At 42.2% G+C, this 576,716-nt stretch overlaps 1 protein-coding gene and 1 non-coding gene across 2 annotated transcripts; one reads left to right on the forward strand and one right to left on the reverse strand.

Moving 5' to 3' along the window:
* Positions 1–117,850: 117,850 nt before the first annotated feature.
* LOC126092734 (cell adhesion molecule 2-like) lies at positions 117,851–393,213 on the forward strand. The gene is made up of 6 exons (XM_049908460.1): positions 117,851–117,934; positions 181,451–181,572; positions 315,615–315,814; positions 376,464–376,599; positions 382,911–383,047; positions 392,914–393,213. Exons 2-6 carry the CDS (start codon positions 181,512–181,514, stop codon positions 393,211–393,213), a joined length of 834 nt encoding a protein of 277 aa, XP_049764417.1. The 5' UTR covers positions 117,851–117,934; positions 181,451–181,511.
* Trnat-ugu (transfer RNA threonine (anticodon UGU)) lies at positions 211,726–211,799 on the reverse strand. Its single transcript has one exon. It is a non-coding gene; the product is annotated as a tRNA-Thr (tRNA).
* Positions 393,214–576,716: the final 183,503 nt, after the last annotated feature.

Below are 576,716 nucleotides of genomic sequence, written 5' to 3' on the forward strand. Positions count from 1 at the left end.
GATAAGAAAAAGAATCATGTAAATTCCCCTAATACTAACAGCAGACTATTTGGACAGAGTAATATTTACGGTGACATACCTATTGGTAGAAAGATAAGTAGCAGGGTAACATATACATGTTGTCAATAAAAACATGTTACTGGAACAGGCTGTCTCCTAATAACATGAAGTAATAGGTCTGAGTCCATCCCAACTGTCCTGAGGATGTAACTTTAAAGTCAAGAAACTAGTTCTGAACCAACAGCCAATCAGTAAATCTTCTCACAGCAGCTGTTGCAGTTATTTACCATTTAAATGGATTTCAACAAATTGTAAACGTAATTTGAAACTTTTCTAGTTTTAGGGTTTTACATGCTTAAAAGCAAATATTTAACACATTAATTATTTTTAAAGAAACTAGATGTCTAAAACTGTTTCTATATATAGGAGTTTGATCCTTTGAAGAATGATGGGTGGTACAGGGTCAGGGCAGAGAGGGCATATTGGTGGTATGGTACTACCTGTTAGCAGCTTTCAGTTTCTACATTCAGTATTTATGTGTCTGTTGTCTTTGATATCAATCAAAGGAATGGAATACTGAGGTCCTTCTTGGCTCTCCATCCAGCACTGGTAGCTCCACATGGCACCTGCCTATCAAACTGCTTTCAGTGGCAACAAAATTTTGATTTTAATTTAAAAACATAAAATGCTCTCATAATCTACTTGTTAAGAGGTACAGTGTTTGTTTGTTTGTTTGTGTGTGTGTGCACATGTGTGCTTGTGTGCTGCGACAGTATAACTGATGGCTTGCAAATACTTGGATTTTACTAATCTAGCATTTGAGAAAGAGACCACTTAGCAACTTCCTATAAACTTTTCACATAGTTTCAAAACAGTACAAAACTTTTCTCTCTGACACCTCCACAATATGGAGAGAGGAAAAAACTTTATCACTTACTACATTTTTGCTGTTCATGCCAGCAAACTTCAGCAGCAGACAAGATGATTTAATTTATTACTTCTTTACTACCAATTGCATTAGCAGTACAGTTTGCAGGCAATATCTGCATATACCCCTTAATGTACCTGCAAAATTGTGTCATTGTGCAACATCATAGTTCAGGAGATATGACTTCATCTACATTTGAATGTGTGGAAACTACATTTTGCTTAAAATGGGCGGGGAGGCACAGTAAAACTTCGATATCATTTTAATTTATTAATTTTTTTACTACCAGCTCTATTCATAGCACAGTTTGCCAACAGTTTCTGCAGTCAGGAGATACGGTGTCATAAACATTAGGAAGCCTAAAAAATTTGCTTTTGCTTAAAATGGAGCACATATTACCCATACTATATTCATAAAGTGTTTCGTAATGAGAGGTTATAGTGACTTCCAATCAACTTTAAACATTATTTCAAACATTTGCTAAACCTTTTTCACTCTTACATGCTTAATGTCAGATACTTAACACATAATTCATTTATAAAGTAATCAGACATTTGAAGCTATTTTATGCAAGCAAGTTTGCTCTTTAAAGACTCAGAAGTTTAGTAACTAAAACAGAAAACAAGTAATAGAATATATAAAATAATATTATCTATGTATAAATAAAAGCACTTCACTGACTACTTGAACATTTTTGTCCCTTTCAGTTACTAGTAAATTAGACAATATAGTTCGTTTAACACATAATTGATCATTTATAAATGGCCAGGGACAAGGAAGTTTTGCACCTCTAATGCATATGTGAAACTTCCAAAAATTCAATTCTGCTTGATGCTCTCTCTCTCTCTCTCTCTCTCTCTCTGAAAAGGGTTCATAATACTGGGAAGCAGTTCTGTCTTATAATGTATCAACAATTTAATTTTACACCAAAATGTTTTATTGCTGTATTTTTTGGTTGTGGCAGCTGGTAACGCTTGTGCAGCTGCCATCCATGGATGGTAGTGTTTGTCTGCAAGGCAGGCTGGGATGGCTTGAAGTGTTCACAGCCACGCCCATTCCTCATGTATGGGAAGGGCTGTAGGCAACAGTGTGACTACCACAACGATGCCCTGTGCTCCCACATTGAAGGGACATGCATATGTGCCCCAGGTCTGTACGGGTGGCGGCTGGCTGTCAGAGCACATTTCAGTCAGCTTTCTCTCATCTTCTATGCTTACATAGACATATTGACTGTCATGCATGTTTGTAAAAGCTATTGTTGGGGTTGTCAGTCAAATGACTGGCTTGATATAGCTCTTTGTGCTAGTCTATGTTGTGCAAACTTCTTTATCTGCACATAAGTACATCCACTAGAAGCTAATTACTGTACTTTGCCTTGATTACTTTCTAGCATTATAAATCCCCCACCTCATCCCTCAGCTGTGCCTCTTCAGTACCAAATTAATGATTTCTTGATGCATCAGGTTGTGTTCTATCACTTGATTCCATCTTTTAGTCCAACTATGTTATAAATTTCTTTTCTCATTGATTTCATTCAGTGCCTCTTCATTAACTGCCTGATCTACCCACTAGTTTTTAGCTTTCTTCTCTACATGACATTTTGAAATCTTCTATTATCGTCTTGTCTGTACTCTTTATTGTCTACCCATATAAGGGAACTTAGCATTCTGTACTGTGACCTGTAGAACACCAATTTAGATTTTCCTGATGACAACATCCTTCTGAGCAGACTCCACCTGTAGATCCAAATGAGGAATTACCTTTACTTCAGAACATTTTAATGAAGAGGATGCATTATCATAAAATTATATAGCGTTTATTTATTTATTTATTTTTTTCATTTATTTATTTATTTATTTTTTTTTTCTTGGAGACACCAACTGGTGTCTTTTGCAAATTATATGTCCTAATATAAAGGTGAATTAGAGTCTTTGATCCTATTTTTGATGTTGTTGTTGTTGTCTTCAGTCCTGATACTGGTTTGATACAGCTCTCCATGCTACTCTATCCTGTGCAAGCTTCTTCTAACCTGCCTGCCCGATTAAGGCATCTGACATTCCACGCTCCGATCCGTAGAACACCAGTTTCCTTTCTCCTGATAACAACATCCTCTTGAGTAGTCCCCACCCAGAGATGGGGAACTATTTTACCTCTGGAATGTTTTACCCAAGAGGACGCCATCATCATTTAACCATACAGTAAAGCTAAGTCAAAATAAATTACATACAGATAATTACAAATACATGTACTGTTCTACATACCTTATGCTAATTTTCCACATAGGAGCTATACTGTTTCAGACATTTAACCCAGTGAAACATTAAATTTGAGATGTCCCTGTGGTAGAATTTGTGTGGCTAACTGTGGAACCACTGTTGGACTGCTGTCTTGGCTTCATCATTGCACCTGAATCATTCTCCTGCCAGGAACTTCTTCAGCAGACTGAGAACATGGAAATAGCCAAGGGCAAAGTTCAGATTGTATAGTGGGTGGTCCACACTATCCCTGTGAAATGAATGGAGCTTGTTGGCAGTTCTAATTGCCACATGTGGCCTCACATTGTCTTGGAGAATAATCACACTGTAAACATCGAGAATCTTTCAGCACGTCTTCCTGATGGCAGTCTGGAAATATGACAGTGTGGAATAAACCTTTTCATCACTGATGTTTGCACATAGTGGCATGAAATCCAGCAGGAGTTAACCTCAATGCTTCCAGAAGAACATTAACATCACTTTCCCAACAGATGGTACTGAACAGAATTTTTTTGTTACAGGCAATCCTGAACTTTACCATGTCATGCTCTGCTGCCTGTGAAATGCAGTGTCCACATTTCATCACCATAAACTGTCACTCTTCTCAACATACCATTGCAGATGATTCAGTGAATCAGTCACTCAATTACTTTTCATCATGTCATACAACTGCTTAGGCACCCACTGACAGTAAACTTTCCAATGACCCATGAACAATGTCGTAAACACTCCCATATGAAATGGCAAGATTCCAGAAACATCCTTGAGGTGTATATGCTGATCCAATTTCACCATTCCATTCACAGGGAAAATGTCATCAGTCAGTCACAAACACAGCCATGTCAAATACTCACTGTCATGCAAGTCTTCATCGACTTTCATGAACTCCCACCACCACCACCACCACCACCACCACCACTGCCACCACCACACCTCCTACTCCTCCTCCTTCTCACACTTCTTAAAGCAAGACACCTTTCCCCATACATAGGCTGCATCTCCCTGTTGATTTCAGTGTCATCCCTTGCTCCAAAGAAAATGAATTGGAGCTCAACTGTGCCTGCTATATGGACGTCTGAGTCACAGCTCTCGTACAAGATAAGTAATTTAAGTAGTTATAAACTGTTTTTAACACTTTAAACTAATTTATTACGTTAATTATAGTGCTCTTCAAGTGTACCATTAAAGGTTTTTGTCTTACTCACATATTTTCACAGTAATCACGTAAAGTTCGTTTTGTTTACATATCGCGGCCAGGCCGAACTTCTGAGCTTTCAGATTAAACTCCATACCACAATTTTAAGTGCATTTACTGATAGTTTAGTGTGCTAAATACATTTGCTGCCCCTTTATATCTGTAGAGTATTGTCATCTCTTAAGTAATTTCCAGTAATAAACTTCTGAACCACTGTTTACATTGTCGCGAGTAGGCCTAATTTTTCGTACATGTATTTTCATTGTTTTCCGGTAACTTAATTGTCTTTCTGTCACTAAAATCGATTTGTACCATGAGTGTAAAGTGCCTGACGTGCCATAGAATCGTTAGCTCTGGGGTCTGGTGTGATGGATGTAGTAACTTTTTTCATTGGGGCGATTGTAGTGGCGTGGGAATTGGGAAAATGAGCGAGACTCATTAGTGGTTCTGTAGGCTATGCAGTAGAGATAGAAAGATTGTGGAACAGGAGGGGAAAATTGCTGCCCTTCAGGCTAAGTTAGATGAGGCTAGGTGAGAACTGGGCAGGTTAAGGGGGGAGAAGGGTAAACAGGGGTGGGAAGTGGCAACAGGCATAAGGAACAGGCCAAGAAATTCTTCTGACAGCTTTGTTATTAATGTACAAAATAGGTTTGACCTGTTGCCTCAGTCAGAAACTGATGAGCATCTCACAGAAGTAGATGTAGACAGGGCTCAACAAGCTTTCAGCAGCAAATCGAATAAGAATGTAGGGAAGTCTGCAAAGAGAAAGAAAGTCTTGTTGCTGGGAAGTTCGCATGCTAGGGGTGTGGGCCAACTTCTGCAGGATGAATTAGGGTCAGAATACCAGGTCACAAGTTTTTTCAAACCTAGTGCTGGACTGGGGCAGGTTACAGAGGATTTAGGTTCACTATGTAGAGGCTTTACTAAAGAAGATACCGTGGTTATTGTGGGTGGGCCAGGTAACAGTATTGACAGAGATCCGGGGTACAGCATAGAGTGTGACCTGGCAAAGATTGCATCAACATCGAGTCATACCAGTGTTAAAACCAAATTAACATCAAGATGCAACGGCCTTTATCAAGACCACCCCTTGTGACGATCTCGATAAATATTGAGGGATTCTCTAGTCATAAGAGTGTTTTATTAGCAGACATGTGCTATAAGCATAAATGTGATGTATTGTTGGTGCAGAAACACACCGGGGAGCCACCAGCCACAGACCTAAAATAGCAGGAATGGATTTGGCCATTGAAAGACCTCATGACAAGTATGGGAGTGCGATTTTCATCAGACCCGGGCTCAACGTAACATCAGCCGCGATGACAGAAGTAAATAACATTGAAGTACTTACCATTCGCGCCCAGAAGTTCTCTGTGACGTCTGTGTACAAACCACCAGATGTGGACTTTGTTTTCCATGAACCAAACAATTTTATTCAACTGCCATGGTGAAGCATGGGGATACAATGAGACTGATGAGAATGGTGTACAGCTTGAATCCTGGGCTGACACTAATGACCTACAACTCATTCATGACCCAAAACAGCCAGCATCATTCAACAGCAGAAGATGGAGAAGGGGGATATAATCCTGACAACATCTTTGTGAGTAGGAAGTTGGCAGCACAGTGCATGAAGCTTGTTGAAGAACCTATCCCAAGTACACAACACAGACCCGTCGTTTGTGTTGCGAATGCCATGGTTAAACCAGGGGAGGTGCCTTTCCGAAGATGGTTTAATTTCAAAAAGGCAGACTGGCAGAAATTTAAAGAGCGTTTGGACAAAGAGATAGAGAAAATCCCTCCTTGACCAGATGAGTTTGGTAGATTTATCGATCTTGTGAAAGGGATCTCAAGGAAAAACATCCCAAGGGGTTGCCGTACCCAGTACATCCAGGGTCTGACCGGCAGCAGCAAGGTCTTACTTGACAGGTACCAAAACCTGTTCACTCAGGACCCCTTCAGCAAAGATATGATGGAGGCTGGGGAGGAACTAATGCAGGCTATTGCTGAGGATAAGAGATCACAGTGGTGCAAGCTAGTCGAGAATCTTGACACGAAACAAAACAGCAGACGTGCATGGAAATTACTGAAAAACTTAAGTGGGGGCCCAACTGACCACCAGCAGAAGAACAACGGGGTAACAGCAAATCAGATTGCTAGCCAACTTCTGAAGAATGGGAAAACCAAAGGGAAAAGAGAAAGGGAAAGAGTTATACCCCAAGAACAAAAAGATTACGGACTCCTCAATGCTTCATTCACAGCAACCGAACTGGAAGACGCCATTCAGAGTATGAAACTGAATAAAGCTGCTGGAACTGATGACCTTAGAATGGAGCAGATAAAACAGTTTGGCCCCAAAGCTCGAAACTGGTTACTACAGATGATGAACACCTGTATTAAAGAGCTGAATATTCCAAAACTATGGTGGCAGGCGAGAGTGGTGGCTTTACTAAAACCTGGCAAGGAGATAAAGGACCCAAAAAGTTACAGACCAGTGTCACTTCTATGCCATCTCTATAAGATACTGGAGCAGATGATTCACAACCGGGTGGCAGAAACTATAGATGGAAAGCTCATAAATGAACAAGCCGGTTTCATACCAGGAACATCTTGTTGTGGGCAAATACTTAATCTGACACAACATATAGAAGACGGGTTTGAAAAAAAATTAATTACTGGAGCAGCTTTCATAGATCTTACTGCTGCATATGACATGGTAAACCACAGAAAGCTATTGCGCAAATTATATCACCTCACAGGGGACTGTAGGTTGATGATGGTTATTGGTAGTCTTCTGCAGAATCAAAGATTTTGTGTCTCCCTAAATGGAAAGAACAGTAGATGGCGACTGCAGAAGAATGGCTTACCACAAGGAAGTGTACTTTCTCCCAGCCTTTATAATGTGTACACTAATGACCAACCTATACCTCAAGATGCAAGACTCTTCGTATATGCTGATGACACAGCTGTAGTGGTCCAGGGGTCCAATTTTGATGCAACATCTGGAAATCTCTCTAGAGTGCTTGAAGAACTGGCTCAATACTATGATGCCAATCACCTCAAGCCAAACCCTGACAAAACCCAAGTATGTGCTTTCCACCTGCGCAATAGAGATGCTGGAGTTGAGCTCGACGTTACATGGCAAGGTAAGAAGCTAAAGCACTGTCCAACACCTAAATACCATGGGGTTGTACTTGACAGAACGCTTTCCTTCAAGCAGCATTGCCAAAACACCAAGGCTAAAGTCTGCTCCAGGAATAACATCATCTGCAGGCTGACAAACTATGAATTGGGAGCTCAACCATCAGTACTGAGAACATCAGCACTTGCTCTGTGTGTTTCTGCAGCAGACTATGCAGCGCCAGTATGGGAAGCATCTGCACATGCTAAAAAGGTTGATGTAAGTGTAAATGAGACAATGCGAATTGTTACAGACTGTCTCAGACCCACACCAATGGGTAATTTGTACCTACTTGCTGGAATTGCCCCATCCAAGATCAGAAGGCAGGTGGCAGCAGACGCTGAGAAAACAAAGAAAGAAACAGATTCTCGACACCCACTGAATGGGCACATCACTCAGGCTCAGAGGCTTGTCTAGAAAGAGCTTTATTGCAAGAACCAAGATCCTTGATGGTTCACAGGAAGATAATAGAGTCCGTAGATGGGAGAATGAACAAGCCGCACTGCAGATAGTACCAAAAGAGCAAATGGCACCTGGAAACAAACTTCCTTACACAGTGTGGAGAACACTAAATAGGCTGAGGGCTGGTGTACCCAGATGCAAAACTAATCTGTGTAAGTGGGGACTGCTGACTAACGATGGCGACGTTCTTTGTGGATGCGAGAGGTACAAGACGAGGCACATCTGCTCATGTGCTGACTACTGCCGGAGCCCTGCAGTTTTAGTGACCTGCTACAAGCCAACGACAAAGCCGTTGTCGTGGCTAACTATTGGAAAAGTAAAATTTGATCTGGACATGGAAAAGTAAAGTAAGTAATACCAGTGTTGGGTTTGCGTCGGTTCTGGAGCACCACAACCGAACTCATTTGAGCTCTTCTGTCAGGAGAGTTAATTTGGAGTTGGAACAGCTACTTGGATCTAGTGCAGGGTCACACATTGGTGTGGTTCCTGTTGATTCACTCTGTAGGTGGGACTATACTAGACATGGCCTACACCTCAACAAGAAAGGGAAGGGTAAACTGGCTGGGCTGATAGCAGGAAATATAAAGGGGGGAGGAACTACATCTCATGGTGGAAACTCTTTTTTAGTGTAAGATCAGTGTCCAGTGGGAAACTCAGCCAGGCAAGTACTAAAGATGTTAAAAAAGTTCAAGATACTCACAAAAGTAAATAATGTTAGTATATTTCATCAAAATATTGGGGGATTGAAGAATAAAATTGATGAGCTTCTGCTTTGTTTAGAAGATATAGAAACTGAGAATGTAATAGATGTACTATGCCTGTCTGAGCCTCACATTGTCACTGATATGGAAAAGGTTAGCATCAATGGGTACAAATTAGCTGCACATGTAAGTAGAGATAATATGATGAGAGGGGGAGTTGCCATATATGTCAAAAGCTTTCACAGTGTAAAAAATTTAGAAACTAAAAAATTTTGTGTAGAGCAACATATGGAAGCATGTGCCACTGAACTAAAACTAAATGATGGCACTTTCATAATTGTAACAGTGTGTAGGTCCCCCTCAGGGAATTTCCAGCTATTTCTAGAAAACTTGGATGCTTTGTTGTTCTATCTGTCAGACAGGGGGAAGCAAATTATCAATTGTGGGGATTTCAGTGTTGATTCCCTGAAAGACTGTAATAGGAAGAATGACCTTGTAGTATTACTCAGTTCTTTCAAATTGAGCTCCGTCATTGATTTTCCTACTCGGATAACAAAGAACAGCAGGACATTGATAGATAACTTTTTTATACACCAAGATAAGTTGAAGGACATAAATGCTTATCCTGTTGAGAATGGTCTTTCAGATCATGGTGCACAGCTAGTTCAGTACATGACATAGCTCCATGCAATATATCAAATCAGAATTTCAAAGCAGTGCGTTCAATAAACAATATAAATATTGCAAACTTTATGGAAAGCCTAAAGCAGCTAGGATAAGCTGGGATAAAGCGTATAAGGAACCCGATGCAAACTTGAAATATAACTTATTTCATGATACATTTTTAAGGGTATTTGAAAATTGTTTTCCTAAGAAAATAGTTAAATATAATTCCAAGAAAACATATAAAAAACCCTGGCTAACTAAAGGAATAAGAATATCTTGCAACCATAAAAGAGAACTGTGTCTAACAGCAAGACGGAGTACTGACCCCGAAATTGTTCAATATTATAAAAACTATTGTGCGGTACTAAGAAAATTATTAAAAAGTCCAGAAGCATGTGTATCATGTCTGAGATCAGTAACTCTGATAATAAAATTAAAGCAATTTGGAATATTATTGAAAGGGAAACAGGGCAACCAAGAGCACAGGAAGACTTTGGTGCCATAAAACTGAATGACAAGTGTACTAACAAAGAATCAGAAATTGAAAATATTTTCAATAATCATTTTTTAAATGTTGTGGTGAAAATAGGATCCAGATCTTCACTAGAAGAGGCAAGGCTTCTAATAGAAGAGGCCATACCTGTGCAGTTTGAAACAACTGTATTTCCACCAACCTCTTCCTCTGAAATCAGTAAAATAGTAAACTCACTGAAAAGTAAAAGCTCTTTGGAGCAGGGTGTTTTCCCCGATAGACTGAAATATGCCATTGTAAAACCATTGCATAAAAAGGGGGATACGTCAGATGTCAAAAACTATCGCCCAATCTCTTTTCTGACAGCTCTATCAAAAATTTTTGAGAAAGTAATGTATTCAAGAGTATCCTCCAATATTTGTAAAAATAAAGTACTAACAAAATGTCAGTTTGGTTTTCAGAAAGGCTTTTCAACAGAAAATGCTATATATGCTTTCACTGATCAAATATTAAATGCTCTGAATAACCGGACATCACCCATTGGTATTTTTTGTGATATCTCGAAGGCCTTTGATTGTGTAAATCATGGAATTCTTTTAGATAAGCTAAATCATTATGGTTTGAGGATGGCAGTGCACAAATGGTTTAATTCATACTTAACTGGAAGAATGCAGAAAGTTGAAATAAGTGGTTCATGTAATGTTAAAACAACAGCTGATTCCTCAAACTGGGGGGCTATCAAGTACAGGGTCCCCAGGGTTCGGTCTTAGGTCATTTACTGTTCTTGATATACATTAATGACTTACCATTCCCCATTGATGAAGATGCAAAGTTAGTTCTTTTTGCTGATGATACAAGTATAGTAATAACATCCAAAAACTAAGAACTAAGTGATGTAATTGTAAATGATGTTTTTCACAAAATTATTAAGTGGTTCTCAGCAAACGGACTCTCTTTAAATTTTGATAAAACACAGTATACACAGTTCCGTACAGTAAATGGCACAACTACAGTAATAAATATAGACTTTGAACAGAAGTCTGTAGCTAAGGTAGAATTTTCAAAATTTTTAGGTGTGTCCATTGATGAGAGGTTAAACTGGAAGCAACACATTGATGGTCTGCTGAAATGTCTGAGTTCAGCTACGTATGCTATTAGGGTTATTGGAAATTTTGGTGATAAGAATCTCAGTAAATTAGCTTACTATGCCTACTTTCATTCACTGCTTTCATATGGCATCATATTCTGGGGTAATTCATCGTTGAGTAGAAAAGTATTCATTGCTCAAAAACGTGTAATCAGAATAATTGCTGGAGCCCACCCACACTCATCCTGCAGACATCTATTTAAGGATCTAGGGATCCTCACAGTAACCTCACAGTATATATATTCACTTATGAAATTTGTTGTTAATAATCCAACCCAGTTCAAAAGTAATAGCAGTGTGCATAGCTATAACACCAGGAGAAAGGATGATCTTCACTATGCAGGGTTAAATCTGACTTTGGCACAGAAAGGGGTAAATTATGCTGCCACAAAAGTCTTTGGTCACCTACCAAACAGCATGAAAAGCCTGACAGATAGCCAACCAACATTTCAAAATAAATTAAAAGAATTTCTAGATAACAACTCCTTTTACTCATTGGCTGAATTTTTAGATATAAATTAAGGGAGGGGGGGGGGGGGGGGGGGGGGGAAGAATAAAACCAACTTAAACATTAGTGCCATGCAATATTTTGTGTAATGTAATATCTTGTACAGACATCTTTTATTAACCTGACACATTCCACATCATTACGAAGTGTCGTATTCATGATCTATGGAACAAGTATTAATCTAATCTAATCTAATCTAATCTCTATTGCTCATATGCCATGGAGGTGTGAAGCTCAACTGCCTCCTTCAGTAACTGACAGGAGCACTGTACCATGGAGCTTCCTGCAGTCAAGGGCGATTTGGTCCAGGAAAGGTCCACCACTGGGAATGGTTAAGTTGACTTCACATTGAGAGAGCTGTGTGTGTAAAAAGAAAAAAGAAAAAAAAGAAAGAAAACAGTGCTGTAGTTTCCATGCCTTTTAAGCTGTTAGCATTACCAACATAGCAGACCCCTGTTGGGTGATGTTACAAGGCCTGATAAGTCAATTACCCAGACCCTTGCCCCTGCACTTGCTGAAAGCAGGTGCTTTTCCTCAAGAACTTCAGATTAGTCTGGGTTCTCTAAAGATAACCCTCCGTTGTGGTTGTCAACAGCACTTCTTAAATCAGTTAGTCTTGCTACATCAAATATCATTTCCTAACTATTAACCAAGAAATCAAAACTGTATGTATTTAATGTGTTATATGTAGTTCTGTGTTTTTTTAAGTGGCACTCTTTTCTGGTATTGGAAGTTACTCTCAAGCTTTCTGCAGCTTGGTGAGTCTTCTGCTACTGATAATCTCACTCCTAAGTTCATCATAGGCAATAATAGAAAGTAGATGACACTGTTTGTAACAGACCATTTGAATATTGTCCATTCAATTACAAGACTCTTGACTATATTATGGTAATATTCATCCATCTTAGGGAAAATTTTTTTAAAAAAAAGAAAGAAAGAAAGAGGAAAACACTTTTGTGGTGAATTATATTAGTCCAGATAAGTTCTTATGTTGCTTAGGCTCTTGGATTGCTTTAAAAGTCCATATGTCAAACGGTCTATACTGATGAGCAACACATTGGGATTCATGTATATTGTATCATTTGAAATAAAAATCATAGTTGCTTTTTTACATTATGAAATTGTTTTCTTATACAACAACACCCCCCCCCCCCCCCCCCCCCCCCCCCATGAACCATGGACCTTGCCGTTGGTGGGGAGGCTTGCATGCCTCAGCGATACAGATGGCCGTACTGTAGGTACAACCACAATGGAGGGGTATCTGTTGAGAGGCCAGACAAACGTGTGGTTCCTGAAGAGGGGCAGCAGTCTTTTCAGTAGTTGCAAGGACAACAGTCTGGATGATTGACTGATCTGGCCTTGTAACAATAACCAAAACAGCATTGCTGTGCTGGTACTGCGAACGGCTGAAAGCAAGGGGAAACTACGGCCGTAATTTTTCCCGAGGGCATGCAGCTTTACTGTATGATTAAATGATGATGGCGTCCTCTTGGGTAAAATATTCTGGAGGTAAAATAGTCCCCCATTCGGATCTCCGGGCGGGGACTACTCAAGAGGATGTCGTTATCAGGAGAAAGAAAACTGGCGTCCTATGGATCGGAGCGTGGAATGTCAGATCCCTTAATCGGGCAGGTAGGTTAGAAAATTTAAAAAGGGAAATGGATAGGTTAAAGTTAGATATAGTGGGAATTAGTGAAGTTCGGTGGCAGGAGGAACAAGACTTCTGGTCAGGTGACTACAGGGTTATAAACACAAAGTCAAATAGGGGTAATGCAGGAGTAGGTTTAATAATGAATAGGAAAATAGGAATGCGGGTAAGCTACTACAGACAGCATAGTTAATGCATTATTGTGGCCAAGATAGACACGAAGCCCATGCCTACTACAGTAGTAAAAGTTTATATGCCAACTAGCTCTGCATATGACAAAGAAATTGAAGAAATGTATGATGATATACAAGAAATTATTCAGATAGTGAAGGGAGATGAAAATTTAATAGTCATGGGTGACTGGAATTCGAGTGTAGGAAAAGGGAGAGAAGGAAACGTAGTAGGTGAATATGGATTGGGGCTAAGAAATGAAAGAGGAAGCCGCCTGGTAGAATTTTGCACAGAGCACAACTTAATTATAGCTAACACTTGGTTTAAGAATGATGATAGAAGGCTGTATACATGGAAGAACCCTGGAGATACTAAAAGGTATCAGATAGATTATATAATGGTAACACAGAGATTTAGGAACCAGGTTTTAAATTGTAAGACATTTCCAGGGGCAGATGTGGACTCTGACCACAATCTAATGGTTATGACCTGTAGATTAAAACTGAAGAAACTGCAAAAAGGTGGGAATTTAAGGAGATGGGACCTGGATAAACTGAAAGAACCAGAGGTTGTACAGAGTTTTAGGGAGAGCATAAGGGAACAATTGACAGGAATGGGGGAAAGAAATACAGTAGAAGAAGAATGGGTAGCTTTGAGGGATGAAGTAGTGAAGGCAGCAGAGGATCAAGTAGGTAAAAAGACCAGGGCTCTTAGAAATCCTTGGGTAACAGAAGAAATATTGAATTTAATTGATGAAAGGAGAAAATATAAAAATGCAGTTAATGAAGCAGGCAAAAAGGAATAAAACGTCTCAAAAATGAGATCGACAGGAAGTGCAAAATGGCTAAGCAGGGATGGCTAGAGGACAAATGTAAGGATGTAGAGGCTTATTTCACTAGGGGTAAGATAGATACTGCATACAGGAAAATTAAAGAGACCTTTGGAGTTAAGAGAACCACTTGTATGAACATCAAGAGCTCAGATGGAAACCCAGTTCTAAGCAAAGAAGGGAAAGCAGAAAGGTGGAAGGAGTATATAGAGGGTCTATACAAGGGCGATGTACTTGAGAACAATATTATGGAAATGGAAGAGGATGTAGATGAAGATGAAATGGGAGATACGATACTGCGTGAAGAGTTTGACAGAGCACTGAAAGACCTGAGTCGAAACAAGGCCCCCGGAGTAGACAACATTCCATTGGAACTATTGACAGCCTTGGGAGAGCCAGTCCTGACAAAACTTTACTATCTAGTGAGCAAGATGTATGAAACAGGCGAAATACCCTCAGACTTCAAGAAGAATATAATAATTCCAATCCCAAAGAAAGCAGGTGTTGACAGATGTGAAAATTACCGAACAATCAGTTTAATAAGCCACAGCTGCAAAATACTAACACGAATTCTTTACAGACAAATGGAAAAACTAGTAGAAGCCGACCTCGGGGAAGATCAGTTTGGATTCCGTACAAATACTGGAACACGTGAGGCAGTACTGACCTTACGACTTATCTTAGAAGAAAGATTAAGGAAAGGCAAACCTACATTTCTAGCATTTGTAGACTTAGAGAAAGCTTTTGACAATGTTGACTGGAATACTCTCTTTCAAATTCTAAAGGTGTCAGGGGTAAAATACAGGGAGCGAAAGGCTATTTACAATTTGTACAGAAAGCAGATGGCAGTTATAAGTGTCGAGGGACATGAAAGGGAAGCAGTGGTTGGGAAGGGAGTAAGACAGGGTTGTAGCCTCTCCCCAATGTTATTCAATCTGTATATTGAGCAAGCAGTAAAGGAAACAAAAGAAAAATTCCGAGTAGGTATTAAAATCCATGGAGAGGAAATAAAAACTATGAGGTTTGCCGATGACATTGTAATTCTGTCAGAGACAGCAAAGGACCTGGAAGAGCAGTTGAATGGAATGGGAAATGTCTTGAAAGGAGGATATAAGATGAACATCAACAAAAGCAAAACGAGGATCTGAATTCCAAGTTTAACAAGACTGCTGACTTTCAACAAAGCATCTAATTAACTTCAGACAAGAACTCATTACATGTCTAGTCAATCAATGAAATAACGCTAGAGTGTCACTATAATTTATTAATTGCTTGTTAGCAAAGTCCAGACAGAAGCTCAGCATGCCACAATCAGAAATCAAAGATTGTGTGTTAGAAATTTTAGTTAATGTTTGCACAACTTGCGTATCACCATGCTCATCTCACCTTGTTTAAAAAATGGCATTGTCTCATTGGAATGTCATTCACATAAACGTGAACTCTGACACTTTAAACACTTTAAAGGGGGTAAATATTTGTTAATTATTACAGTTCTGCCCCCCCCCCCCTCCACCACACACTGGTTCTTTCAGTTTCTCTACATTATCCATGCCTTACTGACTGATGTGTTTTTCACTGTTAACTCATCAAGTTTTTCATACCACAACTGTCAGCATTTTGATTTACTTCTCACAAAAATCCTTTTGCCTTTCCTTTTCTGAGTGGTAAGGCAATTTTCATTTTCTGTTAATGTATATGGCTGTGAGAACTGGGTAAGGATAAGTTTTTTCTATTGTAGGTTTTGTTTAAAGATCCTTTTCTAAAGAGTGAATGAATGATTGATTCAGTCTTAGAGTAGTAACTTGTTGGTCTGTTGTTGTCAACTTTTAAAAAATTGTAAGTAAATTTCAAACAAAGAAAGATGTTAAACTTCAGCAACTATTAAGATACAAAGTTTTAAATTGTACTATGTGGTTTAATTGGACGTGTTCTTTATCCAGCTACTGCAATGAAAAGTAAAGCAGTAAACGTTAAAGTCTACAGAAATAAAATTTTGTGACAGTGTGGCAAGGTAAGATGTTTATTTCACATAATATTTACTTTTTAATGCATAGTTTGCTTTGTATTTCACAAACTTTCATCTTTACTGTATTGAAAATAAAGTGTGTCAAGTGCTATAATTTAAATAAACTCTTCCTGTTCAGCCTGTTTGAAGGCTGGTGAGGTATGTCAGCTCTCTCTGATATTATGTGAAGTGTCACAAAAAATTTCCATTTACAGCCCATACTTTCCAGCCAACAAGGCAGAATCACTGTGAACATTGAGGATATCTTCCCACTGACATACCAGGCTGAAGATATCTGTTCAGTAAAACATGTCCTGGTGCATGAAGAAATCCGTAACTGCCTTCTGTATGTTGTCATTTGATTGAATTCATTGACCCTTCAAGTCATTTTCAAGGGATTGAAGGTATAATGAGGATTGCATTGCGAGAGATCAGGACTGTAGGGCAGATGCTCAAATGCCTCCCATCTGAGTTGGCTTAACTTCCATGTTACATTATTTGTGACCAGTGTCTTGTGTCAAATCAAGACCTACATAACTTGGTTCACCATTCCACAACAGTGGTTTTCAATGGACATGTTGCCCTATACAAATTATTCATTCTCCAGTGGATATCAACTGGTGTTTGTCCTTTGACAGCCAATAAAGGAATAACAGCACATTGGTCCTATTTGGACATGGACACATATGGTAATAACAGCACCACACTAATCTCTTGCCTACATATGGGTGCTTATATACTCACATTGGAGTCACACTATGTTGCATATATGCTGCAATAATACACTCAAATGTAGAATTTTTGTTTGTCACTTATATGTTTTGTACACATATTAGCTGTTACACTAGAGTTTATTAAAACAGAGTACTTCTTAGATGTTTCTGACGTTTTTGAGGATTGAGAATAGTTGAAAATTTACTGAACAGAAAGGAACATAAATTGGATATGTTTTCTGTTTGGCTGAGTCTTCTAATTTTGAATCTCATCTTTCATGCTTCATTTTAATGAAAACCATATCCTGATGTTTCAAAGACTGAAATAAAATCCTTACAGGAATTAATCAGGCATACTGTAGAAATCTGTAGAATATTTTTAGGCATAGAAATGTACTCTTAATACTGACTGCAGAGACTGCAAATGCTTTAGAAAAGCTATTTATAAATTTTCTTCAGGAAATATGCTAACTGTATCTTCTTAACGTGAAGTACCAGAACATTGCAAATGTATTAAGACACTAGTAGGCTGTTTCTCACATAGCAGTTTTGGCTTTTAAGCTTTCTTCTTATCATTTGTATGACGATTCAGATAATTTTGATAAATGATTTTAAAATATTTTCTCATTGCTGCTGTATTGCAAATGACAACTTCACTGAAAGTGCAAGCTTAGTGTCCTGTCTCTTAAAAGTGTGCAACATTAAACTTGGGCACTGATAAAATTAAGACTTTTCGGGCTCATTGGTAATTTATGTTTATATTCAAAGCTTTGTGGAAAGGAATGGTATATTATAACTTGCATTGTTTGAAAATCAGTAATTAAGCTGCCACAGATAACTGCATAGGAGTGAGAGTGATAAATGCTTATTCTGCTGGCAACTGCTGCAATTTTGTGATAGGAAGGTGATGTTGCAGTTATATAACTGCTTATTGTACAGCTATCAGAGGAGACAAGCATAGGTCTGTTTCACATAGACTAGGTTAGTGGGTTTAAATTTCAAAAATTAAATGAAACTCAAAGAAACATGGCTAATGATACATTATGAGAAAAACAAATAAGACTTCATACATATACATGTGAGGGCATGCTGAAATGTAATGTCTCCAAATTTTTTATGGGAAAAATTCTTAACCTTTTTTTTACACAAAACAAATGCTGTTATCAATCTGCATCTTTATTTTTTGTGTTATTGTATTTTCTTTCTCAATGAAGTCACCTTGCTAATGAACACATTTCTCCCAACAAGAGACCAGGTTGTTGATAGCATCACTGTAGAATGTTTGATTTTGTTGGCAGAGGCACAACCTGATCTCTTTTTGCACCAGTTAATCACTATCAAGCTGAAGTCCTCAAAGGTATTCTTAAAGTTTTGGAAACTGATGAAATTTAGATGGAGCTAAGTCAGAACTGTATGGGGTATGAAATAAATGGTTGTAGTTTCATCATAAGTTGCACTGAGTATATATTTTTTATTTCTTTATGGTAGCTAATTTCAGTCACCTGTGTCCATTTTCAAATCATCCATGCTGTAAGTGTGACAGATACGGGAAATTGCCCATGTATAGAAACTGCCCCTGCAGTTATCAAAGTGGTTTATGGCCGATGTTAGAGAACTCTAATGTCCATCTTGTGTGGTGGAACTTGCCGTTGTTAAGACAGCCATATACCACTGCAGGGGCAGTTTCTGTACATGGGCTATTGTCTGTGTTTGCCACACTTACAGTGAAAATGGTCTGAAAATGGACACAGCTATCCGAAACTAGTCACCATCAAGAAACAAAAAATAGATACTTCTTAATGCAACACATGATGAAGCTAGTACCATTTATTTCAATTACAAGATAAGTTTCAGACCTATTTTTCACCTGCAGCATGCTGAAAGTTTGTATGTATGGCGGACAACTGATGACAGTGAACCCAAAGTGTTGGATTCTTGTAGCTGTTGCAGTGCTCGTGTGTGGTCTGGCATAGTCATGCTGAAGGAGAGGGTGCTCCAGGTGTGAATGACATTGAATTTGAATCTATACTACACTACACTGTTCCTGACAGACTGACATATTTCCATTAGACAGCACTACATTACATGCTAATTCAGAGCCCTCTAGTGGCAGAGGACTAAGTCCAGGTTGGAATAACAATAATATGAAAAGGATAGATTGGTTGCCAATTACCATATAGAGTTGATGTTGAGTCACAGACAGGCACAGTGAAGAAAACTGCTAAAATATTCAAGGGGATCTCGAAAGCCATATCTTCCCAATGTTAAAATAGTGCTCATAAATTGTGTGTTTTCTCAGAAAGTATTTGAGCTAGGAAGTTGAAAATTTTACAGGTTAATTATTGGAGTATTGGCTGCAATTTAACATGGGGTTTTCAAAAATTTGAATTTATTTGTTAGAGATCAATTTTTTTCTGTTGTATTGAAAATTCATTACTTTTTTGTGTCATTTTTTGTTTGTAAATTCAGCAATACATATGTTTTTGGACAAATGCTCTGTTAAGTTATGCAGAAGGGAATGTGTAACATTTCCTGAAAATCTGAAGCAAATTGGGACCCCAAGAAAACATACAATTTGTATTAAAAATAAAACTTTTGGGAATTGAGCAACAAAGTTTGGATTACCTTTTTAGTGCATTCCAGGTCAATAGGATGGATTACCTTCATTTTCTGCAAACTCCTCCTCCAGCTTCCTCTTTCTCCTCCTCCTGTTTACTCTGGCTTGTCTTTCTAGGCTATTAACAGCCCTATCAGCAGCACAAAGTCTAAAGCAAGCATTGTTTGTACCATGTTGAAACCTCTCTTCATTCTCATATTTCAAAATACTTTGCAGTTTACAGCATGGCCATCATTGAAAGTAACAATAACATCATACACACTGAAGTGAAGTGTTTCCATTCTGGCAAACACAGTCTTGGGGCTTCTTGTCCATACAACACTATTTACACTTTCATTGGCATTTTGAGTTTTTCAGGGAACACACTTTTTCAATGGTCAGGTGCTGCTAAGTCCCTGAAAATAGATTTTATCACCTCTGTTACCACATCAGGCAGACTATGTGTATGACTGAACACTTCACCAGTTAGCAGTCTGTAGCTGTACTTACACCAACTGTTTTCTCCTTTGGGAGACAAGAATTGATGGGGATTTTCATTGGTTAAAAAAGTGAGAAAAGAAGGACTCCATACAGCCTTTTTCATTTCATTGACACTGTGTGTGTATTTCCTAATAGCCATTCCATAATTGTTCTGAATTTTGTCAATTACGTTGTCATTTAATGTTCCCTTCCCATCCAACCATTTACCATCACTGAGTTTGTTTTCTTTTGTATGAGGCTTTAAGTCGTTGAAGTCTTGACCCCATTCATTTCCGTCTGCGTCCAGTACACTACACTACATTATCATCATCATCATCACTGTAGGTCTTCAGTTCTTGAATATGTTTGAAACTTTTAGAATCACCATCATCAACATAATTCACATAATGCACTTTACCACATGCAAAAGAACGTTGAAATATACTAGCAATACCAGCCACTTCCACTCCTCCAAACTGCCATTATAGTTAGTTGAGAAATTATATTTATGTCTACCTTTATTTTTTTTTTTTCACCTACAATATTTAGATGTTGTTGTTGCTGTTGTTGTGGTCTTCAGTCCTGAGATTGGTTTGATGCAGCTCTCCATGTTACTCTATTCTGTGCAAGGTTCTTCATCTCCCAGTACTACTGCAGCCTACATCCTTCTGAGCCTGCTTAGAGTATTCATCTCTTGGTCTCCCTCTATGATTTTTACCCTCCATGCTGCCCTCCAATACTAGATTGGTGATCCCTCGATGTCTCAGAACATGTCCTACCTACCGATCCCTTCTCCTAGTCAAGTTGTGCCACAAGCTCCTCTTCTCCCCAATTCTATTCAATACCTCCTCATTAGTTATGTGATCTACCAATCTAATCTTCAGCATTCTTCTGTAGCACCACATTTTGAATGCTTCTATTCTCTTCTTGTCTAAACTATTTATTGTCCACGTTTCACTTCCATACATGGCTACACTCCATACAAATACTTTCAGAAATGACTCCCTGACATTTAAATCTGTACTCAATGTTAACAAATTTTTCTTCTTTAGAAATGCTTTCATTGCCATTGCCAGTCTACATTTTATATCCTCTCTACTTCGACCATCATCAGTTATTTTGCTCCGCAAATAGCAAAACTCCTTTACTACTTGAAGTGTCTCATTTCTTAATCTAATTCCCTCAGCGTCACCCGACTTAATTTGACTACATTCCATTATCCTCGTTTTGCTTTTGTTGATGTTCATCTAATATCCTAATAACAAAACTCTACCATCTGGTGAGCAAGATGTATGAGACAGGCAAAATACCCTCAGACCTCAAGAAGAATATAATAATTCCAATCCCAAAGAAAGCAGGTGTTGACAGATGTGAAAATTACTGAACTATCAGTTTAATAAGTCACAGCTGCATAATACGAACACAAGTTCTTTACAGATGAATGAAAAAACAGATAGAAGCTGACCTCTGGGAAGATCAGTTTGGATTCCATAGAAATGTTGGAACACGTGAGACAATACTGAACCTACGACTTACCTTAGAAGAAAGATTAAGGAAAGGCAAACCTAAGTTTCTAGCATTTGTAGACTTAGAGAAAGCTTTCAACAATGTTGATTGGAATACTCTCTTTCAAATTCTGAAGGTGGCAGGGGTAAAATATAGAGAGTGAAAGGCTATTTACAATTTGTACAGAATGCAGATGGCAGTCATACAAGTCGAGGGGTATGAAAAGGAAGCAGTGGTTGGGAAGGGAATGAGACAAGGTTGTAGCCTATCCCCAATGTTATTCAATCTGTATATCGAGCAAGCAATAAAGGAAACAAAAGAAAAGTTCGGACAAATCCATGGAGAAGAAATAAAAACTTTGAGGTTCGCCGATGGCATTGTAATTCTGTCAGAGACAGCAAATGATTTGCAAGAGCAGTTGAATGGAATGGACAGTGTCTTGAAAGGAATGTATAAGATGAACATCAACAAAAGCAAAATGAGGACAATGGAATGAAGTCTAAATAAATCAGGTTTTGTCAGGACTGGCTCTCCCAAGGTTGTCAGTAGTTCTAACGAAATGTTGTCTACTCTGGGGGCCTTGTTTCGACTCAGGTCTTTCAGTGTTCTGTCAAACTCTTCACGCAAACCCTATACATCTAGTGTAGTTCATAAACTTGGTTGGGGGATTTGGAAGGTTCATCATGCCACGGAAAACTGCACCTGCAGTAGCACCCTTACCAATTGCATGCAAGTCATAAACAAATCTAATGTTGTGTTCATAGATTTTGCTGCCATTTTCTTCATTTGGAGTTGCTACAACACTATTTCAAAAGCTGGTCATTTACAAGCATTTACCACACTTTACTTCCACTTCACTGGAAAGTCCTACATGATATTTTATAGAAAGTTCCAGACCAACATCACTATACTGAGTGCACCTCACACAGTTTGAAAAAAATATCTACTGAGAACTGACATATCAAATATTTCATTCACATCTGATTTGCCCATAAAACATTCATACTTTTCACTAGCTGAATCAGGCCTCCTCTGGAAAAGTACTTCCTTTCTCACTTTCATTGCAAGGTTAAGTTCACATACTTGGTTATCATCTTTATTGTTTATGGTAATTACACTTACCTTTGGCTTTCCAACACTTCTCCTTTTCTTAAAAGCCTTCAGAGAATTTCTAGTCACTTTACATCCACCCAGAGGCTTCAATGAACAGAATCCACTATGAATATTTTCAGGATTGAAAAAATAGTAAATAAACATGAAACACATGACAATTGAGCAAGTGATATATATCAAACTGTCACAGGTTAGCCACAACATTTATTTTGTAACACTTATTTTCTCTCTCATCACTAAAAGGTACATGATGAGCATGTAGATTCATGAACACAACATTTGACAGCAGTTGAACAGCAGCACAGTGGATCGCACCCATGCAGAACATAAATCAAAAATATTTTAAAAATAGTTGTAGTCTTTTGAACTGAATAAATTATATACTGTTTGAAAGGGGAAATTCTGTAGATTTTTAAAATGCAAAAAAAGTAAAAACTGAACATTTCGTGATTTTGAACCTTTAGGAGCCCCTTAAGCTTTCAGACAAAGTCCTTTCAACCATCAATTTGTCCCAGAACACTATGCATTTGCTACAGGAAATGCAGAACCCAGGAGTCTGCTTGGCTTCCATTAATTTAAACAAAAATTCTGAAAATGAAAGCTGAGTCTGTGAGTCTTTACATAGATTTGTAATATTTTAGTAATCATTATAACTTACTCTTGAGTCAGAATTATAGTTTTGCATGTTTTGATAGTCAATCAATTTCAGTAATGTGCTCTATATGATATCAACATGAGTGCTGTACATATGAAGGACAGATGACTGATTTTATTTTCCTGCATGACACTAGAAAGACTGAAACTTGAGAAAGGAGTAAAAATTAGGGGAAGGGCAGGTGTTTGAACTTCTGCATGTGCTAAAGCAAAGTGGCTTCTTGTGGTCTCAATTATCAAGAAAATATTTGTGGTTATCTTGTGATATGTGCTTGTTTTGAATTTCCTTTCTTGTTTTTGCTGTTTCTTTCCTTTGATTTGTGGCTTGGCTTTTTGTGTTATTTTGTGTCACATTCAGCATGAGGTTTCTATCAATTTAGAACCTGCTGGTCTTATGGGTATTGTTTACATGACATAATGAGTCTAATGAGGCAACATTACAGACTAGACCTCTTTGATTTTCTTGTAGGATTTGAAGGTCAGTGCCTACACATAAATTTCCTGCAGTGGTATAATAGAACAGAAGCCTCAAGTATCAGCTTTGAAGATTTCAGTGTTATAAATACAAAATAATTTTGAGCTTGATAACAAAGTTGCTCAAGGTTTTGTGTGCAACGTTCTTTTCTTTTAATTATGAGATTACTTGTTTCATACTGATGAGCCACAATATTTTTCTCTTTTATTTGAATTCAATATTTATCATTAAACTCAGGTAACTAAAAATTAAGTACTCGGATGGAAATGAACTCCAGGTACACCTTTCAGAACCATGTGGACTAAGTCATGGTGTTCCACAGGGCTCCATTTTAGGTCCATTTCTTATTTAAGTCTACATTGATTTCTCATCACACATTAGGGATTCTGAACCAGTACTGTTTGCAGATGACACCAGTCTGTTGATTGAAGGGAATATAGAAGAAAATCTTACTGCATCTGCAAAAGATACTACAAAAGGAGTATATGAATGGTTTTCCAGAAACAGGCTGATAGTTAATTCCCAAAAAATATGGTACTCATGAATTTCCACACTGATCAAAATAAAAATCCAGCACAACCTGTAATCCATATAGATAACCAAAACATTAGTGATGTCAATGAAACTAAATTTCTTGGGATTCATATCCAGGAATATCTTAAATGGAGCACTCATGTCACATCCCTAAATTAAAAACTAGCAAAAATGAGCTATGTAGTAAGAATTCTTTGCAACAGTACTAGTGAAGAAACAGTTAGGGCTGTATACTTTGCTTGTGTACATTCAATACTGAAGTACAGTATTATTTTCTGGGGAAATGTACACCAGGCCATAACAGTTTTCAGGAAACAAAAGGCAATTATAGGAACAATGAAACAAGTGAGCAGCAGAAAATCATGCAGACCCTTCATTGCATTTATGTACTGGAAGTAGTCATGCATGTCAAAAAAGCATACTTAGAAAAGAAAACCCTTTACCTCAAAACAAAAGTGTCCATGATTACAGTATCAGGTCAGACAGTGACATACATGTTAATCATTGTAATACAACATTATGCCAAAAAGGTTTATACCATGCAGGAACAAAACTTTACAACAGATTACCAAGACATATAAAATCTCTACCTTAACTACAAAGCTTTAAAAAGCCTGTGATAGTGTACCTTCTGAAAAACTGCTACTATTCAATCTCATGCAAGAAAAAATGTAATTTAAATGATTAATGGAAAATCTCATATAAAGATGTGAAACAAATACTAACAAAGAGATAGAGGGGCTGGCCAGTACTTACCTCAGCTCAGTACAGCTGATAGATACACATAAAACAGAACCGAAAATTACGTTCCTAGCTTTCGGAACAGATGTTCCTTCATCAGGGAGGAGAGAGGGGAAAGGGGAAAGGGGGGAAGAGAGAGGGGAAAGAAAGGAAAGAAGGGAAAGGAGATTCAGTTACTCCAGGCTATGAAGCAACAGGGAAAGGAAAATAGGGATGGTAGCAAGGATGGAGGCATGGTTGTCAGAGGGAAGCCAAAGATATTCTACTGTAAGTACTGTGCCAGCTTCAAACCAAAGAGGATGCATACAGAAGTAAAGAGGTATGTAGTATAAAGATAAACACAACTATGTAGGATGAAAAGATGCGTGAATGGCTAAAGAGGAAAGGGAAAGAGGAGAAGACTGAAGAGTAAATGGGAGTGAGGTTGTTTAACGTAGGTTCAGTCCAGGGGGATGGCGGGATGAAAGGATGTGTTGGAGTGCAAGTTCCCATCTCCGCAGTTCAGAGGGACTGGTGTTGGGTGGGAGAAGCCAAATGGCACATACGGTGTAGCAGGTTCCTAGGTCCCTAGAATTATGCTGGAGGGCATGCTCCGCTACTGGGTATTGGGCATCTCCTAGGCGGACAGTTCGTCTGTGTCCGTTCATGCGCTCAGCCAGTTTAGTTGTTGTCATGCCGATGTAAAAGGCTGTGCAGTGCAGGCATGTCAGCTGATAAATGACATGTGTAGTTTCACATGTGGCCCTGCCTTGAATTGTGTATGTTTTACCAGTAGCGGGGCTGGAGTAGGTGGTTGTGGGGGGATGCATGGGGCAGGTTTTGCAGCGGGGTCGGTTACAGGGGTAGGAACCGCTGGGTAGAGAAGGTGGTCTGGGAATATTGTAGGGTTTAACAAGGATGTTACAGAGGTTAGGGGGGCGACGAAAGGCAACTCTGGGTGGTGTGGGGAGAATTTTGTCAAGGGATGATCTCATTTCAGGGGTTGACTTGAGAAAGTCATATCCCTGGCGGAGTAATTTGTTGATGTTTTTTTGATGTTTTTTGTTTTTTGTTTATGTTTTGTTGATGTTTTTGTTTATGTTTTCGTTTTTGTTTTTTGTTTTTTTGATGTTTTCTTGTTTCTTTCTTTCCCCTCTCTCCTCCCTGATGAAGGAACATCTGTTCCGAAAGCTAGGAATGTAATTTTCGGTTCTGTTTTATGTGTATCTATCGGCTGTACTGAGCTGAGGTAAGTACTGGCCAGCCCCTCTATCTCTTTGTTAAAAAATGTAATTTGTATCTTTAATTGTAGAAATAAGTTATAAATATACATAATTTCAAAAAATTTGTAATTATTAACTGTATACATCCAATTTGTTAAAAAAATTTAAATGATGTATGTTTGGTGTTTAAAAACCAATAGCTAAATAGGTTTTCTGTCCAATATCCTGTGTACCATATATGTACTGAAAAAGAGATTTATATGGACAAATAAAGAAATAAATAAAATAAATAAACTGACATGTTAATTAACAAATACTGAATCATATTTCTTAAATAAAATAATATCTCTGTTGTTAATCACTAATTGCATGAAATTACAAGTACTTACACTAAATCAAAATGTAGTAAAAATATGAACTGTCTTATTGCTAAAAGAAAATAAAACTGTATGTATTATTAATACAGTTTTTAATATTGTGTTTGTATTTATTTGTAATCCCTACAAATTGAATGTATTTCATATTTCTTTTACCAAATTTTAATTTACAATCGATACTGACCTTTTAATTTGATTAGCAATTGAAAAGAAGACATCATTTTTATTACAAAGTAATCGTCCAGTATTTATTAATTAACATCTCAGATTGATAATAAATAGTCACTGGTGTGCAAAACTTAAGGATGAAAGTAACTTTTGCATAATGGTCACTAACAAGTAATATACCTTGATGAAACTTATGCCATACATAGGAAGAACTACTACAGTTTAGTACAGAAGGTAATTGAAAGAAATGCACAATTAGATGAACAGAAATGACACTTTTATTCAAAGAAAATAATAACACTGACAAGACTGTAATTGATGATGGCCTCCTGCACATTGAAAAAGGCAGGATGTGGTTCTTTAACAGGGTACCTGTTCACCACGGATGGCAGTGCAAGCTCTGCACTGTGCTCCCATGCTGGCCACAAGGTCAGTGAGGAATTCTCCTAGTACAGTACACCATTCCTCCACCAGCACAGTATACAACTGCCGGATGGTCATTGATCTGTGTGGATGTGCTGCAATAGGTAGTCTATTTGCCAAATATCCTCTTGTTTTGAGAGCTCCTTCACTTGTGCTGTTCAAAGTGGTCACATATTGTCGTGGGTAGAGATGAAGTCAGGGCCAGTTGCACCCAAGACAAGATACAGATGAGAAAGGACAATGTAACAATAACATGGACTGGTGAGAGTACTGTGTTTGACAGTCTGAATATCAGAACACCCATGCAACATTATGCAACACCTCGACCATCAAAAGATCATGCTTGACAAAGTCCCTGAGTGCATTAATTGTTCTCATCTCTCAGCATATACATTTAGAATCACCACTGAGACTGAATCCACTCTCATCTGACAGCAGGCAACCCACTCCTCGTAGGTCCAGCCCCTACACCTGTTTCGCAATATTGAGGTCATCTGTTGCTGTGGTTGAGCTTGGTCAGCCATCTCCTCTCTTTGTACAGAAGTACCTGTGCTTTAGAATGCTCCCCATGCATGTGAAACAGTGCTGTGACCAATATCAAACTCATGGGTTACACTTGTTGCACTTCATCCTCATCCAGTTTCCCATTGATCTTCCCCATGTGAAGTCATCTATATCGGGCCATACTGTAATGAAGACCACCACCACCATAACTGCTCTGATTGACAAATACTGTTTTTCCCATTCCTCCAACTGCCTCGTATTGTGAGGCCAGCCCCATTTGTCACTATAGTTATGCCGATCTCATGCCATATTATGCCAAACTTCCCATACATTATTGGAAGACCTCTGGTAACATGCTGCCACACTTTTTCATTTCCTCCAAGCAGATTATGTTACTTACTCCAGATTGTCCTTTAGTTTTGCAGAGCAGTGTATAAGTAAAAAAAAATTTTCTTAAAAATGTGTCTAGATACATACTTCACATGTCCCACTACAGTGTGTGGTACCCCACTTTCCCGTTCCATTTGTGAGTTGTGTATGGGAGAAATGAGTTTTGGTAAGCCTATTTTCGAGCTCAAATCTGTCTAATTTTATATCTATGAATTTTTCAGAAGTGAGAATCGAACCCACAATGTCATGATTACAAGACAACAATGCTACGCGCACAACTGCCTATTGCTTTGTGTACAAATTAAAATTTTTGTACTTGACAATGCTTGGAAATCTTTAAAAACTAATTTTCTGAGTGCTTTTGAGAAGTGTGCTCTGCTTGAACTTGATATACGGGCAAATTCTATAAGTACAAAATAGGTGGAGAACTGTCCTAAGTCTAATAACTTTACTAGCATAAACTGTGTTCTGTTAGTTCAATTAAAGACACTGAACATATATAGCCACCTACAAAGATGACATACTTTCCCCAGTCAATTTAATTTTATTTTGTTTTAAAAATCATGTCATATGACTCATTCAAAGACACCTCTTTGCTCTTGTGGCTGCAAGCTGTCTTTAATAACCAATAGTGATTGGCATCATTATTATTGTTACTACTATTATTATTATTTTATTTATTTTCTTTGTTTTGGGGTTTAGGAGGACCAGTTGTGGTGAACACTGTCCTGTTAACACTTTTGGTGAGGACTGTGCATGTCACTGAAACTGCAAGAATGGTGTCCCGTGTTTACCAGAAAATGGTCATTGCATCAGCATGCTGGGCAAGTTCGTTGCTAGAAGCTGTCTCTTCAAGCTTTGGCAACCAACGGTAGCTTCATCGGGAAAGAGGGAAGGAGAGGGAAAGACAAAAGGATGTGGGTTTTAAGGGAGAGGGTAAGGAGTCATTCCAATCCCGGGACCGGAAAGATTTACCTTAGGGGGAAAAAAGGACAGGTATATGCTTGCACACACACACATATCCATCCGCACATACACAGACACAAGCAGACATTTGTAAAGGCAAAGAGTTTGGGCAGAGATGTCAGTCGAGGCGGAAGTACAGAGGCAAAGATGTTGTTGAAAGACAGGTGAGGTATGAGCGCCAGCAACTTGAAATTAGCGGAGATTGAGGCCTGACAGATAACGAGAAGAGAGGATATACTGAAGGGCAATTTCCCATCTCTGGAGTTCTGACAGGTTGGCGTTAGTGGGAAGTATCCAGATAACCCGGACAGTGTAACACTGTGCCAAGATGTGCTGGCTGTGCACCAAGGCATGTTTAGACACAGGGTGATCCTCATTACCAACAAACACTGTCTGCCTGCGTCCATTCATGTGAATGGACAGTTTGTTGCTGGTCATTCCCACATAGAAAGCTTCACAGTGTAGGCAGGTCAGTTGGTAAATCACGTGGGTGCTTTCACACGTGGCTCTGCCTTTGATCGTGTACACCTTCCGGGTTACAGGACTGGAGTAGGTGGTGGTGGGAGGGTGCATGGGACAGGTTTTACACTGTGGGCGGTTACAAGGGTAGGAGCCAGAGGGTAGGGAAGGTGGTTTGGGGATTTCATAGGGTTGAACTAAGAGGTTACGAAGGTTAGGTGGACGGTGGAAAGACACTCTTGGTGGAGTGGGGAGGATTTCATGAAGGATGGATCTCATTTCAGGGCAGGATTTGAGGAAGTCGTATCCCTGCTGGAGAGCCACATTCAGAATCTGATCCAGTCCCGGAATGTATCCTGTCACAAGTGGGGCACTTTTGGGGTTCTTCTGTGGAAGGTTCCGGGTTTGAGGAGAAGAGGAAGTGGCTCTGGTTATTTGCTTCTGTACCTGGTCGGAAGGGTAGTTATGGGATGCAAAAGCTGTTTTCAGGTTGTTGGTGTAATGGTTCAAGGATTCCAGACTGGAGCAGATTCGTTTGCCACGAAGACCTAGGCTGTAGGGAAGGGACCGTTTGATGTGGAATGGGTGGCAGCTGTCATAATGGAGGTACTGTTGCTTGTTGGTGGGTTTGATGTGGACGGGCATGTGAAGCTGGCCGTTGGACAGGTGGAGGTCAACGTCAAGGAAAGTGGCATGGGATTTAGAGTAGGACCAGGTGAATCTGATGGAACCAAAGGAGTTGAGGTTGGAGAGGAAATTGTGGAGTTCTTCTTCACTGTGAGTCCAGATCATGAAAATGTCATCAATAAATCTGTACCAAACTTTGGGTTGGCAGGCCTGGGTAACCAAGAAGGCTTCCTCTAAGCGACCCATGAATAGGTTGGCATACGAGGGGGCCATCCTGGTACCCATGGCTGTTCCCTTTAATTGTTGGTACGTCTGGCCTTCAAAAGTGAAGAAGTTGTGGGTCAGGATGAAGCTGGCTAAGGTAATGAGGAAAGAGGTTTTAGGTAGGGCAGCAGGTGATCGGCCTGAAAGGAAGTGCTCCTTTCGCAGTGAGGCCCTGGACTTGCAGAATATTTGTGTATAAGGAAGTCGCATCAATGGTTACAAGGATGGTTTCCGGGGGTAACAGACTGGGTAGGGATTCCAGGCGTTCGAGAAAGTGGTTGGTGTCTTTGATGAAGGATGGGAGACTGCATGTAATGGGTTGAAGGTGTTGATCTACGTAGGCAGAGATGCGTTCTGTGGGGGCTTGGTAACCAGCTACAATGGGACGGCCGGGATGATTGGGTTTCTGAATTTTGGGAAGAAGGTAGAAGGTAGGGGTGTGGGGTGTTGGTGGGGTCAGGAGGTTGATGGAGTCAGGTGAAAGGTTTTGTAGGGGGCCTAAGGTTCTGAGGATTCCTTGAAGCTCCACCTGGACATCAGGAATGGGATTACCTTGGCAAACTTTGTAAGTAGTGTTGTCTGAAAACTGACGCAGTCCCTCAGCCACATACTCCCGACGATCAAGTACCACAGTCGTGGAACCCTTGTCTGCCGGAAGAATGACGATGGATTGGTTAGCCTTCAGATCACGGATAGCCTGGGCTTCAGCAGTGGTGATGTTGGGAGTAGGATTAAGGTTTTTTAAGAAGGATTGAGAGGCAAGGCTGGAAGTCAGAAATTCCTGGAAGGTTAGGAGAGGGTGATTTTGAGGAAGAGGAGGTGGGTCCCGCTGTGACGGAGGATGGAACTGTTCCAGGCATGGTTCAATTTGGATAGTGTCTTGGGGAGTTGGATCATTAGGAGTAGGATTAGGATCATTTTTCTTCGTGGCAAGTGATATTTCCAGCAGAGATTACGGGTGTAGGACAGTAAATCTTTGACGAGGGCTGTTTGGTTAAATCTGAAATAATAATAATAATAATAATAATAATAATAATAAAAGTCCTCAATCTTTCCTCTCCCACATCCACACCGATTGTTGAGAGCATCCTCCTACAGGCCAACTGCAAATTAGAACAGCATGCCACCCTCCACCTTAAAAAACTATCCAATCTCCTGGTTTCCCACCTCCGGAAAGGCAACTCACTCACCCTTCACAACCTTTCCAGCAAACCTCAACCTCCTCTCATTGAACACAAACCCAGTCTCTCCCATCCACCCAATTTCCCACTTCCAGCTCCACTCCCTCCAAAACCTCAAAATTCCAATCAACACAATCTGGAACCACAACACCCCAATTCAGTAGTTAACCTTTCCTCGAAACCTCTCTCCCAATCCGAAACCTCTGTCCTATCCAAAGGCCTCACCTTCAGCCCCACTCCCAGATTTAACCAAACAGCCCTCATCAAAGATTTACTGTCCTACACCCGTACTCTCTGCTGGAAATATCACTTTGCCACGAAGAAAAATGATCCTAATCCTACTCCTAATGATCCAACTCCCCAAGACACTATCCAAATTGAACCATGCCTGGAACAGTTCCGTCCTCCATCACAGCGGGACCCACCTCCTCTTCCTCAAAATCACCCTCTCCTAACCTTCCAGGAATTTCTGACTTCCAGCCTTGCCTCTCAATCCTTCTTAAAAAACCTTAATCCTACTCCCAACATCACCACTGCTGAATCCCAGGCTATTCGTGATCTGTAGGCTGACCAATCCATCGTCATTCTTCCGGCGGACAAGGGTTCCACGACTGTGGTACTTGATCGTCGGGAGTATGTGGCTGAGGGACTGCGTCAGCTTTCAGACAACACTACTTACAAAGTTTGCCAAGGTAATCCCATTCCTGATGTCCAGGCGGAGCTTCAAGGAATCCTCAGAACCTTAGGCCCCCTACATAACCTTTCACCTGACTCCATCAACCTCCTGACCCCACCAACACCCCACACCCCTACCTTCTACCTTCTTCCCAAAATTCACAAACCCAATCATCCCAGCCGTCCCATTATAGCTGGTTACCAAGCCCCCACAGAACGCATCTCTGCCTACGTAGATCAACACCTTCAACCCATTACATGCAGTCTCCATCCTTCATCAAAGACACCAACCACTTTCTCGAACGCCTGGAATCCCTATCCAGTCTGTTACCCCCAGAAATCATCCTTGTAACCATTGATGCGACTTCCTTATACACAAATATTCCGCATGTCCAGGGCCTCGCTGCGATGGAGCACTTCCTTTCACGCCAATCACCTGCCGCCCTACCTAAAACCTCTTTCCTCATTACCTTAGCCAACTTCATCCTGACCCACAACTTCTTCACTTTTGAAGGCCAGACATACCAACAATTAAAGGGAACAGCCATGGGTACCAGGATGGCCCCCTTGTATGCCAACCTATTCATGGGTCGCTTAGAGGAAGCCTTCTTGGTTACCCAGGCCTGCCAACCCAAAGTTTGGTACATATTTATTGATGACACTTTCATGATCTGGACTCACAGTGAAGAAGAACTCCAGAATTTCCTCTCCAACCTCAACTCCTTTGGTTCCATCAGATTCACCTGGTCCTACTCTAAATCCCATGCCACTTTCCTTGATGTTGACCTTGTAATGGTCGCCTGGTTGTAGATATTGCTAATTGCTATAATCGCACTATTTCACTCCCATTTACGGAGCTTGTTAGCACTTGATGTTAGGTTGGCGCCATTAAAATTCATTGTGTTGTGGTAATCGCTGCTACTTGCTGGATCGCTGCTGTCTCTCGATGCTGATGTTGGCTCTACATCTGGTTGTCTAGGGTTAAAAACATGAGGTCCCATGTTTTTTATATGCTTTTGATGATAAAGAACGAGCGAAACCAACAAATATGTAAACTTCAAATATTTATCACTCTGGTGGCCATCTTAATTCCACTGTCCACCAAAGACCATGACACAACACAAAGTAGTATTTCCGTTACATGTTCTTTGCATTGTTTATCCACCTCAAACAATAACACACAAACACACTTTACCACAGTGACATTCCGACTGCCTTTTTGACCCTTCTTGCTGCTCGTATTTATAATCTTGTCAAAGAACTACTAAAAAGAGATATAGTTTACAAGTCACATGTACATCTGTTATCATAATTTGTGCAGAAAAGTTATTAATTTGCATCGAGTGACATAATTTAACATGTTATTAAAATTACAGACAGATTTGTTGACTTGACAGAATAATTATTTGTTACAAAAAGGCCGTTTTTTAGAAGTTTGTCAATTGACTTCTCTAATTTGCATAAATAAGTAAATAACATGAATTATTAAGAATTACATTGGTTTTCATCTAAAATAGGATTGATTACGTGAATACTGAGTGAAAACTCTCCTAGTGAACAAATAGGTTTCACTGGGTGATTTTTATTTAAGGAGATCCAAAATACCTAAGTTGGCCACTATTTATTGTACTTCATATTAGTTACTTAAGATGAACTTAGTGTTTTTACATGATGACATTTGCTGTATCAGTGATCAAGTGATATAAACTTTTGTGTGGGTCAGTTATTCAGTATAATTTAATGGGTTGACTGTTCATGCAGACATGTTATGCAATCATTGTTAACATACACAATAACTTTTCTATAATCATAAATACTCGTTTAACTGGTTGAATTTGGAGGGTATCGCATACTTCGGTAAAGTAAAGCCTATACTATGTTCCGTTACAATACCCCCCTTGGGTAATATCATTTACAGAATGTTAATGATATTAGCCGACTAGGACAAATGTGTCAAATGGTTAAAATTTGGAAAAGTACTACTTTAATAATTTTTTTGTTTTACTATGCATAATGTGTATGTATGCAATGACCGTTACACCGTTTCAAAATGACTTTTTCCTGCACATATTTTAGTTGTGTTGTTTCAAATGCACTTTGTGTTATGCCTCTCAGTATGACAGGATAATAAAAATATTTAGTAATATATGAAAGTAAAAAAAAATGTTAATCTTTGCTCCCAGTGAGCCACATGGAAAATGATCAAAAACAGACACAAATATTTCACATGCGATTTTAAGATATATAAAAAATATATGTAAATTATTTCAAAGTCAGTTCTCATTGAGTCACAGATTAATCAAGATAATAGAAGGAATATAAATATATTACATAGATGGGCAGGTCATATGTCCATAGGAAAATATTGCAACTGTCTGCTCTTTTTGAGCCACATAAAAGAAATGAAAACAAAGAACATAATTATAAGTATGGACATGATATATAAACACAAACACTAGAGAAGTCACATGTATGAGTATAATATGCATTTGCAAAAAAAAAGAAGAGTTTTTTAAATATTGTCTCCCATTGCGACACATAGTCAAGACAGTACAAGAACATATTAATACTAAGCTTGGACACTTAAATTGGTCACAACATAACACAAACATCAAACTTGGTGAACACCTGATTAGCTGTAGAAAATTGCACACAAATCTTATGCCTAAGAAAAGAATAGTAACAAAATGATGGGTCTTGCACAACAATTTTTACATTGTCTTTTATTTGGTGCAAGTATGTCCCATATTCAACAGTACAAAAGGAAAATAATAAATGTGTCACCTTCTTGCCCGTTGCAAGTAAAGAAGATGTCTCAAAATTTAATATTCAATAGTGACAATAAAAATATAAAAACATTCTCTCAGAGATCTGGAACTTGTCCATGGTCTGTAGGATGACTGGTAGTTGCTATTTGACACACCCAGTAAAAATCTTTGCTGATAACATGCTTTATGGAAAATGGGTAAGTAACTGTATTCAAACAGGGAAATGGGCTTAATCATGTTTATATGGTTTCAATTCAGTGATGTTTCTTAATACAAATAACCTTCTTGATCTGGGAAAGATAAGTCTATACGCATTTGGATGTGGGCTTTCTTTTATTTCAAATGGACAAATGTCAATGTTTACTTTAACATATGGACAACCTAGCTCAACATCTATGTCTATTTCAGTATTTTCAAACAATAGATCATTTTCAATTTCTTTAGTTCCTAAGTTTAATGTCTCTTTCCTACACTTAGACACATCCCTCTCTGTTTGCAAAGCATTGACGTTTAAACATAAATCTTTGTTTTCATCTGTTCCTTGTAACACTGTGTTGTCACTTAACCAACTACTGTTTTCACCCCCTTTCTTATAAAGTCCACTACGGATTCTTGTCCACCATGTAGGATACAAGGTTGCACTTACCTTTGCTAATTCTTTCCAAAAGGCATCTTTGTTTATACAGTGTCCATAGTTGTTCCACAAAACTTCTAAAAACTTTTCCCCTTTTTCTTGAAAACACACATTTACATTCCATCCCTTTATATTTTCTTTAATATTATTATTATTACCATTCTCATAGATTAGTGTTTCATAGTTCCCAATAGGCAATAGCTTGTCCTCAGATACACATTCCCTAGTCTGCATTTCACTTAAATTAACCTCATTATTACCCATGTTTGTCACATCACTTACCTTTACCACATAATCACTTTTCAGTTCTACAAATACTTTTATTTCTTCCTCCACACTCTCATCAATGACATCACTTGATTTAGGATCATTATTTAAATGTCCCTCTATTACTTCTTCCTCCTCCTTGACAACAACCCCATCTTCAGTTTCCCCCCTATGTATCTGAATCTCAGCAATTGAGTCTTTGGCTCCATTAAACACTTCGTCATCCCCCTTCTTATCAAATAAACCCCCCAAAATAGATTATATTTGTGGTGTGTCTGACTTGTTATTAACACCAGTATCTTTTTCAGCCCAACTATGGAACTCTGCAATACCTTCAACTTCTGCACTTTCACTAACTACCTGTGCTTGAACACTGTTTTCATTAACTGTATCACTCATAGTATCCCAAAACCTTTTATTAAATTCTAATTTATTCATTCTAACAACATCAGTATTTTCAGGGTACTTACTCTTTACATTGTATCTTCTCCTTCTCCAGTTTTGGTTATGTGTTGTCCTGTCATAATATTGTCTAGCCCCAAAACTATGGGACTGTCCACCGTTTCCCGGCTGGTTCCCTCGGTCTGTCCGTTTGTAGTTGTCATTTTGTACACTAGTTTCAACAAATCCCCTTCTGTCTTGTTCTCTTCCCCAATACCTATTTCTATCATTCCTGTTATCTCTCCTCCATCCTCCCTCCTGTGTATTGTTTCTGAAATCATTTTCATATCTCCTATCTCCCCTATTTGGAGCATTATTTCCAGAATTTTCAAAGTCTCTCCTCCCATAATAATCTCTATTTACATTCCTGTTCCACCCCCCATACTGGTTGTTGCCAGAGCCAAAACTTTGGTTATTTTCTCTTTCCAAGGCCCTATCTAATCTATCTACAAATTTCAGGAACTCTTCCATTGAATCGTCTGGTCCATGGACCAATTCCCACTGCAGTCTCTCTGGTAAACTTCTTTTTAAAACATCAATTTGTGTCATAATATTAAAAGAGTTATTCAAGTGAGCAAGTTTTTTCAATTGATCTCTGCAAAATTTTTGCATTCCCCCTACTTTCCCTCTATACACTGGTCCATTTAGAAATTCTGACTTTACTCTGGCTTGTATGGATTGTGACCAAAATTTGCAAATAAATTTAGCTTCAAACTCTTCAAAAGTATTCCAAGAATCATTATTCTCATTTGCCCAGGACAGGGCCTCCCCTTCTAGAAACCGTTTTACTACCTTAATTTTTATGTTATCTGACATTCCTACAATAAACATATCCTTACATTGGTGAATAAAGTCAATAGGGTGCAGATTTTCACCAGGAAAGCATTTCACTTCATGTGCCCATACATTGTATTTTGATTGTAAATCGTTTGTTTGGACATCAATGCGTCCTCCAATTGTGTATATTTAGTGTGTATATTTTCTACTTTTGTATCTACATTAGTGGTATACAGGTTGTATTCTTGTTTAAGGTTTTCTGATGTTTTGTCTATTTTCTGATCTAATCTTTCAACTTCAGTATCTACTCTGTTGTAGATGACAGCAATGCTGTCTGTGTTAGCTTGTATGTTTTCATTTAAACTTCCAACTTTAACTTGAAATTCTTTTCTGAAGTGTATCAACTGTTCTCTAGTGTTCTTACTGAGGGTAGTTTTAATTTCCTCACACTTATCCAGTCTATCTGTGTTTTCTTTAAGTTTCAAACTTACTTTTTCACTTGATTGTGTAAAATCCAAACGTACTTGTTCCCTTGATTGTTTAAAATCCAAACTTACTTGTTCACTGGATTGTTTAAGTTGCGAGCTTATTTGAGTTGCAAACCCTGCTAGCCACTCTGTTAAGTTTAAGTGTTCACCATCCCCTGGGTCAATTTTTACATTTCCTACGATCTCATCACTCTCAGGTAGAGACATGTTAACTATTAATTATTTTAAATGACAACAACAAAATACCTTGCTTTATGCAGCTATACTATGATGTCGTGATCGGTGTTCTTGCTGGCTTTCTTCACTTATATTCGGTTTTATCGAAGCTGAAGTCTTGATTGATGAATTCCATTGACAACTCAAACAGCCAACTAATCTTTATCCTGGTAAAGGAAGCCTCTGACCTGTCAAATTATTTAAGTGGCGCTGTGATATACTAATAATGCCAAAGTCAACATTTGTAAGCAGTTCACTAATTTCATCTCTAATACCTCTTTTATTTTCATGAAATATGCTATTCCTTCTCCACTTTGAAACATGACATCCTCTGAAGGTGAGTCCTTTTTTAGAGGGACTTTATTTTAAGCAGGAATACATACCAGATGACTACTTATCTACTACTGCTTCTATTTGCAACACATTTTGCAAACAGTGTCAACATATCAGTTGAAAGCAATGGACACCTCTTAACTCCACCCATGTGTGAAAACTCTCAATGGCAGTAATTAGTAACTCCTTTATCAAAGAGAGACTTGAAAGTGCCTGAATTTCTCTAATCTGTAATAGCTAGGCATCTGCTATATGGTTCACATGTAGCAGCTTTCTCTGTATCACTCTATTTATTTACTAAAAAACAGTTTTTGCTTCGCATGTTAAATTTAGGAAAATGAGGTTAAAAGGTTTTCTTTATCTACCATCAATATACCATTGAATGTAGCTGAAATAGTATATCTTTTGATGATACACAGTTCAGGAGCTATTGTGTCACAAACATTATTCAGGAGGTACTGACTTCATAAACACAAAAATCAGCTTTCATACAATTGGAGCACAAATTATCCAGAGTATAGTCTTTCAGTGTTCAATAATGAGAGCACTTAGTGACTTCCAACAAACTAAATATAATTCAAATCCTTACTCACTTTAATCCTTTCCATTCCAATTTTTCTACTCACTGCATTCTCCCCAAGTCTTATTCATTTTATGCAGGTAAGGATGTAAGGGATTAGATGCTATTGCACTATGGTTTAAAAATGCAGTATGAGGTTAAATGGCAACTTTATTTCCGTTTACATTAGTTTTTGAAACTACAGTGGTGTTTGTTTATGATTGTTAATAATTCTTTGTTATATAGCATTTCTTAAAACATTATTCCATTTCAAGCTCAAGCTTCTGGAAAATTGTCTCTCTTTCCTTCCTTCTTTCTCCTCTTGCTTGCTGCAGTCAAGCAGTCCTTTGTCGAGTTTTTCATTTTGCATTATAAAATGCATCTTTTGATGTAGTATTTCCTAGGCATCAAACTTTGATGGTCATCCTCCTTTCTTTGAATTTGCATTCTCACCTAGCCAACTAGCTGTGTGATTAGATTTCTTCTGTAGGAAGGTGAGTCTGCAGTTCTTCATGTTCATTTTTGTCTGTTGAGTAAAGCATGCAACTGTTCACTGTAGAAACTTCAGTGATTTGGGAGAACAATTTCTTCCTCCATTTGTATGAATGTGACACATAAAGGAAACTTCATGAGATCAGTCACAGCACAGTAAAATTTCCAGGTATTTGCAACAGATTTTTCTCGTCATTGCTTTCCATTCCATTAGGTGATTCTGATGCACTAGAACTTACATCACTGCACATGGTGGAAGTTTCTTCCCAATCACTTTCATCACTGAATTCCCCTTTGTTCTTAGTGCTTCAGATACCCACCTGGTAATATGATCATGATTTACATGTTTTCTATTAGCCATAAAGTTACTAGAACCATATGAATGCAACACTCTTAAGGTTGTTAGACCTTCATATTAAGTTCTGCCATGGACTTAGTGAATTCCAATAATGGAGCAGATGAGAAGCACAGTAATGGAAACGTGTCAGATATTGACAGACATTGGAGCTGTAGCAAAAAATCATAATGTTGGACGTAGTCTGGCAGTGGATCAGAAAGGGTTAAAGGTTTTACATGCTTAATATGAAATATTTAACACATTAATGCTTTGGTAAAGTAATCAGATGTTCGAAGCTTTTTATACAAGCAAATCTGATTAATTAACCCTCCTGTCGTCCTTCGGCAATGTAATTTCCAGTGATTGTATTTCTTTACTGTGTTTATGGGAATACATGATACCTCTTCTGTATGCTTTTGGCATCTAAAGGTAATCCTCTGCACCAGCTGCAATTTCTATTTGACGTGAGATATGGTTCTCAGCATCATGGGAAGTATACATCCCAGCAAGTAACATTGCTTTAAAGGCACTTCTGAAGTATACTTACCACCAAAGTAGTTTCTCCAAGACACTTGGGAAATGTGCTTACAAGACTTACTGGTTTTACAGAGATTTTGGTAGTATGTTTTACCACCTCAGATGTGCCTCACATGTTGTGGTAGAACACAGTACCAGGTATATAAAAACTGTTACAACAATGAGATCAATAAGCTTTTCACTTGTGAAGTGAGAAAAAATTGCTATATTTTAGGTGGGAAATACGTTTACTATCAAATAAGTCACAAAGTAGCTATGAGAGATATGTGTACTACCACAGGTTTCGGTCATAAATCACTAAAATGAAATTATAAAAAGAAAATTGACTATTCATTACAATTGTAATAAAATAAAAAAGAAATTGGTTTTTCTGAGTCACTACAGAAATGCACCCATAAAAGGGTTAGAGGATCTGTAGTGGGGAGTTTACTGGCAAGAGGAAAGCAATTTTAAAAACTTGGCTTGTATAGTGAGACATGATGGAGTAAATATAACTAAACAGACTGATTTCCAGGGAAAGGAAAAAATCATTTTATAGCCAAATCCAGTGTTATATTTTGCCACATTCAGTGTTACTTTTTGTCAGAATATATATTATCTTTTCTCAAATTTGGTCTTATTTTTGTACATTAGATAATACTCCTAGCAAATTCGCTGTTTTCTTCTCTTTTTCTGCCAAATTTCGTGTCCCTTTTGCCACAAAAGGCATCATTTTCTGTCAATATCAGTGTTGGTTTTGGCAAATAAGTGTAATTATTTTCCTCAACTTCATTGTCTTTAGCAAAATTTTGTTTTCTCTTGCAAAATTCGGTGCTATTTTACTGGTGACATTTTATTGATGAATCTGGTGTTCTTTTGCCACGAAATTTGGTATTATATTTTGGGAACTTCTGTGCTATGGTATTTTTTGCACAATTTATTGTTATATTCTGCCTAATTAGGTGTTACTTCCTGCCACATTTAGTATTTTTTCCCAAATTTTGCTACTTTTTAGACAATTTTATGCAATTTTTACCAAATTCTGGATTTTTGTAAATTTGCTGTTCTTCCCCAAATTCCTTGCTATTTTTGCTGATTTTGGGGGTATTTTTGTCATCACATCAATGTTTGTTCATGGGGAACAAAACATCAGTTTAAATTTTATGCACTTATCTCAGCCTTCAGGAGATCAGAAGACAGAACACAGTTTCAACATTGCATAATTGTCAGTCACAAATATTAGTAAACTACTATCCTCAGATTTATAACATTTTTGTAAAGCAAAATTACAAATTTCACAATATCTCTTAATATCCATGATTTCACATTAAAATGCTAAAAAATGATAATTTTGCATTACTTTTCACGTTACCATTTACTTAAAATTTTTCTGACCCTCTGATCTGAAAAAGAGGTGGGTAATTTCAAGCAATTTTATCTTGCAGCTGAATGTTTTTTTTAATTTTAAATCAGAACTGACTTTAACTATAGGAAAAGTTAGGTTACAATGGACGAAAGGTCTTCCTTCTGAAGAAGTTGAGAGGCTGAGAACCATAAGGGTCCAAAGAACAGATGCAAAATATAGGGAAAAAACAGATGTTCATGAAAATCAAATTTGTGGGCATACCACCAGTCTCATGGGTTTCACTTGGTTTTAATCAAGCCTCAGTGCCCCATGTTTCTCATACAAAAATTGTGTAGCCACTTTATGTTAACAAATTTTAATTAATTGACCATGGACTTCTTAGCACCTCATATTATTATTATTATTATTATTATTATTATTATTATTATTATTATCTTTGACTTTTATTTTCTCAGACTTAAGTCTGGTTAAAAATGGAACGTGACGCGGACCTCGGTCAAGCGTGACTTCCTTGTAACTGTATGGTATATGTTATATTGCATGTAGGAACTTTCGGGTAATTGAACATGTATCAATAATTACAGATTTTTTTTGTTGTATATATATATGTTTGGATGTAGCTGTATTGCATTGATGTACTGGTGGATATTGTGAGGTATGACTCCTGTAGTTGATAGTATAATTGGGATAATGTCGACTTTATCCTGATGCCACATGTCCTTGACTTCCTCAGCCAGTTGGATGTATTTTTCAATTTTTTCTCCTGTTTTCTTCTGTATATTTGTTGTGTTGGGTATGGATATTTCAATTAGTTGTGTTAATTTCTTCTTTTTATTGGTGAGTATGATGTCAGGCTTGTTATGTGGTGTTGTTTTATCTGTTATAATCGTTCTGTTCCAGTATAATTTGTATTCATCATTCTCCAGTACATTTTGTGGTGTGTACTTGTATGTGGGAACGTGTTGTTTTATTAGTTTATGTTTTATGGCAAGTTGTTGATGTATTATTTTTGCTACATTGTCATGTCTTCTGGGGTATTCTGTATTTGCTAGTATTGTACATCTGCTTGTGATGTGATCTACTGTTTCTATTTGTTGTTTGCAAAGTCTGCATTTATCTGTTGTGGTATTGGGATCTTTAATAATATGCTTGCTGTAATATCTGGTGTTTATTGTTCGATCCTGTATTGTGATCATGAATCCTTCCGTCTCACTGTATATATTGCCGTTTCTTAGCCATGTGTTGGATGCGTCTTGATCTATGTGTGGCTGTGTTAGATGATACGGGTGCTTGCCGTGTAGTGTTTTCTTTTTCCAATTTACTTTCTTTGTATCTGTTGATGTTATGTGATCTAAAGGGTTGTAGAAGTGGTTATGAAATTGCAATGGTGTAGCTGATGTATTTATATGAGTGATTGCTTTGTGTATTTTGCTAGTTTCTGCTCGTTCTAGAAAGAATTTTCTTAAATTGTCTACCTGTCCATAATGTAGGTTTTTTATATCTATAAATCCCCTTCCACCTTCCTTTCTGCTTAATGTGAATCTTTCTGTTGCTGAATGTATGTGATGTATTCTATATTTGTGGCATTGTGATCGTGTAAGTGTATTGAGTGCTTCTAGGTCTGTGTCACTCCATTTCACTACTCCAAATGAGTAGGTCAATACTGGTATAGCATAAGTATTTATAGCTTTTGTCTTGTTTATTGCTGTCAATTCTGTTTTCAGTATTTTTGTTAGTCTTTGTCTATATTTTTCTTTTAGTTCTTCTTTAATATTTGTATGATCTATTCCTATTTTTTGTCTGTATCCTAGGTATTTATAGGCATCTGTTTTTTCCATCGCTTCTATGCAGTCGCTGTGGTTATCCAATATGTAATCTTCTTGTTTAGTGTGTTTGCCCTTGACTATGCTATTTTTCTTACATTTGTCTGTTCCAAAAGCCATATTTATATCATTGCTGAATACTTCTGTTATCTTTAGTAATTGGTTGAGTTGTTGATTTGTTGCTGCCAGTAGTTTTAGATCATCCATGTATAGCAAATGTGTGATTTTGTGTGGGTATGTTCCAGTAATATTGTATCCATAATTTGTATTATTTAGCATGTTGGATAGTGGGTTCAGAGCAAGACAGAACCAGAAAGGACTTAATGAGTCTCCTTGGTATATTCCACGCTTAATCTGTATTGGCTGTGATGTGATGTTATCTGAATTTGTTTGGATATTAAGTGTGGTTTTCCAGTTTTTCATTACTGTGTTTAGAAAGTGTATCAATTTAGGATCTACTTTGTATATTTCCAATATCTGTAGTAACCATGAGTGGGGTACACTATCAAAGGCTTTTTGGTAATCAATGTATGCATAGTGTATGGACCTTTGTTTAGTTTTCGCTTGATATGTCACCTCTGTATCTATTATCAGTTGCTCTTTACATCCTCGTGCTCCTTTGCAGCAGCCTTTTTGTTCTTCATTTATAATTTTGTTCTGTGTTGTATGTGTCATTAATTTCTGTGTGATGACTGAAGTTAATATTTTGTATATTGTTGGTAGGCATGTTATGGGGCGATATTTAGCTGGGTTTGCTGTGTCTGCTTGATCTTTAGGTTTCAGATAGGTTATTCCATGTGCAAGTGTATCAGGGAATGTGTATGGGTCTGCAATGCAACTGTTAAATAATTTAGTTAGATGTGAATGTGTTGAGGTGAACTTCTTTAGCCAGTAATTTGCTATTTTATCATTTCCAGGGGCTTTCCAATTGTGTGTAGAATTAATTGCTCAGGTGACTTCATGTTGCAAAATTATCACTTCAGGCATTTGTGGTATCATCTTGTATGTGTCTGTTTCTGCTTGTATCCACCGTGCATGCCTGTTATGTTGTACCGGGTTTGACCATATTATTATTATTATTATCGACTTTTTTTTTCTCAGACTTAAGTCTGGTTAAAAATGGAACGTGACGCGGACCTCGGTCAAGCGTGACTTCCCTGTAACTGTATGGTATATGTTATATTGCATTTAGGAACTTTCGGGTAATTGAACAAGTATCAATAATTACAGATTTTTGTAATTGTATATATATGTTTGGATGTAGCTGTATTGCATTGATGTACTGGTGAATATTGTGAGGTATGACTCCTGTAGTTGATAGTATAATTGGGATAATGTCGACTTTATCCTGATGCCACATGTCCTTGACTTCCTCAGCCAGTTGGATGTATTTTTCAATTTTTTCTCCTGTTTTCTTCTGTATATTTGTTGTGTTGGGTATGGATATTTCAATTAGTTGTGTTAATTTCTTCTTTTTATTGGTGAGTATGATGTCAGGCTTGTTATGTGGTGTTGTTTTATCTGTTATAATCGTTCTGTTCCAGTATAATTTGTATTCATCATTCTCCAGTACATTTTGTGGTGTGTACTTGTATGTGGGAACGTGTTGTTTTATTAGTTTATGTTTTATGGCAAGTTGTTGATGTATTATTTTTGCTACATTGTCATGTCTTCTGGGGTATTCTGTATTTGCTAGTATTGTACATCTGCTTGTGATGTGATCTACTGTTTCTATTTGTTGTTTGCAAAGTCTGCATTTATCTGTTGTGGTATTGGGATCTTTAATAATATGCTTGCTGTAATATCTGGTGTTTATTGTTCGATCCTGTATTGTGATCATGAATCCTTCCGTCTCACTGTATATATTGCCGTTTCTTAGCCATGTGTTGGATGCGTCTTGATCTATGTGTGGCTGTGTTAGATGATACGGGTGCTTGCCGTGTAGTGTTTTCTTTTTCCAATTTACTTTCTTTGTATCTGTTGATGTTATGTGATCTAAAGGGTTGTAGAAGTGGTTATGAAATTGCAATGGTGTAGCTGATGTATTTATATGAGTGATTGCTTTGTGTATTTTGCTAGTTTCTGCTCGTTCTAGAAAGAATTTTCTTAAATTGTCTACCTGTCCATAATGTAGGTTTTTTATATCTATAAATCCCCTTCCACCTTCCTTTCTGCTTAATGTGAATCTTTCTGTTGCTGAATGTATGTGATGTATTCTATATTTGTGGCATTGTGATCGTGTAAGTGTATTGAGTGCTTCTAGGTCTGTGTCACTCCATTTCACTACTCCAAATGAGTAGGTCAATACTGGTATAGCATAAGTATTTATAGCTTTTGTCTTGTTTATTGCTGTCAATTCTGTTTTCAGTATTTTTGTTAGTCTTTGTCTATATTTTTCTTTTAGTTCTTCTTTAATATTTGTATGATCTATTCCTATTTTTTGTCTGTATCCTAGGTATTTATAGGCATCTGTTTTTTCCATCGCTTCTATGCAGTCGCTGTGGTTATCCAATATGTAATCTTCTTGTTTAGTGTGTTTGCCCTTGACTATGCTATTTTTCTTACATTTGTCTGTTCCAAAAGCCATATTTATATCATTGCTGAATACTTCTGTTATCTTTAGTAATTGGTTGAGTTGTTGATTTGTTGCTGCCAGTAGTTTTAGATCATCCATGTATAGCAAATGTGTGATTTTGTGTGGGTATGTTCCAGTAATATTGTATCCATAATTTGTATTATTTAGCATGTTGGATAGTGGGTTCAGAGCAAGACAGAACCAGAAAGGACTTAATGAGTCTCCTTGGTATATTCCACGCTTAATCTGTATTGGCTGTGATGTGATGTTATCTGAATTTGTTTGGATATTAAGTGTGGTTTTCCAGTTTTTCATTACTGTGTTTAGAAAGTGTATCAATTTAGGATCTACTTTGTATATTTCCAATATCTGTAGTAACCATGAGTGGGGTACACTATCAAAGGCTTTTTGGTAATCAATGTATGCATAGTGTATGGACCTTTGTTTAGTTTTCGCTTGATATGTCACCTCTGTATCTATTATCAGTTGCTCTTTACATCCTCGTGCTCCTTTGCAGCAGCCTTTTTGTTCTTCATTTATAATTTTGTTCTGTGTTGTATGTGTCATTAATTTCTGTGTGATGACTGAAGTTAATATTTTGTATATTGTTGGTAGGCATGTTATGGGGCGATATTTAGCTGGGTTTGCTGTGTCTGCTTGATCTTTAGGTTTCAGATAGGTTATTCCATGTGCAAGTGTATCAGGGAATGTGTATGGGTCTGCAATGCAACTGTTAAATAATTTAGTTAGATGTGAATGTGTTGAGGTGAACTTCTTTAGCCAGTAATTTGCTATTTTATCATTTCCAGGGGCTTTCCAATTGTGTGTAGAATTAATTGCTCAGGTGACTTCATGTTGCAAAATTATCACTTCAGGCATTTGTGGTATCATCTTGTATGTGTCTGTTTCTGCTTGTATCCACCGTGCATGCCTGTTATGTTGTACCGGGTTTGACCATATTATTATTATTATTATCGACTTTTTTTTTCTCAGACTTAAGTCTGGTTAAAAATGGAACGTGACGCGGACCTCGGTCAAGCGTGACTTCCCTGTAACTGTATGGTATATGTTATATTGCATTTAGGAACTTTCGGGTAATTGAACAAGTATCAATAATTACAGATTTTTGTAATTGTATATATATGTTTGGATGTAGCTGTATTGCATTGATGTACTGGTGAATATTGTGAGGTATGACTCCTGTAGTTGATAGTATAATTGGGATAATGTCGACTTTATCCTGATGCCACATGTCCTTGACTTCCTCAGCCAGTTGGATGTATTTTTCAATTTTTTCCCCTGTTTTCTTCTGTATATTTGTTGTGTTGGGTATGGATATTTCAATTAGTTGTGTTAATTTCTTCTTTTTATTGGTGAGTATGATGTCAGGTTTGTTATGTGGTGTTGTTTTATCTGTTATAATCGTTCTGTTCCAGTATAATTTGTATTCATCATTCTCCAGTACATTTTGTGGTGTGTACCTGTATGTGGGAACGTGTTGTTTTATTAGTTTATGTTTTATGGCAAGTTGTTGATGTATTATTTTTGCTACATTGTCATGTCTTCTGGGGTATTCTGTATTTGCTAGTATTGTACATCCGCTTGTGATGTGATCTACTGTTTCTATTTGTTGTTTGCAAAGTCTGCATTTATCTGTTGTGGTGTTGGGATCTTTAATAATATGCTTGCTGTAATATCTGGTGTTTATTGTTTGATCCTGTATTGCGATCATGAATCCTTCCGTCTCACTGTATATATTGCCTTTCCTTAGCCATGTGTTGGATGCGTCTTGATCGATGTGTGGCTGTGTCAGATGATACGGGTGCTTGCCGTGTAGTGTTTTCTTTTTCCAATTTACTTTCTTTGTATCTGTTGATATTATGTGATCTAAAGGGTTGTAGAAGTGGTTATGAAATTGCAATGGTGTAGCTGATGTATTTATATGAGTGATTGCTTTGTGTATTTTGCTAGTTTCTGCTCGTTCTAGAAAGAATTTTCTTAAATTGTCTACCTGTCCATAATGTAGGTTTTTTATATCTATAAATCCCCTTCCACCTTCCTTTCTGCTTAATGTGAATCTTTCTGTTGCTGAATGTATGTGATGTATTCTATATTTGTGGCATTGTGATCGTGTAAGTGTATTGAGTGCTTCTAGGTCTGTGTCACTCCATTTCACTACTCCAAATGAGTAGGTCAATACTGGTATAGCATAAGTATTTATAGCTTTTGTCTTGTTTCTTGCTGTCAATTCTGTTTTCAGTATTTTTGTTAGTCTTTGTCTATATTTTTCTTTTAGTTCTTCTTTAATATTTGTATGATCTATTCCTATTTTTTGTCTGTATCCTAGGTATTTATAGGCATCTGTTTTTTCCATCGCTTCTATGCAGTCGCTGTGGTTATCCAATATGTAATCTTCTTGTTTAGTGTGTTTGCCCTTGACTATGCTATTTTTCTTACATTTGTCTGTTCCAAAAGCCATATTTATATCATTGCTGAATACTTCTGTTATCTTTAGTAATTGGTTGAGTTGTTGATTTGTTGCTGCCAGTAGTTTTAGATCATCCATGTATAGCAAATGTGTGATTTTGTGTGGATATGTTCCAGTAATATTGTATCCATAATTTGTATTATTTAGCATGTTGGATAGTGGGTTCAGAGCAAGACAGAACCAGAAAGGACTTAATGAGTCTCCTTGGTATATTCCACGCTTAATCTGTATTGGCTGTGATGTGATGCTATCTGAATTTGTTTGGATATTAAGTGTGGTTTTCCAGTTTTTCATTACTGTGTTTAGAAAGTGTATCAATTTAGGATCTACTTTGTATATTTCCAAAATCTGTAGTAACCATGAGTGGGGTACACTATCAAAGGCTTTTTGGTAATCAATGTATGCGTAGTGTAGGGACCTTTGTTTAGTTTTAGCTTGATATGTCACCTCTGTATCAATTATCAGTTGCTCTTTACATCCTCGTGCTCCTTTGCAGCAGCCTTTTTGTTCTTCATTTATAATTTTGTTCTGTGTTGTATGTGTCATTAATTTCTGTGTGATGACTGAAGTTAATATTTTGTATATTGTTGGTAGGCATGTTATGGGGCGATGTTTAGCTGGGTTTGCTGTGTCTGCTTGATCTTTAGGTTTCAGATAGGTTATTCCATGTGCAAGTGTATCAGGGAATGTGTATGGGTCTGCAATGTAACTGTTAAATAATTTAGTTAGATGTGAATGCGTTGAGGTGAACTTCTTTAGCCAGTAATTTGCTATTTTATCATTTCCAGGGGCTTTCCAATTGTGTGTAGAATTAATTGCTCGGGTGACTTCATGTTGCAAAATTATCACTTCAGGCATTTGTGGTATCATCTTGTATGTGTCTGTTTCTGCTTGTATCCACCGTGCATGCCTGTTATGTTGTACCGGGTTTGACCATATGCTGCTCCAGAAGTGTTCCATGTCTGTTATGTTTGGTGGATTGTCTATTTTAATGTGTGTGTTATCCATTGTTTGGTAAAATCTCTTTTGGTTTGTGTTGAATGTTTGGTTTTGTTTCCTTCTATTTTCACTTTTTTTGTATCTTCTAAGTCGTTTGGCCAATGCTTGCAATTTCTGCTTTTTTTCATCTAATTGCTCTATTGCTTCTTGTTGTGAGATTTTACCTAACCTTTTTCGTTTTTTGTCTGATATTTCATTTCTTATAAATTGTGTTAGCTGTCCGATGTCTTTTCTCAGTTTTTCTATTCTGATCTGTAACCTGTGTTGCCATGCTGGTTTTGTGCGTTTCTTCTGTGTGTTGGTTTGTTCTGATCTCTGCCTAGTGTGTATATTTAGTGTAGTGAGTGCTCCTATATAAACCAGTAGTTGTAACTCTTCCATAGTTGTGTTTTCATTTATTTTGTTGTGTATGATTGTGTTGATAGTTTTTATTGTTGTTTCGACTTGTGGGTTATTTGGCGGTCTATGCAAGAATGGTCTAATGTCTGTATTTGTGTCTTTGTATTCTATATATGTCAGCTGAAATTTCTCTTCTATATCTAACACGTGTGTCTCTTCGTGTTCTATTTGTGCTTGTTCTGGTGGCTGTCTTAAGATTTCGTTTTCCTCTGATTGTTTAATTGATGCGTGTTGGTCTTTGTTTGTTTGCTCTGGGATGTTTGAGTCCATTACTGTGTTTTCTTCTTCTTCTGATTGCACATTATTTTGTTCCAGTATTTGATGTACTTGTTGTTTGATGTTTTCTAATTCTGACTGGGGTATCCTGTTATTTTTGATTATTACACGGATCTGATCAGCTAGTCGTTGTTCTGTTAAAAATTTTAATTCCGGGTATCTGGTAATAAATGTTGTGTATACTTGTGATCTGTATCCAGTTGTGTTGGTTCCTAGGTTTGTTGCTTGGTAATAACAGAACATGAGGTGTCGATTTACTTCATCTGACCATCTCATCCTCTGTCTTTGTTTTCCTTCTAGGGTGGTTGCAGGAAGCATATCCTGCAAAACACCTCTATTCGGATTTAAATCATTTTCCATGTGGCTAGCAGTGTCGTTACCATTGTGGGCGGGCATAGGGTTCAAGCGTCGTCCCCGACCATGACGGCGCTTGTCCGAGGCTTCTTTAGTTCTGTCCTGAACCAAGTAATCACACTAAAAGGGGGGTTAGCCCTATTAGTGGTTTGTTCTTTTCGTCGCCTTTTACGACTGGCAGAACATACCGGAGGCCTATTCTTATTATTATTATTATCCAGCACAGTGGCCAGTCTACTGTGGTGGGGCTGCCATGTACCCTGTTGGTTGCAGCCCCCTGACAACACAGGGATCGCTCTGCTGATGCCTGTGCTGTTAACTCCCCATGTATGCCATGGAGTAGATGCCCATATCCCTGGGGCATCAGGACTCCCGGCAATGGACATCCTGCCAGGTGGCCCTTGCTGAGACTGGGTGGTGGGAGGGCCCCTGGTCGGAATGGGTGGTATCAGGGCAGATGACTTGCTATGAAGTGTAGTATGTCATCTCTTGCTGGTGGTCCACCATCAGCAGTCTCTAAGTGGGCAAAATCTAACTTCAATGGTAAGAAATATGACCCCAAATTGTTCCTCTCCCTGGCCACACCATGGCAGGAATGACAGGCAAAAGATGGCAGTGAAATATTGAAGTTTATTTATCCCAGTACATTGCATGTACGAGAGTTGATGGGCAATCCTTTATCTCAATGAAGCCTGTTTTTTGGTGAACATTTGGAGGACAAGTTTGGGGAGGTGGAGGGCTTGTCCAAAATGCGCTCTGGGTGTCTTGATAAAAGCAGCTTCCTCTGCCCAGTCATGGGCATCACTCGCTTGTGACAAGTCAGGGGATGTTTCTGCTATCATATGGTCCAGAGTATTATATTGCACAGGGAACTTCTGGTTACGAGCTGCACACCAATTTAGAGTGGCGAGGTGTTCATTTTTTCTGGCGAATCCATCGGGGTCTGAGGGATAATCAGGTTGCCACTGGTGCCTTCATCTTGGCCTTCGAGGGTGACACATTGCCCAAGAAGGTCAAGGTGATGGTCTACTGCTGTGACATCAATCCATATATCCCTCCACCTATGGGGTGCTTTAAGTGCTGGAAGTTTGGCCATATGTCTTCCTGATGCACTTCCAGCATCACATGTTAAGATTGTGGACGTCCATCACATCCCAATACTTCATGTGCCTCGCCTCCCATCTGTGTCAACTGCAGAGAGCATCATTCACATTGCTCGCCAGACTGCAGGATTTTACAGAAGGAGAGGAAAATCATGGAATATAAGACCCGGGACCACCAGACCTACACTGAGGCTAAGAGGAAATCTGAGTGCCTACATCCTGTGGCCATGAGTTCCTCTTATGCTGCCGCTACGAGAACAGCTGTCACCCCATCAGTTCCTCACAGTCCTCTTGCCTCTCAGAACCAGAAGACTACACCTGCCCCCTTGATGGTAGGGGGAACTTCCTTCCCTGTTGCTCCTTAACACCTACTTTGGGAGCAACACGCCCACAACCATGGGGGATATCATTCCCCACTTCTGAGCTGGAGAAGAGTAAGTCTTTTTCGGCTCCTCTCGCTAGGAAGAGGTCTCTTGGGTCACTTCCTTCCCAGGTTTCTGCTAGTGGGAAGAAAGACACCTGCCAGTGGCTGAAGAGCCCAAAAGCAGCTGGTCCTAGGGCTTCACACTCATCCTCAGTGCCGGAGAGTGAATCAGTGAAGTCCTTCCATCCAGGGAAATCCAAGGAGCAACGAGAGAAATCAAAAAAGAAGGTTCCCATGACCAAGGGAATTGCGGTGGCACCCACACCACCGCTACCTACAAGCTCTGCATCTGCAGATGAGGTGGAGATTCTTGCATCCGCTGAGGACCTAGATCTCGCCAGACCCTCAGACACAATGGATGTACATTGCTCTGGCAAAAAGTCGGTGGCAACAGTTGACCCTAAGGCATAAATTGCCTCATTGAATGTTCCATGTTTTCCCAGTCTCACGATGACGTCATCCTTCAGTGGAATTGCGGCGGTTTTTTTCCACCACCTGGCTGAGCTACGGCAACTGTTAATTTTTACACCTCCTTTCTGCATTGCCCTCCAGAAAATCCCTCTTGAAGCTGTGGCTGTCAGAATAAGCACGACGCAGGAAATAACTGTCTGCAATATACATCTTCCTCCAGATGGTGCAGTATACCTGAATGTGTTAACTGCACTGATTGACCCACTCCCTAAACCTTTCCTACTTTTGGGAGATTTTAACGCCCATAATCCCTTGTGGGGTGGCACTGTGCTTACTGGCCGATGCACAGGTGTCGAAAATTTAATATCAAAACTCGACCTCTGCCTCTTAAATACCAGGGCCGCCACACATTTCAGTGTGGCATGTGGCACATATTCGCCCATTGATCTCTCGGTTTCCATTCCTGGCCTTCTCTCATTTATCCACTGGGGAGCACATGACGACCTGTGTGGTAGTGACCACTTCCCCATCTTCCTGTCACTGCCCCGACGTTAGGCCCACAGACGCCTGCCTAGATGGGCTTTAAACAAGGCGGACTGGAAGCCTTCACCTCTGCTGTCACCGTTGAATCTCCCACACATGGTAACATCGATGTGGTGGTTGAGCAGGTAACTACAACCATCTTTTCTGCGGCAGAAAACGTGATCCTTTATTCTTTAGGGTATCCACGGCGAAAGGCAGTCCCCTGGTGGTCGCCGGAAGTAGTTGCAGCAATTAAGGAACGTCGGCGAGCTCTACAGCTGCGTAAGTGGCACCATTCCCAGGAGCACCTCATAGCCTTTAAATGGCTCCGTGCCCGCGTTTGCCAACTTATCAACCAACTAAAGCAGGAGAGTCGGGAGAGATATGTCACGACCATTGGGCGTCATAGTCACCTTCTCAAGTCTGGACAAAGATCAAATGTGGTTTCGGATACCAGACCCCAACAGGTGTTCCCAGTGTTAACAAAAATGGTGTGTTATTTACCGACGCAAAGCTGATTGCCAAGCACATTGCTGAGCACTATGCTGGAGTCTCTGTGTCGGAGAATTACCCCCCAGCCTTTTGCACTCTCAAACGGTGGCTGGAAGGTAAAGTCCTCTCGTTCACTACACGCCCAGTGAATCCTATAACGCTCCATTTACAGAATGGGAGCTCCTCAGTGCCCATGCACATTGCCCCGACACACTCCTGGGCCTGATCGCATCCACAGCCAGATGATTAAACATCTCTCATCTGACTACAAGCGACATCTTCTCATCATCTTCCACCGGATCTGGTGCGATGGCGTCTTTCTATCGCAATGGCGGGAAGTACCATTATACCGGTGTTCAAACCCGCTAGAAACCTGCTTGATGTGGATAGGTATCGGCCCACCAGCCTCACCAACGTTCTTTGTAAGCTGCTGGAACGTATGGTGTGTCGGCAGTTGGGTTGGGTCCTGGCGTCACGTGGCCTAGTGGCTCCATGTGAGGGCGGCTTATGCCAGGGTCGCTCTACCACTGATAATCTTGCGTGCCTCAAGTCTTCCTTCCGAACAGCCTTTTCCAGAAGCCAGCACTTGGTTGCGATCTTTTTTGATTTACGAGAAGCGTATGACACGATCTGGCGACATTATATCCTTGCCACATTATACAAGTGGGGTCTCAGAGGCCCACTCCCCGATTTTTATTCAAAATTTCCTGTCGTTTCGTACTTTCCATGTCAAAGTTGGTGCCGGTCCCGCAGGGCTCTGTATTGTCTCTCTTTTTTTAGTGGCCATTAAATGTCTTGCAGCAGCTGTGGGGCCGTCCGCCTCGCCTTCTCTGTATGCAGACGACTTCTGTATTTCGTACTGCTCCACCAATACTGGTGTTGCTGAGCGGCGCCTTACACTGTCGCACTTCGAACATGTTAATCATAGAAATATGATAAAGGAGATTAGGTCATGTTTCGGGGTATATATATAGACAGGCATCGAATTGCAGGTGTTATGCTTCTCAATTACTTTGTGCAGTCTATGCATACTCTGCGTGGCTGTGAATTTCCTCCTGTATGTTAGAGTGCTATTCTTCACGTTGTGATGCCTCTCTACGTCGTCAGGGACGGGTGTAGGGCTAGACGGTCGTCTAACTAATGGAACAGTGGTGTCTAAACGTGATGGGATTTCGAGAAGATTAGCAGGTGTCTGTAAATTGGCGAGGAACATCAATTACTCATCGACGTCAGGTGTATTCAAATACTATATATCAAGACTAGAGAATACGGCAGGTAAGCGATACCCTGGGACCTAAGAGGTGAGCTCTATACCGTTTCTTCTAAGTATTGTGGGGAAACATATTACTCCTTCTCACATACATCTTCCTACGACAGATAAGACCAGCAGAATGATACTCATCGAAGTCAGGTGTATTCAAATGCTATATATCGAAGACGGAGAATACGGCAGTTAAGCGATATCCCTGGACTTGAAAGGTGAGCTCTATACAGTTTTTTCGAAGTATTGTGGGGAAACATATTACAACCTCTCACATACATGTTCCTACGACAGATAAGACCGGCAGCATGATACTTAGGACAAAGAAACTGGCAGCCGAAATTGTAAGATCTGCAAGATGCGCAATAAGACGTGAAGGTTTAAACATAAATAAGGCTTATAAGGACTTCGTCAGGGCGCATGGTCACGTTTATTACAACCCTAAGGAGGCAACACCAAAGTGCTATATTTTTACTAGATATCCCCCCCCCCCCCCCCTTGCTGTGAAGATCTTACAACTAAACTGCAATGGGAGCTCTTTGGTTGGAGTGACTGGAACTGGGTGTACTTCTGAACGAAGTACGTGCAGATATAATCCGTCTTCAAGAGCCATATTAGAGTGGTGGGAGACTTCCAAGCTTTCTCAAACATCTCATAACGATTACCGTGATCCAAAATGCCAAGGCTGCAATTGTAATAGCGAACAGAAGTTACACAGTCATAAAAATAACACAACTTTTTTCTGAACATGTAGCCACAGCTGAAATTACGGATGAACGAGAATCTTGGATTATCACATCCATATACGCACAGTGTTCATATGACACAGAGCCTTTTGCTTACCAAATAAAATATATAGCACAATTTTCTAGAGACAAAAGATCACTCATAGTTGTGACGGCAATGCACGGTCGACTCTGTGGCACACAGACAGAATAGACAATAGGGGACAAAACATAGTTGACACAACAAATGAATGAAGAATTTCTGTTCTGAAAATAGCTGGACAAACTCCTACATACTTCAGCAACGCAGGAGTATCCGGCAATATTGACATCTCACTAGCAAATGCGAAGTCCATAATATGTCATCAAATGGGAAGTACTAGAAAGAGCCACGCACCGTGACCACAAGGCTATACTCCTCCACACAAACACGAACATACGAACTTCTCATCAACAAAAACGACGCCTTCTTCTGACTGGCCAAAAATTAAGGGACGTGGTAGAACAATTTTCCTCCGTGCAGTCAATGGTAGCATAGGCTATAAAGCTCACATTCTGACTAATCTGCTTCATAAAGCAGAGCACTTAGCTATCCCAAAGACCGACTGTGCACCGAAACAGCAACTCCCCTGGCGCACTGAAAAAACTAAGGAAAAAATACAATTAAGTGCGTGCTGGAAATAATACAGGACACACAAGAAAAATACGCAGCAGCAATATCCACAGAGATAAAAGGAAACATTACCAGAAAGCAAAAACAGGACAAGAGAGGGTGATAGGATTGGAACTATACCGTGGTGCAAAGCAAAAATACGAAAGCAAATTATACAAGACTAGACAGGATCACTGGAATAATTTTGTCAAAATTCAGCTAGAAAACATTACATGGGGAAAACCATTTAAACTTCTAACACGTAAGGTAAAGACGCCGACAATATTGTCAACATTTAGGCGCATAGACGGCACTGTTACAGGGGGCTGGAGATGTTCAGTCCAGTACCTCCTGAACAAGCTTCTCCCTGGTGAGGAAAAGACCAATGACCAGCAACGTCACACAGAATTAAGAAGACAAATGGAGGATACTTACACAAATGGCCTCCTTACTGCCATTTTGCCCAAGAAGAGGCAGCGTTAGCAATAAAACAATTGAAGAATAAGAAGGCTCCCCGACCAGATGGCATACACTTAGTAACACCAAAGAATACTGTTGCACAGTTCACCCCGTTTCTAACAGGGGTATTGAATTAAGCACAGTTGCAAGGTAAGGTCTCTGCCATGTTGGAAACATCGAACACAGTAAACATAAAAGAAACCAGAGGATCGGTACTCAACAGACCGAAAGAGCTACAGTCTCATTTGCCTCTTGAACACTTTGGCTAAGGTGCAGGAAAGGAACCTGTGTAGTCCACTACAGTCACACAGGGCGCTCTTCGGCCTTAGTCTGTACCAGTATGGTTTTAGACTTAAAAGCTCAATACACAATGCAATTAACTGCGTGCTGGAAACAATAAAGAACACACAAGAAAAATACGCGTTAGCAATAGCAATAGATATAGCAGGCGCCTTTGACAATCTCTGGTGGCCTGCCTTGTTTGCAAGGCTATGAGAGATGCTGACACCAACAGTCTCAACAATAGCTTAATAGACTACTGCAAAGATACGATGGTGCAGTGGCAAGCAGAAACACAAAAGACTATCAAGAAAATAACAAAAGGATGCCTACAAGACTCAGTCTGTGGGCCAATTTTCTGGGATATTGCCACAGAACTGCTCCTAAGCAATCTGCACAAAGATGATAGGGTCAAGGATATTGTAGCCTATACTGACGACTTGCTAGCAGTAGTAACTCGAACTTGAGAATGCAACTCGAGAAGCAAGGTTACATTACTCCTTACAGAAAAAAGTGACTGGTGCATCCATAACAAGCTCACAACTGCGGCAAACAAGACAGTATGATTACTGATCAAAGGGGCCTTGCAGAGAATCCCCACTATGAGGCAGAACAACATTAGCATACGAAGGAAAATAACAACAAGGTAGCCAGGGATACACCTCGACAAACAGCTGACTTTAAACGAGCACGTAAGACTTACAACAGAAAAAGCGAGAAGACTAATGAACAAACTCACCACACTAAACTCAACTCACTACAGACTACCACTGCAGACACTGCGAATGTATCCTATAGCCCTCTTTGAATCTATAATGTATTTTGCAACAAGTGGCTGGCCACATCGACTGTCACTCACTACCCAAAAAGCCATTATGAGGCTTGGAGAAGGAGATGTATTGCTCAGAATGTCAGTGACAGTTGGCACCATGCTCCTGTGCATTGTACTTGCAACATTACCTATTGACGTAACCATTAGACACAGAGCAGCAGTATTCTGGCACAAAAAAGGAAGACTGAGTAATGTATATGAGAGAAAAGGGGAGCATATTACAGAGAAACGCCAATTAAATCTTTGGAAGGTTGAAACATGGCAAAAAGAATGGGAAACGTGAACAGGGCTGTTGGGCTTTCTCTTCTTCCTGACCATCTGGGAATGGTTGAGGTTCAGACACGTTGACCCAAGTTGCAGTATGGTACACTTCCTGATGGGCCATGGTGCCTACCCTACACACCTGCACCACTTCGGCCATAGTGAAAGTGACATGTGTGAATGTGGGCAACATGGATCCACCAAATACATAACACTAAAACGTGGCACACTCACACATAATAGGCTGACGTCAGAAATCGAAGACAGAGGGCAGGCTTTAAGAGACCCAGATAATTGGAGCATGCTTAACCGAATAACTGATGAAATCTCAACAGCGCTACACAAGACTTACAAGCAGCAACAACCATATACAGGATCACATCTCGAGACACACCCTAGAACACAGCATGATGCATGGGACAACAGAGATTAAACACTATCATGGAAACAGATGAGCAGATAGACACAGATGATGACATGAACACTTCAGAATCACCAGATGCTTACACAGCATAGAGGCAAACAGATGACTGCATCAATACTAAATGTAATACAAACATGGCATTTAGAAATAAGTTAGTGATAGAAATAAAAAAAAACGAGTTTTCATGTCTGTACAAGTAAAACAAGTAATTATGTAGTTCTTTGGATCATTATTTTCCAATATGTAAGTGCGTAAATTGTGAAACGAGTGAGAAGGAAACTGTAATACATGCGGTCTTCATAAAATTGTGCATAAACGTACATATGCAGTATAATAAGGCGTAAACACACAAACACAGGCACATAACACAGATAAGAAGCGCCCTTTCGAGAGACGAGGCTCGAGGTCACCTACAGAGGCTCATCTCCCACTTAAGGCGCGGTTAATTGGAGGAAGCAACTGTAGTAACACGTAGTACTCTCATTCCTGTACCACAAATCACGTTAAGTTAATATCACAACATACATACATATAGTAATGGCTATTGTAGGACAATATATACTAATTCAGGTGAGACGGGTGAAGTGATTTCTTTTGCTGTTTAAATGTTTCCATTCGTGTATTTTTTTCTCTTAAGAAAGTAATTTTTCCAAATTGTACTTTATATATCTTGTGTTTTGTCTGTTTTTTTCCTTCCTAAGTTAACAGTTTAATGTATCATAAAACAACAAAAGTACTAACATTCAGAAAATTGTCTAGTTTGTAGCAGTAAACGAGCCACTACAGTTACCAAGGTGGTACATCACTCTGTAATCTTAATCAATAAATAAATAAAATAAAAATACATCTCGCAAAGTGTCTGCTATGAGAAAATTAGGGGCTGATACAAAGGTTTCTACGGAGAGACAATCAGCAGCAGAAGTTCCCTCTTTTTTTTTCTTGTCAAAATAAGAGACTGTATTCTTCCACGAGTTTTGTGTGCCTATAAATGTATGGAGTGACATCTTACATTTTCATCTGCATCTATAAACGTACCTCCCAGGTCATCGTACGGTGTGTGGCAGAGGGTACTCTGTATCAACACTACTCATTTCCTTTCGCATTCGACTTCCAAATGGAGTGAGGGAGGAAAAGACTTCTATATGTCTCTGTGTCAGTGAGCATCAATTTCTCGTATCTTCATGGCTTGTACGGAATACGTATGTAGGCAGCAGTAGAATCCTCCTTTAGTCAGCTTCATATGTCGGTTCTCAAAAGTGTTACTTGAAAAGAAAATCACATTCCCTCCAGGGACTCCCATCTGAGTTCTTCAAGCATCCAACAACAAATGGGACAGGAGGCAAAGAAACGCCTGTATAGCTCTGTGTTCTGAGGAGAACTAGGTATTCAGACTTACACATGATTGTGATGTGACGGTCAGTAGACAAATATTTTGTTACTGCTCACTGTGTCATCCTGTCTAGGATGTTTCGGAAACACATCTCAGAACACTCAGTTTGCAAGGGGGATGAAGGGAAGCATTTTGTTCAACATCTTGGTATTTACCCCAGGAATGTGTAAGTGACAAAGGAAGGGGAGAGGGCGGAGGGGAGGGGAGGGGAGGGAAGGAGGGGAGAGGGGGTAGAGGGGAGGGGTGAAGTGTCCTCTGATGTTGGTGTTGTGAACTACAGTAGTTCAGCTAGTCTTTGAACCTCAAGTTGAACACACAAAATTTGATATTGCCACCAACAAAATCTGAATTTCCTAAAATTTCCAGGAATAGGGGTGTTTGGAGGGAGGGGTAGATATTTCCCAGAGGGGTTGAGGGGGCAAGGGACCCATGTGCTGGCTGGGAAAATCTCAACTTGTCATCAGGGGCTGGCCGCAGTGGCCAAGTGTTTCTAGGCACTTCAGTCTGGAACCGCGCGACTGCTATAGTTGCAGGTTCGAATTCTGCCTAGGGGATGGATGTGTGTGATGTCCTTAGGTTAGTTAGGCTTAAGTAGTTCTAAGTTCTAGGGGACTGATGACCTCAGATGTTAAGTCCCATAGTGTTCAGAGTCATTTGAACCATTTTGTCATCAGGGGGAGAGGCTAATGAATTGATTAATTAATTAATTTGATATGAAAAGTGTCCCAGAACCCGCTTTGTTCTACTACTGATTTGATTCTTCTCAGCTGCTACATTTTTTGTGCACAAGCTTTTCCTTTCTTCTTTCCTTGACTGATTTTCTTTCTTTTCATTGCTACAAACTCGTCGCATGTTCGATTCATTGCTGACTATTTTGTTTTGTGTTTACTTCTCTGAGGTAGTGCAGCAACAGGCGAGATCTCTTCTCTTCAGAGAAGTCACTGAGTCGTCATTATCACTGTAATTGCTGTGTGCATTTGGTCAACAGCAGCAAAATTTCTGCAATCTTTACAAGTAGAAGGGTGTCCTGTTAACAAATTTGTTTCAGAAATTGGAGTTGATGGCTGATTTGGAGTCAAATCATTAGAGACATCTTCAACAGTTGCGAGTTCAATCTAAGTATTATTAATATCTGAACCAAAGGCATTGTTAGGAATTACTGCTCTATCAAGTGGGGTAATTCCAGTAGATCTAAATCTGGTTATACCAATATGGACAGTTGCAGCATGAATCCGTGCTTTGAAGAGCAACTCTGCAAACTGCTGCTTCATAGTTCTTCTGTCTTTACTTACATTAGCTACGAACTATGAATGACAAGCCTCTTTAAAGTAAGATTTTAATGGCTTGAAAAATAATCAATCTATGGGCTGTATAAAGTGCGTCTAGGCAAACAAAATATCGACCCTTCGTTTGCAACAGCTAGATCCAAAATGGTGACAGAATTCATATGAGAGGCACGACCAGCTAGCGAGGCAGAGCAGGGCCAGGTGACTTTCTAGGAAGGAAATGGTCTTTGAACCAATCCATGAAAGCATCATTGTTGATACAAGCGGATTTTCTTCTCAGAACAACACTGATCCTGGAGGCATGTTGTCTTCAGCGTCTTGTATTTTATTTACCCCTTTGTAAATACAGTAAGGTGGTAAGAAATTTCCCTCACGGCAGGTGAAAACTGTTATTGTGTCTCCTTTTTTAACTGTAGTAAAAATATGGCAATATCTGCTTTCTTTTGCCGCCACAGGAGTTCCAAGCTCATTGTTTAGCTGTAGACTAATTTCGTCTACCTTGTATATACTGACTGGTTTATCCAAAAGCCCGTTTTCTGTCAACGTTTTTTTCAATCGATCAAAGTAAGAATTGAATTCGTCTCTGTTCATTCCAATCGCTCTGGCGAGAGGAAGTCCTTGCGCTTTTCTGACGCTTAAAGGTGCATTGCGTTCCAAAAATGCACCGGTAATCATGATAAATGACATAGTGCCTTACAGAGTGGGTACACCTCAGTGGAAGTCAGTCAGAATTATTAATGACTTCAGGGCAAATGTTTTTAAGAGTAGTTTACAAGAATTAAGCTAATCATAAGGGATATTAAACAGCCATTTAAAACACCATGGATCACTGAGGGGATTAAAATATCTTGTGAAAGGAAAAGGGAAATGTATCTTTTGGCAAGAACATGTAGAGACCCTGCAGTAGTTGCACACTACAAAAACTACTGTAAATTACTAAGAAAGGTTGTTAAAAAGTCAAGAGTCATTGCACATAATCTCAGAAATCAGTACATCTGACAACAGAGTTAAGGCAATTTGGAATATAATGAAGCAAAAGATAGGACAACCAACTACAGAAGAGGACAACATAGTATTGAATTGAATGGAAGGGCTATAAATAGTAAGTCACAGGTAGCAAATGTATTTAATAACCATTTCTTAAACATAATAGAAAGCATAGAGACCAACAGTTCGATAAGGATCACAGCAATATGAAGATGAAATAACTCTCATAAAATTACATTATATGAATGCACCGAAAACTTATACTTCTGATATTAAGAGGGTCATAAATCCTTTCAGTAATAAAAGCTCTCCGGGTTTTGATGGAGTTTGCAATACAGTACTAAAGATTTGTTCCCATATAATAAGTCCAGTATTGTCCAAAATATGTAAGCATCATTAACTCAAGACATTTTTACAGAGAGACTAAAATATGTCGTTGTTAAACCCCTCTTTAAGTAAGGTGACAAGAGAGACGTCGTTAACTACCCATCTAATTCACTGCTGAAATCATTTTCAAAAATTTTTGAGAAGATGTATTCTAGAATAATATCTCACCTTGGCAACAATAATCCCCTCAGCAAATCACAGTTTGGGTTTCAGAAGGGTTGCTCTACTGAAAATGCCGTTTACATGTTCACACACCAGATATTACAAACATTAAATAACAAAATTTCACCGGTAGGTATTTTCTGTGACCTATCCAAGGCATTTGATTGTGTGAATCATAGTATACTACTAAACAAATTGAAGTTTTATGGGATTGATTGTATAGCCAACCAATGGATCATGTCATATCTAACCAAAAGAATGTAGAAAGTTTTACTTGGTAGTAATTCAGCCAACATAATCCAGGGACATAATTCTGACTGGGGAGAAGTCACGTATGGGGTTCCCCCACGCTCAATCTTAGGTCCTCTACTGTTTCTGATATAGGTAAATGATCTGCCGTCTAATGTACAACAAGCAGAATTAGTTCTTTTTGCAGGTGACACCAGTATTGTGATCACGCCTAGTATACATACAGAAACAGACGAAATGGTGAACAAAGTTCTCAAAAGGATCATTGACTGGTTTTCTGCAATTGGTCTCACCCTGAATTTACCGAGCGATATAAAATTCTAACAGACAGCAAGGCAACATTTGAAAATAAATTGAAAAATTTTGTCTTTAACAACCCCTTCTATTCTGCAGAAGATTTTCTATGTTTGCAATGTGTAAAAGGTGGTTGGTAGGAATTGGTAACTCAGTCTGTATATCCTGTTTTCATTTCGGGAAAAAATAATAAGTATAATTATATGGTGGTGTTTAGAGTACAGATAGATGTACAAATTAATTTTCAATATGAATGTAAAATGACTCGTTCCACATCATGGCGATTTATCGTGCAACATGATCCATGGAACATGAAAGAAACTAACTAACTAACTTAACTAACTAGAAGCCAGTCTTCCCCTGCAAGTTTTTTTTTTTCTTGACTGAATTTACTTTTCACTCCCATCTGATCAGATACATTGAAAGCTGGTTCAGAGCTGTGGAGTGGGGAGAGAGGCTACAGCTCGTATTTTTTTCGGCGATGGGGGTGGCAAAGAGGAAACGAAGCACAATTTCTTGCAAAACTGACCTCGCATCAGATAAAATTGTCTTTATGAATCACCATACATAGTAGCGCCACCAGTTTTTAATAGGCATCTGCAGCATACAATGGGCTTAACTGTGGTCTGATCTTACGATTTTGCTGTCAGACAGGTAACATTCAGATACGTGCGAATACTTTCCATACCCAAATATGTATTATGGTTTAATATAGGCTGGTGAAGCGAAGAAAAAATTCGCGATCTGACGGTACATCGCCATGCTAACTGATGGTACAATACCACAGAGCCATCCGGTGTTCTGATCTACAATGAGAACGGCGAAATTGTTTTAATATTTCATGAAAAATGGGGCTGGGTACGCATGTTACTTAATTGTGCTCAGTATCCGTTACACGTTCTGGTATTCTTCCGAGTGATACCGAGTTGATAAGTGGGCCTGTGTGGCAGGGGAAGACGTCTGTTCGGTTTGTGAAGACAATCTTTTTTCTTTCTTTCTTGTGGCAATAGGCGGGGGAGGAGAGGATGAGGATGGCGGGGGGGTGGGGAGGGGGGATAAAAGCAGCTATCCTCGCCTGCTCCCCGTCCTCCAGCTGGGCACGCCCTTACGTAGACATAGCCGCTCACACAGATAAAATATTCCGTGTTTGAGACAGGTTGTTTGCTGCTTTTTTTCTCGCCTAACTTATGATTTTCGCCTGATCCTTCGTGAACGGTATTATATTCTGTTGACGCAGATTGCAGTAACTGACGGAGAGGACTGAGCACTAACATCTCTTAACACACAGATTGCCAGAGGAAGAATAGTCAGTAATCAGGAATATGACAGGAGCGATCATTCGAAAAAAAAAGGCTAGTGGACAAGGGCTCTAAAATACATGTCTTAAGAGTTATGAGCACTTGTCTAGTAGAAGAGCGAAGATGAACAAGTGCTTACAGTTCTTAAGGCATGCACATTAGAACTTATGTTTACTGGACTTTTTTCCTTGTTTTGATCCGTGCTACCACCATATGGAAAGCAAAGAGTTTACAGCAGAATGCTTATAGCTTTTAAAGTATGTATGGATTTTACAGTGTTTGCTACACATTTTTGCTTTGAATGACCGAGCCTGTCATATCCCTGAATACTGACCATTCCTTGAAGGACACCGTGTAGATCTGATGCTTCCCATTACAGATAGTGGGAACGGGAGTGATGATATTCTTCACCGGTAGCAGTTGACGTCTAATCCTTTTGGACACGAATGTGAACAGGATTATCATATGTGGGCACTTAATGGGAATCTGAGGCCACAACCGCCTGTCTTATATTTTTAAAGTCCTTTGTAGCATTCCTTCTTATAGTCAACCATAATACGTCTCCAGCTTGTCAATCTCTACTTCCGTTAGTCGCTCTCTCTTTTTCATACCCTCTCCAACAGAACTTTTTTTTCCTGGCTGTTCCTGTCTTAGCTTTGTAAGACAGTTCCATGTCATTCTTGCACATGCTCTACATATCATAACTTCTGCAAATAATATATTTCCACATCGGGCAGATTACTGGACCTCAAGGGTAGCTTTTCTGTTGCCATCTCCAAGGTTCTTTATGTATTGCAGACACAACTGATGTACCAGCTGATATACCAGATATACTAACAACTCCCTTCACTTCCAAACCGTCACTTGAGCATTCACAGTAGAAATTACTTTGGAGGTCTGGAATCCATTTCTTACAAGTGTGACAAACTGCGTTAAAAATTTCAATGTTTAAAACTTCATAGGTGTCAAAAGACGTTACAGTGAAGTGGGTTTGGGTTCTGGCAAGTACCACCAAAAGCGGTCGCTATGTCTCTGTTAGAACTTCTCGTCAGCACTATTTTTCATCCAGGTTTTGGCAACTTCCTCTATATTACCAATCAATAAGTCATAATACCTCCCAAATTTTGCTGGAGGAAGGGGCAGATTCAGCACAGCACAAAATTTATTTTTCTGGCATATGTCTCTCACAAGTACAATGCATGGTATAGGCTATCCTCATATTCATATCGGATCTTCTATTTACGACAGTTGATGTCATGCTAGACCAGCTCTGGATTCCATTTGCTGCATAACACAGACAACGCAACTGCAAGGCCTGTCCTATCATTCACGTCTTCAACCACATTAATACTTGCGCATAAAATTGTCCAGCATTAACTGTGGCAATACACTAACATTGTATGAACCCTCACATTAGTAGCCTCTGGTTTCGTTACTGCCAAAACGAAGTTTTCTCCTCGAAGCACTCGGAAGTGATTCCTTTCCCGAAAATTTCCAATTTCTTGACACTGGTGTAATATTCGTTGATGTATGCTTTGCCGTGTATCTGTTGTCCTGGTGGCGCTGTTTACCATTGAAGCAACGAATTATAGGCATCTTGCGTGATAATACGCCACAAAAATTAGCTCAAAATGACTAAACAAAACTAAACTCGGTTATAAATCAACAAAACACTGAAAAAGCTTCCGAAACAGTCGTAGAATACAGTCAGTGAATGAAACAAAAAAAAAAAAAAAAGGTTCAAATGGCTCTGAGCACTATGGGACTTAACATCGGAGGTCATCAGTCCCCTAGACTTAGAACTATTTAAACCTAACCAACCCAAGGACATCGCACACATCCATGCCCGAGGCAGGACTCGACCCTGCGACCGTAGCAGCTGCGCGGTTCCTGACTAAGCGCTTAGAACCGCTCGTCCACAACGGCCAGCAGTGAATGTAACATCGTAGGTCAAATACTATGGGAAACAGTAGTGATGTAAGCATTTCAGGCATATTAACGTCTGGCGGAAACATCTCACCCGTTCGATTTTCAGAGGGGAAGGACGTTTGGCTGAGGGGCACGGAGCGTTGGGCGTGGGACATGGATATATGTCTTATATGATCTCAGACGTAGATGTGTAGTGTATAAAAGACTTCAAGAAGAAGTCTTTTTAACCCTTTAAGTGAAAAAATGTACAATCACATTAATGTGACCACCTGTCAAAAGGCTGAATATGCATTTTTTATCGCATGGACTGCTGCGAAACGTGGAGGAAGAGGGTCGGTGAGATTCTGGAAGGTACCAACAGGGATGTGGAGCCCAGGCGCCTCCAGTACAGTGGCCAGCTGAACTAAGTTTCAAAGTCGAGAATCTGTGGCATGAACATTTCGATCGAGCTGGTCCCACAGATTCTCGACTAGGTTGAAATCTGAGGAGCTTGGTGGTGGCCAGAGGAGTACAGCAGACATTATGGTGCTCTTATAACCACGGACGTACAGCGTGAGCTATGTGACACACTGCATTGTCCTGCTGGTAGATGCCACTGTGGCGAGGAGAAACAAACTACGTATAGGTGTGAACATGGTCCCAAGCATAGATACATACCTGTGTTGAACCATTGTGCCTTCCAGAACGACGAGATCACCCAGGGAATGCCACGAAAACATTCTGCAGATCATAACGCTCCCTCCTCTGGCCTGGATGCCTATTCTGTATCATTCCGCCATTGTGCTGATCGTTTCGGTACTCAAGAGCACCGAACGGTCTAGTACTCGATTTAGAGCCCGTGCATTATTCAGTATGCATTTCGGTAGCGATACCGTTCGGGTCTAGAGAACCGAAGCGCTGTTGTCGGTTCGTGTCGCGCAAGCCGCAGACCCGCTCATGCGCACTGCAGCGCGCACAGCGCCAAAAACACAAAGTGGCTGGCAGACGACACAGGCACGCTATTCTTCCAAGTACAGAAAATTGCGTTTACGTTGCCATAGCGCATGACGCCGCAATCCATGGCGCTGATGTGCCCGCCTTCATCGCTCTTGCCTCCTCCTTAACAGTATCAGGCGCAGCATATCCATTTCCATGATTATAAGCTGAAACGCATAGAAATTTTTACAGTTTCCCTGACCCCATGTTTCCATGCATGCATAATAACGATAGCTTATTTGAGTGTATTCTGCAGATTTCGTAAATGCCGCATTATGTCATCTTATTCTCATTCACACTGACATCGTGTTTTGGTTTTTGCGTTTCGGAAAATGAGTTAGAAATAGTATGTAGTACCACATTGTACTAATACATCTATAAAAACACCCGAAAAATTGATTCTGAGAGTTTCAAAGAATAAGAAGATAAATAGAATGTGGTTGTAACTCGCTCCTAGAGATCCCAATGATTAAGTAGCCCACTTCCCTATATGATACGTCAACGATTTGGGTCTTGAAAAAACAAAATTCAAAAAACACATTTTCAAGAGCTGCTGCAGCTCGTCGAAGTTTATAACATGCTTCTCATAAATGAAAATGTTTCATATATGGTGCTACAGTCCCGGTGGAGATCTTTCACCTCTGTCTACTGTTGTTGAGCATTCAATCGCAGATAAACAGTTGTGACAAGCAAGATTATGAAGATGACTGCTGCTAGTTACATTCCCAATAATTTAAGTTGTGCTCTTAGATTCATGTCTAACCGCAACTCGGAAATCGCTACATATTCGGAAAAAATGGTGAATTATTTCTGACAAGAAAAAACATGAAGGTCACTGTCGGCTGTTTCACTCACAGCAATTTCATATTTCGTTTTTTAAACACACAGAAATCACGAAATCATTACTGAGGAAGTGCGCTGTTACATGTAAGTAATAACGAATATTACGGAAAAAACTTACACGAATAACAATGTCTCAGAATGTGTTGCATATATGAAGAGGAAAAAAATAATTTTTTGTTACCCATCCGTGCACGAACCTGTGTCCTTTAATTTGATATTACCGCGCGCTAACCACTTAGCCACGGCCAACAACAGGAACAGTGCGCTCAGTTCCCATATTATTCTGGAGAGGAACGTAGGCTGACTTCGTTGCCAGACGGTGCTGTGTAAGTCATCAATGTGTGATAGTTTGGAAGGCTTCACATAATTGCTTTCCATTGTTACTTGAAAGTTGTAAACACTTTTAGATAGTTACTAACTAAACCATTTGTGGGAAAAAGTACACAAAGTCACTAATAACGCCTGTTCACACTCATGTAATATACGAAAGCAGAGCCGATGTCTTGATATTTAATGATCTTTAAACTCTTATTTGCATAAAAATAACACGTATTTTGAGAGAATATTGACAGAAAACTTTTTTTGGATGTGATCATTCACAGTAACAACCTAACCTAACCGTATTTCTAACAAAGGAAAATAGTCTATTATGAACTCACTTTCCAACTGGATGCGTCCTCTGGTGATTCTTTAGCAACACAATCACTAAATCCAAAGCTAAAACCACTATATATGTTTAAAATAACAAATTATAGGAGTACATAAATCACAGCTCACCGATCGACAAGGCCACACCAAAATCCAAAACCTCTCGGTACAATTGTCGTAAAATCGGTGGGAGAATCGTTCGGTAACAGGTCTCAGAAGCTTACTGAATATGATATTTCCATAACGAACCGAAAATGACGTCACCGAGACTAACCTACTACACCGATCGGTATGAACGATACAGAATAGGGCCCCTGAACCCTTCCGATGGTTGTTCCAGGGTGTTTTGTTTCAGACATTTCGCACCGTACACGCCAACGGCCATCTGCATCTGGAAAGGCCATCAGTCGCCACTCAGTGCACGTTCAGTTAAGGTATTGGAGTGCAAGCCCCATCCTTCGTTGCCGATGAACGGCAATCAGCATTGGTGCATGAACCACGCGCCCACTTTCGGTAGGCCCTTTGTTCATCTGGGGCGGTTGGTTGCTCAAAAGTTGCACATCTGTTCGTCCGTACACATTTCCCCAGCCGTCGTTGACCTTTGTCATCTACAGCCCATGGTGCACCCAGTTGCCACAGCTTCAGTTAGTGTCATTTTCCCATGCACGGTGTACTTTAACCATGGTGGCACGCGAACAGTTTACAAACTTACCCGTTTCGGAAATGCTCCCACCGTTGGCGCGAAAGCCAATGATCGTGCAGTTTTCAACGTCAGATGAATCCCCCCGTTTCTGCGTTACAACGATGACTGCACTGTTTTCCGCGTTAACCCGACACTCTTTATGTACCCTCCACTGCTAGTGCTTCCACCTGCCGTCTGTGAGTGGATGTTGCACGCTGACGTCGAACATTAGCAGTGTTCATGTTAATGCGACTGGACCGTATATGACATTATGTAACCTCTGGGAATAGTAATCAACAAAACTGCTCAAATTAGTATGTGGTTTTAAGTCTGAGTTATGGGATAGTAAGTATTCGTACCACTGAATCAGGAGCACAAAATCTGTGCTAAAAAAAGACGGGGAAAGTTTGCCGGAAATTAGTAATGTCGTCTTCTGTTAGTAATCTTATGCCCTCAGAAGGAAAATGATTCCCAGAGGACTAGGGATAACAGTCAACTTAATTCCATGTGAGTAAAACCACACTTGCAGTCACTTCAGTATGAGACTGAGTTCCACTTTCATGAAATACTTTTCAAGTACAGGCACGCAGCCTCCCCACCTGCAGCATCTGTACGAGACGTTTCACCTACTGGTCCACTTGACACTGTATCACCCAGACTACCATCAACTACTCTATTAGTGTTTAAAGCTGTAGAAATATTATCTACATGATCTGCATCAGAGTCTCCTCTAAATTCTGAATCTTCTGCATGCTCTTCTCTTCCCAGTAGCACATTACACCATCAGACAGAATTTCATCTGCCATGTAACTACGCAAACTCCGTAATTTCATTCTCATAGATCTAAAACAAATATTCACGAATGTCAGCAGTACCCCTCTAAGTGTAAAAACCAATCAAAAATGAGTCTATAATACGTCCATTACATTCAAGCGTTTGCATAAACTATTTTCGTTATGTCGTATATTTTCAGTAATCAATGTTAGCAGAAATATTTTGTATTATCTCAGCGGATAACGTTTTGGAGATAATTTGTGAAAGAGTATTATCTGCAATGTTCATTCTTTAAAAGTATCAGCATTTCGCAGCATATAAAAATTGGATGTAGTTGGGCACTGAACTTCCGTCAGTTTTTCGCTTACATGTACTAGCCGTAAATTTGCTTACCATCGGCTCCCGTATGAATTTCATACTTTGTAAAATAGGAAATGTTACTGTGAATTGAATGTATCGTCATTTATCTCAGAAGATATCAAAAGAGTAAATTTATGTTTGAGAAACAATAGCTAAATATAAAACCAGCTCTGACAACGAGTGCCTCTAAGTCCATTGTTATAGATCCATACCGTTACTCACTTGTTCGGTGATGTCTCAAGCTTTTCGATTTAGAAACGTAACAATGGTTTCCAATCTTATCAGAGAAACTATTGTGAGTATTCTAATACCAATGAAATCGAGTGTTCGTTGTAAGAAAATTAATAAAAAGCACTTAAGAGCAGTGCTACATAAAGGATGATTAAAAGAGAAAGCACGGTTTCAGTTCTTTATTACAGACAAACTATGAAAGAGAAAAGCACATTGCGCGTGTCACTGGAAAGAGGAAGGTTCAAAGTATTTGTTCGTATAGACACGATACCCCACACTCAACGCGAACACCACGACTTGCTCGAGAAACATCGGAACGGTAGCCCATTTCATTCCACACAAGAATCAACAGGTCCCTGTTTACTGAAACGACAGCTTTAACAATTTGATCTCTCACCTCTTGAAAAGTAACTGCTATAGGTGGGACAAATGTTATGTCTTTTATGTACCGCCACAGAAAATATCTCAAGGTGTTACATCTGGGGACCTGGGATGCCGGAAACAATGAATAAGACTTCTTGTCCCCCTCTTCCAATCCAACGTTGTGGGAAGATTTTGTTAAGACAATGCCTCACCTCAAGATGAAAGTGAGGTGGTGCGCCGTCATGGGTAAAATTGAAATCACAGGAATCTTCGTGAAGTTGAAGAAACAACCAATTTTGCACCATGTTCAGGTACGAAATTCCTGTCACAGTTTCTTCCACTATTGTGGAACCACAATATGCATGCGAGTTCCATATATGTTACGAGCCACCACCAGCTTTCACAAAGCCTTGTTGTCAAATTGGGTCCATGGATTCGTGGGGTCTGTGCCAAGTCGAACCCTTCCATCAGCTCTTATCAACAGAAATAGGAGTAATCTTACCAGGCCACGTTTTTCCAGTCGTCTAGGGTTCAACCGATATGGCCACATGTTCAGTTTCGGTGAGTCTCTTTCGTGTTCGAAGACGACGCCAGGTTTTTGTGACCCCCAAATTCCTACATTATGACGGTTTGCATTACACAATAGATGAAACTACTATTCACCCGAAAAGATGTGTCGTTCGAATAAAGTATTCTCTGCCACATCCTGGAAGAATTGAAATGTAAAATTCGTGTCTTCTGTTATGGTCGCTGGGACGCTGTTGCTGCAGTAACTGCTTCTTGTAAGGTGTCGTTTCAGAACACGCCGCACTGTTGGTCGAGGAAGCTGGAGTTCTTGGTCTGCCCGTCTCGTGGACTTTTGAGGACTCCGTGTGAACGCATCTCGAATACGCTCGATATTTTCATTAAACATGCACGGCCGACCAGTGCTCCTCCGTTTGCGTATCCAACCCAATACCAATACTTCTCAATACCAGTCATAAATCTGTGTAGAGGCAGCTCCCTGCTGAATCGACGGCGGAATGCACTTTGCATTTGAACAATGGACTGACTTCGGGCAAATTCCAACACACAAAATGATTTCTCTTGTAGTGTAGGCACCATGTTGCTACAAACACTAGCGCAGTTCTGTCAAAAATTTGGATTTTCCTCTATTCAGTGACATACTGAATGTGTTTCTATGTTTTATACACTGAGATGGCAATAGTCATGGGATACTTTCTAATATCGGTTCGGACCTCTTTTTGGCCGGCGTAATGTAGCAACTCGACGTCGCATGGACTCAACAAGTCATTGGAAGTCCCGTGCAGAAATTTTTCACAATGCTACCTCTGTACCCGTTCATAAGTCCGCCCCTGGTAGTGGTCAGTGTGACAGAATGGGTCGGAGGTTTTCTCCGCTCCGGGACTGGGTGTTGTGTTGTCCTAATCATCATCCTTTTATCCTCACCGAGGCGCAAGTCGCCGAGGTACGAGGGGCGTTTGAAAAGTCCAACAAAAGGAAAAAAATACTTACGTGTTTGGGGTAAACCTTTTTTATTTTTCGACATAGTCTCCTTTTAGACTCATGCACTTCGTTCAACGCTGTTCTAATTTGTTGATCCCCTCTGAATAATAGGAATTGTCCAAGTCTGCAAAATAGCTATTAGTTGCTGCAATCACCTTCTCGTTTGAATGAAATCTTTATCCCGCCAGCCATTTCTTCAAATTGGGGAACAAATAGTAGTCTGAGGGAGCCAAGCCTGGAGAATAGTGGGGATGTGAAACGAGTTGGAATCCTATTTCCATTAATTATGCGACTAATACTGCTGAGGCGTGTGATGGTGCATTGTCGTGATGGAAAAGGACGTTTTTCCGGTCCAATCGCCGGCGTTTTTCTCGCAGCTCGGTTTTCAAAGTCCAATAACGATGAATAATATGCACCTGTAATAGTTTTAACCTTTTACGGATAGTCCATGAGGAATATCTCTTGAGAATCCCAAAAGATAGTCGCCATAACCTTTCCGGCCGACGGCCTGCGTGGCCGAGGGGTTCTAGGCGCTACAGTCTGAAACCGCGCTACCACTACGGTCGCAGGTTCGAATCCTGCCTCGGGCATGGATGTGTGTGATGTCCTTAGGTTAGTTAGGTTTAAGTAGTTCTAGTTCTAGGGGACTGATGACCTCAGAAGTTAAGTCCCATAGTGCTCAGAGCCATTTGAACCATTTTCCGGTCGAAGAAATGGTCTTCGACTCTTTTGGTGCAGATTTTCCGTTGGCCACCCATTGTTTAGACTGTTGTTTGGTCTCAGGAGTATAGCAATGTATCCATGTAATGTGTCCACAGTGACGAAACGACGGTTAAAGTCCTGCAGATTCTTCCTGAACAGCTGCAAACCATCCTTGCAACACTTCACACGATTCCATTTTTGGTCAAGCATGAGCAATCGCGGAACCCATCTTGCGGACAGCTTTCTCATGTCAAAATGTTTATGCAAAATATTATGTACCCGCTCATTCGAGATGCCCACAGCACTAGCAATCTCACGCAACTTAACTCTTCTGTCATCCATCACCATATCATGGATTTTATCAATGATTTCTGGAGTCGTAACCTACACAGAGCGTCCAGAACGTTTCGCATCACTTGTTCGCATATGGCCACTCCGAAAATTTTCAAAACACTTGCAAACTGTTCTAATCGAAGGTTCAGAGTCAACGTAATGTTTATTGAGCTTCTCTTCAGTCTCCTGAGGCGTTTTGCCTTTCATAAAGTAATTTTTAATTACCATACGAAACTCTATTTCATCCATTTTTTGACAATAACTCGACTTCCTTGATTCACACGAATGCCCAACACAAAGAAATAGACCAATATGGCTGAAACTTGATGTGCGTTCTTCCCAAAGATACTACTAACTAAACACGACCTCGATACCCGCCGGTGGTGCCATCTCTCGGACTTTGCACTTACTTTTCAAACGCCCCTCGTAGCGTCAAATCGAAAGACTTGCACCCACGAACGGTCTACCCTACGGAGGCCCTAGTCACACCCGTCCAAAGCAGCGAAAGTGTTTCCAGTGCGATATCTTGTGCACGAACAGACCTCTTGTTTATGTTCCATGAATGTTCGATGCGATTCATGTCAAGCGATCTGGGTGGCCAATTGTCCAGAATGTCCTTCAAACCATTCGCGAACAATTATGGCCCAGATGCATGAAATGGTTTTTTGGGATTATAAATGGTTGCAAATGGTCTCCAAGGCGCCGAACATAACCATCTCGTCAACGATCGGTTGCGCTTGACCCTAGGGATCAGTCCATTCCATGTAAACACAGCCTACACTATTGTGGAATCACAATCTGCATGCCAGTTCCTTGTTGACAGCATGGGTCCGTGGCTCCGTCAGGTCTGCGCCACACTCGAAGCTTTCCGTCAGCTCTTAACAACTGAAATCGGGACTCATCTGACCAGGCCACGCTTTTCCAGTCGTCTAGGGTTCAGCCGGTATGGTCACGAGCCCGGGAGAGGCGCTGCAGGTAGTGCTGTGCTGTTAACACAGGCCACAGCGCAATTGGTGCCATATTTCGCCACACTACGTCCCAAATTAATTTTTGCTGTTGGTTCACGCAGTATTGTTTGTCTGTTAGCACTGACAACTCCACGCAAACGCCACTGCTCTCGGTCGTTAAGTGAACGCCGTCGGCCATTGTGTTGCCCATGGTGAGAGGTAAAACTGAAATTTGTGCTGTGGATCTCCAAATATTGAATTCCCTAACGATTTCCGAAACGGAAAGCCCCATGCGTCTAGCTACAACTACCATTCTGCTTTTACAGTCTGTTGATTCCGGTCGTGCGGCCATAATCACGGCGAAAACATTTCCACATGTACCATCTGAGCACAAATGAGAGCTCCACCAATGCACTGCCTTGTGTACACGACTCTAAAGCCATTTGTATATGGGCATATAGCTGTCCCATGACTTGTGCCACTTCAGTGTATTTCGTAATCACGATTGAATTCTGTTCTTTCTTTTTGAATCATCCGGTATATACCAGTGTTACTTAAAAAGTTAAAAATCACTTTTATATGAAATTATACGCCCGTCCCTAAATAACAAACATTAAGGAATACGTAATTGCAGTTTTTGAGTTATGTGTTAAATTTTCGATGAACGGAGTATTCGCGTCTTGTAACTCCTTTTTCAAATGCCGAGCGTGAAGGTCTGGCTGGTGCGCGGCAGATAGGACGGCGCGCGCCCCCTGGGGGAGCGTTCGTCATTTGTTAGCTTCTCGGCCAGCCGCCGTGTTCCCCCTCCCCTTCCCCCTCAAAACCCCTCTCCATGTGGCGAAAATGATGAGCGCCTCGTCGCGGGCCAGTCCCGATGACTCAGAGGTCCTCGGTCGATAGCGGGCCACCTCTTCGACACGCCCTCGCTACAGTCATCTGTGTTCACTACATGTCTTCATTCTGGGTTGCCAAATGAACTAAACACCATATGAAATTTATCAATTGAAACTATCCAAATTATTGGAAATTATCGAAGAGGCAGGAGTCTCATCCCATCTGATAAATGCTGTTAAAAGAGTCTCTAACGAGAAACGGACACTGAAGTGGAAGAAACGGCCAAAATGCAGATAACTGTAATCCAAAGTGTCAGCCAAGGGAGTCGTTTATCACCTGAATAATTTAACGTCTGTAAGTACGAACGACGTCACTCGTAAACGGTGAGAATTTTGACTTTTTAATGCAATAATGAGCTACCAAATGTTTCTGTAGACCACCAAATAATCGTAATAGAATCTGAATATGACTCACAAAAGTTAGGACGGGAACTACATTTAATAACAAAACATATCGTTTTGATACAACTCTACAAAAATCTGAGACACAAGGATTCACTGCGAAAGGCTTGATAAAAGAAAAAAGAAATTGGCTCATGGTTTTAAATACCTATAATTTTATATAACATTGTCGGAGAACAGCGATCTTGTTGCGAAACAATTATTTAAATATCTAATTTATACAGTGCGCTGCCAAATTATTATACTCACTAAATGCATACGGCGGTTTTATTATGGAAGTTTATTCTACCTCTTTTTGCGAACTTAAATTTTATGTATTACTGATAATACACTTTCGTGAACTCATTAAACTATTTTAAAGTAAAAGAAAATATTTTAAGCACAAACTTTCACTGAAAATCACGAAGATGAACAAATTGTTCACTATTTGGTACGTCTTCCTTTAGCAGCGATCGAATCTTTAATTTTGCTTTGGCATATTCGTAATGTATTTTTTCGATAAACGTCGAATTCCAGTGTGTTATGCCACGCGCTGGCAAATTTATCCTGCAGCCCGATCTTATTTGAGGGTATATCTGCCTTTTGCTATTTCCCTCTTCAGTCCTTGTCAGGCATTTCCAATTTGGTTCATGTCTGCGGAGTTCTCTGGTCAGTCCAAAACATGAATACCAGTCTCATTTAAATATTTAGTCGCAGATTTTGCTTTGGGGCATTGTGCAGAATCGTGCATGAAGACGCAACTGTTGTCGGGAAACCATTCCTTCACCTGGGGAAGAAGTTGAGTTTCCAGTACGGACCTGTGCTGATCTTGACGCATCGTCCCTTTCACAATATAAAAGCGCTCATTTTCTTTGCTACTTATTACAGATCAAACCATTACTGATAGAAGATGCTTCATTCGTTGAACTATGCCATCTTCTTGGAATTTTTCATGCCTCCTACGTCTCATAGATTCCGTTTTGTCTTACAGAATTTGGGTACTTGTTTCGTTAGAGAAGCAAACCTGAAATGAAATGACGTCACACTTGGAAGTCTCTATTATCATAAAAGAAGGAGTTGAATGATATATCCAGAATGATATAGTTTATTTACCTTTTTTCAGTCATCCACTGTCAAATTTTTTCACCTCTTGGCCTATTCAAGTCGCTTTAGTTTCATCACTGGGATAAGTTTGTCTTTCTTGGCAGGGCGACGGCATTTCAGCCGTGTTTAATTGAACCTTTGCTGCAGAGTACGGGGCTACACCATTCTTCAGCACGTTCTTAATCACGTGGATCGATTTTCTTCGGCTTTCCTCTACCATTCGCCTTATTTCTCTGCCTGTTCTAGGGATTGTAAAGCGTTTTCGACCGCGTTTACCTTTCCACTGTGTTTCGAGACTTTCATTGTTTTTCTGTTTTTACTTATATTTCTGTACGCTGTGAAATAACGTTCATATGACCAGTGTCTCGCTGACTATATTGACAGCGTGACAAAACAGTCGATATTGTGGCCCTTTACGGTGGAGTAAGGTCAATACATTTACTCATACCTGAAAAATTCACAATTAAACCGTTTTCAGAATTAACGAACTAATTAAGGGGTAAAACATGGAGTACACTGCATAAAATATAGTGAATTATGTAAAGTCGATAATAACTGAAAAACATACCGACCCATAATACGCTCCACTTCACAAAGCAACGGTTGTTCTGACAACAACAGCTATTCAGTATCTCAGCAAATATTGAAATATCAGTGAATACATTATTCAATGGGCATATATTGTCGTCAAACAATATGAGCTTACAGTATTTACTATTCTACAATGCCGAAGAAATGACACAACTCATGAATCACTGTTAAATGCAGACTACTTCCAAACCAAACTTCAAAACTTCCTGAACTACTTAGTGAGTTTATTAATTTGACACACCACTGTAGTTCAAATTTAGACTGTTTTAGAGATATTGTTTAGGTGGTAAAGCCCTTGCTGAGTTTGTGATAAATTTTCGTGGAACTGTGCCAGCCCTTTAGTAGCGGAGCAGAATTTCGAACAATGGCAGAAAACATAAAATATAAAGAATAGAGGCAACTGAAATAAGATTTCTATGTTAGATTTTGTTTTACACCATATCTGAACATATCCGACAATGAGACATAATATTCTGATTAGATGTAATGAATGTGTATGAAGAAGCTGAAGCAATTCCGATACAGTTGCAAGAATGGATGACAATGGTTATGAATATGTACACTACTGGCCATTAAAATTGCTACACCAAGAAGAAATGCAGATGATAAACGGGTATTCATTGGACAAATATATTATACTAGAACTGACATGTGATTATATTTTCACGCAATTTGGGTGCATAGATCCTGAGAAATCAGTACCCAGAACAACCACCTCCGGCCGTAATAACGGCCTTCATACGCCTGGGCATTGAGTCAAACAGAGCTTGGATGGTGTGTACAGGTTCAGCTGTCCATGCAGCTTCAACGTGATACCACAGTTCATCAAGAGTAGTGACTGGCGTATTGTGATGAACCAGTTGCTCGGCCACCAGATCTGGGGAATGTGCTGGCCAGGGCAGCAGTCGAACGTTTTCTGTATCCAGAAAGGCCCTTACAGGACCTGCAACATGCGGTCGTGCATTATCCTGCTGAAACGTAGGGTTTCCCAGGGATCGAATGAAGGGTAGAGCCACGGGTCGTAACACTTCTGAAATGTAATGTCCACTGTCCAAAGTGCCGTCAATGTTAACAAGAGGTGACCGAGAACCAATGGCACCCCATAACATCACGCCGGGTGATACGCCAGTATGGCGATGACGAATACAGGCTTCCAATGTGCGTTACCGCGATGTCGCCAAACACGGATGCGACCATCATGATTCTGTAAACAGAACCTGGATTCATCCGAAAAAATGACGTTTTGCCATTCGTGCACCCAGGTTCGTCGTTGAGTACACCACCGCAGGCTCTCCTGTCTGTGATGCAGCGTCAAGGATAACTGCAGCCATGGTCTCCGAGCTGATAGTCCATACTGCTGCAAACGTCGTCGAACTGTTCGTGCAGATAGTTGTTGTCTTGCAAACGTCCCCATCTGTTGACTTAGGGATCGAGACGTGGCTGCACGGTCCGCTACAGCCATGCTGGTAAGATGCCTGTCATCTCGACTGCTAGTGGTACGAGGCCGTTGGGATCCAGCACGGCGTTCCGTATTACCCTCCAAACCCACCAATTCCATATTCTGCTAACAGTCATTGGATCTCGACCAACTCGAGCTGCAATGTCGCGATACGATAAACCGCAATCGTGATAGGCTACAATCCAACCTTTATCAAAGTCGTAAACATGATGGTACGCAATTTCTCCTCCTTACACGAGGCATCACAACAACGTTTCACCAGGCAACGCCGGTCAACTACTGTTCGTGTATGAGAAATTGGCTGGAAACTGTCCCCATGTCAGCACGTTGTAGGTGTCGCCACCGGCGCCAACCTTGTGGGAATGCTCTGAAAAGCTAATCATTTGCATATCACAGCATCTTCTTCCTGTCGGTTAAATTTCGCGTCTGTATCACGTCATCTTCGTTGGGCAGCAATTAAATGGCCAGTGGTGTATTATTACAAATTCATAGGAAAATTTGGTAGAGGAAAACCGCAGTAAAGATGGTAAGACCAATTATAAGATCCTTTATTATCATTCTGAAGACGGACGTTTATCTAAAGTGTGAAGTGTATAATGAACTAAAAATATCGGCATCTTAATTAAAGAAGTCAAAATCATAAAAAAAACCATAAAACATAACGTAGTAAGAACCAAAATCAAACAAAAAGGAAAATATAAAGTATTAGGAAAATCATAAACCCTAAATAAAACTAACTATAAAGGTAAAGCCGGCCGCGGTGGCCGTGCGGTTCTAGGCGCTGCAGTCCGGAACCGCGGGACTTCTACGGTCGCAGGTTCGAATCCTGCCTCGGGCATGGATGTATGTGATGTCCGTAGGTTAGTTAGGTTTAAGTAGTTCTAAGTTCTTGGGGATTGATGACCTAAGATGTTAAGTCCCATAGTGCTCAGAGCCATTTTTTTTTATAAAGGTAATCTAGCAACTAAAGCATAAAAAATTAAATAAACACCAGGCGATCCAGACTGAAGCTGTTATAAAACTGCTACTGCCTTTGAAATGACAGTCTATGCTTTCGCGAGATAACTGCGATTGTCTTCCCTGTGTTCAGTTAAATACCGCTAGGAATGAGAACGTGCCCAATAGCGTTCCTCAAAGTAATGTTATAGGCCCTTTGCTGTTCCCTATCTATATAAACGTTTTGGGGAACAATCTGAACAGCCATCTTAGGTTGTTTGCAGATGACGCTGTCGTTTATCGACTAATAAAGCCATCAGAAGATGAAAACGATTTAGAAAAGATATCTGAATGGTGTAAAAATTGGCAGTTGACCCTAAATAACGAAAAGTGTGAGGTTATCCACATGAATGCTAAAAGGAATTCGTTAAACTTCGGTTACACGATAAATCAGTCTAGTCTAAAAACCGTAAATTCAATTAAATACCTAGGTCTTACAATTACGAAAAACTTAAATTCGAAGGAACACACAGAAAATGTTGTGGGGAAGGCTAACCAAAGACTGCGTTTTTTGGCGGGACACTTAGAAAATGTGACAAATCTACTAAGGAGACTGCCTACACTACGCTTGTCCGTCCTCTTGTAGAATACTCCTGAACGGTGTGGGATTCTTACAAGATAGGACTGACAGAGTACACTGAAAAAGTTCAAAGAAGGGCAGCACGTTTTGTATTATCACAAAATATGGGAGAGAATGTCACAGAAATGAAACAGGATTTGGGCTGGATATCATTAAAAGAAAGGCGTGTTTCACTGCGACGGAATCTTCTCACGAAATTCCAATCACCACCTTTCTCCTCCGAATGCGAAAATATTTTGTTGACACCGACCTACATAGGGAGGAACGATCACCACGATAAAATAAGGGAAATCAGAGCTCGTACGGAAAGATATAGGTGTTGGTTCTTTCCGTGCTCAATGCGAGACTGGAACAACAGAGAATTGTGAAGGTGGTTCGATGACCCCTCTGCCAGGCAATTAAATATGATTTGCGGAGTATCCATGTAGATGTAGATGTAGATGTAGCTTCTGGCCCCGTCATTGACCCCAGCGCCAGGTTTGATTTTATACTGGCATGGTGAAATTAAAGCTCAGGCTTTCTGCCTAACAAAAGTTGACGTGATTAGCGCTACACTTAGAATTTTAGGACTGGAACTTGTAACACTACTCAGATAAGAGTCGAATAAAACAAATATATTTAGATCTTTAAAGCATGCTCACTGAACAGTTTAACTGTACTGAAATGGACGGGGAAGAGTACCTACAATATAGAAATTGAATATAAGAATAACTCCGGCAGATATTGCTCGGACAATTCAAGCACTAATACAACGGCAGTAGAGTATTTGGCTTTACCTAAGCGCCAGCAAAGATAACCTCATAGCTCAGTGATGGTTGTACATTCGGCTCGTGCTAACATGGTTGGGACAGCCAACGCCTAATGTGGACACAATGATAGTTCATTGGAACAGCAGCGTTCCCATAGCTGCTTAGACTTCAACACTTAGAAAATCCTCTACTGTCATGGCGACTAAACTATTGGGCCACGTGGTTGGTGACTGACTATACTGAGCAAGGAAGAACCTTTTATTCTTTCAAAGGCCAAGTAAAAACTGAGGGCAGTTGTTCTTCTTGTTTTGTATTTAAAACCTCCTGCCCAGAAAAAAACAGTCGACTGAACGGTGTAGCACTACTTTTTACGACCAATCTAACTGTATCTTTCGCAGCAAGGTATGATAGAACCTCTCTGAGATTTTACGTTACCAGGCTCTGGAGATCTTTCTTGATCACTTATTTCACCTTTCTAATGTATTTCTATGTGAAAGCTGGCTCTTAACTACAAAGATTCCATTTTAAAGAACATTGCCATCTTGATGATAGTTTGCAAGTTGTTAGCACCATTAATTATTTAGTTATAAAGTCAGTGGAACATACCGCCATACCTGTGGTACGTCATTATTTCATTTCATCTGTCAATCGTCTCCCAAAACACAAATAAAATAATACGTCTCTCGTAGTAAAAAGCTGCTTGGTTTTTGTAATTAATTTGTTGCTTTCATTAATTCTACTTAAGTCTATATTGTCCTTGATTTTACACTCTGTATCGACAATCCAGGAAGGTGTGCCATCGCGAAGTCCATTGTTCCGTTCATACTTTACTGTGACGACGTTGATGACAGAATTGAGTGGTGATCCTCCTGCTCTACCAGTAATTCTGATTTCTGGCCGCGATGTCGCTAAAGGTAAACCAACAACAGTTAAACTTATGCAGACGGAAACAATTACATGAAGGGAATAACGAGCAGGTTGGATGCCATCAGGAACCCTTGTGTTGAACTATTGTAATTTGTAACCAAATGGTACGAGCTATTGACAGTTAAAAATCGTTTTAACAATATGTGCTTATACAGGCTTTCTGGATTGTATGACTCGCTAGTAAACGGTATGTTTATCTTATACTGTAATCTTAAAGCTATACAATTGCTAAATGTTTCTTGATATAATCAACTGAAGTGTGTGTGTGTGTGTGTGTGTGTGTGTGTGTGTGTGTGTGTGTGTGTGTGTGAAATATCTTATGGGACTTAACTGCTAAGGTCATCAGTCCCTAAGCTTACACACTACTTAACCTAAATTATCCTAAGGACAAACACACACACCCATGCCCAAGGGAGGATTCGAACCTCCGCCGGGATCAGCCACACAGTCCATGACTGCAGCGCCAGAGACCGCTCGGCTAATCCCGCTCGGCAACTGAAGTGTCTGATTCCGTATGTTATTATTATCGTTTTTATTATTGATGGTGGCTCTACTGTAGCTAAAACCTAGCTAGATATGCAATAAAATACGCGACTGACTTCTGTGGTGATCCCTGATTACAAAAAATATAGAACTGCCCGTTGATTCTCAGAGCGACTTTACATGGACACCAAATAAATTCCAGAATGAAATTTTCACTCTGTAGTGGAATATGCCTTGATATGAAAGTTGCTGGCAGACTAAAACTGTGTGCCGGACCAAAAGTCTAACTCAGTATCTTTGACTTTTACGGGCAAGTGCTCTGCCATTTTTTTTCTTTTGTTTTATTATTAGATTGATTCAGTACGTTTATGAACATAAGACGACCGTAGTCAACATCATCCTGTAATATAAGCTGCAAATTAAAAAAACAAATAATTATTAGTATCAAAACAAGAGAAGAAGACTCTAAGTAACCAGGGTACTAACTATTTTTAAAATTTTATGTGTATATACAGGGTGAAGCCAGATTCGCGCACTCAGGCTTCGTAGCACGACTCCTCACATGCCAGCGATAAAAAAATGTCTCTCACAAAATTTCGTCCAGCGAAAACATCCGGCAGAAACAGGACGTGAAAGAGTGGCAATCTGGCAACACTGTAACCACATGTGTGGTAACTATCTCTGTTTGCACATATTGGTTGTGCTGCACAGTTTGTGCAGCAGAGAGAGTTTTGGATTAGCATGCAGGAAGTCGACAGCTCGATCCTAGATTCAGGCATACGTTTTTTATTTGGTATATGTAATCCAGTTGGTATGGTATCTGGCATCTTAATCGTCAACAGCGATTGCAGTCGGTCCTCTACAGAACATTTGCACTTCATACTACAGTTGTAGAAATGAGACATTGGTCAGCTCTGAAAGAAGCCCTTTCAACGTCTTGGGTGTGAATTTATTCACACCACTTCATCTACTAGATGCAAAACCTCGTTTTCTTTGTAACCTCCTCCAATGGTCCCATAGGGTAGTACCAACTATTATTCTTGCCTCATTCGGGTCCATTACATTTCGGGTCTTATGTTACCAGATGGACTACAACGTGCTTTGTCAATAAAGTCCAACCTCTGTTACTACTTGTATGTGTTTTGACCATGGGCCCGCTAATTATGACTTTCGACACTGAGTTTGGAACCGCATGCTATTCAGTACGTATTTCAATGCATTCTTCTTCTTCTTCTTCTTTTTCTTCTTCTTATTACTATTATTATATTGATGGGATTGTGGAAACACCACGTCTATTATCGTTAGGAAACAGTGTAATCCGAAACCAAATATTTCACAATTAGCGGTGTCGGAATGAATAATGAAGAACAGTATCTGTCAGACGGGTAATGCGCATTAGGTAGAACAGTGCACAGGACAGATGATAAGTTTATACTGTATGCGCTGTGCACCGGACAGGGACTAATTGTGAGCGAAGTATCGCACTCGTGACCGACTCCAATATACACTCCTGGAAATGGAAAAAAGAACACATTGACACCGGTGTGTCAGACCCACCATACTTGCTCCGGACACTGCGAGAGGGCTGTACAAGCAATGATCACACGCACGGCACAGCGGACACACCACGAACCGCGGTGTTGGCCGTCGAATGGCGCTAGCTGCGCAGCATTTGTGCACCGCCGCCGTCAGTGTCAGCCAGTTTGCCGTGGCATACGGAGCTCCATCGCAGTCTTTAACACTGGTAGCATGCCGCGACAGCGTGGACGTGAACCGTATGTGCAGTTGACGGACTTTGAGCGAGGGCGTATAGTGGGCATGCGGGAGGCCGGGTGGACGTACCGCCGAATTGCTCAACACGTGGGGCGTGAGGTCTCCACAGTACATCGATGTTGTCGCCAGTGGTCGGCGGAAGGTGCACGTGCTCGTCGACCTGGGACCGGACCGCAGCGACGCACGGATGCACGCCAAGACCGTAGGATCCTACGCAGTGCCGTAGGGGACCGCACCGCCACTTCCCAGCAAATTAGCGACACTGTTGCTCCTGGGGTATCGGCGAGGACCATTCGCAACCGTCTCCATGAAGCTGGGCTACGGTCCCGCACACCGTTAGGCCGTCTTCCGCTCACGCCCCAACATCGTGCAGCCCGCCTCCAGTGGTGTCGCGACAGGCGTGAATGGAGGGACGAATGGAGACGTGTCGTCTTCAGCGATGAGAGTCGCTTCTGCCTTGGTGCCAATGATGGTCGTATGCGTGTTTGGCGCCGTGCAGGTGAGCGCCACAATCAGGACTGCATACGACCGAGGCACACAGGGCCAACAACCGGCATCATGGTGTGGGGAGCGATCTCCTACACTGGCCGTACACCACTGGTGATCGTCGAGGGGACACTGAATAGTGCACGGTACATCCAAACCGTCATCGAACCCATCGTTCTACCATTCCTAGACCGGCAAGGGAACTTGCTGTTCCAGCAGGACAATGCACGTCCGCATGTATTCCGTGCCACCCAACGTGCTCTAGAAGGTGTAAGTCAACTACCCTGGCCAGCAAGATCTCCGGATCTGTCCCCCATTGAGCATGTTTGGGACTGGATGAAGCGTCGTCTCACGCGGTCTGCACGTCCAGCACGAACGCTGGTCCAACTGAGGCGCCAGGTGGAAATGGCATGGCAAGCCGTTCCACAGGACTACATCCAGCATCTCTACGATCGTCTCCATGGGAGAATAGCAGCCTGCATTGCTGCGAAAGGTGGATATACACTGTACTAGTGCCGACATTGTGCATGCTCTGTTGCCTGTGTCTATGTGCCTGTGGTTCTGTCAGTGTGATCATGTGATGTATCTGACCCCAGGAATGTGTCAATAAAGTTTCCGCTTCCTGGGACAATGAATTCACGGTGTTCTTATTTCAATTTCCAGGAGTGTACTTGAATACATGTAGAGAATTTTCTCATTGTAAATCTCTATACCGGTGTGGCAGACGTATGGCATACACAAATGATGAATATGTGGATATGCTTCTGCACCTTGGTCCATCTGAAAACCTGGCTGGTGTCGCCGCTCGTGAAAATGCGCTGCTAGATATCCTCATCAACGCCATCCAGTAAAAAAAGGTGTTTCGTCATCTGGAGCTGCGCCTTCGGCAGTCAGGTTCTCTCCTCTCAACATCGCACGACAGAGGTCATCCACGGACTCGCCGTACACCAGCTACTGAGGAAGCTATTCTGGAAGTCATACACCAAGTACCTCAGTGAAGTAAATGTGGCTTAGCAAGGCAGCTGAGTGTCTTGCAATGCACAGTCGTTAACGTGCTGCACGAGAATGAGAATGAGCCGTAATCCTATCATTATGCTTTCATGCAACACCTGCATCCTGCAGATCGCTATCAGCAGATGCAATTCTGTGAATGGTTCCAACAACAACGGGAAGCCAGTGATGACATCGGGAACATCATAATATGGTCGGATGAAGCAGCATTCACTCGTGAGGGTTTCTTCAAGATGCACAATGCCCACCATTGGTGTGAGGTTAACCCACACGTCAACCGTGATCATAGATATCGAGTTCGCTTTGGTATTAATGTCTGGGCTGGAATATTGGGCGACAGGTGTTTTGGGCCTATATATGTTGCCTGAACGATTGACTGCACGAAGGTATCATGCATTCCTCTCAAACTATCTGCCTGATGTGCTGGAAGATGTTCCACTACATATTTCGCAGCAGATATGGTTCTAATATGATGGTACACCTCCATACTCTGGAATGAATGTGCGACAGTATTTGGACAGAACATTTCCAGGGAAATGGCTCGGACGTGGAGGTCCAGTTATATGGCCACCGCGTTTAACTGACCTAAATCCCCTGGATTTCTTCCTGTGGTGACACCTGAAGGAGTACATGTACTCTATTCCACCAATGAATGTGGAACAATTGGTAGCGCATGTTCATGCTGCTCTTGTTAATGTGGATGTAGCTGATGAAGGGTCCAGAGCTGCATGATCCGGCAAATTGCACAATGTTTCGACGTGCAGGCAGGTCGCTTTGAGCGTCTGTTGTACTGAGAACAACATATTCTTTTGTGAAGATCATGTGGTCATTAACATTGACATTATTATTGACACTGGTTTCTAATGTGCGACATCTGAGCACTCATGTTGCATGTAGTATAAATGACAAGTAGGTGATGTGTTATTGTACTGTTCTGTCGTCTTTAGCATCTCGAAATTGACATTGTTTTTGTAGTTATCCTGTCCTGTGACGGGTCATTTGTTCAACTATCTATTTTTTATTTGGCTAACCACGTATTTTTTATATTCAGCATTACAAAATGTTGTAAATTTAAGATACATGTGAACTTAGAAACGGTGTGTATTGCAGTATGAAATGTTGGAATGAAATTAGCAAATATAAAAAAAAATACAATCTCACCTAGCATCGAACCCTCGACCTAATGCATGCTAACCGAAAACTCTGTCCCCTGTACCAACTGTACTATATGACTAATATATGCTAACAGAGGTAGTTACCATAAATGTGATTACAGTGTTGCCAGATTGCCACTCTTTAACGTTCTTTTTCTGCCGGATGTACTCGTCGGACGAAATTTTGTGAGAGACTTTTTTTATCGCTGACATGTGAGGAGATGAGCTGCGAAGCCCGAGTGGGCGAATTTCGCTTCAGCCTGTACATAATAAAAGTGATAGTTTTATTTTTTATGTGTATTAAAAAGAAAAGGAAGCAAAACAAGGCTTCACGTGACTGGGTACCAGAAATAGGGAGGAATCAAAAACCACAGGGGAACTTAACCAACATCCTGTCGACTCAAAAGGAAAGTAACATATTTGCAAAAAGCGCTCGATAATGTGGGAACCACAGCCATTTCCAGTGCGCGATCTCCAGATAGTGGTGTAAAACACGGGGATCAGGATCGTTCCCTCCTTCAACGACGTCGTTAACGTAGAGACCCAGGAACTAGACGATCGCACTCGGTCTCGTCCATGGAAAAAAGGAAACTTCCGGAAAAATAAGAAATTCATCCAAATAAGTGTATTCAGACCTTCGGTAAAGAAAAACCAATTGTGGACGAATCCAGAGCCAATGACTCTGTCCCTGAGAGACCAGCTTGTGAAGTAAGGTATCAGTGTGATGACATTAGTCACATTGATCAGCCGGGCGAAGGCCTGTGCAGAAAGGGTTGTTGTCAATCGATATCAAACGACAAATGACCCTATACTACGACGAAGATATCTCCATCGATAATATAAGAAAATTAAGATGAGACCAGGCTGTTTTCCAGGATGTTGACGGGAAAGCTATTTCAATAGGAGAGAGGTAAGATGGTTGACTTCAACGGGATAGTAAGCCTCCGGTAGCAAGATGCGTCTTTCAAAGGATATCAGTGCCTAAGAAACTGATAATTATAAAATATTCTCGATGTCGCAATTTAGGGTTAATTCGTCACTCATCAACGGGAAGAGTCATAATGACCGTCTGGAGAGAGGAAAATAAAGGAGATGTAATGGAACACGACTTTTGTGCACATTTTAGGACATTATGTCGTAGAAACAATATGGCCGCCTTCACTTTAATATCGGGAAGACCTAATCCTCCAAGCTTGCGTGGCCTGGCCACCACTTCAAACCGAACTCGAAAGATATTGTAGTGATCTCGAGAGATTATTTTGTGACATCAGATACCATGAAAATTACCAATCAGGTCGCCCCACGTTGGACGCCGAAAATGTGGTGAACTTGCGAGGTGCCGGGGCTAGCAGTGTATTTAACACTAAATTCTTCTAGAATCTTCATTTGGAAATTATGCTCTAAGCCTCCCCCTTTCCTAACTCCGACTTTTGCTGTTGCACATGGATTAACAAGAAACGCAAACTGACTGTAATCGACCCTGCAAGTGGAGTAGAAAAGAGTTTGGCACCTGCAATAATTTAATTTGATAGAAATTAATTTGAGAAACGAAAGTTTCATTAACGTAGTGAGAAATGAAAGAGTTGCGCTACCGATTATGTCCAAAATAACAATTTTATTTATTATGACTAAACTCAAAACAATAAACAAAACACGTGAAACATTCAGAAGACATCAAACTGGATACTCATATAAATGCTGTGATGGTGAAGTTGTCTATAAACTAGCTTGTGACATTTATGACCAAGTGGTATGTGGAGCCAATTCCTTGCAACTCAAATCTTAAGAGAAACACACAGCCAACCCAACATTAATTGCTGCTACAGTAGTGAGAACTCAGACAACGAACGCCGAAGACAGAACCACGTTAGAAAAGATAGAAACAGGCGCGCTCTGCTGAGCTCTGATTATCACATAGCAAAATTCCCTAAACTGCCGGTGCTGTGTAAAATACATTACCAAGCTGTCTTCTTAACTGCAAGGACACGATCTAGTGTACCGGAGGCGATGGCTAGTTGCTTCGACGTCCCATCGTGGTGATGATAATGTCGCGAGTATAGCCTGAAACAAACTATCCTGGTCTGGTTGTTCCAGACTAAAGACTTCCTAGCAACACAAATGCGCCTTTGAGGGAGACAAAGAAGGCTCGCTACACAATCACTGACTGTACAGTGATTGATTTTAACAAGCGAAGTCACACAGTAACTCCGATACAGTCAACTTTAGCCAAAACTGCCCAAGACAGACAACAAAGGCCGTTTGTATGCAGAACCCTCAATTGCCAACTGTACTCGGAAAGTTACGTTGAAGTCGAAACTTCAGCAACTTCGTCAAACAGTTACAATTAAATGAAAGTATATTAGACAGCCAACGGAAGGCAGGCTGTCCAGAGCAGTGAGAGCTCAGCTTTGTAACCTACTCCGACTGAAAGGTGAGAGCCGACTCTCTCAAGAGCACCCGTACAAGCCAAACACAGCACATTCCCGGCCCCACGACAGAGGCCGTGGTTAAATGCTACTATTCCACCTATGGAGATACTTGGCGCCAATTTGTGCACCGATTTTGCTACATGACGGAGCTATCCCCTGAGCAAGCCAATCACATTTATGATTTTGCAGAAAACGCGGGAATTTGCCCGCCAAGACCGCCTGGGAACACAAGTCATTCCCACGCCTCGCTGGTAGCTCGCCAGAAAGTGTTTTCACTAAGCTTCTGCGAAGTAACGGAATTTCTAGCCCAGCCGCTCCATCAGGCCCCCGTGGGCGTGTCACCCCCGCTCTTATGACAATGTCGGTGTCTGGAAAGCAACTCCCTCACACCCGTCGGATTAACCCTTTCAAGATCAGCGGTACCCACCTGTCACCGGACCACCCGGGTGACGAGAGACGCTGCGTGGGAAGTCCACATGTGAAGGAATAGCAACTTTTCGCCACATGCAATGAGGGAGGAAAATCGAGTTACTCAGAGTAAGATAGAAATATGAGAGGGGGCTCATGCCACTTCTCAAACTGTGAATTCTTCTGTCTGCTATCGGATGTAAAATGATGAACAGATGCCTCATGAGATTGCTCCACGTTAGGAGCCAACAATTAATTGATATCAATCATTAAATGAAATAAAAAACAAAGGGTACAAAATTAAGTTGTTCATGTATGTATGTAAAAGATAGTATGATCAAAACATGAAAGAGATGTATTTATTTTCGTGCAGTTTACACAAACCAAAGCAAAATTACAAATCTGAGGGCCAATTCGACTGAGCATGGACACGACTCTGTTATTAAGTGGAAGGAGAAGGGGACGAATCGTCTCGCCATTCTTCGTCATCGCTCGTCGTGTACTGCTGTCGGCGGCAGGCGCTGCGTCGGTTCGGCACGTCTCCTAGGAGCCGTGCGGCGCGAGTCGGCTGCCCTCGTCAGCAATCGCGGCTTTGCGATGGGGCCCAGGTGCGATCTCCGCGTTGTCTGCCCGTTGTCGGTTCCGTGGCCGATGCTGTGCTACCACAGTGTCGGAAGGCGGATGCTGGCGTTGGGTGGAAGAGCACCCATGTCCTCTCGCTTCAGCTGTGTCTCTACGACCCCCCTCTCGCTTCCTCGCTGTCTCCATGACTCCTTCTCGCTTCTCATCCAGTCCTCAGCTCAACTCCTCTTCGAAATATTCTTCCGTTTCTCGTTGTCATTGGCGGACGAAATTTTCATTGCAGCCCAATGACAGATCGCCGTTTCATCGCCACGCCTCTCCGTGCGGCTTGGAAATTTCCTATCTGGCGTGGGCTGGCGTGTGGCTCGTGAAGCGGCATCTTTCTCATGATTTCACATTCTCAATATATTTTCCTGCATTCCGAGGCTGTTGGGAGAGCAGCTACACACCACTTATTTATAACCGCTCTCGCTAAGCGAGGCCTGGACAGACTCATCTTTGGGTTACGTCTCAAAATCTGCCGGCGTCCGTGATTTATAAGGAATGTCCACACTGTCAAGAAAAACATCTACTTAAGAACACTGACTTCTTTCACAAGCCTCCCTACACCAATTCCCCACGCTTTGTGTACTCTCCTCGCTATGCCCGTGAGGTGCTGGAAATATTGGCACATTCCTGCTTTCTAAGGCAGGTAAAATGACTGCCGCCAGGCCAGAAGAACTCGGATGCTTTCGCGCTTATATCCTCAGTATTCCGTCCTAATGGCTTCATGTGTCCATCAGTTCTAGGCATGCTTCTCGTTGTCAGACGGGCCCTTCACAACGTGTCCCTCCTTGAGCGAGGCGAGGGCATCTGTTCGGCTTCCCGCTGGGTCCTTGCAGAATGAATCCAGTGTCCTCTCCTTGGGGCTCGCTCGGGGTGTCTGGCTTCCCGACCGCTACGGTCGCAGGTTCGAATCCTGCCTCAGGCATGGATGTGTGTGATGTCTTTAGGTTAGTTAGGTTTAAGTAGTTCTAAGTTCTAGGGGACTGATGACCTCAGATGTTAAGTCCCATAGTGCTCAGAGCCATTTTGTCTGCCTTCCTCCTCTTCCTCTGCCGCTCTCGGGCGTTGGCGAAAGGGGCCACGGTCGGACGTGTTACAATATGCCTTTGGTACAAGAAGCGACTGAATAGTTGTTTGAATCTGTGGGCCATCATCACAGAAAGGGGGAAGATCTGTGTAGCGTAATACATTTTACTGAAACTATACATGTCTAAGACCCGTACTTGGTGAAGGAAGCTAAGGGAAGGGCGTTAATGTTCACGAATCGCTCCCTGAACACGAACTGTGTAATCTCTAGGCAGATGCGATATACTGTGGTCCCTGAAGACTTCTGGCGATCGACCACTGTCACCCAAGGAATTACCTCGTGTTAAAGCCCCTCAACGGCAGGAATGTGCATTTGAGATCATTAAAGTTAGCACGGGCAATGCGACAAAAAGGAATCTAAGGTATCCTTGAGCCCGGAAATGTTGTCGGCATTTCGTAGTAAAACAATGATGTCATTGGCGTAAGCTCTGACTGAGAATCGTTCTCTCAATATAATCCATCAGGCCAAAGTAAAGGTTGTAAGAACAAAACAAAGAGTGGCATGGGTACGGGGTTTCCCTAGTATAAACCCCGTAGGATCGAAACCCGGACTGTAAAGTGACCGTTCACAACCACTGAGACGTGGACTGGCTAGGATCTGGCACGTGTCGTAATAAAACCCAAAATGGTTAACACACTCGTTAAAAATGACTGATTCGGCTAAATATCTTGTAGAAGTAGAGAGGAAGCAAGGCCCTCGAGATATTAGTGGCCGCAATCATCGAAACGACATCTCGACATTCGATATCAGAAGTCACTATCATTCAGGCATACATCTTTGGTAAACGGCAATGATTTCGTTGAGCAACTTAGAGAGACAGGCGTTTATAGCACGAGCGGCAGTTATAATCGAAGTTTAGGAGAGTAATCGGATGGCCAGCGTGACAGAATGTCAATCCTAAGAGCCCGGGTTCGATTCCCGGCTGGGTCGGAGATTTTCTCCGCTCAGGGACTGGGTGTTGCGTTGTCCTAATCATCATCATTTCATCCCCATCGACGCGCAAGTCGCCGAAGTGGCGTCAAATCGAAAGACTTGCACCCAGCGAACGGTCTACCCGACGGGAGGCCCTAGTCATACGACATCGGATGAAATAAGCCAAGGTTTTGGTGACGAGGATCATTTTATCTTCCTTGAAAGGAGCTGGAAGCCAGACGCCCTGTATCACTTCATTGGCCATCGACGTTATTGTGTCACCTACGAGAGTCCAAAGCTGAACATAAAATTATTTATGAGTACCATCCAATCCAGGTGACTTGTATGATTGAGGTTCGGTAACATCTTATACATTTCCCTGGTGGAAATCACTCGAGAAAACGTCCTTTAATTCAGGGGTGATGACATGCAATGGAAACGCGTTTTCTGCGCGCCCGCATACAGATAAGATGGTGTAGTGGAGTCAGTTCATCTTGCAAAATGGAACGTGGTTGAGATTTTGTTCGGCGTCTTTCTGTCTGAAATTGTTTTTGACTTTAATTCATCGTACATTCGTAATCCGTAGAGGAGCATGCCTAGCGCTATCGTTAAGTTGACGTAATACAGAGTAATATAATTTTTGGGTCCGATGGACCTCTGCCGCCCTTACGGCACCAAAACGTATGAGGGCTTTACCAATTTGTGGCATTGCATGCAGTGTCCACCATCCCACAACAGACGAGTACAATTTTGTTGAACGAGGACAACGAGCCCATCGCTTCTGAATGACAATACCAAGGGAATGGTCTTGCAGATAGGCTATATTGAGCATGCAGGGAAGACGATACGATTTTACCGGCTGCTGCACGTAATTAAATGTGAAGGCTGCAGCACTGTGACCAGTACAATAGGCGGATATCACGTCAACGTCCAAAGCTGCCTGCACAAAGAATTGGAAACGTGAAAGCGATCAAGTCGACTACTAGAGATCGCAGTAAAATAAGTATATCTGACAAGCGCAGATACCGACAAACCTGTGCATCACTTAGGTGCAAGGAGCGTACCATATCATCAAGTTCTTTACTAAAACTAAAAGTAAGAGATTGATCCACCGGCCGACGAATCACCACCCAACGGAATCTTTGGTAGGGAATATGCGAAGAAGGCAAATTATTTACCACTTGTAGAAACGCGAACGTTCCATTGAACAACCGTAGCGAGAACAGGCATAGAGAAGAAGTAAAGTGAGATGCCAAAAGATGTATCTTATGTGCGTATCACTATTGAGTACTTCGAAATCTCGTAATGGAAATACCTTCCATTTAAAACAAGGTAGTGCCCGTAGAAAGTTCGGGAGCCACATTAAAAAAGATAGAGAATCCAGAAATTTAAAATTGGTCAAATAATACTGCCTGTAAAAAATTACGTCTTCACCAGAGTCATATGCAAACTGCAGTAAGGCGACGAGCCGGAGTTTAGAACCAGCACTGTTAATATTCAAAGTGAGGAAGGTATATGCGTGCATAGACAACTGAACTGGATCAAAAACTACAAAAATTACAGTCTTCGAGCAGAGCTATGTACCAGTACGCATGGTATAATCAATGGACTTAACGGACGGAGAAGAAGTGTGAACGTCTCCTCCATCTTCCAACTGTTTTTTCTTCTTCCACGATGCGACTCTCTCAGGCTGGATACGTTGTTTACTGTGGCTCCTCGGAACTGCCGCTACCTCGTGAGGTTGTGTGGATGGGTCACGCAAAAAATCCGTTTCAGACTGAGAGGGAGAGATCTCCGCATCCCACTCGTCGATGGATAGCGGCTCGCGTATGATTTATTTTGTAACCAGAAACGTGTTAAAATGGAAGAAGAAAGTCTTAAAAATATGCTTTGCTTATTTTCCTTCGTATGTAACTATGTCGGGATTGAGATTAAAATTGGATTTTTCGAATCACCTGACATGCTTCCATCGGTCGGTAGTTGAGGATTCGTTCTCCTTGCATCACAGGAACTTCTTTATATTCATCTGATTTACGTTTCTCAATAGCAGGTCTGTCATTACTGTTTTCTTTACGCAGTTTCTCTCCCGTTGTTTCCGTATAGGTTCGTTTCATGTGCACTAGATGACAGTAGTTTTCTGACTAGAGGTTACGCGTTAGTGTCCTTCTGAGTGTTATTTCGTCACTGTTGTGGCTAACGAATGAAGTGTGCTGTCATGAGATTAGGTTCAGCCGCACAATATATTCACTATATAAATGCAGCTTAGACTAAATTTAATATGCAGTTCTTTCCATAGGGCCACAGCGAGATTCACCGTGGAAGTGGAACATGTCAAACCAAATGGAAACATTTTTATTGCATATTTCGGCCACACTCAAGTCAGTACCTTGAGAAAAAATAAAGGAAGACAGTCACCATCATTCCCTAAGACAGCATGATTACTGTGTGTAATTCAAACATACAGGGTTGTTCTAAACGATGGACCCATTTTCAACACTTCGTATTTATTCAAGTACAAACCAAAATGAGCAAGCTTTATACCAATCAAAAGAGGAAGTATTAAAGTTTTTTCGTAATGGTTGATATCAATTTAATAAATTTAATATTCTGTAATAATTCGTGATTAATTTGTGTTTAATAAATATTTAATAATTAAAAATGTGATAAATGCTATAAATGTTCAATGTGGCCACCGTTTGGTGCACGGCAAGCACCGACGCGGTAGTCAAACTCGTCCCACACACGCGAAAGCATATCTGCTTTTACTGAGTGCACGGCAGCAGTGATCCGTTAGCGCAGATCGTTCAGAGTGAGTGGTAGAGGCGGGACGTGAACATCTTCCTTCACATAACCCCGCAGGAAATAGTCGCAGGGTGTGAGACCAGAAGATCTCGGTGGCCAGAAGTGCAGAGCCAGGTCCTCAAGTCCCCTGCGACCGATCCGGCGCTGAGGAAGGCAGTCATTCAAAAATCCTCGTACGGTGCCAGTGGGACGGAGCTCCATCCTGTTGCAAAATGAAGCCCTGTGAATCTTCCACAACTTGAGGGAACAGCCATTGTTCCAATATGTCCAGGTACGTGATTCCCGTTACAGTTCTTTCCGCAAAGAAAGATGGTCCACAAACATTTTTACGGGGTGCGGTCCAGAACACTTTGATCTTCGGTGAGTCTCTTTCGTGTTGCAATGGTGGATGTGGAGTTTCCAAACCCCAAATGCGGACATTGTGTCTGTTGACTTTTCCACTAGTGGAACGTCGCTTCACCGCTAAAATCTACACGCTGTATAAATGTGTCATCCCAATCTTTGCTAGCACATAACCAGAAAATGCGAGACGATCTCGTTTGTCATTGGGATTGAGAGCCTGCACAAGTTGTAATCGGTACGCAAATGCAAACGCCCTCTCAGAACTTTCCATACAGTTGGTTGGGGTTTCCCAAGTTTTCGACTCTCTCTATTGGTAGGCTTACTGGGACTGCGCACAAAAATTTCTTGAATCCGTCGGACATGAACCTCTGACACACGCGATCGGCCTGTGCTTTTTCCTTTGGAGACACAACCAGTATGTTTAAATTGCCTAAACCAACGGCTAATGCTTTTGCTAGTTGGTAGTTGAATAACGAATTTGGTACGAAATGCCTGCTGCACTGCAAATTGCGACTCACTTTTCGCAGAAAACCTTGTGCTCCACAATCGATATCACACAACTGACAGCGAAACGGAAGGACGGCCCTACTGCCGCGCGAACCCTACCGGCCGCTTCTGAAACCATCACCACCGGCCCGCCGCCCCCCGCCAAAAACTTTGAAACTTCTTCTTTTCATTAGAAAAGAGCTGGTTTATTTTCGATTGGTACTTGAATACATACGAATTTTTGAAAATGAATCCATCATTTAGAATAACCTTATAATTTAATAAGAATTAATATGCTGATGGTTGTTGTTCATGCAAAAATCGTTAGCCAAATGGTCCTCAAGCATGTGAAAACACAGAACATTTTTCATTTGCAAAGTAACCATAAGGTGGCTTGCGGAGTATGTACAGAAAAGAAGAGACTAGAATCTTTGGAAATGTGGTGCCACAGAGGCATACTGAAGATTAGCTGAATAGATGGAGTAACTAGTGGAGAGGTATTGATTTGAATTGGGGAGAAAAGAAATTTTCGGCAAACGCGAACGAATGAAGAGCTTCCATTGGTCTCAAGGAGTACTGAATTTGGTCATGTGAGGAGTAAATTACAGAGGGAGAGCAAGGCTTGAATACTGTAAGCAGGTCCAAATAGATGGACGCGTTGGTTGATCGTATACTGAAATGAGGCGACTATTAGGTCAGTTAATGTGCACATTTAAAGTGTGGGGTGAGCAGACGACGAAATTCGGAGGCAAGGACGAATCGGAAACCGCTAGCGGTTTGCTAGAGGTAATCCTATGATTATGACAGTCCACTTCACGTATTAATTGCACTGAGGGATCCTGCACTGCTGTATGAACATGTGCGTAGCTGTCAAACACCACTGGCTGCCCAGAAAGAGTCTCTTCCATCCACCGCCAAAACAAGACTTCTAGCAGCGTAATGGTACCTCAGCTCTGTTCTGCGATCGAACGATCTAAGCGCACGAATTCCGTGTGTATCGACCTTGCAAAGACTGCCACAGAACTAGAGTAGGTATAGGCTACAACAGCTTTACCTTACACAAGAGCGAGAGAACATACACTGAAGTGCCAAAGAAACACGTGTAGGCAAGCGTATTCAAATAGAGATATGTAAACAGGCAGAATAGGACGCTGTAGTCGGCAACGCCTATATAAGACAATAAGTGTTTGGCGCAGTTGTTAGATCGGTTACTGCTGCTACAATGGCAGTTTATCAAGATTTAAGTGCGTCTGAACGTTTCTCTTAGTCGGCGCACGAGCTATAGGACACAGCATCTCCGAGGGAGCGATGAAGTGGGGATTTTCCAGTACGACAATTTCACGAGTGTACCGTGAATATTAGGATTCCGGTAACACATCAAGTCTCCGACATCGCTGCGGGCTCAAAAAAGATCCTGCAAGAACGGGACCAATGACGACTGAAGAGAACATTTCAGCATGACAGAAGCGCAGCCCATCCGCAAATTTCTGCAGATTTCAATGCTGGGCAATCAACAAGTGTCAGCGGGTGAACCGTTCAACGAAACATCATCCATATTGGTGACAGGAGCCGATGGCACACACGTGTACCCTTGATGACTGCACCACACAAAGCTTTACGCCTCGTCTGGGCTCGCCAACACCGGCATTGGACTGTTCATGACTGGGAACATGTTGCCTGGTTGCACGAGTCTCGTTTCAAATTGTATCGAGCGGATGGACGTGTAGGGGTATGAAGACAACCTATGAATCCATGTACCACGCATGTCAGCTGGGGACTGTTCAAGCTGGTGGAGGCTCTGTAATGGTGTGGGGCGCTTGCTGTTGGAGTGATATGGGACCCCTGATAAGTCTAGATACGATTCTGACAGGTGACACGTACGTAAGCATCCTATCTAATCATCTGCATCCATTCATGTCCACTGTGCATTCCGACGGACTTTCGCAATTCCATGAGGACAACGCGATATCCCACACGTCCAGAATTGCTACAGAGTGGCTCCAGGAACTCTTCTGAGTTTAAACACTTCCATTGCACACCAAACTCTCCAGACACGAACGTTATTAAGCATGTCTGGGATGTCTGTTCAGCAGTTCAGCAGAGGTCCCCACCCTCTCGTAATCTTACGGATTTATGGACGGCCCTTTAGGATTCATGGCGTCAGTTCACTCCAGCACTACTTCAAACATTAGTCGAGCCCATGCCACGTGGTGTTGAGGCACTTCTGCGAACTCGTGGGGGCCCTACATAATGTTAGGCAGGTGTACCAGTTTCTTCGGCTCTTCAGTGTAGATCCGCAAGGTAGTTCACTTCATGAAGAACTGTCCAACGAAGGAAATGGTTGTGATGTGTCAGCACAGCATGGAATTCAATCTTTTACACAGCGACACAATAGGCTGTTGGGTGGTAGGACTGGACCAAGTGACACATCAGGCAATCGCCATCGACAGTTGCCCTGAACATTTATTTGGCGCATTTAAGCAAGACAAATTACAAATAAAACCGTCAATACATTTTTAAAATTACCACACATCTTTAAATTTACCATTTAGATGAGAGCAAGTTACTTCAAAATTTAAACATTCATAAATCACGGCACTTATGGCCTATTACACATTTTGTGAAATGAGTTAAAAATTATTTACTCAAAAACTATGATCAACCAGAAGAACAATTTACTAAATGTTCAAATGTGTGTGAAATCTTATGGGACTTAACTGCTAAGGTTATCAGTCCCTAAGCTTACACACTACTTAACCCAAATTATCCTAAGGACAAACACACACACCCATGCCCGAGGGAGGACTCTAACCTCCGCCGGGATCAGCCACACAGTCCATGACTGCAGCGCCCCAGACCGCTCGGCTAATCCCTCGCGGCCAATTTACTAAAATTTAACGATAAAATGTAGTCTTTCGTTACTGCAGTGACCCGTATTACCAAAGTAATCAGAGTACAGGCAACAACAAATCAGATACCATGGCACACGACCACGTTGCTTAAATGGCGGGCATCGTACAATGTAGGATACAAAACATAAAATTTCATGTGACCAAGCAACCTCATGGAATTCAACAAATTACGCCCAGAAGCGGACGCCCGCTCACTCAGCTCTTTCCAATACAGGCTCGGCATGGACCCCCAAACGGGAGCAGCAACGATCACGAATAGGCACGAAAAATCCCAGAACTAGTGGGTATCTACAACAGACTGACATCTGCCTAAAGTAACTAGAAACACAATAATTCATTACAGCACATCATCTGTAGAATTAATCGACCTGTTAATGAACATTAGCTATGCAGTACAAATCTATTATCTTATGGGCGTAAGGCCGATTATACACTCCTGGAAATGGAAAAAAGAACACATTGACACCGGTGTGTCAGACCCACCATACTTGCTCCGGACACTGCGAGAGGGCTGTACAAGCAATGATCACACGCACGGCACAGCGGACACACCAGGAACCGCGGTGTTGGCCGTCGAATGGCGCTAGCTGCGCAGCATTTGTGCACCGCCGCCGTCAGTGTCAGCCAGTTTGCCGTGGCATACGGAGCTCCATCGCAGTCTTTAACACTGGTAGCATGCCGCGACAGCGTGGACGTGAACCGTATGTGCAGTTGACGGACTTTGAGCGAGGGCGTATAGTGGGCATGCGGGAGGCCGGGTGGACGTACCGCCGAATTGCTCAACACGTGGGGCGTGAGGTCTCCACAGTACATCGATGTTGTCGCCAGTGGTCGGCGGAAGGTGCACGTGCCCGTCGACCTGGGACCGGACCGCAGCGACGCACGGATGCACGCCAAGACCGTAGGATCCTACGCAGTGCCGTAGGGGACCGCACCGCCACTTCCCAGCAAATTAGGGACACTGTTGCTCCTGGGGTATCGGCGAGGACCATTCGCAACCGTCTCCATGAAGCTGGGCTACGGTCCCGCACACCGTTAGGCCGTCTTCCGCTCACTCCCCAACATCGTGCAGCCCGCCTCCAGTGGTGTCGCGACAGGCGTGAATGGAGGGACGAATGGAGACGTGTCGTCTTCAGCGATGAGAGTCGCTTCTGCCTTGGTGCCAATGATGGTCGTATGCGTGTTTGGCGCCGTGCAGGTGAGCGCCACAATCAGGACTGCATACGACCGAGGCACACAGGGCCAACACCCGGCATCATGGTGTGGGGAGCGATCTCCTACACTGGCCGTACACCACTGGTGATCGTCGAGGGGACACTGAATAGTGCACGGTACATCCAAACCGTCATCGAACCCATCGTTCTACCATTCCTAGACCGGCAAGGGAACTTGCTGTTCCAACAGGACAATGCACGTCCGCATGTATCCCGTGCCACCCAACGTGCTCTAGAAGGTGTAAGTCAACTACCCTGGCCAGCAAGATCTCCGGATCTGTCCCCCATTGAGCATGTTTGGGACTGGATGAAGCGTCGTCTCACGCGGTCTGCACGTCCAGCACGAACGCTGGTCCAACTGAGGCGCCAGGTGGAAATGGCATGGCAAGCCGTTCCACAGGACTACATCCAGCATCTCTACGATCGTCTCCATGGGAGAATAGCAGCCTGCATTGCTGCGAAAGGTGGATATACACTGTACTAGTGCCGACACTGTGCATGCTCTGTTGCCTGTGTCTATGTGCCTGTGGTTCTGTCAGTGTGATCATGTGATGTATCTGACCCCAGGAATGTGTCAATAAAGTTTCCCCTTCCTGGGACAAGGAATTCACGGTGTTCTTATTTCAGTTTCCAGGAGTGTACTTTAAACCGCGAGCAAACTAGATACACGGCCAGCCGGCACGCGTGGGCAAAGGGGGAGGAAAATACACAACAGCACAAGCAGGACACAACCTAAGACCCCGCACCCGCTACCAAGACAAACAGCAGAAGTCCCGATAAAACGAAATCAAAATGCAAGTAACTGGCTCTGAGCACTATGGGACTTAACATCTATGGTCATCAGTCCCCTAGAACTTAGAACTACTTAAACCTAACTAACCTAAGGACAGCACACAACACCCAGCCATCACGAGGCAGAGAAAATCCCTGACCCCGCCGGGAATCGAACCCGGGAACCCGGGCGTGGGAAGCGAGAACGCTACCGCACGTCCACGAGATGCGGGCTGCAAGTAACTAGCGTGCAGGCTAGCGACTTACAGTAAATAGCCACACTTAAATTTGTGATTAAATGAGAATTAATTATAATATCCACATACTGTCATTGAAGGAATTCTTGTACTTTCTTTAATGGAATCAGTTTCAAACTATTTAAACACACTATAACAACTGGCCTCTTAGTAACTCCTAAGAATTTATGAAACTACTCATTTCAAATTAGACACATGTCTCTCAGATACACTATTACTTCAGATAGAAACGTAACAGTAATGTTATTGCAATTCACGGCACAATATATCCTGGAAAAATTTTATCCATGAATATCTGGAGGAATTGGCCAGCTTAACTCCGTCGTGTGATATAAATACTATAACCAGGCGGCACTTAGACAAGGACCAGCCAAACTGTTTTCAGTGGCAGTTAAATATTGACAGTAGCAACCTACAAACAGAAAGTATCAGCACTCCAGGCCCTAGTAAATGTTAATCATCACATCACATACAATTCTCACTAGAAAATTGCGCACTAAGCAGGTTGAAATTAAACACATTCGAGGACAGTAGGAGTAGCAACGGCCGGCCCAGAAAGTGAAGTCAACTGCATAGAACCCAGAAGTCTACTCCGGCCACAATTTACAGCACAAGCAAGGCCCTTATCCTCTTGCTTGTTCGACGAAGCCACCCGCCGCAGATCCCGGTGCCAGGAGACATGCAGAACGCGAAATACACCAACGGCTTCCCAGTAACGTGACTGCTTCCACGCTGGCGATATTTCCTACAGCGCCGTCACTAAGGTAAACAGCCCCTTTTACATGTGCTCTTCCTGCTACCTCGCACGGCACCTGTACTGTCCTTCAGACTAGGCATGTGACGTTACTGCTAGCCGTCCCGAAGCAAAATTCTCCGATACTTGCTAGAGTTTGCCGCTCGCTCCCCGATCGGCCCGGTAGGTGGCACCACCGTACGCCCTTCGCACACCACCAGAAAGATGACCCATACCGGCGGCGGGAATATCACTGATCGAGCCACACGGCTCAGGTTGGTTGTAGTCATCGGTGCTGTTGTATGTGGTTGGTAAAATGTGGGCCAGGACCGTTGGATAACACAATTCGTTAATGTTGAGTCACTGTGTAAGAACGGACAGTCCCAAAAAAGTAAAGAATAGCCACACAATCTTAGCTAAAATGTATTTATTCAGTAAGACAACTTTTGAGGAGAGTGCTGGCCGAGATTGCGTTGTTACATCGACGCACTGTACAAAATACGTAGTATTCAGGTTGCTGAAAACTGTTCACTAATATACAAAGTCCTTTAGCGTGAAATAGACGGACTATACTGAGTCTCCACTGTAGCGTGTTCACAATGCTGGGCGCACTCGAGAAGCTCCGCCGAATATGGACTAGCCGCCCAGCACTGTGGACGCCGAAGACGGCGTAGTCCGCGCCATGGCTGCTCGATCCGGCAGTGACTTAACGTCGATGGTGATGCCAATTGCGAGACTTGTGTTTAGATTCATCGATGACACCACAGTTAATAGCTCAATGCCTACAGCTAGGACATCTATAATGACGGAATTAATTATTTGTGGATTTAGAATAATTAAACCTCATTTATAATCGAGTGTATTGCATGTTTGCGCGGCGAAAGCCAACCTCCTCATGCCGAGAGAGTAAACGTACAGCTAAAATCATGCATTTGCCATCTGCTTCCTTGATGAGCGCTGTTACCTCATTGATATCTGTTAACACACATACAGACGGAGTCTGGCGACGACTGTGTATAGTTGGCAAGTACTAATGTGTTTGGTTATCGTGCGCTTGCTTCTGGCTCGGTCTCACTGAGGCCGCAACAGATGGATCTACGAGGTAGCAATTGAGGTGGAAGACCCGGAGCCGCCACCGACAACAAACTTACAAGAATTCGTATCCACCCAATATGAAAAGATTTCCACGATACGACAGCGTGGGGTGTTGCTTTAAACCATTAATGGCATTGATGACGACATCCAATATTTAAAGGAAGCTGCCACTTGTTACATTAAGTTGAAAAGTTGTCCAAATGTCACTGCATTTCCTTCAGTGTGATCTTCCTGTTTTTCTACATCTACATCGACATCTACATTCACATTCTGCAAGCTACTGTGAACAGCATGGTTGAGGATACTTCACATTTTACAAAGGTTTTAGGGGCTTATTACAGTTCCATTTACGTATGCTGCGTGGAAGAAGACTGTTTAAATATAACAGTGCATGCAGTAGTTAATCTAATATTGTCTTCACAAAATCCTATGCGAATGATACATAGGGGATCGTAGTATATTCCTACAGTCATAATTTAACGCATTTCCTGAAAATTTGTAAGCTGGATTTCTCAGGATAGTTAGCGTTGATCTTAAAATGTCTGCCTGTTCAGTTTCTTCAGCATCTCCATGACACTCTCCCAAGGGTCAAACAAACCTTTGACCATTTGTGCTGCCCTTCTCTTTTCACATTCAGTATTCCCTGTTAGTCCTATCTGGTATGGGCCAACACACTTCAACAGTTTTCTATGATGTTCAATAAATTGTTCAAATGACTCTGAGCACTATGGGACTTAACTTCTGAGGTCATCAGTCCCTTAGAACTACTTAAACCTAACTAACCTAAGGACATCACACACATCCATGCCCGAGGCAGGATTCGAACCTGCGGCCGTAGCGGTCGCGCGGTTCCAGACTGCAGCGCCTAGAACCGCTCGGCCACTCGCTGGCTCTACGATGTTGATTCCACTCTATTTTGGCTGTTTGGCAAACAAACGGTTACGAAAATTTGGAATAAAACTGTCGCGGTTGCAGAACTGTATGTATTAAGAACAGTTTCGCGTTTCGCCCTTGCAAGGCATCATCAAATTAATTGGAAGCAATAGAAAAAAATTAATTGGAAAAACTGGTAGAGACAATGAGGTATGGCTCTAAGCCGTGCATCCATGTATATAAGAGACAACAATATGTGTATAAACTAGTAACCACCCGTATAAAAATAAACATGATAATTTTTTTTGTTAATATCTTAACTAATGAAAACTGACAAATTTTGACATAAGCAGCGCTACGCCATGGCCCTGTGAAATCAATCTGAATCTGTCTGCGAGAAATAAACTGAAAAATTCTTATCTCATAATGGTGTCGCCAGATAACGCTGTCTATATATCTAGTCTATCTAGTCGGAGATGGCACACGTTAGTGCAATGCTGGCCTATCTACTGTGCTGCATATTTTGAAATTCGGGTGTCTGATTGAAGGAAACTGCTGACGTATCGTCTGATTTCATTTCGTTATTGTTCTCGATAACGTCAACTCTACTGGCTAATTCATCAAATTTTTCAGTTAGTTTACCTGATTGTCATTTCTGGCGTCACAAGCATCAATCTGTTTTTGCATTTTACGCGTGGTTTTATTTAATTTCTTAACGTCTGCTTTAATGGCATCGGTATCCTGTACTAATTCCAGTTGTTCGAGTCTGCTAGTAAATATCTGAAAGTCTTCCGTGTATTTGTTTCCTAAGGGCTGAATACTAGAGTCTGTTTTTGTTTTCAGATCGGTAATTTTATCCTTTAATTCTGTGTTCGATTGTTTGACTGTATTGATTTCATCCGATACTGTAGCAATGTTGGTGTCAACAATTTTTTTGCTTTCGCTAACAACTTACGCTTATCTTCCTGTCTGTGTGTAGTAATTGTTTGCATGACTTGTTTCTTTACTTTGTTCTGTTCTTGTATGAATTTACGGTAAAGCGTTTCGCTGTTTTGCAGGTGGTAATTGAAACGTTCGTCAGTTTGCGTGTTCTGTTGTTCAAATTTCTCGTCAATTTTCGCAAGCAAAGCGCGCTAAAGTTCTCATGACGCTGCTTTAATCTCATCGTGTAACTGTGTCGTGTTTTCTGAAAATTGTTTAGCCATTGCGTTGATTTCATCTCTGAGTAATTTTGTTGTAGCTCCGCGTGTGTTGCGTATCTCTTGTTTAACGGATCTGATTTCTTCACTACTATTCCTGGAACAGGTCTTAATTTCCTCATGTAATTGTTTTTTGTTTCACTGCATTGCACGGCAACGGCTGTAATCTGTTCAGTAAGCTGTTCAATAGAGGTGAAAAGTTTATCAGTAATCTGTTTGAAATTTTCATTGCTCTGTTTGATCGACCTGTCGTGTTTTTCATCCAGCTGTTTTAAATTTCCATCAAGTTATAGCAGTACTGTCATAACTTGATCAACTTAAAAATTAGCTACTCTGTTTTTTATGCTGTGTGATAGTGTATCTGCATTTGATACTTGTTCTGTAACTATTTGGTCATTGACTGATTCATGAAAAGGTCTGTTGATTGGTTGAGCACTGTTGGTCACTACAACGGAACCAAATAAATTTGACGTTTTATGAGTGAACTGCTCATTTTCATTAGTAACATTTAGCTGCTCACTGTGTAAATTCTGCACTTACGATGTGTGAAACTGGGCAGCGTTCGTTGCAGTGGAACGCGCCGCGTCATCAGTTATTGTCACATTTACTGTGGACATAATTAAATCTGTTTGCTCACCGTTGAAATCTGAAATGTTACTGGTTGCTGACACGCACTGATTGTCTACGGTTGAAGAATTACAACTGTGCGACTGAATATCTCTATTATTATCAGTTAAACTACTCAAATCATCGTTTTCATTCATCGCACTTCGCGATATACTATTTGACAAATTAGCTAATGCGTTGCACCAAATTCAAACTACACTTAACACCGGATAAGTAAGAGCAGATATATAGCTGACTACTTCCCAAAAAATCTCAAAATTGCGATACTCGCCGGATATCGCCAAGTGTAAGAATCCCGTATAAAAATAAAAATGATATTTTTTTTTGTTAATATCGTAACTCATGGAAACTGATAAATTTTGACATAAGCAGCGCTACGCCATGGTCCTGTGAAATCAATCTGAATCTGTCCGTGAGAAATAAACTGAAAAATTCTTACCTCGTGATGGTGTCGCTGGATAACGTAAATGGCACAGCTAAGCGCAATGCTGGCCTATCTACTAATACTGGACAACATTTGTTTGAGATCTGAATTATTAGAAAAACTGACTTTGCTTACTGACATAGCTGCACAGCTGGTCTTCTGATAACTAACAGACACAAGACTACGATATGAGAAAATTTCTTAAATATTTAAATGTAAATAAATGACTGGATCGGGACTGGCAATGACTTAAGGCAAAATTATTCCTTCCTTTTTTTGTTGACTGGCAAAAATTATATTCTGAACATCTTTTACGTTATTAATCTTTTACGTTCTTGATAAAGATCTGCAATCCATTATATGAAAAATTGAATATTACAAAATTGGGTCAACTGGTGCTGACGAATCACAAAAAGATTGAAACGAATTCATATTAACATCTCAAACAAGTGACTTAACTACGTGCATGACAGTAAAATTAATAAAATTTACCTTACAGTACATGGCTACGAACTGCGCTTTACCAGCGACAGACTACACCTGCCCTGTAGCGGCGAGCGACTGCAACTACTACCGAGACTGCTCTGACCTGCGACTCTATTGCAGCAAAGATATTTTCTGTCGCAGGCAGCGCGTGAGCAATACATCGAAATTACATTTGCTCCAGCAGGGTGATGAACCGCTTACAAACTCGATTTAAAATGTGGTAGCTTAAGCTTCATCCGTCATGGGTGTCGCCGGCCGTTGTGACCGAGCGGTTCTAGGCGCTTCAGTCTGGAACCGCGTGACCGCTACGGCCGCAGGTTAGAATCCTGCTTCGGGCATGGATGTGTGTGATGTCCTTAGGTTAGTTAGGTTTAAGTAGTTCTAAGTTCTAGGGGACTGATGGCCTCAGATGTTAAGTGCCATAGTGTTCAGAGCCATTTGAACCATTTTTTTTTCATGGGTGTCAAATATCTTATCCGATACGTAAAAGATCTAAATGGAAATTTAAAACAGATAAAATACTAGACCAGTTAGGTATCTTACGCGTACTAAAGCAGGATCAACATGGTGTACACAGCACAGAGCCAGCGAGACGTACAACATATAGATGTAGAGCAGTTCCGCCCAGCATAAGAATATACAGGTTGGTCCATTGATAGTGACCGGGCCAAATATTTCACGAAATAAGCTTCAAACGAAAAAACTACAAAGAACGAAACTTATCTAGCTTGAAGGGGGAAACCAGATGGCGCTACGGTTGGCCCGCTAGATGGCACTGCCATAGGTCAAACGGATAGCAGCAGCGTTTTTTTAAAGATAGGAACCCCCATTTTTTATTATATATTCGTGTGGAACGTAAAGAAACATGAATGTTTTAGTTATACCCACTTTTTTCGCTTTGTGATAGGTGGCGCTGTAATAGTCACAAACGTATAAGTACGTGGTATCACGTAACGTTCCGCCAGTGCGGACGGTATTTGCTTCGTGATACATTACCCGTGTTAAAATGGACCGTTTACCAATTGCGGAAAAGGTCGATATCGTGTTGATGTATGGCTATTGGGATAGCCCAACGGGCGTGTGCTATGTAAGCTGCTCGGTATCCTGGACGATATCATCCAAGTGTCCGGACCGTTCGCCGGATAGTTATGTCAACCACGACCCTGGGCGCAAGAGATATTATGTGACGATGACAGATTTCTTGCACGCGTTCTATTTGGCGACGAAGCGTCATTTACCAACAGCGGTAACGTAAACTGGCATAATATGCACTATTGGGCAACGGAAAAAACGGAAAATCCACGATGGCTGCGACAAGTGGAAGATTAGCGACCTTGGCGGGTTACTGTATGGTGGTCCAACTAAAACATTCATAGCTCTTTGAGTACTACACGAATATGCAATAAAAATGGGGGTTCCTATTTAAAAAAAAAACCGCAGTTGATATCCGTTTGACCTATGGCAGCGCCATCTAGCGGGCCAACCTTAGCGCCATCTGGTTTCCACCTTTAAGCTAGACAAATTTCGTTCTTTGTAGTTTTTTCGTTTGACGCTTATTTCGTGAGATATTTGGCCCGGTCACGATCAATGGAGCACCATGTAAATACGGCGCGGTGCGACTAGACATGCTCGATGACGCAAAGATTCAACTGTAACAGATTATACCAATTGATGCCAACTATAATGCCCCTCCCATGACATTGTTTACTTCCGCATTTGGCTGGCATAATTTTTGTTCATTGTCTCTTCTGTGCTAAGGCATGTTTTTTGTTTTAAAGCATATACTTTTATCTCTTGTATTTTTATGCATATCAAATTTTCTTACAATGTTTTTATTCTTTTGATGATGTTGTAAGCAACCTGCATGCGCAGAGAATATTTATTATGCTAGCTATTCTTTTGGATCCTTTTACAGAGTATTGCAATTTATAAATTAATGGGTTGGCTCTACAGCCCTAGGGCATTTTTGACACATACGTCGTGTAAGTTGTTTCTTTGGCCACGTCATAAGACTCCCTTATGCATTTACAATTATTTTATCAACGCTGCTGTATTTATGTTTATCTTGCTATTATGAGCATTCTTGTATGTGGAATTGATTTACCTTGGGCTGTTACATTTTCTGTGTATGCTCAGCTGTTATTAGCAAGTTTCCGTCAGTTCTTGACAGTTTTGTAACACCAAAGTGATCTGTGCTCTTTTTAATGTGGTACCGTTTATATTTTAGTAAATTTTAGATTGGTGGCATTAAGCAATGCAGTTGGTGCAGTATTCAACGTTTCAGTCTCTGTGCCATCTAGCCCACTCACATGTTACTATCTGGTTGCAAGCGTCATAGTTCTTGTGCTGGGCGAACCTGCTTAGCCGACATTTTCAGCTCTACCATCTACATGTTGTACGCTGGACCCGTGGCGTGTTCACCATTCTGAGCCTGATTCAGTAAACGTAAGCCACCTAATCCGTCTTGTATTTTATCTATTTTAGACTCTCATTACTCCCACCACCTACCATTAGTCGTTGTTAATTTTATTATCTACTTTTACTTCCTGTTTAGTTCTTTTACGTATTTGTTAAGACGTTTGACGACAGGATGTTGTATCCAACACTTCTTATTCTTATTTAATGCCCTTCAGCGGCAAATGATGGATGAAGATTATCCCACTACATTTTTACGTTAGTTAATACAAATTACATCACTGTGCCTTGTACGCAAGGCTGAACAGATTAGAACCATGCCACATTCTTTTTTAACATTTTGTCACATTAATTTTTTGATCTATTAAACCCAGACAATTTGATATGCTGTTCAAGTACGAAAAGCATAATTGTTATAGATAAATAGAATTTTGCAACCGGGACGTTTATTCAAAAATCAAAACTATGCTAGCGAGGGTCGCACGATCGATTTGAAAGAAATCCCCATTGTAGACTGACTGCATTTCTCTAGTTTTCCACCAATAAACGCCGGCCGTTGTAGCCGAGCGGTTCTAGCCGCTTCAATCCGGAACCGCGCTGCTGATACGGTCGCAGGTTCGAATCCTGCCTCGGGCATGGATGTGTGTGATGTCCATAGGTTAGTTAGGTTTAAGTAGTTCTAAGTTCTAGGGGACTGATGACCTCAGACGTTAAGTCCCGTAGTGCTTAGAGCCATTTTTCACACAATCAATAAACGTTGGCCTGCCACCTGCTATGCCTACGACTCAGCCTATGCGATCGTTCCATTTCGTATACCTGGTATTTGTATGGGCCTACCGATTCCAACTGTGACTCGTTTATACTGTAGTCATAGGATACTACGCTTTTCTTTTAATTTTGTGACGTGAACAGTTTTCCAGTTTCAACATTTAAAGAAATTTAGAAATCTTTGCACCACTTCGAAATTTTATTAAGATTTAACTTAATATTTCTGTAGGTTTGTTCAACCAGTACTTCATTACATATAACTCCATCAACTGCGAAAACTCTGAGGTTACTGGTCATATTGTCTGCAAGGTTATTAATGTACAACATGAACAACAAGGTTCCTAACACACTTCTCTGTTTCACGCTCTACATTATTTTCGTATGGCGACGACTCTCCACTCAAGATAACATGCTGCTTCTTCCGTACCAAAATATCCTCAATCCAATCACAAAATTCGCTTGACACCCCCACCATCCTACTTCTGATAATAAGCGTAGGTGTGGTACTTAGTCAAATGCTTTTCGGACATACAGAAATACTGCATCTACCAGACTGCCTTGTTCCATGGTTTTCATGGTGTCATGGCAGAAAAGTGCGAGCTGGGTTTCACATGATCGATTTTTTTCGGAATCCATGCTGGCTGTCATGGTCCAGAGTATTCTGTTCGTGATACCACGTGACGTTTAAACTCAGAATACGTTGTAAGGTTCTACAGCATGTAGGTGGCAAGGATATTGGACATTAGTTCTGTGGATAACTTCTACTACCCTTTTTTGTATATGGATGTAACCTGTACTTTCTTCCAACAATAGGACGCGGTATTTTGTTACAGGTATATACAGTACATTGCAGTAATAGTCGCAGTTTTGCCAAGAGAGATTTGGATTTTTGTTAACTTTTACACGTCGTAGAATTCATACCTTTCGATTAAATCTGTTCGATCACATAGTTTGATGAGGACTGTTACTGGTACTGTTGGTTCTTTTTAAATGCAGGACGAGGAGGCGTCATAGTTGACGGCATGTCATAGGAAACCATCATGTCCGCTTCTTTAATGAATGAAAACACTTTTTTTAAAGGTTTCGTGCCTCAGTCCGTAAAAAAATGAATCCTTATAGGTTTAGACTGGTGTACGTCAGTCTGTCCGTCTGTTAAGACCCCTTTTTTCTCAGGAATTGGTAGACGTATCAAGTTGAAATTTGTGTCACATAGTAAAATCTGCGGTCCTTCTGCGGTGTAAAACATTTAAACTTCTAAATCACTGCAATCAAAACTTGCCGCCATTTACGTCCATATTTTGGTACACGCAATCTCACTCACTAAAACCTACAGATGAACTAGCTACGTATACACGGAATTAAGTTTGTACGCAGCCTGCGAATTCTAATCGCACTTGTCAGGTTTCTGTTGTAAATGAACGCAGGAGTACTAAAATAATGCAAAATAGATGTGCTGATAATTTTACACTTTTTGTCTTATGAAATGTATTATCACACACGAAAAACTACAAGTTGCAAATGACTGTGAGGTTATTTCATACATTTGCATTTTCACTTTTATCTTCTAACGCATCATACAAACTGAAGCGTTTTAGGTTAACATCTTTTTAGACTGAATGTTTCACTCACTTACTGTATGCTGGACCGGGGCTCGAACTTTAGACCTTCGCCGTCGCGGGCAAGTACTCTAATTTATCCAAGCACCACTCAGGGACCGTCCATACAACTTTACTTCGCCGGGCAACCACGATGTGATTTTTAGAGTTTCCCGCAGCTCACTTGATGAATACTGGGTCGGTACCCAGGTACCGCCTCACTTACACAATTCGCACACAGTTAGAAATCATTCGCTCAGTTTACCATGAATAAAAGTACATGCAGATAATTGGGGTACACATAAAATCCTATAAAACTTTGTCTTTTTAGATTCTTTGGGTCGCTGATTAGGAATCCGATGACGAAATTACAAAATTCAAAATGATGGATTCAATTTGGTGGGTCAAACGATCAAAAACTACAAATTTAGCGTATTCGGGTAAAAATTCAGGTGTAAAGTGTCTTGAGGTTTCTGATGGCAAATTAAATGTCGAAATTGCCGTATTGAAATGCGTTCTTCTATATTTTACATTTTTCAGTCGAAATCACAGTCACATTCGTCGCTTGTGTCACTACTGCTTTCAGAAGAGTCCACTGAGAGATGGTTCGAAAAGCAGATCTCTTTTCTGGATTTACGAGGTGAATCGGTCCGATGATGCCCGAGTACAATGCGTCGTTTCCTCATGAGAATATCTGAGTTTAATATATGCTCTGTAACGTCAGGTATACTTATTTCGAACTACTTGCGCATCTCCAGATAACAGAAAAATCACCAACGGAGAAGCTTCGATTATGGCATATTCGTGCACCAAAACTATGTGAGCTGATGTGTGCATCGGTCATTATTGTCAAACACCATGAGTCAGGTGCAGCTGGCACCAGATTTTCGGGAAATACAAATTTTTCTTCAGAGAGTTTTAGAGTTCCCTGTACAAATTTTGAGATTTCTACAACATTTGGAGAAAAAACAATACTACTCGGCCAAATTTTAATCTTATAAAAATTATTTTTGTCAATTTGCGGAAAAAAATATGATCAGAATTCCGAATAGCTATCCGACAATTGTGCAGAAAACCACAATGAAATTTTTTGTGCAGATAACAGTTTGCGAAGTAATTGCAATAACGAGAGATCCATTTTTACGGTCTCACACTGTCGCAAGGTAAGAAAACAGCCGTCCACTAAAAACTTGCAGATACGTGCCCGCAAATACGTTTGAACAGCGCCAAAGAGATTGATATAGAAATGCGTATTCAAATAGAGATATGTAAACACGCAGAATAGGCACTAGGGTCGACAACGCCTGCATAAGACAACAAGTGTCTGGCGCAGTTGTTAGATTGGTTACTGCTGATGCAATGGCAGGTTATCAAGGTTTAAGTGAGTTTGAACGTGGTTTTATAGTCGGCGCACGAGGGATTGCACGCGGCATATCCGAGGTAGCGATGAAGTGGGGATTTTCCAGTATGACCATTTCACGAGAGTACCGTGAATATCAGGAATCCGGTAAAACATCAGATCTCTGACGTCGCTGCGGCCGGAGAAAGATCCTGCAAGAACGGATTCAACGTGGATTGAAGAGAATCGTTCAACATGACAGAAGTTCACGCCTTCCGCATATTTCTGCAGATTTCAATGCTGGGCCATCATCAAGTGTCAACGTGAGAACCATTCAACAAAACATCATCGATATGGGTTTTCGGAGCCGAAAGCACACTCATGTACCCCTGATGACTGCACGACACAGCTTTATGCCTCCCCTGGGACCGTCATCACCGACATTGGACTGTTGATGACTGGAAACATGTTGCCTGGTTGGACGAGTCTCGTTTCAAATTGTATCATTCGGATGGACGTGTACGGGTATGGAAGCAAGCTTAGGACTCCATGGACCCTGCATGTTAGCAGGGACTGTTCAAGGTGGTGGAGGCTCTGTAATGGCGTGTGGCTCGTGCAGTTGGAGTGATATGGGATCCCTGATACGTCTAGATACGACTCTGACAGGTGACACGTACTCAAGCATTCTGTCTGATCATCTGTAGCCATTCATGTGCATTGTGCATTCCGACGGACTTGAGCAATCCCAGCAGAGCAATGAGACACCCCGCACGTCCAGAATTGCTACAGAGTGGCTCCAGGAACATTCTTCTGAGTTTAAACACTTTCGCTGGCCACCAAACTCCTAGACATGAACATTATTGAGCACATCTGGGATTCCTTGCAACGTGCTGTTCAGAAGAGATCTTCACCCCCTCGTACGCTTATGGATTTGTGGAGAGCCCTGCAGGATTCATGGCGACAGTTCCCTCCAGCACTACTTCAGACATTAGTCGAGTCCCTGTCACGTCATGTTGCGACTCTTCTGCGTGCTCGCAGGGGCCCTACATGATATTAGGCTTTCTTTGGTTCTTCAGTGTACTACGGTAGCAGGAGAGTCATTTACAAAAGTGGAGCCACGAGAGGAAATTTTGTAGCCAGCGATTTCGGATAATATCCGTTGTAATTTTATGTCGATATACGTCATTACATTGGTTAAAAATGTTGATAACATACCTCCTGCAGTGTTAGCCGTCTTATTTTGTCCTGACAACTAGACAGGTTCGCTTGGTTGTCCGATTCCTGTTTACTGCCAACTGCCATGGCATGAGTAATATCGTCTTGAGACCGGAATGACCACAGCACTGGATTGATGAGTCAAAACATTATGACCATCTGCTTAATAACTTGTATGTCCGTGTTTGGAACGAAATACATCACTGATTCTGCGTATGAGGGATAGGTTTGTAGGGATATGTGTCATTAGATGTCTATGCACAGATCATGAAATTAGCGTAAATAAAGGGCTGGTGATTTGTGTACGCGGTGATTTTTCCCGAAAGCGACCCAGATGGCTTCCGTTGGATTTACATCAGGCAAAGTTGGTCGCCGAGACATGAACGTATGTTCAGTATAATTCTCCTCAAACAACCGTAGCGCGGTTCTGGTTCCGAGACACGGACAATTATACTGCTCAAAGATGGCATGGCCGTCGGGATGAATCGCGAAGGTATGCAGGTGGATCGCAACTGTCAGCATGTTTTCGATTACTACCACAGGTCTCATGCAAGCGCCAGAGAACGTCTCCTGTAGCATAAACTGTTCCCACCAGCCCGCGTCCGTGGCGCGCTGCACTTTTCGAGCTGCCATTCACCTCCATGACGGCGTTTGTGGAGACAACCATCGACATAGTGTAGCAAAAATGTGATTCAACCGCAGAGCTGTCACGCTCCGCTTGATCGATGTCGAATCTCAGTGGCCCCGTGCCCACAGCGGTTGTAATTGACGATGTCGTTGGGCCATCATGAGAACACTTAGGGGTGGTCTACTGCAGAGCTTTATGTCCACCAGTGTACGATGCACGGTGCGCTCCGAAATACTTGTGCATGCACCAGCATTGTGCTCTTTCGTCAGAATGCCACAGATATGTGACTTTTTTTTTCTCAGAACATACTTATTGTTAAGAGTTAGAGCTTGGTGATATAATACATCAACATGTCTTGTCCATGTCCTATTTTCTACGTAGTCTCCATCACGTTCTAAGGCTGTACGCCAACGTTGTGGAAGAGCTTGTATTCCCTGCTGATAAAAGCTCTTGTCCTGTAGGTGTAGCCATGTTTTCACTGCATGACTGACACTGTCATCTTCAAAGTATGTACCCCGTAGAGAATCTGTAAGCGGCCCAACGAGATGGAAGCCCGTGTGTTCCAGGTCTGGACTATTGGGTGGATGAGGCAGTGATGTCCAATCCAATTTGGCGTTGAGTTCCCGGGTTCCCAAACTTGTGTGTGGGCGTGTATTATCGCGTTGGAGCAAGATTTCTACTGGATTCTTGTCCGATCGAACACGTCGGAAACGGTTCTTGAGTTTATTCAGCGCCTTCATGTATGCCTCTGAATTGATGGTTGACCCTGTTGGCATCACACCCACGAGAGTGACGCCATCATAATCCCAGAAGACTGTCATAATGACTTTTCCGACAGAGGGGTAGTCTTGAATTTCTTCTTTTTTGGTGAATGAGGATGATGCCACTCCATGGACTACCTTTTAGTTTCCGGCGCAAAGTGGTGCACCCAGCTTTCTTCCCCCATAATGATATGTGACAGAAAGGCCCCTAAATCGGTTTAGAACGCTCCAACAATTCAAATGAAATGGCTTTCCTTTGAATCTTGTGATCCGCTATGAGCATTCGAGGAACCCGTTGTGAGCACCTCTTTGAATATCCGAGAGTCTCTTTCATCGCAGACGCAGTTCCAATGCTGACCGACAGTTGTCGAGTTGTGATGCGCACGATTCGGCACGTCTGGAGCAGTGGCCGTGACAGGACGTACCCAGCGTGGCTGATCATGAAAATGGTTCAAATGGCTCTGAGCACTATGGGACTTAACTTCTGAGGTCATCAGTCCCCTAGAACTTAGAACTACTTAAAACTAACTAACCTAAGGACATCACAGACATCCATGCACGAGGCAGGATTCGAACCTGCGACCGTAGCAGTGGCGTGTTTCCAGACTGTAGCGCCTAGAACCGCTCGGCCAGATCATGGAAACCTGTTTCTGCATTTCCTGAGGCTGAACGTTCTTTACCCATCGCGCAACTGTGTCAAATGCAGAATCGCCATACACTGCACACAAACGTTTATGGATGTTCACCACGGTTTCTTTCTCTGCACACAAGAATTCAGTAACAGCACGCTGCTTGTGATGTGAGTCGTATGTAGACATCATTTTGACGCTGTACTACGGTTCTGCCATCTGCCAGAACGGTTCGTGACTTCACCGGCGCACAGAACAAACATCAAATGTGAAGCAGCGAAAAGGATGTTTGTCTATGTTTATTAATGGCTTTTTTAAAAAAATGTGAGGCATTACTTATTGAATGATCCTCGTATTTTACACTACAGACAAGCCTCCGAACCATATTTTCTGTGAAAAGCCGTGGATCTCCAACCATTTAGCGCGCAGTGGTAGTTTCATAGTACGTCTACCTCTTTCGGTAGATGTTCACAAAAGTAGTACGTCCAACCAGATTCGCCGTTTTCTAGATACTCGTTCACAAGCCCTGCGTAATAGTAATCTGCCCTTTTGTCAAAGTCACCTATCTCAATGATTTCAGCAATTGCAGCCGATATCTTTGCTAGGGTGATCCCCCGTCCGTGGCTGCTCCATTTATATATTTTTGTTACCACGTCATGTGCTCGCAACGCCATCTGCGGCATCCAACGTCACGGTGGGCAGGGGTCATAATGTTTTGGTTCATTCCTGTATGCACCAGTGCCATCTACACAAGATTTAGATGGACTACAGACGGAACGTACACCATTTTTTTCTATTCTGTGCTGGTTTTGAAGCGAGTGGAGGCAGGATGGGCATCCGGCTACCCCGCAAATTAACTGTGGTGTCACCGCCAGACACCACACTTGCTAGGTGGTAGCCTCTTAAATCGACCGCGGTCCGTTAGTATACGTCGGACCCGCGTGTCGCCACTATCAGTGATTGCAGACCGAGCGCCGGCACACGGCAGGTCTAGTCTAGAGAGACTCCCTAGCACTCGCCCCAGTTGTACAGTCGACTTTGCTAGCGATGGTTCACTGTCTACATACGCTCTCATTTGCCGAGACGACAGTTTAGAATAGCCTTCAGCTACGTCATTTGCTACGACCTAGCAAGGCACCATATTCAGTTACTTCAAGAATGTATTCTTAACAGATACTATTGTGAATCATGTACCGTCAAGAGCGACGTTCATCATTAATGGATTAAAGTTAAGTATCAAACTAATTACGTCCGCTTTCTGAATTCTAATTCCTTGTCATGTTCCAGACCTCACGTCAGTATAGTTCTTCCCTCCTCACGCCAGCCTGCGTGAGCTAAGACGCGTGCAATTCGGCCTCCTCTCGTAACAAGGTGTTGACTCTTCTGCCAACACAACATTAACCACGCCAAAGCCGTTCAAAACCATCCCGATCATGCACTGCTACGGGATAAACGCACAAGAAAAGGAAGAAGAAGAATACAAAAGGGTGTGTTGACTCTGAATTCCATTCTGCGTCCCGTGTGTCCTGTGACAGATGACTGTGGAATCTGCAGCTGGTCGAGTGCCGCAGCAGAGGATGTCAGCTGAGGCCCTGGAGGCGTGCGGCTCCCCACAACAGGGGGCGACGCTGCTCTGGCGGCGCGCGCACCTCGTGGAGGAGCTGACACCGACGCCGACGCCGACGCCGACGCCGGCTGCGACGTCAGTGGGCGTCGCGACGCCAGCGCGGTAGGACCTGCCAAGCCTCCGCTGCAAGCGTCCGCTCGCCGGGAGCTGTCGCGTGCTTTCGTGTCCGAGGTAAGGGAGGCCAACACTGCGGCTGCATCGACAATCCACGGTCTCGCGCATGCATTTCGCTTATTATAATTATATCCTGCGCACCGTGACAGTCTCCGACTTGTTGAAAAGGCACATGGATACCTCCCATAAGTCGGCGATCATTATTAACTTTACGAATAACGCCGCATTTATTCCTTAATGGTTTCTTTATTTAAGCTCATCTACTCGTATCTGTTCGTAGCAGCTATTAATTACTCCCCTCTGCCACAGTATGCTTTTTCAAAGGCTGTAATTTTTCGAAGACTAAAAGTCCATGTTCATGCATTTCTGCCGCGGCCCACGTAATTGGAGTCTGCTCGCCCATCACATTCCATGTGGCTATAGTTGTTCAGGGTTAACTATCTGAAAATAGAGAATTAATCTTTCGAAACGGACAGTAATGAAGACCATTTAACTCTAAACTCCGCCCGAACAGGCCTTGGAAGGTACAAGGGTACCGACCGGCCGCCGTTTCATCCTCAGCCCACAGGCGTCACTCGATGCGGATATGGAGGGACATGTGGTCTTCACACCGCTCTCCCAGCTTTGTGTCAGTTACCGAGACCGGAGACGCTACTTCTCAGTCAAGTAGCTCCTCAGTTTGCCTCACGAGGGCTGACTGCATCCCGCTTGTCAACAGCGATCGGCAGACCGGATGGTTACCCATTTAAGTGCTAGCTCAGCCCAACAGTAACTAACTTCGGTGATCTGACGGGAACCAGCGTTACCACTGCGGCAAGGCTGTTGGCATTAAAGATCATTGCTAAAAATTGTAATAGTCTTGATCGCGGTGCAGTCGAATAGCAATTATATAATTTGTTTTGGTTGATCATCAGCCACCGTCAGATCATACTGAAAATGGTTGTTGGTCAACAAAGCCAGTTATATAGTGAAACGAAATGATCGTATTTCAATGATTTTCGGGGATCCCCACCTGAGGAAGTCCGGCCGGCGAGTTACAAATTTTTTCGGGTGAAGCCACCCTGGACGACTTCCACGTCGGCGATAATGAGGACAGCACAACATCCTTTCTCCAAGCGGAGAAAATCTCCCAGCCGGCCGAGAATCGAACTCGGCCCGTTGCATGGCAGTCAGACACGTCAACTACTCTCCTTAGGGGGTGGACAGTTATATACTTACTACTGGATTGAACTTCAATCGAGACTATAAAATTATTAACAAAAATATGTTAGTCGCTGTTGTCTCCTTCACAAGACTACGTCGGGTTTTGCAAAGGTCACTGTTGAAAAGAGGAATTCACTTACAGATATATTTTTAAATATTTCATCATTTAACGTGTTATCAGATCCTTTCCGCCGCGTCGTCTGGAGATTGTGAAAAGACCTCATCTATCTTTTTCTCCAATTTCCTTTCTCTAAGCTGTGATCGTCTCCCGAATAATTGTCCGGATCTTCTTAGTTTGTGATTATTAATCAATTCTGTGGCTTGTTTCCGCCTCAGATGTCGAATGCGTAGTCTAAGATTTCTTGGAGTTGGCTCCATTTATACAGTACCTCTCCAACATCGACTGCAGATACATCACTTACTTTCTGAACTATCTATTCCTGCTCACCTTTAACTTTGTAGAACTGGAATTTATTTTCTCTGGCACACATTTCTGTTAATCGGATAACTGTTCTGCCGGCCGAGCGGTTCTAGCCGCTTCAGTCCGGAACCACGCGGCTGCTATGGTCGCAGGTTCGAATCCCGCATCGGGCATGGGTGTGTGATGTCCTTACGTTAGTTGGGTTTACTTAGTTCTAAGTCTAGGCGACTGATGACCTCAGATGTTAAGTTCCATAGTGCTTAGAGCAATTTGAAACATTTTGATAACAGTTTAACCTACACTGATAATATCTGATTTATCTGTTCGATCCAGTCTCTAAACTGCCTAGTTACGGCCGTCGTAAATTAACGAAATCAAAATCGGTGGTACTAAAATTAATATTTTCTAGTCGTAACCCGCCTAAAGTGCTTCTCGTCAAAACCGGTTCTGATAACCGGCTACGACCAGTCCGCGGTATTAAAACAATCTTGCGGCCAACAGTGCATGTGAGCGGTAACCCACACTACACAGTCCCAAATGACATACACTAATTAAAAAAAAATAGAACAATTTTTTCTAACCTCCAGGGTAAAGAAATAAATAATAAAGCCACGAACTATTGTTGGACTTGCGTAATTTCCAACGGTGTACGTCGGGATTTTATTTTTCCTGTATAGTACACAGCTTATCTATTCTGCTACTTTTTCCTTTCTTGTACGATTTCAGATTTGACATTTAGTAAATATTTGACAGAGAAAAATACGTACAACCTTTTTAGAAACATCACACGAAATTGTAACTAGCACATTAGTACATCATGAACCAAAAGACTGCATGGAATCTGTCATTCTACGGCCGTCATTATTCAGATCGATTTCTAGCTAAAAAAGAGATATGATACTATTAACTTCTAACGTTTATACAAACTGTGGGTTCTCTGTATTAATGTGATATTTAAATAGCATGTATAACGCTGATTTAAAACTTTCACATTATAAAAAAATTATATTGTGGTATTTCTTTTTACACCGTTAATTCAATACAGTAGTTCTAGCTACTACTGGTCCGCTTGCAAAGACGACAGTAAATAATGGTTTCTTTACTCTTTGCGAGCTACTTCTGAATTTCGGTGAAAATTGAACAACGGTTCCCCAGCGATCATGGAATTAGAATACTATCAAAAATATTAACACATAATTAACGTGGCCGTCGCAACCCATTGCAAGAAAATTACCGCGAACTAAAAGGATATGTTTCTGCCCACTCGACGGCTGTGTGAATAAGAGCGATGTCGCAACATTTCGATTACTGCCATCATTAGGAGCTTGATTTAGTACTTCCGAAATTCTGTTCACTGTGTAAATGCGTTAAATCACATGCCCGTAACTTGCTTCAGCATGGGATTTGCTTTGTGTTGACAATAGAATGGGATTTGAAAATTCTAAATGGTGTTAGCATTAAAATAGTACATGAACTAATGGCAACAAATCACCTTGCCAAAATATCGCCGACCATCTGCGTACCTGAGTGAACTCAGTATCATCATATGCCGGGAAAGCATACGATTACGCAAGTGATAAAGAAATGATCATTAAACGAATTAGTGGCAGTATTCATAAAATCTCTAACGTAACGCAAATTGTGTTATCTCTATCTCGAATCTCTCCTAAGAGTTTATTCATAGCTATGCCAACGTCGGAAACAACTAACGTGTATGTCACAGGACGTCCACCATCCTCCAGTAACGTAATAAAGCGAAATTGATTTTGCGTTTATACCGTATACTACGACTGAAGGGAAAAATGATTTAATCATGTAATCTGATATTTTCATATTTATTTGCAGCTCATTATTGTACCAAATGTAAGCAAAAATTGTCACTTGTTGGAGCCACACATGTGTCGTGACGATTGCACGCAGTCGAATGTTTTGGAATGGACGCTGGTGCGAAATGTCCAGGGGATCATCATTAATCGCAGTGACTTCAGTGTAATTATTATCTTTGAACAAAAGTGTTATTTTTGTTCGTCTCGATGTGTATTTCCTTCGGTTAACTTCTGTACTGCACTGTACTGCGCTGTAGCAGTTCTTTCTATATTTGGTTAAAGTTTCATCGGGCTATGTTACCTGGCAGTGGTACTTCATGCGAAAGCTGTTCTCTTCCTTAATATTTGCAAACCAGCGTATATGTGAAATTTCTGACTGCATGAATATCTTACGATTAAAATGGAAGGTCAGCACTTACTCATTGCACGGTTAAGTTCTGCGCCATTGAAAGGTACTGTACTGATATGTGGACGATGACATAATATTTTATCAACATCCGTACTTAAAAAAAAAGTATTCAGACTTATTGCCGTTGCTGTCGTACGTAAACTGAAGTAGGAAAGCTCCCCAGCTGCTAAAACTCACATTCTTTTCAAATTTAACGTCTAATCTAGATATTTATTTGGGCTATAAGCTTAGGCCCTAAAACTGGTAGGCATGTAAGTAAGCTGTTCCCAGCCGAAGGCTTGGAACCGAGCTGTTCAGCATTGTTTATGTTAAAAAATCACTACCAGATATGGAAAAGGCGATAAATGATTGGGGATCTTAAGGATCGACCAGAACTGACCTCCAGATCACTGCAGTTGTCCTCTATTATTCAATTAACCACTGAGCCACACGAAAACAGACTTAAAAAGAGAGAGAAACTCTTAAAATTAGTGATAATCCCCATTGCTCTACAATTTAAAATTTAACGCACTGTGTACACTACCAGAATCATAGCATTTCTACACTCTAAGAGGGGAGAGAGGGGAGGGCGGCAGGGGGAGGGGGAGGGGGAGGGGGGGAGAGGAGGGAATACGACGCACCACGAGAAAGCTACGCAAACTGGTCACAAATTGATATGGATGAATATGTGGCGCTGCAGCGCAATTTCGCCGCGCAGCTGGCAAGGACAATAAACTGGACACACCGGGGCATATAGTCTTTGCGCATTTCATTCCGTGTACTTGGCTGGACAGTAACTACGCCTCGCAGAGAGGTGCGTGAACAATATACGCAGAAGTCAGCATTTTGAACAGAACGTGTAGCTGGGCTCAAAGAAGCCGATTGGAGTAATCGGCGAATCGCTAGACCTTTGAATGGAAGTGATGCTACTCTTCGACGATGTTGGCAGGAATGGGTGAACCGTGACCAAACACAGTCAAGAAGGAAGCGGTTTACCGAGAGACGACAGTACGTGATGACCGATCAATCAGAGAGGCACTTAGAACCGTGGATTAATCATTACCATCGATCTGACGTGCAACTGGTGCTTCATTGACCACCAGGACCATCAACAGGCGGCTCACGGAAAGGGGGCTAAGCTCACAACGCCCATTACGCTGACTACAATTGACCTCTGTAAACCAACAGGCCCGTTCGCAGTGGTGTCGGGGACATTCGGCCAGGTCTCCCTTTGACTGGAACAGAATTGTCTTCAGAGATAAGTTCCGCTTCGAATTGAGCCCCAATGACCAATGGAGTCCTGTCTGAGGACGCACCGGACAGCTGTGGGATACCATCCTAACTCTTGCCCGCCATGCGGCCCGACAACCAAGAGTGATGGTCAGGGGTGCTATTTCATTTTATAGGACACCTTTTGTTGTCATCTGCGGCACTCACGGAGCACAGCGGTACGTCGACGATATTCTATGCTCCGCTTTGTTGCCGTTGAAGGCCACCCACCCTACGTTGGCCAGCCAGGTCGTCAGGTATCTCCCCAATTTAAAAAGTCTGGAGCGTTGTGGGAAGTGTCCTCCAGACGGCTCTGGATCTAACGTGCCAATTGGACATATTTTCGCAGGATATTATTAGGAGGACAACGATCCTATCAGTCAGTGCCTAGCCGAATAACTGCTTTCATAAGCTGCCAGAGATGAACCAAAGCGTTATTGCCTTGTTCGATTTGTGAAGCTCTTTCTCTTGAATAGACCATCAAATTTTTCTTAAATCGTAATAATATGTTTGTCTGTTCATATACCTTACATCTACCTCTGTCGGGTAATTGCTTTAGTCTTTGCAATAGCTCCACATATGTGTGAATTGCCGTCGTGCTGTCAAGCTATTTCAGTCAAACTTCTAAAGGATCTTTGTGAGCCTGTTACATTCCAATTTCCAAGAAACACCTCTTGAATTGCAGCGAACTTCCTTGATCAGTGTCAGTAGAAGCTTTCCTAAGAGAGAATCTCCATTCCTTCCGAACTGACTATGCAAATGTAGACGAGATGTGGCTCAAATTCAAAGATATAGTAGCAACAGCAATCGAGAGCTTTATACCTCATAAATTGGTAAGAGATGGAACTGATCCCCCGTGGTACACAAAACAGGTCCGAACGCTGTTGCAGAGGCAACGGAAAAAGCATGCGAAGTTCAGAAGAACGCGATATCCCGAAGACTGGCTAAAATTCACAGACGCGCGAAATTTGGCACGGACTTCAATGCGAGATGCCTTTAATAGGTTCCACAACGAAACATTGTCTCGGAATTTGGTAGAAAATCCGAAGAAATTCTGGTCGTATGTAAAGTACTTAAGCGGCAAGACGCAGTCAATACCTTCGCTGCGCAGTGCCGATGGTACTGTTATCGAAGATTGTGCCGCTAAAGCGGAGTTATTGAACGCAGTTTTCCGAAATTCCTTCACCAGGGAAGACGAATGGAATATTCCAGAATATGAAACACGAACAGCTGCTAGCATGAGTTTCTTAGAAGTAGATACCTTAGGGGTTGCGAAGCAACTCAAATCGCTTGATACGGGCAAGTCTTCAGGTCCAGATTGTATACCGATTAGGTTCCTTTCAGATTACGCTGATACAATAGCTCCCTACTTAGCAATCATATACAACCGCTCGCTCACCTATAGATCTGTACCTACAGATTGGAAAATTGCGCAGGTCGCACCAGTGTTTAAGAAGGGTAGTAGGAGTAATCCATCGAACTACAGACCTATATCATTGACGTCTGTTTGCAGTAGGGTTTTGGAGCATATACTGTATTCAAACAAAATGAATCACCTCGAGGGGAACGATCTATTGATATGTAATCAGCATCGTTTCAGGAAACATCGTTCTTGTGCAACGCAGCTAGCTCTTTATTCGCACGAAGTAATGGCCGTTATCGACAGGGGATCTCAAGTTGATTCCGTATTTCTAGATTTCCGGAAAGCTTTTGACACCGTTCCTCACAAGCGACTTCTAATCAAGCTGCGGGCCTATGGGATATCGTCTCAGTTGTGCGACTGGATTCGTGATTTCCTGTCAGGAAGGTCGCAGTTCGTAGTAATAGACGGCAAATCATCGAGTAAAACTGAAGTGATATCAGGTGTTCCCCAGGGAAGCGTCCTGGGACCTCTGCTGTTCCTGATCTATATAAATGACCTGGGTGACAATCTGAGCAGTTTCCTTAGGTTGTTCGCAGATGATGCTGAAATTTACCGTCTAGTAAGGTCATCCGAAGACCAGTATCAGTCGCAAAGCGATTTAGAAAAGATTGCTGTATGGTGTGGCAGGTAGCAGTTGACGCTAAATAACGAAAAGTGTGAGGTGATCCACATGAGTTCCAAAAGAAATCCGTTGGAATTCGATTACTCGATAAATAGTACAATTCTCAAGGCTGTCAATTCAACTAAGTGCCTGGGTGTAAAAATTACGAACAACTTCAGTTGGAAAGACCACATAGATAATGTTGTGGGGAAGGCGAGCCAAAGGTTGCGTTTCATTGGCAGGACACTTAGAAGATGCACCAAGTCCACTAAAGAGACGGCTTACACTACACTCGTTCGTCCTCTGTTAGAATATTGCTGCGCGGTGTGAGATCCTTACCAGGTGGGATTGACCGAGGACATCGAAAGGGGGCAGAAACGGGCAGAACGTTTTGTATTATCGCGTAATAGGGGAGAGAGTGTGGCAGATATGATACGCGAGTTGGGATGGAAGTCATTAAAGCAAAGACGTTTTTCGTCGCGGCGAGATCTATTAACGAAATTTCAGTCACCAACTTTCTCTTCCGAATGCGAAAATGTTTTGTTGAGCCCAACCTACATAGGTAGGAATGATCATCTAAATAAAATAAGAGAAATCAAAGCTCGAACAGAAAGGTTTAGGTTTTCGTTTTTCCCACGCGCTGTTCGGGAGTGGAATGGTAGGGAGATAGTATGATTGTGGTTCGATGAAGTCTCTGCCAAGCACTTAAATGTGAATTGCAGAGTAATCATGTAGATGTAGATATAGATCACTATTTGCTTGCTCATCAGCATATTCATAAAAGGGATAAGATGAAACTGGTCTCAGAATGTCCGTCTCACTCGGGAAACGATGAGGGGTCATTGTAGACGGAACACAAGCTGCGATTGGGAAAGGAGTAAGGGAGGAGGGGGGGGGGGTGGCGCGGATAGGTCGCCTTCTTACAAACGAACCATCGTGGCATTTGCCTTAAGCAATTTCGGGAAATCGCAGAAAATTTAAATCTTGCTACTGCCACAATCCGTTTGATGCATTGCCCAGAAAATGAAATATCATTGTTAGAGCGCAAAGGTTTTCTTTGGGAAATCTTACAAAGATTTTATTCCGTTGTTGGCATTGCGGCCTCTTCATCTCTGCATGACTGCTGTGACTTACATCCATTTGAACCTGCTTGTTATAGTCAGTCCTTGGTTCCCTCTAAAATTTGTACCCGCCACACTTACCCCAAATGCTAAATCAACGAAGCGTTGATGCCTGAGTAGGTGTACTCTAAATTCGTCTACTGACAAGATTTAACAGGCAGAACAAAAATTGACCGTCAGTGCCGGTGTTAAAGTCCGGTACAGCGGTGAAGTGCAACATGTCAATATTTCTGTTGATCTTAGGAACATGTAGATGGGGAAATAGTACTTAAAAATTACAGGAAACTGATCAGATCAGTATTACAAATCTGTTCTAAGAAGGCACAAAATATTCTCTGTAAACAGAATCTGCTGGTGTTATCTATAGATACAGTGCGTGTTAACTAAATAGGCGATAGAAGTTAAGGGGCGGCGATATGCACATATACATATAGGGGTAGTATCGCGTACACAAGGTATAAAAGCACAGTAGTGGAGCTGTCATTTATACTCAGGTGATTCATGTAAAAAGGTTTCCGGCATGATTACGGCCGCACGATGGGAATTAACAGACGTTGAACGCGGAATAATAGTTGGAGCTAGTCGCATGGACATACCAATTGGGAAATCGTTAGGGGATTCGATATTCACAGCTCCACAATATAAGAGCGTGCCGAGAATACCAGATTTCAGAAATTACCTCTCACCACCGACAACGCAGTGGCCGACGACCTTCGCTTGACGACCGAGAGCAGCGGCGTTTGCACAGAGGTGTCGGCGCGGAAAGATATGCAACACTGCGTGTAATAACCGCAGAAATCAATGTGGGACCTACGATGAACCTATTTGCTAGGAGGACAGTGCGGAAAAATTTGGCGTTAATGGACTATTGCAGATGACGACCGACGCGAGTGCCATTGCTGATAACACGTCATCGCCTGCAGCGCCTCTCCTGGGGTCGTGACCATATCAGTTGGAGCCTAGACGATCTGGAAACCGTTGTCTCATCAAAATGGTTCAAATGGTTTTAAGCACTATGGGACTTAACATGTGAGGTCATCAGTCCCCCAGACTTAGAACTACTTAAACCTAACTAACCTACGGACATCACACACATCCGTGCCCGAGGCAGGACTCGAACCTGCGACCGTAGCAGCAGTACGGTTCCGGACTAAAGCGCCTAGAACCGCTCGGCCACAGCGGCCGGCGCTGTTTCGTCAGATGAGTCTCTAATTCAGTTGGTAAGAGCTGATGGTAGGATTCAAGTGCGTCGCATATCGCACCAAGTCATTGACGCAAGTTGTCAACAAGGCACTGTGCAAGCTCGTGGTGGCTCCACAATGGTGTGGGCTGTGCTTACCTGGAAAGGATTGGGTCCTCTGATCCAGATGAACCGATCATTGACCATTTGCAGACGTTCATGGACTTCGTGTTCCCAAATAGCGATAGAATTTTTATGGATGACATTGCGCCATATCACCGGGCCGCAATTGTTTTGCGATTGATTTGAAGAACATTCTGGACAATTTGAGCGGATGATTTGGGCACACAGATCGCCCGACATGAGTTCCATCGAACGTTTATGGGACATAATCGAGAGATCAGTTCGTGCACGAAATCATGCACCGGCAACACTTAAGCAATTATGGACCGCTGTAGAGGCTGGGATCAATATTTCTGCAGGGGATTCCAACAACGTGCCATATTAAAGTGCTTCACTACACCGGGCAAAAGGGCGTCCGACACGATTACCGGGTAAAAGGAGGTCCTATACGATTGTGGGAGGTATCACATGACTTTTTTCACCTCAGTGTATAAGTTCGTAAACGGTCACTGCACCTGAATAAACAACGTGCAGGCTTTATATGTAAATTGTCTCACGTTCGAAACCTGTAAATTGTTTTCGCCATAACACACATATTCTTATGATTCAAAAATTTGTTGGCTATAAAGCCGTGCATTGTACTACATGAAAAAACATAGTTCTGCAAGCACATCATTCTCTCTATAATGGTGTACATGAACAAGGTCAAAACTTGCACCATATCGCTTTCCACTGGAGCCACATTATTCATGCGCCATTCGTCATCGTCAACAGGCTATTCATGACGCGTCATTGCTATTGTGGAACAATGGAATTCGACTGCGTCTGAGACCGGGGTACGGTATGGTGACCCTGAGCGCACTGCTCGACGATGAATGAAACCGTATCGAGGTACTAGAGAATCCAGTAGGCGTGTGGTCTATTAGACACTGACATGTAACACCTGTGCGGGACAATGAACCTGTTAGCACCTCACGGTGAAATCCTTTTTTAAACGCGGTGCGCTTCCCGGATCGGTGGATACGCCTCGGTGCCGGCTTCGGGAGGCCAGGTTGGGCTAATTTATACCAGCAGTTAGAGAAAAAGGCGAAGAAGATAAATCCCACAAAGAGTACAGGTGCTTTACTGAAGTAGTTGGAGAACAGAAGACGATTAGGATTTCAAGTAACAGCAACTTCGTGAAACACTAGAGCATTTGGACCCCAAAAGACGCTAGGAGAAAATGGAGTTCGTAGTACAATTCCGTTTTAGAGTATTCAATACGTTCCTTCAGATGGTTACAACTATAATCGTTGCTTTCAAACCGGATGCTTCTCAAATCTATGAAAGAGAGTTAAAATAATAGCGATAGTCAAGCCTAGAAAAGAACGCACCATAGAAAATACCAAGGTCTGCCCAATTTCTTCTATACACAGAACCGAAGATTCTAGAAAAACGTTAAATAAGTCGAATAATATATTTCTTATACTTTATAGATCTTCTACATAAAAATCAATACAGGTTAACGCCACATACAGGCACAACTGATTAGTTAATAGCAATCAAAAAATTTTCAGGTGGCCGTCTCACAGTCAAAATATGTGTCATCGTGGTGAGTCTTGATACACAAGGGGCCCTGGACGCGAACTGATGACATATTTGAGAAAATGTACAGCAACCAGTCACTAATAATCAATTTATTGCAGACAGAGTTAATCACTTTGTAGCTATCATCAGTGCTAAAAATAGATAAGAATACATTTCAATAAGACACATGCAGTAATGAAAACATAATATAGTTCTATCAACGTTGTACCAGAGTAGGTGATAAAGTAACGCACTGGTAAGATGCAAGCCAAATCATCGTTATCGTTAGCCTATACAAATAGCCCTGCTACACTACCCACTTCAGTATTTCAGTGCAAACTGAGGTCGCTTTTTACCATTATTACAGAGCTATCGTTTTTAAACAGCAATATGTACAAACTAGTGTTACTTCACACAGTAAACACCGGCAGCTAGATCGGCAAATGGATTAGCGACCACCTTTGGAATAATACATATCTCAACTACTTTTAGAAGTTTTTATCTATTGTCTTTAATGTTTTTCAAATATGAGCCAACATTATATGGGCAAGGCCAGTAAAATCTGTAATCTAACCCACGTATGTATAGAGGGCTCTACACCCCATTATGATGTACATCGAGGTCAGCTGTCTAATAATTGTAAACAGCACCTCTTAGTGTGAACTGAAACATTGGCATGGATAGTCTAGTAGGGGCTATTTGTGTAGGAAAGCGATAACGATGATTTGACCAGCATCTTACCGGTTTGTTACTTTATCAGCTACTCTGGTTCAAAGGTTACACAACTATATTAAGTTTTGATTCGTGCATGCGTCTTACTGTAATCTATGTTTATATGTTTTTAACACAGATGATAGCTGGACAGTGACTGGAATCCAGGTCTGCAGTCATCAGATTATTAGCAACTGGCTGCTCAACTTAAAAAAATAACACAGTCGCTGAGCACACCAATTCTGTATGGAACAGAACGTGGTAAATGACATAGTGTTTTTGAAGCGTTGTATGAACCTGAATGTCCTCGGAATCTGTAAAAGTTGACATGGAGCTACTTTAGCCACATACCGCATTGTTCACTGTCAACAAGCATCGAATAGAGTGAACAGCAACGTAAGGATGACCACAAGGATCTTGTTGCTGTCCAGGCGTATTGAATATATTATATAATTCGTTACTTAGATCTCCCCACTCAAAGCACTCTCTCATAATTGCTTCTGCCGACGATCTGATTCTGCTAAGTAAAGGGAAAAGCGCTCTTGAAACTGAGAACATCTGCAACACAGCCATGCAACAATTCGCAACTTGCGCCGATAGGCCGGCCGGTGTGGCCGTGCGGCTCTAGGCGCTTCAGTCTGGAACCGCGTGACCACTACGGTCGCAGGTTCGAATCCTGCCTCGGGCATGGATGTGTGTGGTGTCTTTAGGTTAGTTAGGTTTAAGTAGTTCTAAGTTCTAGGGGACTGATGACCACAGATGTTAAGTCCCATAGTGCTCAGAGCCATTTGAACCATTTTTTTTTTGAGCCGATAACAACAAACTTCGATTCAACGAATAGAAATCAAAAGCTATGCTCATCACCAGGAAAAGGCAATGTGCATAATCAAAAATTATCATTTACCTTAGGAACAAAGAACTTCAACAGGTGGATCGTCTAACATGCCTAGATGTCGTAATCGACAGCAATTTTACATTTAAAACGCATTCAACACACTACAGATAGATATGCGTCTTTAATTAACGCTCTCTCGTGATCAGCTAAACTCAAATGGGGCCTGCGCACTGAGAATTACGAACTATTTATAAAAGAGCGATGTTACCTATACTATCGTACGCTCCACAGGTATGGGTAGCAGCAGTAGAGCGAGAATACAACTACATCAGAATTAACAGAGCACAACGATTAATTCATTTTAAAGATAGTGCTTACATGAAGACATCCAATGAAGAACTGTATGATTTAGCAGGTCTCACGTCCGTAACTATTAAGATTAGAGAAATAGCCAAATGCTATGACATCGTCTACTCGAAAGATCCAAACAGACTACAGACCTCGCCCTAGAGAACGAAAGCTCACCGCACCCAGCAAACTTTTCCAGAGTAATTGAAAAGGAAGAAAATATGTACTACTCTCTTGAAGTATACACGGATGCAATCAAGTCAGACGACGGAGCACCCTCAAGAGTACCAATATATATCAGCCAGAAGCTTACTCATCAATTACAGCTCAGACGGGATGATGAATTCTCGAACAACCAAGGAAAATAATTTGCCGTTCTAAATGCGATTGAGTCGATAGTCAATCAACGAATATTGACAGTGTTGCGGTAATCCACATCTACAGCAGGATGACATTCGATTAGTTGCGAAATCCGATCGGAACTTAGAAGATTACAGAAGCATAACTCGCAGGCAGAGATCGGATGGGATCGCACTCACACACGGATATGGCGATAAACCAGCTGATAATCCAGCTAAGAAAGCAGCTCGAACACGGAAAACAGTCGGTTTCGGTAAACGGTCTATTAGTGCAATAAGAAAAAAACCAGGAGATTTCAGAAATAAACAGGAGACTGAATGGCAACAAATAAAACACGGGGTAAACACGAAACCGTTCTTTTCTACGAACCACCATCGTCTAACGATTAAGCTACTACTGTCGCCCAATTTTACAGGCCATGGAAAACTGAAAGTCTGTTATAAACGTTTCAGAATAACTGAAGATGCATTATGCACGTGTTATGGAGGAGACCGAACTGCTGACTACCTGGTTACGACTGCTGTATTTTAGCGACAGGGAAAGGCGCTTTCAAGAAGAGTATAAGTGGAAACGGAGGACGAAAGCCCAAATTCGCAACAGATTTTTATAGCTTTTGTAATTCGATGAGATTCTCAGTTCTATGAGAATACTTAGTGTCGACTGTAACTTCACGCATGGCTTGAAACACCTGGATTGTGCTAGAAATTTAACAGATATCTATTCCTAAATCATTCAGTCATTGACTCAGATTTGTAGTGGTCCGGGGACGACAGGTCACTGTGATGTACAAGCCGAGGCGCGACAGGGCGCGACAGGGGACGGTGTTGACTGGTGATGGCTAGGAAGACACAGCTGGATGGTAAAACACTGTTATTCAATTTGCGCTACAACACTGGTAGAACAGTGATGCTGCGGGCACGCCCAGGAGAGCCCACCGACGGCATTGCTGGCTGCAGGGCCGGTGTTAGAGGTGGAGGGGAGGGGGGTGAACTAAGCGAGGTAAAAGTACCACGGGGTTTTAAACCTGAACCCTCGATTTTGGACAAAACGTCTGAGTGCTAGAAGCCATCATTGAATCAGCGGGATTGTTTTGAAAAAAAAAAAATGTTTCTTTTTGGCCGGCACCGGTGGCCGAGCGGTTCTAGGCGCTACAGTCTGGAACCGCGCGACTGCTACGGTCGCAGGTTCGGATCCTGCCTCGGGCATGGATGTGTGTGATGGCCTTAGGTTAGTTAGGTTTAAGTAGTTCTAAGTTCTAGGGGACTGATGACCTCAGAAATTAAGTCCCATAGTGCTCAGAGCCATTTTAACCATTTCACTACATAACCCTACTAAAAATCTTCCTACAGCCCAGCTAACCAAAGCCAATAGACGCTATCACAGCTGATGGGAAAAAATGAGTCACAATTACACTTCGAGATTGCCACGAAAAAAACCAGCACTCGTATTGAACGGGTCATAATGCATGACATGTACTGGGGAAAGCCTTCGTCCTAGAGGACTGCAGCTGAATGTGCGTTCTCCTCCATGTAAATCATAAACTGCAGGATGGAGCTACTCAGCCGACAGCCGACACCCGTGCTGGCCGCCGTCTGCATTGATGCAATCACACTTCGCCAACACAAAAGCAGGTATAGTTAACTAGGAGATAAAAGGCGACTTTCCCCAAATGCATCTAGGTCTTCTAAAGTGGACTAGGAGGCGCTGCTGTCACAGGTTAGACAGGTTCTCAACGCCTGGGATGAACAACACCTTTGTTTAACGCACGGGCAGGGGCAGCGTTCTCGTACAGAACTCACCCGCCGTTCTGCGCTGAACATCAACTCGACTCATAAAGCAAGTATTAAAAAAAATTCCCGACGGTAATAAATCTCCTCTTTCCACGAAAATAGACAAAGTCAATTTTCGTTTAATTTTATGAGCAAAATTGGTATAGTTTTCTACATTGGACTGCACTCGCATCTCATTTTTTTTTGTAACGTCCAGCGAAGTGTTCGGCAGAGAGAAACTTATCCCGTCTGCAAAGACCTTCACGTGGAAACTCGAAAAAAAAAAAAAGAGCAAACTGATGTTTCCGCTCACCAATACTGATGTCAGTGATATAACAGATTCCAAATCACCCGTATAATTTACAAACTCAAATAAGGTGTTTCTCATGCCTAGAGAACCAGCTAGATGCACACACCACAATCGATGTTCTCTCAACTAAATAAAGGCCCGAAATGTGAAGAAGCAGTCAACTGTACAATTTACATGGGAGGGAATAATGGCCCAGCGCAAACAAACATCCATATTGAGTCTTCTAAAATTTCCACTTCACCATGAAAGCTGTCCAACACATACACGTATTAGTTCGCTATTCGGCCGTCTAGAGGACTACACGGTTAAGTCAACTATATTCCTGCATTGCAACAAACTTCTCCATTCGGACGGCTCAGTATTCCACATCAAATCCATACCTTTCTTATGATTGGACATAATTATTTCCTCTACACATATCGGAACACAAACATATACTTTATAAAACTGTTGCTGAAGGCGAACCTATCACACATCCCCTACTACTAAGTGTAATACTTCGTCAATACTGATTGCCGGCGGTACGAAATAATACTGACCGAAAATCAATGATGGGTGGTCATGTCTCATAAGTTTTCTTGCGTGTGGTACCACTGTGTCCTAGAAAGAGAGGTGTAATCGTCTTACAAACAGCGAGATGTTAAAAAACAGAACAATATTACCATCACAAGCGGCCTTGCTTCTACAGCTACACACAAGTAAGTATCCCTCTAGAATCAAATCTTTCCATTCAAGCACATACCGGCGTTAGATCCTATGGAGAAGTCCAATGATTACAGACACTAGTGAATCATATTTCTGACACTTTCATATCTCTAAACGAGTCACCTTTCTCGAACTTATCTGCTACAGTAAAATTCCAACCTCGTTTTAGGTAGTCCCTATGCATCCTGCAACTGCCCCCTCAGACTCTGCACTACCATTCCTGCTGCTTCGCACATATGATCATTCCAACGTATGTCGGAACTTAGTAGAAGTCAGAGAAAACTATATCTACCACCTTCTGAATCCTGTGTAGAAACAGGCTAAGCTGTGTTACTGCGACAGGTCTGTGTTTTGACCATACGATGCAAACAGGAACAGGGAAGAGGACGAGGATTTTTGCTACTGCACTGTGGTGCATCCCCAAAGGTACATACAAGTACTACACATCCGCATCCCTCAGGGCCCATTCACATCTATCACCCAAAAACACCATCTTCATTATTCTGTACTATACAGCAGAGAAACATTATGACCTATAAAAGCTCCACTAACTTCATCCGATAGTGAACCTGATAATATTTTTATCGCATCTCTCTCCTCCCATACACTGAAAACAAATACTGCATGTGTGCCAGCATCGAGCACATGTGACGGTCCTATTAAATATACAGGTATTGATCAAGTGCACAGACCAGTTTAAAGTTTCATCACCTGTATTGTAGGGATGGCCGAGGACTCAGCAAGCCCCATTCATTCACGAGACGTGGAATGTAGTGGTCTATTTCTGGTCGGTTGCACATTAAATCGGTAACGGTGCTGTGGGGTGGGTTGGTAAATGACAGTGTGAGGGGGTCTTTCAGTCTCTAATTTTATCCTAAGACCCGTTCAATACGAGTGCTGTTTTTTTTTTTCACGACAATTTTGATGTGTAATTACAACTGTGATGCATTTTTATCCATTAGCTGTGATTGCTTGTATCGGATTCAGTTAGCTGTGCTGTAGGGTGATTTTTAGCAGGCATGTGTAGTGAACTCTGACGTCAAACAAAGATGCTATATGCTTGCAGGTAATGCACTTTTTTTAAACTCCTCTTTGTCCAACACCATCAATTAGTCAGTTGAATGTATTTCCCACCGAAAAGAATAAAGATTGTACCTTACACCACAGCCTTTTCCCCCCTATCTTATAGGTGTAGGGTAGAGTTTGAGTGACCCTGACGCTGGTTTCGAGTGGTATTGCGAGATATTTTTCCCAGCAGGATAACACCGGTTGTATGGTATTGTCAGATTTTGTGGAGTATTGCTGTTCTTGCGAAGTGCTGTGAATATAGTCGTGTAATTAGGTCCAATTTTTGTGATAAATTACGTAATTAGGATAGATATTTGGGTAAGTTTGGAGTGGTATTGCGAATTTTTTCTCACCAGCAGGATAAGAACAGTTGTATGGTATAGTTAGTTTTTGCGATTTTAAGCGTCCTTGTGCAGCGCTATGCATATAGTTGCGTAATTAGGGCGGATCTTTGTGATTATTTACGCAATTAGGATGGATATTTGCGTAAGTTTCCCGAGCAAAATAAATGAAGTACACCAACCCAACCTTCCTCTCCCGCATCTGGACAGTTTCCATGTGTTAGGGGGTGCACTTAGGCTTTCCATCCAGTATATGGTTCAAATGGCTCTGAGCATTATGGGACTTAACTGCTGAGGTCATCAGTCCCCTATAACGTAGAACTACTTAAACCTAACTAACCTAAGGACGTCACACACATCAATGCCGGAGGCAGGATTCGAACCTGCGACCGTAGCGGTCGCGCAGTTCCAGACTGAAGCGCCTAGAACCGCTCGGCCACTCTGGCTGGCTCTTATGTGCACTGAGTGTTTGTGCACTGAAGTATTTTCAGGTGTTTAAGCGTTATGAGCATGTTTGCATGCGTTATTTCGATGACCTACGAGTTGTTTGCACATCTGTATGCTATGTAATGGATTATTTGGGTAATTTACAAATTGTGTGCGTCGCTGTACATCAGTGTACTGAATTATTTATGAGTAGTTTCCAGGTCTGTAAACTATATATTGTGACCTCAAGAAGTCAGGGTGAATGTTTTGTATCAGCATAATAAATAAACTAGGTGAAATGCGTGTCTAAATAAATTGTTCAAAAAGTAAATAAAGTACACTCCTGCCTCTCTCCAGCAGCCCAGAACTGGCTGATTCCTTTCTCACCAGTTTGGCCCTCCAGACCGCCAGGGGGTGTGGGGTAGGATGTGGAGGCTGGCTCAGATGTGCAGCTGAGAAAAACACATGTTGTCATCATGATGATGTGCTCCTATGGACTGAACTGCACGATCACATGACCCATCGCAGCGGCCTTTAGCAATGAAATCGTGAACTAGGTCAGTTCTTTGGTCTGGTGGATTGGAGGAGGTTATCTCTTGTGTGGTGGGAGCTTATACGTAGGTTTTAGAAATGACGGACAATTCTAGCAGAGACAAATGTTTCCATGCATTGTGTAATGCATATTTAATGCAAAGCATTTGTTTGCAGGACCATATTCTTCCTCTTCATATGTTCAAGAAATAATGCTCGCTTCCATTCTTCATGCAGGGAGCTGTAGATGCACTCCTCAGCTGAATGAGTGCATGTAATACAGCTGTTAAAACTCCCCCTGCCTGGAACCAGTGTCTCACTAATTGAACACCGACAGCTCAACAAGCACTGATATCACAGCCTGTTGTGGCGGTAATACCACACTAAGCCACTAATGCTGTAAATAGATAATAAATTTAAACAAATTTCAACATATTTAAACAAATTTCTACAAATTTAATTCAATTTATACAAATTTAAACAAATTATATTCGATTTGAATGACATCATGGGCAGTCTCAGGAATTTCTCACGTGTCAAGTATGAAAGGGATGCTGCCACCTCATGCTTGCAGGACCCAAACAGACACCTGTGGATCACTTGCCAGCTGATGGTTGTGTCGTCATTTTGCGGGGGCCGCTGGGCACTCGGACTCCTGGGGGAACGTGCGGAGTCCGCGGCTACAGTGTTGGGCGTCGAGTGGCGGGATGTGTTTTTTATTAGCGATCTTTTGGTTAAACTATATTCCATAGACTTCACTGACCAATGGGAAGCTGCAAATTAAAAAAGAAACTACCCCATTCATGTGAAGAATTTCGATTTAATTATTTTCCATAAGTTTTTTATATCACCATGGTGTTGGCAGTACAATAGTTAAGAGGAGGGTGTGCGCGAGTGGATGACATGGAGCTGAACAGCAGGTTAATAGCACAACAATAGGTTAATTTGCATAATTTTTATGTAAAATGCATTACAATAATTCAAGGGGGTGAGTGACAAAGAAGAATGCGGCAGAAATGGCTTTCAAAAGCATGTGAAATACGAAAAGTGTAGCAAAAATGGTGGGAGGACGTAACTAATTACTTAATTTGGCATCAAATGCGCTACAATAGTTTATGGAAATGTGGGTGACGTGGAAAACCACTTAACAGAACAATAGGTTAAATGCTGACAAAAACACTAGGTTAACACACCTAGAGTACAGTGCCAAACTTTGGGTTGTGCAATATGTTTGCCCCACGTAATTAATTCTTATAAGACCTACATGTTTCCAAACGGCAGAGAATGATGAGCAAGAGAAATCCATCCCTCACACACAGATTTCTTTTTTTTTTTTTTTTTTTATAAATAAACAATATACACTTGAATTTCCTGATATGAGATCCTTCCTCTCCACCAATTACCGTATATTCCATACACTGCCTTGAATCCCCTAAATTGTTGAAACAAATAATATTTAACACATTGTTTAAATAGTTTAAACAATACTCCATATACGGCAGTCGATTTCCCTCCAAATGACCAATCAGCTGATTCTTTTTCCCGCCAGTTACTAGGAGGGAGGATGGGAGGGGAAGGGGTTTACCAGAGGTGGAGATTTTAATTACTTGATCAATTTAATTAGGTAGTCAATCAAATTGATAAGAGTGAGAGGGGCTATTCCAATAACTCATACCTGAAACTGTACCTGCAGCAGTGAGGGGGAGGCGGTAGGTTGGAGGTTTCCTGACGCGATGAGGGGAGTGGGAGGGGTTGGGGGAACCAAATGTTAAGTGTCTGTCAATCAAAAGGAAGGGTCCTTTTAGCAGCACAATAGGTTAAGTAGCTGTCAATCAAAGGAGAACAACAGGTTTGACCATGAGTAGATCTGTGCCCCTGATGTCGGCAACCCACACGAACAAAATTTTCTGACGCCACCCTAGCCCCCATACTGCTGAAGTCTCCTACTTAACACTTCGTAGCCTGAAACCCAAGATTCAGAAGCTGTACATGCCTCTACAGTTCTGGCATGCTGGCTTGTTAGCCATCCATAGTCATTCATCTTCCCACACATTATTTCGTAGAACATGCGCTCTCTTTAGTAACTATCAAATATGCAGTAACTCCTTAAAAAGATGTAACCGCTGTTAACATCATGTCTCACTCATGGTGCCATCAAGGCTTGTTTGGGCAAACAACAGGAAACTAACATGAATCGAGACAGAAAAATAGTGCATTGATAATGGCTAGGCACTAGCCGAAATCTGGATTTGCGTAATAAAACCTGCAAGAAAAGGACAACTGATTGCTGTGCTGTATAATTTATAAATTACATAACCGTCGCTGAGTGCACCCACTTTCCTAATGGAAGGTAACTGTAAATTGCTGTTCATTTATTTCACACAATTATAAATATTTGTCATGTATTATTGTTGTTCTGACATGTTCTACATCCTAGAAGACCTCCTCACTATGGATCAACTGGAATGAAAGTAAATCCAATCTAATCTAATCCAATTCCATGCCCCATGCACTCAAACTCCTCCAAAGCAAAACGACGCCATACAGTACATAACGTTAAATGTGCCGCATGAAACCTTTTAAATACCCATCATAACCATTTGTAAATGCTCCATCATATCCTTTACGGAACAATTGTATCACGAGTTTTCAGCACTTTTAGTACCCCATCCAACAACCAGTGAAATGCTGTTGTCACATTTTAAATTTGAATAGCATCTTCGACATTGATAATGGCCCCAGGGGACCAAGAAAACTGCCATTAGTTGGTCCCCAATATATACCCCTAACTGATGTTACTTACTCATTAGATTCATGGTGGATCATATCTGGAATGTTGCCCCTCTAAGTTCAACAATACGTCGCCTAAGGTCAATTTTGGAATGCTGTGTTACTAGAAACTCGAATCCTACAATCATGTTGTTTCAGTGGTACTTCGTGTTGGCTATTCATCTATCACTGTCTTACTTTTAAGATAGCTATGATGACAACAGAACCTATATTTCCTAGACCCATCTGGCGTCTTCTTTGGCACAACCACCATGGCAGTTCCCTATGGATTAGTGCTCTCCTCTATTATTCCATCTGCTAACTGCTGATTAATAAAATCTCCCATAACTCTTTGTAAATACTGAGGTTTCAAATACAGTTTATGACGTACTGGTGCTTCATTCTCCGTATGAATTCGATGCAGTATCGCAGGTATTGCTGGCAAATGGCCTTTAGGGAAAACATATCTGCAGTTTCTCGATTTGCACTAATTCCGCTGCTCTTTGAAGCTCTGGGTTCTTATGTAATGGAGTTTTAGCTGCGGACTGTATCTGATCACAGTGCACACTTACCGTGTCCCAAAGACCTTCATCTAGGATATCCAGGTTAGCTACCACCAATCCCTTCGTCACCTTTACGTTATTTGGTTCCAAAACATCTACATTTATGGGTATTATGTTCCTACCACCTTTCCTCTGTTCACGTAGAATGCTTCTTCTCAGGAAACAATGTGATGGGTCACAACCCAGAGCGACTGCTCAGTGCCTTGCTGCACAGTGTCATGCAAATTAAGCCTTAGTGTTGTTATCTGCTGTTCGATTGCTTAATTGTTTAAGATAGTACCACCATATCTGGAATGTTGCCCCTCAAAGTTCAACAATACGTCGCCTAAAGTCAATTTTGGAATGCTGTGTTATTAGAAACTCGAATCCTACAATCACACAGTAACCACCACTACACACTGCTTAAAATGTTTTGCCTCAACCTCAAAATTCAATATTGTTAAATGCAAAGACTCAACCTTCCTACCTCCAAAACCAATACCAAATTATATCGAGGTGGATTCAATTGCCTCCGACCTGCGAGGTCCACACGTCCGACAGATAAATGCGGAACTAGGCCCAACAAAAAGTGGTTCAAATGGCTCTGAGCATTATGGGACTTACTTCTGATGTCAGCAGTCTCCTAGAACTTAGAACTACTTAAACCTAACTAATCTAAGGAGATCACACACATCCATGCCCGAGGCAGAATTCGAACCTGCGACCGTAGCGGTCGCGCGGTTCCAGACTGTAGCCCCTAGAACCGCTCGGCCACTCTGGCCGGCCTAGGCCCAACAATAGCTTGTATTTCTTGCCCCGCAAAACTCCCACTATACAAATTCTTCCTGGGCATACGTACTTGTATCAGTAAAATTTACCGAGAACGCCGCTCTACGAATTAGGGTTCTCGTTTGTGTGTAACACTTGTCCACTTCCCCCTTGCTTACTCTTTCTGTACCTACAATCGCGTTGATGGTATCCAACGACACCACATCTACTACATTGAGGCTGCCAATTCTTGACGAGCTTTGTTCGCATACGTCTATAGCACTTTATGCTGGCTGAGTATTTCGGCGTAGCAGTCCTTTCTAGACACATATGGTGGCAGGCCCCTCAAAAAGGCATATAATGCCCTAAAAAAATGGCTCTGAGTACTATGGGACTCAACATCTGTGGTCATCAGTCCCCTAGAACGAAGAACTACTTAAACATAACTAACCTAAGGACATCACACACACCCATGCCCGAGGCAGGATTCGAACCTGTGACCGTAGCGGTCACGCGGTTCCAGACTGAAGCGCCTAGAACCGCACGACCATACCGGCCTCTAATGCCCTAAGTTCGGCTTCCTGGAATATTACTTTATTTCCTTCATCATCCTCACCCATCTCGTGCGCCTGCACAGTAACCTTACGTATTCCGTCTGTAAAAGTTTCCGCCAACTCATCATATATCTTCGTAAGAGTACTCAACTGCTCAGGGAAAAGTTTCGCGTTCTTGTTTCTTTTGTGCTTGCGGGAGGCCTTTTTTCAACTCATTAAAGGCCTGTGAGTTTTTTAATCCCTCTACACACTTGACATAGGTTTTACTTCCCGTACCAACCATAATCTTGCTATTTGGAGTAAATGATCCTGTGACCACCCTCCAGTCACAGTTGTTAATTGAAGTTCTGTTGACTTTCAAGAGAAGTGAGTGGTCAAATTTGCGAGGGCTGAATGTATCACAGGACTGGGTTACTCGGCTAGTTAGCTAAAAGCTGCCACAGTAAGTATGTTTCATCCACCTCTAATTGTGCTACCTCATTGAGCAATAACTGCACAGCCTCTGCATAGTAGCACTGTGTGTTTTAGATTCTACCATCGTGGAACCTTGATCTCCAGAACACACTGCTTAAAACAGAACAACAATCAACGATAGCGTATACATTACGATACATCATTTACAACATACTCTGTGCGTCTTCTTGTCACATGGCCGAACCCACGGTGCAAAATGACACAGCAAATGACACTGACGATCTCTCACGGGTTGTAAATTTTGCTCCCTGATATTACTAAGGAACTGAGGAACATCAGCCAGTTCTGATGGCTGCACTGAAGTTACTCTCGAATTCTGGCGAATCTCCCTCGTAAGACACACGTTCCCTACACACGAAAACAGAAAGATCAACAAAAAATAGTCTGTGCACTTAACCCACTGTGTGACAGAACTGCATGCCATGGTTGTGCCTTCGTGCTGCCAGACAGCGAATTGTGGCACCAAACCACAGTAGCGTGTGGGTGTGGGGCGACGACAGTGTGGAGTCCGAAGTGTGGCAGAGAGTGGAGATGGCGGTGCTGGCCAGTAGAAACACGTAGAGAAAGTAAAATACTTTTATTCAACATGTGGTACAATATTCACATTGCCGTAATGCCACGGGCACACCTACCTCAGACGTGCAGCCCCACCGACTGCTTTCACTGCTGCCCAGCGATGCAGACACTCGTTCAGCCCTCTCAGAAACGTGCGCCTCAGCTTGCAAAGTGCGACGCCATGTAGCAAGTGCCAGCGTGCGTACGACTGCCAGAATTCTTGTGGAGGCAATCAGGACCTGGAAGAGGAACTCACCCCTGTAGACAAAGATAACGAAATGAGCATACCAGTGGCACAGCGGCCGTCAGCTGACCATGGCTTACAACAAGGCCATAACAGATCTGTTGTCTCCACAGTAACGGCAAAAATGTAGTGGCCGCACAATGTTTCAAACCAAAAGCTGGCATATCCATACTTCAATGTTCATTTAAACTGTAACAATGAAAAATTGTACTGAAATGCAGGAGGATCTGCAGCGAATTGACGCATGGTGCAGGGAATGGCAATTCAATCTCAATGTAGACAAGTGTAATGTGCTGCAAATACATAGAAAGAAAGATCGTTTATCATTTAGCTACACTATAGCAGGTCAGGAACTGGAAGCAGTTAATTCCATAAATTATCTGGGAGTACGCATTAGGAGTTATTTAAAATGGAATGATCATATGAAGTTGATGTTGGTAAAGCAGATGCCAGACTGAGATTCATTGGAAGAATCTTAGGAAAATGCAATCCGAAAACAAAGGAAGTAGGCTACAGTACACTTGTTCACTCACTGCTTGAATATTGCTCACCAGTGTGGGATCCGTACCAGATAGGGTTGATAGAAGAGATAGAGAAGATTCAACGGAGAGCAGCGCGCTTCGTTACAGGATCATCTAGTAATCGCGGAAGCGTTACGTAGATGGTAGATAAACTCCAGTGGAAGACTCTGCAGGAGAGACGCTCAGTAGCTCGGTATGGGCTTTTGTTGAAGTTTCGAGAACATACCTTCACCGAGAAGTCAAGCAGTATATTGCTCCCTCCTACGTGTATCTCGCGAAGAGACCATGTGGATAAAATCAGAGAGATTAGTTCCCACACAGAGGCATACCGACAATCTTTCTTTCCACGAACAATACGAGACTGGAATAGACGGGAGAACCGATAGAGGTACTCAAGGTACCCTCCGCTTGCGGAGTATGGATGTAGATGTAGATGTAAATGTAGAAGTATCCCGATGAGGCACATCTGTAAATGTAGACATGAATGAGAAACTTAAATTGATTGTTAATTTTGGCACTTTATAATTAAGTATTTGGAATGTGAGACTCCTGAGGTAAACATATGCACTGTATGATACTTGTTGATCTCAAATTTTATGTTAAAATTTTATGTCAACTTGCAGCCACGTTATGTTACATTATACTGGGACATGTTTAGTATGTATACGCTGAGTTGACAAATGTCGTAGGATACCTGCTACGACCGTGTCGAATTCCTTTTGCCCAGCGTCGTGCAGCAACTCGTCGTGGCGTGCACTCAGCAAGTAGTTGGAAGCCCTTGCTCTGCAGGGACTTGAGCCATGTTGCCTCTATAGCCGCCCGTAATTATGAAAGCGTTGCCGGTGCAGGATTTTACACGCGAATTCGCCTCTCGATTACCGCCCATAAATGTTTGATGGGATTCATGTCGGGCGATCATTTGCTCGAATTGACAAAAATATGTTGATGCTTTCCTTTTATCACTCAGAAAAGTGTTTGGTGAATTACGAAAAAATCAACAATTATAAGGTTATTAGCTCCAGGATTTTAAGGAACAGTTATTCTTTAATACGCCATCACAATGTTTTGACAGGTCCTGTTAACAGTATGTTTGCAATTTCGAGAGAGAGAGAGAGAGAGATCTAAGCTGCCAATGTAATGATGTGTTGTTATTGCTGTTGTGGTCTTCAGTCCTGACACTGATTTGATGCAGCTCTCCATGCTACTCTATCCTGTGCAAGCTTCTTCATCTCCCAGTACTTACTGCTACCTACAACCTTCTGAATCTGTTTAGTGTATTCATCTCTTGGTCTCCCTCTACGATTTTTACCCTCCACGCTGCCCTCGAATGCTAAATTTGTGATCCCTTGATGCCTCAGAACATGTCCTACCAACCGGTCCCTTCTTCTTACCACGTTGTGCAACAAACTCCTCTTCTCCCCAGTTCTATTCAATAGCTCCTCATTAGTTATGTGATCTACCCATCTAATCTTCAGCATTCTTCTGTAGCACCACATTTCGAAAGCTTCTATTCTCTTCTTGTCCAAACTATTTATCGTCCTTGTTTCACTTCCATACATGGATATACTGCATACAAATACTTTCAGAAACGACTTCCTGACACTTAAATCTATACTCGATGTTAACAAATTTCTCTTCTTCAGAAACGATTTCCTTGCCATTGCCAGTCTACATTTTATATCCTCTCTACTTCGACCATCATCAGTTATTTTGCTCCCAAAATGGTAAAACTCCTTTACTACTTTAAGTGTCTCATTTCCTAATCTAATTCCCTCAGCATCACCCGACTTAATTCGACTACATTCCATTATCCTAGTTTTTCTTTCGTTGATGTTCATCTTATATTCTCCTTTCAAGACACTGTCCATTCCATTCAATTGCTCTTCCAAGTCCTTTGCTGTCTCTGACAGAATTACAATGTCATCGACGAACCTCAACGTTTTTATTTCTTCTCCATGGATTTTAATACCTACTCCGAATTTTACTTTTGTTTCTTTTACTGATTGCTCAATATACAGATTGAATAACATCGGGGAGAGACTACAACCCTGTCTCACTTCCTTCCCAACCACTGTTTCCCTTTAATGCCCCTCGACTCTTACAACTGCCATCTGGTTTCTGTACAAATTGTAAATAGCTTTTCGCTCCCTGTATTTTACCCCTGCCACCTTTAGAATTTGAAAGATAGTATTCCAGTCAACATTGTCAAAAGCTTTCTCTAAGTCTACAGATGCTAGAAACGTAGGTTTGCCTTTCCTTAATCTATTTTCTAAGATAAGTCGTAGGGCCAGTATTTTCTCACGTGTTCCAACATTTCTACGGTATCTAAACTGATCTTCCCCGAGGTCGGCTTCTACCAGTTTTTCCATTCGTCTGTAAAGGATAATGTAATGTAATAATAGGCAATGAAGAAATTCTGTTCGTTACTTTTCTTAAGGGAGGCTAAATACTGTTGGTATGTCTTCCTCCACGTTACCGCAATTGCTCGTTAATATTCTGTTTCCACACTTTGTGAAACAAATGCGGTGGTGTCGTAGAGATTATATTCAACGATCTCACGCTGCATTGCAATCGCAGGCGATGGAAGCTCTTTGATGTCGTCATGACATGCTGTTATTATGATGATCGCTCTAGCATGGCAAGCTGACAATTACTATCTTGCCAGTACCAAAATTAACTGATAAGAAAGGAGAAACTATGCTGCTGCTCTGACACACCACCCCGTGGCTCAATGCACACTGTAAAATTTTTAAACTATTTCCAAACTGGATACGGGACTGATTATGAAGGACTGAAGTACATAGATATGATCATACAATTTAACAACGTATGACTGCGTAAATATATCTTTAAATGGCAATTTGTCTGTTTTATTAATTTCACTTTAAAAAGCGCTAGCTTTGGGCAGTACAGATATCAAATAAAAAAACAATACCTGTCGCAGTCAATAGAACGGGTAAACTTCGAAATCTCTATTCTGTTTCACACAATACAGAAATAGTATTCTGTCAGGAGAAATCACGATATATTTCCTTTCTTTTGGTGTGATACCACCTGGTTCCACACTGTTCAATGCTATACTAGCTTCTGTCCCGTGATGTCCTCTGTGCTGGGTCTCGGCAAAAAAACTTCCCTCTCCACATTATTCGTACTTTTTCTCTTCTTTTCCTCAGAATAGTTCAGTTCTTGCGAAATCCTCTTCTGCAGTGAATTTTGGATTTCATCTTCTTCTCGAAATAACCTTGAGTTACTGCAACACCAGCATCCCAGTCGTTTTCTAGAAAGTTGTAGAGTCTTCTCGTCTTTTCACATTTGCATATTATTCTCGTACACCGTTATACTGTCACTGTGATCTCCTTAAGCTCCTCCACGTACAAATCCGAATGCGCCATAACCTGACTCTGTCCCATCTGTTATTTTTGGACTGAAAAACTTTTACATAGGTAATACTCGTACGTTCCTTACTGGACCAAAACTTCAGAACACACTGAAGTTACATACAGTCACATTGACAGAATAATGTTACAAATCCACACAACGTTACCCTTATCATTTTTAGTTTACATTGAGATATGAAATGAATGTAGGATTTTTACAAGGGTATCAAAACACAAATTTACAATACGTTTCTGATAGGTACTAAGTCGGTGAGAGGCTGTCGTGTAAGCGCAGGTGGAGCTGAAAGTATGCCTGCTGTAGTTTCTACATAACGCAGTTTCACTGTTGTTGAGGAAAAAGTTTATTATTTCTGTGTTTTACTTATGGGGTATATTTGGAAAGTATGAGCTCTTCGGTTATCAAAGTGCACTGCCAGATAAAAAACGAGAAGTGCCCAGAAGATGTGGTGTCACCGCCAGACACCACACTTGCTAGGTGGTAGCTTTAAATCGGCCGCGGTCCATTAGTACATGTCGGACCCGCGTGTCGCCACTGTCAGTAATTGCAGACCGAGCGCCACCACACGGCAGGTCTAGAGAGACGTACGAGCACTCGCCCCAGTTGTACGACGACTTTGCTAGAGACTACACTGACGAAGCCTTTCTCTCATTTGCCGAGAGACAGTTAGAATAGCCATCGGCTAAGTCCATGGCTACGACCTAGCAAGGCGCCATTAACCATATCTGAGAATTTCACTTGTATTATCAAGAGCGATGTACCACAAGGATGAATTAAAGTTAAGTATTCCTGGAGCTACGTACTTTTCTTTATAGCGTTCATTACGTATCCTGTTCCAGATTTCACGCCCGTCTGCGTTAGATTATAGCGTGCATTTAGGCCTCCTCTATCTACAAGGTGTTGGCACATTTGCCAACACATCAGAAGAACAGGGGGAAATTTCACGGATTGAGAGAGTACGTGATGTTGTATCAGTGACTACAAAATTGAGTGAAATTTACAAAGAACTTGGCAGTATGAACCCACTTATCAGTGCCGCGCGGAGTAGCCGTGCGTTCTGATGCGTCTTGTCACGGTTCGCGCTGCTCCCCCCGTCGGAGGTTCGAGTCTTCCATCGGGCATGGGTGTGTGTGTGTTGTCCTTAGCGTGAGTTAGCTTAAGTTAGATTAAATAGTGCGTAAGCCTAGGGACCGATGACCTCCGCAGTTTGGTGCCATAGTCCTTGCCACAAATTTCGAAATTTTTTCCGCTTATCAGTATGACTTTCCACACCTCTGACCAGGATGGAGCACTGATACGGTCTGGAACTTTGTCATGAAGTTCCTGAACTATCTCCGGAAGAGGTTGGCACATGAAAGAAATTCTGTATTCGTGGTGGGTTGGATCAAACCAGCCTCAAGTCTGCTGATTTTTTTTTTTTTTAAGAAAAATAAAGCTCCCAGTATAGCTGGTCCACAGCTGTTGCAACTGGTCTGTGATACCCTGGACTGCTGCCACTTGGAGTATCCCAACGTCACGCTGAGATTTATAGAGACACATGTCATTTATAAATGAGTGTTGTGTTGAAAAATGGCACGATGGTGTTGTCACGTGAGAGGTAACACATGAGGACGCAGGACGTCGGTGAGTTACAGTTGTGCTGTCAGCTTTCCCTCCGTCACTACCAGCGGTGACCTGAACTCATATCCTGTGTCTTCTCACACCATTACGCCAAGAGTAACACCATTGTGCCTCTCCAAGACATTCGGAAATGGGACATCTCCCCAGGTCACCACCATAGCCGCTGACTATGGTCATCTGCAGTAGAGCAGAATCGCGGTTCATCGCTGAACATAATGCGATGCCATTTATCAGCAATCCAAGCTTGTCGGTCGCGGCACCACTCCAAACTCAGCCGTCTGTGTGATGGTGATAACGTCAGCCTGCGCTTGGGATGGCAATTCTGTAGTCCGGCTGCTGCAAGCCTTCGACTCATGGCGCAGGATGACAGAATGTTTCAGGGACTGCATTAAGTGTTCTCCGATGGCAAGCGTTTATGTGAGGGTATTACATTGTGCTTGGTGCACAGAATGGCGGTACTCCCTAGTAGTAGACGGGCGTGGTTGACCAGAACCTTGACAAGGAGTATGCCAGATGGTACGTTCTCCCTAAATCCAATACCGGGCCTCTGTGACATCCGAATGCCCCGCAGAAGTGGATATTGCGCGTTTCGACCAGATGGCCAATTGGAGACCCATACTGAGGCCCGTTTCAAAGTCTGCCAGATACTGATAACGCTGTCCACACCAATATGTGGCATTTCTGTGTCCTCCACAGTTATCACGCAACATCTGACACTGTTCGCAGCCGTTACATACCTTACCACGCCTGGTCAAACAAGCATAAACGCGAACCAAAATAATGCACTCTTGTGGCCGTTGTGCCTGTCACAGAGGATTGCAATTCTAATCAGTGACATACCTGCCTCTGCGTATTTGTTCCAGTTGCACTGACATTCCGCAAGATTTGTTGGAGGAGAATGTGGAAGGACAGTCTGAAATGAAATGCTGAGAAGAGCAGGAAAGAAAGACGGCCTATTCGGAACACTGTCAATAAGAAAATGGTTACTACCTACCCCGCCATTCACTATAGTTCGCTACTCTGATTAAAGGAATGATGGAGACTGAGGTTGAAATTAAATCTGGCAGAAGACACGCCCGAGCATCAATAGACGAGCGTCTAGAGGCGAGGTGGTGTGAAAGAACCCATCAACTTTTGGGTTAAGTAATAGCCATTCATTTCCAAGCACTTTTCGTAAAGTTGCACCAGCTTCTTCAGCCGCTCAGCATAGGATGCCAGCAACCGGGAATTGAACCAGTTTGCGCCGGTGGTCTTTATTTACTCATCACCTACAAACCGTGGTCAACAAAACCATTGTTTCAAGTGTAAGAAGAGGTTAAAGTTGCCCGCTTCGAGATTAGGATTGCAGGGTGAGTGATAGAAAAGTTACCAACGGAAATGCCGAATCTTTTGCTTGACACGGTCAGCGGTTTGTGGATGTGCATTCTCGTGAAGGAGGAATATCTCGAACGAAAGTTTCCTCAGATGTCGATTTTGGATGGCACGCGTCTGTTTGGTGAGAACTTCACAGTATATATCATACGTAGTGGTAGCCATCATTCTTCGACTATACTAAAGAAATTCCTTGATGTTTTCTGTTTTGGAGAAATTTAATGGTGCCACTGTATGGACTGCTGTTTTTCTTATTCATTCAGGTAATATATCGTTAGTGTGTCAGACGAAAGGCCGAGGACCTGGGTTCGAATAGCTCTGCTGCCAGTGATTTTTTTTTTTTTTACTTACTTTACTTTTACGTACACACTCTACAAATCACCATATGGTGCGTGGCGGAGGGTACCCTGTAACACTACCAGTTATTTCCTTTTCTTGTTCCACTCGCAAACAGGGCGAGGGAAAAATGGCTGTATATATGCCGACATATAAACCCCAATCTCTCTAATTTTATCTTCGGAGTCCTTATGCGGAATGTACATTAGTGGCAGTAGAATCATTCAGCAGTTAGCCTCAAAAGTTGGTTCTCTAAATTTTCTCACTAGTGCTCGTTGATAAGATTGTTGCCTTCCCTCTGCTGACTCCCATTTGTGTTCCCGAAGTATCTCTGTAATACTTGTGTGCTGTTCAAACATACCGGTAGCAAACCTAGCAGCCTGCCTCTCAACTGAAATAACGATTATTGCAATTTTACAGTCTTCTCAAGTAAATTCTCCTTCTGATACAATTAATTTTAAAATTATTAGTTCTATACAATGGTTGTAAAGGAGTGATCAATATTTGCAGTTGTGTGATAATATTCTTTCAGATGGGGGGCTACCATTGCAAAGCTATTACGGTATGTCAGTTTTTGTATGTTCTCTGATCTGAGTGTCGAAATGGCTTCCTGTGTGACCTATTCAAAAATTTCGGGCATCTGATGTACTCAAAATTTTCAGCACCTGCCCCATTCAAAAGTATAAATCACTGATCTGCGGCAACTACAGTCTTTTGAATTTGATATTCTTGACAACTCCGAATATATTTTTATAAACTGCTCGTTGAATTCTGACCAAAAGATGCCATTAAAGCGCAATCTATCGGTGGGGGTTTGTGTGTAAGTGTATCTGTTTGCATTTATTTGGCTTTCAAATAACTAGTGATAGGACTGGAACGGGATGTACTGAGCCTCAAGATGCCAATTGAGGAGTTGCTTGAGTGGAAAGTAGCGGCTCCAAGGTCAGGGAAGCTCACTCCGTGCTTCTCCATACAGGATCCGAATGAAGAAACTGACAAAGGGTGATACGGCGTCCGATAGGTACTGAATTACCCGACAGGGACAGGAAACGGAGCTCTAGCTTGTTATTTAGTGTAAAAAATTAACGTCCCGTTATCTGTAGCAATATGGGAAAATAAATTTTCTCCGTCTTGTCGTTAAGAGTCCAAAGATGCTCGTCCGTGTTCATTTGTAGCACTCCCTGGCCTCACCCTACGCACAGTTTTGACAGTCGTGCGCCCGGCGCAGGGAAATTCATCATTGAGCACCAATCCCCAACAGTCAATCAGATCGCAGTTTTTGATCCGTTTGTCTTACAATGTCATCAGTCTGGGCACTAAAACCGCCACTCTGCTTGTCTACATGCACATTTGTACGCGCCCCTTTAAAGTCTCGACACCATCGTCGAATGCTACCACTTTTCACTTATTTTTTACTAGAGACTTATAAACATGGTCCAGCTCTTGATGATTGCGAGTAGCTGTAGATCCTTTGGCACACAAAATAGATTTACAGCACGCTCTTCGAAAAAGGCGGAAGCAACGATATTCGAAGCCGTTGTTGTCTGCTTTCAAGTGTAGGCTACACTCAATCGACAAACGACAGTCAAAACAATGACTTTTGTGGCTTCATAAACAATCAATTGACGGTGATACATTAGTCCAGAATCTTTCTGATATTTCAACATTTAAATATAAGCAAAGGGCCTTGATTTTCGAATAAAGTTAGACCTGAGTTATTCAGATATTACAACACTTCTTAATCCTAGGGGCTATGTTAATATAGATGTTGACGGACATTACAACAAAGTGAGAAAGAAAAAAATGCACGGTAAAATAACAACTGCTTGTATTATTTTGCAATAGGCAGCTTCTACCTAAAACATTTCCCCCTCCTGTTAGTGTAACGCTCAAAGGCAGTTGAGTGCAGTGAAGTGGGCGAACTACACGTGACGTCATAGTTCCTGGTCACGCCACGGACGATATCTACGGCGCAACGCTCTCACTGTTAACACACCATTTAAACTTTTACACAGCAGGCCACGTTGCTGTTTGTCGGTAAATGAGGGCGCGAGTGTTTCCTCTCTTGGCCGCGAAGCCTAACAGACTTTCAAAGCTCCCTGTTTCGACCACACATGAGAGCTTAGCAAACATTTATTCTGCGGGTCGCCAGGGGCAGTACTTTCGATGCACAAGCTCGGCCGCTATGCTCACACCACTTTACACATTTTTCTGTTTCATGCTGAAGTGTTATTCCTGTCGACTACCGCCGAACTAACCATCAACTCCGTTTATTTCACGTCCATCATTGCTCAGAACAAGTACGGAAATCTAACGTTTGTGTTGCACTGCACTCAATTTTCAACATGTCTCTCTTATGTGACAGCTCAGCCTAAAACAAGGTTAACTAATAACACTCTGAGTCAAACCTACATGTGATTGTCTCATCACTGAGATCCAAATATGTACAAAGCTATGAGTACGTTTAACGTCTAACTAATGTTGTTGTCGTGGCGGTCTGCTGTTCGAAGACTGGTTTGTTGCAGCTCTCCAATTTAGCTCATCCTGATCAATAGACCTATCCAACTACCACTCTCTGAAGAGAAATGTGATCAAGAATTTGAAATAATAAAACAAACAGCTATTGAAAATGGTTAAAACAGCTCCATAGTAGACACCCTAGAACACTCAATAATGGCAAAGCAATCACAACACAAAAAAGAAAATAACATCTTCCATACAATCCCGTTTCTAGGCAACATTTCATACCAGAATGCCAATGTCTTCAAACGAAAAGGCATAATCATATCCTTTACAACAGACAAGAAGATTGGACAGAAGTTACCCCACAACATCGCCACACGAAACCCACTTCATCACACAGGTGTGTACAAAATTTAATGTTTGGACTGTGACTGCTTCTACATAGGCCAGACAGGCAGATCATTTGAGATTAGATTCAAGGAACAAATGGCAGCACTAAAAAACAAAAAATACCACACGTCAGCAACAGCCACCCACCTGCATGAAACAAAACACCATGTTAACAACACAGGTATTAGCATCCTACACATCCAACCAAAAGGCAGAAAACTGGACATCCCTGAAACACTCCCAATATACAAACACCAAACAAAACAACCGGAATCCATCTCAAATGACAAAAATGACAATATTTACAATAGTATCATCTCTGTTTTCAGCAACTGCCTACACCCTTAAAAATACACACACACACACACACACACACACACTCACACACACACACACACACACACACGTACACACACCTTAATACTTACCATAAATGTTGACAGCCGCCAAGATTGTATATCTATCTGCATATTTTAAAGCATTAACTAATGTATTAACCCAACCTTTAGGCAGCTAATATATGTAACATGTCATCTCAAGACCCCTTGCCTTGTAAATGTTTGCTCTCATACAATCACTCTATCCACGCTCTCTCTCTCTTCCTCTCCTTCTGCCTCCAACCTCTCACATCTGTCTATTAATCCCAATCAAATATTGTCATCTATGTATAATTTTACTGCTGTAGCAATATGATTATTGTACTTGAAGTATGTAACATTTCACCTGATTGTTATTAACAAGTATGAAATTCAAGCCCATTTTAACATTTCATCTGATTGTATAAATGAGTAAGAATGTTAAGCTGTTTTAACTTGTCAAAATCGTATTTACGTATATGCCACCTGAAGTACACACACATATATACGACACCTCAAAACAAACACCTTCAAATCCTTTAAATAATTATTCTGTAATAATGTTGTTACGATGTATATTCTATGTTCTTTGCGATTATGTCTTCTCCTCTGCTATTGGAACCTTGCACCCAGCTGTTTCCAGACGCCATATTTGTTTCCACCCCCCATGAACCATGGACCTTGCCGCTGGTGGGGAGGCTTGCGTGCCTCAGCGATACAGATGGCCGTACCGTAGGTGCAACCACAACGGAGGGGTATCTGTTGAGAGGCCAGACAAACATGTGGTTCCTGAAGAGGGGCAGCAGCCTTTTCAGTAGTTGCAGGGGCAACAGTCTGGATGATTGACTGATCTGGCCTTGTAACATTAACCAAAACGGCCTTGCTGTGCTGGTACTGCGAACGGCTGAAAGCAAGGGGAAACTACAGCCGTAATTTTTCCCGAGGACATGCAGCTCTACTGTATGATTAAATGATGATGGCGTCCTCTTGGGTAAAATATTCCGGAGGTAAAATAGTCCCCCATTCGGATCTCCGGGCGGGGACTACTCAGGAGGACGTCGTTATCAGGAGAAAGAAAACTGGCGTTCTACGGATCGGAGCGTGGAATGTCAGATCCCTTAATCGGGCAGGTAGGTTAGAAAATTTAAAAAGGGAAATGGATAGGTTAAAGTTAGATATAGTGGGAATTAGTGAAGTTCGGTGGCAGGAGGAACAAGACTTTTGGTCGGGTGATTACAGGGTTATAAATACAAAATCAAATAGGGGTAATGCAGGAGTAGGTTTAATAATGAATAAAAAAATAGGAGTGCGGGTTAGCTACTACAAACAGCATAGTGAACGCATTATTGTGGCCAAGATAGACACAAAGCCCACGCCTACTACAGTAGTACAAGTTTATATGCCAACTAGCTCTGCAGATGATGAAGAAATAGATGAAATGTATGACGGGATAAAAGAAATTATTCAGGTAGTGAAGGGAGACGAAAATTTAATAGTCATGGGTGACTGGAATTCGTCAGTAGGAAAAGGGAGAGAAGGAAACATAGTAGGTGAATATGGATTGGGGGGAAGGAATGAAAGAGGAAGCCGCCTTGTAGAATTTTGCACAGAGCATAACTTAATCATAGCCAACACTTGGTTCAAGAATCATAAAAGAAGGTTGTATACCTGGAAGAATCCTGGAGATACTAGTAGGTATCAGATAGATTATATAATGGTAAGACAGAGATTTAGGAACCAGGTTTTAAATTGTAAGACATTTCCTGGGGCAGATGTGGATTCTGACCACAATCTATTGGTTATGAACTGCAGATTGAAACTGAAGAAACTGCAAAAAGGTGGGAATTTAAGGAGATGGGACCTGGATAAACTGAAAGAACCAGAAGTTGTAGAGAGTTTCAGGGAGAGCATAAGGGAACAATTGACAGGAATGGGGGAAAGAAATACAGTAGAAGAAGAATGGGTAGCTCTGAGGGATGAAGTAGTGAAGGCAGCAGAGGATCAAGTAGGTAAAAAGACGAGGGCTAATAGAAATCCTTGGGTAACAGAAGAAATATTGAATTTAATTGATGAAAGGAGAAAATATAAAAATGCAGTAAATGAAGCAGGCAAAAAGGAATACAGACGTCTCAAAAATGATATCGACAGGAAGTGCAAAATGGCTAAGCAGGGATGGCTAGAGGACCAATGTAAGGATGTAGAGGCTTGTCTCACTAGGGGTAAGATAGATACTGCCTACAGGAAAATTAAAGAGACCTTTGGAGAGAAGAGAACCACTTGTATGAATATCAAGAGCTCAGATAGCAACCCAGTTCTAAGCAAAGAAGGGAAGGCAGAAAGGTGGAAGGAGTATATAGAGGGTTTATACAAGGGCGATGTACTTGAGGACAATATTATAGAAATGGAAGAGGATGTAGATGAAGACGAAATGGGAGATAAGATACTGCGTGAAGAGTTTGACAGAGCACTGAAAGGCCTGAGTCGAAACAAGGCCCCGGGAGTAGACAACATTCCATTTGAACTACTGATGGCTTCGGGAGAGCAAGTCATGACAAAACTCTACCATCTGGTGAGCACGATGTATGAGACAGGCGAAATACCCTCAGACTTCAAGAAGAATATAATAATTCCAATACCAAAGAAAGCAGGTGTTGACAGATGTGAAAATTACCGAACTATCAGTTTAATAAGTCACAGCTGCAAAATACTAACGCGAATTCTTTACAGACGAATGGAAAAACTGGTAGAAGCCGACCTCGGGGAAGATCAGTTTGGATTCCGTAGAAATGTTGGAACACGTGAGGCAATACTGACCTTACGACTTATCTTAGAAGAAAGATTAAGAAAAGGCAAACCTACGTTTCTAGCATTTGTAGACTTAGAGAAAGCTTTTGACAATGTTAACTGGAATACTCTCTTTCAAATTCTGAAGGTGGCAGGGGTAAAATACAGGGAACGAAAGGCTATTTACAGTTTGTACAGAAACCAGATGGCAGTTATAAGAGTCGAGGGGCATGAAAGGGAAGCAGTGGTTGGGAAAGGAGTAAGACAGGGTTGTAGCCTCTCCCCCATGTTATTCAATCTGTATATTGAGCAAGCAGTAAAGGAAACAAAAGAAAAATTCGGAGTAGGTATTAAAATTCATGGAGAAGAAGTAAAAACTTTGAGGTTCGCCGATGACATTGTAATTCTGTCAGAGACAGCAAAGGACTTGGAAGAGCAGTTGAACGGAATGGACAGTGTCTTGAAAGGAGGATATAAGATGAACATCAACAAAAGCAAAACGAGGATAATGGAATGTAGTCAAATTAAGTCGGGTGATGCTGAGGGAATTAGATTAGGAAATGAGACACTTAAAGTAGTAAAGGAGTTTTGCTATTTAGGGAGTAAAATAACCGATGATGGTCGAAGTAGAGAGGATATAAAATGTAGACTAGCAATGGCAAGGAAAGCGTTTCTGAAGAAGAGAAATTTGTTAACATCAAGTATAGATTTAAGTGTCAGGAAGTCGTTTCTGAAAGTATTTGTATGGAGTGTAGCCATGTATGGAAGTGAAACATGGACGATAACTAGTTTGGACAAGAAGAGAATAGAAGCTTTCGAAATGTGGTGCTACAGAAGAATGCTGAAGATAAGGTGGGTAGATCACGTAACTAATGAGGAGGTATTGAATAGGATTGGGGAGAAGAGAAGTTTGTGGCACAACTTGACTAGAAGAAGGGATCGGTTGGTAGGACATGTTTTGAGGCATCAAGGAATCACAAATTTAGTATTGGAGGGCAGTGTGGAGGGTAAAAATCGTAGAGGGAGACCAAGAGATGAATACACTAAGCAGATTCAGAAGGATGTAGGTTGCAGTAGATACTGGGAGATGAAGAAGCTTGCACAGGATAGAGTAGCATGGAGAGCTGCATCAAACCAGTCTCAGGACTGAAGACCACAACAACAACAACAACATTTGTTTCCAAATGTGAGAGTATACATGTGATGTGTTACGACAGCGGATAGTAACATGTGACCAGTGGAGGTACTCTATTTTACTTATTTTATGGTTACCATTAGATAGCAGTTTAATTTTTTGTCAGAAGAAATCCAAAACCATGTTCTGAAATAGTGTCTTGTTTGTCCACTAGGCAGTGCCACAAGTTCCTCCAAAAATCGTAACACAACACGCACACAAATGTCACACTAAATAATGTAAATCCACCCGATGATGGAGGTTTAAACGTTTGAAACGCGTCGTGGAAATAAATAAAACGGTGACTGGTAACAGTAAACTTGTTGTTTCATTTAATAGTCCATCCTGAGCTAGCCGCTTCATAACTACTGCAACTTTCATCCATTTGAACCTGCTTACTGCTTAGGACTTTGACTTCAATTTTTATCTCAACGCTCCTCCCATCACTTCCTTCCATTAACAAATTATTCTGTTCCTTAATGTCTCAGGGTGTATTCTACTAAATCAAGCATTTAAGTTAAAACAACAGTCGAGATCGTAATAACATTTGTTTGTTATGATACCACGATCGTACACTCTTGCGGAATCAGGTGAAAAACCGAGAAGCCGCCATTACCAGCCATAGCGGGCCCAAAAGAATCTGAGGACGACTTTAACATAAGCAGAAACCGGTCATAATAAACCAATTTTATTGCGATATCGACTGTTGTCTTAACCTTAGTATGCCACAAGATCGCTGCGCTTCAAGGACAATGTTGTCTACATTTACAAATCAAGTTGCGTCAGAAATTTATTTTCTCCCAATCTGAGTCAGTATGTCTCCATTAGTTACTCGATCTACCCAACCAATATTATCATATTTCTGCAGTACCATGTTTTAAAAGTTTTAATTCTCGTCAGGTCTGTTCGTGCGGTAGCGTTCTCGCTTCCCGCGCCCGGGTTCCCGGGTTCGATTCCCGGCGGGGTCAGAGATTTTCTCTGCCTCGGTATGACTGGGTGTTGTGTGATGTCCTTAGGTTAGTTAGGTTTAAGTAGTTCTAAGTTCTAGGGGACTGATGACCATAGCTGTTAAGTCCCATAGTGCTCAGAGCCACTTGAACCATCTCTTCAGGTCTAAAATACTTATCGCCCACTTTTCACTTCCATACAAGACAAATATCCTCAGAAATGATTTCTTAACACTTAAATTTATATACGATGTCAAGAAATTCCTCTCTTCCAGAAACGCTTTTCTCGCTATTGTCAGTATGTGTTGTACATCCTCTCTACTTCGGTCGTAATTAGTTATTTTGCTGCCCAAATGGCCAAACTCATCTATTACTTAATATACCTCCCTCATCATCACCTGATTTAATTCAACTACATTCTATTACCCTTGTTTTACTGTTGTTGATTTTCGTCTTATAATCCGTTCCATTCACCTGCTGTTTCAAGTCCTTTGCTGCCTCTGTAATCAGCAAACCTAAAAGTTTTTATTTGTTCTCCCTGTATTTTAATTCTCTTTCAAATTTGCTCCTTGGCTTCCTTTACTGCTTGCTCAGTGTACAGATTTTTGGGGATAGGCTATAAAACTATTTCTCTCCTCTCTCAGCTGCTCCTTCCCTTTCACGTCTTTTGACCCTTACAGCTGCAATCTGGTTTCTGTACTGGTTGTAAATAACCTTTCTCTCCCTGTACTTTATTTCTGCTGCCTTCAAAATTTCTATCTAGATTTTTAAAATGTGAGGTCGTCTGTGAATTTTAATTGATGTACTCGTGAACGGAACCATTTTAGAGGGCAAAATGGAGAATGTTGATCAGTGTATTAACTTGTCAGCTTCCATTGGAGGCCAGATGATAAAAGGGCCAAGATGACGTTTTTTTTAGGAAGATTTAGCGTGCTTGAGCCAGTATACAAGCCGTGCAGCAAGATGCAGCATGACACTCCCTGGGAAGGTCGAGGCAGCCCCATGTCCAAATATAATGATAACTTCTTACTTGTATGTTACGTGATCCTCTTGGAGCACGAAGTACACTATCCGTTCTAAAGTATCTGGATACCTATTACTGTATATTAATATAAGGTGTGTCCACCTTCGCCTTTATGACAACTTCAGCTGCAGCTGGGGAAACTTTCAGTGCAGTGTCTGAATGTCTGTGGAAGAGGGGGAGACCATTCTTCCTCAAGAACTGAAACCAGAGAAGGTAGTAAATTTGAGCAATGGGATCCGGAGGGAAGTCGATGTTCTAATTCATCCCAGAAGTGTTCCATAAGATTTAGGTCGGGGTCAGGGCAGATCAGTACATTTCAGTAATGTTATTGGCCAAAACCATTACGTCATAGATGCTGCTTTACGACTGTTGCGTACGACTTCGAACACAGTGGCAAGGAGATGTGGACTACAGTGTGGTGTGAAAACCGTCGTCATAGAAAAGATGGACAGGAGCAGCAGTAATTAGAGAATAGGATAACAAAACAAACAGAAGATTTACTTAAATTTTATTTTTCCAAGTGTACGGACCCTCATTACAAATAATGCAGCGAGAAATAAGCCCAGCTATCAACGTGAACAAGGATGAGATTCCAAGTGCGAGAGAGGCATCTGGTTCTTGCCGGCCGTCCTGCATTGTGGCGACAGAGGGCGCCGGTAGACCAGTGCCACAGGAGGCGTGGCTCAGCGGGTGTGCTCCATTGGCTCCTTTGGATCCCTCACTACTGTTATCAGCATCTGATGGAAACTTGCAGTGCCGTTGCCAACTTAAATGCGATGGTATGGTGGTATCGATACGTGATAATAGAATGACATGGTACACTGTCACACTGATATTTCTGAACTTTTCCTCTGTTCTATACAGTACACAATGATGTAAGATGTGTTCATATCCTTCTGCATTTAATGTTAAGTGCAATAATGGGACCACACCCTAACCATGAAAAACATACCCATACCATAACACCACCTCATCTGTACTTCACTGTTGGCACCAAACATGTTGGCAAGTGACGCTCTCCATGCATTCCATGATACTGCCACACGGTACAGCGTGCTTCGTCACTTCAAAATCTCGTTCGCAGTTATCCACTGTTCTGTGGCGTCAGTCCTTCCACAACCTCAAGCGTCTCTTGGCACTGAGTGCAGAAACGTGTGGCTTATGAGGACCTGCTCGACCACTGCACTGCTCACAAGCAGTCGTTGTGTGAAGTGGACCACTGGTAGCACTGACTTCGTCTGCTGATTTCAAGCTGCTTTTTACAACCGCTCTCTGCAAAGCTCTACGGTCCCTGCCTGTCATTAAACGAGGTGCGCCTTGTTTTGGTTTAGTTTGGTCGTTCCTTCGCCTTTCCACTCCACAGTCACATCACCAACTGTAGACTTTGGCAACTTTGGAAGGACTGAAACCTGGAACTTCAACTGCTAAACTGTGAGAACTGATTTTGAACTCACATCACTTACAGATGATGCTTTCCGGAGTACCTTGGTAGCGAGTGTGTAGAACAAAAGAACCTGAACTGCATGTGTAAAAAGGTGCGAAAGTTACCGTCGATTCATTAATTCTTCCCCTAACATTTCTGACGCACAGTTTTCGGCCATCTTCTTAGTGGGCCGACAGACGGTGTGTCGGTTCACTCAGAATGTGGCCGAAAGGTATCCACCCGAAATGTTAGAAGAAGAATTAAGGTTTTTGTAGCTGCAAGCCGAAAGTTTGATAGATCAGTATTGTACAGCGAAAACATGAAGATGCACATTGGAGCTGTCATCATTTACTTTTTTCTTATGAAAATTAGTAGTTACCAGGCCACTGTGATTACTATACGCGAAGGGCCAAATAAGGAGATTTAATAACTTCACGTTTGTGGAAGATGAGTCGTATCAAATAAAAGAGTGTATAATAGTATACCAACTATATTTCTCCATTCTTCGTACTAACTCCTTTGGCTGTCTTTAATTAATAGGAGACGTGAACGACATTACGTTCGTAAGCCGGTGCGTGGCAAACCAAAAAGAGTAAACTGAGAACGGTGTCTACACAGAGTACTTTAGTTTTTGACTGTGATGGAGCATTAGCCTTGCAGGTATCGAAGGCTTACTAGAGCAAAGTAAATGGATGAGTCCGTCGTAACTTTAATGTGTTTAAACCAACACTCATTGTTCAGAACGAAAGAAAACAGATATATACCAGGCCTTTCGTCGGACTAATATACGTGCTTACAAAGAGTATTCGCATGCACCTGTCTGACTAGGTACCTAGTCCCTCATTCTTTTCTACCTATTATGAAAGGGGCTGTTGACCGAAAAGCGTTGTTAAAAAATTGCATCCAACTGAAGAGTCGTGTAAATTCTAGAGACCGCTGGCAAACGAGCAAACTTATTTGTAAACTTCTCCCTTGTCTAGCCGCATATTTCTGGAACAAACTCGTACACGTATAACAAAGTTTATCAGATTAACCTCACTTTGAAGCAGATGCTGTTGGTGTTCATATTTTGACAGTAGTTATAATGGCCAAAAATGCAGTCAAAGAAACTCCGGCACTGATTTAGACACTGTGTTTCAGAAAGAAGAAGAAGATAACAAGACACTGCTTCACGGAATGGCTTAAAGTGAGAGAGAAATTATCCATGAAAATCTGATAAAGGAAGTATTCCTATCAGAACCCGATTATTCCAACAACTTTCTTCGAATAGACAATGAAACCTTTAAGAACTTGTTAAGGTCCTCGTAAGAGAGGAAACTTGTCTTTCAGATCTGCTCCTACCTAGCCACGGGTGTGTCGAATAAGCCCTTACACGTGCGAAGAAAGCTCGTCGCCGGCCGTTGTGGCCGAGCGGTTCTAGGTGCTTTAGTCTGGAACCGCGCAACCTCTACGGTCGCAGGTTCGAATCCTGCCTCGGGCATGGATGTGTGTGATGTCCTTAGGTTAGTTAGGTTTAACTAGTTCTAAGTTCTAGGGGACTGATGACCTGAGATGTTAAGTCCCATAGTGCTCAGAGCCATTTGAACCAAAGCTCGTCAATTTAACCTTACTTTTGCAGCAGACGTTTTTCGTGTGTGCTGCATTTTGGCACTAGTGAGAATGGCTATCAATGCAGCTAAAGCATTTAGAACTCTGATTCTGGCATTGTGGTTAAAGAAGAAGAAAACAAGAAGCTCGTCCAGCCAATGGTTTGAAATCAGAGAGAAATATTTACATGAAAACCTGTAAATGAAAATGTTACACTAACTTCCTGAGGATGGAAAGTGGAATGTTTCGTAACTTGCTTAGAATTACATCGCCCTCACAATGAGAGAAAAAAAAAAACCACGTATCCGACAATTTATTCTCTTCCACTTGTTTCTCAAATGGTAGTTCATTAAAATACCATAACGTAGGAATATATAGCCCACATCACCCATGGAAGAACCGGAGAACTTCGATTTTCTATTTCATTATACTCCTGCTTGTATGTTATGCCTAAAATATTGATTTTGTTCATAACCTCGCGCTGCGTTACATATGGCTGGAAAAGATGTGATACCACTACCATTTTCTTAACTGTCAGTACAGTTATGTTTTATCGTTGATCAGTTTCCATAGTAGAGGAAACTCACGATACAGTGAGATAAATTGTGACAAAACCATTTTTCGCTAAACATATGCGACAAACCAACGTAAACAACGGCCGCCATCTTGTCAAACTTTCTGCCAATAAAAATTTCTCGCAAGATGGATGCTTGACAAACATGTCAAACAGCACCGTACACGGTCAAATGTTTGGCAAACATAGTTCAGTTTGACAAACTGTTTTACGAGGCCTTAACATGACAGCGCACCTCAGTAAATTTAATATTTTTTTCTTCCCTCTGTCCAAGTAATTTAACATTCATTTCTACTCTCTGTACTGTCTGAGACTTCATTGTTTTGGCATGATAATACTTTTAACTTTTAACGAATGTGCGGCGCCGCCGTCTGTTTTCCTACACAAGAAGTAGAACTCACCTTTTGGCGATCTTCTCATGCAGCACATGTCTTCCCTTGTATAGGAAAGCTGTATCTGGAACTAGCTGTTCTGAATGTATCAACAGTGTCCAAAAATTACAGGTATTAGTGTCTAATACATAAGAGAAAGGAAAATTCCGATATATTATCACTCCTTGACGTATTTTGGACTTAAAATTACGATATTCCACGTAATCATATTCACTCTCAATAGCCAGCTTATGCTATACATCTTAATGTATCACCGGAAAAACACATTCGGTGTGCCTGTGGAGTGAATGCACCCTCAATATTCTGCTAATTCTTCGCTTCAAATTACAAGTTCTAGGTTGCGATTTGTACAATATTCCACTAGGATTTAAGTTATTCAAAAATGGCCACAGGTCGCGCAGAAAATCCAGAATTTGCACTTTAGTCTTTACAGCTTGTCCGGTAACACTTCCAGACACTCCTCGATCGCTGAAAATTAAATTATCTTTTCAGAGCTCAATGCTAATACGTCCAACCATCATGATGTACGAACTCCGAATCCTTGATAATCTAGAGAGTAATCCCTCTAGCCGACAAACTGAGCGCGAACGCCCTCACTTCTGATTGGCTGAGATCCATCATAGGCAGTCAGCTTCCAGATCTAGGCTCCATTATCCCGCGTCTTTTACATTGCACCAATGACGTTATCAATATCTCTTTAGAGAAACTTCTTAAATAAACAATTTAGTAATTCCAATCATATCAAAATAATCCCTCTTTAACCTAACAGGATTACTAGAGCATTTTTATCGTTTCTCCAGTACCACAAACTGCCGAACTGCAAACAACACTACCCTATGTACATGGCTCACACAACCGATTGACATGGATGTTCCCACGCTGTTAGATACTCAGTTAATACAAAATGTAAAATCTTCACATATCACGTGCATCACATTTATACCTAATAGTGTTTTACAGAACACGGTTTGCCCTTCATACACACATTTTTAGTCCATTTGGGATACGGCAAACGTTGCATTTAATTTTACAATATCATGTTTGAAACTGTGTCGCCTTTACGATAGTGACAGTTTTCGGAAGCCGTGGCTCACCACCTGCACGATGCTCGTAGCTATCTTTACGATTTCAATAACAGCTGCGCTTGGCGCTATGCCACAAGTACTTTTGAAACGACTACTTTAATTTGGATGTTGTTTTGCCTTTATTTCAAACTACTGTTTTTCTTACTTACACTTGGTTTATTCTTTCATTGTGTTTAAGCAGTTTATATCCCGATCTGTATGAATCAGCCGTATTGTTTAACCCCTACATCTCTGAGTTAATAGCGTAAGATAAAAGAAATTAATTTTATGTCTTACTCCTTGGAAATATTTTGTCATTTAAATATTGCCTTATCCGATTAGGGGATTCAAAGTTACTATGTTCTGTGCAAGAACCAAACTGAACTTGACTACCTAATTTCATCAGTGACGTGCATCTATTAAAGATTTTTTTTTTAAATTTGTTAAAAAAAAGAAGTAACCAGAGAGCCATCTTTGGTGTTATTAATACAGTACTTGTCAGATCTTGGGGCCTACCTGTAGCCTATATTAAGCGCTCCTTGCTTTATACCTCGTGACACTGATGCAGTACAGTGCACATGTGCGAAGAACAAGGATTTCAGTAATATACCAAACTAACATGAATCTCAAGCAAGCTTTTGCTACAGAGGCACACACATCAGTAGTAATTAAATACCAGAAGCACGTGGCACAGCGATCTGAAACATACAGCGCCTTCTCCTTCGAAATCTACGTATAACAAACAGCAGTTACATTAGGGACATGAGCTAAAAGCGCTTACCCCACCATCTCATGTTGATGATGGCAGCGACTCAGCATGACTGTACTCCACGAGCTGGTGACATCCACGGGCACTCCAACAGCTGAGCGCTGTCCTCAGGGAATAGTCGTAGGAGGGGCTATGGCTACACGAGTCTCTCCACAGCAGGGTTAGACGTATGTAATGTATCCCGGTCCAGGGTTCCTTGTTCATCCAGAGTAAACAGTTTCCGTTTGATATTGCCACAGAGAGTGTGAATGGTACTCTGCTGAGTTAGGAGATCCATTGCCTCCCGTGGTTATGACGCGACGCATTTCCGAGCGGTCACCGTCTGGTAGTAACACGCAATGCGCACCAATGCGAATGGCACTGAGATCCGCTGCAATCTTGTTCCAATGAGCGACTATGGCTGGTTGCGTCAGTCGGAAGTCCAATGACAGTGGGTTCAGGTACCAAATGGAAAGCTTATATTCGCCTCAGCTAAAAGGCCACAATATTTCCTGGATAGGAACTGTGTAGTAAGCGTTTATTTGTCAACACGTCGATTTACAATTGCGGCTATTATAGACGCTGAGACAGACGTAACAAGTTACTACTTTCTGAATATATGAAATCCTCGGCCGTAAACAGTGGTGAGGGACAGTCGGCGGGAAACAGAGTTACTGCTCATTAAACATTGTACGTGATGTGCTTCATAGGTGTTAGTTGATTATTCCACGACAAACCTAAAAATAGCCGATCTGTCCCTAATTTCACATTCTGGCTAACGGCCACTTTATTAGGGTGTGCATGTAAACAGTGGAAAGTGCGGAAAACGTGGTTGTCAGGAAACATAATGTGTGCGGTGTTCGCGCAAGGAAATTGCTTTTCAGGGACTGTTTGTGCTAATCTGAGGTTGGTGTGGATAACTACGAGTCAGATAAAGGTCTTTAATATGTTCCAATATCAACAGAAGAATGCTGAAGATAAGGTGGGTAGATCACGTAACTAATGAGGAGGTATTGAATAGGATTGGGGAGAAGAGAAGTTTGTGGCACAACTTGACTAGAAGAAGGGATCGGTTGGTAGGACATGTTCTGAGGCATCGAGGGATCACAAATTTAGCATTGGAGGGCAGCGTGGAAGGTAAAAATCGTAGAGGGAGACCAAGAGATCAATACACTAAGCAGATTCAGGAGGATGTAGGTTGCAGTAGGTACTGGGAGATGAAGAAGCTTGCACAGGATAGAGTAGCATGGAGAGCTGCATCAAACCAGTCTCAGGACTGAAGACCACAACAACAACAATATGTTCCTGGAAGGAGAATGCGCTTCAAATGTTGTTGCTAATCAGGTAAATGTGAATATTTATTTAAGCAAGTACACGGTGTTGTGTACCTTACCAATATTTACATGAATTTACAGAGCAGTGTGATGATAGAAATGTTAAGGGCCATTCTTAACATTGTGTACGTGCTGTAGTAAAGTGCTTGCTGCAACTGATTTTTTGTTGTATTGGAACACAGATTTCTGAGGTTGCTATACTTTATTATTGCAAAAAATGTCAATGCAATTCCTAATATCAAATACTGAAACAATTAGGACCCTTGAAATACACACAATTGAGAGGTTTTGTAGTAACTTCTCATTAATTCGTCCAGGAAGAAACAGCAAGTCAACGTTAAGCCATGTTAAGTGCATTCAGTTTGCAAGAAAACTATGTTAAGTAACCACGGACGAATTTTTAAGTTCTTTTTTAGCTTTGGTAGTACCTGCAAGTACGTGTGGCGAGCCATTAGTGCTTATTTTCTCCTGGGTGAAGGGCATAGTCCATATACTCGTCAGTTACAGCCGTGCAGAAAACATCAGGTAGTAAATTATGTGACGTGTTTGTGGGGAGACTGTTTGGCGCAGGAAAATAACAATCAACACACCGGAGTGTGTACATATTAAGATAGCACGTATAAAAAATATCAGCACCTGTACTCGTTACACCATGTGTATTTGAAAGCACTGAATTACCTGAATAAAAACCAACACATTACTTATACTTGATTATTGAAACTTTACTTCGCCATTTCCCCAACTTGTCCCTTACTATTATTTACAGCTCATGTCTCCACACATCCTGCTGACTATTAAAATCGCAGCGTCATGAAGAGAGCGTGTAACAAACGTCAAATTGACGTTAAGTATTATTACATGTTGGGATATGCAGATGATTAACATTTCAGCACAACTGCACAAGCACAATGTACTTAGGAGTAACACCATGTAAATTCAGTATGTAAGGAAAGATTATGCAGCGAGTTTCTCATTCAGGAATCACATTTTAATGTTAAATCGCATTGTGTCTTGTGCAAGAAAGAGAAACATGTACCAACACATGTCATATTTCAAGTGATAGAATTATGGTCTATGGATATTGTGGTTCATTGTTATGCGATATTGTTGTCCCGTTCATCGAGATACCATGACTGCCATTTAAATATGGAATTGATGGGTTCCGGGAGGCAATACCCAACTCCATGCAGGATCTCGAGGGCTCCACGCAACTAGCGCCAGTGAGGACATACATTTTTGCCATTTTAAGCTGATGGCTGTTCACTATCTTTGAAGTCTGTATAACATCCTTTTTCAACAATACAACAGAAGACGGCACGTTGCTCGTGCTGTCCTGACGTACCTCGCTAAAGACGGTGTTCGGCTCTTGCTCTAGCCAGCAGACTAGATCTTTCACCCATTGAGACCATCTGCTTCATGAGTTTGCGAGAGACTGGTAAGTCACCAGTCACCCGCCACTATGATCGATGAACTCTGGCACAGAGTTGCAACTGCACATAAGAAATAACGTAGCCATGTATATCATTCAAGCTGAGTTACACATGACGTTCAGCCTGGCTGGGATCATTACTGCTACTATAACGGCAGCTGTATCCACGAAATTTAACACCCTTCATATCCCGAAATCATTTGCAAATTTAATTACCTTTGCTTGCTACTACACTGTAAAATCACGTTATTAAATTAAACGTCAAATCTCCCAATCTTTCGTTGTGTCTCAATTTTCACTGCCGGCAGTGTATGTTGCAAAAGGAAACCAATACTCTTAATCGTCTGGAGGGTTCTACTCATGATGTCATTCCGTTGTGTAGGCCTTGTCACCCATGCTACAAACTGTAAACGGGACAGGCTGTGAGTTGTGTTACTACCGCAGATACTCGGAATATAGGGTCTGGAAACACCTGCTATACTTTTAGACGCTGTTATCTGTTTTCTCCCAACTCGTAAGCTGCCGCGTATTGTGATAGTTTGATTACAATAATAATATGTTTCGCAACCCTGTAACCCGTGTACTATATTAGATCATTGTTGATATGATTTTGCCGGCCATGGTGGCCGAGCGGTTCTAGGCGCAACAGTCTGGAACCGCGCGCCTCGGGCATGGGTGTGTGTGGTGTCCTTAGGTTAGTTAGGTTTAAGTAGTTGTAAGTTCTGGGGGACTGACGACCACAGCAGTTAAGTCCCATAGTGCTCAGAGCCATTTGAACCATTTGATATGATTTTGAGCAACTACCATTTACACCACCTCATAGGAGCAAGGCTTTGTGAGACAGGAGTTGAAACATAAGCAGACACAATCGCACCTAGTATTAATAACATGCGGACGTAGCCTTCTACGGCCGTTGTCAGTTTCATATTATATAACAGTGCTGCCACGTAGAGGCACTGACGAATATTTCAGCCGTTCTGATTTAACAGGGAAGATTATTTACTACTGAACCTGTGGGACTACAGCTTTTATACAGGGTGATGAGAAACAGTCTGGAAAACTTGTAAGGCTGTCGCAGGGTAAGTTGTGCTGAGAAATAGTAATTAAGAAAAAAATTCGTTACGTTGCACCGTTTCCGAGTTAGTTAGCAGTGAAGATAATCAGTCAGGCCTTATTATAATAATAGCGATCGTTGTTGTCATAGCGTAGATGATTCCACCCGAAACTGCTCGGGTTCGATCCTCACTTGTACCGCTCGCTTGTTAGGCTTTAGAAAACCAAAGGAAGCATGCGTTTGGCGACAACGTCTCTGGCGTGCCGCTTGAATTTGCGCGCGCAAAGGGCCTGATTGGCTAACTTCAATGTTAATTAACTCGGTAAGGGCGCAACGTAGCGAATTCTTTACCTAACCATTATTTCTTGGCACAACCCACCCTACAACTCACATGCTTTTCACACTGTTTCTGAGCACCCTGTGTACGGTGATGATATTTAATTTTGCCAACAGGTGGTATGGGTCTCTTGGAGTTTCTCGGGTTTTCCGCAAAAAACAGCGGACGCATGCAGTGCTTAGAACAGAACGCAGACATCACTGTTCCATTCGCAAGAACTCAAGGCTTTCTATTTTCGTGATGTTTTATTGTGCAGTGTCATTGGGATAGTACAGGCCATATGAAAGTAGGGCGGTCTGGGCTATACAAGCAACTTTTGTTGTGTTTTTAGGGCACGACACCAATGTTGAAGAAGAAGCGTGCCGATGACTGACGTGGATGGTGGTCTTAGACTCTAATGAAGTAGGGGATTTGAAGTGTTTTGGAAGGCGAAACGATAGAAAGACCTGCTGCCGTTCGTTTTAATGTTCATAGAACGACACTGCAAAGGAGATTAATCTAATTATCAGAGGACATCTGTGACACCTCAAATGGGAGTTTTTCAAATCAACATTTGAAGAAAATTACGAGGAAATTCTTGTAGCACACGTGAGGGATATAGATTTCATGTTAATGCCACCAGCCATGGGTTTAAAAAGTTGGCTTACGATTTAGAGGAAAATTTGAAACTACTTCGCAGATTTAACAGAAAAAAGAAATTGGCAGGAAAAGATTACTGTCGAAACTTTACGAAGAACCACCCAGAGCTGTCTTACAGAAAACGTCAGTCCACAGTTTTAATGCGCTCTGTCTGTTTCAATCGACCACAGGTTTAGATTTTTTTAACCAACTGAGTTTTCATTACCTTATATTTTTGATATACGCCGTAAATATTGAAAATAGCGCACCCGAAGGGAATAAAGATGCAAACGCGAAACCTTGCAAAAAACTACAGTGGGAGCAAATATGCAAATGATCCAAGTTTGGTGTTAATGCTCATGCCCACGGACCTGCAGTGCCGCTGCAGTCGGGCAGGGGGCGAATAGTGGACGAGTCACACACGTGACGATCACATTCCGAGTCGAGGAGGATATTAGTAGGGGCAGAATGCTAGATAGACGCGTTAGGCGACATTTCTCGCAGTTAAGGCATATGACAGGGCCCTAATGATCAGTATGAAAACCACAGGCTGGTCGACACGCCTTGTGGCTCGTCAGGTCGATCGTTCGAACTGTTCCGTCAGAGGACGTTAGCAGCAGTGGGCACGAGGTGGCAGCCACGATCAGGAAGACGACGAGGCGAGAGGATCGACGGATTGTGCGGCAAGTGATGAGGGATCAATCGCTGCACGGTACAAGCTGATGTACGGGTGCCACTTTTTGCACAAACCATTTCCAGACTCCACGAGGACGCGAATTTACAATCCAGGGGCCCTTGTCATGTACTACCTTAACATTAAGACTTTGGCGACTCTGTGTACAGTGGTTCCAAGCCAGAACGACGTGGACTGCCGCAGAGAGGCAAAACGTGATGTTTCGTGATGAATATCCATTACTTTTGGGGACTGGTGCTAACCGCATACGGGTATTGAGTGGTGAACGGTACAGTTCCATCTACGCTGTTGCAAGCCACACCGCCTGCACAGCCGGCTTTAGTCGGGTGGGTCATAGCCTATGATGGCCGGCACCCTCTAATTGAAGAACGTGGAATCTTAGCAGGTCAGCGTTATGTTGACGATATTGTTGAACCCCGTGCAGGATTACCTAAACACGGTCTTCTAAGCGCATTTTTTTCCAGCAAGACAATGCTAGTCCTCAAAGAGCTTGGGTCAATAAAGACCTCTTACATGTTCCGACTCTTCCATGGCCGATTTGCTCCCTGGACTTTGCCCCTGCAGACCACGTGTGCGACCAGCTGAAACGCCAAATGCTGCCGTGTCACTCTGTACATGATTTGGAGATGGCTGTTGAAGATTTGTGGGCCAATCTGCTTCAGGACAAGTTCAGATTAATCACATTGATGCCATATCGTGTTGGGGTATATGTTGTAGCAAAAGGTTGTTCAATGAATTATTGATGTTGCACTGTGTTTGTCTACTTGTACTCACTGTATTTGTTTACTTGCCTTGATTTTGGGATCAACTGAATCGCTTACCTGTGTGATTACGTATAAGAAGTTTCATTTCGATCCGATGCTCCCATCATGGTGCTCTGTTTTCAGTGCTCTTGACTGTATAAACAGATTAAATTCTTTATGAACCACAAAAACCTTTTTTATTCAAAAATCTGTGTTTTGCTGTATGGTCCATACTGTTAGAAAACGTTTTGCTGCTGTGTGACATTTTGATTAGAATATTTTTTTCACGATTTATACCAGAGGAACTGTTGAAGTAAAGGTTTTATGCAGTTATACCTTATTTCAAAACAACAACAAAAGTTTTATATCAGTTTTGAGTTGAGTGGCCTACATTAGTCGCGGCTACCCTGTTAGTGGTCTTTCTATTTCATTTACAACTTGTTAACAACGTTATGTAATTCGTCTTGGATTGGCTAGCGACAGTAAAAATATTGTGTTATGGCAGCACTGGAAATATATTGTTCTGAGAAGAAGTGTCACTGTACGTAGAAAAGGATTCACCTAGAAAGAGAAAGAAAGGCAGAAAACTATAACTTCAAAACCTAGGAAAGTGGCACTACAGTTACGGTTTTTAAATGCAAGTATCCAGTCTGATAAAATATTACAATAAATAATAACATAACAGAAAAATTTACACATTTGATTATTTGAGTTCCCTACTTTATTTTGATTGAGAAGGAAATTAGAATAAATTAACCAAGTTTCACCAGATCCACTGGAGTGTTCATACAAAAGGCTGGGGAACTCAGTTCAGAATTCAGAGGACATACTGCCCTCAATAGGACCATGCATCTCAAAGCACTGTGATGTTTAAACTAACTTTTGGCTTCATGACAGATTTATCAAGAAAGAAAATTACATAGTGGTGACTGCGCCTACTATTTACGGGAGTGAATGCTGGACACTCAACAAAGCGAGAAAATCAAAATTTGAAGCAGCGAAAAGGAGAGTTTTAACGCTTGTCGCGCACTCTTTGGGAGATCACACCCGCAACACAGACGTAAGGCAGCAGTTACCGTTCTATAATTTAGAGACCAGGATAGAAGACTGTAAACGTTACTGGACAAATACATCGCACAACTGGACTCTTCCAGACTGACTAAACGAGTTATGTAACACCGATGTCAATGACATAGTGTGGTATAATACTTCATAGCACTCTTTTGGAAGCTAGTCTTTCAGACGGAACATATTGTCAGTTTACTCCCGATGAAGAAGAACAAGACGAGAAAAGTAAGAGAGAAGTAGGGAGAGATATTGGTAGGGGAAAGAAGGAGATAGAGCCATAGAGGAAAGCTAGCCTGCGAAACGAGAAGAGAGAAATTATATTCAACTCTGACGCAGTGGAACACATGTTACCAATGTTACGATAACTGAGAACGTTACTTGACAGAAGCAGCATCATGGCAGAACGCCAACTTGTCTCACGCAGTTGTTTTGCCAATGTGGGGAGAACATTAATCCTCAGGGACATACAGCCCCAGGCTGGTGAACAAGCACAGACATGTACTACACAGTCGTGGTGTCACGTGACAGAATCGTAAATTGGAACAGCAGCCAGAAAATGGGAGAAAATGCTATACTGCAATGTAAGACGCAGTAGGTGTGGTACGAGGAGCCGAGAAATCCACTCCTACACTCAACAACTCATTATACTGTGTGTGTGGCGAAGGATTCCGTTAACTAACTTGATAAGAGTCCCAGAACATTGAAAAATACGGAAGAATTGGTTGTACTTCGGTTTATATGAGAACTCTTTTGTGCATGGATTTCCTTAGTAGCTTCCAACAAATTTGAGTCTAGCATATGCTTTCTCCACGGCCAGATTAAATCTTCGGATAGAGATACATACGTGAAGGTTGTTGCTAGTTTGGTGATTGGTGGCGGTCATAGAGCATTACGGTACGGGATACTTGCGGGTATTAGTTACATTTACTTATACTAAGTGTCACATGCCGATCTTGCCGCAAGACAGGGATCACCTTTAAGAATCTTCGTATTTCGTAACACGTTTCTTATGGTGTCATTTCGCTAGAACTGAAATACGACGTCTGCGAATATCCTCAAAGATCCTCGAGGTCGTTTATGTACTGTATAACGTAGCGTAAACAACAATAACCCTATTATATTACCTTGAGGTACACCAGATACTACTTTTGCTTGTGGCTTCATCAAAATAAACCAATATTAACTGGAACAGCCAATTAAGAACGTTAAAACCTTCGTTAGGGAACGTCTTACAGTCAGTTTCGACCGATCAATAATAATGGAGTGCTTTTATAAACGGAATGATGTACATAGGAAGTGCAGGGAAGCTCAGACGATATAGCTGCATGAAAAATGTGAAGAAATGATTCTAGAAAGGACTGACTTACAACACAAAAAAATATGTCAATACACCTTTCCGTGAAATGAAAAGCGAGGGTGGTAACATGAGTACAGCGGGATTATCATTGTTACATGCAAAGGAGAGAGTCGACAGGGAAGAGATAGGGGATACAGTATTAGAATCAGAAGTGAAAAGAGCTATGTAAGACTTAAAAGCAAATAATGCTGAAGAGATAGATAATATTCCATTGGAATTTCTAAAATCATTGGGGGAAGTGTCAACAAAACGACTATTCCATTTGTGAGACTTACAATATACCATCAGAATTTCTGGAAAACATCTTCCACACAATTCCGAAGATAACAAGAGCCGACAAGTGCGAGAATTACAGTACAGTCAACTTAAGAGCTCATGCGCCCAAGTTGCTGACAGAGATAATATACAGAAGAAAAGAAAACTGAGGGTCTGTCAGATGACAATCACTTTGGCTTTAGGAAAGGTAAAGGTAATAGAGAGGCAGTTTTTGCCTTCGGTAATAGAAGCAAGACTGAAGAAAAATCAAGACGCGTTCATAGGATTTGTCGACCTGCAAAAAGCTTTCGACAATGTAAAATGGTACAAGATGTTAAAATCCTGTGAAAAATAGGGGGTAAGCTACAGAGAAGGACGCGTAACATCCACTGTGCACAAGAACCAAGAGGGGGCGATAACACTGGAAGACAAAGAACGAGGGGTTCAGATAATGGTGTAAGACAGGAATGTAGTCTTTCGATCTTTGTTTAATCTATACATCGGAGAAGCAATGATGGAAATAAATGAAAGTTTCAAGCGTGGGACTCAGATTCAAGGTGAAACGATATCAGTAATAAGATTTGCTGATGTCATTGTTAACCTCAGTGAAAATGAAGAAAAATTGCATGATCTGTTGAATAAAATGAACAGTGTAACGAGTGCAGATTATGGATTGACAGTAAATCGAAGAAAGATGACAGTAATGAGAAGCAGCAGAGACGAGAACAGCGAGAAACTTAACATTAAAGTTGGTGATCACGAAGCAATGAAGGAATTTTGCTATCTAGGCAGCAAATTGACCCATGATGGACAGAGCAAGGAAGGTATACAAAGCAGAATAGCACAGGAAAAAGAGCTTTCTTAGCCATGAGAAGTCTACTAATATCAAACATAGGTCTTAGTCTGAGGAAGAAATTTCTGAGAATCAACATTTGGAGCACAGCAGTGTACGGTAGTGAAATATGGACTACGGGAAAACCTGAACATAAGAGAATTGAAGCATTTGAGATGTGTTGCTACAAAAGAATGTTGAAAATTAGGTCGACTGATTATGTAAGGAATGAGGACGTTCTCCACAGAGCACTAACAAGAAGAAGGGAGAGAATTATAGAACATCTGCTGAAACATCAGTCGCGCATTGCAGCAGTGACAGCAGCAGCTACCACCACCTGACGATGTCGAGCAGTTGCATCGATGAAATATTGTGCGAGTTACACAATACGATCCGGTCGCAAACCCGTGATGCGTATTTAGATCAGGGAATAACTTCCAAGGTACTGGAGGGAGCTGGAGAGGGTAAAAACTGTAGAGGAAGACAGAGATTGGAATACATCAAGCAAGTGATTGAGGACGTAGGTTGCAAATGCTACTCTGAGGTAAATTCATACTCCTCTCGGAACAACATACTACTTCAGATGGAGATTCGCAGGAAGGTATCCAGGATGAAACGAGAGATTCTGATAGCAAAATGGTAGAGAAAACTGTGTAATTGATTGGCGACGCAAATGATAACGGTAAGTAAGTTAAAACAGTACAAAATCTATCTGCACAGCTCGATCACTTTCAGAAAATGTTGCCAGAATGTCGTTGAAGGCATCATTAACCGTCTTTGGGAAAGCAATAAAATTATGCTGCTGAATATTGAGCCTAATACTGGATTTTTACAGGGCACACAGTCAGTTTTTAAAGTGGGTTGTGCACCGTAAGATGGTCATATGATTCAGGAAAGAGTCTGCCAATGAATCTAGGTTACTATTGATCTGATACTAATAAATATAAATTAAAACATATTCACAATAGCTATATTATACGAAGCTGAAATTTCCATCGAAATACAGATTCTCGGGTTACGTGGGAAAAATACTCAGACAGAGTGAGAATTGTAATTTTTCAACGTATCTCGTCATAGACAACTATGAGTTCAACGAGACCCGCCTTCTTTAATGAGAAAAATCCTTAAGTTCTTAGGTGTAACTACCTTGTGTTGAAAATCCCACCGAAAAATGTCCACCAGATTTATAGTCAAGGCAAATGGTGATCACATCTGGAAATATTTGGAGTTCTAATAATTTGCTCATTTATGTTTTTTGGGATGCTGATTAAGACGTTAGTGCCTTGGATTTTCCCGGAGTATATAAAAATAGTTCAAGCAATAAATAATCCGGTTTTACTGTCCTTTTGCTACAGCTTCTTTCACCAGTCATGTGATTGCTTTGATTTCGCCGGACACGAATTTCTCTTCTGCGTCAATCTCTTCAACTCTTGTACCCTACGTCCTCAGTTATTTGTTGGACATGTTCCAGTCTTTGTCTTTCCCTGTAGTTTTTGCACTCTACAGTTCTCTCTAGTACTGTAAAAGTTATTCCCTAATGTCTTAACGTAAGTCCTATCATCCTCTTCTTCCAGGTTGTCAATACTTTTCACATGTACGTCTTTCGACGATTCTGCGGAGATACTGATTTCTTATTTTGCGAGTCTGCTCTGTTTTCAACATAATGCTAAATCACCCCATTCCAAACACTTCGATTGGCTTTATCTGTTTTTGACATAGTCTATGATTCATTTCCATACTCTGCTGTGCTCCAAAAGAGCATTTTCACATCTTTCTTTTTTAAATTAAGGCTATTATGTGATACTAGTTGACTTGTTTCAGGACTCGGGACTGGGGTTTCGGGTTCCGCTGGATAGGTCAGGAGTCCACTACATGCAACAAGCGGCTACACGGGTAGCAGGGGTTGTGTGGCGTGGGCTGGGCGGTTTTTTAGGTTAGATGGCCTCGGGCAAGTGCAGAAAGGGCAACAGCCTCAACGGGTGCGGGGCAAAGTCAGGACATGCGGGGACCAAGCAGCAATCGGTATTGTAATTGTAAACTGTCGAAGCTGCGTTGGTAAAGTACCGGAACTTCAAGCGCTGATAGAAAGCACCGAAGCTGAAATCGTTATAGGTACAGAAAGCTGGCTGAAGCCAGAGATAAATTCTGCCGAAATTTTTACAAAGGCACAGACGGTGTTTAGAAAGGATAGATTGCATGCAACCGGCGGCGGAGTGTTCGTCGCTGTTAGTAGTAGTTTATCCTGTAGTGAAGTAGAAGTGGATAGTTCCTGTGAATTATTATGGGTGGAGGTTACACTCAACAACCGAGCAAGGTTAATAATTGGCTCCTTTTACCGACCCCCCGACTCAGCAGCATTAGTGGCAGAACAACTGAGAGAAAATTTGGAATACATTTCACATAAATTTTCTCAGCATGTTATGGTCTTAGGTGGAGATTTCAATTTACCAGATATAGACTGGGACACTCAGATGTTTAGGACGGGTGGTAGGGACAGAGCATCGATTGACATTATACTGAGTGCACTATCCGAAAATTACCTCGAGCAATTAAACAGAGAACCGACTCGTGGAGATAACATCTTGGACCTACTGATAACAAACAGACCCGAACTTTTCGACTCTGTAAGTGCAGAACAGGGAATCAGTGATCATAAGGCCGTTGCAGCATCCCTGAATATGGAAGTTAATAGGAATATAAAAAAAGGGAGGAAGGTTTATCTGTTTAGCAAGAGTAATAGAAGGCAGATTTCAGACTACCTAACAGATCAAAACGAAAATTTCTGTTCCGACACTGACAATGTTGAGTGTTTATGGAAAAAGTTCAAGGCAATCGTAAAATGCGTTTTAGACAGGTACGTGCCGAGCAAAACTGTGAGGGACGGGAAAAACCCACCGTGGTACAACAACAAAGTTAGGAAACTACTGCGAAAGCAAAGAGAGCTTCACTCCAAGTTTAAACGCAGCCAAAACCTCTCAGACAAACAGAAGCTAAACGATGTCAAAGTTAGCGTAAGGAGGGCTATGCGTGAAGCGTTCAGTGAATTCGAAAGTAAAATACTAGGTACCGACTTGACAGAAAATCCTAGGAAGTTCTGGTCTTACGTTAAATCAGTAAGTGGTTCGAAACATCATGTCCAGACACTCTGGGATGATGATGGCATTGAAACAGAGGATGACAAGCGTAAAGCTGAAATACTAAACACCTTTTTCCAAAGCTGTTTCACAGAGGAAGACCGCACTGCAGTTCCTTCTCTAAATCCTCGCACCAACGAAAAAATGGCTGACATTGAAATAAGTGTCCAAGGAATAGAAAAGCAACTGGAATCACTCAACAGAGGAAAGTCCACTGGACCTGACGGGATACCAATTCGATTCTACACAGAGTACGCGAAAGAACTTGCCCCCCTTCTAACAGCCGTGTACCGCAAGTCTCTAGAGGAACAGAAGGTTCCAAATGATTGGAAAAGAGCACAGGTAGTCCCAGTCTTCAAGAAGGGTCGTCGAGCAGATGCGCAAAACTATAGACCTATCTCTCTGACGTCGATCTGTTGTAGAATTTTAGTACATGTCTTTTGCTCGAGTATCATGTCGTTTTTGGAAACTCAGAATCTACTATGTAGGAATCAACATGGATTCCGGAAACAGCGATCGTGTGAAACCCAACTCGCATTATTTGTTCATGAAACCCAGAAAATATTAGATACAGGCTCCCAGGTAGATGCCATTTTCCTTGACTTCCGGAAGGCGTTCGATACAGTTCCGCACTGTCGTCTGATAAACAAAGTAAGAGCCTACGGAATATCAGACCAGCTGTGTGGCTGGATTGAAGAGTTTTTAGCAAACAGAACACAGCATGTTGTTCTCAATGGAGAGACATCTACAGACGTTAAAGTAACCTCTGGCGTGCCACAGGGGAGTGTTATGGGACCATTGCTTTTCACAATATATATAAATGACCTAGTAGATAGTGTCGGAAGTTCCATGCGGCTTTTCGCGGATGATGCTGTAGTATACAGAGAAGTTGCAGCATTAGAAAATCGTAGCGAAATGCAGGAAGATCTGCAGCGGATAGGCACTTGGTGCAGGGAGTGGCAACTGACCCTTAACATAGACAAATGTAATGTATTGCGAATACATAGAAAGAAGGATCCTTTATTGTATGATTATATGATAGCGGAACAAACACTGGTAGCAGTTACTTCTGTAAAATATCTGGGAGTATGCGTGCGGAACGATTTGAAGTGGAATGATCATATAAAATTAATTGTTGGTAAGGCGGGTACCAGGTTGAGATTCATTGGGAGAGTCCTTAGAAAATGTAGTCCATCAACAAAGGAGGTGGCTTACAAAACACTCGTTCGACCTATACTTGAGTATTGCTCATCAGTGTGGGATCCGTACCAGATCGGGTTGACGGAGGAGATAGAGAAGATCCAAAGAAGAGCGGCGCGTTTCGTCACAGGGTTATTTGGTAACCGTGATAGCGTTACGGAGATGTTTAACAAACTCAAGTGGCAGACTCTGCAAGAGAGGCGCTCTGCATCGCGGTGTAGCTTGCTCGCCAGGTTTCGAGAGGGTGCGTTTCTGGATGAGGTATCGAATATATTGCTTCCCCCTACTTATACCTCCCGAGGAGATCACGAGTGTAAAATTAGAGAGATTAGAGCGCGCACAGAGGCTTTCAGACAGTCGTTCTTCCCGCGAACCATACGCGACTGGAACAGGAAAGGGAGATAATGACAGTGGCACGTAAAGTGCCCTCCGCCACACACCGTTGGGTGGCTTGCGGAGTATAAATGTAGATGTAGATGTAGACTGCCCTCATTACTTGTGCTGGTTTTTGAGTCCTCGTTGGTTGACCATCAAATACTATTTTGCTTCAAAGACAGTAAAATTCCTCCATGTACTTCCTGGTCCACAATTTTGACAAGTTTATCATTAATTTCACGTCTGCTACTCCTCATCACTTTCGCCTTTCTTGAGTGCTTATTAAACCATTCATTCCATTTAACATTCATGATGATATGAACTTCAATCAAACAGTAAACAGCTGTTATGTGATGATTTATTCACGATCGGTTTCTCTGCGTTAAGGCAGCATCTACAGATGGTTAGTGTGTCACATAAATTAGTACACGGAGAGGTCCCCAGCGGTCTCAGTCACAGAATCTAACCCAATGAAGAGGGAAAGTCGTCAACAAGTAATACCCACCAGAGGATTAGTGCAGACATGAGGCACCTGTAGTTGGTTGCCCCGAGTGTAAGGCACTGGAGGGGATCGTCATACGAGCGGAGGCGATAGTGTGTGATGGAAGACCACAACACGTGATAGTCGCGGCGGCATTTTAACATTTGAAACACCCAGAAGGGAAGGCGGAAAGTAAATGAAACTTCACGGGTTGTGAGGGTATGTGATATTATTGCTGTGATTAAAAAATCGAGTCAAATTTACAAGTAACCGACTTACCAGTATGACGTTGAAGACCATTCCTGATAAACTGACAACTGGTCCTGGCGCGGAATTGATGTCCGAGTTGTTCCCACACACGATCTATCGGTGAGAGATCTGAGGGTGTTACTGATCAGAGGAGTAGCTCAGCATCACGCAGACAGTTCGTAGAAACATGCGATATGTGTGGACGAGCAATGTTATGTTGAAAAATGACTTGACAATACTGTCGTGTGAGAGGTAACACACTAGTCAACAGGATGTCCGTGACATACCGTTGTGCTGCCTGAGTTCCCTGAATCGCTACCAGGTGTGACCTGGTCGTAACCGATGGATCTCGACACCATGGTACCAGGAGTAAAACATCGCTGTGCCTCTCCATAACAACTGAAGAATGGGGTCCCTCCCCAGGTCACCACAACACCTGCCGACGATGGTCATTCGGTGCAGTGCAGAACTGCGATTAATCGATGAACGCAGTGTGTCTTCATTCATTAGCAGTCAGTGCTTTCCATACTGGTCACCAGTCGTCATGTTAACTGGCCCTTACGCATGGGACGGTAATACCCGAGTGTGGCTAGTCCCCGACCAATGGTTCGGGCTAACGTGTGTCACCAAATTCCGTCCCGCGCAAATTTCGGACCTCAGATCGATGGTAAAGATTGGCAGTCTGGCAACACTGTAATCAAATGTACGGTAATTACCTCTGTCAGAATACCACATTCATTGCTCCGCAGTTGGTGCACTGGGTAGTGTTTTGGGTTAGTATACAGGAGGTCGACAGTTCGTTTTCATCGGTCAGCTTTTAAAGAAACCTTTCGCACCTCGTAAACGCGTATTATGTCGCACCACTGCATCTAGTAGATTCCAAACCTTTCTTGTGTGTACCCTCCCCAAGTGGTCCCATCGACTAATACCAACTAATATTATTGTCACGTTCAGGTCCATTAGATTTCGTTAGGGCCTTGCGTCACCAGTAGGGCTAGCAACATGCCTTGCAAATAATTTCACTGAGACCGCTGGGTGAGGGTACACAGAAAACAGGTTTTAAATCTAGTAGATGCAGTGGCGCGAAACAAATCGAGTCCAAGACGCGCAAAAAGCTTCTTTAAAAGCTGACCAATGAAAACGATTGTTTTTCCATTTCTGTGTTCGTAGTACATAACTGCAAATTTTTTGCAGAAGATCCAGTGTAATCACTACATGATCATTAAGACGCCAGACACCGTACCACGCAGACAACTTTTAGCAAATGAAAACAAATAAGCCTTGACCAAGACCGAACCCTCGACGTCCTGCGTGCTAACTCAAAACGCAATCCACTGCACCAACTGCACAGCACTGCTGTGTGTGCTGACAGATTTAGTTACCATGCCTGTGATTACAGTGTTGCCAAATTGCCAGTTTTAACATCTACGAATTTTTCTTCGACCCCCTCCCCCTCTCTCTTCCTATGTATATAAAATGGTTCAAATGGCTCTGAGCAGTATGGGACTTAACATCTGAGGTCATCAGTCCCCTAGAACTTAGAACTAATTAAGCCTAACTAACCTAAGGACATCACACACAACCATGCCCGAGGCAGGACTCGAACCTGGGACGGTAGCGGTCGCGTGGTTCCATACTAAGCGCCTAGAACCATTCGGCCACAGCGGCCGGAGATATATACGTGTGTGTGTATGTGTGTGTTTGCATGTATGTTTTGGTGTTTGCATGTATGTTTTGCTGTATGTTAAAAACCGCACAGTAATTTTCAAATTTCGTTACCAGGCCAAATAGTTTGAGGTACATTTCCCGCAGGTGTTGCCCGAGGAGTCCCCAGTGTGCGACTCTAGATGGCGGCCTGAAGACCGTCGCCGCTATGGGCTTAGCGGCGAACCTTCTGCTGCAGCTGCTGGTGTCTGCCGCGCTCTCCCTTGGAGGTAGGCTACATACATTACGTACGTCAAATTAGTACACTGACAACGCCTAGAAGTTAAACCCGGAGTTTCCTAAGAGCAGGAATTTTGCGCCGAGTAGTACGTAAAGCGCGTGTCGAAGTGCGACGTCCGCTGTATAGTGGCAAAACAGTGAATGTAATTTTCGGTAGAGCACAATGCGTAGTTCGCCGCCGCTTTACTTCAGGCATGATAGTACAACTGGTTCTGTAGAGAATAACGTACTGTACGCTGCGTACTAGTGAAGCAATTGCTGCAAGTCAGGTAAAGTTCGCGTGCAGTATTACTACGACGTGTACTAAAAAGCTACGATTGCGTTTCAGTCCCGAGGAAGATGAAGTGTTAACTGACGCAGTAAAAAAAAGATAAGATAAAGCTGACTGTTCTTCTGCATTTCGAATAAGTCTGGAAAATAAATCTTCTTCTTCATTATGTGTTTCCTCTTATTCATTACATGTTTAGCTATCATCAAACCCAGGAGTTTCATTTTCTCTCATGGCATCCATCAACGGTACACAGTACGTCAACACTTTGTTCGAACATACTTCCCACACAGCACGTGCAGACAGAACAGTTACTGCTCTTGCAACTTGATTTTCTGTAAAAACACAAACGCGCAACGTATTTAAGGTTTATGTCACGTGCGGCGCTAATGTCCTATTCTGTTTACGCGCCCCAAACTTCCTGCTCCTAGGTTCAAAATGGTTCAAATGGCTCTGAGCACTATGGGACTCAACTTCTGAGGTCATTAGTCCCCTAGAACTTAGAACTAGTTAAACCTAACTAACCTAAGGACATCACAAACATCCATGCCCGAGGCAGGATTCGAACCTGCGACCGTAGAGGTCCCTGCTCCTAGGTAAACCCGGTTGCAGAGCACTGATACATATAGAGTGTGCACGCCGCTGTCTTTACTGTGTCAAGGTTTGAAGCCAACATATGAGACGTGATGGAGGGCTAAAAGCCCAGTTTCTGTCATTATGCAGTATGTGAAGTGAAGTCGACATTTATAGGTGAAATAAAGAATTGATTTTATCAACTGAATGACATGTTGTGTTAGTACTGTAGCAGTACGGTAAACTTAATTTCTGCGAAATTCCAAATATTAATGCGACGGTTAGATTGTTTTGACAGTCCTCTTTTTCTTTTATATGCGCCTCACTTAATAGTTCTTGAGTGAAGTCATATATTTGTTGCACTGCGAGTCATTTAATTCACCGCTTCCACAGGAGTAGAAGACAAAGTAGCAGTTTGGGAGGAAGCATCTAGTTTTCTGACAATTTCGGTGAAGTGTTTTATTATACTTCTGTGACAAACACCATCCGTTTCTATCCATAATGGACGAAGATTGCACAAAATAATATGACTTTTACTTAATCCAATACACATATTGAAACAATATCAGGATGCATAGCATACGGGGCCAATTTTTTCCCAAGGCCCGATCGATCGCGAAATGGAAGCCACATCAAAAATCAAAAGTGGTTTATTTGCAACATTTAGCTGCATCTTCCAGCTACCTCTCCACATAGTCGCCACTCCGACAGACATTTATTATAACATGGTACCAACTTTCTAATACCTCGACAGAGAAGGCAACCGCCTGTGTTTTCCACCAATTATTTACGAAACTTTGTAGCTTATTGTCGGATCCAAAGCCTGTCCTCTTAGTCAGCAGGTCACGTGAGCAAAACGTCGAGTGCTTATTAATGACTGACGACTGTTATAGATAGCTACTGTGGCGATATTTGACTGCTTGAGCCACGTCTGTTCTCCACCTATCATTACATGCAGGTACACTGACACCGCCGCCTTTACATTCCCTTATTAGGTTGGTGTAGATATTCAGCCTTGCAACTCTTAATTTACTTCAGGGTCAAGCTACGGTGTGTCATGTTCTTCCTCGGCATCGAACTTCTTTCTTCCGTGCAGATTTGCGTAAGTGAAGTGGCTATAAAACAAAACACTGCTTCTCTACTTAAATAAAGTGTATATTGGTTCAAATGAACTCTGTACATTATCACAGACTTTCACAAAATGTTACGTGGAAATCAACTAACATTACAGTCTTAAGGACTTCTCGTTAACGTTCTGTGAATAGTATATAACAATAATCGTTTATATACATCTTATTCGTGTTCGTTGGTGCCGGAGATCTTTCATGGCACCAGAGCTCTTTCATTACTCCTTCGTCCATTGAGAATAAAAATGTTCTCCAGCAAATGGACTCCTCACTGATAGACTCCGCATCAGTTGAGTAACAGTTAGCCGCAGTACGTGGCCCGATGTTTACCAACTAACTTCGATCACGCACATCTTTAGTCTGAGCTCGATATTTGACGTACGTTATACATGCGCTCCCAGCAATGGCATGGATCACTACAAGATGAAAACCAGAGGGAGCCAGGTTCAGTCTGTATGACGAATAATCAAACACTCCCCATCGAAAACACTCCAGGAGCGTCTTTGTTGAAGAAGCTGAGTGTGTGTCTAGAAGAAGGACAATGCTTGATGGGAAAATTGCTGTTCGCTTTTTCCTAACTGCCCTTTACAGACGATTTTCTCGAATCGATTGATCCATGCGCCGAACAAGATCATTGGTTGGTTGATACTCGTTGCCTTCTGTGACTGCCTGCATGTGGAAAGTCTGTACGTCCTGCTTCAAACTCCGTGCAGCACTGCCGCACTTTTCTGGCGTGCATGACACTTGGGTTATGTGGGCTGCATGAAATCGGGTGGAGCCCCTCAGCATGAAGAAATCGAATGACAGCACACATTTCACACTTGGTGGCAGATACTATTGTTCTAGACGTCTTTATGCGCTCAGTGTGCACCCAGAAATGAAAACTGCGACATGAAGCGATTGATGGGCATACAAGAGAAACTGTGCAGCATATTTACGCAAAGTTTATCGGATTTTGACTGTGGTTTCAATTTCGCGACCAATCAGACTCTGAAAAAGATAGCCGTCGTATTATTAAACGTCGATTTCAGAAAAAAACTCTTGTTGATAGCGGCGGAAAAACTATGTTCAGAACTGGGTGCGCAACTGCAGTTGGTGTAAGTTTCTCGAACGATTGTTATGCGCTAAATTGAAAATATAAAAGAAGATATGCAGGTGACACTGAAAGTAAAAGGCAGCGTTGCATTTTCTTTGCCCTTAAACAAAGCGCTGGAATTCCTATACACATCACAGCTAGCAACGTTTATTAGGATTGAAACTATGAACGTTCGGGACGAGATGTTAAATTTCATCCCATTGAAGGATACACCAACAGGGTAAGATAATTTTGATACCCTTGAGGCAGTTGTGAGGAAGTTTGTCCTGCATGGGATATTATTCTGTGCCAACAGACAGTACTCTACATATGACTCACATAATCAGTTGGTTATCGTAGCGCTTAAAAAAACAAAATGAAAAATTGACGCATTTTTCATTCCTAAACATTTAATGATTGTGTCTTTTAGCCTGAAGTCGTTAAATTACAACCTCCATCGGCTATAGAGTGAGCTTAGAACGTGCCCCGTACAGCGTATTAGAAGAGATACCTGCCGCTACATGGCATGTCTTCTGGCGGTGAACGCTTGTCAGGGCAAGAGCCAAGTCTCGCTGCTCTAGGAAGCACTAGCGTGAGCGACACTGCATCAGATGGATCGCCACCTGCTGAGACGGTACCCTATCGGAAAGTCAGCTTACTAGTACGTCTTTTCCGAAACAGTAGTTCCCGGTCAACGGTTTTTTACTCATCTCTCTACAGTGTCAACAGAGGAACTACAGCCTGTCGACTGTTCCTTAGAGTGAGGAGATGGATCGCTACTGTATATCTCTTTCCATTCAGTTGCCATCCAGTACCGTAAAAAGAGTAACTTTCTGCGCATCTGGCCTTCACACCGGCTGGCTTATGCAAAATTTACTGTTGCTCTTCTGACCGTAGCAGGTGAACTAAGAAATGGTAGTTGTGCGTGACTCAAGTTGTGGTCGGCACATACTTGATGCAGTAACCCATGAAAGAAAAGCCTAGCACGTGTTGAAAAAAGTCGTGGCATAGATTCAGACTGGCGTCAATGTATCGCAGAGGAATGGATATTTTTTTTAACGATTTCAAATTCATTTTTGACGGCTACTGGACAAGTATCACTAGCGTTCCACCCACGAAATCTCAGAGAAAAACAACGGTCAAAATTTTGTTTACTCAATGAAGATGTAGGAGCGGCCCTTCATCTTCCCTTGCAACAATTGGAGTACATCAGTTGAGCAGCTGATGATTGGGAAAGGGCGAGTTAGTCCGCCGGGTCACAGTTTGTATGTGTCCTGGCGTGTGAAAACATGAACGAGTGTAACGACTAACATGTGCGATTTTACATACAACGCCCATGATTTCTATGTAGAATGCAAGCCCTTTGCGACTGATGTGTAATGTGGTGTATGCAAGCTGATTGCCTGTTACTGATCGTAGCAACGCCCAACTGGTTATGTCACGGTAGTATCGCTGCAGACTGGATGAAACTGGTACTGTCGCCATTTCTTTTTCTTTTGATAGCAGCAGCTTGACTGAGGACAACACTGTATCTTCATGTGCGGAAAGGGTTTGAAGAATACAGCGCTTGTGGGGCGGCGGGTAAATAATCAAACGGTCGATACTTTTGCTATGAATTACCTCGGAGAAAACGGTCTATTAACACACAGTCAACATAGATTTAGAAAACTACATTCTTGTGAAACACAACTAGCTCTTTATTCGCATGAAGTGTTGAGTGCTATTGACAACGGATTGATACCGTATTTCTGGATTTCCGGAAGGCTCTTGACACTGCACCACACAAGCAGCTTGTAGTGAAATTGCGTGCTTATGGAATATCGTCTCAGTTACGTGACTGGATTTGTGAATCCCTGTCAGAGAGGTCACAGATCGTAGTAATTGACGGAAATTCATCGAGTAAAACGAAAGTGATTTCTGGCGTTTCCCAAGATAGTGTTATGGGCCCTTTGCTATTCCTTATCTATATAAACAATTTGGGAGACAATCTGAGCAGTCATCTTAGGTTGTTTGCAGATGATGTTGTCGTTTATCGACTAATAAAGTCATCATAAAATCAAAACAAATGGTAAAACGATTTAGAAAATATATCTGAATGGTACGAAAATTGGCAGTTGACCCTCAGTAACGAAAAGTGCGAGGTCATCCACATGAGTGCTGAAAGGAATTCGTTAAATTTCTGTTACACGATAAATCAGACAAATCTAAAGGCCGTAAATTCAACTAAATACCTAGGTATTACAATTACGAACAACTTAAATCGGAAGCTACACTTAGAAAATGTTATGGGGAAGGCTAACCAAAGCCTGCGTTTCATTGGCAGGACACTTAGAAAATGTAACAGATCTACTAAGGAGACTGCCTACACTTCGCTTGTCCGCCCTCTTTTAGAATACTACTGCGCGGTGTGGGATCCTTACCAGATAGGATTGAAGGAGCGCACTATACGAGATTGGAATAAAAGAGATTTGTGAAGGTGCTTCGATGAACCCTCTGCCAGGCACTTAAAAGTGATTTGCAGAATATCCATGCAGATGTAGATGTAGATGTCGTTATGAAAAGACACTTAAATTGTCTGAGCGTGCATTACACCTACCTTTGCCGTTTACAAGAGATTAAAAGCTATTTTTGCGGTCAGCCAGAAAGTGATGGAGAACGTACTGACCATAATTTCCAGTCTACAAGTCCACCTTACTTTTTGAGCTCACTCAAAGAAAATGTTGATATTTGCTGTTTACTCAGCGGGATCAGAAACTACGACTATAAATAAAAGTTCTGAGTTTTAACCGATTAATATATTATGTAAAAGTTCATACGCACAAAATATAATAATATACCTGATAATAATAATATCCCTATCGCAAACAGCACTATTATCTGCTCAGAGGCGACCTTTACAGAAGGTTCCAAGTAAAATGGTCTATCGCATTTATTTGTAATCACCAAAGTTAAATGCTCGCCTTGAGAATGGAATATAGTATCGCCACTTGTCACGCGAATTAGTCAACATTACGGGTGGCACACAAACAAGCACTTCCGTGAAATCCAAACGATCCAGGACGGTGTACAGCTCTCGCGAGTTCAATTCCTACTTTTACCGAAAAAGCCTCTAAATCTGTTCAGCTCTGACATCAGTCGGGGCATTACGCACGCGGGTGTTGACTGACGTGGACAGATTGGTATCTCGGTGCGAAGTGTCTCCTCCACTGCCTCTCTAGCAACCTTTGTATATACACACATCAAAAAAAGTTTTGCATCACCTCGGTTCCGAGAGTTCCGGAACCTGTTACAGAAAATTGGAGTAGAGATCAACATAAACATGCAGCAAGACCTCCAGAGGTGGTGGTCCAGATTGCTGTACACACCGGTACCTCTAATACCAAGTAGCACGTTCTCTTGCATTGATGCATGCCTGTATTTGTCTTTGCATACTATCCATAAGTTCATCAACGCACTGTTGGTCCTGATTGTCCCATTCCTCAACGGCGATTCGGCGTAGAGCCCTCAGAGTGGGTTGGTGGGTCACGTCGTTCATAAACAGGCCTTTTAAATATATCCTAGGCATGTTAGATAGTGTTCATGTCTGGAGAACATGCTGGCCACTCTAGTCGAGCGATGTCGTTATCTTGAAGGAAGTCATTCACAAGATGTACACGATGGGGGTGCGAATTGTCGTCCATGAAGACGAACGTCTCACCAATATGCTGCCGATATGGTTGCACTATCGGTCGGAGGATGGCATTCATGTATCGTACAGCCGTTACGGCGCCTTCAATGACCACCAGCGGCGTATGTCGACCCCACATAATGCCACCCCAAAACAGCAGGGAACCTCCACCTTACTGCACTCGCTGTACAGTGTGTCTAAGGCGTTTAGCCTGACCAGGTTTCCTCCAAACACGTCTCCGACGATTGTCTGGTTAAAGGCATATGCGACATTCGTCGGTGAAGAGAACGTGATGCACATCCTGAGCGGTCCATTATGCATGGTGATGGGCCCAACTGTACCGCGCTGCATGGTGTTGTGGTTGCAAAGATGGACCTCGCCATGGACGTCAGGAGTGAAGTTGCGCACTGTTTGAGTCGTAATACGACGTCTTGTGGCTGCACGAAAAGCTTTATTCAACATGGTTGCGTTGCTGTCAGGGTTCCTCCGAGGCATAGTCCGTAGGTAGCAGTCATCCACGGCAGTAGTAGCCCTTGGGAGGCCTGAGCGAGGCACGTCATCGACAGTTCCTGTCTCTCTGTATCTCCTTCACGTCCGAACAACATCGCTTTTGGTTCACTCTGAGACGCCTGGACACTTCCCTTGTTGAGAGCCCCTTCCTGGCACAAAGTGACACTGTGGATGCGATGTAACCGCGGTATTGACCGTGTAGGCATGGTTGAACTACAGACAACACGAGCCCTGTACCTCCTTCCTGGTGGAACGACTGGAACTGATCTGCTGTCGGACCCCCTCCGTCTAATAGGCGCTGCTCATGCATGGTTGTTTACATCATTGGGCGGGTTTAGTGACATCTCTGAACAGTGAAAGGGACTGTGTCTGTGATACAATATCCACAGTCAACGTCTATCTTCAAGAGTTTTGGGAACCGGGGTGATGCAAAACTTTTTTTTGGTGCGTGTACATGGGCGCAGAGGACTGCGGGGTACCGCCAAACGAAACAACTGCCATCAACCGCCTTAGGCACAAGTAGCAGTATCCAAATAGCCACTTTGTCAGTGACGTTTTAATTAATATCTCTGTCATTTAACAATTTTGAGTCTTCTTAATTTTTTTTTATAAAAAGAGTTAAGTTGGCTTTAGTTACTGAAAAAGTTTTGCATTTAAGCTTTGGCGGCTAGAATCTTTAGAATGGAGCCGATAGTAGAACATGACCTCCAAACTGCATATTTAAGATTCCTTGTAATTAATATTATTAAGAATACAATCTTGAAACTTGGTACAGTTGTAGTTGAAACCCAGGTAACAGGTTCAGGATAGGAAAGGATCAAACATCAACATGTGGAAGGGAGACCCATCAGATAGTTCGTTGTTCTCACCAAGTTAACATTTATTTAAGAAAAACATACTGATCAATTAAATTCCAGGTTAATAGCAACATGAAAACCATCAGAATTATTGTGGCATATGAAGTGAAAAAACTACTGAAATTTACCAATATAAGCAAAAAGAAGCAGTATTCAATAAACTCAAAGCAACTGAGTTTATGGATAGTAATAATGAAATTTGAATCGTTCAGTAAAGGGAAATTACATCTATCGATACAGAGCACATCCGATTTTATGGAGAACAGTTAGTAGAGAATTTGAACACTCTTATTTTATGAACTGTAGGAGGGTCAACAGCTTGATTATAATTTACAAAGGTTCATGAGGTAATCCCTCTAAACGCCACAGTCTACAACCCCGGCGGCAGTCGCTCCCCCAAGCATAGCCCCAAGGAATAAGGCAACTACTCAACTTTTGCTAGGTATGACAGACGACGCGGCAAAGCGCTCCTGCGGCACTAATTTAGACCTCGGGCGTTGGGCAGGATGTCGCCAAGGTCGCGGCCCAGAAGTCACGGCTGCAAACACCAAGGAAGACTTCCGTGTTTTGCAATCAGCTGTAAACATACAGTAGATTACACGCGAGGCAGTACACTCAAACAATAACAGAATATACACTAACAAATGATGAGACTCGCTTTAGCAAGATGAATACAACTCGTAACCTCAGATAAAACAAATAGTTAATTTGCCTTCTCGAGTTTAATCAGGTCAGGGGAAACTCGCTAAGAATGACAGAAGAGAGATAATTAGAATTGATTTTGTCGTATACAATAAATACATACGTTTCTGTCTAGTTAAGATGATAAGCGAGTACATGTAACTGACAAGATACAGGTACAAACAGAGCGGTTGCAGTTAAACCCCCTGAGGGATGAATAAGTATTGCTAAAACGCCTTAGCAAACACTGGTGAAGGTGAGCTTAAGCAAAGCAGAATATTTCACTCAGTAGTAGCTCTACGTAATTCAGTTATGGCTCTGAACACTATGGGACTTAACATCTGAGGTCATCAGTCCCCTAGAACTTAGAACTACTTAAACCTAACTAACCTAAGGACATCAGACACATCCATGCCCGAGGCAGCATTCGAACCTGCGACCGTAGCGGTCGCGCGGTTCCAGACTGTAGCGCCTAGAACCGCTCGGCCACCCCGGCCGGCAATTCAGTTATGACTAAAACACTTCAAGGTAGGTTAGAATAAATACACTTTACTATATCACAATTAATTTCAAATTCGTACCCACTGCCATGATATTACCACATGGTACAGTGCCACTCACCGGTATTACCACTTCAGTTCATACCATTACACCCCAACTGGGTGCAAACAAGCGGTTCGCCAATTAACAGAATCACGTGGCTTTAAAGAAGACGCACTAACAACCATTGGCCACTCTCAAGCCAAGGCGCACTGCAGAAAAGCAAATCCATATTATTTACTGACCAAGGCGCAATAACATTGCGCCAATTTTCCTTTTAAACAATAAAACCACATGGCCAGAACGTCAAAACGCAGTATATTACGGTGCACTCTCCCCACCGTCAATTATCCTTTTAACTCCTTTTCAAATAACAGAAGGAGGCCCCCGTCGCCAGAGTTCCAGAGCACGACCTTCGTCACCTTCTTCAGCGGCTGCCCAACATTCGACAAGTCGCTCGGCGATCCGGCAGGGTACATGCGTCGTCAAAACCAAATCGGTCCAACCAAACCCCTCCGCCAGGCACTGCTGCTCCAGCCCTCCTCCTTCCGTCACATGCCGTTCACAAATCACACCGCCGTGCCGAGCCTCCACACCTCAACCAGGAAAACCAAAGATACGTCACAGCGGAGGTGACCATCGATACCGACGCCAGAGCTAGTTAAGCCAGCCTGTAAAGAAACTGGTTCTCTACTTCCAAAAAAAAAAAAAAGCAAAAACAAAAAAAGAATCCTTTTAAATAATAAAACATGACCTATACAAGGAATCTGATTACCCCTGTTAGTCATAAACGAAAAATAAAAAAAATAAAATAGGTAATTCAGTACAATTATTATATAGATGCGATAAATCACTTTAACGGGGGCCAAATGAACAATTAAAGTCAATATAATTTCAGTAAGCCTGCAAAACTAAAAACAAATTACTGTAGGGGCCTACATAGACATCGCGCATCTGCTAGATGCCCATGAAATACGTAATTTTGTTTTGAAGCTGACAGCCAATGAGAAAATAGGTGCAGTTTTCAAGGCGGACAGCATCAGCTGGTAATATACGTAATTTTATGGTAGCTAATTTTACTACACAAAAAATTAAATATGTACTCCCTCCAAAAGAAGTTACAAACAAACATTAAAATATAATTATAATGAGCAGCAAAATGTCTGAGAAGAATTTTGAAAGGAAATTATTAATTGAACTTTAATTTGGCGGGTTTTCAACACTGTCAACAAGACGAAATAATGGAAAGAATATTTATTGGCACTATACAAAATTGAAATATTGTGACAGTATTTTTAAAATAGTTAATTTAACTGCGATTGTCTTTAATTTTGAAATGAGAGAGAGCGTAATAATTTTCTTTTAATGTCTTAACTGTTGCTGCAAACAGTGCGATGACGTCAGCGGTGGTCCGCGCGGACGATGTGTAAAGTGAATTCTGGTTCGTGGCGTGAAGATAATGATGGATCCTCCTGTTTCATTAATATTCCAGTTACGGCGGTGGTCCACGTCTCCGTTGTAGCCGAATCAGCTGACAGCACTGGCGCGATAATAATAGTTCCAGTCTGTGCGTTGTCGTTACGCGCGCCACGTTTTATTATTAAAAATTTATTAATCACGCTGTGCGGGTAGGTCGGAATTAGGCACTGTCTTTAGTATTTACGATATATATCCAGTTAATGTCAATACTTCGCACAGTTCTTTCACCGTGTTGCCACAGAAAAACAGTCACATGTATTTATCATTATAACAGTCCGTTAAACATCATTTCAATTTACGCCGTCGTCTTTAAGACAGTTTGGACGATGTAATAAATGTTTCTTGATCAAATCACAGCACTGTTCTTTTACTTAACATTTTGGTTTGTTCCACTTTCACGCAGTTCTAACAGTTAGTGTCTCCATACGACAATGGTGTCTGATTCATGGCTAATTGTCACAAGTTCACACATTTCGTAAAATCGTCACCGCAAACACTCGATAAACTTTTCAGGTTTAACTGTTCACTTAATAATGCACGATCTCCTATTAACACAGCGGACTCAATGTAATTAATTGTCCCTCCGCGTATCACCGCCTTTCACGCCGAACTTTAGCACGTTTTTCCACCTGGGAACCGGCCGCGTACCACAACTTGCACGCTCTCTATCGATAGCCGTTCGCTCTCTCTCTGACACAGTACATCTCATCGCCTAACCAAAGATTTACAAAGCATATAGCACCAGAATATTCATATCCGTACTATAAAAAATTAAAACAGTAGCAAAATAAATGAAGAAACAATGTGACGTATTAACAAATAAAGAATAGTTGAAATAAATGATACATACTTACTATGACAAGGTAATGCAAAAAAGAAAAAAAAATACACTCCTGGAAATGGAAAAAAGAACACATTGACACCGGTGTGTCAGACCCACCATACTTGCTTCGGACACTGCGAGAGGGCTGTACAAGCAATGATCACACGCACGGCACAGCGGACACACCAGGAACCGCGGTGTTGGCCGTCGAATGGCGCTAGCTGCGCAGCATTTGTGCACCGCCGCCGTCAGTGTCAGCCAGTTTGCCGTGGCATACGGAGCTCCATCGCAGTCTTTAAATCTGGTAGCATGCCGCGACAGCGTGGACGTGAACCGTATGTGCAGTTGACGGACTTTGAGCGAGGGCGTATAGTGGGCAGTGGGCATGCGGGAGGCCGGGTGGACGTACCGCCGAATTGCTCAACACGTGGGGCGTGAGGTCTCCACAGTACATCGATGTTGTCGCCAGTGGTCGGCGGAAGGTGCACGTGCCCGTCGACCTGGGACCGGACCGCAGCGACGCACGGATGCACGCCAAGACCGTAGGATCCTACGCAGTGCCGTAGGGGACCGCACCGCCACTTCCCAGCAAATTAGGGACACTGTTGCTCCTGGGGTATCGGCGAGGACCATTCGCAACCGTCTCCATGAAGCTGGGCTACGGTCCCGCACACCGTTAGGCCGTCTTCCGCTCACGCCCCAACATCGTGCAGCCCGCCTCCAGTGGTGTCGCGACAGGCGTGAATGGAGGGACGAATGGAGACGTGTCGTCTTCAGCGATGAGAGTCGCTTCTGCCTTGGTGCCAATGATGTTCGTAGGCGTGTTTGGCGCCGTGCAGGTGAGCGCCACAATCAGGACTGCATACGACCGAGGCACACAGGGCCAACACCCGGCATCATGGTGTGGGGAGAGATCTCCTACACTGGCCGTACACCACTGGTGATCGTTGAGGGGACACTGAATAGTGCAGGTACATCCAAACCGTCATCGAACCCATCGTTCTACCATTCCTAGACTGGCAAGGGAACTTGCTGTTCCAACAGGACAATGCACGTCCGCATGTATCCCGTGCCACCCAACGTGCTCTAGAAGGTGTAAGTCAACTACCCTGGCCAGTAAGATCTCCGGATCTGTCCCCCATTGAGCATGTTTGGGACTGGATGAAGCGTCGTCTCACGCGGACTGCATGTCCAGCACGAACGCTGGTCCAACTGAGGCGCCAGGTGGAAATGGCATGGCAAGCCGTTCCACAGGACTACATCCAGCATCTCTACGATCGTCTCAATGGGAGAATAGCAGCCTGCATTGCTGCGAAAGGTGGATATACACTGTACTAGTGCCGACATTGTGCATGCTCTGTTGCCTGTGTCTATGTGCCTGTGGTTCTGTCAGTGTGATCATGTGATGTATCTGACCCCAGGAATGTGTCAATAAAGTTTCCCCTTCCTGGGACAATGAATTCACGGTGTTCTTATTTCAATTTCCAGGAGTGTACTATCGACTTTCGGGGAAAGCAATGTCTTTACAAGCCGCCAGGTCTCAGTATTGTTAGATGAATGTAATCGAGTGCAAGAAGTAGAACTTTTTATTGCAAATACAAGTGATACTTAATCTATTATGAATAAGAACGTTTTCGTTCCTAATTTGGATTTTAGTAAATAACTTTAAAACTAGTAGAGCTAGCTTATTGGTGTCATATAGAGATAAGGTTTATATGTGTAACAGATGTAACATAAGAATTTTTGTCTTTCTGATTCTAATATTTAGCGCCTTCAGGTTTTGTAAAACCACCGATTTTGACCAAAATATTGCTCAGATCAAGTTTAGAGTTGTAAGTTTTAATTGTGACATACATTTGCATATTCTGGCCAGTGTTTAGCTTTGTAGTCTTATTATTCAACCCCACTTATTTATTTCTGAAGGCCATATTGTTTGCCCATTATATTCACTTAATAATTCTGAAACCTTACAGTATTAATATTAATACACTGAAGCTTTATACACTTAATACACTGTCGAAGTTTGGAGAAGTTATTTTAATTTTTGATTTCACTCTTAGATTATGGTGCAGTCCTTTGTATGTTAAGCATCGGCACGTTATGGTGACGTGACGCTGGTAGCAGTGAACTGGGGTAAACCACGGCACACTCGCTCGCCTCTGTACCTCTTACAATGATACAGCGCTTTTTTGCCTCACGCTGACTGCTTATCACATACGTCCCCACACTCATTTCACGTCATGCGGAACGTCACAGACAAGCAAATCCGTTCTGTCGATACGTTCCGCTTCTCAACGTCGAGACTGGAAGACTCATGGAATACAAGGCAGTCGGTGAAACTATAAATCCACTGAGGAAGACCTATGGTTTTTTGGTGGTTGATCTTACTTCAGTAATTTCCAGTAAACCTCCGATTCTTTAAAGACTCGTACCCCCATGCATAAAAGAGCTTCGAGCTTTTGATAACTTTATAAATGAGTTAATGTGTTAAATATTTGACATTAAGCATGTAAGCGAGAAAAATTATTGAGAAGGTTTGAAATTGTATTTGAAATTTCTTGAAAGTAGCTAAGTGCTCTTTTTATGAAACTGTGGATGAATATTGTCTGGGTAATATGCGCACCATTTTATGTAGAAGCTATTTTACTGGCATCTCGATGTTTAAGACGTCATATCTCCTTAACTATGAGACGTACAGTAATATGATTTTGTAGAGTCATGCAGTGTTATAAGTGGATACTCGCTGCCAAGTATATGGCAAATAGAGCTAGCACTAAGGAACTGTGGATGAAGCCCGCCCAACAGGCATTACACGCATTGATCAAAAATGGTAGTGCACTGAGAATGGCTAGCTTCTAGCTGAAATCTATATCTGCCAATAAAATTTTAAAAGGGTGACCGACAGCTGAAATCTATTATTTAGAAGTCAATATAACAGTCGCTGAGTGCAACAGCCTTTTGAATGGAAGGTAACCTGCTGAATAAATTATAACGTCATGCCTCATGCTGAAGTTTTACTGCAAGAAGAGCGAAAGTGTTTTCCCTTTCATCATTTTGTGGGGAGTAGGAAACAAGAAAAAGCTTCGAAAAGATTTGAAAGTATGTGTAAAGGTTGTTGTAAGTCGGTAAGTGCCGTCAGACTCAAATACTCGATGAATATAGTCTGTGTAATTTGCGCTCCGTGAGATACGCTTTCAGACCTTCCATGTTTTTGGGCAGGCAATAAAAGAATTTAGTTTATTGCATTTTGAAATCATTTATGAGCCGCTGACAGCTTTAATAATGGGTAATAAAGGTGATTTTTCGTCTAGTGATATAAATGCGGATATTACTATTTTTCTCAACTGTGATGGATTAGCAAATGTTTGTATTAGATGCCTTACTGTTTGAAGATGTACCTACATGTCGACAGAGGGTGAACATAGCTGAGAATATGCTATAGGGTTCTGTAAAAGACGGACGCGAGCCATGTTGAAATCTGCATATCAGATCTCTTACTCTTTTTGGAACCAGGCATGATCTGTAATTTTTTGCTGTCGCGAGGAACTAATTCCTGTAGAAGAGGCTCTCGATAACAAGGCGTCTGTGTGGGAGTCAAATATTGATACGGCAGTATTATAATGCTTAAATACACTTTTAAAAGCGACATCTAATTTTTCTGCTCTTCGTCTGCATTCTCTATTTCCAACGCTTGGCTAGTACATGGTAGGTTGAAGGTTTGGACTCGTTTATCGACTTTACATACGAGCACAACTTAAAGAAAAACCTCTGATAGATCGAAAGGACATAACTTTCAAAGTAGTTTTTGAAGTGTTGGCAGAAGAGGAGGCCGAAATGCACGCTAAGCTCACGCAGGATGGCGTGAGGTCTGAAACAGGATACGTAATGAATGCTATAAAGAAAAGTACGTAGCTTCTGGAATACTTAACTTTAATCCACATTTGTAGAACATCGCTCTTGATACATTAATAGAATCTCAATATCTATACTGGTAATGGCGCCTTGCTAGGTCGTAGCAAATGTAGCTGAAGGCTATGCTAACTATCGTCTCGGCAAATGAGAGCGTAATTCTCAGTGAACCATAGCTAGTAACGTCGGCTGTACAACTGGGGCGAGTGCTAGTACGTCTCTCTAGACCTGCCGTGTGGTGGCGCTAGGTCTGCAATTACTGACAGTGGCGACACGCGGGTCCGTCGTATACTAGCGGACCGCGGCCGATTTAAAAGCTACCACCTAGAAAGTGTGGTGTCTGGCGGTGACACCACATTCCTCCCCCGCAAATCGGCGAACGGTTGTATTATAAGGCTTCCGCCCGCCGTGGGGAGGACCCCATGTTGACGTATGCGACGAGGTGGGAAGCCTAACAACAGGCGAGGCTGTGCCACCCGCACCCGGCCATTCGGTCCGAGGGGAGCTAGGAAACGCCTGAAAACCTAGTCCAGGGTGCACGCCAACATGAGGTGTATGCGCCCGTAGATAGGAGGGGCCGAAGGGGCGACCTCAATCGAGTCGGAGCACCCGACTGGTGAAGACGACAGATGGTCCGGAGCGAGCAAGAGTTCCATGGCGGAGGACATCTGGTCACGGCAAGCGATCGGCGGCGCGTGACCCAGGGAGGCGCCCGGCGGTTGCAGCGACGCGTCCACTGCGGGCGGCGCCGGCGAGAGAACAGGCGGCGGCGGCGGAGGCGGCGCGTCGCCATGGGGCAAAATGGAAGGCAGCGTCGGTAACACCTGGGGATGAGGCGAGCCAGTAGATGGGTCCCCAGGGCGCTGGCCGGACGGCACCGTAGCTGAAAGCAGACGGGGAGCGGCAGAACCCGTGCGACGACAGAGGCGCAGCTGATTTAGATGCCGACGCACCTCACCAGAGGCCCCCAAAACCAGATACATCGCGCGGCCGAGGCAGCGAAGAATGCGCCCTGCGAGCCAACGCCGTGAACCTCGATAGTTGCGATAGAATACAACGTCGCCAGGAGCAAAAGCAGGTGGCTGCCGCTGCACAGGAACCTGATGCGGCGGATGCAGCAAAGACATCAAAGTTCGATGAGGACGACCATGGGGCAACTCAGCCGGCGAGCGACCATCGCGGGGCTGAGAGCGATACGAGGACAAAAAGAGCAATAACGCGTCCTCCCGAGAATGCGACTCTTTCAATTTCAACATCTGTGACTTGAAAGTCCGGGCCAAACGTTCAGCGGCACCGTTTGACTGTGGCGAAAACGGCGCGGACGTCAGATGTTGAATACCATTGGCCTTGCAGAATGACTGAAATTCTGCGGACATGAATTGTGGGCCATTGTCGGAAACAATAGTCTGTGGTATACCTTCAATGCGAAAGATAGCGGACAACGCTTGGATTGTGGCAGAAGACGTCGTGGAAGACATCCGGACAACAAAAGGAAAAGTACTGAAGGAGTCTACCACAACCAACCATCGAGCATTCTAGAATGGACCAGCAAAATCGATATGTAAGCGTTGCCAAGGGGAAGTGGCTTTTGGCCATGCAAAGAATTTCCGCGGTGGTGCGGACTGTTGTTCGGCACACGCCATGCAAGAAGAGCACATTTTCGTAATCGCAGCATCGATCTCGAACCAAGTACAGTGCCGACGAGCAAGTTGTTTCGTTCGCACTATACCCCAATGTCCTTGGTGGAGAAGCTGTAAGACAGACGACTGTAACGAACGTGGGACCACGACCCTGGACTGATCATTATCAAAACGCAACAACAAAACACCACGTCGTACAAAAAGTCTCCTTGTGAGCAAAAAATCGGCGAACCAACGGATCCTCGATCCGTGACTTTGACAAAGGCCATTGCGTAGCAACAAAACGCAAAACGGTAGCAAGGACAGGGTCGGCAGCTGTGGCTGTAGCTACACGACGAAAATCAATCGGAAACGATTCGACCACGTCATCGGTTTCCGAATCAATGAACATGCAAGCAAGTTCGGAAGAATCGAATGCTCTATCCTCAGCAACAGGCAAACGGGACAACGCATCGGCGTTTCCGTGCTTAGCAGTGAACCGATACAAGATATCGTAGCGGTAATGCGAGAGGAAAATAGACCAGCGAATGAATTTCTGTGCTGTACGTGGAGGTACAGGCTTGGTCGGATGAAAAAGCGATGTCAAATGTTTGTGGTCTGTGATGATGGTAAAGTGACGACCATACAAGAAATCATGGAACTTTGTAACACCAAACGCGAGAGCCAAAGCTTCTTTCTCTATCTGTGAATAATTTCTTTGCGCTGACGAGAGCAATTTGGACGCAAAGGCAACAGGGCGATCATGCGATCCATCTTTGTGCGAAAGCACAGCACCGATCCCGAAATCCGATGCATCTACCATCAACAAAAGGGGTTTCTGGGGATCGAATGGCGTAAGGCAAGTATTAGAAGCAACGCCGATTTCAACTGGCGAAAGGCGCATTCGCATTCCGTCGACCAGACGAACGGAACACCTTTACGGCGTAAGCGATGAAGCGGAGCTGAAATGGAAAAGGCATTAGGGATATAGCGATGGTAGCTCTGTAGCTGCTTCAAATTCTGCGGCGAAGGCAAGTCTTGGATGGCACGAAGTTGCTCTGGACTGGGATGTATGCCCTGGGCATTGAGTACATGTCCCAGATATGGCAAATCACGAGCAAAAAACACACATTTGTCCTTCCGCAAGCGAAGACCATTTTGTCGCAAGACCTGAAATAATGTTCGGAGATTGTCTAAATGTTCTTCTTCCGTCTTTCCGGAGATCACAATATCGTCCAGATAGTTTGCAGCAGTAGGGACCGACGCACAAACAGTTTGTAAATATTGCTGAAACAATGCAGGGGCGGATGCACACCCGAATGGCAGTCTTTTGTAGCGGTACAAACCAATATGCGTTTTAACCACCAATACGCGCTGGGATTCTTCGTCCACCGGTATTTGCAAGTACACATCTGCGAGGTCCAACTTCGAAAAATATTTACCCGGGCACAGTTTGTCAAAAAGATCTTCCGGGCGGGGTAAAGGAAAAGTTGCAGTCACTAGTCGTGGATTCACTGTTGCCTTGAAGTCCACGCAAAGTCTCAATTTGCCGGAAGGTTTTTGCAAAATGACTAAGGGTGAAGCCCAGAGAGAAGCCTGCACACGTTCAATTACACCTTGTGATTCTAAATCATTTAATGTTCTTGCGACCTCATCACGCAATGCGTGGGGAACATTGCGCGCTCTGAAAAATTTCGGTTGCGCGTTTACTTTCAGTTCCAAATGTGCTTCATAGTTCTTAGCGCAACCAAGGCCCGGTGCAAAAATGTCTGCAAACCCGTCACAGAGACGAGAAACACTGGCTGAAGGCACAGTCTGGTTCACTGATAGGACCTGATTGACTATAGACAAGTTAAAGAATTGAAATAAATCTAAACCAAACAAGTTCACTGCAGAAGAAGAACGAAGGGCGTAAAAAGACACAAGTTTTGTTTGTCCCTTGTATGTTGCGAGAAGGCTGCACTGTCCTAACACAGGGATAAGCTGTCCGTAATAAGTATGTAACTTAACATTTGCAGCACGCAACGGAGGTGTGCCCAGTTGTTTGTACGTGTCTTTATTGAGCAATGAACCTGCAGCTCCGGTATCGAGCTGGAATAGTATCACGTTGCCATTAATGACCAAGTCTACAAAAAGTTTATTGTCGTGCTGACGACAAGAGCGACTGTCTCGTGCAACGTGAACTGACACTGGTACAGAGTCACGTGCGACGTGACGGGATTTCCGTCGACGTCGATGCACACTTGTTGTGGGACGAACACAGTCACTGTTAGAGAGCGTGGCACTGGGCGGAGTGGAATTAACTACATGAATTTCCATGTGCGAAGGTTCACGAGCCCGAGTATTCGTGGTTCGATACCCATTCTGGCGCAAAGCAAAGGGCTTGGAATGGTTATGAGCGTCCGATCGAAGCTTTTTCTGGCAAACACTCTGAACATGACCTTCCTTATTACAGAAAAAGCAAATAGCTTGGCGTGACGGGCAATTCTCATGCGAATGTCTAGTAGCACACCGCGGGCATGATTTCACTGCATTTCCGTGCTTGCGGGGCACACGTGGCTCCGCGGACGTGCGCAAGGGCTGTTTACAGTTCCGTGCAGCTCGCCCGGCGGGCCGGTCAATGTGACACACAGCTGGCGAAGTTTCAAATGATTCCTGAGCAAAGTCAAGTGTGTCTTGCCTATCCAATATGTCCATCATTTGTTGAAGGGAGGGATTGACTAGTTTTAAAAATCTGTTCCCTTATGCGAATATCAGAAACGTTCTGTGTAATTGCATCACGCACCATAGTATCTGAATAAGGGAGTCCACATTCACATTCAAATGCACAATCCCAAGTAAGGCCTTGCAAAGTTGCAACGCACTCCCGATTAGTCTGACCGGCCGTACGTTTTGTACGAAAGAACGTATACCTTTTTGCAACTACATTGACTGATTCCTTGAAATAGGCATCTAAAGCAGACAAAATTTCTTCGTAGGACAGAGTTGCTACGTCGCGTCGGGGAAACAATTTCACTATCACACGGTAGGTGGACACACCGACACAAGAAAGGAGATGAGGCTGCCGCTCGTTACCTTGAATTCTGTAGGCGGCGAGATGGAATCCAAATTGGCATGACCACTCCGTCCAGCTTTCCATCGCAGCATCAAATGGCCGAAAATGTGGTGCAACTGCATGTTGTGGCTGCTGTAGCGGTGGAGCGGCGGCGGCCGCATCGTGTTGCAGTGCACGTTGACCCTGGACGAGCTGTCCAAGGGCATCCAATAAGGCCTACGCTGCTGATTCTGCAAGCGATAAAATTCGGACAGTACATCTGGAGAATGTGGCGAATCCATGACAAGTCAGTTAGTGCAGCAAGTATTAAGAAGAAGACCCTTTTTTACTCTGCAAAAACAGACATAATGTCTTATGGGATAACAGCAATCAGTGATTTTATAATGTTGCTTAAAATCCGTCTTGATTGCAAAAAAAATTTTTTATTATTCATATGACCGGTTTCGGTTCATTCAGAACCATCTTCAGATCTGATATTTCAGTTACAGGAGTAACCCGTCCAAATCCAGCAACTTTCACATGCTACATGTGACGTAGCATGTGAAAGTTGCTGGATTTGGACGGGTTACTCCTGTAACTGAAATATCAGATCTGAAGATGGTTCTGAATGAACCGAAACCGGTCATATGAATAATAAAAAAAATTTTTTGCAATCAAGACGGATTTTAAGCAAACTTTTTTACTCGTCGCCATATGAAGTGTTGGCAGAAGTGCCAACAACTTGTAGTTAGAGGAGGCCGAAATGCACGCTAAGCTCACGCAGGATGGCGTGAGGTCTGAAACAGGATACGTAATGAATGCTATAAAGAAAAGTACGTAGCTTCTGGAACACTTAACTTTAATCCACATTTGTAGAACATCGCTCTTGATGATACATTAATAGAATCTCAATATCTATACTGGTAATGGCGCCTTGCTAGGTCGTAGCAAATGTAGCTGAAGGCTATGCTAACTATCGTCTCGGCAAATGAGAGCGTAATTCTCAGTGAACCATGGCTAGCAACGTCGGCTGTACATCTGGGGCGAGTGCTAGTAAGTCTCTCTAGACCTGCCGTGTGGTGGCGCTCGGTCTGCAATTACTGACAGTGGCGACACGCGGGTCCGTCGTATACTAGCGGACCGCGGCCGATTTAAAAGCTACCACCAAGCAAGTGTGGTGTCTGGCGGTGACACCACAGTTTTAGGTTTCACACATAGTCTTTCTACGGGTGCACGAGTTGATATTAAATTTGGTCTACCAATTTTCCTGTGCAGTGAATACGTCCGTATGACAGGAAACGATTGCAGTTCACGTGTCAAAAAGGTAAACGATTGGATGTACGCTATTACTGATCAATATCTCTGACGTCTGTCTATTGCAAGTTCCTAGAGTGTATTCTTAGCTCAAACACTATGACGTTCCTGCACGTTAAGCACACACTTACGAAATCCGTAGTCTCGGGTTGAAAACATCGAAAGTGAAAAATGTATAGCTTCAATGAAGCACGTTCACCTATCAAAAAAGCACGGGCCCTGCTTAGTTTACTTGTGATTTCATCGAGTACGTTGCGTTCCACGAAGCATACAACGTCGACGTTGAGGAAGGGAACGTACTGATTGATCCGATCTGCCGCTTTTGCAGCGACAGTGTAGTAATCTCTATTTACGCAGCGTTCTTCGAATGATATTAGTAAACGGGTCAATTCACGTGGAACAAACTTATCCAGACCACGGTCTATAACGTCTTTCGGCATTAACCGCATCTTTTATGCAACTAAATGTTTTTTTTTATTTCATTATTGAGTGGGATGCTTACTTGAAGTTGCTCTTTTGAGGCCAGAAGATAATGTTTCGGAAAGCTGCTCCTTTTGAGGCCAGGAGATAATGTTTTGGGTTTTCTTAATTTGCGTTTGGTGCGCTGTGGATCAGAGACGAAATACGTACTATGTATTATGATTTGCCATTTGCCCCTTTTTAAGGTTAGATAACTTGATTTAACTTTTCACTGGTCTCTCAGCACCATGAATAATATTAAGGGAAGCTACGACAGAAGCCGGCACTGTCCAGATGTGTTATTAGCAGGAGAAAGGGATGATCAATTAGAATGCCCGCATTCGGATTCTGAGGATGATTGGCTGAAAGGCTTGAATAAATAATTTCAGGAATTGATTCGAGCTCGAAATATCGAGGACGCGGCTGACAGCCTTCCTTAATGCAGGAGGTAAGGAGGGAATTTGTGGAGCGAAGGAGGTGATTAAAAAAAAAGGAACTGCATATTTCATTTGGGACCGTGCGGTAATGTTCTATGAAGCTATTCTGACAGGATGAGAGGCTTATAAAAGTTTGGAAGAGTGTTCCCGCCTGCGGGCGCTTGCTCTGATAATCATTTCTGACTTTGTATGATAATGATGCGATTCGATGTTTGCGCACGTGATTGTACAGAATATTTTTTCAAAAAAATGTCGAGGTTTGGCTGTGGTTGTCCGCTCTACAAAACATGTCCAGAACATGTTTGGTATCAAACGGTGGAGCTATTAACAACTGTAGGTGGTGTTTGACGGAAGATATGAGGATAGTTTAATCAAAACTAATAAACGTCAGCTTCTTCCGTGGAAAATTGAAGTGTTGGAATTTTGGTGTGATCTTCAACATACGTAGCTTTTGAACTGTTACCCTGCTACGTCGTCGTAGCGGTTCCTGCCGAAGTTGCAAGAAAACAATTTCTAAGCTGTGTATTGCCTGTCAGCGCTTTACACTGTCCAGTCCGATGTTTGAAACTCGGAATGTTTTCGAAAGTAATATATTTTGTGCAGGTGGCGCTCCATAGGTCGTAAATATTTGAATATTTACAAATCGCCAGTAGTTCCATTTATAAAATATTTTTATTTCGTTCTGTTTTCTCTCTTCTAATAACTTTTAGGTACCATAAAAGTATAGCAAGAAAGTTTTCTTCCACAGCTCCCATACGTTTCATGAAATATATTTTATACAGTTAGGCTATCAGCTGCCGTCAAGGGCTTTATTCGGTTGGTACTAGTTTCGGTCGCGTATGAGCGATACTCTAAGGGAAAGGTACGAAACAACACTGTGGGTGTAACTGAAATCTTTACCCAGAGGTAATTACCAGAGGTCTGAGCGCAAGTATTCCACAGCTTCCGGAGGATTTCCACTTCCCAGAATTCCTGTGGCTGTGACATGAGCCAGTCCTCCACTGTGTCCTTCAGTTCGTCGTTCCGAATCGAAGCGTTTCCCTATGCGATGGTTTTTTAGAAGGAAAACACGTGGAAGTGGCAGGGCGACATGCCCAGCTGTAGATCAGATGCGCAAGTTGCTCCCAGTTTAAGGTGGCCCTTACATTTTGGAGATGTGTGGACGCGCGTTATCGTGAAGCAAACTCACTGTCTCTGTGAGAAGTCCAGGCCGTTTGTAGTTGGTGGACTAGCGTAGCCAACGGAGTGTCTCACAATACATACCACTGTTAGAGGTGTACATGACATGTCTTCGCAGTTGCGAATACGAACAATCATCAGCTGTATAAGAGAATGGCGACAATTTAAATTTTTGCTGCCGCGCGGGATTAGCCGAGCGGTCTCAGGCGCTGGCTGCAGTCATGGACTGTGCGGCTGGTCCCGGCGGAGGTTCGAGTCCTCCCTCGGGCATGGGTGTGTGTTTGTGTCCTTAGGATAATTTTGGTTAAGTAGTGTGTAAGCTTAGGGACTGATGACCTTAGTAGTTAAGTCCCATAAGATTTCACACACATTCGAACATTTTTTTTTTGAAATTTTTGCTGGACCGGGACACGAACCTGGATTTCCCGTTTCACGAGAGCAGGCGCTTAACTGCTTTGGCTGTCCGAACACGATCCACAACCAGACCCAAACTTCCATATGTCGTCCTTCCTGGTGACAACCTGTACATGTACACACATTATGTAATTCTGGTACAGAAGAGAACATATTTCGGACGTGTCCGAAAGAACAGATGCCATCTTCATATAGTTTAAGGCTAACCGGCTGATGACCTTCAGTGCGGATGCACACGATTTGCCTGAACTCTTACGGGACTCGGTGGATTGTGTGCCGCGAGTAATGGGTATAATGGCAGGGGCACTACGAATGTAGTGTGTGGACTATAAGTTGAGAATGTGGGTCTCACGGGGAGCGCCCCGGCGATAAATCCCTGCAGTCGCACTGTCCTCTGTAGCTCAGCGTGTTCAGTCAGAGGGCTGCTCGCCCTCTGTAATAAAGAAAACTGAGTAAAGAAATCAACGATCAACTTGAACGGATGTCTTGTGAAGTCCACCCAGACCAAACGCAACGAAAAAAAAGGAAGGACAGAGCGTCTGCCATGTAAAAAGATCCCGGGTTCGAGTCCCGGTCGGGACACACATTTTCAACTGTCGGCGTTGATGTGTATCAACGCCCGTCAGCAGCTAATGGAATTGATTTAATTGTAATTTATTTTAACTGAACGTCGCTGCTCGGTATCGGTGGATAAAGAAAATATAGCAGAGAACTCAGTAATCTTTGCTTCCTTGGGTGACACATGGAGAAAACTCTTCTGTCGTGTGCCTTAATAATGGCTGAAGTCGTTGCAGTGTCTGTTCCTCCAGACATGCAAGCAAGTCAATAGGAACACTGCATCGGTTTTTTAGCAATACAGGCACTACAATATCGTACTTTTAATGGTTTTTTCCTTGCTCGAGGGATTCGATCAGTATTTGACCTCGGACATCGAAAAAGACTGTGCTTGCTGAGGGCACAGATTTGATTCTTTTGTGTGTGTGTGTGTGTGTGTGTGTGTGTGTGTGTGTGTGTGTGTGGAGGTACATATGCGAGCAGCCACGCCGGACATTATATTCGCATCCCTTGATGTCTCACTACGCTATCCAAAAGCGACACAGGCAAATTTCAACCAATTTTGTTGTTACGGCGTTTCGTACCTTCCAATTGAACAAATTGACAGCCTTCTGGCACCTGGTAGTTAACAACAATAACAACCATGATTCTTCCGGCCCGCAAATAATTTATTGGGCAAGGCTGAATAAACTGAGAAATCTTCCACGACTAATGCAAGAGGCCACGGAAGCAGGTCAGTTCAGGCCAGACAGGCGAAGATACATCAGGAGGCTGCCTGCTGATACGACAAGGTGGGGAGATGGTTACCACATGATACTACCAGAGGCGAAATAGAATTGACTCAGCACAAAGGCAGAGCCGCTGCAGCCTGGGTGACCTGACTGCTTAATGGGCGAGCCGTTATGGCTTATGTGACGAGAATCGACGCCTTAGCAAAGATGGATGGGCCAATCCCGTATAAATGCTCGTCATTTCTAGTCAGCGAGCTCTGAGGGAGACCTGCAATATACTATAACAAGTTGTACAACAAGCCATCAAGTCCGTACTTTGTAACTGCTACCAGCGGCCCTGCTGTTCGCGTTGAGTCGAATACTGTCGACTTAGAGTCTGTCGGTCGGTGCGCTACCTGTGGGCCAAGCTCAGCCGCTGCCGGCCTCCAGCCCTGGCGGTCATAGTTCGAGCCCAGGTCGGTGCAGCTGCTTAGCCAACTAAGCGTATGCGGACAAACCCCTTGCTGTTCGCCACTCCTCGTGTTGCTGTGAGTCGTCTCATCCACGCTGGTTCCACGGTGTGGTTCTGCGCACCTCATCTTTTGTAGCTGGGCAGACTCTCGTCAGCGTTGTGGATCGGCATCCGGTGCTTCGGTACTGGCCTTGCCGATTTGCTGCCGTCATCACTGCACTGGACATTTGACGCTGTTCGCCACCGGGCCACCTGCTCACGGCTCACCACTTCACAGGCAGCGTACTGCTTGCGCTCAAAGGACATTGGCTTCTCTGAGTATCATCAAGGTGACTGTTGTAATACAGTGGTTCCCAATCTGGGTGTAATTACCACATGAGGGGTAAAATTTAATTTTGAAAGGCGTAAGAACTAACTATTGCCGGCCGGTGTGGCCGAGCGGTTCTAGGCGCTACAGTCTGGAACCGCGCGACCGCTACGGTCGCAGGTTCGAATCCTGCCTCGGGCATGGATGTGTGTGATGTCCTTAGGTTAGTTAGGTTTAAGTAGTTCTAAGTTATATGGGGCTGATGACCTTAGAATTTAAGTCCCATAGTGCTCAGAGCCATTGGAACCATTTGATTAGGCCCCTCTCATACTGCCTAAACTATGAAAAATGTCGCCTAACACTTCGAGCTGGCGTTCTGCCCGACGCAGGATTCGAACCTGCGACCGTAGCGGCTACGGTCGCGCGGTTCCAGACTGTAGCGTCGGACATGGATATGTGTGATGCCCTTAGGTAAGTTATGTTCTAGGGGACTGATGACCTCAGATGTTAAGTCCCATAGTGCTCAGATCTATTTTGTGCATTAACGCCCATTCTTCCAGCAGAGCTGCTCGCTAGTCTTGAAGAGTGGTTGGTGTATGCTGACGTGCTGCAACCTCTCTCCCTAGTCATGCCAGACATGCTTAATGGGGTTCAGATCGGGAGAGCGAGCAGGCCACGCCATGCATGCAACACTTTCTGTTTCCAAGAAAACATCAATCACCCATTCTCTATGAGATCAAGCATTATTGTCTGTAAATACTAAATCTGGGTCCACGCAACCTCGCAACAACCGTACATGACATCCCAAGATCTCGCCACGATATGTGACAGCAGTTGCCGATCCATGCGTGAAATTTCTTGAAGAGATGTTCGAGTGGTCCACAAAATCCCTATCCACACTATAATGATCCGTGCTGTACCAAGGCGGTACCGTGGTGCCATTGCAGCAAAATAACAGTCCTCCCTTTCTGATATCAAATATGGTCGGCCCTGCCCTAGCCTTTGGGATACTGTTTCGGTCTCTATAAATAGTCGCCTCTTACGAGTAACAACAGAAAGATTCACATTAAGTCATCGGACCACATCATTTTACGAATGTATTGCTTCTATTCTTCTTATGGCCCTCCGCCGCAGAGAGTCTGGTAGGCGTCTTTTTTGTGCGTAGGGGACAGACCGGCAACATTGCACAACCTGCGAGTGTTGTAGGTAGTCTAGCCACTCACGAGCAGGCGAGGCATGCGCCATCAAGCGACTGTCTGCATGACACTGCAAGCAATGACAGTGCCCACATCCATCTCGTACCGGTTTCGGTATGATGTATCGTGGCTTCTTGGTATAGGGAAAGGAACGTGAGGAGGGGCTGCACTACTGTACATGCATGTTTTATAATTTGGTTTTTGTGTCCCATACCTAGTTATAAGAAAAGAGGACATAGATTCAGAATACAAAATACAGCTACACAGGTATGTGGCAGTTTATACAAACGAATACAGTACAGCTGTACAAATCGAAACTAACACAGAAACACATGACCAGAAGCTGCAATGACGGTTTATAAGTATTATTATTATTTTGAGCTTTTCATCATTACAGAGGCTTATCTCAAACATAATAATTTACTTGGAAATTACAATACAAACAATAAACGTTCTTAAACTATACTCTCAAAATATTTCTCCAGGTGTTTCGATCTTGTGTGTCCTCTTCCTCTGCGCCCATTCTCCTCATTGTGTGCTGTACATTTTGGAGCCAGGTGGTCACAGGTCGTCCTCTTCTTCTTCTCCCCTCCGGTTCTCACTCCAGTATCAATTTTGGTATTCTGGCTTCCTCCATTAGTCGTACATGCCCGTACCACTGTAATTTCTTCCAATCCATTACGTCATATATTCTTTCTTTTATTTCCATTCTCCTTATTACTTCGGTGTTCCTTATCTCTTCTTTCCTGGAGATTCTTGCCGATCTTCTCCAAAAGTCCATCTCTAGAACTTGTAATTTTTTAATGTGCTTCATGTTAATTGTCCAGGTCTCCGTTCCATACAGAACCACACTCTCTAATATGGATTTGTATATTAATTTTTTAGTTCTGCTCATTACATTCCTGCTCCATAAGACTGAATTAAGCATCCCAATGACCCTCCGTCCACTACTAATTCTTTTGTTGATTTCTGACTCTGATTTTCCCTCTATTTCTAAAATGGATCCCAAATAACAGAAAAAATCTTTTTGATTTTATAAGTACTGTTCGAAATAACGGCCACGATGTGTGTGGCAGAGTTGAACTCTTCGCAGGAAGGATTGCTGAAGACGATCCAACATGTCTGTATCTCTTTGCGTAATATCACACGCATTTTGTTTCTGCGTTGAAGGGTGTTGACATCAACAACCTCTCCTTCATAAATCACAGATTTCAGATGGCCCTACAAAAGGAAATCCAGTGGACTCAGGTCTGGCGATCATACTGGCCATGCTACAGGGCCTCCACGACTGATCTATCTCGAAGGGAAGACATTGTCCAGGTGATGTCCCACTGTGCCGCTGAAATGTGTGGGGCCACCTTCATGCCTGTACCACAGGTTCATACGAGAGGCCAAACTAACGTCTTCCAACAGTTCCGGTAATACAGCATCCAGGAAATACAGATACCGCTCTCCTGTAAGCCTTTGTGGTAGCACATGTGGTCCTATGAGATGGTGATTAATAATACTACACCAGATATTGACATCGCATCGTTGCTGGTACCCTCGTATCACTGTGCTGTGGGGTTTTTCTTCCGCCCATTCGTATCAACTATACGAATTCACTATACCCTCCTTCGTGAAATAGGCTTCGTTCGTGAAAAATGCTGGTCATGGGTCTGACGCCATAGGATAAAGTTGCAAAAGTCCAGCCTCCTCTTGTAGTCTTCCGGCAATAATGCCTGTACCTTCTGAATGCGAAAGGGATGGTAATGGTTTCTAGATTACTCGCATGACAGTAGATTGTGACATTCCGACTGCAGTGGCGAGAGACCTGGTGCTTATTGTTCGGTCCTCCTCAACAGTTTGTAACACTTTTTCTTCGTCATCCGCACTGTACGTCGACGGTCGGCCACGATAACTAAATCCCGGAGGACGCACCATACGCCCTCAAGCGCCTGTTCACAGAGTAAAACGTTTTGGCGGATGGAAGGCGCTGGCTAGGAAACCTCATGTGATACAGTTGCCTTTAACGTCAGCTCTTCCATCTGGAAGCCCGTAGGTGAGGTGGATGTCGGCGTATTCGTCGTTTGTGAAACTTGCCGTGGTACTGTAGTAACACTGCGACGCGACTGTTAGCAGCTGTCGACACGGCGAATATCGGGCAGAGTGAGCAGCGCAGAGGTGTTGTAAACACGTCATGCACGCCACGGTTTACCCATTGACCACTCTTTCTGCTACAGGACACACATTCCCTATCATGGGACTGTACAATCCGTTACCGCCGGCAAACGTGTGATTCACAAGTTCTGATACAACACATCAGCTCATTGGTGTGTCATGTGTTGTATCCATTGGTGAATGACATGTGTTGATTGTAGGGCTCGTTGATATCTCGTTCAATGGTTAACTGGTGTTTTTGTTTTACGTACACAGTACACTGAGGAGAACGAAATTAAAAACAGTGCGTCACGTGTTACGCATAGCAGCATGCGGTCTTCGACGTATTTTTCCTCATTTATGACTCATCCAGTACAAGCATTCCGTCTTCAGGCCACAAGTGGCTCATCGCGACCATCCGACCGCCGTGTCATCCTCAGATGAGGATGCGGATAGGAGGGATGTGTGGTAAGCATACTGCTCACCTGGTCGGTATGATGGTTTTCTTTGACCGTAGCCGCTACTGTTCGGTCGAGTAGCTCCTCCATCGACATCACGAGGTTGAGTGCACCCCGAAATATGACAACAGCGCATGGCGGCCTGGATGGTCATACATCCAAGTGCCGGCCACGACTGACAGCGCTAAACTTCGCTGATCTGACGGGAACCGGTGTATTCTCTGCGGCAAGGCCGTTGCAACACCTGCGTAACTTATTCTAAATCTGAAATTACAACGAAATGAACACCCTTAGCTGCTTACAGGCATTGACATACGTCAACGGGGACAGATGAAAATGTGTGCCCCGACCGGGACTCGAACCCGGGATCTCCTGCTTACATGGCAGACGCCCTATCCATCTGAGCCACCGAGGACACATACAGGGATTTATCTCTGGTACGCCTCCCGTGAAACCCACATTCTCAACGTATTGTCGCGCAGTACATTCGCAGTGCCCCTGCCCATTATACTCGTTACTCACGGCGCGTAGCCGATTCCCGTAAGAGTTCGGGCACTGTTCGTGCATTCGTACAGAAGAAGAAGATGGTCAAGTGGCCGGTGAGCCTTAACTATATATATACTAAGTATATATATATACTTAGTATATATATATTTTATAGTATATTTATTTTTCTAAATCTGCTCACGTCTCGAACCATGCCGAAAACAAGACACCTAAGATAACTTGTAGCAACAGAGATGAAGTTCTTTAGATCTTTCGAATGCTGCAGAATAGAAGACAAAATAAGTAATGAAGAAACAAGGAAAGACCTGGGGTTCAGCCATTAGCAAAAACATAATCCAACGAAAGCAGGATTACAAAGAGCATGTATTGCGTACGTTGCCTTAGAGAATTCCTCGACGAGCGACGGAATGCAATCCCACTGGAGGAAGGAGTGTGAGAAGGCCGAAGACATGGTGAGGCCATGGCCAGAACGGCCATAAAGTCTGATCCAGAATTGGTAGAAGAAAAAGAAGAAGAAGAACCGACGCCCTGACACCATCAGTAGGTTTCAAAGTCGCAGCTTGAATTTTTTGAAGTGGTAATTAAAACTTTACGAGTAACCCTCATGGACAGTTTTTATCCTCATACAACGTAAAACCAGTCCCAAGCTGCAAATTTAATTTTTTTTATTCACTCGATGACTAGTTGTCTGTATGCGCTATAACTGTTCGTTGCACATTTTTGACATGGTTTTCACATCTGCGGAAATACCTTTTTTGACTATGTTATGATGACCTGAAAACGGGTTTCGGCCGGTAACTAGTCATCGAGTGAATAAAAAAGGTAAAATCTGCAACTTCGGATTGGCTTTTTGTTGTACTGATTAACAGAAGTTTCTGACACACAGGTACTACGGCATGCTGGACGTCATAGATGAAAAGCTAATCCCCAATGTCTGCAAGCTGTTGTTTCGCAGATTTACCGTATAACTCCACTTGAAGCGAGCTCAGTGGCCACCGACAACGTGAGAACAGCTATGTCCATCACACACACACACACACACACAAAAATGTTCAAATGGGTGTGAAATCTTATCGGACTTAGCTGCTAAGGTCAACAGTCCCTAAGCTTACACACTACTTAACCTAAATTATCCTAAGGACAAACACACACACCCATGTCCGAGGGAGGAATCGAACCTCCGCCAGGACCAGCCGCACAGTCCATGACTGCAGCGCCTCAGACCGTCCGGATAATCTCGCGCGGCTCCATCACACGGATGGTCGCCAAAGGGACTAGAGTGAGGGATCGATATGTAATTCCTTTGTTCACCTTCCCTGCTACTGATTTTCAAGTGTGGAAGTGATAGGTGACCTCGATCCATTTACAGTGCGTAGCTCCTGGGAAGGCTGAATTCTGCATTGGGAACTAATAATACTTCCATTCCCGTGTGCTTTTGCTGCTCTGCCACCGTGCTGCGCCAGCCAGCAATTAGCAGGGCGAGCGAGTCGCGCGGGGCTGTTGAAACGTTGTCGCGGCTGATCCCTCCTTTGTCTGGGCACCTGCACTCTGGCCGCTCGGCGCCGACCCGTAAATCTCAGCGGCTTTCAGCGTCGTCCGCCCCCCCCCCCCTTCCACCTCCCTGCTGGGCAGCGAGCCGCCCCTGCCGTATATCACCGCTCTCTTTCTTCCGTACGGCCGTCTCTGCGGATCGCCGACGAGACACAACAGGCGCCACTAAATCATAGCGCTGATGGCTCACCGTCCGTCCGTCCGTCTACTCTCACGTCTGCGCCGTATTATTAGAGAAGGCGCGCCATGGCGAAGCGCGCTCTCTGACTTCAAGCCCAATGATTCTGGGTATCTAGCCTTTTCACTACAATCTTGGCATGTCCTGAAACAGAAAATATTTTATCGTAATTATAACGTTTCACCTTGTACTGCACGTGCGTAACATCCACATCGACACCCACGTACAGCCTAAGTCATGTTACTCTACTGGCCATTAAAATTGAACACCACGAAGATGACGTGCTACAGACGCGAAATTTAACCGACAGGAAGAAGATGCTGTATATGCAAATGATTAGCTTTTCAGAGCATTCACACAAGGCAGGCGCCGGTGGCGACAGCTACAACGTGCTGACATGACGAAAGTTTCCAACCGATTTCTCATAAACAAACAGAAGTTGATCGGCGTTGCCTGGTGAAACGTTGCTTTGATGCCTCGTGTAAGGCGGAGAAATGCGTACTATCACGTTTCCGATTTTGATAAAGGTCGGATTGTAGCCAATCGCGATTGCGGTTTATCGTATCGCGACATTGCGTTGGTCGAGATCCAATGACTGTTAGCAGAATATGGAATCGTTGGGTTCAGGAGGGTAATACGGAACGCCGTGCTGGATCCCAACGGCCTCGTATCACTAGCAGTCGAGATGACAGGCATCTTATCGGCATGGCTGCAACGGATCGTGCAGCCACGTCTCGAGACCTGAGTCAGCAGATGGGGACGTTTGCAAGACAACAATCATCTGCACAAACAGTTCGACGACATTTGCAGCAGCATGGACTATCAGCTTGGAGACCGTGGCTGCGGTTACCCTTGACGCTGCATCACAGACAGGAGCGCCTGCGATGATGTACTCAGAGACGAACCTGGGTGCACGAATGGCAAAACGTCATTTTTTCGGATGAATCCAGGTGCTGTTTACAGCATCATGATGGTCGCATCCGTGTTTGGCGACATCGCGGTGAACGCACATTGGAAGCGTGTATTCGTCATCGCCGTACTAGCGTATCATCCGGCGTGATGGTATGAAGTGCCATTGGTTACACGTCTCGGTCACCTCTTGTTCCCACTGACGGCACTTTGAACAGTGGACGTTACATTTCAGATGTGTTACGATCCGTTGCTCTATCCTTCATTCGATCCCTGCGAAACACTACATTTCAGCAGGATAATGCACGACCGCATGTAACAGGTCCTGTACGGGCCTTTCTGGATACAGAAAATGTTCGACTGCTGCTCTGGCCAGCACATTCTCCAGATCTCTCACCAATTGAAAAGTCTGGTCAATGGTGGCCGAGCAACTGGCTCGTCACAATACGCCAGTCACTACTCTTGATTAACTGTGGTATCGTGTTGAAGCTGCATGGGCAGCTGTACCTGTACATGACATCCAAGCTCTGTTTGACTCAATGCCCAGGCGTGTCAAGGCCGTTATTACGGTCAGATGTGGTTGTTCTGGGTACTAATTTCGCAGGATCTATGCCCCCCAATTGCGTGAAAATGTAATCACATGTCAGTTCTAGTACAATATATTTGTCCAATGAATACCGGCTTATCATCTGCATTTCTTCTTGGTGTAGCAAGTTTAATGGTCAGTAGTGTATGACAGATACTGGATATAGCTGTACCCTCTACTATCAAATTTGCATCTGGAATGAGGGAAAAATTTATGAACGTCCAGCACGCCGTAGTAGCTGTCTGTCAGCAACTTCTGTTAATCAGTACAGCAAAAAAAACCAATACGAAGTTGCGAATTTTACCTTTTTGATTCACTCGATGACTAGTTTCGAGCCGAAACCCGTTTTCAGGTCATCATAACATAGTCAAAAAAGGTATTTCCGCAGATGTGAAAACCATGTCAAAAGTCTGCAACCAACCGTTAGAGCGCATACAGACAACTAGTCATCGAGTGAATTAAAAATTAAATTTGCAACTTGGGACTGGTTTTACGTTGTATGGGGCTAAAAACTGTCCATGAGGGTTACTCGTAAAGTTTTAATTACCACTTCAAAAAATTCAAGCTGCGACTTTGAAACCTACTGATGGTGTCAGGATGTCGGTTCTTCTGCTTCTTTTTCTTCTACCAATCGTGGATCAGACACTATGGCCGTTCTGGCCATGGCCTCACCATGTCTTCGGCCTTCTGACACTACTTCCTCCAGTGGGAGTGTATTCCATCGCTCGTCGGGATTTCTCGAAGGCAACGTGCTCAGTACATGCTCTTTCTAATCCTGCTTTCGTTGGATTACTTTTTAGTTAATGGCTGAACCCCCAGGTCTTTCCTTATTTATTCATTACTTATTTTGTCTTCTATTCTGCAGCCTTCGAGAGATCTAAAGAATTTCATTCCTGTTGCTTCAAGTTGTCTTAGGTGTCTTGATCATAATATCCAACTTTCTGCTCCACATAGTGCTATGGCCAGTACCGTGGCTGTATAACATTTCATTTGGGTTTCTCTTCCCGTTGTATCCTTCATTATTTTCCTGCACACACAGGGTGCCTCCTTCCAATCTGGCCTATGTAGAACTGTTTCACTATAAGATAGCGTGAGCATATGGATGCCTTCCGGCTAAATAATTTTGATAAATCCACCTTTGCAATGCACCTAAAAGACCATGGTCACTCAGCCACAGCCATTACAGAAAACCTACAAATACTACACACTGTGAGCAAAAGAAAGAAAATGAATCTGCTTGAAGAGCTAGAAATTTGTATCCACAGCTCTAACTCACCATACCTTGTTCTCAACGAACAAGTGGAACGTACAAACAAATCCTATCTTCACATATTTCATGAAATATTCAAAAACAGAAAATAATTATCCTCTGATAGAATAACAAAGTAATATTCTTTAGAAATTCGATGAAGCAGTCATACAACAGTCCAAGTGTCATTATCGTAATTTGTAAGAGTCATATTGTAAGCACAAGCTGTAATTGGCATTGTATAATGTGTAAAAGCTTTCAAAATTTCATGTGTGTAACATTACTGTACCCCCTAGATCTAATTTCTCTGACAACAGTGTGGCTCAAAACAGTTCTAGCTGTTATTATTTAATTTGTAATAGCTTTGAGTAATTTCATATACATAACAACATTGTACTTCCTAGATCTAAGCTCTCCTAAAAAAAACCTCATAATGTGTATCAACAAACGTCGCACTCTATAATAGCTTTTTAAATTTCTATTTATGCAGCACCCTTACACTTCCTGTCGCTAAGTCCTTTGACAATAACCTATAAGTTTCTGTATGAGCAACATCTTTACATCTTCTACATCTAAGTTCTTTGACCACAGCCCACATGTTTGTATGTAAACATAGTGTATTTCACGAATGCACATCATAATAGTGTAATACAAAGCTATACTTGGTAAAACTGAAATATGGACTTGAAAATGACCATAAGTGTGTAACTAAATGACAAAACTATCACCACAGCATAACTGTAATAATGGTGCTTCATCTTTATGTAAGTACAGACATATTTTCGTCAAATGTTGCCTTACCACTTGCAATTGTCCCACTTGTATTTATGTAGTCACAAGCAAATATTTTTTTTGTATCTATACAGTGATCTCCAAAAGTACAAACATGTACATGAATGTATAAACACCTGAAGATGGGCGCAAGCCCGAAACCGGTCGTGTGACTAATAAATAACCTTTTATTGTGACTGGTAGCGGATACTTTTCTACACTCCATAAAGGAACAGTCACCGAGTTCGAGAGCATCCACTATGGATAAAATTCATTTAATACTTCTTCATCTTCGATACCATGGAACAAATCTCTTCTACTACAGACTTTTGCTTTCCATATTTTAGGAGAAGGTACTATGAAGGAAAGTAAGAAAAAATGTACAATAGAGATTGGCTCTAAAATGCATACCTTAAGAGCTATGAGCACTTGTTCATGTATGCTACTGTGAAACACGTTGTCTACTGAACAAGTGCCAATAGCTCTTAAAGTTTGCATTTTAGAGCCATTGCTTCCTAGACATTTTTTTAATTCTTTTGGTCTAAACTACTTCCTCCCGAAATATGGAAAGTAAAGAGTTTGTAGTAGAAGAGATTTGTTTCACGGTATCGAAGATGAAGAAGTGCTCATAGCTCTTAAGCTATGCGCTTTAGAGCCCATGTTACCAGACTTTTCTTACTTCGAATGATCGTGCCTATCGTATCGCTGAACACTGACCATTCCTCCTGGGTCACCCTGCATCTTGCTGACTGTTACTATTATTATTTATGTATCTATCTTCTTCGAAAGCTATGTCAGTTCCTAGGTATGGGAAATAAGACACATTTCTTCATTACTGTACTACTGATAATTGTCATAGCTCTTTGGGATATTTTCTTAAAAAAAGCATTGTTTTTCCTTTTCTGTTGATGTCTTCAACCTATAATTTAGACTTATGTTGTTTACTCTGTTTATTCCTATCTAAAATTTGTCTTCATTATCTGTACGATTACCTGGTGGCGGCAATAAGCGTCGTATTTAGAAATTCATCTGTCCCAGTACGTATACTTTGAGGTATTGTGTCCTTCATCCATTCCCTGAGCAGTTCGTTGACGTACGTCAGTATCTATTCTTATTTTGGTGTTTTAATATAAACCTTAGCGTGCCTGGGGAAACCTCTTTTTCTCTTTACTGAGCAACGCTTTTTTCTGTGGCTGTGGTCAAGTGTTTTTTCATCATCGATAAATGCCAGAAGTGTTTCCAAATTGAATTCTCGTCTTTTCTGCATAATTTTTTTCCGCGTGAAAACATCGCTGACACAGGATATTCCTTTGCAGAAACCTGCTTGCAGTTTTAATAAAGCTAAACCAGAGATAGTCCTTCTCTACACATTTCGTTTCAAGTGGCACAGATTTTCTCCAGTGATGGATGAATTGGCAGAGACCTTAGCTGTAGATGTCTGCATTTTGGCTCTTTAGGAAACGTTCAACCTCGAAATTCACCCTGTCGTTAGTCTCCAAATACATGCCTCGTAAACGTTTCTGCATCCGAGGAAAGAGGAACAGGTCACTGGTTGACATGTCAGAGGAATACGGGAGGCAGAGGAGGGCGGAGCTGGGGCTAAAAATTTGATAGCACAAAGAACTCCACAGGAGATGTCGGTAATGTACTGTTGTGACGGTGAGTATAATCTGTGAGTATACCAGTCCCTAAAATCACTCAGAATCACATGGCTCAGTGATGATGGGTGCTGCCTTTTCTGGGCACTGGTGAGTGCTATTGTCCATAGTTTTTGCTTGGCTCCTTTGTCGCGGGGCGATAGTCATACACCGAGTTCTCGTCAATGCCGATTACGTGACAGTCATAAACCCAACAGATGGCTACAGAAGTCGTCTGGACTGGCCTAACACAGCTGCCTCTGTTCGTCGGACGGCTTTTTTAATGAAGTAAGCAGTCACGAAGTCCAGCGGGCTCTGTTTTCTTTTTTTTCTTTTTTTTTAGCACTATGGGACTTTTGACTTCTGAGGTCACCAGTCCCCTAGAACTTGCAACTACTTAAACCTAACTAACCTAAGGACATCAGACACATCCATGCCCGAGGCAGGATTCGAACCTGCGACCGTAGCGGTCACGCGGTTCCAGACTGTAGCGCTTAGAACCGCTCGGCCACCCTGGCCGACGGCCTCCATCGGGCTCTTAACGAATTAACACCCGACAACTTAATCAATGGACTACAGAATTCAGTTTTGGTTCATCTAGCGACCTGCTACGTTACTGAGGCACGTGAGTTTCATTATGTATCGTGCACACTAAACTCGGGTTCTCAGTAGTCCAGGGACTCAGTAATCTGACTCGCATCTACACCCTAGTCGCCCAGGCCGAATGAATTCTCGTATGCAACAACGTTGTTAGTTAATTTCAATGTTAAACAATGCTATACGTGTTTAAAATTACGGCTTTCTTTAAGGTTGAGTACCACAGCTTCTAAAATTTATGCTAGACCTCAAGCGAAAACTTGAAGTTAGAGATAAGTTTAACTTTGCAGTAAATTGCTGGGCGAGCAACTAATGACCAAACAGATGAAGAGATAATGAAAAGCGTACCGAAAAGTTATGATGGAAGTGATGGTTCAAATGGCTCTGAGCACTATGCGACTTAACTTCTGAGGTCATCAGTCGCCTAGAACTTAGAACTAATTAAACCTAACTAACCTAAGGACATTACACACATCCTTGCCCGAGGCAGGATTCAAACCTGCGACCGTAGCGGTCACGCGGTTCCAGACTGAAGCGCCTTTAACCGCACGGACACACCGGCCGGCAAGGACATAGGAGGAGAGAACATGAGGATATCTCACGCTGCTGGTACTGAAGCTGCAGACATCTTCCTAGAGTACATTAACCAACAATCAGAAACATGCAGTAGCTATGAAATGTTTATAAAGTCGTTTTGTGATAAAACATATTGCCACCGCATATCATCATCGTGATAACTAAAAATTTTGACAGATTTCATAGTGTGTGATAGTACAGTATATACGAGTATACACACTGATGGACTAAGATTTTTATGAAAATGAATGAATCTTTGGATTTAATAAAGTATTATTTCCATGAGTTGACACTAAATTTAAGACACTCTTAATTATCCGGCATTGCCACTAATCCGTGCAAGGACTGTCCTGCAAGACTAGTATATCTGGAAACCGACGAAAAATTGATTATGCAACTATTTTGCCATCGTCATTATTGAAATTTTATGATAAACCTTCGTGTACACTATCTGATCGGAATTGACGACTAGATACCACGAGAGCCAGACCCCGTCAACATGAAAGAAGGCGGAGAGTATTATGTTGTCAGCAGAGAAGCACTAAAACCGAAATTGGTTGGTCATGAGAGCTCAGTGAACGCGAACTTTCCACGTGACTGAATGAAAAAGCGAAGTAACGACCACGCCTACACCAAGGCTAGGCAGGCCTCAGGGTACCGTCGGTCAGGGGCCATAGAGGATTGCGCAGTGTGATTATAAAAAATCGCGCTAAGTCAGCGGAAGGAATCACTCGTGAGTTTCAAAGTGTTTCCAGTAGTTCAGTTAGCACAGCGACTGTGCGATGAGATTTAAAAGGAATGGGGCACCACGGTACAGCGGTTCGTCATGATCCTCACAGTTCAATAATAAATACTAAGCGACGTTAGCGGAGGTGTAAAGAGCTGTCCACTAGACAGAGGTTATCTGGAAAGAATGATCTGGGGGTGGTGGCTCACTTACGATGCACACAGTGACTTGCCCCCTCTAATATACCGGGTGATCAAAAAGCCAGTATAAATTTGAAAACTGAATAAATCACGGAATAATGTAGATAGAGACGTACAAATTGACACACATGCTTGGAATGACATGGGTTTTATTAGAACCGAAAAAATACAAAAGTTCAAAAAATGTCCGACAGATGGCGTTTCATCTAATCAGAGTATTAATGATTAGCATAACAAAGTAAGACAAAGCAAAGATGATGTTCTTTACAGGAAATGCTCAATATGTCCACCATCATTCCTCAACAATAGCTGAAGTCGAGTAATAATGTTGTGAACAGCACTGTAAAGTATGTCCGGAGTTATGGTGAGGTCGGATGTTGTCTTTCAGCATCCCTAGAGATGTCGGTCGATCACGATACACTTGCGACTTCAGGTAACCCCAAAGCCAATAATCGCACGGACTGAGGTCTGGGGACCTGGGAGGCCAAGCATGACGAAAGTGGCGGCTGAGCACACGATAGTCACCAAACGACGCGCGCATGAGATCTTTCGCGCGTCTAGCAATATGGGGTGGAGCGCCATCCTGCATAAACGTCGTATGTTCCAGCAGATGTTTATCAGCCAGGCTGGGGATGATGCGATTCTGTAACATATCGGCGTACCTCTCACCTGTCACGGTAGCAGTAACAAAACCAGAATCAGGCATTTCCTCGAAGAAAAATGGCCCGATAACGGTAGATGTGTTAATCCAACCCATACCGTGACTTTCTCGTCGTGCAATGGAGTTTCCACGACAGTTCTAGGATTTTCGGCAGCCCAAATTCTGCAGTTGTGGGCGTTGACAGACCCTCGGAGCATGAAATCAGCTTCGTCAGTCCACAACACGTTACTCAAACAATCGTCATCTTCCGCCATCTTTTGAAACGCCCACACTGCAAATGCCCTCCGCTTCACTAAATGGCCAGGTAACAGTTCATGATGCTAATGGATTTTTTACGGATAGCGTCGGAGGGTACTCCTCAGTGCCAACCAAACAGTAGTGTATGGAATGCTGGTGCGACGTGCGACTGCACGAGCGCTGACGTCCCCGTGCATAGACGAACCCGCTACAGCCTCCATTTCTTCCTGAACTGTCTCAGCAGCATTACGCCTTGTGCTCGGTCGGCCGTTACGGGGTATATCGTTCAAACAACTCGCCACAGCTCGCCACAGCTGCATTTGTCACCGGACCTTTACCCGTTCAAATCTCCTTCCTATGGCGATAGAATCGTAACGCTGAACTAGCACATTCCCCATTCTGATAATACAGCATCACTAAAAGTGCCTTTTCAGGTAACGTCAACATGCTGCGACTGCTGGCACGTCTGATTCTCTCTCTCATTACAGCTCCTTTTACACACGATTATCATGCACATTCACTGACGTTTTGCTGTCCAGCGCCATCTGTCGGACATTTTGTGAACTTTTTTTGGTTCTAATAAAACCCCATGTCATTCCAAGCATGTGTGTTAATTTTTACCTCTATATCTACATTATTCCATGGTTTACTAATTTTTCAAATTTATACTGACTTTTTGATCTCCCAGTATATATCTTACTCTTAGTAATTCGATTTGGGGAAGTATAGCCGAGTATGGTCATTACAAGGCTAGTATTGAGAACTCAGAAGATATGAATATTTTCCTCTCTAATTGCATGTGGTGAAAAGTTGCTATTCCTTCACACGCAGACTTCCTACAGAGCATCTCTCGTCACCAGTGACAGGCAGGTTCTGCTGATCTTGAAAGGGTTATGCCGACGGGTGTGAGGGAACCGACTGGATGAGGTCCAGACGCCGACATTTTCATAAGAGTGGGGGGGACACGCCCGCAGGGGCCTGAAGGAGCAGCTGGGGTTAGAGATTCCGTTGCTTCACAGAAACTTAATGAAAATGCTTTCTGATGGGCTACGAGCGAGGCGTGGGAATGACTTGTGTTGCCAGGCAGTCTTGGCGGACAAATTCCCGTGTTTTCTGCTAAATCATTACTGTGATTGGGTTGATCAGGTGATAGCTCCATGACGTAGCAAAATCGACGCAGAAATTGCTGCCAAGTATCTCCATTGGTGGAATAGTAGTACTTTGGCAATAGAGTGGAACTTTCCACCGGTTTTCAAGTTACTGATTGGCACGTTTAGCCACAGCCACTGTAGTGAGGGCAGTAATGTTCTCTGTTCGACCTGTACTGGTGCTCTTGGTAGTGTCGAGTCTCGCCTTTCGGTCGGGGTAGGTTACAAGACTGAGCTCTCGCTGGTCTGGACAACCTGCCTTCCGTTGGCTGTCTAATACACTTTCATTTGATGGTAACTGTTTGACGAAGTTGCTGAAGTTTCGACTTCAACGTAACTTTCCGAGTACAGTTGGCAAATGAGCGTTCTGCGTACAAGCTGCCTTTGTTGTCCGTCTTGAGCAATTTTGGCTGAAGTTCACTGTATCGGAGTTATTGTGTGACTTTGCTTGTTAAAATCAATCACTGTACCGTCAGTGATTGTGTGGCGAGCCTTCTTCGTGTCCCTCAGAGGCGCATTTGTATTGCTAGGAAGTCTTTAGTCTCGAACAACCAGACCAGGATAATTTGTTTTGGGCCATACTTGCGACATTATCATCACCACGACGGGACGTCGAAGCAACCAGCCATCGCCTCCGGTACGCCAGATCGTGTCCTAGCAGTTAAGAAGACAGCTTGGTAATGTATGTCCGCAGCACCGGCAGTTTAGGGAATTTTGCTATGTGATAATCAGAGCTCAGCAGAGCACGCCTGTTTCTATTTTTTCTAACGTGGTTCTGTCTTTGGCGTTCGTTGTCTGAGTTCTCACTACTGTAGCAGCAATTAATGTTGGGTTGGCTGTGTGTTTCTCTTAAGATTTGAGTTGCAAGGAATTGGCTCCACATGCCACTTGGTCATAAATGTCACAAGCTAGTTTATAGACAACTTCACCATCACAGCATTTATTTGAGTATCCAGTTTGACGTATTCTGAATGTTTCACGTGTTTTGTTTATTATTTTCAGTTTAGTCATAATAAATCAAATTGTTATTGTGGACATAATTGGTAGCGCAACTCTTTCATCTCTCACTACGTTAATGAAACTTTCGTTTATCAAATTAATTTCTATCAAATTAAATTATTGCAGGTGCCAAACTCTTTTCTACTCCACTTGCAGGGTCGATTACAGTCAGTTCGCATTTCATCTTAATCCATGTGCAACAGCAAAAGTCGGAGTTAAAAGAGGGTGTGCTTAGAGCATCATTTCCGTATGAAGATGCTAGAAGAATTTAGTGTTAAATACACTGCTTGCCCTGGCCCCTCGCAACTTTATACCTTGGGGCAATCCCATGGAAGCGTTTAAGTTTGGTGAATGTCTGGAGGTCGATATGGCCATCATGTACAGTGCCAACAGGAAAGATGCAAGAGGCGTTACTCATCGTTAGAGTGTGGCCCCTTTATCGCGCTTAAGAAAAAATAAAACGAAGAAGGGTGTGAACACGTTTTACCGTATTTTGTACTGCTTGAAGTAGAGTAAAAATTCGGAGGTCGTGATTGCGTATATTAGCATGATAACACATCCTGTCATAAAGCAACGTTGCGAGGCAATTATCTGTGGCGATGACGTTCCTGAAATTGACTGGTCTGCCCACAATTCCGACCTGAACCCAGTGGGACGTTTCCGGAATCAGTTAGATCGTCGAATTCAGTTCAGACCGCAGCGTGAAAAATCAGTATCTTCCTTGGTTCCCACTCTTGAGATATAATGTGCTATCATTCTTCCACAGACATTCAGACTCTTCACTGGAAGTGTCACTGACAGAGATGAATCCGCCATAAAGACGAAGAGCGGACAAACCTCTTATTAATGTCCACTAATAAATGTCCAGACACTAATGATCATATCTTTGTGTGCACCCTAATCTCTCAATCTTATACTTGTTACGTCAACGTTGGAAATTCGATGAAGGCGACAGTACTGATGATGTTGATGCTTGGTTTGTGAGGCGCCCAACTGCACTGTTAGCAGCGCGCGTACAAATTCCCAACCTTTGCTCAGTCCAATTCCTCCATTTTCGTGAATAATAATGAAATGATGAGGACAACACAAACACCCAGTCATCTCGTGGCAGGTGAAAATCCCACCCCCAGTAAGTGTAGTGTTAGTTTGCATAAAGACGGTAATTACTTTACTATAAGCTGAGGTGACAGAAGTCATGGGATACCGATGTGCGCCGGCCGCGGTGGTCTAGCGGTTCTGGCGCTGCAGTCCGGAACCGCGGGACTGCTACGGTCGCAGGTTCGAATCCTGCCTCGGGCATGGGTGTGTGTGATGTCCTTAGGTTAGTTAGGTTTAAGTAGTTCTAAGTTCTAGGGGACTTATGACCTAAGATGTTGAGTCCCATAGTGCTCAGAGCCATTTGAACCATTTTGAACCATACCGATGTGCACATAAGCAAATGGCTGTAGTATAGCGTTCACAAAGTATACAAGGGCACTGCAATGGCAGAGCTGTCATTTGCACTCAGGTGATTTGTGTGAAAAGATTTTGGACATGATTATGGCCGCATGACAGAAATTAACAGACTCTGAACGGGGAATGGTAGTTGGAGTTAGACTCATGGGACATCCAGTTACGGGAATGGTTAGGGAATTCAGTATTCCTAGATCCACAGTGTCAAGAATGTGACGAGAATGTAATATTTCAGGCATTATTTCTTAACATGGACAATGTAGTGGCCGAGGGCCTTATGCTTTACGACGGGCAGCAGAGGCCTCTGCGTGGCAGCGCTAACAGAAAAGCAGCACTGCGTGAAATAAACGCAGGAATCAAGTGTGACACGTGCAACGAACTTGTCCGTTAGGACAATGCGAGCCGAAATTTGGCATTAACGGGCTATGGAAGCACACGAATCACGCGAGTGCCTTTGCTGACAGCACCTTTCCTGGGTCCGTGACGATATCGGCTGGACCCTGGATGACTGGAAAACGTTGGCCTGTTCAGGTGAGTCCCGATTTCGGTTGATAAGAACTGATGACAGGCCCTACGAAGCTATTTTGTCAACAAGGCACTATGCAAGCTGGTGGTGGCTCCTTAATGATGTGGGCTGTGTTTACATAGAATGGTCTGGGTCCTCTGGTCCAGCAGAACCTGTCATTGGGGAAATGGCTATGTTCGGCTACTTGGAGACCATTTGCAGCCATTGGTAGACTTCATGTTCTCAAAGAACGATGACATGTCATTGGGCCACTGCTGTTCGCAATTTGTTGAAGAACATTCTGGAAGATTCGAGCGAATGGTTTAGCCACCCAGATCGCCCAACATGAATTCCCTTGGAACATTTATGGGCCATATCGAGACCGTCAGTTCGTGCACAAATTCTGCACCAGCAACATTTTCTACATCTACATTTACATCTATATCTACATCTATGTGATTACTCTGCTATTCACAATTAAGTCCCTGGCAGTGGGTTCAATGAACCACCTTCATGCTGTCTCTCTACCGTTCCACTCTCGAACGGCACGCGGGAAAAACGAGCACTTAAATTTTTCTGTGCGAGCACTGATTTCTCTTATTTTATCGTGATGATCATTTATCCCTATGTAGGTGGGTGCCAACAGAATGTTTTCACAATCGGAGGAGAAAACTGGTGATTGAAATTTCATGAGAAGATCCCGCCTCAACGGAAAACGCATTTGTTTTAATGATTGCCACTCCAATTCACGTATCATGTCTGTGACACTATCTCCCCTATTTCGCGATAATACAAAACGAGCTGCCCTTCTTTGTACTTTTTCGATGTCATCCGTCAGTCTCACATGATGCGGATCGCACACTGCACGGCAATACTCCAGAATAGGGCGGACAAGCGTAGTGTAAGCAGACTCTTTGGTAGACCTGTTGCACCTTCTAAGTGTACTGCCAATGAATCGCAGTCTTTGGTTTGCTTTACCCACAGTTTTATCTATGTGATCGTTCCAATTTAGGTTATTTGTAGTTGTAATCCCTAAGTATTTAGTTGAATTTACAGCCCTCAGATTTTTGTGACTTATCGCGTAATCGAAATTTAGCTGATTTCTTTTAGTACTCATGTGAAAAACTTCATACTTTTCTTTATTCAGGATCAATTTCGCACCATACAGATATGTTATCTAAATCATTTTGCAGGTCGTTTTGATCATCTGATGACTTTGCAAGACGGTAAATGACAGCATCATTTGCAAACAATCGAAGACGGTTACTCAGATTGTCTCCTATGTCGTTAACATACAGGGTGGTCAGAAAATGTGTGAAATGCTTGTAGGGATGTTACAGGGCAGGTTGTACTGAGGCATAAATATTAAGAAAAAATTCTATATTTTGCTCCGTTTCCGAGTTATTTAGCATAGATTTTAGCCAATCGGGGCGCCGCGCGCTCACACTCAAGCGGCCTGCCAGGGGACGTGTTGCCCAACGAGTGTTTTGTCTCGTTAGCTGAAACTTGAATTTACGTGCGTGACGATCTGATTGGCTAACTTCAACGCTAAATAAGTCGGAAACGGCGCAACTTATCGAATTTTTTTCGTGCCAATCATATCTCAGTATAACCCGCTCTGCAACATCCCTACAAGCGTTTCAGACATTTTCTGACCACACTGTATATCAGGAACAATAGAGGGCCTATAACACTTCCTTCGGGAACGCCGGATATTACTTCTGTTTTACTCGATGACTTACCGTCTATTACTACGAACTGTGACCTTTCTGACAAGAAATCACGAATCCAGTCTCACAACAGAGGCGATACTCCGTAGGCACGCAGTTTTGTTAGAAGACGCTTATGAGGAACGGTGTCGAAAGCCTTCTGGAAATCAAAAAATATGCACTTATTACTTCATGAGTATAAAGAGCTAGCTGTGTTTCACAAGAACGATATTTTCTGAATCCGTGCTGACTATATGTCAATAAATCATTTTCTTCGAGGTACTTCATAATGTTCGAATACAGTATATGTTCTAAAACCCTACCTGAAATCGACGTTAGTGATATAGGCCTGTAACTCAGCGGATTACTCCTACTTCCCTTTTTGGGTACTGGGTACGGATCTTTCTGTGAGCGAGTGGTTGTACATAACTGATAACATGGAGCTATTTTATCAGCATACTCTGAAAGGAACCTGACTGGTATACAGTCTGGACCGGAGGCCTTGCCTATATTAAATGACTTAAGCTGCTTTGTTACACCGAGTTATGGACGGCTACAGAAGCAGTATGCCTCCATATTTCTGTAGGGGACTTCCAGCGACTTGCTGAGTCTATGCCAGGCCGAGTTGCTGAACTACGCCGGGCAAAATGAGGTACTGTACACCTCAGTGTAATCTACAATAGTTCGCGAAAAACGAGCTCTGTTGAGATTTTATATTACACTGAACATCATCGACGGTAACGGCCATTCCGTAGACGACTCCGCCGCTAAATAGCAGCTCGTGGCAACCGAGGAGTGTGCTGACGCTTGGCCGCGCTCCTCGCACTCTGCCACCCGCCTCGCGCCCACTCCCGCGGCCCTCCTTTGTGCCCTTGGGCGGTGTTTAGCATCCCGCCTGCCACCTGCCGCCGGCCCCTCCGCGGTCACTATCTGTGACTGCCTTTGAAAACGTCTCCCTGCCCCCACTCGCTTTGAACGGTTGCCACTTACTCCCGTCCCCCTCCCAGCAGACATACTCGGCCGCTAATACCTGGCTCGCGTCAATTTGCATCCCTTTTGTGCTCTGCGCCTTCTCTCTCCCCCTGTGTCTCTTCCCTCCTCCCTGTTCACTTTATCCAGACCAACATGTTGCCTCGTTCTGCGGCCCACATTACGAAGCCAGCACTTACCGTCTGCTGCCTTACTGACGTGGCATGTCTGCTCATACATATTCACTCGTTCTGCCACCTTCTGTTACTCACTTAATCCTTCGTCTTTCCCTCTCCGCACTTGGACTCTACGCAGACAATCGGTCCATCTACACCCGTTTATTCGACTGAATTGTAAACATTACCTCCAAAATCCCTCAACTTTCTGAATGAATATTGATGAGACTGAAACGTACAGATCAGTAACAAAATAGAATGGAATGTGTTGTTTGAGGCTTTCCCGACGTAATATATACTTGGTTCAAATCGCTCTGAGCACTATGGGCCTTAACTTCTGAGGTCATCAGTCCCCTAGAACTTATAATTACTTAAACCTAACTAACTTAAGGATATCACACACGTCCATGTCCGAGGCAGGATTCGAACCTGCGACCGTAACTGTCACGCGGTTCCAGACTGTGGCGCCTAGAACCGCTCGGCCACTCCGGCTGGCAATATATATTTAAATTTTTCTCGAGTGTAGGGTCGGGTGTAGTAACTGCTCAACAATGTTGCTATGAGGTGGCTGCTCGCCATCTTTAGGTGCAGATTTGTTATCGAGGTGTCACACAATGTGAGTCTACGTCTCATATGGAAGAGATTCACCTATCCCCCAGTTTTTTTTTTTTTTTTTTTTTTGAAAAAGAACTGGATCCCTTCAGCTGAATCATCTTCAGGTACTATTGTATGGTAACGAGAGTGGAAACTATACGATCAGATCGGAGAATGTATGAGATGAACCTAAACCAGTAACTTAAAAAAAAAGTACAGAAATCTAAACGAACGACATAATATGCCTTGTTACATGCTACTGTACTTGCATTGTCACGTTTAGGGCCAACAGGAATAGATGGAATAGTTTTCGTCCTCCCTCGTCAACACTCCCTCCCCCCTCTCTCGCCGGCCGCGGTGGCCGTGCGGTTCTAGGCGCTTCAGTCCGGAACCGCGGGACTGCTGCGGTCGCAGGTTCGAATCCTGCCTCGGGCATGGATGTGTGTGATGTCCTTAGGTTAGTTAGGTTTAAGTAGTTCTAAGTTCTAGGGGACTGATGACCTAAGATGTTAAGTCCCATAGTGCTCAGAGCCATTTGAACCAGCCCCCTCTCTCACTCCCTTCTCAGCCATTCGCACAACCAGGTATTCAACGAAGCGAAGCCAGAAAAATAGACCGGATCTTTAGGCTTTGATATCCGTGTAATTCTTTTGAATCTATCAAATGACAACAAACAACTGATCAAACACCTATCTTCAAGAAGCACTTCACTACTGAGAGAGGCGAAATCTGTCAGATTGGACATTATCAAACGACACAACAATACTATGACCACCGAGAAAAGTCTTTAAATTTCAGTGGCAGTGTTATCATGAGCAGCAGCATTTGTTATTTTTCCTGTTTTATCTGAATAAATATGTAGAACAGATATTTTCTTGCGTAACTCGGACATTATAAAATGTGGTACCGGTTACTTACTTACGTACCTGTTGTACCGGAGCCAAGATAGCCCCTAGGGGCCGGCAACCCAATATAACACCACAGAGGACGAGGTTGTCTATGCCCAAAAGCACCATGGTAAACACCGGCTATTTACACACAAGATAAAGGAAACAGACATTCCGAGCACTACTTCCTGCAGGGGGAGCTCGAGCCACGGCCTGCAGGACGTATTACTACGCCGAAATCTGATTGGCTGGACACAGCTATTTAGGGGCTATAACGAGGCCCGAACTCCAGTTCACGCCCGATGCCGACCTCGTGTGTTGCAACCGTCGAAGATTACGTCTCCGTCTGAGAATTGGACTGTTACTAGCGTGTGAGTGTGTTACCACGAAACTTCGTAAAAAGTAAGAAGTGAACTTCCATTTGCCTGAATTAGGAGACTTTTTTTCGTTATTGTGACCTTTCCTTTGTATGTTCAGTCATCAACCTTATGGACTCACATCAATAAAAGTTGTTGTGAAAAAATGCGAATTGTCAGTCGCAACACTACCATAAACCATAATTTACTATTTTTTCTAAATATCAGCTTTTCTACAATATATCCTTCAATGATTAATGATTTTTCTTGACTGCTTCACCCCTCCCCCGCTAAAAGTATTCATAAGGGCACCTATCCTTCTAACAGTAGGAAGCTCTTGGAGCATAGACCCACTGACGGAAAAAAATCGCGGTACCAATAAATAAATAATATAGAGTAATGAAATTTTGAGAAAGCATTTGGCTAGGTAACAAGTTTAATATATAGGATGAGTAACTAGCTATTGCCACCAAGAATAACTCCGAAAGTATGATATGGGCTGAAAAGTTTGTGGGACAGATGTTCCATGGGACAACGGAGGCCATAATATGACGTTTGTTTTCTTGTTACTAGTTGTAGCCGCTTCAGAGACATGGTCAACTTTTTTTCATTTTTTTAATTTTTAAATCGGATATGGGATACTGTATTTGGTACTTATTTTCTGATAGCGGCTATCAAGACGAAGTTAATGATGTGTAACAGTAAGGTCTTTGAAGGTCAACGAAGGTCAGAAAGATGGCATAAACGTCTATTCACGGAAGGTGTTCGAAGTGATGACCATTGGTATCAATGCAACGCTGCAATCTTCTTATCATGGATTGAATTGTATTCTTCATCATTTCGGCACTTGTCGAAGCACATGCTCTGATCATTCTCTCTCGATATCTTTAGGTGTAGTTGGAATGTATTTATAATCAATGTCTTTCACGAATCCCCACAAGAAAAATCCAGAGGTGTCAAGTCTGCCGAAGGAGCCGGCCACGACACATCTCCTCCGCGTCCAGTCCAACGATTTGGGAATTGTCTCAGCAACTCATTTCTAGCCATGAACGAAAACTGTACCGTACACCCATCGTGTTGGTACTACATTGTGTTCCTTGTTCCTAAAGGGATTTCTTCCAATAAGAGACCTAATACTTCTTGCAGGAATGTGGTGTACTTCCCACCATTAAGATTTCCTTCGATGAAATAGGGGCCTATAATTCTGTCCTCCAGAATCCCACTCCATACATTCACCGACCACGATTTTTGGTGTGCAACTTTAACATTTCCATGGTTCGTGAATGTAGTCTCGTCAGTAAATAAAATCAAATTAATAAATGTGTCATCCCTTTGAATCTGAAGTTGAGCCCATCGGCAGAATTCAATGAAACGCATACAATCCGTACCAGTTAATTCTTGGTGGAGACTGATATGGTAAGGACGATATTTATGGCGATGCAGAACACGGACAACACTATTATGGCTCACGCCAGATTTCCTTGCGATTTGACGCGAACTAACATGAGGATCTCGAACCACAGTGGCAAGACTACCAATTTCCGTTTCCTCGTTAGTAACTTTCCTTTGCCGGATATCTTACCGATGCAGTTGTTCTCAATTTATCATACACATATTTAAATGTACAACGTGTAGGGTGAGTACGTTGAGGATATCTTTCAGCGTATAAGTCTCTAGTTCTCACTGAATTTCGTTGGCATTCTCCGTAAATGAGAAGCATATCAACTTGCTCTACGAAGGAATAACATTCGATTCAGTCGACAATACTAGTCTTACCGTTCCTATTAGTGTTGTATTGTGAAACCGTCGAATGGTGTTAACATGTCAATGGCCCGTTTGATGGATACGCCGCATTCGGCGAATATTTACTATTTGCACGATATAAGAGAGAGAATTATCAGAGAATGTGCTTCGATAAGTACCAAAGTGATAAGGAATATCACTCAATCCATGAAAAGAAGATTGCAGCACTGCATAGATACCAATGGTCATCACTTCAAACACCTTGCGTAAGTGGACGTTCATGCCACCTTTGTGACCTTCATTGACCTTCAAAGACCTTACTGTTACACATCATTGGATTCGTCTCGATAGCCGCTATTAGTAAATAAATATCAAACTATAGCATCCCATTTAAAAAAAAATGAAGTTGACCGTCATATCTCTGAAGCGACCGCACCTAGAAACAAAAATCCAACATCATATTACGGCCCCCGTTGTCCCATGCAACATTTGTCACACAAACGTTTCAGCTCCTATCATACTTTCGGAGTTATTCGAGGTGGCAATAGTTAGTGACTCACCCCGTATGTAATGATTAACAATGCAAGATCACAGTTTATTTAAGAGCAAGATAAGTCATTGCAAATGAGAAATTCTGGTTTAGTCGCCAGAATGTTAACTGCAAGACTGCAAGCATGCAAACGGGCATGAATTATGTTGTACAAGCGCCGGAAGTCAGCTTGTGGTAGGGAGTTCCATGCGTGTTGCACTTGGTCGGTCCGTACAGGGACGGTCAATGCTGGTTGTGTATGACGTTGGAGTTGTCGTCCGACGATGTGCCATATGTGCTCGATTGGAAACAGATCTGGCGATCGAGCAGGCCAAAGCGTCGACACTCTGAGTTACAACATCATGTGGGCGAGCGTTATCCTATTGGAAAACACCCCCTGTAGCCCTGTTAATTGTTGGCAGCTCAACAAGTCGAATCACCAGACTGACATACAAATTTGTAATCAGGTTGCGTGAGATAACCACGAGGGTGTTCCGGCTGTCATATGAAATCGCACTCCAGACCATAGCTCCAGGTGTCTGTCCAGCGTGTCTCTGACGCAAACAGTTCGGTTCAGTCACTGGCATCGAGCCAGAACCAGCTGTCATTAGAAAACACAACAGTCCTCCACCCTGCCCTCCAATGAGCTCTCGCTTGACACAACTGAAGTCGCAGATGGCAGTGGTTTGGCGTCAGTGGAATGCAAGCTGCGGGGTGTTCGCGTCGGAGCTGTCCCCTAAGTAACCGATTTGTAACAGTTCGTTGTGTCACTGTGGTGCAACTGCTGCTCAGATTGCTGTTGCAGATGCAATTCAATATGCCGAACTCGTGGCCATCCAGAGTCCGGTCTTCTTGTGACGTCCAGCAGTCATATGAAGTAGTCACATTCCTGCCAATTCTTTATGCAATATCGCAGAAGGAAAATCCAGCTTCTTGTAGCCCTATTACATGACCTCGTTCAAACCCAGTGAGGTTTTGATACTGGTGTCTCTGTCGCCTTAAAGGCGTTCTTGACTAACATCAACAAATAATATCCAGTCTCAATGGCAAGTAACTCTCATCATCGTTATAGCGTGTATTTAAACCAAACGTGATTTGCATCCTCATAGTGGTGCTACTAGCGCGACTCTTACGTGACTGTTGCGAAATCTTTCAGATGTAGAAACACGCCTATCAACATTAGTTTATGTCGGACAACTCCTTTTTTGGTGTCAAGATTTTTTCGCGCCAGTATGTTTGGAAAAGAGGGAAACTGTGCCACAGCAAGGGGTGTGAGAAAATCTCTCTGCAATAGTTTGAGTGGGCTATGCTTGCCAACTTTGACAGTTCATCCACAGGAGCAACGACATGTTAGTAACTCAATGATTAGCGCTGTTCCTGATCTCGGCGGGTTTGAGCCTGGCGGAGGTGGTCAGATTGCCCTACGAAATAGTTTGGCCAGTAGTGTTTGCACTTAAGGTTGAGATCATCTTTTGCCAGAGTCAGAACGAACGGGTTACTGAAATGTGTTTTAAGTTTCTTATCAAACTGCGTGCCTATGGAATATCGCCGGCCGTTGTGGCCGAGCGGTTCTAGGCGTTTCAATTTGGAACCGTGCGACCGCTACGGTCGCAGGTTCGAATCCTGCCTCGAGCATGGATGTGTGTGATGTCCTTAGGTTAGTTAGGTTTAAGTAGTTCTAAGTTCTAGAGGACTGATGATTTCAGATGTTAAGTCCCATGGTGCTCAGAGCCATTTGAGGCATTTTATGGAGTATCGTCGCAAGTTGTGCGACTGTTATTATTTCCTTTCAGGAAAGTCGCATTTTCTAATAACTGACACAAAGTCATCGAGTGAAACAAAAGTGTTATCTGGCGTTCCCGAAGGAACTGTAATAAGCCCTCTGCCGTTCCAAATCTACTATTTAGAAGACAATCTGTGCCTTCTTCTTACATTGTTTTCAGATGATACTGTCATTTACCGTCTAGTAAAGTCATCAGACGATCAGAACCAGTTGCAAAATGATTCAGACAAGATATGCATGTGATATGAAAGTGAAAATTGATTATACGCAATAAAAATCGTGAGATTCTCTAAGGAATCCGTTAAATTTATGCTATGCGACAATTCACACAAATTTAAAGGTTGTCAATATAACAAATTAACTAGAGATTATAGTTACGAACAACTTAAACTGAAACCGTCTCATACATAGCAAACAAAAGGCTGGGTTCTACTGGCAGAACACTTACGTTGAAGCAAATCTACTAAAGATATTGCCTGCAATACGCTTGTCCTCCCTCTTCTGAAGCATTGCTTACCAGATCCTGTTGATGAAAACATTAACAAAGTTCAAAGAAAGGAAGCTCATTTTGTAGTGTCATTGACATAATACACGAGTTTGGGTGGGAATCATTATCGTTGCTGCAATATCTCTTCACGAAATTGCAGTTTCTAACTTTCTCTACTGAATAAGAAAATATTTTTTATCGCATTTACATAGGGAGAAAAGACCGTCGCAATAAAATAAGAGAAATGAGTATCGCAATGAAAGATTTATGTGTTCGTTTGTCCTACGAACTATCGGAGAGTTGAATGGTAGAGGAATAGTCTGAAAGATGTTTGATGAACCTTTTTCCAAACACTTAAGTGTGAATTGTGGAGTAATCATGAAGATGTAGACGTAGATGTAGATTCGTGTGGTGAGTTTATTGAGTACTAGCACGGGGACGAGATGTGTAATTTATTGTGCATGATCATGAAGGATATGATCTGTAGACCTTTTTCTGTATGGTCCGCAGGCGGTGCAGATATGATGGAGCGGTCTATACCCAGACTGGAACTGCGTGTGACGTCAGTGGTTTAGGTACAGCTTGGTCATATACCTAGGAACAAATATTGTATTCAAATTTAAAAGTGTTACGGTCGGGAAAATCTTGTTACTATTGCATTTAAAGTCTCCCTGTTGCAACATTATTTTGATACGAACCAATAACCAGTAAGTGCAATCATATTTATCAGAAGTATTACCTACAACTAGTTATCAGTTAAAAACATTTTAACGCTGATAACCACGCCGTTGAGCGCCCCACAAACCAAACCAAAAACATTTTAATGTGGATGCTTTTGGCAGTTAACAAAAATTTCCATTTTAGAGACACGGAGAATTGTTAAGATATTAAAGAAACTCGGTCCATTTGCAAATAACACATTTTCCGCGGTAAACAGACTCTCCGTTTCAAGATAGAAGGTAGAGCACGACTGACGAAATATGGCTTGCCCCTATTTTTCTCAGAATTTCGAACATCTTGCATCATTTTTCATTATCGAACGCTTTTACAGATCGACAGATTTTATGAACGTGTCTTGATTTTTCTTTAGTCTTGTTTCCATTATCAACTGTAGGGAAGCAGCCTACTCACGCTGCGTAAAATTCATATCAGTCTTTCCATTGTGTGCCAGCCTAGTCCGCTGTAACTAGCTCTGACGTCATAAATGTTGCGCAATACTTTAAAAATCAAGTAAATAACCTGAAACGGTTCTACCATGTCAGGAGTAATACTAAATCAATATGTGTTGAATGTCAGTTCAATAACTTTAACCATTTTCGAAATTTGGACGTTTTTCTGTAAAAATCATTGGCGCAACAGAAAAGAGCTAGAGACTTAAAAATTTATATTTAAATTCCTTTTTCATAATAATTTAGTAGAAACAGTCTTCTGGATCTCACAAATTAAGATTTTAGTTGAAATTCTATTTTTTCTGGTTTTTGTCTTAAAAATTAAGGTAGCAAGATAGATTAAGTAGGCTAATAAATAAGGCTAGGATGTTTAAATTTACGTAGAATGGAGATCCGCTATAATCATAAATATGTGAGAAATTTCAACTGAATAACTATAGCGATAGCGTATCTCCAAAGGGCAAGTTCAGAGCTCGTCTACTGCGTGTAGTGTAATTAAATTAATTCTCTCGCACAAAATTATTGACTTAGCCACATCAGACTATTATTATGATTACTTACCTGTGTGCTGAATGCACATTTAAATTAAGAGCTTCATCGGCCATCAGCAAAGGAAGCGATCATTTATTCAATAACTTAAAGTGGTGCATTACTAGCCCAGCGGCTAGTTGGGAGAGCCGATTTGATCAGGCGTTCCCTTAGCCGTCCACACTGCGGCTTTATATGTAAGAACGCTGCGCGAGGAAATAAGGCCCCAGTTCTCTCCAGACGCTGAATAGCACACCATCTGTGTCGGGAGTCGCGTCGCGTCGGTATCATTGCTATAAACAGCCTCGGATGCCGTATTAAGTTACTCGGGATACGTGGAACCTTGCAATCATTTTCGAGTGAAGTGTTAATTCTGGGATGACTTTAATGATCTATCTTCAGTTTGCGTATGTCGTATTTTCACGTGCCGCTGCGGGACAGACATTCTACCATTATTTAGCGTGGCATTTGATGAACATTATCATCAAATTATGGCGAGAATTCACTTAAACATTTAATTTGGACAGTTATAGTTGCGTCAGCGCATTAGATTCTGAACTGCTCTGGTAGGTGGATTGTGTGGATTCCTTTTTTTTTTTTTTTCATCTGTGACTTTCAGAATATAGCGAACGTTTTTACAGGATCGTTTTTTGATTATGAATCCCAGACAATCTCCCAATTCCTCAGAGCTATAAGCTGTAGCTATAAGTGTATTTCTCAGATGAAGTGGGCACTAGGAATTCTAATTACAGGCTTCACGTTTTGCTAATCACTTTCTGGTTGCCAATATTGTAGTTAGAGAGCCAGTGTTGAGAACGGCAAAAGACAGCATAAATAATAGGAACATTTAAATAACAACAATTAATTCCATCCGCCGCCCCACATTTGGTTAAACGGCAGGGAATTGCATCTTTGCTGCATTACATTACATTCTACATTTTAAATAACAATAATTATTCCACCCGCCGCCCCACACAACCGCAAAGTCAGAATTGCCTCTCTTTTGACTTTATCTTTCCTGAAGCCAAACTGATAGTCATGCATCCATTTTGTTTTACTGGGTTTTTATAAAACCAAGTTTGACTGCGTTCTTTTATTGTTTGTAAGGATGGGGTCTCTTAGACTCTGTCATTGGGACTTTATTCTGCGTTCGTTACTACTATCTTATACGCGGTTGTAACGTTATTCAGAAGGTTATGTTCTGTCAGCTGTTAAGTCAAAGGTTCATTACCCAACCGAACGCGTGAGCTTTAGGTTCAGTGCTCCGATCCACGTAGGCGATTACGTGTTTATCCCCCGCCCACGTGGCGCAAATTTGGTACTATTTGTGGTTGGCAGTCGAATTTCGTGCTCGGTAACTGTGTTTAGATTTTGGCCGTCTTACAAGTTTCATTAATTTGATATCGTTAACTGACTGAAAAATTATTTACTTGTTTCTCTTGTTGCTGTAGTTTTGTTCGTTGTGCTGCGGAGTTTGTTTGGCCTGTAGTAGAGGCCTGGTCAAGTTCCTGTAGTAAATTCTGTATCTCTGTTAATTAGGTTACCATTTGTGTTTCTTTTGGTGGGACTTGTGTGAAATTTGCGTGGGGTGACAGAGCAGGCGTAGCGTCCGAAAGTGGAGTCAAGTCTGAGCTCGACCAAACGGCGAGCCGGGTGCAGGCGGTCCTGCACCACTTAATCTTTCCGAGGCCACTACGCCTTGCCAAGACAGGGTTGTGTAGCACTCCGATTGTTTTTTGTGTCTTAATCATTGAGCGCCTACTTCCGCTCTCCTTTCAATTTTTTAAAAATTTCTAGTACATGTAAAATATTGGAGTGTTAACCGGCTAATTTGCTAGTTGAGTAATTACTAGATTTGTTTACTTAAATGTGTTTATGCAAGTGTGGCTCGGCCAACTGAATGGTTATTACTCCTTACATGCACTGTTGGTTGGTGAACTGGCGAAACACGGGGAGATTTAAGATCTGATCATTTCATGTAGGTTCTCACTGACTATTTGTACCATTTACGCAATATTTAACATTAGTTTTGTCTGGTTATTTCTCTTGCGTACCTTGAGCACCTCAGCTATGCGTGGTATAGTGGTTTCTTTATATGGTGCTCATTTGCGGAGTATACTTGTAATTTAGATTGTAAATCCTTAAAGTTTCTTTCGGGAAGGAATTTTTAGCTCTTTTATTGTGCTACTACAGATTTTGTTATTGATTTATGATTGTAAATTATTCTGTTTCTTAGTAGTCAATATCACTGAGGGCGGTTTTTCGATAGATGGTTAATAAACCTAATTTAGTGTTTTGTGTTAAAATAAAGAGAAAGTTCACATCACGAATGATGTTGAATCTCCCTTTGGCCCTGTCCTTCCTACGACAGCCTGACCTGGGTAATGCGTTCCAATAAGAATGTTGCTTATTCATACCCTAATTAGATTTTAAAGTAACCAACAGATACAGATGAACAATTTGTTAATATTGCAATCACTTCTTTATGATTACGACGATACACTGATTTCTAGGAAACAAAATAACCTGCTAATGGCAGTTAATGAACTGATAATACAAGTTACGAATGTAACCTGGAGATACTGGTGGAAAAAACTAAAACCAAGTTTTTACAAGTAATCACCGAACTTAGACTATAATTATCGATGTCAGTAGTGTGGTAGAACAAGTCAAATACTTCAGATATGTTCGCAGATATTACTTATGATCATGATAAATGTATAGAAACTAAAAAGAGTAATTTTAGAAGTATGTGAAAAAAATCAACAGCTATCTGTAAAATAAAGCTCAGAAATATACGAGAATAAAGCTTTAGAGTGTTGTTCTACCAATACTACTGTGTGGAAGTGAACGACTGATGGTAAACAAGATGTAAGAAATACGTACCTGGTGTATTGTGATGAGGCTTCTAGAAAGTATCAGGTGGCATAAAAGAACGGAGGAAATGAGAAATGTTGTAGCAGGAACGAAGTAAACATACGTAGCGTAAAAGGAAAGTCAGGAGTGAAGGAATGGTGAAAATAACATTTACAAGTAATTGATAACGAAACATTGCTAGTACAAGCAAAGTGGCAGAAAACAAAAGAAAAATGAGACCTGGAACGTGAAGAGAAAGTTGGAAATCCTGAGACAATAAAAAGCATAAAACGGGAGTGGACAAGGCGAGTAAAGAAGGGATCTTTCTCGCTCGTGGTGGCTTTAAGACGATATCATCTTTCTCAGAACCCAGTAACGTTTGCACTCGGGCCGCAGGACGGAAGACACACTTAATTCAATTTTTATTGAAAATCTTTTAACGACACACGATCAACGACGGTATGAAAACATCCTATGGCTATCCTTAATGCATTGTGGACGAAACGGATGTTGTATTTGCTCCCAGTGTTGCCATCCTAAACGAACACAGAGTGGTGATGACTGAGATCTGCTGTCAAGCTCTCTGGGTCTTATTATACTAGTACAGCTCGTGCTGTGTGAAGGATTGTCCGTAACACCGCTACGCTGACACGGATGATGGCAGCTAGTAGCTGGTAAGTGCAGGTCAGTATCTGTTAGTTTGCCATATACGATTTGATCTAATGAGCCATATTCAATTTATGAGCCATGACATCCAGAAAGAAGTGACCAATGTTTATATGCTACCATAGCGAAAGAGTCTACCCCTTCCGATAGCTTCGCGCAATGGCCCGCGCTTCTGGAATTCGGGAAGACCCACCGGCCCCAGATCGAATCCACCTGGCAGATTACGACGAGGGAAGGTATTCCGACCAGCTTGGATGTGGTTTTTAGGCGGTTTCCCACATCCAGCTAGGTGAATACCAGACTGGAAACCACGTCACGCCTTAGTTGCACAATTGTTAAGCACTTTGAAAATGTCACAATTTCACGTACGATAACAGTAGAGATTGGCGGATGGTGTACAGAAGTGGGTGGCGAGAGGAGGGCATTTGGTCATCCTCTACTACTAGCATTTAAAAATCCAGATTAACATGCCGACGGAGTGAGGCCAGGGAAAAGAAGAAGATAGTGAAAAAGACAAGATGTTCTAATGATAAATTCAATATTACAGCCACATCCCGCCTCACCACGAAGGTATCATAAAAAACGGGTACCATAACCGATAACTGAATTCTTCCATGGAAAGATTAGCTTCTATGAAAGACATATGGATATCTGGAGCAATATCCTCAACCTGTTCGAAATATTAGTTGATGAATAAAATTAGGGCACTGCGACTGCTGCAGGAGATCTAGATTTGAACGTCCCCTTCGATGACAAAGTTCTGCCTATCATTATTATGTGTGTCCATATTTTTTTTCATAAAGTCATCTAATACTGCCTTTTACAGTGGAGAGTAATATTTCACCAATTGAATAAAAAATAAAACATTAAACTAAAAATATTAATAATATTTATTTCTTTATTCATTTGGCCCTTTTTAGTGGCGTAATTTAGCCATTATAGACTATGTTTAACCATAATTCCCAAGCTTGAGATGGTTTTTATTCGTAGGTTCGTGATAATTACGGCTCACAGAAGAAGAAACTTGATTACAATTAAATTTATTCCACAGTTTAGGGACATGAAAAACACCTATAATAAGAATTACAGAATTGTACACGCACTTTGACTGACAGAATTTGGAATGATACGAAGCATCCACTTGCTACATTGAGAGCCACTAGATACTGAGGCAGGGAATCAACAAGTGCCTGAGTATGCCGCTGAGGAGCACATTGCAAAGTGGTTTGTAGACGAGTCTGTATGTAATTTATCGATAGTGTTTGCAGGAGGACCATATCCCAGACATGTTTGATAGACGGCTTATGAGGTGAACGTCCTCGCTAGGGAAGCAATCATACACGCCATTCTTCGAAGAAGGCTTGCACATTCCTCACCAAATTTGACCAGGATTTGTCCGGTTGAAATATGGCATACGGAGCTACTTGCAAGAGGGGCAATGCCTCATTCTGCAACACTTCCATGATATAGTGATTGCTGTTCAGATTGCCCTCATTATGTAGGAGGGAAAAAATGGAAATGAGCATACGGCATCGTGGGCCGGGAGTCCCCCATTGGGGACGTTCGGCCGACGAGGGCAAGTACTTATTGCATTCGACCCCAAGTTAGGCGATCGGAGACGGGGATGAAATGATGATGAGGACAACACAACACCCTGAGCGGAAAGATCTCCTGCCCCAGCCGGGAAAGATTACTTGTTGTAGATAATGATGCCCTAAAATCATCACACTTGACTGTTGAGTGCTGTGCCGCTCGACAACGCAACCTCCCACTGTGTTCAACTTGTTAGTGTGTAAAACGTATGTGACCATCGTTGCAAGACAAACTGAAGCGGGCCTCTACCAAAAAGGGCTTTCTTCCACTCAGCATACCTGTGACAGTGTTCACGTGCTCATTTCAGTCTATGCTGCGGTATTTCGTGTCACTGGCAGCCGACGCAGTGGCTTGCGTGTCACCAGTCCAGCTCTACAGCATCAAACAGTCGGTGCAGACACGTCCATACACATTTCAGTACTCCTCAACATCGAGCCAACGCCGCAGACAAAGTTGTTCTGCGGTTGAGGCCAGGTGGACAAGATGGTGGTCATCCTACTCTGTGGTCGCGTTGTGTAATCCAATATTCGCTCTTATAGCCACACAGCGTTGCAGGAGGAGCCTTGAGACTGGGGCACTTGCATGAGGCAGTAAGCTGCTAGGGCACGTCGAGCAATGCTGCCACATCGTCGACTGTGAACTGAAAAAAACCTGGATGAGGGTGACGGACTCATAGCAGACTTTGAAGATCGTCCTCTGGCTAACAAAGGAACCCATCGCAGCTATCATGCAGCTAGTCGTGATGTGCAGGACCAGAAGAACTATCGCCACGTGAGGGATCCGTGACGCTATGTAGGTGTTTACATAACCCTTACGTTGTAGGACGTCAAAAGAGCAGAACCTATGTCTAACGAATACAAACCCGATTCCTTGGAGCAGCCGTCCGCAGTTGAGAACTGCAGAGCGCCACAGGTTAGCTTCAGAGTCGATGCCAAAGCAGTTTAATGTATCGGTCACGTTGAGAGCGTCAACGATCCCCTCAGGCAGTCCTGTACTGACATACATGGCTCGTGATTTACATACATTAACGGAGCTGCCCGACGCCTCGCCGTAGATCGCCACCCAAGCAAGCACGGCCAGCATAACGTCGGCCTTTCGAAGGCAGAGGACGCAATTGTCCTCATAAGCAGAGCAGTAATATCGATCTCCACCTAGAAACGGCCCCATCAGTCGCTGTCGTAGTCCACATAACAGTGGTTCTAGGGTGAAGGCGTACAGTATTTCCGAAAAGGGGCACACCTGTTGCACCGGACGCCGGATCAGGTTTGATTCTGTGAGCCTGCCGTTATAAAGCACCCGGGATGTCGTGCTGTGCGGAAGATATGCGACTGCCTCAACAATAGTTGCTGGGTATTGCATGAAGATTTCAATTAGATTACCTCATGGTCAGACAGAGATTCCGAAATCAGATACTGGATTGTAAGGCGTACCCAGGAGCAGATATAGACTCCGATCACAATATAGTAGTGATGAAGAGTAGGCTGAAGCTCAAGACATTAGTCAGGAAGAATCAATACGCAAAGAAGTGGGATACGGAAGTACTAAGGAATGACGAGATACGTTTGAAGTCCTCTAACGCTATAGATACAGCAATAAGGAATAGAGCAGTAGGCAGTTCAGTTGAAGAGGAATGGACATCTCTAAAAAGGGCCCTCACAGAAGTTGGAAAGGAAAACGTTGGTACAAAGAAGGTAGCTGCGAAGAAACCATGGGTAACAGAAGAAATACTTCAGTTGATTGATGAAAGGAGGAAGTACAAACATGTTCCGGGAAAATCAGGAATACAGAAATACAAGTCGCTGAGGAATGAAATAAATAGGAAGTGCAAGGAAGCTAAGGCGAAATGGCTGCAGGAAAAATGTGAAGACATCGAAAAAGATATGATTGTCGGAAGGACAGACTTAGCATACAGGAAAGTCAAAACAACCTTTGGTGACATTAAAAGCAACGGTGGTAACATTAAGAGTGCAACGGGAATTCCACTGTTAAATGCAGAGGAGAGAGCAGATAGGTGGAAAGAATACATTGAAAGCCTCTATGAGAGTGAAGATTTGTCTGATGTGATAGAAGAAGAAACTGGATTCGATTTAGAAGATATAGGGGATCCAGTATTAGAATCGGAATTTAAAAGAGCTTTGGAGGACTTACGGCCAAATAAGGAAGAAGGGATAGATAACATTCCATCGGAATTTCTAAAATCACTGGGGGAAGTGGCAACAAAACGACTATTCACGTTGGTGTGTAGAATATACGAGTCTGGCGATATACCATCTGACTTTCGGAAAAGCATCATCCATACAATTCCGAAGACGGCAAGAGCTGACAAGTGCGAGAATTATCGCACAATCCTCATGCATCGAAGCTGCTTACAAGAATAATATACAGAAGAATGGAAAAGAAAATTGAGAATGCGGTAGGTGACGATCAGTTTGGCTTTAGGAAAAGTAAAGGGACGAGAGAGGCAATTATGACGTTACGGCTAATAATGGCAGCAAGGCTAAAGAAAAATCAAGACACTTTCATAGGATTTGTCGACCTGGAAAAAGCGTTCGACAATATAAAATGGTGCAAGGTGTTCGAGATTCTGAAAAAAGTAGGGGTAAGCTATAGGGAGAGACGGGTCATATACAATATGTACAACAACTAAGAGGGAATAATAAGAGTGGACGATCAAGAACGAAGTGCTCGTATTAAGAAGGGTGTAAGACAAGGCTGTAGCCTTTCGCCACTACTCTTCAATCTGTACATCGAGGAAGCAATGATGGAAATAAAAGAAAGGTTCAGGAGTGGAATTAAAATACAAGGTGAAAGGATATCAATGATACGATTCGCTGAAGACATTGCTATCCTGAGTGAAAGTGAAGAAGAATTAAATATGATCTGCTGACCGGAATGGTCTAATGAGTACACAGTATGGTTTGAGAGTAAATCGGAGAAAGACGAAGGTAATGAGAAGTAGTAGAAATGAGAACAGCGAGAAACTTAACATCAGGATTGATGGTCACGAAGTCAATGAAGTTAAGGAATTCTGCTACCTAGGCAGTAAAATAACCAATGACGGACGGAGCAAGGAGGACCACAAAAGCAGACTCGCTATGGCAAAAAAGGCATTTCTGGCCAAGAGAAGTCTACTAATATCAAATACCGGCCTTAATTTGAGGAAGAAATTTCTGAGGATGTACGTCTGGAGTACAGCATTGTATGGTAGTGAAACACGGACTGTGGGAAAACCGGAACAGAAGAGAATCGAAGCATTTGATATGTGGTGCTATAGACGAATGTTGAAAATTAGGTGGACAGATAAGGTAAGGAATGAGGAGGTTCTACGCAGAATCAGAGAGGAAAGGAATATGTGGAAAACACTGATAAGGAGAAGGGACAGGATGATAGGACACCTGCTAAGACATGAGGGAATGACTTCCATGGTACTAGAGGGAGCTGTAGAGGGCAAAAACTGTAGAGGAAGACAGAGAGCTGTAGAGGGCAAAAACTGTAGAGGAAGACAGAGACTGGAATACGTCAAGCAAATAATTGAGGACGTAGGTTGCAAGTGCTACTCTGAGATGAAGAGGTTAGCACAGGAAAGGAATTAGTGGCGGGCCGCATCAAACAAGTCAGTAGACTGACGACAAATAAAAAAAAAAAAATTGTATGAGACAGAGGACAGCCGTAGGGAAAGAAAAATTGACCCGATCGAACAGCTGGCTCAAGTGTAAGGACGTCAGAGCCACGGAAAAAATGTTGAGTTCGAGCGAGGGCTATCAGATCCTTTTAGAGGCAGAGCGTTGTCCGAAAGTTCGATGCTCCACCTAGCAATGCTTGGTTATAGGACATGACATGACGGGGAGTCTCTTAAATGGCGCTGCCAAAAGGCGAGTAAAGATCTTCATGTTGCTATTGTTTCTGATGTGTGGATCCCCATGAGGTTTTTGAATAGGGATAATGAGACCCTCTGGAGAGACATTGGGGTCCCTCACCGTAAGGGACATCAATTATCCGCACGTAACAGTCCTGTGAACATTAAGAGATGTCGGAAAGTACAAATTCGAGGAGGATACTGTCAAAGCCAAGTGACTTGTTAGCAGCTTGGATAGCATCGAGGACTTTAAATTCTGTTACTGGTGCCTCCAATGACAATGCCGCATCGTCTGGTATCGTACTGAACATGAGCCGAGAGACTTCTTCAATGACAGTTAGTGAATGCGGACGGTTAGCGTACAACCTAGCATAGTGGGGGTGAAGGAATTGTGTGTTATGTTGCCTGGCTTCTTCATCAGTGAAGCTTCGAATCAGTGCCCGGTGCCGTCATCACCTGTCTGCAAGGAGGAGGTACATCGACGGAGCTTCCAAAGCCATATGGTCACAAGTATTGTTTAATATATTGTTATTGGTTTGTTGATTAAAATTATTTTCTATTATAAATAAATATTCTTTATGTGTGATATTATTTTAATTATTGGTTTAGTTGTAGGTTTTAGTTGGTTTAGCATAGTTCCTTATTTCCTTCTATACTCTGCTGAAAACCTGAAGAACATAAATATTTCGTTTTGAATACCACAGGAGAGCCGAAGATGTATTCCGCAGCGGCAATCTCGCGGAAATTCCTCGTCGTTATCTGTTCCACTAGAAATCCCTAAAACCTTTACTCGCTGCGTAGATATTTCGGCACAACTGTATGCTTTGTTGTTTGATGAGTCTGGATGATAGGTTTAACAACTTAACAAGTTAAAGTTTATTAATTCGGAGATCATCTCTCGATGAATTAATCGTGAAAAATGCTGCTTCGCACTAACGTTCCAAACGTCACGTTCGAGCGATCTACGTCTCGTACGGCTCTACCGTGATAATTAACTAGTTTCGGTATGTAGATATACACACCTAGAATCCTTGATGTTAGTTACTGGATTTTATGTTTTGCAAAAAACAATTTGAACATTTACTATATACCGTAATTGTGTCTCACAACAATACGATCTTTCTCTTCCTCTCACACATCCGATCTCTCCATTTCCTTCGCATAGAGTCCATAAAACAAATCTTTGGTTCGGTTAAGACACAGAGATGCGTGCGTAACAAGCAACGTCCGATTCTTGCAGTCTGTACATGCCATTCACCACAATATCAATTCGTCGCATCCTAGTCAGAAGCTTGCGTACACTGGTACACTATTTAAGAGTCACGTCATTGTTTCTACAAGGTGACGGCTTTACTCCATTAGGGTCACATTCAGCTGTCAAACACGCCTTCCACTACACACGCTCTGGCGGTCGAGTGTGACTGTGTACACAAACGCCGCATGGTTGGAAAAAGCGAGAGGCCAAATCTCAATCAGTCGGGTTCCTCCCACCAGTGAAAGATACACTGAAGCTATCAAGGTGACTGGAAGAATGTGTGGTGTAGTGAATGAAACTGGGGTAGTCACTATGAACATGTTCCCTCGAGTTCACAACTGAAGACAGTCAACGGTCAACGATCTAAGCAAGCTCTGCGCAAGGCGACAACTCAGTTTTGGGTTGGAGGGTGGAATTAAAATCACCATCCAGCACCAGTACATCTTGACGCCCCACGAAAAGAGGTAAGACCGCCTCTGCAAAGAGGACAGAGCGTTCCCTGCGCTTCTGGATGGAGCGTAGATGTTAATAATTTGGACGCCAAGGAGTATACGACCATGACCCTTGCATCTGCAAGATACTGGACATCGTCGATGGGTAACCCTTCACGGATGAAGACCGCGACACCGCTACCTATATTTGACACATGGGAGAAGAAAGGGAAGTGCCCAAGTGGGTTAAGAAAACAATAGGTATGCACTTCGTGAAAGAGGGCCGTGTCTACGTCTACCACACAAAGTGTGTAGTGGAGCGCTGCCACTTTATGTGGGACATCGATCATAGCTAGGCGATATGTGTGTTCTGGCATTACTGCCATCGAGACGGTGCCTGCCAGCGGCAGCCAGCCAGGGCAGGCTGCACAAGACCCTCACTGTGATGAGGTGGTTGGGGTACAACCGGCGGAATGCCCTAACCCGCAGAATTCATAGGCCGTTCCGATCCCTACTCTACGTCGTACGCCCAAGAAATAGAAGCAGCAGCAGTGCGTTGCCTAGTCGCATCATCAGGTCGCCATCGCATGTCGGCGATCTCCAGAACCGGTTTGTCAACAGCGGCGGAGAGGAAGGTGTGACAGGCTGCGGACGACAACCTGTTGAGGTAGGTTGGGAAGAAGGCACGCCTCAGCAGGTCTCCCCAGATCGATGCATCTTCTGATGTTGGTTCACGTGAGCAGAAAATGGTCAGATACCGTATGACTGCATTTCTTGCAAAATGGTTCAAATGGCTCTAAGTACTATGGGACTTAATATCTAAGGTCATCAGTCCCTTGACTTAGAACTACTTAAACCTAATAAAACTAAGGACATCACACACATCCATGCCCGAGGCAGGATTCGAACCTGCGGCCGTAGCAGCAGCGCGGTTGCGGACTGAAGTGCCTAGAACCGCTTGGCCACAGCGGACGGCGCATTTCTTGCACTTCCTTGGTGACCTCTGATTACAAACGTGTTGTTCTGTATTGGAGTGGGATCGGCCATCATCGGACACCGCCCCAACTGGGAGGAAAGCAGAGGATCGTTCGATACCCAAGTCGACGTCCATCGAAATTATAACGTCGCTTATCGGGTTCCGACAGGCGTCGTTGCCACCAGAGGTGATGGAGTCTTAAGTCTCTCCGCCCTGTCAGTGTTTAGCAACAATGGCATGTTGGAAGGCATGTGGGCCGGTGTGCGTGACACCTTCGTAACAGGGGTGTATGTGACAGGGAGTACTGTGTGTGACAAGGGTGTGCCACGACATCTCCTACCTACGTCTGAATCAGGCATCTATGAAGGCAATCCGACCGGACGGGGCCCTCCAGGCCACAGTTTATAGAAGCTTACAGCTGACCCTCGTACATTACGATCGCTCGCGCGCCGCAAACATCTGATAAGGAGGCACATGCTTCGTCAGTTCAAGTTCGATCAAACGCACGCCATTTAAGAGGTGGTAGACCTCGAAGGTCTGCCATTTTTCTGCCATGTGACTGCCTGATGAACTGATACAGTTCCGACGTAGTCACCAGAATGCTTGAATTTCAGATCCTGGCTGAAATGTCACACAACATCAGTGCACACTTCTTCGGTCCACAGTTTGATGTACAAGAAGCTGTTCGTGGTGGTGAAATGAATTTTTCCATCTTGAGTTGAGAGATGAAGTTCATAATGTATAGACTATTCTACATCCTGCGCACAAGATCGTTCATGTTCCGCTTGAAAGGTGGTTTTTATAGTGCCGCGGCGATAAGAAAACCATCGCATGTCAGAACTTGAAGGAATATAGCAACGTGCACTATATGATCAAAAGTATCCGATCACATAGCTGAAAATGACTTAAAAGTTCGTGGCGCCCTCCATTGGTAATGTTGGGATTCAGTGTGGTGTTGGCCCACACACAGCCGTGATGACAGCTTCCACTCTTGCAGGCATACTTTCAACCAGGTGCTGGAAGGTTCCTTGGGGAATGGCAAGCTCATTCTTCACGGAGTGCTGCACTGAGGACTCGCACGAAGTCGACGTTCCAAAACATCCTAAATGTGTTCTATAGGATTCAGGTCAGGACTCTGTGCAGGCCAGTCCATTACAGGCATCTTATTGTCGTGTAACCACTCCACCACAGGCCGTAGATTATGAACAGGTGCTCCATCGTGTTGACAGATGCAATCGCCATCCCCAAACTGCTCTTCAACAGTGGGCAGCAAGAAGGTGCTTAAATCATCAATATAGGCCTGTGATGTGATAGTGCCACGCAAAACTACAAGGGGTGCAAGCCCCCTCCATGAAATCACGACGACACCATAACACCGCCGCCTCCGAATTTTACTGTTGACACTACACACTCTGGTCGATGACGTTCACCAGGATTTCGCCATACCCACACCCTGCCGTCGCATCGCCACATTGTGTACCGTGATTCGTCACTCCACACAACGTTTTTCCACTGTTCAATCGTCCAATGTTTATTCTCCTTACACCAAGTGAGGCGTCGCTTGTCATTTACCGGCGTGCTGTGTGGTTTATGAGCAGCCGCTCGACCATGAAATCGAAGTTTCCTCACTGTCATAGTATTTGCAGTGAATCCTAATGCAGCTTGGAATTCCTGTGTGATGGTCTATATAGATGTCTGCCTATGACACATTACGACCCTCTTCAACTGTCGGCGGTCTCTGTCAGTCAACAGACGAGGTCGGACTGTATGCTTTTGTGCTGTACGTGTCCCTTCATGTTTCTACTTCACTATCAAATCCGAAACAGTGGACCCAGGGATGTTTAGGAGTGTGGAAACCTCGCGTAGAGACGTATGACACAAGTGACACCCAGTCACCTGACCGTGTTCGAAGTGCGTGAGTTCCGCGGAACGCCCCATTCTGCTCTATCACGCAGTCCAATGACTACTGAGGTCGCTAATATGGAGTACCTGGCAGTAGGTGGGGGCACAATACACCTAACATGAAAAACGTATGTTTCTGGGGTGTCCGGATACTTTTGATCACATAGTGTAGCACCGCACGCTCAGTGTAGACAAAAACACGCACGCGGTGCACGTCCGCCTCGTTTCACGGCTATGAGTCGACTACTACTGTAAGTAGGCTGTTTGTTTTCTTATTGGCAACGTTACGTAGCGGTCTGTATGAAAATCACTGGCTGTGCTGTGTGCAGTCTGTGGCTAGTTTGCGTTGTTGTCTGCCATTGTAGCGTTGTGCAGCTGGATGTGAACAGCGCGTAGCGTTGCGCAGTTGGAGGTGAGCCGCCAGCAGTGGTGGATGTGGGAAGAGAAATGGCGGAGATTTGAAATTTGTACGAATGTATGTCATGAACTGCTATATATATTATGACTATTAAGGTAAATACAGTGTTTGTTCTCTATTAAAATCTTTCATTTGCTAACTATGCCTATCAGTAGTTAGTGCCTTCAGTAGTTTGAATCTTTTATTTAGCTGGCAGTAGTGGCGCTCGCCGTATTGCAGTAGTTCGAGTAATGAGGATTTTTGTGAGGTAAGTGATTTGTGAAAGGTATAGGTTAATGTTAGTCAGGGCCATTCTTTTGTAGGGATTTCTGAAAGTCAGATTGCGTTGCGCTAAAAATATTGTGTGTCAATTTAAGCACAGTCATATATAATTGTTCTAAGGGGATGTTTCATATGTCGACCCTTAGCCGAGGATACCTCACTGGAATCTTCTGATTTTTTTCTTGTAGTTTGTGTAATTAGTGTAGATTTTGTTTATTGCTAGCGCATAATTGTAGAGAGAATATCCTTTTTAGTTGCAGTCTTTCATTGTTGTACAGTAAAACAGGTGTGGCACGTACGTAAATTTGCACCAAGTATTTCGCAGCTGCGCTTGCAATTAACTAGATATCATCTTCAGTGCTATGTTAATGTGTTTTCTTATTTTGCTCTTCAAATTGTGCTTTTCTGTGTTGTCGTGTGAAATATTGTGACAATAATGGCGTGTGAAAAACGTAACACTAGGCTCCAAAGTAAACTGAGGAATAATAGTGACGACGAGCGTAGCTTATCAGCGCCGCCGAGTAATGAATTAACTAATGTTCAAAGTAGTAATTTGGTAATTGTACATAGGGAAATGGAGCGGGCTGCAAACAATGGTGTAGGCAGTGAAACAATTAGTGAACAGGGAAGCATTATCGATCGATCGGTCGGCAACAGCTCGCCTCAGAATTCCGAAATGACAGGACACAATCTTGCAAATACTGTAGATTCAGGTTTTGCGTCCTCACCGTTTTTTCAAATAAATCAAGACACATTTTCTGCTTTTCAAACTGCGAATATTGCCAGTTCAAATGCACTGCCGAAAAGCACTGAGGAACATGTTTCAGACACCAGTGCACTGTTATTACAGTTAATGCAACAAATGGGAACAAAAACAATTATTATCAAGGGAGACAGAATAACTTCAGACGCAACAGTTCAGCGCGCAGTTACGATTCCGGGAGAAATTCTCCACCACATGACCGTCAGACAAGAAACTACAGGAACTACCGACATGACGACAGACGATATAATCATAACGACGGACCTGAATTTCATCAGAACTGGCGGGATTTAAACAGGGCTGGGCCCTCTGGGCAAGGTGAATTTGTAGAAGTTAGACCTCCAAATCCCAATAACGACGTGCGCCAACAAAGAAACAGACAATGACTCGCACTGCAGGCAGCCACGTGCGCCGGCTGGCTCAGAAAAAAATAACATAGACGCTAACCTTGAGAAAAATTCCAGTATTCCTTACCGACGTATACCACATGATAATTCCGTTAAAGTTGAAATTCTGCGTACTAGGAAGAGCAAAGGGTTACACCACATTTCACATGTAAAACCATTTATTGAGAGATAATCTGCTTTTTAACTTAGTCTTTGCTATAAAATTTTTCACTTCACATTACCAGTACCCTTTGTCACTCTTACAAACTGTTAACATGCAACTATATTTTAAAGCTAACTAACTATCCAGTCAAGAACCAAGAGAACTTATTTCAACAGAAATTAGGAATGCATTGTTATAGTGAACAGACGACACAATGTTGTTATTTGTGTATTCTTGCTTGTTAGTTGCACGATTACGTAACGACTATAAGGCTCACATACTTATAATATTTACCAGTACTGCTAATGAGATTTTAATGCAACATTTTGGTTTACTTGAAAATACATTCTGGATTTAAAGTACTTTCTGTGAAATACCAGATGACACAGTGGTTAGTTTATATGACAGCTACACGATTTTATCACAACACTACTAATGAGTGACAATTTACAATGTTGCTTTTGTGGTGTATCTGTTTTATATCTGCACAGTTTTTCTGAATTATTCTGGAAAGTAAAACATGTTTTAGTAGTAACTTTTGTGGTATAGCTACAATGACACAGCCTTTTCCGTAGCACAACAATACGTTACAGCACAGTACTTTCTTCATCACGGCAATAAGCGTAATAAGTAGGATATCTATACGCAAAGCATTTCACTTTTGTGTATCATGAGGTAAGTACATTGGCTTCTGCAGAACTTAGCTTTCAGAGGATGATAACTACGACACTTCCACAGAGATTATCTTACAACAAGACGCACATTTTGCGCTACAGGACACGTATTTGAGTGATTAATTTTGTACTTAAATAGTTTATTTTTAAAGATATTTGAAGTACAATGATACAAAGGTTTTCCGTAATACATTTCATTCCATTGTTGTAATCTGTAACACCTGAGGGAATAATTACATTAATCCTCAGGGGGGGGTGGTTACACACCTATTTTGTGTACCATGTGTCTGGAAAGCACAAGGAGCCCTAGCTAATATGGCATTTGCTTATACAACTTTACACATCGGTACCATATTCCTCTAAAACAGAATTACACAGCTATCTGATCATTTAACTGAGAGAGACAAACTTTTTTACTACGTCAGTGACACATGTTTACACAATTACAGAGTTGGATTACTTCACACTTACGAAATTGTATTTGGTCTGTACTTTGTGAACTGTTCATATTTTTTTCGGACCAATTGTGATATTATGAGAGCTTTGAATGATATATTTGGTATGGGATAACGATTTTTAAAGTACGTTTGAGGCAGATGACACTTTTGACATGAGCAGAAATTTTTTTTTTTAGGTTTTGAAATTATTGGAGGAAGCTACAACGATTTTGAGAGTTGACTGAGGTGTTATGATATTATTACGATGACTATGTGTATTATGCTGTTGCGGTATGTTTATGGTCAATAAGCTGATGCTATATGTTATTTGATTATGCTACATATTTATTAAGATGAAATATTGAAGAAGTGTCGACGAATATGTATATGTGTAATAAGGTAAGGAATAATGAGTAGTGGTTAGGGACTCTGGTTTGTGAAAAAGGTTGTTGAAAACCAAGAATCGTACTTTAAGAGTTATGAAATGTATGTAAATGCGTGAATGTATCGCAATGCTGGCGAAAATTTTTTGGACACTGTTATATCAATAGGATTTTGTTTCTACAGCTTTTTAATGCAAATTCTTGACCTGTGAAATATTTTTATATGAGACTGTCACTGTATTGCAAACTGGTGTCACAAATATTTCGGTAAGAACGCAAATTGACCTTGACGTAATGCATCTTGAGTGGCCAGCTGTGCGTCGCCTGGAAAAAAGCCATTAGTGTGTGCCTTTCAGAGGCACAGGTAGAAAAAAAAAAAGGAGGCCATTATCCTCGCTATTGACATTCCTTTGTAGAAAGCATCGTAAATACGACACCCTCACACTTGCAAACATGATAACACTGTGGAGCTCTTAATTTATGATATTTACTGCAATGCCTAATGAAATGACGAGAAATATTTTTATGTCTATACACCTGATTATGACTACTGTCTTTCTAGTTGAGAGAAATGCCATATGGCTCGCTTTATGTATTTATTTACTCATTTTGTTTAATATCTAGTTTCTAGCTGCCCTGCAGCATTGGCTAAAATGAAATTTTATAGATGTACAGGAATTGCATACAGAATTTTCTTTTCAAGTACTTGGTAATTCCTTTTTGTGAGGTAAGTGATTTGTGAAAGGTATAGATTAATGTTAGTCAGGGCCATTCTTTTGTAGGGATTTCTGAAAGTCAGATTGCGTTGCGCTAAAAATATTGTGTGTCAGTTTAAGCACAGTCATATATAATTGTTCTAAGGGGATGTTTCACTACTACACCACAAGCTCCACACGACTTACAGCTTAAAGGGCCAACTTCCTCTGTCGGAGTCCCCAAGGAGCTCATTCTTACATGGCGTTCATGTATGGTCCGAAACTTAAGCTCCTGCTTCTCCGGACTGCATTACGTCCACCGACAAAACTATTTTTTTTCTGTGAACAGGTCTCCCTGTCGCTCTCACTAGAGCCTGCACTCACGCTTTTCCTCATTCACAGCTCGTCTCAGAACAGGTCTGAGACCAAGTGTATCTCTGCATATCCAGAGATGGAATGCTAAACAAAAATTTTTTCCCCATAGGTAATCACATTCACTCTAATGACAACTACAGGGTGTTACAAAAAGGTGCGGCCAAACTTTCAGGAGACATTCCTCACACACAAATAAAGAAAAAATGTTATGTGGACATGTGTCCGGAAATGCTTAATTTCCATGTTAGAGCTCATTTTAGTTTCGTATGTACTGTACTTTCTCGATTCACCGCCAGTTGGCCCAATTGAAGGAAGGTAATGTTGACTTCGGTGCTTGTGTTGACATGTGACTCATTGCTAAACAGTACTAGCATCAAGCACATCAGTACATAGCATCAACAGGTTAGTGTTAATCACGAACGTGGTTTTGCAGTCAGTGCAATGTTTACAAATGCGGAGTTGGCAGATGCCCATTTGATGTATGGATTAACACGGGGCAATAGCCGTGGCCCGGTACGTTTGTATCGAGACAGATTTCCAGAACGACAGGAAGACGTTCTAAACAATTGATCGGCGTCTTAGGGAGCACGGAACATTCCAGCCTATGACTCGCGACTGGGGAAGACCTAGAACGACGAGGACACCTGCAATGGACGAGGCAATTCTTCGTGCAGTTCACGATAACCCTAATGTCAGCGTCAGAGAAGTTGCTGCCGTACAAGGTAACGTTGACCACGTCACTGTATGGAGAGTGCTACGGGAGAACCAGTTGTTTCCGTACCATGCACAGCGTGTGCAGGCACTATCAGCAGCTGATTAGCCTCCACAGGTACACTTCTGCGAATGGTTCATCCAACAATGTGTCAATCCTCATTTCAGTGCAAATGTTCTATTTACGGATGAGGCTTCATTCCAACGTGATCAAATTGTAAATTTTCACAATCAACATGTGTGGGCTGACGAGAATCGGCACGCAATTGTGCAATCACGTCATCAGCACAGATTTTCTGTGAACGTTTGGGCAGGCATTGTTGGTGATGTCTTGATTGGGCCCCATGTTCTTCCAGCTACGCTCAATGGAGCACGTTATCATGATTTCATACGGGATACTCTACCTGTGCTGCTAGAACATTTGCCTTTACAAGCACGACACAACATGTGGTTCATGCACGATGGAGCTCCTGCACATTTCAGTCGAAGTGTTCGTACGCTTCTCAACAACAGATTCGGTGACCGATGGATTGGTAGAGGCGGACCAATTCCATGGCCTCCACGCTCTCCTGACCTCAACCCTCTTCACTTTCATTTATGGGGGCATTTGAAAGCTCTTGTCTACGCAACCCCGGTACCAAATGTAGAGACTCTTCGTGCTCGTATTGTGGACGGCTGTGATACAATACGCCATTCTCCAGGGCTGCATCAGCGCATCAGGGATTCCATGCGACGGAGGGTGGATGCATGTAACCTCGCTAACGGAGGACATTTTGAACATTTCCTGTAACAAAGTGTTTGAAGTCACGCTGGTACGTTCTGTTGCTGTGTGTTTCCATTCCATGATTAATGTGATTTGAATAGAAGTAATAAAATGAGTTCTAACATGGAAAGTAAGCGTTGTCGGACACATGTCCACATACCATATTTTCTTTCTTTGTGTGTGAGGAATTTTTCCTGAAAGTTTGGCCGTACGTTTTTGTAACACCCTGTATACTTAACGCTTTTCCCTACATCCACTCACTCATAATTGACCTGCCTAGAAATTCAAACACAGATGAAACGAATTACAACCAACAAAACAAATTCAACATCTCAAAGCTTCTTTACGCAACACACAATTGCGTGATGTCTTGCAAGCGAAATTATACAGATGTGATATTTCACTAAGTTTAACGGCTAATCAAAAGATCCGTGTTATCAGAATAATCCTGGAAAGTGTCACCAGATAGATGTCTCCTGCTTTTTTAATTAGATGTAACCTTGAGTCTGAACTTAATCACTACTCTAAATACAGGATACATATTTCGACATGTCTAACAGACTTGGTGAAGATATTGTCTTCCTATCAAGTGCAGGTAGTGCCTGTCTGTTGGGAGATTCCACTGATTACTGTGTATTCTGAGGTCGGTAAGAGAATATAAGTAGATCTGACCCTTCGATTTATCTAAACCGAAGAATGGAATCAGACTGAATGTCTTCAGTACGACTGATCAGTAAATTAAGTCCTGTGATAATTGAAAAAGACATTTGTCAAGTAGGGGAGCTGTTCTCATCAGTCACAGGAGATGGTAAAAAGATATAGGCAAAGAGATTAGCGAATCGCATTCCATAAAAAAGGGCGTATGTTAACTCGAGGCAGCTCTCCTTGAGTTTGGCGAGCACTGAACAAGAGAAAATCACCTTAGTAGTTTAATTCTGACGATTGATTTCTTAACAAATTCTACAGACGCCACTTTTTCAGCAAAGGATTGTGCCCTTAGAAAGATGGGACGCAGTTGCTTATGAGAACATATTAAAACCCAAGTACTCACTCCGGCAGTGAAGAGAAGACACAACAATTAAATACACCAATAATTCCTACAAACTGCAAGTGGTCGCCGTCAAGCTTGGCTTGTGACCATTCCTTCTGCCCTAGAAAACATGTAGAACAGAATGGAGAGATCCCAGCGTCGATGAATAATTAAAAGCAAGTGAGCTTAAAAAATATAAGATGAAAACCGATAAAATTTACACACGAAAAATTTAGCTCCGTGTCGGATCATTTTACCTAAGTGTGCTCGACTGCAGCATGTGTTTCTTTCTGACCTCAATGCCAGACCGCCGCTTACTGTTACCAAAGCTTTCTAAAACATTTAAAACTTCGCAAACGCTGTGCTCTGGTCCAACCTCCCTGAGTGAGGGTGGCCACCAACTGTACGAAAAACGACTCTATGGCGCTAAATGATTTTGCCAATTGGATAGATGCTAAAACTACCAGCACCTGTTGCTCAGCCTCCCATCAGTTTACTGAACAAAGAATACGAGTTTAATGGAAAATTTCACAGTTCATGCGCTGGTCTAATTGACTTATCACAAGACGAAAATAAAAAAAAAAAGTGGGAGGGGCTGCCGTCATGTCACAAGCCAGCTAAAAATTCAACACACCTCGCGCTTCTAAAACGAGAACCAAAACAGCTATTCTGATTCCACAATGGCACGGCCACTCGCAGTTAACCACACAGCCATACGTTGCAGAGCTAACTCTGCTTAGGTTTTAGGTAACGCCGGCGTGTCATTTCGAACGTCAACGTTGAGCTTGCGGAGTTCAACGTGTTGGCAAACGTTTAGAAACTATGCGACTTTGTACTTCAATGTCGTATACGCGATCGCATCGCGTATACCACATCTGGCTCGCAAATCACACTGTTTACGAAATGGACAGGCATAAAATTCCAACGTCAGTTGTATTAAAAACGCACATTTCCTCCCTTGTTCATGTGCTACTCATGATGCTCTGACTGTAATTTACATAAACAAAAATTTAAATATCCGTGAACATTGTCTATTCAAAGTTACGTTACAAATAGTGTGATGCAAAGGTAAAAAGTATTTCATCAGTCTTACTTTTTAGTAAAACCCTAACGCCATTCTTAATTGATCACTGTTCCTATTCTGTAGAAGAATCTTTATAGAATGTGAAATACAAAACTTCAAACAAAAAGTACAAGATATGTTACTACAAGTAGCGAAAGCTGTTTTGTAGCGTGGTCTGCGACACCTTGCCACGGTTCGCGCGGCTTGCCCCGTCTACATCTACATCTACATGGATGCTCTGCAAATCACATTTAAGTGCCTGGCAGAGGGTTCATCGAACCACCTGCACAATTCTCTATGATTCCAATCTCGTATAGCGCGCGGAAAGAATGAACACCTATATCTTTCCGTACGAGCTCTTATTTCTCTTATTTTATCGTGGTGATCGTTCCTCCCTACCTGGGTCGGTGTCAAAAAAATGTTTTTGCGTTCGGAGGAGAAAGTTGGTGATTGGAATTTCGTGAGAAGATTCCGTCGCAACGAAAAACGCTTTTAATGATTTTCAGCCCAAATACTGTATCATTTCTGTGACACTCTCTTCCATATTTCGCGATAATACAAAACGTGCTGCCTTTCTTTGAACTTTTTCGACGTACTCCGTCAGTCCTCACTGGTAAGGATCCCACACCGCACAGCAGTATTCTAAAAGAGGACGGACAAGCGTTGTGTAGGCAGTCTCCTTAGAAGATCAGTTACATTTTCTAAGTGTCCTGCCAGTAAAACGCAGTCTTTGGTTACCCTTCCCCAAAACATTTTCTATATGTTCCTTCCCATTAAAGTTGTTCGTCTCGGCGGGGTCAGGGATTTTCTCTGCCTCGTGATGGCTGGGTGTTGTGTGCTGTCCTTAGGTTAGTTAGGTTTAAGTAGTTCTAAGTTCTAGGTGACTTATGACCACAGCAGTTGAGTCCCATAGTGCTCAGAGCCGTTTAAAGTTGTTCGTAATTGTAAAACCTAGGTATTTAGTTGAATTTACGGCTCCTAGATTAGATTGATTTATCGTGTAACCGAAGTTTAACAAGTTCCTTTCAGCACTCAAGTGGATGACCTCACACTTTTCGTTATTTAGGGTAAACTGCCACTTTTTGCACCATTGAGATATTTTTTCTAAATCGTTTTGCAGTTTGTTTTGATCTTCTGATGACTTTATTAGTCGATAAGCGACAGCGTCATCTGCAAACAACCGAATACAGCTGCTCAGATTGTCTCCCAAATCGTTTATATAGATAAGAAACAGCAAAGGGCCTATAACATTACCTTGGGGAACGCCTGAAATCACTTCTGTTTTACCCTATGACTTTCCGTCAATTGCTACGAACTATGACCTCTCTGACACTAAATCAGAAATCCAGTCACATAACTGAGACGGTATTCCAGAAGCATACAATTTCACTACGAGCCGCTTGTGTGGTACAGCGTCCAAAGCCTCCAGAAATCCATAATTACGGAATCCATCTGAAATTCCTTGTCAATAGCACTCAACACTTCATGTGAACAAAGAGCTAGTTGTGTTTCACAGGAACGATGTTTTCTAAACCCATGTTGACTGTGTGTCAATAGACCGTTTTCTTTGAGGTAATTCATAATGTTCGAACACAATATATGTTCTAAAATCCTGCTACATATCGACGTTAACGATTTGGGCCTGTAATTTAGTGGATTACTCCTACTACCTTTCTTGAATATTGGTGTGGCCTGTGCGACTATCCAGTCTTTGGGTACAGATCTTTCGTCGAGCGAACGGTTGTATTTGGTTGTTAAGTATGGAGCTAGTGCCTCAGCATACTCCTAAAGGAACCTATCTGGTATACAGTCAGGACCAGAAGACTTGCTTTCATTAAATGATTTAAGTTGCTTCACTACTCCGAGGATATTTACTACTACGTTACTCATGTTCTCGATTCGAATTCTGGAATATTTACTTCGTCTTCTTTTGTGAAGGCACTTTGGAGGTTCGATTTCTCCCTTGGGCATGGGTGTGTGTGTTGTCCTTAGCGTTAAGTTAGATTAAGTAGTGTGTAAGCCTAGGGGCAGATGACCTCAGCAGTTTGGTCCCATACGAACATACCACTTACCACAACCACCACTGTTTTGTAAATAAGGCCAATCAAACAAACTCTGTTTTCGGAAGGATCGCACTTACGTTTACATAACAACGAATACTTTAGTACATTCTTGTATTAAATTAATAAGAAAATGTCAGAACCTATTAGAAAACGCAAAGGTCGGTAAAAAAAAAATCATCGGATTCTATGGGACGCAAACCAGTAACATAGCATGTCTTATATTACTAGTCTGTGTCTCCTCTTTGGGCTACACCGAACATAAATCACTTATGACGGTGCTTTGAATCTTACCATCTTCTGAAAATTTTAATCGTAGATATGTTATTATCTGACAATTATCACAAATGACTTTCATCGGCATTTTATTACAAAAAATCGTAAAATTAACTACAAGATTTCGAGAGATCCGCCATTTGCTGCTGTTTAGAAACGACATACATACACATGGCGTTCCACTGAAAGTCAAAATGGTGTCTCACGGCTCTGTGCTGAAGAGGTATGGAGTCATTTGACGCAGGTGGAGTTTCTCCATCTCCACGGTCTGCGTTCACAAGCACGTTCAGTATATCTGACGTGCTAGATATAGCGCTGCACGTTCGAAAAGACTCCCCGACGTGCTTATTCCACGCTATGAAGTTAGCAACTCGGCACGCTGAACGTTCAACGTTCGCATGCAGGGTCCATCTTCCGACAGCTTTAGGGTAACATTAGATGCTGAAACGAAATAAACGGAAATAAAATCAATGAACCTGGTTTCCCATGCAATCCTTCTCCCAGGCATGGCAGCAGAAAAGCAATCTGCAGGACTACATGAAGCCAAGTTAATCATTAAAAATGATACTTTCTTGGAAGATTGTTCAGTGAGACGCCTGTCAGGCTGCTATCACGAAGAACAACAACGGCTTTAACCAGGTTGGGAATCTTGACGAACTGGTCTTGGATGGCAGATACGGGTTCATCAATCCATGCTGCTTCCCCTGTAGGCCAGGGGTCACAAGTGGTGGTGTCCCAGTGTATGACAGTCCTTGAACAAATGTGCCCAATAAGTGACATATTTCGAAAACATGCTATCCACGGCAACAATCGAACATTCTCTGCAGGACATGACAGCACAGGCAACATCTTTTGTTATCTTACAGAGGAAAACGTCAGAGGGAAATAGAAAATGAGGTGCAACCGTAACACATCAGATATATAATGGCTGCTATCCAAGTTCCCGGCAATGGGAACTATACCCAGTGGCGCCCCATTCAATTACACCAGGTGCTAGGCTGGGCTGACGAAGATAAATGCAACCTGGGGACGTTCAATCTCCTCGGATCACTCACACACGCATACGTCCATCATGGGGCTGCGCACAAAACAGGAACTACTCCGAAAAGACGACAGTGTGACCTACAGTTGACAAGACTTCGTGCACATGTGACGTCATTTTTACGCCACGCGTAGCATCGAAGACCGCAGGAATGTAATTTATGAGAAAATGAATGAGCTGTTACATTTTAAACTTCATGTTTAGAGAAAATTTCAAATTTTATAGTTAATTATCTCAATTTTACCACATATTTTAATAGATTTGAAAAATTCTAGAGTTTCATACAGCTGTAAGTATGATAATATTCTTCTCGGGTATGCAGCTGGATCATAACGTCTTCATGACACAATATTTCCGCGGTCCAACTGGCCGCCATCTTCAGGTGAGAGTGCTGGTGCACGATCTCGCCGGAACTGATTTCCTAGCGCAAGCGGCGGCCCCTATATAGGCCTATATAGGGGCCGCCGCTTCCGCTAGGAAGTCAGTTCCGGCGAGATCGTGTACCAGCACCCTCACCTGAAGATGGCGGCCAGTTGGACCGCTGAAATATTGTGTCATGAAGACGTTATGATCCGGCTGCATACCCGAGAAGAATATTATCAATTATTACGCCGGGAAAGGCTTCGTAGCCACAGCTGTAAGTATGGTTTCTATGCTGTGCTAATTCATCGAAGAATCTTTCTTACTTGTGAAGAAAACTGTACCTATAGCAACATACCTATAGCAACAAATGCAGCCAATAGTAAGTGAAAAATTGTTGAAATTTCACTTGTAAAGAAAATTTAATTCATTATGTTTTTGAACATCCAGTGCTTTGGGTGTGAATCCTGAATCCTTGCTGGTCGTGCTGACAAAGTTTTATGAATTTATTTGTAAAAGTATAGACAGTGGAAATTAAAATGTCCTGTCATGCTTCTCCTGCTCCAAGTCGTCCAGTCTGACGTCCTACTCCCCCTTAAACTTTGATCGTTAGTGATTTTTATGTTACAACTAGAGGTTCCTCCACAGAGTATGGAGGAATAACGCCATTGGATGGGGGTGGGGGAAAGGGGGGGGGAGGGGTGACGAATTTTGTGGGAAACCCTTGCTTACCCTACAATAAGGATTTACAGAAGCTGATTTAACTGAAATCCCAGTTTGGCACAAATTTTTTATTCGGCGTATCAAATTCACAGTTTAAGTACTTCCAGGCCCGAATACCATAGATATGTCACGAAAGAGCGTCTAAATTTCGTACTTGGTATTTTCCCTACAGATTTTCCTTGGTTATTCAGCAATCAAATCATTTAAGTTAGAGTTCTTGTACAAAAGACATGAAAATTACGTTTCTTTACACACAAACTAATTCATCGACAACGTGAAACCCGCAGTTAAGGCTCTTTTTCCGGGAGATTCGTTTATTTTCTGTGATATGCGAGTTGCTCCGTCTCGCTTGTCAATTAAATATTCACAAGAATCGACCCGTACCGCTCTCTTATGCTCCTTTATCTTTCAGTCACTGCGGTATTAACACGGAAAGTATATTCTTATCAAGAGAAGTTTTTACTTAGGGCATACAGAGGGTAACAGTTGGCATGTGTCCCTGCTCTACAGATGTGTACGACGAGGTCAGTGACCACACATCTTGTGTGAACATATTTTTACTGCATCTACGAAGGGCTAACTGAGCTTTCCGACTGCGTTGTTTCCAACCTTTTTGTAGGTGATGCAGGCGGGACTTACAAGCAGTTTTGCATTATGGGTTACCTACCATGGCTCCCCTACAAAGCAGATGTGCAGATTAAGAAACTAATGCGTATCTGTAGAAAATGCGCTCATAAAGGAAAGTTAGTGACTTTTTCTCCAAACTTTTATAGAGTAATTTTAAGATTTAAAATGTGTCAGTTTAGATTTCGTCGTAAATATATCAAGTTTGAAGAACTCCATGATTGCATTGTGTAACGCAAGAAGGGAAGCTATTGGAACGACTCGTAACACTGGTTCGGAGATCCAACTGCGCGAAGACATTTTGAAATAAACCGCACGTAATGGTTGTTTGAAAATTGAGGATGGATCTGTTTCTGTCAAAAGATGCCTGGTGTTTGGTAATGAAGAAGTGGAGAAAGTCCTATGTGAAAATGGATCTGCTCTTATGGACAGGATATTTGATAGTTGTTCGAAACAGTCCAAACAACTGTACATCACACACGTTGAAATCGGGAGCACGGATGAAGAGACAATTGTATTTTTTGTTGTACTGGCTTCGCTCCCAGATTAAAATAAAAAAGCATATGAAAGCCTTTTGTGTATTGAAAAATAAGACACGTGGTTGGTCACTGAAAACTGCGGTGTAGACTTTGCAATGGTTTCAGTTAAATCTATGAAAGCCGTGTGCCCCAAAACATCCCTTCCATGTAGTAATTTTTCACTCCAATCAACGTTTGTGGAAGATGTTACAAGAACTAGTGTTAATGGAGGAATACAGTGAGAGAGAAGAAGTCAAATTGTTTCGTCGCGTATATTTTGCTGTGGTTAATCTTCCACCAAACATTGTTAAGAAGAGTGGATGATAATTACGGAGGAAATACGCAGCGCAGAGATTATGAAATTCGGAGACTACGTGATCAATAAATGAATGGGAAATCCTAGTATACCAATTGAAATGTGAAATGTTTTGAACCAGCTGCAAAGCACCATGAATGCTGTCGAAGATTGACGTAGGAACTCTACTCTTCAATAAATCAAAGATATCCGAACGTATACTCTTTGACAAAAAAACTGAAGCTAAGAAGTAGTAAGTGCTGTATTGGAATTTAAAAATGATTCCATAGGCCTGCCTATTCAAAGAGACAGAAAAAGATATGTAGATATTGACGAAAAGTTAATAGACATTATAAGAACGTATAATGACTCGGGTGATTTAAGATGTTTAAAATCAATGAGTTTCCTACAGAAAATTGGGTGAAAAATTAAAATATCTAAAATAAGACAAGAAATTTAGTCACTTGCTGCAGTGATGTAGTAGAAAGAAAATGGTAAATATAAAATAAAAAACCGTTTGAACATGCCTATGTACTATGAGCATAGACAAGCTTAAGCTTGGATAAAATCTGAAGGGATCTTATTACCAAACGGTCGGCAAAGCCTTTCCCACTGTTGTGGCTTCCTTTAACGGTCGGAAAAAACAGGGGTAAATTATTTGTGGTCTAAAACACCACGTTGACGTCACGGATCGCAAAGCCCAAGGCCGGAAAGCCGACGAGACTTTACGAAGGCAGAAACACTTTAAGAAGACACTATTTGTCTACAAGTTTCACAAGTTCCTGCTTAGTAACATGTTCCGTGAATTTCATCCGCTGCCCTGTTCTAACTGGTCTGCTGGTAACAACATGGAGCTTTGCTGAAATCAATGACCCAGCATCGGTCAGCCATTGTTGACAAACAAGCAACTGTATTCATTTGCACGCCCGCTGTGTTTGTCTGTTAGCATTTGGTGTTATGATACGAGGGTTGCGTCCGACAGCAACCATTTGTCCTGTGCGGACTATTTCCAATGTTCCGCTCTCTGATCAGGGCCGGGATTTACGTGTCCTAAAATGAGTTAGTGTAAACACATCCAGTAAACACACGTTTTTTTTAAAAAAAAAAACACGTTTGTGAAAACATTGGCTGAATGTAATGAAATATGCACAAAAATCCTCGACTGTGAAGAAAGGTTCCAAAAAATCTCCATTTACAATGTATCAAAAACAAAAGAAGTGATAGGCGTACGAAAATCAAACAGTCAGCCTTTAATGGAGTCACAGATGGAAACGTTATATAGTGAGAAGATAGGTATAATCAAGTTAGCATCTATGGAGCGAAAGAATATACATACATAAAATTGTAACACAATGCTTGTGAGTTTCACTGTAATATTATAACAGGAATGGCTGAGGCGATTGTATCAGTTTGGCGTAATTTGGTTACCTGAGAACCAACAAAAAGCAAAAAAGAGACATCTTCGCTGGTAAAGTTACCAGTGAAAATAGATATGGATCTTGTGTTCAGAGCTAAAGGACTTTTTTCCCTAAGTAGGTATTGCAGAATACATAGACAAATTAAGATTCTCGGTCTCGTACGAGCAGCCACCCTTTAAGATGACACACTTTGCACTTCCTTACTTTAAGCAAGCATTTCATTTTAGTTGGAAGAATTATCTAAAATTTTAAGAATTTTAAAAGAGATCTACAATTCTCTTCGGAACCTGTTCCACGATTTACCAAGGTTTCTTCCTCTTCCTTTGAACTTTACTGCCCGATTGTCTCGCTCCGTTCTCTCCATATGTACTGTCCCACTGATTCTAGTTTCTTCTAACATTCCTGGTACATTACCTATCAGTTCTTTCCTGATTTGTGTATCATTTTATATCTTTTAGCGGCTCTTACAAAATCCAGTTCTGTACTTCGTTTGCTTCTTGTTTAAAGCACAAGACTCGATACCACACAAAATGTTGGCAAAGCAATCATATAACATAATCGTCTAAAAACCTAGACATCGAAAAATAGAAACATGACGATACTTTGTACCATGCAAAATATGATCGGTTTAGGTTTTTATGATAATCAGGGACAGAGGGAGAAGACACAACCAAGGTAATTCAAATAGATTACCTGCTAAATCGGTATGCACGTGACAGCATGTGTACCTAATATTTTTCGAAACGCCACGCATAAAAACGGGCTTTTCCGTTCCTCATACATCGGATTCGATTGGCGATAAAAGGGTAGAGTGAAGGGTTCTGGATAACCCTCGGGCTAATGACTACTTGTATACCCAACAGTAGGATCCTCTTAGTGTCACTATCCTGCAGTACAAAGTATGAATTTTTGCTTAGGCACATCCAACAAATCGGTTGGTTCTTTTTGCATTTGTGTGCTCTGCTGTGGGCTTGGTGGGAATTACGGAGGCCCCATTAATTCATGCGCGGTTCCTCGGAAAACAGTTTTTTCTTACTATATTTTCACCGTCACAAGCGGATCAAAACCCCGCCGTGGATTCCACGACGGCTACACACAGCAAATGGCTGAAATTTATACGATGTATTACTAAGATCCCGATCTCGAACAGTCTTGATAATCTGCTTGCTATCTTTATCCTTTTCCAGGATACAGAGGTTCAAAGTTAACAGACTCGTACACGTAAAATCCAGGGTGAGCCAAAAACGTAGTTTATGAAGTGACGCAGCACGGAGAAATATGCTGTAATATGTTTCCGTTAACATTTGAAGACTCCTTTTTGTAAAACTGCAGCACGTGCAAAACTTATTGGGGCTTAACATCTGGTCTCAAATATAAAATTAGCTTTGCGTTATTTCTGTTTCACATAAGTAAACTATCTACATTTTACTGACCAATACGTTTCTTTTCACATGAGTTTTGTGCCCTGTTGCAGCAGGGAAAGGAAGAGGATCAGTGGAAAGACGCTCCTATCGGATAAAAAAAGTTCCTGTTTATTTAAATACTATAGTGAACAGTTGGGGCACCAGCTTGTAAGAGGTCCGAGCAGATGTATATTCGATGTATTGCTCATGCGCTGCCTGCGATATGCAAGGTATAAGAGAATCGCTGACCAGAGAGCAGTGTTGACTGCAGTAGCTACTGTGTAGCTGTGGCAGTAAGTTGTTGCTAGTCTGCGGTAGTCTGGAGTCTGCTCTGGTCTGGTATGGTGTATCGTGTTAGGTGGTCGGTCGCGGTGCAGCGATGCCGGAGCCTGAGTATTATTGTCTAAGGTAAAAAGCAGCCTCGCGCATATCTAATAATGTTATCTGAACTCCCATGTAAATGTTTTAAAAATGTCCTAATAATAATCCTTGTCATATAAAGTAATTTCTAACAAGCATTCATTTCAATTTAAAGAATTTACTAATTTCTCCAATCCATGATCATTCCGATTGTTGCAAAAGAAAAATCAGTTGCTTCCTTTCATAAATGACCAATCTATCGGCCAGCACTGCACAGAGCTGTGGCGGAAAAATTTATTATAAGATCAGATATATTCGACTATTTTATTGAGGTAAGAATTTTTCCTTTTTTATTCAGAATGATCTTACAGGGCCATGACGCAGCACTGCTGTCATCCAAAATTTACCAGGTTACTGAATTTATTTCTTATTACGAGGTTTAGGAATTTTTTCTGTTTCGAGCTTACATTAGATGAGAAAAGAATTTTGTGGGTACATTAAATGGGAAACAAATTTTGTGTGGAAGTTAAATGTGAATGAATTTCTGTAGGGAGGTTATAAATGGGAAGCAATTTTGTTCTGAGGTTACACTAAAAATTAGAATCATTAACCCAATAATATTTATTTTAATTTTGTGGGGAGGTTACAAGCTGGCTCATTCTACCTTCCTCAGCACCTTTAAAAAATTTTCACAAAATTTTTTTAGTGCGAACGTATTAGCATTTTCTTGTGCTGTGAGACAAGAAAGTGGAAGTGGTAAAGAGACGGAAAAGAAATAGATACTGAAAGACAGTCGATAGTCGTCGTGTTATAGAAATAGCGAAGGAGGCTATGACAGTGTGAGAGAAAGAGAAGGATTCAGTGGCCGTGGAACATAGTAGACGTGACAGAACAATGCTAGGAAAAGAGTGAAGGAGACAGTGGCGAAGAGGATAAATAGAAAGTGGAAGTGGATGAGAATCGCTGATAAAGAGAGATGGAGTATATGACAATGACAACGAGGAAGAGATAGTGACAGTCAGAAGAGACAACAGCACTAAGAAGGAAGGAATGAGATATTAGCAATAAGAGAGAGCTGGAGGGAGCAGTAGGACAGAAGGAAAGGAAATTTGGCTACGACACCAGTGACGTGACAGAGAGAGACAAAGTGATAGTGGCAATGAGTTGCGCTGAATGAGTGAGTGAGAAAGACCAACTGGGTGTGGATGAGTATAAGTGACTTAGAGCTACAGTCTAGTGGGTGTGAGTGAGCTACAGTTAGAGGAGCTTGTGGGAGTTTGAGGTGAGTTGCCTGTTAACAAAAGAGCAAATATGTTTGCATGACAAAATTTTTGGGAAAATTTTTAAATATGAAGTTTGGAGAGGGTGTGAATCTCGTGCTGTATGCGTCGTTTAAGAAGGCATAGTTCGAAATTTTGCTCCTAAGAGGATGAAACAGTCGATGAGAAGCTTATTGAAAACATTTCGCTATTAAGGCAACTATGAAATTAGAACTACGAAAATTGTTGTTTGGCTTCTCAGTCAGAAATTAAACAGAAATGTGTTACAGCATTTTTGGAAATTCAACTGCTAGGGAGTAAAACAGTGGGTTAATTGAAATACTACTAAAACATTTTTAAAGCTACGTCTACGAAAACTGGTATTAGATTTCTCGGTAAAAAAAATGTTTAGGCGTTTTATTTGGAAATTCTACTCCTAATGGGGTCAAATAGGAGATGAAAATGTTTGTATTAGGGGATGAAAGTTTCTATGAAAATATCACCACAAGAACGCTACTAGATTCGCTTTTTTGTTAGAAGTACATTCGGAAAAGACCTTGCTTCTATAGCAGTAATTAGGGTGAAAATTTTAGATGGTGCAGCAGTTTGTGAACAATAAAAAAATTCGATCACAGAAAAACAAAAACAAACCTGTGCAGATCGTACAGTCTACGCGAGCGAATCAGCGAGCGCTAAGTTAGTGGTAAATAACTCGGAAACGGCGCACCGTATTGCATTTTTATCTGAACAATTATTTGCCAGCGCAACCTCCGCCACAACATGCTTTTCAGACTGTTTGTGATCAACCTGTCTAAGCGGAGCAGAGTCGAATGGGGAATTATTGTAGCGTCAAAACAGATCGCAATTGTGGAGATTCACTGACATAAGCGCCTTTGACAGAGAACAGATTTCTATGACACAGTGACTGGCAACTATTGTTCTGGAAACTGCGAAAGTGTTCGACTCCTCCCGTCCTACTGTCGTGCGCATCTATGCAACGTAATTGAAAGTCGGTGAAGCCACGTGTGGGCGACTAGGTGTTAGACGTCTGCGTCTCGTTACAGAACGAGGTCGTAGTTTTAGCTGCTCTGTAAAGCAGGATAGACGCCGATCGGTGACAGGTCTGACAATGGAATACAACACTGGTCCAGGCGCAAGCGTTTCGGAGCAGTCCGATCAGCACACGTTGTTTAACATGGGGCCCCGCAGCAGACGATCCGTACGTGTTCACATGTTGACCCGACATCGTCAAGTACTACATAGTTGAGACTTGAAATCTCATAGGACGCAGGGGACCATGGTTGTATTATAATTACGTAGTACTGTATTGGAGCTGAACAGCTTGCTTCAGCAAGATCGTACAGTTGGTGAAAAATGACTTTATTACTCAAATTACTTGCTCGACGCGTTTCGGATTTATTTCCATCATCAGATATCCAAGTGCACAAAGGGTCACAGGATAAGAGCGTTGCTAAAAGTGTCGGTAAAGTAAGCTGACAGACTAGTCTGACGTTGGTAATAAATCTGAAACGCGTCAAGTGAGCTATATGAGTAACAAAGTCATTTTTAACTGGCTGTATGACTTTTTTTAGGCTTAATATCCACATCTACAACTGCTCATAAAATATTTCATGATGAGTAAATCCTCTCCAGTCATACTTAAAAACTCGTACGATTTTATCCGGATGAAGGATTTCTCAAGTACAACTGCAGCTGATTTATTCATCATGAAAATTTTTTTACGGTGACCTACTCAGCTCCAAGACAGTACTACATTATAATCGTCAGCTACGACTGTATTGCTCGCGGGACTATCGAGATTGGACTGTGGATCAACAAAACTTGTCGCCTAGTTGGAAGAATCACGTTACTTATTATACCAGATCGATGTGAAATTTTAGTTACATGAATTCATATTTCTGAAGAAGACGGATTTACGTTTGTCCTGTGTGAAATTTTAGTTAAATGTATTTCTGTAGAGGACAGGTTTACATCATTTGAATCCGTGGACAAAGGTTTAAGAAAACCACCTTTTGTTGCAAATTGTTGGCTGCTGTGCATTCACTGTATGTTCTCTAGCCGCTGGTGAATCGTAGCCGTGTTCGAAATATTATTACGGAAAGGTAACTCACGTTACTCGCCCACACAGGAAAGTAACGACTTTTATGTAGAAAAGTTACATCAGGTTTGGAAAGATGAAAAATTGCTCACTCACATTGTTTTTAGCGACGAATCAGCATTTCATATAAGTTAAAGTGAAAGTGAATGTGTGGCGTGAAACTTGCAGTATTCTGCTGCAAGATGATACCCTACTACCCGTATAAGCATTCGCAATAAAATTCTGTTTGTAAGTGAAGTTGTAAAATGTTGTTGTTGTTGTTGTTGTTGTGGTCTTCAGTCCTGAGACTGGTTTGATGCAGCTCTCCATGCTACTCTATCCTGTGCAAGCTTCTTCATCTCCCAGTATCTACTGCAACCTACATCCTTCTGAATCTGCTTAGTGTATTCATCTCTTGGTCTCCCTCTACGAATTTTACCCTCCACACTGCCCTCCAATGCTAAATTTGTGATCTCTTGATGCCTCAAAACATGTCCTACCAACCGATCCCTTCTTCCAGTCAAGTTGTGCCACAAACTTCTCTTCTCCCCAATCCTATTCAATACCTCCTCATTAGTTACGTGATCTACCCACCTTATCTTCAGCATTCTTCTGTAGCACCACATTTCGAAAGCTTCTATTCTCTTCTTGTCCAAACTAGTTATCGTCCATGTTTCACTTCCATACATGGCTACACTCCATACAAATACTTTCAGAAACGACTTCCTGACACTTAAATCTATACTTGATGTTAACAAATTCCTCTTCTTGAGAAACGCTTTCCTTGCCATTGCCAGTCTACATTTTATATCCTCTCTACTTCGACCATCATCGGTTATTTTACTCCCTAAATAGCAAAACTCCTTTACTACTTTAAGTTTCTCATTTCCAAATCTAATTCCCTCAGCATCACCCGACTTAATTTGACTACATTCCACTATCCTCGTTTTACTTTTGTTGATGTTCATCTTATATCCTCCTTTCAAGACACTGTCCATTCCGTTCAACTACTCTTCCAAGTCCTTTGCTGTCTCTGACAGAATTACAATGTCATCGGCGAACCTCAAAGTTTTTACTTCTTCTCCATGAATTTTAATACCTACTCCGAATTTTTCTTTTGTTTCCTGTACTGCTTGCTCAATATACAGATTGAAAAACATCGGGGAGAGGCTACAACCCTGTCTTACTCCTTTCCCAACCACTGCTTCCCTTTCATACCCCTCGACTCTTATAACTGCCATCTGGTTTCTGTACAAACTGTAAATAGCCTTTCGCTCCCTGTATTTTACCCCTGCCACCTTCAGAAATTGAAAGAGAGTATTCCAGTCAACATTGTCAAAAGCTTTCTCTAAGTCTACAAACGCTAGAAACGTAGGTTTGCCTTTTCTTAATCTTTCTTCTAAGATAAGTCGTAAGGTCAGTATTGCCTCACGTGTTCCAACATTTCTACGGAATCCAAACTGATCTTCCCCGAGATTGGCTTCTACCAGTTTTTCCATTCGTCTGTAAAGAATTCGCGTTATTATTTTGCAGCTGTAACTTATTAAACTGATAGTTCGGTAATTTTCACATCGGTCAACACCTGCTTTCTTTGGGATTGGAATTATTATATTCTTCTTGAAGTCTGAGGGTATTTCGCCTGTCTCATACATCGTGCTCACCAGATGGTAGAGTTTTGTCATGACTGTCTCTCCCGAGGCCATCAGTAGTTCAAATGGAATGTTGTCTACTCCCGGGGCCTTGTTTCGACACAGGTCTTTCAGTGCTCTGTCAAACTCTTCACGCAGTATCTTATCTCCCATTTCGTCTTCATCTACATCCTCTTCCATTTCCATAATATTGTCCTCAAGTACATCGCCCTTGTATAAACCCTCTATATACTCCTTCCACCTTTCTACCTTCCCTTCTTTGCTTAGAACTGGGTTGCCATCTGAGCTCTTGATATTCATACAAGTGGTTCTCTTCACTCCAAAGGTCTCTTTAATTTTCCTGTAGGCAGTATCTATCTTACCCCTAGTGAGACAAGCCTCTACATCCTTACATTTGTCCTCTAGCCATCCCTGCTTAGCCATTTTGCACTTCCTGTCGATATCAGTTTTGAGACGTTTGTATTCCTTTTTGCCTGCTTCATTTACTGCATTTTTATATTTTCTCCTTTCATCAATTAAATTCAATATTTCTTCTGTTACCCAAGGATTTCTATTAGCTCTCGTCTTTTTACCTACTTGATCCTCTGCTGCCTTCACTACTTCATCCCTCAGAGCTACCCATTCTTCTTCTACTGTATTTCTTTCCCCCATTCCTGTCAATTGTTCCCTTATGCTCTCCCTGAAACTCTCTACAACCTCTGGTACTTTCAGTTTATCCAGGTCCCATCTCCTTAAATTCCCACCTTTTTGCAGTTTCTTCAGTTTCAATCTGCAGTTGATAACCAATAGATTGTGGTCAGAATCCACATCTGCCCCAGGAAATGTCTTACAATTTAAAACCTGGTTCCTAAATCTCTGTCTTACCATTATATAATCAATCTGATACCTTTTAGTATCTCCAGGATTCTTCCAGGTATACAACCTTCTTTTATGATTCTTGAACCAAGTGTTGGCTATGATTAAGTTATGCTCTGTGCAAAATTCTACAAGGCGGCTTCCTCTTTCATTCCTTCCCCCCAATCCATATTCACCTACTATGTTTCCTTCTCTCCCTTTTCCTACTGACGAATTCCAGTCACCCATAACTATTAAATTTTCGTCCCCCTTCACTACCTGAATAATTTCTTTTATCTCGTCATACATTTCATCTATTTCTTCATCATCTGCAGAGGTAGTTGGCATATAAACTTGTACTACTGTAGTAGGCATGGGCTTTGTGTCTATCTTGGCCACAATATGCTGTTTGTAGTAGCTAACCCGCACTCCTATTTTTTTATTCATTATTAAACCTACTCCTGCATTACCCCTATCTGATTTTGTATTTATAACCCTGTAATCACCTGAGCAAAAGTCTTGTTCCTCCTGCCACCGAACTTCACTAATTCCCACTATATCTAACTTTAACCTATCCATTTCCCTTTTTAAATTTTCTAACCTACCTGCCCTATTAAGGGATCTGACATTCCACTCTCCGATCCGTAGAACGCCAGTTTTCTTTCTCCTGATAACGACGTCCTCCTGAGTAGTCCCCGCCCGGAGATCCGAATGGGGGACTATTTTACTTCCGGAATATTTTACCCAAGAGGACGCCATCATCATTTAACCATACAGTAGAGCTGCATGTAGAGCTGCATGTCCTCGGGAAAAATAACGGCTGTAGTTTCCCCTTGCTTTCAGCCGTTCGCAGTACCAGCACAGCAAGGCCCGTTTGGTTAATGTTACAAGGCCAGATCAGTCAATCATCCAGACTGTTGCCCCTGCAACTACTGAAAAGGCTGCTGCCCCTCTTAAAATACTTTTAAAATTATCCTATATTACATGATGTGGGAAATAGAGGGTATCCTGGCCTCCAGCCTTTATTTACTGCTATTTGGTTTGTAAATTTTCCATTCCGTCTATTTCTAGATTTGGAAGACGTAAGTGATCAAGTATTAGAATCAAATTTTGACAGAGTTTTCGAAGACTTATGAATTCCTACGGAACTGTTAAAATCATTGGGAAAGTGCGAACCAAACAGTTACTCTCAAGTTAATATGCGACTGCTTAGCTAAGTAGCAACGTGTTTTCCTACCATGTAGCGGGCCCTGGTTAATGCCACATGATGATTTAGTTTCATTTCATTCAAGTTAATGTGTAGACTGGAGACTTGTCATCGGAGTTCCGGAAAATATTATAAACACAATCCAGAAGGCAGATAGCGCAGGAAAATATGCGAACTATCGTACAGTCATCATGACAGCTCATATCTCGAAGTTGCTGACTGTGTAATATACGAAGACTGGAAAAGAAAATCAAGAATCTGTTAGATGGCAATCAGCCTGACCGTGGAAATGGTAAGAGTTCCAGAGATTTAGTTGTGCTGTTAAAACTGATAACGGAAGCAAGACTTGAAGAAAAAACGAGGCACATATCGTATTATTCGTAAGCCTGGAAAAAGTTTTCGACAATGTAAAGAGGTGCACGACTTTTAAATCCACAGAAAAATAACTGTAAAAATAGAAGAAGATGGGGCAATAAAAATGGAAGACCACGAAAAATGTGTTAAGATAAAAAATGGTGTACGGCAGGAATGTAATTTTCTCCTCTACTGTTCAAACTGTATATCGAACAAGCAAGAAAGATAAAAAAGAAAGTTCCAGAAGTGGGATTAAAATTCAGGGTGAAAGGAGATCAATTACAGGACCTGCTGTAAGGTATGAACAATTTGCTAAGCACAGAATATGGATTGACAGTAAACCAAAGAAAGACGAAGGTATTAAACAGCAGCATAAACGAGATTACCGATAAACATAGCATCAATATAGGGAACCGTGAAGGATACTTCTACCTGTTGAACAAAGTAATGCATGATGGAGGATATATGAAGCAGAGTAGTACAAACAAAGCGAGCATGTAAGTCCAGAGCACAGCATTTTAAGGAAGTGAATCATGGACTTTTGGAAAATATGAAAATTAGAAAATCAAAGGGTTCTTGATGTTATGTTACAGAAGGATAGTGAAAGGTAGTTCGACAGATAAGAGAAGATTGAGGAGGTGTTTCGTACAACAGACGAAGTGAGGAATCTATGGAAAACGTGAACTAGAAGAAAGAGGGTCTAGGCCACGTCTTAAAATAGTTCGGAGTAACTTCCACATTTGCGCATTTCTTAACTAAGTTATGTGTGCTTGGATACTGTGAACTCCTGATTTACTGAGAGAGAAGGAAACTGGCTTTTGACTTACTAATACGAAGGGTTCAGCGTCCAGTTAACGATTGTGGCACTTACTGAGTAATCTGTAGTAATGCTATGTGAGAACACCGTAAGTCGCACTCCATGTTAAGGTTAAACTAGATTAAATTATTTGTTACCTAATAAAACATGTGAAGCATCTAGAAGACATGGACTGGCGTCAATGTAATTTGGCACACGCACTCACCGTCGGTAGATAAGTAAATGATTTCAGTTGACATTCTTTATGACAGGTAGAAGGCCCACTAGAGTCCATTAGTGCTGTTTTCCTTTAACGATGTAACCAGGCCTGGTTGGGTAGATAAGTCGCGTGAACAGCGTTAGAGGTTGAGTGATCGCTGTGGAGGCTACGGAGCTGCGTACTCATGTGAAACAGCGTAATAAGCAACCGACAAAATTTTGAAAGAGGTCTAATTGTAGGTTTCCGTTTGGCCATATAGTCAAATACTGCAACATCCAGATAACTGTGGCGTTCAAATGTTGGACTGCACGAGAACGTGAGGGCACGCATTCTCATCGTCAAGATTTCGGTTGACCATATCTGACCACCACAAGAGAAGATCACCAATAGGAACTCAACCTTTTAAACCTACGCAGCTTCCACTCCTTAATACAGCAGTTCTTCTTGCATCAGGGCTAAGAGTAAGAGGAGCACACCAAAGCACACCATAAGTCCTTCACAACTGCACCAGATATCTGTGGACGTGTAATGGACTCCCTGCAACATTCTGTATCATCCCACGTCGTTGGCTGGAGATTAGCAGCAGTCGGACTGGGGAACTTCGATCGCACGAGTGGGTTACCGTTAACACTACGACGACGTGCTGTATTCTGAGTGGAGCCGTGACCGCGAAACATGGACTGCTGATGACTATCATCGCCTTGTGTTCCGGCGATAAGTCGCAGTTCTACATTACGCCAGCGGACCGTCGTCGGCAAGTAAGGCGGCGATCTCGGGAGAGATCATACACTCCACTTATCTGGAGAGGCACAGCGAGGTTACTAGTTGCATCGCAGTGTGGGGAGCCATCGGGTATGACTTCAGGCAACGACTGGTTGTGACTGAGGGAGCTACGAAATTCTGCACCGTCGTGTGTTATCTCTCATTCGAAAGCATCATGGAACCGTTCTAAAACAGAGCAACGCAGGTACACACATGACACGTGTGCATGTGAACGGTCTGTGTGATGTAGAGGTACTTCCACGGCCAGCAACAACTGTCCCCGATGAATCATGTGTAGGTCCATCTAGGACGTCACCCCGTCCCAGTGCCAATAACCAGGACATCAGGGATAAAAAATTATAATAGTTGCAGGCCAACGTCTCTCAGGAGAGAATACAACGGCCTTATGACAACCTTCCAAGCCGAACGAGGCACGCATTCAGTCCAGAGGCAGTGCGGCGTGATAGTGATAAGTGGGCTTTTGCTGCCAAGTTGTTTGTAATTATTTATAATAAATATACCAGTCGGTCATAGTAAGAAAGTTGTCAATGGAGCGTAACGAGCTTCCCACCAACAAATTTTTCAGTCTTACCTCAAACTAAACTTTATTTGTAGTTAAATATTTTGTGGCTGCTGCCAAGTTATTGAAACTTGGTATTCAAAAATACCAACCATAGTAAGTGATTTTTAGTAATGATTTCATGATTGATCTGTTTGTTTGAAAAAAAAGATATGTTACGTGTTTTATGGCAAATGTCGCTGAGAAAAAAGTGCATTGGGAAGCAGTAGATAATATCCTCAGTTTCTCGATTAGGTTTCTGCAAGCCCTACTTGAGTTCGTTACACTAATGATTCTTACTGCACGCTTTTTGTCTGGGTAAACTTAAACTTGGCTTGAAAAGTTATTCCAAAAAGATCTCGTGTGACATTATCGAATGAAAATAGGTGAAGTTCGCTGGGTTATTATTTCTGTATCAATTACGTATGACAACACTCGATCTGTTACAAATAAAGTTTTCTTTACGCACTTCAGCTTAAGCAGTTATGTGATATGATCTCCCAACTGGTTTAGTTTCACGTTATAATTGCAAGTATTTAACACTGTCAAACTCTTCTACCAAATTTTCGCCGTGTAGTAGAAGGAATCTTTTGAAATGTATATTCTAAGGAGAGAAAAAAATAGCGGCGACGCACCACGAAGAAATTATCCGAATGCGATTGAAACTGGTAGATGTGTAATACATCTACAGCTAAAGATATGATCACAATTTCAGAAAAATTGGATGATCTACTGAACAGAAAAAACTTTATAAATTGAGCAGATTAATAATGCGTTGGTCCACCTCTGACCCTTATACAAGCAGTTATTCGGCTTGGCATTGATTGATGAAGTTCTTCGACGTCCTCCTGGGTGATGTCTAATTCTATCCCACTGGAGCGTTACATCGTCAAAATCCTAAGCTGGTTGGAGGGCTCTGCTCGTAATAGTCCAAACTTTCTCAATTGGGCAGAGATCCTGTGACCTCGCTGGCCAAGGTTTGGTTATTCAAGCACTAAGACGAGCAGTAGGAACTGTCGCCGTGTGCGGGAGGGCATTATCTTGCTGAAATGTAAGCCCAGGATGACTTGCCATGGAAGACAATAACACGGTACTGCTCAGCTGTAAATGTGCAGCGGATGACAACAAAATGTGTCCTTCTGTGAAAATAAATGTTACCCCAGATCATCACTCCTGGTTGTTGGGCCGTATGATGTGCGACATTCAGGTTGGTCTCCTACAGCAGTCTGGGCGTCCCCAGACATGTCTCCACTGATGATGGAGGCTCTTTTGGAAGCGGGACGCATCAAAGAAGCCAATGAGATTTCATGTCAAATACAGTGCGACAACCAGGAGTGATGGTCTGGGGTGCCGATTCTTTTCATAGCATAACCCCTTTACTTGTGATCCGTAGCACCCTCGCTGCAAAGCGGTACTTCGACATATTCTGCGCCTCGTGTTGTTGCCTTTCATGGCAAGCCACCCTGGGCTTACATTCCAGCGAGATACTGCCTGCGCATACATGGCGAGAGTTACTACTGTGTGTCTTTGTGCTTTCCAATGCTACCTCGGCCAGCAATGTTACCGGATCTCTCCCTAATTTAGCATTGTGGACGGGGACCTCCCAAGAGCTCGGCAGTTTGACGATCTAAACCGCGTATTGGGCAGAATTTGGGACGACAAGCCGCAGGATGACGTCCTACAACTCTATCGATCAATGCTAAGCCAAGTTACTGTCTGCCAGAGGTGGATCAACTCGTTATTTACTTGCTTTTTTCTTGAATAAGTCATCCAGTTCTTCTGAAATGTTAATCATTTGTTTGTCTGTCACATCTACCCATTTCCGCTCCTTCGGATAAATTACTGAAACAGCGAACACTGTGCACTTTCACCCGTAACATAATAGTCATCTTATTAACAAGAGAAAGCATCTGCACTGCTTCTATAATCCCATATACCAGATAATTTCGGATGATTCCTTTGTGGGACGCAGTTTTTTTTTTTTTTTTCTTTTTTTTTTTTTTTGCCGTAATGACACAGCCACTGGGATCAAAGTGGCCAAAATTTGAGTTGAGACTTCGGCCACTTTGGTTCCACTGGCTCTATTCTTTAATGACTTCTGTATGTATTTCTGCATTCAAATTGTAGACTACATGCACCTGAACTTATACCAGCCTGACCACATCAGGTGTTTTATGCGCTGGCGATGGCTATTCTGTAGTTGGCATCGATTTGGAATAAATTCAGATTGTTTTCCTTCCTGAAAACCCAACAGTCGCTGCACAAAGAGATTTTATGGATTCTAACATAAATACACCGGCAACGTGGTGGTACCTAATGGACCAGTGGGGTGTGTGAACACGCCTTATGTTCACAGGCACTCGCTTGGCGTCTCTCAGTTTCGTGTAGCAGCCTCCAGCCGATACTGTGGACAGTCTTCATAAGGAGTGCTCTCAATCGGGGACTTCATTGCTTCCGCCTTGTAGTGGCAGACATCCAAATTCATCCATCGACGGGCGCCGAAACACGATATGCCATGGCACTCATAAAATTATGACCCATTTGTTAGGCAGTGCAATTCAGTGCCTGTTAGAGTTGAGCTCTACCAAAACTATGGATCGGTAGTTTTGGTGTACTACGTAAAAGACACAGTAAATGTCGGGACTACCAGTGGTACTGGTAGAATTGGTAGGGAAAGGAACATAAATGAATGTGTATGAAAGAAAATTTGAACCAACGCTTTCTCTTTCTCTTTCTGGTTGTTTGCTTGTTTGTTATCCACGTAATTAGAATCACACACCATTCAGTTTTAGTCCATCGCGAATTGTATAACAATACAGAGTATAAACTGCATTTTATAACTAATAAAAAAGCAGTTAATCGTGTAACTTCTGCACTTTTATGTAACCAAAGCAATTACTTTTGATTGAAGTGCAGTATACATGCACAAAGATAAAAATATATGTAGTTATTGTTGTTATTTTGTACTCAACAGAACATTCATTTTCAAGTCCAAAGGCAATAGTTTACCATAATTACTGATAAATGCGGAAGGTGTTTATGAATGACAGAAACATATTTTATATAAGATCGACGAAGTGTTGAAGCGACGTTTCATACATTCTTATTTTGCGTGTTTTTTATTTTCCCTTTTTGTTGAGGAAATCGCGCTTCCTTGGGCAATATAATAAATCAGTATGATTTTCTTTATTTTTACTACAACATCTCGCTGTTTAAATTTAAAAATCAACAATTTTCGAAAAAAACATGAATTAAACATTGGCAGTTTCAGTTTTGCTATAAATATCGTTTATTTTTAAATATGTAGTATTCCGGTTTATATATCTTTACTCAGTTTCTGGACGGTTCATCTGTTCCAGTTTCTAAGGGAATTTAGTAAGACACTGATCGCGTACGTAAACAAAGCGATCGTTATGAGGTTAAACACAGTAGGTACATTCAACGTATGAGTAGCACGCGTACGAACTTAACTGACCAAAGCTACTAGGAAAACCACCGCAGTCTACGCTTACTTGTTATGGTCTATGGTAGCCGACCGTACTATTACAGCTCTAGTGCCTGCAATCAGCTCAGTGGAGTACTTTGAAACCTACATTCCAACTATTTATCGAGTGCTGGGGTCAGTATCAAGAGTCTGCAATCATTACTATCAGTTATAGTGAGGATATCATAGATTGCTAACAGACAGCAAAGTTATTTAGGTATCACTGTGTAAGGTATAGAACATCAAGAGCCTCATATCAAACTGTACCAGACTACCATTTTTACCATATTCTTAATAAATATTATTTGCTCTTTCTTGCTGTGTTGCCCATTCCCGTAATCGAGCCACCCTGTCGGGAAAGTGTTCAATAATCGTAGTGTGCAATGGTTACCTATAAGCAACTGTAGCAGGGAAAAGCTTCTCTGCTACTGTGGATGTTTGCGCTGAATTAATAGTAACATTAAGTTACTATGTTCGCATGCTGAAAGCAGTTTTGCAAAACAAAAACATATGTTTACATAGTTGAAGATGCCAAACCTGCCAAGGAATTTCGAAGCTGAAACTTCTGCCTTTTCGTATGACGTAACGAGACAGTATGAAAATACCCCTACTTGCGGCCAGAGTGAATCAGTTGGTGTGAGTCAGTCAGCCAGGTAAGGGAGAGGACACGCTACAGCAGCGACATGACTCAGGTAGCTGGCAATCGAAGACGGGTTCTCCCCCCGGCGCTTATGAAAACGTAATCTAGGCGAGCTGGCAGTTCAGTCACTGCTCGTCAACAGCCTACTTACTCGAGTGTTTTCAGACTTAAAAAACTTGTACCTACGCACTTACCGACGAACGTGTAGGGCATATCTGAGTAGGAAGTGGTATTAAAAAGAAATGATAAGAAAGAATTGCTCCCGGAAGTTGCTTCCATACTCACTAAAGAGATCATAGCAATTTTGGAGCGACTTAAGTACGCAAAAGAAGTGCAAGAAGAAACCGTCATAATTTTATCAGCCTCACGCTCAGCTTTGATGCTGTGAAAATGCTACCACGTCAACAATACCAAAAATTATCTGGTATATGGCTGTATAGAAACAGTGCAGTAGCTTCCTCGCGTAAATAAGACGACCATCATTTTATGGGTGAAAGCGCACACCTTTCACTGGTTCAGTGAATTACGATAACGTGCCACCCGACGATATTCTTCACAGCGTAAGGACAATAATCAGGTCCCGATGGTATGACAATCTCCAAGAGCCTTAAGAAATTAAAGGGAGACACTACGAGGAATTGGTGCCTAATCTCCCACCACGTCCTTGATACCAAAACTGCAGATACAACAGAAACTTTATAGTGACAAAGGGACGACTTGATTTCAATCACGGGAAATTCCGGCCTCTATATTGTCACATCTTCTTTGGGTGCATGTGGCAGTAAGGAAGATGTTAATCACGTTTCCTTCAGCTGTCACGGAAAGTTTCAAGAAATCACGAAAATATTGCAGAATCTGATGATCTCTGGAAATGCCTTGCCTAAAAACATTAAAACGCATTTAGCAATTGAAGGCACCGAAGTCTATAAGCTACGATTCGATTATTTTTATAACAGAACGTCAGATAAGAATAAAGAGAGAGAGAATTTAGTTTTACGTTATAATATATTACATTATTTAATTTACTTAGATCGTTTACTTTAGTTCATTGTTAATGGTTGTAACAGGTAACTTGTTTTTATGGTCTGTGGCTGGCTGTGTGGGTGATGCCCAAATCCATTAGTAAATTAAAAAAAACCTGCTATAGCCTCACTGTATAGGTTTACAAACAAATAAGTTCCTCAAAAATGCACATCGTTGATAAGAATGCACTTAACAGGTTCAGTATGCTATTGACTAATGTATGTATCACAGCTGCGGATTCCGCGTGATGTCTGTTTTTTTTCGGACATTTCCGAAAGAACAGATCCCATGCATTCATATGAGTAAATTTGCTAAAATAACGGAGAAAGGAAGAGAGAGCAGAATCTGTGCTGAGTGAAAGTGCACAGGAAAAGCAGTATTATAATCAAACAGTACAGTGCACAACTAAACGTGAAACTAACTTAGGGATTTCAGAAAGTAAGTTACACTTGCCGTCCCACGCTAAGGTCATAGTACAATAAGAGTGGTGCATTGCCAGAAGAGAGAGTAATTGTTCCCGATTTCCTGTAGACCCATTTCGCTGCGGTACGGTCAGCAATTGCAACACAGCATGGGAGAGAAATGGCGCAGCAACTGGAAACGTACTCAAAAGTTGAAATACGTGGAACAGTGCGATTCTTGTGGACACAAATTCTAAATTTCTTACCGATTCACCGCGAAATTCTGACGGGATTAGATTAGCTTATGTGAGGTTAGTTTACGCTGAGGTGGCAAAAGTCAGGGGATAACTCCCAGTCGGCCGCTGTGGCGAGCGGTTCTAGGCGCTTCAGTCCGGAACTCCGCTGCTGCTACGGTCACAGGTTCGAATCCTGTCTCGGGCATGGATGTGTGTGATGTCCTTAGGCTAGTTAGGTTTAAGAATTTCTCAGCCTAGGGGACTGATGACCTCAGATGTTAAGTCCCATAGTGCTTAGAGCCACTTGAACCACTTGATAACTCCCATTACCACGTCGGACCTCCTTCTGCTGGGCGTAGTGCAACAACTGGACGTGGCATGGCCTCACCAAAGGCTCAAATGGCTCTAAGTACTATGGGACTCAACTGCTCAGGTCACTGTCCCCTAGAACTTAGAACTACTTAAACCTAACTAACCTAAGGACATCACACACATCCATGCCCGAGGCAGGATTAGAACCTGCGACTGTAGCGTCGCGCGGTTCCAGACTGTACCACCTAGAACCGCTCGGCCACTCCGGCCGGCCTGGCCTCAACAAATCGTTGCAAACCCCCTGCAGAAATATTGATCTACGCTGCCTCTATAGCCGTACATAACTGCGAAATTATTGCATGTGCAGGATTTTGTGTACAAACTGGCTTCCTGATTAAGTCCCATAAATGTACAATGTGATTCATGTCGGGCAATCTGGATGCTCAAATCATTCGCTCGAATTGTCCAGAATGACACGACGACTTGATGATGATGATGATGATGAAGTCCCATACTCCGTGACGGAGCGTAAGGGAACGATGGGGGAGACCCGCACCGCCATACTAGGCAAGGTCCTAGTGGAGGTGGTTTGCCATTGCCTCCCTCCGACCGTAATGGAGATGAATGATGATGACGACGGCTTATCATCCACAAAAATTCCATCGTTGTTCGGGAACATGAAGGTCATGAATGGCTGGAAACGGTCTCCAAGTAACCATACATAATCATTTCCAGTCAACGATCGGTTCGATTGGACCAGAAGACACAGTCAATTCCACGTAAACGCCGCCCGCACCATTATGGAGCCACCATCAGCTTGCACAGTGCCTTGTTGACAACTTGGGCTCATGGCTTCGTGGGACTGTGCCACACGCTAAACGTACCACCAGCTCTTACCAACTGAAACCGGGACTCATCCGACCAGACCACGGTTTTTTAGTCGTCTGGGGTCCAACCGATAAGGCGACGAGCCCAGGAGAGCCGCTGTGGGCGACGTGCTGTTAGCAAAGGCATTCGAGTCGGTAATCTGCTGCCATAGCCAGCTAACGCTAAATTTCGGCGCACTGTCCTAACGATAAGTTCGTCGTACATCCCACACTGATTTGTGCGGTTATTTCACGCACTGTTGCTTGTCTGTTAGCAATGGCCAGCCGGAGTGGCCCTGCGGTTCTAGGCGCTACAGTCTGGAACCGCGAGACCGCTACGGTTGCAGGTTCGAATCCTGCCTCGGGCATGGATGTGTGTGATGTTCTTAGGTTAGTTAGGTTTAAGTAGTTCTAAGTTGAGTCCCATAGTGCTCAGAGGCATTTGAACCATTTTTCGTTAGCAATGGCCGCTTTTTGTAAATTTCACTGCTGTCGGTCGTTAATGATGACGATGATGATGGTGATGTAAGAGTGATTTCACTCTTGTCGGTCGTTAATGATGACGAAGATGATGATGATGTAAGTGTGATTTCAGGTGTGCCACAGGGGAGTGTCGTAGGACCGTTGCTGTTCACAATATACATAAATGACCTTGTGGATAACATAGGAAGTTCACAGAGGCTTTTTGCGGATGATGCTGTAGTATATCGAGAGGCTGTAACAATGGAAAATTGTACTGAAATGCATGAGGATCTGCAACGAATTGACGCATGGTGCAGGGAATGGCAATTCAATCTCAATGTATACAAGTGTAATGTGCTGCGAATACATAGAAAGAAAGATCCTTAGATCCTTTATCGTTTAGCTACACCATAGCAGGTCAGCAACTGGAAGCAGTTAATTCCATAAATTATCTGGGAATAGGCATTAGGAGTGATTTAAAATAGAATGATAGTATAAAATTAATCGTCGGTAAAGCAGATGCCAGACTGAGATTCATTGGAAGAATCGTAAGGAAATGCAGTCCGAAAAGAAAGGAAGTAGGTTACAGAACACTTCTTCGCCCACTGCTTGAATACTGCTCACCGGTGTGGGATCCGTGCCACATAGGGTTGATAGAAGAGATAGAGAAGATCCAACGGAGAGCAGCGCGCTTCCTTACAGGATCATTTAGTAATTACGAAAGCGTTACGTAGATGATAGATAAACTCCAGTGGAAAACTCTGCAAGAGAGACGCTCATTAGCTCGGTACGGGCTTTTGTTCAAGATTCGAGAACATACCTTCACCGAGGAGTCAATCAGTACATTGCTCCTCCCACGTATATCTCGCGAAGAGACCATGAGGATAAAATCAGAGAGATTAGAGCCTACACAGAGGCATACCGACAGTCTTTCTTTCCACGAACAGTACAAGACTGGAATAGAAGGGAGAACTGATAGAGGTACTCAAGGCACCCTCCGCCACACACTGTCAGGTGGCTTCCGGAGTATGGATGTAGATGTAGGTGTTAGGCTTGTGGGGCGCTCACTCCAGTCTCGCCACTTTCATAAATGATGATGAGATGATGAGGACAACACAAACACCCAGTCATCTCGAGGCAGGTGAAAATCCCTGACCCCGCCGTGAATCGAACTCGGAACCCCGTTCTCGGGAAGCGAGAAAGCAACAGCGAGATCACGAGCTGCGGACTGTCGGTTGTTAAGTGAAGGTCCTCGGCCACTACGTTGGCCGTGGTGAGGGATAATGCTTGAAATTTGTTACTCTTGTCGGACTGTTGTATACTGTGGATCTCTGAATATCGATTTCCGTAACGATTTCCGAAATTGAATGTTCCATGCGGTTAGCTCCAGCTACCATTCCGTGTCTGCGCACACGAGAGGAGGCACGGAACCTCACTGGACTGTTCTTTCTGATTATCGTTACGGCTTGGATTTTGCACCTTGTGACTTCCTCCCGTCTGGCCCTTCGCGGGGAGCATTGCGTGCATAATGGGAACGTAATTGATGCATCAAGACGTTGGCTCCGACGTCAACCAGTAGAGAAAGGTGGCACAAGGTCGTCACATTGAACGGAGATTATGCTGAAAAATTGAGTTTTGTAGCCAAAAATAATGTGGCGTTTTGAAATCCTGAATAAAACTAGTCTGCTTTCAGAAAAAGAGTGTTGTATTTCCTATTGACCGCCCCTCGTCAAAAGTGTCATTGCCTGTTGCTTCCTAATATGAAGTGTAAACTTGATTCAGGTCCAGCGCTACAGTATTATGTAGTTTAATGTATGAAGCACGTTTTGCCATATTATGTGGTAACGTGTCTTGTGAAGATTGGGAAGTTCTCCTGCATGTCAACTTTCGTTCCTTTATCTCAAATGGTTTTCAATTTGCAGTCGAAAAACACATTTATAGTCTCTATATTGGAACGCCTTTCTCTCAAAAATCTCTTTAGTCCCTACATTATTTATATATTTTCCTACTTTTTGTCCCTAGGTGTTTGCTTACAATTTATTGGCTCTGAGCACTTTGGGAGTTACCATCTGAGGTCATCAGCCCCTAGAACTTAGAACTACTTAAACCTAACTAACCTAAGGACACACATCCACGCCCGAGGCAGGATTCGAACAGTAGCACTCGCGTGGTTCCGGACTGCAGCGCCTAGAACCGCTCGGCCACCGTGGCCGGCTTACGATTTATTAGCATGTAATAGTGAAAGACTATATAGTTAATAGTAACAACGCCGTTACACATGACGGATGGCTGCCGTTCCTCTAGGCAGTAGATGGAAGATGTGGTTCCGCACGCTGTAGGGTGGCTGGTATCGTTAGAATAAGAGGGTTGAGTGCTGAGAGGGAGTGTTATTTCAAGTGACGTTAAGAGGCACAACATAGTTATGTGGGTTGTGCTAGGGGATGCAGGGACAGAAATGTACCGCTACGAACATGGCAGCATGCTCTTGTTTGTGGTAAGTGGCGAACACTGGGGTGTGGGACGCGCTAAGGTGTGAGGCGCCTTGGTAATATAAAAGGGGAGTGAAATTTGATTAGACGGCAAGGGACACGCTGGCGATTGTAACAGGACGAGGGAGGGCTGGAATTGTGTGCTACTGTTGAGCAGTTGGAGGGAAAGACGGACCTCAGAGAAGGGAAATGAAATGACAAGCAATATCGAAAAGACGTATGTTTATTTTGCACTCTTCCCTGGCCATGTATTTTGCACTCTTCCATGGCCGTGTATTGACGTACCTCAGAGAATGGAAATGGAATGGCAAGCAATATCAGAAAAGACGTATGTTTATTATTATATGTATTCGTGTCGAACGTTTTCATCTGTAATGCCGCAATTTGCTGTTGTGTTCGAGCTGTCGCATTCAGAATTAACTGTGATAACGATTGATATCAGCTACGTAATGAGACCGTTCATCGGACTGCGACTTTTATATTTCAGTCGGCCGGCCGGTGTGGCCATGCGGTTCTAGGCGCTTCAGTTTGGAACCGCGCTGTTGCTACAGTCGCAGGTTCGAATCCTGCCTCGGGCATGGGTACGTGTGATGTCCTTAGGTTGGTTAGGTTTAAGTTGTTCTAAGTTCTTGGGGACTGATGACCACAGATGTTAAGTCCCATAGTGCTCAGAGCCATTTGAACCATTTAGATTTCAGTCGTTTGAAGCAGTTGTATTATTGTTAACACTCCACCATTTCAAATTGTCTTACAGTGCACGAAGTCTTATTATGTGAGACACGGGTACTCCAGAAATCTTCTATATGCGTAACAAGACAGAGAGAGGCATCAAATAACACGGTAAGAGAGATATAAGGTATTAGCTGAATTTAAGCTATAATAGTTACTTTTATTGACAAATGTTGCGTAATTACTACACTGCAACGTGATGTTATATACACTGACGGAGAAAAATTGCAACACCAAGAAGCAGTTGTGCGACATAAACGAAAACTAGTAGGTGTATAAGTCTCCAGCTCTCACAGTCGATGTGGCCAGTTTTAGAAGGACTGAAATGTCTCTGATAGGCTTGTTACTCAGGTGATGTCTAATGAAGTATGATGTCTATTCAGATTTTGCTCTAGTCACGTAACGGAGCGTTAGTACTGCCACTATGAGGGTACAAATCAGGTTTGCTTTAAATACATGCTGTAACAGTCGTGAGTGTGAGTTACCTTTGAGATTGAACGCGTGTACCGATGTTAGTCACGAATGTGTTTAAGGCGACAAGGCGCCATTATCAACACCTCACTGAGTTTAAACGTCATGTAATAGGGCTACGAGAAGCTGGATGTTCCTTCTCCGATACTGCGGAAAGACTTGGTAGGACGGTAGCCACTGAACATGATTACTTGCAGCGGTGGTTACGAGAGTGTACAGTCGCGAGAATACCGTGGCTCTGGCGCATCGCACTGCTTCCTGAGTATCTGTTTGGACAACAGTTGGCACCACAATCACACAGTGAACTATTACAAATCGGTTACTTCAATGACAGCTCCGAGCCAGACGCCCTGTAGTGTACATTCCAGTAAGGCCAAACCAACACAATTTGCAATGGTATCAAATGGTTCAAATGGCTCTGAGCACTATGCGACTTAACTTCTGAGGTCATCAGTCGCCTAGAACTTAGAACTAATTAAACATAACCAACCTAAGTACATCACACACATCCATGCCCTAGGCAGGATTCGAATCTGCGACCGTAGCGGACGCTCGGCTCCAGACTGTAGCGCCTAGAACCGCACGACCACTCCGGCCGGTTCAATGGAATCAAGCGAGAGCTCATTGGAGGACAGAGTGGAGATCTTTCGTGTTTTATGATGAATGCTGGTTCTGCGTCGGTGAAAGTGATGGTCATGTATCGCTTGGAAGGAGGTCAATTGAGGACTTGCAACAAACCTGTCTGTGTGCTAGGCACACTGGACCTATGCCTGGAGTTATGATATGGAGTGCGATTTCGTATGACAGCAAGAACATTCTCGTGGTTATCCCATGCACCCTGACTGAAAAACTGTACGTCAGTCTCGTGATTTGATCTGCTGTGCTGCCACTCACGAACAGTATCCCAGGGGGTGTTTTCCAACAGGATAACACTCGCTTACATACCGCTGTTGTAACCCAACATGCCCTACAGAATGTCGACATGTTGCCTTGGCCAGTTCGATCACCAGATCTGTCTCTAATCGAGCACACATCGGACGCCAGCTGACGGAAACACTCCGTCATCTACAAACAGCATTAATCTTCCATGCATTGGCCAAGGGGTACAAGCATGGAACTGCATCTCACAAACTGACATCTGGCGCTTGTACAGCACAATGTATGCACGTTTGCATGGTTGCATTCAACATTCTGGCGCTTACTCCGTTTATTAACGTACCAGCAGTTCACATGTACAATGGCTTATCTCTCTCTTACATTAATTTTTGTCCTTGCAATGTTAATCACTTAAATATGATACTTAGATGTATTCCCGGAATTTCATTACTCTACATTATTTTATGGTGTTTCGACTTTTTTGTCAGTGTTAAAATTTAAGTTCATCTTAATCTACGTTATTTAATGCCTCTCATTGTCTCGTTACGTATATGGGTTCTTCCTGGATTACGCCAGTCTCATATAATAAGTTTATATGCGTTGGACGAGAATCTGAAATGGCAGAATTTTAATAACATTTTAATAACTGCTTATTCTCACCACCAGCATAAGATTTTCCTCATTTTCCTCATTCGAATGGCGGTCGTGCTTACTTTCTGATAACATGGGTTCATCATGTTTTCCCAGTTTTACTCTAAGAGTAATATTCTGAAACTTGCCAGAAGGTTACCACCATAACGAGAGTTGGATGATGTGGTTACCTGTTACGTTACGTTGATGTGAGGCACTGTCTTAAATCGTCTGTGCATTCTGCCAAACAAGCAAGATCCTTGCTACGGTCTGATAGTCGAGATGAAGTCCTCACTTATTCCTTGTCGTGAGATTCGTTCATAAAGTTACATTTTTTTTTTTTGGTCATCAGTCTACAGACTGGTTTGATGCGGCCCGCCACGAATTCCTTTCCTGTGCTAACCTCTTCATCTCAGAGTAGCACTTGCAACCTACGTCCTCAATTATTTGCTTGACGTATTCCAATCTCTGTCTTCCTCTACAGTTTTTGCTCTCTACAGCTCCCTCTAGTACCATGGAAGTCATTCCCTCATGTCTTAGCAGATGTCCTATCATCCTGTCCCTTCTCCTTATCAGTGTTTTCCACATATTCCTTTCCTCTCCGATGCTGCGTAGAACCTCCTCATTCCTTACCTTATCAGTCCACCTAATTTTTAACATTCGTCTATAGCACCACATCTCAAATGCTTCGATTCTCTCCTCTTCCGGTTTTCCCACAGTCCATGTTTCACTACCATACAATGCTGTACTCCAGACGTACATCCTCAGAAATTTCTTCCTCAAATTAAGGCCGCTTTTGATGTCCTCCTTGCTCCGTCCGTCATTGGTTATTTTACTGCCTAGATAGCAGAATTCCTTAACTTCATTGACTTCGTGACCAATCCTGATGTTCAGTTTCTCGCTGTTCTCATTTCTACTACTTCTCATTACCTTCGTCTTTCTCCGATTTACTCTCAAACCATACTGTGTACTCATTAGACTGTTCATTCCGTTCAGCAGATCATTTAATTCTTCTTCACTTTCACTCAGGATAGCAATGTCATCAGCGAATCGTATCATTGATATCCTTTCACCTTGTATTTTAATTCCACTCCTGAACCTTTCTTTTATTTCCATCATTGCTTCCTCGATGTACAGATTGAAGAGTAGGGGCAAGAGGCTACAGCCTTGTCTTACACCCTCCTTAATACGAGCACTTCGTTCTTGATCGTCCACTCTTATTATTCCCTCTTGGTTGTTGTACATATTGTATATGACCCGTCTCTCCCTATAGCTTACCGCTACTTTTTTCAGAATCTCGAACAGCTTGCACCATTTTACATTGTCGAACGCTTTTTCCAGGTAGACAAATCCTATGAAAGTGTCTTGATTTTTCTTTAGCCTTACTTCCATTATTAGCCGTAACGTCAGAATTGCCTCTCTCGTCCCTTTACTTTTCCTAAAGCCAAACTGATCGTCACCTAGCGCGATCTCAATTTTCTTTTCCATTCTTCTGTATATTATTCTTGTAAGCAGCTTCGATGCATGTGCTGTTAAGCTGATTGTGCAATAATTCTCGCACTTGTCAGCTCTTGCCGTCTTCGGAATTGTGTGGATGATGCTTTTCCGAAAGTCAGATGGTATATCGCCAGACTCGTATACTCTACACACCAACGTGAATAGTCATTTTGTTGCCACTTCCCCCAATGATTTTAGAAATTCTGATGGAATATTATCTATCTCTTCTGCCTTATTTGACCGTAACTCCTACAAAGCTCTTTTAAATTCCGATTCTAATACTGGATCCCCTATCTCTTCTAAATCGATTCCTGTTTCTTCTTCTATAACATCAGACAAATCTTCACTCTCATAGAGGCTTTCAAAGTATTATTTCCACCTACTTGCTGTCTCCTCTGCATTTAACAGTGGAATTCCCGTTGCACTCTTAATGTTACCACCGTTGCTTTTAATGTCACCAAAGGTTGTTTTGACTTTCCTGTATGTTGAGTCTGTCCTTCCGACAATCATATCTTTTTCGATGTCTTCACATTTTTCCTGCAGCCATTTCGTCTTAGCTTCCCTGCACTTCCTATTTATTTCATTCCTCAGCGACTTGTATTTCTGTATTCCTAATTTTCCCGGAACATGTTTGTACTTCCTCCTTTCATCAATCAACTGAAGTATTTCTTCTGTTACCCATGGTTTCTTCGCAGCTACCTTCTTTGTACCTATGTTTTCCTTCCCACCTTCTGTGATGGCCCTTTTTAGAGATGTCCATTCCTCTTCAACTGAACTGCCTACTGCGCTATTCCTTATTGCTGTATCTACAGCGTTAGAGAACTTCAAACGTATCTCGTCATTCCTTAGTACTTCCGTGTCCCACTTCTTTGCGTATTGATTCTTGCTGACTAATGTCTTGAAGTTCAGCCTACTCTTCTTCACTACTGTATTGTGATCTGAGTCTATATCTGCTCCTGGGTCCGCCTTACAATCCAGTACCGGATTTCGGAATCTCTGTCTGACCATGATGTAATCTAATTGAAATTTTCCCGTATCTCCCGGCCTTTTCCAAGTATACCTCCTCCTCTTGTGATTCTTGAACAAGGTATTCGCTATTACTAGTTGAAACTTGTTACAGAACGCAATTAGTCTTTCTCCTCTTTCATTCCTTGTCCCAAGCCCATATTCTCCTGTAACCTTTTCTTCTACTCTTTCACCTACAACTGCATTCCAGTCGCCCATGACTATTAGATTTTCGTCCCCCTTTACATACTGCATTACCCTTTCAATATCCTCATACACTTTCTCTATCTGTTCATCTTCAGCTTGCGACGTCGGCATGTATACATGAACTATCGTTGTCGGTGTTGGTCTGCTGTCGATTCTGATTAGAACAACCTGGTCACTGAACTGTTCACAGTAGCACACCCTCTGCCCTACCGTCCTATTCACAACGAATCGTACACCTGTTATACCATTTTCTGCTGCTGTTGATATTACTCGATACTCATCTGACCAGAAATCCTTGTCTTCCTTCCACTTCACTTCACTGACCCCTAGTATATCTAAATTGAGCCTTTGCATTTCCCTTTCAGATTTTCTAGTTTCCCTACCACGTTCAAGCTTCTGACATTCCACGCCCCGACTCGTAGAACGTTATCCTTTCGTAGATTATTCAATCTTTTTCTCATGGTAACCTCCCCCTTGGCAGTCCCCTTCCAGAGATCCGAATGGGGGACTATTCCGGAATCTTTTGCCAATGGAGAGATCATCATGACACTTCTTCAGTTACAGGCCACATGTCCGGTGGATACACGTTACGTGTCTTTAATGCAGTGGTTTCCATTGCCTTGTGCATCCTCATGTCGTTGATCATTGCTGATTCTTCCGCCTTTAGGGGCAATTTACTACCCCTAGGACAAGAGAGTGCCCTGAACCTCTATCCGCTCCTCCGCCCTCTTTGACAAGGCCGTTGGCAGAATGAGGCTGACTTCTTATGCCGGATGTCTTCGGCCGCCAATGCTGATTATTTATCAAAATTTAGGCAGTGGCGGGTATTGAACCCGGGACCGAAGACGTTTCTGATTATGAATCATAGGCGCTACCCCTAGACCACGGGTATAATGCCAGACAAATTCAGTGCAACCCATGTAATCAGTCATCTTTGTGATAGGGGTAAGGGTCGAAACGCAAAAAGATCGGTTTATCAGGAAGTGCAGAAAAATACGGATTTACATTACAATAAGGGATCTCTGATCTAAAATATGACCACTGTACGTAGGTGTGTTGCTCTGTAAAGTAAGAACATTGCAATAAACGGAACAGAAACTGTTATTATTACATTTTGAAAAATACATACTGTATAGTATGTATTTACTGTACCGTAGATACAGTACATCTGTACAGTACTGTAAAAATTGAAGTTAACCTATACACTAGTAAAAAATTACTTAGGAAGGAAGTAAATTACACATTTTTGTGTAGCAAATTAAATCCTGGACTAGGCTGCAGTGTTCCTCAATTTCTTGATCCACCAGATGTCCATAGGTGTTGCGGCTCAGTTCACTCGATGTATGAAGGGCAATGTCAAAAGTATTCTTCCCGTCGGTGTGTCAAATCCGGGTATGGCTTACGTCGTCATCATTGTCCGATCCCTCGTTCACAGGCGTTTCTTCACCACTTTTTTCCAAAACAGTGTCAGTAATCTGGTTGTCATTGAGCCTTTCACTGGTTTCACAATCTTTATTACATTTGGCAATCCGCTGCTCAGCTTCACTGGCAGGCACATTCGACTGTACATTTTGTAAGTCTTTAAAGATATCCTGCGTCTCGTTGTTTTTTTCGTCTTAGATCTGGTCAGTTTAGATCGTAACTGCCGGCCAAATCTTAAGCCAAGATTTTCGCAGCATGTCAGTGTTTAGGTGCTTCCATGATTCAGTAATCGTATAGATATCATCTCTGACATTGAGATATTTCATAGCTACAAGCACATTACAACGCTCTTGGGAATTTTCTAAGATGGAGTTGATGTACTTTCTGCTGTACCGCCTCTTTAACCATTGTCACTCCCTCATCCATTGGCTGGATAAGTAATATGACGTTTGGTGGAAGGAAGATAACTTTTATGTCCCTTTTCACTAAATTCTCCTCAGATAGATGTGATAGTATATTAGTGTTATTGTTAGAAGTATTTTTCAACTGTGAAACGAACTAGTCGAAAAACCAAGATTTGAAAAGATGTTTGATTGAGGTAATAAACCGGCAAGGAAGATAAGTCAGTAATGTTTTTGAATGAACTAGGCTTTCTCTATTTGCCAATAGCGAACAGGGGAAGCTTTTGTGTACCATCATCATTGCATATCTTTTTTAGATTTCACTCCTGCCACAGTTTCATTTGGTGTAGCTAGAATTTTGCTTAGCAGCATTTTATAGTTAGGCTTATCTCGTCTACGTTATAGACTTGGCTAGGTAACATTTTATTTTCTTCGACAATTTCCTGAAACTTCACGGAAAAGTCCTTAGCAGCCTCGGCATCACCAGAAATCGAAACAAATGCAACGCAATGACGGGTTTTCCAGCCTTTAGCAGCTGCGGACTCACTTCAGGCTTCTAGTTTTTAATGCTGAGCTATTGTCTTTCCTTTTTTAATAGGCCCAGATATTATGGTTCCAACCCTCCTTTCCTAGTGGAATCACATCCACAAATGTGTTGTAAAGCAGTTCAACTTTAGGCATTTTCAATGTTTTGCGATTCTTAAAGATCGTTTCCGTGACCACTGTACATGATTCAAGGTTTTTTTCCGATTTATTCTCCAATCTTTTACTGTCGTAACGCCTACATTAAATCCCTTGGCAATTTTTTGTTGTGATTCCTCTTGGTCCTGTCTTCGTAGCGCTGCTAATTTTTCCTTTAAGAAGAGAGTAACCTGTTTACATTTCAATCCTGACATGTTAAATAAAAAACCAAACACACACAGGAATACAACTGTACAATACACATGATGTAAAACAAATACACACTACCGTAGATTAGATTTAGATTAGATTAGTTTTTCGTTCAATAGATCCGTGTTGAGGAGATCCTCGTGGATGTGGAACATGTCAATTTTTTAATTTTTTTTTTGTAAAGCTGAAATAACAATACTAATAGTATGAATATATACAATACATCATTTGTTTCTATTAAAAAATTCGTCAATGGGGTAGAAGGAGTTGGCCACTAGTAAGTCTTTCAGGCTCCTTTTAAACTGATTATTTGTAACTAAAGTTTTTATGTTTGCTGGAAAATTATTGAAGATGAGTGTTCCTGAGTAGTGGACCCCTTTTTGAACCAAAGTAAGTGCTTTTAAGTCCTTGTGCAGATCATTTTTGTTCTTGGTATTGTATGTATGAACTGAGCTGTTTGTTGGAAAAAGAGATATATTACTTAGGACACATTTCATTAATGAGTAAATACATTGAGATGCAGTAGTTAGTATACCCAGTTCTTTGAAGAGGTTTCTACAAGACGTCCGTGAGTTTACTCCACAAATAATACGTATTACGCGCTTTTGGACTCTGAAAACTTTTGTTTGACTTGAAGAGTTACCCCAAAATAATATACCATATGACATTATGGAATGAAAGTAGGCAAAGTATGCAAGCTTTTTCACTTTTATGTCGCCTATGTCTGCTAAGACTCGAATTGCAAATACATATTTGTTAAGGCGTTTCTGCAGTTCTGTGGTGTGCTCCTCCCAACTGAATTTATTATCAAGTTGTAATCCCAGGAATTTAAGACTGTCAACCTCTTCTATCTGCTCTTCTTCGTACTTTATGCATATGCTGGGTGGAAACCTCTTACAGGTTCTGAATTGCATATAGTGAGTCTTTTCGAAGTTTAATGTCGGTGAGTTGGCTTTAAACCATTTATTAATATCCATGAAAATATCATTTGCAGATCTTTCTAGAACTACACTCGACATACTATTTATTGCAATACTTGTGTCATCTGCAAGCAAAACGAACTCTGCTTCTGCTTCTGGCAGTGTAACTGATGAGAGATCATTAATGTACACAAGAAAAAGCAATGGCCCTAAGATGGATCCTCGTGGGACACCACATGTAATTTCTTCCCATTCTGATGAATGCAGATGACTTAATTCACTAGTCCCTAGCACTGACACCCTTTGTTTCCTGTTAGCTAGGTATGACTTGAACCATTTTGCAGCAGTGCCCGTGACACCATAGAATTCTAATTCATTTAAAAGGATGCTGTGGTTTACACAATCGAATGCCTTTGACAAATCACAGAAAATACCTGCTGCTTGTAACTTGTTATTTAATGAATTAAGTACATTTTTCACTGTAGGTGTAAATAGCCTTTTCGATATACAAACTGTGTTCTTGATAATATGTTATTTGTGGTCAGATGGTTGAGAATCTGCCTGTACATTACTTTTTCTAAAATTTTTGAGAATGCTGGCAAAAATGAAATCGGTCTGTAGTTTGATGGCATCTCTTTATCCCCTTTCTTGAATAGAAGCTTAACATCTGCATATTTCAGGCAGTCATGAAATGTCCCAGTTATAATTGACTGGTTACACAAGTAACTTAGAATTGTACTAAACTCACAAGAACATGCCTTAATTAACTTTGTTGATATTTCATCGTAACCACTATGTTACACAAAAGAATAACGTCGTAAAACCTTCGATCAGTAAGCACTAAAAACTTCACACTGCAGTACAGACGACGACAGAAACGACATGAGAGATGGTGGAGCACTAAAAGGAACAAGCGATAACAACTGTTACCTGTAAACAACAATACAGTAAAAACGTATGGCGCGACAGGTCGTGAGTCAGCGCCACGAGTCGGGGCAAGTCTGATAGAGCACGATCGGATCAACCGGAGCGGCGCACCAGCCGAGGGTGGACGAGAGGCCTTCTATTGTACTCCACAAACCACCTTACAGTATGCGAAAAGGGCGAGGAGGGTATTTCATACCATTATTAGAAGAAAAGAGAAGGGGGATCCAGTACTAGAATCAGAATTTAGGAGAGCTTTGGAGATCTTAAAATGAAATAAGGCAGAACGGATAGATAGAATTCCATCAGAAATTCTAACATCATTGGGAAAAGTGCCAACAAACGGAAGATGTTCGAAATTCTAATAAAAATAGGGGTAAGCTATAGGGAGAGATTGGTAATATACAACGTGTAGAAAAGCCAAGAGTGGACGACCAAGAACAAAGTGCTCGGATTAAAAGGGTTTGTTCAACTTCCACGTCGAAGAAGCAATGATGGAAATAAAAGAAAGATTCAGGAGTGGAATTATAATTCAACGTGAAAGGATATCAATGATACAATTCGCTGTCCGCCCCCGGTAGCTGAGTGGGCGCCGGCACGGTAACTCGGCCAGAGGGTTAACTGCCCTCTGTAATAAAGAAAACTGAGTTGATAGAACAACGACGAACTGAAATGGCTGTCTTCCGACGTCCGCCCCGAGCAGATACAATGAACGAAAACGAACAAAATGAGATAAAAATGTGGTCAGCGCGACAGACTGTCAATCCTAAGGGTCCGCTCAGGGACTGGGTGTTGTGTTGCCCTAATCATCATCATGCTATCCCCATCGACGCGCAAGTCTCCGAAGTGGCGTCAAATCGAAAGACTTGCACCAGACGAGCGTTCTACCCGCCGGGAGGCCCTCGTCACACGACATTTTATACAATTCGCTGATGGCATAGGTATCCTGAAAAAAGTGAAGCAAAATTACACAATGTGCTGAATGGAATGAACAGTCTAATGAATAAAGAATATGGATTGAGAGTAAATCGAAGAAAGACGAAAGTAATGAGAACTAGTAGAAATCAGAACAGTGAGAAACTTCACATCAGGATTGATGGTTACGAAGTAGATGAAGTTAAGGAATTCTACTACCTAGGCAGCAAAATAACCAATGACGGACGCAGCAAGGTGGACAACAAAGGCACACTAGCACTGGCAAAAAAGGCATTCCTGGCCAAGAGAAGTCTACTAGTATCAAACATAGGCCTCAATTTGAGGAAGAAATTTCTGAGAATGTACGTTTGAAGCACAGCATTGTATGGCAGTGAAACCTGGAACTATGGGAAAAGTGGAACAGAAGAGAATCGAAGCATTTGAGATGTGGTGCTGCAGACAAATGTTGAGAATTAGGAGGATTGATGAGGTATGAAATGAGGAGTTTCTGCGCAGAATCGGAGGGGAAAGGAAAACGTGGAGCCGGCCGAGGTGGCCAAGCGGTTCTAGGTGCTACAGTCTGGAACCGCGCTGTTGCTACGGTCGCAGGTTCGAATCCTGCCTCGGGCATGGATGTGTGTAATGTCCTTAGGTTAGTTAGGTTTAAGTAGTTCTAAGTTCTAGAGGACTGATGACCTCAGAAGTTAAGTCCCATAGTGCTCAGAGCCATTTGAACCATTTTTTAAAATGTGGAAAACATTGACAAGGAGAGCATATAGGCTGATAGGGCATCTGTTAAGGCATCAGGTCATGACTTCCACGGTACTAGAGGGAGCTGTAGAGGGCAAAAAGTGTAGAGGAAGACAGAGATTGGAATACGTCCAGCAAATAGGACGTAGGTAGCAAGAGCGACTCCGAGATGAAGAGGTTAGCACAGGAGAGGAATTTCGTGGCGGGCCGCATCGAACCAGTCAGAAGACTGATGTCGCGAAGAAAAAAAAAAAAACCTTTTTTATCCTATTAAATTTGCACAATGACGCTCTGTACGAGTGCTAATCTCTCTCACCACTTTCTGATGATCCTTTCGCGAGTTAAAGGATGGTGGCAACAGAATTGTCACACAGTCTTCTAGGTACTCTGAATTTACCCAGCAGAGTTTCGCGAGGCAAACACTGACTTGCATCCAAAAACTTTCATTTCAGTTCTCCAAGCGCTAAGAGGAACTTTTGTCCAAGCTTTCCTGCATTTCTGTTGAATTACCCAGCGATTACAGTATCCCGTAGGCCACAGCACTGTCAGCAAACAATCTCACTCTATGGCTGATCCTGTATGGTAAATCATTTATGTCTATTGAGAATATTGGGGGTGCTATTACTCTGGCTTAAGGTAAGACTGGGCTGAGCGAAACTGCGCTATAGTTGAGTGGTATTACATTACGTGACCAAATATTGTTTACATGAAATGGTGTGAGACAGAACATACTGTGCGTAGCGGAATTACGTGGCGCAGTACTGCGTGACAAAGTTGACGAGCTGGCGCCCTATTCTGTATCGTTTATACCGATCGGTACAGTAGATAGCCTCGGTAGTAACGTCATTTTCGGTTCGTTAGTCGTAGTTGCTAATTTGGTAATGTCTGGGGCCTGTTACAGATCGCTCTGTCCGCCAGTTTTTCGGCAACTGTACTGAGAGGTTGTTACATTTCGGTGTGACCACTCGTTAGGTTCAGTGTGATTTGTTTACAGCTATCATTCATTATTTTAGAAACAGTGACTGGTTTTCGTTTCGGATTTAGTGATTATGTTTTACTGAAGAATCACCAGAACGTATACAAGTGGACAGTGAACTCATAATAAGCTGTTTTCCTTTGTTAGAAATAGAGTTTGTATTGTTGTTACTGTGAATATCTCACATAATAATTTTTATGTAATTAAGAGTTTAAAAATCATTAAATTTCAAGATGTCAGCTGAGCTTACATATATTACATGAGTGTTAGCTGAAATTACTAATGACATTGCGTATTTTGCCTGTGAATGGTATAGTTATTAACTATCGAAAAACGTTTAAAACTTTTAAGTAACAATGTAAAGGAATTTCGTGAAGTCTGAAAGTGGAAATCTTCCAAAATTTCATACATTTGCAACTCACACCCACATCATTCTTCAACGAAGTCAGCCTGCGTCCCTGTCTATTAAACTCAGCAGAAATAGAGAGCACAGTGTGCGTTGGCTGTCGTGGCCAATTGGTTATGGCAAGAGACTGTAATGCCGATTGTCAGAGGTTCGCATCCTGCTGGATATAAGACTTTTTTCCTATTCATGTTTGTAACACATTTTGAGACTATGTTATTCGTGAAAGTTAAGTATTTTTCTACAATATTTGTTGTTATTTACATGTAAGAGAGCGTTTTATCAGTAATGAATATCTTCGGTTTTATGACTTCTTCAAGTTAAAGAAACAAAAGATGAAATTGTTACAGATGAAGCTGCTGTGTGCAAACCAACCGACAGTGACATTTATGTTTTTTGCTGTCACAAATAACTCACAATTTTTTTCCGAATACGTACCGATTTCCGAGAGTGTGGTTAGACAGGAATCTAAAAGCACAACTTAAATTACTACAAATGAGACTAGAGGCATCATTTTTATGTCACAAGCATTTACCTGTGATCGATTTCTTAAGAACAGTAAACAGAGATGAAAGTTTCCCCTACCCCCCCCCCATAATATTTTGAGAATATACCACCACATATGAAAATTTTTAATTCATCAGGTACATGCTATAAACACTGAAGAACATCAGTAGCTATATTCGCCACATACTCTCGAAAAGGCGTTTATGAATTTCTGTTTTAAGGATACATGGGAATTAATAAATGGTAGAAAACTTGAAACTTTTTTATGACTTTATTAAATTATGTAGTTTTTCCTGATTACATTGATATATACATTATAGGGCTTCAAATGAAAAATGACCTATGTATACCAAATTTTAAAGTTACAGTCATGTATGGCGCCAAGCCCCCTTTATTTCTGTTACAGAAACCTGTGTTATTTCGAAAATAACTGTGAACTTTCTGTTTCCAGCGATTATACATATGATACATTGTATATGTTGGTAACAGTGCAGGTTTCTAGTGTCTGTAAATGATTATCTTCGATAGTATTTACTTTCGTTGGCTAAAGCAGTTTGTTCACATGTTACTGAATGTTTGTTGCCCAAGTGCTACATATATTTGTGGAAGTACATATCCTTTAGTGTGAAATAAATACGAGCTATGTCACGCATCAAGAAATTCAGTAGAAGGAAATTCCATGGTAACCAGTTCACAAACTAAGCAAGCCACACTGTTGAAAGTAACCTATGTCATCAGTTCTACAGAGAAGAAACTCCCATATAACACGCCTCCTGGTGATTCAAATTTTTGTGTTAACAATGACGCTGTTTATTGTGGATTTGTTGTTGTTGATGTGGGCATCTTATCTTCTTTGATAAAAGATGGTGTAGGCTGTCTGGAAATAACTGAACAACAAAGTAGAAGGAAGGGTTTAGCGTCAAAATTAGATATTCTGTGTAGATCCTGCAATAAATCTACCTCAACAATGATGTCGAACATTGTGCATGATTCATATGATGTGAATTTGGAGTTAGTTTTTGCAATTCGTGTAATTGTAGAAGGAAAAAAGGCCGCTCAAACGTTTTGTGGTTTGATGGACCTTCCTCCTCCTTCCAGTAGGTTCACCAGGTACATAAAAATAGTTTTAGGTGCCTTGGTGGTTGTGTCTAACGCACCTATGAAACGTGGAATAGAAGAAACTGTAAAAATTAGTGGAAGCAGGAACATTGCTGTTGCACTTGATGGGACATGGCAACGTCGAGGACATCGAACCTTGAATGGTGTTGTAAAGTGCTACTTCTCTGGAGAATGGAAAAGTTGTTGATGTTGGGTGCTTATCTAAGTACTGCCACACCTGCCATGGTAACACTGAAGGACATATCGAACATCAGTGTTCTAAGAATTATGATGGTTACAGTGGAGGTATGGAGTGTGATGGAGCCCTACAAAATATTTCAGAGGTCGGTGCCCGTTTGTAATGTTAGATATACGAAGTACCTAGGCGATGGTTACTCTAGAGCTGTCAATAAAATTAATGAATTCAATGTTTATGGTGATACCTTAGTAATAAAACTGGAGTGTTGTGGACATGTGCAAAAGAGGATGCGTCTAGATTGAGGAAGCTACGAAAAGAAATGAAAGGAAAGTTGCTATCTGGTAGAAAATCTCTGGCAGAGGCAAGAAACTGAAATAGACCTTCTTCAGAGTTATTATGGACTGGGCATTAGACGAACTGCGCCTTTGAATTATGTTACAGCAATGAGAAAAGTTGTATGGGCCACCTACTTTCATCAGTTGTCCACAGATGACCACCCTGTTTACAGACTTTACACTAAAGGAGCAGATTCTTGGTGTGGTTACGAAAAAGCAAAAGAAAGAGGTCAAATATACCATCATAAGCATTCTATTCCTGAGCCTGTTATAAATGAAACAAAACCGATTTTTAGAGACCTGAGTGACCCTGTTTTGCTTAGTAACTGTCTTCATGGAGCACTATGAATACAAACGAAAGTTTCTACCATTGCGTATGGGAAAGATTACCGAAGAAGGTAGGACTAAATACATTAAAAGTTGGTGTACAAGATGCAGTGATATGTTTCAATGATGGAGTGATAGGAAGGTTGGAAGTCCTGAGAAATTTAGGCGTAAAATGTGGTTCTAATATGGAAGATCATTTGCTTGCGTGTGACAGACAACAGGTGCATGAAGCTGAAAGATTCGCTTTTCAAGTTACCAAAGAAACAAGAAATGCTAAAAGGAATGACAAGAGGAAGGTTGACGATGAAGAAATGCTGCAGGATGAAGACTATGCTTCAGGAACGTTCTGAGGCACAGTTTGATTGGACTCTTATCTTCATTCGCAATTTCCCACAAGTTGTGTTTGTCAGAATTCCAGTACAACTATTTCCTAAAGTTTATAAAGCATTGCTATAACATTTTTCTGTAACTTGCAATAGTCCATACTTTTGCAATAGAAATAAGCTTTATTGCAGAATCAACTATATTATAGAAACAATAACATTTTTATTAGGAAAAAATTATAAAAATTAAAATGTAAGATGTTATGTTTTTTTATCCTTGTAATATACATAATTGGTGGAATTAAATAGGTCTAGTGCCTCAACCATCATGTCACGCATATCAGGTAAAAATTGGTCTCCTTCAAATGTATAACTTTGGATTAAATGTTACCTCAAATTGAGGAAGCATTTTGGAAAAAAGTTCATCAATTTCTTTGTAAGTTTTTGAATAATGCTAAGCAGGTTCAGAAATATTCAAAATAATTCTAATTTCTTTAGGAAGTGTGCTGTGTTACTTGATATCAACAAGGAACCCATAAAACATATACATTATAAACAGTGCCTGAAAGAAATAGGTGTTGATTATTACATAATATTGAGCCAGAAAACTACCATGCATGTATCCTTAAAACACAAATCGTTGATGTATAATATAGGAAAGTAGGCTATTTCATCATATGGATCTCTAGGAGCGAGTTACAACCATGTTCTATACATCTTATTCTTTCACACTTTCTGAAACAGTTTATTTGGATGTCTTGTAGATGCATTTTTACAATGTGGCACTACAGACCATTTCTCACTCATTTTCAGAAACACAAAATCCAAAACAACATGTCAGTCTGAAAATAACATAATATGGTATTTTTGACAAGAGTAGCATGCCTGCATCAGCTACCAGCCACTACAGGTTCTGGAGCGCGCTCTGCAGTGCACACACACAAATCTGTGGCCACTTGTTTTTTTATTGGCTGGTGCGAGGAGAACCAGCAACAGTGGGTCGTTTCGCTAGAATCATACGGCATCGCTTCCAAAATGCTTACAGAATAACGTGGGAGCTCTGATTCGGTAACCAAGCCGCCTGGTGCACTCACCTGTCGAATTAATCGGCAGAACTGCCGAAAGATAACAGAGAAGGGCTCCTGACCAACTATGACACGCCACGCAGCGTTGCGTAGTTCCGTTGTCCCCTGTGAGGTATATCAAATGTCACAGCTCAGCTTGTCATTCATATCGTAGCTTTCCTGATGTGCAAAACGAAATTTTGGTTGCCAAAATTGCGTTAGACAAGGAAAAGTTAATTGAATATGTAAGGGGATATCCAGAGTCATTTCACCTTCCAAATGAACATTATGTGAATAGTACTAGAAGAAGCAACATTTGGAAAGAAACTGCCAAGACATACCAATATGTGTAAATCACATTTTTTTTAGTTTTGTGAAATTGACGGTTCGGTCTTTATTTTTATGACTACATGCTTATTGTTACATTTTTAATTACTTATTTTCTCTTCAACAACATCCAATATTTTCCATATTGTTTTGCCAGACCCAACTATCTTATAAGTTATTGAAATAATCTTTGAATCTACCCTGTACGTGAATGGCATCAGTTACGAAATAATCTCCTGTATGAGGAAGGTCTCGTAATTGTATCTCTACAGTTCATTTTCAAACAACACTGTATTATGTATGAGAAAATTGTGCAAGGCAAAATTCGGAAGCATCACTTTCTCTACATGTTCTGGACTGTGACAGATCGTGCGATAGTAAATCCTAAATATTTGGCAGATTACTCCAAAAGTACTTCGTGAAACTCTTCAGACTCTTCTATGCCTGTAACCATACACTATTTTGATTGGTCATCTGAGTATCAGGATAGGGCCTTACCAAATAGATTTTTAATAGAAAAACTTCGTCTCCAACATTGACGTGAGGCAAACGAACATTCGCGGACGAGGAGATTAGTGTTTAGCGTCCCGTCGACAACGAGGTCGTTCGAGACGGAGCACAGGGAGGGATGAGGAAGGAAATCGGCAGCGCCCTTTCAGAGGAATCATCCCCACATTTCCCTGAACAATTTAGGGAAATCACGGAGAATCTAAATCTGGATGGCCGGAAGTGGGTTTGAACCGTCGTCCTCCCGAATGCGAGTCTAGTGTGCTAATGACTGCGCCACGTCGCTCGGTCGAACTTTCGTCGCTGGTAATTCTCTTGGGCCCTGTATATTAGAGATACTTATTTTCAGTTTTGTTGCTAAATCTGACTATGAAAAAATCCCCACATCTCCTCTCCTTCCATTTTCCTTGGAGGTTGCCGAACGACTTACATACAAAATTTGCTACATTTTGTCTCGCCCGCCGGCCGGAGTGGCCGAGCGGTTCTAGGCGCTACAGTCTGGAACTGCGCGACCGCTACGGTCGCAGGTTCGAATCCTGCCCCGGGCATGGATGTGTGTGATGTCCTTAGGTTAGTTAGGTTTAAGTAGTTCTAAGTTCTAGGGGACTGATGACTGCAGCAGTTAAGTCCCATAGTGCTCAGAGCCATATTGTCTCGCCGCTGCAGTTTAAATGCGGTATACTAGAGCTGCGTCGAGCTGCGCCCCTCTGCTGCAATGCAGTTCGGTTGAGTGCGTATCTTTCAGGTTCGCCGGGTGCACCTGTGCACCTGTGTTAAACATTCGCCGTCCAGTATAATGGGCTGGATGTATTATTAAGAAATTCGTCGAGGCAACTGCATGTATACGAAGATACTCCGTGTGATGCTGTTATCGGTCAAGGGTGTGGTGAAGTGTCGAATGCCTTTCGGAGATCTGAGAAGGCGGCGTCTAGGGAAGGCGGCATCTACCTGTTTGCCTGCATATACTGTCTGTAAGACATCGTGTATATAAGAGACACGACTTCTGACGAGACATATTTTACACACACAAACACACACACACACACACACACACACACATACACACACACACACATAAATACATACACATACACACACACACACACACACACATGGACGACGATAAAATCCGCACTGTATCTGGAACAAACACTGACCGTTGTCATGTTATCAATGAGGTTCTTTCGCTAATTACGAGTAAAAGAAGTCGTAAAGTGCATATTGAAAGTGCGGTCGTTAATGACTTTAATTACGTTTTTCAGGCTTTTTTCGACATTCCCCGTTTCCTGCATCCAGTATGCAAGTGTCTCTATTATGTACATCGCCATTTCTCTCCTTCGCTTTCAGAAGAGCCGACTTTTATAATTTTTACACACCGTCTATCCTCCTCCTGCCTTCTGCGATGTCGATAAAGATAAAGCGTATTTTTTCTGTGCTCTTCATTATACATTCTGCCATCTTAATTGCTTCTTTTATTTGCACTTGGTACCTGCTTCAACCATGGCAGCCTGCAGCTTCTTCTCATTATATCCATCTCTACACATTGTACTTTCATTCCTAATTATGTATTGCTAAACGTCCAATACTTCTAAGATATACTGCATGATTTTGTTGGTAGTCGCACTGTATATCCATTTCTTAAATCAATTTCTTACGAACTTGTGTCTTACATGTCAGTGAGGCTGACGACGCCTCATAGAATAGCAATAAGAGCTGGAATACTACATCTACTGCTATCAGCTTCCCTCTGGGCTTATTTTTCTTAACTTACCATGCATTGACAGAAGATTTTAACTGTGGCTCCGTCTCTTAATCGACACAGTGGGGATGGTATATGTATGTTGTTACTCCATGAAGATACTAATGTATTTGGTATGACTAAAAAGATCCTTTGTGACTTAAAATTCTTTACCTATTTGCCTTTTTTGAGTACATTATCTCGGCGGAACATTCCCAGTGGGCTGTCAATTAATAATACAAATGTTATTGGAAAGATTTCTGTGGCCGCGCGGTTTGAGGCTCCATGTCATGAATTGCGCGGCCCCTCCCGCCGGAGGTTTGAGTCCTCCCTCGGACATGGGTGTGTGCGTTGTTCTTAGAATAAGTTACTTTACGTTAGTATAAGTAGTGTGTAAGTCTAGGGACCGATGACCTCAGCTGTTTGGTTTTCAGATTTCTCTTACTACCACAGTTTTAATGGAGAGAGTTTTTACTTTTTCTCCAGTGTATTCTCTCAATGAGTTGCTGTCATGCGAGCGCCGCGTCTCGAACTGATACATAAACTATTTTACTATCAATGAAATTAAATATCACCACCGTGCAAGGAACCTGTTTTGGTTATTATAGTCTTAACTCAAAGCTGGGTTTATTAATCTCAATGAAAATTTGTTCTGTGCATGTCTCTTCATTTCTGTAGAATCACTCCATCATACACCGACTGATCAAAATTATAGACACTTATAGTGTACGTTAATATGGTATGTTTTTGAATAATGTCTTTCTACTTTAGGCTGCATTTTTGACACATGGCCATAGCCAAGCATTGTGGGATATTGGCAACCAATCATTAACAAAAAAGTAGGACATGCTGGAACATAGTTCTCAGCAGTGTAAAACCAAACACTTGTGGCGGTATAAATCTACCCACTGTTCCATACAGCTAGTGAGCACATTTGAATTGTATCAGCCTTTCCTCTTGTGCTCACAAGGGGTGTGGCACATTGATCTAATCTTAAGTATCATTCCGTTACACCACAACTTCAATTAGATAACAAAGTTTTCACCAAGTTGTTAATACGCTAACGCCATAGTACACTTACTTCATAAAATACTCTTGTGTTATTATCAATTTCGCCGTCTTGAAACAAGGTAAATACATTACGAAAGATGTATTTGTGCGAAATGGCCACGTGGTCAGTTTACTCCATCACAAGATATACCACTATGCCCAAATGGATCCCTTTACGCTAAATACTGGCTTTGCATAACCTAACTAATTAATAAACATGTGGTTTTTAAGGCTAAAATATAATGTAACAATTGACTGTCACAGTTCATATTTTTTTAATATGTGAAGATTAATTTGTCACATGCATCCCATCTACTTAAAGGAAGCACAAAATACTTCACAGCAGAGGAATGTGCGCAACTATTGCCACGAAACTCGTTGACGAAACCAAAGATGTCTCTTTTAATAGTTTTAATTCTTCACCACTAGGCAGCAGCACTTTCCAAGAGAATAAAACGAAGTGATCTCTCTACCCCCTTGACCACTATAGCCGTCCTTACCATAATTCATTCGTATATCACAGAATTGTTTTTCCTACTCATCTTCATTAAGTTACATTTTTCCACATTTAGATCAAGTTGCATTCATCAGTACAGGGAATGTACTATCTGTCACATAAAAGAATAAACTGAACACGCAACTGCTACTTGCAAACTACAACAATTAACCAATGACGTCGAGCATCGAGAACTTGCTCTGAGGCTTTACACAGCCTGACAATAAAAGTAAAGCACCCATAAGGGAAGAAGGATACGAAATGGCAGAGGTTGGGAGGGTATGTGATGTTATTTCAGTCATTACGAAATTGAGTCAAATTGAAAAAGAACATGGAAGTATAAACCCAATTATCAGTATGATATGCAGCCCCCCCACTCTTCCTTGATCACCGCTGTTCTGGGTGTACGCACTCATTCGATTATGAAGAGATTCATAAAACCGTTGTATCGTCCCCTGAGGCAAACTGGCCCACAACTTTTGTTACTGATCCATGATATCATGGATACTGGCAGTGGAAACAAGCTGAGCTGATGCCACACATTTTCCGATTATGACATATCTGGGGACCTTGATGGCCATGGGTGTACCTCAACATCACCTGACAGTTCAATACAGACAAGTGTCATCTGCACGAGCACTGACCTGTAGAAAAATACGATACTGTCTCTCGAAAGGGAACACATGAGAATGCACAGGATGTTCGTGATGTACCACTGTGCTGTGAGAGATCTGTCATTCACTATCAGCCATGACTCAGTCACATGCGATGGCTATCCACACCAAGAGACTATAGTTAACTGCTGAACACAATGCAACGCCATTCATCAGCAATCCATGCCTCCTGGTCTCAGGGGCACCACTCCAAACGCAGCTGTTTGTCATGTGGTGTTAATGGTATGGTATGGTATCGTATGGCATGGTATGGTAATTCGCAAATCCGGCTTATGTTAGTCTCTGACTAATGTGGCGGGATGACACAGAATTTTCTCGGTTGCCAGGCGTAGATGTGAAGGAGTTACAGTGTGCCTGATGCAGAGTTGCCGATCCTCTCTTGTGGTGTGACTAGGGCCTCCCGTTGGGTAGACCGTTCGCCTGGTGCACGTCTTTCGATTTGACGCCACTTCGGCGACTTGCGCGTCGATGAGGATGAAATGATGATGACTAGGACAACAAAACACTCAGTCCTTGAGCGGGGAAAATCTCCGAGCCAGCCGGGAATCGAACCCGGGGCCTTAGGATTGACACTCAGCTACCGAAGGCGGACCTCTCTTGTGGTAATAAGGTACGGTCGAGCGGAACCTTGACGACAAGTGTGCCTGCTTTCACATTCCCATGCTGTCCAACACTGGGCCACTGTCACATTCGAGTGCCTCAAAAATCTGGATTCTGCACGATTCGACCGGAAAGTCAAACAGAGACCCAGAATGAGGCCACTTTCACTGTCAATGCTCACAAAGTTGTCTCACGCGTACAAAAGGCGTCTCTGTGGCTTTCACACTGATCACTCAACACTTGTGCTGTTCTGTCTCATTATTTACCTTACCAGGCCTGGTAACAGTACTAAATACGAACAACGCCAATGTACTCTCGTGGCCTTTCTCCCTGTCACAGAGAACTGCAACTCTAATCGTTTACATAGTCGCCAATGGTGTCCACGCGTACGAAGTTCTGAGTGTGGTTTGATAAGTCTGATGAATCTCCTTGAAAGGACGGAACATTTTTGTTGCGCCTTTATGGTTGGTAAGCTTGCTTATTCCAAGAATAACAGAAATAATTTCAGCAATGTACAACGTGCAGACCATTGTTGACAGCCGTCTGAAATGATCAGTTTGTCCACTACGATTGAAAATGGAAAAACCAAGTTTCGTGGTGTTATTAAAATTTTTTGTTTGAAGCTTTGGTACTACCGCAAAAATCAAAAAAGAATCGGGTGAAGTATACACGGACTCTTCACCATCACTGAAGACCATTTACTTTTGGATTAAGGAACTTGAACGTGGTCGGACAAGCACCGAAGACGAAGCGCGCTCCATCCTTCCAATTGCGGTCACCACAAAGGAAACCATTGACAAAATTCATTACATGGGGGTGCAAGTCTGACGAATAATAATTCATGAGGCTGCGGCGACAGTAGGCATCTCAGCTGAGCGACTACATAATATCCTGAGCGGAGAATTGGCTATGAAGAAGCTGTGTGAGAGGAGAGTGCCATGACTGCACAGTAAAAGCAGAAGCACATCCGACACAACATTTTAACACTGGCTAGCGATGTTTAATCGCAACTCGCAAGACTTTCCGCGCCGATTTGTGACAGTTGATGAAACCAAGTTCAATCATTACATACCAGAGTCAAAACGGCAGTCAAAACAACGGGCAAAGGCTTGTGAAAGTGCACTGAAAAAGGAAAGGACCATTTTGTCAGCTGGAAAAGTGGTGGCCACTATTTTTTGGGATTTACAAGGAATAATCCTGACAGGTTACTTGGAGAAAGGCAGAACCATGGCTGGGCACTATTATACATCATTGCTGCCAATTTGAGTTGGCTGAAAACAGAGTAAGTTTGGTACACAAAAAGTACTCTTTTACAAGAGTACCATCCCACACATCAGCAATAGCGGCAAAAGTGGGCTTTGAACGACTTGCACACCATCCTGTTCATCAGACTTAGTCCCTAGTGACTTCTTCCTGTTCTCTAATTTGAAACTTTGGCTTTTCGGGAAGTAATTTTCCTGAAATGAGGAAGTGATGGTTGCAGTCAACGGCTGTTTTGCAGAGTCAGACTGAACCTTTTTTTATGGGGTGTAAAAGCTGGAGGATCGCTGGACCAGGTGTGTAATCCTCGAAGGAGACTATGTCGAGAAGTGAGGTAAGTTGCTTACGCAAAAGACTTTTTTATCAGAAATTTTTATGAATTACTTAGAGTCTGATTTTTTTGCCAGTGATAGAGAGATTCTTAGGAGAATAAAATTTTACAAAAGATATGTTGACGACGTTCTATTAATCACTAATGGTTCTCAAAATTATGTAGACCATATTTTTTTCGATTTTTAATGAGCTTCACCATAATATCAGTGTTACAATTGAGCGAGAATCCGATACTAAGTCCTTAAATTTTTTCGACCTCACTTTAACTGTGGTTGACAACCGCATTGAATTTAATATTTTTCGGAAGAAACAGGTTTTCCGACAATATTATAACTGCAGACTCGTCCAATCCGTACGCCCATAAGATGGCCTTTTTTCATTCTAATATTCATCGAATTACAGCTATCCCTCTTGCACCAGATGCGGTATAAACTGAACTGGTCACACTTCAGAATATTGCTATAAATAATGGCTATAGGCCTCAGTTGGTAAGACAGATGTATAACAAGAAAATAAATAAAAATAATATTACGTCTTCCACTCTAGGGGATGCGTTAGACGACAAACAGGTGGCAACAATTTCTATCCCTTATATAGGGAATGTTACAAATTGGGGCGTTTACTCAGAGCCCATAATTTCAGACTCGCCTATTCTACTAATAACAGTTTACGTAGGAATCTAATTCACTTCTTGCAGAATAAGAGCGATAAACTTTCCTAATCAAGAGTATATAAAATAACATGCGGGGATTGTCCAAAATTTTACATCGGGCGCCGGCCGCGGTGGTCTAGCGGTTCTAGGCGCGCAGTCCGGAACCGCGCGGCTGCTACGGTCGCAGGTTCGAATCCTGCCTCGGGCATGGATGTGTGTGATGTCCTTAGGTTAGTTAGGTTTAAGTAGTTCTAAGTTCTAGGGGGCTGATGACCACAGATGTTAAGTCCCATAGTGCTCAGAGCCATTTACATCGGGCAAACGGGGAGAGGTCTGGGTCTCAGGTATAAAGAGCATATTCCTACTAGAAGCGGTGACGCTACTAAGGGCTCTACTTACGCGGAACACCTTGTGCAAACGGCTCCAGTTAATATCGAGATACTTCATACCGAAGTTAAGGGCTTAAAACTAGATGTTTTGGAAGAAATGCAGATCTTTAAGCATCTGCAACATGTTAAAGACAATATCATCAATGACCAACTGCTACTAAGAAATAGAAAATTTTTTGAAGGTTTCGCGCCTTTACTTTGTTCTTCATACTTGTAAATCTGATGATCTGAGGATTATCACATGCGCGCGCTGATTGGCGAGCGCGGTTGGTCAAGCTGTTCATCTTCTTTCTTTTTATCCTCATTTTCCTTTTACGATGAAGGTGATTTTAGCCCGTTTAACATCTCACGTTTTATCCCTATATATTTATTACCACGACGCCTTTAGATTACGTCTCCTCAGCCTCCCCCCCCCCCCCCTAACTACTGGCTTTAGACATAGTTTTTAAGTGTTCCTCCTGTTGTCGTAGGTAGCTTCATATATAACTGTCTTTACGAGCATAAGCAACCGTGTGTGGTTATTTTTAGGTTTCATCTCCTATTTAACTCATATCTTGTTCTATCCACTTCAGTTTTTGGTATACGTTGATCCACCATTAGGAATATATGGGCTGTTCAGCACCGACCCATGTATAAACTTTCTCGTATTCGTATGCGCATGCGCATTCAAGTAACTTCCCTTGTCTTGCGCATGTACAGTTGTGGACAAAACGAGCGAGACCCCTCGCCTTTTCGTTATGCTGACCCGCACAGCTTTAAAGTCTGCTACACAGCATAACACGCAAATCGACGAAGTGCTACCAACATACTATGCACAGGCGTGAAACTGAAAAACTATCCGAAATTTGTCAGACTGTTTTCAATCATGTGTAAGACTATATTAATGCTGATCAGTGTGTTAACCACAACATCTAAGTACAACATATGTAGAAATGAAAGAAGAAACGCTAATTAGTATGAACTGTACTAATAAAAATGAATTTCAGCTTATCGACATAACATAACTGTTTTAATAAGACAAAGTACCACAGATCGTCACGAATTAGCAAAATATTATGCGCATTCGGCCGCGAAATGGTCTGTGTCAACGTTCAGACCAGTCATACTGGATTATCGTTGCTGACCTACCATGGGAGTGTGCAAATTTAGCAATGCGCGAAGATTCATAACGAAATTCAGTTAAAAATCGTTCAGTGCCACACTTTAGTCGATTCAGTTATTGACAGAAGCGGAAATAGTAGGCAGTAACAATTAAGAAATTCTACAGGAGTTTCATATCGACATTCACAGGGCGCAGGTACAGAATAAAGGTAGCAATAAAACGTATTGGGGGCTCGAGAATTTCTTAAAATTCCTTTACTGAAAGTCTATCTGCCTCCATCGAGATTAGAACCGAAAACAAACCAGACCTCCCTTGCAGTAGCAAACACCTTTCACTACACTAGCAGACAATCCAGGCAAAAAGCCCTCTATTATTATCCCATACATGAATAAGCCGGCGATTCCGCAATGAAAATGGCAAAATGATCTGCAGTTTCTGTTGCATAGAGCTTTATGGACTCAAAAACATGAATTATCTACCTTTATGCCACCGCTTATGTGACAATCATCCTGGATGTTTATCGAAATAATAAAAAACTGTTATTAGCGGGTAAATTTAATAGGATAATTCTGCATCACCCCAGGAAATAAACGGAGACGTAGCTGCCAAACGTATTCTACAATGTTTCGAATTCTCCATTAGACGTTCACAGCCAGAAAACGTTCATTAGCCGAAGTGTTCCTTAAGGTTAAAACGCGGTGGCATTAATAGTGGGATCTAAATTACCACGTCTATAGGCAAATGGATTTTATTTGCATTCCTGTAAACGTGATTTGGATCGAAAGCGTAGCTACGATGAAAATGCTCATGTATTGACTGCAACTAGAACATTTCGAATAAAGAGTAGGGGAAATTATTATGCGGCCCTAATCTTGAGTAACTGTGGTAGCTATTTTCGTTGTTAGGAATTCGTCACGTAAATCGCTGAAATGGAACCCTACTAGTCTCACTTTCTTGACCGTCTATCTGTCTATCCAACCCTTAAAACCGTTTACCTCGAGTACGGGTGGACATAATAAGTGGAAATGTATCGCGCTTCCTGCGGTATACGGTCCCTTGGAACACATTGGCTTATACTTGAGGTATTTCGTTTCCCACGAAGTGGTGGCAGACGATGCTGTGACGTCTTCGAAGCGCGAGTGCTAGCTATCTCAGCACATCAGCTGAGCGAACGTGCATAGTACTTTGGTAGCCTTCGTCGCCCTGCCTGTTATGCTGTGTATCAGACTTTAAAGCTGTGCGGATCAGCATAATGAAAAGGCGAGGGGTCTCTCTCGTTTTGTCCACGACGGTACATAGATAGCGGGTCAGGCTTGTAAGTGAGCGACCGTTTGCAGCTGCAGTTTATGGCGGGTCATGGCCCATCGAACATAGGCCGGTGTGAGGTGGAGCGTACACCATTAAGTAGTGGTTTTGACTTTGTACATATGTACTGTTTGTGCTTTCCTTTTATTTTCGTTTACAAATGTATAGCTATTGTGTTCTATTAATCACTGACAAAGGTCTTCTTAGGCACTTGTGGGTTTTATTGTTGTTCTGAAGAAGGTGTAGTGGAAACTTCCTGGCAGATTAAAACTGTGTGCCCGACCGAGACTCGAACTCGGGACCTTTGCCTTTCGCGGACAAGTGCTCTACCATCTGACCTACCGAAGCACGACTCACGTCCGGTCTCACAGCTTTACTTCTGCCAGTGTCTCGTCTCCTACCTTCCAAACTTTACAGAAGCTCTCCTGCGAACCTTGCAGAACTAGCACTCCTGAAAGAAAGGATATAGCGGAGACATGGCTTAGCCACAGCCTGGGGGATGTTTCTAGAATGAGATTTTCACTCTGCAGCGGAGTGTGCGCTGATATGAAACTTCCTGGCAGATTAAAACTGTGTGCCCGACCGAGACTCGAACTCGGGACCTGTACCTTTCGCGGGCAAGTGCTCTACCATCTGAGCTGCAAGGTTCGCAGGAGAGCTTCTGTAAAGTTTGGAAGGTAGGAGAGGAGATAATGGCAGAAGTAAAGCTGTGAGACCGGGCGTGAGTCGCGCTTGGGTAGCTCGAGTTCGAGATCGAGTCTCGGTCGGGCACACAGTTTTATTCTGCCAGGAAGTTTTATACCAGCGCACACTCCGCTGCAGAGTGAAAATCTCATTCTGGAAGGTGTAGTTATCTACGCCAAAACCTGGGTTAACACTATGTGCTTTTATCATCGAGGCGGGTTCTTAGTTTTTAAAAGACTTTTTTTGTTATTTACCAGCCTCTTGAAACCAACAAGATATGACATCTGGCCATTTCTTCTGGGTGCTTGTCAGTCTGTAAATTTTTGAATTTGCAGAGTATGACTGTGGGGCATACTCGCCGACTGTGTATTCAATAGTCATGGGGAGGCACGTCAGAGAGAGTGTTGGTGAGAGCTGGCGGTGCTCCTGGTTGCAGATGGGCTGCGGCTGCTGGAGGTCCGAGTGCCGGTGCACGCGGTGCGAGGGCAGACGGCGCGGCTGGAGTGCCGCTTCGACCTGGAGGGCGAGTCGCTGTACTCGGTCAAGTGGTACAAGGACGGCCGCGAGTTCTACCGCTTCGTGCCCAGGGACACGCCACCCGCGCAGCTCTTCCCGCTGCCTGGAGTCGCCGTCGAGGTGAGGTGCCTGGCGCTGCACACACACACCTGTTCCAGGGCTGTACTCTGTGGTGGGACCACTTACCAGTTTCTCTGACACGTGGCACGTTCGTAAGACATTCCGTTAACTGTGGTCTTGGAAGCATAATGATTTATCCCAACTACACCTACTTTATGTGACCAGGCTCAGAGAACCGGTGTGGCTACTAGGAAGGTATTCGAGGGTAGGACTCTGCCGTGGGAACACTTACTCTAAGTACCAGTTTCTGTAAGAAGTGACACATTCGTAAGACATTCAGTTACCTGTGGTCTCGGAAGCGTAATGATTTATCCCAACTACACCTAAATCTTACTTGACTATCGAGGGCCAGGTGCTGCATCACTGGAAAGGTAATGAATTCTTTCTCTTTTACATCTCTTTGTTCTTTCTAAGCAATTTCATGATGCACATTCTTGATCTAAATGAGCCTCATATTTCAAACTTTTGTGGAAAAGTGCCACACATTTGAAGTAAAAGAAGTTATGCTAAGTCACCTCAGAATTAATGTTTCACTCTGAATTGGGTGTGTACTGAGATGAAGGCTGCTGGCAGATTAAAAGTGTGTGTCGTACAGGTACTAAAACACAGAAATTTGGCATTTTGTGGACCAAATGAGCTACGGAAGCACAACTCAGAGGTTTTCTTCAGTTTTATTTCTGCTAGTACACACAAACAGTCAAAGTCTTAAAATAAAAATGTCTTTAAAAGTTTTCCATCTGTTTCTGTTCATATTTTAACTATTTATGCTTATCTGTCCTTACACACAAGGTACTTTCTGTACCAGAAGGAGGGGAGAAGCCAATAGAACACATAACAAGAATGACTGCTCTCCGAAAGTACGTGAGTAGCAATACAAAAGTGGTCTAGTGGTTCTAGGCGCGCAGTCGGGAACCGCAGGAATGCTACGGTCGCAGGTTCGTATCCTGCCTCGGGCATGGATGTGTGTGATGTCCTTAGATTAGTTAGATTTAATTAGTTCTAAGTTCTAGGGGACTGATGACCACAGAAGTTAAGTCCCATAGTGCTCAGAGCCATTTTTTGAGCAATACAGCAGAGGAAGTGACCTGGGAAGGTTCACATGCTTTGACTGTAAATACCCTCTTACGTAATTTTAACACTTCTTCAAAATAACTTAGTTCCATATTTGGTCACTTAAGATCCATGGATTATTTGCATGATAAATTGTAATGATGTGGAGGTAGCGAAATAAAAGTCATATCTCAGATTAATTTGTAACTATGGCCACATGCTCAAGATTTATGTTTTTTTTTTAATTTTTTTAAATATATATATGAGAGTTAGTAATTCCTATATACTACCTTTCAAACATTAGAATATTAGAAACTTTCTATAGAATAGAAGCACTTGTCAAGCAGAAACTTGGAATAGAAGGAGAGATCAAGGAGAAGCCTTTTCAGTTTGCTTTAAACATTTACTTTTCTATCACTGGGTATGTGGTCAAAAATTTTGCTTGCAGCATTTTGTTTTCATCTTCGTGTTAAAGACAGTGTTATTGTGGAGTATTGATTATCATTTTTTTATTCTGATATTATAATAATCTGCATTATTGTTCCTTTTGAACTGCGGTGGATTATTGACAGCAAATTTCACAAGGGAATAAATATACTGTGAATGTAGTCAAAATGCTCAACTCATTATAAAGATCTGTGGAAGATGCTTGTTGGTACTTACTTTACGTTGCTACGCTCAGAGAACCGCGTATGGCTACTAGCAACCTATTCCACCGGACTGTAACTCCCACTTTCGGCCTCCAATCACCGCCTAGGCCATTTTGCATAAATTGTCATAGACTCTTTCTCTCCACCTTTTCTTTGGTCTCCCTAAAGGCCTTCTTCTGTAGGGAGTAAAGACTAATAGATTTTAAAGGCCCTCGATTTCTCTCCATCCAGTCGACATAAGCTGCCGAAACAAACCATTTGCTTCTCATCAGGATCACAATATTTCGCCTGATCCTCCATACTCCAGTGATTTAATCTTGTACCCGACCATTGATCTTCCTAAAGACTTGCGCCCGAGAACGAGAAGATTATTAACTTTTTCTTTCACAGCTGTACAGTGTTTTGTAAAACTGAAGTTTGAAAATCCTTGAGAAAGTGCGACATTTAAAAAGCTCATCGAAACGGAAGTACGACTGGGTACCGGTTCGGGTCCTTTCTTTTATCTCTGCTTCACTTTCAAATTCCTTGACAGGCTGCGAGATATACTGAAGCGTCAAAGAAACTGGTACAGGGACGCATGTTCAGATATATGTAAACAGACAGAATATTGCGCTGCCGTCGGCAACGCCTGTATCAGACAACAAGTGTGTATACGACAAATGTGGTGTTACAGTCGGTGCAAGAACGATGGGACACAGCGTTTCCGAGATAGCGACGAAGTGGGGATGTTCCCATACGACCACTTCACGAGTGTACCGTGAATATCACGAATCCGGTAAAACGTCAAATCTCCGACATCGCTGCGATCAAAATAGATCCTGAAAGAGCGGGACCAACGATGACTGAAGACAATCGTTCAGCGTGACAGAAGTGGAACCCGTGCGCAAATTGCTGCAGATTTCAATGATGGGCCATCAACAAGTGTCAGGTTGCGAATCATTCAATGAGTCATCGACTTGGACTTTCGGCGTCGAAGGACCACTCGTGTGCCCCTTATCACTGTATGACACAAAGCTTTATGCCTCGCCTGGGTCCGTCAACACCGACATTGGACTGGAAATATGATGCCTTGTCGGACGAGTCTCGTTTCAAATTGTATCGAGCGGATAGAAGTGTACAGATATAGAGACAACCTCATGAATCCATGGACCCTGCATGTCAGCATGGGACTGTTCAAACGGGAGGATGCTCTGCAATAGCGTGGGGCTTATGCAGGTGGAGTTATTGGGGACCCCACATACGTCTAGATACGACTCCGACAGGTGACACGTACGTAAGTATACTGATCACCTGCATCCATTCAAATGAATTGTGCATTCCTGCGGACTTGCGCAATTTCAGCAGGACAATGCGACAGCGCACACGTACAGAATTGCTACGGAGTGGCTCCAAGAACACTCTTCCGAGTTTAAACACTTTCGCTCGTCACCAAACTCCCCAGACATGAACATTATTGAGTATCTCTAGGATGCCTTGCAAAGTGCTATTCAGAAGAGATCTCCAGCCCCTCCTATTCTTTTACGGATTTATGGACAGCCGTGCAGGATTCATAGTGTCAGTTCCCTTCATCAATATTTCAGATATTAGTCGGGTCCATGCAACGTCGTGTTGCATTACTTCTGCGTTTTTGCGGGGGCCTACACGATATTAAGCAGTTGTACCAGTTTCTTTGGCTCTTCAGTGTGTATGAAGCTCAGTAAGATGAGTTCGATCAGTTTCCGGCATGTGCCCTTTATTTGGTCCCTGTCAGACATGATGCATCGTCTCTAAAGAAGGGTTGGATTCCCATTACCAGTGGATACAGTGGGTCTCTTGAATAAGAGCAAGCCCAGCTCGTTAACAGATACTCAGTCTTCGATTCACTCAGCAGGAGTCCAATCTTGCTTGCAGACACCTCCATGTCTGTGTGTGTGTGTGTGTGTGTGTGTGTGTGTGTGTGTGTGTGTGTGTTTGTGTGTGTGTATGTGTATGTCTGTGTGTGTGTGTATGTGTGTGTGTGTGTATGTGTGTGTGTTTGTGATGTGTGCGCAGTCAGTGTTTGTGCCTACCTGCGTGTGTTTATGTTTACTGTGGGGCGTTCAACGAAAATGAGTAAGAACGAGTACGGTTAAAATTTTATGAAACAAGTAAGAGTAAGTCTGACGCTATTACACTCACTCATTCCCAGCTTCATTCACGGTTACCTGCACATCCATGTAGCCTCCACGTTGTATACATCTATCTATAAAGGGAGAACTTTGAACTCCAGCGACAACAACTAGGAGGTTGTTCAGGGTTTTTTTTAGGGGTATTTTGGTTTAAGGGATGCGTGTTTTTCAGCCGATTGGCAATAAATTATATAATTTAATTGGTTCTCATCAGGCTCAACATATTTCGCCGGACCCTCTCTACCCCAATGATTTCATCCTGTACAGGACCAGTGACCTTCCTAAAGACTCTCGAAAACGAGAACGCAATTTATCTGTATCTGTACTGCTCTGAAAATATGTACATTGCAGTAAGAATGTCAGGGATGTGCAATGTGTGTCTTGCTTGTAAACGAAGTTGTTCCAGACACTAATGATACTTGGCAGGCCTGTGTGGCCGACCGGTTCTAGGCGCTACAGTCTGGCACCACGCGACCGCTACGGTCGCAGGTTCGAATCCTGCCTCGGGCCTGGATGCTTGTGAGGTCCTTAGGTTAGTTAGATTTAAGTAGTTCTAAGTTCTAAGGGACTGATGACCTCAGAAGTTAAGTCCCATAGTGCTCAGAGCCATTTGAACCATTTGTTGACAACACTAATGCCACCTTTACTCTTCGCTTTGAAACAAGCATTCAGTACTGCTCGGTTCTGTCTCGGGTTTCATTTTTCTACAGTGTCAGTTTGACGTTAACAATAGGTTTGTTTATAAATAAATCTTCTGCTAACCGTCACGACTTTTCTGTATTTTACTTTTCCTACGACGCGATTCGGAAATGATTCCCATTTTCAAGTGCGTTTTTTTGTGTGTATTAAGCCATTTCTATTGATGTTGTCAATGTGTGAGAGTCTGCTTCATTTCGTTAACTTTTACTGCAATATATAAGAAACACGCGATTGTTTAGTTGGGTATCGATTCTTTTGGTGAAGGTAGTGGTGAAATTTAGAGTAATTTGTACTTACAGTTTCCTAATTTTCCATTTGTGCAGAGTCTCACACATACTAAACTTCACACACAACTTGTTGTACACTTTATACATCAAAAATATCTTATACAGGGTGTTACAAAAAAGTACGGCCAAACTTTCAGGAAACATTCCTCACACACAAATAAAGAAAAGATGTTATGTGGACATGAGTCCGGAAACGCTTAATTTCCATGTTAGAGCTCATTTTAGTTTCGTCAGTATGTACTGTACTTCCTCGATTCACCGCCAGTTGGCCCAACTGAAGGAAGATAATGTTGACTTCGGTGCTTGTGTTGACATGCGACTCATTGCTCTACAGTACTAGCATCAAGCACATCAGTACGTAGCATCAACAGGTTAGTGTTCATCACGAATGTGGTTTTGCAGTCAGTGCAATGTTTACAAATGCGGAGTTGGGAGATGCCCATTTGACCATTTGATGTATGGATTAGCACGGGGCAATAGCCGTGGCGCGGTACGTTTGTATCGAGACAGATTTCCAGAACGAAGGTGTCCCGACAGGAAGACGTTCGAAGCAATTGATCGCCGTCTTAGGAAGCACGGAACATTCCAGTCTATGACTCGCGACTGGGGAAGACCTAGAACGACGAGGACACCTGCAATGGACGAGGCAATTCTTCGTGCAGTTCACAATAACCCTAATGTCAGCGTCAGAGAAGTTGCTGCTGTACAAGGTAACATTGACCACGTCACTCTACGGAGAGTGGTACAGGAGAACCAGTTGTTTCCGTACCATGTACAGCGTGTGCAGGCACTATCAGCAGCTGATTGGACTCCACGGGTACACTACTGCGAATGGTTCATCCATCAATGTGTCAATACTCATTTCAGTGTAAATGTTCTCTTTGCGGATGATGCTTCATTCCAACGTGATCAAATTGTAAATTTTCACAATCAACATGTGTGGGCTGACGAGAATCCGCACGCAATTGTGCAATCACGTCATCAACACAGATTTTCTGTGAACGTTTGGGCAGGCATTGTTGGTGATGTCTTGATTGGGCCCCATGTTCTTCCACCTACGTTCAATGGAGCACGTTATCATGATTTCATACGAGATACTCTACCTGTGCTGCTAGAACATGTGCCTTTACAAGTACGGCACAACATGTGGTTTATGCACGATGGAGCTCCTGCACATTTCTGTCGAAGTGTTCGTACGCTTCTCAACAACAGATTCGGTGACCGGTGGAGTGGTAGAGGCGCACCAATTCCATGGCCTCCACGCTCTCCTGACATCAACCCTCTTGACTTTCATTTATGGGGGCATTTGAAAGCTCTTGTCTACGCAACCCCGGTACCAAATGTAGAGACTCTTCGTGCTCGTATTGTGGACGGCTGTGATACAATGCGCCATTCTCCAGGGCTGCATTAGCGCATCAGAGATTCCATGCGACGGAGGGTGGATGCATGTATCCTCGCTAACGGAGGACATTTTGAACATTTCCTGTAACAAAGTGTTTGAAGTCACGCTGGTACGTTCTGTTGCTGTGTGTTTCCATATCATGATTAATGTGATTTGAATAGAAGTAATAAAATGAGCTCTAACATGGAAAGTAAGCGTTTCTGGACACATGTCCACATAACATTTTTTTTTGTTTCTTTGTGTGTGAGGAATGTTTCCTGAAAGTTTGGCCGTACCTTTTTGTAACACCCTGTATAAACAAAACAGCCGGCCATGGTAGCCGCGCGGTTCTAGGCGCTTCAGTCCGGAACCGCGCGACTGCTACGGTCGCAGGTTCGAATCCTGCATCGGTCATGGATGTGTGTGATGTACAGCAAGAAAGGAAGAATGAATAGATTGTTGGTGTAAATAACGATCGCCCTCCTTTACCTCCTCTGCATTACTTCAGATGACGTCTCACTGAGCACATTTGTTCTGTGCACGCAGTACACGTGAGGTGCCTAGTTGTTTCCACTGCACTGTGTGGAATACGAAGGTTCTGTTCTAGTTCACTAACCTGCTGTCTTCAAGTTGATGTCCCCAGCGCAGAAAACAGCACGCAGGTCGTAGGTTCTTTATCTCGAGGCAGAAACTGACTTTTAGCGACATTCTGTTCTTAAATAATGTATCACTTCTTTGTGATGCCACACGAGAAGACTACATGATCTTAATACAACACCTTCTGATACAGTAAAGTACATGATCAAACACAATATTACCGAAAATGTATCTTTACACTATTTGTGGCACGCGTCTGTGCCTCATGACTACCGGAGTGAATCTTTTAATACTGAATACTGGCAAACACATCCTACGATAGACAACATGTCTGTTCTTCTCGACTGCCTAATCCAGAGTGACGAACAGCCCGAAACACTTCGCGCGCCATACCAAAAAAGGCGTGACCCGAACGCTTCCGAAGTGCTTCGGCTGCAATTTCGTCAGTCTTTTGTTTTTGATTTAAATTGTTTTTAATAATTCTAAAATGACTGATTGATAGTGAGCTGTTGAGAGATATTTATATTAAAAAGTGAAGTCATTCCAATGAGTACTTTAACTAATAGTAATAATAACTATACTTTAACGTTTCGGTACCCTTGCTCCGTACACAGCAGCCAATCACAGAGCGGTAGCATTATGCAGGCGGTCTTTCTCACGGGAATGGTACCGAATCTAACATCTGTCACTGGTACCTCACACCACATTTCGACACCTATATACTTCTTGCATCTCGACTGCTCTGGAAACAGCTTCTTGGAGCCTAATGTGGTGGCTGACTAAGCCAGAAATATTACAGATGTCCTTAGGTTAGTTAGGTTTAAGTGTTCTAAGATCTAGGGGACTGATGACCTCAGATGTTAAGTCCCATAGGGCTCAGAGACATTGAACCAAAACAGTTGCAAAGATCTTCTTACAGGTAGTCGACAGAAATAACATTATAGGTCTTCCAAAGATTATGATATGCTTTTGTAGAGAGGCTATTTAACTTAACAATTTGGCTCATAAATTACTTATATAGATTTTACGTCTTATTTCTATGTTTTACTATTTTTATTTAAGTATACTATCGAAACATCTGAAGAAATTCATTGCTTCACTTTGAAGTTTTCCTTTAAAATATTTTATCTTCATATTTTCTGTAATGTGAATATATCTCCAGTTCTTCTAGCAAATCCGTTTTATGTCCTTTATTTAGTCGGTGGAGTACTTTGACATTTTGCTCTATTTTTCCAAATGGGTGTCCTGTATTATGTATGTGTGTAGCTATTGCTGACGTAGTGTGTTTGTTGTGTGTGTAGGCTTTGATGTACTCTGTGTACCTTGTGTTGAAATTTCGGCCTGTTTGCCCTAGGTAGAACATGGAGCATTCCTGGCATGTTACCTATGTGGATCATGATTACACTTTATATTATGTATTAGTTTCTGTTGTAGTTTATTAGATGTAGAAAACACAATTTTTACTTTGTGATTTCTGAAAATATTTGCAGTCTTCTGTGATACATTGCCTATGTATGGACTACAAGATATACCATTAGAAAACTGTAAGTACAAACTATTCTAAATTTCGCCACTACCTGCACCAAAAGAATCGATACCCAACTAAAAAATCGCGTGTTTCTTATATATTGCAGTAAAAGTCAACGAAGTGAAGCAGACTCTCACACATTGACAACATCAATAGAAATGGCTTAATACATACAAAAAAACACACTTGAAAATGGGAATCGTTTCCCGAAACGCATCGTGCGAAAAGTAAAATAAAGAAAAATTGTGACTGGTACCAGAAGATTTATTTATAAACAAACCTACTGTCTTCACAGTCGCAGGCCTTCAAAAACCATTTATGATGGACCAAATGAGATTTGACGTTGACACTGATACCCAGCAGTATGTTTGGGCTTTTCATGAAAAAGCCTCTTGTATGGGTAATCTGAGTGCAGTGGATAAGCGCCACGGCTTGCCAAACGACCGGATGTGTGGGCTGCGTGCAGATCGAGGATAGTCCTGTGTCGGCTTCGCTCCGTCCTCCTCTGATGTACCCCGTAAACGGCGACATTTCATTTAGCACTACGGTGTGGCATTTTTCAGTCGGCACAACTCGCTTCACTTCAGCTGGTTCGGGTGCCAGTGCTGTTTCCCTTCGCTGTTTATTCGTGGTATTTACACAAAAATAGTCAGTCTAGCGATATATAATCAAAACCTATCAAAAACGAACGGAAATGACAGAAGACAGGGATGAGTACTCCCAATATCTGTTGTTTTTTTTAATTGTATGGTGATTTTATACAATATACAGTTGATATAATGCAAATGGTTTTATACAATATATATATATATATATATATATATATATATATATATATATATATATATATATACTCCTGGAAATGGAAAAAAGAACACATTGACACCGGTGTGTCAGACCCACCATACTTGCTCCGGACACTGCGAGAGGGCTGTACAAGCAATTATCACACGCACGGCACAGCGGACACACCAGGAACCGCGGTGTTGGCTGTCGAATGGCGCTAGCTGCGCAGCATTTGTGCACCGCTGCCGTCAGTGTCAGCCAGTTTGCCGTGGCATACGGAGCTCCATCGCAGTCTTTAACACTGGTAGCATGCCGCGACAGCGTGGACGTGAACCGTATGTGCAATTGACGGACTTTGAGCGAGGGCGTATAGTGGGCATGCGGGTGGCCGGGTGGACGTACTGCGGAATTGCTCAACACGTGGGGCGTGAGGTCTCCACAGTACATCGATGTTGTCGCCAGTGGTCGGCGGAAGGTGCACGTGCCCGTCGACCTGGGACCGGACCGCAGTGGCGCACGGATGCACGCCAAGACCGTAGGATCCTACGCAGTGCCGTAGGGGACCGCACCGCCACTTCCCAGCAAATTAGGGACACTGTTGCTCCTGGGGTATCGGCGAGGACCATTCGCAACCGTCTCCATGAAGCTGGGCTACGGTCCCGTACACCGTTAGGCCGTCTTCCGCTCACGCCCCAACATCGTGCAGCCCGCCTCCAGTGGTGTCGCGACAGGCGTGAATGGAGAGACGAATGGAGATGTGTCGTCTTCAGCGATGAGAGTCGCTTCTGCCTTGGTGCCAATGATGGTCGTATGCGTGTTTGGCGCCGTGCAGGTGAGCGCCACAATCAGGACTGCATACGACCGAGGCACACAGGGCCAACACCCGGCATCATGGTGTGGGGAGCGATCTCCTACACTGGCCGTACACCACTGGTGATCGTCGAGGGGACACTGAATAGTGCACGGTACATCCAAACCGTCATCGAACCCATCGTTCTACCATTCCTAGACCGGCAAGGGAACTTGCTGTTCCAACAGGACAATGCACGTCCGCATGTATCCCGTGCCACCCAACGTGCTCTAGAAGGTGTAAGTCAACTACCCTGGCCAGCAAGATCTCCGGATCTGTCCCCCATTGAGCATGTTTGGGACTGGATGAAGCGTCGTCTCACGCGGTCTGCACGTCCAGCACGAACGCTGGTCCAACTGAGGCGCCAGGTGGAAATGGCATGGCAAGCCGTTCCACAGGACTACATCCAGCATCTCTACGATCGTCTCCATGGGAGAATAGCAGCCTGCATTGCTGCGAAAGGTGGATATACACTGTACTAGTTCCGACATTGTGCATGGTCTGTTGCCTGTGTCTATGTGCCTGTGGTTCTGTCAGTGTGATCATGTGATGTATATGACCCCAGGAATGTGTCAATAAAGTTTCCCCTTCCTGGGACAATGAATTCACGGTGTTCTTATTTCAATTTCCAGGAGTGTATGTATGATATTAGACCAGATTAAACCTTCAAGTCAAGTCATCGGGAATTCCAGGGTATGAATGAAGTGGACAGCGTTGGACTAAATGATCAATTGTCTGCTCTTCTTGATTACATTCACACATTGGTGAATTGATCCATCCCCACCAAAGATTCCTCGATAGGTCAAAACCTTTTGGCTTCTTTGTGGGATCAAGGTGATGAGCTCTTGTTCCCAATGTTTTCCTTGACCATTCATGCTTCCAGCTTTCATTTAGATCAAAACCATCCGCGATTTAGATCAAAACCATCCTGCAGTGATACTTGCTGGTCTTCGTGATCGCAGTCATGCTGTGGCGAATGACAGAATTCCTGGTGTAGTGGTAGAGAAGGTGATGCAGAGATTTTCTTGGCCTCCCTCAGTAGAGCTTGTGAAGACAAATGTGAACTAGAAATTGAATTAATAAAAAAACAACTATGGTAAATGGTTATAACATCTCTATAGAAGACACCCTAAAACACTCAATAGTGGCAAACCAATCACTTCACAAGGAACAAAAAGAAACGAACATCTTCCATACAATCCTATTATTAGGTAACATTTCATATCAGATTGCCAATGTCTTCAAAAGAAAAGACATAAGCACATCCTTTACCACAGACAACAAGATTGGACCGAAGTTACCGACCAAAATCAACACATGAAGCCCACATCGTCGCATAGGTCTGTATAAAACTGAATGTTTGGACTGTGACTGCTTCTACATAGGACATGAAAGCAAATCATTTGAGATTAGAGTCATAGAACACATGGCAGATCCAAAAAACAAAAAATACCACACATTAGTAATAGCCATCCACCTGCATGAAACAAAACACCATGTTAACAACATAAGTATCAGCTCAGAAGTTAAGACCCATAGTGCTCAGAGCCATTTGAACCAAGTAAGTATTACCCAGCAAACATTCTACAGCGTAGTCAAAACAACCGTGGCAACATGTGGGCAGAAATCATCTAGCAACAGAATGATGACGTCTGTCAACATCGCTGAACGTTTGGATCTGATTGAGCGCTTCAATTTTTACAAAACGTTCGACTGCCGCTGTGCATTAATTATGGCGTCGTGTTCCAGAAAGTCAATGAGCACCGGGTCCTTGCAGCTTCCCCAAATCGATTGTTTCGCGTAAACACAAGCGCACACGAACGCGTGATGCGTTCGCTATACACAGCAGACATACGGGTGTGAATTTCGCTTCTGGGCACTCCTTCTGCAATCAAAAGCCGCACTACACCTCGCTGTTCCTCCTTCCCGGCCCCCACAGTGAAGTCAAACGCACACAGGACTCTCTGACCTCTTGTTGAGCACATCTAAGAGGCAAGGGACACAGCGGTTACGTCTACGCTGTTGCTTCCCGATTCCCAATACGGGGAACTTTATAAGCACATGTACTAGCGTTACCATGGTCTTTAAACATCCTGTCTCGTTTTCATTTGACTGCTCCTTACATATCCTGGTTTTCGAGCTGCATAAGGGCTCGTTCGAGCTAGACTGTGCAGGCGTTTGGCAACAGAATCAGAGACAGGTGGCCTAAGCCATCCTTCTGTAGTAAAAGTAGTAAAACTATAAGACAAGAGAGAGACAGAGGCAGACAGTATGAAGCTGTCTGATATGTTCCAGAACTGGAGTGGGAGAGAGCGAAAAGACTGGGCTTAGCACTCCAATACGCTGCCAGCAACCACAACGTGACTCCATCCTCACACCTCCTATTGGTTAAGAGCGGTGGCACATGTTTTGGTTTCATCCGCAAAGTACCGGAAACAGTTCCGTATGCTGACGCCACGGTTATACCTGGCACTTCGGTACTGTGCGATTTTACGCTGACAACATGGTTGAATGACATATGAAAAAATTCAGAATGAAGTTTTGTACCGAATTCGTGAAACTGGCGGAACAGCCTAGCCGTCCTATACAGCCAAGCTTCTCTACTGTACCAAAGTGTATTAACGCTTCATTTTCTTTCGATGTGGGAATGGGTGGAAGATTTGTACAAACGTCCACGGTTATTGTTGTTGTGGTCTTCAGTCTAAAGACCTCTTCTTCAACTGACATTTGTTCTGGCATTTTTGTTTTCACTTTGTTGATCCGGAAACTTCTATGATATTCTCCAGTTGTTTTTTTACCCTCCATAGTGTAACCAATAGAAAGAAGCCTTCTTACCTTGTAAATTTCTGCTTAGTAACCCGAGGGTCTGATGCTTAATAGTATTCTTAGCTACAGCTGTAGAACGGAGAGTAATTATAAAGTCTTAAATATTGTGATGTTTCGAATGAGCTGTTTAGCTTACCTCTAAGATGCTAGAAGTCTGTTCCCCGGTGACCTGCAGGTAAGGAAACCCCCATAAAAGCACGCAAGTTTAAAAAACACTTAAAAGCATGGTTACACAACACAAATGGGCTCATATAACTTCAAAAAGGGAAACTAGCGGTCACCATAATAATTTGGTTATTACCATAAGACATCAGACAATTGATTTACCCACTGAACCAAACATACAAATATTTAACAAGTGAAGAAAGGATATAATTATGACTGCAGCCTCGGTACAGGTAGGTGGACACATGAAAGCTTAACACAGAACTGCGAAAATTGTCAGTGATTTAAAGAAAAAACCCCAGAGAAGCAAGTACGAACACCAAAGGATAGGCCTACGTGCATTATGGTGGCAAACAGCTGGCTGTAAAAGATAAAACTGCGCATTTAAATTAGCTTCGCATTCCCCTCTGCTTGGTAACTGCATACCGGCTCATGCTTACTATTCTTAAATCGTGTGAGTGTGAAGAAGGGTTCAAATGGCTCTGAGCACTATGGGACTTAACATCTATGGTCATCAGTCCCCTAGAACTTAGAACTACTTAAACCTAACTAACCTAAGGACAGCACACAACACCCAGCCATCACGAGGCAGAGAAAATCCCTGACCCCGCTGGGAATCGAACCCGGGAACCCGGGCGTGGGAAGCGAGAACGCTACCGCACGACCACGAGATGCGGGCTGTGAGTGTGAAAGACAGCGGCAGTTGCATCAGGATATTCTGAGCCCAGGTAGACCTCTGCGCTCTGCTCTAAGTCGGAGACATCGCTCTCTGTCTGCAACGACTCCTCGATCTCCCTGAAGCAAGTGCTTTCTTCGATCGCTCAGCAGCAAGTGTTTTCTGACTTGACCCTCCGAAACTTAGCTGGCTCTACCAGGTTAGGAACCACGCTGGCCAATAGCATCAGACCTCTACGAGTTTCAACCAACAATAATGTTATAAACAAGTTTTACAAATTCCTACTATCATGGATGTAGTCATGTTTAATGGTATAGCATGGAATGGAAGGCAGAAAATCTCTACCACTACATGGGAGGTTTCCAACCCCACCCAAGCTTGTATGCATACATATCTGGGAAATCGCACCTTTTACCGAAATAATTATTGTGAACCAATCACAGTCTCTGTTACTACGAATGTAAATGAACACTCCTTCGTGACATGGCCGCAGACAACAGGCGATCCCAGGGTCTCAAAGTTTTGGTTGCTTCACCTGGCTTCCAGGTCTTTATCTCGCCAAAAGGATTCCTTCTAGTGTCTTGCACAATGCAGTTTTTACAGCACGCAGTCCCTCCCGCTATGCACCTGCTGTCCATTACTTGCTCTGGGGCTGCTTTCAGTGCTGAAGAAGTTAATGACACTCTGGTCCTTTTAAGGGGGGCAGGACGTAAAAAAATTTAAAAAATCGATTTTTTAGGAAATATGCTTATTTTGTAGCGCACATCTTCCTGAATAATATGATGTATAAAACATATACAGGGTGAGTCACCTAACAGTACCACTGGATATATTTCGTAAACCACATCAAATACTGACGAATCGATTCCACAGACCGAACGTGAGGAGAGGGGCTAGTGTAATTGGTTAATATAAACCATAACAAAATACACGGAAGTATGTTTTTTAACACAAACCTACGTTTTTTTTAAATGGAACCCCGTTAGTTTTGTTAGCACATCTGATCATATAAACACATACGTAATCAGTGCCGTTCGTTGCACTGTAAAATGTTAATTACATCGGGAGATATTGTAACCTAAAGTTGACGCTTGAGTACCACTCCTCCGCTGTTCGATAGTGTGTATCGGAGAGCACCGAATTACGTAGTGATCCAAAGGGAACGGTGATGGACCTTAGGTACAGAAGAGGGGTGAGGTACACGTACACACGTGGTTTCCGTTTTCAATTACGGAGTGGAATAGAGTGTGTCCCGACATGTCAGGCCAATAGATGTTCAATGTGGTGGCCATCATTTGCTGCACACAATTGCAATCTCTGGCGTAATGAATGTCGTACACGCCGCAGTACTTCTGGTGTAATGTCGCCGCAGGCTGCCACAATACGTTGTTTCATATCCTCTGGGGTTGTGGGCACATCACGGTACAGATTCTCCTTTAACGTACCCCACAAAAGAAGTCCAGAGGTGTAAGATCAGGAGGGCTCGCCGACCGTAGCCCGTGTTTGTTACAACACCCAACTGAACGTCGGAGGTTTCAAGCGTCAACTTTAGGTTACAATAACTCCGGTAATTAATGTTTTACAATGCAACAAACGGCACTTATTACGTATTTGTTTATATGTTTAGATGTGCTACCAAAACTAACGTGGTTCCATTTAAAAAAACGTAGGTTTGTGTTAAAAAACTTACTTCCGTGCATTTTTGTATGGTTTGTATTAAACAATTACACTAGCCCCTCTCCTCACGTTCGGTCTGTGGAATCGGTTCGTTAGTATTTGATGTGTTTTACGAAATATATCCAGCGGTAACGTTAGGTGACTCACCCTGTATATTTGAGGAGTTATAGGGTACGTAATTTGGCCTAAGTGTATGAAGGTGCATCGCCATGCCCCTCTGTCATACCTAAGTGTATTTCGCTCTGTAGAATTCGACTATTGTGCAGAAGTTAGAATGTGTGGGACATGTACAGAAAAGATTTGGCACTAGACTTAGAAGGCTGAGACAAGATTTGTCAGGAAAAAAATTAGCTGATAGGAAGGGAATAAAAGGGAGAGGGCGGCTGATGGATGCAGAAATTGACAAACTACAAACACATTATGGTTTGGCAATAAGAAGGAACACAGAGGACTTGAAAAATATGAAGCAAGCAGTTTGGGCCTTATACTTCCACAAAATGTCCACAGACAATAACCCTATCCACAACCTATGCCCAAAGGGAAGTGAATCATTGTGTGGCTGCCAAAGGTCAATTGCTGGTGGTGAAGAACATCATCATAGGAATTCTCTACCAATTGCTGTAATGGAAGCCATCAAACCTATATTCAGGGACCTTGCAAATGAAAACTTACTGAAGAAATGCCTTCATGGTGGTACCCAAAACCCAAATGAAAGTTTTAACCAATGTGTATGGGAAAGATTTCCAAAAACCGTTTTTGTGGGAAGAAATGCACTTGCTATTATTATTTATGATGCAGTTTCATGTTTTAATGATGGTTTGCAAAGCACGAAATATGTATTAGAGAAAATATGTATTAGATAAAATGGGAACTGTATCAAAGCTTTGTATTCGATAGACAAAGAGCGTGGAGTGAAAGCAGATAAATCATTTTTGGAGGTCATAAAATCAAGAAGAGTGCATCATAGGAATGTGAAGAGGAAGGAAACTTATATTGAAAACGAAAAATAACCTGCTTATGGTGCTGGAGAGTTATAAAACTATGCGAAATACAAGCAGAAACTTTAACGGCCATTTTCCGAAAAACACAATTTTCTGTACTTAGGAATATATAGAATCTAAAATAAATATCCTATTACTGTCAAACTTGGTGTGCTTATTAAACACAAACTCCTTAATGCAAAACTCTAGAATTTTCCAAATGTATTAAAAATTTGGTAAAAATTGGGATAATTAACTATAAAACTTGAGTTTAAAATGTAATAACTCAGTCATATTTCATAAATTAAATAAATTCCAGAGTTTAATAGTCCTTTAGGTATGCTGTATATGCTGTGGAAAATTCATTGAAGAATCTCACTTACTTATGAAGAAAAGTGTACCTAAAGCACTTAATGCAGCCAATGGTAACGGAAAAAATGGTCGAATTTTACATATAAAACAAATTGCCTTTTTTCAAGTTTTTCAACGTCCATTGCTATCAGTGTGAATCCTGAATACTTCTTGGTCATTCTGACAAATTTTTATGAATTTATTTGTAAAAGTATAGACAGTGGAAATTAAAATGTCCTGTGGTGCCTCTCCTGCTATAAGTCGGCCCATTTGACGTCGTACCCCCCTTCAGGTAACTTCCATCTCTTGAGACAGAGCTAAAGAAAGTATCTAAGGCTGCAGAAGGAAACAGGTTCCTCTCATCATAGTAAAAGGAAATAGGAAGGACTAATCATCTGTGCAATCATTGACAATAGCAAATATTGTCTACAGTTATCATGTAGCGTTGAACATCATCACCCCGAAAAAATAAAGTAACGTAATGAATGTTCCATTTATTTGCAGGCACATGCCTGACTCTTGATACGCACGGAATTGCGCATGCCAAATTTATGTATCATGATCCTAACGCAAAAAAAAGAAGTCATAGCCCTTTGATGAAATGAAGTACTGTACTGTAATTTGTGCATTTGAAGGGAAATAACGCTACTACAATACTTGCCGATTTAGTGGTTGGCTCTGAGCACTATGGGACTCAACATCTTAGGTCATAAGTCCCCTAGAACTAAGAACTACTTAAACCTAACTAACCTAAGGACATCACACACACCCATGCCCGGGGCAGGATTCGAACCTGCGACCGTAGGAGTCCCGCGGTTCCGGACTGCAGCGCCAGAACCGCTAGACCACCGCGGCCGGCCCGATTTAGTGAGTCTACAACATGAGTACACTATCATATGACCGACAGCAGACACTTCCAGTGTGGTCAGACGCGTCTCAGTGATGGAAAAGGAAGTTACAGGTCATCTTTCTGTGAATAACTGGGAATCACAAGAGAAATGGAGTCCTGGTGCTCGAAGAGCAACTGAAAACCAGTAATGGATCAGTTTTCAACCCCTTTTACGATATAATGTGATTTTCACTTTCCAGCTAAGTGTGCGCTGATATGAAACTTCCTGGCAGATTAAAACTGTGTGCCGAATCGAGACTCGAAGTCAGGCTCTTTGCCTTTCGCAGGACAGTGCTCTACTGATTGAGCTACCCAAGGACGACTCACGGTTCGCGGGGGAGCTTCTGTAACATGCAAATACAGTGGGCCACTTCACAAAGGCTTAAGTGTACAGGAACACGTAACACACAACAGTGTTGGGAGTGGCAGCTGTCAGGTATGACAGCAATGCGAGATGCTCTGTACATGGCTGATTTTAAGTGACCGATGACTGAACTGCGGCAGGCGACGTGTTTTGTAGCTCTGAATTTACGCTCGTGTCCTAACCTATTCACAACATCGTGATGTGCAGTGTATCCGAGAATATGGGCCTCGACAGCATTATTAATCACTCTGCTTTGTTCACGTGATTAAAGCTGACGACTACGAGCAAACTCAAGAAAGAAAATTTTCAGTTTCAGCACTAAAAGCAAACTGTAATTTCTCGCTTTCATTGGTTACCTGGAACTATCCTCACAATGGTTGCAATTCCAAGCGATGAGCAGTCCTGATTGGCAGTTTATAGACAGAAAAAATGATAGGAAGAAAAAATAAAAGCAAATAAAGTCAATACGAATTGTTGGATGAAAGGTCTGACTGTCTCGCAAAAATATATTTTTTCATATAATCCAAACATGTTTCAACATCTCTGTGCCATCATCAGTGGATCTTCTTTTACTCAAATCTGTGAAATGTGAACATTTTAAAGTGAAAACTGATCTATGGAAATTAACCCAAAAGTTTTTGTTTGTTTATGTCGTTACTTACCTTAGTTTTATATTATACGGTTATGCGGCACCATTTTTAAATTATCATGTACTGGTAGATCGTCATCTGCAATCAGATGTGTTAATGTGAATTTAATTGGCGGACTAAGACAACGCTTTATGTTTAAACGTAATTTTGTTGTGTCTAATATTTCGCGCATATATTTGGTATTCCTTACGTTTTGCTTTGGCAGACCCTTTTCTTCCGCACACAAATATTACACATGTTTTGCAGAATTATGTTTGTAACAAACACTTTTCATTTTAATAAGTTTCATTAAAGATTTGAATAAAGGAAAACCTACTGATAATGGCAAGGTGGTGCTTAAATATGTCAGATCATACGAAAAAATAATGTTTTGCCTAACAGGTGGACCTAATAACCAATAATTTTAACTGCAATCACGAAAAATGCAAGAGCAGGAAATCCTAATGAATAAAGTCAGTAAGATGTTGAAAAAGAGATGACAAAGGATAAAAAATAAAATTACTCTTAAACCAGTTGATTCCATAGCAATAATAATCAAAATCATTTTGATAAAGATTTTAAAATAAAAAGAAAGATATCACCTGACGAGATTCGGATCCACAAGAGGACCGTCTTTTAACCACTACACTACACTACGCCACCACGTCATGTTACCATACTGTATTTATTCCCCTACAGAACCAGCCACAACGATGATTTGCTGCCTTCATCACGTTCGTCCCCATGCAATGACGTCCCTTTTGTGATCAAAAGTATTCGACCACTTTTCTGAAAATGAATTACAAAGTTCGTGGCGTCCTCCATCGGTAATGCTGGAATTCAGTACGGTATTGGCCCACCCTTAGCCTTGATGACAGATTCCACTCTCGCAGGCATACGTTCAACCAGGTGCTGGAAGGTTTCTTGGGGACTCGCAACCCATTCTTCACGGAGTGCTGCACTGACGAGAGGTATCGACGTCGGTCAGTGAGGCCTGGCACGAAGTCGGCGTTCTGTTGGATTCAGGTCAGGACTCTGTGCAGGCCAGTCCATTACAGGGATGTTATTGTCATGTAACCACTCCGTCATAAGCCGTGCATTATGAACAGGTGCTCGATCGTGTTGAAAGATGCAATCGCCATCCCCGAGTTGCTCATCAACAGTGGGAAGCGAGAAGGTGCTTAAATCATCAATGCAGGCCTATGCTGTGATGGTGCTACGCAAAACAAGAAGGGGTGCAAGCCCCCTCCATGAAAAACACGACCACACCATAACATCACTGCCCCAGAATTTTACTGTTGTCACTACACACTCTGGCAGATGACGTTCACCGGGCTTTCGCCATACCCACACCCTGCCGTCGGATCGCCACATTGTGTACCGTGATTCATCACTCCACACAATATTTTTTCAGTGTTCAATCGTCCAATGTTTTACGCTACCTCACACCAAGCGAGGCGTCGTTTGACGTTTACCGGCGTGATGTGTGGCTTATGAGCAGCCCCTCGACCATGAAATCCAAGTTTTCTCACCTCCCGCCTAACTGTCATAGAACTTGCAGTGGATCCTGATACAGTTTGGAATTCCTGTGTGATGTCATATGCCTACGGCCTCCCGTCGGGTAGACTGTTCACCGGGTGCAAGTCTTTCGATTTGACGCCACTGCGGCGACTTGCGCGTCGATGCGGATGAAATGATGATGATTAGGAGAACACAACACCCTGTCCCTGAGCAGAGGAAATCTTCGATCCAGCCGGGAATCGAACCCGGGCCCTTAGGGTTGATATTCAGTCGCGCTGACCACTCAGCTACCGGGGGGCGGACTCCTGTGTGATGGTCTGGATAGATGTCTTCCTATTACACATTACGACCCTGTTGGCGGTCTCTGTCAGTCAACAGACGAGGTCGGCCTGTTAGCTTTTGTGCTGCACGTGTCACTTCACGTTTCGGCTACACTGTCATATCGAAAACAGTGGACCCAGGGATGTTTAGGAGTGTGGAAATCTCGCGTAGAGACGTATGACACAAGTGGCAACCAATCACCTGGCCACGTTCGAAGTCCGTGAATTCCGCGGAGCACCCCATTGTGCTCTCTCATGACGTCTAATGACTACTGAAGTCGCTGATATGGAGTACCTGGCAGCACAGTGCACCTAATATGAAAAACGTGTGTTTTTGGGGGTGTCCGGATAGATTACATAGTATATGAAGCTTCTCTAGTGTACAGCTTCTGCGATGGTAATAATTACATGTGAATCGCAGCTTGTGTGCAAGTATCCAGTAGCGTTAGTGCTGTGCCTGAATCGTCCTTATTTCGTTACTTCGTTGTGCGTGTGTTATTTGTGATGTGGTTATCGTTTCCGATGAAATGCGAAATAAAATGGCCAAATCCAGGTTCTGGGATGCCAACAAGTGAAGCAAGAAAGCCAGACGAGGAATTGTAAAAGAGCTGACCAATTGTTATGGTAGTCTGGCAATGGTGAACGGTGCGGGCATGACACTGAGGTTTCTAATTGGAAGAAACCAGCATGAAGTGTCAACTTTCAATTAATTTTATTCGTCCTGCGTGCATTCCATGAACACTTAACACAACTTACACAATAATACTTCAATGTGTGTGAGTGACACGAATATATATTTTAATTATCTGTGATAATAATCCTTAACAATTTACCAATTACCTTGATACCGTATATAACCACCTCTCTACAGCCACCCATATTAAGTGAGCTAAATGATTAGTTAGTTTTAGTAAGACAAATCACCCACGTATTAATTGACATTGTCCACAAGTGTAGCAAAATACTGCCAGAATCGGACGTGTTATGAAAGGGGCAATCAAATGAAAACGAGACAAATGGAAAAAAAGTAAGTAAACTGTTTAATGTTTCAAAAGCAATCGCCATAACTGTTAATAAATATATGCCATTGTGAGACAAGACGGTCAGTGACTTCATTGAAAAGTGTTTGCGGTTACCTACGGAACCAAGATTCTATCCAGACGTGCTTCTCTTCGTCCAAAACAATCGACGACTACGAATGTCTTTCTTCAGGGCTCCAGAAATATGGAAATCGCATGTAGAGAGGTCGGTACTATGTGGCGGACGTGTAAGGGATTCTCAGCGAACTTCTGAGGCGTAGTCGAAACAATCTTGGCGAACCTTATCCTGCAACAGAATGATGCTGCCCGTCAGATTCCTGGGAGTCTGGACTTAAATGTGCGCTTCAATTCTTGCGAAGTGTCCATGTGACGCTGTGTGTTAATATTGACGTCTTGATCCAGGAAGTCGATAAACAGTAGACCTCTGCAGAAAAATAAAAATAAAATAAAGAAATTTCTAGACGCCCTTACACATCCTCCATGCAGCCCCGATGTCTCCCCATGCTATTTCCATGTTTTTGGAGCCCCGAAGAATTACTTTCGTGGCCGTTGATCTGCTTCGAAGAGTGCACGCCTTGGTACTATCATGGTTCCGTCGGCAAACGGAATTTTTTTCCCCTGAAGTCGCTGACCGTCTTGTCTCACAGTGGGATAAAGGTATTAACAGTTATGGCGATTACTTTTGAAATATTAAACAGTTTACTCGCTTTTTTCAATCTGTCCCGTTTTCATTTAGCTGCCTCTCATATACAGACGAAATGTTCGTGTGTATATTTATATGTGTGTGTGGCGATGTTTCTCATGATGTGCGGTTTTCTGTGTAAGGTGAATGATCGATTTTGATTCAAATTCTGACTAGAAAGTTCCTAGGATGCACCCGAACAGCAGAAGCATATTGATAAAATCTAAGAGAACTTTTATCAAAGAACGTTTTACACTCATTAGTACTGTGGATGTCTTAGCGAATCCAGTGTACAGTCGTGGACAAAACGAGCGAGACCCCTCGCCTTTTCGTTATGCTGATCCGCACAGCTTTAAAGTCTGCTACACAGCATAACAGGCGAGGCGACAAAGTTCTACCAACATACTATGCACAGGCGTGAAATTGAAAAACTATCCGATCTTTGTCAGACTGTTTTCAGTCATGTGTAAGACTCTATTAATGCTGATTAGTGAGTTAAACACAACACGTAAATATAAGATATAAATGAAAGAAGAAACGCAATCTAACCTAAGGGCATCACACATCCATGCCCGAGGTAGGATTCTAACCTGCGTCTGAAGTAGCCGTACGGTTCGTTATTGAAGCACCTAGAACCGCTCGACCACCCGGCGAACCTTTTTCACCTCATGTATAACGATAATATATATTGTCTAGTGAGCACAAACTGCATTCGCCAGCAACTTTGATCGTTTAATCACGGAAATCTGACGACGTTACGTTCAAATTTTCGAAGTAGTCCGCAATATCCACTTATAAACACCCTAGGAACGTCGTATGCGATATCCACTTCTGAAGACGCTGGCAGATACTGTATTACCATAACAAGTAGTTAAGAATTTATTGTTATTGGTCCATGCGTAACACTTTATTTCAGGATCAATTTAACGCACATAGATGTTTGTCTATGGCTGAAAATAATGCAAATAAATAAATAAATAAATAAATAAATAAATAAATAAATAGACATCAAACAACTTCGATGTTTAAATCAAATGTAACTCACATGTCGCAATTACAACATAATTTCGTTGTTACATCTACATTACTACATCTACAGGCTTTCTTTGCAATCCAGCCTGGCAGCGGTTTCATCGAACCACCTTCGGACTATTTTTCTGGCGTCCCACTCTTTACAGCGTGTGGGAAAAAGGACCACTTAAATCTTTTCTTACGAGCCCTGAATTACAATATTACTATGCTAATTTCTTCCTGTGTAAATTCCTGAGGAAATAATGTTTTGGCATTGAGAACAGATGTTGGTGATTGAAATTTCGTGAAAAGATCTCGCGGCAACGAAATACGCTTTTGTTTTCATGAATGTCCCCCCAACTCGCTTATCAAATCTGGGACTCTCTCACCCCTATTTCGTGACATTACAAATCGTGCTACCGTTCCTTGGACGTTTTTGGCGTGCACCGTCAATCGCGTCTGTCAAGGATCCCATACCGCGCAGGAGTACTATAGCAGTGGATGGACAAACGTAGTGTAGGCAGTGTTTTCAGTAGACCTGTTGCGTATTCTTAGTGTGCGGCCAATAAAACGCAGTCTTTCGTTTGCCTTTCCCAAAAAAGTATGTTTGCGATCGTTCCAGTTTAAGTTTTACTGGGTACTGAGATGAACTGACAATATTTCGACTTGCGTTCTGTCGTGTAACTGAAAGTTAATTATTGTTACTGGACGCAGATTTCATGTTTAACGTATTCCTCATTCAACAGACTACACTCCTCGTACACCACACGTATCTGTTTCATACTATTAAACTGTTACTGATGTTACCAAGTTGCAGTGGTCATCTAAACTTGCCGTTTTGAAAGAAAGGGAAATATTATAGCAAATATGACAACTAAGAAGGGGACTATCCAAATAAATAAACATTTCCGGTTCAAGTCGTTACAGTAGGTCTACTGCACAGTAACGTAAATTAGGAGCAAAGTCCGTTAGTAGATCGTTATCAGGGGAACCAGCCCTCGTAATGCAAACTGCCACTTCAAGAACGAAAGATTCCAAACATGTTAATGAGTAGTCGAGGAAGGTGGACCCATTCTGTCTACTGAATCGCAACGCATGTCACTTACGAGGGGACCCGACAAGCGTCATACCGAAATCTTCATAAAACTTCGCTCAGTGAAAGAGGGGACAAAATAAGCGAACAAATGTCTCGGCTTATCCGCATACACTCGATCGCTTCTGAGAAAACGATGGTCAAAGTTTTCAAAGCGCTGTTGCTGTAGTGTAGATACCTTTTAGCGTGTAAGGATTGAATTGAAGTGCTGGCTCAGCGGCTACCGTCGCGACTTCAGAACTTTGCGCTGCGAGCTCGAAACCCGGCTGTTCCTTCCCCCCCTCCCCCCCCTCACTCATTGAATTATCTACGAATGTTTATTCCAATTTATGTTGAAACAATGTCGTTATTCGTCAATTAATTTACTGTGTAATGAAAGAAGTTAAAAAAAAACGAATGAGAAAATGATGTGAAATATTTGTGAACCAGGTTGTAAGGAGGTTCAAAAAATTTCAGATTATTTTCTCATTCGTTTATTATTTTTTTAAATTCATTAGTTACACAGAACGTTAATTTAAGAATAACGACAACATTATTTCAACATAAATTGGAAAAAACATTCGTAGATAATTCTGATAGAGAGGGAGGAAGAAATAATTAAAAAAAAAAACAGTATGGTCTCGAACTCGAGAATGTGAGTTAAGAAGGAACGACGGTAGCCACAGAGCCACCGCTTCAATTGCATTCTCGGGTGCAAAAGGTATCTACACTACAGCAATAGCGCGTTGTTAACTTTGAGCATCGTTTTCTCGGAAACGGTCGAGTGTCTACAGATAAGCCGAAACACATGTTCACTTATTTTGTCCTCTCCTTCACTGATCTAAGTTTCCGGACAATTATGGCACCTGGCGAGTTTCACTCTTTAGTCGAGTCGTTTCTTACGCCCGGCGAGAACTATGTATGCCTCAGAGTAAATTGCGCCACTTGGAAACACAGCGTGCGAGGATAAACACGTTTTCCTTCTTATAAGGCAACCTTCTACAGCTAAAATTCACGGAGTGTTCTTCAGGTTACTTCAGATATTTCAGAAATGTTTCTTGCGCTAGGCCGGCCATATATGCAAAACGTTAACATTTCATTTCATGTTATATTTATCAGGATAAGACATGACAAGAGCGGGCGAGTCCTTGTGAGAAAAATTGCAGATTCTAAGTGGCTCCACTATGTAATGACAGGGGTACGGGCTTGCGATCTGTCGTTTATGACATCGATTTCCGTGTTACACATACTTAGCCATTGCGTTGTGGCTGCATTCGTGGAGGAGGCAGTCTGTTTCCTACTAGCGCTGTTTTCGCAGCAAACCGCTACGAATCATTCAGTCAACGCTAAATGGCTCATCTGGCTGAGGCAGACAAGGGCGCTATAATAGCACTCCATGCAGAGGGATTTTCAAATGGCTGTATAGCAAGAACTATGGCTCTTCACAAGTCAACGGTGGCCTTGTTGATTAGACGAAAGGAAAGGGGGCTAACCTGGATGGAAGGCCTCGTCCCCGTCGCCGCAAAACAGCAGCTCAGGATCGGCATATACGCCGTTTCAGTGAGAACCACCCATTTGTCAACGAACGACACATTCAGCAGACTTTGGGTCTCAATGTCAGCAGTAAGACCGTCACTCGTCGTATAAGGGAAGGTGGACTGAGAGCAAGAAGCGCTGCTGTGAAAGAGACGTTGACTGTTTCGTAAGAGAAGCCCGCCTTGCTTTCGCTGCTGAAAATATCGACAAACCTCTCTAGTTTTGGAGGCGAGTGATTTTCAAGGACGAAAAAGTTTTCTCTACGACATCAACCGGAAAAGTACTTGTTTACCGGCCAAAAGGTGCTAGGTATAATTCAAAATATATTTACAGTTGCCGAAGGAGTGGCAGGGAGTCGGTAACGGTATGGGTATGGATATCGGTCGAAGAGTGTGGGCTCCTGTGGGAAGTGGAAGGAAGACTCGATACCCACAAATACATATCAATTCTGGAGAACGTGATGTTGCCTTCTGTGACAGCAAGATTTGGAGATGAGCATATCATGTTCCAACAAGATCGCTTGCCTAACCATATGGCACGTGTGGTTAAGAGGTGGTTGGAAGACCATAGTAATGTTACTGTAATGGAATGGCCACCTAAAGCAGCTGACACGAATCCCATTAAGAATATTTGGGCAGAAATGGTCAGAGTAATAAGGGAAAAGGGACAGTCACTGTCGACTTGCCGACAGCTTTCTGATGTGTTTCATGACGCTTGGAATGAGTTACTTGCATCGCCTAGTTATGTGACTCGAGTTGTGAGCTCTATGTCCAACAGACTTCAAGCCGTTGTGGAAGCCGAAGGAGGCTATACGCGATACTAAGCAGCATCAGCAGGTTTTTTTTTTGCCCTTAACCAATCAGCTGTAACAGATGTTTCAAGTTATTTTTTTACAGACGTATATTTTATATAATTTTGAGGAAACGCAATAAGTGGAATCCGGTCAGACAAATTAATTCACACAAGATATGTAATATTTAATTTACAAAGAGAAGAAATACTCACGTTATATATTCATGCAATCTCTAAAAAAATACATGACACACGTATATAAGCCGGAAGGGTAAAAAGCAATTCCGCACAAATGAAAAATATTGAGGAGAAGCTCGCCGATGAAGGTGTAATTGGAGAGCGAAGGTTGGGCTAGAAGGGGATGTAAGGAGGGTCGAAAAAGAAGAGAAAAATCAAATACCCAATAGACTTCGAGTCGTTGTCGCAGCAGAGGGCGGTTGGTATATGCGATTCGGAGCAACAGTAGAACAGTTTTATTTACTGATTTTTGAGGCTTTATTTTGTATATAAGGAAATAAACGATTACATAGCTGCCAAACGTATTCTCCTATGTTTAGTATTCTCCATTAGACTCGCCACAGCCAGAAAACGCATTCATTCGCCGAAGTGTTTCTTAAGCTAGCTAGCAATGGAAATGCTCGCACTTCTAAAACGCGGCGGCATTAATACTGGATCTGAATTACCACGTGTATAGGCAAATGAATTTTATTCGCATTCCTGTAAAGGTGATTTGGATCCAAAGCGTAGCTACGATTAATATACTGATGTATTGACTACAACTAGAACATTTCGAATAAAGAGTAGGTGGAATGATTTATGCGGCCCTCATCTTCAGTCATTGTCGTAACTATTTTCGTTGTTAGGATTTCGTCACCTAATCAGTAAAAATGGAAGCTTACTATCTGTCTACCCAACCCTTACCCAACCCTTAAAACCCGTTTACCTTGAGTACAGGTAGACACAATAAGCGGAAATGCATCGCACTTCCTGCGGTGTACGGTCCCTAGTTGGTGTCAGAAACTGAGCTTCTATGTCAACACAATCTAAAGATACGGCCGTTTATGTACAGAAAATTTAGGCGAAAAGTCAAAAAATGGCTCTAAGAACTATGCGACCAAACTGCTTAAGTCATCAGTCCCATAGACCTAGAACTATTTAAACCTACCTAACGTAAGGGCATCACGAACATCTATGCCCGAGGTAGGATTCCAATCTGCGACTGAAGCAGCCGCGCGGTCCGCGATATGACGCTGTTGAACGAACGGCTATCTCGCGCCAGCAAGCTGTTAATATCATCTGGTGTTGCTAAAAAGTTATTCACTACTGGTGAGTGATTTTCTGCACAGTTCATTTAAGATAGAATAACTACAATATATCTCAAGATTTTAAACATGACTGAAACAGCGACTGTTGAAATTCTTCACGGTAAATAATAACAGCCAAACAGTTGCAGGATAAAGATTTATTAAAATCCTTGGCCACGGTTTCGATATATCTAAATATTTGATGAAAGTATATTTAGATATACCCAAACCGTGGTCAAGGATTTTAATAAATCTTTATCCTGCAACTGTTTGGCTGTTATTATCTACCGCGTACAATACATCTGATGTTACGGAAGAGGAAGGATGCCTAATTTATTTAGAAAGGGTTCAAATGGCTCTGAGCACTATGGGACTTAACATCTGAGGTCATCAGTCCCTTAGACTTAGAACTACTTAAACCTAACTAACCTAAGGACATCACATACATCCATGCCCGAGGCAGGATTCGAACCTGCGACCGTAGCAGCAGCGCGGTTAGGACTGAAGCGCCTAGAGCCGCTCGGTCACAGCCGCCGGCTAATTCATTTCCTCTTATCTTTATATATGATGTTAGATTCGCAATATGAGCATACGTACTATCCATAACCACACTTTAGCGCCAAGTCACAGTCACAGGTATGCGAATATGCGAATACAACACCTTGGCTTATACTTGAGGTATTTCGTTTCCCACGAAGCGGTGGCATACGATGTTGTGGCGTCTTCGAATCATGAGCTTCGCCAGTGGTAGCTGCCTCAGCACATCAGCTGTGCGAACGTTTTCTTCCTGCTGCTAGTCTAATGGGCAATGGCAACACCGTAGAATACGTTTGACAACTATGTTACCATCGATTTAAGTTCTTGAGTAGTTCATAATTATGTTAGTAAATCCACTGGATATTTTTATGTCCTTGAAATTACATTTGCTACATGATTCGCACCGAAGACGTAGGAAATGTATGTTATTCGGTCCAGGTAATACGTTCCAACAGAAATTTCTGCTTACATTGACATTTACGTTGCGAATTAGTCGTCTTATCCATTACATGGACAACGAGGATGCTCTGTTTTGCTAAGTTGTTTCATAGCTTAGTGGTATTGTGTGTTGGTGGCGTTGCCAGTTTACATATTGCGCATGTAACACACAATAAAAGCGTTGGATGCTTTATGTGATCAGTCTTCTTGAAAAACGTTTGTTGTTATCGTAATTTATGTAACTTGCTCTTCGACTTCCAATTTGACAATTTTTTCGAAAATGTTTTACCTTGCTAGTCCTAGTTTCAAACATTGTCTGACTGAGAAAACGTAGGCATGAAGGAGTCAGTGAAAGCAATCATTCGCTATTACAGCAAACTTTGAAGCCACTAGACACTTGAATTCTCTAAATTGATTCTGAGAGTTTTGTTATTTCTCTTGTTATTTACTGTCTCAATGTCATCCGTGAGGATAAAATTAAAGGCAGTGGGATTAGGGCCCTGATCTACATACTGTGTATTAATATTCTGCGCTGCTACGTAAATTTTAAAGGTTACATTCCTTACGTAAAACAGAGTATCTGTTTCAGTCCTAGGATCGACGATAAACTTCAGGAATACAATTACAGAATAGTGGCATATCGATTATGGCACCTCACCATCAACAATAGTTGTTACCCATAGTTTTGTATTTTCTATTTGACCGTCGTCACCCTTTAGAGACCAACCTGATCTTTCCACAATGCCATTTTTGACTTGCTTCTTAATATGTCCTATAACTACTGATTTGTTGAAAACATTAACTGTTAAATACGCTAGCCCACAAATTAAAAACTTCCAGTTATTCTTTATATCTTGAAACTTACTACCGTTCACTTCCACTGAAGAAAAGATACATAATAATCAAATGAAATCATAGATTATAATACCAAAGCATACTGTGAATGGTTAAAATTAAATGAACTAAAAGTCATATTCTTGTCTAAAACCAGAGAACCGCCGCACCTCTCGAAATATTTTACACCTCTGATGTTTAGCCACATGTGGACAAATAGTGAGTCCCATGAAGCAGCATTATATCTTAAATGAACTGTGCAGAAAATCACTCACCAGTAGTGAATAATTTTTTAGCAACACCAGATGATATTAACAGCTTGCTGGCGCGAGATAGCCGATCGTTCATCAGCGTCATATCGCGGACCGCGCGGCTGCTTCAGTCGCAGATTGGAATCCTACCTCGGGCATAGATGTTTGTGATGCCCTTACGTTAGGTAGGTTTAAATAGTTCTAGGACTAGGGGACTGATGACTTAAGTAGTTTGGTCGCATAGTTCTTAGAGCCATTTTTTGACTTTTCGCCTAAATTTTCTGTACATAAACGGCCGTATCTTTAGATTGTGTTGACATAGAAGCTCAGTTTCTGACACCAACTAGGGACCGTACACCGCAGGAAGTGCGATGCATTTCCGCTTATTGTGTCTACCTGTACTCAAGGTAAACGGGTTTTAAGGGTTGGGTAAGGGTTGGGTAGACAGATAGTAAGCTTCCATTTTTACTGATTAGGTGACGAAATCCTAACAACGAAAATAGTTACGACAATGACTGAAGATGAGGGCCGCATAAATCATTCCACCTACTCTTTATTCGAAATGTTCTAGTTCTAGTCAATACATCAGCATATTAATCGTAGCTACGCTTTGGATCCAAATCACCTTTACAGGAATGCGAATAAAATTCATTTGCCTATACACGTGGTAATTCAGATTCAGTATTAATGCCGCCGCGTTTTAGAAGTGCGAGCATTTCCATTGCTAGCTAGCTTAAGAAACACTTCGGCGAATGAATGCGTTTTCTGGCTGTGGCGAGTCTAATGGAGAATACTAAACATAGGAGAATACGTTTGGCAGCTATGTAATCGTTTATTTCCTGGGGTGGTGCAGAATTATCCTACCAAATTTACTCGCTGATAACAGTATTTTGTTATTTCGATAAACTTTCTGAATGATTGTCACATAAGCGGTGACAAAGGTAGAGAATTCATGTTTTTGTGTCCAGACAGCTCTATGCAACAGAAACTGCAGATCTTTTTGCCATTTTTATTGCGAAATTACAGGCTTATTCATGGTAGAGGGCTGTTTGCCTGGGTTGTCTCCTAGCGTAGTGAAAGGTGTTTGCTACTGCAAGGGAGGTCTGATTTGTTTTCGGTTCTAATCGCGATGGAGACAGATAGACTCTCAGCAAAGCAATTTTAAGAAATTCTCGCTCCCCCAATACATTTTATTGCTACCTTTATTCTGTACTTGCGCCCTGTGGATGTCAATAAGAAACTCTTGTAGAATTTCATACTTGTTACTGCCTACTTTTTCCGCTTCTATCAATTACTGAATTGGCTTAAGTGTGGCACTGAATGATTTTTATCTGAATTTCGTTATGAATCTTCACGCATTGCTAAATTTTCACACTTTCATGGTAGGTCAGCAACAGTAATCCAGTAGGACTGCTCTGGACGTTGATACAGACCGTTTCGCGGCTGAAAGCGCATAATATTTTGCTAATCCTAATCGATCTGGGGTACTTTGTCTTACTAAAACAGTTATGGTATCTCGATAAGCTGAAATTTGTATTAGTACAGTTCATACTAATTAGCGGAGTCCTCTTTCATTTATATCTTATATTTACGTGTTGTGTTTAACTCACTAATCAGCAATAATACAGTCTTACACGTGAATGAAAACAGACTGACAAATTTCGGATAGTTTTTCAATTTCACGCCTGTGCATAGTATGTTGGTAGTACTTCGTTGCCTCGCCTGTTATGCTGTGCAGCAGACTTTAAAGCTGTGCGGATCAGCATAACGAAAAGGCGAGGGGTCTCGCTCGTTTTGTCCACGACTGTACAAGGACTCTACATCACCTTTATGTAAAAGGCAGGTACATAACACTGTTTAGACAGCACTGGTACTGGTTTTGAGGACGTGGGGTTTCGCGCCCGCTGTCGATGAAGTTGAAAGTTCTTTGGTTTTCGTGTCGTGTCATTCTTTCCAGAAAGAATTAGAAGAACTTTTAATTTCCAAATCCTACGTAGCCTGACTCGCTGTCTCATAGTCCAACACAGTTTCTCATACAATTCTTTTAAGGTGATTAGCAGCGACATCTTTTATAGCCCCAATGAATGGAAACGTTTTGTGAAGCCTGTAGAACTGAACTCTTGTCCAGTTATTTTTGTTCTCATTAATTATTCTTAAGAAGTATTCTTAAACACTATATTTTAGACAAGTTTATATAAAAATAGTTTTTTACAAAACGTTACACAATTACATTTTCAATTACTATTGGTTATCTTCCTTGAGCTTACTGCTATTTAATTAAAGAGAATTACACCAGACGCGTTCCGCTTTTATTTATAAAGCACCTTTCGAGGTTATTCTGCAAATTGGATACGTTTTTGCTTATTTTAAGTTAAAAACAGCATCTTCTTCATGAAGTTGGTGTGAAACTTACGGAGTTTCTTTACATATTCTGCGTCTTCCCCCCCCCCCCCCCTTGCTACAGCGGTTTACATCGAAAGACTTCGTCTAAGGCGCTACAGTCATGGACTTTGTGGCTGCTCCCGGCGGAGGTTCGAGTCCTTCCTCGGGCATGGGTGTGTGTGTTTGTCCTTAGGATAATTTAGGTTAGGTAGTGTGTAAGCTTAGGGACTGATGACCTTAGCAGTTAAGTCCCATAAGATTTCACGTACATTTGAACATTTTTTTTTTGACTTCGGTTCACAATTGCCCTGGGCAGTTTTTGCCAATCTGTAGTATTTCTTGCGCTGCATTATGTATACTTCATTTCTGTAAACTGCACTGCAGTTATGTGTGTTTCTCACTCTGCATAGTAACAGTGTTCATGTCTGTTCATTTGTCTTCGTTCACATTGTGAGTGTTGCCAACCTGTAAAATTACTTTTGCGTGCGTGCATGTGTGTGTGTGTGTGTGTGTGTGTGTGAGTTAGTATGAATTAGTGAAATTGTATGTTATGTAGACAAATAGACAAATGAGAGGAGATGGGGGGTATCGATTTCTTTTTTTTTTTTTTTTTTTTTGCAGAATCTGGGACTAGTGGGTAGTAATAAATAGAGGTTGTGGTTATTTGTTTATATTTAATGTTATGTTAAGTGGTAAATAAGTTTAAGGAGTGTATGGTTTGGTAAGTTGATCTGATCGTTTATGAGCTGTTTCTTTTGTTTTATGGTATTTTGAATGTGGTAGTTTTCTTGTAAGGTGATGACGTGTTTTTTGTTGTTTATCATTATGATTGTCATGTATGTGTCTCTGCTGGTAATTTTATGTTGGTGTTGGTAAAAGTGTTCTGCAAAAGTTGAATGATATGTCCTATACTTCCATGCTCCTGCATATTCTTTGTATCTGGTGTCAAATGTCCTCCTGGTTTGATCTACACTCCTGGAAATTGAAATAAGAACACCGTGAATTCATTGTCCCAGGAAGGGGAAACTTTATTGACACATTCCTGGGGTCAGATACATCACATGATCACACTGACAGAACCACAGGCACATAGACACAGGCAACAGAGCATGCACAATGTCGGCACTAGTACAGTGTATATCCACCTTTCGCAGCAATGCAGGCTGCTATTCTCCCATGGAGACGATCGTAGAGATGCTGGATGTAGTCCTGTGGAACGGCTTGCCATGCCATTTCCACCTGGCGCCTCAGTTGGACCAGCGTTCGTGCTGGACGTGCAGACCGCGTGAGACGACGCTTCATCCAGTCCCAAACATGCTCAATGGGGGACAGATCCGGAGATCTTGCTGGCCAGGGTAGTTGACTTACACCTTCTAGAGCACGTTGGGTGGCACGGGATACATGCGGACGTGCATTGTCCTGTTGGAACAGCAAGTTCCCTTGTCGGTCTAGGAATGGTAGAACGATGGGTTCGATGACGGTTTGGATGTACCGTGCACTATTCAGTGTCCCCTCGACGATCACCAGTGGTGTACGGCCAGTGTAGGAGATCGCTCCCCACACCATGATGCCGGGTGTTGGCCCTGTGTGCCTCGGTCGTATGCAGTCCTGATGTGGCGCTCACCTGCACGGCGCCAAACACGCATACGACCATCATTGGCACCAAGGCAGAAGCGACTCTCATCGCTGAAGACGACACGTCTCCATTCGTCCCTCCATTCACGCCTGTCGCGACACCACTGGAGGCGGGCTGCACGATGTTGGGGCGTGAGCGGAAGACGGCCTAACGGTGTACGGGACCGTAGCCCAGCTACATGGAGATGGTTGCGAATGGTCCTCGCAGATACCCCAGGAGCAACAGTATCCCTAATTTGCTGGGAAGTGGCGGTGCGGTCCCCTACGGCACTGCGTAGGATCCTACGGTCTTGGCGTGCATCCGTGCGTCGCTGCGGTCCGGTCCCAGGTCGACGGGCACGTGCACCTTCCGCCGACCACTGGCGACAACATCGATGTACTGTGGAGACCTCACGCCCCACGTGTTGAGCAATTCGGCGGTACGTCCACCCGGCCTCCCGCATGCCCACTATACGCCCTCGCTCAAAGTCCGTCAACTGCACATACGGTTCACGTCCACGCTGTCGCGGCATGCTACCAGTGTTAAAGACTGCGATGGAGCTCCGTATGCCACGGCAAACTGGCTGACACTGACGGCGGCGGTGCACAAATGCTGCGCAGCTAGCGCCATTCGACGGCCAACACCGCGGTTCCTGGTGTGTCCGCTGTGCCGTGCATGTGATCATTGCTTGTACAGCCCTCTCGCAGTGTCCGGAGCAAGTATGGTGGGTCTGACACACCGGTGTCAATGTGTTCTTTTTTCCATTTCCAGGAGTGTATGTAACTGCCATCACATGTACTGCATTTCAGTTGGTGTATTCCTAATTTCTGGTATAGGTAAGTTTTTCCTATTGTTTTTGGAAAATATTTCTGGATTGAGTTGATTGTTGGGTGAGATATTTTTACGCCTTGTTTTCTAAAAACGTCTGATATTGTGTGTGTGTGTATTTGTGGTTGTATTTTATTGCATCCCATCTTTTATTTTCCGTTTCTTTCACACTTTGTGTTGTTCTTGTTCTTGTATGTTATGTGTCTGTTTGTATGTGATAAAAACGAAATGCGACTTGTGTAATTCTCTTTAGTTAAATTGTTGTAAGCTCAAGACGGATAACCAATAGCAGCTGACTTTTAACAGCTGCTGCGTAATATGACCATGAAAAAAAAAACAATTATATATACTTTATTATGTGTTATTAATACATATTTTGATATATTAGTAAAGACCATCGGTATATAGAGCTACCGTCAGCTCATCACAGACTGCTGAGATAATTCCTCTTTGATGGTTTAAACAACTATTATAGATTTGTGTATGAGTCATCATTTGCCGTGTATAAGCAGCCTTTACAGAACAGTTACTGTTTCTGTCTACTCTGAATCCATTTCTTCGACATTTGGACCCGTGATACAAGATTATCAAAATCTTATGCGTCCATTTGGATGAAGTTCTTAACGGTGCTTTCAGTGAGTTCTATTCCTATACGCCTCATAATCTGGTTCCTTTATTGGTGTCGCCGGCAGTACATTTCGTTGTATCAGCGATGACTTCGTTTCGTTTTCATTTCCTTTTTCGAATGCAACATCATCATGAGGGAAGAAGTGGATACAGCAGCGAGAGGTACGGCAACACAGAACTCTGATATGGTCGTTTCTCCCAGAATGACGGCTAACCTTTATCTTTCCTGTTCCGCGAAACTTTTCTCTCTGTGTAAATGAAAGAGCGAGAGAGCTGTCTCTCGAAACAGCCTCGCGCAACTGTCTAGCGAGATAAGTCTCGCGAATTGCAAACACACCGTGACAGCCAAGGGAACCCTTTCGAAAACGTTATTCAAAACCAGGGGAAGGGGGATAAACTACTTTTAGTTAAATTATGGGTTGATATTTAGCAGACATGAATATCGACTCCTTTTAATGTGTCTAACCTAGTAGGTTAGTTTGGACATCACATTAGGTATTCGGGAGATTTCATGCTTTGATTAAAGGAATTGGGTTTCGAACGACTCTGGTATTTTAGCAAGCTTTGATTTGATTCCTCTTCTCTTTTGAGTATCCCTGTGGGATTAGTTTCAGTTAAATGAGGTGCTGAATCAGTGAAACTGTTTCGACGTGTGTTGACTTCCTTTTATTGTTCATTCAGTGACCCACTCTGTGAGCGTACACAAGGACTTGCGGTATAGAACGCTTTGCTACCTATAATGGCCAATCTTGGAAGATTTAGAAGAACTTCCCCTGGTGTCGTCAACATTGAAACTTGGATGTTTATTTAGATATATAGACAATACTTTTGACAGTTGGCCTCAAGGCAGTGAGAAATTGCACAGCTTTCTAGAATATCTCATTCCGACTCTCCTGAATATTCGTTTCACTATGGCGGTGGAAGTTCTCCAAGGCTATAGATACTGCGAAAAGGAATAGCTCAGCAGCCAATTCAGTTGAAGAGGAACGGCTATCTCTAAAAAAATCAATTACAGAAGGTGAAAAGAAAAACATACATACAAAAGAGGTAGCTGCGAAAAATTGTGGGTAACAGGTGAAGTGCTTCAGCTGATCGATGAAAGAAGGAAGTAGAAAAATGTTCAGGGAAATTCAGGAATACAGAAATGCAACTCACTGAGAAATGAGATAAATAGGAAGTGCACAGAAGCTAAAGCAAAATAGCTACATGAGAAATGTGAAGAAACTGAAAAAGAAATGATTGTCGGATGGAATGACCCAGCACATAGAAAAATCAAAACAACCCTCGGTAAAATTAAAAGCAAGGGTGGTAACATTAAGAATGCAACGGGAATTCCACTGTTAAATGCAAAGGAAAGAACGGTACAGGTGGGAAGAATACACTGACGACCTCTATGACGGGAAGACTAGTCGGATGATGTGATAAAAGAAGAAACAGCAGTTGATGTAGAAGAGATAGGGGATCGAGTAGTAGAATTCGAAGCAAGACTAAAGAAAGATCTAGACACGTTGATTGCATTTGTCGACCTGGAAAAACGTTCGACAATGCAAAATGGTACACAATGTTCGAAAATCTGAGAGGGCGCGGTTGGGCTACCCTCTCCCCAAGGGGAGTGGTGGGTTCAGCGGCGTTCGCGGTGCGCGAGGCCGAGGGTCAATGTGGAGGCTGGCCGTGTGTGGCATCTTCCGCTCTGCCTGTGAGTGGACATGTGGCCGCTCCTTCAGCAAGGTCCGAGCAGGCATACGGGGGGAGGAGTTCATTAGTGATTGGGAGCTCCAACGTTAGGCGGGTGATGGAGCCCCTTAGGGAAATAGCGGGAAGGTCGGGGAAGAAGGCAATGTTCACTCTGTCTGCTTGCGGGGGTCTCATCCGAGATGTGGAGGAGGCCCTGCCGGCGGCGATAGAGGGCACTGGATGCACCCGACTGCAAATTATTGCTCCTGTCGGCACCAATGACCTCTGCCGTCTGGGTTCAGAGGTCATCCTCAGTTCATACAGACAGTTGGCGGAGTTGGTGAAGGCGGAAAGCCTCGCTCGCGGGGTGGAATCTGAGCTAACTATTTGTAGTATCGTTCCCAGAACCGATCGCGGTCCTCTGGTTTGGAGCCGAGTCGAAGGCTTAAACCAGAGGCTCAGACGATTCTGCGGAGATCTGGGATGCAAATTTCTCGACCTCCGCTATTGGATGGAGAAATGTAGGGTCCCCCTGAATAGGTCAGGCGAGCACTACACGCAGGAAACGGATACAAGGGTAGCGGAGTACGTGGGGCGTGCACATGTGGGATTTTAGGTTAGAGAATTCCCTCCCCAGGACCGACAAGACGCCTCCAGAGACGCGGCAAGGTAGTAATAGGCAAAACGCAGCAGGGAATAACAATATTAAAGTGGTAATAGTAAACTGCAGGAGCGTCGATAGAAAGGCCCCAGAACAGCTCTCATAAATAAACGGTCACAGTGCCCACATAGTACCATTGACAGAAAGTTGGCTGGAACCAGATGTAAACCGTAATGAAATTCTAAACTCGGATTGGAGTGTATACCGCAGAGACAGGCTGGACAGTGAAGGGGGAGGCGTGTTTATAGCGATAAAAAGTGCAATAGTATCGAAGGAAATTGACGGAGACCCGAAATGTGAAATAATTTGGGTGAAGGTCACGGTTAAAGCAGGCTCAAACATGGTAATTGGATGTGTCTATAGGCAGCTGTTGTGGCAGAGCACCTGAAGGTAAATTTGGAAAATATTTCGAGTAGATTTCCCCACCATGTTATAGTTCTGGGTAGAGATTTTAATTTGCCGGATATAGACTTGAAGACTCAAACGTTTATAATGGGTGGCAGGAACAAAGAATACAGTGACATTTTCTTAAGTGCTCTATCTGAAAACTACTTTGAGCAGTTAAACAGAGAACCGACTCTTGGCGATAACATATTAGACCTTCTGGTGACAAACAGACCCGAACTATTTGAAACAGTTAACGCAGAACAGGGAATCAGCGATCATAAAGCGGTTACTGCATCGATGATTTCAACCGTAAACAGAAGTATTAAAAAAGGTAGGAAGATTTTTCTGTTTAGCAGAAGCGACAAAAAGCAGATTTCAGAGTACTTGACGGCTCAACACGAAAGTTTTGTCTCAGGTGCAGATAGTGTTGAGGATCCGTGGACAAAGTTCAAAAAAATCGTACAATATGCATTAGATGAGTATGTGCCAAGCAAGATCGTAAGGGATGGAAAAGAGCCACCGTGGTACAACAACCGAGTTAGTAAACTGCTGCGGAAGCAAAGGTAACTTTACAGCAAACATAAATATAGCCAAATCCTTGCAGACAAACAAAAATTACAGGAAACGAAATGTAGTGTGAGGAGGGCTATGCGAGAGGCGTTCAATGAATTCGAAAGTAAAGTTCTATGTACTAACCTGGCAGAAAATCCTAAGAAATTTTGGTCTTATGTCAAAGCGGTAGGTGGATCAAAACAAAATGTCCAGACACTCTGTGACCAAAATGGTACTGAAACAGAGGATGACAGACTAAAGGCCGAAATTCTAAATGTCTTTTTCCAAAGCTGTTTCACAGAGGAAGACGGCACTGTAGTTTAGAGTGTCGCACAGATGACAAAATGGTAGATATCGAAATAGATGACAGAGGGATAGAGGAACAATATAATCGTTCAAAGGAGGAAAGGCCGCTGGACCTGATGGGATACCAGCTCGATTTTATACAGAGTACGCGAAGGAACTTGCCCCCCTTCTTGCAGCGGTGTACCGTAGGTCTCTAGAAGAGCGTAGCGTTACAAAGAACTGGACAAGGGCACAGGTCATCCCCGTTTTCAAGAAGAGACGTCGAACAGATGTGCAGAACTATAGACCTATATCTCTAACGTCGATCAGTTGTAGAATTTTGGAACACGTATTATGTTCGAGTATAATGATTTTTCTGGAGACTAGAAATCTACTCTGTAGGAATCAGCATGGGTTCCGAAAAAGACAATCGAGTCAAACCTAACTCGCGCTATTCGTCCACGAGAGTCAGAGGGCCATAGACAAAGGTTCCCAGTTAGATGCCGTGTTTCTTGACTTCTGCAAGGCGTTTGATACAAACTCACAGTCGTTTAATGGACAAAGTAACTGTCAGACCAATTGTGTGATTGGATTGAAGAGTTCCTAGATAACAGAACGCAGCATGTCATTCTCAATGCAGAGAAGTCTTCCGAAGTAAGAGTGATTTCAGGTGTGCCCCGCCGCGAGGCATTAGCCGAGCGGTCTGAGGCGCTGCAGTCCTGGACTGTGCGGCTGGTCCCGGCGGAGGATCGAGTCCTCCCTCTGGCATGGGTGTGTGTGTTTGTCCTTAGGATAATTTAGCTTAAGTAGTGTGTAAGCTTACTGACTGATGACCATAGCAGTTGAGTCTCATAAGATTTCACACACATTTGAACATTTTTCAGGTGTGCCGCATGGGAGTGACATGGACCTTAGCTATTCACAATATATATAAATGACTTTGTGGATAAAATCGGAAGTTCACAGAGGCTTTTTGCGGATGATGCTGTAGTATATCGAGAGGCTGTAACAATGGAAAATTGTACTGAAATGCAGGAGGATCTGCAACGAATTGACACATGGTGCAGGGAATGGCAATTGAATCTCAATGTAGACAAGTGTAATGTGCTGCGAATACATAGAAAGAAAGATCCTTTATCGTTTAGCTACACTATAGCAGGTCAGCACCTGGAAGCAGTTAATTCGATAAATTAACTGGGAGTAGGCATTAGGAGTGATTTAAAATGGAATGACCATATAAAGTTGATCGTCGGTAAAGCAGATGCCAGACTGAGATTTATTGGAAGAATCCTAAGGAAATGCAATCCGAAAACAGAGGAAGTAGGTCACAGTACACTTGTTCGCCCACTGCTTGAATACTGTTCGCCAGGGTGGGATCCATGCCAGATAGGGTTGATAGAAGAGATAGAGAAGATTCAATGGAGAGCAGCGCGATTCGTTACAGGATCATTTAGTAATCACGAAAGTGTTACGGAGATGATAGATAAACTCCAGTGGAAGACTCTGCAGGAGAGACGCTCAGTAGCTCAGTACGGGGTTTAGTTGAAGTTTCGAGAACATACCTTCACCGAGGAGTCAAGCAGTATATTGTTCCCTCCTACATATATCTCGAGAAGGGACCATGAGGATAAAATCAGAGAGATTAGAGCCAACACAGGGGCATACCGACAATCCTTCTTTCCACGAACAATACGAGACTGGAATAGAAGGGTGAACCGATAGAGGTACCCTCCGCCACACACCGTCAGGTGGCTTGCGGAGTATGGATGTAGATGTAGAAATAGGGATTACCTTGAGAGGTGGCATGAGCCCCCTCTCATATTTCTATCTTACGATTTTCCTCTCTAATTGCATGCAGTGAAAAGTCACTATTCCTTCACACGCGGACTTCCCATGCAGCGTCTCTCGTCACCCGGGTGGTCCGGTGACAGGCGGGCTCTGCTGATCTGGAAAGCGTTAAGCCGATGGGTGTGAGGAAGTCGAGTGAATGCTTTGCAGACGCCGACATTGTCAAAAGACACGCCCGGAGGGGTCTGAAGTAGCGGCTGGGCTAGAGGTTCCGTTACTTCGCAGAAACTTAGCGAAAACACTTTCTGGCGGGCTACCAGCGCGGCGTGGGAATGACTTGTGTACCCAGGCAGTTGTGGCGGGAAAATTCCCGCGCTTTCTGCAAAATAGTAACTGTGATTGGCTTGCTCGGGGCATAGCTCCGTGACGTAGCAAAATCAGCGCAGAAATTGGCGCCAAGAATCTCCATTGGTGGAATGGTAGTGCTCTGGCAATAGAGTGGAATTTTCCACCGGTTTTCGAGTTGCTGATTGGAACGTTTAACCACGGCCACTGTCGTTGGGGTGGGAATGTTGTGTGTTCGGCCTGTACGGGTGCTCTAGGTAGTCGGCTCTCGCCTTTCGGTCGAGGACGTCAAAGCAACCAGCCATCGCCTCCGGTACACCAGATCGTGTTCTGGCAGTTAAGAAGACAGTTTGGTAATGTATGTCCGCAGCACCGGCAGATAGGGATTTTCCTAGGTGATAATCAGAGCTCAGCAGAGCGCGCCTGTTCGTCTTTTTCTAACTTTGTTCTGTCTTGAGCAGCAGCAATTAATGTTGGGTTAGCTGTGTGTCTCTCTTAAGATTTGAGTGGCAAGGAATTGGCTCCACATACCACTTCGTCTTAAACCTCACAATCTAGTTTAGGGACAACTTCACCTTCATAGCGTTTGTTTGAGTATCCAATTTGAGCCAATTTGATGTATTATAAATGTTTCATGTGTTTTTGTTTATTATTTTGTGTTTAGTCTTAATAAATCATATTGTTATTTTGGACAGAACTTTCATTCTGTTAATCGGTAGAGCAACCCATCATTTCTCACTACGTTAATGAAACCTTCCTTTATTTAACTTATTTATCAAATTAAATTATTGCAGGTACCAAACTCTTTTCTACTCCACTTGCAGGGTTGATTACAGTCAGTTTGCGTATCTTTTTAATCCATGTGCAACAGCAAAAGTCGGAGTTAGAATAGGGGGGGCTTAGAGCATCATTTACAATGGTAGATTCTAGAAGAATTTAGTGTTAAATACACTGCTAGCCCCGGCACCTCGCAACCTATTGGGAAAGACTGATAATGTACAGTATGTACAAGAGCAATGAGAGAACAATAAGGGTGGGAGACTAAGAACGAAGTGTTCGCATTAAGAAAGAGTGCAGGACAGGGATGTAGTCTTTCGCCCCTGCTGTTTAGCCCAAATGTCAACGAAGCAATGACGAAAAATATGTTCAAGGCAAAAGGATTTTAATGGTAAGATTCGCTGATGACACTGCTATCCTGAGTGAAAGTGAAGAAGAATTACACGATCTGCTGAATGAAATGAACAGTCTAATGACTACAGAATATGGTCTGAGAGTAAATAGAAGAAAGACGAAAGTAATGAGAAGTAGCAGAAATGAGAACAGCGAGGAACTTAACATCATGCTTGATGGTCACGAAGTAGATGAAATTAAGGAATTCTACTACTTAGGCAGCAAAATAACCAATGACGGACGGATAAAGGAGGACAACAAACGTAGACTAGCACTAGTAAAAAGGGTATTCCTGTCCAAGAGATGTCTACTAGTATCAAACATAGGCTTAATTTGAGGAAGACAGTTCTGAGAATGTACGTTTGGAGCACAGCCTTGTGTCGTAATGAAACAAGGCCTTCGGGAAAACCAGACGAGGAGTAGAAGCTACAGACGAATGTTGAAAATTAGTAGGACTGATAAGATAAAGAATGAGGAGGTTCTGTGCAGAATCGTAGAGGAAAGGAATATGTGGAAACACTGACAAGTAGAAGGGACAGGATGATAGAACACCTGTTAAGACATCAGGGAATGACTTCCATGGTACCAGAGGGAGCTGTAAACATCTACATCTACATCTACATTTATACTCCGCAAGCCACCCAACGGTGTGTGGCGGAGGGCACTTTACGTGCCACTGTCATTACCTCCCTTTCCTGTTCCAGTCACGTATGGTTCGCGGGAAGAACGACTGCCGGAAAGCCTCCGTGTGCGCTCGAATCTCTCTGATTTTACATTCATGATCTCCTCGGGAGGTATAAGTAGGGGGAAGCAATATATTCGATACCTCATCCAGAAACACACCCTCTCGAAACCTGGACAGCAAGCTACACCGCGATGCAGACCGGCTCTCTTGCAGAGTCTGCCACTTGAGTTTGCTAAACATCTCCATAACGCTATCACGGTTACCAAATAACCCTGTGACGGAATGCGCCGCTCTTCTTTGGATCTTCTCTATCTCCTCTGTCAACCCGACCTGGTACGGATCCCACACTGATGAGCAATAATCAAGTATAGTTCGAACGAGTGTTTTGTATGCCACCTCCTTTGTTGATGGACTACATTTTCTAAGGAGTCTCCCAATGAATCTCAACCTGGCACCCGCCTTACCAACAATTAATTTTATATGATCATTCCACTTCAAATCGTTCCCCACGCATACTTCCAGATATGTTACAAAAGTAACTGCTACCAGTGTTTGTTCCGCTATCATATAATCATACAATAAAGGATCCTTCTTTCTATGTATTCACAATACATTACATTTGTCTATGTTAAGGGTCAGTTGCCACTCCCTGCACCAAGTGCCTATCCGCTGCAGATCATCCTGTATTTCGCTGCAATTTTCTAATGCTGCAGCTTCTCTGTCTACTACAGCATCATCCGCGAAAAGCCGCATTGAACTTCCGGCACCACCTACTAGGTCATTTATACATATTGTGAAAAGCATTGATCCCATATCACTCCCCTGTGGCACGCCAGAGGTTACTTTAACGTCTGTAGACGTCTCTCCATTGAGAACAACATGCTGTGTTCTGTTTGCTAAAAACTCTTCAATCCAGCCACACAGCTGGTCTGATATTCCGTAGGCTCTTACTTTGTCTATCAGGCGACAGCGCGGAACTGTATCGAAAGCCTTCCGGAAGTCAAGGAAAATGGCATCTACCTTGGGGCCTGTATCTAATATTTTCTGGTTCTCATGAACAAATAAAGCGAGTTAGGTCTCACACGATCGCTGTTTCCGAAATCCATGTTGATTCCTACAGAGTAGATTCTGGGTTTCCAGACATGACATGATACGCGAGCATAAAACATGTTCTGAAATTCTACAACAGATCGATGTCAAAGATGTAGGTCTATAGTTTTGCGCATCTGCTCGACGACCCTTCTTGAAGACTGTGACTACCTTTGCTCTTTTCCAATCATTTGGAACCTTCCGTTCCTCTAGAGACTTGCGGTACACGGCTGTTAGAAGGGGGGCAAGTTCTTTCGCGTACTCTGTGTAGAATCGAATTGGTATCCTGTCAGGTCCAGTTGACTTTGTTGAGTGATTTCAGTTGCTTTTCTATTCCTTGGACACTTATTTCGATGTCAGCCATTTTATCGTTTGTGCGAGGACTTAAAGAAGGAACTGCTGTGCGGTCTTCCTCTGTGAAACAGCTTTGGAAAAAGGTGTTTTGTATTTCAGCTTTACGCGTGTCATCCTCCGTTTCAGTGCCATCATCATCCCAGAGTGTCTGGATATGCTGTTTCGAGCCACTTACTGATTTAACGTAAGACCAGAACTTCCTAAGATTTTCTGTCAAGTCGGTACATAGAATTATACTTTCGAATTCACTGAACGCTTCACGCATAGCCCTCCTAACGCAAACTTTGACATCGTTTAGCTTCTGTTTGTGCGAGAGGTTTTTGCTGCGTTTAAACTTGCAGTGAAGTTCTCTTTGCTTTTGCAGTAGTTCCCTAACTTTGTTGTTGAACGACGGTGGGTTTTTCCCGTCCCTCACAGTTTTACTCGGCACTTACCTGTCTAAAACGAATTTTACGACTGCCTTGATATTTTTCCATAAACACTCAACATTGTCAGTGTCGGAACAGAAATTTTCGTTTTGATCTGTTAGGTAGTCTGAAATATGCCTTCTATTACTCTTGCTAAACAGATAAACCTTCCTCCCTTTTTTTATATTCCTGTTTACTTCCATATTCAGGGATGCTGCAACTGCCTTATGATCACTGATTCCCTGTTGTGTGCTTACAGAGGCGAAAAGTTCGGGTCTGTTTGTTATCAGTAGGTCTAAGATGTTATCTCCACGAGTCGGTTCTCTGTTTAATTGCTCGAGGTAATTTTCGGATAGTGCACTCAGTATAATGTCGCTCGATGCTCTGTCCCTACCACCCATCTTAAACATCCGAGTGTCCCAGCTATATCTTCTAAAATGAAATCTACACCTAAGACTATAACATGCTGAGAAAATTTATGTGAAATTTATTCCAGATTTTCTCTCAGTTGTTCTGCCACTAATGCTGCTGAGTCGGGAGGTCGGTAAAAGGAGCCAATTATTAACCTAGCTCGGTTGTTGAGTGTAACCTCCACCCATAATAATTCACAGAAACTACCCACTTCTACTTCACTACAGGATAAACGACTAAACAGCGACAAACACGCCACCAACGGTTGCATGCAAGAAGGCCAAAACCCTAGAGTAAGACAGAATTGGTATACGTGCAGAAAATAACTGGGGTCACAGGTTGCAAGTGCTACTCTAAGATGAACAGATTGGCACAGGAAAGGATTTCGTGGCGGGCCGCATCAAACCAGTCAGTAGACTGATGAGTCAAAAAACAAATAAATGGAAATAGAAAAGGATGATTGGCTTCTCTTCTCTGAAGTGTTGGTGTGGAGGATGAATGATGGTGCGCTGGGATTTTTCGTTTATAGAAAATGAATTCACACTGATTTTTGACTTCAGGCCGAAATCTGTCACCTTCTGGATCTACGTGAACAGGATCCTGCACTATGTGAGAAGTGATGAGAATGATGAAATGAAGCCTATGTCGACAGGTTTATTGTCTGACGCAGACACTGTTTCCAGCAGCACCGTCGTTTTCCTACAGCTTACAGGGATGCAGCCGTGTGACGTCTTCGACAAGTGTACACCCTGTCGTTCTCAAGGCTCAAATGCAACAAGAAATCGCCGTGCAAAAGCCTCGCAAAGATAAAACTCCCCCCCCCCCCCCCACACACACACAGTGAACACGAGTGCCACCGCATAACAACAGATGCCCAACGTCAGAAGTTATCGATAATGAATATTAATAATGAACAGGTGAAGTAGAATTAACCCTATCACTTTGGTGATATTCGGAGGAACAACATCGTCTATGTATACGGCTCTTTTATGGCCTGTAAAAAGTGAAATTGGTAAGGTGTGTGTCTACCGTATGCCCTGCACTTACAGCATTTCATACGCTGATCATAGCGGTAAAACAGTGGAGGATCAGTGTATAGAACATAAGCCTCGTATACACACTTACTAAAGCCAGGCAAATCCACGATTGCAAAACACGATCTTAGTGCTGGCCATCCGAGAGAATAAGACAATACAGAGTTTATGGCAAGCACTTCCTGTTACTGAGACAGTGTGATTAAGTAAGCTGTTGAAATTAAATGAAATGTACGTACATGCGGTATAATTGGACGGGAGTCCCCTTTTGGCGAATTCGGCTGCCTGGTTCAAGTCTTTTTATTCCTCGCCGATTCCGTGATTTGTATGTCGATGATGATGAAATGATGATGATGACAGTACAACACCAGTCACCCAGTGGAAAAAAATCTCACCCTGGTTAGGAATCGAACACTGGCTCTTCACATGACATTAAGCCGTACTGACCGCTCACCTAAGGAAGCGGTCATATTACACATAGACACTGAGGTTTCTGTTTAAATTCTGCTTAGAATCCTGCTCTCTGCCTGGTCAAACTGCCTTATCACCTGATGCTCGTTGGTATGCCACTGTCGATAACATCTTGCATTGGTTACCTTCGAGTGTGTTATGGTGCTTGTTGTTTACGGAGTGTATTGTCTTTCTAGTTGGCGTAACTCCAACCACAGAGGTGTCATGCACAGTGATCTGCTGTTTGATTTTTCCTTGAAATGGACAGAATGGTTCACCAGTCGCAAAGTCGGGGTTGTCGAGGACGTTACCGACTGCATACCAGCCATTTATTTGAAGAAGGCGACGGTTGATGTTATTTTCAAAGGAATCATCCCAGTATTTTCCTTAATCGCTTTAGGGAAATCACGAGAAACAAAATGTTCAAATGTGTGTGAATTCGTAAGGGATCAAACTGCTGAGGTCAGCGGTCCCTAGACTTACACACTACTTAACCTAACTTACGCTAAGGACAACACACACACACCCATGCTCGAGGGAGGACTCGAACCTCCGGTGGGAGGGGCCGCACGATCCGTGACATGGCGCCTCTAAACGCGCGGCCACTCCGCGCGGCAAATCACGGGAAACCTAGACTGGAATCTCGTTGGTGAATTGAACGAGGCTCAGCCGCGAGACTGAGGCTTGATCAATACCCAGTCTCATTCATATTAAATAGTTGGAGGTGAGATCCATCGAAGAAACCTTTTGAGGAAAGCGATATCAAGTGACTGCATCGTTCAGGAAAAACAATTATATATTTTACATCTCGAATGACTAAAACTTCAGATAGATACGTATACGGAGAACAGACTCCAGAAAGACCAGCACTGCACGGCATGTGTACTGTTGTAGGACGCAATGGCTCTGCTCTTGCATACATGTTACGCAAGGTCTGAAACATCACTGCATAGATCACTTGTACTGGCGGCTTCATATATGATGACACTGTCACTCTCACACAGAATAACAGGGGCTTATGACTGACCCTGTGAACCAACACGTAGCAAGAATTTTGAAGAGAGGGCCCAAGATGTAGAGTTGCAGTACTACTGACATGATACCAAAGAGTGAGTCGCTAGACAGTCGGAGAACAGTCTAGAACGCCTCCAGTCTCAGCTCTAGATATCACAGGTAATAAAATAAAATGAGTTTTGAGGTTCCCAACACTGAAAATTCTCTTAAATCGTCCAAACGCGTTCCTTTGCAATGTTCGCTCGAAAACTTGTGAAGATCATGCTCCATTCACTGACAATACCAATTCCTATCGCAGCTGAAATCGATTGGCTTTGACAATGGTCGAAATTCGTTAGATAGGCGAAAGAGGGATACAAGACGGTCAGATACCTGTTCTGCTCTGTCTACAGCGGTCAAAAACTGCCAGTGTATCCTTTTATGGAAGTGGTTAATATCTAAGCTGTAGCAACGATGTGGCCGAATTTACGCACCATATTCTTTTAAGAGCTTGTACATTTCGTGTTTCATTTGTTCTTTTACATTTACTGTGTTGTGAAACACAGAGTGTCCCAGGAGGAATGGTCAGCATTCAATGATATGACAAAAAAACGCTCATTTGAGAACATATGCCCTATTCCGAATGGTTTCTGGTATGTTGTTGTTGTGGTCTTCATCCAGAGACTGGTTTGATGCAGCTCTCCATCCTACTTTATCCTGTGCAAGCTTCTTCATCTCCGAGTATCTACTGCAACCTACATCCTTCTGAATCTGCTAAGTTTATTCATCTCTTGGTCTCCCTCTACGATTTTTACCCTCCACACTCCCCTCCAATGCTAAATTTGTGATCCCTTGATGCCTCAAAACATGTCCTACCAACCGATCCCTTCTTCTAGTCAAGTTGTGCCACAAACTTCTCTTCTCCCCAATCCTACTCAATACCTCCTCATTAGTTACGTGATCTACCCACCTTATCTTCAGCATTCTCCTGTAGCACCACATTTCGAAAGCTTCTATTCTCTTCTTGTCCAAACTAGTTATCGTCCACGTTTCACTTCCATACATGGCTACACTCCATACAAATACTTTCAGAAACGACTTCCTGACACTTAAATCTATACTCGATGTTAACATATTTCTCTTCTTGAGAAACGCTTTCCTTGCCATTGCCAGTCTACATTTTATATCCTCTCTACTTCGACCATCATCGGTTATTTTACTCCCTAAATAGCAAAACTCCTTTACTACTTTAAGTGTCTCATTTCCTAATCTAATTCCCTCAGCATCACCCGACTTAATTTGACTACATTCCATTATCCTCGTTTTACTTTTGTTGATGTTCATCTTATATCCTCCTTTCAAGACACCGTCCATTCCGTTCAACTGCTCTTCCAAGTCCTTTGCTGTCTCTGACAGAATTACAATATCATCGGCGAACCTCAAAGTTTTTACTTCTTCTCCATGAATTTTAATACCTACTCCGAATTTTTCTTTTGTTTCCTTTACTGCTTGCTCAATATACAGATTGAATAACATCGGGGAGAGGCTACAACCCTGTCTTACTCCTTTCCCAACCACTGCTTCCCTTTCATGCCCCTCGACTCTTATAACTGCCATCTGGTTTCTGTACAAACTGTAAATAGCCTTTCGCTCCCTGTATTTTACCCCTGCCACCTTTAGAATTTGAAAGAGAGTATTCCAGTTAACATTGTCAAAAGCTTTCTCTAAGTCTACAAATGCTAGAAACGTAGGTTTGCCTTTTCTTAATCTTTCTTCTAAGATAAGTCGTAAGGTCAGTATTGCCTCACGTGTTCCAACATTTTTACGGAATCCAAACTGATCTTCCCCGAGGTCGGCTTCTACCAGTTTTTCCATTCGTCTGTAAAGAATTCGCGTTAGTATTTTGCAGCTGTGACTTATTAAACTGATAGTTCGGAAATTTTCACATCTGTCAACACCTGCTTTCTTTGGGATTGGAATTATTATATTCTTCTTAAAGTCTGATGGTATTTCGCCTGTCTCATACATCGTGCTCACCAGATGGTAGAGTTTTGTCATGACTGGCTCTCCTGAGGCCATCAGTAGTTCTAATGGAATGTTGTCTACTACCGGGGCCTTGTTTTGACTCAGGTCTTTCAGTGCTCTGTCAAACTCTTCACGCAGTATCTTATCTCCCATTTCATCTTCATCTACATCCTCTTCCATTTCCATAATATTGTCCTCAAGTACATCGCCCTTGTATAAACCCTCTATATACTCCTTCCACCTTTCTGCCTTCCCTTCTTTGCTTAGCCATTTTTCACTTCCTGTCGATCTCATTTTTGAGACGTTTGTATTCCTTTTTGCCTGCTTCATTTACTGCATTTTTATATTTTCTCCTTTCATCAATTAAATTCAATATTTCTTCTGTTACCCAAGGATTTCTATTAGCCCTCGTCTTTTTACCTACTTGATCCTCTGCTGCCTTCACTACTTCATCCCTCAGAGCTAGCCATTCTTCTTCTACTGTATTTCTTTCCCCCATTCCTGTCAATTTTTCCCTTATGCTCTCCCTGAAACTCTCTACAACCTCTGGTTCTTTCAGTTTATCCAGGTCCCATCTCCTTAAATTCCCACCTTTTTTGCAGTTTTTTCAGTTTCAATCTGCAGTTCATAACCAATATATTGTGGTCAGAATCCACATCTGCCCCAGGAAATATCTTACAATTTAAAACCTGGTTCCTAAATCTCTGTCTTACCGTTATATAATCTATCTGATACCTTTTAGTATCTCCAGGATTCTTCCAGGTATACAACCTTCTTTTATGATTCTTGATCCAAGTGTTGGCTATGATTAAGTTATGCTCTGTGCAAAATTCTACAAGGCGGCTTCCTCTTTCATTCCTTCCCCCCAATCCATATTCACCTACTATGTTTCCTTCTCTCCCTTTTCCTACTGACGAATTCCAGTCACCCATGACTATTAAATTTTCGGCTCCTTTCACTACCTGAATAATTTCTTTTATCTCGTCATACATTTCATCTAATTCTTCATCATCTGCAGAGGTAGTTGGCATATAAACTTGTACTACTGTAGTAGGCATGGGCTTTGTGTCTATCTTGGCCACAATAATTCGTTCACTATGCTGTTTGTAGTAGCTAACCCGCACTCCTATTTTTTATTCATTATTAAACCTACTCCTGCATTACCCCTATTTGATTTTGTATTTATAACCCTGTAATCACCTGACCAAAAGTCTTGTTCCTCCTGCCACCGAACTTCACTAATTCCCACTATATCTAACTTTAACCTATCCATTTCCCTTTTTAAATTTTCTAACCTACCTGCCCGATTAAGGGATCTGACATTCCACGCTCCGATCCGTAGAACGCCAGTTTTCTTTCTCCTGATAACGACGTCCTCCTGAGTAGTCCCCGCCCGGAGATCCGAATGGGGGACTATTTTACCTCCGGAATATTTTACCCAAGAGGACGCCATCATCATTTAATCATACAGTAGAGCTGCATGTCCTCGGGAAAAATTACGGCTGTAGTTTCCCCTTGCTTTCAGCCGTTCGCAGTACCAGCACAGCAAGGCCGTTTTGGTTAATGTTACAAGGCCAGATCAGTCAATGATCCAGACTGTTGCCCCTGCAACTACTGAAAAGGTTGCTGCCCCTCTTCAGGAACCACATGTTTGTCTGGCCTCTCAACAGATACCCCTCCGTTGTGGTTGCACCTACGGTACGGCCATCTGTATCGCTGAGGCACGCAAGCCTCCCCACCAGCGGCAAGGTCCATGGTTCACGGGGGGCCGTATCTGAGCTGAAAACAGCCATTAAGGATGTCATCGACAGCATCGATATTGCGATACTTCAGCGGGTCATGCAGAATTTCGCTATTCGTCCACGCCACATCATCGCCAATGATGGCAGGCATATCGAACAGATCATAAGGTAGATCCGAATATATGTAGCGACGTTTACATGATGCGTAAAGTGCGTGCACGCCGTAGTTTGTAACCAATTTACATTTTTTCATGTTGTTCAATAATTGTCACCCTGTAAGCACGTAATACTTCAACCTCTCGCACATGTATGTTCAAAACCATTTTAACAGTGTTCTCGTGTTGATATACTGCAGCTACGCATGCGCCTCAAAATTAAAATAAATAAACGTCACTAACTGAAGAATTATTATGTAATGGAAATTACAATTTAATCATGCAAATCGCGTTGAAAACAGTGTGTCTCCTGAAAAAAGTAAGCACGTAATACGTCAACCTCGCGCACATGTATGTTCAATATCATTTTAACAGTGTACTTTCCTGTAACAGCGCCAGTTTTAAAATCCAAAGAAGACAACGCACAACAGCGATGTTAGCAATCAAATAGCGCTGTATTTCTTATTTAATTACGTATTTGTTTGATTCATTTACACTGCATTTACGAATCACAACAAAAAAATGTTCGAGGCAAAGATATCTAAGTTATGAGCTACAGTTTGGAAACTGCGCTTTGACAGTGAACGGCCGGTCGGAGTGGCCGAGCGGTTCTAGGCGCTTCAGTCTGGAACCACGCGACCGCTACGGTCGCAGGTTCGAATCTTGCCTCGGGTACGGATGTGTGTGATGTCCTTAGGTTAGTTAGGTTTAAGTAGTTCTAAGTTCTAGGGGACTGGTGATCTCAGATGTTAAGTCCCATAGTGCTCAGAGCCATTTGAACCATTTGACGATGATGAACAAAGCATGTCACCAATATCAAAACGGAATTTCGCGAAGATCTTACTCACTCCATTGTGCAGTACAAAAAAATGGCTCTCTATCTATGGGACTTAACATCTGAGGTCATCAGTCCCCTATAACTTAGAACTGCTTAAACCTAACTAACTTAAGGACATCACACACATCCACGCCCGAGGCAGGATTCGAACCTGCGACTGTAGCGGTCGCGCGGTTCCAGACTGAAGCGCCTAGAACCGTTCGGCCACACCGGCCGGCTGTGCAGTACAGGGTTGTTACATTGGGTTGGTGCATAAAATTGTAACCTTTTCCATAACTTTTGTAAACAAAACATATACACATAAGAGAGTGTTTAGTCATAAGTAATATGTTCTCCTTCACTGTTTACAACAGTCTGCCAACGCTGGGATATTTTCTCGATTCCGCAACTGTACGTATCACAAGGGCTTGAGGTAAAACACTCGTCGAGACTTGGTCGGAGTGCATTTTCATCCTGGAATGAAGTTCCCTGAAGATTGTTGAAGGTGAAAATTTGAAAGATCAAGATCAGTTGAGTAAGGTGCGTGCGGAATGTTGCCCTATCGCTACTCTTGTATACTGTTTTTTTGTCAGTCTAACAGAATGTGGGCGGGAGTTATCGTGGAGTAGCATCACTTCACTAAGTCTTCCTGGTCGTTGTTCTTGGATTGCGTCTGGAAGACGTTTTAGTTGTTGACAATAAATGGCGGCAGTGATGGTTAAACTTCGAGGAACCAATTCGTAGTATACCACACAGTCGCTGTTGCACCAGATGCAAAACACTATCTTTTATACGTGGTTGGAACTTAAATAGTGGCAACACTGCTGTGGACACAGTATGCAATGGAATCTACTATTGTCGCTGATAGCACACGTTGTTGACTTACTTTCCTTACCTCCGAGCAAATGGACTCGCCCGTCCCACGTCACCGGCGTGCGCACAATCGAGGGAAACAGTCACTTGTGAGCGAGCGGTCTAACGTAACGGTCACTATGTTTTCGAAACAGGAACAACGGAGTTGTGCATTGAATGTGTCAGAGATCGTACAGCACGACAGTGTCATAATGATCTTCAAGAGGCGTGCGGGGAATCGGAATTGCCGTACAAAACAGTGGCACGTTGGGTAAACGCCCTGAACAAAGGTCGGCAAACTATGGCATACATGCATCGGGGAGATCGTCCTAGCGTCTCTGAAGAAGAAGTGCATGCTGTTGCCGCGTTAGTGGACAGTGATCGACGCCATACGATTTTTGAGCTCACCCACGAAACCGGATTAGCGCATACGACTGTGATTCGCATCCTGAAGGATCGCCTGCGCATGCGAAAAATAGCATCACGATGGGTTCCGCATGACTTGCCGGAAATGCAGAAATGGATGCGTTACGACGCTGCTCAGACGCACTTTGAGCGCTATGAGCGCGGAGGGTTCCTTACGCCGTATCGTAACACTGGATGAACATGGGCCATATCGTACGAGCCAAAACTGAAACGCCAATCCAACGAATGACGTCATTATGGGTTGCCGCGTAAGTCGAAAATGCGTTAGAGCCCCAATAACGTGAAAGTTTGGTGATTCTCGTGTACAGCTGTGATGGTGTTATCCTAATGCATTACGTTCCTCCACGGCGGACCGTCGATGCACAGTATTACTGTTCGATTTTGGAGCATCACCTGCGACCAGCTTTGAGAAAGAAGCGGCTACACTTTCTGCGCAACCCACCCATCGTTTTGCACGACAATGCGCGGGGGCATACAGCGCAAGCTGCGGCTGCTCTGTTCGGTCGATGGGACTGGGAAGCACTGTACCATCCACCATACTCCCAGGACTTAAGTCCTCGTGACTTGGATTTGATTCCAAAGACGAAGGAACCGCTTCGTGGTGTTCGCTTCAGAACTGTTCCAGAGATTCGACAGGCAGTAGACCGCTCCGTTCGCACCATCAACATAACAGGCTCTACTTACGGTATACTACGCCTTCCACATCTCTGGCAGCGGGTTCTAAGAAACGCTGGTGTCTACATTGAAGGACAGTAACAGGCGCAAACATGTAATTCTTTTGTATCGGTTTTGAATAAATAGTTGCTACTACACTCCTGGAAATGGAAAAAAGAACACATTGACACCGGTGTGTCAGACCCACCATACTTGCTCCGGACACTGCGAGAGGGCTGTACAAGCAATGATCACACGCACGGCACAGCGGACACACCAGGAACCGCGGTGTTGGCCGTCGAATGGCGCTAGCTGCGCAGCATTTGTGCACCGCCGCCGTCAGTGTCAGCCAGTTTGCCGTGGCATACGGAGCTCCATCGCAGTCTTTAACACTGGTAGCATGCCGCGACAGCGTGGACGTGAACCGTATGTGCAGCTGACGGACTTTGAGCGAGGGCGTATAGTGGGCATGCGGGAGGCCGGGTGGACGTACCGCCGAATTGCTCAACACGTGGGGCGTGAGGTCTCCACAGTACATCGATGTTGTCGCCAGTGGTCGGCGGAAGGTGCACGTGCCCGTCGACCTGGGACCGGACCGCAGCGACGCACGGATGCACGCCAAGACCGTAGGATCCTACGCAGTGCCGTAGGGGACCGCACCGCCACTTCCCAGCAAATTAGGGACACTATTGCTCCTGGGGTATCTGCGAGGACCATTCGCAACCATCTCCATGAAGCTGGGCTACGGTCCCGCACACCGTTAGGCCGTCTTCCGCTCACGCCCCAACATCGTGCAGCCCGCCTCCAGTGGTGTCGCGACAGGCGTGAATGGAGGGTCGAATGGAGACGTGTCGTCTTCAGCGATGAGAGTCGCTTCTGCCTTGGTGCCAATGATGGTCGTATGCGTGTTTGGCGCCGTGCTGGTGAGCGCCACAATCAGGACTGCATACGACCGAGGCACACAGGGCCAACACCCGGCATCGTGGTGTGGGGAGCGATCTCCTACACTGGCCGTACACCACTGGTGATCGTCGAGGGGACACTGAATAGTGCACGGTACATCCAAACCGTCATCGAACCCATCGTTCTACCATTCCTAGACCGGCAAGGGAACTTGCTGTTCCAACAGGACAATGCACGTCCGCATGTATCCCGTGCCACCCAACGTGCTCTAGAAGGTGTAAGTCAACTACCCTGGCCAGCAAGATCTCCGGATCTGTCCCCCATTGAGCATGTTTGGGACTGGATGAAGCGTCGTCTCACGCGGTCTGCACGTCCAGCACGAACGCTGGTCCAACTGAGGCGCCAGGTGGAAATGGCATGGCAAGCCGTTCCACAGGACTACATCCAGCATCTCTACGATCGTCTCCATGGGAGAATAGCAGCCTGCATTGCTGCGAAAGGTGGATATACACTGTACTAGTGCCGACATTGTGCATGCTCTGTTGCCTGTGTCTATGCGCCTGTGGTTCTGTCAGTGTGATCATGTGATGTATCTGACCCCAGGAATGTGTCAATAAAGTTTCCCCTTCCTGGGACAATGAATTCACGGTGTTCTTATTTCACTTTCCAGGAGTGTATTTAAGTTCCAATCGCCATAGGAGCGAGCAGGTCTCTTTTTGGCCTAGCCGTCCCTTTCGTTTTCTTACGTTAGCATTAAGACCCATTCTTCGTCACCAGTAACGATACAGGATAGGTATGGTCAGTTTTGTTTACGAGCCAATTGATAATGAGCAATCAGAGATGTCCATGTCGCCACTCGCTGATTTTCTTGACTCTGGCTTAGAACATGCGGCACCCGTACGCCAGATTTTTTCATGCAAATGTCGCACGATGGTAGAATGATTACAGTTCATCAATTTTACTAGTTCTCGACTACATTGACGGAGATCACTGTAGCTTAATGGGTTTAAACGATATTAATCAGTGCCCGAAAGTCTTCCTGATAGTAGAGAGTCACTAATGTGAAAACGATCCTCTGTCCAGTGGCATTATCCGCATACACGGAGCAAATGTTTATGACTGCCTCTGCTGCTGTCACCCCTCTACTGAAATCAAATAGAAGAGTATGTAGGAAACGTTCAGATTTTCCTCTTGGCTCTCCGTTTCCTAGCGTCCACAGGCCCACTCTGCCTCCAAATGACGAAAGAAAGTATGTAAACTCAAACAGCAACAGTTACCTACAAATCGAAAACGACAGCCGGTAAATAAACCCATAGTAACCAGAATACCAACATGCAAGGCAAAAACGCTACGAACTTTGGCACCAGCCTTAATAAAACTTTCGCTACTAGAGCTAGTGTAGACGGAAAGGTATATACCGTACGGTTACCGAACTTTATAGGAATGATGTTCAGACGGTACGCTGCAGGATTTGCCTTGCTAGAAGTGTGTGTGTAATGACTTGCCGTTAGATGCCGTGGTAGTGGTATGGTGACGTGGGGCTGGAACAGAAGCATCGGTGTGCATTACAGTTCAAGACAATCAAAATTGGCCAGGACAAGGTGAGCAGGACTTTAATCGTAAAGCTGTTTTATCAAAACAACAGTAGTAGTGCTGGTGCTCTTCGCTAGTATTGACACGTTGAAGGAAACCGTGGAGGTACTCTTCCCGCACCGGGATTGAAGGACGTGATTCGGAAGTTCGCATTAATTGACGATCTGGGAGTTGCTCGTGGGGGATCGGACAGCCAATTGTGCCACAAATTATTAAAGAAGTTATCGTTGCCCTGGCTGAGAACGCTGGACACAATGTGCGACCTTTGAGTAGTGCACAAGTTGTGTCACGACACCTGAACTTTCCATGGTCCACCGTGATCTCGGGCAACAGTAGAGCAACCTCTAGTGCGGTTCCAGGCTATCGTGGATGTCGATGGTCGTCATATCGAGCAACGTTTGTTATATAGAAAGTAAAAATGGTATACAACTAACAAACGTTAATCTCTCATGTTGGAATTAAAATGTTTTTCTTTCAATCGCCTTTCACTACTTCTCTTCCGCATGTCCTTCCAAATATTTCCACAAGTTACATTGCTCTACGATCGGTAGTTTGACATGGAGAAGCCTTTCAAGTAGAGAAAGTATACTTACGAAGGCTATTCGGAAAGCAAGGTCCGATCGGTCGCGAAATGGAAACTATAGGGAAAAATAAAAAATTCGTTATGTGCAACAATTTGCTACATCTCCTTCTCTACATAGTCGCCGGTATGACTTAGACATTCAGCGTTGTACCAACTTCCCAATACCCTCGTCATACAAGGCAGCCACATATGCTTTCCGCCACTTCCCTGCGCTGATCTGCAGTTCGTTGTCTGTGCCAAAATGTTGTCTCCATAGCAAGTGGTTCATGTCAACCGAGCTGAACATCAGAGGCAGTGAAGTCCGAGCTGTATGATGGCTGATCGAACACTTCCCATCGAAAACACTACAGGCGCATCCTCATTGCCTCTGCAATGTACGACCAAGAACTGTCATGTAGAATGGTGCAGACTCTGGCAGTTGACCCTGAGCGTAAATAAATGTAACATATTGCGCATACATAGGAAAAGAAATCCACTACTGTACAGTTACACTATTGAAGACAAACAGCTGCAGACAGCGTCTGCCGTAAAATACCTAGGCGCAATTACCCAGAGCGACCTTAAGCGGAATGACCATATAAAACAGACAGTGGGAAAAGCAGGCACCAGACTCACATTCATCGGAAGAATCTTAAGGATGTTTAACTCATCCACGAAAGAAGTGGCTTATAAGGCGCTTGTTCGCCCGATTCTTGAGTGTTGTTCACCTACCTGGGATCCCTCTCAGGTAGAACTGATAGACGAGGTAGAGAAGGTACAAAGAAGAGAGGCGCTTTTCGTCACGGGATGGATTAGCTGGCGAGGGAGCGTTAGGGAGATGCTAAACAAACTCCACTGGCAGAGTTACAAGACAGACATTGTGCATCACGCAGAGATTTACTATTGAAATTTCAGGACAGCACTTTTCAGGAGAAGTCACACAACGTATAACTTCCCCCCACATACATCTCGCGTATTGACTACGAGGAGGGAATTCGAGAAATTAGAGCCAGTACAGAGGCTTACAGACAGTCATTCTTCCCATGCACTACTCGCGAGTGAAACAGGGTTGGAGGGATCAGGTAGTGGTACCAAAAGTACCGTCCGCAACACACCATTAGTTGGCTTGTGGAGTATGATGTAGATGTAGATGTAGAAGGAGCTGCGTGGCACGCAAGTTATGTGGGACTGCTTGAAATCTGGCGAATCCTCCCAGCGGGCATCCATACTTGGCAGGAGATACTTTTGTTTTACGCATCTTTATCTGCTCACTGCGTGCCCAGAACTGAAAAAGAGAGACGTGACGCGATCGACAGGCATACTACAGACACTGCCCAGCCTGTAAGTGCGAAGCTTAACCGGAGTTTCACTGCAGTTTCCATTTCGCAAACTACTGGACCTTATTTTCCTCACTGCCCTGGCATAGCCCCAGCATACTTCGCGCTCGGGCATTAGGCATCTGCAGGGAGGGGGGGGGGGGGGGGGGGGATAGCGACTCACAAACAACCGGTGCTCGTGATAGTTTAAAAGCCATACTTTCATGAGGTCTTAACTGCGTACTGTAAAAATTACGTCCCAAGTTCTTGGGTGGGATCGATTGCTGGGGATGATTTCTTCCAAGTGTCATTTATTTTTCTTAAAATATGGAGGTCAAGTTATAATACCCTCCTGCTTCTCGGGATTTGCCAAATTACAAGCTGACAATGACCGTGAATTATGAATTTTGACCCGCGTGGGAATAAGGCATCCGAATCCGAAGTAAATAATGACTATTCCGCGGGAAACAGGAGACGTTATAACTTGATTGTTATTGAATGAGTAATTTCATTCAATAACGATCGGTAAATGAAATAATGGAAATAATTTGGAAATAAATTTTGCCAGTGGGAATTTTGCCGAAAGAAACGCTTAAGTTGTAAAAGCAATTAAAAAATCGGTCCACAGCTCAACTGATGAGCGACAGTACTGTTAAGTACGTGAATAATAGTGCCAAAAATAAAGTTTACCTGTTTGTAGCGCAGCAGGTGGAACGGGAACTTTTACGTAAGCGCTGTGTCAGGCTCAGTAGTCATATAAAACAATGTCATAACAGTCTAACTACACTTATTTTGTTCATAATTTGTCAGCTAAGTGCAATAGTGACAACACAGATAGTTATCTATCGAGATTTTGAATAACGGACTGTCATTCTGTCTTCAAAATTAGGTACTTTGCACAGTTTAGTCTACTGATAATGAAATATATTGCCAGTAATTGATTAACTATGTTTTGAATGATAATAATTCATTAATTGGGGGATTGTCAGGTGGAATAAGCTTTATAGTTTCATGAAATATCCTTGAATTAACTTCAGCTGAATATGCATTGAAATAAATCTTAATAATCAAATTTACTACTCCAGTCTATTATTAAGTTGCTATGGTTTGCGTAAGCTTATTAAGTGCAACAATTAACCACGATAACCAGTCTGAACTTTACTGTTCACCGTCTATGTAAATAATTTGATAATTAACATATTTTCTCTTGATAATGGCGTGACACACTCGGTTCGATAAGGTAAGGATCGGAAGGAACCTACTTGGTGTTATTGTCGGGTGGAATGTAGCTGCAACACTTCGATTATTAAGTGCTTGTTGTAAATTGTTCAACTTCAAAGAAAAGCACAGTCGCTGGCAAGCCTTCTACAATTTTATCCTACGAAGATTACGTAGATCTTACTTCCCTCGTTGTCGGTGGATCGACGGAAGTCCACGGCAGCGACACAATGTGGCAGCGGGCTTTTACTGTTGCGACTTGGGCCCACAGTGCGCTTCACATTTAAATCCTCGTTTCTTCAGCACTATGCCCATTAATCCATAATAACTTGCCCGCCCATACTTCCAGATATGCCGACCATTACTTTACCGTCGTACTTAGATCCACACACTAGCCGTTAGATGTAACACAGCTAGGACTGTACGTCTTACTCCGAGCACGGCGTTACTGCTACTACTACTTGCTGGCACGCTCCCGCGCCCAGAGGCGCGACAAAACAATCTCTCTGACTTCAATGTTAACTAAATATGCCCTGACTTGCCAGTGTTAAATATTACATAATTTAAACATAGTATTTACAGTACATATTTACACTAGACAATACATCGATACAAACAGTTTCACGTGTTAAGTAAGCGAAAAAATTCATAGCAAGGACTGCGTTGTAGCGTCACAAAGTTCACGATGTATTGCTACAAGGTCATTTACGACCTTATTACAGTTAATTTAAGCCACAGGTATTGGTGCTTACGTCACGGCATACTGCTTTCGCCGGCAGATCGGCAACTCGACGTCGAGCCGCGTGGTGCTGCGCGACCTCACGGCGGCCACCTCTGGCCGCTACCGGTGCGAGGTCTCCGGCGAGGCGCCCTCCTTCCAGACCGTCTCCGACCACGGCGATCTGCTCGTAGTCGGTAGGCACAACTGTCAATTCACTCTCTTAGCTTTATAAACTGTTACAACGTGTTCTGCATCATAGCGCACCAACATACTCTTGCTGCGAATTGTTCGGTATGACACGGCAAAGCGAACTGAACACCTAGGCCATGGAGGCAGCGCCATCGCGTTTACGCCCGGGGTACGGTAAGACGAGGCACCAATAGCATACAGCCCGCTATTCTTATAAGTCGGGTGCTGTCAAACGCTAAACATTTATACGCCAATACACTGCTTAGCACAGTAATAAAACAATGACTAGCACTTTTGTTTGACAATATCAAGAACACTGTTTTTATCGTGTTTAATACTCAGACAAGCTTCACCACAGTTGTGACTTCTTCAGTCGGATTTTTCTTTTATAGTTTCTGAAGTATTTTCACAAGAATATCATGTAGTTCAGGAATACGTTGACACCAGATTTCGTTGTTGTTTAGATTACATATATAGTTTACTATTTTTGAGGATTACGTACCTCAATCGATAAAAAAGGGATCCCTACTGGGTCACTTTGTCGTCTGTGTATCCGTACGCGAAGACCCTACTCTCTCAGCAACGACTGGAGACGTCAGTTTGAAATGTGAGTCAAATACTAGGGTCTACAGTCCCTTGGAGGTGTAAAACATTTAAGCTTCTGTGTCAATACAATAAAAAGTTCGATCATTTAGGTTACACATTTTGACTCTCGCAAACACACTCATCATAAATTACACGGTACTTCCCGTTGACATACAGTAATGAAATTTGCAAGCAGCAAGGTTTCACTATACAATGAAACGAAAAAAAAAATTCGCAAATTTTAAATTTGTAATTAAATCACTTAAAAATATCTTTTTTGCTATTTCTTGTCAGTCTGTCTGCCCCTCAATTTTTTTTTCTATTTGTTGTCCGTCTGTCTGTTCCTCCAGCCGTTGTGATTTCGTTTTCACAGGGACGGGTAGAGGTCTACGGTTGAAATTTATGTCAAATGCTAATTTCTACGGTCCTTCTGCAGTGTAAAACATTTAAGCTTCCGAGTCCTTGTAGTTAAAATATACGGCCGTTAATGTCAGATATTTAGATACTCGCAAACTCTCTCATAGAAACCTATCGATGAACTATCGGCATAAATAATTAAGTTGATACGGAACCCTCAGAACGCGGGTCCTACCAGAACTTCTCACGTAATTTCTTTTCTTTAATATTATGTGTGCTGTGAAGTCAAAATTAATACAGCGTGTGATCGCAATGTAGCGATAACGGCTGGTGTGTCGATGTTGCATTGGTATCTTGTTAGAGATGAATCTGAGTAATGAGGATGCTCTTAGAAGCCCCAAGAACAGGTTTTGCAAGCGAATATTTGCCGTTTTTATATACAATACTGGCCATTAAAATAGCTACACCACGAAGATGACGTACTACAGACGCGAAATTTAATCGACAGGAAGAAGATGCTGTGATATGCAAATGATTAGCTTTTCAGAGCATTCACGCAAGGTTGGCACCGGTGGCGACACAGACAACGTATGACATGGGGAAAGTTTCCAACCGATTTTTCATACACAAACAGCAGTTGACCGGCGTTGCCTGGTGTAAAGTTGTTGTGATGCCTCGTGTAAGGAGGAGAAATGCGTACCATCACGTTTGCGACTTTGATAAAGGTCGGATTGTAGCCTATAGCGATTGCGGTTTATCGTATCGCGACATTATTGCTCGCGTTGGTCGAGATACAATGACTATTAGCAGAATATGGAATCGGTGGGTTCAGGAGGGTAATACGGAACGCCGTGCTGGATCCCAACGGACTCGTATCACTAGCAGTCGAGATGACAGGCATCTTGGCTGTAACGAATCGTGCAGCCACGTCTCGATCCCTGAGTCAACAGATGGGGACGTTTGAAAGACAACAACCACCTATACGAATAGTTCGACGACGTTTGAAGCAGCATGGACTATCAGCTCGGAGACCATGGCTGCGGTTACCCTTGACGCTGCATCACAGACAGGAGCGCCTGCAATTGTGTACTCAACGATGAACCTGGCTGCACGAATGGCAAAACGTCATTTTTTCGGATGAATCCAGGTTCTGTTCACAGCATCATGATGGTCGCATCCGTGTTTGGCGACATCGCGGTGAACGCACATTGGAAGCGTTTACTCGTCATCGTCATACTGGCGTATCACCTGGCGTGATGGTATGGGGTGCCATTGGTTACACGTTTCGGTCACATCTTGCTCGCGTTGACGGCACGTTGAACAGTGGACGTTACATTTCAGATGTGTTACGACTCGTGGCTATACCCTTCATTCGATCCCTGCGAAACCCTACATTTCAGCAGGATAATGCACGACCGCATTTTGCAGGTCCTGTACGGGTCTTCCTGGATACAAAAAATGTTAGACTGCTGCCCTAGCCAGCACATTCTCAAGATCTCTCACCAAATGGAAAAGTCTGGTCAATGGTGCTCGAGCAACTGGCTCGTCACAATACGCCAGTCACTACTCTTGATTAACTGTGGTATCGTGTTGAAGCTGCATGGGTAGCTGTACCTGTACACGCCCTCCAAGCTCTATTGACTCAATTCCCAGGCGTATCAAGGCCGTTATTACGGCCAGAGGTTGTTGTTCTGGGTACTGTTTTCTCGGGATCTATGCAACCAAATTGCGTGAAAATGTAATCACATGTCAGTTCTATTACAATACATTTGTCCAATGAATACCCGTTCATCATCTGCATTTTTTCTTGGTGTAGCAATTTCAGTGGCCAGTAGTGTAAAACAATGACTAGCACTTTTGTTTGACAATACCAAGAACACTTTTTTTTATAGTGTTTAATACTCAGACAATTTCACCACAGTTGTGACTTCTTCAGTATGATTTTTCTTTTATTCTTTCTGAAGTATTTTCACAAGAATAACATTTAGTTCAAGAATACGTTGACACCATATTTCGTCGTTGTTTAGATTACATATATAGTTTACTATTTTTAAGGGTTACGTACCTCAGTCGGTAAAAACGGTATCCTCACTGGGTCACTTTGTCGTCTGTCTGTCCGTATGCTAAGAGCCCATTCTCTCACGAACGGCTGAAGACGTCAGTTTGAAATGTGTGTCAAATACTGTGGTATCGATAGCCACGGCTTAGGTTGGCACTACAACACCGACACCGACGATAGCACCCTCTAACAGGTTCTGTCCAGATCTACGAGCTCCGCTGCAGATTCTGCCCATTTGATGAAGAGCACACGGCCGGGACACTTCGCACCACATTGCAAATTTATGTATTCTTCTTGATAGAGTAAAGGTGATTTAAATTCATACTGCAGTACAGTGTTTTACCTTTTCCTGCTCCTACTCACTTCCTACATTCGGTCTACACTTCAGTTTCCATTAGCAGACCCAAGCGCTGCCTTCCAGGCGGGATACAAAAAGTACTAGGGTCTACAATCCCTTGGAGGTGTAAAAAATTTAAGCTTCTGTATCAATACAGTCGAAAGTTCGGTCATTTAGGTTACACATTTTGACACTCGCAAACATACTCATCGTAATCTATATGGTACTTCCCATTGACATAGAATAATGAAATTTGCAAGCACCAAGGTTCCACTGTACAATGAAACAAAAAAAATTGAAAATTCTTAATTTGTAATTAAATCACTCTTTTTTTTTTTTTGGTCCGTCTGTCTGTCCCCCTGCAGCCGTTTTCACAGGGACGGTTAGAGGTATCAAGTTGAAATTTATGTCAAATGCTAATTTCTACTGTCCATCGGCAGTGTAAAACATTTAAGCTTCCAAGTCTTTGCAGTTAAAAGGTACGGCAGTTAATGTCAGATATTTTGATACTCGCAAACTCTCTCATAGAAACCTATCGATGAACTATCGGCATACATAATTAAGTTCTTACGAAACCCTCAGAACGCGGATCCTACCAGCACTTCTCACGTACTTTCTCTTCTTTAATATTGTGTGTGCTGTGAAGTCAAAATTAATACAGCGTGTGATCTAAAATAGAAGGATGTTACGGTAACGTGTGAAAGAAATTTTTGTTTAAAATGCAACCTTTAAACTGTATATTCCTGTAAAATAATGGCTTAGGTCCTTTTTTTGAGGCTTGGCGTTCCTGTAGTTGACCAGTCATGAGCTGTGAAAAGTGTGTCTAAACCAGCATCAACATAGTAATATCTAGAATTCACCACTGAACACGAGAAAGCGTAATGTAAGGCTGTTAAAAAATCCACAATACAATCTATAAACAACAACCACAACATATAGTTTTCCAAACCAAAGTACCATGTAACTTTATCGATGTCCACTAGTCATTTAGAATATAAAAACAGTAACAACAACGCATTTAACAGCCACTAAAAACCTAAATCATCCCGGGACAGTTAAGCTGCAGCATTGGTAAGAGTAAACCAGACAAGTAATTCAACCTACAGTTTAACGTGGAAGCCAAGCATCGTGTTGTATCCGGTGACTCCTCACATCGTTGGGAGCCAAAGGATAAGTTAAAACGAAGACGAAAAATCCGTGCTCCAACCGAGATTCGATCTCAAGGCCTCTCTGGTCCGCGTTAATTCATCTACAGGTTGTGATGAGTCAGTTTATGTCAAAATACTTGACATTAATGACCATACCTTAGATCGCTTTGATTTAGAAGCTTGAGTTATTTGCCGGCCGCTGTGGCCGAGCGGTTCTAGGCGCTTAAGTCTGGAACCGCGGGGCCGCTTCGGTCGCAGGTTCGAATCCTGCCTCGGGCATGGATGTGTGTGATGTCCTTAGGTTAGGTAGGTTTAAGTAGTTCTAAGTTCTAGGGGTCTGATGACCTCAGATGCTCAGAGCCAATTGAACGATTTTGAGTTAATTTATTTAGACCGTAAAGGGACCGTAGACTTAAGTATTTGAGAAATTTCAACTTGATAGCTATACCAGTTCCTGTGATAAAGGGTCTTAAGGGACGGACTGACGATCAAAAAATGGGAAATACAATATTTTTTTGACATATTTACCAATTAATATTTTTCAGATGTGTTCCTTTACTTGTACGGCAAAACATTGCTTCTTATCGAATTTCATGGTTTTAAGTCAAATGGAAGTATACTGTAGATCTTGATGAGTGAGCCTGCAGTATCGAAATATGTGACATAAATGCCTGTACCTTTTGATCGCATTGGCTTAGAAGCTTAAATTTTCACACCGCCAAGGAGCTATAGACGTAACATAAATTTCAACTTGATACCTACACCCATTCCTGGAAAAAGGGTATTAACTGTCGTGTAGACCTAAGGGGTGAAGGACAACAAAGAGATGCTGTAAGGGCTCTGTTTTTTACCAACTGAGATGCAGAACCCTAAAAGGGGGGGATATGCCAGTATTTTAGGAATACATATAGTTTAAAGGTTATATTCCAAACAAAAATTTAATTCAGATGTTGCCGTAAGAGCCTTGTGTTGTAGACAATACGCTGTGTTAGTTTAAGCTTGTGGCTTATTTCTTTGGCAGGCACAGAGCACACATAATATAAGAAAGAGGTAAAATACATACATAAGTTAAACTACAGAATACAATGTCGTCATATTCCTCATCTACCTTTAATGTATGTGTATGGGTATGTGAGTGAGTGAGTGTGTGTGTGTGTGTGTGTGTGTGTGTGTGTGTATGTGTGTGTGTGTATGTGTATTTCAGGAATAATAAAACAAGAAACCTAGAAGATGCCACATCTGTGGTGAAATATGTTTGTTGATTAAACAAAACAAAAATTGTGTTCTTGCAAGAAGGCCGGTCCTCTTTAATTCATTGTTATTTTCTGTGAGCGCAAGAACAAGCTTAAAATTAAATTATGATAATTCCTTTCACAGCGCAACATTTATGAATCCACATTTCGTCTGATAAGACTGGCCACTTTAACCCTGATACTTCAATCCTTTGATTTTTCTCGGAGTTTCCTCGTTAACCATGAAGTCCAGCTCTGTGTAACAGGAGACGTGAAGTTTCCACCAACTTAGTAATTATTTGTCTTTTCTCACTATCACATTCACTTTCCTATTTTGTCGCAGAAAAAGCCACAATACTGAATGTCATATCAAGAAATAAACGTAATTCTGTTTATTTGGAGATGTACCCCTCACTATCCGAACCATATTCAACTGCCAACTACCTGATTATATGGGCAGAGTTAATTGCCTAAAGCTCAGTTAAAGTTTGAGGGCAATGTTATATATAGATTTCTGTAATCGCACAATGAGTAACCTTTTTGAGAACACTTTCTTTTAGAAACAGAAAAAGCGCAGCAAAGTGCTTACTGTTGGCAGCCCTGCCTGAGGAAGGGCCGCGCATAACGGGAGGACGACCCCGCTATCAGATTGGCGACACTGTCGACGTCAACTGCACCTCGGGGAGGTCACGGCCGGCAGCTCAGCTCGCCTGGTTCATCAACGGAGACAGAGTGGTGAGTGCTGGCTGTCAGAGTTTCCCGCACATTCCTTTCCTCTCCGGTACTACGCAGAACCATCTCACTCCTCACTTTATCAGTTACCTAATTTTCAACATTCTTCTGTAGCACTACATCTCAAATGCATGGATTCTCATCTGTTTTGGTATTCCCACAGTCCATGTTTCACTACCAAACAATGCTTTGCTCAGACATACATCCTCAGAAATTTCTTCTTCAAATTAATGTTTAGTACTAGTAGACCTCTCATGGTTAGGAATGCTCTTTATACCAGTGATGGTCTACTTTTTATGTCCTCCTTACTCCGTCCGTCATTGAGTATTTTGCTGCCTTACTGATAGAATTCCTTAACTTGATCTACTTCGTGACCATCAATAATTCTTCTTCACTTTGACTGAGGACAACAATGACATCAGCGAATCTTATTTTTTATATCCTTTCACCTACAATTTTAATTCCACTCCAGAACCTTTCTTTTATTTCCACCATTGCTTCTTCGAAGTATAGATTGAACAGTAGCGGCGGCAGACTACATCCCTATCTTATGCCTCTTTAATCCGAGCACTTCTTTTTTGGTCTTCCACTCTTACAATTCCCCCTTGGCTGTTGCACGTGTTGTACATTACCGATCTCTGCCTATATCTTACCCTATTTTCCTCAGGATTTCGAACATCTTGCATCATTTTACATTGTCGAACGCTTTTTCCAGGTCGACAACTGCTGAGAACGTGTCATGATTTTTCTTTAGTCTTGTTTCCATTATCAACCCCGACATCAGAATTGCCTCTCTGATGCCTTTACGTTCCCTGAGTAAAACTGATTATCATCTAACACATCCTAAACTTTCTTTTCCATTCATCTGTGTATTAGTCTTATCAGCAACTTGGAAGCATAAGCTGTTAAGCTGATTGTGCGATAATTCTCGAACTTATCTGGTCTTGCAGTCTTCGGTATTGTGTGGGTGATATTTTTCCGAAAGTCAGATGATATACCGTCAGACTCATACATTCTACACACCACTTTCACCAATGATTTTAAAAATTTTGATGGAATGTTATCTATGCCTTCTGTCTTATTTGATCTTAAGTCTTCCACAGTTCTCTTAAATTATGATTCTGTTACTGGATCCCCAATCTCTTCTAAATCGACTCCTGTTTCTTCTTCTATCACATCAGACATATCTTCCCGTCAGAGAGGCCTTCAATGTACCGTTTTTACCTATCCGCTCTTTCCTCTTCATATAACAGTGGAATTTCCGTTTCACTCTTAATGTTACCACCCTTGCTCTTAATTTCACCGAAGATTGTTTCGTCTTTTCTGTATTCTGAGTCAGTCCTTCCGACAATAGTGTCACCTTGCGTGGCACCTCTAAAATACAAAAAATACTGAAAAAGAAAGTACAGTACTACAGAGATATTTTCTGTAGATGTTACAGTAACAATAATAAATAAATAAATAAAATTAGAAAATATTTTAGCGCTTATATTTGTTATAGAACAGCTGTTTCATGTAACTTTCATAAAAAAATATGACGAATATCCTTGGAGGATAGGCTGTTGTTTGTGTCATGGTTGGAAACTAGTTATTTGTTACGGTTATTCAGTAATATTATACTACAGATGTGACATGAATATACGAAAAAAAGCAGTACCTCAATTAAATATTTTCCAAGAGAAATAAATTTATTTCAGTAAATAATAGTTTGGCGCACACTTGCATCAAGTGTCAAATAATTCCCGATCACTTGCAATGAGCTAGATGCCAAAACAGATCTAAGCATATAAAAACAGTCATTGTTTTATTCATGGCTGTAATTTTTGGTGACACTGTTTTTATTTTTCAGAATAAAATTCAGTCGGCAGTTGCAAATATATTTCATTATGCTTTACCGATTTCCACAAGTTAATCTGTCACCTGCTGCAGCCTACAAAATTATGGATATTATATATTATGTTACTTATATTGTATATAATATACAGTGAACAGCCAAAGAAACTGGTACACCTGCCTAATATAGTGTAGGGCCCCCGCGAGCACGCAGAATTGCCGCAACACGACATGGCATGGACTCGAGTATTATCTGATGTAGGGCTAGAGGAAACTGACATAATAAATCTTGCACCGCTGTTCATAAATGCGTAAGAGTATGAGGGGGTGGAGATCTCTTCTGAACACCACGTTGCGCTGCATGCCAGATACGCTCAATAATGTTCAGCCTCTCGGGGTAGCCGAGCGTTCCGAAGCGCCTTGCCACGGTTTGCGCGGCTCCGCCCGCTGGAGGTTCGAGTCCTCCCTTGGACATGGGTGTGAGTGTTGTCCTTAGCGTAAGTTAGTTTAAGTTAGATTAAGTAACGCCTATGCCCAGGGACCGATGACCTCAGCAGTTTGATCTCGTAGTGCCGGACGTTGTGGCCGTGCAGTTCTAGGCGCTTCAGTCTGGTACCATGCGACCGCTAAGATCGCAGGTTCGAATCCTGCCTAGGGCATGGATGTGTGTGATGTCCTTAGGTTAGTTAGGTTTAATTGGTTCTCATTACTAGGCGACTGATGACCTCAGAAGTTAACTCACGTAGTGCTCAGAGCCATTTGAACCATTTGATCTCGTAGTCCTTACCACAAATTTCCAAAATTTGCAAAATAATGTTGATTTTGGGGAGTTCGGCGGCCAGCGTAAGTGTTTAAACTCAGAAGAGTGTTCCTGGAGCCACTTTGTAGCATTTCTGGACGTGTGGGGTGTCCCATTGCTCTACAGGGACTGCCCAAGTCCGTTGGAACGTACAGTGGACATGAATGGGTGCAAGAAGAGACAGGACGCTTACGTGCGTGTCACACGTCAGAGTCGTATCTAGTCGTATCGTGGGTCGCATATCACTCCAACTGTACACGCCCCACGCCATTAGAGAGCCTCCTCCTGCTTGAACAGTCCCATGCTGACATTAAGGGTCCATGGATTCATGAGGTTGTCTTTATACCAGTACACGTCCATCCGCTCGATACAGTTTAAAACGAGACTCGTCCGACCTGTCATCAACAGACCAATGTCGGTGTTGATGGGCACGGGCGAGGTGTAAAGCTTTGAGTCATGTAATCATCAATGGTACATAAATGGGCATTCAGCTCCGATAACCCAAATCGATGATGTTTCGTTGAATGGTCACTGGCACATCTTGTTGGCCCAGCATTGAAGTCTGCAGCAATTTTTGGAAGGGTTGCACTTCTGTCACACTGAACGATTCTCATCAGTCGTCGTTGATCCCATTCTTGCAGGATCTTTTTCCGGCCGCAGCCATGTCGGAGATTTGATGTTTTATGGGATTCCTGATATTCACGGTACACTCGTGAAATGGTCATACGGGAAAATTCCCAGTTCATCGCTCCCTCGGTGATGCTGTGTCCCACCGCTCGTGCGCCGGCTATAACACCACGTTCAAACTCACTTAAATCTTGATAACCTGCCGTTGTAGCAGCTGTAACCGATCTAACAACCGCGCCAGACACTTGTTGTCTTGTATAGGCGTTGCCGACTGCAGTGGCGTATTCTGCCTGTTTACATAACTCTGTATTTGAATAGTTCCTTGCTGCTAGCACAACAGATACTGTAAATTGTCAATCTCTTGTTTACTTTTATCGCATACAATATTTACATTTCTGGACATATCATAGAATTAAGCTTTTTTGAAGAAGATATTGACATCTGCTGAACCAGTACTAAGTAAGTCTTTGTAATATATACTTTTTATATTTAACGTAAATATATAGCCAAGGTTTAAAGGTTTATAATATTCCTAATTTCGTATGCTTCTGAAGATGACAAATTAATTTGCCTAAACCGGTAACGCATAATAAAAATATGTTTGCAGTTGACGACTGAATGTTATTCTGAAAACGAAAATGTCAGCCGCAGGACACATGACTCTAAAAGTATTTATTTTTGTTTGATATCTAGAAACCAAATCAAACCGTATGAGAGCTGCTACATCATATAAACGAGAATAAGAGAAGAAAAAATTATATTAATCACACAAAGATTAAATACTAGTAATAAAAAATTAGTATCTGTGGTGTGCATACTGTAAGACCTTCAGTACACACACCATCAGATTATTTGACTTGTCGCTCTAACGAAGTAGGCGAGTGTCAGCAATATGTCCCGTGTTCTTATCGTGGTGTGTTTATCTTCTGCCATTAGGTCAGACGATAGAAATGCCACTTGCACACTTAGAGTAGCAGATTGACGGTGGCCAACTTTAAACAGAAGTTGATTAATTTTCACACATATTTGTTAAAATAATAACAAGCATAAAAATTACTTAACGTGGTTCTGGATGCTATTTACAATTGACAATCTGAAGTTCCTTTGGTATTGGTACGTTAATCTTATTCTCACATAGATCTCTGATACTTGAAAAAAGTGTCTATACATTTATCTTCATGGCTATGTACAGGAATATGGTAATCTTATTAGGCGCAGACTGAAACTTGACTATAGACTAGTACAGACAAATGTAGAACTAGTACAGACTGGTACAGACTAATGCAGACTGACTAATTGGAGGTCTGTACACTTGTTATAATAACTCGCGCATTCAGGTATCACTGCACGACTGTGATCCGTGAGGAGAAAAGGTTCTACATAAGCAACAATCTCATTGGCTGCATTGCATATTAATACGCAGATCGGCGGAAGCAGAATTTGGTCCGTCTCTATGGCAGCGCCATCTCGTAGTGCGGAGATGGACGAGTACTGCGCCTGCGCCGTTGTGCTTATCGGGGCGCGCTCTAGTGGGAAAGTTGTGTACATGCTGACTAGGCGGAACTATGCACACCAGTATCTAACAAAAGTATCAAATTAATATAATTCAAAAGTTACCATTTAAGCTTGATATAACCCATAGTAACTTGGTTTCAAAAAAGCATAATCAGTGCTTTGGTAGCCTGTGACAAACGCTGCTGTTTTACAGATGCTCTGCCAATCATTAGGTATCATGTATCTTATCACTTTATACACTACTTAGTCCCTTGTATCTAGCTGTAGTGGTACGATTTGGTTCTTTGCGCCTTTAGTGGACTGCCACGCCTTTCTAACAGCTCGTGCCTTGTGTACACAAAGAGGTGCCTTCACGGGGCTCTCTGTTTTGCACAAACCTCGTAGGCTACTTTCAGAACACGGCATAAATCAAATACTCAACTTTCCTCCGAAATGTGTATGGAGCGGTTCCCTGGCGTTGCCCACTATGAGTTCTCTGTTTAGCGGCATCTACATGCATTGAATATATTAGACACCTGCTGCACATTATTATGAGGGCTATTTAAAAAGTGAGGAACGTTCGGTAGTGAAATGTAACCATCAGTGAAAATGAAAACGGTTTTATTTGCAACAGCTGGTTACACCTTCCAGCTACATCACTATGTAGTCCTCGCTCCGACTTAAACAGCTGCTTTAGAGTTGTACCAACTTTCAAATACCTTCGTCATGTAAGGCAACGTCGTGTGTTTCCGGAAAATTTTCTGCACTGGACTGCACTTAATTTTCTGTGCCAAAATGTTGTCTTCATACCCAGAACCTCATGTTAGCAGAGATGAGAAGCGGAAGGAGTCAAGTCCGGCCTATATGGTGGCTGCTGCTGAAACACTTCCCATAGAAAACGCACCAGGAGCATTCACACTGCTCCTGCAGCGTGCGGCCGGGAAGTGTCATGAAGAGGGAACTGCATTACAGTTACTTTATGTGGGGCTACACGTCATCGGGCGAAACCTCTCGATAGGCACCCATCCATACTTGGCAGGAGTCATTTTTTAGGCATCTTTACGCGCTCGCTGTGCGCTCAGAATTGAGAAGTGCGACTTGACACTATCTACAGGCATACTAGAGACGGTGCTTTCGCGACCGATCGTACCTTACTTTCCGAATAGTCCTTGTACCTACAACTTACGTACTTCTTTTGCTTAATGACGGAGACAGTTTTAACGTTCAAAGTGCTTCTTATTACCTACAGTTTATATAGTACAGTTGATTAAAAGTGAGCATGTTTATGCTGTGATATTTTATTCTAATTAGATTAACGTTTTAGTTGACAGCCTGTCGCCTACTTCTGTACTCCGCTAGAATATTTCATTATTTAGCGCCACCTATAAGTTGTTTGGATAACAAAAACATGCAAATGTCCTTACATTTAATTAGGTATAAGATGAAACAGTTATATACACTTAACATGCATTCCAGTGGGCAGTGCTCCATCTTACTTTGCAGGTTCAACATTTTCAAGACGATGGACAAACTGCTGCGATACAAACGGCATAGATATTCTAATTATAAGTGAACCACTGTGGCACACAAATGCTTCATAATATTCTTTATTCGATTTCATCCTTATAAAAGTGCTTTGCATTCGGATCTTTTGTTTACAATACAAAGGCCGTTCGTTAAGCGAAGATACCATACATTACACTTATCAGCTAAATACTGAATGCTAGGAAGAGTTCTCCTCTATCGTTCTGCTAAATTTGCTCCGGGTGTGTCGATAGATTTGATGGACGAGTCCAGTTTCTTCACGTCGTCAGTGAAATTATTTGGTAGAAAGTTTCGTTTCTGTACTGAACATCCTGTTGTGCCACACTCAAAGAAATACATACTCGCTATGGAGATTCTAAAAAAAATTGTGTATCATTTTTGAGTGATGTTTAGTCAAGAAAAATCTGCGGTGTGTGTTCCATCCAGTCTCCCACTTGTTAGGTCACTATATTATACTGTTATCGTCTTGATCTACAGATGGAAACATGCTCAGGGTGCCTGTTTGATCCGTCTGTACAATGGAATCTGTTGCTTTTCAAGAAACGACTTTCTCTAGCTGCCTGGGACGCGGTTGTGGTCTTCTCAGACACAAATATTGCGTACTCTTTCAAAAGCTAATAGTGAGTGGTTATCGTCGTTGGAAACGTAAGACGTGGTTTACACAGTGGTTGGGCCACACATAGAAACGCGGTCCTCATCTTGTTTAGCGACTGCAGCGTTCTCGAATGGCATTTGTCGGCTGTGCCTGGCTCGCAAATCGCACTGTTTCGTTAGGAAAATGGACAACCGTAAAGTTACTTCGTTAGCTCTATTGAAACGCACATTTCCTCCATTTTTCATGTGATACACATGTTGTTGTGTCTGTAGTGAACGTAAATACTTCAGTACCGTTAATCATGTTGTAAGGTAAAAACAAAAGTTTCATGTCCAGTCAGTAAGAACAACTTATAAAAGCAGAAATAGTGTGAAATAAATTTACAATAGTCTTTGACATATGATAAAAATTATTACGTGATTGTCACTTTTTACTAATACAACCAGACTCGAAAATTTTGTAATCACTAATATGGCGTTTCCCATCGTCTTATTGCAACAAATCGTATCAATGAAGACGTGTCTTTGGGAAATCTTCAATGTGCTGGCACTCTGAAAAAGCTTATAACCATAGGATATAAGCCATAATACAAAAACCACCAAATTCGGGCTTCAACTGAAAACGACGAGATCCAGTATGGTGTCTCTGAAGTTCTGTTTGTGACGTAGAATTGGATCTTGCATCTCATTGGGCAGATTCCCCTCCACGAAACAAAGATGTGACTCGTCATACTTACAAGGGGAGGCCACGACGTTTGGAACGCGGATTTACTTCAAACTTTGTACACTCGTAGTACTACATTAGGTCAACAAACTATGTATGCAGTAGCGCTTACTTCTCAAGCGTTATTGAGAAAATCCCAAGATAATTTCGGTCGTCAAATATATACCTGTGCGTGGTCGGTTTTGCCATGAAGCGGCGGCGGCTGAGTGGGTAGCGTTCAAGTCCCGTTCGTAAGTTTTTTTTTAAATTTCTAACACAGTCATGTTTTACTATTTACATTACAGTTGATATAATGGGAAAAATACGTGTATTTGGATGAACTTTTACTAAATTTGCAATGTTATTTGGCAGTCTAAAATTTTTATCATCACAAATAATACAGGGTGTTTCAAAAAGAATACCACAACTTTAAATATGTGTATTTAATGAAAGAAACATAATATAACCTTCTGTTATACATCATTACAAAGAGTATTTAAAAAGTTTTTTTTTCACTCAAAAACAAGTTCAGAGATGTTCAATATGTCCCCCTCCAGACACTCGAGCAATATCAACCCGATACTCCAACTCGTTCCACACTCTCTGTAGCATATCAGGCGTAACAGTTGGGATAGCTGCTGTTATTTCTCGTTTCAAATCATCAATGGTGGCTGGGAGAGGTGGCCGAAACACCATATCCTTAACATACCCCCATAAGAAAAAATCGCAGGGGTAAGATCAGGGCTTCTTGGAGGCCAGTGATGAAGTGCTCTGTCACGGGCTGCCTGGCCGTCCAGAACTTTTCCCTTTGCACAAACACCCATTCTCTGTAAACTGTTTATACAAACGTTTAATACACCACCTATCAGGAGGTTTAACACCATACTTCGTTCGAAATGCACGCTGAACAACTGTCGTCGATTCACTTCTGCCGTACTCAATAACACAAAAAGCTTTCTGTTGAGCGGTCGCCATCTTAGCATCAACTGACGCTGACGCCTAGTCAACAGCGCCTCAAGCGAACAAATGTACAACTAAATGAAACTTTATAGCTCCCTTAATTCGCCGACAGATAGTGCTTAGCTGTTTGCAGGGTTTTAAATTCCTAAAGTTGTGGTATTCTTTTTGAATCACCCTGTATAATATTCATAACTATTGACTAGTAAAGGACCAAACGCATAAAGTGATAATGAAAATGTATGCTTGTCCATGATTTGAGAAATACCTTATACCTGGAAGGAGCCCGAAACTACTTGTCACCTCCAAGTGTTGACCGGCCAGACGGCTTTCGAAACAGGCACAATTAATCATCGCTTTCGACATGAGTACAATGGCAGGATGGTACTTTTCGTAAAAACATGGAAAACATAAAGTTAAACGGCACCAGCTGCATTGAATAAATGCTGTTTCCGCATACGCAAGCTGTTTTGGGGTTTTCCGTGGAAAAACAAACCTCGTTAACATTTTCAAAAACCTCTCTTTCAGCCGATAATTTGGAAGCAAACCATGCATAACGCAGCATTTCCTCAAATATCGGCGCTGATAATTGATCATGCAGTATCGAGTATATTTTAATAGCGTCTTCACGAGAAGCAATTCGATTAAATACGAACAATTTTGAAGGCACGGACAAGCATACATTTTCAGTATCTCTTTACGCGTTTGGTCGTTTACTAGTCGATAGTTATGAATATTATATTATATGTGATAGCAAAAATTTGTAGACTGCCAAATAACATTGTAAATTTAATAAAATTTCATCCGCTTACACGTATTTTTCCCATTATATCAATTGTAATGTAAATAGTAAAGAAAATGACTGTGTTAGAAATAAAAAAAAACTGACGAACGGGACTCAATCTAGCGATTACGGGGTTTGAACGCGGCTGCCGCCGCTTCATGGTAAAAGCGTCCACGCACAGGTATACATTTGACGACTGAAATTATCTTGCGATTTTCTCAATAACGCTTGAGAAATACGTGCTACTGCTTACACATTTTGTTGTCCTAATGGAGTACTACGAGTGTACGAAGTTTGAAGTAAATCCGCGTTCCAAACGTCGTGGCCTCCCCTTGTCAGACTTTCACGCCACAGAATGCTGTGGAACGTGAACTTCCACACTGTGACGTCACAAATCAAGAGCAAATCCTCGTCCACGAGCGCTTTATCGTCCCGTGTGAGGACGGCTTAAATGGATGCTCCAAGATTATTTGTGTTGAGGCAGCTTGCAGATGGGAACCGTGTCAGCTGGTCCGTGGCCGTGGTGCCCGCAGGAGGACGAGCGTCTGCTGCGCGGGCCGCAGGTGGTGGACGGCGGCGCGGGCGACGGCTCTGTGGAGACGGTGCTGGGGCTGCGGTTCCGCGTGGCGCCGCGCCACTTCCCGGGCGGCGCTGGCGGCGACCTGCGCCTCAAGTGCCTGGCCACGGTCGCCACGGTCTTCTGGAGGAGCCGCGAGGAGGCGGCCACCGCAGGGCCCGGCCGCCGCGCGCCGCTGCACGACGCGCTCGACGTCGCGCCCGGCGCCGAAGGGCTCGCCAGGAGCGCCGCCGCCACAGGTGTGTGTGTGTGTTAGGCGATCACACGCGACGAAATCTTCGCGTCTCACAGCAGCTTTCGTCGTACCCCGTGGAAGATTATTCAGGTTATTAAGCAGATATTATACATATTATTATACGGATTATTTAGGACCCGGCAGGTTAGCCGAGAGGGCTAATGTGATGCTTCCTGGACTCGGGTAGACCCGCCCGCCCCGGATAGAATCCGCCCAGCGGCTTAACGACGGAGGCCGGTGTGCTGGCCAGCATGGATGTGGTTTTTAGGCGGTTTTACACATCCCACTAGGTGAATACCGGGCTGGTCCCCACGTCCCGTCTGGCAGACATCTAAACACATTCGCACTATTCCATGGATTACGCTAGACACAGACCGTTGGGGTACACTAATTCCGTCCCAGGGGGTACGGGGTGGCGGCAGGAAGGGCATCCGGCCACCCCTTCAATTAACCTTGCCAAACCCGATTAACCGTGCCCACCTTGCATCATTGCAGGAAAAAAGGCACGCGCAAAAGAATTATACGGATTATTTAAAAAGCGGCTAGGTTAATTATGTTTTACTAGCGGAGCACCGTGGTGTTACCCGCGGTTAAATAGTTACTTATAAGGAAATGTTAATGCCAAAACTCACTATCCACGAGTGCCATCACAAAACTTCTCTCGCAGGTACTGAGGCGCGAGGCACTTGCAGCCCAACATACCGCACGACATCAGAAAAAAATAGAAAAATGAGCATACACACAAAATTTTAAGTCGATTGGAGAAGCTGACAAAACACATACCGTTCACTACTCACTCGTTTACTTACGGAAAAACTAAGCTCTACACTAAAGTTAATGCATTCATCTGGTAGTTAACTGTCATGGATGACTTTTTGTTCACCTTACCTATCCGAGGGGAACAGTTGCCACGTTGAATATCCCACGGAAACGGCGATTTTTTTCGGAATAAAAGGTAGTCTATGTGTTAATTCAGGGTATGGCCAATCTCATTTCAGAGTTTATCCAAATCTTTCCAGGTGCTTCAGTGTTGAGGAATAACAAACATACTAACTCGACGAAGAAAGAATATAAGCAATTTCTAGTTCGCTGTTGCGCAAATTTTATAATATTTGTATGTGCAACAATATGAGCTGCCCTCACACGTCACCGGCCACAGTGGCCGAGGGGTTCTAGGCGCTGCAGTTCGGAACCGCGCAACTGCTACGGTCACAGGTTCGAATCGTACCTTGGGCATGGGATGTGTGATGTCCTTAGGTTAGTTAGGTTTAAGTAGCTCTAAGTTCTAGGGGACTGATGACCTCAGCCTGTTACCAGCAGATACGCATAAGCAAATGCAAAAATGGTTCAAATGGCTCTCAGCACTATGGGAATTAACTTCTGAGGTCGTCAGTCCCCTAGAACTTAGAACTACTTAAACCTAACTAACCTAAGGACATCACACACATCTATGCCCAAGACAGGATTCGTACCTGCGACCGTAGCGGTCACGCGGTTCCAGACTGTAGCGCCTAGAACCGCTCGGCCACCACGGCCGGCTAAGCAAATGCAGCTTCAGTAAAGGTCTCCCACGTTCTACGTGTAAAGGGACTATGGCTCTCTATTTATCGTACAACATTTCCGTAAACGACGCCATCGCTGTGAGTCTTCAAGCATCTCAGAAGCTTTAAGGGAGACACGACGCTCAGCAGCTAAAATGCGACGTGCGTGTGATTTATATTGTTATGGAAGTATGGATTAAACACACTGAGGATTTTATAAGCATTGTATTCATTACGCTGAATCGTAGAATGTAGAATATATCAAACAATAAAAGCATTTTAACAGTATGTTATAGTTCAAAAGTCAGACAGTAAGTACCTTATTCAAACAAAAAATATTGTTTCGCATTTTGCGTTTGTGCTTAAAATCAATAAATATCTTACTTTTTATTACATTATGGGAGTAACAGTGATCAATGTGTTACAAATATTTACGATAAAAACAGTCTTGATCACGATTTATTTATTAAGGTGACCGGTTTCGACCACTACTGTTGTCATCTTCAGACCACTGAGTAGGAACCTCTTTCTGCTGGAGAATCACTACTCCAGCAGAAAGAGGTTCCTACTCAGTGGTCTGAAGATGACAACAGTAGTGGTCGAAACCGGTCACCTTAATAAATAAATTGTGATCAAGACTGTTTTTATAGTAAATATCAATAAATATCTACTGTTACACAATTTACAAACGGTGGTAAAATACGCGCACGGTATGACTAGCCATGCTTTTCCATCCGAGTTTTGTGGAGATTACCTTAGTGACACGTCGTGTAGTGTTCTTTCCATCTGTTTCGCCGAGAATCTTTGGAAGTTCATTTGCCTTGCAGAAGCAGTATCAGCGCTGTCGGGTTCTGTGTGATGAAGCGGGAAGCTATATTACTCGAATAACGTTAAAAAGGAATGTCATTATCATGTATTTATTTACTAAACCCCGTACACTCATAATATAGACCTTGCAGAAGCAGTATCAGCGCTGTCGGGTTCTGTGTGATGAAGCGGGAAGCTATATTACTCGAATAACGTTAAAAAGGAATGTCATTATCATGTATTTATTTACTAAACCCCGTACACTCATAATATAGACCCAGTTAACAATGATAAACTGAAAACTAACGATTTCCTGGCAGCATGGTTCTACCACCGAACTAGATTGGAAGACATTCTATCTTCTGGAGACTATGGGGCCCATCCTGTAGCTAGTTCTAACACCAGCGATTTTTAGTAGCCGTTAGCACATTTCTCGTTAGCTTAAACATTATTCACTTTTTTTATCGAAGTGATAGATTTATGGCGTTGTAATTTTATTGTAAGGAATTGCTTATGACCTTTATAATTCTCCTAACATCTGTAGTGCAAAAAGCGATTTTTATTAGCAACTAGAAGGGGTATTCGGAAAGTAAGTTCCGATCGTTCGCGGAAAGGAAACCACTGTGAAAATCAAAAATGTTTTATTTGAAACAGTCAGCTACAACTTCTAGCTTCTTATAGACACAGTCACCTCTTCGACTTAGACATTTGTGGAAGCGCTGTACCAACTTTCCAGTAACCTCGTCATAAAAGGGAGCCGCCAGTGCTTTCCACCAATCCTCTATGTTGGTCAACAGCTCACTGGGTGTGTCAAAATGTTGTCTTCATATCCAGTTTTCATGTGAACAGAGACGAAACTCAGTCGGAATCGATTACGGGCTGTATGGTGGGTGATCAAACACTTCCCGTGTCCATTATAATTATCCGGGCTGTTATGCCGTGGTCGGTTGTAAATTACGGTAATATTCCGCTTCGTCAAGATCCTCCCTAGTCTTTCCGTTACATTTTTAACAAACGGCAGGAAAACCTTAGATTTTGCAGTAGCCTGTACGTCAGTATGATTTCTGCGTGGCTGCCTCAACGCACGTTTTATTTCGGCGGACGAATATCCGTTCTTCATTAGTGCATTGTGGAGGTGTTCCATCTCAGCGTCGAGCAACTCAGGTTCCTAAGGCCTGTTCTTCAAATTTCTCCATAAAGAAGTTTGCAATTACGGGACTTAGGGGGCTTCCCATGGCCACGCCATCAGTCTGCTCATAAAAATGTTCATTCCACTTAAAGTATGTGGTCGTCAAACAACACATAAACAGTTCTGAAATATCGGCAGGAAAAATTCGATCCAGCTGTTCCAATACATCATTAAGTGGAACCATTGTAAACAGCGATACCACATCGAAGCCGACCAATATGTCCTCCGGCTGGACCACTATGCCATTCAATCTGCTGATGAAATGTGTCGAATTCTTTATATAAGAGTCCGAATGGCTCGCATGTGGTTTCAACAGTCTAGTCAAAAACTTGGCTAACGAGTAGGTGGGCGAACCAATGGCACTTACTATCGGTCTTAATGGCACATTTCCTTTATGAATTTTGGGCAATCCATAAAGCCTCGGTGGTAGCTCAACCGAATTGCAGAGACCTTTCTGTACACTTTCTTCAATGGAGGACTTTTTTATTAACCGCGACACAGTTCTGAGAACGTTGTTAGTGGGGTCCTTATTCAGCTACCTATATGCTTGCGGATCCAGTAGATCAGTAATTTTACTCTGGTAGTCGGCCACACCCATAACCACCGTTGCGCTTCCTTTGTCAGCTGGGAGAACCAAAATACTATCGTCGTCATTCAGGAGTTTTAAAGCTCTTCTCTCTACCAGAGTTATATTACTTTTCGGCGGTTTTGCATTGGCTAATATTCTCACTGTTTCTATACGGATTTCTTCAGCTGTTACAGAATCCACACTGTGAATTCCTGCTTCTACACTGGCTATAATTTCTTCCGTGGGCACAAAACGCGGACTAATAGCAAAATTTCCTCCCTTGTCAAGCACAGATGTCTCATCGTCAGATAACGAACGTCTGGACAAATTGATAACGGTCCGGGAAACGTCTAAATGCCGAAAAGTCTGATTGGGTAGCAAATTATCAAACTTCTTCTGTCTACTACACGTTGTCAACATACGCTTCTCCATGGTATCATGCAGTAGTCTATCAATTTTATCCCAGTCACTGCGGCACAGTTTATTACTGATCGTAATACAGAGAGACATTAACTTACAGTTTGTGCTTGCCAAGTCCCGTCGGGTCTGCTGAATGCGCTCTCGTAGTAAGGCCGCCTCAGTCCGTTTGAAAATGCGTTGTGCCTTTCCCGAATAGAACAGTCGCATTATCTTCAGAAACTTCGGTATAACGCCGACGGCTCTGTAACGAGACAGGAATGTGAGGGAACACAAAAGCTTCTTCTGGAGTCCATCCAGGCATCGCACTTCTCTTGACATCTCCTCCCCGTAGAGGCGTCTGATACTAAAATGTAGACTTTCACGGCTGGAAATATCATGTCCATTATAATTATCCGGGCTGTTATGCCGTGGTCGGTTGATGAATTTTGTCTCAATTCCCAACGTTGTGTACTCCCCAAAGAGATTAATAATTAAATGAAAATGTGAGCCAAGAGTAACCTTCCCACAAAATATAATAACTTACAATTAAATGAATTTTTAAATATTGTAACCTCTGAACAAAATTGATTTTAATGTAACCTCTGAACAAAATTGGCTCCCATTTATAGTCTCTATGCAAAGAATGCATTCACACTTAATATTCCCACAAAATTCTTTTCTCATTGAATGTCAAGTTCGGAATAGAAAAATTCCTAAACACCAAAAATAATAAAAAAGTTTAGTAACCTGATAAATTTTATGAGGACAGCAGCGCTGCCCTTCGGCCCTGTATTCTGAATAAAAAAGCAAAAATTCTTACCTCAATAAAAACCGCAATTATATCTGCTCTTAAGTTGGAATTTTTCGACACAGCTTCGTGCAGTGCTGGCGTATATTTTTTTTTTGATTATTGGAAGGAATGATCATGCATTTGAAATATTCTTTAAATTGAAATGAATGCTTTTCTTTAAAAGAGTTGCTTTATATTATAAAAATTTTTATTGGGGCATTTCTTTGAACAAATTGAATTACAATTAACATACATTATTAAATATGCACAAGTCTGCTTCTTTACCTCCTACAACAATACTCATCCTCCAGAGTCCTGACCAGAGTCGCGAGCAGAGCACACAGCCGACGCATGCCGACTCCCACCGAATAGCACGGACTAGCACGGACTGAAGACTACTGTCGACTGACTACTACTACTGTCGACTCGCGCGGTCAAGTGCAGACTAGCAACAGCTAGTGATAAACTACTCTCTGGTCAGAGATTCTGTCATGCCTCGCCCATCGCCGGCAATGTACATGTCTTTCATAACCCTCCACTGGGAGGGCAAAAATTTGGCAGCGATGGTGAGTCAATTGGCCTTGCCATGAGCAACAAATTTTTCTCAATTATCTAACTTTACATTCACAGAATATATACAGATATATAGGTGCAGAACATGAAGTAAAATATAGTGCACATGCACTGAGTACAGAACATATCAGGCAATGACAAAATGTATTTACAATGAATACAAAACATATTAACAAATGGCAAAAATGCACATGCACTGTAAAACTCTTTAGCATTTTTACAACAAATAAACATAATGAGTACAAATCATATTGACAAATGACAAAAGTGCACATGCACTGTAGAAGTCTTTAGCATTTTTTTTACATAACATATCATGGAGTGAAATAAAGTGCACACGCACTGTAGAAGTCTTTAGCATTTTTAGGACAACTAATCTTATTAACAAATGAAATGAAGTACACATGCACTGTATATGTCTTTATCATTCTTACATAACACATCATGGAGTGAAATAAAGTGCACACGCACTGTAGTGCAGAACATATGTGGGAATTACAAAATGTATACGTAATGAGTACAAATGGCATAAAGTGCACACACACTGTAGTACTATTTTTAGGACAACTAATCTTATTAACAAATGAAATGAAGTGCACACGCACTGTAGTACTCTTTAGCATTTTTACAACAAATAAACATATCAAGAAGTGAAAGAAAGTGCACACGCACTGTATAAGTCTTTATCATTTTACAAGAATTTAAACGCATTGTATAAGTGTTTACCATTTTACAAGAACTAGGAAAGGAATGGGAAGGATTGCGTCATGGTCGTAGCACTTTAGGTTGCACGCCGCTGCACTGAAGGACCATATCTTTCTATAGAAGCACAACACCAAGTGAGACAATCTGAAGTTCTTTTCCTTGAAGTGTTAATCAGTGTAGCCAAGACACTGAACTGTCGTAGTAATATTCATGTTATCATTTTGGTAGTATATTAGGTACACCAAACAGTGGGACTATTATAACATCTCCATCGCTCAAGGTGGTGGACAGCATGTCGTGTCAACACCACGTTCTTGTAAGGTACACCAACGTAGAATTAGTGCAAAAACCAAATATAGTGCTCCATGATCATGAGGATACACAGGACAAACGGATATTGCAGTAATTCCAGGTAATTAGGTCAGAAGGTGAAGGACATTAAGTCACATACTAGTCGTCATTGAGAATTACACTAGTCTAACAACTGATTTGAGTAATTGGTGGCACTCATCGCCCAGTTACTGAACATTTCTGTACCATGTATGTAGTATTACAGAATAATGTTCATAAATCGTTTGTTTACAGAGAACATTGGCACTCATTGCCCAGTTACAAACCATCAGAAGTCATCATTCAAAACAGGAGCTAATAAATGGCATAGTATTACAGAATAATGTTCATAAATCGTTTGTTTACAGAGAACATTGGCACTCATTGCCCAGCTGCAAACCATCAGAAGTCATCATTTAAAATGAGTTAATTATTGACATAGCGTTTATACATAATTAATCTAATTATAGTAATCATTGGCATCATAGGTCATCTTATTACAATAATCAGTGGCATTCATTGGCCAGTTACAAAGCATTTTTTTGTGCTATTCAGAAGTGATCATTCAAAATGAGTTAATTATTGGCATAGGATTTATACATCATTAATCTAATTATAGTAATCATTGGCATCATAGGTCATCTTATTAGAATAATCAGTGGCATTCATTGGCCAGTTACAAAGCATCTTTTTGTGCCATTCAGAAGTGGTCATTCAAAATGAGTTAATTATTAGCATAGGATTTATACATAATTAATCTAATTATAGTAATCATTGGCATCATAGGTCAACTTATTACAATAATCAGTGGCATTCATTGGCCAGTTACAAAGCATTTTTTTTTGTGCTAGCAATGCATTGCGTTGGGATCGATAATTAATAACAATATTTGCTTTTGAGTTATTGCTGCAAATGAAGATGTGTAATGTCATTCGTCATGAGTCAGCTGTAGCAAGGTTATGAAACAAGTAGAGTATATGTGATCACATTCATAAATGACATAGGTTTAATGAACAACTGCTTATAGCACATTAATTTCATGAATAATTTCTCCTGCAAAATACACAAAAATGGATTATTAAACTGAAAGAAGAAACGCATATTATGCTGAAAAGTAGTGAACTTCGAATTAACAGGTAGTGAAATGTGTATAAAAAATATATGTGTTCTCTAGCTGTCCTTTCCAAAACCTTCAGTCATCATACTATGCGATATAAGACATACAGTCAAAATGAACTGCAACAAATACTTAAATAACTACATAGCATAAATACATAAACTTCAACATTATCCTCATCTGTAAAGAAAAAAAACTTCATTATCCATATTATCATAACTCCATTATTATCATCACCTGTAAAAAAATCTTCATTATTCATAGTAGCATATTATTCATCATTATTCATCACCATTCATTATCATCTGCAAAGAAGTCACTTCATTATTCATTATACAACTATTCCTTATTTCTAGCATATTTCCTCACTAAAATTAAGACGTGTAGTTCTGTCTGACAGCCTGCATCAATCGCCTCGTATACTGAAAGAAAAAATTAGTTAAGACTGCTATTCTACGATGTGTATAGTATATTCTTGTTAATGCTTGTTAATTCTGATCCATTTACTCTTCCTCACGAGGTATTGCATCTTCTTTCGTTCATTCCGAAGGTGAAATTCCCCTGTCTGTTTAACTTACTTATTTTTTCCTTTTTTTTTACACGTTATTGCTTTCTGAAAATGATGAACAAAGATTGATGTCTTGCATTTAAATCACATACCCACTAAATAAAAACTGGTTTATAGTAACATAATTGAGCATACAGCATAGCATGACAGAAAACGTAATATGTCAAAAACATAGACAGTGTTCAGAGGCAAAAATGTACACAGTGTATCACAATGTAGCAGCAAAAAAAGTAAAGTAGTCACGGTGTTGAGATACCATAGGGCAAAAATGTTAAAGTCAACTGGTGTTTGTTATATCTTAAATATTTCATAGTGCATGCAAACAAAACAAGAAAACAATCATACATACATAAAAATGATGACAAGAAACGTGGCCTTCTTTGTGTTCAGCTTGTAGGTTGTGTAGTTAATAGAGGCGAGAATTGAAGACTTTAATGGAGAGAGAATTTAATAAAATTAATATGTCACTAGATAAAATTGCATAATTATTCATAAGATACGTAAGTTTATCTGGAAAAATGTGCACGGCTGATGTGTAACGACAAGAAGAGCGACCTGCTAACCTTACCTTGCCGGGCACTCGCCAAGAAAAAATACGATAATCATCAGTAAGTAATCACATAAATATAATTGCATAAGTGGTCATAAAATGTGTAAGTTCATCTGGAAAAATATGCACGGTCTGATGTGTAATGACAAGAAGAGCGACATGCTAACCTTACCTTGCCAGGCACTTGCCAAGAAAAAATACGATAATCATCAGTAAGTGTTCATGTGAAAATAATTGCATAAGTGGTCATAAAAATATTAGGTAATGGCATTACAGCATGATAAATCATAAAGTATGTTCATTCAATAAAAGGTTTGATGTTGGACACGTGGTGGTTCCCTTTGGTTTTTCTGGTTCTCAAAGTTTCGACGTGTACCACATTGGGGTGAGGAATGCTGCGAATCCGATATGGACCTGCGTATAGAAGCTCAAATTTACTACACCTACCTTTTCCTCTGTTGGATAGTGTGTACGTACTAATATCTTCTGTCCAACGTAAAGGTCACGGCATGTACAAACCTGTTTTTGCTGTCTTCTCCGGCGCTCTGCGGCACGTTTGATGTTCAGCGCAATATCAATTATTTCATGGTGTCATAGTCGACGCGATGTAGGAAAGGTTACTAATTCTTTAATTTTGTTAGGTGGTTCAACATTTTTCAGTATAACAGACGGAGATGGCATAGTAGATTCATTTGGTATGGAATTAATTACATCCTGGAATGAGAGTATGTGTGTGTCCCAATCAATATGTTTTTTATGGCAGTATATTCTACACAGTTTACCAATTTCTTTCATTAATCGTTCACAAGGGTTCGAAGAAGCATGGTACCTGGATATATAGATCGGAGAAATGTTTCTAGCTCGTAACATACGTGTCCATATAGCAGATCGAAACTGTGATCCATTGTCGGAAATTACTTTCAACACATGCCCTACATGAAATAGAAAATGTTTTACAAATGCTTTCGAAACAATTTTAGCGGTAGCTTTGCGTAACGGAGTGAAGGTAATAAATTTTGAAGTGAGTTCAACAGCGACAAAGATGTAGCAAAAACCTCTATTAGTTCTGGGAATCGGACCAAAAATGTCTACAGCGCCCATGTGTCTCAATTTAACAGGTACAGTGGGATGTAATGGAGGAATATGTGAAGTCGTATCTGACTTAGCTTTCTGGCAGATTTTACATGACGCTAAAACTCGTCGAATACGTTTCTCCATGTTGGTAAAATAACAGTTCTGTCTCAGTATAAGAAAACATTTTCTGGCTCCGTAATGTGCGTAACTTAAATGAGTATACCAGATTAATTTGTTAACAAGCTCGTCAGGAATGCATAATAACCAATTGTTGCTGTCAGGGTGAGAGCGGCGAAACAGAATGTTATTGCGTATAGTGTAATGGTTTCTAATGGTAACATTATTCCTATCTTGCCAAAGGTGTTTAATCTCTTTCCATACGTTGTCTTTACTCTGCTCCTGTGCTATGTCTTGTAATGACGACGAAATGAAATTTTCAAATGCAACTTGTTGAATGTACATGACGCTGAAATTTGCTTTGCAGAAGTTGGTTGCGATGTCTTGCTGATTGTTGCTGAGAGAACGAGATAGTGCGTCTGCTACAATATTTTGTGTGCCGGGAATGCGAACAATTGTGAAATTAAATTCCTGCAAATAAAGTTTCCATCTGCTTAATCTGTCGTGAGTAAATATAGCCGAAAGTAAAACCTGTATAGCTCTATGGTCTGTGTAAACGGTAGTGTGTCTTCCATAAAGAAAATGCCGAAATCTCGTAAATGCCCAAACAACACATAATGTTTCAAGTTCTGTAACAGAATAATTTCGTTCAGCAGGTGACAGAATGCGACTTGCAAAAGCGATGTTTTTAATTACTGTACAACCATCTTCTTAAATTTGCTGAAAAATATGTACTCCTAAAGCGGTGTTAGAACTGTCGGTGGCAATGGAAAAATTTCTAGTAAGATCTGGGTGCGATAAAAGTGGTGCATTCAACAAGACATGTTTCAAATAACATTCTCGTGAACAAGATTCTGCGTGTCAAAAGTACTGCTTGCGTTACTGGAAAATGCAACCTGTACTGTATCTAGTCAAATTCTATCAGACGTGTTATTATTTTCAGGAGGATGCTGTGGCATTTCAACTATTTCTACTGTTCTGTTATTTCTTCCTGACGTATTACGTTCTGGATAATACCTACTGTCTGGTTCATTCATGATAATATGTTGTTGCTGCTGTTCTTGCTGCTGATAAGATCGACTGTTATTAAATGTACGCTGAAAATTGTGCTAATTATTTTTACGTCTGTCGTGATAGTCATTTCTATACGGAACATTGCGATAGGAATTGAAATGGTGTGTTTTCTGTACGTACTGATTCCCTTGTTACTGTGTTCGCAGCTCGTGGTCGTGCGGTAGCGTTCTCACTTCCCACGCCCGGGTTCCCAGGTTCGATTCCCGGCGGGGTCAGGGATTTTCTCTGCCTCGTGATGACTGGGTGTTGTGTGGTGTCCTTAGGTTAGTTAGGTTTAAGTAGTTCTAAGTTCTAGGGGACTGATGACCATAGATGTTAAGTCCCATAGAGCTCAGAGCCATTTGAACCATCTGAACCTTGTTGCTGTGCGTTACTATTTTTTGGAGCTGATGCTATACATGCAGGCGGCGAAACATTAAAGCTTGATTGACCTTGTGCATTACATTGTTGGTTAGGTATGCTAACCGGTTGGTTTTGTTGCTATTGCGGTGAAAAACCTCTATTGTTACCAAAATGAGGTTGCTGATAATTTTGACGATTGCTAAAATGTTGTACATGCAGATGATTACAATTTTATCTGTTATTAAAATTACGGCGGTAGTTGTCATTTCAGGAGTGTCTAAAGAGAACTGTCACTTTCGGTAAAAATTGTCATATCGGGTTTTCTTGACTCATTCTTAATTTTGGATAGAGCAATAGTTAAAGAGCTGTTTTGATAGATATAAAGGATAGTACAAGAGAAGCAGCAGTGCAGAAAACTAAAGATGAAATAGCACTACTACGGCTCGGGGCCCTGTGCACGCTACGGCACATATTCATTAAAGCGTAATGAATCCCCTGAGGTCAATTACGCGCTGCAAATAAATTTTAGCTTTTTGCGTTACAGGCAATGCCGGTGAAAATTCAAAAACAAATTGTTGTATCCAAGCCAATGCTAGTTTCTGCATTACAGGTAATGGCGGTGAAAGTGCAAAGTTAAATCGACGTATCCAGTTCAAAGCGTGTACCTGTGCTCTGTCATATTCAAATACCTTAGATTTTTTTACAGATACAAATTGCTTATAATCAATGTTATCGTCACTGAATGTGTGAATAGGTTCACGATTGCATAAGAATCTGTTTGTCTGTATCTTTTCGGATTTTAAGTCACGTACTCTCTGTAAATTACCTAAGTTACACTGGCTGTATGAGTGTGACAAATGTTCGGAATGTGCCCTATGTTGTGACGTGTTAGTGACTGAAACAATTTTCCTTTCTGTCACTTTAATACGTTCGTCAATTTGGCTGATCTGTTGTTCAAATTTCTTATCGACTTCCGTATCCAGAGTGTGTGAAAGTTCTTGTGTCTTTAAATTAAACTCGTCGTGTAACTGTGTCGCATTTCAGAACATTGTTCAGCGACCGCACTAATTTCATCTCTAAGTGATTCTGTTGTCGCTGAATCTGTATTACTTAATTCACGTGTTCAGATCTAATTTCTTCACTACTGTTACTCGCACAAACCTTAATTTCGTCACGTAATTGTTCTTTAGTATCATCACGATGCACGGTAACGGCTGTAATCTGTTCACTAAGTTGTTTATTCTGTTCATTAAGGCTGTCGTGTTTTTCATTTGACTGTTTGAAACTTTCATTAAATTGTTTGCGCGATTCAGTAGGTTGTTTGAAATGGTTATATAGTATTTCATTCCGCTGTTTGAGACTTTCATGAATTTGTTTGTTCGATTCATTGAGTCGTTTGTAATTGTCGTCTTGTTTTTTATTGTTTTCAATAATTTGCTATTTGAGAAGGTCTTCTTGTTCCTTCTTGTATTGTAGAAATAATGCTATTAATTGATCCAAGGCAGTATTCTGTACTGTGTAATGGCGTATCTGCACTTGTCACGTTTTCTGTAACCATTTGGTTATTCTGTGATTCACAAAAAGATTTGCCAATCGAATGTGCACTTTTGGTCACTACCTCGGAATCAAATAAATCTGTCGTATTTTGAGTACTCTGTTCATTTTCGTTAGAAAAATTTATGTGTTCATTACGTAAATTTTGCAAACCGGTTGTGTCAAGCTGCGCAGCGTTCATTGTAACAGAACGTGCCGCATCATCAATTGTCATTAAATTAACAGAGGACACAATTGAATTTGTTTGTTTATCACTAGGATCAAAATCAACAATAGTGGTCGGTACGCACTGATTGTCTACAATTAGGAGATTCTCATCATTACACTGAGTGTCGCAAGTACTATCGGTCAAATTATTTGAGTCGGCTATTTCACTCAAAACACATCGCGATATACTATTAACAGTTTTTCGCGGCATTTTTCACAAATCAAAATTATTCACAAATGAAACAAGGACAATCCAAAATGCAACAAACACAAATACAACAAAGAGCAACAAATTGCCGATGATCTGTGAAAAAAAGAGTGACAAATTAGAAAAATGCATTGCGCCAGATGCAAACAACGTTTAAGTAATTAAGAGCAGATATATGACTACTTCTCAGAATATTCACAAAAAAATACGATCCTGGCCGGATGTCGCCAAGTGTAACCTCCCCACACAAATATGACAACGAAAATGAAAATGAGCCAAGTGTAACCTCCCCAAAGAATAACAATTAAATGAATTTTTAAATATTGTAACCTCTGAACAAAATTGATTTTAATGTAACCTCTGAACAAAATTGGCTCCCATTTATAGTCTCTGTGCAAAGAATGCATTCACACTTAATATTCCCACAAAATTCTTTTCTCATTTAATGTCAAGTTCGGAATAGAAAAATTCCTAAACACCAAAAATAGTAAAAAAGTTTAGTAACCTGATAAATCTTATGAGGACAGCAGCGCTGCCCTTCGGCGCTGTATTCTGAATAAAAAAGCAAAAATTCTTACCTCAATAAAAACCGCAATTATATCTGCTCTTAAGTTGGAATTTTTCGACACAGCTTCGTGCAATGTTGGCGTATATTTTTTTTTTATTAGTGGAAGGAATGATCATGCATTTGAAATATTCTTTAAATTGAAATGAATGCTTTTCTTTAAAAGTGTTGCTTTATATTATAAAATTATTATTGGGGCATTTCTTTGAACAAATTGAATTACAATTAACATACATTATTAAATATTCGCAAGGCTGCTTCTTTACCTTCTACAATACTCATCCTCCAGAGTCCTGACCAGAGTCGCGAGCAGAGCACACAGCCGACGCATGCCGACTCCCACCGACTAGCACGGACTAGCACGGACTGACGACTACTCACTACTACTGACTGACTACTACTCACTCGCTACTGACGACTCGCGCAGTCAAGCGCAGACTAGCAACAGCTAACGATAAACTACTCTCTGGTCAGAGATTCTGTCATGCCTCGCCCATCGCCGGCAATGTACACGTCTTTCAACGTTTCGTCTCCGACTGCGGGAGACATCTTCAAGGGGGTCCGTAGGTCGATGGAAGGTCCAACACACCCACTGGCTCGCTACTGACTGCCGCTAAATTCCGTGTCCGCGCGCTCCCGGGCCGCGGTGTGACGTCACGTGTTTTGAAAACGTCAGTGCAATTGGCCACTGTCCGTCGCCGTCGATCGCCATTGCCATCACCCAGTAGTGGACGGGTGGTACACATTTATTTAACACCGGCATCCATATACCGTTTAATTTCACACCCTCCTCCTTTCGGTTGAAATTATTTGGGTGTTTAGCGATTTCGATTGCCTCCCTGTAGAGCCTTTCATAGTATCCGCTTGTGGCCGCTAGTACTTGCGTCTCCTCGAAAAGAATATTGTGGTTCCCTGGCTGGAAAGCATTATCCGTAACAGCTGATCGTTCCGTATCTCTTCTTCTACAGTTTCCCTTGTGCTCTTCCAAACGTTTAGATACAGTTCTTTTAGTGGTACCCACATAAACATCACCACAGCTGCTTGGGATCCTATACACTCCAACTTTTTCCAAAGGTTTGCGAGCGTCCTTGGCAGGCTTAAGGTATTCCTGTACCTTCCTGGTGGTCTTATAAATTACGGTAATTTTCCGCTTCGTCAAGATCCTCCCTATTCTTTCCGTTACATTTTTAACAAACGGCAGGAAAACCTTAGATTTCGCAGTAGCCTGTACGTCAGTATGATTTCTGCGTGGCTGCCTCAATGCACGTTTTATTTCGGCGGACGAATATCCGTTCTTCATTAGTGCATTGTGGAGGTGTTGCATCTCAGCGTCGAGCAACTCAGGTTCACAAATATTTCTAGCTCTTTCCGCTAACGTCTTGATAACACCCCGCTTCTGTTGTGGGTGGTGGTTCGAATCCCGGTGCAAATAACGGTCCGTGTGCGTGGGTTTGCGGTATACTGAGTGGCCCAAACTACCATTTTCGTTTCTAAAAACAAACACATCGAGGAAATGTAATTTGCCGTCTACCTCCTCCTCCATTGTAAACTGAATTCTCGAGTTTATACTGTTCATAGAGCATAACAGCCCGGATAATTATAATGGACATGATATTTCCGGCCGTGAAAGTCTACATTTTAGTACCAAACGCTTCCCATCGAAAACGCTACAGGAGCATCCTCATTGGCCCTGCAGAATGAGGCTGAGAATTGTCTTGATGAAGGAAACGCTGGATATATGTTCTGCACCGCATGGTAGTTGTGTTATTTCCCTCCAGGCCATCGAACTTGGCCGGAGACACTGTTTTCTGGGCGTCTTTACTTTCTTACTGTGAGCTCATAACTGAGCAGAGCGACGTGATGCGATCGACGGGGATATTAGAGACACTGCCCAATACATCTGCGCAGAGCTTCATGGCATTTCCATAGTGGTGGACCGATCGGAACTCACTTTCCGAATAGCCCTTGTATTTGTTAACCCATAACTTCCCAACGTGTCCATATGGACACAGTTGTTGACTAGTTTTGTTTTTACTTCATTGTTGGCTTACAATTATTTTTAGCATTGGCGGTCACATATGGCTAACAGGGAGGGTTTGAATTTTATGTACATCGTGTTAACACTTCATTGTTACCATTTACACTGTGACTGTGACAGCCTGTATTTCAGGGAGTGCTTTGACGTCCGCAATGGAGCATGTTGATATAAAGTAACAAACGTTTCGTAATGAACTTCTTCATTCTGGAATGTGAAACTGTTTGCAGTATATCTAAATATGTTTATAGAGATTTTCATTTGAGAAAAGTTGTTATCCATCGATTCACTTTCTGTTTATGAAGTGATTATTTCAGCCGTGTCCATATGGACACGCTGGGCAGTTGCAGGGTAAAAAATGATTTCGTTTCTTTTTCTCTTTTCATATCATAACAGAAGTCTGGCAGAATCTTTAGAGCCTGGTTTGACTGTGCAGGATGTTTTAGACATCCTGTTTGAGGATTCAAACGCTCCTCAGGCTGATGGAATCTATATCACGCCCCCTGATCCAGCAGTCCTCACGTTTGAGGATTCGGGTGATGAGGATGAAGGAGTAATAGCAGATAATCTCAATCATAGACAACTCCGGGCTGAAGCTGAAATAAGATTGACACACACACAGAAACAGATTTCAGAAATATAGATTACAGAAACAGAAATATGCAAAAAACCTGGATTCATGGTGCACTAATTTCAAATTTGAAGCCTTTTCCTGATCCATGCTTTGACGCCTATGTTGATAAGTCTGCAGTGGAAAGTTTCGAATTATTCTTTGATGACGATCTGATACAATTCCTAGTTGATGAGTCAAACAACTACGCACTTTTCAAGAACTTTCCAAATCCTAATATAACTTGTGAAGAAGTGAGGTGTTTTCTGGGGATCCTCATTCTAAGTAGTTATAACTCTCTCCCTGATAAGAGGTTATAATGGGATTCCAATTTCGACACACGAAATGATTTTTGTATGCAATGCCATGAGGAGAAATCATTTTGAACAAATTCTTAGATTTCTGCACTGTAACAACAATAACAAATTTGATGAAAAGGGCAAGATGTGGATAATTACACCCTTTATTAAAATAGTAAGAGACAAATGTAATAAGCTGTTTGTTCCTCAGCAACATCTGTCTTACGATGAATCAATGATAAAATATTTTGGGAGACACTCTTCCAAGCAATTTATCAGGGGGAAACCAATACGATTTGGATATAAAGAATGGTGTTTATACACTACTTCTGGATGTCTGGTAAATTTTTCCTTTTATCAAGGAAAATCAACCAATCCAAATACAGTATAAGAAGCGCAGTTTGGTAAGACTACTGCCCCACTCGTTCAGATGATAGATGATTTGACACTGGATGTAAAGCTACTGCCATTCCACTTTTTCTTTGGCAACCTATTTACAGGTTTTTCTGTTCTGTCATACACTGAGAGAAAAGGGCTATGGAGGAACAGGCACTATCAGAGAAAACAAGAGTTCCCAAATTGTGCCCAATTTCCTCAAAGAAAGTGCTAGTTAAAAAGGAAAGGGGGTTTTTTGAATCCTCACTTTGCAAGGATGATGGTGTTATAGTCACAAAATGAGTGGACAATTAAGTGGTTACTGTAACTTCTACCTGTGAAGGAGTTAAACCTGTATAATTTGTAAAAAGATATTCCGCAAAGGAGAAGAAGACAGTTCAAGTACAACGTCCTCAAATTATCACAGCCTATAATAAACACATGGGAAGAGTGGATAGAATGAATGAAAACATTGCCATGTGCAGAATAAACATTCGAAATAAGAAGTGGTACTGGGCTTTACTTCCTTGACTGATTGACGTATCTTTGCATAATGTGTGGCAGCTGAAGAAAGGAACGGGAGCTAGGACTACTCAACTTGAATTCAGAAGACAAATTGTACAAGTTTACCTAAAAAGATATATGTATCCCGTAAAAGGAACAGGCAGGCCTTCTACCAGTCCTATGTGTGGATACAAATCGCGTTTTTCAAGTGATATCAGATATGATGGTATAAAGCATTATAGTAAGAAAACTGAGAAGAAGAGAAGATGTGTAGGTTTGTACTGCAAACAAAATCATCAGCTGCTCGCTCAACATGTGGGAAATGTGACATAGGACTGTGTCTAGAATGCTTTGAAGTGTACCATGAAAGTCAGTAAAACAAATGATTGTGAATTATTTTGTGTGAGGTGTTATAAATTGGTGTGTAAGAATTATTTTGTTCAAATTTTGCCTTACTTGTATTAAAAAACGTATCTTCATATGTATTTCAATATCACAGAAAATATTTCAAATATGCATCTGAGTGCCCAGTGTGTCCATATGGACACATTATGTTACAGACAAACTAAGACAGAGAAGAGTCAAATAATAGCTTATATGCACTACTTAGATGCACAAGAAGTCAAAACATTGAAAATAAATTTAAATATCCAGTTTTGAAAAATTGGATTAAGCAACATTACCTGCTTCACGCTGGATGGTTTTTGTATATATCTCGCTGCTGATGTAACGGGCGTTCTGATGTATAGCCACAATGCCTCACTACACTGTCCAATGGCAACGCCACATACTGTCCCGGTTCCTAGCCAGCGTGGGAACTGAAATGTTATATCCGACCTTGTGTGTTCTACAGTACTGCTTCATTCACCAAATGCTACATGGTATCTGCAGAAAATTTTAAAACTGAAAAATAAGGAAATACGAGGGTTGTACAGAAAGTAAGTTCCAATCGGTCGCGAAATGGACACACCAGTGAAAACCAGATGGAGCTTTGCACAGGTGTATTGGGTAGTGTCTCTTTATGACCGACGATCGCTTCAAGACGCTCTTTTCAGTTGTGAGATCACTGTGAGCGAGTAAAGGTGCCTAGAACAACGATGTCTCCCACCAAGTAGGAGGGCCCGCTGACAGGCTTCGCCTTAAGGAATGCAGCCCACCTAACACAATTGCCACGCATTTCCTTCTTCATGGCAATTCTCAGCCGCACTCTGCAGGGGCAGTGAAGACGCTCCTGCAGCCTTTTCGGTGGGAAGTGTTCGATCACCCACAACAAAGCTCTGATTGGCTCGTCCTGAGTATCATCTCTGTTCACATAAAACGCTGGATACAAAGACAACACTTGGGCGCAGGCTAGGCACTATAGACCAGCGTAGAGAATTATCGGAAATCACAGGCGGTTGCCTTCTATGACGATGGTGTTGGAAATTTGGTATAACGCTCTGACAGATGTCTAAGCCAGAGCGGCGATTATGTAGAGAAGTATCTGGAAACTAACTCTTGCAGCCGGCCAGAGTGGCAGTGCGGTTCTAGGCGCTACTGTCTGGAGCCGAGCGACCGCTACGGTCGCAGGTTCGAATCCTGCCTTGGGCATGGATGTGTGTGATGTCGACTGATGACCACAGAAGTTAAGTCGCATGGTGCTCAGAGCCATTTGAACCATTAACTCTTGCAAATAAAATGTTTCTGATTTTCACTGTGGTTTTCATTTAGCGACCGATCGGAACTTACTTTCTGGACAACCGTCGTGAAATGCGGCTTATTTCAGGTAACTTACAGTCTTGAGCGAAACTGAGAGTCTAGCTCGTCCCAGAGGTGTCCCGTTGGGTTCGATTCGTGACTGTGCAGGTCACTCCATTTCAGTACTGTTTTTGTCCACAAATCGTGTTTTACAGTTCCTGCTTTATGACAGGGTGCATTGTCAAGCTGATAATCACCATCTCCCTGTTCTTCCTCTACACTACGCAGTATGCTGTAAAATTTGTTCATATCCTTCCGCATTTAACGTTTTCTTAAGCACAATAAGGGGACCGCAACCTAACCGTGAAAAACTCCCCTACACCGTAACACCACCTCTTCCGTTCTTCACTGTTGGCACTATACATTACAGCAGGAAAATTTCTCCAGGCTCTTGCCAAACCCAGCCTCCCCCCCCCCCCCCCTCGGATTGCCACAGGGTATAACGTGATTCATCGATGCAGGTCACTCATTTCCAGATTTTCAATCATCCACGGTCCAATGGCGTCCCTCTTTACACCTCTTCAAGCGACCCTTACCGCTGTCTACAGAAATATGTGGTTTATGACGAGCGGTTCGACCATTGTACCGCCTATACAGTCATTGTTCTAGCTGCACTGCTGGTGATACTCTGGAATACACGAGTGATTCTTTCCCCTGCTCTCATGCGATTTTTCACAACCACACTCTGCAATGCCCAACTGTCCCTAAGCATGAGCACATGATGCTTGCCTAGTCTAGGTTGAGCCGTGGTTGTTCATTCACGTTTCCGCTTCACACAGTCGACGTTGGCACCTTTAATATTGTCATGATGTCCCTGATGGATTTGTTACACCTTTTACGTTAGTGATGCCGTCTCTCGTGACACTGGCATCACACAGGGTTCTGTGAAAACTTTTGATCAGTTAATCTATACTTTGTATCACTATGACCCAGTGTCTTAGAACTCCACACAAAACTAAAACTAAATTACTACAAAATATTTTTTTTTGTCATCAGTCTACTGACTGGTTTGATGCGGCCCGCCACGAATTCCTTTCCAGTGCTAACCTCTTCATCTCAGAGTAGCACTTGCAACCTATGTCCTCAGTTATTTGCTTGACGTATTCCAATCTCTGTCTTCCTCTACAGTTTTTGCCCTCTACAGCTCCCTCTATTACCATGGAAGTCATTCCCTCATGTCTTAGCAGATGTCCTATCATCCTGTCCCTTCTCCTTATCAGTGTTTTCCACATATTCCTTTCCTCTCCGATTCTGCGTAGAACCTTACCTTATCAGTCCACCTAATTTTCAACATTCGTCTATAGCACCACATCTCAAATGCTTCGATTCTCCTCTGTTCCGGTTTTCCCACAGTCCATGTTTCACTACCGTACAATGCTGTACTCCAGACATACATCCTCAGAAATTTCTTCTTCAAATTAAGGCCGGTATTTGATATTAGTAGACTTCTCTTGGCCAGAAATGCCTTTTTTGCCATAGCGAATCTGCTTTTGATGTCCTTCTTGCTCCGTCCGTCAATGGTTATTTTACTGCCTAGGTAGCAGAATTCCTTAACTTCATTGACTTCGTGACCATCAATCCTGATGTTAAGTTTCTCGCTGTTCTCATTTCTACTACTTCTCATTACCTTCGTCTTTCTCCGATTTACTCTCAAACCATACTGTGTACTCATTAGACTGTTCATTCCGTTCAGCAGATCATTTAACTCTTCTTCACTTTCACTCAGGATAGCAATGTCATCAGCGAATCGTATCATTGATATCCTTTCACCTTGTATTTTAATTCCACTCCTGAACCTTTCTTTTATTTCCATCATTGCTTCCTCGATGTACAGATAGAAGAGTAGGGGCGAAAGGCTACAGCCTTGTCTTACACCCTTCTTAATACGAGCACTTCGTTCTTGATCGTCCACTCTTATTATTCCCTCTTGGTTGTTGTACATATTGTATATGACCCGTCTCTCCCTATAGCTTACCCCTACTTTTTTCAGAATCTCGAACAGCTTGCTCCATTTTATATTGTCGAACGCTTTCTCCAGGTCGACAAATCCTATGAAAGTGTCTTGATTTTTCTTTAGCCTTGCTTCCATTATTAGCCGTAACGTCGGAATTGCCTCTCTCGTCCCTTTACTTTTCCTAAAGCCAAACTGATCACCACCTAGCGCATTCTCAATTTTCTTTTCCATTCTTCTGTATATTATTCTTGTAAGCAGCTTCGATGCATGAGCTGTTAAGCTGACTGTGCGATAATTCTCGCACTTTTCAGCTTTTGCCGTCTTCGGAATTGTGTGGATAATGCTTTTCCGAAAGTCAGATGGTATATCGCCAGACTCATATATTCTACACACCAACGTGAATAGTCGTTTTGTTGTCACTTCCCCCAATGATTTTAGAAATTCTGATGGAATGTTATCTATCCCTTCTGCCTTATTTGACCGTAAGTCCTCCAAAGCTCTTTTAAATTCCGATTATAATACTGGATCCCCTATCTGTTCTAAATCGACTCCTGTTTCTTCTTCTATCACATCAGACAAATCTTCACCCTCATAGAGGCTTTCAATGTATTCTTTCCACCTATCTGCTCTCTCCTCTGCATTTAACAGTGAAATTCCTGTTGCAATCAAAATATATTAATTGAAAAAACAAGTAAGAGAATTACCAATCATGGGGCCAGCTGCACACACTCTTTGAATAATAACGTCCTTAATACGGTTTTTTTACTTAACGAATTAGTATTATAACATACATAGCGTAAAAGACATATACATAAATTTCCAATACAGATGCCTACCTATAACTTAGACACCTATACATGAAGTAATACATTCCTGTTTCCACAGAAGTTCATCGTGCTATTGACTGATGGGCAGTATTTGTAGCGCACGTGTTTTGCAATTTTTCGTGTTTGATGGACTCCAAGACGGGAAAATATGTTCAGGTTTGTATACACAGATCAACAAATGTTTTGCATCACCTCTGTTCCGAGAGTTACGGAACCTGTACAGAAAATTGGAATAGAGATCAACATAACCATCATTTCTGCCTTTTCTATTGTTCAAGAAAACCACACATTGCATGCTGTAGCACCATAAGGCGAGACCTTAAGAAGTGGTGGTGCAGATTGCTGTACACACCGGTACCTCTAATACCCAGTAGCATAGTAACCACAAGTTCGTTAAGGCACTGTTGGTCCAGATTGTCGTACTTCTCAATGGCGATTCGGAGTAGATCCCTCAGAGTGACTGGTGGGTCACATTGTCCATAAACAGCCCTTTTCAATCTATAACAGGCATGTTCAATACGGTTCATGCCTGGAGAACATGCTGGCGACTCTAGTTGAGCAATGTCGTTGAAATTTGGGGAGGACGTTGATACTGTAATATAGGCATCGTTTAAGAAGGGATTTCTCGAAATTCCACCGCCAAGGGTACTAAATATTGGATGAAAGATTTTGTGGAAATATGTCACTGTTATGGTAATTTTGAAGCTAGACCTACGAAAATTGTTATTTGGTTTCTCGGTCAGAAATAAGGAATACGTGTTTCAGCATTTTTGGAATTTTAACCTCTATGGTGGTGAAATAGTAGGTTAAAGTTTTGTTTCTTTAAATAAATCATTATTAGAAAACTACTAAAGCATTTTTAAAGCTACAGCTACTAAATTTGTATTTTCCTTCTCTGTCAAGCATAAAAACCCGTATGTTTCACGGTTTCTGGAAATTCAACCCTAAGTTGGTGAAACAGCGAATGACAGTTTTTAACAAAATATTTCATTGTATCAAGAAAATTTTGAAACTAAATCTAGAAGAATTAACATTTCACTTTGCGGTTAAATATGAAGAAATACGTTATAGGTGATTAAAGCTTCTAAGGAAATATCACCACAAGAACACAAAAGGTATTTTTAGTAAAAACCTTGTACTCTAGCTACCTGAATCACATTTTTCTCCGAAGTACTTTCTGAAAGGACCATGCATCTATGGCCTGAACTAGTGTGAAAAGTTTAGAAGGTGTTGCATTTTGTGAACAACATAAAAATTCGGTTAAAGGAAAACCGAAAAAAGTCCATGCTGAGTATACAGTCTACAGTCTACGGGAGGCAGGTAGCAGGCGCTGAGTTAGTTGTGTTGGCTGACTTCCTTAGACAATGCACAAAACTTCCAATTTGTCTCATATTCTTATCTAAAAGAAGTAGTTGTCCCATGCTGCGTTCTTTGTAGAGACATCCTCTTTGTACAAATTGTGTAAACCCACAACCACTCATGATTTTACCGTCCTTCAATCATTTTGTATACATGGTCATGACAACCAAATAGCTTCATCTTTTCTAAGGTTCTCGATACCAGGTGTTGGGGCGATAACAATCTGCCCCTTGTCAGAGTTGCTTATGTAGATCTCCACATTTTTGGCCCGAATCGTCGTCAGAATGACGCCATGATGATGGTAATGATTATGGTGATTGGCTCGGTGGGGGGCTCAACCGTGTGGTTATTAACGCCTGTACCAAGCCCCAATGCGTTTACTGCCCAGTCTCGCCACTTTTCAGAATGATAATGAAGACAACATAAAAACCCAGTCTGCGTGTGCAGGAAATCCCCGACCCAGCCGGGAATCGAACCTGGGATCCGATGATCTAGAGACGAGAGTACTAATTTGTCATCAGAGAAATAGTAAAAGCAGAATGGATCAGTCAGAACTTCGAATATATACTGCTCATTGACCAGAATAGTTGCGATGCCACACCCGAATTTACTGTATTATTATTAGACTATATGGCATCAGACTTCCGGAAAGCGGCTCTCGCACGTAATAGGTTTTAATAGAGACTCTAAGGTGATCCAACTACTACAATGAATTTTTGGAATAAATAATTATAATGGCACGTAACAAACTTATTTTTACGTCTATATTTGATTATTAGTAGCATTGATAATCTCTTTGAAGTGACTGAACAGGGAGCACATAATTCTGTATGTTTGATATTGCCTAGCAGGAGGACATTATTCATTTAAAACAATACCACAGCCTGAAATTGTTTCACAATACATAACCACACATGATAAACACTTGACCTTGTTTTAGGTTAATGTAAACTACACAAATTGTAGTTACTGAATTTAATGTTATTGAGCTGCATTGTGCTGAAGGCACAATGTGTACTGTGCTGGCAGCAATTCCCTTGAACGCTTAATTAAAGGACAATATAGATCTGCTTGTCAATATAGTTACTGAAAACACGAACTGAGAATCACGTTGCTCGGACGGAACCAAGTAATTTTTGACTGTGGCAACGTACTGAAAAGCCACCACATCGAGCTGGATAGTAATTAAGGTGGCACAGTACCTGGCATCTTCCCTCCGTTGCATGAAGCGGCGTCTGCTGGCAATTTCGGCGTTAATTCCGACTATTTTCTTTTTAATATAGCTACGCCGATATTCACGCACCATAACTTTTCGCTGATATTGCAGCACACAGAAATCACTGGATATGGGGTAATAATGAGTTATTTCCTTTAAATAATTGATTGCACTCGGGGAATGCAATTTAAACCACAAAATTATTATTGGCTCCAAACTTTACAGACTGTAGAGAACTTGGTTTGACTATTACACAAACTGATTCACAAAATATAAAAGTACAGGTAATGGCGTCGGTATAACCACCACTGTTCATAATAATACTCTTGTAAGACAACTTCTAGTTCGTTGCTACCGAAGTGAGCTCACCAATGGACCTCATCAGTTATTGAGATCACAATACGCCGTTGGATGCGGCTACTGGTCTCTTCACACCTCACCACTGGCACAAGCAACTCGTCGCAATTAACATAGCATTGCACCATTAGTGCCATGTACCTCACAGCGGGAAGCCGTACTATTTTGCCGCTCACAGCCCATCTCCATTTAGCTTGTAGCCATACGATAAACGAATTCCATATCTGTTTTCAGCTCACTTCTAAATGGTCTGTTAGCAACATTACCGTAGCACACCCCGACAGTCACTTTTACGCCACTTAACACTTGTTCTGCCTCAGAACTAAGCCAACTTAGTTCTACCACCAATATTACGAGCCAACCTGTACACTGTTCTCATTCTCGGGGATTCCCCCCACACCTAAACCTTATTTTATATTAAGCCAAGTTCTCTATTTACAATTAAATTCTCTATTTACAATTAAACATACCATAGCATTACAATATTCAATTACAGGCATTTTACATATCTTAAGGTAATATTACATTTATATTTTTACTACACGTAACAATATTATTTAGTTTAATTCGTTTGTTCTTTCGCTGTCAAAGTGCAGCACAAGCCAGACACTGTCACCTGCACAGCGTTCTTTTATTTAGCTGCCACCAGGCGGAAGCACGTCCACTTTGCCTTCGATTCTGGCCCACAGATGGCATAATTGTCCACTTTCTCTACTGTTGTGCATTGACTATGCCTGGCATTCACTAGATGGCACGTTGTCACATTAGATAGTGGTCAGCACTACGGAATGCCATGCTAAGGGCACCAGGTTCGAATCCCAGCTGTGTTGCAGAATTTTCTCAGCTCAGGGATAGGGTATTGTTTTGTCTTCATCATCATCTCATCCCCATCGACGCGCAAGTTGCCGAAGTGGCGTTAAACCGAAAGACCTGCACCAGGCAACCGGTCTACCTGACTGTAGGCACTAGCCACAGGACATTTCATTTCATTACGCATCATCTGAGTAGCAAGCCCATCAGAGACATTTCAATCTTTCTAAAATTGCCCACATCGACTGTCGATGATGTGATTGTGAAGTGGAAACGCGACTTAACAAAATCAGGACCAGGCACACCTCATATGCTGAAAGGCAGGGACCGTCGAGTATTGCGGGGGTGATTGTAAAAAAATCACGTAAAATCAGTGGATGGAATCACTCATGATTTTCTGAGAACTGCTAGAAGTCCACCTAGAACAATGATTCTGAGTATGAAGTTAAAGGTGTAGGGTAATGGTCGAGTAGCTGCTAATAAGCAGCAAATTTCTGTAGTCAGTTCTAAGCGACACTTGATCTTGTGTAAAGATCGACACCAGTGGACAGCGGATTTCTGGAAAGGAGTCATATAAGTGATGAATCACACTGTACCCCGTGTCAATCCGATGGAAGGGTTTGGGTTTGGCGAATTCCTGGAGAATGTTACCTGCCATCATATGTAGTGTCAATAGTGATGTACTGATTAGCTGGTGTTAGACATTGAGCTCTTTATCGTGGTTGGGGTGTGGTGCCATCATAGCGCTTAAGAAAACGATAAATGCAGAACGATATGACGCTATTTTACAGCACTGTGTGCTGCATACAGTAGACCAACAGTTCAGAGACGTTGATTGTTGGTATCAGTATGACAATCCTCCGTATCATAAAGCAGGAACTATGAGGCCATGGTTTGTGGACAGTAACATTTCTGAAAGCAAATGACCCAGTCAGGCACCGACCTCAACCAAATGTAATTCGTTTGGGATGAGTCAGATAGTCGATTTAGCTCCAAACCCGAGTGTTCAACATCACTATCTCGTTTTACTTTGGTATGGAGCCACAGTCACATAAAACTCTTTGAAAGATATAACCGACATTTTAATGTACAACAGGTTTTGTTCCACAACATAGATTTCAGTCATTCTAAAGTTTTACAAGTATCAAAAATCATTAGACTTGCATTCTACTCAAGTCCAATGATTTTTGTTACTTGCGACACTTGAAAATGCTACGGTCGCAGGTTCGAATCCTGCCTCGGGCATGGGTGTGTGTGTGATGTCCTTAGGTTAGTTAGGTTTAAGTAGTTCTAAGTTCTAGGGGACTTATGACCTCAGATGTTGAGTCCCATAGTGCTCAGAGCCATTTTTGAACACTTGAAAATGGCCTAAGGCTGAAATCTAGACTGTGGAATGAAACCCATTGTACAGTGAAAGTCACTATCGTCTTTGAGTTCGGCTCTTGAGGATGAATGTGCTGTCTTTTCTTCAAAGACATTTAGACCCTTCATTTCTCGTGCGCCCTGCAGATTACGAGTCGTCATGAGGGTAACAATGGACGGACCCCATATTAATGTCCACTAATAGGTGACACGATGTTTTCGAACAGATAGTGCGTACTGTCTCTGTCATGTCACGTGCCCGACACGCCACCAAATGGTATTCAGTCTCGTTAGCTGGTGGTAATAATGTTTCGGTCAGTCGCTGTACTTTCAATACTGTCTGACTTACAGCACTATTATTTTCATCATGGCATCAGTACCAGCAACCGTTAGGAAATTGTTTAGAATGAAAAACAGCCTACAGTTGCACTAATTAATACTAATCTTGACCATGGTTTCAACTATAATAATTTACTGAATGATCAGTGTTATTTGAAGAGTTGCAGCTTCCTTGAAGTTTTTCAGCCCATATTGGGCATAGCAGATAGGCTAATAATAATTTGAGATAAACTACTGTTTTAGGACCTTGCTCCAGTAGGAAATTGTCGTAAAGAAGCATGAGCTGTAGTGTTAGCAGTAGTGTGTGTTGAGACAGTTATGTTAATGTGCCTTTCATTGTCTTGGGCAATGTACCACACTTACGCACTAGACTGCTATTCGTAGAACTATCGTCATTCATTAGTTGTGAGCCTATGTACAACGATTAAGGTCGGCTGGTAGAATTAGCCCTATAAGCTGTTAGAGTGTATGATGTAAGCTGAGTTTTATTTGCATATAATAGCCCCGTTTGTGAACGATGCATCAAATAGTGATGCAAACTTTGTTATATGAATTTGTTGATGTTTGACCACTTCAATGATCGTATGCAACAGCATTTTAACTGTTGGACAATCGTATTAATAAGTATATGGTCCTTCAGTTGCACTTGTAGGCTTGTGATTAATATTTTATCGTAGATATCGACTAGGTTCCTGATAAACAGTGCGTTTTAGCTCATTGTGTGGAGCGCCACCGATTGCGCGCGAGATGTAGCACATTTGACGACCGTGCGCCTAGTATAACAGATGTAGTGGCGGAGGACATACAGTGTCATATGTAGTTTTACTTATGATCGAAATAGGCTTATGTCTGTTGAAGTTATTTTTATTGATCGTGACGCAGCCGCTGGTCCAAGACGTTTTTCATTTTTAAAAGCTTATGTAAGTAATATGTTACCACATACGTAATTTTAGAAGTTTATGTATAGATTGTATTACTGGTCTAAATGTTATTTTGATCACTTTTTAGGACTTCTGAAGAAGGCTACAATATCATAGTTGGAACCATGCTCAAAGATTTAGTATTAACATAATTAGTGCAATTGTGGGCTGTTTTTCATTAGAAACAATCTTGTAGATCTGACCACCGAAACCCGGTACTTATTGTTGAAATTATGTGAGATTGTGCTGTAAAATAAACCATTAAAAGAAAGTATTTAAACTGCCACTGATGACTCCATCCCGACCGAAATGTCGGCCCCTCCGAAGTAGTTGTCAGGCTTCGTATGAGCGGCAAGCAAGAACACATCACTGTTTATGAATCTATCCGTCTTGAGCAGCGTATTGATAGAGTGCAGTGTCGTTCGTCACCATGATCTCACAGTTCTTCTTCTTCAGGATGGTATTCTGTTTCAGTTCAGCGAAACTCCTACGCTGTCATCCACCGTCTCCTGACGCTGGTAGCCTTCGTCGCGATTTCTCGTCTGCTGACGGCCTGTGTGAGCTAGCTGCCGGCAACCGCATCACCTGGGACGCTTCTCTGCCATCCAAAATCCCATCACTTCACCGAAGAACAGAAGAGTACTACGTGAACCTCAAAGCAGCTGGATAGACTGTTACTCGAAGTTAATCCGTATACTGCACACCTTTCATCGATAAGCGAAGAAATTAACTCAGCAATGACACTGAATAAAGTTCCTTAAGCGAGCAGTGAATAAATACCTCCAATCATTTTCTTAAATTAAGGGTCCACAACTACATTATACTGATTGAATGAAGTCAGTTTCCTGCAGAAGGTAGCTTTTTCATTTGAAACACACTCGTTATTTCGTTGGCGGTTAGCAAATCGCTTCCTCTTGGACATTATGTAGCAGCATCACACAAATACAACATTTAACGACCCGCGCAGGGGAGTGGAATAGACTGATATGCAATGGTGTTACCCGTCAATGGCGTAATATTTTAGAATCACAGATGTGAGATTCTACATCCACCCACAGCACATTAAAGTAACTCGGTATATGTCTTGAAATGAAAACACACATGAAGAAGTCAACGCCTTAAAATCACATCTTGACAGGGAATTTTTGTTGTTGCCGTTGTTGTGATATCCAGTCCGAAGACTGCTTTGATGCAGTTCTCCATGCTGTTCTATCTCGTGCGGGCCTTTTCATCTCGGAGTAACTACTGCAACCAACAGTCTTCTGAATGTGTTCACTGTATTCATCTATTGATGTCCCTCTTCGATTTTTACCACCCTACACTTCCCTCCAATACTAAACTGGTGATCCGTCGACGTCTCAGAATGTGTCCTACCAAATGGCCCCTTCTAGTCAGGTTTACTGTTACCCTTCGACCATGACATTCTTTTCTCCCCACTTCTGCTCAGTACCTCCTCATTAGTTACGTGATCTACCATTTTCAGCATTCTTCTGTTGCACCACATCTCATAAACTTCTATTCTCTCCTTGTCTAAACTGGTTCTCGTCCATGTTTCACTTCCATCCAAGGCTACACTCCATATAACATGATTTCAGAAGTGATTTCCTAACTTTAAATCTATATTCGATGTTAACAAATTCCTCTTCTTCAGAAACGCTTTCCTTTTCATTGCCAGTCCACATTTTAATAATGTCTGCTTCGGTCATCATCAGTTATTTTGCTACCCAAATAAAAAAAAAAAAACAAAACTCAACTACTACTTTAAGTTTCTCGTTTCCTAATATAATTATCTCAGCATCACGTGATTTAATTCGACCACGTTCCATTATCCTTGTTTTGCTTTCGTTGATGTTCATCATTTTTTCACAGATTTCCATAACAGGTTCCTTCTAATCTTTGCGTCGCATTTGCCACGAGTCCTCAGTATTTTTATTCGAATGATGTGATGAATGATGATATTAAGCTACTCGACGAGCCTAGGGGATTGAATTGCGAGTTAGTCTGTTCCATACTCGTGTGTGGATCATAACATGACCGAAAATTGAAGTAAATAATGTTATTTTTGTATTGTGGTAGTTAATGGGGTCCAAGAGGGTGAAGTTAGCTAATTGCTAATGAGATAAGGGGATGACACACTGTTGGTGGTCATCTGTCTGTCGAATGGGAACTTTAAGATCAGCGGTCCCCAAGGCGCTGTTCGGGGGAGTAGGCTAAGTCTCGGCATCAGAGTTCAAAGCACACATGCCATTAATATCAGCTGGAGGAAGGTAGTGGCAACGAATTTTACTGAACGTTACCTAGGGCGACAGTGAGGGGTTCACGTATCTACGCCAAGCGCCTGAGTTTCGAACCGACTTCGGCTTATTTTCTGTGTATGTTGCTGTCTCATCTAAAAGTGCTGCTGGCACTCGTGAAGGTGGCAGAGTGGCTCTAAACTCCAGAGAGAGACTACTTGTCAGTTATTTGCAACATGCATTTGGTGTTTTACTCAGTATGAACCTGTCTGTTTTGATCCAATGAAATAAAGTACTTGCGTCAAGCGAATAAAGCCTCAATCAGGAAAATGACTTCTTTCAGGAAATACCTCTTTGAGTTATTAAAGTAACTTTCTTAGATAAAGTTGATTTACATGTAGTAACTAGTAATCGAAATGTAGTTTTACACTAATGTGGAAGTGATTGTTGTGCATTATTTCGAGGTGCAGTGCATAATTAGAAGAATTGCAGTAAAAGTGAGTATCCATCTTTCTACTGATTACATGAATCTGACGTTACGGACTTTTGTCGAGAGAAGCCGTTTTTGTTATCAGGTATACGTGTATTAAACACCTGATTCTAATCGTGGTGGATACTAGTGTCTTTCAAAAATTTTAATTTAATGCCTTGTACATAGCTACGTCTGCCATTTCTTAGCTGCTGATTTATAGAATAGATGGAGACTACCGCTTTCATACGCTGAATGGCCAAAAGTCATTGTGTGAGATGTCGGTTGTCGGGTGCGGTGGCTTACAATTGTGCAAATGTTGTCTCTGAAATATTGATCAGCCACCTTAGTTACTGCTGAGGTCGAAAACAAGACCTCTTGTGTAAATAATAAATACGCTATGAACATGCGTCTTACACCGTTTATCATTCCGCGATCAAAACCGTTTAAGATAAGAGTCACTAGATGCCGTTACCAGATGTCGCCCTTTAACATTGCCGAGAGCTTGGTCACACTTTGTCCGATCCCCTTGACGGGGTCACATAGATTAGACTAGGTCAGGCTGGAATCTGTTCTACGGATAAAGTAGAATAGATTTTAACCTAAGGTGGTATAGGTACTAGTGGCGTTGGGTCTGGCTTTGGAGACGAGCGCTGCATTGCACATTTTGCTATTGTGAATGAGGTATATCCTGTCTCGAAAACAAAGTGCCGAGTACTGTACACTCTGTATCGGTTGCCGTAATATCATGACAAGTTTCACGAATAATATGAGTGAAGGGAGAAACGTTCTGATACATATCCGAGATGATTCATGATGACCTTAAAAAGCAAGATTAAAGGCACTCTGTGCCGGCCGCGGTGGTCGAGCTGTTCTAGGCGCTTCAGTCCGGAAGCGCGCTGCTGCTACGGTCGCAGGTTCGAATCCTGCCTCATGTGTGGATGTCTGTGATGTCCTTAGGTTGGCTAGGTTTAAGTAGTTCTAAGTTCTAGGGGACTGATGGCCTCAGATGTTAAGTACCATAGTGCTAAGAGCCATTTGAACAATTTTTTAAAAAAACACCCTGTTTTGCTGTATTTATTTGTAGTTGTGCAGACATACGTCAGTTTAACTTCAACGACTATCATTCAGAATACGTGTGAGAGACAGGCATAAAATTCAGAATAAGATATTCTGGACACCTAAAGCACTGAAAAGTGTAAACAGACACCATAGACCACATTTGAAAACCGTATAATAGAATCACAACCCTAATGGCATGAAACAATAACAATTTGCAGACAGTTAACAGCCGCCTACGACATCCCATAGTAGATCCACAACAGTAACTGTAAGCATAACATACGCCACCTTTCTCGAACAAATTATTTTTTGAAGTTAAAATTTATGCCTAAAATTACCAATATATATTTTGCCTAGTTGTGGTTTTCAATAAACCTGCGATTTCAGTCCATAGATTCCGAACTATATCCTGATTACAATATTTTTCGTCATCAGGATGCCACAAACTCACTCTTTCTTGAGCTAAAGTTATTAGATTCTCACAGACCATGTTTCGTCTGAGAGAACGTAAGTAGATTTAACCGAAAGAAACATAGTGATCTGAATTTCACCTATAGTCATCCGTACTTCGGACAATGAGATCGGCTACAGAGAGAATGTGCACGTAGTGGGGTGCCGATTTGAAAAGACTGGCCGTTTTCAGCCGACGTTGATCGTCGGCGGAATCCACCGATACCGGCGCTGTTGTGACCGCAGAATAGTGCTCACGAGGAGAATACGTCAATGGCCACAACCTGATTTCCCACAAACTTCACTCAGTGGAAGAGGAACCAAACTAAGCGACCACGTGTCTCCGTTTATCCGTAGACACTCGACCGTTTCTGAGGAAACGACCCTCAAAATTTTCGAAATAATTTGGATGCATTTTAGGGGGCCATGAACTCAGCCCAACCAGTGGCATAGTGGCTAGCATTGCGGTCTTTAACTTTTGCTTCCCATGTTTGAAAACCGTTGATTTGTTTTCATTTGGCCCTGCGGTCTAACGCACGGCTTTCCGGGCGGGAAGGAGCGCCTGGTCCCCGGCACGAATCCGCCCGGCGGATTTGTGTCGAGGTCCGGTGAATCGGCCAGTCTGTGGATGGTTTTTAGGCGGTTTTCCATCTGCCTCGGCGAATGCGGACTGGTTCCCCTTATTCCGCCTCAGTTACACTATGTCGGCGATTGCTGCGCAAACAAGTTCTCCACGTACGCGTACACCATCATTACTCTACCACGCGAACATAGGGATTACACTCGTCTGGTGTGAGACGTTCCCTGGGGGGGGGGGGGGGGGGGCACCGGGGGCCGAACCGCACAATAACCTTGGGCTCGGTGTGGGGCGGCGGAGGGGTGAAGTGGACTGCGGTAGTCGTCGTGGGGTTGTGGACCACTGCGACTGCGGCGGGGTCGGAGCCTCTCTGTCGTTTCTAGGCCCCCAGTTAACATACAATACAATACATACAAGTACTTAGAAGGTTGCTTACACGAATTTTTTTATCAGGTTAAGGGAGACAAGGGGTTATATTAATTGTAAAATCACAGCTGGGTTTCACAATGGCGTTCATAAATTTATTATATAATATATGTGTGTATGGTACTTTTAGGGATTACACTCTTATAAATTCTCATAATCTTATACCAATACTTAGTTTTTATATTTTAATCTTATGTTTATTCTTCAGGAAGATTTGGTATATTCCCTTGAATGATACCGACAGTAAAATGGCTCAAATGCCTCTAAGCACTATGGGACTTAACATCTGAGGTCATCAGTCCCCTACACTAAGAACTATTTAAACCTAACCAACCTAAGGACATCAGACACATCCATGCCCGAGGCAGGATTCGAACCTGCGACCGTAGCAGCCGCGTGGTTCCGGACTGAAGAACCTAGAACCGTTCGGTCACAGCTGTCGGCACATATCGGTAGTAGAAACATAGACACTCCGAACACCACGAATACCACGTGAAGGTGGTTCGTATGAATCTCATTCGCGAATGTAACGTCTAGAGGTGGGCAAACTCGTTCATCCTTGGGAACTAGTTAACTGCTGATAGTTCTTTTTTGGGAACCGTTCATTTTTACTCGTTCACCGTTCATTTGTGCTTGGTATATAGTTCTTGTGAAAAACTGAAAACTAGTAGTGTAGGTGACTGAAGGATGGAGGGCCCAAATTGGGGGCACTTGGCTCCCCCCTGAAGTATAGAGTTTTTATTCGTTACAGAATTCTTACACACTTTTAGAAGTAATTTCTGTGATTCTGCAGAACCTCTCGTTTAGCCAACTGTAGCGTTGTGTAGCTGATAGCAGGGAAATAATATAGGGTGGCGCACGGAAAACCGGTCCCCAGTACAGACTGCTCGCCAATTACGGACGATGTGTTGCCCATTACGAGCAGATATAACAAACAGACAAACATGTAATAATTAGGCAGTGAAGAAATAACAAGCTAATGCAAGCAACAATGGCGAAACAATCGATGACGAAGCGTAGAGAGCTGGAGAAGAGAACATGAAAATCTCACGCGACGCGCATGGGCTAGAGCACATGTAGTCTTGTAAACCTGTTGGTGGCTGTTTCCCAACTTAACAGACCACAAGTGTATTCTATAAAATTCTTCGTTTCCACTCCCACTACATAGCTATGCTACGTTGTAAACAATAATCGTTTACACCCTATATATACTTCACGTTGTCTCCGAGTTCGTAGGCGAAGTAGACTTTATGGAAGCATAAAATTAAATGTGGTTTTCTCATCATACTTGCGTCACACGCTTAGTAAAAATTAGGTTTTTATGTTGCATTATTAAAGTTAATGTAGCAATAACAATAATAATAATTAAGTACGCAGTAATAAAGTTTTTGGTTTCTAAGCTCCTTCTGAACAAATGTTTTTGAGATAATAAGTAAATACGATTTTATGGCAATCTATGTCTTTTCAAATGGAGAAGCACCGCTTTTGCTACTGAGCCAAAATGACCCACAACCCACTTTTTTTTTCAAAGAAACCAAATTAGCAGGTAATGTAAATTAGAAACAACCAAACTTAAAAATAATTAGAGCCTTCCTAAATGTAATGTTTTCTATATGAAAGATACACGAAAATCGTTTTTCTTATACTAGAAATTAAGCAAATTATTGAAAGTTAGTTTCTAAATCAAGTCGATGAAACCAAAAAATATATGAATAACAAAAAAAATTGTCTTGTTATAAGTATGTCTTCTGCTGTTTATCGATATAATGAAGTGAGCTTATATGTCCTTTAGTTACCTGAAAAGACGTACCTATTACATACAACGTGATTTTTATGTAATTTACGTAACTATAAAATACTTTTTGATTACCAGTCGTGGACGCTGAATAGCCAGACCCAAGTGGAAGAACAGTTTGGAAGACATGTTAAATGGGCGAGCGCAGTGAACGAAACGAACTGGATACTGAACTAACTAGGAGCAGTGGGCAGTGGAACTGAGACAGGTTGTCATGCGAAGAACGACGAGTGCGGCCGGGGGAGACCGAGACTGAGACGATCACGCGACCGAGGCTGGAACGAGAGCTGCCGAAGTGACCGCCGCGATCTAAGTGAACTAGCGAACTATGAACCGATCGTTCCTCGTTCCCGGGAACTATAAGTAGACCGCCGCGATCTAAGTGAACTATGAACCGATCGTTCCTTGAAATTCGTTCCTCGGTCCTTTCGTTCATCTTGGTGGATCGTTCCTTTGCACCCGTTCGTTCGCGAACTACCCATCTCCAGTAACGTCGTTAACATTGCTGAAGATTTCACGCGCTCCAATAATTTCGTGCAGGCCACACATTACGGATCACTTTTGCGAAAGCTAACGCTTTTAATTTATTATGGATCAAGATATGGTACAGGAATTTCGCCTGAAACAATTTCAAATAACTTTTCCATTCATTTATTGTTTTTTCTTTCTCTTTCCTACAGTCATTTCTCAGACATGCAATTATTTCAGCATAAATTGGAAAACAATAGTGAGGTAAATTTCTGTGGATATGGGTAGATAAATCAAAACAAAAATAAAAATAAATGTAATGATTGGGTTTCGAAAACGGGGCGCAAAATTGTGAAGCCGCGCCCTAGCCACGATACAACTGCTAAAAGGCACATAAAGTACCTCGAAAACTTTGACCATCGTTTTCTCGGAAACAATCGAATATGCCGAGACCCCTTTCCCAATGAGTGACGTTTCTGGGAAACCGGGTTATGGCACTTGCCATGTTCTCCTCGTCAGATATGGTCACTACACTCGCGCTATATGCCATATTTGACTGCAACATTTAGCCATCGTAGACGGTAAATCTTCGGATGGGACAATCATACCAGCGACTTCTGGCCACTCAGTTTCTTACGTAGGTGCATTTATAGTACACAATATTGGCCATGCATAAAGTCATCATTTCACCGATCTGAAACATAGTTTGACGTGTATATAAGAAGCAAACCGTAAGTTAACTACTACAGAAATTCTTACCGAAGGAGAACTTGTCACTTAACTTACTACTTACTGGACAGTACATCTAAGTGTTTTTGAACAATTGCTTGTTGATAAAATGTGTCAGAAAATTAAACTCGCTAAATACACGCAAGAAGTGCATCACTCTTGAACGTACAACTTTTCATAAAAAAGATAGTGATCTCATAATGATAATGAATGTTGCATACTATATCTCCTACTGAGTTGTAAATATTGATATACCATCACGTATGCGAAATAAAGTGGAATAAATAAAGATATGGTCCTTTATTTTATTATAATATGTCACTTTCAGCGCTCAGAGTTCACTTAAGTTGCAGCCCTAGAAGCACGGTGTTCGTTGCGCATCGGGAAGCTGTAACGGCAGGTCTCGAGTCCGGCAAAGGAAAGAACACCTTATCGGCAGAACAGAAATCAAAATCCACATCATACACACAACAAACTGATGGACTGGATGAGACAAAGTCATTGACACCTAGAGAAAGATTGCAAGATGAAAATCAAGGAGCTTGTAGCGGTTTGCTTAAAAAAAAATTATACGAAGCTTAACAGCACGCTGATACGTCTAACCATAATCACAAAAGTCGTGACAATCGATAGTTGAGTGTCTGTTTTTAACATTGTCCATCATGTATCAGGAGATCAAATATTTATGACATTTCAGCGGATTTTAATTATGTCTAATGATACAAATATGCCAGGACTCAGAATCATCCACAGGTACACGTAAAATGAACGAAGAAGCGTGCAACTATAGCCAATTAATTTATCGAAATGTATCACACGTTTCTCAATAAGATTCTTTGTATGATCAGTCTTCTTACTGTCTGAAGCGGCTCGCCACGTATTCTTGTCTTATGCCTACCTCTTAAGTAGCACCTGTACCCAACATCCCCAGTTATTTGTTGGACGTTTTCCACTCTGTCTTCCTCTATAGATTTTATCCGCTATAGCCTCCTTAAGCACAATGGAAGTTATTGTTTGATGACTTAGTACATTGACTACCATTCTGTCCCTTCTTCTTGTCAGTGTTTTTCTCATATCCCTTTCCTCCCTGACTCCGCAGAGATTTTCATCATCTCTTGTCCTATCAGTCCACCTAATTTTCAACATTCTTCTATCGGATCACATCTCAGATGTATAGATTCTCTTTTTTTTCGATTTTCCTGCAGTCCATGATTTACTACCATAGACTGCAGTACCTCAGATTTACATTCTCAGAAATATCTTCCTCAAATTAAGGCCGATATTCGATACCACTAAACTTCTCTTGGCGAGCAAATGTCCTGTTTGCCTGTGCCAGTCTGCTGTTATATCCTCTTTTCTTCGTCCGTTATGTGTTATTTTTGTCTCCTAGGTAACAGAAATACTTCAATTCTTCTTCTTCGTGGTCCTCAGTTTTGATGCTAAGTTTATCGCTAAACTCGTTTCTGCTATTTCTCATTACTTTCATCTTTCTTCGATTTACTCTCAACCCATAGTGTGTGCTCATTCCATTCAGCAGACTCTGTAGTTCTTCTTTACTTTCATTGAGGATAGTAATTTCACAGCGTATTTTATCATCGACATTCTTTCACCCTGAATTTCAGTCCCTCCCGTGAATATTTCTTTTATTTCCACCATTGCTTGTTCGCGGAATAGATTGCAAAGTAGGAGCGAAAGTCTACATCCCTGTCTTATTCCCACCCCAATCAAAGCACTTCATTCTTGGTCTTCCATTATTACTTTTACCTCTTCTTCCTTGCACATGTTTAATATTACTCGTCTTTGTCAATAGCTTACACTTATTTTCCTGCGAATTTAAGACATCTTGCTCCAATTTACAATGTGGAACGCTTTTCTTCTGTCGACAGGTCCTATGCACTTATCTTGACTTTCCTTTAGTCTTGCTTCCACTGTCAACTACATTGTCAAAACTGATTCACTGGTGACTTTACCTTCCTCAAAGCCAAACTGATCGTCACAGAATAGATCTAAACTTCACGGAAGCTGTCCTGCGAACCTCGCTAGGGAGCTTGCAGGAGAGTTTCTGTGAAGTTGGGAAGGTAGGAGACGAGTTACTGGCGGAACTAAGGCTGTGAGGACGGTCGTGAGTCGTGTTTAGGTAGCTCAGCTGGTAGAGCATTTGCCCGCGAAAGGCAAAGGTCCAGAGTTTGAATCTTGGTCCGGCACACAGTTTTAATGTGCCAGGAAGTTTCATATCGGCGAGCACTCCGTTGCAGAGTGAAAATTTCATTCTGGAACTACAGAGGAAATTGTACTTAAAATATATCGCAAGGCACATATCTTTTGCGAGGGGCGTTCAATAAGTAATGCAACACTTTTTTTCTGAAATAAAGTTGATTTCATTGAGGATTTCAGTACATTGTATTATTGCCTGCTCTTCTCGGTACAAAATCCTGGTTTTTAACATAATCTTTGTTGAATGCGACGGCCTTACGCCACCTTACTGGGAGGGCTTTAATGCCCGCATGATGTCACTTTACTTGTCGACGTCGGGCACAGCGTCATTGTGCATCTATAACTTCCCCATCATCGATGCACTGTTTTCCATGGATTGCTTCCTTCATTGGACCAAACAGATGGACATCGGAAGTTGCGAGAACCGGGATGTAGGGTGGGCGAGGAATGCGCAGACTTACGGGAGTCCTTGCGTTGTCATGGAAATGGAGAAGTTAGTTTGCATTTTTGTGGCGACGAAGACGCTGGAGCATCTGCACATTTCAACAGCGCAGGAGTCGCAGCTGTATGCATCCAGCCAACACGACGAAGATCAGGTAAGTTTGAGCGATGATGAGAAACGCCTCGCCCAAAAAGTCACAGTGCTTTTGTTCACTGCCAGGTCCCCGTAGACATTCTGCAGACGCCTATGAATATCTGCGATGATCTACTTTTTTCTACGCCAAAAGAAAGTTAATGACAGTTGTCTGCTTGGAACACATCTCCGTTACAGATGCCATTTTGAAGGCTACGCATAGCAGCGCCACCTATCGTAGGAATATTTCACGATGTCTCCCAACAAATTTAGCATTCTTTCAATCGAAATTGGCCGAGAACAAAAGTGCTGCATTACTTACTGAATACACCTCGTTACACTGGAGGTTTTAAAACGAAACTGAGATGTTACAGCTACCAGCTTACTTCACATATGGATCTCGAACAACAGATACATAGACGTCAATCGAGTGTAATGCGAGGGCTATTCGGAAAGTGAGGAACGACCGGTTGAAAAATGGAAACCACTGTGAAAATCCGACGAGGCTTTTCACAGACGTATTGGGCAGTGTCTCTAGTATGCCTGTCAATCGCATCATGACGCTCTTTTCAGTTGTGAGCGGACTGCGAGCGAGTAAAAGTGCCTGGAGCAACGTTGTCTCCCACCAAGTAGGAGGGCCCGCTGACAGGCTTCTCCTTAATGAATGCAGCCCACCTGACACAACTGCCGCGCACTTGCTTCTTCATGGCAGTTCTCAGCCGCTCTCTGCAGGGGCTGTGAAGACGCTCCTGCAGCCTTTTCGATGGAAAGTGTCTGATCACCCACAACACAGCCCTAATTGGTTCGTCCTGAGGATTATCTCTGTTCACATGAAACGCTGGATACGAAGACAACACTCTGGCGCAGGCTACGCGCTATAGACCAGCGTAGAGAATTATCGGAAAGTATAGGCGGCTGCCTTCTATGACGATGGTGTTGGAAATTTGGTTTAACGCTCCGACAAATGTCTACGTTGGAGCGGCGACTATGTGGAGAAGTACCTGGAAGGTGTAGCTAAATGTGCAAAGAAAACAGTTTTGATTTTTACTGTGGTTTCCATTTCGCGACCGATCGTTCCTTACTTTCCGAAAAACGCTTGTAAATCTCTTAAGTGGACTGATAGTCAGTGTTCAACAGTCATTAGTCCAACAATTTAGACGAGCCATAACTTATTGAACCAAGCATTTTAAATTATTCTAAACTACCTATTGAAGTAACTGCAGAAAGTTAAAAATGGAACATGGTTCTTTAGGTGGCCATTTTTGCAGCAGACGTGTGTAAATTGCTGTAGCTTAAGAAAAAATACAATGTAAAAACAATTTGTTTAGTGCTCGCGAAGGAATGCAAGCAGAACAAAAAGTATGGCTAAGATATGAAATCAATTTACAGTTTACAAATAATGTTTAAATGCAGCTGTTTTCTCATGTCTGGTCAAAAATATTAAAAACACAACAGACACTGGCATGGAAGACTCAAAGAAAAACGTAAGAGAAAGGTAACATAGTTTATGAGATGACAAACACAACAGAGAAATGTTAACACAAACTACCAAAAAAGACATTCTAGTTTTACTGAGAGCTGACAAATGTCACAGATACACATCTAAACGATGAAGAAGAATACCTGTTAGAAAAAGGATTTGAAAAGGTTAACTTCTTCTTGAAGTGTTCAGGCACAAAGACGAGTCCACCAATACTTGGAATATAAAAAGGCAAGGCACTAGCTTGGCAAGTAGTATGTCTCGCCTTGCTTCTGAGCAGAAGTGTATGAATAGGAAAGGATGTGAAAATTTGTCTAACTTCAGTAGCCCCCACTGTACACTTGTCCGATAGTATCGTGCTGAACAGTACCCGTCCCCAGGAGTGCGGTGTCGAAGGAAGACGGCGATAGTGGCGAGCCGGTGACAGGGCGGCAGCAGCGGAGGCGATTTCAGAGGTGAACATCAGTCTTTAGAGTGTGTATGAACTGCCGGTTGTGGCCAAAGTGAGGTCTTAAATCCTGACTGTGCGGACGACCACAGCTTTCTTATTGGCTGGTTCCCTTTGTGGTGGATGCACGACATAGGCCGATCGGCGTCGGCGCTGGTTGGTGTGCACGTCGATCGCCGGCTTGCTGTGACAGCTAGTACCGCCCTCTGACTGCCCGGCTGCCGACTTCTTGCTGCGGTTTGAATGTTGGCTGCTGGAAGCGCGGAGTGGTGGGAGTTTAAAAGCTGTGTCTCACGGATGGTCGGCTGTCGGCACTTTACGGAATGAGCGCCACAGCAGGATTTAAGTATAATGTGAATACAAAAGTAGATGAGGAATACAAGGAAAACTTTATATAATACTGACACTGCTCCAAAATGACAGCAGAAAAATGACAACAGCAATGATAAAATTAGAGTAAGAAGGTAAGTGGTAAAAAAGAAGTACATAAAATTATAACAGACACAAGAAATCAGGATGACAAAAATAATAAAAAAACAAAATTCATAACTCTCAAACCATTCACTTGGAAATTAAAAAATGAAAACTCATTAGTTTTAAAGCAGATAAATAAAATACAGTATTTCTGTGCACAAACAATAATAAATTGAGACAACACAGGAACTTATTACACAAAATAATATTAAAAAATTGAAATCAGATCCAACAAACAGATTTAAGACTGAGTTAAAAATATTTTATAAAGTATGGGCTACATACAAGATGATAAGGAAAAGGAAAATTATTGCATTGTAGTCCCACTGTACCCATCTTCCGACGGCAACCATAAAGCCACTTCCAGTAAGACCCACAATAAATTTTAAGCAATATTCTATTTACAAACCTGTAGGATGTTTGTTAAAATTAGCATCAGAAAAATGTGTGGTAGAAGATGATTGAACTGTAACAAACACCTGACAGTTAATAAAACTCATATGAGATATTAAAATTCACAATACGCAAAAATGCAGACAGACATGTCCTCCCTTTTGACATAATAAATATGACCGACATATATCAGTAACAGAAACAACAAGGAGATATCACACAGTTTTCACATCAACATATTAAAAAATATTCAAGCTGCTGTAATTGATAATATAACAAAACTACTTTCAGTTTAATGCTGAAACTCATTTACAAGGAAATGGACTCCCTGTGTCAGTTGCCCAAACAAATATACTAATAAAACATTTAGAAAATTTGACTTTTAAAAACATTATCTCAGATATGTACAATATAATATACTGAGTCAAATGCATGGATGAAATCCTTTGTTTAAATGATGAACCACCAACAAAAAAATACCAGTTACATGTAGACATAACAACAAGACAGAAAACATGAGTATCACAATTTAAGAAGAACAAGACAAACAAATAAATTTCTTAGGTATAAAAATTATAAAGCAAACCAACTAACATTACTTTGAAATATACTATAAACGTACAACAAGTGCCACAGTCATATATCAGACATCAAAAATCCAACACTAATACACTCCTGGAAATGGAAAAAAGAACACATTGACACCGGTGTGTCAGACCCACCATACTTGCTCCGGACACTGCGAGAGGGCTGTACAAGCAATGATCACACGCACGGCACAGCGGACACATCAGGAACCGCGGTGTTGGCCGTCGAATGGCGCTAGCTGCGCAGCATTTGTGCACCGCCGCCGTCAGTGTCAGCCAGTTTGCCGTGGCATACGGAGCTCCATCGCAGTCTTTAACACTGGTAGCATGCCGCGACAGCGTGGACGTGAACCGTATGTGCAGTTGACGGACTTTGAGCGAGGGCGTATAGTGGGCATGCGGGAGGCCGGGTGGACGTACCGCCGAATTGCTCAACACGTGGGGCGTGAGGTCTCCACAGTACATCGATGTTGTCACCAGTGGTCGGCGGAAGGTGCACGTGCCCGTCGACCTGGGACCGGACCGCAGCGACGCACGGATGCACGCCAAGACCGTAGGATCCTACGCAGTGCCGTAGGGGACCGCACCGCCACTTCCCAGCAAATTAGGGACACTGTTGCTCCTGGGGTATCGGCGAGGACCATTCGCAACCGTCTCCATGAAGCTGGGCTACGGTCCCGCACACCGTTAGGCTGTCTTCCGCTCACGCCCCAACATCGTGCAGCCCGCCTCCAGTGGTGTCGCGACAGGCGTGAATGGAGGGACGAATGGAGACGTGTCGTCTTCAACGATGAGAGTCGCTTCTGCCTTGGTGCCAATGATGGTCGTATGCGTGTTTGGCGCCGTGCAGGTGAGCGCCACAATCAGGACTGCATACGACCGAGGCACACAGGGCCAACACCCGGCATCATGGTGTGGGGAGCGATCTCCTACACTGGCCGTACACCACTGGTGATCGTCGAGGAGACACTGAATAGTGCACGGTACATCCAAACCGTCATCGAACCCATCGTTCTACCATTCCTAGACCGGCAAGGGAACTTGCTGTTCCAACAGGACAATGCACGTCCGCATGTATCCCGTGCCACCCAACGTGCTCTAGAAGGTGTAAGTCAACTACCCTGGCCAGCAAGATCTCCGGATCTGTCCCCCATTGAGCATGTTTGGGACTGGATGAAGCGTCGTCTCACGCGGTCTGCACGTCCAGCACGAACGCTGGTCCAACTGAGGCGCCAGGTGGAAATGGCATGGCAAGCCGTTCCACAGGACTATATCCAGCATCTCTACGATCGTCTCCATGGGAGAATAGCAGCCTGCATTGCTGCGAAAGGTGGATATACACTGTACTAGTGCCGACATTGTGCATGCTCTGTTGCCTGTGTCTATGTGCCTGTGGTTCTGTCAGTGTGATCATGTGATGTATCTGACCCCAGGAATGTGTCAATAAAGTTTCCCCTTCCTGGGACAATGAATTCACGGTGTTCTTATTTCAGTTTCCAGGAGTGTAGATTCACAGGACCACTCAGCACAGAAACCTACCGGAAGGAACTAGGCATCATTACACAAAGAGCAACAAACAGTTGGTACAATAGTAATCTAATCATACAATTAAAAGGCTAACTCAGGCGATAAACACAATATACACAGCAACAAACAACTACACAACAAAACCCCACACAAAGAACCACATTAAGTGACAGAACAAAAAGCAGGAAAAGAATAAATGGACGACAATTAAGAAGATTCAAATGGGTACGTGATGACATATCAGAAAAACTCACACATAAAATAACAAATAGCAAATCGGCTGTGTGACGTATTAGCGAACTAGAATACTGCACTGTCCGCCCAATAAGAAAAAATGACTAGAGCAGCAAAATTGTGAGAAAATATTATTCAGGTAAAGAAAGCAACTTTTATTATGAACGAGAACTACTTCTGAAAATGGTGATTGGTGGACAAAATTTAAAAATTTAAACAAGAATACATTAAAGCGTTTAACTAGAATTAGATATGGGACAGGAAGAAGGAAGGAAGGAAGGAGGAATGAAGCGCTGCTTGAAATTAGGGTTTAACGTCCCATCTACGACGTCATTAGGGATGGAGCACAAGTTCGAATTCGAGAAGGTCAGGTAAGTACGTTTTAAGCGACTTACCGAAATCTCGGTGGAAAACAGTAACTGGGGTATTTTTAAGTTTTGAGAGATCTGTTATGAATATTAAGGTAGCAAATCTAGACAGAGAACTGATCAGATAACGGAAAATAAGTTTCCAAGCAAGTACGTAGACACTCTTTTAGAGAGGATGAGGTAAGTTTCGTAAGATATCGTTACAAACTTTTAGTTTACATATAACCAAAGTAACTCAGAAGTAAATTAAGTTGAGAAATGCTCTTTTAACTAAAGGTAATGATCATTTTCACGAAGAAGTTACAGAATTAGCCAGTGTTCCCAATGGTCAGTTTGCTTAAAAAAGAACTTTTCTCTTTACCAGCAGCAGTGTGAGTACCATATATTTGTATGTTTTAAGCGATATAACCATTTGTGGCGGAAGCTTTGCCATTGATATTTTACAGAAGTAGTAATACTTAAAACATCAAGTCGTTACTTATTTCATGAAACTAAATAAGAAAGTAATAAATTAGGGTTTGAAGATCTGTAAACGTCAATGGAGAGAGTATTCTCTTCTACATCTACATCTACATGGATACTCTGCACGTCACACTTAAGTGTCTACCAGAAAGTTCATCGAACCACCTTCACAATAATTCTCTATTATTCCACTCTCGAACACTGCGCGGAATAAACGAACACCTATACAGGGTTATTACAAATGATTGAAGCGATTTCACAGCTCTACAGTAACTTTATTATTTGAGATATTTTCACAATGCTTTGCACACACATACAAAAACTCAAAGTTTTTTTAGGCATTCACAAATATTCGATATGTGTCCCTTTAGTGATTCGGCAGACATCAAGCCGATAATCAAGTTCCTCCCACACTCGGCGCAGCATGTCCCCATCAATGAGTTCGAAAGCATCGTTGATGCGAGCTCGCAGTTCTGGCACGTTTATTGGTAGAGGACGTTTAAACACTGAATCTTTCACATAACCCCACAGAAAGAAATCGCATGGGGTTAAGTCGGGAGAGCGTGGAGGCCATGACATGAATTGCTGATCATGATCTCCACCACCACCGATCCATCGGTTTTCCAATCTCCTGTTTAAGAAATGCCGAACATCATGATGGAAGTGCGGTGGAGCACCCTCCTGTTGAAAGATGAAATCGGTGCTGTCGGTCTCCAGTTGTGGCGTGAGCCAATTTTCCAGCATGTCCAGATACACGCATGAAACTTGCCCGCACGCGTTCAACTGTTTCCTTGCTCACTGCAGCCGACCCATTGATTTCCCCTTACAGAGGCATCCAGAAGCTTTAAACTGCGCGTACCATCGCCGAATGGAGTTAGCAGTTGGTGGATCTTTGTTGAACTTCGTCCTGAAGTGTCGTTGCACTGTTATGACTGACTGATGTGAGTGCATTTCAAGCACGAAATACGCTTTCTCGGCTCCTGTCGCCATTTTGTCTCACTGCGCTCTCGAGTAGTCTGGCGGCAGAAACCTGCAGTGCGGCTTCAGCCGAACAAAACTTTATGAGTTTTTCTACGTATCTGTAGTGTGTCGTGACCATATGTCAATGAATGAAGCTACAGTGAATTTATGAAATCGCTTCAATCATTTGTAATAGCCCTGTATCTTTCTGTGCGAGCTCTAATTTCCCTTATTTTATAATGATGACCATTTCTCCCTATGTATATCGCGTCAACAAAATATTACCACTCTCGAAGGAGAAAGTTGGTGAATGAAATTTCGTGAGAAGATTCCGCCACAACGAAAAATGCCTTTGTTTTAATGGTGTCCACTCCAAATCTTGTATCATGTCAGTGACACTCTCTCCCCTACTACACGATAAAACAAAGCGTGTTGCTCTTCTTTGAACTTTGTCGACGTACTCCGCTAATTCTATGTGGTAAAGATCCTAGACCACACAGCAGTACTCCAAAAGTGGACGGAGAATCGTAGTATAGGCAGTGTCTTCAGTAGATCTTTTACATTTCCGGTGTCGCATGTTAAACCTTATAATATCGATGATACAGTATAGCACATCAGCTGGGTGGATGAGGATCTACGGAAAACACAGATCAAAGCTAACAGTATTTTTTTTTCTTAAGCCACACCAGCCCGTTATGCTGTTTCGATGGAGGCCACATTCTCCCGATGTCCGGAGTCCAGAGGAGGTGGCGACAAGTGTGCAGTCCTGTTCGATGTCGAGTAGGCACCTCGTTCTGCAGCGGCATCTTCTACACTAGCAGTCCACCAAATCGGATTGGTGTAGTGGCCAGAAGAATACGAACACTTCGAAGCGCCTTTTTCCCCATTACTGTTTTTCATCCCTCTCTGCCCATATGAGTGGATGTTAGCGAAAGTAACTTTCCGCTTTTCGGCTTAATGATTTTAAAATACATACATACAATGTAATAAGAAAAAAATTACATGTAATGATGCATTTTTAGCTTATCTCAATTATATTTACGCTCTACTGCTACTTCCGGTGCCATGTTACTTATTCGTGCATGCAGCAGTAAATGTTCAATAACATATGAGGAAAAAGTATCTAAGAATGTATGTTTGGAGCACAGCACTGTATCGTAGTGAATAATGGATTGAGGGAAATAAAAACACTTGAGATGTGGTGCTGCAACAGGAATATGTAAAGTAGGTGACCCGATAAGATGTGGATGAGGAGTCCCTCCGCAAAACTGAAAAGAAGGAATATATGTGGAAAATACTGACAAGAAGAAGGGACAGAAAATAGGACATGTGTTGCAAGCTTGCTACTCTCTTTTAGAATCTGGACTTTAATAAAAATGGCTAGGCACTGTTAATCAGAACATAAGGATAAGGTGTGAACTAAATGGCAATAGATTTATTCATTCTTAACATCACAAGACAAAAAAGAAGACTAAAGAACCGTCACACAAACATTTTCATTTGACAAACGCTTTCACTAACATGGGGTCTATGATGGACAAAGTGATCAGCTGGGGATTGACACATGACACTAACCAGAACAGTGATCGCTTTATCCGACTTCATACAAGCGAATCCGGGTTATGACACAAAAACAACGGCACCATCAAGCATCTATACTCCACTACTCCAAAAAAAAAAAAAAGTTCCGAAGAACATTGTGCTGAGAAAATATATTGGATCCCTACTCCGTAGCAGCGAATACTTTACCCTCCTGATGCTCAGGGCAGCGCTTCATGATGGGTTCGGCGACTGAAATCATGGACGGCCGCAATCTGTTACTAATGGCGCGCACCCGAAAAATGCAAGTACGTGGTCTCGCATTCTGTTAATTCGGAACACAAGTACTTCCCTATGAGCCTCTGAAATCCTGATTTATACCAGTGTGCAGGTGGACCCATTTGCTGGTCTGCCAAACCAATTTGACTCCCTGCCATGACTATACGTGACGGAATAAGTCAAATGTTTAGACGGCAGACGGAAGACAAATAAATACTCCCATGCATCACTCGTTGTGTGCTTGATGCTAGGAGCAGTACGTCTGTCAGTTGAGAAGGTGACTGGCACAGTCCCTAAGTGGTACACTAGTGACGGACACAAGTCTCACCGTTTAGGTAGACACCTGCAGTTTTTTACCAGTGAAGCGCCAGTACAAGAGAGTGATCCCTTCTCTTTCTGTCTGCTTTCCTCCTCAGCTCGGTAGAAAAAGCCCATTTACATCTTACACTTCCCGACTTTAGCACAAGCCAATCACGAGCTGGAGCACGGCATTCGAAGCTCGGAGAGCGCCCCTTGCTCTGCATACACCGATCTGATCAGTCAGAGGCTGTAAAGTTAATTGGGAATAATAAAAAAAAAGATTCAGCTTCACGGCGTCTTTCCCACGCGTTTACGCCATGTCTTTTGCTAACTACATTCCAGGATGGAAGCACAGACCAGGCTGGAACCACAGCAGTCCATATAAAGCTTGTTATCTCCTCTGTTGCGTCCATTTCGAAGTTTCCAGAAAACGGCTATAATCTTGCTAAAGGCCTTGTGCATTCACAAATATGCTTTGTAACAGAGTCTGGACATCTGGGCGTCAGTGACTTGTCCCACGGAAATTCGCAGAATGCTCACAGTTGTCCTGTCAGCTTTCTGCCTAACAAGGGCCCATCCTCTGCTTTATAACCAGTCTGCAATTCGCTGGCCATTGCAGAGGTGACTTCTCGGCGCTAGTCAGTCTACCTGGACGCGGCTGCCTACCGACCGGCGCCAACCAACGTGTCTGCACAGTGAGACTATGGAACTCGGTTGTCCAGAAATATTTCCACCCAGGTCCCGCAGAAAAAAGAAAAACGCGCTTCCCTCAGCCTACCGTCGCTGTGCTTTTACTGCGGTCGCATAAATCGGCACCGTATTCCCTTGAACGCAGGTAAAGCTTATCGTTATTCCTTTACCTAGAACACACAAGCAGGAGTGTTAACTACTGCCCACCATTTCATCATGATGTATGGACTCAAACTGCAATAAAGATCACATGCCCTAAGAACATGAAGGGGCATAACACTGATTCAGAAGTGAGAGTGTACTGCAATCTTTCACAACCTCCCCATTCCTCTCAAATTTATTCATGGGGATTGTCACACTTTAAAAGGTTAGTGTGACATGGAACAGAATAAATTGTGATACTTTAGTTTGGTCATTATCAAAGAAATAAACATGAATCAGTTTTTGGTCACCAGAAATCCCAGCACAATGTTATTTCCTGTCTTTACCACATTCAGCCAGGGTTCATCCATACATTCTCTGCTGCGTGACTAGAAAATTAAAGTGGGAAATAAAAGTGTGATGGGCATGCTATTGGGTCATATTCTTAAAGACCCAGACTTAAATGACAACTTCTAAACGGTTACAGGGTCATGCAGACATTTATCTACTCATTCATTCTGAAATTGGGGCCAGAGAGGGTTATTCCCTAACCTAAATGTAATATTGTTGTCTTGAGGATTCTTTGTTCCATGGAAAATTACTACCCTCGCTCAATTATACACATGGCTGCATTCATTCCTTGATATAACATCGATTACAAACATTCTCATATTCACCCAAAATAAGAGCTTCATAGTTTTCATTTTAATTGTGTTATTTGTGCACCTTATTTCTCTAAAATGTGTCATAAAAAATAAAACATAGCAAATACATGTAATCTTGTAAAAAGTGAAAGCAGCAAGGCGCATATAAAACATATAAAAAAACATATGTAAAACATAGATCGATAAAACAATTAATGAAAATCAAGCTTCTACAGCTACCTTCTCAAAGGTCTTTAGGGAGTATGATTTTTTAAATTTACATTTGTCACATGAAACACTGCACTATACATGTCATGTAACAGGTTAGACGTGGCAGCTAAGTGGAATGTGTTTGACGAGAAGGGTTACCCCTTTTTCTCGGCATGCAACACCCTCAGTGTGGCAGGACATTGTCTGTGCCAGCAATCAGTGGCGGTTTCTATTACTGACCATCTTGGAAGACGTGGTGGTTGGCAATGCGTTGCCGCTGTTGAAAACGATCATGGGGAGACCTGGGCAGCATATTGGCACAGGTTAGAGGTGAATCACCTCCCGCTGTCGCCGACGCCATCGACTGTGTCTCCTGATATGTGAATACCTCCACTCAGCGCTGCCCCGTGCGCCCTGCGTGCTCTTGTGTCAGCTGGTCATCAGCCCCCGGTCGACAGCTCGAGGCACAAAGGGGCTTGCCCGCTCCTGGCGCCATTCACACTGCTTGATGACGTCAAATGGTTCAAATGGCTCTAAGCACTATGGGACGTAACAGCTGTAGTCATCAGTCCCCTAGAACTTAGAACTACTTAAACCTAACTAACCTAAGGACATCACACACATCCATGCCCGAGGCAGGATTCGAACCTGCGACCACAGCTGTCGCGCGGTTCCAGACTGTAGCACCAAGAACCGCTCGGCCATCCCGGCCGGCGCCTGATGACGTCATCTCGACCAGCTGCCCTGCTGTCACTAAGTGGGTCACCATCGCCTGCTTTGTCACCCCTTTCTCACAGGGCTGGAGTACTGCCTTAGCCATCTTGCCTGCATGGCGGCCCGTCTGTCCAGCTGCTACAGCTGCTCTGGTGTCTGCGACTTCTCCAACTGCCTGATATGCTGCCTCAAATCAGCCACTCAGGGTGTGCACAATGCTTACATGGAAGCTTAGTGCTGTGTTTTTACAATTATGTTTACAGCTTAAATACCTCGAATTATAATGAATGATTACTCCAAGAATAAAGAAGAAATAGAATGAGTTAAGCTCTTTCACAAAAATTTAATCTTATTCTATTTCACAAAAATTGGGTATTATTTCTGCAATAATTTTAAATGATTAATTTTCTGTGTCTAAATCTTTATAATCTTAAGTAATGGTGGGGTGTTGTGCTGTATGATAGTATAGTGTTAATTATCCATAACCTTTCATGCAATCAAAGTACTAAGCAAGCTTAGATTACACATTCACTTCAGTCATTCTCATTACATCTAAGTCTACTACTTATTCATGCAACCCAACTACTATAAAAGATATGAAACTACTATACTCCCATTTTGTTGTCAATAAGGTGGCACTAACGGTGGTGTATGGCGTGAGTCTCGATGAGTACTGACATCACCAATCTGCTCGCTGTTCTAAGTGGGATACAAAAAACGTGAAATTCTCTTTTTGCTGAAACGGACGCAAAATTTTCTCAGGTTGGTGTACAAATTTTACACTCCAGCCGCTGAAACAAACATAAAAAGCACAAGGTATTATCAACATTTGACTGCAAAGCTACATATCCTCTGTTCTTCTCTTTCTTACAAATTGATGGTATGCCTTGCAACTCTGCAAAAACATACCAAAGTGACTGGCACATTCCGTGCTCACGCCACATAGTACAAACTGGCACCCAAGATCAACCACTCAGGCGCTCGCGAACTACTCACAGAAGCCCACACGAATATCATCACACACTACCGTGGAAAACCACATGCGAAAACCACAAGCGAATAACCACAGTGAGCAACAACCGCATCAGAAACGATAGATGATCTATATAAACATACTCGAATAAAATATCCCATTCGAGAGAAACATCGCACCAAAGGCGTCATCCAGAGACAAAAAACACACCACAAATACATCGTGCCACTGGGGATTACAATAATCAGTCCACAGCGAAGACATATTGCACTGGGCACTGGTCACAAACCACAGCGAAACACACAAGAAAGTCAACACGCCTTTTGCGTGGAAAATACACGACCATCAAGCAAAATACCTCCAAGAATCTCGCAAACTAATCTCAACGACTCCCCTCTCACACACTACACTATGAATTATATACTGGATCGCACAAGGGCGTGTACTGCGATGCATACACAATAAACAGAAGAAATATGATTGTAGCTGATCTCTAAGATGTTACGGGAAGAATTCCGTCCCCAATACTCGTGCACTTGTTTCGTACTCGAAGATATAAAATTCTTTCGTTGTTGTGACACCTGATTCTGTTGTTCTGTGCATACTGCAAAACCGCTATGAGAACATATTAACTCATGCGAAATAGGACTCAAATAAACAACGAGGTTTCTGTCGTGAAATCGGCACATTTCTGTTCTCAACAATTGTAATTTATTCAGCTCTGGGATATCCAACTGTACATCTATACACTTGATACATGTTATGAAGAAATACTTGTACAGTGAAATTCTAACAATGCTAACTCTTAAGACTAGCGGTAATGGGAGAAGTTCCTATGCTAATTACCATGGTGAATCACAAAAGATCTAAAGAAATGACTGTTACCTTTACAATTATTGTAACTGAAGAAACTTGTGCTACAATGCTTATGTTCGGCTGTCACCGACCATTAAACTATCTGTGTTTTGTTCACAAGGTCAGTGGCGTTGGTTGTCATCTCCTCGCACCCCTCGACCTGGGTTCGGTCCCCAAAACTCAATTACCTCGATTCGAGCTCCAGTTCCGTTTCCTCCGTTGTTGAATTGCACCCATGTTCTGTTGTCATTGAACCGGAGCCATGGTTTCGCCATCCATTGTTTTGTAGTCCGTAGCCTTCATTCCTCCTTCCATTCCAGCCTTTGTTGCGTAGTACATAATTATTGTGGTTCCCATTCCAGTTCCTTCGTTGTTCAACTTCATTACTCCCGAAATTTCCCTACCGTGAATGGTTTTCGTAAGGCGCTCCATTCTGCGCATTTCCGTTCCTATTATTGTAATGGTTATATTGTGGACGCGACATACGGTCTGCGACGTATGTATCAAACTTTCCTCTGTGTTCTCTGATATTCTCTGCTCGGAATGCGTACTCTAATTCGTAAAGTGCGTTACGGAAAGTACTGAGCTCCACATTACACCAGCCAGCTAATACTTGTTGATATGCTGACGGACGTTTGGTGTAACAATGACGAATGATTTCACTGGTAGAGCATGGTACCTCAAGATACTGGTTCTTGTCAATCATTGCATCAAGGACTTTGACTGGGCTTTTGTAGCCTGAACTCTCGAAATCTTTGCCAACAATCATCTCGTATTTTATGCGCTCTTGCGTCTCCTTGGACCAGTAGATATTTAGGAAGCTGTCCTTGAACTCCTGGTAACATCTACACGTTGCTGATATATCGCGCACTTTCTCCGCAACTAAGCCGGTCGAGGTGGCCGAGCGGTTCTAGGCGCTTCAGTTCGGAACCGCGCGACTGCTACGGTCGTAGCTTCGAATCCTGCCTCGGCCATGGATGTGTGTGATATCATTAGATTAGTTAGGTTTAAGTTCTAGGGACTGATGACCTCAGATGTTGAGTCCCGTAGTGCTCAGAGCCATTTGAACCATTTCTCCGCAACTGACTCTTGCAGGTGTCCGCAAATAAAGTCCAGCTTGTTTTAAGGGCCAATTTGGAGGCAAGGAGAGGTCCAATTGTGATATCCAAGTGCGTGGGTAAGTAAAATTACGCTTACCTTGGAAAATTTCGAATTTTAGTACTTGTAAGTGGTGTTGAAAATCAAATGGCGTTTGATCGACAACTTCCGTTCTACGGAAAAATCAGACCTTAGGATGTCCTCCTTCGACGTCCCCACATTTGTGCTCCCTCCTCGGCTTCGAGAAAATGCGACGTTCATCTCACCATATCCTCTGCTCGTTGCTAACGGTATGCAGTTATCTGTCCCGTCTGAATTTGTTTCTGGTCCTGTTGCGTTCGCGCTTGGCCACATTTAAATTTGTTTCCTTAGTGCCTCCTCCAATTTCTTCTCCACACACTTGTTGATCGCTTCTTGTTGCGATTTGAACGAAAGGATAGTCCGGACCCCTTCAGTGTCTCTCACAGGAGTTGCAGTTGTTACCTTCGAACCAGTCCCTAATTTGCGGAGCTCAGATTCTAATTTATCCATGGCCGCTGTCGCATGAAAACCCGTGGATTCACGTATTTTTGTGTCCATGCGCTGCTCCGCGTCATTTATCTGCTTTTCCACACTTTCGAACTTCTTGTTCAAATTGGCCTCTCGCCCTTGCAATCCTATGCGTTTACTCGCTTTCGATGCTTCAGCTGCTGCTCGTCTAGCTCAAGTTGTAACTGTCTTGGCGGTCTCTGTCGTCTTCATAGCACCATCCTCGTCTCATTAATTTTCTCCTCCATTTTTCTCCTCCATTCCTTTTAGCCCAGCCAACATTCCCTTTAGTCCATCAAGTTTCTTCTTCATTCCCATTAAAAATACCACTAGATTGAATTCCTCTTCATTTTCCTCAGTATCGTGATCGTCCGACTCATACATGATTTCCGCGGTTTTGTATCCGCAATATTGGGTTCTGAAATCGCTATGTCGTCTCTGTCCGGATTTCTAATAGGCACCTCCGATATGTTGTGGTACGCTCACATCTTCTATCACACGCGATCTGACACTTATTGTACCCGCAAGGAAAGCCATATCGCTTTCGTCTCCCTGATTTCCTTGTTGTACGACCTCGTTATTGTTAACACCGTTCAACAGCAACGCCTCCCTACGTTCAAACTGTACAAAAACCGTTTCATTCCGCTCTTCCTCCATAACGTTTGCATTATTTTCCCGCTCCCAGTCTACTTGTCTAACCTGACTTCTCGTTATCATTCAAATACTCTGTTGTTGTTGTTGTGGTCTTCAGTCCTGAGACTGGTTTGATGAAGCTCTCCATGCTAATCTATACTGTGCAAACTCCTTCATCTCCCAGTACCTACTGCACCCTACATCCTTCTGAATCTGCTTAGTGTATTCACCTCTTGGTCTCCCTCTACGATTTTTACCCTCCACGCTGCCCTCCAATGCTAAATTTGTGATCCCTTGATGCCTCAGGACATGTCCTACCAACCGATCCCTTCTTCTAGTCAAGTTGTGCCACAAACTTCTCTTCTCCCCAATCCTATTCAATGCCTCCTCATTAGTTACGTGATCTACCCACCTAATCTTCAACATTCTTCTGTAGCACCACATTTCGAAAGCTTCTATTCACTACTTGTCCAAACTATTTATTGTCCATGTTTCACTTCCATACATGGCTACACTCCATACAAATACGTCCAGAAACAGACTTCCTGACACTTAAATCTATACTCGACGTTAACAAATTTCTCTTCTTCAGAAACGCTTTCCTTGCCATTGCCAGTCTACATTTTATATCCTCTCTACTTCGACCATCATCAGTTATTTTGCTCCCCATATAGCAAAAGTCCTTTACTACTTCAAGTGTCTCATTTCTTAATCAAATTCCCTCAGCATCACCCGACTTAATTCGACTACATTCCATTATCCTCGTTTTGCTTTTGTTGATGTTCATCTTATATCCTCCTTTCAAGACACCATCCATTCCGTTCAACTGCTCTTCAAAGTCCTTTGCTGTCTCTGACAGAAATGCAATGTCATCGGCGAACCTGAAAGTTTTTATTTCTTCTCCCTGGATTTTAATACCTACTCCAAATTTTTCTTTTGTTTCCTTTACTGCTTGCTCAATATACAGATTGCATAACATCGGGGAGAGACTACAACCCTGTCTCACTCCATTCCCAACCACTGCTTCCCTTTCATGTCCCTCGACTCTTATAACTGCCATCTGGTTTCTGGACAAATTGTAAATAGCCTTTCGCTCCCTGTATTTTACCCCTGCCACCTTTATAATTTGAAAAAGAGTATTCCAGTCAACATTGTCAAAAGCTTTCTCTAAGTCTACAAATGCTAGAAACGTCGGTAATTTTCACTCCTGTCAACACCTGCTTTCTTTGGGATTGGAATTATTATATTCTTCTTGAAGTCTGAGGGTATCTCGCCTATCTCGTACATCTTGCTCACCAAATGGTAGAGTTATGTCAGGACTGGCTCTCCCAAGACCGTCAGTAGTTCGAATGGAATGTTGTCTACTCCCGGGGCCTTGTTTCGACTCAGGTCTCTCAGTGCTCTGTCAAACTCTTCACGCAGTTCCGTATCTCCCATTTCATCTTCATCTACATCCTCTTTCATTTCCATAATATTGTCCTCAAGTACATCGCCCTTGTATAGACCCTCTATATTCTTCTTCCACCTTTCTGCTTTCCCCTCTTTGCTTAGAACTGGGTTTCCATCTGAGCTCTTGATACTCATACAAGTGGCTCTCTTCTCTCCCCTAGGTCTCTTTAATTTTCCTGTAGGCAGTATCTATCTTACCCCTAGTGAGATAAGCCTCTACATCCTTACATTTGTCCTCTAGCCATGCCTGCTTAGACATTTTGCACTTCCTGTCGATCTCATTTTTGAGACGTTTGTATTCCTTTTTGCCTGCTTCATTTACTGCATTTTTATATTTTCTCCTTTCATCAGTTAAATTCAATATTTCTTCTGTTACCCAAGGATTTCTACTAGCCCTCATCTTTTTACCTACTTGATCCTCTGCTGCCTTCACTACTTCATCCCTCAGAGCTACCCATTCTTCTTCTACTGTATTTCTTTCCCCCATTCCTGTCAATTGTTCTCTTATGCTGTCCCTGAAACTCTGTACAACCTCTGGTTTAGTCAATTTATCCACGTCCCATCTACTTAAATTCCCACCTCTTTGCAATTTCTTCAGTTTTAATCTACAGTTCATAGCCAATCGATTATGGTCAGAGTCCACATCTGCCCCTGGAAATGTCCTACAATTTAAAACCTGGTTCCTAAATCTCCGTCTTACCATTGTATAATCTATCTGATACCTTTTAGTATCTCCAGGATTCTTCCATGTATATAACCTTCTTTTATGATTCTTGAACCAAGTGTTAGCTATGATTAAGTTATGCTCTGTGCAAAATTCTACCAGACGGCTTCCTCTTTCATTTCTTAGCCCCAATCCATATTCACCTACAATGTTGCCATCTCTCCATTTTCCTACTGTCTAATTCCAGTCACCCATGACTATTAAATTTTCGTCTCCCTTCACTACCTGAATAATTTCTTTTATCTCATCATACATTTCTTCAATTTCTTCGTCATCTGCAGAGCTGGTTGGCATATAAACTTTACTACTGTAGTAGGCATGGACTTTGTGCCTATCTTGGTTACTATAATACGTTCACTATGCTGTTTGTAGTAACTTACCCGCACTCCTATTTTTTTATTCACTATTAAACCTACTCCTGCATTACCCCTATTTGATTTTGTATTTATAGCTCTGTAGTCACCCTACCAGAAGTCTTGTTCCTCCTGCCACCGAACTTCACTAAATCCCAATATATCTAACTTTAACCTATCCATTTTCCTTTTTAAATTTTCTAACCTACCTGCCCGATTAAGGGATCTGACATTCCACGCTCCGATCCGTAGAATGCCAGTTTTCTTTTTCCAGATAACGGCGTCCTCTTGAGTAGTCCCCGCCCGGAGATCCGAATGTGGGACTATTTTACCTCCGGAATATTTTACCCAAGAGGACGCCATCATCATATAACCATACAGTAAAGCTGCATGCCCTCGGGAAAAATTACGGCTGTAGTTTCCCCTTGCTTTCAGCCGTTCGCGGTACCACAACAGCAAGGCCGTTTTGGTTGGTGTTACAAGGCCAGATCAGTCAATGATCCAGACTGTTGCCCCTGCAACTACTGAAAAGGCTGCTGCCCCTCTTCAGGAACCACATGTTTGTCTGGCCTCTCAACAGAAACCCCTCCGTTGTGGTTGCACCTACGGTACGGCTATCTGTATCGTTGAGGCACGCAAGTCTCCCCACCAACGGCAAGGTGGCAAATTCTCTATAAACAACAAATTTAATTATCCGTGCCACACGTGAACAACCTATCGTCGAGCACGCAAGATATAAGCAGTATAATACAATGACAGTAGTACACGAGATTCAGAATAAAAAACAACCAAATACAAAACAAATACAATACTAAACGCCACAAAATAATACGACAACGCCGTTAGCAACGACGGGGAAACGGTTGACAAATGACACAGAAGTCACTGACACAGAAGGACTATAAATTAAGCAACTGAACACATAAACAACACAATCAGAGCATTACATATCTACAACATACTAATGAACCATACTTCTCTTTTTCTTTTTTCTTTCTTTTTTATTTCCTCATAATGTGGACCTGTTCGGCAAGTATGCAAACTGACAGCATCACAGTTGTGCCAAAGACCTGCATCCTGGCAGCGGTTCGCCAATTGCAAACTTGCTACTCTCTTTTAGAATCTGGACTTTAATAAAGAAGGCAAGGTACTGTTAACCAGAACACAGGGATAAGTTTTGATCTAAATAACAATAGATTTATTCATTCTTAACATCACAAAACACAAAAATGACTAAATAACCGTCACACAAAGATTTTCATTTGAAAAATGCTTTCACTAACGTGGGGTCTATGGTGGAAAAAGTGATCAGCTGGGGATCGACACACGACACTAACCAGAACACTAATCACTTTATCTGACTTCATACACTTGAATCCGGGTTATGGCACAAAAACAACGCCACCATCAAGCATCTATACTCCACTATTAAAAAAAACAAAAAAAATAAAAACATATGGTTCGAAAGAACAGGGTGCTGAGAAACATATATGTGATTTTAGCCCTGTGCCGTAGCAGCGAATACTTTACCTTCCTGCCGGTCAGGACGGTACACCACGATGCGTTCGGCGACTGAAGTCATGGACGGCCGCAGTCTGTTACTAATGGCGTCTGCTTGAAAAATGCAAGTACGTGGCCATGCGTTCGGTTAATTCGGAATGCAGGTACTTCTCTATCAGCCTCTGAACCTCGGTGGATTCCTGTGTGCAGGTGGACCCATTTACTAGTCTTCTTTCTTACAGGCAACCTTCCTTGTCTAGGATCCTAAACAGGAGAATTCGTTCTCTTGTTCTACTGCTGTGATGTTCCCACATTCGATTTTAAGCCAATACGTTCTACTACTCTTCAAGACCATCGTCTTTACATTGCTCAAGGTCATTCTAAAACGTATTTAAAGAACGTAGGAGGTAGTATTGTTCAGAACTAGAACAAATGTTCCTTTAGTGGTATGTTTGGAAACCATCAAATGTTTAAATATGGGCAGTTGAAGATCCACAGTTGACAACATGCATTTGATTTACAGACAAGGTGTAATTCACAAGATATGGCATTGTAAACTGCTATAATACGCACGCGTGGACAGTTTCAAATCCTCAAGCAGTATTGGAGGTGAGGCATCAGGATCGCTACAGCATCACTGTACGGGCAGCATTGTCGGTGACTGACTCATCTCCAAAGAGATTAATAGGTATGGAGTATCACGCTATTTCTGAACGGTGAATTATCAGCGCTACTGGAGAACATTACCCTCACAAAAAGACGATTGTGATTAATGCAAGGCGGGGCACGACCCCATTTTCCGCAGATCGTGCGAGAGTACCTCACTGCAACATTGCATGGGGGATGGATTGGTCAAGGAGATCCATTAGCATGGCCTCCCCATTCACCGGACGTTGATCCCGTCAGATTTCTGGATATTGGGATATTTAAAAGCCTTGTTGTATGCTCGTCCCATTGACGGAGTGTAGACGTTATAGGAACGTGTGCCCAAGGCATGTGAGGTAAAACGAATGGAATCAAATGCATTTGAAAGATTGTGTGGTTCACTACGAAGAGGGGTTGAAGAATACGTCCAGATGCGTGGCTATCATGTACAGCCCGGTCTACTTTTACGTAACAGACACATGACAATGAGGGAAGAGAATGGTCGATACTTCAACAGATATTGGTTTCTGGACATACATGTAGGAACTTTTCTTCTAGCTTTACGAAATACTACATCCTGTCGAGATAAGTGACACTTTTTTTCAACGCCTTGCGTATTCTGTGCTGTTGAATCCTGCCTAGTCGTCAATTATGGGGTGTCTAGTGAATCTACTTTCTCTGATCGTTAGACAAATAATTCAAACAAATCGTATTAATGAGTTTTATTACATAATACTTAATTTTGAGAATTATATAGATACATCGCAAGCAAAGGGCGTCATAAACAATAAGCAAGTTCTTCAGTATATACAATCCTAAGTTTGAGCTGCATGGAATGTACGGGCGAAGTAATGAGCTTTGACACTTATATACAGGTCGCTAGTCTTGAAACTATTGTAGAACTGTGCCGCGGCCAGTCGGGCGCGGTGCTTATGTCGTCTTCGCATAGAGGCCGCTGCTGTTGCGTTGTCGTCCTGGAGAGGGATCGGTCAGCGTGCAATTGTCTTTCTCACAACTCTCTCGTTCCCGGCTGGCATGCCGTTGCTTGACTTTACGCCATAACATGTAATACGCGTGCTGTAAATACCTTTAAAAATGTATACGGGAGAATAGAAATAAATACTGGAGACTTTCTGAACGTCCAGTTTCGTTTCAGGATGGGTGAGGGTACCAGGAAAGGAATTATATGGCATTGCGCTTGGTAATGGAAGGCAGATTAAAGGAAAAACAGGATACCTTCCTAGCATTTGTGGAAATAGAGACAACTTTCGACATTGTGAGGTGGAATAACATGTTTACAATTCGCAAAACATTGATGCTGAGGTACAGAGACAGTTGAATATGTGCAGTGTGTACAAAACTCATGTGGATCAAATGAAGGGAGAAAGATCAAGGAAGACAAATTGGAGTTAAGAAAGGTCTAAGGGGTGACTGCAGTATACCAACACGCTTGTTTGACTTGTAGTCTAAATAAGCTCCGAAGATAGAGAAAGATTTCTGAAGAAAAATGAAAGCGCAAGGAAAATGGATATCAATGTTAGGTTTGGCAAACAACGTAATCCTTCTGGCCACTAGCTACGTTAAATTGTAAGCATTTTTATGATTGCATAGGTTTGTTCTGTTAGAATACTCGATGTTCTTTGGTAAAGCCAAATACACTGAGGTGACAGTCATGGAATACCTTCTATTATTGTCGCACCTTCTTTTGCCTGGTGTAGTGCAGCAACTCGGCGTGGCTCGGACTCAACAAGTCGTTGAAAGGACTGATAATCCACGCTGACTCTATAACCGTCCGTAATTGCGAAAATGTTGCCAGTGCAGGATTTTCTGCATGAACTGACCTCTCTATTTTGTTCTAAAATGTCGGGCGATCTGAATGGCCAAACCATTTGCTCGGGTTGTCCCGAATGTTCTTCAAACCAACAGTGAACGATTGTGGCCCGGAGACATGGCGCGTTGTAATCCGCAAAAATTCCCTCGTTGTTTGAGAACATGACGTCCAAATGATTCCAAGTAACCAAACATCCAGCGAACCCAGTCCACTGCATGTAAGGCGGCCGGTGTGGCCGAGTGGTTCTAGGCGCTTCAGTCTGGAAAAGTTCTAAGTTCTAGGGGACTGATGACCTCAGATGTTAAGTCCCATAGTGCTCAGAGCCATTTCAACCATTGCATGTAAACACAGCCCAGACCATTATGCAACCAACTCTAGCTTGTACAGTGCTGCCTTGTTGAGAACTTGGGTCCATGACATCGTGGAGTCTGCTGCAAAAAATGTGTTCAAACGTGTGTAAAATCTTATGGGACTTAACTGCTAAGGTCATCAGTCCCTAAGCTTACACACTACTTAACCTAAATTATCCTAAGGACAAACACACACACCCATGGCCGAGGGAGGACTCGAACCTCTGCCGGGACCAGCCGCACAGTCCATGACTGCAGCGCCCTAGACCGCTCGGCTAATCCCGCACGGCGGTCTGCTGCACATTCGAACCCTACCATCAGCTCCCACCAACTGAAATCGCAACTCATCTGACCAAGCCACAGTTTTCCAATCGTATAGGGTCCAAATGATACAGTCGCGAGCCCAGTTGAGATGCTACACGCGATGTCGCGCTGTTAGCAAAGGCACTCGCTTTGGTCGTCTGCTGCCATAGCCCATTAACGACACGTTTCGCAACACTGTCCTAACGAATACATTCGTCCTACGTCCCGCATTGCTTTCTGAAGTTATTTCACGCAGTGTAGCTTGCCTGTTAGCACTGAAATCTCTATGCAAACGCCGCCGCTGTCGGTCGATAAGTGAAGCCCGTCGGCCACTGCGTTGTCGTGGTGAGAGGTAATTCCTGAAACGTGGTATTCTTGGCGCACTCTTGACACTTTGGGCCGCAAAATGTTGAATTCTCTAACGAATTCCGCAGAGGAAAGTGTCGTGCGTCTCGCTCCAAGTACCATCCCGCGGTAAAAGTCCCGTCGTGCTGGAATAATCACGTCGGAAACCTTTTAAGATCAATCGCCTAAGTACAAACGACAGCTCAGCCAATGCATTTCCCTTTTATACCCTCCATATGCGATACTACCGCCATTTGTATAGTGCATATCGTTATGGTCCTGAGCACTATGGGATTTAACATCTGAGGTCATCAGTCCCCTAGAACGTAGAGCTACTTAAACCTAACTAACCTAAGGACATCACATACACCCATGCCCGAGGCAGGATTCGAACCTGCGACCGTAGCGGTCGCGCAGTTCCAGACTGTAGCGCCTAGAACCGCTCGGCCACCCCAGCCGGCTGCATATCGTTATACCATGAGTTTTGTCACCTCATTGTAAGAAGCAATGCTGATAGAAAGTTGCTTGGGGAAGATGTACATTTCTCAGTGCTTCACCTTCACCAGTAACACAACACACAGCTTATATCAGTCAGTTACCTTTTCACGGTACACAGCTAATTAATTCCATAAATTATCTGGGAGTAGGCATTAGAAGTGATTTAAAATGGAGTGATCACATAAGATTAATCGTCGGTAAAGCAGATGCCAGACTGAGATTCATTGGAAGAATCCTAAGGAAATGCAATCCGAAAACAAAGGAAGTAAGTTACAGTACACTTGTTCGCCCACTGCTTGAATACTGATCACCGGTGTGGGATCCGTACCAGATAGGGTTTATAGAAGAGATAGAGAAGATCCAACGGAGAGCACCGCGCTTCGTTACAGGATAATTTAGTAATCGCGAAAGCGTTACGGAGATGATAGATAAACTCCAGTGGAAGACTCTACAAGATTCACGCTCAGTAGCTCGGTACGGGGTTTTGTTGAAGTTTCGAGAACATACCTTCACCGAAGAGTCAGACAGTATATTGCTTCCTCTTACGTATATCTCGTGAAGAGACCATGAGGATAAAACTAGAGAGATAAGAGCCCACACAGAGGCATACCGAAAATCTTTCTTTCCATGAGCGAGACTGAAATAGAAGGGGGAACCGATAGAACTACTCAAAGTACCTTCCGCCACACACCGTCAGGTGGCTTGCGGAGTATGGATGTAGATGTAGATGTAGTAAGCTGCGTGGGGAAGTCGTACGTTTCTTACTGCTTGACCTGTAACACAACACATAGTTTATAACAATCAGTTACCTTTTCGTGGTACACAGGTAGTGGTTAGTGCCCACACTGCAATAGATCGTAGCTGAAACTAGTAACTACATAGACAGCAGGGAGTTACTGGAATTATGTGGCACTAGTTCAGTAACACTTCTTTCACTTGTTCTTCAGCTGGGTGTCGGCATGGCTGTTTACAGATCTTTCATGTTTAATTTAAGGGGTGGCTACATGCCCTTCCTATCGCTTCCCTATTATCCCCTGGTGTCGAATATATGTACTCGAACAGTCTGTGTGGAGTGTTATTTACGTGAAACTGGGCGATAGTTTTCTGAATGTTTACGTATCCTGTATCTGATGCAAGATGAGGGTACCACACCTGTATTCACCTAGTGGGCTGTGAGAAACTCCCTTAAAACGGCATCCAGTCTGGTTGGCGTATCCGCCTTCGTCGTTAATCCGCCGGGTGAATTCGACCGACGCCACATAAATTAACTCTCATTAATTTCTATCATAGTAAGTTCGATCGCCATAACATCTTTTGGCATCTGATATTCATCAGTTCTTAAAACGGTGTTAGAGCAACAATTGGCCAAAGAGCAGGTTTGACGCTAACTGCCTCACCTGGAGCGTGTGACGTCACGCTTGAGCTTGGAGTCTCCGAGAAAGACAGGCCGTGGTGCGTGCGTCACAACACGTGACACTGTACGTCCTTCAAGTGGCAACTGCCGTCTCCGGCAGGGGGCGAGTAGCTATTTCAGACGAGTCGAATAATTCTTGACTGCATCTTTAAATGCACCAAGTTCCCAGTAGCATACGACAAAATTAAGATCTTCAGTGAGTACCTTTTCAATTAAATATTGATTTCGCATGGGCACTGCACGGAGCCGATCATTCACGAAGTGTGACGGACAGGCCGACTAGTGTGACGTCACAAGTTCGTAGCTTGACCCATAATCTCGTTGGCCCTGGTTTAGTTGGCACTGGTTCGACCCAGTGGTGGGTCAATTCACCGCACCGGAAGCGGCGCCTTAACAAGCACGGCTTTGGGGGCAGATCCACTAATTCAGGAATACACTCGCCAATATTTTGCAAATGCTTGATTGAAATTAACCAATTTCATTGTACACATAAAAGATTCCGTTTCCTTTAGACGTATTATCAGACGAGAGATCTTTATAAAGTAGGTTACACATCATTACGGTAAGCCAAGTAACTTTTATTAAACGCTGAACTACACTTCAGGGTGACATAGACACATGACACTATTTTTCAGTGTAGTTATCAAGACTCTGCAAACAACAGAGTCTTGCCGGCCGGGGCGGCCAAGCGGTTAAAGGCGCTACAGGCTGGAACCGCGCGACCGCTGCGGTCGCAGGTTCGAATCCTGCCTCGGGCATGGATGTGTGTGATGTCCTTAGGTTAGTTAGGTTTAAGTAGTTCTAAGTTCTAGGGGACTGATGACCATAGTGCTCAGAGCCAACAGAGTCTTCTACCAATCTTTCAAATCCTCCATGACAGATATCCACTCCTTGGCCACGAAGACATTCGACATCCAATGTGTGAACGTCTTCATCGTTGAAAAATCTCTTCCCGCTCTCTTCTCCCCCGCTCTCCACCACATGTTCTTTCAATCCTTCAAAAATACAGAAATCACATTAGCGTAAGATCTGGACTACCCGAGAAGCATCTGTCACGTCTCTGCGGCCTTGTTCCACTGCGACTGCACGAGACATTGTATTTGATCCACATACCACCACAATTTCACGGCGACTCTGCATGAGATTTAGATGTTTTGCCCATGAGTAACGTACTGTCCCGCATGCATCAACATTGGAGTGTGTTTCCAGCTGCGGTGACATTTCACTCGCATACTATGAGGAGAAAAGTGTCAGCAGGAATCCCGGATCATATGCTTTTTTCTGACAATGCGCCACTCTTGCTGCACAGCGCTCTTAACGAGTGACGTCAAATGTAACATACTTTGCGAAAAAATGTTCAAATGTGTGTGAAATCTTATGGGACTTAACTGCTAGGGTCATCAGTCCCTAAGCTTACACACTACTTAACCTAAATTATATTAAGGACAAACACACACACACCCACGCCCGAGGGAGGACTCGAACCTCCGCCGGGACCAGCCGCACAGTCCATGACTGCAGCGCCTGAGACCGCTCGGCTAATCCCGCGCGGCATAATTTGCGAAGTCAATAGGTATGTGCGTGGGCAGGACATTTCTTTAAACTCTTTACTGTCTCAGTTAACCTATTTCTACATCAGAAGAAGCACTTTTAATCTTTTAATATTAGTCGTGTCTTAGTAACACCATTACATATGTTTCAATAACGATTTCTGATAGTGTTCACATTATCATTGGAGGCCGAACTATTCTCCAAGTATTATCTGATTCAACATCTTCCTATAAAGCTATTCTATAACGATTTTTGTGTGTATTCAGCTCACATAGCAACAAAGCTCACAACGTTATTGGAAGCGTAGCGACATACCGCATAGGGCTACACCTACGAGTATATCGGATCCGTAATTCTCCCGATCTGACGGGCTACCGTAGGACGCCGTCGGCAGGAAAAGAGACACCTGGACTACAGTGTAAGTGCCTGCAATCGAAGTGGAAACTCAACACAACAACCGACGACGTCCTATTATGGACCGACGAGTTGGCGGAGGAAACATGTTTGTTAGTCCCATATCTCAACCTGCAGGCACATAATGACGGCGAAAATTGACAAAACGTTTTTGATTGATGTTGCGAGGTATGAGCCGTATCTATGGAATCAATGTAACAAAGACTACCAGAACCAAGCCATTAAACGCGAACTGTCAGAATCTATTGGAGAGCACTTATTACTAATGTAAACATTAATTACAATATTTTTGATGGCAGCTTTAAAATTACCTTGTTTACTGCAGGTAACTAAAAAATGAAGTTGTGTTCGATTTCATCATTGTAACACTTAGTACAGGACTAACAGAGATACTGAACGTAAACAGAGAAGAGCAGCACAAATAGTCACATATTTCTTTGACCCGTGGCAGAATGTCGCAGAAACTGAACTGGCAGGCACTTGAACATTGACGTATATTAAACCGAGAAAGCTTACTCATGAGGTTTCAAGAACCGACTTTAAATTATCACTCTAGGAATATACTACACTCCCCCACTCATCGCTCCCATAGAGCTCGTGAGGACAAGCTCACAGTAATTACAGAACGCACGGATGTATTGTAACAGTCACTCTTCCCGCACTCCAGACGTGAATGGTATTGGAAAAAATGCTAATAACTGCTACAAATGAATGTAGCTTCTGCGATGAGCTTCACAGAGGTTTGCATAGTATAGATATAGATGTATATCTAACAGTGAAAAATCAATAATATTTATTGTTACTGTGTGCTTTTATTTTGCCATTGAACCACTCTTATTCCACTGAAGTACGATTTTAAAGTGTCTTTGATGATTTAACCCTGCTATCACGATCTGTTGAACGTTCTTTTTGAATTACGTCGTTTAAGTCGTGATTCGATGGAGCACTCTTGTGATTTCGTAGAGTTGAAGAAGTCACAGCCTTCACGGTCAATAGGTAAGTTGTGCGCTAAGCAGACACTTTTGGTTTTTCTCTCTGGTTTGTCAGTTTCAATTTCTGCTCGTATCTATTTTCCCAGTAAATACCGCTTAGCACTAAACTGGTGCATCAATACCTTTCTCCGATGTCTTTGAGTAAGGAGAACATTCTTCTCCGACATATGCTATAAAAAAATCCTTACATCACTCAATGCATCACCAAAACAGAACTGCAGCTGCTTTCCAATCGGTCGTAACTGAGACCAGTGTAAGTACTCATGAAGGAAGAATTGGGCCGACATCGCATCACATAATCGGTCTGCATTGTACTGAGAGAAATACAGATGAAGTGTAGCTGCATTCTAACTCGTTTCATATACCGATGCGACTGTAACACTGTCATAATTACGTGAGATCGTATAGGCTTAACAATTCGGAAATAGGCAACCGGTTCCGAAACACAACCGAAACGAGATGGGGAAATGTGCAATTACTGCCGGGAACGACAGTCAATTTCCCTTCCCGATTCTAAATTAGGTTATTTTGAATTAAAGAAACACATTCCCTGCCAAATTATAACAGCTGCTACGAATTAAAGAGATACTTCTATAATTTGTATAACATGTATGCGACAGAACAAACGCTTCGCGACACAATAATGCTTACCGGCAAAAGCGAAGCCAGGATCTGAGCGAGGTGGGAGGGGGAGAACACAACGCACGTTAATTTCACGGAGAATGTCGAATAAATTTCACGCCAGTTAGTGCTGTGTACATCTGCTACCGTAGCTAACGTCACGAAACTACATAGGTCAAATTCTTCTCTCTAATGCAGTACCAGTTAGTGTTAATTTCAAATGTAGTAAAAACTTTGGAAAAAAAAGAGACAACTCTATTTTTATTGTATAATATGATGAAGCACTTCCCAAAAGCAAATTCTCACCAGAAATAAAAACTAACGTTATAAGAAATTAAAATAATAGTAATAATTTTTAAATAAATGAAAAGCACCAGCCGCGCGGGATCAGCCGAGCGGTCCAGGGCGCTGCAGTCATGGACTGTGCGGCTGGTCCCGGCGAAGGTTCGAGTCCTCCCTCGGGCATTGGTGGGTGTGTTTGTCCTTAGGATAATTTAGGTTAAGTAGTGTGTAAGCTTAGGGACTGATGACCTTAGCACTTAAGTCCCATAAGATTTCACACGCATTTGAACATTGTTTTTGAAAAGCACCAGTTTGCTTTTGTTCTACAAAACTGTAGAACAAAAGCAAACTGGTCATTTTCATTTATTATAATGTTGTTCTACCAAGTACCGACGGAAGATTCTGTTAACATAATAATTTTTACTTTAATCTATGGGACAAACAGAAGCACTATCATACTTGGACTGAAAAAAAGAACACACTCAAATTTTATGGACGCATCCGATACCTATTTTAACCCGAAAACATAAATTTATTCTGAGGTAAAAAAAGCCCTGTAACAGGTGTGAAAGAATTTCGTCGCTGATGAATTGTCGTTGTGTTGGACCTAGTAGAAACTTCTGCGAGGAAAGTGTTAAGAAAACTATAAAATTATTTTTTATAACATCTACGACATCGTCATTGTATCGTACTACCTATGAACCGTCCATCTTAATGGAACCGAGTACATTCCGCAACTCTCGAAACTTTCTTATTGGCAGTTTTTACAGATACCTCGTAACTGTCCTCATCATCCAACAGCCGACATACGCTATAGAAAAATAACTGTAACTTCTTTGAGGCCACTATTTCTGTTGAAGTCGAACAAAATACATTGTTTGTATGGTTTTGCGAAAACCTAGGTCTATTGTCTTCAGAACGCAATAAGTGCACTTTACGCAAAAACGTCGCTTTTGCTGCTACGACTCCCTTCAACCCATTAAAAAATTTTTACCCATCGAAACAATTCCTGAATCTAAAACCAAGTGATCGGAGAAGACGAAGAACGGAGGACTCTGGTCCATGATAATTATTTTTTTCACGGAGATACTCGTACTTTTTCAGCTCCTATGTTGTGGAAACCATGCATAGTTCTACGCAGAAACATTTTGTTAAAATTATCTAATTCCATAGGTTTCCGTCCTTTTTTATATTCTGCTTTTGGAGAATCGAAACACATACTCACACCTGGAGATTCTACCGACGTTATTACACTGTTAACATGAGTAGGGGGTCTTCCCGTTTGTGGTTCCAACTTCGAACATAGAACACATATTCGGACTTAACGCGTAGTTGGTCCACCTACGACCCCTATCCCAGATGTGGCGTGTGGTGGATCCGCCTCTAAACATCGCTCTGGATATATAATGCGCGGCAGATCCACACTCGAACGCTAACTCGGATGTGGTATATTGTGGATTTGCATCCCAACATCGCTCTGGACATTATGCTTGGCCGATCCACCTTCAAACCCTACCCCAGACATGGCATATTGTGGATCCGTGTCCCAACATCGCTCCGGATAAAATGCGAATCGGATCCACACTCGAACGCTTTCTCGGGTCTTCTATGGGTCCTGGGAGCCATCTGCGACACATGAACAGGCACAGAAACACAGAAAAAAGCAAGCGCACTGCAACTGTAGAGTATGTGGGTGGAGGTGACTGGATGCATTCGAGTATAGCGCTATACTATGCCTCCCGACCAGAAAAATAGTGCATTTACAGTAGGTGTTGGCAGCTGTACTACATTCACAAGCAATTTTTATACGGAACGAGACGTAATGTTATGATCGCATGGAAAGAAGTGACATAAAATCGGTAAAGTTACGAAAAATAATGAAAAATACATATAAATTGAGGGAAAATACCCCGAAATGCGGGGAAATTGAGGAAGTACTTGCTTGTCTTCTGGTTGGTGTAGAAGAATTCTTGTACTTGGGAACGAGTATGCAACAGCAAGAGGAAAACGAGAAAACGTTGACATGGAAGCATTCTAGTGTATGTCTATTGAGGTAATGGTGATACATATGAGTTGTCTGCTCTTTGATACTTTCCTGAAAAAACAAAGAACCATCTGTCTCTAAACCTTCTTGCATCTGCGTTAAAGGTTGATGGAGAGTGGATGGAGTGGCCGGTTGAGATGGAGTTGTAACGAGGTACGATTTAATGGTAGACTGATGATACATTCTAGAGAGAGAGGGAGATGTCGCTGCAAGTCATTTGACCATTGTTTTCTGATGTTCTGTCAGGATGCATCAGTTGTGTGACACAGCCTGCTTTCGACTCACGTACAATCGCGTGTTCTGTGTGTGTGTCTTAGAGCACTGTCTACCTGCGATCGTTAACAGCAAACCGCTCGGTCGTCAGAGGACTTCCACCCTGTTTCGACACATTCTCTAAACTAACGTTTATGCGATGTGCTCAATTCCCCTGTCGCATTTTGGGTATAAAATCGAGACATCAGTTTCATAACCAAGATGATTCTAAGTTAGCGATAGGTGTTTGTGAGACACTGCAATCCCTGTGTATACATTTGCTTGACAGATGTCATGTTTACAGAGTTAGTGTTGGCATGACGTATCATTTCACATGTCAAACGCTGCTGCTATCCGTTTATCTGTTCCATTGTAAGACGTATTCTCCGTTACTAACGATAATTTTATACAGGGTGAGTCACTTAACATTACCGCTGGATATATTTCGTAAACCACATCAAATACTGACGAACCGATTCCACAGACCGAACGTGAGGAGAGGGGCTAGTGTAATTGTTTAATACAAACCATACAAAAATGCACGGAAGTATGTTTTTTAACACAAACCTACGTTTTTTTTAAATGGAACCACGCTAGCTTTGTCAGCACATCTGAACATATAAACAAATACGTAATCAGTGCCGTTTGTTGCATTGTAAAATGTTAATTACATCCGGAGATATTGTAACCTAAAGTTGACGCTGGAGTACCACTCCTCCGCTGTTCGATCGTGTGTATCGGAGAGCATTGAATTACGTAGGGATCCAAAGGGAACGGTGATGGACCTTAGGTACAGAAGAGACTGGAACAGCACATTACGTCCACATGCTAACACCTTTTTATTGGTCTTTTTCACTGACGCACATGTACATTACCATGAGGGGTGAGGTACATGTACACACGTGGTTTCCGTTTTCAATTACGGAGTGGAATACAGTGTGTCCCGACATGTCAGGCCAATAGATGTTCAATGTGGTGGCCATTATTTGCTGCACACAATTGCAATCTCTGGCGTAATGAATGTCGTACACGCCGCAGTACATCTGGTGTAATGTCGCCGCAGGCTGCCACAATACGTTGTTTCATATCCTCTGGGGTTGTAGGCACATCACGGTACACATTCTCCTTTAACGTACCCCACAGAAAGAAGTCCAGAGGTGTAAGATCAGGAGAACGGGCTGGCCAATTTATGCGTCCTCCACGTCCTATGAAACGCCCGTCGAACATCCTGTCAAGGGTCAGCCTAGTGTTAATTGCGGAATGTGCAGGTGCACCATCAAGCTGATACCACATACGTCGACGCGTTTCCAGTGGGACATTTTCGAGCAACGTTGGCAGATCATTCTGTAGAAACGCGATGTATGTTGCAGCTGTTTGTTACAACACGCAACTGAACGTCGGAGGTTTCAAGCGTCAACTTTAGGTTACAATATCTCCGGATGTAATTAACATTTTACAATGCAACAAACGGCACTGATTACGTATTTGTTTAAATGTTCAGATGTGCTAACAAAACTAACGTGGTTCCATTAGAAAAAACGTAGGTTTGTGTTAAAAACATACTTCCGTGCATTTTTGTATGGTTTGTGTTAAACAATTACACTAGCCCCTCTCCTAGCTGACTCACCCTGTATAGGACTGATGCGGGTACAGCATAATTTCTGAAGTGTGTTCTCGGATGTCAAAAGTCGACGTTATACAGGGTGCGGCAGCGTCCATAGTAGTATATTAAAAACACACCATCAGACAATAACTGTAACTTATTTATTACCTCTTATATCAATTAATAGTTAAAGGTATGGAATTTACTAATGTGTAAGTCATTGTGGACTGCGTTGATTTCTTTTTGAATATGACTCCTGTCAAATGATGCCCCCTCTGCACAACACATTCGTCTAGGCTGCTGTGGAATCTCTCCATAACTCGGCGTAACGTATTCCCTGGGACACTGCCGACGGCAGTTCTGATGCAATCCTTCAACTCAGGAATGGTAGCACAACGTGTTCGGAACACTTCTTGCTCCAGGCAGCCTCAAAGGAAAAAGTCTGCACATGATAGGTCAGGTGAGCGAGGCAGCCAGGATGTGACACCAAAACGGGAAGTTACTCTACCGGGAAATGTCTGTGGCAAGAATTCCAAGCAAATTCTGGCTGTATGCGAGGTCGCTCTGTCTTGTTGAAACCATAATTGTTCATGCGGGTTTATATCACTCCAATAACACATATTCTGTTTGTTCACTGAACCATATGACTCGAAATGAGCGTCATCTGACATCAGGATGGTGTGCACCGTTTGTGGATTTTGTCGAAGGAGATCACACATGGTTAAGCAGAATGTTTCGCGTGAAACCCAATCGCGAGGCCTAATTTTCTGAACGATCTGAAGCTTATATGGGTGAAAATGGAGATCTTCGTGCAGTATTCTCCTGAATGAGCGATCGTAAATATACACAGTTTGCGCATGATGACGAGCAGATATTTTTGGGCTACGCAATAGTGCAGCACCAACATTTTCCACGGCGTCTAGTATCCGCACAGATCTTTCACTTCTTCCCGGTTTGCCATTGCAAACAGAACCAGTTGTTCGAAATGCACGTACCCACCTCACAATGGTCCGTCCATCTGGAACTTTCCCATGACGTCCCAAGTTGAAATGTTGTAGAAATAGACGCTGGGTAGCAATAACAGTCGTTATTCTTGAAATAACTTTCAACAGCAAAGGCACGATGCTGTGCGCTCCACCGCTCCATATCACTGTCACACTCGAAATGGCAGCTCATTTGTACACGAATGCGGCACGAGCTGGCGCGCATTCCTGCAGTACGTCATTGTACTACGCAAATCAAATTACGCTAAAAACGCTGCCGCACCCTGTACATCTCCGGAAAGCTATATTGTGCTTTTATCACACGGAATCGATGGTTTAAGGAAGTAGTTTTTACAATTGACAGTTTGTGAGCATAGTTTATCGTCGAGAAGCCTGCAAGAAGGATGTATGTCATGCGCTGGAAATATATTTCTTACAATGGAATATTAACAGCGTAGCATTCCGCATGACTAATAGGTCGGAAATTGAAGGGATCTAACATTACAACCTGATTCAAGTGCAGAACCGTGTAGCCTTAGGAGTGGGTGTGTATATGTTCTCTCTTAGCTATACCCTTCTGTTAGCGATCCCAGACACTAGAACAATACTTTAGAATCGACAGCGTATTTGATTTACGTAAAATGCTTCGATGATGATGATGATGTTTGCTTTGTGGGGCGCTCAATGCGCAGTTATCAGCGCCCATACAAATTCCCAATCTGTATTGAGTCCAATCTTGCACCTTTCAATGAATGATGATACGATGAGGATAACACAAACATCCAGTCGCTGCGCGGAGAAAATCCCCAACCCTGCCGGGAATCAAACCCGGGACCCCATGATCCAGTGGCAGCAACGCTGACCACCAGACCACGAGCTGCAAACTAAAATGCTTCGAATTCCATACGTCTGGAACTCCATCATGCATAAAAAACCACCCGTTTCTTGTTCTTCTTCACCGTATGCTATTACAACACTTTCAAATCTACTACTATACACCTATAAGAGGTGCTAACCTCCTTGACATGAGCGCATGTGGAAAAATCTTGTGCATTTGGTGGGTGCGGACTCGGCAATCTCCATTAATTCACGAGACACAGAATGTAGCTGTGTACTCCTGGTCAGCTGCAGATTAAATCGGTAACGGCGCTGCGGGGAAGGTTGGTCAAAGACAGTGCGAGGGGATCTTTCAGTCTCTAACTTTATCCTAAGAACGTGAGAATGCCTTGTGACTCCCACCTGCTTGGAGAGGTGCTAGAAATACGTAGATCGCTATCTGATGATGTATATGTTCGAGAATTAACAATGGATGGACATACTGCACAGTCATCTATCTACATTCTCAACGGTACTCGTAAAGTAAAGGAGGGGCGGTTTAGCGATTATACTGAAACTGGGAACCAAACTGTCACATCATTACTCGGTGTTGAAATTACTGTAAAATTTTAAAATTGTTCGCACTATCGAGTGTGATTCTTATTATTACCGTACATCGATGGCGTCTTTTCTATCCCATCTGTCCACTGGTACGCTGTTGATTACAACATAATGAGTGACTGACATCACTTGTTTGAGATGGAGAAAGAGTCTTGATTGAGGGGCTACACCTTCTGGGGATGGCTAGCACTGAAACAGTGATCGAGTACATGGCTGCATTATGAGGAATCAATCGATAAGGAACACAGAGTCATCAGCTACCCCATAATTGTGACAATGAGTTTAAATGTAGAGGCCATCAATCACCTTCGGACAGCAGTTTAGAAACGCTCCAAAACACCACAAAACTATTCTAGTATCCTTACGTTGTGACTATCTTTTATTTAAAATTATCCAGCGTGTGTTTGTGTGTGTGTGTGTGTGTGTGTGTGTGTGTGTGCGTGTGTGTGTGTGTGTGTGTGTTATGGTAGCGTCAGCAACAACATGATTTACACCATGCGACGTCTAGTTTTCTGTGAGAGGAGGTGGATCAGAACGTGTTAATGTCAGTTTAGAGCCTGACATGGCCATAGGTCGTGACAGTAAAAACTAAACGTATGGCAGTTTACAAATCATGTTACAGCAGAAAAAAGTATAATGTTTCAAACAACGACACGGGGAGCCTCTCTTGTGACTGACAGTATAATCTGTGGGATATGCTTATCCTTCTCCTCCTACAGTATGGGCGTTGACACTTTACACTGGTCCGTGCAAGCGACTTCAATCATTGGCTACCTGCTCCAATGGATCAACACCTGTATATTTAATAGGATCGCTGATGTGCTCGATGCTGGCATGCAGACAGTATTTGTTTTCGATATATTGGAAGAGAGAGAGAGCTGCGGTAAAAATGTTATAGAGTTCTCTATTTGATGAAGTTAGCGGAGCTTTTATAGTTTGAAATTTTTCTCTGTTGGATGGTACAGAATAACAATGATAGAATGATAATATACACCCCAGCTGTCACCATCTATATTCAGTGTGACGGTATTTGTCTGCAAAAACCACTTCATTTGGAGGTAATGCCATACCTCGATTTATAAGGCTTGTATTGATATCGTGGGAGCACCTGTAGAGCCAAGACCGATTGTGATAGTAACGAGGTTGTTGCGATCATGTTTTTAACATCTGGCGGTTTGTAAGACGATTACGCCATCTCTTTCTAACACAGAGTGGTACCACTTGCGTCCACAGCTCGTGGTCGTGCGGTAGCGTTCTCGCTTCCCACCCCCGGGTTCGATTCCCAGCGGGGTCAGGGATTCTCTTTGCCTCGTGATGACTGGGTGTTGTATGATGTCCTTACGTTAGTTAGGTTTAAGTAGTTCTAAGTTCTAGGGGACTGATGACCATGGCTCAGAGCCATTTTTTTTTTGGTACCACTTGCAGGAGAAATTTATGAGACATGTTCACCCATCACTGATTTTCGCTCAGTATTGTTTCATATCGCCAGCAATCAGTTATTAGCGAAGAAGTATACTTAGTTGTAGGGGATGCGCGATAGGCTCGCCTTGAACATGAGTATATGTGTGAGTGTGTGAGTGTGTGTGTGTGTGTGTGTGTGTGTGTGTGTGTGTGTGTGTGTGTGTACCGACACGTAAAAAGAAAATGACTATGTCCAGTCGTAAGGAAGGTATGGATTTGACGTGGAATACTGCGCTAGTAAAGGGAATGGAAGATTTTTTTTTTAATTGGAAAAGTATGTCAAGTCATAAGAATGATACACCCATCAACAGCGGAGTATTTCCGATACTCCACTTGTTGTCAAATGTTGTTCAATTGAGACTGCAACCATAATATTTAATTGTAAGTATAGCGATGAAATATACATGTAGCCGGTTTCCAAGGACAATTCTGTCTGGGGGTGCGTGGCGGTGGCCTGTGGTGGGAACGATTCACGTTTCTGGCTAACGTCAAGATCTGTCCGGATGGAAAGGCCTGTTGCGGTACAGGAATGTAGCTCTAGACGGCTGAATAGCGAACTCAGTGTTTGTTGGACAGCCTTCGTGTGCTCTCCATGGAAGTTTGATAAGATTCAATGTGGCCGTGTTTTGACTTCTTCTGCACATTTGTCGTCTTTATTTTGTTGAGAGAACATCGGTTGTGGTGTGTGTTGCGTGCCTCTAGGAGGTGACAGACGGGTCGAGGACACGTTTGATGGTTCTCTAGACATGAGAAACACCTTAATTAACTTTGTAAATTATAATTTGGAGTCTATTATATCACTGACATCGGTATTTGTGAGTAGAAGTATCAGTTTCTTCTATTATTTTCGAGTTTTCATGTATAGGTCTTCGCAGACGAGATAAGTTTCTAGTTACTCAACTTCCTTAAATTTTGGGTTACTAGAGAAATAATTTCCAGTCTATATCTCCAGGATTATATTGCGCAAGATTACTGCTATGCAAGCGATATTGCTATGTGCTTCATATCGAGTAGTATTGCGAAAATGGTATGATATTCTGGTAAACCATGTGAAAATGCGTATCTTCTTGTAATCCCAGAGGCTGGAGATGGGTGCAGAAAGCAAGCATGTCGGAGCCAGAAACAGTAACGCCCTTGTACCGCTGACTGAGAAATGATGCAGCCTTTGTACAATAGTTCAGAGAGTGACCTCAGTCTGCTGAGGGTGCTCTGCGCATGCGTTGGGCCAGTGTGTGTACGGGGGAGATGACTTGTGAGCATCAGCTGCGGTGGATGACCTCGCGGGAAATATCTAGTGCTGCGAGGGCTATGCTTATGCTGTCTGCCTTCGCGGTACATGTAAAACTGTCTGATGGTCGATAGCTAAGTGCAAGATGCAGAAGTGGTCATTTGTGTGGCGCAGGATACGAATTGTGTGTTTACTGCATTGAAATCGGTTTCATGCTGAAAGCTTCTGTCATCAGCAACAGAGCAGTGTAATTGAGGAAGTGTCTTTCCATATTTGACGATCTGTAACCCACTTTTGCTAGGCTTAATGGTCAGTGCAATATGTCGATCTGTACAGAATAGTTTTGCTGCTGAAAGTCTTGTCTGCAGAAAAAAAAGTCGTGCAGTGCTTCCACACTGGCAGCCTCAGCCATTTGGCGGGTAAATTCAGTAAGAGCCAATCACAATGCTCCATACATTCACAAGATATATTTTGTGCTAGGACATAGGAGCCTCTACACAGCGGTGAGAACGTTTACCATTTTGGGGACGTTTGCTGAAAGCATGACGTTACGATTTCCAGGAAGGGTAACGCGTGATGGACAGGGTGTCTCAGTAGGATCATCAGTAAGAATGCATTCGGTCTTATGCTGGGCTATTTTCGTGAACAGGACCTGTTTGGACAAGAATTTCCATGCAGACAAGCTGAGACATCACAGAAGCTCCTACAACAACAAGAGCGACCGTTAACGATATCTCTGACGCTACACGAATTCGGAGAGGGAGACTTGGGTCATATTTACATAGACATGTCATGTCAGTATAACACAACCTTTTAGTTGCGCCTGTGCGGGTGTGTTGCTAGTGCAACATCTTGCACCTACACGTAATTTCGCCAGCAAATGTGCCTAGGTAAACATGTGCACAAGGCCAGAGGCATCTCGCATGTGGGACAGATTGGACCGGTGTGAGCGTGCCGCGCCGGCATGCACGTGCTGCGGCTTCTGTAGGAAACAGTTCACTGATACATAACAGTCGAATTTCTTAACGATAGTTCGAAAGCTTTTTTATGTTCAGTGAGTATTTGTGCACTGCATCACTTTCGGCTGTTTGTCAGTTGTGAGCGTGTTTGCAGAGCGTTATGTATGTATTATTTTTTGACAATGTATGTTTAGTGACCATGTCTGTTGTATTATTTTGTGAAGATGTCTATGGGCTGTGCAATGCATTATTTCGACAGTTTACAATTAGTTAATAGTTTGCAGAGCGTTATACACGCATTATTTTGACAATTTACGAGTTGTTTTCATGTCTGCATATATTTCGGTGATTTACGACTGGTTTACAGGTATGTAGGCTATTTACTGTGACCCCAAGCACGCTAGGGTGAGTGTATTGTATCAGCATAAGAAACAAAATATGTGAAATCCATCCCTAAATAAACTGTTCCAAATTCCCACTGAAAAAGTAAATCAAAGTACGCTCCTTCCTCTCTCCAGCAGCTGGACACAGACTCCTTACTTTTCCTGCCATTTTTCTCCAGACCTTGATGGGAAGACGGTGCCCTCTGGTTGCAGTACTGTGTACTTGGTCAGTTGGACTCAGGACCTCATCGTGAACACACTGGATGGAGCTACTGCCTATGACAACTCAAATTATTTGAATAAACACTGCATGCAAAATGAAGATTTACGTCCATCCTATCCAGTAGTGCAGTACAGGCTGAGTTGGTTTCCCACCAATTCCAGGGAAGAGGTTAGTGGAAATAGCCAAACTGACCGTTTATCCCTCCTAAATATCCAGCCATTTTCTTAGGTCAGTGGAGGTGGTCCAACTGACATTTTTCCCGCCAAAATTTTAAATTCCTACAATTTTCTTGGGGAGGAGAGGGGGCAGGGGAGGGGGAGGGGAGGGAAGGGACTTAGGTTAGTGGAGGTACCCCAAATGACCTATTTTCCAGCCAAAATATGGAATTCTCGCTATGACGTCATTGCAACAGTCATATCTGTCGCCGCCTTCTTGGATCCGTCATCTTGAATAAAATTGGCAACAATGCGCAATTGGATCATGACCCCTTGTCCCCCTACTAACATGGCATACAGTCGATCAGGAAATACTGCAAGATTTTGTCGTCAGTTTATGAATTTGCATGAAACATATACTATTTCTGGTTTCTTCAATGTTGGGCAGTTCAGTAAAGCAACATCAGTACATATGGTAGGACACTTTTACTTTGCTTTAGAGTGCCTTTTTGCCCTTTATGCATAACGACCGGTGTAGTAACTACATGCAGGCCCAACTAAACGCAAGTCTATGCATGTTTCCGTAGAAGACTGAAACCACATATGGGCGAGCGATATCGCATAGAATCACTGGTGGTGAGATATTTCACTGCTACAGTGTGCATGTACTAAGTGCCAACAAAGCTAGGAAGCGGACAAGTCACAGGACTTGAAAACGTCATGTAGGAGATACGAGGTTGAGGTACTAGAAACACGAAAAAAGTCTTACATACCTCGGTTCCGAGAATCCCGGAACCTGTACAGAAAATTAGAATAGAGATCAACATAAACATCATTTCCGCCCATTCTATTGCTCATTAAAACCACCCATTGCATGTTGTACCTTCATAATGCGAGACCTTCAAATGTGTTGGTCCAGATTGCTGTACACACTGGTACCTCTAATACCCAGTAGCACGTCCTCTGCATTGATGCATGCCTGTATACGTCGTGGCATACTATGCACAAGTTCATCAAGGCACTGTTGGTCCAGATTGTCCCATTCCTCAACGACGATTCAGCGTAGATCCCTCAGAGTAATTGGCGTGTCACGTCGTCCATAAACAGCCCTCTTCAGTCTATCCCAGGCGTGTTCGATAGAGTTCGGGTCTGAAGAACATGATAGCTACTCTACTCGAGCGATGTCGTTATATTGAAAAAGTCATTCACAAGGAGTGCACGATGGGGACGCCAATTGTCGTCCATGAAGACGAATGCTTCGCCAATATGCTGCCGATTCGGTTGCACTATCGGTCGGAGGATGGCATTCACGTGTCGTACAGCCGTTACGGTGTCTTCCATGACCAACAGCGGCATACGTCGGCCCCACGTAATCACATCGGAAAACAGCAGGGAACCTCCACCTTGCTGCACTCGCTGGACGGTGTGTCTAAGGCGTTCAGCTTGACCGGGTTGCCTCCAAACACGTCTCCGACGATAGTCTGGTTGAAGGCATATGCGACACTCATCGGTGAAGATAACGTGATGTCAGTCCTCAGTGGTCCATTCGACATATTGTTGGACCCATCTGTACCGCGCTGCATGGTGTCGTGGTTGCAAAGATGGACCTCGCCATTAACGTCGGGTGTGAAGTTGCGCATCATGCAGCCTACTGCGCACAGTTTGAGTCATAACACGACGTCCTGTGACCTCACGAAAAGCATTATTCAGCTTGGTGACGTTGCTGTTAGGGTTCCTCTGAGCCATAATCCGTAGGTAGCGGTCATCCAATGAAGTAGTATCCCTTGGTAGGCCTGAGCGAGGCACGTCATCGACAGTTCATTTCTCGCTGTATCTCCTCCATATACGAACAACATCGCTTTGGTTTACTCCGAGACTTCTGGACACTTCCCTTGTTGAGAGCCCTTCCTGGCACAAAGTAATAATTCTGACGCGGTCTAACCGCGGTATTGACCGTCTTGTCATGGTTGAACTACAGACAACACGAACCGTGTACCTCCTTCCAGGAGGAATGACTGGAACTGATCGGCTGTCGGCCCCCTCTGTCTAATAGGCGGTGCTCCTGCGTGGTTGTTTACATCTTTGGCCGGGTTCAGTGACGTCTCTGAACAGTGAAAGGGACTGTGTCTGTGATACAATATCAACAGTCAACGTCTATCTTCAGGAATTCTGAGAACCGTGGTGATGCAAAACTTCCTTTGATATGCGTATTTTCGAGACGGCCACTGTAGTCGGTATCCATTACATGTTCTGAGTTTCTCCCGAATGGTAATTAATTGAGAAATCTGTGTGCCGGGGCAGGATTCGAGTTCTCTTTTTACAGACAAGAATAATGAACATGACCTATAAAACCGATACGCCTCACCTATCGGTTAATAATCTCTTGTGTAATTGCTGTGGTGTGTCAACACTGTCTCGAAAGTTGTGTACTCCGCTTTTTATCGGGAAGTTGAGCGCTGTTGTGTGTTCGTGCGTCAGTTATTTTGAGAAACTCGTGTCGTTACGTTTTTCATTACAGCAGCGAATTTATATTGTAGAGTGTTACATAATGACAGACTCCATCCAGGAATGTAAAGAAATGGTTCAAACGAAGTATCCTGGTAGGAAACTCCCTAAGACCAGTATTATCCAAGATCTGTGCTAGAAATGGAGGGCCATAGGATCCGTTTAGAATGTGCAGATGAATAGGCGACCGACGGTGACGACCCCTGAAACCATAAACAGTATTCGCATGGACGTTACGAGAAGTCGGAAAGGATGTTGGTGTATCTCGAAGATAGTGTCATCGTGGACTAGAAAGTATGAATTAAAAGCCCTTGGTATGAGCATGGTGCAAGAATTGAAAGTTGAGGATCAGTAAAATAAAGTTTATTATTGTAACTGGTTGTTTACATCAATTGCCCACGCTTACTTGGACCCCTTGCTTTACATCATGTCGGATGAAACCTGGTTTCGTTTCTCAGTTATGTACACTCCCAGAATTGCAGATATTGGTCTCAGGGCGACCCAAATTTTCTGGACGAAGAATCTATCCACTCAGAGCAGATAGGCGTTTCGTGTGTGTTGTCAGGCATGAGCATTATTGGCCCCACAGTTTTCAGTTACACCTTAAACAGTGCCAGATATCTAGAGACATTTGATTCTTCCTATGCACAGTTAACAGATGCAGAATAGGTGTGTGCTGTACTCCAACAAGATCGAACAACCGCTCACGTATCCAACCAAAGTATGGCCCATATCACCAACGTGTTCCCTGAAGCCAGACGTGTCAGTGGAGGCCGCCAAGATCCCGATACGCCACATCGTGTGATTTTTATTTATGAGACACACTAAAAAGGAAAGTGTATGCTGATAATCCTCGCACAACAGACGGTCTTAAACGGAAAATCACTAGAGAAATTTACAAAGTCACGGTTGCAGAACTACGGCCTTTTGCTGGTAACGTCATCACAAGCAGTCATCGATGCCTGGACGCACATAGCCATCACTCCCAACATCTCTTATAAATAGGTAACTACATGCTTTTAATGTTACTATGATCTATTCTTTTTTAGTTAGCTTATTGTTGCTTGAACCTCGGGCGTGAGGCGTATCGGTTTTAAGTGGGCCGCCCTGTATCTATAATAACACAGCTGAGGTCTTATTAACTGAGTAACACATGCACTGGGACTGTATTTTGCGTGCTAATAAGTCTGAGATATGTTTTCTACAAATTGTCAATTGCTTTATTATGTTGGTGTCGGATGATGATCGCATTCAACAAAGCATGGTGCGTTCATCTCTCTCTGCCCCTGCGCACGCACTTTGCATACTGTAACTGCGCCTGGAACTTGCTCCAGGCAGCATCTGGCTCGCTGTTGTCCACGTAGATGTTTTGTAACGATAATATTGTCTAATTCGAAATTATTTTAGCGCGCCTCATTCTCAGTGGCGACAGCAGCATGCCTTCAGGTAACTTTTTCTGACTTGTAAGCTACACAACGGCAGAGCGTTGAAGAGGTCTGACGCAGCTCTTTTCGTTTGTTTCCGAGCAACATTGCAAGAGGATCTACTGAAACCTTGAAAGATGACTGCTGTGTGCGGCTGAGTCAGTAAAAATGTAACATTATATTCTGTGATATTATAGTATTTGTATCTATTTTATTAAAAGTCACGCATGTATTTGGCACGTGTAACTACAGAGAGAGCTTTCTATTAACTGTAGGCAACCATTCATTTCTTGCGTGTTCTATGTTTTTTTTGCTTTTTTTTGTGGTCAAGGATGTCACAGTAACTGTGTTTAGAAATACAAATGACTGTCGAGCTGAGCACAGCCTTAGACCCTTGGTGAAGTGGGATATATTAGGCTCAAGTGAAAGACAGTCTAGTCAACGAAAAAAAAGTGGGTGAAAAATTCATGTAGTCGCAAATTTTTGTGCAATGGTAGTAGAGTGTGCCAAGAATAGCTCCTGAGCGTGGGTGTGTGAGCTTGGGGCGGAGCTTTTAAAAGCACTTTTTCATGATTTTCTTGGATAACTCGAAAATAGCGTTCTATCGAAAATGTGACAAGTCCAAGATTAAACTACAGTAAATTTTCAACAGAGAGTGCTCTATTAATATTTATTTACGACTAAAAATTTCCATTTTGCAAAGGACGGAAGAATCACAGATAATTACAGTGTTATAATGGTACAAAATTAATGTTTAGTGTTAAATAATGTGGATTAAGAACAAATATTAAATGTACCAGATGTACGTGCAGTAGGATTTCCACAATGTGAGTTAATATTACATGGGAAGCAGATAAGAGTTACTAAATGGACAGAATCTACGCAAATGACTGCACTCTGTTCAACACTGTTGGTAGAGGGAAATTGATTCTTACTAATCCTTCACGACAGTTCCAGTATTCTTCCAGGAAAGGCAATCTCCTTCCCCCCCTTCTCTCTCTCTCTCTCTCTCCTCCCCCCTCCCCCCAATATGATTATTGCTCGCTTTTCAGTTTATAGACAGACTATGCCTCTCCAGTATTTCCTGTCCAGTTATTATGTGAGTAGACAAAATAAATTCACTGAGGTTGGGTTTAGCTAGCTGAGTTTCTTTAGTTTATTAAGTGAAACCCTATACGTAGTTATTAAGCGAATTATTTTTTAAAAAGGCTCAATATCTGGAGCTGTCAAATGTCTACCAAACTGAAGAGCCTGTCCTAAGGGTCAGATGATGTCATTATGTATTTGACAAAGAATATTTCAATGTTTCCATTATAAATGACTGGGACAATTCCCACAGCACGAGGAGAACCAAATGTTTCACACCAACCCCTTTCTCCCTTCGTCGGAAGAGGCCCTGGGGCTTACATTGGCTCCCTCTGCATCAGAATTAGCTTACTGGGTATTATGAAACTTCAGATATTTCAACATAAGTCAAGAAATGCATTTCTACTGTAGGCTTGAACATAATGAGTCCTATTCCGTCAGACATGTTGAGGCGCACATAGTACCGTGGCTCAAGCTACAACTGATATACAGGATGGCTAGGAATGAGTTTTCCCACAATCAGTATAGAACAGTGTACAGAGATTTACGTAAAATCTGCCCGCATGCGTTTCTTCCGTTAGTATTAGTAGTAAATCGTACCTGCACTTAGAGCTGCTGAAAGGTTGAAATATCTGTGTGAAACACCCTGTAGTTGTTTCTTGTGACCTAGTTGGGAAGAGTGATTGGGCGACCGGCAGATCGCTCTAGTTTGTAGACCTTCGAACTGAGGAAGTACATGAACAGAACCTGGCGACCAGCCTTCCTTCACGTACCCACCCTCCACCCCGTCCTCCCCCCCCCCCCTTCCAGCTCTTCACAACTCTGAACTCAATTTATCCATTTAATACGGTCCTACTGCATTTAAATGTGGTACATTTAATACTATAATTGTTCTTAACCCTCTTCATATAACACTAAACCTTAATTTTATGTCATTAGAACGTTGTTATCAAATTATCTGCGATTTATTCATCCCCTTCAGAATGGGAACTATCAGTCCTAGAGAAAAAAAGAAACGATTATGACATTGTTTGTAGGAAATTTAGTGTTGCTTGATCTCGTACTGGGGGATATTATCTCTGGAAGCGGCGGTTTTTGAGTTATACAGGAAATAAAGGTGACAACCCCTTTCCTCCCACCACCAAGCTCACATTCAACTGGTCAGATTTCTTAGTATGTTATTGATGGCACTCTCTCCTACCACTGTACAAAAATTTGAGACTACACGTATTTTTCCCGCAATCACCCTTATCTGGACGTCGTTCACAGGGCAAACTTAGCGGAAGCGGGTGAACAAAGAGGAGCTGACACAGTCTGATGGGGACACGTTAGTTGTAGCCGCTGTCTGTATTAGACTTGTTCGCGGGGGTATCGAGACTACTCTGTGTGATAAGGTGCCTGCAAGAGAGGCATTGATTTTATGTCTCTTTTGCCACTACGTATACCTTCTCAGTTCAATTACTGGAATCCTTTCCATAAATTAAATCGTGGAATTCGTAAACTAATTAAAATCTCTTGAGTGCTGCTTCTTCAAAGCACACGTGGCGATCAGCTATTAGTTTTTGGTATTACCTTGCTCGTTTATTTCATAATTGCTTGCCTTGCAGTACTCTGTATAATATTCCGTACATACAACACTTCGTAAATTAGCATGCTAAAACTTTATTTGCAGTTTCGTGAAACTGTGTGCATTCACACGGTGTTAATCGTTGTCGCTTCTCGGCCGCGTGTTTCGTAACTATTTGGGAATTCGTTACAGCCATATATGCGGTGCATTTGTAGCTTCCCAGAGAGTTCTTGGTAAATTCGACAGTTTGAATACCACGTGGTGGCTAGCGAGCCCCAAATCCTTTGTCTTATTAATGAATGAAGCTAGAATCTGTGCGGCTTTTAAGAGAGGAGAATTCTTTCCCATGTGGTATCGGAATATACTGTTATTTGAGTCAGCTTCTAAACGTTTTTATTTTGTTAACTGTGAGAGTCCAAGGTCTTCGTGGCGAGTATGTGCAGAATGCGGAGCAGTGTGCAGGTTCGCCTTATAGTATATCTGTACATTATTACGTAATTTATGTTGTTAATTCGATTTTTTTAATACAAAATATAGGTGAAAAACATACTTCCTGAGTTTTAGTTAAAGATTTTCCTCGTTCCTGAATGCTTTTTCCTGTGATCTACGATCTGCGAGAACGTGATGCACACAAATGCTTTTAGTTTAAAGTATTTCGAGCATAAATTTTTCTCCGTGTGTATAATGCACTTTTCTTGACCACCTCTTGTGTTTTACTAACCGATACTGAACACTTCTTTCGCAATTGCACATCTCATGAAGCCGATAGCCGCAACTTTGACTCCTTTTTATTACAACAGACCTTATGTCTCAATATTAAGCTATTACAAGATCCACAGAGCTAATAAAAGATGACTTGCACTAGTGGTTGCAAACGTTTTGGTAGTAACGTTGTCAGGACCAAAGCAGTCCATTGGACTATGACTGATTACAAACTACAGCACAACGTGGCTGTCTTTCAGTTTTATGTTCCAGTATGAAGCGCTCTGCAATCAAAATCAAAAGGAAGTGTCATTTCCCCGCCATCTCCACAGGATTATGTACAACAAGTTGTAGTGAAGCTATGTTTGGATTACTACAGGCAGAATGACAGTTCAAACTTTTATTAATCAAACAAATACAATTCGTTTAAATATTTTTTTAAGAAAGAAAGCTTATATGGCAAGGAAAAAGAAGAAAACACTTTACGTAAATTCTGTAACATAATGAGTCGCGCTTGTAGCTACTAACTTCCATAGTGACCACCAAGTTACAGGTTTCGTTAGAAAATGAGTTTGGTGACCTGAAACATAAACTGTGTTAGCATTGGTCAAGACGGAAGAGTACAGTTCTTATCGAATTAAATTGCACCTGTGGCTGTTAACATCTTTCCAGCCCTAGATATGGATATTATAGCTCAGTCTCAATTCGAAGTAAACTCTTCAGAATACATTAACAAATCCACAAACCATAGCCAATAATTTAGTTATTAAATACAGGAGAATACGGCTTAAAACGAAGCTCACTCAAATCGAGGCTCAACGTTTAACAATCATATCAATAAAACAGTTTGAAATAAAACCTCATCAAATTAGTGTTTGAGGGGCCCAACTTATCCTAAGGCAACCTGGTAGTGTTAAATAAATATATCATCGAAGTATAGACTATAAGTTACTTCTTAAAACATAATACATAGAAATTTTACACCATGCTCCCTGGCCACCATTTTGCTCCAGAATATTAAATCAGTTTCATACTGCAAGCACCAAGCTAAGACTTATAAGTTACCACCTCTTACATTTGGGCCATACATCATTAACAGCCTCTAAGCACAAGCCCCTGTGCCTAGCCTTTTCGTCAATAACGTCCACTACCTAATAGGAAGAGCCTCTGAATTAATTTACATCTTTAAATCAAACCACATGAGTTTTGAAACGGAATCTCAAAGTAGCCAGTACGAAATCCACACTGCTGGAGAGGGAATTTACTCGAACACAGTCTAGATTAAACAAGCCACTTTAGGTAACAAAAGAAATGTGTCAATTTTGTTTAATAGTTCTCAGAATGCCGTGTATACAGGGTGAGTCACTAACTATTGCCACCCAGAATAACTCCGAAAGTATGATAGGAGCTGAAGGGTTGTGGGACAAACGTTGCATGGGACAGCGGGAGCCATAATATGACGTTGGTTTTTTGTTGCTAGGTGGGGTCGCGTTAGAGATATGAAGGTCAACTTTGTTTTTTACATGGGATGCCATAGTTTGATACTTATTTTCTGATAGCGGCTTTTTTTTGTCATCAGTCTTTTGACTGGTTTGATGCGGCCCGCCACGAATTCATCTCCTGTGCTAACCTCTTCATCTCAGAGTAGCACTTGCAACCTACGTCCTCAGATATTTGCTAGATGTATTCCAATCATTGTCTTCCTCTACAGTTTTTACCCTCTACAGCTCTCTACAGGTCTCTACAGTTTTTAACTTCTAGTACTATGGAAGTTATTCCCTCATGTCTTAACAGATGTCCTATCATCCTGTCCCTTCTCCTAATCAGTGTTTTCACAGATTACTTTCCTCTCCGATTCTGCGCATAACTTCCCCATTCCTTAACTTATCAGTCCACCTAATTTTCAACATTTGTCTGTTGCACCACACCTCAAATGCTTCGATTCTCTTCTGTTCCGGTTTTCCCCCAGTCCATGTTTCACACCAGACGTACATTCTCAGAAATTTCTTCCTCAAATTAGGGCCGATGTTTGATGTAGTAGCATTCCCTTGGCCAACAATGCCTTTTTTGCAATTGCTAGTCTGCTTTTGATGTCCTCCTTGCTCAGTCCGTCATTGGTTACTTTACTGCCTAGGTAGCAGAATTCCTTAATTTCACCTACTTCCTGACCATCAATCCTGAAGTTAAGTTTCTCGCTGTACTCATTTCTACTACTGCATATTATTCTTGTAAGCAACTTGGATGCATGCGCTGTTAATTTTCGCACTTGTCAGCTCTTGCCGTCTTCGGAATTGTGTGGATGACGATTTTCCGAAAGTCAAATGATATGTCGCCAGTGTCATAGATTCTACATACCAACGTTAACAGTCGTTCTGTTGCCACATCCCCCAATGATTTTAGAAAGTACGATGGAATGTTATCTATCCCTTCTGCCTTATTTGATCTTAAGTCCTCTAAAGGTCTTTTGAATTCTGATTCTAATACAGGATCCCCTATCTCTTCTCAATCGACTCCTGTTTCTTCTTCTATCACATCGGACAAATCTTCCCCATTATAGACACTTTCAATGTATTCCTTCCACCTATCCGCTCTCTCCTCTGCTTTTTACAATGGAATTCCCGTTGCACTCTTAATGTTATCACATCAAACAAATCTTCCCCATCATAGAGACTTTCAATGTGTTCTTTCCACCTATCCGCTCTCTCCTACACATTTAACAGTGGAATTCCCGTTGCACTGTTAATGTTATCAGCCTTGCTTTTAATGTCACCGAAGGTTGTTTTGACTTTCCTGTACCCTGAGTCTGTCCTTCGACAGTCATTTCTTTTTCGATGTCTTCACATTTTTTCCCATTGCCATTTCGTCTTAGCTTCCCTGCGCTTCCTATTTATCTCATTCCTCAACGTCTTGTATTTCTTTATTCCTGAGTTTCCCGCAACATTTTTGTACTTCCTCCTTTCATCGATCAGTTGAAGTATTTCTTCTGTTACCCATGGTTACCTTCTTTGTACCTATGTTTTCCTTTCCACCTTCTGTGATGGCCCTTTTTAAAGAAGTCCATTCCTCTTCAACTTTACTGCCTACTGAGCTATTCCTTATTGCTGTATATAGCCTTAAAGAACTTTAACTGTATACCACTTCTTTGCGTATTGATTCTTCCTGACTAATGTCTTAAACTTCAGCCTACTCTTCTTCACTACTGTATTGTGATATGAGTCTATATCTGCTCCTGGGCAGGCCTTACAATCCAGTATCTGATTTCGGAATCTCTGTCTGACCATGATGTAATCTAACTGAAATCTTCCAGTAGCACATGGCCTTTTCCAAGTATACCCCCTCCTCTTGTGATTCTTGAACAGAGTATTCGCTGTCGCTAATTGAAACTTGTTACAGAACTCAATTAGTCTTTCTCCTCTCTCATTCCTCGTTCCAAACCCATATTCTCCTTTAACCTTTTCTTCTACTCCTTCCCCTACGAATGCATTCCAGTCCCCCATGACTACTAGATTTTCATCCCCCTTCACATACTGTATTACCGTTTCAATATCCTCATACATTTTCTCTATCTCTTCATTTCATCTTGCGACGTCGGCATGTATACCTGAACCACCGATGTCAGTGTTGGTTTGCTGTCGTTTCTGATAAGAATAACCCTGTCACTGAACTGTTCACAGTAACACACTCTCTGCCTTACCTTCCTATTCATAACGAATCCTACTCCCGCTATACCATTTTCTGCTGTTGTTGATATTACCTTATACTTATCTGACCAGAAATCATCTTTCCATTTCACTTCACTGCCCCCTACTATATCTAGCCTGAGCCTTTGTATTTCCCTTTTCAGATTTTCTAGTTTCCCCATTACGTTCAAACTTCTGACATTCCAAACCGCGAGTAGTAGAAGTTTATCCTTTCGTTGATTATTCAACGTTTTTCTCATGGTAACCTCCCCCTTGGCAGTCCCCTGCCAGAGATCTATTCCAGAATTTTTTGCTAATGGAGAGATCATCATGATACTTCTTCAATTACAGCCACTTGTCCTGTGGGTATACGTTACGTGTATTGAATGCTGTGGTTTCCATTGCCTTCTGCATCCCAATTGCTGATTCTTCTGCCTTTAGAAGCAGCTTCCCACCTCTAGGAAAAGGGAGTGCCCTGAAACTCTGTCCGCTCCTCCGCCCTCTTTGACAAAACTGTTGGCAGAATGAGAGTGACTTTTATGCCGGAAGTCTTCGGCCGACAATGCTATTATAATTTAAGTAACAGTGGGATTCGAACCCGGGACCAAACACTTTTTGATCGTGAATGAAAGAAGCTACCCCTAGACAAGGGATAGCAGCTGCCGAGATGAATCCAATGATTTGTAACGAAGGTCCAAAAGGTGGCATGAACAAAAGTTTTCGAAGTGATGACCATTGGTATGAATGCAGCGCTGCAATCTTCTTATCATGGAATGAGTGGTATACCTCGGCACTTATCGAAGCACATGCTCTGGCAATTCTCTCTCGTATATCGTGCAAATAGTAAATATTCGCCGAATACAGCGTATCCATCTAACGTTCCATTCACATGTAAACACCATTCGACGGTTTTGCAATACAACGCTAATAGGAGCGGCAAGACTAGTATCGTTGAATCAAGAGAATGTGAATGATGTATTACTTGAAGAAAAAGTCGGTATGCTTGTCATCTATGGAGAATGCCAACGAAATTCTGTGAGAGCTAGAGGCTTTTACGCTGCAAAATATCCTCAACGTACTCACCCTAAACGTCGTACATTTAAAATGTGTATGATAAATTGAGAACAACTGGATCTTTAACGCATCGGAAACATGTCTGGAAAAGGAAAGGTATTAACGAGGAAACGGAAATTGGTACTCTTGCCACTGTGGTTCGAAAGCCTTGTGTAGGATCGCGTCAAATCGCAAGGGAATCTGGCATGAGCCAAAGTAGTGTTGTTGGTGTTCTGCATCGCCATAAATATCATCCTTACCATATCAGTCCCCACCAAGAAATAACTGTTATGGATTGTATGCATCGTATTGAATTCTACCGATTTGCTCAACTTCAGATTCAGAGGGATTACACATTTTTTAATTTGATGTCATTTACTGACGAGGCTACATTCACGAACCATGGAAATGTTAATTTGCATAACGTGCATTATTGGGCAACTGAAAATCCATGTAGGCTGCTGCAAGTTGCACACCAAAAACAGTGGTTAATGAATGTATGGTGTGGGATTCTGGAGGACAGAATTATAGGCGCCTGTTTCATCGAAAGAAATCTTAATGGTGGGTGGAAGTACACCACATTCCTGCAAGAAACATTAGGTTTGTTATTAGAAGAAATACCTTTAGGAATAGGGAACTGGATGTGGTACGAACACGTTGGGTGTCCGGCACATTTTTCGCTGATGGCTAGAAATGAGCTGCAGAGACAATTCCCAAATCGTTGGATAGGACGAGGAGGAGATGGGCCGTGGCCGGCCCGTTCGCCATACTTGACGCCTCTGGATTTTTTCTTGTGGGGATTCGTAAAAGACATTGTTTATAAAGACCTTCCAACTACAAATGAAAATATGCGAAAGAGAATTGTCAGAGCATGTGCTTCGATAAGTGCCGATGTGATAAGGAATACCACTTAATCCATGATAAGAAGGTTATAGCACTGCATTGATACCAATTGTCATCACTTCAAACACCTTCTGTAAATTGATGTTCATGCCGCTTTTGTGACCGTCGTTGAGCTTCAAAGACATTACTGTCACACATCATTGGATTCGTCTCGATACCCGCTATTAGAAAATAACTAACAAACTATAGCATCCCATTAGAAAAAAATACAAATTTGACCTTCTTATCTCTGAAGTGACTGCAATTAGCAGCCGGCCGGTGTGGCCGTGCGGTTCTAGGCGCTTCAGTCTGGAACCGCGTGGCCGCTACGGTCGCAGGTTCGAATCCTACCTGGTGCATGGATGTGTGTGATGTCCTTAGGTTAGTTAGGTTTAAGTAGTTCTAAGTTCTAGGGGACTGATGACCACAGATGTTAAGTACCATAGTGCTCAGAGCCATTTGAACCATTTTTTGCAATTAGCAACAAAAAAGCAACGTCATATTATGGCTCCCACTGTCCCATATAACTTTTGTTCCACAAACTTCTCAGTTCCTGTCGTACTTTCGGAGTCATTCTAGGTTGCAATAGTTAGTGACCCTCTATATTCACAATAGCTTTCCCTTTCTGTAAGTCCAACTCTACTCAAGTAATATTCAAAGGTACAGTGGATAATTTCAGTTCATACAGTTCTGGATGCTAATTCAGATTCCAGTTAAATGAGCCCAACAATGTTCAGCAGAAAACGTTGGCAAGGGTCAGACCACTCACTGCTGCGGCACACTTCCCGTAGCTCCTCAAGATAACCGTCCCGGCAACTTACAGGTTCCGGATCGTTATAATTAAAGTACACCTACTCACGTAGCAGCAAGTCGTATACTCTTAGCTTACTTATTTGTTACATAGTTTAATTCTTAATTTCTTTGCGTGTTTTTGGGTACTTGCATTGTTTAATTCATAAATTTCGGGAGTATTATAGTATTTGAGAGTTGTATCATCGCGCTTTATTGTTTATTTCGTAGATTATTACTTAAATTGCGTGTGAGTTTCATATAGGAGGTGTAATTTCGAGTTTTAGTTACTGTAATCGTAAATTCAGGCAGATTGCAGCGCAGTCGTTAGGCATTTGTACAGGTTAGTTCATACATTCTTTGCGTATTTCCCTTGCGTTATCTAGGCACGGACTCGTGTTTCAGTAACTGTTGTTCAACATCGATTAGAATGGACAGGGACTGTGATTGCTGTGCTCGGATGAGGGCTGAGTTGGCATCCTTTCGCTCACAGCTGCAAGCGGCGCTGACTTCGGTCGCGCAGCTTGAGGCTGTTGCCAATGGGCACCACTGTGGGGGGCCGGACTTGGGTATCACGGGGATGTCAACCTCGTCCCGTCTGTTCCCAGATCGGTCTGCCGCTTTGGTTGCCCCGGTTGCTGCCCGCAGTGGTTGATTGGGAGGTCGTTCCAAGGCGTGGCAGGCAGCGAAGGACGTCCCCGGAGGCTGATCAGAAAGCCTCCCCGGTGCGTCTGACAAACAGGTTTCATGCACTGTCTCTGGCTGAGCCAGATGCAGCTGCCTGCCCTGTTTCAGATGATGATTCTCAGCCTTCAAGGTCCGGGCAATCGCAGAGGGTGGGCTTATTGGTAGTTGGGAGCTCCAATGTTAGGGGCGTAATGGGGCCCCTTAGGGATATGGCGGCTAAGGAGGGGAAGAAATCCAGTGTGCACTCCGTGTGCATTCCGGGTGGAGTCATTCCTGATGTGGAAAGGGTCCGTCCGGATGCCATGAATAGCACAGGGTGCATCCAGCTGCAGGTAGTGGCACATGTCGGCACTAATGACGTGTGTCGCTTTGGAGCTGAGGAAATTCTCTCTGGATTCCAGCGGCTATCTGATTTGGTGAAGGCTGCCGGTCTTGCTTAAGAGATGAAGGCATAGCTCACCATCTGCAGCATCGTTGACAGAAGCGACTGCGGACCTTTGGTGCAGAGCCGGGTGGAGAGTCTGAATCAGAGGCTCAGATGGTTTTGCGACCGTGTTGGCTGCAGATTCCTTGACTTGCGCCATAGGGTGGTGGGGTTTCGGGTTCCGCTGAATAGGTCAAGAGTCATTACAATCAGCTGGCGGCTACACGGTAGCGGAGGCTGTGTGGCGTGGAATGGGCGGTTTTTTTAGGTTAGAAGGCCTCGGTAAAGTACGGGGTGGGCTGCAATCTCAAAGGGTGCATGGCAAATACAGGACGTTCTTGGATCAAGGAACAGTCGGAATTGTAGTTGTAAATTGTTGTAGTTGTGCTGGGAAAGTCCCTGAGCTTCAAGCGCTAATAGAAAGCACAGAAGCTGAAATAGTTATAGGTACAGAAATCTGGCTAAAGCCTGTATAAATTTTTACGAAGTCTCAGACAGTGTTCAGGAAAGATAGATTAGGCAGAATTGGTGGTGGAGTGTTTGTGTCTGTCAGTAGTGGTTTATCTTGTAGTGAAGTCGAAGTAGATACTCCGTGCGAATTGGTATGGGTGGAGGTTATACTTAACAGCCGAACTAAGTTAATAATTGGCTCCTTCTACCGACCCCCAGACTCCGATGATATAGTTGCTGAACAGTTCAGAGAAAATTTGAGTCTCGTAACAAATAAATACCCCACTCATACGTTTATAGTTGGTGGGGACTTCAACCTTCCCTCGATATGTTGGCAAAAATACTTGTTCAAAACCGATGGTAGGCAGAAAACATCTTCCGAGATTGTCCTAAATGCTTTATCCGAAAATTATTTCGAGCAGTTAGTACACGAACCCAGGCGAATTGTAAATGGTTGCGAAAATACACTTGACCTCTTAGCCACAAACAATCTAGAGCTAATAGAGAGCATCATGACTGATACAGGGATTAGTGATCACAAGATAGTTGTAGCTAGGGTCAATACCGTTTCTTCCAAACCCACCAGAAACAAACGCAAAATAATTTTGTTTAAAAAAGCGGATAAAGTGTCACTAGAAGCCTTCCTAAGAGACAATCTCCATTCCTTCCGAACTGATTATGCAAATGTAGACGAGATGTGGCTCAAATTCAAAGATATAGTAGCAACAGCAATTGAGATATTCATACCTCATAAATTGGTAAGAGATGGAACTGATCCCCCATGGTACACAAAACAGGTTCGAACGCTGTTGCAGAGGCAACGGAAAAAGCATGCGAAGTTCAGAAGAACGCGAAATCCCGAAGATTGGCTAAAATTTACAGACGCCCGAAATTTGGCACGAACTTCGATGCGAGATGCCTTTAATAGGTTCCACAACGAAACATTGTCTCGCAATTTGGTAGAAAATCCGAAGAAATTCAGGTCGTATGTAAAGTACACAAGCGGCAAGACGCAGTCAATACCTTCGCTGCGCAGTGCCAATGGTACTGTTACCAACGACTGTGCCGCTAAAGCGGAGTTATTAAACGCAGTTTTCCGAAGTTCCTTCACCGGGGAAGAATTTGAAAACGAACAGCTGCTAGCATGAGTTTCTTAGAAGTAGATAACTTAGGGGTTGGGAAGCAACTCAAATCGCTTGATACGGGCAAGTCTTCAGGTCCAGATAGTATACCGATTAGGTTCGTTTCAGATTACGCTGATACAATAGCTCCCTACTTAGCAATCATATACAACCGCTCGCTCACCGATAGATCTGTACTTGCAGATTGGAAAATTGCGCAGGTCGCACCAGTGTTTAAGAAGGGTAGTGGGAGTAATCCATCGAACTACAGACCTATATCATTGACGTCGGTTTGCAGTAGGGTTTTGGAGCATATACTGTATTCAAACATTATGAATCGCCTCGAAGGGAACGATCTATTGATACGCACTCAGCTTGGTTTCAGAAAACATCGTTCTTGTGCAACGCAGCTAGCTCTTTATTCGCGCGAAGTAATGGCCGCTATCGACAAGAGATCTCAAGTTGATTCCGTATTTCTGGATTTCCGGAAAGCTTTTGACACCGTTCCTCACAAGCGACTTCTAATCAAGCTGCGGGCCTATGGGGTATCGTCTCAGTTGTGCGACTGGATTCGTAATTTCCTGTCAGGAAGGTCGCAGTTCATAGTAATAGACGGCACATCATCGAGTAAAACTGAAGTGATATCAGGTGTTCCCCAGGGAAGCGTCCTGGGACCTCTGCTGTTCCTGATCTATATAAATGACCTGGGTGACAATCTGAGCAGTTCACTTAGGTTGTTCGCAGATGATGCAGTAATTTACCGTCTAGTAATTTACCGTCTAGTAAGATCATCCGAAGACCAGTATCAGTGGCAAAGCGATTTAGAAAAGATTGCTGTATGGTGTGGCAGGTGGCAGTTGACGCTAAATAACGAAAAGTGTGAGGTGATCCACATGAGTTCCAAACGAAATCCGTTGGAATTCGATTACTCGATAAATAGTACAATTCTCAAGGCTGTCAATTCAACTAAGTACCTGGGTGTTAAAATTACGAACAACTTCAGTTGGAAAGACCACATAGATAATATTGTGGGTAAGGCGAGCCAAAGGTTGCGTTTCATTGGCAGGACACTTAGAAGATGCAACAAGTCCACTAAAGAGACAGCTTACACTACACTTGTTCGTCCTCTGATAGAATATTGCTGCGCGGTGTGGGATCCTTACCAAGTGGGATTGACGGAGGATATCGAAAGGGTGCAAAAAAGGGCAGCTCGTTTTGTATTATTACGTAATAGGGGAGAGTGTGTGTCAGATATGATACGCAAGTTGGGATGGAAGTCATTAAAGCCAGACGTTTTTCGTCGCGGCGAGATCTATTTACGAAATTTCAGTCACCAAATTTCTCTACCGAGTGCGAAAATATTTTGTTGAGCCCAACCTACATAGGTAGGAACGATCATAAAAATAAAATAAGAGAAATCAGAGCTCGAACAGAAAGGTTTAGGTGTTCATTTTTCCCGCGCGCTGTTCGGGAGTGGAATGGTAGTGAGATAGTATGATTGTGGTTCGATGAACCCTCTGCCAAGCACTTAAATGTGAATTGCAGTGTAGTCATGTAGATGTAGATGTAGACGTAGGTACAGTGTGGGCTGTAATTATCCCATGGCAGCGAAACGTGGTAGATATACTAATGCCTTAATGCGGAACCGATTTACGCTGAAAAAGAATTGGTTCAACTTTGGCGGTAGGATGCGAATCTGGCACTGCACAGAATCTCTCCGCCGTCTCCGGTGCTCGTATTGAACAAATTGTGTAAGTGGTGGTTAATAATAAAATCAACATTGTGCTTCACTCACTTGTTTACCATTTCTGCCCACATCTCGTTCCTAGTCCATTAGATATGTAAAAATTTCTATATGTCTTTCGTGCAGCCACAACACCAGATTTTCAGCTAGTGGTCATAACTGGAATTAATTTTTCCAGTGTAAATCGGTTCCACATTACCTGTCAAGTTTCGCTGTCTTACGATAGTTACACTCTGCACTGGAGCTCTGTGAGTAGCTGCACTTTAATCATAATCACCGGTACTCCCGTCTCTTTCTGACCGTAGGCTCACAGCAGACTGCCCGTCCCGCACTCTTCCCAGCATCCGCTTACAGGTGGCACCACGGCATGAAGCCAAACACCATCATGACAAATAGAATGCGTCGCCAGGCGGCAGAGTTGCTAGAATGTTTTTAAATGCTATTACATACAGGACAATAGAGAAGATAATAGGGTTGCCTTCGATGCAGTCAGAAAATTTATCCGCGTGTGCATTTTCGTTTAAATAACAGTAAACTAATTTCGTTGCAGTTAAATATTCATTACAGACTGGTGTATATGTAAGAGGCGTTCAGAAAGAAACGAGCCTGAGGCATAGTTAAAGAAACCAGTATCTGCATGTTAGAAGTATTGACTCTGGCTATTGAGACACTTGTCCCACTGTGATACAGGGCGGTGAATGGCTGTCTCATAAAATTCCCAGGGTTGTGATGTTAACCATTTCCGTACGTACAGCTGGACGTCGTCGTCCATAGTGAATCGTTTGCCCCTCAGAACCTTTTTAAGAGCACCAAAAATGGCGTAATCACAGGGGACAACAATGAATGCCCAGCGTTACTCGCAAACCTTGACCACCCTTCGCCAAGCAGTCACATCAAAACGACCAGGCAATCTCATCTGTGGCGTCATTCTGCTCCACAACAATGCAAAGCCTCGTACGGCCAACAAAGTAGCGACACTCATGCAAATTCAAATGGGAGGTCCTCGGCCACACTTCATACAGTCTGGACCTCTCTCCCTGTGTTAACGCCAGTTTTGGTACCCTTAAAAGGCTCTGAGCGGCTAACGATTCACCTCGGACGACGACGTCCAGTTGTACGTGTGGAAGAGGTTAACATCGCAGCCCTGGGAATTTTACGAGATAGCCGTTCACCGCCTTGTGTCAGAGTAGGAGAAGTGTCTCAACAGCCAGAGTCAATACTTTTAACATGCAGATACTGGTTTCTGTAATTATGCCTCTGGATCGTTCCTTTTTGAATGCCCCTTATATATTATCAGTTCACTGCGTTTGAACATTCACTGTCCGTCTATCGGATTTGTGTATTCAACATTGTTATATATATTTAAATAATCAAGCTCAGTCAGTTGTGCTTTTATACTATCAGAGAAATGTGCTTGTGTATTCAACCATAGACAGACGCAGTGGCAGCTGGTTACCACGTGCCGCAGTACACTGTAAATATCGCCCTAAAATTACGCCATTTCGCTTTGAATTCTAGCTGGAGAGAACAGGAGAATTGCCACTTTTCTTCAAATGCATATTGGTATGCAAACAAAATGGACAAAAACCGTTTGTAGCACTCTCTTTACGAGAAGTAGAAACAAGTGTCGTTTGGCAAAATGTCAGACTGCTGCTCTACAGTCAACTCAGAAAAGATGCAGATTTCTGTTTTCTACTGCGCAGGCTCTGAAGTGACGTCATCCCTTCTGATACTATGAATGCTGTGTTGCTCATAGCATCAGATAATTACTTTTCTTTGAAATGTGGTATAGCTTCTTGTGTAAGAGTAGGGTATGAGTGATTCTTGAAGCCCTGTTTTCATGACTCCACTATGGATGTGCGGTCCACAGCATATATAAAGGATTTGGTGAATCATTAAGTTGCGTCTGGGCATTGATGAAGAGGAACCTCAGGCTGCAGAAAATGTGGATGCTGAATTACCACCAGTCGAAGGTGACGAAGAAGATGAATCTCGAATGAAGTGCGTTAGAAATTTGTTTCCGTATGCTGAGGGAATTAGATTAGGAAATGAGACACTTAAAGTAGTAAAGGAGTTTTGCTATTTAGGGAGTAAAATAACCGATGATGGTCGAAGTAGAGAGGATATAAAATGTAGACTGGCAATGGCAAGGAAAGCGTTTCTCAAGAAGAGAAATTTGTTAACATCGAATATAGATTTAGGTGTCAGGAAGTCGTTTCTGAAAGTATTTGTATGGAGTGTAGCCATGTATGGAAGTGAGACATGGACGATAACTAGTTTGGACAAGAAGAGAATAGAAGCTTTCGAAATGTGGTGCTACAGAAGAATGTTGAAGATAAGGTGGGTAGATCACGTAACTAATGAGGAGGTGTTGAATAGGATTGGGGAGAAGAGAAGTTTGTGGCACAACTTGACTAGAAGAAGGGATCGGTTGGTAGGCCATGTTCTGAGGCATCGAGGGATCACAAATTTAGCATTGGAGGGCAGCGTGGAGGGTAAAAATCGTAGAGGGAGCCAAGAGATCAATACACTAAGCAGATTCTGAAGGATGTAGGTTGCAGTAGGTACTGGGAGATGAAGAAGCTTGCACAGGATAGAGTAGCATGGAGAGCTGCATCAAACCAGTCTCAGGACTGAAGACCACAACAACAACAACATGCTACTGTTAAAGACTGAATATTATTCATCGTTCTGTGAATGCTGTAATTGTTAATTGTAATTAGCTGTTGCGTTATTTATGTCATTTTATTGTAAGCTAGTCATTTTTGTTGCTGGTAATTTGCAAAACAGGGTCGATTCCAGCCGAGATATTTATTTTTTGATTTTGTATTATTCCTCACAAGGTTAAACTATTAATAATAAAATTTTAAAATTAACTGTTCAGTGTACTGACATAAAAATAATATATACAATTTTGTTACGACTACTACGTCTGCAAGTCAAAAGTGCATAGGACATCACGTTGTAGCACATAGGTATAATTTTGCACGAGCTGCGATTGGTCAGATATATGTACACATCCATCTTAATCACCCACAGCTGCATTTACTTCAACCTTTCAAACTTTACTTTACAATTCTGCAAAGTGAGAGCACTCAATGTAAACATATTTTTACATATTTAGATATTCGAAACAGCAGGAACTGAGTCCCATTATCAGTTTATTGGAACATCTGCATAAAACACTTTTTACGTGTGGCATATATTATAAGAACGTAAAAGAAGTTGCTATGGTCTGAGCTGCGTTGATTCCTTACCAGGAATTCATTGTCTTGCTGCAGATAAAGTCTCCAACTGACTGTCTGGTGCCCGTTGGTGACTGGCAAGAATGACCAGCTTCAGTGAAAATAAGGATACATTGTTCATCCTGATTTCAATCAAAATATAAATGAATTCCCTTTCAGCACGCTCAGCAACTGATTATCGCCAGTGGAAACAGGAATTACCTGTGATCACTAAATTCGTTGTTATTCTAGCGCGAATGACGCGATAGAGGGACAAGAGCATTGAATGTCTTCACTGTTTTTGCCAGTCACCGTGTTACATGTTTATCTTACGTGGTCCTGGTTTCTAATCTTGTCGGAGGTTCATGCTCAGTGTGATTTTGTTGCTCGTATGAGCTGCGGAAATGTGTGCAGTTGCTTTGTATTCTGTACTGTAATACTGGTGCAGAAAGGTGTTAGTAAGCACCAAAAACTAGATTTTGTTTAAGATTTTGTATAGGTTTTTAGAATAAAATGCCGCTTTCGATTTGACATACGAAGCGTGCGGGCATTTAATGTCCATTGAAGTACTCAGCAGAGCGCGCGCTAAGATGAACAGGAAAAGTTACGTGTGGTTAGACAGGGCCTTAGCGCGCGCTCAGAGCATCCTACGAGCACAATGGCGTCGACTGTTATAAGAAAATGATCAGTTCTTGCTTTCGCTGGCTCCGCTGTATTACGTGCCGTGTGAATGAACAAAAGGAAAAGAAGGAAAACGTCGTTAGAGGTCCCGTCTGCAGACGGGAGAAGAGGGGAGCTTAACATTTCATTAAAAACAACTTCCTTTAGAGAACGAATACTCATTTAGAAACTGAAAATGTGCGAACATAGTTATCGATACCTACTGGGCCCCGTGTAACCAGTTCATGGCGAAAGACAATGCGATTAAAAATAAGAGAACAATTACTTCCTCCGAGAGGTTACGTGTTACTCTACAATATTCCACACCACTTGTGAACCAAAGTCCGTCAAAAAAAGTGTATGTTCGGTACGTAAACCTCCTCACTGCCAGCATTAACTCTCTTCAAGATCTTACTCACTTGTCTTTCTCGGGAGTACTGTGAAATCAGAGTTTTTATTTGCTTTTTGACTCCGCTGTTGTCTCCTACTTACAGTCTTGTAACATACAATGTATTTCGTATAACACTGTATCATATTTGTTTCTGTACCATGTATTTCGTATAACACTGTATCATGTTTGTTTGCCAGTCTTTACAAATGGTGTCGTAAAGATACGACTTCAGTTCATATTGTTCATTGCAAGAAGCTACTTTTCTTCTTTTCGAAACAACTTTTAGCTCGCAGATATGAAGTGCACTGTTGCAGACATCTTCGCCGTTTAAAGCACACCTGTGAGTGTACATTTCGGCTTTTATCGGGAGCATTCGAATGCATTTTGAAGCACGAATGCAACATGCAGGAGCATGGAAACTGTAGTGGGCTTAGACAGTCTGTGCAACTCCACAGACTCTTGCCATGCGCTAAAAAGAACATGTGAATAGGCACATAAGTGCGCGGAAAGAAAACCAGAAAACAGGTAACTGCCTACTTCCTTCAAGATGAGACGGAACTATTACATTTTAGATGGGGCGAAAAATAAGAAAACTGACCCAGTATTTTTTTAAATCATTAAGACTTCCTAGATGTGTAAATCACTGTAAAGGAAAACAAATTCTGTAAAGTTGTCTCTTAAATATATACTAGTTTTAGAGTTAAAATTTGGTTAAGTTTGCATTATTTTCCGAACGAAACCATTTCTGAAGAACCTTACATTGTACTACAGTGAACCATGATTCGTTCTGTTGTTGATGGAGGTATATAACAATAACATAATAATTAATAATAGATTGTCTTTCACCATGAAGCTGACACGTTGAGTAGCAGACAGACACAACGAAAATACCGTTACAGATCAGTTTTCGGCCAAAGCCTTTTTCACAAAAGGAAACACGCATACATTTATTCACACAAGCAAGCACACCTCACGCACACATGACCACCATCTCCAGCTTTGCCCGAAAGTTAATTTGTAACGGTCTTTTCGTTGTATCTGTCTGCCACTCATCGTGTCATTTTCACGATGAATAGCAATCTATCTTTTCCTTATATTAATGATATTCCAACCTGCAGTTTTCATTGTTGGATAATAAATATTACAATTTTTAAAAACCTTTGTTTCATGTATTACGCATAAAGACAATTTTAATAAACGTTAATCTTGCATAGGCCTGAAACTTTTTTGTAACTCATTGATTTAAGTTTTAAATTTCGTAGATCCCCTTGTATAAAACGAGGAGTAAAATACAACTCTCAGTTGAAGATACCGTAAATGTTTACTATAATTATTTTTAAATAAAATGCTAGATCACACGGCATGATAATTATTCCGTCTAAAATGAGTTTTTCATAAAAAAAGTTAACACGACGAAGGTTACATTACATTTAAGATCTAAAACTTCCGCATGAATACCACCTCAGACTACACAAAATTATCTTAATTTTGAATTTGATTTAAGAATTTTGCATCGAATAGTTTTTTAACTACGAGTGTCAAGATAGCATCTGTTTATTAAGTTACGGTAACTCTGAGCGTTAAAGAAAACCGGAAGCACTTGTGTATCAGACCCGCAATTTTTTAGAAGATGTGAACGTTAGATGACAGAAAACTTAACCCCCCCAAAAAATACAAGGTTTCCTGCTGTCCGAATTGAAATGCAACAGCCCGAAGACGACAATCTCTAGAGCGAGAAAAATGAGACTAATTTGTGAAAACTGCTGCAAGGCTCTAGCATAGTTCTAACGTAATAATCGTACGCGACACGGAATAATTTACGTTACAGGGGGGAAGACTCCAATGTGATAACAAAAAACGTGGATGAATACATAGCGCGATGTTGACTTGCATGTTAAATATATTAAAACATCAGTTATCCGGAGAACAGTGCACGGCACCAACCCGTTCTTTTAAATATTCCAATTCTTGGGCAAAAATGGGATAACAATATGATAATTATGACATGTAAATTTGCAATTCTTCCCGTCAACGTATCATTCTCTGACAGCCAAGTCGGAAAAAGATAGCGATGCGCTAGTTTAGGAATTCAGAGACGAGAATACTTGCGAGCAGCACTCGTTCCTTTCGAGGAGAAGATGCGATATCGCATCTACCCCCTCTTCCCACCCTCTTCAGACTTCACCAACCCCCTTCTTCACACAGCTGCGCTTTCCTTAGTGGATTGTCCCAAGGCGTCCCCGCATGAATTACGAAATGAGCTCCGCAGTAACCGCCAATAGCGCATGAAATCCAGTCAGCGAAGGCGACCCCTAAATTCTGGGCTCCCCCTCTGCCCGAGATGAGAGGTCTCTCCACTTTCCCTGCCACGCTCCGTTTACTGCGTTGGTATTTGTGGAGAGCCCGCAACCGGAAGAAGAGGCACTCCGAAAAAGTCTTAGGTCAGGCGCGAGCATAGGCACGTATGAAAAGAAATGCAGATGACAGAGAAAATATTAAATCAGGGATGTTCTCATCGTCTTTTATTCAGGAGCTAGCATCGGAATTTTTCCATTATCGATATCACAGAATTTTCGTATACGTCGAATCTGCTCTAAACATGTAAGCAGTTTCCTTCCCCTTGTAGTGAGCAAGATATATGGGTTGTGGCATTGCTTTAGACAACAGGTGCACTCAAGTAGTCTTAGCTATCAGTCCGAAGACTGGTTGGCAGAAATTCTTCTTCTCCACTCTTCTCCATTCTGTTAGTCTCTACATTTCCTCATCTGTGCCTGCTCCTGCCTCATATTAGAGTACTTCAGTCTAAGTCTTCCTTTTGCTCTCTTGTACTGAATAGTTATTTCTACTACATTAACTACCACATTAAGCAGAAACCTGTTGCATCGGTAGAGATGGGAAATTTCTCTACTGTTACTGCTAGAGTCCTTTTCCAAATGTTCTTCTAAGAACTTTTTCACTCCGTTGTTCAAGAGGCCTTTGCCATTCTCCTCTAGTACAACAAGTGAAACACTTCCAGACGTCTCTTGTCACATGCACCAAAAGCTCACATTTTCGAGTAGTACAAGCATATGCTCCAGATAAAGCTCTTAACAGATCACTTTGTGGTCCACACATTTAGGTTCTTTGTTTTAAGTAGCACAGTTATCTTGTAATAGGCTACCTTTGTGCAGTTGTGCTTTTTAAGTCGGTTGCTTTCGATCTCAGGCCATTTTATTACTCAAATGGTATTTAAGAGACTACTGTTGTGTATAAAACAACGTATCCTGACAGGGTCAGCATGTACCCCGACACGTGTTCACGTATCAAGAAATAGAGTTGAAGGTTGTTCACCCCTCTCGATAGTCACTACGAAATCTACTACATATTTGGCAGAGTATTACTTCAACCATGAGCAAGTACCAAAGCACGAAAAATCAATAAAAGAAGAGAAAAATAATCCCCCCATTCAGAAGACTGAATTTAGATGTACTCGTAGTGACGTGTATTGAAAAAGACTGCCACGCATACAAAGTAGTACAATCTTCTCTACAAGCAAATTCAATTAAAAATTGGGAAAGTGCACATATACAGGATGAAGAAAAATTCGCGCACTCGGACTACGCAGCTCGATTCCTCACTTACTAGCAGTACAAAATTTCGTCCTGCGCTTATTTCCGTCAGCAAATGGACGTTAAAGGTTGGCAATCTGGCCAAATATTGAACAATGTACTCTTCACTATCGAGCGAAAGATTCATTCCCATAACAAGTATTTGCTAAAACTCAGACGCATTTTTAAGTTGCAGTAAACGTTGGACAATAGATAACTTGAACAGGAAAAGGTGTGAGACAGTAGAAGCGTGTTATTGGAGAAACCAGACGATGTTATATAAACATTTAAAGTAACAGAATGGTGCTGAAAGGAGCCAACAAAAAGATGGAGCTATATTAGGAAATATATATTAATAGAACCAGTATTGAGGAAAAATATCCTTAGAATCAGGTGCGGAAAGTCACAGATCGAAAGAGTAGGGACATACGATTAACGGTCTCAGACGAAACTATAAATATTAGGACAATTCTAACGCAAACAGACCGCAAGATGTCATGAAAAAAAATGTAATGATTTTGAAAACAAGGTATTCCCATTTGAAGGTAGTAGTTACATGACTTTTAGATACTGCCCAGTGATAGTATTTTGCGCATGTGTTACTTGAGAAATCGTTACTCATATTTCTAAAATATGTTGGTTTTATAAAAAAAAAACTTATTTCCATTTAAAAAGTTTACTGTAAATGGGCACACGATTTCAGTAAGTAAATCTCTAGCTCTATGAGTAATGTGTTTCTGAGTTAGTCAGACTTACTAGAGGGTCATGCAGGTAATTTCCTTTTGTAGTGTTGAATCTGCGAATACCGCTGCTATCCCGAAGCGGTAATAGATTGTCGATAATAAATTATATCAGGGGGGATATACAAAACGAAGCTGTGGGTAAGGACGTACGTGTACGAACCTCATGTTTAATTCAAATAACTCTATTATGTGTAATGACATTTCATGTGTAGCGTCACGGCTGTTCCAAAATGTAGAGCGACATAAATGGTGGAATGTCAGTATTTAAGTAACTGATTTCTGTGTCCCGAAAGTTGGCCATTATTCATGTGGTAAAAGTAATATTTTTAGCACTTACAGTACATGACTTTGCCGGTTTAAATTTTCAGAAACATGTACACCACTAAATAATTTAACCTTTCATTTGAACAGCAGTTGTTGCTGTTCGCATGTTATACTGTGATGTTGATGTGACATCGGCCACCAGCTTTACATACTCCTACCACGGCCGCTTTTGTGGTTCTGCACTTCCATTATATCCTCAGCTTAAGTTTTCAGCAACAACTCATGTCGTAAAATGGGTCCAAGCAGTTATTTTGATAAAACATGTTCTTTGTTAGATACTTCCTCTTTTTGACTCATGGAAGGACGCGTTTATTCCTTACTTCTGCAGCTCATATTCAGCACTCTGTTTAAGAGATATCTAATGGGATCTTTTCCATTTTCTCCCTTCTCCATGTTTCACACCAATATACATTTTATTAGAAATTTTTCGCAGCATACAACTCCACAATAGAGTCAACGTTTACCAGAGCATGAGTAATTATATAATTATACTACTGGTACAATAATTAGTATGGTATTCTGTTATTCATCTTACTTTCTCATCTGTTGTCAGACTAAATAACGACGTCAGAACCAGGAAGCGATTGTGTGACTTACCATGTAGATAAAAAAAAAAGAAAATGTACACAAAAAAAGTTTTCAACATTCCTAACGCACTAGCTGTTATCAGTATCAATCTGAGCCGTAATTAATTAAGGAGCACAACAAAGAATTGTCAAAATCAGTGTGAGAAATATAACAACGCTAATTTAACGTCCACAAATGTTTTTTCAAGTTCCAAAGGTTTCTGTGTTGAGTTTAAGTAGACGGATAATGTAGGAATTATCAGAGGGCTATTATTCAGTTTTCAGCTAAAATAATTCAAAGAATTTTTTATATTTGCGCTTGTAACTGTACCTGCATCAGAAGTAATTGCTTTGGATACATAAAAGCGCAGAATCTCTGCAAACAGCAAATTTTTATAAAATGAAATGCATATTTTGTGCGGATGTAAAATACACTATGGACTAACACTGAACGATGTGCAGTTCTAATTTTATGCAAAACAAGGAAACAAAAAAACAAAGAGAAGTCATCGTCTCCCAGTTTGCCGGCCGGTGTGGCCGAGAGGTTCTAGGCGCTTCAGTCTGGAACCGTGCGACCGCTACGGTCGTAGGTTCGAATCCTGCCACGGGCATGGATGTGCGTGGTGTCCTTAGGTTAGTGCGGTTTTAAGTAGTTCTAAGTTCATTTATGTTTTGTTCTTTATCAGTGCTACCAATCCTACCAGTAAATCTACCATTTACTACATCATTTATGTTCTGCACCAAAACTACTGAAGCACAGTTTTCGTGAAGAGCAGCTCTAAGAGGTAAGTAAGATGCAACAACAAAATCTTGACGTTTTCACCCCATACATTTACAGGAAGCTTATACTGATAGGATCGACACTCCAGTGCGTGAAGATTTTCGCCATACCAAACATATCTGTTCCTATTGTTGAACATGCCCCTTCTTATAACCATGGCCTCGACTACAAACAGCGCGAAAGCAGGAAAATTAGGGATATCTGTACATTGTTGTAGGAATCTATTTGCAAACTCCAATCGAACTGGAATCTCCAAGGCTGCAATGAATGCATCTTCTGTTAATCGTACAGATGCTACTGTTGTCCTTGTAAGACCCTCAAACCAGTATGGCTTGTGTTCAGAGCTCGTCAACGTGCAGACTGATAGAGCCACCAATCGAGTGTAACTCTTTCTCTTCCATATTGGGTGTTCTAGCATATCTCACACAGGCAGTATCTTCCATTCTAACACGGAAGGATCAAGTTTGTCGTAGATGCCTATGAACAGATGCAAGACATCTGTGACGTTCATAGATGATTAAGGTGAAAGGAATGGAAAATAAACGGGATGGGAAAGAGATGGTAGCGAAATAATGACCTCCGACCGCACAGGGCATGACAACAATGCAAAGGCGAGGGTTGGAAACTTTTGTAGGACTGGGACTCGTGTACCCGGATGCTCTGGCTCTCTAGAATGGTTGCCGTAAGGCCAGTTCACAGTGACCGTCACAGCACCGTCACGTCAACGTGTATTCACACTGTTCGTCACGTCACGTCAACTCAAGTCACGTGACCTCGTCTCGCGTAGCTGTCCTCGATTGTTTTCTTCGCGGGAATTGAGGTCTTTGAAAGACGATTTTCAACTGTTTTTACGTGCGAAGTGCACATACACAACGCATTAGGTTATGTTGTAAGTAGCCTGTTTGTATGTTGGCAGCGCTACAGACTGTGTTAATATTGCTGATGCGCCCTCGGCAAGGGGTTCTGTGCTTGGACGGACTAGCAGTTAACGAGTGGATAGAGAAGTGTATGGACATGTTTTTTTGTAGTGGAGAATCTGGGTTCGTAGACACGCTATGTAAAGTGAGATGAAATTTCTTATAAGAAAATATGCAAGGAAAGGTATGATAATGAATGTAAGGTTGATAATGTTTGGGTAGTGGAATTATTGACAACTATATAATTATTGGAACTGGATGTCACATGAATAAGTTTTCTAAATACATTGTTTGCTCTTCAACAAAATCTTTCTTTTGCTAACGATATGCCTCTTAGTATTTAGAGTCTTCAGTAGTTATAATCATTTTATTTACCTGGCTGTTGATGCTACTTATTGTAATTGCTGTAGTTCGTGTTATGACAATTTTCTGTGAGGTAAGTGACTTATGAAAAAGAATGAGGTTTCCAATATCCGGATTCGTGATTAAAATGAGTTTAGGCAATTAACAGAGCTGGAGGTATTGTACTGTGTGTTAACCAGGGACCTAGAAACGACGGAGAGGCTCCGTCCCCGCCGCAGTGGTCCACAACCCCACGACGACTGCGGCAGTCCACTTCACCCCTCCGCCGCCCCACACCGAACCCAGGGTTATTGTGTGGTTCGGCCCCCGGTGGACCCCCCCAGGGAACGTCTCACACCAGACGAGTGTAACCCCGGTTTGCGTGGTAGAGTAATGGTGGTGTACGCGTACGTGGAGAATTTGTTTGCGCAGCAATCGCCGACATAGTGTAGCTGAGGCGAAATAAGGGGAACCAGCCCGCATTCGCCGAGGCAAATGGAAAACCGCCTAAAAACCATCCCCAGACTGGCCGGTTCACCGGACCTAGACACAAATCCGCCGGGCGGGTTCGTACCGGGGACCAGGCGCTCCTTCCCGCCCGGAAAGCCGTGCGTTAGACCGCATGGCCAACCGGGCGGGCGAGCTGGAGATAGTTTCATATTTCTCAAATTTTATATTTTTTGGATTTGTTTTATTTTTAGGATTTCTTGCAATCCAGAGCTATTCTTTTGTGTTCATTATTGGAAGTCTTGTTGTCAGTGTATAGCAGTCAAATTGCGTTGGGCTTGTTTGTTGTGGGTAATAAATGAATAGGTTAAGACTGAGTTGTCTTTCTCAGGAAAACTTCTGTAGGTCAGTGATAAATAAAAAAAAATTAAAGAGTTAGTTTCAATGTATATGTGGATGCTGGAGTTGACATTTCTACGAAAATGACATTTATTGGACTCAAATAGTTTGCGTTTTGTGGGAACAACCTGTATACTAGACAATGAAGACAGAGGTGTAGAACAAAACAAAAAATATTGTGGGTCCTAAAAATGCTATTACCTGGTACAAAAGGAGAATGTCTCGCACTATACAAGGATCTCGACGAAGAAGTATCAGTATTTTGTATTTTAGCAAGTCGAAGCATTACTTCTTATTTAATTTGTTACGTCAAAATTGCGCCTAGAAATATTAAAGGGAACACAGTATTACGAGCTGCCATCATATCCAGTGAAAAATTTGTTTAATTATGGCTAAGTTTAGCTGCTAGTCCAGTGCAAATATTTGTGCAATAACCATGCCTCACTTAGTATCTTTCCCTTCAAAATTTTCTTTACTTGTGTCTTGTATTTGGCTTTATTTGGCTTTTTAATAATCCAAATGGCTTATTTTTACTGAGGTTAGCTTCTGAAAACACACAAATATTGACCACTGAAGATTGCAAAACTGTTTCACACACAATTCAGAAAGCTACATAACAATAAGTAAGCCTGCGACTAATACAGATTAAAACAAACAGCTTGCAGTGTCTGAAGGTTCCAGTCCATTTCTTTATGAAACACTGCAAATGCCTGACAACAAACAAACAAATTCAATTTACCAAACAATCTGATTCTAGTCACAGGCTTTTTTTTAGTTCAAGTTGTGGCCATATTGCAAATCATTTCATTGTAAAATATTAAATACGGTACCGGAATGTATAAAAATTCACTTTATAAATGTAGCAGAGTGCAAATAAGTTAGTACGTCCATTTCGTGAAATTCAGACAGCTGCCTCACTGCATCAGTTAATCTTCCGTCAAAAATTTTTTCAAATGTGTGTGAACTCCTAACTGGATTGCTGAGGTCATCTGTCCCTAAAGTTACACCCTACTTAAGCTAACTTATAACCTAACTTATGCTAAGAACAACACACACACCCATGCCCGAGGGAGGACTTGAACCTCTGGCGGGAGGGGCCGCGCAATCCGTGACATGGCACCTCAAACCAGACGGTCCCTCCACGCGGCTTCCGTTATTTGTTTAAAATTTTTACAAAAGGAATAATGAGCTACACAGTTTATAAGAAATAATGAACAACAAAAAACTAATTATTAAAGAAGAAAACTATGACGTAAGAAAGTATGGAGATCTGTGCATGGCCGTGAATAGGGAGGAAATGAGTTTGGGAGTCGTGTGTTCAACAACGGACGGATGACGTCACCTGTCAAAACTCACTTCCCTAGAAATCTTAACGGCACTGTGACGTGACGTGATGGGATTGGACGACCAGTCTGGATGCCGCCATTTGAAATGCGTTGGAGAACGTTTTGACGTGACGTGACGGCCAGTGTGAATTGGTCATCAACCGCCTCGGAAATCCAGACACGTTTTTTGAAGTAACAAATCCCACGCCCATTAACCCACAACTCACGGATTTCTGATTCCTTTAGGAATTAGGACGCTGGTTGTACATCCGCACTGAAACTTTTTCATCAAACAGCCGTAGCGCCAGTAGAATTATAGATATGAATGGTGTCTGCTCTGTTGGACGACATTTCCGTCTGTGCGGGAACAGCTCGGAGAAGCGTCATTGTGCCCCTCTTCAATTCATTCAGTGAACCCACACACGAGATGCATATTGGCCAAGTTCTCATCAGTAAATCCGTCCATAGCGCTGCTGTGTATCGGTGTTAACACACGACTAACACCGCCGGAAATCAAAACCGCAGACAGAACTGGGCGGCACCGAATGCAAACTTGAAGACATAGAGCAGCTGCAGCAGAAAGCGTGGGCATATCCAAAGAAGGCACACGGCGCATACAGACACATTTGCATTGTTAGTCACTATTTTCACAGCAATACAGATAGAATGATAAATGGGGTAAGAAACCAAACGAATAACTCTGTAACGAGCAGCACGTCATTGTGGGTGCCTTATGCCAAAATACTCAGGAGGTAACCCTGAACAACTTCTGAAAGTTCACTTGGAGAAATGCATTTTGCACATTGTGCTGTCTTCTTACAGTACATTTATTCACTACAGTTTTCGATCATGGACCATCTTCACAATGATAGCATAATAATGGAAACTATGGAACTCAAAATACAGGGTGTCCGAAAAGTCTTTCCCTGATTACATAAATTGATAACTCAGGCTAGAAGTAAGATACAAATATGAAACTGGTGTCTAATTGTTTACAAACTATCAAAAATGGTTCAAGTGGCTCTGAGCACTATGGGACTCAACATCTGAGGTCATAAGTCCCCTAGAACTTAGAACTACTTAAACCTAACTAACCTAAGGACATCACACACACCCATGTCCGAGGCAGGATTCGAACCTGCGACCGTAGCTGTCCCGCGGTTCCGGACTGCAGCGCCAGAACCGCACGGCCACCGCGGACGGCTTACAAACTATCAAAGTTTTTTTCACACATCAGTAAACTTCCACATGAGCACCCTTGGTAGCACGTAGCACATCTAGACGATATTCATTTTCTGTCCACACATTAGCCAATATCACTGGAGGGATCGATTCAACGGCTGTGGTTATCCGTTGCAGCAGGGTTTCAAGATCTGGTACACGTGTTCCGTAGACCTCGTCCTTGACCTAGCCCCATGAAAAGAAGTCTAATGGGGTTATGTTAGGAGAGCGTGGAGGCCAAACCGTTGGCCCATCACTACCAATCCATCGCCCAGGAAAGGTCATATCGAGATGGGCACGGAAATCCAAACCCAGATGAGGCAGTGCACCGTCTTGCTGAAACAAGCAGCTGAGGAACAGCATACAGTTCCAATATGTCCAGATGCACTGCAGATGTGATGGTAGCCTCAGAGAAGAAGAATGGCCCGATAATTCGATCGTGCAATAGCGCGCACCAAACATTTACCTTTGGACTGCCTCTGGTGCACTCCATGACCTCGCCAGGGGGTTGTGAACCCCCAATGCGCACATTATGGCAATTCACTACTCCACTGACAAAAAAGTTCGCTTCGTCGGAAAAGGCAATTCGTCTGAGATAACCATCATCGTCCTCAATATATAATAGCATTTCGACCGCAAAGTCAAATCGACGTGTACTGTCATTGGGCAACAAGGCCTGAACGATTTGCACTTTGTATGCACCAAACAATAAACGTTTGTGTAACATGTCATGGAGAGAGCTTTTTGGCATCTGTAATTCACGTGAGGCCCTGCGCACCGATTTCTTCGGACTTCGCAGAAAAGACTGCCTTACAGCTTCCACCCTGTCTGCTGAGGTTCTTGGTCGACCAGATCTCGGAAGGTCAGTAACAAATCCTGTGTTCTTGAAGTTCCCATACCAGGCTTTAATGCTCTTGACATCAGGTGGATTCCGTCCAAATGTTGTCTGGAAGTGTCTCTGCACTGTGGTTGGTTATCGTGTCTGATGGTACCACAGGACACACTGTGCCTTCTCCTGATTGGTTAACATGGCTTCTTGGGCACTGCACCTCATCCACTACTTACGTACTGCGAACCTAAAACAGAAAAAAATAGTTTGATAGTTGTAAACAATTCGACACAAGTTTCATATTTGTATCTTACTTCTAGCCTGAGTTATCAATTTATGTAATCAGGGAAAGACTTTTCGTACACCCTGTACATTACATTTTCATGGGAATTATACATCGGATAAATTAAGCGTGCTTACAAAAAAATCTTATGTAACAACTTCACATGGCATACACACTGTTTAAGGAGGAAAGTGTACACCATTGTTGACTTGAAAACGTTAGGAAATTGATACTTAATTCCGTAATATAGACTTAACCAAGCAAAAAATAACGTTGAAAGCGTGAAAACCTGTAAGAGCAGTAAATACACAGCGCCATTGCTGAGGCACAGTCTCAGTAGGCTAGCACAGAAAAGTTGATCAGATAAGCTACAAGCTTGTAAAATCAAAGATTATAGGTCAAAGAACAAGTAACAAAATATGTGTAAATACCGTACGATCACAGAGAGATACACAAGCACTCATATAGCAATAAAAGAAGGACGATAAATGAAGATACAGTTGTATTATTTAATTCTCATGAAAATGTAATGTGTTTTGCGATACACAGTTTTCACTTTGTTTCCCTTTTTGTGCTAGCACTGTGAGGATAGTCCATGATCGAATTAATATATTGTAATACATCACAGTGTGTACCACGCATTTCTTCAAGTATATCGATGTTATTGATAGTGGCCCAAAAAAATAAAAAAAAAATAAATAAATAATTTGCTCGGACGGTTGATTTCTAGTTCAGCCTGTGTATTGTTGTTTGGTTAAAGGAGGGCGGCTGCACCTCAACCACAGGTAAGATAACATCTCCTTGGTTACGGTCCCTAGTTGAAGAGAGTGACCTGGATATAATGCACAGCGATAGGGTGAAGCCTGCAGGTGCATTTACCTACGCTCGCAGGAACGCCTGCTGTAGCAAACTTAACCTGTCTCAGAAATTTTTACTCCGATGCTGCTGTGGTAGCAGGAATAGTTATTGAATATTACCAGCTCCTGGAATTACGAGGCGGTGAATACTAACATGACGTGGCTCGCACGCAGTTGCTTTTCTGTTTAAAAGTGGACTGTGTTTGCTGGGCGACGGTTATATGAAGCTCGCCTGGGTTGACCTAGTACAGCGACGGGGTAAAAGGAAGCCCAGTGGCCTTGACAGCTAGTGTTAGTGTTCATGAGAGCGTCAATAATAAGAAAAAAATGGCTCTGAGCACTATGGGACTCAACTGCTGTGGTCATAAGTCCCCTAGAACTTAGAGCTACTTAAACCTAACTAACCTAAGGACAGCACACACATCCATGCCCGATGCAGGATTCGAACCTGCGACCGTAGCAGTCGTGCGGTTTCCAGACTGTAGCGCCTTTAACCGCTCGGCCACTCCGGCCGGGTCAATAATAAGAAAGCCGAACGCAGTCGTCCACCCTGTTCCAGAGGAAGCTTCCCTCCCCGCAAGGTCTGGGCATTCACAGAGGGTGGGTTTGCTGGTAGTTGGGAGCTCCAACGTTAGGCGCATAGTGGGGTCCCTTAGGAACATGGGTGCCAAGTAGGGGAAGAAAGCCAGTGTGCACTCCGCGTGCATACTGGGGAGGAGTCATTGCGGATGTGGAAAGGGAGCTTCCGGATGCGATGAAGAATACAGGGTGTAGCCAACTGGAGGTGGTGGCCCATGCCGGTACCAATGACGTATCTCACTTTGGATCGATGGAGATTCTCTCTGCTTTCGGACCGTTAGCGGAAATGGTGAAGAATGGCGAGATTAAGGCAGAGCTCATCATCTGCAGCATCGTCGGCAGAACCGACTGTGGTCCTTTGGTACAGAGCCGAGTGGAAGGTCAGAATCAGAGGCTCAGGCGGTTCTATAACCGGTTAGGCTGCAGATTACGTGACTTGCGCCATCGGGTAGTGGGTTTCCGGGATCCGCTTAATTGGTCAGGAGTCCACTACACACAGGAAGCGGCTCCACGGGTGGTGTGGAAGGGACTGGGCGGTTGTTTAGGTTGTAGGAACTCAGGAAACCACAGAAAGCGTGACCGTCTAAAACCCAGTATGTTAAACACACAGTAAAGCAGTTGTAAAAACGATCGGTATTGTAGTTGTAAAATGTCGTAGCTGTGTTGGGAAAGAACCAGAGCTCCAAGCCCTAATAGAAAGCACTGAAGCTCAAATAATTATCAGTACAGAAAGCTGGCTAAAGCCTGAAATAAATTCAGCCGAAATTTTTCCAAACGACCTAACAGTATTTATAAAGGATATATTAAATGCAGTTGGTGGTGGAGTAATTATTGCCGTCAGAAGTAGTTTACCTTGTAGTAAAATTGAAGTAGGAAGTTCCTGCGAAATATTATAGGTAGAGCTTATACTTGACAATCGGACTAAACTGATCGTTTTACCGATCCCCCGACTCAGAAGATACAATTACTGAACAGTTCAAATAAAACTTAAGACTCATTTCAAATAGGCACCCCATTCGTAGAATTATAGACGGTGGTGACTTCAATCTACCCTCGATATGCTGGAAAACTTATACGTTTAAAGCTGGCTGCAGACAAACCGTCATCCGAAATTGTACTGAATGCTTTCTCAGAAACTCATTTTGAGCTATTAGTTCATGAGCCCACCCGAGGCGTAAATGGTTACGAAAGCATGCTTGACCTCTTAGCAACAAATAATCCTGAACAAATAGGGAGTATCATGACGAATACAGGGATTAGAGACCACAAGGCAGTTGCTGCTAGGCTGAATTCCGTAACACCTTCAACCATCAAAAAGAAACGCAAAGTATATCTATTTAAAAAAGCTGATAACAATTCTCTTAACGCCTTTTTAAGAGACAGTCTTCACTCCTTCCGATCTGATCATGTAAGTGTAAAAAAGTTGTGGAATGATTTCAAAAAGATAGTATCAACAGAAATTGAGAGATATATACCACATAAGTTAACAAGTGATGGTACTGATCCCCCAAGGTACACAAAACAGGTCAGATCGTTGCTGCAGAAGCAACGAAAAAAGCAAGCCAAATTTAAAAGAACGCAAAATCCCCAAGGTTGGAAAAGTTTTACAGAAGTTCGAAATGTAACGCGTACTTCAATGCGAGATGCTTTAAATAATTACCACAACGAAATTTTATCTCGAAATCTGGCAGAAAACCGAAAGAGATGCTGGTCATACATAAAGCACACCAGTGGCAAGACGCAATCAATGTCTTCACTGCGCGATAACAACGGTAAAGTCACTAAAGACAGTGCCGCTAAAGCAGAGTTATTAAACTCCTTCACCAAAGAATACGAAGTAAATATTCCTGAATTCCAGTCAAGAACAACTGCCAAGATGAGAAACATAGAATTAGATATCCTCGGTGTCACAAAGCAGCTTAAATCACTTAATAAAAGCAAGGCCTCCGGTCCAGATTGTATACCAGTCAGGTTCCTCTCAGAGTATGCTGATAAAATAGCTCCATATTTTGCAGTTATATACAACCACTCGCTCGCAGAAAGATCCATACCTTAAGACTGGAAAATTGCTCGAGTCACACCGATACCCAAAAAGGGAAGTAGGAGTAATCCGCTGAATTACAGGTATATATCACTAACGTCGATTTGCAGTAGGGTTTTGGAACATACACTGCATTCGAACAATTCATTGACACACAGTCAGCACGGATTCACAAAATATCGTTCTTGTGAAACACAACTAGCTCTTTATACTCATGAAGCGATAAGTGTTATCGTCAGGGGATGTCAAATTGATTCCATATTTTTAGATTTCCAGAAGGTTTCGACACCGTTCCTCACAAGCGTCTTCTAACAAAACTGCGTACCTACAGAGTATCACCTCAGTTGTGCGACTGGATTCGTGATTTCCTGTCAGAAATGTCACAGATCGTAGTAATAGACGGGAAATCATCGACTAAAACAGAAGTAATATCCGGCGTTCCCCAAGAAAGTGTTATAGGCCCTCTATTGTTCCATATCCATATAAACAACGTACGAGACAATCTGAGTAGCCCTCTTAGGTTGTCCGCAGATGATGTTGTCATTTACCGTCTTGTAAAGTCATCAGATGACCAAAACGAATTCCAAAATGATTTAGATAAGATATCTGTATGCGGCGAAAAGTGGCAGTTGACCCTGAATAAAGAGAAGTGTGAAATTATTCACATGAGTACTAAAAGAAATTTGCTTGATTTCGATTACCTGGTAATTCAAACAAATCATAAGGCTGTAAATTCAACTAAATACTTAGGGATTACTCTTGCAAACAACCTAAATTGGAACGATCACATAGATAATGTTGTGTGCAGAGCAAACCAAAGACTGCGATTTATTGTCAGAACACTTAGCAGATGCAACAGGTCTACTAAAGAGAATTCTTGCACCATGCTTCTCACTCTATTCTGGAGTATTGCAGTGTAGTGTGAGATCCGCATCAGGTGGGACTGACGGGTGACATAAAAAAATTCAAAGAAGATCGGCTTGTTTTGTACTATAGCGAAATAGGGTAGATAGTGTCACAGACATGATACGTGAATTGTAATGGCAATCATTAAAACAAAAGCGTTTTTCGTTGCGACGGGATCTTCTCATGAAATTTCAATCACCAGTTTTCTCCTCCGATTGCGAAAACATTCTGTTGGCAGTCACCTACTTAGGGAGAAATGATCATCACGATAAAATAAGAGAAATCGGGTCTCGCACAGAAAAATTTAAGTGCTCGTTTTTCCCGCGCGCCGTTCGAGAGTGGAACAGTACAGAGACAGCTTGAAGGTGGTTCATTGAATCCTGTGCCGGGACTTTTATGTGAATAGCAGAGTATTTACGTAGATTACATGTAGATGAAATAAAAACAGAAAGCGTGTTGGGGCAGAGAAGCAAGTGGAGAGCGCGGGCGGTCGGTGTTTGGTTGGTGTGATCGACCCGGGTGTGATTGCGAGTGATGAGTGTGGCCTCTAGAGGCAGCGAGTAAGCAGCGACACGGGAGAGGTTGGCAGTTCTACCTGGATCGGCTGAAAAAGCTGAAAAAGGCGTCACAGCATAATGTTAATGTTAATGTTAACCGGGAAATCACTGCGGTTCTTTTACATGTGGGTATTGGGAATTCTGTAGACTGAAGGCTGGAGAATGCGTCTATCTTTTACTATGAGTAGTTCCTTAGGGGAGTTCGAAATTTCCGTGGATGTAATTGAGACAACCTTTACGCTTCAGTGTGAGTGAAGGTATGGACCAAGACCCAGGCGATCATTTTAGGCAAAACCACCCCTCCTTCCGTCTCCTCGACTTCTATCTCACCATTTATGGCCATCCTATCGCACTCACCCCCACCCTTAAGTACCTTGGTGTCATCCTTGACCGTCGCCTCTCCTGGACCCCCCCATCTGTGGAGTACCCAAGCCAAGGCATGCTCCCGACTCCGTCTCCTCAAGCTCGTTTCCGGCCGCACATGGGATCTGGATTCCTCCACCATCCTCTACTCCTATAAATCCCTTATCCGCCCTATCCTCTTCTACGCTCATCCCGCCTGGGTCTCCGATCCTCCTACCTTTTACAAATCCCTTCAAATCCTAGAACGCCATGCGCTCCGCCTCGCCCATCGCATCCGTCTCTCCTCCCCCACGCGGATCCTATATGACCTAATTTCGTTCCCACACCTCTTCCTTTTCCTCTAACAGATACGGATCCTCTACACCTTCCCCAAACTTGATCCCTCTCACCTGCTTGTCTCTCCCATCCTCTCCCACCCCTGTCGAATGCCACGCCTGCATTCCCACATCCCACCTACTCTCCATCTTCCACTCTCCATACCCTCGTCCTAGGTGGCTTCCACCAACTCCCCCTCCCTGATGATGCCCTCATCCCCTCATCCCCTCCATCTACCCCTCCTCAACCGCACCCTGTGTTTTTTCCCGAAGGCACCCTCTCTCCCTTCTCTCCCCCTCCCTTCCTCCCTCCATCCTCATCTGGGCTTCCCCTACCCCCCTACCCTCTTTCTTCCCCCTCCCATATTTTCTGCCACTGGCATCAACACCCTCCCCTCTCCCTCCTCCCCCCTTTTTCCCCTTTTCTTACACATAAAGTGAACTTTCGCGCGCCAGAGATCGTCGCCAGTGTTTTTGTGTGTGCCATCGTGTTAGTGATTCAGTGTTTCGTCATTTGTGCTCCTTCGTTCACTTGTGCCGTTTCTGTCGTCTCTGTTAGTGCCCGAGTGCTGAACGTTTTTCTTTGGACGCTGCACTTGTGAACGGCTTCATGTATTTTTAAATTTGTATGTCTATTTTTTTCTGTTGTCTATCCACCGTGTTGTTTCGTTTTTCGATGTCTCCCCTTGTAATCAATGTAATATCTGTGGCCGAAGAGCAGCGTAGTACTGCCGCTGCCGGCCTACCTTTGTGTAAGGTGTCAAAATAACAATAAAGGGAAAAAAAGAAGGTACGGAGTCATAAATTGTTGGAGACTGATATAAGACCTACTCTTTTAATTCTTTTTACAATACTTATTAGATGCGTTTCAGATGTCCCTATGTCCCAGAGTGGAGCGTAATATTTATATGTGCTGTAGGTGTAAGTGGGCGGAAGAGGCCAAGCTTATCTTTCAGTACTGGCTATTAACCGTGTTCGTTTAATCTGGTTTGTTGTTGGTAATGTTTCGCCGCTGATGCGGCTGCAGTTTGCCGTTATTATGTGAGCTGTGCACGGGGATGGTGGTACGTATTTAGGAAATTATCATTGCCTCAGTGAGTATACATTTTATAACGAGGCTGTTAACGCTATTAATTGCAGTTAGCTGTATTAGTGAATGATTTTGGTGACGGCTAAAAATAAAATACTTGTATTTTGGGGACTAAATAAAGAGATGGTACGTCACAATATTAGCAGTTGTAATAGCAATAAAAAAATATTGCTTCATTTTTACCGTATTGTCGGTATTATGCACTCCAAAGCGATCGTGGAAATAGAACTATATACAGAAAACATGTTTACAACAGAATACTGGGCAATAAGCTATAACGTAGAACGAATAAATATATAGTCTAACAGAGACAATAATTAATTAAAGAGGGTCTGTCTTTTGGCAATTGCACCATTTTTTGACTTGCTTCATCCCAAAGCATCTTTTACCACAGTTGTGCCATCCTCAGTGGGTTTTTTCTTTAATTGTTTTTGAAATATATATACATATATTATATAGGTTAGGAATATGTTGATATCACATTTGGTTGTTCAGATTACATATATGCTTGCCTTGTATTACATTAAGTGTACTGTTAACATAAATTAGCCACAAGTCAAAACTAATACACCATGTCATTTGCAACATAGGGATCTTTGGGCAACATCTGAATCAATTGTTTAGAATATGACCTTTAAAACTGTAAATTCCGGCAAAATAGTGGCATATGCGCCTGTTTTTGATGCTTACGACTGCTGAAGTGTATCTGTCCTAATCTGCCTTTTATTTTTATTTGCCTGTTAAATGTCTTGTTGTTTTTATGTTTAAAATAACCCATGGACATCGGTAAAAGTTCGCCATGTTATCGTATGGAAAACTGTATGGTTTAGTTTGCCATTTATAGATTGTGTTGCGGATTTTAACAGCGTTTACTTACGTTTCGTCGTGCTCGTTCCCGAATTGTGGACGTTACTGTGTTACCGTGACTTAGACACACTTTTCACTGCACATTTATGTGAAAGATATGATCTTGACATTCGTTTGTTTCACTGTTTTGTTTTCGATTGACGGCCGCGAAGTTTAAATTTACTAGCACATTATAATATTAACTTTTTGCTGGTTCTGAAGAAGACGTTATTACTAACGTTGAAACCCAGGTAAACGATAAAGTTAACCTGTAACTGTAGGCTGTATATTCTTATATAAACAATATCAGTGCTGTCGCTGCATAAAAATGTTAAAAATTATAAATTTGTTCCTATGTGTTTTCGTTTGTGTGTGTGTGTCTGCGCGTTTCCACTTGCGCGCGTTTGTGTGTGTGTGTGTGTGTGTGTGTCTGTGAGAGAGCGAGAGCGAGAGAGAGAGAGAGAGAGAGAGAGAGAGAGAGAGAGAGAGAGAGTTTTATTGTGTGTTATTTGACACTTTACGTAGTAGAGTATTGAACAATATTTGCTGCAGAGTACTAGTTTTGTCCTGTATGATAGCTTTCTGGATGTGGTAATCTTATTCAGTTGTCGATAAGTGGTACAGACGATTACTGTGTTTTAAGATCCGGAGTTACTGTTTCATTAGGGCGGTGGTTGCTTTCAGTCAGGTGGCTCGCAAATGTGAAGTGAGTGCTGTTGCTTTCCAGTGCTCCTCAGTGTTCAGAATTTCTTGATCTGAGACTCACAAAGACAGTTTTAAGTAACAGGACTCTTGCTGTTTACAAAACAAAAGAAAACAAAAAAATTCACCTACATGAAGATCTTTTTTCTCAATGACTGAAAATTCAATCGGGTGGCTAAACTCAATTTCTAGTTACTCAGCAACTATGCGTGCACGGCACCGGTATTACGAATTACATGCGGCTTTCTCTAATCATGAAAAATGATAGAGGGGTCGTATAACTGACAAGTCTTAGACTCGAGACGTACTCAAATAGAATTGAGAATGGGCACCATCAGAGTAACTTTGGAGGAAGACTCGATCGCGGCCGTAGGAGAGGCCGTAATGGAGGGCAAATTTTATTCGCAGGTCGAGGCAGGTCACATCCGGCGAGGACCGCCTCTCGCCCTTCATTTTTATATGCGCGCCGCGCTTGACTACTGATTAAGCAGAGCCGATGGAGGTTACATCTCCCGGGTGCGGTTTGCCTCGGAGTCTCCACCTCTGGCTGCGGAGACGTGACCCGCATCTGGGGCGACAGCCCGCACCGCCCGGTAACTCGGCCCGCGTCTGTAGATGACTGACCGGCCGCAGCCGACTATGGGCAATCGGGGAGCCTCCATATGCCGATGAGGCCCCTCCGTAATCGATCCCGGCTCGTAACGGAAACCGTAAGCGGCGAAATGTGGGCCCCAGCGAGCACATTTCACTCCGGTGCCGACCTCAGACTCGATAGTCGCATTGGTACCTCCAGAGATACGTTCCGTGTCCATAAGACTATATAGCAGGGGTGGCTCGGTTTATCTGCCTCTCCCATTCTCCTCTACGAGATAAGACTGGATGCATGGGAACAGTTCCGTAAGTGGACAACCGTGAAATATATAAAATAGTCCAGATAGAAAGGAAATGTTACTTCTGAATTGCATTACACTGTTCTTTTACAGACTCATTATGAGAAGATGCACAAGGACGTATCAGAAAAACAAAAATAAGAAATTCATATTTCCAAAAGAACTAACGAACTACTGTTTCCAAATGAGATCGTCCTCAAGGAAGTAGAGACATTAAAAAAAAAAAACTCTTTTGCCATTTTAACTAAAAATCTTATCTAATAAACGCAAATTAAGGTGCATAAGATAATTACAAAGTTATCGAAGGCAAGATGATACAAAGTGAGAAACAATTTCCAAGGCTTATTTAAACAGGCTGCAAGATTGCGCTGGAGCTGTGCTCAAGATAGGTTGTAAGTGACATGTTTTATGACATGTAGTTAATAAGTAAATCAACTGCATCTGCTAAAAATATTAATCGATGAAGTAGGAGTTGACCACCTACAAATCTTTTGGCCCCTATTGGTCAGTAGTTAAGCTTTTCATGGTACCTGACTAGCAACTGAAAATTTAAGTTGCTTAATAATGGAAACTCTTCCGTCAGTCAGCACGGAACAAGGTAAAAAGAATGTGACGAATAATTGAAGAAAAAACAATGAAAATTGGTAGGTGTTTGAACAACGTGTGTCAAAAATGAAATGTTATGTAAAAAAACAACTGCCCATATGACGGAATATTAATAAAGAGAAATAAATAAATAATATAAACCTGTCTAGACCAAAGTGTATGATTTTAATTCCTTAAGAAAACTTTTCTAAAGCCTGGCATATGGGGATTGACCTGTTGGTGTCATTAAGGAATAAATACACTGTGAAACTCTTCTGAGTATACGCAATGTTGTGAAAACGGACGGCCTCTAAATCACAAATCAATTAATTCGTATTACATCCTTTTGGACCAGCAGAACCTTAGCTCGTTCTGACGAGTTGGACGAACACTGTCCCTCATATCTCTCCTCGATCTTAACGCTCTTATTTAAACAACACTGCAGAAACACCCGCTCCAATCAGAGCAAAATCGTTTCTGTCCCTCTCCATAGTTCAGCCACTTTCTCGAAGTCCTTTTCAGTTACAGGAACCTGACTCTGTAATAACTTCCCGCTGAGAATTGAATAACATTTCCAGCTTCAGGAGACATTTAATGACGTAGCTACTAGATCAACAATAAAGATTACAATTGCCCCTCTACGCATTCGTCACCCTTGTAATTCTTCTTTCCAGTCATATCTTCCTGTTTTCCAAGTATTCTTAGCTGGTGCAGTCTGCTTAAATTTCTTTTCCCCAGAACTCACTATATCAGAAAACATCTATTTTGCACAACTTTAAATTGCTTTTATATCCGATACTATCATTACTATTACCGTTATCATTGATAGTGGCAACAGTTGTAGTACTAAAAGTACTGCCCGTATTGACTTTATTAGTTCATGGTCAGTGTTATTTACTCAGACTGCCACTGCAAACACTCATATCATTTCTGTCATATTAAAATTGTTATCTTTTAGGAAACTATGACGTAAAAAGGTACTGTATGTGTGAAACCCTGGTCCCATCTGAGAGACGGCCTGATGGCCTTAGCAAGATCAGGTTAAACAAATACATAAAAATAAATAAAATATTGTATGAAAATGTGGAATGGAACATTTCTTTTTACATTCACACAGATTGGTATATGAAAGACAGAGTGGCCCCACGCGTCGAACCAGTCTTAAGCCAATTCAGAAAAGGGCAAAATATGTCCATAAACGCTTCCAAGAGCATCAATTAAATATTCTGGAAATCCTTTTTGATTTATCATAGTCCACAGCTTCTTCGTATCGCTGTCGAACGCCTTTCCAGAATGAAAGGTAGACGAGTGTGTCAAGACTAGTTCCACTGTAGTCAGGGGCCAAGTCACTGACGTCACCTTGTTGATGAACATCTACATCAACGTGATTGCTCTGCTATTCACAATAAACTGCCTGGTAGAGGGTTCAATGAACCACCTTCATGCTGTCTCTCTACCGCTCCACTCTCGAACAGCACGCGGGAAAAACGAGCATTTAAATTTTGCGGCGCGAGCCCTGATTACTCATATTTTATCATGATGATCATTTCTCCATATGTAGTTGGGTGCCAACAGATAGTTTCGGAGGAGAAAACTGGTGACTGAAATTTCATGGAAAGATCCGTCCCAACTAAAAACGCCTTTGTTTTAATGATTGCCACTCCAATCCACGTATCATGTCTGTGACACTATCTCACCTATTTCGTGTTAATACAAAACGAGCTGTCTTTCTTTGTACTTCTTCGATGTCATCCGTCAGTCCCATCTGATGCGGATCCCACACCGCACATCAGTATTCGAGAATAGGGCGGACAAGCTTAGTGTAACCAGTCTCTTTGGTAGACTTGTTGCACCTTCTAAGTGTTCTGCCAATGAATCGCAGCCTTTGGTTTGCTCTACCCACAATATTATCTATGTGGTCGTTCCAATTAAGGTTATTTGTAATTGCAATCCCTAAGTATTTAGTTGAATTTACAGCCCTCAGATTTGTGTGACTTAACGCGTAATCGAAATTTAGCTGATTTCTTTTAATACTCATGTGAATAACTTCGCACTTTTCTTTATTCAGGGTCAATTGCCACTATTCGCACCGTACAGATATCCTATCTAAATCATTTTGCAAGTAGTTTTGATCATCTGATGACTTTTCAAGACGGTAAATGACAGCATCATCTGCAAACAATCTAAGACGGCTACTCATATTGTCTCCTATGTCGTTATTATAGATCAGGAACAAATAGAGGGCCTATAACACTTCCTCGGGGAACGCCTGATATTACTTCTGTTTTAGTCGATGACTTTTCGTCTATTACTACGAACTGTGACATTTCTGACAGGAAATCACGAATCCAGTCGCACAACTGAGGCGATACTCCGTAGGCACGCAGTTTGGTTAGAAGAGGCTTGTGAGAAACGGTGTCGAAAGCCTTCTGGAAATCTAAAAATATGGAATCAATTTAACATCCTCTGTCTATAGCGCTTATCATTTCATGAGTATAAAGAGCTAGTGGTGTTTCACAAGATCGATATTTTCTGAATCCGTGTTGACTATATGTCAATAAATCGTTTTCCTCGAGGTACTTCATAATGTTCAAATACAGTATATTTTCTAAAACCCTACTGCAAATCGACGTTAGTGATATAGGCCTGTAGTTCAGCGGATTACTCCTACTTCCCTTTTTGGGTATCGGTGTGACTTGAGAAATTTTACAGTCTTTAGTTAAATATCTTTCTGTGAGCGATTGGTTGTATATAATTGCTGAATATGGAGCTACTTTATCAGCTACTCTGAGAGGAACCTGACTGGTATACAATCTGGACCGGAGGCCTTGCGTTTATTGAGTGATTTAAGCTGCTTCCTTACACCGAGGATATCTAATTCTATGTTTCTCATCTTGGCAGTATTTCTTGATTGGAATTCAGGTATATTTACTTCGTCTTCTTTGGTGATTGAGTTTCGGAAAACTGTGTTTAATAACTATGCTTTAGTGGCACACTGTCATCAGTGACTTCACCGTTGTTATCGCGCAGTGAATGCATTGATTGTGACTTGCCACTGGTGTGCTTTATGTATGACCAAAATCTCTTTGGGTGTTCTGCCAGATTTCGAGACAGAATTTCGTTGTGGAAATTATTAAAAGCATCTCGCATTGAAGTACGTGCCATATTATGAACTTCTGTAAAACTTTGCCAATCTTGGGGATTTTCCGTTCTTTCAAACTTGGCATGCTTGTTTCGTTCCTTCTGCAACAACGACCTGACCCAGGTTTCAAGTCCTATCCCACAGAACCTGATTTAGGTTTTCCATTTTTTCTTTGAGTCACTTCCGGCGGAGTATTCCCCTAACGAGGCTGTTATTTGTCCAGCCTTCTTATTCGCAACTTGTTTCCTGGTAATGTTCGGACTAACCAACTCGAGATCGAAATTATGTTTCCTTCGTCCGGTGAGTAAGATGAAATAGCCATAAGAAAGCACCAGCATATTGCTTTGTGATATGGAGTTATATCGCGCTTGCTTATGAAAATACCCACATGTTTTGGAAATGGTCAAAGCGCAGTGAATAACAGCATCTAAGTAGTGACTGGTAATTTTTGAGTAACACCCATGAAAGCTTTGATAATAAGCCGTACGCAACAAATTAAACGAGTAGATAACATCACAGTTATTATTTACTGGGTAGTAGCATTAGTAATTTTATTCATCTGATGGTCATCTTTACAATGATGTTTGTCATGTCGTGATATTACAGTTTAAGAACATAAAAAATAAACAAAGTTAATATATATAGGCATTTATATACTTACAAGACTAGTTTGACAATGATGGTGCAAATATTCGGCTATGGCCTTATGTTCGATAATTCTCCTGAAATAATTTAGCAATCACGGTAATAAGAGGAAGGTTCAACAGTAGTGTTAAAAGGATGTCAGTGATGTGATTAACTGATGACACTGTTGTCACCAGTGAAAGTGACAAAGAGCAGCAAGACTTGTTGTAGTGAATGACCATATGCTATGGACGCAGAGAAAATCGAAGAAAGCCGAAAGTAACGATGAGTAACAGTAATGAGAGCAGTGAAAAACTTAACACCAAAATCGGGGATCACGAAGTAGACGAATTCTGCCACCTTCGAAGCAAAATAACGCATGAGAGGCAAAGGAAAGAGGAAATAAGAGGCAGCCCAACAGGGAAAAGGATATTCCTCGCAAAATAAGTCTACTAGTATTAAACATAGGCCTTAATTTGAGTAAGAAATTTCTGATAATGTACGTTTAGAACACAGCATTGTATGGTTGTGAATCATGAACTTTGGGAAAACTGGAAACGCAGAGAATCGAAGCGTTTAAGGACTGGTTCTATAGCGCATGTTGAAAATCAGATGGACTGCTGAGATAGCGAATGAAGAGTTTCTTTGCGGAATCAGCGAAGAACGGAACATGTGGTAAACACTGACAAGAAGAAGAAACAGGATGACAGAACATATGTTAAGACATCAGGGAACAGCTTCCACGGTACTAGAGGGAGCTGTAGATGATAAAAACTGCAGGGAAAGGCAGAGAGTGGCATATTTCAGATAAATTAAAAGCAAAGGCATCGAAATTAACAGTGCAAGAGGAATCCGACTATGAAACGCAGAAGAGAGAGTGGGTAGGTAGAAAGAGTTCACAGAAGACCGTTATGAAGGATAGGACCTGTCTGATGACGTGATCGAAGACGAAATAGGAGTTTGGATCCAATATGGAAGACAAGGGGATCGAGATTTTAGCATTTGGAAGACTTAAGATAAAATAAGGCGGGTAGCATAGATAAAATTAATCGGAAACGTCTAAAATCATTAGAGAAAATGACAACAAGACGACTGCCCAAGTTTTTTTAGAATCTATGAATGGGAAGACATACAATTAGACCTTAACAAAAGTATCATACACAGAATCCCGACAATAACAAGCGGAGGTGAGTGCGGAAACTAGCACATAAATTAACAGCTTATACATCCAAGTTGCTCACAAGGATAATATACAGAAAAATAGATGATCGAAATTTTCATGAAGTTAGATGTAAGCCGGAGGGAATGCACAGTACATACAAGAACCAATAGGAAAAAATAAGAATGAAAGACAAAGAATCAAGTGCTCTGATTAAGAAACGTGTAAGACACGGATGTAGTCTTTTGTCGTTACTCTTCATTCTATAAATGAAGAAGCAATTACGGAGGTAAAAAGGAAGGTTCAGTACTGAGACAAAATTTTAGAGCGAAATGAAATTAAATGATAAGATTCAGAATTGGCATTTTTATCAACAGTGAGAGGACGAACTGGATTACTTGTAGAAGTGAATGAACAATCTAATGAACACGCATTGTATAGGACGAAAGTAATGAGGATGAGCAGAAATGAGATTAGCAATGGAAGGAAATCGGAAAAGATAATCCAAGTGATTTTAATGTGGTGCTATAAAAGAATACTGAAAGTTAGGTGGACCGATAGGACGAGATATGAAAAGGTTCTTCGCAGAATCGGCGAGGGAAAGAACGAATGGAAAAACTGACGAGAAGAAGGGACGGGATAACAGGATAGATGTTAGGGCACCAACTTTCATGATACTTGACACAGATGTGGGGGGCAAAAATTCTAGACAATGGAATATATCCATCAAGTATTTGAGGACGTTGGATACAGCAGCTCCTCTAAGATGAAGAGACTGACAAAAGGATACACGTCGGGCATGTCAAACCAGAAAACTAATGAGAGAGAGAGAGAGAGAGAGAGAGAGCGAGAGAGAGAGAGAGATTAATTCTGGGACATTACTATCGATGCTGTGGAAATTTCCTGAGACCACGTTAACATTTTCTATTGCTCCCTTCCAAGAGGACCGTTGCTCGTCTTTCTCTAATTACGATGGGTCATTCACCACTGACCCTGTGGAGCGGATCCAACCTATAAAAACCTTGAATGAAATTTTCATCCTAAAGCGTATCGTGCGCTGACGTGAAACATTTTGGCAGATGAAAACTGTGTGTTGGACTGAGTCTCGAACTCGGGACCTTCGCCTTTCGCGGGCAATTGCTCTACCAACTTTATTTTTTAAAATTATTCTTCAGTTTGTTCGCATTGTTCTCGTCATTAGATCTTGCCGGACGACATAGGCCACCCTTCAGCTTCATCGTTGAATATTTCAATGAGTATTTTTTTCATTATAGAGGGCAGGCAGTCCAATAGTGCTCAGAGCCATTTGACCCATTTTTTTCATGGGCAAAGACTCTACCGACTAAGGTAGCCAAGCACCAGCTGAGCTATTCAAGCACCTGAAGTAGAGCTACGGTGAAATGTAGAAAACAGGAGGCGTGGTACTGGTGGAAGTGGACGTATGAGGACGGGTCGTGAGTCATGTTTGGGTAGCTCAGTTTCTAGAGAACTTGCTTCCGAAAGGCAAAAGTCCAGAGTTCGAGTCTTGGTCCGGCACGTAGTTTTAATCTGTCAGGTAGTTTTATAAAACATTGACTTGTACACCATATGTATCTGCTGTTCGACTAAATGAGTTTTCGCATAGAGCACGCTCATCCTATTAAGAGAAATCTTATAATCGTATATCCGATTGCAGAGGTCGAGAAAAACACATCCAAAATCGTCGGTGACTCGTCCTGGCTACTTGATTCTAGTAATGTGAGTTGTAGAACAATTTGCGGTGACTTTTTTAAAATCTAGATTTCTTGATAACACTTTCACAAGATTTCTATATATTAATGTCCTATATATTAATGTCCTATTTTCATAACGATATTTCTATTCTACAACGACTTCACACGTTAAGCTTAGTACAGGAAGGATGTACTTTGGGTACACGTATTTTGAACAAACAACCTGTTAATGGATATTTAATATCTTGTGTGTAGTGTGGCAATTCTTAAGACAAAATTAAAACAGGTATTCTTGTGTAACTATTTCTACTATTCTGAATGGTGTCTACCTAAAAACTCACGAAACTAAAGTATTAAGTTGAAAGATGCCCATTGTCCTTTAAATCAGACTTAGCCTTAGGCATTGATGCTATGATCAACTTATTCTGTTCGATTCAAAACTTTAGTACTATTGTAAATACAGGCTACATCTTCCTCCGTATCTTATAGACTTCTCGAAGCTACAGTGCTTCTTGTCAACAGCAGTCAATGCCCTCCTACTGATAAATTCCATTAGGTGCAATGTCGTCTGAAGGCGCAAGAGAATATAATGAGACTTGGTCCAGTGATTTATCTACAAAGAGCAACGGAATCTGACCAAACAACTCCATCACGACTGTTCAGGGAATGAATTTCATTAATAATTTAAAAACATGTTTCTCAAACAGAGCAGCTATTCCCAGCACTCCCAGGAGGTGAAAATGAGAGGTGGAATGCACGTGGGCGGAAAGACTAGTGAAGTATACTAAGCGAAGAAGGTCTTTTATTAACATAAGTTATCCTCATCTCAAATTTTAGGATTCATTTAACAGAGCAAAACTCATCTTAATATAATGGTTCCTAGCAGGGGTTAATTTGTTAAGGGACTCTCTGATCTTACTCCGTCAGCAAAGTACCATATCGCATGAAGGATGGGACACTTTTGCTCTTGTGAGTCCATTGGAGCTCAAGCACTCGCTACCGCTGGCAAAGACATTCACCAGAAGATACGCTCACCACCCAAAGAAAATTCTAATAATTTCTTCGAATTGTGAGTAGTTGCCGTCAGACTCGCTTGTGATCATTAATTCTGCTCAAAAAAAACTGTAGAGTCAATGGAGAAATACCCGGTCACGTGGATACAAAAAAAAAAAATGTCATCGCTCGTTACTCAACTCTCCTATCAGTTTAGTGAACAATATTCGATTAAGAGTTCACTGAAAATTCCCCATTTCGCCCCTTGGACTGTCTGATCAATCGCCGAAAGAACTTTTAAAAAGAGCGGGAGACACTGTCGTCTTCACCGGTCACGTCAAAATCCAGCTTTGAAAGCTAAATGCTGATAGATGTTTCCTTGCTTCTACAATGACAACCGAGAAAGCTACTCTGATTCTATGATGATGCTCATATGAAATAAAAAGAAATAAAATTAATAAAGCTGGTTCCCTACACACTCCTTCTCCCTGTCACTCCTATAAGATAAGCAAATAGCCGAAGGGCAGTACACTGAAGTAGATGGCGGCAAGATAATCATTATAAATAATACTTCCGTGAAAGGCGGATGTACGAACTTTATTTCTTGATTACGTGTAATGTATAAACAAGCGAAATAAAAATGTGTAGATAAAGACTTTAAACATTAGTCACTGTCTAAATACAAGTTTTTCTGTAAGAAATGCTGCTTTTGATAGTTTGATATGAAGTGATCATTGATTTTATGCGAATCATAATAAGTTTCAAAAGGATTTCTTGGGGTTCCATATCTCTGAAAACAGCACTATCGTCTGCAAATAATTTCTATGAACGATGCTAAAAAATGGTTCAAATGGCTCTAGATACTATAGGACTTAACATCTATGGACATCAGTCCCCTAGACTTAGAACTACTTTAACCTAAGTAACCTAAGGACATCTCACACATCCATGCCCGAGGCAGGATTCGAGCCTGCGATCGTAGCAGCAGCACTGTTCCGGACTGAAGCCCCTAGAACCGTTCGGCCACACCGGCCGGCGTGCCAACTACAGCATTCGTAAAAAAGAGCAGATTATTTCTTCGGACAGTACAGACATTCTGGGTGTTCCATAACATGACGGTCAAAATTTATGTCGATGCAGCGGCCGGCTTGAACGGTGCAAAGAAAAAACATTTGCATTCAGTCAAAAACATATTTCTGTTACAAAGCCGCTCAAGCATCTAAAATCTCATGATACTAACTATTAAGTTGTCCTTTAAAACAGATTTAGTCTCAGGCACTGATACTATGATGATCTGATTCTGTTCGAGTCTAAACTTTAGTACAGTTGAATATACGGGCTACGTCTCTCACCGCATCTAATGGACTTTAGTGCTAGGTTTTGAGCTCTGGAGGCCAATTTTTATATACTTAACGTAACAATCGCGTGTTCTGCACAAAACGATTCCACTTGTCATCTGAGATTTGCAGGAAACCATCATCGTAACAGTACTCAGGTCTTAGAATACGAAAAATGCAGCTTCTTTGTTTATAGCTATTCTTTGCCTATTCTATATTGTTGCAAAGTAGAGAGATATTACCGACCGGGGTGACGCAGCGGTTTCCACACTGGACTCCCATTCGGGAGGACGACGTTTCAAACCCGCATCCGGCCAACCAGATTTAGATTTTCCGTGATGTGCCTAAATCGCTTCAGGCAAATGTCGGAATGGTTGCGTTGAAATGCCAGGGGCGACTTCTTTCCCAATCCTTTCCTAATCCGATGGGACCGAAGACCTTGCTGTTTGGTTCCCTCCTTCAAGTCAACCAACCGAGTGGAGAGATACTTAAAAAGTTAACATGCAAAATACTTGGCACACAGCGCACACGAACACCCCTGTAACATATTACAGTGATGCAAATAAATTCCAGTTCAACAGTGGATCAAATTCTGATATAAGAGGAATATGGAAAAACTTCACGGACACTTTACAAAGAGCATGCTAATACTTTTTCGTGAGCCACCACGAAAAATCTACGATAGCAGAACACATATGCGTTAACAAAATTGCTGACAACACTATAAATTAGCGACCTGATGTCAACAGCCATAGTTTCTAAAATAATTATGCAGCCTACTTCTTGAAAAAAAAAAAAAGGATTCTAATATGATAACATACAGCTAACAGATCACCTCTGAAACCGACAGGAAACTGTGATCTTCCCTATAGTCCCGTCTTTGGACAGGAAAAATGCAATACATTTGTTTTTAATTATTCTTTTGACAGTCGCATATTTTTGTATGGTGCATTGATATTCAAACTTTTAACATGTGAAAGAAACACCTGTGTATTTGCGCAGATTCTGCGTTTTACGACGTAAATTATTCCCCTCTGTCCTGAGCTTAGAATTTATAAAGAAAGCTTTATACTGGTGGTCAGTGCATTTTTATGGTACAAAATAAGACCAAAAAACTAAATTAAAAAAAATTGTTAGGTCATGTAGCAAATATACTCCATCAGCACTCAAATAGGATTTTTATCCTAGTAATGACATGTTTTCAGGAATTTGTTTTATGGCTTTTAATTATAAACTGCTAGCTGAAATACGTTAACATGTTTACCCAAATACAGCCAATGCTATTTTATTATTATATCCGAAAATACAATCAGAAAATTTTCATATGAGGGGCCTTTAAAAAGTAAGTTATATGTTATTGTTTCAGATCAATTGCGCAGCACTTCAGTGTACCAGAGTCACATGAAATTGTTTTTCAACATAGTCACCAAGTCTCTTGGAGCGTTTTACAAAAAAAATGGTACAAATTACTCTAAGCGCTATCGGACTTAACGTCTGAGGTCATCAATACCCTAGACATAGAATTGCTTAAACCTAACTAACCTAAGGACATCACACACATCCACGCCCGAGGCAGGATTCAGACCTGCGGCCATAGCAGCAGCGCGGTTCCGGACTGAAGCGCCTAGAGCCGCATGACCACAGCGGTCGGTGGAGCGTTTTACCAGGCGTTCAGTTCCACAACGATAGAAACCGCTGGTCGGTCATCCCGCTATTCGAGAATCGTATGGACATCTTCGGCGTTGGAAAATGAGCGATTGCTGCGAATCAGTTCGTTGACTGCTTGAACATTGACGTCTGAGATCCATGTCGATGGCCTTCCTTTCCGTCGAAAATCACCCAAGTCTGTCTTGCCTTGGTCAAATTGCTGGCACTGTTTCAGTACGGGTGGATACGACATTGCATTTGGTCCTTATACGCCCAGAACTTCAAGGTGAATCTGTGTGTAATTTAGACCCTTTGCCCACAAGAATAGTACTGTCCCGCTTACTTAGCTTTGGAGTACGTTTCCAGTTTCCACACCGATTCACTTGCACAGCGTAACGCACTTTTTCGGAACCGCAGCAGAAATGCAGGACACCCAAAATGGGTACTCTCTTCTGACACTGTGCCACACTTATTGAGCAATGACCTTAACGTGGGGCGACATGGGCTACTTACTTTTTGCACTCCCTACGAATGTGGTCCATTTTACTATTTTTTATGGATTTATACGTAAAGTAAAGATGATGGGAGGAGAAAGAAAAGTAAAGGGAAAGGACTATCGATGTCAGCTGCATCGGGACTTTACGCGGAATCAGTGCCGACGAACGAAAATGTGTGTCGACCCGGGTCTCGAATTAGGGACCTCCTGCTTCCTAGGCAGTTGCGTTAACCACTGCACGATCAGGATTTTAAGTAAGTGGGTGAAAAAATTCTGTCACAGAATCACGAAGCAACCAGAGTGAAGACCGAAGAAGTTAGATCTGCTGCTATGACGTAAGGTGGTCCAGTCTCTCTGAAGATCAGTAATGAGTTTAAAAAGCATGATGTGGAGGTTGATTTTAATGCTATTACCAAATTAGGGGAGCTCCTCCTATAAAGTATAGAGCAGCCTGTTAATAAGTTTTGCAATTGAGGGATAGAGCGGGGGGTATAAGAGTGGAGCTTGTGACAAGTTTTACATCGGACAGACTGGGATGGAGTTCAGAACGCGATACATGCAACACGGTTATTCTAGCTGTGTTAATGTACTAGTAGCTCATTTACGTCAGTGCAGTCATCAGATTTGTGACATCGATAACAATTGACAGACTTTTCTCTATGAGAACAAATGTATTTACTTGGATGTTTTGGAAGATCTAGAAATTTTTGTACATAGACGGCGCTTCCATGACCGATTACTTAATGAGCAGATCAGTGGAACAAGAGATTGATTTTTCATTTTTTTTCTGTGTAGTAAGCAGGAGACTCCGGGTTCTATTCCCGGTCCGGCACACATTTTCACTCGTTGCTGATTCCGAGTTAAGTTCCGATGCAGCTGATATCAGCAGTCCCCTCCCATTCTCTACCATTCACCTTCAATTTACATTTCATGTATCACAGCTGCGGATTCCACAGAAGGTCCGAAAGAACAGACGTCATGCATTCATATACTATTATGAAAGTGCAAAAAAGCAGTTCTGGGACGACATGCGTAACTTACTTTTGGAAGTCCCAACACAGACGGTCCATTCTGTCCGCCTGTTTAGGTGGGTGGTAACGTGCCCGTCTCCCATGCAAGCCGGCCCGGCTTCGATTCCCTGCCGGGTTGGAGATTTCTTCCGCTCGTGGACTGGGTGTTGTGTTGTCCTCATCTTCATTTCATCCTCATCACCTGCGCCCAAGTCGCACAATGTGTCGTCGATTGAAATAAGACTTGCACTTGATGGTCGAACTTCACAGGATGGGGCCTGCCGGCCGATGACGCCAGTCGCTCATTTCTATTTTTGTCCATTACGTTATTTTTAATGGAATTAGAAAAGAAATTTCCTTTTTATTATGAACAAAAGATATAGTCTGCATTTAGAGCACTGCATCAATGTGGAAACCTTACATACAGGCAAACCACAGGTGATACAATTTTTCTAGGTTTTGTTCACACCTCAGGTAGGACGATGACGCAGAACATCATTGCTTTCTGTGTTGGCACAGGTTTTGTTGTTCTGTGGTGTTTCCGCACCGTAAATATTTGTGATCACATTCCTCCTCTTCTACTTCACTCTCCTTTCTTTAACGAATATGAAAGTTTAGGTCGTTGCCGAATGTAGACTCAGTGCTACGTCGAAAAAATTAGTTCGCCTTATTGTTGTTAGAAACTAACCACTTCTTCGATAGCATAGGGTATTTTGCAATATTGCAACATATTCTAAACACATTTTGGCTCCAAATTAGTAAAACAAGAATAAATTATCTTTATTTCTCGAAGACAGGCTAAACTGTGATAAACACCTACTTAGTAGCATTACAGAGCATACTTCATTGTAGTCTTGCGCGTGCCACTACACTTAAAACTCAGTGTTCACATATTCATTATTTATTTTTTATGGGCTATCGGTTTTTAAACATAAATTTATACGTGGAACAGAAGGAATTGTCCACGAGAAACAATTACACGTTAGATTCAAAACTTGCTACGCTACCTACCAGAAGTTATATGATATTCGGCAAATGATCAAAAATTTTGGTTGTTGCATACCAACCCCTTCACGAGCCATTGACAGCTTTAATAATGGTAGTTTTCTCCTGTAATGTTGTAAGCATGGATATCACCATTCTTTTCAAATTGAGATGGATTTTTTGTGACGAATTTCATTAGTGAATATATGTATTGTTAAGGTGCAATTAAAATGCCGACCTACTTGTAAAGATACCTACGTGACGACCATGGGTGAACACTAGATATTTTTATTGCTCACTCTTGTGCAATTATTTCATTTCCTGGGGATGAGTTAGGCAACAGCGGTTGCACGCGGTCTTGCGGACCCAATGGTGCACACATGCTGAGCCATGACTCCACCAGCTCCCTACCATGAGTGCCCTCTGCCGCGCACCGACTCAACCCATTTCCACTTGGAGCCTCATCACTGCGACACCATCGTTCGTGCTTTCCTTGCTGACACTGATAGCTGCACTCTGTTTCATGCTGCATTATTTGTAATGAGTATTCATATACTTGGAGAAACAGAAAAAATGGTGAAATGGTGCAAATGGCTCTGAGCACTATGGAACTCAACATCTGAGGTTATCAGTCCCCTAGAACTTAAAACTACTGACACCTAACTAACCTAAGCACATCACACAAATCCATGGCCGAGGCAGGATTCGAATCTGCGAGAGAATCAGAAGTTAAGCAAATCTTCTATCTGTTGTGTGTTATCTTATTCACTAATTCTTTCTGCTCCTGTCCAGCTTTCCTAAGACGACGGTGCACCACTCTGTAGTCCACCTCTCCTTACAGCTGTGTACAGTGTCGTGCATAACAAACCTGGTAACGATTACCGGTACCTACAAACGGTAGTAATGTTGTTGTTCCTTCTTTACTGTCTTCTTTTTTATTTTCTTTCGGTTCCTTGTTTCTTCTTCACCGGTGTTTGTTTTGATTGTCTTCTTTACCTTTTAGGTTCTGCGGTTGCTGCTTTTGCACCACTTTTTACTCCCTCTGTGCTATTTTTGCTTTTCACTGTTTGTCTTTGTGTATTGCTTCGTTGAGTATCGCTATTCAGCCGTCCGCCTGCAATTGATCTGACGCAGTTTATTCATTTTCAGAACGAAAGAATGGCCAACTGCTTGAAGTGATGAGTCATTTCACGATGGTGGAGATGATTTCACACAAGATGCCGGAGTCAACGGCAGTGCCACTGCCCGCACGACCTGTGCATGTGCTGCCTTATCGTGAGGCGAAGGAAGACTGGGCAGAGTGCCTCGCACATTTCGTTGTACGCATCTCAGCACGTCACATTCAAGGTACTGACAAACATTCTTATTCCTTGTTCACGGCGCGGTGACTAGTTACAGATTGTGCACCAATTTATTTCCCACGTTCCATCCTGAACCGTTACCATAAGAGGACCTACTGGAGGTGTTTACAAAGTGTTATGAGGACAGCGTACAAGTAGCGACTGCCATTACAATTCTCTAGGTAAGCAACAAGGACAGACATACCGCCAGTGGGTGACTGAATTTCAAGACTTTACTAGACAGTGTAAATTAAAATGTGACTATGTCAAATATTGTAGTGATGCGATTTGTAATGCTATCACGCACAATGCAGCTGACTCTTGGATTCGGGAACAGATTATTAAATACCCATACACTTCCCTGCAACAGAAACTGAGATTACCACGACAGCTCACGTAAATTTGTGCCACGTCCAGCACAAGGTGTGAAGTGGTGCCCTTGCTGTAATACTGCACAAGATCGCCGATCTTGCCCCTCGCGTGAACCGACTTGCTTTTATTGCGGCAAACGGGGTCATATGCAGTCTGCGTGCTTACATAAATGTATGACACCCACTTCTGCTAGTCCGTCAAGCAAATCTAAGTCACACGGAGTGTGTAACGTGTTTTCCAAACCCCACAGTGTCGTTACTTAAAAACGGCAGTCAGTCCAATTCCTGTTCAAGAAAGTCTCCCACCTCATCTGCAGGGCTACGTGAAGACAACAAACTGTTTGTGTCTCTTATTATTGCTGGACGATCAGTCCATTTGAAACCTGGCACTGGCGCTTCAGTGACTTTGCTGAACAAAAGCACTTACGAATTGCTTGGCAAACCTAAGCTGTGCACATCGCGGCATACGCTCACGGTGTATAACGGCCAAGACATTCCTGTCTCAGGCACTGGTAGCCTTCCTGAAACTTTCTAAAATTTGACGAAGACAATGAAATTTACAGTGCCTTCCTCCTGAGACAGTGCGAACATATTCTGTCTAGACCCTTTTGACTTGCTGGTTAGCAGTCATGACAGTTGTGAATTAACGAGCACTGCGCTCTCCTTTAAATATATGACCGAAAGAGTCAGACTACAGGAATAGTGAAACGAACCCTGTCGTCGAGAACCGTGTGAAGCAAAGGGAACAGATTCACCACAAGATGGGTAAATTTAGAGGCGTCTATTGTCTATTGAGGCCTAAACGCTGTAGTGTGCGAGTGAGACAGACGAGAACCTACGTCGTAGGGAAACCCAGTAGAATCCGTTTGTGGCCTAGGAGACGTAGCAGTGTTAAATATGGCGGACCTAAGATCGGCCATGAAGGGAAACATTTATGAAAAGTATTTAATTCTGTATTAATGCAGGGAATTAAGCCACAGTAATTTTAATCTGCAATCCTCCATAAAATTTCATGTTGATCCCATAAAAACTTAAATATTAATCATATCTATAATAGTTTAGGATTTACTGTTACAGGGAAATTAACAAGTTTTGTAACAAACATCTGAATGCTAAGATATGAACGCTTTGGTCGATCATAATGATCGACATTTCATATACAAGGGCGTTATTAAAATGACAAACGTTGTAAATATCAACTCTTTAGCTTTATTTCTTTAAAAGATATAGTAAATTTAAATTATCATTATTGTCAGTTAAGCATCAGATCAACATTTCCTAAAAGGAACCTGCCCTAGTCAGTTGAGCGACGATGCTCGGCACGCCGGAAACGCGGCCGGGGACTGGCAGAGATTGTGCTGGTGCAGAGGTGAAAGCGGACGGTCGGTCTTTAGGTAGCTAGGAAGTGCAACAGCTTAGAAAATTTCGCGTTATGTGGTATCGCGGGACTTAATCTCTGAGCGATGAGCAGCCACGCGCGGGTGGGAACTCTAACGTTTCGCGTAGTTAACGAGAAGGAGTATTGGACTGATAGTTCGCGATGATATTGTGAATTATCGAACTGTGTCAAATGGATATGCACTCGAATGTAACAGTAACTCTAAATACGACCACCTTCGCTATTAGTTTGCTTTGTGAATAAACATTATTATAACCAAATCGCAACTGTGTAGCCTACATCATTTATGGGTCGTTAATTTAGTTCCTCACTAGGGGTAAGATAGATACTGCATACAGTAAAATTAAAGAAACCTTTGGAGAAAGGAGAACCACTTGCATGAATATCAAGAGCTCAGATGGAAACCCAGTTCTAAGCAAAGAAGGGAAAGCAGAAAGGTGGAAGGAGTATATAGAGGGTCTATACAAGGGTGATGTACTTGAGGACAATATTATGGAAATGGAAGAGGATGTAGGTGAAGATGAAATGGGAGATACGATACTGCGTGAAGAGTTTGACAGAGCACTGAAGACCTGAGTCGAAACAAGGCCCACGGACTAGACAACATTCCATTAGAACTACTGACAGCCTTGGGAGAGCCAGTCCTGACAAAACTCTACCATCTGGTGGACAAGATGTATGAGACAGGCGAAATATCCTCAGACTTCAAGAAGAGTATGATAATTTAAATCCCAAAGAAATCAGGTGTTGACAGATGTGAAAATTACTGAACTATCAGTTTAATAAGTCACAGCTGCAAAATACTAACGCGAATTCTTTACAGGTGAATCGAAAAACTGATAGAAGCTGACCTCGGGGAAGATCAGTTTGGATTCCGTAGAAATGTTGGAACATGTGAGGCAATACTGACCCTACGACTTATCTTACAAGAAAGATTAAGGAAAGGCAAACCTACGTTTCTAGCATTTGTAGACTTAGAGAAAACTTTTGACAATGTTGACTGGAATACTCTTTTTCAAATTCTAAAGGTGGCAGGGGTAAAATACAGGGAGCGAAATGCTATTTGCAATTTGTACAGAAAGCAGATGGCAGTTATAAGAGTCGAGGGTCACGAAAGGGAAGCAGTGGTTCGGAAGGGAGTGAGACAGAAGCAATAAAGGAAACAAAAGAAAAGTTCGGAGTAGGTATTAAAATCCATGGAGAAGAAATAAAAACTTTGAGGTTCGCCGATGACATTGTAATTCTGTCAGAGACAGCAAAGGACTTGGAAGAGCAGTTGAACAGAATGGACAGTGTCTTGAAAGGAGCGTATAAAATGAACATCAACAAAAGCAAAACGAGGATAATGGAATGTCGTCGAATTAAGTCGGGTGATGCTGAGGGAATTAGATTAGGAAATGAGACGCTTAAAGTAGTAACGGAGTTTTGCTATTTGGGGAGCAAAATAACTGATGATGGTCGAAGTAGAGAGGATATAAAATGTAGACTGGCAATGGAAAGGAAAGCGTTTCTGAAGAAGAGAAATTTGTTAACATCGAGTACTGATTGAAGTGTCAGGAAGTCGTTTCTGAAAGTATTTGTATGGAGTGTAGCCATGTATGGAAGTGAAACGTGGACGATAAATTATTTAGACAAGAAGAGAATAGAAGCTTTCGAAATGCGGTGCTACAGAAGAATGCTGAAGATTAGATGGGTAGGTCACATAACTAATGAGGAGGTGTTGAATAGGATTGGCGAGAAGAGAAGTTTGTGGCACAACTTGACTAGAAGAAGGGTTCGGTTGGTAGGACATGTTTTGAGGCATCAGGGGATCACCAATTTAGTATTGGAGGGCAGCGTGGAGGGTAAAAATCGTAGAGGGAGACCAAGAGATGAATACACTAAGCAGATTCAGAAGGATGTAGGCTGCAGTAGGTACTGGGAGATGAAGAAGCTTGCACAGGACAGAGTAGCATGGAGAGCTGCATCAAACCAGTCTCAGGACTGAAGACCACAACAACAACAACATTATTATTACTGTTATTATATGTTATGCTAACTTTGTATTTCGCAAACTTGCCATCAGCCAGACAATTTAACAGAAGGATCACAAGTGTCTAATTTAGGGCGTGTAATGCGACACGTGCGGTTCAACCCCTAGACGACTTTGAGCCTAGACATTTCGACGAAGAGGAACCGCATATGAGCCCGAACATCTATGGGATGTTAGCTCGCACAATGTACTTTCTGTTTCTTCCTTTGCTCCTCGGGAAAGTGTTGTTAAGTTACGTGTAGAATTTCAGGATTTGTATTTGGAATGTTTAGGCAAAGCCAATAACTTTGTTGCCTATGTCAAAATGAAGGACAATGTAGTGCCACGTTTTATTAGAGCTCGTCCAGCCCCTCAGGCTCTTAGAGAACAGGCCATGCATTAACTTACTGCTTTGCGAGACAATGGAGTCATAATACGCTTTATTAAAGTCGTTGACAGTTATCCCTTGCCACTCTCGGAAGAACTGATTGATAATTTTGGTGCCAAAACTGATTGTAGTGACGCTTACCTTGCAACTACCTCTGTATGAGCACTCTCAACAAGACTGAAATTGGCACCCTTCTGGGTCTGTTCAGATTTTTGAGATTATCATTAGACAATGCTTTCACATCCTCCATATTTCTTGAGCAGCTGACTGCAGAAATTCATTTCTTCTCGAATTATTTAGATGATTTTGTCGTCTAAGGTCGCACCCCCTGAGAAAACATTTACAATCTTCGCACTTTGTTTCAAGTATTGTCTGTAGCTGGTTTCAAATGTAACTGAGACTAGTAGCCGTTTCTTCGGATTTAACTTGAGTACTTAGGACGTGTCATTAATAGCCAGGATGTTCATCCATTGCAATCACATTTGTTTGCTATCCGTGAGCTTCCATCTCCACGCAATCTGCGAGAACTGCCGTCTGTAATAGAGAAGCTCACGTATTACATTCGATTTATTCCTAACTCCCCTGAAATCACGGCTGTCTTACACCGCTTGCTCAGGAAGAATGCGAGGGTTACGAAGTTTGTCGCCCAACGATCCTGGACACTAAAGGTGAGTGCTCACTTAACCTAGTATCAAGCCTCAACTGCTATCACGTCTCTTTGTTTGATTCTCGTTGTTGTTTTCTGGGAGATTCCTGCGAGCAACAATGTGCGTGCATTGAAGTCGGTTAGAATTGCAGCCGTCTTCTTGTGTGGTGTTCTAACTTAATTTAACTCATTCCTTCATAATGAAGTATACCAGCGGTATCTTCTGCCTTGTGGCCGTTGACATTCCGGTTACTTGCACTGGGCGTTGATGCAGTTTTCGGCAGTGTATTCTCTTTGTCGTGTTGATGCTGTGCAGCATGGCGTGTAGTTCGACAGCTGAGGTGTTGTTGGTAGTTTGTGGCGTTTATTCTTACTTGGCTGGATTGGGCACCAGTATCCAGAACGTTGTGCTATTGACATCTTGTTGTCGTTTCGCTGATCGGGTGGAGCAGAAGTGATCTTTTTGGTTGGTTTGTCGGCTGGCTTTCGGTTGGGTTGCCTTCCGATTAAGATGTTGTCGGTCTGTCTCCCTGTCTCACCTAAAGGTGCGTTAGTGTTATTTATCAGGCTGACCCTTGGAACCTTCTGAGCGCCGCTCCTTGTGTTTTACATAGTACTTTCCGTTTAGTCTTAGGTACTCTGTGTGGCCTTCAGCTGGGTTTAGCTTATTAAAATTGCAAGCCTTTTCTTCTTAGGCCTTCAGCCATGAAAATAAAAAATCATTTCTTGTTTTGTATGGGGCCTTCAGCTGAGTTTCAGCCTTTCAAAATTAGAACAAAATTCCTTGTGTCTAGGCCTTAAGCGGTAAGAAATATTTTCTACTTTGTATGTGGCGTTCAGTCTAGTTTTCCAGCTTAAATTAAAAATTGGAAATTTCTTTACCTGGGCTCTAAGCCGTGAGATTGTTTGGGTTTCGTATGTGGCCTTCAGCCGAGTTTTATTTTAAGAATTTTAGGATAAAGCCTTTAGCCTGTTTTAGTTGAAATTTAGAAGCTCTTCCCTTTAGGCCTTAAGCTGTAAAATTGGTTTTTGCATGGTGTGTGGCCTGCAGCCGAGTTTTAATCTCTCTTAAATTAAAAATTCAAAATCTTTGTCTTGCCCTTAAGTCATAATATTGTTATTCTTTGGTATGAGGCCTTCAGCCGAATTTTACATGAAATATTTTAAGATAATGCCTTCAGCCTTTTCACATTGAAAGCTCTTTTTCCTAGGCCTTAAGCCATTAAATTGTTTTGTTCATATGCGACCTGCAGCCGAGTTTTCAGCCTATTTAGACTGAACATTGAAAATCTTTGTCTTGACCTGAAGCCGTAACACTGTTCTTGATTAATGTGGGGCCTTCAGGTGAGTTCTATGGAAAATTTTAATCTAAGGCTTTCAGCCTATTTATATTGAAGATATTTTTTTTCTCTAAAGAAGTAAAACCTCCAGAATATCTCCTGTACTTCAATTCCTTGCTTAGGCCTGGTGTCTTGGATTTTCGATGTGGCTTTCAACCATTTAAATTAAATCAAGGGGTGTGTTTCGTTAAAACGTTGAGAGTTTTGATTCTTGCTTGTGTGATTGTGTGTTTTAACAAATAAAGTTTATATGTGGAGTGCAACTAACAGTAACTTATTTTGGCCCCTTTCCACAAATATAACCTCATCCGCTCTGTCCTGCTAGCTCAGGGATTTCACCAAGGTTGAACAGTTTTCCACCGCTCTGGCAACAGCCATATCACGAGTGAACTGTTCCACCCTCTACCTAATGGCGTAACTGAACGCTTTGTACGAACATTTGAGCAACATCAGATCAAGCTCTGTTGGCATTCCTTTCTTCCTAATGCTCCCAGCCACACAACGAACCATCGCCAGTGGAGCTGCTACACTGATGGAGCCACACTTGCTTCAATTGCTGCACCTGCCCACTCTACCTACAGAGTCAAAATATCATACTAACGATTTGGTCTTTTACAGATTGTATGGTGGATGGAGGTCCTGGGAGCAATGCAACATCTTACGCTTTCTCCCTCTTTACTGCAGGAAGTGAGGGAATTGCTAAGACGCCACTAAAATCAAATTCGGAAAAGGGAACTGCGTTATGCCGCAGTCTTTGTACTTTTAGATTCCATACCTGCCTGGGCGCAGCAGCCGCTGCTGTATTTGGCTCCAGTGGACCCCGCACCGTCGGTGCTGATCCTGGAGCCAATGGAAGTCGACGCCATTCCACAATAACTTGTGGATGGACCATTCTACTGGGCAGCTGCCCACAAGCCACTTCAGGTCCTTCTGCAATCATCGAGATACCTCTGTCTTCGTCTGCTACTCTCCTTCTGGATGTAGGTGCGCGCTCTTTGCCCATATTTTGGCCGTCGTTTCTGGGTGAGATCAGGGAGTACCTGGGGTGTGGGCAGGAGCTGAGCATCAGCCTCTGTTTCAGCTCCCGTCTCCTCATTGTCACTGCATCCAGCCTTCTCCCTCATTGCCATTCACTCATCTACACTACATGACGAAGATGAGGAGGTTGTGGATGGGGGGGGGGGGGGATATGGTACCATGCATCGGTACCACGTCATTGCGTATCAAGGATACTAATCGAATGGCAAGTTTCTGTTAGATGCTGACAGTGGGTGAGCGGGATCTGGTGGACCCAATGATGTGCGCCTCCTGACCCACGCCTCCAGCAGTTCCATACCACGAGCGCCTGATGCCGCTACGATTTAGATGGCTGGCAGTACCTGTTCAACGAATTTGCACTCGGAGCCTCATCGCTATGACATCAGCTTTTGTGCCTAGTACAGCGAGTGTCTACCTTGTTGACATTAATAGCTGGACTGTGTTTCTCGCTGCATTATTTGTAACGAATCTTCATATGCATGGAGGAATACAGGTTAAGTGAACCTTCTGTTTGTTGTTATCTTGTTTATTAATCATTTCTGCTTCTATCCAAATTTCATACGACGATAGCTGCCACACCACTATGTAGTTCACCTCTTATTACCATATTCTATGAAGTCGAACACAATAGTAACACATTATAGAGTGGAAATACGCAAAATACGTCAGGAGAGAGCACTGGTTATACGAAAGCCAAAATGAACTGAATTAATTATTTTATCCATTCTCACCAACTGTAGTTGCATATAACGAAATATTAAGTAGCTCGTTGTATAAAAGGAATTCCATTTCTTGATCGGTTTTGGGCACTTAGTGCCCTTCTTTAGAAGGTTATGCCTATCACATTATCTGCGAGTGTCAACAATAAGGTGCATGCAGCATAATGCCATGGTCATATGGTTCATAGTGTTTGTGTTAGAGAAACTCAGTAACATGATCTTCCTAAGCAAGTTTTCATCAGTATTTACTGTTATGGCGTAAAGATGAAGAACGCAAGAGCAGAGAAGGCTGTGAGACGACGTCAGCCAATAGCACGCTGACTATGACGTCACCACGACAGGAGCGGCCTCTACAAGAAGAGAACATAAGCGCTGCTCCGACCAGCTGCAGCCGGACAGTGGAAGACGAACACTAGAAGAGGCATTGGCAGAGAGGCCTAGAAGAGCAGTGATATTAACGATATCAGTAAGTTACGAACGAGTGTGAATTGCTTACATGGACATTGTATATAGGAAAGGACACTGACTGTTTGCATATCACTAATCGCTTGCCACACGTTCTTGTAAACCAAAGATAAGTATTGTCAAACTACTTTATTGTAATAAAAACCATTAACGTTATATGCTTGAATTTTTGTATAGCTTTCCCGGAGAGCAGCATCCGTTAGGAACCCTACAAGAGACGAGTGGGCAGGACTCCACATTAGCGACAAGGATGGGATACGAACCCTGTGAGCATACCACAAATAACTCTGTACATGTCCGATACTTTGGCTGTCGGCATTGCCTCACTGTACAGAAAGGTGTGATTCTTGTTCATAATTACAGTCGACAGTGACTTGTGTTGATACCTAAAGCATTGCAAAAAGAAGTATTGCAGTTACTTCACCAATGACACTGGGGTATTGTTCATACGAAACAGTTAGCGCATCGACACTGTACTTGGCCTGGTATGGACACCCAAATAGAACAGATAACCTCACAGTGTCACGCTTGTGCGGAATATCAATCCGCTCTGCCATAAAAATTGTCTGCTTGGCCTAAGTAGCAATCTCCATGGCAATGTGTGCACATAGACTTTGTTGGACCTTTTTGGAACACTCGGTGGTCGATTCTGGTTGACTTGTATGACAAGTTTCCTTTTGCTGTGCCAATGAACTCGACAACGTCGTGTAGCACAATTCAGGTGTTGTCCTCCATATTTTGCCTCAAAGGTTTACCTGAAGTCGTAGTGTCAGGCAACAGATCTCAGTTCACGTCAGATGAATTTGAAACATTCTGTGAAGGCAATGGCATATATCATCTTACTAGTGCACCGTTCCATCCACAGCCAAAAGGCGAAGTGGAACGTTTTGTCAGAACCTTCAAGCAGCAGATGGCCAAACTTCGCTCCGCACACACGAGTGATCCAGCATTGCAACTGTTTCTCGACTCCTATCGTTCGCACGCACGAGATGGACCATCACCGGCGGAATTCCTTCACGCCCGCCGCCATCGGACGCTGCTCCACCTGCTCCACCCTCCTCAGCATCTGGCACTAAAGGGTACCGTAAGTATCGCTTCGCGCTGCTTGATATTGTTTCTACAGTATATTTAGCGACAGCAGGTGTTGGGCACTAGGCGAGGTAGTCTGTCGATATGGCGCTTGCGTGTATCTTATTTCAGGTCCAGATAGCTTGCAGCGCCACCGACAAAATTAACTTCGCCTCTGTCATGTGCACAATGATCTTTCAGTGTCCCTTCCCCCAGATTCACGGGTCCAGAGGACTGCACGACCAAAGCAGCCGCCAGAAGGTGTCTTCACGACACCGCGGGGCGACCCCATAGAGATAGAGCCTTCGCCTCCTCCGCCTCCTGCGCCTCCTCTCGTCCTACCGATGGAGCTGGACCCGCCCACACCGCAGCAGTCGCAGCCTTCTTCATCTGGTGGCAGCAGGAGGTGGACACGTACTCTTCTGGTCATGCTGTGAGGGCCAGACGGCGGAATGCGACCGGAAACTTGAAGTGCCCTGCAGGCACAGCGTCCAGACCAGTGATGCGCCCACACTCCTGCCTTCCCCGCCGTGGTTGCACCCCATATACGACGGCAGTCCGTCGCTTCGGGGCGGGGAGGGGGCGGGGCGAATGTTCCGGTTTAAAAATGGAGAACACAAGAGCATAGAAGGCTGTGAGATGACGTCAGCCAATAGCACACTGACTATGACGCCACCACGACAGGAGCGGCATCTACAAGAAAAGAATATAAGCGCTGCTACTGCCAGCCTCGGCCAGACAATAGAAGACGGGCTCTAGCAGAGGCACCAGCAGAGTGGCCTAGAAGAGCAGTGATATTAACGATAGCAGTGAGTTATGAACGACTGTGAATTGCTTACATGGACATTATACACGGCAAAGAACATTGATTGTTTGCATGTCACCAATAGCTTGCGACATGTTCTTGTAATCCAAAGATAAGTATTGTCAATCTAGTTTATTGTAATAAAAACCGTTAATGTGATTTTCTTGAATTTCTGTATAGCTACCCCCGAAAGCAGCATCCTTTAGGCACCCTATAGGAGACGAGTAGCCAGGGCCTCAAATTTACACGCAATAATTACGAGCATTCTACCCTATTTACTGACAGCTATGAGTATTTCCTGATAGCTTTCTTCAATCAGACGTTGAAATCTACTGGAAACTTTCAGAAACGTATCAAGTGGTGCCCTGAAAGCAGATAATATAAATTACAAGCCACAATCAGGAACTGCAAGTCTAATTAAATGCCTGAACAATAAAAAAATAAAATTTTGGTGTAGCACGTATTCTACATGATGACTCAGTAGGTTAACTGTATTCCCAGTATTTTTTTCTGATAAAAACCACAATTTATTATTCAAGGAATATTTTTTTCCTTTATACTGAGAGAGTGTATATCAACTTCTGGTCCCAACTATAGGTATTATGAATAAAATTACACTACTGGCCATTAAAATTGCTACAACACGAACATGACGTGCTACAGACGCGAAATTTAACCGACAGGGAGAAGATGCTGTGATGTGCAAATGATTAGCTTTTCAGAGCATTCACACAAGGTTGGCACCGGCGGCGACACCTACAGCGTGCTGACATGAGGAAAGTTTCCAACCGATTTCTCGTACACAAACAGCAGTTCACCGGCGTTGCCTGGTGAAACGTTGTTGTGATGCCTCATGTAAGGGGGAGAAATGCGTTTCCGACTTTGATAAAGGCCGGATTGTAGCCTATCGTGATTGCGGTTTATCGTATCGCGACATTGCTGCTCGCGTTGGTCGAGATCCGATGACTGTTAACAGAATGTGGAATCGGTGGGTTCAGGAGGGCAATACGGAACGCCGTGGTGGATCCCAACGGCCTCGTATCACTAGCAGTCGAGTTGACAGGTATCTTATCCACATGGCTGCAACGGATCGTGCAGCCACGTCTCGATCCCTGAGTCAGCAGATGGGGACGTTTGCAAGACAACAACCATCTGCACGAACAGTTCGACGACGTTTGCGGCAGCATGGACTATCAGCTCGGAGACCATGGCTGCGGTTACCCTTGAGGCTACATCACAGACAGGAGCGCCTGCGATTGTGTACTCAACGACGAACCTGGGCGCACGAATGGAAAAACGTCATTTTTTCGGATGAATCCAGGTTCTGTTTACAGCATCCCGATGGTCGCATCCGTGTTTGGCGACATCGCGGTGAACGCACATTGGAAGCGTGTATTCGTCATCGTGCGTGTATTCGTCATCGTCATACTGGCATATCACCCAGCGTGATGGTATGGGGCGGCACTGGTTTCACGTCTCGGTCACCTCTTGTTCGCATTGACGGCACTTTGAACAGTGGACGTTACATTCCAGATGTGTTAAGACCCGTGGCTCTACCCTTCATTCGATCCATGTGAAACTCTACATTTCAGCAGGATAATGCAGAACCGCATGTTGCAGGTCCTGTACGGGCCTTTCTGGATACAGAAAATGTTCTACCTCTGCCTTCGCCATCCAAGCTCTGTTTGACTCTATGCCCAGTCGTGTCAAGGCCGTTATTACGGCCAGAGGTGGTTGTTCTGGGTACTGATTTCTCTAGATCTATGCACTCAAATTGCTTGAAAATGTTATCACATGTCAGTTCTAGTATAATACATTTGTCCAATGAACACCCGTTTATCATCTGCATATCTTCTTGATGAAGCAATTTTAATAGCCAGTAGTGTATATTTCTAAGACCTTCTGGCATTCTTTACGGATGTGTGAAGTCAAAACACTTAACCTCACTGCAGCATTTACGCAAATTAATGCTGAAAACCACAAATTTTTCTGGTTATGTATTGGCACTAGGCCTAGCCGGGCATCAGGATTGCAGGGAACATCCATCCTCTGTCACAAAAATATTTTTCTCTGTAGGATATCCTCACATTTCAGTTGAGTAATATCGGGAATAAAATGAATCTGTTGCCCAACACCACATGTGGTGAGCACGCGCGAATGGTACAAAGCTTGTTTAAAGAAATGAAGTTGGCGTACAAACGGAGTACGAGCAGCGTGTTTCCAAAGTTACGGCGACCTCGACTCGTGTGCGCCACAGGCAGGTACGGAGCAGCTCACTGCTGGAGTTCGGAGTACGCCGCGAGCTCTGCGGACAACTGCTAATTGATTTAATAACGGTGCCGATTAAGAATTCAGGTTTTCATTCCCGAAAGCCTGTTCCTGTATTCTGTGTGCTGACGCGCTCGCATCCATTATTAACCGTTCCGCAGCCACTTCTATTTCTCACTCCCGTCCGGCAGCATGAATTAAATGAGTTGCTAGCTGTGGTTTCTGCAGCTGCTCCGGCGTTGATCTTCGATTGTGGGGCTTCAGCTGACGCTGTGGGAAAGTCAGCCATGTAGGTAACAAGTATGACTGACGTTACGTCGAAGTACAGGGACTGGCAGTGCATCCTGAACGTAAACAAATATAACGTCCTGCAAATAAATAGACAAAAAATCCACAACTGTTCTATTACACCTGGGGCCACTAACCACTGGAAAAAATAACTACCATAAAACACCTAAGTGTATTCCTTCAGGAGTGAAATGAAGTGGAACGACCACATTAAAAGCAGATGCCAAGCTATGACGCATCACACAGAAATGTAATCCATCCACGAAAGAAGCGAGTTAAAAAAGTTGTTCGATCGTTTCTTGAGTTATTCTTGGAAACTAGCCCCGTGTTTGCTATCTTGGATCTCCTAACTGACATGCAAGTTACGGGGTAGAATCACGATGTCATGCAAGTCACACCCAAGTGGGTTTATACTGGACCTGAACCTGAATAACGCAACAGTATAATGGCCATGACATAAATCCTAAGTGGGGTGGCTAGTTTATCACACAATTTATTCATTAAATTAATCGCTCGAAGTTCCCCTCAAAAAGTAAAGATGGGAAAGGATCCAAAAATGATGACAGGAAAGGATACTCGTGCGTGTGACTGTTAAATGTATAAAAGCCGTCCTACAAATTACAATGACTTTTATTTTCTTTAAATGGGACACAAAATTGATCATGAGTTTGTGCAAGAAACAGTAATGTATTTGAACGTAAGCCAAACGTGTAAACAGTCTTCATCTGTTAGCAAGAAAACAATACGAACGACACTGCATGGAACCTATTGAGAAAGGGGGAAGGGGGGGGGGGGCAAAAAGAACAGGTGAAATGTACAATCAACTGGAACTCTACAGACCTGAGCTGCACGTATTACCGACAGTACGGCACATGGCGGCATGCTGATGACGACTGCTATTCGTGGGTGGCACAACTGAATGAAGACAAGCTCTGCCTTGGAGACAGATCGAAGCGCAAGTGCGAAAGAACTAAATGTTCGTCCGGGTAGCCGGACAAATATAACTGCGAATGAAATTATTCTGCAGCAAGGATGGCAAAGTAAGCGACCGCCTCCTTGGGCGGCCAGGAACCAACTCCTAAAATTCTCTTCTGCCCTGTGCCCAGAGAGCCACAACTCAGCCAATCGTCGCCGATAAACAAAGTTTTCGCCAATAACAACAAATTCGTTTACACTTCCATTACCAAACTCTGGCACCCAGGGCACCAGTAAAATTCCTTCTTTCCTAATCCAAACGGCAACTGCAAACGTGTGGTGACGTAACAGTCGAGCTGCCTTCGCAGCCTCTGCCAGGACTCTGTGTGTGGAGCTTTCCGGCGAGGGGGTGACAGTAGAATATGATCATTGGGTTGCAGCGTGTGGTGCCGTTCTGTTGACTATCCTGTGGAACCAGGCGACCATTTCCCCAATATGTCATAAACAATGACACAGCTGGGTCGCCATGCTGGCGCGTTCCTGCCCAATAATGAAGCCAATAATATTTTCATACGTGGCAGTATGCACCAAAACAAGAAAAATGGCCGGCCGGTGTGGCCAAGCGGTTAAAGGCGCTACAGTCTGGAACCGCGTGACCGCTACGGTCGCAGGTTCGAGTCCTAAGTTCTAGGGGACTGATGACCTTAGAAGTTAAGTCCTATAGTGCTCAGAGCCATTTGAACCAGAGCCAAGAAAAATGACCAGTAAATATGTACAGTAAAATACATACCTCAAGAGCCATGAACACTTATTCATCTTTGCTACTGTGAAATACATCTCTTTTACTGCAGGCTCTTTGTTATTGCAAGCGACCTTCAGAATGCAGTAAACAAATGAGTGAACAAAAGAGGACACATCGTTCTGTTATGGTAAAATAACAGAGCTTCTAACGTAATCTGCTTGCTGCTACATACGATCCACGCTTGTGAACCATCGCTGAAGGAGGTGTTCAATATGCAGTCGATTTATACGAGGTTACAAAAGATGGCTGAATAATTTTGCATATCCCTTTGTTTTGGATATTTTTCAACATATAGAACAGGGGTCCACTGCTGTTTCCATTAGCCGGATCACAGCAGAAGATCATGTCTGCCGTATCCCGTGCGAAATAGTTGGCTTCTATTATGTTGCTAAGTGCAAACATAAAACTATAATGCAAAAGCATTTCACAAGCTTATCATAACACAAACTGGTTCCGTCAGAATTAATTTAGAGTACATGTTTACTGGACTTTTTTCTCTTGTTTCGTGCGATAGTACCACCTCTCAAGATATGGAACTTCTTTCTTTACCCGGGTTCCCGGGTTCGATTCCCGGCGGGGTCAGGGATTTTCTCTGCCTCGTGATGACTGGGTGTTGTGTGATGTCCTTAGGTTAGTTAGGTTTAAGTAGTTCTGAGTTCTAGGGGACTGATGACCATAGCTGTTAAGTCCCATAGTGCTCAGAACCATTTGAACCATTTTTTTCCTTTCTTTAACCTTCTATAGAGAGTATAAGAAGTAGCCTGCGCCACACACCGTAAGGTAGCTGTTGCAGTTTCGATGTAAATGTGGAAGTTAATGTGTTAATATAAGCAACCTACAGTGTGTCCTGCTCTCTTGGGATCGAAGTATTATGAGACAAAGTATATTTCAGGCAGGGCGAGGTGTTGAATTAGAGATGCGTGTGAGGCACGTGTTCATTACCTGCTTGTGATTCATGACAAACAACTGCTTTCTGCATTGTCTGTAATGGTGCTATCTTAGGAAACAGTATGTAGTCTTGAGGAAATTCTTGTACCGTCGTTACAACCACAGATTTTCCACATCAGTCAATTTCGCTTTATTGATGTAAAGCATGATCAGTGGTCTATAATTAAATATATTTGCAATTTTGATTTGTTTTCTAGATCAAGAAACAATTCTTTAAGAAATTGTTGATTTTTTACTTACGGTAATTTCTGTGGTTATTCGCCTAATCAGGAAATTTCGACTGCTAGCACGTTTTTAGTTATTTACTTCAGTAGGCACTGATAATTGTGGTTCAATTTCACTCTGCTTTGTAGAACTATGCATTTTTGATGTTTAACATAGCATAATTTTGCACACCACTGTTCACTGTTTATTTGTATACATCTAAGACTGTACCACTTTATTAGTGTTGTTAACATTGCCACAAGTTTTCTTTGATCTTTATTTTTTTCTCTCTCTGTGTAGTTAATTACATGTGTATTATTCTATTTAATTATGTTACTGTTTATATACTGTGTAGGAAAACTACGGACAATATGGCCACACAAAAGAAGGATCTGTAATCGTTCATGATGCGTCCAAGATGGAGTTTAGTAATTATCACAATTCATAGCTAGATGTTGAATATGGAACAGTAACGGTTACAGGAACTTGCAGACACGCGTTTAATGTATGTTCTATCAGAATTAGGTGCCCGGAATGCCAAACGAAAGTACAGAGAAAAATTTATCTTCATAAAAAAAATTGTCGCCGTGGACAGAAACATACGAGAGACTGACACAGGACAAGCTTCTTGACTTAGAATTATTCGATAAACTTGAGGAGACGGAGTTGGATCTCGAAGGCAATGGTTCTTCAATAAACACTCGTCAACTTGTCCGTGAAATGCACACTTCAAAGAACACAGTTACAGTGTGAAGAGTGCTATTGGAGCGATTATTGCTCCTCAATCATGCACAACGTACGTAAATAATGGCGTCACATAACTTTGAAGCCATTTTTCAGTTGTAATGCATGTGTTAAGACTTGCCGTCTTCACTGTGTACAGTAGCTGTGGGTTGTTACACGTTGTAAATTGTTTAAGTCAAAAAGAACTAAGTATTCATTTTCAGCTATTAGTTCCTGATGACAAATTAGGAGTACTCCGCACTTCGTTCTTGTCTTCTAGTCTTATTGTCCCTGATTAGTTCTTGCACATACTGTATATTAGCCATCTTTCCCTGTACCTTATTCCTATTTTTCTCAGAACAACTTGCACCATTTTGCATCATCGAGGTCGACAAATCCTAAGAACGTGTCGGGATTTTTCTTCAGTCTTTCTTCCATTATCAACCAGATCCTCAACTTTCTTTTCTATTCTTCTGTACATTATTCTTGTCAGCAACTTAGTTACATGAGCTGCTAAGCAGACTATGCATAATTCTCGCACATGTCAGCTCTTGCAGTCTTGTGCGGATGAAGTTATTCCTAAAGTCTGATGGTATATCGCCAGTTTTTACATTCTACACACAAGCGTCCAACGATTTTAGATATGCTTATGGAATGTTGTCCTTACCTTCTGCTTTATTTGTTTTTAAGCCTTCCAAAGCTCTTTTAAATTCTGCTTCTAGTACTGAATCCTCTATCTCTTCCCTCTCGACTCCTATTTCTTCTTCTAACATATCATCAGACAAGTCCTCCCATTCATAGAGGCCTGCAGTATTCTGTTTACACCCATCCGCTACCTCCTCTGCATTTAACGATAGAATTACCATTGTACTTACTGTCAGCCATCCTTGCTTCTAGTTTCACCGAAGTTTGTTTCGACTTATCTACATGCTCAGTCAGTCCTTCCGACAATCATTTCCTTTTTAAATTTTTTCACATTTTTCATGCAGGCATTCGACCTTCGCTTCCATGCACTTCCTGTCTGTTTGATTCCTAAGTGACTAGTATTTCTCTATTCTTGAATATCCATGAAGATATTTGTATTTCCTTCTTTCGTCGTTCAAGTGAAGTATTCTATATGTGGTGTCTGTTCTTTCTGACATGTTCGAAACAACAGACACCACATAATATGTAATTCAGGTGAGTCTATATCTGCTCCTGGGTAAGCCTTCCATTGAGGTAACAACAGTCACGGCACATCTACATCTACATGCATACTCCGCAAGTCACCTGACGGTGTGTGGCGGAGGATACCTTGAGTACCTCTATCGGTTATCCCTTCTATTCCAGTCTCGTATTGTTCGTGGAAAGAAATATTGTCGGTATGCCTCTGTGTGGGCTCTAATCTCTCTGATTTTATCCTCATGGTCTCTTCGCGAGATATACGTAGGAGGGAGCAATAACTGCTCGACTCCTCGGTGAAGGCATGTTCTCGAAACTTCAACAAATGCCCGTACCGAGCTACTGGGCGTCTCTCTTGCAGAATCTTCCACTGGAGTTTATCTATCGTCTCCGTTACGGTTTCGCGATTACTAAATGATCCTGTAATGAAGCGCTCTCCATTGGATCTTCTCTATCTCTTCTGTCAACCCTGTCTGGTATGGATCCCACACCGGAGAGCAGTATTCAAGCAGTGGGCGAACAAGTGTACTGTAACCTGCTTCCTTTGTTTACGGACTGCATTTCCTTAGGATTCTTCCAATGGATCTCAGTCTGGCATCTGCTTTACCGACGATTAATTTTATATGGTCATTTTATTTTAAATCTTTCCTAATGCCTACTCCCAGATAATTTATGGAATTAACTGCTTCCAGTTGTTGACCTGATATACTGTAGCTAAATGATAAAGGATCTTTCTTTCTGTGTATTCGCAGCACAATGCACTTGTCTACAATGAGATTCAATTGCCATTCCCTGCACCATGCGTCAATTCGCTGCAGATCCTCCTGCATTTCAGTACAATTTTCCATTGTTACAACCTCTCGATATAAATCATCCGCAAAAAGCCTCAGTGAACTTCCGATGTTATCCACAAGGTCATTTATATATATTGTGAATAGCAACTGTCCTACGACACTCCCCTGCGGCACGCCTGAAATCACTGTTACTTCGGAAGACTTCCCTCCACTGAGAATGACAGGCTGCGTTCTGTTATCTAGGAACTCTTCAGTCCAATCACACAATTGGTCTGATAGTCCACATGCTCTGACTTATTACATTAAACGAATGTGGGCAACTGTATCGAACGCCTTGCGTAAGTCAAGAAACACTCCATCTACATTGGAACACCTTTCTATGGCCCTCTGAGTCTCGTGGACGAATAGCGCGAGCTGGGTATCACGTGATCGTCTTTTTCGAAACCCATGCTGATTCCACAGAGTAGATTTCTAGTCTCCAGAATAATCCTAATATCGTGTTGGACCTCCTTTTGCCCGGAATATTGCAGCAACTCGACGTGTCATGGACTCAGCAACTCGTTGGAAGTTCCCAGCAGAAACGCTGAGCCATGCTGCCTCTGTAGCCGTCCATAATTGCGAATCTGTCGCCGGTGCAGCATCTTGTGAACGAACTAACCACTCGATTATGTCAAATAAAAATTCCGACGCTGTGACGCGACGTTTATGTATGACTGGAAATGGTGTCCAAGTAGCCGTACATGCAGAGAACCCAGTCCATTCCATGTAAACACAGCCCACACCATTATGAAGTCACCTTCAGCTTTACAGTCCCTTGGTGATTACTTGCGTCCATGGGTTCGTGGGATCTGCGCCACACTCTAATCTTACCATCAGATCTTATCAACCGAAATCGGGACTCATCTGAACAGGTCACGCTTTCCCAGTAGTATGGTCACGAGCCCAGGAGAGGCGCTAAAGGCGATGTCATGGTATCAGCAAAGGCACTCGCTTGGGTCGTCTGCTGCCGTAGCCCATTAGCGCCAAATTTCGTCTCACTGTCCCAGCGGATACCTTCGTCGTAAGTCCCACTTTGATTTCTGTGGTTATATCACACAGCGTTGCTTGTCTGTTAACATTGAGATCTCAATGCAAACGCCACTGCTCTCGGCAGTTAATGAAGGCCGTAGGCCACTGCTTTGTTCTTAGTGAGAGATAATGCCTGAAATTTGGTATTCTCGGTACACTCTTGACACTGGATCGCGAAATACTGAATTCCCTAACGATTTCTGAAATGAAATGTGCCATGCGTCTAGCTCCAACTACCACTTGGCGTTCAGTGTGTGTTAATTCCCATCGAGCGGCCATAATCGTGTCGGAAGCCTTTTCACGTGAATCACCTGAGAACGAATGACAGCTCCGCCAATGCACTGTCCGTTTATACCTTGCGTACGCGATACTACCGCCATCTTTGTATATGCTTTTCACTATCCTATGAATTTTGTCATCTCAGTGTATATACAAACATGTGCGAAATACGTTAAATATATTTGAATAAGTCATATGACGTATACAGCTAACCGGTTGGATAAGTTAAATGCAAAAAACTTACTAGGTTTTAATGTATTCCTTCTTCAGAAGGAACTCACTTACAATTTTTTAACATATCCTTTTTTTGTTTTTTTGTTTCTTTATTGTGATTTTAAACACCTTATACAAAGGCGGGCTGTCAGCAGCACAATACGCCGCTCTTCAGCCTTGAGTTTGACAACAAGTAGTACATAAAGGTGGCACAGAGAAGACAGTCTAAACGGTGGGCAAAAAATGTAGACACTAAAAATCGAAAAAACATGGAGCCGTTCACGCTGGACGAGAAACATCACTAACACTAGGCGACACGGTGCACATAACATGGATGATGGCGACGGCATGTGAACGGTTGTGGCGTGACGGCGAACAACACTACACACAAACGAAGGCACACACACGAAACACTGACGGCGATGATCTCCGGCGCGCGAATGTTCACTGAGCGTGTACGAGTCCGGGGACCTGCCAAGAGAGGAGGAGGAGGAGGAGTAGGGGGGGGAAGGGGAATGGGAGAGGGGAGAGCAGAGATGCCATGGGCAGAGGAGAGAGGGGGAGGGAGGAAGGGGGAGGGGAAGCCCGGCGGAAGAGGGGAGGAGGGGGGAAAGAGAAGGGAAGGGAAGGAAGGGAGGGAGGGAGGGAGGGTGCCTAAAGGAAAGGACACAGGAAGTGGGTGGGGGAGGATCAAAGTTGATAGGAGGGGTAGATGGAGGGGAGGAGGACATCATCAAGGAGGGGGAGCTGGCGGAAGCCACCTTGGGAGAGGGTAAGGAGGGTGGAGAGATGGAGACCGGGTGGGACGTGGGAATACAGGCGCGGCAGCGGGCGGGGGTGGGAGAGGATCGGGGAGACTAGCGGGTGAGGAGGATCGAGTTTACGGGAGGTGTAGAGGATCCGTATCCTTTCAAGGAAAAGGAGGATGTGGGTGAAGTGGATGAGATCGTACAGGATCCGCGTGCGGGAGGGGAGTCGGATCCGATAGGCGAGACGGAGAGCATGGCGTTCAAGGATTTGGAGGGATTTGTAAAAGGTAGGGGGGGGGGGCAGAGATCCAAGCCGGATGGGCATAACAAAGGATAAGGCGGATGAGGGATTTATAGGTGTGGAGGATGGTGGAGGGGTCCAGACCCCACGTACGGCCAGAGAGGAGCTTGAGGAGACTGAGTCGGGAGCGTGCCTTGGCTTGGATTGTCCGGAGGTGGGGAGTCCAGGAGAGGCGACGGTCGAGGGTGACGCCAAGGTACTTAAGGGTGGGAGTGAGGGCGATAGGACGGCCATAGATGGTGAGATAGAATTTAAACATATCCTAAAATAAACGTCTAAAATACTTTATAGTTGACCACACTGAAAAAGAGAACAACGAATAAAAATGGTACCTACATGAATTACATGACGTTAAAATTGTAAACGTACATGATGAAAAATAGTAGAAAATATGAAATAAGGTTCTTCATGCATAATTTGTCACAACAGGTTCAGCTTTTTAAAAGAACAAATATTGGACTGACCGCTTGGCAACTAGTTACGACTCCAGATAAACATGGCGTAGAGCGGGCCATTTACAGGACGGTAGTAGCGTGATAAACGCTCAACTGTATGAAATACGTAACTGTTACAGTAACACATCAGTATGATACATATTTAGATATTTTAAACAAAGTAACTGTATGTGGTAGAAAAAATAGGATGTATGAAAGATACGAAAGGAATAAAATAATATGTATAAGAATGACTACGCCAGTAAGTAGCAAAAATGAATAAAATGATTAATTACAAATACTTGCTGAATAAAGAACGTACTGTAGCAGGGTCTTTTATGAAGATGTTACAACAAAAGGGGAAATGCGCTTCACATAAACTCTTCAAAACAGACTGTGGTATACAGTGCCTTCTGGAGTACAATCAGTAACCAAGTGGAGAATCCATAAAGGAAAGGCAGCAACAACCTTTCCGAAATGGAACATGAACCAAATCACCATAAAGTTAAGAGCAGTAACATACGGCGTTAAAAAAGCTTTTTTTTCGTAACTGTAGTTGTTCGGTCAAGATAAGGCCATCGTTACTGACCACATGTCTAAGGACCTCAAGTTCTTCTAAACATTCTGTGTCGAAATGTAGAATCGTCATTTGTCTACTCTTTTTGGATTGTGTCCTGATATTAATGCTCTGATATTGATGGTCTGCGAAAGCAGAATTATGATCCTTAGTACTTTTCTTCCCCATCAAGTGTTCTTTCTATCTTATTAGCCCTACTGGTTTGTCCGACGTAAAACACTGGGCAGCTATTGCAACTGATTTTGCAAACTCCTGAGCTATGTAATGAGTCATCTGACGTTTTTAAATTAAGTATTTTTCTGTAAACTGTTATTTGTGGAGAAGAAAAAATGCAGCCATATTTTTTAACTAATAGACTCTGAATCGTATACGATACATTACCTAAGTAAGGTATTGAAGAACATCTTCCTTTAACAGTATCCTCATTCAGAATATTACCTGGAGTAGTGATCGTTTTATTGATTTTCGCTTCGCCATTTTTTTTCCGCTATTATAATTAATTTTTCCTTTAGTTTAACTGGTGATAGCTGCGTGACTATAGCGCGACGAACAGCTGAATGGAAGAAAGCTTTCTTATGGAATTGAGGGTGTGTTGAATCCGGAGGCACAATCTGATCAGTTTTCGTTGCATTACGAAAGATATCAAAAGTTATTTTGTCATCTACTACGGCTAAATTTAGATCCAAATAATTTAGCTCTCGTTTTTAATTTTATAACTTGCAAGTGAAACTAATTCTCTCATCTAGAATTTTGAATATTTCAAAGAGTTTGTTAACCCCTTCATTAGCTCCATTGTATGTAATCAAAATATCATCGACTTACTAGAGTAGGACTGAATGCCTAATTCTACAGCAGCATAACTTCTGAAAAAAATTTTGCTTTACTGAATTTAGCTCGTGGTCGTGCGGTAGCGTTCTCGCTTCCCACGCACAGGTTCCCGGGTTCGATTCCCGGCGGGGTCAGGGATTTTCTCTGCTTGGTGATGACTGGGTGTTGTGTGCTGTCCTTAGTTAAGTTTAAGTAGTTCTTAGTTCTAGGGGACTGATGACCATAGATGTTAAGTCCCATAGTGCTCAGAGCCATTTGAACAATTTTTTTTTAATTTATAAAAATGTCTGCTAGAAGGCCCGGTAACGGATTACACACTGCAAGTCTGTATCGTTATTGAAACAGTTTTCTATTAAATTCAAAATAGTTGTTGTTAACTACCAATTTTAGTAACTGAACAAGGTCCGTAAGTTGTTCCACTGTTATATCGTCTTTTAAGGCACGCAAATTTTTCTCCACGTTTGCTACAGTTGTTTTACTGGTACATTAGTGTACAAATTAGTAATAACGAACGATATTAATTTTTCTCTTGGTGACACTCCCAGTTTTTAATTTTAATCACCAAGATATGACTATTTTCTACTGAATAACTATTTTGAAAAAGGTATGATTTTTTATTTTTTCCGTGGAGAAACCTAGCTGCTACCCACTTCTAATAATTTCCACAACCGGATGGAGGCATCGGATGATTACTTCTATGGACCTTGAACTGGAAACGTAGCTTCGAAACTTGTGGATTCATGTTGATGAATTGCTTCTTATGACAAGGCTTTAAGAGATGATTCGCGTCACCTAGAGTACACTTAATTTCTTTTTGTATGGTGGAAATTGAATCCTCTTCCAGTTCGGAAACATCGTTTTCCTCAAATATTTTAAAGTTTTAGAAACATATTCATTTTCACTGGCAATAATTACAGCATTACCTTTAACAGATTTTGGTATAAATGCTTCATTTTGCTTTCGTTTAGCATTAATATTTTTAATTATTTTTAAATCTTTATTTTGTGGAGACTGACCGTGAGATTGATTTTTATTGAAGATCTTATAAACATCATGGGATATTCTAAGCTGCGAGGAATTTTCCATTTCTATACTATAGAGACCGATCTTAAGCTGTACAATGAGGTTTCATACTACATTTGAATCTGTAACATCAGGCAGTAGATTGTATTTTAGCTCTTTGTTGAAGAGGTTATTCTCCTCTTCTGAAAATTTTATTTGTGCGTTATTTAACAGTCAGCTGAAAACTGTTTAATAGATTTTTGAAAACCAACGTCACTACATCACTTTGCTGCAGGAATAAATCTCTTGAGCTTAACTAATTTCTATTCATGCCTTTCATAAATTACGTCTTTGCCCTTACTTAACCAATCATTACAGGTGACGTCCTTCTGAAAAAGATACCCTTAATGGATTCGAAAGCTGGTCGATGTTCTTACATTTAATTTATGCAACCGATTGCCTGTATAATTTGTATACTGAAAATTTATGTACGGTTGGTGCTGTCAGCTTTGTTCAAAATTCTGATATTTGAAATATGCATTTATCAGCCAGAACATTATGACCACCACCTGATAGCCGTCACATTCACCTTCTACACGGATAACAGCGACGAAGCGTTGTGGCATAGAAGCAATGAGGCCTTGGTAGGTGATTTGAGGGAGTTGGCGCCACATCTACACACACGGGTCACTAATTCCAGCAAATTCCGGGGAGGGGGCCAACGACGTCTGACGCCACATTCGATCACATCCCAGATACATTCGATCGGTTTCAGATATGGTGAGCTGAGAAGCCAGCACGTCAACTTGAACACGCCACTGCGTTTCTCGAACCACTCCATACAATCCTGGCTGTGTGACATGGAGCATTATCTTGTTGAAAAATGTCACTGCCATCGGGAAACAGGAACGGCATGAATGGGTGTTCGTGGTCTGTACGATACTGCTTGGTATCATGGTGTCTTGCACGAGCTCCACTGGACCCATGGATGTTCCCCAGAGCATAATGGAGCAGCCTCAGCTTTCCTCCATCTCGCAGTGCAGGTGTCGAGGAGCTCTTCCCTTGGAAGACTACGGACAAGCGTCCTCTCATCGGCATGATGAAGAAGGTATCGGGAGTCATCAGATCAAGCAACACTCAGCCACTGCGCCAATGTACAGCGCCGATGGTCACGTGCCCATTTGCATTGTTGTTGCTGACGTCTTCGTGTTAATATTGGCACTGTTCTCCACGCCAATACGGACGGGTCTGCTCCGCGACAGCAATTCCTGTTGTCATCAGGGATGGTTCAAAATGGTTCAAATGGCTCTGAGCACTATGGGACTGAACTGCTGTGGTCATAAGTCCCCTATAACTTAGAACTACTTAAACCTAACTAACCTAAGGACAGCACACAACACCCAGCCATCACGAGGCAGAGAAAATCCCTGACCCCGCCGGGAATCGAACCCGGAAACCCGGGCGTGGGAAGCGAGAACGGTCATCAGGGAAAGTATCCTAATGATGATCTCTTTAGAAGATCGAAAGCGGACATCTAAATATAAAAATTTACAACTTATATGCGACCAAGACTGTGTTTGCAGAATAAACTAACTCGGTTAGCCACGCTGGGTAGCCGAGCGGTCTAGGGCGCCTTGTCACGATCCGCGCGGCTCCCCCCGTCGGAGGTTCGATTCCTTCCTCGGGCATGGGTGTGTGTGTGTCTGTTGTCCTTAGCGTAAGTTAGTTTAAGTTAGATTAAGTAGTGCGTAAGCTCAGGGAGCGATGACCTCAGCAGTTTGGTCCTATAAAAGCTTATCACAAATTTTTAACTCAGCTACTGGTAGGTTTTATTTACAGCTGTCCATAAGACGGACGGCTTTGCTGTCTTCTGGTTGACCAAGGTGTCTGAAACTTTCTTTGACCTGTGGCATAAAATGATGAAAAACTGAGTTTTTGAAAAAGGAGGCGGTCATCCACGCATTTGATTGAGCGTCATAATGAACAGGCAAGTTCGCACCATTCTTAAAAGCCCGAAGTTTCCCTGATTTACCAAGCACAAAAGGAGTTATTCGGTGGCTTCCAGACACATTAGCACATAACAGAATTGTCAATGTGTCTTTGTTTTCTTAGGCCCATTAGCATTCCCCAGTGAGAGTACATGTCAGTAAGCATTGCCATTGTAGGCCTTTCTCATAGGCATGGTAAATCTGAACAGCTGGTAGATTATTATCTGGGAATATTTCTTCAAGGTCGTCTTTATATTTTTGTGCTGAGTATTATTTGGCTGAAAGTTTTTCTCCAACTACATCAAGTATTCGAATTCTATGCCTAAACCTGAAGTTTCTGAGCCAGTTATCAGAAAAATTACATTAAAATTCAACTTATCCAAATTTCTTTGCCTTTTCAATAACCAATCGTTATTTGGACCTGTTACCAGCTTTTCTTCGGAGCGTACTGCACTAAACCAACTGGTCCAGCTTAGTTTTCTTAATGTTTGTCTGGAACCCAGTTTCTTAGTTGGTACAGATTGAGAAGCTTTTTTTCATTAGTTCACCTGTTGTCTTTTATGCTGTATCACTAAATTCATCCATCAAAATATATCTATTCTCATCTTTCTACAGGCTTTTGATCATTTTCAGTTTCTGGTTGATGGTGAGTATTATGTGCTTTAGTTTCTTTCCTGATTTAGGACCTGAAGAAGGTTCTGGTTTCTTAGCGAAAATTGTCACTGCTTAAATGTCAATAAAACTTCCACAAGTAACTTGCATATTTACGTTCACTACTGTGATACGGACCCTAGGCCGGAAAAAAATAGCTGAAACAGCTCGAAATCAAAACAATGAACTGAAACAGTGTGTAGTGACAGCCGGGATCGGCAGAATAAATTCCGGACGCCTCAGACTCATTCCGAACAATGACGACTGCGTCTAAAAATAGCAGACGCGTAGTGGAAGCTTCCTAGTGGTTCCGAAACTGGGATGGTGCCGGACCATCGGGCGTTCCGGACTGCTTGATACCGGACTAATGGAAGTCTACTGTACTGCTGTGCTCGCCCCACCTGAAGGTGGAAGATCAAGGACGGCGAACTGAAGAGTCATAACATGGCGACTGCTTTCGTCGTCCATCAGGTACAATCTACCTTCTCTCTACTTGGATCAGCCAATACTGTCTCCCTGACGCTTTTTCAGGGCCACATGCTCTGCTCTGTATTTCTCAACGTTTATTAAGCTGTCTAAAACCTGTTAATACGCTATCTGATGCACCTGTGCAATGCGGAAATGACCAGCTGATGGCACGAGAAGCGGACCCGCCAGTATAAAAGCAGACGCGGAGTGCTGCATTGTCGGAGAGTAGCAGTATGTAACGGGACATCCTTCTCTAACATTACTTTTCCTTAACAGCAGTTGACGATACTACTATTATTTTTCGCATCTTGAAGTCACTACTATCTCATTTGCTTTTCTGAAAATTTTCATATAATTTTATACACAGTATGTTATATTTCCAACTAGAATTTATGAAAAGGATTTTCTTTATAAAATATTTTAGTTTCGATGTTATGACCGATAAGTACTTGTGCTAAAAGTACGGTTTAAATTATTACTTTTAGAAACATTTGATATTACGATTTATTCGCACACTTAAGATATCTATTATTAATTACGCAATCCTTTCCTGTTTACTGTCTTTGTTTCTGTATTCTTTTATGAAATAATAATCGAAATTTATAAAGTAACGAAAACTAGTAGGAATTCATTTGTTAAGAAAAATTGTAAACCCTTTGAAATATTGTTATTTCCGCAGAGTGCGGGAGTCGTAAGCTTGCCTCTGAGGTGATCGGAGATATTTTTCTATAATGGGTTAGAACCATGTAATTTCGGCTTTGTTAATGTGAAAAATCACAATACTGTTTGCTATACTATAATGTGAGAAAATAAGTGGAAAATATATATATACGTAAAAAAATTCTCCAACAACAATCTTCCAATTTAATTAGTTCAAACCAACCGTGAGGACCTGAGGTTAGATTTTCAGTTTCAAGAATCAGACCCCTACACAAGATGAACTGGAGTAATCTCAACAATACAAGCTAAGTAAACCTGAAAGTTTATTGTAATCTTTGCTCCTCTCAAATCATCATAATCTCAACAATACAAGCTAAGTAAACTTGAAAGTTTATTGTAATCTTTGCTCCTCTCAAATCTTCATAAAAGACATTGCTTATTAATTATTTGGTCTGGGCATTGTTTAATGTGGGCAATAGATGGAAGAAGGAAGGATGTGGGAGATTACAAGTATCAGCAGAATGGATCGGTCGGAAGAGCCTGAAAGAATGTTACAGTATGAGAAGAGGCGGCTTTGTGTGCGCTGTTGGCCATAGTAAACACTTTTCCTGAGTACATGTATAAAAGAGACTCTCTGGATTCCAAATTTCATATAGTTTTCAAGTAGTCTGTGTGAGAGATTAGGGTGTTGAGCGTTGGCTGAATCAGACGTCTGTACTGAGAGGGGGAGCAATGTCGGACTGCTGCTGCTGCTATTCGGAATTTATTAAAGAAGGTAAAATCCAACCTCGTGTGCTCGCTTTACAGACAGAGGGATGACCTTTTTAAGGATCATATTGAGTTTTGGGTCGGAAATTTTGTAACTTGCATTGTTTTATTACTTGATACTGATGTCTCAGTATCTGGTAAAAAATGCTAGAACTCTGGAAAGAAATACATCACTCTTTATCTTGTTTTATTTTTAAATACTGACTGTGAAACTTGTTTAAAGAATTAATCTTTACAGCAGTTTTGCCTAAAAAATTAACCTTGTGAATTTACTATTTATTCCCAGATTTCAACTATTTGTTGATAATAATGTCCAGTGACATAGGTATGTTCATATATTTTTACTTATTCTAATGAATACGAATGTGAAGTGAAATTAGTTTTCAAATCATTCCATATTCAGCCTGCACATCCCACTAGCTATTTAAAATTTTTTAAAACAATGTTATTCGGAACGGCATTGAAGATGTTAACGTTCAACTGTTTACTGGATGTTATGGTAGCTCGTGATACTCTTGCACTGCACATGGCAAGAGTTATTCAAGAAATTTTATACCTGCTTGGACCAGTAAAATGCATGTACCAGACACAGCTCAGCTATGCGTTGTCGCACAGATAAGCCAAACATTCTTTATACACTTAGGGTACAGTGATTTTCTTTTCAGACTACATCCGCCTTCTGATGTTTTTTAGTTCAGTGACTGCGTAATTATTTTTCTTTAGAAATGAAAGGATTGAGACTACATGCTTGGTGTTCGGAAGTCCCTGTTATAAATTTCCTGGACCTGTAGAGATGAGTGAATATGTAACATTTTGAATTGGAAACCATGTCCGGAAACGTACCGATTCCGTTCTACAACGGTTTCAGTTCAGTTGTTTAACTCATCCGTTTCTACTTGAGGAATTGAATTAGGCGTGACGCAGTACAGTTAGTAGGTAACGCGTACAATTAACATGTACGCGTTACGTTCTACACGTAGAGTACGCTGCGGTCTTTTTTGTTTTAGAATAATGTAAACACGTAATGTTTATGTGTTGATACAAAAAAAGTGTCCTTAACTGAGAAATGGGTATTTCGCTATGTTTCCTTGCGAACTGTTACCTAATAACTGTACTGCATCGTTCCTTATTCACTTCGTCAAGCAGAAGTGGAAGAGTTGAACATCTGAAATGAAACCGTCGTAGAACGCAACCGCTGCGTTTCCGGGAATGGATTTGTACTCAAAATATTATATACTCTCTCCCCTCCACTAGCCCTAGAAGCTTGTAACTGGAATTTCTGAGCACTCTGTATGAACTTTACACAACAATGTAGTTATCACATGTAGTAGGTCAGATGTGTATTGTTCATGAGTAATGCATGCAGTGTACTTAATAATGAATGTAGTACTTTAAACACAGAGGTTTCATATGTAGCACAAGTACTGATTACATACAACCACTAGTGAGCATAAGATTGCATTATTTACACTGCCAGATTAAGGTGTAAAGGTTTCGCTGAGATGCTCTCTTCTGAAAAGTTACGCTTAGACACTTACGCTGAATATTAGCCTAAGACTTACAAGCTCCTTTACTTCGAACATGGGCTAGTCAGTGTATGTCACCTAAATAAGAAATCAATCAGCGACATTTCAGTCCTCCTAAATATCCCCAAATCGACTGTTTGTGATGTGACTCCGATGGAACAGCCATACGTATACCAAGATGGGGCATACCTCATGTGCTGACGTAATGGAATCGTCAAGAATTGCGGAGGGTGATAGTAAAATATCGCATGAAACCCGGGGGGAGTTCCGAAGTGATGCCAACAGCCCGGTTAAAGCAGTGGCTGTGCAACGAGAGTTGAAAAGAATAGGGTACAAAGGTCAGCATCTCTTCATAAGCCACGTATTTCTGCAGTCGGTGCTGAGCGAAGCTTGAGCTGGTCTAATGACCGATGCCACTAGACGGTAGATGACTGGAAAGGAGTGGTTCGCAGTGATAAGTAACGCTACACCCCGTGGCAATCATACGGAACTTCTAACTTCGGCGAATGCTTGGGGAACGTCACCTACCACCGTGTGTGGTGCCAAAGGATAAGTACGCGCAGGTGGTATTACGGTATGAAGGTGTTTTTCGTGGTTACATTGTGCTGTCTTATTGTGCACAAGGAAGCGCTAAGTGGGGGTATGAACACATATTACGGCATTTTGTACTGTGCAGAGATCAGGAACAGTCCCAAGAAGATGACGGTTTGTGTCAGAATACTCTCATAAAGCACCATTGTAGAGGCAACGGTTTTGTGAGCGTCAACATTCCTGAAATGGACTGGCCTGCCCACATTCCGACCTGAACCCAATGGAACGTTTTTGGGATGAGTTAGAACGTCGACGTCACGCCAGATTCCAGAGTCAAACATCACTACTTTCTCTGATTTCGGTTCATGAGGAAGAATGGGCTGCCATTTCTCCACTTTCAGGCACCTCATGAACAGTGTCCCCAGCAGAGTTCGTCATGAAAACGAAGAGTGGACTCTGCCCACGTTAATGTCCGTTCATAGGTGTCCAGATACTTTTGATCAAATAGTGTAGTGTCGGTGATCTTTAACTAAAAAAGACACATGTAGGTTTTCTTGACGATTATACTGAAATTACGAGAAACTGATGATACTATTTCGAGACACGGAGATGCCCCGTCCTTGCTAGAAGGTGTTCTAGCAGAGAAACTACGCATTAATTTCCCCTCAAATTGGACCCCTCCACCTGGGAGGACCTCCGAAAGAGAATGCAGGCCACTGAACTCGCTACACTGGTCCTGTTATATTGGATGATCAAAACTTGTCATTAAATAAATGATTAATTCTGCATTTTCCCCAATGATTTTCTTCCCCTTGATAATTCCAATTTACAGCTGCAGTAGTCTTCATACTGTAATTATTCTGCTTGGAAATTATAACATGTTAACACATAACTGTTGATTTACAAATTACTTGGATGCGTCAGTTAAACACAAACTGTAAATATATTAGTGCAGGCTCGTCCAAACTGTGGTCCTGTGGCTCCAGCGCCCGGGATCGCCCGAGGCCAGCGCCTCGGGCGAATTCGTATGTTATTGCAGTGGCCGAGCCGTGACGCTTAAGCCGTCGGCACACGGACCGTGCTGTCGAACGTTAACGTTGAGTGTGCGAAGTTCAACGTGCTGCTGAACGGTCAGGAACGATGCTACTTGTGTATAAAGCCGTCGGCACACGGACCGTGCATCCGAACGTTGAGCGTTGAGCGTGCCGAGTTTCTGACGTCATAGCGTGGAATAGTAGGTTCGGTAGTCTTTCCGAACGTGCAGGGCGATATCTGGCATGTCAGATATTCTGAGCGTGCGCCTGAGCGTTGACCAATGAGATGGCATAACGCTACCTACGTCACACGCACGTTGTGTCCCTTGAGTACATAGTTGTGAGGCGCCGTATTGGCATTCATTTCAAGCTTATATGTATATATGCCGTTTCTCAGCACCAGAAAATTGAGAATCACTGGAAAGCCCGTTATTAACTGTGTGATTCTTTCCAATAAAATAATGAGAAACATCATATTCGTGGCAAAAGAAGTATTGTAACTTGCGTATTATGAGAGTAGGCTATTTGAAGGCAGCCACACACTGAAGATCCACCCAAAACGCATTGTTCTTGGTACAATTTTTTGTAATTAAATTTCAATTAGTAACATATCAATCGATTAAGTTTTGCAGCAAGGGTAACATAATGTGATAAGATACAAAGGTGATTTTGGTTTAGCGTAATGAGTAGCGTCGCTGTTCAATATTGGATTGTTTCTTAGGGCTGTGGTTTGCAACTTGACACAGGGAAGTTTTTTTTTCCCTACCGTTCATGTTTTTATTGGGTTCTGATACTTTATTATTAGTTTAATATAAGTATATACAATAATATTTGATGTTATGTAAATATAATTTCACCTTTTTTTGAGGGGTGACTGTTCGATTGCTTGCGCAATTTGTATAAATATATTTTGCTCTTTTTTCTTTTACGTTTTGTAATTCACATGTTGCAAAGATTCTGCTACTGGGTAGGAACAGTGATCAAGTAAGACTGACCTTGGGGTTTTACTAAAATGTGGGAATGACGAAATAATGTTTATCTTATGTGGAGAAGTATTCCAAATTTTTACCGCACTGTTTGTAATGGAACTTTTATAAGCCTGTGTCCTTATTGATTGACATGGTACTTTCCTTTTCGTGGACGATGGAGCAAATGTGCGTTTTAAGAGAGCTAACGTGGGAATTTTACGCGCGCCCGTTGAGTAAACAGTGTGATTTACGAACTAGAAACATTCCTCAACTGCCGCTGGAGTGCGTTGCAATCGCGTATACTCCGTTGGGGCCCACGTACCATATGCACAAGTCGCATCGTTCCTGAGCGTTCAGCAGCACGTTGAACTTGGCACGCTCAACGTTAACGTTCGCCAGCACGGTCCGTGTGCCGACGGCTTAAGGTACGTGGGCCCCAACGTGGTATACGCGATCGCAACGCACTCCAGCGGCAGTTGAGGGATGTTTCTAGTTTGTAAATCACACTGTTTACTCAACGGGCGAGCGTAAAATTACCACGTTAGCTCTCTTAAAACACATTTCCTCCATCGTCCACGAAAAGGAAAGTACTATGTCCAATCAATAAGGAGACAGGCTTATAAAAGTTCCATTGCAAACAGTGCGGTACAAATTTGGAACACTTCTCCACATAAGATAAATATTATTTGTCATTCCCACATTTTAGTAAAACACCAAGGTCAGTCTTACTTGATCACTGTTCCTACCCAGCAGCAGAATCTTTGCGACATGTGAATTACAAAGCGTAAAAGAAAAAGGAGCAAAATATCTTTATACAAGTAGCGCAAGCTGTCCTGTAGATTAAGCCAATCTAAAAAATTGACCCATCAAAAAAAGGTGAACTTATATTTAAATAACATCAAATATTATAGCATATACTTATAGTAAACTAATAAGTATCAGAACCTTACAAAAACGCGAATCTTAGGACAAAAAATTGGAAGAGTTAAGACCCGAACCACTGCCTCAACAAAAACTAATTGGTGGACAGAGACGCTACTCATTACACTTTTTTTTGTCTTATTTTGTTCGTCTTCGTTCGTTGCATCTGCTCGGGGCGGACGTCGCAAGACACCCGTTTCAGTTCGCTGTTGATCCATTAACTCAGTTTTTTTTTTTATTACAGAGGGCAGCTAACCCTCTGACCGAGCACGTTGAGCTACTGTGCCAGCCATTAAACCAACAATAGGCTGTTTGTACTTAATCATATTGTCTTACCCCTTACTGTAAACGTTAATCGTAGAAAATTATGTTACTAATTGAAATTTAATTACAACAAACTGTATCAAGAACAATGCGTTTTGGCTGGACCTTCAGTGTGTCACTGCCTTCAAATAGCCTACTCTCATAATACGCAAGTTACAGTAATTCTTTTGTCACGAATATGATGTTTCTCATTATTTTATTGGAACGAATCACACAACAACGGGTTTTCCAGTGATTCTCAATTTGCTGGTGCTCAGAGACGGCATATGTACATATAGGCTTGAAATGAATGCCAATATGGCGCCTCTCAACTTTGTACTGAAGGGCGGCGGCGTGCGTGTGACGTAGGTGTCATTGTACCATCTCACTGGTCAACGCTCAGGCGCACGCTCAGAATATATGACATGCCAGATATTGCTCTGCACGTTCGGAAAGACTCCCGACCGTGCTATTCCACGATATGACGTCAGAAACTCGGCACGCTCAACGCTCAACGTTCGGATGCACGGTCCGTGTGCCGACGGCTTTAGTTGACCGTGTGGTCCAACCGCCGCACCTCTCCATGGCGCTGCACGCGCGCTTCGTGCGGAGAAAAGACTGCCGCGCCAGCAGCGGTCAAAAGCATTGATACGACACAGAGACGTTAATCAACAGACGTAAGACTGCTGTGGATGGAGGTGGATGGTCAGCAGCAGCAGACAAAAAAAAAAAAAAAAAAAAAAAAAAAGATGAGAGAGGAGGAGCGGCGAGTCCGCACTATTTAAACCCGAGGGCGAAATTAATTTCTTTTGTACTGCTGTCGAAAATCATGTCAGTCAAATGTTTAGAATGTCATCGGAACCTCATGTAGTTGAAAAAGTACTCGATTGAACGGCACTGTAATACCTGTCACAGAGATCAGTTCGAAAATTTGTCGCAAGAGGAACGCCAGTCAGAGCTAGAAGAACTGAAAATAAATTCCAAGCAACATTACAGGGAAGTACGTGTTTCCTATCGTATAACTCTTTATTATTTATAAAGATGAGAAGTAAAATTATATTTTATGGTGTCACCGCCAGACACCACACTTGCTAGGTGGTAGCCTTTAAATCGGCCGCGGTCCGTTAGTATACGTCGGACCCGCGTGTCGCCAGTATCAGTGATTGCAGACCAAGCGCCGCCACACGGCAGGTCTAGTCTAGAGAGACTCCCTAGCACTCGGCCCAGTTGGGCAGCCGACTTTGCTAGCTATGGTTCACTGACTACATACGCTCTCATTTGCCGAGACGACAGTTTAGCATAGCCTTCAGCTACGTCATTTGCTACGACCTAGCAAGGCGCCATATTCAGTTACTATGTCTTCTGAACAGATAATATACTCATGTACCGTCAAGAGCGACGTTCATCATTAATGGATTGAAGTTAAGTATCAAACTAATTACGTCCGCTTTCTGAATTATAATTCCTTGTCATGTTCCGGACCTCACGTCAGTAAATTCCTTCCCTCCCCACGCCAACCTGCGTGAGCTAAAACGCATGCATTTCGGCCCCCACTAGTAACACGGTGTTGGCTCTTCTGACAACACAATATATTTTATAATCTGATATCTCACTTAGCAATATGGCTGTTACAGAATATCACATTGCCAGCAACAAGGAACATTTCTTTTCGGTTAATTTTTTATATTTGGGTTGCATTAAATTGCTTCGCATGGACATAAAAAAAGATTGAGTGCGTTATTTTTTGCCACTTTCAGAAATGCCGTCACAAACGCACTCTCGGATAGCAATGTGTCATTGAGCGGCATTCTTAGTTTTTGTGTATTTGTGTTTTGATGGATGGCAAAACATATGTTGTAGTTTGAGCTATGTTCTCAATTAATTAAAATGCAAATATTTCAGTAGATAAAAAATTGTATTGCGACCACATTTTGCTGTCCTTCCTAGCGTCTATGACCACTTTTCAGAGGAACTTGGGAAAAAGCAAAACCAAGTTTTGTTTGTTAGTTTTTTATTTGGATTTCAATGGATGAAACAATTAATTGTTAAAATAATAAAAGTTTTTTAAAAACAGGATTGTACAAAATTAATTGCAAAGTTCTTTTTTGTGTGCCGTGGTAGGAGCAGGAAACAGGTGAGCAAAGTTTACGCTCCAGTTACAAATGCTCGCTGAGAATTGCGAAAGCAGGGAAACCGTTTGCAGCTGAGAATCTCATCAACGATTTCCTGCTCGACTCGGCGGCTTGTATTTATCCAGCATACCTCACGGAAAAGTTTGGAAAAATAACTCTTTCGCCTCAAATTGCTGCTCGCTGAGTCGACGATATGGCCTCAGTTATGGTGGAGCATTCATGGAGAGAGCGGCAGACTTCGTTTCATTTTCTATTGCTCTTGATGCGTCTAATGACGTGGACATATCTCAGCTTGCCATGTTCATTGGGGGTATCGACGACAATCTGAGTGTTATCGAAGAATTTCTCGACCTTATACCAGTAAAAGACACAACCATGGGTTTGGACATTTTTCTAGCCGTGGGAAACGTGTTCGAGTCAACAGCTTTAAAATGTGAACCATTGACCAGTGTAATAACGGATTAAGTCCCTGCGCTACGAGACATACGCACTGCATTCCTGGGTTACGTCAGGTCAAAAATAGCTGAAGTCGGTTGTTCTTCGTTCGCGGCAGTCCACTGTCTGTTACACCAGGAGGCACTTTGTGCGAAGATTGTGAACATAAGAAATGTTGTGGACACAGTTGTTAGAGCGGTTAATTATCTTCGCTCGCAAGGACTCAGGTCGCCAATTTAAAGAAATTCTGGCTGATATCGAAGCGGAATACCCGGACATCCCCTACCATGTCGAAAGAGGGAAGGTGCTTCAAAGGTTTTTATCCTTGAGGGACGAAATCAATACCTTTTTGGAAATGAAAGGCCGTCCAGAAGAATTACTTCGTGATCCTAAGTGAGAAGCGATTTTGGCTTTTTTGAGTGACGTAACTGGTCATTTAAATACTTTGAACATTTTCCCCAAGGTGAAAATTACTCTGTTGGTGATTTAGTGCAGACGATTAAAGCATTTCAAGAAAAACTTATTTTGTGGGCAAAACAATTGCGCGAGGAGAATTGTTGACGCTTCCCTGCATTAGACAGCGTCATAAAAGATGTAGATTTTTTGAGATTATGTTCAAATCATTTGAGAATTACAAGAAGATTTTTGGAGATATGTGAGCTTCAACCGGCCTTAGATATATTTGTTCGCCTGTTTTCCCTTCGGACAGAGGACGCCTCACAAGTGTTTCAACTAGAGCTGATTGACTTGCAGTGCGATATCCGCCTGAAGGACCGATTTCTTATGTATAAAACTTTGAGTGACTTTTATAGCTGTTTCCCACAAGAGAAGTATCCTCTTTTGCACAAGCACGCGACCAAAGTTCTCTCTGTGTCTGGTTCCACTTATGTTTGTGAGAGCTTGTCCTCCTTTTTAAAGCTTGCTAAAATTAAGAATCGTTCACTACTTGGCGATAAAAATTTGACTAATTCTTTGAGCTTAGCAGTCTCCCGAAATATTGCACCAAACCTTGACAAAATCATTTCCTCGAAAAAGAAAAACGTGTAAATTGTTAATTGTTGTTACCTAAATGGTAAATGGTGTGCTTATTTTACGGCCGGCCGCTGAGGGCCTAGCGGTTCTAGGCGCTTCATTCTGGAACCGCGCGACCGCTACGGTCGCAGGTTCGAATCCTGCTTCGGGCATGGATGAGTGCGATGTCCTTAGGTTAGTTAGGTTTAAGTAGTTCTAAGTTCTAGGGGACTGATGACCTGAGATGTTAAGTCCTATAGTGCTCAGAGCCATTTGAACCATTTTATTTTAGGGCTCATCGACCGCTTTTACAGAGCTGCACTTCCTCTGTTATTTTGTTTACGTTGGATCTAAGCGCTGGACAGTCCAGCGCAGAACAGTGCTGTGCGGTCTCACTCGCTCCGCAGCTATCTATCCGTCGCTCCCACGCCGACACTAGCGACACACGGTCGCGGACGGGGCGCTGAACTAAGCTGCCTTGCACCCGCGGAACGTTGCCTTGTCCGCCGGGCGCAATTCTTGGATGAGCCTGTATTTGTGCTTTGATACTGTCGATTTCTCAGGCAGGAATTCGGTGGGCTGAATTATGACTAGGAGGTAGGTGTCCGTCACTACTGTCTCTTGCTTGGCTGGCTGCCGGCCTGCTTGACTTCGGCCACCCTGACTTCAAAATGGCTCTAAGCACTTTGGGACTTCTGAGATCATCAGTCCCTTAGACTTAGACAAAGTATTTATAACACATTCACATGGTAGTTGGACTACATAGCATAATTTCAAAAAAAGTATTGCTGTTTCTGCACGCGTTGTTGAACTACGCGTTCTGAAGAAAAACAGGAACTTTGAAGAATACCTGTTTCACGCAGTCTGAAAACCTTGATACACACTCTACGGTCAGGAATTCGACGTGTCGAAAAGCGCCGACGGTATTCTTCGTCACCAGCAGGAGCACCATCGCAGAAGCCGTAAACTTAAACCCTATTTGTATTTTCTTCAATAGTGTAGATGTTTGACATTTTAGCCAGCATGCGTACAAACACTGTTAACTGAAGCTTCTCTCTGATACACTCTCAATCCCTTCCATTACTTCTTTCACAACGCAACAAGGACAACTGCACATTCAACGGTCTACATTAATGGCAGAAATACATCCCCAACAAAGAGGTTGAAAGCAACGAGGTAGGTTGGGCTAAAATGAAATGTGAAAGAGATTAAGCTCGTGAGACACATATGTGCGTGCCACTAGCCCAAAAACAAATGTACATTAATGTGTTCTATCTCGGAAACCATTTGGAATAGGGCATGTGCCATATCAAGCTTTTTGCTTCAAATGAGAGCTCCTATCAGGTCCCTGAAAACTGATCATTCTTCTGTATAACCTTTTTCGCTACATGACTGTCTGTTAACGAGATTGCACAAGTGCATGATACACGCGCGTTCCATTCTTAATTTACCTATTGATGTTGGCATGACCATTCACGCGTATGGTGTTAAAAATAAAAAATCAATGAAGAAGTAAACTGATGCTTCCTCTATTTAAATAATTATTGTCACCCGTTAGGCTCTTACCTGAAAGTACTCAGTTTAGCTGCTCTAGAATCGGCACAAATATTGATCGTCATAGTATGGAACACCCAGAATGTCTTTACTGTCCGAAGAAATGATCAGCTCCATTTTACGAATGCTGTAGTCGACACACGGTCGTGCCCCTTCAAATAGTACATTCAAGGCCTCTATAAGGGGGACTACTTGTCGGATGACGTGATAGAAGAAGAAACAGGAGACGACAGGGAAGAGATATGGGATCCAGTACTAGAATCAGAATTTAATAGAGCTTTGGAAGACTTACGAGCAAATAAGGCAGAACTGATAAATAACATTCCAATGGAACTTTTGAAGCTAGTGGGGAAAGTGGCAACAAAATGACAACTCACGCCGATGTGTAGACTCTGCGGGACTGGCGATACACCGTCTGACTTTCGGAAAACATCATCCACTGAATCCCGTAAATGCAAGAGCTGAAAAATGCATACCACACTCAGCTTGACAGCTCATGCATCCAAGAATAATATACAGAAGAGTGGAAAAGAAATTTGAGGACCTGCTAGATGACGATCACTTAGTCTTTAGGAAAGCAAAAGTCTCCAGAAAGGCAGTTCTGACGTTGTGGTTGATAATGGCAGCAAGACTGAAGGAAAATAAAGGCACGTTTATAGGATCTGTCGACCAAGAAGAAACATTCGACAATGTAAAATGGTGCAAGTTGTTCGAAATTCTGAGAAAAATAGAGGTAAGCTATAGGGAGAGATGGCTAATACATAACAAGTACAAGAACCAAGAGGGGACAATAAGAATGGAAGACCAAGAACGAAGCGCTCGGATTAAAAAGAGTGTAAGACAGGAAAGTAGTCTTTGGCTGTACTGTTCAATCTATACATCGAAGAAGTAATAACAGAAATAAAAGAAAAGTTCAAGGATGGAATTAAAATTTAAGGTGAAAGGACATCAATGAAAAGATTCACTGGTGACCTTGCTGTCCTAGGTGAGAGGGAAGAATAATCACAGGATCTGTTGATTGTAATGAAAAGCCTAATGCATTCAGAATTCGGAATGAGAGTAAATCGAAGAAAGACGTAAGTACGAGATGTAGCAGAATCAGCGACAAATTTAACACCAGAACTGGTGATCACGAAGTAGATGAAGTTAAGGAATGCTTCCACCTACGAAGCAAAATAACCCACCATGAACGGAGCAAGGAGCACATAAAAACCAGGCTAACACTGGCAGAAAGGGCCATTCGTGGCCAAGGGAAGTCTATTAGTATCAAACATTTACCTTAATTTGAGGAAGAAATTTCTGAAAATGTTCCTTTGTAGCGCAGGATTGTTTGGTAGTAAAATATGGACTGTGGGAAACTGGAGCAACACAAACGAACAATTTGAAATGTGGTTGACTGATAAGATAAAGAATAGGGAAGTTCTCCGCAGTATCGGAAAGGAAAGAAATAATTGTAAAATACTGACAAGAACAAGGGACAGGATGATAGGACATCTCTTAAGACATCAGGGATATCTTTCATGGTACTAGAGGGAGCTGTAGAGTGTAAAACCTCTAGCGGAAGAGAGAGATTGGAATATATCCAGCATATGATCGATGACGTAGGTTGCAAGTGCTACTCTGAGATGGGAAGGTTGGCACAGGAACGGAATTCGTGGTCGGCCGCGTCAAACTGATGAATAATAATAAAAAAATCACTTTGTTACCCGTAATATAAATGGTGGGTCATATGCTTCTGCCAGGAGTCATTCCCTGCTCAGAAGTCTAGCTGGTCTAATAACGTTCCTTTTCAAAAACCATATTTTGCCTCGGAAGCCGAGAGCGATGCTCTCAAAACCGTGGTGGGAGGGGCACAGTTGTTTGGTTGTGATTCGGGCGCATACATATTTAAGCCTTGTTACAGTATCCCTGCTTATATGGTATTTGTGTGTAGTGGCCGACAGCTCTCGAGAGAGGCCCATTTCGTTGGTAATTATAACGGATTAAATACAGATTGCGATGTGGCAGAAGCTCTTTCGAACCGGAAATTGCAACACTGCAATCAAACATCTACTGGCGAGAATGAGGTGTAGGCATTGCAAAAGTAAGCTCTTTCCTCTCAGAACTGTGACTAATAACGAAAAGTATGCCCGCCATCGACATGCCTCAGACATTTCGTAGACTTTACAATGAAGCAAAGAAGAAGACATCAGGATTTCATAAAGATAAAGACATGTTTTGCTGATCAAGACTGTGAATAGAGATGAAATTTTCCGCAGTGTATTGCTGACACGAAATATTCTTGAATTTACACTGTTTAAACACATTGGAGTATTTCTTTAAGTTGTATTGTATTTGTATTTACGTCAAATTCAGTCTTTTCCCGTTTGATGGTGGAGTGGAGGTGGGCTTGTTTTTCTTTACTGCTAATTCGCAGTAATATAATACGACTTTTCAGCCATTCATTATTTTCATTTAAAAAGGAACATTTACAAGTAAAGAGGATAAAATCAGAAATTTAAAGGACAATAAAAATTAATACTGTCGAAATTCCTTATTAAAATTAAATTCAATGGACACACACACACACACACACACACACACACACACACACATTTTCCATTTGTCAATTAAGGTCCTGTGGCTTTCCAATATTTATGAAGACTTAGGTTATTAGATTTCAATGTCATAAATTGATTATATACAGACTGGAAAACTCAGTGACCATTCTAAGCAGAGAATATAGTGCAAATACGTCGAATTATGCCTACACAAGAGAAAAACTTGGAAGTAATTAGTATACCTGTCAATAATTTTTATTGTCATTGCCTGTATAAGCATTCTGTATTCAAAAAATGTGTGTCAATAATGTCATAATAGCGTTTGAAGATATGTACTTGTCAAATGCTGTTTAAATTAAGTAAATCATTTATACATTACTCCATTGTAAGATAAATCTGTATAGTCTAAACTATTCGTTCCTTTCTCATAACTGAAGGGTTTAGCGAAATATGTGGGGCTCCGTCAAAAGTGTACTTTTGAAAAAAAATTATCAATTTATTAGATTTCATATAATTTTATCAAAACAATAATAATCTAACTGTTATGGATTATCTACGAGTCAGTGTATTAATTTCCTCCAGTTGTGTTCTTGTCAGTGTCTTACCTATATTCCTTTCCTTTTGGATACTGCGGAGAACTTTCCTATTCTTTATATTATCAGTCCACCACATCTCAAATTAATTTCCTCAAAATGTGAGTCAGAATACATTCATTTTTTCTTGACACGTGTATATTATTGTAGATACAGAATACATTTTCAAATACGATAGAGGAAAAATACATAAATAACATAATTTTCACTAAGCACTGTAAATAACACCATGCTCATTATTTTCGTCTATTTTATTTCCATTGTCTGATCTCAAGTTTTGATAAAAGCGTTGGTGAAGAGGATGTACAAAATTATTCATCGCCATTATATCAGACAGTTTAGCAGATCTGACGCGCTTGTCAGAATGCTTAGGTTCATAAACAGCGTCATTTCTTTTCTGTGACTCACCTGTGCTTTTCTGTTGAGTTGTGGTAGCGTAGTAGCCTATATCACTGTATGTGAATCGTACACGGACTATTTGACCTCTCTGGAATCTTAGAACAGATAGCTTTTGGAAGTCCACACTTACGCTAGAAGAATTGTTATTTCTTTCTGTTAGTTTTTTGTTGATGGAGCTAAACTAAGAAAATCCTCTTTCCGCGTTTCCAAAGCAGCGAATGGTTTATTTTTCCTTGCATTTCGGATTAGGTCTGCGTGTTGAGGGGTGTAAATTTGTTGTGTAAGTCACTTTAACTTTTCAATGATGCCAAAACCTGCATCACAATGCAAATATTCATTTTGTATCTTTGTCATTTATAACTGAACTGTCACTCTCTATGTCAGCTATGTTGATTATAAACCCAAAGTATAAAGTAGCTCTTTCATTTGTGGATTAGGTAATCAGTTAGCCAGCCGAAAGCCAAGTATCAGAGAGATGCTAGGTACCCCCTTATTCCACTCAGACGCTTGAGATTGTTTTATAAGTCTTGTTATGTTATTGTATTCAGAGTTGACTCGGAGCTATACCACACTTGGAAAGTTCAGTGAAGTGACGCAAGATTAACCCAGCTCAGATAATATGCACCTAGTTCAGTTTTCCCCATACTGAGGGATTTCCTCTTATTCCACTAACCCCTCCAATTATAAGCCCCCCTCCCCTCAGATAAGGTATACATCTCCCAAACCCCATGTTTCCTTACCACCCAAAGTCCCACATTACACCCACTGCCAAATACCAACCCTCCTATTACTGTCTTTCTCCACATCTCACACCACCAGAACCACTCAGCCTCTCCCAAATCATCCGCAGGTCTTTCGTGTGTCACTGCGCTGAAGTGCTTCTTGAGTTGCACCGGAATTTGTTTTATAACATCATAAATGTGCAATCACTATTTTAAAAATTTTAAACAGCGTATAAATATTTTACCTTTTTAATATTTTAAAACTAACGAACACTTCTATCCAAAGAACCGCATGTCGTGCTGCTGTCAACATACCCTCGTCCACGGGACGACAGGGAACAAAAGGACAGTAACCTCCACTATTCTCCTCAGTTTCAAAATACCGACCCGACCTGTCTTCTATTACACCAATGTTCCCTGTATAGTAGTGCACGGTAGCCGTGCGGTCTGAGGCGCCTTGACACGGCTCGTGCGGCTACCCCCGTCGGAGGTTCGAGTCGTCCCTCGGGAGTGGGCGTATGTGTTGTCCTTAGTTAGTTTAAGTTAGATTAAGTAGTGTGTAAGCCTAGTGAACGATGACCTTAGCAGTTTAGTCCCATAGGAACTTACTACAAATTTTTAAAGAAAATTCCCTCGATATACACTCCCGGAAATTGAAATAAGAACACCGTGAATTAATTGTCCCAGGAAGGGGAAACTTTATTGACACATTCCTGGGGTCAGATAAATAACATGATCACACTGACAGAACCACAGGCACATAGACACAGGCAACAGAGCATGCACAATGTCGGCACTAGTACAGTGTATATCCACCTTTCGCAGCAATGCAGGCTGCTATTCTCCCATGGAGACGATCGTAGAGATGCTGGATGTAGTCCTGTGGAACGGCTTGCCATGCCATTTCCACCTGGCGCCTCAGTTGGACCAGCGTTCGTGCTGGACGTGCAGACCGCGCGAGACGACGCTTCATCCAGTCCCAAACATGCTCAATGGGGGACAGATCCGGAGATCTTGCTGGCCAGGGTAGTTGACTTACACCTTCTACAGCACGTTGGGTGGCACGGGATACATGCGGACGTGCATTGTCCTGTTGGAACAGCAAGTTCCCTTGCCGGTCTAGGAATGGTAGAACGATGGGTTCGATGACGGTTTGGATGTACCGTGCACTATTCAGTGTCCCCTCGACGATCACCAGTGGTGTACGGCCAGTGTAGGAGATCGCTCCCCACACCATGATGCCGGGTGTTGGCCCTGTGTGCCTCGGTCGTATGCAGTCCTGATTGTGGCGGTCACCTGCACGGCGCCAAACACGCATACGACCATCATTGGCACCAAGGCAGAAGCGACTCTTATCGCTGAAGACGACACGTCTCCATTCGTCCCTCCATTCACCCCTGTCGCGACACCACTGGAGGCGGGCTGCACGATGTTGGGGCGTGAGCGGAAGACTGCCTAACGGTGTGCGGGACCGTAGCCCAGCTTCATGGAGACGGTTGCGAATGGTCCTCGCCGATACCCCAGGAGTAACAGTGTCCCTAATTTGCTGGGAAGTGGCAGTGCGGTCCCCTACGGCACTGCGTAGGATCCTACGGTCTTGGCGTGCATCCGTGCGTCGCTGCGGTCCGGTCTCAGGTCGACGGGCACGTGCACCTTCCGTCGACCACTGGCGACAACATCGATGTACTGTGGAGACCTCACGCCCCACGTGTTGAGCAATTCGGCGGTACGTCCACCCGGCCTCCCGCATGCCCACTATACGCCCTCGCTCAAAGTCCGTCAACTGCACATACGGTTCACGTCCACGCTGTCGCGGCATGCTACCAGTGTTAAAGACTGCGATGGAGCTCCGTATGCCACGGCAAACTGGCTGACACTGACGGCGGCGGTGCACAAATGCTGCGCAGCTAGCGCCATTCGACGGCCAACACCGCGGTTCCTGGTGTCCGCCGTGCCGTGCGTGTGATCATTGCTTGTACAGCCCTCTCGCAGTGTCCGGAGCAAGTATGGTGGGTCTGACACACCGGTGTCAACGTGTTCTTTTTTCCATTTCCAGGAGTGTATGTTCCACCACAGTGGCATCACACCCTCCAAATACTTGAATACGCCGTCTCCTCTGACCTCTTTGCTTCCTCTTTAATTCAGAATGCTGTGCGTAGAACGTCACTCCCCACCTACCGTACATTTAAGTACGCTCCAACTCTCACGCAATGCAACTGAAAGTGACTCCCTTTCGAAGACGTTGAAATCTGTTCAATATTTATCCATTCAGTCCGCTTTAACATTTCCTTTCATAAACTACCACACATCAGGTTTCCCATCCGCAAGATAACCACTGGATTCGCAACCGGGACGACATCGGTTCGAAACCGCGCCTGATCATCCAGGTTTAGATTTTCGTGATTTTCCTAAATCACTCCAGGTAAATTCCGGCCTGGTTCCTTTGAAAGGCCGTGGCCGATTTCCTTCCCCATCCCTTAAACATTACGAGCTTGTGCTCCGTCTCTGATGATCTCGATGTCGACGGAACGTTAAACCCTAATCTTACTTCCTTCCTTCCTTACCACCTACCCTCATCCTACATTCTTCGTAAACCGATCCTGTAGAATCTTTAACCTACATTTCTCTACCTTTGTTCTTTCTCAGTACAGATCCTTCAAATTTTAGAGAAT

The sequence above is a fragment of the Schistocerca cancellata genome, chromosome 7 (genome assembly GCF_023864275.1).
Source record: "Schistocerca cancellata isolate TAMUIC-IGC-003103 chromosome 7, iqSchCanc2.1, whole genome shotgun sequence".
Lineage (NCBI taxonomy): Eukaryota > Metazoa > Arthropoda > Insecta > Orthoptera > Acrididae > Schistocerca > Schistocerca cancellata.

Excerpts from the sequence above, each read along its gene's own strand:
- LOC126092734 (XM_049908460.1), top strand. The coding sequence starts at position 181,512 with ATGGGCTTAGCGGCGAACCTTCTGCTGCAGCTGCTGGTGTCTGCCGCG. Across the intron at positions 376,600-382,910 it reads CGGCGATCTGCTCGTAGTCG|CCCTGCCTGAGGAAGGGCCG; the intron begins GTAGGCACAACT and ends TACTGTTGGCAG. Across the intron at positions 383,048-392,913 it reads TCATCAACGGAGACAGAGTG|GAGGACGAGCGTCTGCTGCG; the intron begins GTGAGTGCTGGC and ends TGGTGCCCGCAG.